Raw genomic sequence first — 494,525 nt, 5'->3', positions numbered from 1 at the left:
ACACCAAAATCTCCACAGATATAACCATCCACAGCAAATCTTGCCTGTTTTGTTCTCTCTTTGTACATCTTCCTGGAATTCCGGGACTAGGAGGAAGAAAAGAAGCAAAATTCAGCTCAGTTCTGCAATAGAAAATGCAATGCTGGCAGGAATAGTGATGCTGCCGAAGAGATCATGACAGGAGTGCAGAATATCATAAACAGTTACAGCAAGATGCTTTTGAAAAATCCCTCCAGGTACCCAGCTGCATCTGTTGATGCTTAAACACCTTTAGAAACCTGGCCACTGGCCCACTGCTCAAGATGTTAAAGAAAAAGGCAGAGAACAGCAACAGGCTCAAGAAAAGCAAATCTCTTTTGCCACCAGCAAAGGGAACAACCCCAACTTTTTACATGAACAGGGTGAAGAAAATTGCAAAAAAATAAAATGCCATGACAGTTTGTTCCTATGTTCATGGCAGCTGAGAATTGTCCTTACCTTTGTTTGGAAGATGGAGCCAGACTGGCACTAAGTACCAGCAGGCTTTTTTTGTTTTACCTTCATGCCCGAGGAAGAGCTGCCTTCTGCCTGCCCTGGCCCAGGCTGGCGGGACGCACCAGCACAGCCTGCCCTGACAAGGAGAGCCGCAGCACTTCTCTCTTACAGGATTTTAATGTCATCTTACACATCAAGAGGATTCAAATGACAAGAATGAATGGCAGTAGCCAACCTCATGGCTTGATATTCTGATGAAATGATGCCCTGGCACATCCATCATGCTGTTTTGCTGTCAAGAGAGCTCCCATCTCTGCAAGATGAGTGTGTTTTTCTTTCACAGTGTTGTTTCTTTTTTTTTTTTTAAAAAAAAAAGGAGCAGAAAAAGAAGAGGCAAGCATCTGTCCTCAAGCCTAACTACTACATAAATGTAACTTTGATACCAGGCACAGCCAGATACGCAGGATTCAGCTCTGAGCAGAACACACGAATGAACCCAGCTCCATCTGAAGGTGCACACGGGTGCAGCCCGCAGCGCGTGTAAGCGCAGGGCTGAGCCTCTGCAAAACACAGCAGCTTAGGCAAGCTGAAAGACTGGAGGAAGATTCATTTCTTGCCAGCAGCATACTTAGACTCCGTGTGCCAGACCCTACCCGTTTCCCCAGCCGGCAGCTCAGTGAAGCAGAGGTGGACACGAGCAGGAGCAAAGCTCGAGGCGTGAGCGTGCAGCAAAGCAGCACGGCGAGGACGTTTGCAGGGGCTGCAGGGCTGCAGATGCTGTGCTAGTTGCCCAGGCAACACACACCCTTGCAAGGTGCCCCTTTGTCTTTCCCAGTTTTTAACTAAGGTGCCTTGCTCTAAAATGCAGATTTTCCGAGCTGTAAATAAGACTTGTCTCCTAATGCTCTTCCCCTCATCTTTTCAGTGCTCGCTACCAGCAGCACTGCTGGTGGCTAAATAAGACATAAAATTAAGAGCAGCTCCATGAGTACAGCTTGCTCAGGGTGGGAGAGGAGGTCTCCAGCAATCTCCCACAGATCTCCCATAACCAGGGCTCATCCCCTCTCCGCTGCCTTAAAATCTCAGGGTTAATGCCTTGCAGGAAGGGGGGCACAGTCAGCATTTTACCAGCGTGTCCCAGTTTTGCAGGATGCAGCCCTGTGGCTCACACTCATTACCAGACACTGATCCCATTGTTATGGAGCAAAATCACCAAGTGCTGAACGGAGCGCAACAAAAAACAGCAGAGGAGTAAAACTTGAAATGAGCTGGAAATAATGTCTGCTGTGTCCACAAGGCCCGGATTTGCTAATTCAACATTTGTGAGGTCAGTACGCTGGGGCGAGGAAAGGACGATGCTGTGTGTGGGAACGAGGTCTGTCTGAAATTATCCTTCCTAATGGAAGGTCAAGCAGGAGACAACCAGGACAAGTGGTGTCTGTGCACCCCCGCCTAGAGAAGGGGACTGAAATACAGAGAGAGGAGCTGCCAAGGAGCCTCTGCTCCCAGCGAGGAGGTGGCAGGGGAGGGAGCAAGAGCATGGAGCAGCAGGTTTGCACATGAAGAGATGGGGAAGGAGGAATGTGGAATGAAATCATGCACTACATGCCCTGTGTAAGGCCCTGAGATATCCCCAGCCAGGTGCTTGTCAGTGTCCTCATGAGGCCAGCAGCCCTCGTTGGCAGGGTGACGTCCCCGTGCACAGCAAGGAGTGGGGAGCAGAGAGCTCGTACTGACTCCTACGTAGCGCTTGGTCGCCCTATTTTGCTGCCTTCCCTTTGATGCAAAGAGCCTGTGGGGAATAAAGCGCAGTGGGAGACTGCTTACGTGGTTTCTAACCCATTAGTTTCTTTTATTGGCTGTTGCCTCAATAAAATAAAAAAAAAAAAGAAAAAAAAAAGAAAAAAAAAAAAAGAAAAAGAAAAGACGAAGAAGAAAATCAAGGAAAAGTAGTTCAAGGTGTGAAGAATTCATATGACAGGAAAAATGCATAAGATGTAATTGGCTCTGTCCCCCTTGGCTCCAACCTCAATCGTCTCACCATGCTGTGCACTTATCCTTCTATTATTACACATAATGACAGGGAAATTTTAGAGAGTCCTATGCAAAAAGCCAGCCTGCCCTCACCCCCCACCAAGCGAGGCCCATGCTGGCTCGAGCTCACATCACTTGGCATCTGATTTCAGCCTAGCGGGGTGTTTCAATACCAATAAACATCTTGTTTTCACGCGAAGAGCTGTTGCAGCTACATCCTTTCCCCTCTTTTGTGAGCATCCAAGGTTCCGTGTAAAACTTTTCATCGATCACATAACCAGCAGCTTGGCTTCCCTACAGGCCCTGGCTGCACAAAGTGTTTTGACATCGGAAGGCTGCGAGGTTCGATAGGAAACTCATCCCCTCGGCTCCCCGGGGCTGTGCCCTTGGACAGGGTGTGATAGGGAGGAGAGCAGGGAGATGAATTTTGCCTTGTCCCAGGTGACTTTGAAGCTGTGTGTGGAGGCACGCAGCTGGCCTGCCACCACACCAGGAGCTGAGAGATGATCATTAAGGATTTAATTGGTCTGAAAGCTTCCTGAAGTGCTGAAGAGAGACCTACACCATGCAGCGTGGAGCGGAAAGCCTCGCGAGCTGAGAAGGGTGAGAGAAGTGGCCTGAAACCCAGGTGAGTTCCTTCCCATCCCTGTCCCCTCTGTCAGACCTGTGGCACTGTCACACCTTGTGCAAATGAACCAGGGAGAACACAAAACCTCTGCAACAGCAGCCATGCACTGCTTGGGGGGAATAAGATTAATGGGAGCTACCGGGAGCCTCATCAGTCCTCGTTCAGGAGTCAGAAATCCCGATCGAAACCTGCCGTGACTCGTGGCTGTGTGCTGGCACCAATTCAACCTCGTTTGGATAACAAAGGGCAGATCCTGTTCCGAGCCATGTTATAAAACCATGACGGGGTGTTTATCACAGGGGGCGAAAAGGGCACGGTCAAAATTTGCTGAGCCTGCTGCTTGCAGGTGCCAGTACGTGACAGTGCACCGGTGGCACGGTGGCATCCTCCGTGCACTGATGTCACCTTCCTCTATCCAAAGGTCCAGCCGGTGGTGGCCGCAAGGGAGTTGAACTGTGATGAGTTCCCCGTGGGATGGATGGGACAGAGCATCCTCTGGAGGTGTCTGTTCTGCCTTGATGCTGACACTTGAAGAGAGCGATTCAAGCAGCAGCAACTGCTTGATATCCATGTGTCCTGGGAGAGAAGATGCCTAGAGCTATCTTTATTTCATCTCTGGGGTGCAAAGGAGGGGCTTGCCTCTTTTCTGGGGTCCTGCCAAGCGTGGACGTACTGTCAAACAGCTCTTATCCATGGAGAAAAAGGTACAGGAGATCCCAGGCAGAATTTGGTGGCCAAGCCAAAATCCAACATACCTTTCACTCAAGAATGCTCAGGCAACTGCTTTCTTATTCCTCAGCTAGAGGAGCTGACAGTGCTGGGTTATGAGGTTGTTGTTTTGTTTTTATCATTTTCCTTTAGTAATTTTTGAGATTTTTCCATAGCTTTTCTTACAGGCAAATCCACACATAAATATAAAGGTGAAGCCTGTTTCCATACCAATGTCTTTCTCCCTCTGCTTCTCATACAGCTTTATTTGTAAGCTGGTGATAAGAACTCTGCTACTATTGATTTTTTTTTTTAATTTTTTTTTTTTTTTTTTAAAGCATATATAGCTCTGAAGCACTGTAGATATTGCATGGACTTTGAAACAAGATAAGGAAAAAAAGGTAATCACACATGCAACCTTTCCAGCTCTCTAATTAATCTGGACAGCAAATTCTCGAGCTGTGGTTTCGGGTCCTAGAACAAACTGACTACCTCCTCTGCATGTTCTCATTTTCTACAGAAATTTATAATTACTCAACGTATATCTTTCAGACCCCACAGGGATCCCACTTCTGACACAATATTTTTTTAACAGATAGGAGAACTGACATGGTCCTGTCCCTCTGAGACTGACTGTCACACAGCTAAAAACCAGAAATATTTGCTTGAATTCTTCTAAAATAAAAATTTCCCTTTCTCAATACAACCTGGAGATGGAGTGAAACAGTTAAAACAAGCTGCTAGAAGTACTGCAGGGAAAGAAGGATAGAAATCAGAAAATGATAGGTCCAGCTTCCCAGTGACCCGATTTAGGAACAAATCTTTCCTTCTGGAAGAGCTTGTCCCCGTGTGCTTGTCCTGTCCCCCTGCTCTGCTGCACTCCTCACCCAGGCTCTGCAGAGATCAATGGGATTAAATGAGCACAAATGAGATGGGAGCCAGGCTCCCTCGCTGCTGGGGGAAGTCAGCGTGGAAGCTGGCCTCGATACATCTATCTAAAGCTCTGTATTGAATCTCGTCTGACAGCTCCAATAATGATAATAGATATGGCCAAAGCCGCTCCGTGTTTTCTTTGGAGGAGGCCAGGTTCCTCTTCCTCCTCCCTCGCAGACAGGCTCGCTGCTCTGCCAGCGCTTGTCTCCGATGTATTTTGACTGTTTGATAAGCCAACTGGGCTCCTCACACTGCCAGAGCCCAAAGGGACAAAGAAGTACGACCTGCTACCAAGCACACTTAGCCCAAGCCCTTACTGGGCTAGCTAGCTCTTCTGCATGATCACACACCTGGGAATCCCTCTGGTTCAGAGGTTTGCTAGCATGTCCAGGGGCGTCCCAGGCTTCACCTTTAATTTAACCTGAAACCTTCCTTGTTTGGCACAACAAAACCACTGATACCACCAGGATGCCACAAGTGCATCCTGCAAACTTCTTCTCCAGGCAGAGGCTGCTGCTGCTGCAGAGCAGCCAGCTCCCAGAGCCAGGGACAGAGATACATGGTGTGGTGTGGGCACAAGGATGCGGTGCCGCGCCTGACCACCCAAAGCCAGGCTACCCTGCAGCTCAGCAACAGAAAGTTGAGCCACATCAAATCCCAACGTGAAAGACCTCGAGAGAAACAATAAATCATGCAGGAAAGTTAAAGCAGCCAGACTTCATTATGTCATTATCCATGTGCGCGTCTCAAAAATCCCTTCCCACGCTTGGCCCCTGCAGCAGAGCCGTGCCAAGCTACAGGTGGAGAAACCCTGTGGCTCAAGGATGCTCAGCTTCCAACCCATCTCACAGCCCAAAATGAGCCAGGCTTTGCAGGGCCGTGCCACTAAACAAGGTGGGTCAGGCATCGACAGACCATCTCAGGGACGCTGACAAAAACAGGGGAGATGAACCTGAAAGCAGAGGCCATCCCGTGCGTTTGGGCAGCTAAGCGAGCAGGGAATAAATTGGGCTGCTCGCACCACGAGGCACGGAGGGCAGGGCGGGTCGGCACCTCGGTGAGCTCTTGGCACTCTCCGTCTTCCCCGTGTTTGTGCTGGTGATGGGGTGCTCTCTGGAGCATCATCAGGTTTTATGGCTGGTACGCATTATTAGTGCTTCACAAGTAAATAATGTCATATTTCATTGTTTATTGCTGAAAATGCACGGTAAAAGGCTAAAGCCTGAAAAGTGCAGAAAATAATTTATGTGGGAGGAATGAATTTCCCATCACTTCAAATGGCTGCTGGAATTTATCACAGTGCCCTTCAGTTTGGGTCTCTGTCCAACATTTTTAAAGGTCTGTCTTTGTCATGCATTTAGGCTCAGGGAAGCTGAAGGTTATTGGGAAGAGTGGGAATTGCTGCTGGAGTAAGGGAGGGAGGAGCATGTTCAGGGCTCCAAGGAGCCCTTCCCGCAGCACTCACAGGAAAACTGCCTGCACAGCAGCACCAGAAGCATCCTGGTGACAGGATACAATGGAAGGATTTCAGTAGCAGCTCTGAGAGAAGCTGAGCTTTGATATATTTCTGCAGTTCTTCTTGAAATGCAGAAATCAGTACAGGGGTGAATGAGGACTCCTGGCTGACCTCGTGGCCCATGCTCAAATCTACCCTAAGAGCCAAGCTCAGCATCTCATTCTCATTCCTCACTTAGGTACTCAGCTCTGGTAACTGGGCTGGATTGCACATGTAAAGGTTTCTTGGGTGCAGTAGCATTGCAGGATGAGGCCAGAAAACTTCAGAAATAGGTTTCGAAACTGCTGTCCCTACCGCTGCTTTTTCCTTGAGAAGCTGACACGCTGCTGGGCACGCGGGCAGGAGTGTCAACCTAGGGGAATAATTGTGCTTTAAAGCTGCTATTTTTGTCCGTGCCATTTATATAAATATACATTTATACGTGTCTTGTCAGATTTGCACCAGAACTCCCCTACCAGGCACTGCCACCAGCTCCTTTCCAAGATACACTTCTCTCTAAATTAAAAGAACAGCCGACAAAGCCAGGGGCAGCACAAGTATCCTTATTACAGAGGTAAACTCTCCACTCCTCAAAGTGCTCAGAGGATTTGGGGCTGGACACTCCATCCTTGGTGGAACCCAGCATTTCTCATCTCTGCATATGGCCAAGGTGCCTCTTGCCAAAAAAGTTGGAGTTGGTGTTGGTAAGTAAAAACCTAGAGGGACACCTAATGGCATAAAAGCACAGGAGGCTCAAATAAAAACCTCCTGATTTGGAGGAACCTCATCTCCAGTTTTCTGGCACTGGTAGAAAGGGTTTAGTTGGGACCCGTCCTCTTCCACGCCCCCCACTCCATGTTTCCAGGCCCAGTGTTTTGAAATGCTGTCACAGAGTTGTAGCTGGTTAAATATTCAACAAGATAAACTGCAGGAGCAAATCAGGCAGCGAGAGATGGTTTTACATACAGACCTGTGGTCAGAATCTTTGACATTCCAGGGGACTTGTTCATACAAGCGCCCGAGCTTAGATAAGCAGGTTCCAGGGACAAAATGACCCGGATCCATGCTGCTGGGTACTTTAATCTCAGCCTTGCTACCTTAACCCAAGTCCTAAAAACTTATTACAGAGTAATCCAAACCCCACCCCATGTAGCCGTGATGACCTGAATGTCCATATTTGCCTTACATTATTCTAAGGATTGCTTCTTAAAACAATCCCATTTACATTTAACAGAAAGAGAAGATATGACCTAAAGCTGAAATTTTAGTAACTGAAGAAACACTACCTAACAACAGAAGAGAAAGAGAATATATCAGGATGCACTGGCACGTGATGTGACAATGACCTTGAGATGATCCTTTTCTAACATTACAGATAGCGGGAACATCAGATGGATGACCAGAAGGAGTGGGGATGACAAAGAAGCACTTGTGGAAACACTGATATTTAGAAGAAATGCATTAAAAAAAAAAACAAAAATAGTAACCTTTGTTATTGTGTACAGACCTTTCCATAACCTTCACGTACAGCAGCCCTGACACCCACCTTTTTTACACATCTTTACCGTGAGAAGAGAGGCTGCCTCACCTATCCTGGTCCATCAAGGAGCAAAGAAGCAAACCTGGCTAGTCAGATAGTGGAGAGGCAAGCGACCTGTGGTTTAGAAGCACAAGAAGGAAGGATTCCTGTTTCTTCTATGGCAAAGACTTCAGTCTCATGACCGTTGCTAACTAGGATAACCACAGCGGTGGTGGAGCTGAGCCTGCTGAGTTACAGCCAGCACAGGTCACCCCGTGGGAGGCTGCAGCGGTGGCAGGGGACGTGCAGGAAGCCGTTACGTTATCCCTGCTCTCGGCACAAACTTATGCAGTGCTTTACGTAACACGGTCCTAAGGCTCTGGATGAACAATTTGTTTTGTCACTCTTTAAAAAATCCATCACTTTGAATGAGTCATGTGCAGTGACTTCACCGGGTGCTGACATACCAATGCTTGTGCAATGACTTGCACGGACACTTCTTGTGATGCCCTTGCCAAAATTACGGCATAACAAAGCAGTGCTCACATGCAACCACCCCATCGAGATACCCTCACTGTGCCTTCTAGGAAAGAACATGGCCTTACAACTTGTGCTGGAAATACAGCTCTTTTATTTTGTATTTGCCCAGGAACATTGTTGTTGCTCGCTTCTGGGACACAGTTTTGTCTTTCATTACATCACAGATAAATCATAGCACATAGAGCTCGTAGAATTTTTTTTTTTTAAAACTCATTTTACAAGGTTCAACTGAGAGAACCTGAAACACACATTTTATTGGATTGGTCAAAAAAACGCAGTGCTCAGAGTTAATTAGCTATTCAGGTACAATATAGCTTTTATAGGCATCATTTCTTAGTATGAAAAGGTATATAATGATATATTGTAAAGATTATGGAGGAAGATTGGTATGTATCAGGGATATTACTTTAACTGAAAAACATCAGAAAAATGTCCTAGTTTCTATGTAGTTCCAAAGCTCAGTATATGGAACAAAACATCCAGGGGAATTAATTACTTTTTTGTTGATTTTTTTTGTGAGCTTTTTAAATCCCAAGGAAATCTGTGTACAGGAGGGTATCAGTCATCCATACACAGAACTACATAAAGTATCATTAGAGACCCCTCCGAATACATTGATTTTTTTATCCAGCAGCAGTGTATCAATATTTTAACCACTGACAACAAGATGTAGCCTTCATTATGAAGTATTTTCCTTTGGGTAACTAAACCACTACGTATCAGGGAAAATAAATAGGTTGCCTCCCCACAGCTTCTGCCTATGCAGAAAGTGAACTCCTCACACTGCTCTGGCAGAGGAGTGTTGATAAGAAATTTAATATATTGCTCCCTCCTCCCACCAGCAGCTGTCTTATCTAGTCCCACTTTACATTATCTGAGCTTTTTTTTTTTTTTTTTTTTTTTCCCCACCCCCAAAACCATGATGGGAGGACTCCTGTGCTTTCCAGGCCTGGACTGTGCTCATTTCCAGCACAGTATTTATTCATGGCCGGACTATATCCATTTGTCTCTACGCCAACACCATAATGTGATGAAATCGCTCTTCTACCTGGCGTTTATCTCCCACCAACCACCTTCCAGCTCAGCTATTATTCAGCCAGACTAAACAAACACAGCTTTATGGGGCACATCTCCGAGGGGGCAAGGAATGCAGGAATGCCACTGATCTGCGGAACCCCACTAATTGGACCCCAGTGGGCCAGTACTTTCAAGCACAGGGCTGCTCCTACTTGGGCACAGAAACAACTTCCTAACCCTGACAATCTTAGGGGCAGAACATGCAATGGTGTACCTCCAACTACAAAGCTGCTGTTTTTTTTCTCCCCCTCCTATTGGTGTGGCTTCTTTCCAGCACCTTTATTAATGCAGCTGCTCATCCAGCTGGGTGTAGGGTCCATTTGTACAGGCTCTCACACAACTAGCTGATAGTATTTGCACCTCTTGACTTCTGGAGGAGTCTAGGCATAGTCCACATTAAAGGCCCAGACCTTCTGCTGGATCATTTCATCAATTTTCCTCTTAGCTTATGCTTCCACTTATGGTAAGCTAAATGAACGCATTTTGCTCAGCCCAAGGAAATTTTGCTCCTAACAGTTCTCCTATAACATCTTAAATTACTTGCCAACACCAAAGCTGAACCAGTTCCACTACTTGCCAGTTTTGGTGTTTCTTCAGTGCAGAGATCTGCCATCTCCCATACGGAGACTATCTGAGCTCTGCCGCCATCAGTAGCAGTTTTCTGATCTGTATCTAGAGAGTCTGAAGTACTCCATAATGAGATAACTCCCCAGCAATATTTATATCCCAAGTAGCAATGCAGAGTCCCTACTGCAACTGGTTCAGCCCTGGGAATCTAAAACAAATTCCCTAAAGTATCTCAGGAGATACTTTCATGATCACACTGCAAAGTGAATTAAACCTAAAAATTCAGGTTTATCCAGCCTGGCCCTCCTTATTCCCGTGCAGTCCTTTTCATCATCAACACAAAATGCTACCCACTGTGTTTTTTTCTTTTCTTTTTTTTTTTTTTTTTTTGGCCAACAGGTCTTTCCTTTCTGAGCAGTTCTTTATTCACCACACCTGTTCCCCAGTCATAATTGCTATTCCACAGTGTTTTTCTTACCCTACATCATTTGGTTTCACGGCCTGTGAAAGAAATACATGTTCTCCCATTTTACAGCCCAGCCCCCTGTCATTATTATACAAGAAATCCCTACTGCTCATCACACCTTGTTCACAACCTGGATTAGGAGTACTCCTTTCATTACACTGCAAATAACAATGTGGTGTTATTTTGCTTTCCTGAAAGCCATTAATCCATTAATCTGAGCTACTTAGCGGCATTAGAAATGGAAAAGCAGCTCAGTTCGCTTTGGAATTTGCTGTAAAGTTTGCCTTTTTAAACCTCTTGCTCCCAGGGTGCTGGAGCCTACATGGCAAGGGTGGGCACTGCACAGGCACCCTTCACTGCACACCATGCCACTGTGTCACCAGGAGGCTGTTCCCACAGGTACCATGGCACCTCCATTTGGGGAATGCCTTTTCACAGCCCCCCAGCAGCACGTTGTTGCCAGCAGGTGCCCAGGGTTCACCCAAGACCATGATGAGATGCAGCACAATTCAAAACATCTGGGATGCCCAAAAGCTCATGGTGGTAAGGAAGAAGACACATCTAAAGGACTTGGATAAGGTGAAGGGACAGTTCGTGGGAAGAAGGAACATCTCTAAAGGAGTAAGCTCGTTCTGTTCTCGTTTCCATGAAATTCTTCTCATGGAGAAACTGCAGTGATGGCAAAACCCCGTGTGTCGTTGGCTCAAACCACTGTCAAGTTAGGATATAAGCCAAGCTCTGAGATGGACTTAACATATGACGTGAAAAATCAGTCATTCATTGCTCGGTCATTGACTTTCCTCTGCCATGAACTAGGCAGAGGATTTCTTTCTTTTCTTTTCTTTTTTTTTTTTTTTCCTCACCTATCAAGTTCTCAGCTTTTTCTCTCTTTTCTTTGTTTCTTCTTCTTCTTTTTTTTTTTTTCTTAAGGAAACAGGTACAGTCCACTTGGCAGTGGTCATAAGACCCCAATGCAAAATCAGAGAGACTATTTAGAAACTACTGTTATCCCTAAAAATAACTGACACAAGGCAAGGACTGAGGCTTATTTTTCGTGAGGATGGAAAACCCTACATCAACCTTATTTTTTGGCTAAACCGTATTAACTGGTTTCCTAACACAGAGTCAGGAATATTTGGAGCCCACTAAATTCAGACTTCAAGGAAATGTCACAATGAAAACAATCACTGCTGTGACAAACGCCTGAATGGGAAAGCACCCATTTAGTCACACACACTTTCAACATCTCTGAGTCAAGAGAGGTAGGACCCAACACAGGCTTATGTAACCATGTCATGAACTTGTCCGTTCATGCCAAGCTGGCATAGAGTGTTTATTACAAAATAACCCCTCTCTGAAGTTCAGAACAAGGGTCAGGCAAAGGTGAAGTGAGATACAAATAGTCTTGAGATAAGTCAGATGGTAACTCCCAGAAAGTCTCACATCACCACCTGGACGGAGATGTACTCATTCGTTAACCCAGCATCAATCGGAGCATCTGGTGCTCCTAATATGTGCAACACCAACCCAACACCAACCTGTGCATGCAGTCAACTTTCTTTAGAAGATGACAGCTCTGTCAACAGGAAGGGAATTGCTCATTTTAAAGTCCTGAATGAAGACCTAAAGATGTCATAGTACGCATCTTTGCAAAGCACATAACCTCATGCCACGGTGCTAAGATCACCTATAAACACCATCCAAATGGCAAAACTTTCTCCACCATCATAACCTTCTCATATCACATCCACACCTCTAGGATGCTGGTATTTTTCTGTTCCTTCCTTATGAGACAACCATTATAAAACTAGTGTTTTCCCTTTGCTTGTGCTTTTCTTCTAACCACCGCAGAAAGATTTTTCATAAGCCTTGAGCTCCTGTTTGGAACTGATGGTGCTTCAGTCAAGATCTGCTCATAGTTGTGGAACAATACTTCTCTTACAAAATACCCAGCCACAAACCCAGCAAGAAAAGTTGACTTGTAAAGTCTTCATGGCCTATCGGGGCAAATAGGGCAATTCCTGCATTTGTTAGAAGCTGTTCCTGACCCACCCCAGAAGGAAGCAGGCAGCACTTCCTCTTCACAACACATACAGAAATAAAGATATTTTAAACAAAATCTTAAGTTCTGCCAAAGTTAATTCAGCTGCCAGAAAAGATCCTGTCATACAATATTCCAATAACCTTTTCACTTTTCTTTCCCTTAGCCTTTTGTAAACCAACTCTGACACCTGCTTTATGATTTACCTTTTCACTGTAACTTGGTTTTATTTATTTCAGTATAGGAGCCCAGGAGCATTACTCAAGAAGTTTTTACTTACTATTGCAACAGAGAAGCTAGCTGAAATTCTGAAAATGTATGTTTTAAATAATTTGAACCTTAGTTACTTCAGCCAGACATTTATCTATCACATGAACTATGTTTTTCAGATTAGCATACTGTGCTACCTTTGCCTTTCACTCCTCCTCTTTCATGAGTGGAGGCCAACCCCTAAATCATGATTGGACACCAAAGACTACACATTGTGAAACTCTCCTTTTTCCTGCAGACCCGGGACAGAGGGTCACACACATCAAGACAGAACTCAAAACCAACTAGAGAAGAGCCAAGATGAACCTTCTTCCTTCCCTCGCTCCTGAAACCTGGGCCCTTTTGCTTATTGTTGTAGCCCTCCTGTTCGTGTGAGTAAATTATTCTTTATTGGCTCTTTGCTCTTTCTGTTCTTGCCGTTGTTCGTTCTCATGCAACCAGCCTGTTGAAGAGCGAACAGGTAGGTGTGAAAGGCTCTGGGAAGTAGCAGAGGAGTCTAACGGTTGTATGGACGAGGGATCTTACTAAGATCTAGAATAATCCCATGGACTGTTACAATGCTTTTACTAAGTGCCAAGGCAATCATTAAATTATAATGGTGCCAAGGTTTTGTTACCACAGGTTGTATTTGTTAGTATAGGTTACTGTCCACAGAAACAGCCTGAGGAAGGCTGTGCCTCTCTGACTGAGCAGCTGTAGGATCAGCTCTTACTCCTGACCCCTTCTGTAGTGCCCAGATGAGATGCTCCACGTACAGGCACCAGCAACATGCATGGCACACTGCAGAAATTCAACATTTGGTGCTCCTACAGGAACATCACCACATGTACTGCCCCCAGCCCACCCTTACAGGGGGAGGAAAGGAAGCCCAGAGCAAGGTCAGCTCTGGCTCCTGGCTTTCCAGACAAATTCCATCAGGCAGGAGTTGTACCCTGCTGCTGCAGAGGCAGCCATGCCAATGAGAAATGCTTTTGTCTACTTAGCTGATGCCATTCATCACATACAGTCAGCCAAAAAACCCTTCTGCTGGGATGTGCAGCACCTCCACTGGAAGTCCCTGCCTATAAGGCTGGACTGACAAACTTTGTGGTGTTGACAAGCCCTTAGGCAGAGACAGCATGTTGGTAGCCATAAACCTTAATGATTAATGTGGTGCACGTGGGCACAATACATTTATCTACCCTGGGCAATGTTCCAGCCACAGTGGTTCAGTAAGTTCTGAAACTTTTGGCCATGATTTTTGAACCCTTTCCTATGATTTGGATCACTCAAAAATTCATTTGGGGCAGGCTTTTCCAAAAAGAAAAACCTTATTTTTGACCCAGACCTTCCTATTTCAATAACTGTGGTGATGTAGGGCTGCTGGCTACCGCACTCCCCCTCCCTCTGCAGCCACTTGTAATTTCACTGGGGCAAGAAGGACAAAGCCCAGATGCCTGTGCTCTGATATCTGAGCTAAAATAGACATTTCAGTGCCATCAGCACCAGGAGGCTGCTCAGATGCCTTGTGTCTGTCCGGGGCAGTGCTGTTCCAGTTCACACATGAACAACCATCAGGCATTTCTGGTTCATTTCCATGGTAAGAAGATCTAATGATTATTCCCTGGCTTTACGCGGAATGGCCCTTCTCAGCCTGCTGAAAACCGTGTCATGTTTTAGCCATAAGAGCATTAGATTTCGTTCTCCTGGCTGTGTTTCAAGCAGATTAAGCCTCGCCTATGTTTCTATAGCATTGCTGGGCTTTGCACTCAGCTGAATCTGGCATTTCCTGGTACTCCTGCTCCTCAGCTGCCTATGAACTTTACAAGTGAGAATCCGCAAACGTTTTACACTTTGCACTGAAAGAACATTTGACAGAAAAGGTTAAAAATTGACAAGCTGAGCTCTGTGAAACATTTCCGCACCCACAAACACCCTGTTCCCTGGTTTCTCCCTGCTCTTTTGGACCACAGGATGAGGTCCATTTCTGTGCTTCAGCAGAACCTGTGCTGGGGATCCTGATCCTATTGGTGCCCTTCCAGGTTTGGAAGAGTAAGCGTTCATAATCTTAAGGGAAACCCCTCTCTTTCCCCAGCTTTAAAGCAAGGTTTCTCCACGACACGGGCTGAGCAGCCACCAGCTCGTGGCCCAAACAGGATCTCTGATAACAACCATTTACCAAACCTTTGCAGTTTTACATCCCTTCTGCAGCGAACCACTCACTTGGGAAGCTGCAGCTGCTTACCAAAACCAAATATTTTGAAGAGCTCTTTCAACACAGACAAAGACAAGCTTCAAAGGGCTGCAGCCCAGGCCCTTGTTGAGAAACAGAAGGCCCCGAGGTAGAAGTAATAACTTTACAGCTGCCAAAAAGGGGTGCTTCAGAGGAGAGGAATCTGTAAGGCTGTCAGAGAAATCTAAAGAGAACACCATCAAGACAAGACTTCCTAATGCATGACTGAGCTAATGCAGGCTAAGGGGAGGGAGAACAATAAATGAAATTAAAGCACAGCTTGACAAAAGCCCTGTTTGGGACATCACTTCTGGCATGACTTTGATTTCCTTTCAGTGAAAACATGTAAGCTTGGTGTTCCTTCTTCCAGCTTTCTTTTCTGCCTCTCCTTCAGTTGGCAATGAGCTCCTCTTTTGCATTTTGCTGAAGGCTTTAAGGTCCTGCTTCCACCAGAAGGCAACAGCTTTACAAGGCAACAGCTTTTACCCTGAAGCCATCTCTCTGAAGGTGCATGGCAGCAGTGAGCATTGCCACGTTTATTTTGCAGGGCAATTTTGGGCCACTTTTTCTCACCTCCTGGCTTGACCTCCACTATGCAGAGTCAAGGGGACGTTGCTGCAGTCCCAGGGCTTCAGGGAGCTCGCAGTCCCGTGGTGACACAGTGCTCAGTTGTGTTTTCTGCCCCACAGATATGGAACCTGGCCGTTTGGTGTGTTCAAGAAGCTGGGCATCCCTGGGCCAACACCTCTGCCTTTCTTTGGGACGTGCCTGGAATATCGTAAAGTAAGTGACTGAAGCCCTCCCGGCTCCAGAAATATCTGCATTTGCTCATACAGCTGTAGCTGAGCAGATACATGGCGATGATAGGTTATCTCCAAATGCCAAGCTCCGCTCTAACGCACAGGTTGTGCAAAGGCCAGCGCGGGATAATGGCTCAGGAGCACAGACCACGGGGCCTTTCCTCTCCCGTGTCTCTAAATGAACACTTGCAGGTGGCTGATTTACAGCTGCCCTTTTACTGGGGGCCTGGCAAGTAGGTCATCCACAGCCTCCTTTGCACAAGCACGATACGAGCGCTGCCCTTCAGTGCTTTCAGGGAGGCAGCTCTGAATATCAGCTTGAAGATATTCTTCCCAACCACCTCTCCAACACCGTCCCCTCCACTGTGTCCTGAGTTCATTTTTAAATTGCTTTCCACAGGGTTTCTTGGATTTTGACAACAAATGCTTCCAGAAATATGGGAAAGTGTGGGGGTGAGTACTCATATAAACCAACGATCTCTTCTGAAGCTAAAAACCAGAATCCATACAACAGGAAAGAAAAAAAAAACCTGTAGGAAATCTCCCTTCCCCTGCAGCCCCGATGGTGCAGCTTGCAATAGGGTGCAAGTGGGGGCTCACCTTAAAGCCCATGGATTGCAGGGCTGTGCCACTGCCACACTGTACAGAAATTGCTTTAATCTATACTATGAAAGCTGTTTCAAAGACCATAACAAAAGGTCCTCACCCATTCCTAACAAAATCAATAGCAAAACTACTGTTTAAGGGGGAATGTGGAGCTGGGAAGTCAAGTTCTGGTTTCAAACAGCAGAGGAGGGTGAGCAAATTCCCAACACTGAGCAAAGCCGCAGGTGCAGATCCTGCCCTGCTGCAGTGGGAGCTTTGGCAGCTATCATTGCTCTGCTCTGGACATCTCCTATGGCTTTTGTAGCTGCTGTTATATTTTGGGCTGCAAACATACAAATTCTCCGTAACACATCTATTGGCCCCTACAGCAACTTAAAAATTTGAGCCTGGGAAAGATATCTTTGCGTGAAAGGGGATGACATGTAAACCTGCTTAAATCTATATCTGTTCCAGGAAAACATTCAAAACTGGCAGCTTAAATTGACAAAAACAAGGATCAAGTTTTATCTCTGAGGATATTTCAGAGCTGCCAGCCCAAGTCTCCAGACATCCAATTCATGAGGCTGGAAGGGGTCGAACAAGTTTCCTTCTAATACTGTAATGTGTTTAAGTGCCTGGAAAAACACTGAGTCTAGGGAGAAAGTGAAGACACTTGCTTCATTTAGTATCTGCTCCTTTGAGGGTCTGAGCCCAGCTCATTTCCCAGAGAATTTGGAAGGTGCTTAGCCCCTTTATCATTTACAAAAACAGATGGGAGGTGGCCTGGGAGTCCTCTTCTATCCCTTATTTCTACATTCTTATACTTCAGCATTTGTAGAACAGCAAGGCTGGTGATAGAGGAGCATTTGACATGTTTTCTTTCCCAAGCATTAGCCTGCAGCTCAACTATCTGGAGTTGTTCATCCATCTCCTCTTCTTCCCCGCCAGGATTTACGATGGCAGGCAACCTGTGTTAGCTGTCTTGGACCCCAAAATCATCAAATCCGTGCTGGTTAAGGAGTGTTACTCCACCTTCACCAACCGCAGGGTAAGAGCAGCAGCACTGTGATGTACAAGAGACTCCAGAAAACAAAGTACAGGAGGAAACAAGCGTGCAGCAGGGTTTCCCATAGGGTCTGCGTGACTGCACTATGGGGATTACTGTAAGTGGCCACTGTATGTCACTGTTCCCCTGCCTTACAACAGCCTGGGGACTGCACGCCTGGGCTATATGCCTGCATTTCAAATTCTGCTCATCCCTTTGCCCATATACACACAAACAGGATGAATTTGAGCCTGTGTGAGCATGCAGGATCCTGCCGGGGTCCCGCTAGTCCCTGTGCCACCCAGCTGGGTGCACTGGGTGTCACGGCCAGGTGTGGGCATACACGTGCCCAGGCACTGGGTGTGCTTGGTTAGTTGTTCGGGATATGAAAATAGCCTCTCATGTGGCTTACTGGAGGAAAAAGCATTATGTATTTGCATGTATAATGTGTATACATTCCCATTCTTGGGAGGAAGCTGCGAACTTCTGAGGTTAACACCTTGCCTTTTCCCTCCAGCACATGGATCTAGCAGGGGTGCTGAACAACGCTGTCTCATTAGCTGAAGACGAGCAGTGGAAACGGCTTCGTACAGTGCTCTCTCCAACCTTCACCAGTGGGAAGCTAAAGGAGGTAAAACACAGAGGATCGAGTACAAGCTAAATCAGAAAGTCAGTAGGCTGTTTTCAGGCTGAGATAGTCACGGGGGTTGATTTCTGTAGTCAGAGCCTGGCAGCTGAGCTGGCCTGTTTAATTTATGCCTGATGTAAAAAGGAAGAAAAAAAATTAACAGAAAGATCTTATTTGTAAATATTCATGAAAACCCCTGTAGTCTTTATAAGCCTGTCTTAAAGGAATGAAGTGTGCTGTACTTTAGTGACCATCTTTGTTTTGTGTTACAGATGTTTCCTATAATGAAGCACTATGGGGAAGTGCTGGTGAAAAACGTTCAAAAAAGAGTGGAAAAGGATGATTCTATACCAGTGAAGGAGTAAGTAGCTGCTAGGAGCAGCAGGCTAAGCAACAAGCCTTGTTAGCAAGTGCTGTGGTTTGTTCATTACTGGCAGCACAGATCACTTGCTAGGCAGACCAGACCTCTGAAACAAAGAACAGGGCTGGCTGCGAGCCTGGCTGGAAATTCATAAGGGGAAATTTAAACTAGGATGTTAGAGAAACTTCCTAGAAGCAGAGGCCCACAAAAGCCTTCTAAAGGGAATTAGATGGGAGAAAATATGCATGAGCCTAGCCTTGTATATCCACAGAACCATGACAACTAAATTCCACAGGAAAACCCACTTTTCCCCACATATGCTCAGGACCTGTGAACTGCCTCCTCACCCTGCAGCAAGCTGGAGATGCCCGTAGGGCCATGGGCCTCCCAGCCCCACACAGCACCGTGGGGCCCTCTTCTACCACCTGCCCCCACTGCTGGGGTGGGACTGGGCAGGGAGGCAGTTACACAGCCCCATGTCTGTTGTCCTTGTCCACATCCTTTAAATGGGCTCTGGAACAAAAGCAACTTGCTTCACAACCTGTTTCACCCCTGCTACAGCAGCTACAATGCAGAAGGGGCAGCAGCACACCAGCAGACACTGTAGCCCCATAAGGAGAAGCAGCCTGAAGGACAGCTTGTACCATCACAGGGCTTCACGGGGTCAAACGATGCTGTTTTTGTGGCATGTTTGAAGCAGGGTGTGTTACCACCCCTCCCTGAGAAGCTAAGATGCTCGAGAGCCCCATGCTGTCCTTGCACTAACATGCTCATGCAGCCACATGCTGTTTAACATCTCCAGGAAGGCTGTCTGATTTCTAAACACACACAGGCACCAAACCTTTCTAAAATCCATCCCTTTCACTCTAAGTGCCTCCCAGTTGCCATACATCCAACTTCCTTTTCAACAACCAGGCAGGGGGTCTTACAAGAATTTATATTTGAATGTGACTTAGGCATTAGGAAAAAATATATTCACATCATGCAAATATTTAATCACAGTACCTTTTCCATCTTTTCTCAGCATCTTTGGAAGCTACAGCATGGATGTGGTTACCAGCACTTCATTTGGTGTGAACATTGACTCCATGAACAACCCCAAAGACCCCTTTGTCAGAGAGATGAAGAAACTGGTCAAGTTTGACTTTTTTGATCCAGTCTTCATTGTGTCATGTAAATCACTTTTTGTTGAAAGCTTTATTCAGGTGTCAGAGTACTATTGATGTATGAGTTTAGCAAGCATATCAGACACTTGTGAATCCTATACATTGGCCAACCAACTGTTGCTTAGATAACCTCACTAGCCAGGATGGAAGTCCTAATGGCTCTTGTCTCGTTGTTTCCTCACTGTTAGCTTCATACTAGAACCCTGGGAAGGAGATGAGTAAAAGCTTCATTGACTTTTGGCATCCACAGGGCAACAAACAAGAACATCCCAGCCAATATCCAAACACAGGCTGGAAAATGATCCTTAAATTGAGAGCTCAGGTGTGAGGCTTGAGGAGAGTGGTGCTATCTGAAATGCATTTTCTGGAAGAGTTCTGAGTGGGGATTGTAATTAGATGCAATTTTCTAGCAGTGATGATGATGGACCTTAAATCACTCGCAACCTTAAGTCAAGATTAGACACCTCGCTAATACACAGGGAAAGTTGTGATCTGTGTGTAGAGGAGATTCTGGTGTTATAGATTTTTATGAACCTATAAAACAAGCCCAGGATAGAGAATTCCTATGATAAAGGAAGTGGTCTGAAGGGGATTTGAAAGTGTTTGTATGAGCACAGAACAACACTGAACAGCTCAACCTGAAAAAAAAATCAGAATTTGAAATATTTCTCTTCTAAGCTACCTTTCTGTTGTAGTGCTGCACAAAGCACAGATGTAACCTGTCCTTAGAAAACCATGGTAAAAGGTGGCATATCCTTTGGTCATCTCTTAAAGCTAAGATTATACCCAGTTCAGTTATGTCCAGTTAACAGGAAGACAGGAGAGGGTTGTGTGAAGACAAATGATCCCAAGGGAAAGAGAAAGAGGGGAAAAAAGCCAAAGCCTAGGCAAAAAAAAAAAAAAAAAGGAAATAATTTGTGATTACCATGATGACTGCTTCAGTAACATCCATAGCTATCTTATATGAGGTGGAGTTTACATTATTCAATTCCATTTTCAATTTGTTTTTCAGTTGTATTTCCATTTTTATGCCCTCTTTTGGCCAAGTTCAATGTAAGCGTTTTTCCCAGTGATGCTGTAGATTTCTTCATGAGATCCATCTCCAAAATTAAGCAGGATCGTGAAAAGGAGACTCAAAAGGTAAGCAAACATGAATTTGCTAGCAGTAGTGGCAGCAAATTCCCTCTTCTCAATACACACAAATGAAATATCATTCAAGGGTGATGATATCAAAGGTGAAGCCAAAGTCCAATGACTCAGTAAAACCCCAAAGTTACTAAACTGCAAGCACTTGATTTTAATGCCTTTGGAAAGTCTGATTTGACCAGTTCTGGCATTGAAGCATGGTGGACTTCGTACATCCATGATCTGAAGTGGAGTACAGATAAAGGTTTGGCAGAATGATTTTAAGCTTGGGCTTGCAAAATTTCTGATAAGTCAGCAAAGTAAGCCACTCATCTTCCTTGAAGATTAGTAAGAGGATAAGGGAAAGCAGAGTAAGCAGTGCAAGAGCACCAGACAGCAGTGCCAGATCTGTGCCTTCCCCTCTCACTTTTCAAACACGGAAGGTGTTTCCCAACAAAACTCTCCCTCTTAGAATGTAAATGCCTTTCCTGAAACTCACTTGAGACATTACTCTCTCACCCAATGCTTTCACGAAAAGGACAGGTTGGTTCCTGAAATAAAAAGCAAGTGTCATGCTTTACTACAAGGAAGCCATGTGCATCAGGGTGATACCTTCAGTTTAGAAGCAGCGCTTGGGCTCTGGAAGCTGTTTGTGCAAGCCCTCCCTGCAGAAACTGTCACCAAAGAAACTCTCCTGCTTTTTTCCTCAGGGCAGGGTAGATTTCCTGCAGATGATGATTGAATCCCAGAAATCACCCACTAATGGGAACAATGAAGCGAATCACTCCTACAAAGGTAACTATGTCCAAATACTCATCGGGGAATGGGGGCTGTGGGAACGAGAAGAACATGGGGAGCCATTTCCCAGAGAAAGGTCAGGCAGGGAATCAATCATTTACACCCAGACAATTTCCTGGATTCTCTAATCAAATGACTTTCCACACAGATCGAGTAGCTATGCATTACCAGAAATGCACCACGGCAAACCTGCCCCAACCCCACCCATTGCTCCTTGTTCCTTGCTGAGGCTGTCCACACCAGTTTTGCTCATCTCCACATGTCCTCTCTCTTCACAGCCCTGACTGACATAGAGGTCCTGTCTCAAGCATTCATCTTTATTTTCGCTGGGTATGAGCCCACCAGCAACACACTTGGTTACCTGGCTTACGAACTGGCCTTGCACCCTGATGTACAGCAGAAACTGGTGGATGAAATCGATAGCGCTTTTCCCAACAAGGTAAGGGGACGCTGAGCAACAGCAAACACCTCTGACCCTGCTGTTCTCCTAGCTCAGTCCAAAGAATGACTCTTTAGCTCCTAAGCATCATCCTGAGATCTTTTAAGAGCTCCAAGACACTCACTGACAACTTAGTCCTGTAGCAATTTTCTTTTGGCAGCTACAGCCTTACAGGCCCTGCACAAACCCATTTGCCATACCCTGCATCCATGCACAAATCAATGTGAATTTATCATCAGTCTCCATCATTCAAGGATAGAAAATTTAACCAACTCTGCAATATCTACCTTGTGTTTTGTTCTTCAGCAAGCCAGACACAGTTGAGGCAGAAGGGGTTGGGGGCAGTCTGGTTTCAGCAGTCATTTTAGGAAAATCCCGTCCTCACACCAACATACCTGACCACCTTTCTCCTGTTGTCCGAAGGCTCCTCTCACATACGAAACAGTGATGCAGTTGGAGTATCTTGACATGACCATGAATGAAACCCTTCGTCTCTTTCCCCTCGGGGGACGGATTGAGAGAGTCTGCAAGAAAGACGTGGAAATAAATGGGGTGACCATTCCAAAAGGAGCCGCTGTTATGATCCCACCTTACATCCTGCACCGCAACCCTGAGCACTGGCCAAACCCAGATGAGTTCAGACCAGAAAGGTACAAAATTGCAAAACACGTAATGAAAGGGAAGAAATATCCTGCTGCTTTTTCTTCACATAGTAATTAAGTATTAATCTGATTAGCTTCCTAATGGTGTTCTTCCTATCTTTCCACAAACAATACCAAAGAGAAATTGCAGGCTCATGGGAATGTAATTTTAAGACGAAAATGAGCTTTGCAGCTAAAGCAGGGTTTCAAACAACATAATCTAATCGGGAGAATAATATTGATACTTTACAACATCTTGTATACAGCTTTTAGGCTTGCTGAAGAGGCACATGTAGATAATATTTTGGACTCCTAGTCCATCTTTCTGTATTGCCTTCATTGCCAAATTTTTTTTTTTTTTTTTTTTTTTTTACCCTCCACGCAAGCTTTGCTTCAAAGTGTATCAGAGCTGATCTTCCAAGAGTTGTCTTCTCCTTGTTTTCAGGAAAGTTACTTATCACTAATTGGTTATTTTCATAAGCAGCCTCTTCCTCTCATTCCTAAACAAGACTGAAGACATAGGCTGCTCCTACCAAAGGTGACTCATGGTTTCCCTCTCACAAAAAGCAACAGAAAGGAAATATTTTCGGACAGCACATTGCCTAGATTTCCATGTGGTTTCTGCTGGCCTGGATGGCCAAAATTAAACTCAAACACTGGAAGGGGATCCCACCTCCTGCCCTGGACTAGGGCCCTAACACAGCACTCAATTGCTGAGACACTTTGCATAAAAATGAGCAAGTTTCTGTAGGGCCTCAGCAAGAAATCTCTGAATAAGTAAATAGAGAGATTTTTGATTTCTTGTCTTCATTTTTTTTTTTTTTCCCCAACACGTCATTATCCAGGTTCAGTAAGGAAAACAAAGATACCATAGACCCATACACGTACCTGCCCTTCGGAGCTGGTCCCAGGAACTGCATTGGGATGAGGTTTGCTCTCCTGAGCCTGAAAGTTGCCATTGTCGCCCTGTTACAACATTTCACCTTCCAAGTCTGCAAAGAAACTCAGGTGAGGAACTTGCATTACATTTGGAAACTTGTACATGAGCCAGGTTACCCTGGGTGCTGACAACAGTTACTTTGCACTTTTGGGGACTGGGTCCCTCTCCTGAGCACTAAGGGAGGCCAGAGGTGGGTGATGGGACCTGGGAGAAGGGCCTGGGTTACCAGAGCTCCCTTCACTGTTCTGGGATCGCCTGGTCCCTTAAGAGGCTGCAATGAGCAAGCACAGGGAAAACCTTCCATGAGGAAGAACAGCAAAAAAAACTAGAAGAGGCAGGTCTGTATTTCCACCGGAGCTCAGCAACTCCCAGAAATAGGTGTTTGGTTTTTTTTTTGCCAATGTGAATTTTCTGAAATACAGCTCCAGGCTGGGTGGGAGTTCGACCAGATTTGTGCTCTGAAGGAAAATTAAGAGACCGCCTCAAGCCCCTGAAAAAAAATCACCCCTATAGACCAAGTTATGCCCAAACCATGGCCAAGCTTCCTTTAATCTCTCCTTATTTCATTTGTCTAACTTCAAGTGTGCTTTTTCCCTCTCACCGTTGCAGATACCTCTCAAGCTGAGCTCACAGGGACTCCTATCACCAGAGAAGCCGATTATTCTGAAGTTAGCCCCTCGGACCAACGCCACACCCGCAGAGGCGTAAAACCCAGCTGCGCCTGCAGCAGCTCTCCAGTGCCTAATGAGCACTGCACTAACGAAGGGATCGCACATCACAGGAAATCTCTCATACAGACACAGAAGAACAACTCTAGTTAATTCTGGAAGCAATTACTACATATTTACCAAATAACATAGCTGTCAAAAACGTAACATGGATCACTGGGCAGTGACAATATACAGCCCCCTTAATTTTGATTGCAGAAATCAAGAAATAAATCCAAATGAGAAGCTGATCATCCACTCACTTCTAAGGGGACTTCTCCATCTGGAGAGAAGGAATTATTGTCACATCCAAGAGAAACAAGGTGTTATGGAAATTCAAATTGCTAGACCTTGCTGGGCAGGGACGGGTGACTTTCTTCTTGGTGTACTGATGCTTGAAATTTTGTGTTATAATTGAGCCGATTGGTGTGAGACTATATCCTAGTTACCAATCCTCTCTTGTGCCATGTGTTAATTAAACTAAAGTGTGTACAAATACTGTCATTAAAAATGTTTGAGAGCTGTTCTGTGTTGTGTATAGCAGCTGATCACTTCCTATTTAAAAAAACGTATTCAGCCTAAGCCCTTGAAATTACCCATGTACATTGCTTTCCACTTAATTTAATGAATCTGATCCTTCATTTAATGCGATCAAGCCCTCCCATTTGTACAGTATTTTACAAACACTATAACTCCCACCTCTTAGTCTGATTAAGAGGTTGCCTTGGGTTCAGCGCTGGCCAGCCCTCAGCCACGCCGGGGCTGCAGAGGACAGACTGCAGAGCGCGTGCTCCAGGAGCAGTGACAGGAGGACGACTGCTCCTGGACACAGCTCATAGCAGCTGCCTTGCCTCCTCCCAGAGCCTTGCATTGCCATCGTGGGAGGTCAGCCTGGTGTGAGCAAACTTAGGCCATCCTCGACCACATAGATGGGGCTCATATATCAAAAGACAGGTGGGAGGTTCTCCTGGATATGGCTTTCACGTGCCAGTTAGCCCCACTAGCTTGGGCTGGTCCCAAGACCTACAAACCAAGGAAGAATTAATAAAATGGGAAAGGCCTGTGGAAGATCTGCAAATGGTTCAAGTTACCCTTTAGCTTTATTCTGGCGTTCTTCACTCCAAGGCATGTTTTCCAATCCACTTATCATGGTCTATAATTTCCTCTCACGGCAGTGTGCTTTTCTCTTTAGTCTAGCAGCCTAAACAGCGACATGATCCAAATGCTACAACCCAACATAGCACAAATTTATTCAAGAATAAATATCCCTTTAGCTATGACAGCAATTAACAGTTTGGGAGAGGTCAGACTGTGTGGTAGCCTCCTAATCACTGGAAATCCTTTAACCAAATCTACCCCTTCTTCAGGAAGATACAGTAACATTCCCCAGGCTTTAATTCAAGAGTTAGCAGCTTGTGCTGTCCCAAAAGGCAGATAAAACAATTATAGTGCTCCCTTCTGATTCATCATCTGTGAAAAATTGTTTGGGTTTTGCTATGTACACAGAAAGGCACGGTTGGAAGTGCTGCCAATAACGCCCCTGCTCCATTTAAACTGTTGCTCATCTCTTAACAGGGGTTAACAACCCCCAGTGAAAGAGCTGGACCTGCCGTAACACTGCAGCTGCTGGCTCTGATGGGAGAGAACAACGCCCCTGCACGGACAGACTAGCTTAAAAATGCATTTTTAAAATATAGAAAAATAGTTATAGCTTAAGTTTCAGACTCAAGGAAGGGGAAGGAAAGGGGAAACCATCACAAAAATACTAAGTTGCTTACAGACCAAGCAACCCTTTCAAAGTATAGGGAAGCCTGTAGGTATCAGGTGAACAAAGTGAAGCTCCCAGGCACAGTGCTCAGAGCAGGATGGGGTTAACGCAGCCGTACCCCGATGCAGGCAGTCCCTGCCCAGCACATGGCATCTCTGGGAATGAAGTCATTAGTGTAACCGTACAGATCATTCTTCCAAATGTGAAAAATGTGACTAATTCTCTAGCTTCAGCCAATTATGACCTGCCAGGACTATCATAACAGCCCATAAATAATGTGTAACAAAATCATGGTAATGAGCCTTCGAGAAGAAAATTAGATCCTCTGTGTCTTAACTCCATAAAATTACTTTGCCTATATGGGCTGCCTCCATCATTCCCAGCACTTCTCCTTGCCTTGCTGCCTGTCACCACTTGTGACCACACGTCTACTTGTCCTGATAGCTGTGCAGTATTTGAGCTAGTTTTCACCATTTGGGCTGTTTCCTCTGAAGAAAACCAGAGGCATCACTGTTGGAGCTAAAAATCCCAGTGCATGCTGCTTTGAGTGTTTTCATTGATAAAAAAAATAAGTATTTACCCAGAACTTCTCAGCACATCATTGTGGGACATGGTGTTGTCCCAAGAAATCAGTATCTTTCTGTCAGAGGGAAGAGCTTCCTAACACCATACAACATGGAAATTATTTTGGAGACACTTCTGTTTCCTTCCTATCCCTAAATCCTCCCAGATTCCAAATAAGAAGGAAAACGAGAACAGAACAAAAGAGCAATGCAGCAGCATATTAAAAAAACAAAACAAAAAAAAAAACACAACATTTTCTTATGTTTTCAAGCACACCTCATCTTTGCCAAAGGGCTAACCTTTACCATTGTACAAGGGTAAAGGGATGGCACCCTGATAAATCACGAAGCATTGGCCCATCGCTCAGGAAGTCTTCCTGAAGCATGCAGAAATATATTCCCCAGCCTACTGAAAGATCTGCTGGGAGCTCTTCAAAGCAGATGCATTCCCCATGACGTGAGAACTGTTCTTGCATCATTTCTGAGCAAAGATAAAAACATAAGTGGGGAAACTTGTTTCCTCTTCAGTTAACTACGACAGAGTAACCATCAATGTTACAGTAACTTGCCTAAATGATGTAAGATTTCCAATTGGTTGCAGTGATCAAATGGATTTTTATGGAAAAAAAAAAAAAGTTTCCTGATGCTTACAGCATAGAAATATTTTTTGTGCCTCACCCAAGCAGTTATTGGGTGTTTCAAAATCAGACTGAGCCCTGACAGACAGAAAAATGGCCTATTACCAAACTAAGTGTCCCTAAAGTATTGAAGTCTTTTGCAATTCCATCTTGCCTTTAAAGTGAAAAATGAAACATTTTCAGACATTTTTCACCCAAAAGGAGGAATAGGCAGTGTTGGTCCTTTTTCTTTCCCCTCTGCTGATGATTCCATAGATTCTCTATTGATACCCTGCCATCAGACGCCTACATGCAAGAAGGTGCACAAAGAAAGAAGCTGGCAAGCAGAACACGCTTGTCACAGCCCTTCCTTCCTCCATCTCCCTATTAGAAATAACAAGCCAGTGCAGGGAATTACCAGGGCATGACAGATAGCTTGGAAATGTGGAAAACCTGTAGCTGGATTTATGCTCTGACATAACCTTTATCTGTTGTAATGGAGAATTAGGCATATTGAATTCCTCGCCATACAGATACGGAATTTTGAAAACCCTTACTATTGCACAAATGTTGACAGCATATTTTATTTACTGCATCATTAAAGGTTAAAGAGACTCATTCTCCAGAGGATTCATTTTTTCAGTGCTTAATATCAATTAAAGCTAATTTCAGCTCTACCCTAATGATTAACATAAAATATGGAAAAAGCTCTAACTGAGCATTTCTGTTCATTACTTCAATTCTCCTGTACTGCTGGGGCACTGAAGCAGCTTTACATCACCCGTGACACACTTTTACCCCCAGAGTTCTTGGTTACCGAACAGATGATGTTGCAAAGATGCACAAAACAGCTTTGATTTTATTGATCAAAGTTTCCGCTTAACCAGTTCATAGCTGATGATCAGGAAATACTCTGTGGGTTTAGATACTTCTGCAAGTATCTAGATTCAAGTCTGCTACACAGCCTACAGCCTCCATATTGCGTGTATGTGTGCACTGATACATTTGTGCAGTCAGAAGCTTGCAAATGGAGTGTTAAAGACAGTACAACTGTCCAAGGGAAAAATGAAAAACCCTCACCTGCCACTCACAAACTAAAGCCAGTCCAGCTGGATGCATTTATCCATCTTTGCTTGGCAGAACGCTCGTTCTATCAACACACCAGGGAGTGCCAAGAAAAATAAGTTACAGCCCATCCCCTAGACAGTATCAGAGCTTCGTGCAATCCAGCTTAGACAATGCAGGTGCCAGACTCCACCGTCCTAGGGCTGCCCAGCTGTTTGTGCTCTACAATCAAAGGTAATAGGACTGGAAGACACTTGTGGAAAATAGATCTCACAGACCAACCTCCAGCATGGAGAGCAGGGTCTTGCACTAACTTGCCCCAAGCTTATCTAACCTTTTCAGAACTTCTCTGCTTGGATCCTAATTTTAAAGTATTTATTGTTAACAGACACTAATCTGGGATCGATCGGTATCCAAAGGTCACAGCAAAAGCCAGAGGGAAGGTGAGCGACGATACAGATGCTCCAAAGAAGGTCAGCTGCTGCCACTCAGGCTGCTCTCCGGTGGTAACCACACATCAGTCAGCCACCAGTAGCCTTAGCAACATCCATGGAAGTGAGCAGATGTCTGATGCTCCCAGTAATTATAACAGACTTCAGTGGAAATCAGCAGGATATAAAAGTGGGGGGTGTACATTTGCAGATGCCCCCTGCTAGGAAATGAAGTGCCTTGCCCAGGCACTTGTTTTTGTGTGTCCCATCACATCCAGCTCTGGCCCAGGACTCTGCATCGAGCTGTGAGCATCTTCCCAGGCAGGTCACCAAGCCCCCCACACTGCTGGTCTCCATCATTTCAAGATTGCAGGTGGCTTTCTGCTTCCCCCTCCTCCTCTTGAGTCCTCATGTTTAGCTTTCAATCACCAGGATTCATTTGGCTGGGAGTAAGCGAAACAGCTCTCTTAAGTGGAGGAGCTACCTAATAAAGTTTTAATGGAAGATATTATTTCTGTTCTTTACATTCCATTAAAAGCCAGTCAGGAAATGAAAGCCCAGGAGGGTTAGCCATGCTGGAAACACTCAGCAAGAGGCTTTTCTTCAGGGACTTCAGTCTAAATGTTGCCCTGAGAAACAGAATGTGCCACAAACACAGACAGCTTGTGCTGGTTCTGACTTAGCAAGCACGAGCATATTTATACACACACGTCTGTGTGAGCATATAGAAACACCTACATGCACACTCCACATAATAGCAGGAGCCCCAAGGAAAAACCTCCATGCAGCCAGCGAGAAGGGCAGAGGGCATTTTTTGGCCTTTGAAGAGGTTCTCCAAAGCCAGGTTTGATATCCACCTGGGGAAGGTACGAGCACAGCCCCCGGCATGGTCAAAGCTGAGCAGGAGGCAACGTAGGGCCAGGGGGGTCTGCCTGGGGAAGCAGCAGGTTGTCTGTGCCTGGCTGCACTCAGCTGCCTGTGAGCCCCAGGGCATCTGCGGCCAAAATCTGTCCTGGGAGAGAAAATTCCTGGAGATTCAAAAATCTGGGAAGTTGCCTGAGGATCTTGGTATTAGGAGAGCATCTGCTGCTCCTGTCACAAGCAGAGGAGAGCTGCAGCAGTCACAAGGTTGGGGTGAGGAGCTCAGTGCCTGAACCAAAGCATAGCCTAGTTTCTGCTTCCCTGTGTCCTTACCTATACACCAAGGTACACAATTGCTTCTCACCAACAACATTTAAATACCAAAAATGCTCCTTATATTTTGTTTTAAATTGAAGTGGTCAATCTGTGCTTTTCACTTACCCACAACCGGAATTGACTTCCTACCTGTCATTTTCTTGCTGCACTAAAATTCTGTGCAACAGCAGCAGGAGCAGTTACAGGATTCTGTTTTCTAGAGGAATAGCAGAACTGAACGGTTCTCAGCCTCCCCAGGGAGGGGAGCTGACATTCATGCACATATCAGGGAAGACAGTTGAAAGAGGCCAAAAGAGCACTAACCATTTTGGAAATACTAAACTGAGTTTAAAAAGTCTACCTTTCAGGTTTGGGCTGGCTGAGGGGCACCTTCTGCATCAGACAGAAATCTGCAGTGGTGCCAACAGCATCCGACAAGGAGCCATCAAGGGGAAGCAGCCTGACCCACTGCTGTGCTAACCCAGGGCTAAGGACAAGAACAATAAGACATTAAAATGCACGGTCATAAAACCCCAGTGCACAGCAACTCCTGGCACTGCTTTGGTTCATTACAAAGCCACGTTGGCTTTGTGCTGGTTTTTCCTGCCTCCCCTCTGCTGGCTGGCAGCAGCTCCAGAGAAGATCTTTGGCACTTTGCTGAAAGTTTCAGATATTGGTTTCCTTTGGAGCACCTGCTCCTTTGTGAAATGATAGAAGCTACCTCCAGGCTCCCTCCCTGGATGTTTGCTGCAGCAGCACAGCTTATTATTTGCTACATTTATTTAAATTCCCAAAAAAAGTTCTTGGATTTTAACCTTCCTTGCCCCTACTTGTCCCTGTATTTGCTCCCAGGTGAACTTGGAGACCCAGCAGCCAGCCCTGCTGGGGTGTTCAGGCCCCTGGGGAAAAATCCCCTTCTCAAATTCACCCTTGAAGCCACAAGCAGGGAAAATAAACCCATCAATCAGCCTCACCTTTCCTCACATTCATAGCTGGAAGAGCAATGCAGGAAAGATCAGGCCACCCATGCACAGCTGCACGTGCCTATGTCTCAGGGCAGCAGTCACCAGGCAGGGAAACCTCCTGGGTCCTGGGCTGCTTCTGACAAATAGCTGCTGAAATTGTTGTCTATTTGAGTATTCGTCTTTCATTCGTAATTTCATTTGAAAATCATTTTTGCAGGGCTTGCTGGACTTCAACCAAAATTGCTTTCAGAAATATGGGAAATCTGAGGGCAAATTTTTCCCAGGAACTCTTTATCAGTACAGCCTCTAAAGCACAGCACAGCCATCTCGATCGGAGGGTGCAGGAAGGATCCATCCGAAGCAGCAATCCTAAAAGCACATCACATACTTGTTAACCTGGCCTGCCAGGTGAGAGCACTGGCTAGTTCGTATCTGACTGCTTCTGCTGGAAACCAGTAATAAAAAAAATGCTTTTTTTTTTTTTTTTTTTTTTTTTGAGACAAGTGGGAACTGAAAGCGTTTTTAACCCAGGCAGTTTCTCAGTTAAAGTTTTGTGGAAGAGGACGGGCACAGGCATTGCTGAGCTGAGACTCAGGGGAGGAGAGCAAGGCAGGGAGCAGCAGTGGAGCTGGCTGGGAAGGATCTGCAGCTTCAATCGTGCTGCAGGCAATAGGTGGGCTTCTTGAATAAAGAGAAAATTCATTAACTTGATGTCAAAGATTGCATAGAAATTTAACTAAATCCTTAAGTAAAAGATGCAAAGCATTTCTTAGGACTCCTGGATGTTTCCTTGAAGATTTGCAAAGAAATGTGAAGGAACTGCTCCACTTTTAGTGCCATGCTGTGAGATTAGATGTCATCCCGCTATACATTCTTTTTTATAGCCCACTTCTATTTTTATTCCTGTTACACTGTGGAAGTGTTTGCTAATAATGTATGATAGGATGCTTTGTCATGAAAAAGCCTTGTATCATTTATCTGTTTCTGAAAAGAAATTCTCAGTACAAATCTAATAAGGAAAAAAAAATCCTATTCTAACTCCTGTTGGAGGAAAGGGATTGATTTATGGAGAGAGATGAAAAGCACTAAGTATGTATTGCTTGGCAAAATGAGGAATTGTAGAGAACTGTCTTTATGCATTTGAAGGGTGTAAACATCAAAGAGGCAGAAGAGCTATTTAGAGCATTAGGAGGAGGCACATCGAGGAGACAAGAGTTGAAATTAAATGAACATCGTTAACTTAAAAATCATACTTCTGCCTGTGAATCTATTTCCTGATATTACTACTCGTAGCACTCTGATGAGTAAAAATGAAGCCTGTATGAAAAATAGTTTAGATATTTTTTCCTATCTGATCAAACAGACCTTCCTGGAAAGTTTATAAAGCCCAGAACCTGCAGCTATTTCTGAAAACTTGGGAGAAAAACTTCCTTTAAATTCCCCCCACTTCTCTTGCCAGCGGTGGTTGTTGATCAGAATAATGGGCTGTTTTCCCGTGTTTTCTGACTGCAGGCAGCCCGCTTTGGTTATCTGGGACATGACTCACTGACACTGTGTAGGTGTGAGAGCTTTTACCCCAGTGGAGGGGCAAGTTTGCCATCGCTAATAACCCACCTGGAGAAACAATAGCATCCTTGTTCACACCCCCCAGGAAACCCGCACGTGGTCCTGCAGGATGCCCAAACTCCTCTGCCTGGGACTCCACTAATTGCCCATGGTCCTCAAATAAAGCATCAGGCAGAGGAACGGCTCCATGGGAAACGAGCATCCTTGCTCTCAGATGAGGCTTTTGACTGCACTTCAAAAGGCTGCTGAATGCTACATGTGTGGGGATCTCAAGGACAAAGTTCTGCTCCCATTAAGCCAGGCTGTGCGAGCTGCCTGTGCCCATCTGCGGGAGCGGGGCTGGGTCCTCTGCCCACACACCAGCGAGGCAGGGGTCTGCGCATGCATATGGATGTGCTTGGATAATTGGAAGCGTACAGCTGGGGGCTGGCATCCAAAACCCAGCATTTGGCTACGTGCCTCCCTTCCGATTGCTAGCAGCAGCCCACAGTACCCAGAGACACCCTTCTCCATGCCTTCAGTCCTCGACCAGCTGAGCAGCATTCATGGTGGCAGGTGAAGAGAGCAGGGCTCGCTGTTCTCAGCCTCTCCAGGGAAATTCCCAAATCCCTGAAGAATTATAGATGCCTTTTTTTTTTTTTATCCCCAGACTTTTAGTCTAAGGGGGATAGTGGACTCTGTTCTCACATTAGCAGTGAAAAAGAAGCACAGAAGGAGTTTTCTGGGCTCCCTAGCCACCTTCATGAGTGGGGAAAAAAGGCAAAACCCAGGGGACCAGATGCAACTAAATTGCTAAGTCAGAGCACAGAGGGCACGCAGACTGAGACTTTTCTAACAGACTGCTTTCTCCAGTCAGAAACCAATCATTAAACACAGTATTTCATGTGTGTGGGAAAAAAAAATAAATAAATAAAAAATTGAAAGCTGTTAGAATAGCAAGTGTCTGATAATAGACCAGATTCAGAAGTAAATGTGTGCTATCTGAACAATAAAAGTATATGCATGTATAATAAATATGATGCCTGCCAATGACAAACTCTGATTTATATTCCTGGTGTTTCTAGCCCTACAGCACCACGAAAACATCATAATGAAAAACATTCAGAAATAAATAGGAAAGGATGAACCTGCTTGTGCAAGCAGGGAATTACACTGCTTGCTGTGCCCCTGCCTGCAGGCCCCAGGGTCCTGTGCTTGTTCACGGCCAAAAACATCAGATCCTACAGGAATCTGGTTTCTGACGCAGTCACAGCTCTGTGCAAAGACTAGGTTGAATTCATGCAATGCAGGGGGCCAATGAAACATCCTCCAGACTGCAGGCTAGCAAAGTGAAAAGAGCAGAATGTTGCTCACCAAACCACCAGTTTTAATCTGAAATGAGAGCCTTACCATGGTAGCAGTAGGTGGAAAGCCTCCCCCTTCTTAATGTGGATCTTCAGGGTCCGTGGCCAAGTAGTGTGGCTATGCCTGAGCTAAAGACCTGCCCTCCTCCAGCACAACTCAAAAAGGAACAAGGGCACCAAGATGAGCTTAAATGGTCCCCAGGGCCTTGGGTGTGGGTGTAATACCCAGGTGAGGCTGGTCAGGGCTGTTAAGACCAGTCAGTGCCTCGGGGCCTGGGCAGGCTCGTGCTTTGCACCAGGTTCTGAAGATTTTCCTCTTCCAGCCTCAGCTGGAGAAAATCTTTGTTAAGCCTTGACAGTTTAAGGCCTGTCTAGATGGGTTTGAGTGTCTGTAAGTTTGGTGCCTGGGTTTTAAAGCAGAAGTTTATAAAGGCCCATTACAGGGCATAAATACTGAATCTGTGTGATCTGTTCTACCTTTAGTCACCAGGTGTTTGGATCTGACAGCCTGGGTATGGCACCAGTAATTCAGAACTAGCACTGAGACTGTGAGAAGCCCCGGAAACCCAGCTGTCAGAGTAGGAACCAACTAGTTAATTTGGAAATTATTTTGTCCTTTTTCCCCTTAGCTGCAAGAGGAAAAAATATTTTTTAAAGTACCACTTCGGCTTTCAGGTGGCTGGGATGGACTTTTGATGCTCAAGTTCTGTGATCATCCATCCCCTCTTGCTGCTTGCATCTAGCTACAGAAGAGAGCAGCTTCAGCAGTTAGCAGAGAGGAATCAGTACAAGATCACATCGGGTCTGTAATAGGTAACAGGCAGGAAAGGCTGGAACAGAGCAGCACTTTGGCAGCTGCTCCAGCGGTTTGGGACACGAGAGACCGAGGAAAATTCAAGACGGTCAAACAACACTTTGCCTTTTCACCTCCCCTCAACATGAATGTGACATTTTCACTGCAGGCTTTCATAAACTGCAGCAATAAGTGGAGCAGAAAGGCAGTAACCCATCCAAGGGCCAGTGCGGAGCTCCATTGCCTGCAGTGGAGTTGAAGAAATCAGCCTGCCACGCATTTCCCAATGCCATAGGCTGCTACAGAAGATGCACCGTGCCAGGGTATTCGGCCTGAGAGCAGAGTCCATTTATTTCAGGACTGAATTTGGCCTGGGGCTGGTGCTATTCTGAACAAAGTCGGAAATCAGTGACCTGTGGAAAACACTTGTTCAGCACCTGGTTCAGTTAAGAGCCCAATCTGCAAACAGTAAAGTCTGGATGCTCCACCAACCAGAGCGAGTCCTAAAGCTCTCAGAGTTTACTGTTGAAGTTAGGTTTACCTATCTCTTAATGAAACAGATTTTTGTTCTGGGGGCATTGTGTCCATTTCACAATGCGTTTCATTGTCTTCCAGATGTATGTCCCCTCTTTGGTCCTTCCTTTGAAAGGGTGAATAGGGAAAGGGAAAGGGAAAGGGAAAGGGAAAGGGAAAGGGAAAGGGAAAGGGAAAGGGAAAGGGAAAGGGAAGGCACATATGACCCCTTCTGGGGTACATCAATCAGAGCAGAGCAGCGAAAGATAACAGGCTGCATAAACTCTTCTTAGGAGCCACCTACTATTTACCTAAATTGCATTTCTCAGCACTGTTGAGAAGCATTCCTCCTTCTTTGAAAGGAGGGATGAAAGCAGGAGTCCTGTGATGTCTCTGCCCCTCATCCCTTCTCACACCTCCCACCCACATGGGAACTGCTCTGTGCTGCAGCAGCTGCCTAATCACTAACCCCTGTAACACACAACAGACTAGACTAAATTTACCGATTTGGCAACATTCTGGCTGCTGCTTTGGCAGTGATGGGCAAATCTGAGATCCAAACACACCTGTTCACCATTTTAACCCCATTAACTGGATTTATAATGCTTTGGGTGTAGGAAGATATGGGAAATGTGTTCTCTGCATCAGCCCCTTTTGTTGGGTGACAGAGCTGCATTCATCTGTCCCTTAGACCAAGAATGTTTCACCAACTGATTTAATTACATGAAGCTTATGCAGGAGTTACAGAAGGATTATCTGGGTTTTATCATGGTTATTATAGAAAATGATTATATTGTTACTATTACAGAGTTACAAAACGTAAAGAGGAATCACAGCAAACTTGGCAAGAGCTCATTAGGAGTGTGGTGCAGTCTGCAGGAGCTAATTAAAAATGCCTATATCTCATAATAACCATTTATCTCATCACAGCCTCCATTCCCTGACTTTCTTTCTCTGGATGGAGTGAGAGCGAATGATCTCTTCTCACTGGTGTATGTGCACACTGTAAAACACACCGAATATGCTGCAGTACACATGGTTTTGTTCCAGGGTAAGAAGCCACCAGCTCCATCCTTGCCCGCCTGGGCTGTGGGCTGACTGCCCTTTCCGACCACATGAGGCCATGTTAGATGCTCTGGGGCTGCCTGGAGATGCTTTAGGAAATAACTTATTCAACTATTCCAAAAAAAGCTTCTTGACATTTTAAATTGTTGGCCCTGTGAAGCGTTATGATGATGAAGGTGACTCACAGCTCCTCTTCTGCTCATGAGGTCACTCCAACAAACTCCAGCTCTGTCCAAGCTCTCCAGAGGTGAGCACATCTCTTGCCTCCAAAGGCATCCACTTTAATTTTGTTAAATGCCGCTTATCTGCAGGATCCATCTTAATTTCCCTGGATCTTCTCACTACAACTGTCACACAAGTCCCTGACTGCAGTATCACTGTCTCCTCGTGGCAATAAGGGTAAGTGTGGAGCTGCTGTCTCCCAGCGGGAGGGATTGCCATGGCTCATCTAATTCTCTCTGTCCCCCATGCCCTTGAAACAACAGAGGAAATCTTCACTAATACATAAACCTGTGTGCTCCTCCAGGAGCTCTTCTTCTCTCCTGCATCTGTCACACCAGAATTGCAGGGGGAAGGCAAGGCAGGTGACACGAGGCAGCTCGGTGGTGGCTGTCTGACCCTGCTCTTCCCCCCACGCTGCATACGGGACAACAGCTGCAGCAGAGGAGGAGGAAGGCTGAATGCAAGAAGATGGGGACTGTAACCCTGCAGGAGATGCTGGTTGGGAGACATGAAAATGGTATTAAAACAGCATAGTAACACGGGTATTTGCATTTATTGTACTCAAAGTCTTACTGAAGTGGCTGGTACCTCTGGTATCTCTCCGTTTCCAGCAATATGTTGGTCTGCACTGCTTACTATGACTGCAAGCTTTGCTGAGACATCTGCATCTCTTCTGTAGGATTGCTCCTTCTGTACGTTTTCACAACAACAGAAAGACACAGCTTCTAGTTAATCTGTGTTATCTGGAAAGATGAAATCAAAGCGAAATTCGTTTTGTCAACAGGGGTGTGAGTGCTGACAGGAGATGGATAAGAACAGGCGAAAACTAGCTGTAGTGGTGCCCGACAAATCATTTCTCACACTTATGGTGCCTGGATGCAGGGGGATATTCTCGAGATGACATTTGATGAACCTGTTTTCTTTTGGAGCTGGAATTAAAAGGCTCTGTAGGAAAAGAAGAGAAATAACTTGCAAAGGCACACAGCTGTGATACCATTTTCTGTGCAGCCCCACGACACTGGGCAGCCTGCAGGGGAGCAGAGCACAGCCTGCCTTGCTCTCCAGGGAAAGGAGGGTGTACTTACACTTCTTAATCCATCCCAAAATATCAGTATCTTGGAAACAAATTCCTTGTCATGTTTAATCTTTGCACACATTTTCAATAAAGCAGATGGAGAGGCTGCTGAATAATGAAATCCTTGAGCCTGTTGCAGCTGAAGTCAGATGTAAAATCAACGTCAGCAGCACGGAGATTGTGCTCCTCGTGACAGCAGGAACCAAGTCTGAGGTCTGTTGGCCTTCAGTGCAACCCAGCGGATCCTCACCCCTCCAAGACACTGCTCTTCTGCTTAAAATTTCTTGGTCAAATAAAGACAATTAAGTAACTGAGGAGCATAAAAACGTCAGTGTGAGTAGCTCAGCCTGTTCCCAACAGTGCCGGCAGCAGATGCTCATGGAAAAGCCTGGGAACAGGGTGAGAGTTAAAGGTACTTCTCAGAAATACTCTCTCAGCTGCCTGGCCTTTGTAGTTCAAGGAGTCCATAGATACGCTCAGGAAGGGAAATACCTCTTTTTGCTTGTACTGAAAACCTTCCAGTTTCAATCTTTCAGTCTTTAGTTCTGTTGGTACAAGTCATTCCCTCTTTGCCCTCTCCTTGTCACTCACAAGTGACATCAGGCAGCAGGAGATGGTGACTCTTAACCAGCTGCTGGAGTCCTGGCTACAGCTGAGCTAAAATAGACAACACTTAAAGTTTTTGTTTTGTTTGTTTGTTTTTTCTCCAAAGAATTCCTGCTGATTTGCAGCCAGACCTTGCTGTGTCCATAGGGAAACTTGCTGCATTCTCTGCTGTGGGAGCTGTCTGCTGACCATTGCGCTGGCTCCCCCCTTTCCCAGTCATTATTTTGACACCAACTGGCCATGGTTTTACTGTGTTTCTTTGACCATATAGACCTCATGTCCGTAACTTCAGATAGACATCAGAACTATTTTTCCCCAAACCATATATTTTAAATTGTTTCATCCTAAAAATAATTTTTTTTCTTTTTTTTTCTCCTATTATTGTTATTTATCTACACATGTGATGAAGATGATAAAATGAGTAGTGCCTACTCTTCACTTGTCTGTACAGCCTGGTGTCTCTGGTGACTAGGAACACTTTATCAAAATCAATCAATTAAACCTAAACAATCAATTAAACCAATCAACTAAATCTAACCACTCAATTAAACTTATCCACTATGCCCATTGGGCTGGCATGTCCAATATTCAGAAAAAGAAAACACGTATTTAAAATCCTGGCATTTTCCCAAAAGTTGTCACTCCCCCTCTGAAAACAATGCTGGAGAAATCAGGATTTTGCTCCTGTAACTTCTGCACACTTCTCTCTTTTAAGCTTTCTTTGCCAAACTTCATTTTCAGATGTATTCCTGCCTAAAACTCTGTTGTATCAGCCCTTCTCTCAGACGTCCTCTGTTTTCAGAGGCAGTTTTGACTGCACACAAAAACTCAGCTGCTGCCCAAGATGAGGAAATCTCTTTTTGCAAGGACAGCAGACAGGGAAGCTCTTGGCAGATGGAGCAACCTGTGAGTCACTTCCGTGGCTTTTCCAGGAGATGTTGCAGACAGAGGCAGGACATTGAACTTAGCTGAGATTTCCCAACTGTCATGTTATTTGGGTGGCCAAACATGAGTCATTTCTAAACCTAGATCACACTGGTTTTGTTGTTGTTGTTTTGTTGGTTGTTTTTTTGTTTTGTTTTGTTTTCCCTGAAAACATACTATCTACTAAAATAAAACAAAGCACAACAGATATTCCTGGTGAAATCAATCTGTGTCAGCTTTCCTGAAATCAGCACCATATAACAAGCATGAATTTTTCTCCTCTAAGTTATTTATCCTCATGCCTGGTACCAGACTGAGGAAAGAGGCTGGAGAGGCCGTTATGTCCCACCAGTAGCTGTCCTCTGAAAGCAGTCCTGCGAGCTGAACAGGGATGCGATGCTGCAGTCTCATCTCTGGATGCTGAAAAAAAAATCTAATGAGAAAATGATTTTCATATGGTCAATGACTAAGACAGTAATTAAATGAACTATATAAAATGTTTTGGAATTAGTAGAGAAAAACACAGCTTTATAAAGTGTAATAGAGGCTAAGAAAAGCAGCAGTGTGACCCCCAAGATTTTGACATGTATTCAGCGCGTGTAGCACGAGGTGTCCTGGTGTACACGTACAATGGGACTCGTCTGAAAGGAATGAAGAGCACCAAGGAGCGAGAAATTAGAAGACAGAAAAGAGGGAGGGGGATTAATCAGCATTAGTGCTGCTTTCAATCACTGTGTTCCCTATAGAAATTAAATTGCTTGACTCATATCAAGTTACCCATTACCAATACACGCCGTTGCTTTCATTCCTCACTTTGCTGGGCAGACTGCAGTGATGTCCTTGTGCTTCAGCCTTGTCTGCAGAGTAAAGGGGTTAATTTGATCTCCCTCTCTGTCTCTTTAAATATAACTCCTAAATTTGATCGTTTGCCTTTTTTTTTTTTTTTTTTAATTATTACTACAATAGCTGCAGCTTTTCTGGAGGAAATAGCTCTCCCACCAATACACTGCAGTTTTCCAAAGCAAAGTTTGAACCACCTCCATCAAACCTAATGGTCGCAGCTTTTAAACCTTTCAATGAGGGTAACAAGCTATTATTAACCACAGCACAAAAGCAAAATACAAGCTCTCCCAGTCCAGTATCTGCAGCTCCAAAACCAGATATAACAAGACAAGCACATCATTTACACATACGTAATCCTGTGAATATCTGTCATATATACACATGGTACACACTTTTGGTTCTTGCATAGATATCCATATATTTGGAGTAGCCACAAATGATAGCTGCAAAAAACAAGTCTCCGATTTTCATTACCACCTGTAATTCCACCTGGGTTCATTACTTCCTCTGCTAAAGTGATAAATAAAGTAATAATTCTCCCTAAAAGCTGTGCTGTGTATTGTACTGCTTGAGCACCCTCCTGGTACATTAATGGGGTGCTGGGACAGGCATTATGGATGTTTAGATCCCAGTATACGAGCTGAGTATTCCTCCCCACCTCAAATTAAGAAGAAACCCAGCATTTTGAGGAGATTTACATTGATTTTCCTGCTGTAAGCCAAACCAAGCTAGAGCATCTGGAGTTCTTCACAAAGTGCTCGGCACGTGCTGGAAACTTGGCCTCGTGTCCCTGAACAGGCCAGAAATATCCTGTCCCCAGGGATCAACTGACCTCCATGCTGCCTTCCCAGGTCTGTAAATTTTATCTGATGGGTTTCAAGGGATTTCCTCTGATTATTGCGGGTGCCTCTGGAGATAGATTTGAAAGGATCCTGAATGCCTGTGAGACCTCTCCCTCTGAAGCCAACCCATGGAGAAACCTGGTGGAGGAGCTGTAAATCTTGGGAGGTTTTACAGCAGCTCCCCAGACATCTGTATTGCCTGTATCAGCAAACGCTCCATGCATCGCTATGGGAGTGGGATGTGGCGAGGAGAGAGCTTAATTTAGAAAGCAACTATTTAATACCTACAGTTCTACATGGCAGCCAAAAATGTAACCCCAGACAAATAGCTTTCCTAACGCAGACTGTATTAATATGTGTATATATATAAAGTAACAGCATTGCACTCACATGCTCATTTTCCACTGGCTGATCATGGGCAAACCCTCAATCACATCCAGACCCTGCTGTGCTACCACAAATGCTGGAAAGAGGTAAATATTCATGTGTCTAGGCTCCTTGTTTCCCTTCCAAAAAGAAGGCACACTACTGCCCCAGCCCAGCTGCAAGGGAGGCATTTGAATTAAGAGCAGAGTTGCACAATAAATCTTCCTGGGTGGGAACAGAGGTAGCACAATGGGGTTGAAAAAAGAGGGGGTGGGAAGAAGGTTCTGGGGCATGTTGGTATTTTGATAGCATACATAGTTTTGGCCAGAAAAAAAAAATATCTCAGATTGGTTTAGTTGCAGTGATGTGATGGGTTTGCAACCTTTCCTACAAAACCTGATGTGCTTTGTATAAAGAGTGCCATAGAAATGAGAGGAATCAATACAAAGATGCCTCTGTGCGTGCATGTTTTATATTAAGACTTAGTTGATGACTTCTCGTCATTTGAAAGAAATGTTCAGCCTCAGTGCTTGAAATTATCCAGCTGCAGCATTTTCTACTCAAACCAATCTCCAGTTAATTTGATCCTTCATTTATCTTGAACAAAGCCTCCTAATAAAAACATTTGTATTACAAATGATACACTTGATCAATGGGATTGCTTTAGGCAAGTATTTGATAATTTGAACACTAGCTATAAAAAGTTCTCATTTAATAAATGTAACTGGCCCAAATTTGCAGTGAGAGAAAGCCCCAAACCTGTACATCACTAAACAAGCCAGAGTGTAATTAAATATAGGGTTATTTAGATGTTCTTAACAACATTATTGTTAGAACTGGCTAGTGTAATCTCTGTGATATTAGCCGTAATTATTTTTAGGTAGCACGATTAATTATTTAGTTCAGTCCAAGTGACAAGAATGGATTGATTCAAAATAAGAAGCTGACTGGGTGCTAAGCTATTAATTTCCTTTCAATCCTGTAATTCCTTTGGTCAAATTGGTGAGATAAATACACACATGAGAAAGAGGCAGAGACCTCTCCCAGGCACGGACTCATGCACACAAATACCTACACACCCTACCCCTCACACTACAGGCACCTCCTTGACAATTCTGCCTGTTGATGGTGGGCAGAATATTTACTGCTGTTTTCCCACAAAACCTGCCAGAAAACTTCTGACTTGCGTTTCGGGCAATAGCACCCTGGGCATCAACAGCAGCCAGGTCCTGTGCAGTACAGGAGATAACACGGGACCCTTTGCAGGGGCTCGAAGTGGGGAAACAGCCACCAATAACATTCATGTCTGCATTTCTGAGATCGCTTTTCAAGCATATGAGCACTTCAAGGTCGCAGACTGCTTTGCTATGGATGGTATGTTCCCCCTCACAGGCCTGGGTCTGAGCTAGGAAACATTACCCCTTGACAGTCAAAGCGGATTTCTGCTTTATTGCATTTGCTGTTATCTCTCACTCCTGGATGCTTTGGGAAGCAGTCCCGCTACTTGGAATTTTATGCTGTGTTTATTTTCATTAATGGTGGCATTAATCAGCTGTTTTCCCTGGGTCTCCACAGACTGCTCAAGGATACTCTTGGAATGCAAAGACAAATTCCAGGTCAGAATTCCTGTTGCTTGCTATTATTACGGTTGAAAAGTGAAATCACTGCTCTCTTTGTTCAGACTTGTGCACGAGCACACTAAAAAACTGCCAGCAGCTCCAGCATCCCTTCTGCACCCTGGTCAAAGAACTCTGTTCCGACACAGCTACCAGCATCTGTATTATGAAAAAAATTGAAGTCTACAACAAAAATGTCACACCATACATCTGCCTATTTTGTTTTGCTTCTCCAAACTTTTTAAATCAGCATTTTTAGGACTTCATTTAAAATGAAAGACCAGGAAAGGGCACAATGAGGATTCTCTCCTGTCACATCACGCATTGAGTTGTACACCATAACAGCCTCAAATCTCTTCCAATCCATCACTTATTTCCCTCTAGAAACTTTTCCACTCTATTGTCTTTGACTGTTATTTATTTATTTGGTTAGCTGACTTCAAGGGACATTTCTCCTGGCTGGATAAAGACATTTTGCAAACAAACGTGTGGAAACATTTCTGATAACGCTGCAGAAAGCTGGGTCCCTGTGGGCAGGTGATGCTCCGTGCCGTCCAGCAGCCACCACAGCCTGGTTCAGGAGCAGCATTTTCACTGCTGGCTGCAGCGAGGGCTGAGGTGGGAGGAATTAAAGGGTTGCTTGAGGATCCACCGGGCTCTAAGGACTCCCCTGGGGAAGATAAAAAGGAATTAAGAAGGACTTTTATTGACGAGGATATGTTGCTTGTGCACACAAAAGAGCGTAATTGTAAGTATTAGGAGGGAGGTTTGCTATGGCTGAAACTATCGTTTACACCCCATGGAGAGTAAAAAAAGGTCTTTTTAAAAAAATAATTAAAAAAAAAAAGGCTGAGAACTTGGGTTGATGCTCTACCTTTTCTGGTGCTTTACAAGTCAGTCCAAAAGGCCTGAGGCCCAGATAAGGGTTACTAAATAGGAAAGCAGCAATAAATAAATAACATTGTCGCCCCTGTTCAGAGAGCTCCACATTTTGCTGCAGCACCCTGAGACACTGAGCTGGAAGAAGAGATGTAGGTCTCCATCAACAAAGTGTGTTCTGTGGAAAAAAAAAACACCTTTGGGCAGCTCTGCAGCACCCAAAGGAGAGGAGAACACGGTGCCAGCATCTGTTCAGCGCCGGGAGAAGAGAGCATCTGCTTCGAGACTCTCTGACGTTTACTTCGAGTGAGAAATCGTTGCCCTAGCCATAATACTTCAGGAGCGAGACACATAAAATGAATGGAATCCACACAAATGAGGTAGTTAGCGTAACCGAATACGCTGTTCATTCCTTCAAGAATGAAAAATATGAGTAATTCCCTGGCAAGGCCCAATTACAGCCTGCCAGCCCTAGCACATGGGTTATATCTATTATGAAATAATAAGATAACATTAATAAGATTCCCAGATAGAACATCAGATAGCCATTCTCCCAGCTGCATAAAGCTGGTCTGACTATTCAAGTTGTCTCCTGCCTGAGGAGCCCAGCACTCACCAGGTCTTTCTAGTCATCTTTGGCCAGAAAGGTGCAGGTCTGCCAGCTTTTAAGCAAGCGGCTCTGAGTGGGAGATAGGGCAAGAGCTGTGGGAGTGCTAAGGAGCTTCTCTCTTTTAGGGAATTTCAGTATCAGGCAGGAACTGGGTGCATATTCTTCAGGTGAATATTGCCACCCCCCTTCCTGAGATACCTATGGAGGTAAGCTCAGTAAAAAAAAAAAAAAAAAGAAATTAATATAATATAATATAATATAATATAATATAATATAATATAATATAATATAATAATAAAAAGACATAGGTACAGTTGATTGTAACATCACAGGTTGCTCAGAAGCCCAGAAGGGCAGGAGACAGCTGTGATTTCCATCACTGATTTAGCAAGCTGCTTCTCAGACACTGGTAGGGGGCAGCCAGCTCTCCAGGCCCAAGGAGTGAAGCTACCAGCAGCCAGAGGCTGTACATTTGGCAGGTGGCTAAATTGGCTCCGCAGCCTCACCCGGCCTTCCCTTCATGGGGAAGGGAAGATGCTGAGTCTCAGCACAGAGGGTAGTGTAATGAGAATTAATAAGGCGTGTGAAGATGCTATGTAATTGTCCGGCTGGCTGTTTCCTTTGCACCTTATGCTATCATTTATGCTCATGCAAAGTGGCTGTAAAATGCTCCTGGTCTGATTCAATATAACTCCATGGACCCTCGTACAGGTGTAAATTGCTCTGTGATGTTCAGGGCAATGTCTAAATGCCCTGAATCTAGGCTCCTAATCTAGTCGTCTCCATTGTCTTTCCTTCTGTCCCTGAAATTGCACACAGCCAATTGAATATTTTAGTGCCCAATGAGCTACAAAATGTTGGCTATTTCATGCAAAATAATGCATGAAATAAATAAACAAATAAATAATAATCCCTGCCTGGGACTCCCCAAGAGGTGAATTTTCCGTTCTAGCCCCTCAGGGACTGGAGCTGCATGGAGGTGCACAATGACCACGAATCCGAGCCAAAGACAAGCCGTGAAAAATGAAGTTACAACATCGTCTTGGAGGAAATGGTCAAAAAGCCCATGCCTGACCTTGTCCAGACATAGGAAAAAGCAACTGCAGATCAAGAGCAGCTGTAAAATGAGCCTGAACTAAAACGTATTACAGGGAATAACCCTTAAAGAGGTGGAAGGCTTTGCTCGATGCACTCCTACAGGTAATTTCAATCCCTGGCAGCTGCAATGTTTCAATAATGAATGTCAGACCGCTGGACAGCTGAGAGGGGAATAAATATCTATTTGCCTTCACTGGAAGTAGCATTAGTTTGACATATGACATTCAAATGATATGAACTTTAAAAGAGTGGTTAAATGACTGCTGTTTGACTTGAAACCTTGAATCCACCGAAGCAGCATCCCAACCGTTTACCTTCGCTCCAAGGGGGATTGAAACACTGGGCTTAAAAATGAGAGATCAGAGCATTTCTGCAAACACAGCCCGCGGGATGCAGCGTGTCCAGCTGGTAGCATACGTGCCCCCGTGGGATGAGAGGGGGAAAGATGGATTCTGCTGTATGGCACCGTCCTCGTGTCCCCATCACCGCAGACGCCTGCTGCCAGCACAGGGGGAGCAGCACAGAGCTGGGCGACAGAAGGGGAGAGGATGGAGGGACGAGCTTTGGGGCCATGGGACAGAATGGGGTGCGAGAGCAGGGTGCCCCTACCTGGTCCCGTCCTCTTTCTCCTGGTGTCCTCCTCCTCCTCCTCTTCCTCCACGCTGCTCTCGGAGGCTCTCCTGCACTCTGCCTCCCAGGCAGCCAGCCCAGCCTGCGCCGTGCCCGTCAGCTCATTTCGGGGTTGTCCGAGAAACCAGTGCTGCGAAGCATTTACCTCTCTATTTTGGGAGACCTTGTTAAGCACTTGTCACATTAGCCTGTCAGCTTAATACCAGCAGTCATAACACTTTTATAACCTACCTGCTGAAGTGCCTTTGCTTGCAATCCTTGCACTAAAGCAAGAGCTCAGGACCAAAGCTGCTGCAAGAAAAAAAAAAGAAATCGCTGCTTCCTGACCTTTGGGCAGACTCTGTGGGCTAATTATTCCATCGATTTTAACCGAATCAAGCGTTCAGTGAGGCTGTCTGGAGGCCTGCCTCTCTTCAACTGCAGGTCTCGTACCGCACCAGCAGCAATCATGCGGACAACCTTGTCGCGAGCTGGGGTCAGGGTCAGCAAAGCTCCGAGTGGCTCGTGCCTGGTGGCAGGCAGGGCTGGTGGCAGGCAATGCTGCCCTAGCAGGGGACAGCCCAGGGACATCCCCACTCGCTGGCTCATGCCACTGGGGGAGAGGACCGAGAGCCAGCAGAGCACTGGAGCATGCATTAAGCCCAGCAGTGACACCCCTCCCAGCACCATATTAAATGCAAGTGGGTGCTCTTGCTTAAAATTGGACTAAATAATTGAAGCACGAGTGAGTGGAGCCAGATTTGAATGTTGCAGCTTCGTGGTGAGCTCTCCTTACAGCAACAAGAGCTTTCCAGGAGCTGCTGCTAAGCTGAAGGCAGGTTAGCTTCAGGAAGCAGTACTGTGCTATGAGAGAGAAATCAGCACAGCAAAGGAGCTGGCACTGAGGGCCTTTTATAGATCCTATATGTGTTTTGGGGGCAGCAGGAGACTTGATTCAGCAGCTGAAGCACATTAGATGAGCTCCTGAAGCACTTGTGGTTGAGGGCCGTTCAACTGCAACCCATTTGCTCACTCTGTGACTTCTCTAGGATCTGAGTCAAAGCATGGCACAAAGGCAGACATGCACCAGATCTCACTGTTGGTTAGCTGTAAACATTTTTATTTTTTAAATGCATTTGCAGGTAAACTGAGGCACGGCGCTGCTGAAGCCTTAAAGCTCCATTTCCCTCTGGCTGCAGGGGAGCTGTGCATATTCAGCACCTCTGGAAGTCAGAGCAGCAAGGACAGGCACAGACCAACCCCAGAACTGCGGCACCAACCAGAGGAACACCAGAAATCAATCCCATCCCACAGGCTATGCCAGGCTCGTGTCTATCTGTTGGAAGGCTCCCAGGATCAGAGCGATTCCCCACTGTAAGCTCCCACCCAGCTCCCCCACCAAGCCAACATCTGAACCTCATCATTGAAAACAGCATCCTGTTAACCTTTTCAATGCCGTTTTCCCCTAATCTTCCTTTCTGCTCTTCATCACTACCAGGTTTAGCAACCCCTGCCTCTGTGTCAGCCCCATTAGCAGCAGCACTGCTATCGATTCTCCTGGTCACAGTGAGGTGGACGTGAAGTTTCCTGGTTAACAGAGCAGAGCCTGGGAGCAGCACCACTCTCTGCCTCCCCTCCCTGATTCAAGGTGAAGGCAAACGGGCAGATCAGCCTCCTCTCCTAATCCTTCCTACAAGCCCAAGTGCGAAACAGCAAAGGCGTGCACTTGCTACTCTCCAGCGCTTCTGAATTCAGCCAAATGGAGGTGAGATTTGGCATGCCCCAACATCACCTTGTCTTTGCCAGAACCCAGCACAAGCACCTGAAGATAAAGCCAGGCAGCACCACGAGCTCGCTGGTGGGTTCTCTGCAGGTAAATCAGCGTTGCAAGCTGCAGCTGCTGGCTCACACGCTTAACCGGAGCAGAGAAGCAGCACCAGGGTGCCAGCAGATGAAGATGCCTTTGAACAGAGATGAGAAAGGCTGAAATCCTTTGACACCTGGAAGTGAACTGTATATTACTAAAATGTTAAGCAGCTTTGTGAGAGAGATTATCCTGAAGGATATTTTCCGCAGTGTTGACATTTGTGTGTGAGTGATTAATTCCAGCGCGGGCATGGAGCAGGGAGGCAAAACCCTTTGTGCATTGCTCGTGACTTTCCTCGCTGCCACCAGCCAAGCCACAGCCTTCAGTCTAGCGAGGTCATTAATGCCTCCCTGACCTGTGACACCGTGTTACTTCATCACCCTCATCTGCTCAGTCACCTCTGAAGGCAGAGACTTGGGGATTTTCCGTGCCCCTTTTTTGTCAACTACTGTGGCAGCAGAGTCACTTTTCTGCTGTTTGTTCTCCTGGTTTTTGACTGCCTCTATATTTTGTTGTTATCTCTTGAGATGCTCCATCACAGCCACAGTGAAACACAGAGCAATGGCTTTAAAAGAGAGGGATGGTAACAGCAGAAAACAAAGATGAACCCTTGCTTTTGTGCAAGGGCAGCAGAAGATAGCTGTGCAGCTGGAGGTCATGAAGGCAAACAGGGAAGCTGGAATTTTCTGACCCTCCCACCCTGCTCATTGCTGACTCTCAAGGGAAACAGCCTCATCCTTTCCCTACCCTTTCAGGCAAGGATGTCTTTCACTGGGGAATTTAATCCACTGCAGAAAGGTTGTTATGTGTCTTTTGGGGTTTTCAACTAAATTCTTCAAAAGTATGAAGAAAAAAAAAAAAGAAAGAAAATATAAACTATAAAAAGAAATAAAAGATATATAATAATATATATAATCTATCTGTCTATAAAAATAGTATATCAGAACAGAAAAGCAATATAAAAAGAAAGAAAACAACTGCTGTCTAGTGACTGAAGTTCCTAAGCCCATTTTTGCACTGGAGACCACTTCACACTTACACCATCAATGGCTCTCCTCAGCCATTTATTTTGGACTGGAGTGTCTTAAACTCAGCATCTCTACATGCAGCTCTTACTACTGATGATATATGTTAGGTAACACCTTAGATGCGTTTAAGACACAATGAGTTTTCATCCGCCAGGAATCCAATCCATTATACATGGTAGTGACTGGGGTAGGTGCACTTGCAATTATTTCAGCCAGCACTGAAATTTGACAGTTTGGAAGCAGAAGACTCTGTGATGGGGAAGGGTACATCAGAGCAGGTGCATGAGTTGTCCAGGAGAAAGCACGGACAGCACTTTGAACCCTGCATGAAGTCATCGGATCTGCAGCATGGAGCAGACCCTGGAATCTAACCTCTTTGCTCTCACAGAAAGACGAATGCCTGGCTAAGACAAGCAAGCCAGCACCTTTGGTAATTTGTGTTGTTACCACGTCATAGTAGAAAAATGAACTGCCAAAACAGGCTTCTGTATCCATTCTGTGGCCCTGACTTTTGAGGCAGAGGTACGTTGAGGATCCCACCTAAGCAATGAGGAAGCCTTGCTAGGAGAGGTGGTGGGATGGGACCACACCGTTTTTTGGCCAACAGCTTGTTGGACCTGCAGATGGATTAACTTGTGTATGGAGGAAAGAGCAGAAGTGGAGACTGGCTTCAGTTGGGTACAAAAGAGGTAAGCAAGCTTTTTATTGTGATTAACTTCTCTTTAGCAGTTTCTGGACATGTAACACGAAGTGGGAGAGTACAGAGCATTAGGTCCTCTGGAATGTAAAAAAAAACATAAAGTCTGGGCAAGACTTCCCAGCTCTCAACAGCCAAAGGCAATGTCTTTCTTCCAGACCAGGGTTCCCCAGGACATCCAAAGGCTCTCAGTGCTACACCCTGTGTCATTTTTAATTCAGTTAATTTGGTCTTACAATGGCCTAATACACATCAGAGACTAAAAGGTGTCACAGTAGCAGTGTAGATGGTGCCTGTACTGACAGTCACTTCTGTGGGAGATGGCTGCGTGCCCGGGGTAAAACAAGCAAACAATCAGAAAATACACGCAGGGCACTTCTCTCCCACTCCACAAATCTCCAGTCATTAGGGGGAACTGCTTGTCTCTGGGCTCTTCCAGTTAACTCATCTGCAATCTGAATCACTCATAAAATCATAAGAAAATCTAAATAAATCAGCATCAGAAAATTTGCCACGGGCATTCATTCCTGCAAGGACGTGACCACTTTAACACTTGTCAGGGTCAGAGCACACAGCTGAGGAAATATCCCTGGACAACTCTGCATCCCCAGGAGTATAAAACCAGAAGACACACAGAGCTGCCCAGCAGGCAGTAGGAACAGGAGCAATGGTAGCATTACTTAACTGTGTGCAATTTGCTCTCCCTCTCCTGATTTAAATTACACTGCCAGAAGAGACTGACAGTGTCTGGAATCAAATTGCTGAGAAAAGTGCCTCTTCAGAAGTAGAAGAAAAAAAAAAACACCCAAATAACTTGAGTGGAAATGGTCTTGCAAAATGCCTATTGTGATCTGGGACAGCAGGATCTGGGACTGAGGAGTTTTCATTAGGCTAATGTTCATTTAATTATGCCAGGCCAACCCCCTAAATGCCATGTTGTGAAATGGGGATTTGCACCACTGACATTTTTACAATGCACACATCAATTTGGGTCTCTGCCTAAGATTTAGGCAGAGAAAGCACCATAAAACAAGAGTCTCTGATCTGTTCCTTCACTTTTCCAGGTCACTGCGGACTCTGGGGACCATCTTCAGGACGATGGGCTTCTTTGGTTGCATGAAACCTTTCGTGTCCAAAACCAGGGGGATCTTGAGGAAAAAAGAAAAACAAAAGTACCACGTAAGATGGGGAAAAGGGCAGTCATGAAAATGAGAGAACCCCTACAGCCCACACACATCTCAGCCACCCCCCATTTTCAGTGCATTTCCTGACTTTACAGGTGTGTTTATAAGGCTATCACTAGTGCTCATGTAAAACAGACATGAGCTGGAGCTCAGTAGCCCTCAGCTCTTGATGAACTGGTCAGTGAATGCTGGTGTCCACATGGACAGTAAGAGGCACTCAGTGCTTGATGGGCTGCACACAGAGGGAAAAGCAGCCAAAATCCATCCAGGGAGCAGCAGCTGAGGAGGGGCACACGGTGCCATTTTGTTTAACGCTGAAACGTGTCAGCACTAAGGGGAGCTGGGCCATAATGGGAGTTAGAGGAACAATGTTACCTGGGAAATGAAGAAACAGAGAGAACTGCTTGAGCTGAGTACCAAAGAAAAAGCGTCCTCGTGCAAAAAAGCACCAGGCTCCCTTGGGGTGGAAATTTCAATAAAAAGAACATTTACAGCTAGTGGTGAAGGGAGTCATCTTGTGGGGCAGGGAGAAGTGCTTCACTGAACCTCCTCCGCCGCCACAATGCTGCTCATGTCCCAGCTCTCCTCCTCCCCTGCAGGACACGGGCAGTACACCCCCACCCCACAAAATGCGCTAAAAGCCCCAATAAGCTTTGCTTCAGGAAATTTCAGCAATGTGGCTCTGAGCCCAATGTGCCATCAGTGGAGGAGTGAGAGGAGGTGGCAGCTCCCATGTCTGTATTCCAAAGGGATGTTCTGAGGTGAATTTTTCCCTTCCCCTCTGATTCAATACACACAACGTCTTCTGAAGGAAAAAAGAGCTGAAAGAGACCCATAAACCTATGGGCACCAATAATACAATACATATTTAACTTGTCTCCCTTTAATTAAAGGCAGTTATAAAAAGAATCAATTTTATGGATTGCAGAGGACTAGAAAAATGTCATTAGACTTGGGGGAGGGTGGATAGGTCACCACATTGTTAATGGACTATTACAGTCTTTCACCTCCGGGTTACTAGTTGAGTCACAATCTGAATCTGCAGAGATTCCAGCTGAGTGCTTGTGCCAAGTAATAACTCTGTGAGTATTTTTGTTTTATACAACAAATGTCCTTTGAATGCACTTGCTGCCCCCTCTGCTCTGATCTCCTAAGCTTGTCTCATGAACAAAATGTATTAATGGCAGCAAAGCCAGATTGGGGCTGGAAACTGAGTGTCCGCAGCAGAGAGCAACAGCAGATGCTACCTGCCTCTGAGTCATGGGGAGTTGCCCTGTTTTCAGGATATGCTGTGATGATTGCTGGAAAATTACATCAGGCATTTCCTTTATGTCAAACAGCCCCGTCCTGCAGGGCCTGTCCCATCAGCACCGTGTGCAGCAATGTGGGAGCCCACACAAAACCAAAAACGGGTGCGAAGGAGGGAGGGAGCCTGTTCCCTGTTTCTCCTCTGCCTCCGAAGACCTCCATAGCCTCAAAGGGGGAAGAGTCACCAATTAAAATTTATCTCAGATTGCACTTGGCTTAAAATTGTTATGCTTTAGAGGTCGCCTGGTGGCCCGTAAGAAATGAATTCTGCTGTCTCGGGGTCTCAAAGCGAATGGCCATGCCTGTGTGGCAAAGCACAGCCTTGGAGCAGGGATAATCACTCTCTGGAGCAGGATCTGTCTAAGCTGGGTCAAGGCAGAGTGGCAGGGAACAGTAGGGGCTGAGCACCCTGCAGCTAGCTGCACCCCAAGCAAAGCAGAGTACTTCAGGGACTTCAGCCTGATATATTCCACTAACATCAATTCTGCTTCTGCAGAGGCTTAAAAAATGTATCAGTAACTTGTGTCAAACCATTTAAACTAACTGAGAGCATTTAAATATGGTTATTCCCACATGCCTCTCTAATCCACAGTGAAATCTTCCTCCCTGGTCTCTGTGTGAAGCAGTAAAAACCCAAGTCTGCAGACAAGGTTCAGTGGTCGTGAAGCTATCAGTCTCTGAACTCCTCGGGGATGGGGGATTTAATGTTCAAGTGGGACAGTTCCCTATTTGTCCTGAGATGCAGGCAAAAGAGAGTGCACAGGACCACCCCAGTGGGGTCAGAGAGCAGGTAACAGCACACATCATCCCAAATCCTCACCGGAGTGTCTTTGCAGGGTCTGAATGAGAAGTGTTGCAGAAGGACAACCACAGCCATTTTCACCACGAGGAGAGCAAACCTCATTCCGATGCAGTTCCTGGGGCCGGCCCCAAACGGCAGGAAGATGTAGGGGTCGATGGATTCTCTGTTTTCTTTACTGAACCTGATTACAGAAAAATATATAAGGTTAGAAAGAGCTTCTGTTCTAGGCTCTCAGATCTGAAGAGATGAGGGGTCTGGGAAGGCAAAGGCTTTTTGTGTTTCTGTGCATATTAGAAGAAACCAGCTAAGTCCCTTATTTCTGTCTCAATAGATGCCTTATGCCTCTGCTTTTATCCTGCTGTTTGGAGTTGGCTGCGCATCTCTGGGTGTGTCAGGTGAACAGGGAAGACCTGAAATATGCTAACAATTTCATAACTACTCTTTTCTCAGAACTCCCTCTAAGCTCAAAAACTGAACCTAGATTTCAAACCCTAAAACACACAGGTCTACAGCCTCACATCTTCCCTTTAGATCAAAGGCCTGAGCGAGCACAAAGACGTTCTCCCCCTGTGTGACTAAAAGGAGGGTTGCTTTTGAGACACACCAGCCATTCCTCTCCTCATCATGAAAAACAGGGAAGAACAATCAGCCTCACAGAGGAATTTTCCACTGAGCATTTTCAGCAATGCTTTTCAGTGATCAGTTAGTTTTCACGTCAGGAAGCTTTTCATTCCCAGTGCATGAGGTCTGGGTATAAACCTTAACCACGTTAAGCCAGCAGTGAAATATCTCGCTACCAAGACACCAGCACAACCCGATGATGAGTTTCCAGTGAGGCAAGTGATCCTTAAAGAGTTCCTGTCTACCTACCCTTCCCTGTTTGTCACCTGGTGTAAGAACCAAGCTGCTGGAGTTACTGAGGTGCAACACGCCCCTTGCCAGATGCTCCCACTGGGGTGGTTTCTTCGGCAGCCAGCATGAGGTACATGGCCCACAAGGGTCCATGCTGATTTCAGCAGTACACGTCCCCCTCTACCTTATGTCTGATGCCGCTGCCATGCTGTGTCCTGCAGGGGACCACATCCCCACACCAGGGTTAGCTTCCAGAGGCATTTGAGCTTGCGGTGCAAGGGCACAGATCTGGGCCTGCCCTCCCTGGGCCAACCCTCAGTGCCTTCTTGACCACCTGAAGGTGAGCAAGCCCAGGGTCTCCCAGGCTTGCCTCAGGCCTTTGTCTCGTTTCCCAGCAGCTGGCAGAGCCTCCAAAGCAAGGATTGTTTCACAACTAGAGTTGAAAAATTAAGTTTTATTTCCTACCTGTCTTTGCCCTTCCACTGCTGATTTGCACGGCAGCATGCCAGTCACCCAATGGCTCTCGTTTTAATATCTGGCCATAAACCCCTCAGTGTTACAGCTGCTGGGAGCTGCTCTCACTGTCGCTTCCTTCAATGCAGTTAATTAAATTCCATGCACAGTTTATGGATGTAGATCATAAAACTCCCCTCACGGTAATGCTGGGACTAGATGTCAGACAATGATAAATGCCTAATTTAAATGTTATAATCATGCATTCCCCACTTTCACTGCCATTTCCCCTCCCAGGAACCAGGTCAAATGTGCAGCTATTTCTCGCACCAGGCCCTCACCTCTCAGGCCTGAACTCCTCCGGCTCAGGCCAGTACGCCGGGTCGCGGTGCATCACATAGGCTGGGATCATGACCACCATGTCCTTTGGAATAGTCACCCCATTGATCTCCACTGTCTTCTTGCAGACCCGCTCGATTCGCCCCCCGGGGGGGAAGAGCCGGAGGGTTTCGTTCACCACCATGTCGAGGTACTCCATCTGCATGACGGTGTTGTACGTGGGAGCAGCCTGGGGACAGCAGGGGAGACAAAGGTCTCAGGATGGCTATGAACACAGGACCTCAACCCCCTGCCAGAAACCAGAAAATGGGAAACCTCAGCCCCAGCATCAATTCCATTCTGGGTTGCTTCCAGCCTGGTTTGTGGTTCAGGATCCAAAAAAATTACGTGGGAATGAGCCCAGAGTTTCCCCATCCTCTTTACCTTGTTGGGCAGGTTTGCATCAATCTCATCCTGGAGCTGCTGCTGCACATCAGGGTGTGTGGCCAGGTTATAGGAGATGTAGCTGAGGGTGGAACTGGTGGTTTCGTAACCAGCAAAGACAAAGACAAGAGCCTGGGCCAGAATCTCATTGTCACTTAATGCTGAAAAGAGGCACAAGAAACGTGTAAGAAGCTGAAATCTACAGCACAAGTGTGATTAACCCTCAGAAATCCAGGATCCCACTTGTCAGTCCAGGTAATACTATCAATAACTACTTAACACCTGGTGAAGGAAATGTCCAGCTAACTTAGACTGGTAGCCTCTGGCACAGGGCAGAGTGGGTCTAGCACTGGTGTGAAGCCAGAAAAACACTTTCAAGGTCAGCAGAGTTACTTTGCTGTATTTAAGGGTAGAATTGCACCAGCAAATCTATGCATATATCTATGCATAGCCTGAGCCTGATTTAGAAAATCTGTTATCTTCTGGAACTGTGCTATCTGAGCAAAAAAAAAAAAAAAAAAAAAAAAAGAAAAAAATGGGTATGTGCCAGGAAAAATTGGAGGTGAGGAGATGTCCAGCAACTGCTCTAAGCTCTGAGGTTAGCCACATGCTGCTGAGGGATTAGTAGCCCTGAGCATAGTTTGGCAGTGGTAATGAAGACAATACAGGATTGTGGTATTGCAGCAGCATCCCAGTGCAGCCTGCAGTGCAGGGTGCCACACAAATTCCCTGTCTGTGAATATCAGAAGTTAACAAGCTTCCTGCCTTGATAGAGGCTGATGGTCTGGGCTATGCCTTGGCTGACCCTTTATTTTCTGAATCTAACAGTTAACCTGGGATGAGCAACAGAGATGAGCTTATCGATGAGCAAGGTACGTGCAGCATATGTGCTTTGTGTGCTTTATGAAATACAGCCAGCACCACTGGCCTTCAGAGAAGACAAAATAAGAAACAAAGAGGCAAGGAGATATTCACTCTGTTTGCTTTTTGTTGGATAAACGGCCCTCAGGACTCACCCCAGCAAATGGGATATAATAAAATATGGCTGATATGTGATAAGCATCATTATGGCCCTGCTACTGAGACCTTGAAACTCCCATAGAATAAATGACTACAATCCTCTCCTACTTCCATTCTTTAACCACATGAAGAACCACCTGCTCTCTGCTGAGGGCAGGACAGCTCTCAGGACATACTTTTGTATGAGTCCTTCTCCTCAGCAGACTTGGAGTTGTTCTGTGAGTCCACCATCAGCTGCAGGAAATCAACCCGGTCCTGGGGAGAGAAGGAGGCAGTCAGAGCAGAGGTGGGTGGGCAGGGAGCAAAACTTGTTCAGCACAAGCTCCTTGAGGAGATGCCTGCTCCACTTGCAGCCCCCCAGCTTCAGAACATAATCATGGAGAGGAGCAAATGAATACCCCACAGCTGCTGAAGGCATGACCAGGGCCCTCCTGCACTCAGAAGGACAGTGCTACGGACAGAAAATGCCCTCTGGGCAGGACTCACCACGTGGTAGCCATTGTCCCGTTCCTTCTTCATTTTCATGAAGTTGCCATTGAAGAAATCCATGACTTTTGAGGGTAACAGAGTCACTTTCATCTTTTCCAGTACTGGGACAACGAAGGGGAACAACACTAAAAGGAGAGAAGTGAACAACATATTATAGCTCAAGGAGGACGTTATGAAGCGTAGAAAGAAGTGGGGTGAATCTGAGTCCTGACCCAACGAATTGCCTTTCATTGCCTTCAGATCTTTTTTCTTATAAAAAAATAATTAAAATAAATAAAAATAAAAATTAACAGGCCTCAGCTGACATGCAATAGCATTTGAGAACCTTCTGGCCTTCTACTATGATATGTCCTCAGTTCTGCACTGAGTGCAGCTCTTGTTGACACACAACAGCAGCTTTCCACTGCAAAAAGGATCTCTGCTTGTAAGATGATGGAGCAAAGACCCACATGGGGCTGTGCAAATCTTGGCTGTGATTTCCCAGGGGAAATATTTCCTCAGTCCTGCTAGGGTGAATGTAATCCTGCAAAGTGCACCTCTCAGATGTCAAAGAGGACTCTGAGGTACTGAGGGAGATAAAACGAAATGCAGGTGGTCACTGCACATGGCCGATTCAGGGCTGTATGAAATGAGGTGTGTCATACCTAATAATAGGAACACGGGGTTTAGAAAACTGAATTTGAGAAATTTCTTTATGTTGGTGACAAAGGGGTCATTGGGGTTGTTCATGGAGTCAATATCCACACTGAAAGAAGTGCTGACCACTACGTCCATGCTGTAGGCTCCAAAAATGCTGAGTAGAGAAGAAAAAAGAGTGAATGGGATGAGTACAACCAGAGCAGTGAATAATAGCCAATTTAGGAGCAATCCTTGAGAGAGGGAAGCTCTTTTACATTTTTATCTGTAAAAGAGACTGTAAAAATGGCATGTAAAAATACCACATCTGTGACTTGCAGGGCTTCTGGAATGGGCCCAACTGCTGCCTTGAAATGCATCCCCAATAAAATGAGATGGGGAACCGAGCACTGTTACCCAGCCTGAGCTGAGCAGAGCACAGCAGGCCCACTGCAGAGGAGCACAGCTGAGAAGGGCTCTGTGCTGCAGCACGGAAATCACAGAATTGTAGGGTTTGGAACGGACCTCCAGATAGCGTCAGGTCCAACCCCAAAATGGCTCTCCAAAACAGCTCCTTCCCCACACTGAATACATACTCTTTCCTGTCAGCCTCACAGAGTTACTCACTCCTTCATGGTCACGAGCTCATCGTTAGCCGCTTTCTTCTCAATGTTTTTCACTAATTTTTCACCATAGAGCTTAATGATAGGGAACATCTGAAATGCAAACCAAAGCAGAAGGCACTGAGACTCTTTCACCTTCTCTAAGCAAGGCTGGGCAGCTCCACGCTGCCATCTGCAACGGGCCACAGTGAGCGAGTCTTTGGCTTCTGGCGGAAGGGGAAAAGTCCCAGCACTCCTCCAGCTTTTGGTGCAAAATACCAGCGGCCTCTGCTTTACCTCCTTCAGCTTCCCACTGGTGAAGGTTGGAGACAGCACCGTGCGGATCCTTTTCCACTTCTCATCTTCAGCCACACTGAGAGCTGACTCCAGGATCCCATTCAGACGGAAGTTCTGCACGAGGAGAATTTGGCAGGAAAAGGGACGTGGTTATACAGGGCAATGGGTGAAGGTTTCTGCCCCCCTTTGACATTACAGCAATGCAAAGAGGCAAAGAAAACAACAGCAACAACCAACACAACAAAACACACAAACAAATATCACGGAGCATTGACTTGGCCCCTAAAGTCATAGCAGCTCTACCTCAAACAGCAAACAACAGAAATGGAAACAGTGCAAGAGGCAGAAACAGCTCAGTTCTAGCATACATCCAGGCTGATGCCCCAGTCAGAATGGCCTCTCCACCTCCCTTGCATAGTTTTGTTGTCAGTCCTGTCAATAAGCTGGGGCACAACAGAGAGCAAATACTTGCTGAAGGGCACATAGAGACTCGGAAGCAGAGAGTAAGAACAGAAACCAAGAAGAAACTCTTCCTTTCTTGCTGCATTCGCTCCCCACCAGAGAGGAAAGCAGAGGACGAGATACCCACCCGGCGGTTGGTAAAATTGGTATAGCACTCCTTCACCAGGATGGTTTTGATGAGGATGGGGTCGAGAACAACCAGCAGAGGCTGCCTGCCGTCAAAAATCCTAAGCCAAGAGAAAGCCACGGTCAGTCCATTGCTCACAGGCAGCTGGAGTGAGAGCAGGCTGCTTTGCCCGGGGACAGAGCACTGCGCAATGAGCGCTGCAGCCCATGGGGTTTGGGCCAGCTGAGTCCCCTCTGACAAAGCTGCTAAAGGGACGGGGCTGAAATGGGTTTATTATGCCGTAAAACCAGAGAGAGGGGAAAAAAGGACAGTGCCAAACACGGACAGCATGAGCACTTCTAGCCATCATCTGTGCTGTTACAGAAGGATTTCCAAAGCAGTGTGAGTTCAGATAAAAGGCAGCTTTGGCTGCGACATTGATCCCTGCATTTGGGCTGTCTGAGCTGTGGTTCGGTAACTGGTGGCTGCAGTCAATAAGCCCATACTGAATGGCCACCTGTGGGGTAAAGAGATTTCCCTGTGTGGCCTACAAGGCAATGAGAGGGGGAAAAAAATCTCTTCTGCCTCTTCTGTTTTCCGGTCACCAGAGGCAGGAGAACTTAAAAGCCAAAGGGCAGGAGCCTTGGGCCACAGCCGAGGGAAGCTGCCGTCTTCAAGAGGTTTGAGAAAAATTTAATCTTTCCAAAAATATGCTTAGTTTCATGAAGCTCCTACGATCTTTGTGCACCAGTTTTGCTTCGGTCTGCAAGGTTCCCAGGAGAAGCACGATAAGAGCCCCGTGCCTGTCTGCACAGAGCCAGCGCTGGGCAGGGAGCGGGAGGAAGGTTTAAAGGTGGCTCGTGCCCTGGCTCTGGGAGAAGCAGGGAGCAAGATGAAACACACCATGGCAGCCTGCAGCTCACTTTCTGCTCCAGACAAACACAACAGAGGCTTCAAAGGCTTGAGGCTCAGTTTGACACCAGCACTGGAGTTTTCTGGGCAGGCTGCGTGGCTGGGAAATGATCGGTGCCTTCCCTCGCTAACGCAGCTGGAGCTAAGAGATAAAGGCACGGCCGTGCAGATGTGGTGGGTGCTGGAGGATGGGGGAGCTGCCTGTCCCCAAGGTCACTAGCACCACTGTTTAGCTCTGAATGCTCCCAAAGTGGGGAAAAAAATAAAGACTCCCCAGCTTGCTGCCATCATCCCATCCCAGCAAGAGAGAAGTCCTGGAGAGAAGGCTGGAGACTTTCCCAGCCATGAAACTGTTTTTTCCCCATGCCCCAAGCCATCACTGCAGGAATGACAGTGCAGGGACATGGTAGCAAGCCACCCTTTCCCATTCCATTTTGGGACAGAGAAACACCCCAAATAGAGAATTTTGTTCTGCAGAAAGAAACTCACCCCCAGATTTTACCGTATTTTTCAAAGCACATCTGATCAAAATTTACGAATCCCTGCAAAAGAAGAAAGGAGAAACGAACAGTTTGTGAGCGAAGAGTGATCAAAGCAGGTCCCAGCCTGCAGCTGGGAGCATCCCACGGACCCATCCTCAGAGGCAGAGCCTGGCGGGTGCACGGCAGCCCTTAAGAGCCACGTAGACACTGAGGGGACATTTGTGCTGGAGGTAAAAAGAGAGCAGAGAAAGAAAACTGCACTTTCAACTTCCACCAGCCAACCAGCGCTAAAAATATAATGAAGACAAGGTACGACAGGGTACACAGCTCTAGTGTGAGCAGAGTTAGCAGGCAGAACTAGATCCCAGTGTGTCCTTTCATCTTCAGCTCAACAGGTTAGAGCTGCTACTGCCTTGTCCTCCTGAGATCTTCCACAGCAGTTACTGAACCAGAGTGATGAGGGCTCTTCTGTTTTCCTTTGTTCCCATTAAGGTTTTAACTGATGTTACATGTAAGGATGAAACTTTTGGGACACATAACACTCACCATGCATCAACTAAACCATTAGTAAGAGACCATGTGTCATGCTGTAAACTCAGCAAACACAAGTTTAAACTCCCCTTTCATTGAAGCTGAAGCTAATACATTTCATCCTGCGTTTCCAGGCAGTTATCTGGAACCAGCTGATACCCAGTTATTTGATAAGGTTTGCTAACTTGGTCATACTTGTTTTATTTGGAAATCTATTCAGCTGGATTAGTTTTAGGATGGTGGAACAGATGGCTGGACAGGGCATTGCTGGGGTGTGACACAAAGCACGAAGAAGCACACAGTTCTCAGAAAGTGGCAGCTCTAGGTAGCTCCTCAATATATTTTTTCTTTGTTTCCAACAGTTCTTCAGCTGCTGAGGAGTGGGTAGAAATCTAAAGGGGATCTAATAGCTCAAATTATGAAGTGAGTGAAAAACACAACACCCCTCGTTCAGGTCAGCAAGAACCTTAAAGTAATTTTTGTGTTCTCTGCGTATCCACAGAGCTTCCTACCTGGACACGTCATTGCCATTACCAAGGAACCAAGGATAGGGGAAAAATGTGACCAAAGAATGGAAAAAAACAGCACCACCTACACGTAAGCCCCTAAGGCAGATGTGGATCAGCAGCTGCCCATACTCACGTGCCGGTACTCCAAGAGTGTTCCCAAAAATGGCAGAGGCCGTGGCCCGGGGATGCCCAACTTCTTGAAGGTCTGGTAGGGCCATATCCCATAGCTGCCAAGCAAAGCCAGTGTATGAGATGCATTCATGTAACAAGAAGAGAAGGCTCTTCACCCTAAGCACAGTGAGCAGCTTACATAGCTGCTTCTTGCCACACAGAAAAAGCTGAAATTATGGACAAGCAGTGGCAGACCTGCTGAGGCTGCTCTGCTACTGCAAGAAACCCAAGAGCATTTGGGGTACATCTCCATACAAGACAAGGGCTGATGACAGCTGCAGCCCAGCCTAGGCAGATGCAGACATCTCAGACCTTTGCTCAGGGGCTGCATCCCACTGCCCAGGTCAGACAACGGTGACTCAGGAGGCTGAAGGGAACCTCAGAGGGACCAAGTTCCCAAGCTGAGACCAGCCTTTGGCTTTGTGAAGCCCAGGTGGAAGAGCCAGAGCAGCCCAGCAGCCAAGCAGGGGCATAAATTAAAAGAGCCGAATTAAGTTTTTGCCTGCGTAGCTCACTACAGCTCCCGCGAGTGCTGTAAGCAAAAGGGCAATTTTGCCAGCATAACTATTTAAGCAGGGGCTTCTGCTTGCAGAAGCAGGGCAGACTTTACTCGCTGCCTACTCCCAGCTTGCACAGCCCAGCCCTTTGCAACCAGGCAGTTTGCTGCAGCAAAAATAGAATTACTCCTCCCTTTGGCTCTGTGTGGCAAAGCAAAAACAACAAAAGAAAGAAAGAAAGAAAGAAAGAAAGAAAGAAAGAAAGAAAAAAAAAAAAAAAAAAACAAACAACAAAACACAGAGGTTCCTTTTAATCCTCCCAATCGTTTCTTGCTGACAGGGAGGCAGGAAATACTCTCTGACTTCCTCCAGCAAAGATTTCCTTCGTCCCACCCACCTCCTTTATCAGCCCTCATCTCAGCCTTGCAGGTAGCACAGGAAGAGTCAGGATTGTTTTTTTTAACACTAATTAATGCACCAGGGCACTTCCTATTGAGTGTGATACCCCTGTGAGCCCCGGCTGCCCACGCACAGGGACTTCTCCTCCCCAGGCACCCGTCAGGACTAGCCTCTACTCACAGAATCAGGAGGCTAAAGAAAATGATGAGGAGTGTCCAAGTGGTTAGGGAGAAGTCTGGCAGGAGATTCATCGTGCCTCCCGGCCTGACAGCACCTGTCTCCTGCACCGCCCAGGCCTCGGTTTATGAGGTTTGGGGCTGACCTTCAGCTGCAGCCGCGCTCAGATGACGCGGAAGGAGGAGTTGTGCTGCCTCGGTTGCTCAGACTTTAACCCTTGGGCAGATTTGTCCCTGGATGGTGCCAATACCATGCCCAGCCCTGAAAGTTTTGTGACATGAAACTGCAATTTTCAGCAGGGGAAAAGGTAGCGAGGGGGGAAGACATCCATAAAACACCTTCCTGGGAGCGGTGAGGCTCGTGCGGGGAGCTGCCAGCTGCTCTCACCGTGGCTCGGCTCACCCCCAGCTGTGCTTTCACCACGTCCATCGCTTTTATCAAGGGGTGTGATCGGGAGGGACTAGGCAATGCTAGGAACTGCCAGGTTCCTAGACAGATTGCATGGGGCTGTGCCCCTGGGCCAGCAGCATTTTTTGCCTCTGTCCTACTGTTCGCAAAACAGGTCCAGGCTCACCTCCAGACCTGTACTGAGGAGCCAAGAGGCAGCGCTGACACCTTTCCTAGGAAGACATCTTGGACGTGCCCAGCTTTGCACAGCCATGATGTGTTTGGTGATTTATGTAATCAGTGACAGATGGGAATCAATTAAGCAGTTTACAGGGGCATGTGCCTGAGTTCTGCCCCCTAGCCTGCATTGAGCAGCCAAAACCCCATCAGATTGGGCTACAACTGCCACGTGAAAGGAACCTTACTTCCCTTTTGCTGGGCTCTTACAAAGCACCTGGACCTGAGGAGGCCATGCTCAGGCACTCATCCTGTATCTTTGCATCCAAAAGCAGGTTCTCCCCACACGGGTTGATGCTGGGGACCTCCAGCAGGATGTCAGGGGCTACAGTTTTAGAGGTGCAAGGGGGCAGATGTGTCCCTGCGAGGGCTGCAGGCACGGGTTAGCTGCCTTGCTTCCCTCACACAAAGCCTTTGATTTTCCAATTACCTCTGCTAATAACTGGTGTGATATCTCAGCAGGAGCTGGGTTTGTGGTTGGGTATTTTCTCCTCTCAGACAGAAACTGAGGCAAAGCCTCAGCAGAGAGAGAGGCTAGCCCCCCTTCTTGCTCCCTCAGAAAGTAAATAAACTGTGCAGCAGCTTCACACACAAGGAAATCACTCCTTTCATCCCAGATGGGTCTGGTGGGAGCAATTTACTCATCTGTAGGTGACTGACAATCTAACAGACCAGCCAGGAGTAGGAGCAAACAAGATGCAGAGCCCAACAAACCCACGGTGCTGCCGTGCTGGGGATGGCAGGTGACAGTGGCACCATCCTGACCAAACCAGGAGCACATTCCCTCCCACCAGCAACCTCCCCACAACCTCATGGTGATGAAGAAACCACATGCAGGAGGGGAAAACACGCTGCTGCAGCTGGAGGTGTTCCTGCAGCTGGGCAGTGGAGGGTCACTATTGAAAGCCACATCCACTGGGCTCCACACCTGGCTGCTGAACCTTTACAAAGTCTTTATTTACCCAATTTTTCAATATATATATTTATTTTCTTGCTCGTCTCCTGGAGCACTGTTGTGTCTCTGGCTTGACAGACTTTGAGAAAAATCGCAGTCAATAAAAGTCATTTCTTCTCTGAGAAGATGCCCTTCATGGTCTTCTCAGCCCCTGACCACCCAAGTGCTGCTGTCTGACAAGAGAAGAATCAGAAGGAGAGGGGGGAATTTATCCTATCTTACTAAATTAGGTATTCCCCCCCAGATTGCCACCACTGGTCAGAGCTGCAGATCCTGAACACATCACATAATTTTATATGAAATGAGGGTATTAAAGCAATCCTGCTATACATAGACAGTGCTTTGGACCAGACGCGATGGGGGAGCGTGTCCTTACTGAGGCTATTTCTGTAATGAGAATATCACTGAAATGGCACCCAGGAGGGAAGAAGCAGAGCAAAAGGCTCTCCGCAGGATGATTCTGGAAACATCTGAGGGCTTGGAGGGCACCCAGCGAGTGCCTGCACACAGGCATGGTCCAGAGTCCTGCGGTACTGACCAGGGTGTGCCAGATGCTTCCCACCTCAGGTGTGCAGCAAACAGGCTAAAACAAATGAAAAATAACTGCACCGAGCTGATGTCAATTCTCTTAATTTTGAGTGATTCATAAAATTGTCCCTTTTTTCCCCCTCTCCCAGCTTAGCTAATGGTTTCCTTAATAAGCAATATCTCCGTGAGAGCTGTTAACCCCAGCAGTAAGAGTCACGCTGGTGACCAGCAGGCTCTTGGTGCACGGGGTCACAGAAGACACACGAGACAGGGATGGTTTGCAGCCACAGCCACATTCCCAGGGTTAACGGCGTGCGACCACAGAGGAACCAGCACGGTCCAAGCAGAGCCTCTTCCTCCAGGTCACGAGCAGCCGTGGCCTCAGCTCCCCTGACATCACCCTCATGCTGACACCAACACAGTGCTGCTGCTTCTCCCATCAATAAGAAAGCCCAAGGGCACTTGAGAAGCTTGTGAGAGCCCTGGCTGTCTGCAGGGAGCTGTAAAAAGGCTGTGCTGTTGTACCTCAGGGCGAGCAGGGGGAGCTCAGTGTGACCCTGTTCCCCATGGCAGGGCAGCAAGGAAGGTATGGGTAATTCACAAGCTGCTGGTCACCACGCTTAACACAAACAGAAGGTGATTTGGGTGGTGATAGCTGGTTGCAGTCACCGGTATTGTCACAGCTGCAAAAATGGGCTTGTCACAGGAACAGCAATTCATCTTGGAGCATCAGGGAACTGATGACTGAATTGATGGGGCATGGAAGATGCAGAACTTCAGAGGAATGGGGCTGACAAATGAAAATGCCCTTCTGCTTGTAAAAAATCCTGGAGAGACAGAGGTTTGAAAACCACACAGCCTTTCCCTGAGGAGAGGTGATGTTACCACCACCCGGCTGGCAAAAACAGGACCGAGAAACACAAGGGGAAGAACAGTCCTGCATGGACACAGACCACTGGGCTGATGACCACCCCAAGCAGTATCATAGACCCCCAAGGTTTACATTTCTTCCACAAGCTAGGGAAAAAAAAAGAAAAAAAAAAAGAAAAAAATAAAGAAACACACACAAAAAAAAACATACTGTAACACACACCAGACTTCTAACGGACAAAGTATTTGCATTGACAAACAAACTGCCCTTCACTGACTGTCACACATTTAACAACTCTTTTCTTATGTTCCTCTCATCTCACTGTAGTCTTCTGCCTGAAGTCAAATTTCTGACCAGCTGTGCTCTCACACGAGCCTCCAGAAAGGCCTCAATGGGCAAGCACCACGCACACAACTCTTTACTCTGGTAACACCTCTGAAGGCTCCCGAAGCGTCAGCAGCTAAAACCCATCTCCCTTTCACTCCTCTATAATTTCCTAGCAAAGGCAGAAAATTATAACCCACAGCCGGCGCTCCACATAAAGCCAATTACAAGAAGCGTGGGGGTGGCAGTGCTCTCTGACACCAGCCCCGCCAAGGACGGTCCATCCTTCGCACGTCTCGTCTGGTGCGATGGAAGAGCTCTTCTCTGCACCGCAGCCTCCGTTAATGAAGTACACTCAACAGAGAGCTATCCGAGGGTGAAGGGGCAACACCACATTCACAGTGACCTCAATTTGTGCCTAGCCGCTTCAAAATCATGAGCCCAGGCAGATAAACAAACAAATATGTAAATGAATCATGGGACAGCCTTAATGACACCAGCTCCAAACATGCAATACCCAGCCTTTTCTACCACGGTCCCCTTAGCCCAAACCCACCCCATATCATGGGACATGTTAGGAACATATGGTGATTGCAGAGCCAGACCCGGCTCTCAGCAGGGCATTGAGGCCCATGGGCAGAGTTAGGCCCAAGGCTCCAGGGCTGCAGTGGCTCTTCCTAGAGCACACCACGACTGCAGGTCGGGCAGCATGTGCATGACAGGGCTGCTTGGCCCACAAGTCATTCACTGCCAGCAGCTCCTTATCAGCGGGAGTTGGATGTGAGCCATATCCAAGAAGGCCAGGCACGATCCCTCCTGAGAAACCCAGCAGGCTCAGCTGGAGGCTTCTTGCTCGCCCCTGGCTGGAGGATTTCTGTTGTAACTAAAAGCCAGCACTGGGCTGTCTGGGCTAAGACTGACCTGCTCAGTGAAACACAGACATCTTCTCACCTTCTTTGTTTCTTCTGTGGTGGGGATCAGTGGAAGCACCTTCATCAATCGGCCTGGAAGGCTTTTGCCAAATGGAAGACTGAAAAGCTGAAATCTTCTTTTCCCGGGCACTCCCACGGTAGGTGGTTAAATGTTTCCTAATTTCCATCTGGTTGCATGAGGTTGTATCCCAGAGGATAAGTTCTCCCAGACGATTAAGTCACAGTCCCACAAATCAGTCTGGAAATTTGCCCTGCTTCAACCCATATTTTCCACATTTCAGCTTCTCTGATTACTCTTAATTGCCCGTCTCGTCCCCGGCCCCTACCTCCAGGGTGTTTGTACCAATCAGATGTGCTTGTACGTACACAAAAAAAGAACCCAAGATTAAAAAAAAAGTTTGTATTTACCAGTTGAGTCTTGTACTGCTAGAATTAATCTCTAATTAGGTCAGTCATGTTCCCCTGGTATGGTATGAGTGATAGCACTGGAAAACAAAGACAATTTATTGAGACCCAAAAATAACTCATCCTGCTGTTTCGTAAGAAAGATGGGTTTTCTTTGCCCTGCACCGAGGACGTTTGCAACTGAGGCCACTTGGGCACGCAAACTGCGGCTTGGTCCCATAGGCAAAGCTGCCCTGTGCCTCAATTTCCTCCTGTTAAACAAAGAATATTAATCCTTTCCAGTCTGACAGGGTTGTGGTGAGGTCACCTGTATTTGTAAGGCTTTTTATCACTCTTGGCACAAGGCCCCGGGCTATATTACACATGCCTTTTTTTTTCAGGACCGCCTTTCAGCCTTATCTGCACGTTCTGTTTAGTGCACAAAGTACAAGCATTGGCACGGTCTCATGTTATCAAGGGTTGGGGTGAAGAATAGCAGAGCCATTGGTGCAGCTACTGCACGGCTGCTTTCCTCGAGTGCATATCACAAGGCCCATGGTCACGAACAGTGACCTCAGCCTGCAGAAGTTGCACAATATGGAGAAGTCTCCTCTCATAACATCATGGGCGTTGGTTGCTTCCTCCTCTGACACACTGTTTTCGCTGTAAGGCACTGATAATTTGCAGCTTTTTTTTTTTTCTTTTTTCTTTTTTCCATATATAGGTGCAGATTCTCCAATTTTGCAAATGACTTCATTGGTGTCAGCACTATTGGCAGCTGAGACATTTGCGTGCCTAAACTCTGCAGGATGACTTCATGCGTTGAACTCACCTGACTTAATAACGCCCTGCCTAACAAACAGCGATGCACATGCCAATTGCCTACCTAACAGAGGTTTTTACAGGCCTGGGAAGTCAGCACCAACACTTCAGCAACCACATCGCCAGGGCTCATCGCCTACATTTCTAAGGAAATGGCACAGCCAAGCAAAAGGACCCCTTTTCTTGGGATGTGGTGGAAGCGCAAGAAAAATGAACAAAAGCATGTGTTCAGATAAAGTTCCTTTTGACATGGTGGGAACTGTGGGTTCAAAATGAAAACAATTAACAAAGCAAGATGAGGAGAAAAATATAAAAAACAAGAGGCAGGCTTAAAATTTTAAAATAAAGGGAGCAAGGAGAAAAATAAATAACCCCAGAGCAAAACTGCAGGGGTAAGAAGAGGAAACAAATGAGACAAATAGCAGGAAAAGGGCCAGTAATGAAAGCTCAGATTACTTGATTCACTCAAGCCATTGCTTTTGCTGTTCAGGGCAGGGCGGGAAGCCAATCTGTTTTCTCTGGTATTGTTTAGGCTACAAATACCATGGCAGATTTCCCATCCACTCCAGTGTTTATGGCCATGCTCCACTCCTAACCACGAAAACATGTGCAGAGGAAACGTGTCCCGAGAAGAGTGAGGGCTGGAAGCAGGAGGATGATACATTTTGGAGCTGAATGACCTCAAAAAAGCACTTCTGCGTTTTTCTGGCAATTTTGTAGAATAATGTCTCGTTCACAAAATTCTACAGTGCAAGGATTTTCATCTTCAGAATGGATACATTGATACCTCTGGGTTATTACAAGCTACCAGCCACAGAGGGCTGCCTGTATTTATACAACACTGCATTGTTTATAATATCCCTTTCAGAAGCAGGAAAATAAAAGTTCTTTCCTTAGCAGTTTGACTCCCTCCCCATCTCCCACTTGGAAAATATTGATTTCCCACCATCGCCTCTCCCAGCAGAGCTGCAGCCAACCTGGCTGCACTTGGTTTACTCCTCTAGGCCTGATCCTCACCTGTGTAAAGCCACAATTACTCCTGAATAGCAGCTGCACGGATTTACACTGGTTGGGATCAGGCCCAGCCTCACCAACATCAGCACGCTTGTGGGACCTGAATAATGGCTGCTACAGGGCTGCAGGGGATGACATATTTGTGAAGGGACAAAATCATACAAACCGGTGGCCCCGTGGGTTTTAGCTCTTGTGTACTAAAGATGTGGGGGAAGTTTATCACCATCAAACACCACAAATTTCAGGCTGATCAAATTTTGGGTGTAAACTATTTGAGAGTGCCATTTTAGCTGAAAAGCAGCAGGGGATTATAAGATTTTATAGTCCAGAACTAACAGCGTGGAATTTCAGCCCGTGTTACATTTTCACTGTCCTGAGCTGTTAAATCGTGAGCATGCTGGCAAGGCACCAAGACATTTCTGCAAGCCAAAAATAACAGAAGAGGCTTGAACCCCCCCCCCTCCCAACCTCCCCACCAATAAAAGTACCAAGGACACACACATTCAAAAAGGGTTCTTTTAATTAGAAGCAATTTTGCAAAAGAAGAAGTAACTTTCTCATATAAAATAGTGGAGTGGTGAAGGTGAGGCTAACGAGGGGTGTGAAACAAAAATCCAGGGCAAATTCCCAAGGAGACACTGAAGTAAAAGCAACGGCCCAATAACCATAGTACACTAAAGGATAACTGAAACAGCTGGGTAAGGTGTTCCTACCCCTAAACTGACAGCAGATACCAAATCAGAGGACGGACTCCATCCAGAGAGTAGCAAAGCAACCGGCTGCCAAGCCACCCTAGCACCGTGTTCTTGCACCTTTCCGCTACCCGAGAGCTGCTGCAACATCCCCACAGGTCACGCCACTGCCCCCATGCTCAGCGTCACCAATTGGGGAGTGCTATATGTCCTATGGGACACCACCAGCAGAAAGGTGGCACTTCCAGACATAGAGAATCGGACATAAACCAGAGAACACTTTGACATAAAGTGCTGCAGTCCCATTCCAGTCTCTATATCCAGTGATTCAAGCCCCGAGAAAGTGCACAGTGATCAAACAGTAATCAACCGAAATAATGAATTTCGTGTCAAGTCTTGAGGCTCTGAAGCCATTTAAAATGGGCAGGTGGCAGCTCCGAGAAGATAAAAACTTTGAGTCAGTGCCCAAATCTCAAACCACAAAGGTACCTCGCCCCTTATTCAAACCCGTCCCACCTGTCCCATGTGACACTTGTGTGCTTATCAGTGCTGGCTCTACTAGAGTGGGTGGCAAGCTTTGCACCTCTACAAAGTCCACACCGACTTTATTTGTCTGGGAGGGCTGGGGTTGAGATGTGAGGGAGAAGAAGAGGAACATAGAAATATGAAGAAATTAAGGGACTTGTCAGGTGAAGCCTCTTAAGGCTCATGCCCAGCCCAACCTGTTCAGTCTCGGGGTTAACGTGCTCCTAATTGAAGGGTGGCTTTCCGTGAGAAGGAGGTTTTAATGGATTCTGTACAACCACATTGTCATGCATGTGGCTTCTGTGTACACTCAACAGCAACAAACCTCTCCCCACGTGACCTCTAGTAACACCAGGATGTCGTACGGACTCCACACACCTATAAAAACCTATAAAAACAACCTAAGAAACGTGATTGAACTAGCAGGAACTCCAGGCTGAATGAAACTCCTTTACAATACAACCTGCCTGTCTAGCAACCGTTCTGTGACAGCTTTTCCTCTTCAAATATAATCCCTCATTGCATTTGCCCTTTTGGCTACTACTGATAAAGGAAATTGCCAAAGATAGGGGGTTTGGGGATCGAGTTCTCTTCTGTCTCAGGTTTCTAGGGCTGCTGATTTCTAATGGCCCTGCCAAAAGTTCTTTCTTTTTAAAAATTCCCTGACAAATTCTCTCTCTAAAAAGATTTTTCTGAAATAGGTTGCCTTGTTTAGTCTGAAAATAGCAAGTGGGAAAAGATAGCAGTGCTCTGTATGTATAAACAGCGCTCTCTCCTCCCTTTTTGGAGAGCAGATTGGATAATCTTTGGATGACCCAATGGATTTCTTGAGGGAAGCAATGACAAGGATAATAAATGTAACCCCACCTCACGACAGACATGGATATTTATTCTAAAATTTGCTAAAGCAGCTTCTGGCAGAGACCTGGGTATAAGCAGGAGAAATGAGATCTTGGCCCATCTGCAAAGCATCACTGCTTTTAGCACTCCAAACGATGAGAAAAGAAAAAAAAAAAAAAATCTTTTGGGTAATGGATTAGTTTCCTTTTCTCCTTTTCTTCTCCAGTAATACCAACTGGCTCCAAACTGGGGTCACTGGCCACAGTGTGATTCCTTTAGGACGTGCTGCTGAACTCCTTTGCCTTGCATGTTGCCCCCACTCCCTGCTTTCCTCCCAAAGCAGTTTCCAGCTGGTGACTCCCAGGATGGGGAAGGAGAGGCTGTCACTGACTGAAGTAGGAGAGTGCCCCCTCCTGTCCCTTCCCACCACTGCCCCATGCACCCCAGCAGCACCAGCCTTGCACCAACCTCAGAGCACTGAGATGGGAATGGAAAATACCCCACCTGAGGCAGCAGGCTCTGGCTGGGGACACTCCATGTGTGAGATGGAGTTTTGGAGGACAAAAAGGCTCCATTGGCGGTGGCTTGGAACAATACCAGGGGCTGTGGGAGGCTCCTTCGTTCCATATGCACTTGTGCACATGGTTTGTAATAGCGCTGAGCCGATCCTCAGTCCCGCGGGGAGGGCTGCGAGCATCGCTGACTGATGGCTGGTGTCAGCTCAGCCCTGGGAGCGAGGCGAAGGCTTGGGCACTCTTTTCCTGCAGGGAATGGGATATTTCCATGGCTATTGCATGAAAAATGAGCTCCTGTTAAACTGTTCCCTAAAATGTCTCCCTTGGTCATTTCATAGCACTGTTTTTATTTTTTAATAACAGTCACCCAGAGACCTGAGAAACAAGGCAAAGTAAACAAATAAATACAGATAAAATATCCTAACAAAGAGTTTTCCATAGAAGCCTTCATTTTTCAAGACTGTTCTAAATAGAAAAAAGGAAACAGAAGTAGATTTGATGGGTGAAGTTATTGTAACATGACAGCTAATGTTTAAAAGTTATATTTCAAAGCTGTAATTCCCAAAGATTACAGCTATGAAAGAGAGCTTTTCTTGCTAACTGATGGAGTGTTTCCTTCTAGATAGAACAATTTACCTGATATTAGAGGTAAATAAAACCTACCTATTCATCATATTTTGCAAGTGCAGCATATGAATAGGAAGGCACAGGCATCATGCACGTAGCTATACACGTCCTGGGCAGGAGAACGTATATCCTCCTCTCATCTTAGGAGTGAGCAGGGTAGTGCATGTCCATGATTAGTGAATGCCTATGTAAAATAAACCCACACGTACAAAAAGCCAACTCCTAAACAAAACAAAACCAGGAGTGATAATAGCCTGGAATGGAACAGAAATGGCTTTGTTCAGATCAACGGGTCCTAAAGGAATCCAATCTAACCTTTTCATTTGGTGGCAGTCAGAAGAAAAGGGCCATACAGCCATGTCAGCAGGCCCACAGCAAGCACAAGCACTTTTGTTGCAGATGGCACTGAAAAAAAAAAGGGATTGTTTATTCTCCTCACTTTGTACAGACTGTACCGCTCCCCATGTTTTCCTTCAGTCAAACTGTGGCCACAAAGTCCTTTTTCTTTATTCCCCGTGGTTTCCTTGCCCTTTTTCTCAATGTGATATCAGAACAGTCCTAAGGAGTAACTTCACCTTATATCAATTCAGATCTGACAATATTCAGGAGGTATGGAGCTACTCACACAATGCTATCCTTTGGAGCAATGTCTTCAACATTTGATCTACTTTATTCTAAACTAGATCTTTAGGTCCCTTAGTGATCCTTGGAAGGTTCCTCCCATGGCACTACCTCTGTTGGAGTTAAGCCCCATTAAAATTCCAACATCAACGGCATTGTTGTGTCCCATGTATATATAACAAGAAGTTCAAAATACATAATCTGATGCAGAAAATAACAAGGAAGAAAGAAAACAAATCAGAAAGTCACATAGATAATTTTGCCTAAGAAACAAACAAAAAATAATCAGACTGAACAATTTTTTGTTCAGTTCAGTAATTAAAGCAAAGTCCATATGGCTTAAGAGAACAGTCAAAGTGCACAGAAGGCAGCAGGGTTTTTTTGTTTGTTTTGCATTCCTCTTCACATCATCCTCTTTGGAGCCTCTTCTCCATCCCACACACATCCTACCCAGGTGCAGAGAAGGGGGTGCCTCACAAGGGTTTTGGCTCAAGCTTGTACCTTTGCAAGTCCCTTGTTATCTAATGAGCTGTGGATAATTATCCCAACCTCAAAAGCACTTAAACACACCCACCAGAGTTTTTGGTTCTGAACCTTTTTCTTTCTGGAGCCTGTGGAAAAGAACAGCAATCCAGTGCCAATGCTATCCAGAATCTGTATGCACCAAGGGCAGCAGTGCTCAGAGGCAGTGCCAGAGAGTAAAGGCAGTTCTGAATTGGTTTGCCCTGTCTGAGAGGCACTGAAAGGTGACAGCAAGGCTGAGCATGCTCTTGGACCTTCCCTGTCCAGGTGAGGTGCCACCAGGCTACTTCTAACCAGTCCCAAAAGGTGGGGGCAGGCAGCTGCTGAAATGAGCGTTAGGTTGGTTTCAGCAGCCTGCCTTGAAGACACCACCAGGCAGTGCCACAGCTGCCCCTCAGCCCTGCAGAGAGGACAGGGACAATTTGCAATAGGAGCAGTGCCCACACGTGCCCCGATACGACGTTAGCAAGTAGCAGGATGCCAACTTTCCTGGCTGACCTACATCCACCTGGGAGGAAATGCCAGATGCTGGAGTGGCAAGGACGTGCCTCCTTCCAAATTTACCTTTCAAACTCTCGCAGTAAAAAGCGTAGTGATTCAGGACTGCTGCTAGGTCCAAGGGCTGGACTCGGTTTCTTTAAACCCCTGACAATTTTCATGTGAACAAAGAACATGCTGCTAAACATGGCAGACTCAGGAAAAGGACAGAAAACAAAAATAAAGCTGTACAAAAGGAAGGAAAATAAACAAACCATCTCCCTCTTCTTTCCAAAGCCTGTAGCTTCAAGTGCACAAAGCAGCCTGTAAATGTGCACAAGGTAATTCATGACCCCAATGCTTGAAAAAAATGTGTTAGCTTTATTTGGAGACACTTTGTTGCTTTTCCTAGATAAGAAGCTGAAGAATCAATAAAAGGCACCTGTGGACACCAAAACTCACCCAAGCCATGTGACGTGGCTTCAAAAATCAAACAAACCCAACTACCGTGTACCATTTTTACAGATCAGCAAGCAGCACTGCAGAGTCTGGGCAAGAAAGGATGCTCAATTTCTATTGACAGGGCAGGATAACTTTCATGATCAAAAACCTCATCAATTAGTAGATGCTCTAGCTTGTCCCTGCAATCTTAATTGAAAGATTCCTCTGGCTTGCTGGGTTGTGTCCCTTGACTTTTAAAAAATGAACAATTCAAATGGCACATGCAGTCCACAAGGGAGGATTAGAGCCACACCAAAAATAAATCGACCTCGCATCTGAATTCTTCCCACTTGCTTCACCCACTGCTGCCCACAGTGCTCTTTTGAGCCATCAACTCTTCTAAAGGCCCTGGAGTTGGAATATTTAAAGATTGCAGCAGGCCCCATTTGAACAAGAAAGGAAAGCAGGTCAGCAATTCAGCATACGGACACCAGTAGTGAGCCTAGAGCAGACACAGTGACACATCTGAGCGTAAGTGAATCAGCCAGTGCTCCTAATGTGGGGAGCAGCCATGGGGAGAGGGGAGAGGAGGGGTCTGCTTTTCACGTCGAAGTCTGTCCCTTCTCTGTGTTTTCCTACTTGACCCTGATGGTAGGGAAAAATTGAAAAGAAAAATAAAGAGAGTAAAGCAAAAGGAGCCTGGGAGGTTTTATGTTCTCTCGTCAAATCACATCACAAAGTCACTCATTGCATCTAGGGAATTCACCTCCTTGTTGGACATGGGATAGGAGGAGGGCAGAGAAAGAAAGAGGGAAGAGAAGGGCACGGGAGCTGCTTCCTGAAGCAGTGTTACAAAAAAGTGGTTAAAAAACCCCTACTATTCACAAGTGGTTAAAATCATCACTTTGCAGAATTCCTTTTTTTTTTTTTTTCCTTTTTTTTTTTTTTTTTTTTTTAAACAAAGGTTCGGCTAGTTCAGCTCCGTACTTTTAGAGTTGATTGTCTTCGGGAAAAAAGGAAAACCAAAACCAAAACAGCCTCATTCGTGTTCCCATCCGCTCTACCCTGATAGAGAAAGTTATCACCCCCAAGTTCACCGCCCCGGCCACGCGCACGCGGTCGCTGCGACGGGGCGCCCCGCGTGCTGCCGGCGGCTCGCCTGGGCTCTTCTCTCCCGGCCCGTGTCAGACGAAGGAGGAGAACCCTGTCACTGGAGTCCGGGAGCCGGGCGCGGGCTGTCCCGTTGGGGTGTACACCCCTCCTGAGCTCTGTGTCGTGATGACAGTCTGGAAATAGGGTTCTGTCTCGCTGGCTGCGCACTCCTCGTATCTGTAGGACGCCGGGTGTTTCACCCCTTTCTGCTGCCGCTTCCAGGAGTTGTAGTACGTGGGGTCGCTCATGTAATGGTTCACAAAGGAGTGCTTGGGCAGCTCATCTTCGTAATCCGAGTCAGTGGCCTGGAGCAGCAGGGGGAAAAAAATCAGCCATTAGCATCTGTGATTTAGCTTGCTCTGCTCTAAAAGAAATCAGAGAAGTTTAATATCAGCAGCTGACAAAAGCTGTAATTTTAGGGTAAGGTGGGTTGTAATCCAAGTGTAATACATTCTGGACTGAAGGAAGCAACTGCTCTGGTTTAGCCAGGCTTTGTTGCTAGAGGGAAGGTTCCCCAATGATCTCTGATGCTAAGAGATGCAGAAAAATCCATTCTAATTCACCGCAGAACACTGCTGCAAGTGCTACAAGTTCCTGTTTTGACAGAAGATGCTGAGAAGGGTAGAGACACTGTAGGAAAACCAACAGCTTTCAACCATATAATCAAAAAGATTGCAATTACAACAGCAATTGAGAATCTGTCTTCTTCTGCTGCAAGGACTGACAGAATGCCTCTCATGCAAATGCATACAAGTTAGCCAGACGTGCTGTTGTTTATGCTGGTCAGATCAGGGCACCTGCACAGTGCTCCGAGTCTGGCTTGCAAGCCCCATTAAATATTGAAAATTAGTTATATCACTGAAAGGGAATTAAGCAAAATTGCAGTTTATTTCAGGCAAACAACTCCATTCTGTATGTTCCAGCTGATTATCGGTGGTGTAACAACGCACCCAACCAGCAGCGATACAGGAAAACAGAAATGCAAAATCTGGGAAAGAACTGCCAGAAGGAGGGGGTCACTCTCCTGACATGGCTCACATATAGGTCAGTGTTCAGAGAAGATCTTGGCCCTTCAAACATTTACACACAGTGCCTGGTAGCTTCAAAGCTTGTATCAACGTCTAGCTGGAGCTGAGGAACTCTACTGAGATGCAACCAGATCGGCTTTGTGTGCCTGCCCCTTCCCCCGTACCACTGCTGTGATGCAGCTGGAGGAAGCACAGAGGGCTCATCCATCTCCTCTGAAGAGAGACCACAACAAAGCCTTGGCCACCGTATCTGAGCGCACATTTTCCTTCTGTTCCCAGTAACATTCCCACTGATAACAGCCACATCCCATACAGCAGACAAACATTTACTCAGTCATTGCCATATCTCACGCCTTCCCTCAAAATCTCTTGAGTATGCAAAAGCTTTCACTTCTCTTTTTTTTTTTTTTTTCTCCCGATAATCTGCATAGCCAATTCGAAAGGCAATTAAATATCAAAGCGGTGGCTGCCTAAGACATACAAGAGAGAGATGGGTAAGTGCAACTCGCAACTGTTAGTTGCTGCAATTAGTTTCAAAAAGTTGGTATCATTCTGATCTATGACACCCCACAGCAAACACACATCCTCCTTGATCCTGCCTGCCACACAACTAGTCTCATCTTCTCTGAAGCTCCTTTTTAATGGTCTCTGAAGAACAACCCTCAAATGCCTTGCAAACCATCATTTGAAAAGGGCACCGCATCCATCATCCTACTTCTTTGCTTAGATAGCTGCTTCAATACTACTTCGTGAGCGTTTTCCAACACAGTGGGTGATGGACAGGGATGAGAAAAATTTCCCAGAGTTTTCCAAAAGCCTGAGCAACGCAACTCTTAACAGCTTTGCAAAATTTCCCTTCTGCTGTTAACCATGCTCTGGCTTTTTCAGAATTACCTCGTTTGATTATTTTATGAATGTGAAGCTCCAGGTGCCTTGACACGTAATTAATATTACAACAAAACCCCACCAGCGTTTAACAATTATTCCAGAAGGAACCCAGCAAGTCTATCACCTAGAAAAACCCTCCTTTGCACCAGCTGCCAACCTCGGGAAGCCAACACCAGACTCTCTCCAAAGGCCATCCTGAACAGGTGGTTTTTGCAGCATGCCTGGAATATCCCCAGATTTGGAATACTTCACAGCCAGTGGGTGCAGAGAGCACTTCCAGAGTCTTGGCACTGCTGCAGGAACCATCCTGCCAGCACTGCCCTGTCTGTTTTGTAAGGCGCTCCAACAAAAGCGCCTCTGATGACTGCAGATGTGGCAGCATGACAGGGAGGGAGGGCAACAGCTTGGGCAGGCCAGTCCTCAGCTGCAAAGGCAACCAACCTTTCCTGCAGATCTGATTTCCTCGTTCCTATCAAGAAACAAGTTGCACTTGGCACCAGCCTACATCTCCAAACATTATGCTGCAGCTTCACGGTCTGATGTTAAGGTAGAAAGTGCGTGGGGATCTGGGGGATGATGGCAGCACCCAGAAGAAAAGTCTCTGCATCCTGAGCAGAGGCAGGTGGCTATGATTTATTCACCAGAAACTTGGAATTGAGCTCCCAGATGCCATGGATGGGCTCCCTCTGTCAAAGGTACAATGCTACCACTGCCCTTACCATGTATTCTGACTCCTTCCCCAGTCCAAAGTCAGTCTTAGTGCCTTGGGCACGCTCAGCCACCCCCAAAGAAACAAGCCCCTGCTGAAGAGAGGGATCACATCAGCTTAGTTGAGGTGTCACAAGGTGACACACTAAAAACAAACAAACAAAAAAACACACTTAGTGGTCTTTCTGATGACCCCACAGATGTACAGAAACATAAAGATGGTTAAAAGGGCAAGAGATCTAAGAAGAGATGCTGAGAAGCAGCTGTATCCAGAAAGCAAACTCATTACTTGCTAGGTATAACAACACCAATGCAGCCACTTGATTTCTGTCCACTGCTAGGAGAAAATACTTACCCACAAAACTAATATAATTTCTGTACCCAAGCCAAATCCTTCTGAGACTGCCAGAAGTCAACATAATAAAGAGGAGAAATACTGGGAACACTTTTAGATGGGCTGCTGCCACTTGAAATAGTGTCACTTGGACTTGCCATGAACAGAAAGAGGGAATTTAAAACTAGGCCACCTGCTGATAATCTGTCCGCTAATTAGTCCATTATCCCTACTGAAAGAGAATACTAATTTAGTGTAAATAAGGCCAGTGCCTTTCAGAAGGGACTTGCATGAAACTTGTGTACCTGCACAAGCATCATCTAACTTCAGCCTTTCACCTTTGTTTGTGTTGACGCTGGAAAGGATAACCTACTCATTAGTCTTGATACATTGTTTTTTCTTTACATTTCCTTCAAAATAGGCAGGATCTGATTAATCTGGCCATGTTTCCAAAGTATCTTCTAAGGTCTACTTCGAACAAGGTACTAATAACTGCCCTGACCAGCAAGGAATTCTCCAAATTACAGTCCTACATCCCCCTCTGCCCTGATGAAAATCAAGCACTAGAAAGATAAACGTTCTGCATGACAATACAGACAGCTTATACTAGGGGATTACTTTCTAGTGTTTTTTAAACTATTGAGTAAACAGAAATGCTGCAGGGCTTTTTGCTTTGTTTTTCCATTTTCCCCGCTCTGCGTCGCCCTTCAGTGCGGCTGTGGCTTTGTTACCTTGGAAACCTCCATAGGCTGGAGCGCGATTGGGTGTACTGTGACATTACCGACTGTCAACCAGGGGTGCGTGGATGCCTATGCAACAATAAATACAGAAAATGAGAGGCTTTTTACGTATTTTATTGATAGCACAGAATGCACAAATGCTGTTCGGAGGCAGAACAGCCACCAGTGCCGGCTAGCTTAGTCCATGGGAAATTTGAAAATAGTTCCAATTATGTAAGTTTATATTTATATTAAATTATGGGAGAAGCGGCTTTTAGAGATTATTTCTAAAAACGTAGATAGCAGCAGCTTCTCTTGGTTGACATGAAGTGCATATGCTGTAAGAGATGAGGTGACCTAGAAGGGCAAACAGATTTCTCTGGACATGGCAGCCCTTGCTCATTGAATGTGTCATCTGCAGCTGACTTCCACATGGTGCCCAACTTGTCAAAATCACTTGAGAACTTTATTGGAAACGAGTTAAATCATTTTCCCTAACAAATGTTAAGTGGGAATTTATAATATGAGAAAGGGAAAATCAGTTAGACTGTAGAGAGCAGCCTGGAAGACCAGAGCATTGCCAGCAGTCAGCACTGACTGATACTGGGTGCAATCTGTGAGAACGTTATCTCCTGAAAACAGTTTTTCGAGACCAAAAAGATGCATGAGAGCAAGCAAACATACAACACCCTTCCCTACACCCCAGTAAAACTGCTCTTCCATGGCTGGATGACACTGCAGATATATCATCAAGTTTCTGCACGTGGTGAACACCAAATTTCTTCAGATTGTCTGTCCAGAGCTTTGTCCACTTGACTCATTATCTAAAAGCCTATTATTATTAATCATTTAGAAATTACACTTTTAGCACTCTCTTGCTCCATACCTGCCAATTAAACTACTTTAACCTCATTAACAGTACTGGTGCTTGGCTTTCGTGACATGGAGTAAGTTAACCACTTGATTTATGAATTTTAGAGTACTGCTTGGTCTGCTACATTTTCTCGTCATTTCTCCCTTGTTCTCCTCTTCAGGAGGGAGCTCAGAGGAAAGCTCCCAGGCAGCTGTGTTGTAAATGCAGTCAGTCAGCCTGAGAGTTTCTCACAAACTTCTTCTTCATGTTCAGTAAACCCCACGAGACTTGAAGCCAGCGAGCTCCCTTCTTTTCCATGTAAAATCTTGACACCTCAGGCAATAGGGGTAAAACTGAGAAGCAACAAGATGACACGTGGGTTGAAAGCAAAAGCACAGTTTTTGTCCTTGCCTGCCCTTATGTGCATTGTATTAAGTGAAATTTGAGCTCCACACAAAGACGTATTAGAGGAAAACAGCATCAGGACCCCACCCTCCTTTGCTGGAAAGAACCAAACGTGTGGAGCTCCTATATAAAAAAAAGATATCTTTAACTTTTCATATAATAGGAAACACCCTCGCCTGCTAAAAGAGATGGAGATTCTGAAACTCTCAGAAAACAGCTTGTCTGTTAAGATATCCTTTGAGAACAGAAACCAAAAGAACAGCAAAGACAAACAGGAAGAGCTAATAGGTACACAAATATTTGAAAACAGAGCGGTCAAACATCTACAGCCACCTCTGCCCCCCTCCACCCTCACCTCCTGTCTATACCAGCCAATGTAAACAGCATTTTCAGGCTGATCAAAAGGCAGCATCTCCTCTTGCTACCTCTACTGGGAGCCTATTAACATTTCATGCCTAAAAGCACTCCCCACAAAAAAAAAAAAAAAAAAAAAAAAAAAAAAAAAAAAAAAGCAAGCATCAAAGACATTATACAGAAGGGCTGCATATCTAAGCCCCAAGGAAAAACAGGAGGCACATTTTGTTCACATACTCACATGCACACACAGATTCACGAAAACACAAGAATCTCAACTGAGACCTTCAGGCTTGACAGCAATACACAGTAAATAAATAATATTAATAATAGCATGAGAAAACAAAACAAAACAAACCCCACTTTCTTCTGTGTTGCACAAACAGTGCATATAGAAGGCAGTAATGACACCCTGTAAGACAACTTCTGCGCATTACCAGGAAATACCACACGGGGCATTGAAATTAATGTCAGAAGGTGCTAGAGCTAAATTCACGATCATGCTCAGCGAACTGTTTTAATGACAGGTTTAATGCTGGGTTGTTACAGTGACATGACCAAAGCACTGTGGGTTTAATCTGGAGGTAACACTTGTGCCTCGCGCAGACAGCAGCTCCAGCTACACCAAGGAAAGCTGCCGACACGCTGGGTCGGCCATAGGGCAGCACAAAGCAGCAGGCTGTCCGTGGTAATTAACAGGAGGTGAGAGCTAGGTAGCCAGGAAAAGCAGCTGTAGCTGCAGGTGCAGAAAAGCTACAGATGAAAACTGTCATCTTCTTTCACTACTTGCTGCTCTTGATTTATTCTTGCTGGAAGGGTCAGGGTTGGAGTGGTTTGGCCCACTGCTCGCTTCTTGTGCCGTCAGCTCAGATTCGTCAGGCTCTCAGCTGACAACACACAATTTGAGAGACAGATTTACCTTTCTGTACGTCCCTTGAAGTCTGCCTATTCACCCATGGCCACTGTTGGGCTTCTGCAGACCAAAATCACTTTACTTCTTCTTAAAGGGGACGTGAGATAGGGCACAGCCAAAGGTATAATGCTGGCATACAACCACCTTCCTTGGAGAACAGTGTCTGAAAGCAACCCGAGCAGAAGGCTCCTTTAGTGCTAGCCTAATGTTGTGGACTGGAGTGTTTCGAAACCTGAATGCTGGGCTCTCACAGCAATTGCTATCCCTGGCAGGTTACTCATTCTTCACTTACTCCCACTGTGCCTGTAGCACAGGCAGCAGTTATCACCACTGAAGACCACACTTCCGAAGCTTAGTGTTTGCTGCAGCTGTCTAAAAAAGGCACTGTGAAAACTTCAAAGCACATCCCATACTTCAGTCACTGCAGCCATCCAGAGCGTGTCCAGGCAGTAGCTGCAGCCAGCTGGTTGTTTTGCAGCATGTACTTGTTTGCCCAAAAACACTCCATCGTTACAGTCCATGCGCAGAAGGGGATGTGCAGCTCCTTACCAGAGGAGTCAGCACACGCTGACTGACTGGTTGTGTTTGCCTTTCTGTGTAACACTGGAAAACTGTGAATATCTGCCAAGGACAGATCTGGAATCTGCCCTGGCTGGGTCCTGTTTGTGATTCCCTCTTGGGACATTTTAATTTTAAAATGTGATGTGAACAGCCCGAGGAATAGGACATTTTAAAGTCACCAAGACAGACAAATAATGACAACGGTATAAGGCAGGCATGGGAATGGCATTTCAAAGACTTTCCATGATTAAGGGGGGAAAATTGGTAAGCACTTGGCAAGGCAAAGGCAAACACTTACTTCTGACTCTGATACTTCTAAGGTCTTCTCATTCAGGCCCAAGCCCTCGGTCAGCACGGCTCCGTTGTACTTGTTGCAGATATCCTCATCAGAGTAGTGCAGCCCTCCCGGGCTTGGGCGGGGAGGAGACCTAGGAAACATAGTAGGTGAGTGTATAGGATACTGTTTTTTCTCTGAAACGACACAGTTAAAAAGACAATTAAATCATACTTAGAAGCCAGCCTCAGCCTAAGGCAGTGATTCGGGTAGTAAAGTCCTCCCTAGACCCTCCAGACAACAGTCTAATTTTGCCTATTTAACAGCTGCCTGAACCTAAATGAAAAGTCATTTCCAGGAGCATGGTGTTCCAAGCTTCTTACCTGGTTCCATTTTTCTTTGAGAAAGTGCTCTTGATGTTTAGGTGTCTGCTGTTGAGCTCCAGGGCAGTGAAGCCTCCGTTATCTAAGGTGACCGACTCCTCCACGTTGGAGATGGTTTTACCTGGAGCCAGGCAACAAAAAATTCAGCTGAAACATGGGTATTTTTCCCCCAAGTACAACTGTAAGGAGTCACTATCTTCCCCTTCTTTATGTTTTATGACATTATTATTCTTTCTGAAAATCTCTTTACCTTTGTTACTGGCAAATGAGTACAAAGTGAAAGAAAAGAGCGTATCAGGAGTGTAAAAAGGAAGAAGGAGCCAAAACAGGGGATGAAAGGAGTCATGGATGGATGTGTTTCACTTGGAGGTATCTAAAATAATGCAAATGAACAGTGCTCCACATGTGATTATTCTTGTCTTTTGTCTATGAATGGAATACAGGTGAGTAATTCAGGTAGCCACTGAAGATGCCCTAAACCAGGTGACAAGAATCCCATTTATGCTGATGGAAAGAAAGCAAGAGAAAGTAAAACTAGGATATGCAAATAAATAAATAAATAAATAAAACTAAAAAGGAAGGACAAGAAGACAGCAAAGAAAGAGAAAGGGTCAGTGGGCAGCAAACAGGAAAAAGATGTCAGAGCTGTAATGAGCGTAAGACATAGGTGTGAGACATCACCAGACAACATAAGGCAGGGAAAAGGACAGGCGACTGGCAGAACAGGGAAAATACAGCAAAGTACACTTTTTTTTTTTTTTTTTTTGGTGATCAAATATAGCAAGAGCTTATTCTTTCCCATGCTCTTCTTTATAATCCCAAAGGTGTGAGCTCAGCTAGTGTCCTGGGGAGAAAGACCGGTTGCACATTGCCACTTTGCAGCAGACAGGTACTTTATCCTCAACTTCAATTTCAATGCTACATTAAGACTCAGTGTGAACACTGATATCTGACAGTACAGGTCAGACCTGTCTTTTCATGTCTGTCCCCCAAACACTGAGCAAAACTAAGAAGATGAGCGATTTCCTATGAGCTATGCATACAAATATGTAACAGCATTAACTTGGTAAAATGCCGTGGTATTCTTTCATCTCATATCGCATGGGACTAAAATCTGATTTTCTAACGCTTTTTAGAAGTGAATTATAAAGAAAGAAAAGATCTTCTCTTTGGGACTGAATTGCTAAATATTGCCTGGAAGATTCTTTCAAGACTCCTTCATTACATTAATACCTCAGAATGGGTAGTGCAAAGACTCATCCACCTGATCCTACTCATTAATGTGCCTTTTTGGTACCTTCTAGCAGCAGAGCAATTTCTTGCTGGAGGTGGAGAAGGCTATCTGAGAATTAACACACGTGAACAACCCTTCCATGTAAGAAGAAGAAAAGGTTCAGAACAATATTCAGTGCTCCAGAACAAGGTGCTTTGAAAGGGGACTCTTTTAACATTCCTAGTTACAGAGCAGGTAGTTCCTGTTTCCTTTCAAAAAGGAGACTGGTTAAAATTGTAAGTAAAGGAAAATTCTAAGCTAGATGCTCATGGTGCCTTAAAGTTTAACAGGTCCAGATAACAAAGACTTCTAAGCTCCTTGGTCCCAGCCCAATAACTGTAGCTTGGCTTAGGGAATGAATGTGAGATGCTGGGCACCCTGTTTAATGTAAAAGAGTTATGATGTAGTCCTTACACATACAGGCATAGGATATTTGCACTGGGTATGGACATGGAAAAGCAGAACCCTTCTTCTCCCCATCTATCAGGGAATGACAACTAAGCTAAATAAAGTCTCAGCTTATTCATTTTTTGTGGTCTTCTGCCAAGCATTTGACCCAGACTCCTTGGCTTTTGCTACAGTCCCTGGGACTTCCAGATGCTGTCCTGTCCAAGCCCATGGCTGGTTAACTTCCAAAACCTGATAAGATCCAGCACTCTTTGCCCAGTAAAGCTATGGGCAAAAGCCATTTCTACCAAATTAGATAGTAAAAATATCCAAGTCTTCTGCCAAACAAAATACCTATAAAGAGAGTCCATGCTGATGAAATCACAGATTCAAAGGGAGGACATTTCTAATTCCTGCAGCTCTTGAGAGTATGTGTACAGCGCAGAGATGATGTCTTACCTGTGCTGCAGTTCTTGTACTTCTTGCTCTGGCCATGCAGGACCAATGCAAACACCACCAACAGGATGAGAATCAGACTTGAGAGAGCCATCACCAGCAGAAACCACCACTCCTCATAGAAGGGGGCTTCTATTTGTGCTGAAAGAGCAAAAGACAAACAGCAACTCCTTACACTCCTTCACAATTTCCCCTTCTTCCCCACAGTGAGCGACATCCATAACAGTACTCAGTAAAGAGGTGTTCAAAGGAAATAACCTAGTCCATGTGAAAATAAGACCCTCAAAAGGCTTTCTGACGCTTCTAGATATATAGGACCATACCACAGCTCCAACTTCTCCACGAGCATCTCTCAGACTTGGAGCAGTGCTGCACAATCCCCTAGCTAAGAAGCAGTTATCACCAAGTGAAGGTAAGAAGGTTTCTTCCCACAGCCCAGCACACCTGTATTTCTCAGCTCCTGTGGTATGCTTAATACTCCCTGGGTCAAAGGAGCCACTAATATACTTGTCATGACCCATGGCTACTCCACTTTTTAAGAGGCTTGCCTTGCCAAAATGCTGCTCAATGGTTCTTTGAAGAATACAGCTAGTGCCAGGGAACAAGGTACATTCGAGTCAGTACCTCCGTAGTTTAAACCCCAAATTCCAACATTGACTCCTGTTCTATATGGTATTGTCAGTGACTTAAGCCAAGCCCAACATGCGGCACATTGACATTAATTCAGTTCCCTGAATTTTGTGTTATCTCAAGTCATTTCATTCCATTTGACCTCAATTGTAGGCACAAAATGATACTAACTTCCTTTTTCTAGAGTTATCTTGCCACTCTGGTTTGAGGTAGTAAGTACTATTATTTTTTTCAGTGATATTCTCTTTGTCAGCATCCCTCAGCTCTGAGAAAAAGTGCTGCCACTGTAGCACAAATCAGCAGTTGTATATTATTTCCCTGTAGTCCATAAGGTAGAAGAACACCCATAAGAGTGGGTGATGCCAGGAGACCAGCTTCAACCAAAATCCTCATTATCACTGAATCCAGGCACACTTTTTCCCCGCATCGTCCTGGACCCTGGATCTAAAAATGTCTGTTGTAAGCCTTACGATATGGGCTTAAATTTGTTCCAGACCGCTGGGTGTTCTGTAACAGTGAAAAGTAGCCACTATCTTTCTTTGCTAGGAGGCCAGTCCATGCCAACAAAGACCTAAAGGCAAACTGCACAAGCCATGCTGGGCTGAGCAGATTCAGTGCAATTTATACCTCCCTGTGCTAGCTGAAGTGGCCAGCCTAAAATACTGTATACTTTTACAACTGCGAATCTCAATGGAAACCTCTTACTTTCATGCAGCAATTTGAGATGAACACTGAAGCATCAAAAGGAGGTGAATTAAATAGTTCTGTTCAAGCGGAGAACTTACAAACAAGCAGTTTATTTATAAAAAGCATCAGAAGGAGCTGCATGCCTGGCTTCAGGGGAATAATGTCTTCCGGGAAAGGAAAGATTGACATGATTACTGACCCTTTACATTGTGTTACAGCCTCTGTGAAACCACAGATAGGAAAAGCACTGACTCTTGGTGTTTGAAGTAGGTTGTCTATGCCCTTGTCCTGAAGGAGAAAAGGAAGGGTAGCACTCACACTGAAATCCATAGACAGCTCTCACAGGTTAAGTGGTTAATTGTGTAAGGACAAATGCAGCCGTGATGGCGATAGCAGCATTTGCTACTCCAGCCTGCTGGGTAATCGCTGAGTGGTGTTTATGCTTTTCACTCGAGAAGCAGAGATAAAAGCCACTCCAGAGACTGGATCATTGCCAGGTTCTCAGGACTCTCCAGAACTTTGAATCACAAAGACATTTTATCAGGTTCTTTTATTCCTCGTCTGTCTTTGCTGACACAGCAAGGATGAGACCTGTTGCTCAAAAGCAACCTGGAGCACAATCCTCTCTGCAAGGGTAACAGGAGAACTGAGAAAAACTTTTACAAGGGCGAGCTTCCCACTTCAGAAGGAGCCATCGAACTTGAACTGTCCAAACATGGCAAGCTGAGTGGAATTTGCTTTTCAAGGTATAGAAGCTCCTTCAAGAAATCAGAGTGCTGGTCAAAGGGACTCTGGAAGCATGCTCACATAGCCCTGTTTACCGGGAATAACCACAACAGAGCAGGTGGGTGGAAAGAGTCCGTGAGCACCACCACCAAGCTGTTGTGATGGAGGCTGGAGGTATCACAATATGCTGGAATTACCAGCACAGAGGATATCATGAATAATTTGGGGAAACTATAATTCTACATTCTTGAGAGCTAAATACAAAACAACACAGAAATTGCTTATCACAGAACCTTGGGAACAGAGAAGAAAGGAGAGTAAACAAAACAACAGACTAGGAGAGGAGGAAGAAGAAAAAGCAAACACACTGTGGACTTTATAAATTAGTCTTAGGCAAGAAATCATATATGTAAACACTCACAAACTTCCTGAGAAGTTTGTCAAGCTTAAAAATGGCACATGACTATTTTTCCCCTTGAGAGTAAAGTATACTGTAATAACAAGCCTTGATTCACTCTGCTTTTGTCTTAAAATAAGTGAAAACAAGCTGGTCTTGATGATTTATTGTAACAACAGAAACTTCATTATTTTTTCTCCTCCACTCCCACTAATTCCATTGGAAAAGGTAACAAAAAGCTTGATTACCTGATACTGCCACAGAGGGAACACTTGGTTCTCCATAGCCAATTTCATTGACAGCCACCACCCGAAATTCATAGGTCACACCCTGCTTGAGTCTGTCCAGGCTGACTGTGTAGGAGGTAGCGCTGCGAGGGATGTCCTTCACAAACATGTCCCACAGTCCTTCATCTGGGAAAGTGGCAAGGAGAGGAACAGCATTAACTGTGTGACTTGGCACTTCCTTCTGCTCGTGGAAAATAATTGTCATTAATTGTGTGCTTTAACCGCAGGCAGTGGACATGCTTACCTGAAGGCTGCTCAGTGATACACACAAATGTCAGATTGCCCTGCAAGACCCCATCTGTAAAAGGATTTACTCGTGACAGGGGTCTTACAACAGCCCAGATGGAAGAGTTCTCTGCTAAAATCTGCAGCAGCACCCATGGTGACCTAAGCTGGCTAGAGCAGCTGCCAGCCATCTGGGTCCCTCCTGACCAGGTATGGTTGCTGCATCTGCATGCCTGTTATTTGACAGAGCAACTAAGCCCACAACAACCTGGTATTTTAATGAGTCCTAACTGCAAAGGATTTGCCTACTTTTTACATTGCAAAACTGACTTCACTATCCCAGTGCATAGGTTAGGTTTGCAGACTAATGTCAGATTTGGGTCTTGGCAGGAAGCACTGTGGCCTTGCATGAACTGGTGCCTGGTGGACTGGTGCCACTGGCGTGCTGCTTGCTTCACAATATCAATATAGAGACATCCTTTTGCATGGACTGGACTGCAGCATGGCACAGCCCACAGAGAGAGGCAGCAGGCACTGCACTTCTGTGCCATGCATTTTTAAGCAGGAATGAGTTTTTGTTTGTATTATAAAGCTCTAAAAGTTGCTGGAAACACAATGCCTTCTGCATAACTGATGAGAGTGTTTCAGTAGGGTAATCTCGATTCTCAACAGCCATACTGACATTTATCCTGATGTGCATCCTGACGAGGCACCGTTCCGGTCCCTGATCTATACGCGTAATCTTATATTCACTTGACTTCAATGGAAAGGACTTTCAACAAGATGGATGCTGTTACCAGTAAGAACAAAACCAACTATAATTAAAGATGCCAGTCAATAATTTTGAGTGCAGGAATCAAACATTAATCTAAACAGACTGCTTTTCTATAACAACCGGTGCCCAGCACTTTTTTTTTTTTTTTGCCACTGACAAAATGGCTGTCTACACAAGGTGCCAAACTCTCAGCTAGCCTAAGCCAGCACAGCTCTTAAGGATCTGACCTGATCAGGCTTTTACTTTTAGTTATCAAAGCTGTTCAAGTAATGCCTATTTTTCTCTGTATGTCCCACAGCAATAGAAGTACAGTGATAACCTCTGCACAGATACTATTGCAGCGCAGGAGCCGCCTGCTTTGAAAGAAAGCCCTCTGCACTGTGAGACTCAAGCATCAGCATGACTTCTGTAGCTTGAGGTGTTATCAAGGTAACAATAAAGCTGGAGCCAGCAGCACCACCCTTAGCGACTTCTGCTGCTATGACAATGGAAGGCCAGAATCAGTTCTCGTTTGCTTTGCGTTTACCTGCGTGTAAACTAATTGAAGTCACTGCAGCAATTCTGAAACTGTGCTGGTGTAACAGAGCAAAATTTGGCCCTCCGCCTACTTTCTGTGCAACAGGGAACAAAAGCAAAGATGGATTGATTAACACTGCAGGTGCATTTCCATGTGAATATTTTAACTTTGGCACCAGTAAATATTGGCTCTGTAATTTGTAACGTGCTGCACGTCTAGCAACGCACACATTGACTAACAGCCCCCAAACTACATCTTTTCTGATCATGAGCTTTGGCAGTCTCAGTGGATGCAAAAAGCAAGCTGAAATGTTATTGTTCCAGCTACATTGAGAAATACTGAAGAACAATAAAAATAGGTAATTTTTCTGTCATGCTTAAAATTCAGACCAATACATTATTCACCAGCATGATCAGAGTATAATGAAGTTATCATAATGTACCATTGTTATGTATTAGTTGGATATTACAATGGCTATAAAACAAGAGATAAAATATTGACTTCCCTTTTACAGGGCAATAGATGGCTAGATTATTTCTACCACGTAAACTTACAATGTAATAAAAAGGGGGTTTGGGATTTAGTTTCTCCGAAAAGGGTGGAGTGAGGGATGCATTTTCAAAGTTGGATTGTTGCAACCACCAATACTAAGAAGAAGCATCTCAGACTATAAAATATTGCCATAATTGCTAGAATTGCCTGAGCTTTCATAAACACATTTGTAAACAGCAATAAGAGAATTTGAGCCCATTGTGAATTGTCTGAAAAGCAATTTGTTTGCATTGAAAGACGCTTAAATGATGGAAGAAAAGGCAACAGTAGAAATGAAATGTTCAACGCTCATTGTCACAAACACAACTGTACACACACACACTTCCTTGCTCATTTTCTCAAACCTATCAGGGTGCACAGTGCAGAACATCAAACAGACCAAGGAAGTGTAAATTTAACCACTTGGTAAAGCTTGCAATAACTTGGTAAAACTACCCTTGAGAAGCTAGTGTGACATTTCTACCTCCCTGTCCCCTTGGCTATTGTGATGATGGTGTGAGGCAACGACGGCTGCTGGTGGATGCTTTTTTCGGGGGGATTCTTGCCTCACTGGGACTCAGCAATGCTCTGGAAAGACAGGGACATCCTTATGACTCCCCCATTGCTGACACCAAGCAAATGTTATGCGCAGGGTAGTTTGCAGCTTCCCCAGCTCTGGCCAATAAGGTTTTTAATTACAGAGCTTCAGTTTATCTCATCTCCATCTGGAATATTCAGGCCTCTCTTTGTAGACAGAGATTGCAGTCAGATATATCCAAACTAAAAAAGCATTTTATTTCAGTACTGAGCTCTGTAATTAAATATTGAACAAAGACTTGTGAATTCATCCACCACATCTCTTCCCCCATCCCTTAAAACTAGGTTTGCTCTAAATGTTAGAAGTTCAGCTGAGATAGAATTCATTAGAAGGTCACCTGTGATAGCAAAGATTGGCCTTTAAGTTCAGTAGAAAATCATTAGTATACTGTACACATCATTTTCCACTCAAGTTTGGGGAGGAAGGATGTGCATGCCATGGTTGGGATATCAGCTGAGTATTAACCCAAGGAAACTATCAAGATAAGCCAAGTTTGCAATGCTGGACACCTGCAAGGAGGTACAAGACTCAGCCAGCCCCAGTCAGCTCCTGGTTCATGTCCTGTGCCACGCAGCACAGCTGGCATTGCACTTGTATTGGAGCAGAAGCCTTTGTGAGCAGTAACATCTGTACCCTTCTGTATTTCACATAGTCTTTCAGTGGGCTCTCAGCCTCTTAACAATGCATGGGGAGAAGACCTAAATTACGAGAGAAGTCACAACCATCTCCAACCTACCATGAGTCCAGTGTGCCCTGGACATCCTCCTGTGCAGGCAACTCACCACCCTGGTGAGGTGTAGCCCAGGCACAGCACCCACAGGCCTGTCTGTTTTCACCAGCAATTAATCGGGGGCCAAATAAAACTGTCACGAAGCTACGAGGGCTCCTGGCTCTGCTAACTCCAGCCGCTAACAAACGACTGTAGTGCTGCAGCCAGGAAGATGGAAAGCTGTCAGTTATTTGGGTCTTAAACACCAGCCTTCCCCCTTGGAGAAAGAGGAGGGCTGTGCTGTAAAACTTTCTCCTAATTACGCATTAGGTGGTTTATGAGGGGAGAAGCAGCTGAGAGTTAAGGACCAGCTGAATGCGAGTAGCATTCCTCCTACAGAGGGAAAAATTAAAATGGGGATGCATTTGTTAGAGGGCTGGATTATCATGCAAACTAACGAAAGGACAAGAATGGGAAGTGAAGGCTGACAAACTGTCAGCCTCAGCATGTTGTTTGCAAGCAGAAGCGAACCAAAGGCCCCATGGCAGATGCCGGCAATGCAGCTGCACCCTTCACTTTGAATTTACTGACTTTTGCTGGTTTGAGTCCATGTTTGACACTGCACTCCCTCATTTGTTTAAAAATAAATAGAAAAGGAAGAAAACATGAAAACATTACTCAAGACACCAGAAAGAAAACTGAAGTGAGATCTGCCCTTGGGGTGTGGGAAGCGAAAACCAGCATTTATGGGAAAGACAATCCTCACTCCAAACAGACAAGTTCTTCCCCAAAACGTCTGCCGCCTTCATGGAACTGATCAGCTGAGGGAACAAAAGAAAACACTATTCTGACTTGTCTACATCCTGAGCATATGATTTGTAGCTTATCTGAGGCCTAACCAGCCTATTCATGCCAGCCAGAGCACTAGAAGTGTTATTATTGGAAACATATTAAGCTGCAATTAGCTCCCACTGGCCCGAAGTCATTCCCTACTTGGGGAAAAGCAAACAAACAAAACCCAAAACACATGGTGGGGAGAGAGGAAGCACAAGAGGAAACCTCTGCAGTTGTATCTTGGGTCAGAGGCTTTCCCGAGATGCCACCAGCTGTAAAACAGATTGACTGAGCATCTGCTCAGCTGTCCCACAGCTCGAGACGACCGTAGCAGGCCAATACGTGCGTGAAGGCCTACACATGCATGTGTCCTCCTGGCAGAGGGGGTCCCTAGGACACTGTGCAGAAACACCTGCTTTGTGAATAGGGGATAATTGGGAAGGAAAGCCCGAGTGGGCCTGCTCAATGCTTTACAGGCCACACAGCTGCCATTAAAGCACAGTACAGAGAGAGGAGCCTTGGAGATGACACACAGTGGGGAAAAGAGGGGCAGACCCACCTTTCTCCACTCCCACCAACAGTGCTGGGAACTTTATTGATGTGCCATTTCTGTCTTTTGCTCTGCACATCGAAACAAAGGACATGATCTAATACCCACTTCTTAGCCAGGCTAGTCGATGTCTGGGGAGTGCTTACTATGGCAGCAACAGAGGCTGCTTAATTGCATTTCTTGTAATGCACAAGAAGCTAAACTGGAATCCATTTCTCCAGGGACAGAGGAGCTGAAGGAAAAGAAAAACAGTTCTGTTTCTGTACTGTCTTCCTGTAGCACAGATCACTCTGGAAAAAATATTGGTTTGCCTGCTCCATGCTGGTGTCTGAGTATATTCAAAATGCACAAGAGGTAGTCAGTCTGGTCACCTTCCATAAATCCGAGGGAGAAACGGGCAGATCAAATGAACAATCTCAGCTGCCTGCTGCCACCACTGCTAAACCCAGCAGGACGGCTAGAGCCCTGTGAAACACAGCAGGGCACTGAAAAATTCTAAGGGAAGTGACAAAAGGGGGTAGGGACTTGCCATTTATGACAGAAAGCCACCCTCTTACTCTGATGGAAGAGCCTTGGCAGGGAGCTACAGCAGGGAAAATGAGATGATACAGCATTTAACGTTTGGGGTAATGAGGCCTATAATAGATGACACTTGAGATGTGAAATACTAAGGTAGTGGTATTGCATTTGAATATTGGCAACAAGCTAAAGCTTTTCATCTGTCTGTTCAATGCCCCTTTTTTGATCTCAGAAGGATGAATATCTTCTCCTTCCTTGATTTTATGTGAAGGGCACAAGTCAACTGCTCTTCTCTTGGACAACAAGTACTTAAAAATAAAGGTTGCTCCAAACCATGCTCTACTACCCATATAAATCAACATGCAGAAGCAAATTCTTAGAATTATATTAAAACACAAACGGCTCTGAATGGCCAGACCTGACAGGAGGAATTAGTTCTCTGTCTTTGTTAAGCTCATAATTCAGATTTCAAACTCCTCCATGCAGAGATGAGGAAGAAAAGTGGTACTGAAAGGAAGCCGACACTTGCGTGAAATAAGCAAGTGCTCCAATTAGTTCGTCTCCTCTCTTGGATCACATTTCACGCTTTCTACAGCTGCAACCAGAACTAAGGGTGAGAATCCAGCATACAAATGGCTAGTTCATTTGGTACAGCAGCATGAATAGGATTAAAATAATCTGAGGAGGAATTAAATGCCTCAACAGTCAGGTTGCAAGAGCAGGAGAATAAGACCTCTTCTGTGTGTTTCCAAGATCAGTGGAGTGGGGCCAGCTGGAATGACCCAGGGTTAATGCAGCTCAGACCTGCTTTGGAAGGACTATTTTCTTTCTACTCAAAAAGAGTGGACCACAAATCCTACATCGTTAACCATGAACTGTAAAGTGTTGGTGCACATCCAAAGGTGAGACAACCCCAGAAACATCCAATCAGTTTGCAGTGCTGCAACTCACAAGTTGAATTTTAAGCTGCAAACAATCTGTACATATGGTACAGGTTTCCCCCCAAAACAAATTTACTCTAAAAATTGTGTTTGGGGAAATGTAAGCTGGTAAGAAAGCCTCAGTGAAGGGTTTTGTTTTAACTTTACCTGTTAACGTTTTTACCTGTAAACAGCGTTATTCAAATGAGAGAGGGTATTTTCTGCATACAGGGAGATAAAGGCAGAGCCAATAAGCTGATGTAAAGCAAATGTAAGCACTGGGTGTCATGCTTCTAATTCAAAAAACTCTTGATCACTCTGGGGAACTCCAGTGCTTTGAAAATGCACACATTTTCCTTCAATTTGTTTTTGAAAAAAAATTATGTTAAATGACAAAAATTAAGAAGAAATGTTAGAACTTACTCTGCAGTGGCCCTATCAAAGGCAACTATGATTTTGCTCATTTGAAGCTTCAGTGATGACCAGAATGATTTTGTTACTGGTCTGGTTAAATGCAATTAAAATTGTTGGGTTTAAATACAACCTTACATTTAAGACACATCCAAGAAACAGTTAGGATCCTTTATATAGTCAAACAGATAAGCATTCACTTAATCAATATATAATCAAGCAATGTGTAGGCACCTACAAGTAAAAAAAGGAAAGAACAAGCAGCCAACATGGATATGTCAAGTATAAATCATGTCTAATTTCCTCCTGTGACAGGGTAGCAGACCTTGTCAATAGAGGAGAAAGAACAGACATCATCTATCCTGACTTCAGCAAAGCTTTTGACATCATGACATTCAAACACGGCCTACATGAAACAAGTATCTGGTAGATGCATCAACGGCTGAAAACTGTACTTGGAGAACGGTTATCAGCATTCCCTGTCAGAGTGGAGGGAATTTATCAAGTGAGATTAAACAGGGGTCTGGCAGCATTCACTGTTTTTGTTAATGACTTGGCTACCAGAAAGTGTGTGCTTAGTAAATATGCAAGGGGTACCAAACTAGGAGAGGCTGCAAACAAGCTGGAGAGCACACCTAAATTTAATATGATCTTCTCCAACTGGGAAAATATTTGGGGAAAAAGAAGAAAGCAGCTTCAGTAAAATGCAAATGCCAGAAGCACAGGAGCTCTGGGAAAGCACCAAAAAAAAACCACAACACACCGTGATGATGGGACTCCTCTCACCCACTTATGCCCTCCCAGCAGAACAAACAGGGGAAGCCATGTGTGCATGCTGCTTCAGTTCTGGCCCTGCTATTAATGGTGATTAGCTGCTGAGTTCTGCTGCCGAAGGATAGATCTTTATCTGTGGTCCTCAAAACACAGTTTGCAAGTATTTAAAGGTCCTTGTGCATGAGAGATGCTGTAAGCATTTAAATGAGTTTTAATTATTAACTCTATTGGTTCATCAGTTGGATGATTTACCAGTGATGCGGCACAGTGGAAACTAGAGCTCTTAGGGTAATTTTCTGTGACTATTCCTAAACAGGATAAAATCTGGTAAACCATGGAGTAAATTAGCAAAGGCTTAATACTGGGTGGTGATGGTTTTCTCTCACAAAATCCCAGCAGTTTACTGGGACGACAAACAATCCCTCCAATGAAGGATAGGTTTCAGCGTGGACCAAAGGAAGGGAACTCAAAACACCAAGCTGTCCATGTTTCCCATGGCTTACCTGAGGGCCGTGCCTCTATAATATACCCGGTTGTGGGTTTTTCACCCGAATCTCCTTCAGTCCATTGTAGCGTCAGCCCAGAAGCAGATTTTGTCACCAGAATTTCCTGAGGGGAGCCAGGAGACCCTGAAGGATGAAATGACATGGCAAATGTGGGTGGTATCAGAGACACAGTGTGGTATTATTCATTTCTTCTAGTGACAAAGGAAAAAAATAATCCAGAAATATTGGTCAACACACATACAATATAAAACAGCTCAATAGGCTACTGGCCTAATTTTTGTACTGGTTCTAGTCCCACCAGTTACAAACAGCAATGGCTAGGTTTTACAGATGTGCCTGTTAAGAAAAAAAAACGATATAATTTGAGGGATTTTACCCTGTTAGACTATCTGGTATCACTGATCAAATAGGAGAACCAACTGTTTTGGTACACACACTGTATCAAGCAGAGAATGCTGAATTTCAGCCTCCTCTTGGCATATCAGGATATTTGCAGACATCTCCCTGTGCACAAGCCAAAGTATCAGGAGGAAACAATTGTAAATTCTTCCTGATTTTACGTCCAGGAACCTCTGCTGGTTTAGGCGGAATTATTCTAGTTCTGACTCCAAAGCATAGCACTACAACCAGAATTATGAACCACGCTGTCTGGCTATAGCTTTGAATTCCCTGGGTGGCTAGTTTGCGCTATGATTTATTCACGCTGTTTTGTTTATTCACATCAGTCTTTTAGATTTCAGAAAAAAAAGGAGATGTGTTTTTCATGGGTAGTTGTGAAACCCACTGAATCATGCCCTGAGCTCTTGTGACTCAACTTCTCCTTGGCTTAGAAATCCATGTTAAGCCCCAAGTGCTTTATTTCCTGCTGCTGCACTGCGTTTGCATAACTTATCTAGCTCATGACATGCTTTTATGGTTCCACTTACCTTCTGCTGGCCCAGCTGTGACATTGGCTTGCAGTTCAGGTCCATAGGCAATGGTTCGGGCTTGCACTCTGAATAAATAGGTCATGCCCTTGGTGAGATCTCGGACCTTCAGCCAGCGTTGCCAGTTCCCTTTTATGTCCACAGTCACCACCTTACTGACCCCTGAAGTAGCCACAAAGATGAAAAATAAGAGAAGGTTGCAGTGATTAAAAAAAAAAAAAAAAGGAAAGAAAAAATTAGTTTATTACATCTAGTTGGTAAGTAAAATTATCTAACCGTTTGCTAAGAAAGTATTTCTTACAATTAGAAGGAGTTTAAGTAGTGATAATAGCCAATTTTCAGCACTGATAAGTATAATTAGAGTTTAAGCTTGATAAGTGGGTACTGACAAGAAAAAAACCTTACAACACAACTGGGAAATTACCAAGAGACTACATGCAACTTCACTAATTACTCTGGGAAGAAAGGAAGAGGTAAATGAGGAGGACTGCAGCGTTGCAGATTGCTTCCTATGCAAGCATTTCTCTGCTCTTTCTTTGCCAAGTAACTTGCAATGCTGCCTTGGAGGAGGACGTAAGGGAGGATGGTCTTCCCTTTGTTCTTGTCCTGGCTTCCACCATTACCAAGTGAATGCAGAATGAGGGACAAATATCTCACAGGTAACTTCTGGGTATAAATACCACTGCAAAAGGGGATGCAGTTAAAGCACTACTAATTTGAACAAGGCTAAAGTCATGACTTATGTTTCACTCTTCCTCACTCTTTAAGCTCTTTAAGAATTTTTCTTGCATGGATGAATTAAACTATAGTTCTTGCTGATATTTTCTAAGACTAAGTTAATAGGAATAATTTGATACATGAAGTATTTTACAAAACAAAAAACATTTGAATTAACAGAGCCCTTTTGGCATTTTTGGTCCTGTAGATGTACGTAACATTTCAAACCAAAAAGATACGAAGTGGAAAAATATTTTTCCCACTTGAGAAAGCTGTCTGCTAGTTTCCTCTCCAGAAAAAATACAGAATGAAGAAGTGTTTCAATCTGAATGCTTATTTTATGCAAATCAAGGTGCCTCTTTCAGTTTTTATCAGTTAAATAAAGAATAATGTCCAAGTGATTTCTGTTCAAAGTTTTCTCCCAGACAATTTATAATTCTGAGAATCTTTCCTCAGTTAACAAGGAAGCAGTAAAAGTGCTCCTTCCTTCCCTAGGTGTACTATTTCATTTCTCAGAGACAAATCATGAAGCATTTGTCATTTCAAAGTAACGTTCTGAAAAAAAAGAAGGAACTGTTAAAAAAAGGCTCCAGGGCAATTTTGTTGTCTATTATGGTGTAAAACATAACACTGTAAAGCTTAAACAATAAAAGGTCAAACAGGGAGAAGACTGCACTACAGGACAGATCACTGTTTGAAAGTTTTGCAAAACGTGCAGGTTTTACTTGGTGGCTCATGAGCAAGAAAGCAGGAGGTGTCACAATGGCAAAGAGGCTCAGCCAAGAACCACAGATGGGAGAAAAGTCAAAAGATACAGGAAAATGGTCTGGTCTGGGTGTTTTACTGTAGTGCAGAACATGAGACCTGGGGCTGGGAGGACCCTGCAGGATGTGGGGATCTGGCAGGTGGTAGCCCACAAGCCCTGCTGCCTGGTGGCATTCAGCACCACTGTGTGCTCCATCTTCAGTGAGTTTGGCTTTGCCTTGCCCCCTAAATAAATGAGCATGGGTTTTCTATCTTTCCAAGCAAAATGATGGTTTTGAGGGAGGGATTGCTTACCACAGAGGGAGAATAAATGTTTGATGAAAGAAAAATGTTGGCACAAGAGTAAATGGGTAGAAACTGGAGAATAAATGTAGGCAAAAATTTAGAATTGAAGGAAAAACCCTCTATAACGTCCTTGCTCACCCCAGAAATCTTCTACAGGGGAAGAGGAGACAATGCAGAGTCAGAAAGAGCACAGGCAGAGGTGGGCAGGAGAAGAAAAGAAAACAAAGATTCTGAAGAGGTTAAATCAAATGCATTTAGAGAAAATATGACCTGACACTTCCATACTTTCAGGGAAAAAAATGTATTCTTAAATATTGTGTAAGAATGAATCTAAGGCAGAAAATGTCCACAGAGCCTGAACCTCCTGCATACCCTGTGCACATCTCTTGGTCAAAATTAGAAATGCTTTCCACATTAGCTCTTTGTGCTTGGATCTGCCAGCCATAAAGGCTGAAAGTGCTTTTATTCTCATGTTTTCATTCCTGAGTATAATTTTCTCAGTGCACGAGACATGGATATTCAGACAATATAGATCTTTATTCCTTACAGAAGCAGCAAATACTGGTGGTTGATATCCTCATTTCTTTGGAAAAGAGTTCAAAATGGATTGGCAATGGCTGAAATTACTCTCCCTGCTGTCACACTGCCAAAGTTGGACATACTATTGAACTACTGGCAATCTACCAGGAATACAAAAATATTAATAAGACCATCCCCAAACTGCAATCTTTTCTAATTCACCTTTGAAATTAATTTACATTTGTTTTCAGATAAATTGCCAAATTATTTTCTGTTGCTGTTCTGGCAAATGAAGGAAACATTTGTGGCCACCACACTGTTGTGGTGTAGCTTAAATCTAGTGCTGGGTTAAAAATGCTGCCTGAAAACTCTGTGTAAACAGACACGACTAAAACTCTATCACAGTTATTCTCCCCTGTCAAAAGTAGCAGTGGTACCAGTGATGACTAACACATTTGATGCCCGGGCAATCTTTGCGATAACAGAAGTGACACATGATGTGATCAGAAACACAAATGAGCCTGACGACTATTCTGGGATGGAGCCCACTCAGCAATTTTATAGTGCAACACGGGGAGACAATCAGGCACGCTTAGGCTGAGTTTCCTCTTCTCCCACACTGGGTAACAATGGCAGTAAAATGACTTTTCAAATCATGCAGAATATAGTTTGTGTAAGAAAATGAGAGAGGACAGACAAAAGCTATATTCCACAATATTACAGTTTGCTGAATAGTTTTGGCAAAAGCTGAATTGTTTTACTTACCCTCTGCCACCTGGCCTCTCTTGGAAAATGGCAGAGAGCAAGTAGGAAATTGGGCAGAGATAAAAGATGCTTCAGTGCATTTCTGTCATTTTCCTATGAATATGTATGATCTTAGGTCTTTCTTACCCTGGACGGGAGCCAAAGGCTCATAGACTACTCGATAACCCTGCAGGACTCCATTCGCTGCTGTCGGCTCGCCCCAAGACACGTTGAGTGTCGTGGAAGTGATTTCAGAGAATGCCAAGAAGCTGGGAGCACTGGGTGCTGAAAGGATTACAAATATATTGAGTTGCAGCAGGCATAGTGAATCTGATATACATATGTATTATAGAACATTTTTTTTCCCAGACTAAATCTAAAGGACACAAACTAAGAATGGGATTTACCAATTGGATCAAAATTTCCCAGAATCAATCATAAATACAGCCTCTCCTAAGAAAACCACCCACTCCACTGCAAAATTGGATCTCAAAAGCAAGCAAGGAGACATGACAAAGAAGGAAAAGACTCTCACAGGGACACTAAGTTTGTCTTCACTCTCTATCTAGCTGCTGATTTTCAGAAAACTTGCAGCATTTACATGTTTGATATCCCCCTGTCATTTCTGGTGGAAACGTGCTGCAGATGCTGGGATTTCTCAAGTTAACTCCCTCAGAAGAGTAGCAGAATTATAGGGCTGACAGACAAAAGGGTACTAAGTGAGCACACGGTTCAAGTGCATGCTTCCTCCTCATGGCCAGCCACAACAGTGCTGCCTGCTGCACTGCTGGAGCGCTCCCACTGCGGTCACATCCAGCACAGCTCAGCCTGTGTGGCTTAAAAAAAAAAAAAAAAAAAAGAAAAAAAAGATGAATTGCAAAAATCTCAGCACTTCTCTCACAAGACTGCTTGGGGAATTTCCAGGCTCTGTAGACAAGTTTAGATTTTCAGATGTGATAGCAGCGGCCGCAAAGAGACCCACAGACAGTTTCAATCTGGATCAGCTCGCAGAGGGATCAGTCGTTCTGCCTGCCTGTTCTAGCTTCCACTGCACTGTTCCCTTTCTCACGATTGCCTTTTCTGATCCCCTTTTTTCCCCCCTCCACAACCATTATAATGTAATGTCCTATCTAAAGATAACTCTAAACACCAGTACAGTCCTCCTGGACAACCACCCCAGCTGCTGCCCAGTTACTTGCTGGTGACCACCAAGTCCATGTTTTGAGGCAAAAAAGTGATCCCATACCAGCCTGGTGTGTCCTGCCCTGCGAGGGGCTGCTCCTCGGGCCATCCCCGGCTGCATTGAAGGCAGAAATGCAGACCATGTACCGCGTGTGGCTGGTCAGGTTTTTGAGCCGGACAGTAGTCTCCGGAAGGAAAAGGACCTTCACTTTCTCCGTGTCATTTTGGACGTCGCTTTCCCAGTAATAAATCTGTTGGAACAGGGAGACGTTTTAGCACATCCACACCTCTAAAACATCCTGGCTTTACAGCTGTAAAAGATCAGGAGGATGGAGCAGCCTTGCTAGGATGCTAACACTTTTCACCATAGGCCCAATCTTTTCTTCTCCTTTGGAAATTACCCTGAGTCTTGTGACCATGTAACTGAGCACATCATTCAAAAATAGAGCACAAGTTGAAGAATGTGGCCTAATGACAATAGATAGGAGCTGCCAGAGCTCAGCAATGACAGGTCAGTTTCTGAATTCTTCCTAAAATGCTATCTGCCTGTCAGCACTGGCACCGTGATACAATGCTCCCATAATTTGCCTCCTTATGCACACAACAGATTCACCATTTGTGTTCACAGGACAGCCAAGCAAATGTCTTCCTGAAGATGGTAATAAAGACTTTCCCTAAAGTTCCTTGAGGTACTTTTCCCCATTCTCTCCTTACATAATTTTTATCCCGATGCCATAAAATTAGTCTTTGGAGAAGACGATTCCAAGAGAAAAGTGGTGCCAGCCCTACTTATTGGACAGGCCTGGCACGGAGAGCATTACAACAGGCCAAAGCAAGCCAGAAAGTTGAAAGAATGAGCCAAGGCAAGACTCTACCTTGGCTCTACAAGCCAAGCTGTTAGAGCCATCTATATACATAGAAAAGGAAAAGAACATGAATTGATATATAAGGTTGCTTGTTACTGCCAAGAAGGGATGCCAGATTATTCACATTGGCTTGGCTTTTCTTCGCTTATGGATCTAAATTCATGGAGAGAGGCAGAGCCAGACACTGAACCCCAGCCAAGCTCCAGTGTTTGTAGACTTGCCCATTTCCACTCTCTGAGGGTCCATTCTCTTGCTGGAGAAGCTAAACAACATGCCTGCACAACGTCCTTGTCCCCTATGAACCAAATGCAATTAATACTATGATTTAATTTTGTTAAAGTTAAGGAAATGAAATAATTCTTGTGAAATCTGACCTGGCTCAGGCTTCTAGCTTGGAGGAAGTACTGCTTTTCCTAATAGCTTTGGAACAATTGATAGATAGAAAGCTCAGTTAGTATTCTTCAACACTTTTTTGCCCCAAGCTCTGCTGTCTCTGTTGCTTTTTGGAGCAGATATGTTGCCTGAGTAAGTGTAGCTGCCTCCCTGTCTGCATGCCCTGTTTCCCCATGCTCTCCTTTCTCTGCAAATAGCAACACTCTTTTCCTTTTCTCCCCCCTTTCCCCTGCCTCATTTTCTTTCTTTAGATTTCAGGACACAGTGCCATTTCCACACCACAGTCTGAATGCTGTTTTAATTTGCCTTGTGCAGTGAGGGCAGCTGTAGTTATAGAGCTATCTTACAAGTCAGAGCAAAGCCAAGCAAGACAAATGAAACCAGCAGAAGCAGAAGTATTGCCTTGTAGCCTTGTATATTCCCATTTTGGCTGTCGGCGGGAGGAGGGTCCCAGGTGAGCTCCAGCTGGCTCGCAGAAAGGGAGTTTACTTGGATGTTCTGTGGGGCCATCGCCGGAGCTAGAGAGAGGAGGACAGAAGAATTAATAGTGACAAGCAGAACTAGTTCATATCCAGGCTGCAATGTTCCATTTGCAGAAGGACCCAGGACAGGCTCTGTTTACGCCACCAGCCAGCTAACAGAGCTGGCCCTGGAGGCGTCAGCATCACGGGGAAGTCTCAGGTATAAAGCGGCAGCGCGCGTGGACTGAGAAGCTGCCGAGCCTCCAGAGAGCGCGATGCTCTGTCTCACACAGACCGGGTTAGACAGTGAATAAACTCAATCCTGTCAGCAGCTTTGGGAAATAAAAGCGAATCTTTTCTTTATTCTGTGGTGATGTTTCAGGCTTGCCTTTGGCAGTGATGCTGGGCTCCTCAACAGCCTTGAAAGCAACTGTGGGAGCGAGGTAGGCCCCTCGCATCGGCAGCCCGGCCTTTCTTACAGGCCTTTGTAGCACTGAGAATGAGGACCAAAATGCTGCTGAAAACCACCTCCCAAAACAGATACTAATCGATTCAACTAATATTTTATGTATGACAGAATGGCTTTTAGCTTGCTACTTGTTAGCCTTGATTTCATTACACCTACCCATACACATACTGGATCTCCTGGGCTCCCGGTGGCACTTCTTTGCATTGTGCTATGCAAGAAAACTAATATTTGGCTTCCTTTGAGTGCACCTGGGTCACACCAGCTTTCCCTTTTGTTGGGATCCAACTCGGTGCGGATGGATTTTCCTCCCCAGTGGCTAGCAAGGTCTGCTTTCCAGACCTGCTGCCTCTGCCTCCAGCAGATCTTAACAAAACAGCACGTTTTGTTTACAGGAGAGATGCCGAAGCGTGTCATGTTCAAACTCCAGAAGTGGGAAGGGAAAGGCAGGGCAAAGGGCACTCTTCCCCTTTCTCTGTGCTCGTGATGCTGCAGCCTTCACCCAGCCTACCTGAGAAAGCTGCCTCTTTTCTCTCTGCCCGTTTATGGGCCATAAATAGAAGTGATAAAACATTCACCACTCAAGTAAGATACCCCCGGTTATCTGTTCCTCTGGAGACTTCCTTCTTTAGAGAGAATGACCTTCATAAGTCACACTTTTCTACCGATACTCCCTCCCCCCAGCGTTATAAAATAAAATAGTAATTAACACCCACTCAGCCTGACACCAACTATTTATTTTGTTCTAACTGTGTGGTTTCCATATTATCACTGCCCACCCTGCCGTTAATGGAAATGTTAATAACCAGCGCCAGGTTGTTGTGACAGATGCTTGGGCTCATTATCAGAAATTCTTATTTACCGCTCCATTAAACGACAGAATCGCACAAAAAAACAATTCAATCAAAACTAACTGGAGGAATTTTAACAGCCACATTAATAATCCAAAACATAAATAAAGTTCATGTCTTTTGCATGTTTGCCACCGGCAACTCTATTGCAAAATTATTGCTGTACAATTAAAATGTGAAAGGCAAAATTGAAAATAGCCATTATCCCAGTGCTCAGCTAAAACTATTTGTTTGTTATATTTTTTTGTTTCTTTTTTTGGCTGGATGTACCGAACGCACTAGGTGACAATGACTGTCAGTAAAACATAGGTTTGGCTTGTTCACAGGGGTGCTCTCGTCTAATTGCTGCCCTGCCTTCCTCTGTTTCTCTGGGGTATTGAAGGGGGCAGCTAGCTGGCTTGCTGGCTGCATTCACTGCAATGTAGTGCTGCTAAGGACCAAAAATCTCAGGATTTTGAGACTTTTGCAGCACATACCAGACTGCGAAGCCAAACCGATCACATAATACAAACCTGAAAATACATCTCAGAGATTTGCAGATGATGACATGCTCAGAGAAACAGGAATATGTACAATCACAGGAAAATGGATCACTTTAGCGATGTATTTTCTTTCTAGGTAGTCACACTACTGTCTGTCCTGAGTTGACAGCTTCAAAGTGCTTTCAATACCCATGTCTGAAGCGGTGTCTGTAATAGCATTTTTCTTTGGATCCTACACACCAGCCTGGAACAATTGCTGCTTCCGAGCTGCGACCATTAGAAGAGCCGGCGTGTGCAGCCTGCTGCCACAAAAACACCATTTTTCCTCAAACCCTTTTTATAGAGCACGTCTAAGAAACACAATGGTTAAAAACTGCCAGTGATCACTCTCCACTGACACCGTCGCTGCTGGAACTGCACTTTTGCTGGCACGGCGGTGGAGAATTTGATGGGAGGGGAAAAATAAAAAATAAAAGACTGTGGAAAAAAAGACATTTCACCACCCCAGAGCCTCAACAACATGCAAATTGTGTTGGTTTTGTGCCCTGTGAGTCTGTCCCTGTGTTCAACTTTCAAAGGCTGATCTGTCCCTCCTCTTCTAAGCACAGATTTCTTGTTGACAGCAAGGGACAGCAGAAAAGTGCTGCTTGCTCTTGCTGCGGCTCTGTGCACACAGCACATTACACTAACAGTGAAATGAAATACTTTAAAAAGGAAGAAACACATCCCTAAAGACTCTACCTGCTTGAAACCCCAGACCACTCACTGAATGTATGGACAGCCTGTGCCAATAAAAGTGAATGCATTTTAAACGTGAATTCAAAAGCCTTTTACCTTCTAGGAATGCAGTTCAAGATTACCGAGCTCTGATTTTTTCATGGCTGTTGAAATCACTAATACATAAAAAGCGAGGTTAAAGCCTCATACCTCACACTGCTTTAGGTGTTAGTGACATTATCAACTACAGCAGGAGTGACATAGACCCCTGAGGGTCCAAATTCAGGTCGTGGCAGGTGGAAGGCATTTCACTTTCCCTGAAAAATATGTATGCATTCATGAAATCTAATTCTCTGCACGTATCCTGCTTTGGAATCTCCTGCAGATATTTACAAACATTTCTTATTGGATTTCAATTCATCTTTAAGATAATCTCCTTGAAACTCTCAGTAAAAAAGTAAGGAGAAAAGCCTTGTATCGTAATTAGTATTACAGCTATGGACTGGGTTGATGTTGGCACAGTTGTGAAAAGACAACAAGTCTATCTGGAGTTAGAGCAACAAGAGAGTGAAAATGGATGCATTAAAAAAGTTACACATCTACATCCAAATTTAAACTTATCACTGTCCTCATTTTGCACTTGAACTGAACAGCCTCTGCTCATGCTGCAGACAATTTGAGCTTGGAAATGCTTATAACCTTTAAAGAGAAGGTGCTTAAAATCCCCAGTGGCTCTGCACTAGATCTCCATGCACCGCAGAAGGTTCACCTTAGTTCTTCTCACTGCTTGCCTGGGATATTTGCTCTCTGGGCTGTGTGGCACTACGAGCTTTTCATCAATATGAAAGTACTGTTCCTTTTCTTAGTGACAGTTGCCACAGGTAGGCTACAAATCCTTGTGATTCATCGGGTAAACTTAATAACTGTTTTTATAAAGCATTCCTTGCTGCTGCTGCATCTGCTCAAATTTCTGGGTAGAGAAAGACTTCTCCTCTACCGTCTTTCAAATTACATAAATAAAGCCAGTATTATGTCAGGCAATTCACAGACAAGTCTGGGACAAGATGCCCTGATACTCACGTCATTTAAATAAACATGCAGACAAAAAAATAAAAATAAAAATAAAAAGGCAAAAAAGCATTGAAAGAGACCAAAGATTTTCTGTGCAACAGCTTGATCCCACAGTTCCAAACAATCCCGAGCAAATTTCTGTTCTATAAAGATCTCTGATCCTTTTCTATCTAGCAAGCATTTCCCCCCCTCCTTGTTCATCAAAGCATGCTTTTGTGAACATGCCTGCTTTTATTCCCTAGTAATCAATATATTTGCATTTTGGTGTTAGCACCTAGAGGCCAGAATCTCATTGCACAATGTGTTGCATAAACACAGAATAAAGACAGCTCCAGGCCCTAAAAGCCTCTAATCTGTATGTCTACACATTCTAATGCAGGGGTGGTTGGAGCATGTTCTAGCATATCAACTGTAATCTTAGCTACCTTCTCCGTACAACAAGAGAGAAGACACAGCAATATTTAATGTAGCATAAGCGCAAAATTACAGCATGAACACGCAGCACCTTCCAGGTTTACACAGTGGTTCCTGGCACACGCGGTCCTGGAAAAATGGAGCTGGAAAGGATCCTGAGAGGGCTCAGACAATCCAGCCTCCTGCATCACACTGGGCTCAGTTCTGCTGGTCAGATGTTTGTGTAATCTTGGCCACTGTCCCCTTTCCAAATTCCTCTGCCATCCCCACACGGACTCTGTCTATTTTAATAACTCTTAAAGCGTACTCTTGGGTTACTTGTTTTCCTTAACGTCTGGCCAAAGCCAGCCTTGCTGCACTGAAGTTCTGTTCCTGCAGTGGGATGGAGAACAGATCCTTCCCGCTCCCTCTGCAGCCGCTGCCCTCAAGTTATGGCAGAGATAAGCAACTGTTAAGTGGATTATAAAAAGCCAAACACAACAAAACAAACAGAAGGTCACAAGATAAAACAGCTGAGGCTGACCAGCAGAATGGGCAAAGGGAAATATAAGAGGCTTTCTTGCAGTCTGGGCTTAGAGAAGAAACACAAGGATGGTATCCTCCCGAGAAAGAACAAAGGGGTGTATTTGCAAATGTTTGCAGTCATTCCTTCCATGAAGGAAAAGCAGCATGAGAGAAAAACATTCTGTGCTTATTGGCCATTTTCTTACAGTGCCTGTGAAAGAAAGGTGGGAGCGAGGAACGCTTCCTCTGTGCGGCAGTACCTCTGTGCCATTAGGAATGCTGTGTGAGCTATGCTGATTAGTTCAATAACAATTAGTTAATTGTGCTTCAAAAACAGCAACTGTGAAGCTGCTTTCTGCTGTGACAAGGCAGTACAAGCTATATTTAGAATGTAAAAGATGTTTCCCACCAATTTCTGCCTGTTTTAAGCAAGGCTACATTTTTGTGATGGAAGTACACACCTTTTTTTTTTTTTTTTTTCCTTTCCAAGAGCTGCTCTTTCTGGGGCTATTCAGATGTATTTCAGATGCAGTAGGACAGGCAGATCCACATTCAAAAGCACACATATTGACTGACATCCTTAACCCCTCCAACACAACTCTGTTTGCTAACACCAGACCTGATGATGCTCTTACTCTCTTATTCTGCCATCACAATTTGGCACCAAAACCTAGTGCTCTGCCAGTTACCAGTCTCAACAGGCTTGTGTCACCCTGCGACTTGACCTGAGTCTGAGAAAAGGAGTTCTCTGATCTCTCTCACCTTTGAGAAGCCCAACCTCCTACTGGAGGGCAGCTGCAAACAGACGGCTTTAAGTAGGAAATAACCCGTTCTTCAGCATGGTGAATTATGTGCTGATTTACAAGATTGCATAGATCAGTGTTAGAGAAATTGAAACATTTCCTAGTGTACAAGAGACCAAGAGAAGTCGATACAAGACTAATTCGAAGAAGAACTCTCTCACCTTTGCGAGCACTGATGAAGAGGGAGCACAGTCTAATCGAGCCAAAAAATAAAGACAAATCTACCTTGGTGGGAAAGAAGGGACGGTGAGAAGAAAAACGCTGTCAGGATTGAGATTTGAAGAACCTAGAGCACCCACCACTACTTTCTTCTTTGCCATTTTATCTGGATAGACAAAGACTTGCCCCCTGCCTGAACACTACATTTTGTGCAGTAGCCACATCACATTTTTAAGGGTTTTAAGGTCATGAAAAAATGCAAATAAAAGCAACTGCGAATGATACCCAGGAGTAACACACCCAGCTTCTCTGCTAATCACTGAGAGGCTTCCCAACATCCTCTAGGCATATCATCAGCCTTCTGGAGAGGTGTGTAGACTGATGCAGGTAGTTAAAGAAGGAGAGATCACATTCAACACACGTATTGGAAAAAAACATTGAAATGAAACAAGGACTAGAAATGGGTATTCTTTCCATGGACCCAGACTCTAGGAGGTTATCTGCCAGTGCCATTTTTTCAAACTAAGGAGGCAATCATGTTCTGAGGAAACCTCCACGGATATGACTTATTCATGAAGAACCTTTATAAACTGGCAAGTGAATCAAGCAGAAGTAATTCTCATCCTCTCCCTCACCATCTCTTCCAGCAGTGGTGAAAACACTGGTGCAGTGATTGCTGATCTTTTAACTCTGAGTTCAGTTTTCCCAATGAGCTATGTGCAATCTGGGATGTTCCTGGGGCAGATATGACCCGAGTGATGCAGAAAAGTTACTGTGTTCACAGCACAACGCCTAAACCAAGATGCGTGCTATAGAACGGTATTGTGAAATAGACCCTGCAAACAAAAGCTACACGCTTGGCTTTTGCTGAAGCCCGCAGTTCTACTTAGCTAATAAAAACCTAAAATAGGCTATCACATTGCATACTGAGATTATCCATCAAGAGACCGAGAACAACCGACCCAGAAGTAAAGCCCTTACAAAACTGTCAGACTGCCTCTGGAAAGGGCATGCAGGTGGTTAAAATGGGAAGGGGAAAATAATAAAATATGCCTTTTTTCCCCTATTTTCTCTGTGTCAACAAGGATACTCTCACACAAAGGCAGCCCATCAGTCACCAGAGATAGACCCACGAGCAGGAACAGCAAGAGTCTGACACGCATTAGGTACGTGCAAACAAACATGCCGGCGTAAACCCTCACGCTGAAATCCCTTCTCACATCGATGTAAATTAGGGTTAGTTCCACTAAAGCGAGTGGAGCTAACCCAGTGTGAAAGTTGTGTAACTAGGAGCAGTGTCGGCTTCGATGAGCGCAGGATTCAACCCCCGGGATGTACTGAAGGTTGTTCAAGGACGCACGAGGTGGCGAAGGACTGTTGAGTGTTTGGTGCTCCAGCCCGACTCCTCTCCCACTTGCACCAGGAGTGGGAGCAGCACCACCTGGGAAAGCACCACTCTCAGTTCTCTTAAAAAAGTCCATTAGACAGCAGCAATGCTACCCACTTCAGACCATCTCTCAGGCTGATACCCGAGACTCCTCCTCTGCCATTTACACTCATGTTCCTCTCATTATAACTTGTTAATCCCACACTCCAATATCATAATACCACAAGTTCATGGCAGCAGACAAAAGTACCCACTTAGTGTTCGCTAACAGCAGCACCTACTACAGCCTAATAAGCGCCAACATCTCCTTATGCTCCACTAAAGTCAGGAGAACGTATCAAATAATTAGGGTGAATCTCCACTGGGTTTGCCATATCCCAAATGTTAAAAGCTGTATCAAAAAAGTCAAACTGAGCAGGTAAGATCTGCCACTGAGATAACCTTTCCCTGCGGCTTTTGAAGCAAGTTGTATAGTTGACCTCCAATGAGGGATTAATTTAGGATTTGCAGATTGCAATGGTCAGGGAACCCCAGGGAAACCTTTGAGGACTGTAATCCCATGGTCCTGGGGAGAGAGAGTCTAAATTTATGTCTTCTAAACTTTTGAGTGAAAGTTTTCTCCTAGTTTATTTTACAATCATAATATCTGTGAATTCATTACTGTGGTCCTCTGTTGCTGACACCATATTAGTGTCTGGATCTTTGTGGCCATGATGGTTTAGAATATTGCTAACTCATACTTTCATAATAAGAATGGCAACTTTTTTGCTTTCAGTCGACAACAGGCAACCTGAAACGCCTCCAGTACCATGATTGACGATGGATACAGCAAACAGATGTCAGAAAAGAAAACCAACTGTGCATCTCTACAGCTGGCTTCACAGCAAAGCCATTCAGAGGAGACAAAGCCACAGGAGCTGAGACCTGTGTGAAAAAAACTACATTTTGCTCACATATCCCAGGATGAAGCAAAACAAGCAGAGCAGGACTATGCAATTAGAGTAAACAGAAATTTGGCTGCAAATATAACCCTTTAGTCAAAAATACTCCAACTCTAGCCTGGGTCTGCTTGAATATGAGTTATCGGGCAGGGGCTTCCCCACTTCTTTACCAGTGCGATTTATGGTCCGTTTTACTTTATTACAGATTGCTCTTGTTTTTGAAAGGAAGGTTAATTCCTTTGCTTTTAATGGAGTAGCTCTGCTGTCAGCTCAGTAAGGCTCTGCATACACGATCAGCCTTCTCATCCCTCTGCCCTCTGTGCAGGGATGTCCCCGCACTCAGCTCTTCACAGGCCATATAACACCGCAGCAGAACTGTGAAAGGCCAATTTGTCCTGTCACTCCCACTGCTGCTTGCACCAGCTACAGAACAAAGGCGGGAGTCCTGATGATGAATTCAAGCACAGATAGTATGTCTGTCTCAAGCTATGGTCAGTGCTGAAAATCGACATCAAATTGGTGGGTTTGCGAGACAGAAGTTCATCATCCCAGCAAAACATCGTGTGCCAATCCCAGCCCAACACCACCTACGCCAACAATAGCAGTGGAAGAGATAAGGAAGCTCAGTTGATCAAAACCCGATTAGATTTTTGGTTGGACAGAAACATCTTTCCCACATTGAGATGTGATAAAAAGAGGCAATTAAACCAGAGCTAAGCAGGAGCTGCTGCACTGTATAAAGCATTGTGCTGTACCAAAGGCTGCTTATGACCAATATTAACAACTTAATGAGCTGTTAATGAGGCGCACATTCAGCTTTTACTTGCAGCATGAAAACACTGCAAATCATTTTAGGGAGCTTCTGGATCATCAATGGAGAATTAAAGATGTCAAATAAACCCATCAAATCTATGTCTCAATCTGGCCACTGCTTTCTAGTAAATTCTCTTAAAATTCCTTTTCCTGTATGGCAGAATAACTTGCTTTGACAGCAGTATGACTCCCACTTAGAGTCTGCTTCCTTCTGCCTTGACATTAGATTTCAGTCTCCAGAGAGCTGCAGGGATGTCTTTTTGACATGTTGACATTAAGGACACTTTTTCCACAGACTCACACTGGCACGGTTACTTGCTGTTTTACCGTTCTAAGATCAGCTACTGAGCTAAGCTACCAAATTCTGAAGTTTAATTCTGGAACCTCTGCACTCATCTATACACAAATTAAGAACTTAAAATTACCCTTCAAAAATAGCCAATTGGAGTAGGAAATGGAGGTAAGGTTTATCGAGAAAATTCATATCCATAGTTCCCCAGCAGCGCAGCTCCACCGGTAACAAGCAACGACTAATGCTCTAATGTAGGCACGCTTTAGTTTGTTATTTTTTACTATGCTGTCATAACCCTGCAGGATTAGATAATGCAACCGAGTGCTATCTATACTGCTATTACCACCAGTGGAGCAGTGATGGGAACAACAAATCCAAATTGGACTAGCTGCAGACAAGCCCCAAGTGGAAACCATGTATACAGTGAGTCTGGAGTTTAAAATACAGCACAAAATACTGATGTGATCTACCCAGTGGCTGATCCTGCTGTCTGAAAGGGAGTGCTGTTGAGATTTAGGGATTGTAGTTGTAATGGCTTGCAGTAACGCAAGAGAAGCAGAAAAGAGGTTTATATCCTGTTTAGAGTGGAAAAGGTCTTTTCACTTCTTTTCCCCCCAGCATCTTCCTATAGTTTTCCTTCCTTGCTCTGTTCTGATTTTACTCTGTTCTTTTAGCACGTTGTTGGTGAACCTCGTTTGGATCTTTAACTCTGAGCTCAGTGGCTTAGAGAGAAAGGCACTGGGGACAGGATGAAAACCCAGTGTCAAGCCTGGAGCAGGACATGCCTGTTATTGCAACAGCTCTGCAAGATTTTTTATATTGAAGATGAAGGGAAAGTAAAATCAATGTTTCAAACACCCTGCTGTCCCCCAAAAGTAGCCTTCTGCTGATGTTCCGAATTGTCAAAAATTAAAATGCAAATACCCTAACATATCAAAGGCTTGGCACTTCCAAAGCGCCAAGGAAGGTCAATCCCTTTGTTTAAAGTGGAAGAAAGCAAAACCAGTGATTTCTTTATTATACTGCTTTCCAATAGCTTCCCTCCCTCCCCTTTTGTTTATCAAGGGAAGATGCTGTCCCTAGGCTGACAGGTTTCAGACAACTGCAGTGTGAAACAGCCACGATAATCCCTCTCTTCCCTCCTCCAGTGGAGTCTGGGATGGAAATGCCCACCCAGTTCTTCTAGCTGTGCCAGCAGCAACGCGGAGCCTATCTGCATAGGCACAGCCAGCCACTGAGAGGCAGAACGCACGTGTCCCAGACAGATAGGAGAAAACAGCCGAGGGGGCCACAGCAGACTGATTGAAGCTGCCAGTTCTAATGTGTTGAAATGCTGTCATTCTTCTTGTAGGCTGTTAACAAGGAGGCACAGGGGACTTCTCCGTACAGCATCTTCTCAGCTACGTTCGGGGCACAGAAGGAGATAAAGCTTTCGTGCTGTAAGAGAAAGGGGGCCCGAGGTAGTGCTGAGGGACTCCCTTCTCCAAAAAGTGACCTGGAACAGGTAGGCGAGTCCACATAAGATATTTTATACAAACACACAACAAGAACGAGGCCTGCAGGTAGAGATGAGAATACTTTGGCATTTGCAAGCTTCACATCAAGGGGTAAATTCAAGTTTTTGAAGAGTGTAAGAGAAGAGAAGCAGTCATCCCTCTGTCCCACGCCTGTTTCTTTCTAAGCTATGGTTACACTTTGATGAAAGCAAGATGGAGAGGAAACCTGCTTTTCCGAAAGATGATGTTAGCAACAAAAGCAGTGTTTCAGCAGAGGACTTCTTAGAAGGGGATCTCCGTTTCCCAGCTCTTTGCTCCTTCCCTTTCCTTTAGCAGAATGAGCACTGAGAGATCATTATTAAAAAGAACATTATTAAAAAGAACAACAAACCAGCCTCATCAGTTCTGGTGAATTCTGAAGGTCACCAATGTCACCATCAGTTATAATGACACACATCACTCCCCTCTCCACACGAATGGATTTACAACCTGTTCAAAGCCAAGCATCTCTCAGCGTACTTCACCCCTTCTGCTACCTCCTCTCCACACACACACTTGGTCTCCTCCAGCAGCAGCTGCTGGAAGAAATTATGAATTCCATTATTTTTCATCCAGAACAGCTTTGCAGTATGTAGCAAAAGCACTGGAGGCTGCAGGCTCGTTACTGCAGGATTTGTATTGCCGCCTTCCATTTTATTCACCATCCCAAATTAGGTGAAGCACGCGTGCCCCAAACCTGTGATTTCTGTTTAATTAAAATGCAGGTGGTGGAGCCTCCTGAACTCCAGAGCCCACCACACAATCAGATAGCGACAGCAAGCTGGTAAAATAATGCACTTGATGTAGTGGCTGCTCTAACAGAGTCTTAATTTCAGTCAAGCAGAACAGCACCTCTGGTAGCAGCTGCATTTAGGGCTGGGACGACTATCAGTACCCAGCCTCTCGCTGCACACTCACTGCCTTCCCAATCAAAGCCGGAGTCCCTGACAGCTCAACTGTTAAATGAATTAACAAGGCGAAAGGGGGGCTTGCCGAAGGGGCTGCAACTCCCTTCCTCGTTTCTGCAAGTGGCAGCTTTCAGTTTTTCTGTCGTTTGTCAGGAGCTGCACGTGGCTCTCTAATGAGTAGGGCAGGGCTGCAGCCAGATCTAAATAGGCTTTTTTTTTTTTTTTTTTTTTTTTTTTTTTTTTTTTTTACCTATTCACCTATTACATGGAGCTTAAGGCAGTGCAGGGGAGGAATCCAGAGGCTCGATGCAAGTGGGAACAGCACCGGCTCTGCTCAGAGGGACCAGGCAGTGCAGCGCCCCCGCACACCGCACAGTCCCTGCCTGGTCTGCTGGTGTGGGGAAGGTTTGCTCTCCACATCATGGAGTTTTGCAAACACCCAGACAGAACACAAAATGGAGCCTTCGTTGGGTTATTTCAAATTATGGGAGAAAACTGCTGGGAGAAAAGTTTTGGTCCACCTATAGCAAACAAAACAAAACTAAACAAAGCCTGCTTGCATGTAGCCTCTTAGTTTACCTGGCTGCTCAGGATACAGGAGCTGTCATTCATGTCTAGCCCTTTGCCTACCAGCAGGTTGTTCTTACGGAGCTCCCAAAATCTCTCTCTACCCCTCGGTCAGAGCCAAATGAGAGCTGAGCACACAAGCTGCCTGAGGAGGATGCTGGTTTGGGTACGGCTGAACAACATGCTTGAAAGGAACTCCTCGTTCTGGTGCTTTTTACTCGTTTGATTTGCAAAACTGCCAGAAGGGTGATTTTAATGGTGTATTTATTTGTTTATTTATTTCTGAGTTTGTTAGGGGGCTCCATTGCTCACTTGAGTTCTTACTGTAAAAATCCAGGTACAATGATTGGACAACGTCAAATCTAACAGGGGAGAGGGCAAGAGCAAAGAAAGGATTTGTGGATGCTTCTTCTTCTGCACTGATTATCTGACTGCACTGAACAGAGACGGGTCATTTACTGTTCTCATCCTGCACAGTACATCAACCGTCAGTATGATTTTTGGATGTTCCATGCTGTACAAAACACTGTGAATTCAACAGAGTTGGGTATTTTCGCTGTGCTGGCTTAAATACAGCACATTCCCCCTTAAGGCATATGCTGTATATTCCTTTTCACAACTGAAAGGAATCTTCTCACACCTACCAGAATTACTGCAACCCTAACAGCAGAACAAAACACCATTTAACAGTATTTGCACTTAAATTATCCAGGGTCTTCCTGGGGCTGGTCCCCTTCAGTAACTTTGTGTGCAGTGCTATGATCTCATTGCCAGCATCTGTTGTTTACTGAGAAAGATTTCTCTATTTTTTACATGGGTGACCCATCATCAAAGCTAAACAGAGCCATTTTTTCCAGCTTGCTACTTAACTGCCTTTACCATGGGTAAGAACATCAAGCAAACAACAACAAAAACTTGTATTTCCCCAGCACACTTTAACTCAAAGGTGTCACAAGTCAATTTAAAACTTAAATTGCCATACCAGCTCCAATCACTTTGCTCACAGTATAAATCACAGTCGGCTCTGGAGGTGGAAGAAGCAGTTATATAACAAAGCATAGTAACTTCACACAACAAGTGTGAAAATCTGCAGGAAGCTCCTACGTTCATCACTTCTACTGCATGAATCCTGATTGTCCTGAAACAGAGGTAAATCCAGGATCTCTACAAATCGCACTGAGTCATGCTACAACTTCAGAAACACCAGCTCTGCCTGCCTGTGAAAGGTCTCCTGCATATCTGTTTCCTCCCAAGTTTTGCTCCTTCCAGTGCTCTGTTCCCTGAGTTACAATAAGAGAGACATGATATACCAGCATCTCTTTGTTTTCCCCAGCTGATTTTCTGTGCTGTGTACACGTGTAGAAATGTAGTTGCTGGCTCAGTTTGCAGCAGTGAGATTTTTAGTTCTGAAACAAAAATCTATTCTGAAGCCAGATACAGTTGGCTCCACTTGGGGCTTCCTTTGCTGCAGTTACAGAAGGAAGTTGGAGCAGCAGCAAGCTAGAAAAAATGTAAATATTGCCAACTGTTTCTCCAGAACCATGCTGCTCTGATTAATTTATGATGTTTTCAGAGAAAGATAGCGACTGGTACACCTTATTTGAAATGCAAAGGTTAAGCAGAGTTTAAAAAAAAACAACCACCTGTGCTTTACTGAGTTTTGAGCAATATATTTAATGAATAACAACAAAATGTATTAGCACCGAGTTTGATAACTTTTACAACCTAGCCTTGAGACAGAAGAACAAAAGTGCAATCAGATTTGTTCCCGGCAGCAGACTGAACAACAGGAGGGTGCATGCTGCTGCCTATTCTTGTTTTAAGCTTCAAAAAGATGTTGCTGCAGAAAATTGATACCATAACTAACAACTATTTCAGCACCAGCCTCTCTCCAGCTGGGGTCACCGTAAATACCGCACTGCCACTGGGGCTGTGAGGAAGACATCAGCTATTCCAGTCCTGCGCTGGCTGCTCAGCTAGAGTTACTGAGAAGAACAGGCTCAGCTGTGTGTTATCTGTGCTCTGCAAAATCACCTGTTCCACAAAGCATTCAAAGAAGTGCCTAGTTAACTCTCTTGTCCTGATTTCTGCCTCTGGCCTTCCAATGGAGGGATTTAAAATTGATCAGCCAGTTACACTTCAGAAATACAGCCCGACTTCATGCACTACAACCATAATAAGTAATGGCATGAATACTGCACTGAAACACAGCTTAGGTAGAAGCTGGATGCAGGCACAGAATGTCTGCATGTTCTTGAGAGTAATCATCATCTGTGACTCCAGAGCTACCATTAAACCGGACACAATGTCTTCTTGACTTCAAGAGCATAAAAATACAGCAAGATGTGGGGCACAGGCAATGTCTCTACAGAGCTATAAAATAAAAGAACCAGCTTTCCAAGTCTCCCTTGTTTTGCAGTTTTGTTTCTTTTCCCTTGTGGCTTTCCTATGCTCTACTTTTTACTTCTTTAACTTGAGTCAATTTTCCCCTCAAGCCAATTTGGTATGAACAGTCATCCTCCTGCGACTCCAAAAAGATTTTCTCTTCTTTCTTTCAGATGCACTCTCTTCCCTTATTCTTGTAGACCATCTGGCTTTCAAATGGCAAGAAGCTGTCAGAGCCAACCTATTCCAGGAGAGGACACTACAGAAAACCTGCTAGTGAACATGCTTGTACAATTTTTCAAAGCAACCCTTTCCCAATATTTGGAGAATATTAGAACTTGCTGGTACTTTAAAAAATAAAAATAAATTATTTTCTTTTTACCTACCTGCTTCACCCACAAACACTTCCACTGGTGTGCTGGTAGGGCTCTCACCAATGACATTATACACAGTCATCAGCACTTCATATCTCTTGTATTTCTTCAACTCTGAAAATGCAAATTATATTAAATATTATTACTTACCCTATATTACTTTATTGACATTTCTTATACTCTGTTACTTCTTTATCACCACATCTCTCTCGTGAAATACAGCATTAGAACAGTGCAATATCTACTTCCATCCTTCCTTAATACACACATCAAAGCAGAAATTGCATAATTAAGAAAGATCTTTGCAATGAGATGACAAAATTTTCCAGCATTTCTTCAGTCCATTGTTCCAATAGGAAGGATCATCCTTGATGGGTAACTAGCTAGGGGAACATCTCTAGGTCATTCTTGGTGACAGAGAAAAGGCAGGACTTTGCTTTGAATGTTCACCATTTGAGCTCATTCTGATTTCCTCTACTGGTAGGACAGAGCATGGCTTCAAGCCTTTGCCTAACCCCTGGGACTTTCACCTGGGGAGTCATTTAGCAGCTGCACTGCTAGACAATGTCACTGCTGCAGCAAGGAATTCGGAGTCCCATGCAAAGTATTCAAGTGTATCTTGCTCCCTCAAAGCGATCACAGTTGAAACATCAGTCACAAAGAGAAAGTGGAATTTGAAGTGTGGGCTCTGTTTGGCCACCAGGCAACCAATTTCTTTGTTGGCATATAAAAACTGCTCTTACAGATGAGGTATGAGAATGAAAGCAGTGTGAAAAAAGAAAACACAATGATATGGGGGTAATTAAATGATGTAAATGGGGGTGGAGTAGAACCGTGTCAACATCATTAGATGAGGCAGCAGCTCAGCAGTTTCAGATTTTGCATATCCAGGATGAAAGAATCAATCCTAACAGAAAAAAATATCATCTACAAATATTTAACAGTGAAATTAATGTAGGAAAGAGATCGATACTATAAATTGCTGTATCTAAATGATCATTGAATTGATTAAGACATGCAAGCCCAAGGGTCCAAATTTCTCCCTTTGCCATAAATTTTCTCTGTTATCTACAAATCACATTGTACCCTTATCTCTGTTATACTATGTCATTGGTTTGGTAAGGTTCAATATGTCTAATCACACAGGATTTTCAAGTTTCAGTTTCACAGAAGCATGTACAAGTGTCTTGCTCCTTTATATGACACAGAATTCAGCATCGTTCCCTGGTCTCAGGTATACTGTGATACCCAACATATCACTAATGTTTTGCTAGTCTGTTAATAAAAAAAAAATAATTAAAGATATATAGCTCTTGATTGGAAGTACGGTACTAGGCAGCTGGTACAGAGAAACTTTAATCGTTGCCATGAAAAGCCACAAGGGAGATTTTAGTGTTAACTGGCTGTGGAAGAAAATGGAACATATGAGAGTTCATGCATGCAAGTTTCAGTGGGGATAGGGTTTCATATTTTTTTTAGCCCATCACAATCTGTGACTCAAAAGCCTTGGGCAAAACCTATCTAGTGAACCATCATCACTACAAAGCAACTTGCCTTTTAACTCTGTCGAATGCTATTTTATTCATTTCCAATTGAAAACACCTCTGGAGATGCATATAAATTCATTGGGCCCTCTCTAAACTGGCCTCATACTCCACGGAAAGCTTGAGCATTGCGATGTTTGAATCATAAGACTAATGATGTGATACAGCTAAACTCAGATGGACTGCAGAATATGTAGCAAGCATATCAAAATTCATTTAGCATCAGCAATACTGGGTTGTTACAGTCAATAATGTTTTACCTTCCCAGCAGCCACATTTTTACAACAGCTACCTACTTGCATCATCAATGTCTTTTGATGTAGGGAAAGCAAAAGCTTAAAGAAAAAGAAACTCAAGAAAGCAGAATCATTAATCTGTGTTGATTTCTGCTAGATCCACTGAGGAGAACCATAGGAGTTTGCCTATATTGTATTTTGAGCCATTAAAAAGAGTCTCATCTAAAGGCAATGTGCACTTACGTGTTAATTCATACGTCGTTAATGCAGAGCTGCTGTTCACTGTCTTGAAGCTGCTTTGGGCTATTCAGGGTAAGCAAAGCAGAAAGCTTGTTACAGTGCAAGGAAACAGTTATTGCAAATGATGTACAGCAGAGACAGAGGCAAATGATGCAGCACACACATACACAACTTGAGCTTTAGGACTATACCTTGAAGGGCAATAAAACCACATCACTCTTGTAACACATCAAAAGCATCTCTCTCACACGGGTTCTTTCATTTCCTCCTCAAACAGAGTATCTCACAAATATACAACACAGAAATGTTCTGACTCCTAGATTAAATAGAATAAATGAGTGAAAAGGAAACAGTTTCTAGGGGGGAATCTCTCAACACTGGATTGCATTCTTGTTTCTCAACATGCAAAATTCAGAACATGAGGAGCGGCAGGGTAAAGACCTGGAACACGGGCCACAAAGAGCAAACACTTACAATAGGACAAGACCTGATTCTTTAAACGTATGTTAGATTTCCCACAGTTTCACTTACAGAATTCAACATTCCTGCTGTGAACAAACTGTAATAATATGCTAAGCTGTGCAAAACTGCAGGTCAGTGAGGAACAGAGGTGTACTAAGGTTAACACTGTCATATTATGAGGAGAAAGAGGGAAGTTTCTATTAAAATGCTCGTCTCCAAACCTTTCGTTCTCTCTTGACTCCCTGGAGAAGTACAGCAAGGTGTTTTCTACTATACAGCTATTAGGAACATAGCTGCAGGGCCAGCCAAGAAGAGGGAAGAGAGGAAAACAGTAGGCTTTACAAGCTCCATGAGACTAGAGAGCATCCAAAGTCATTATTTTATGATAAAACACACAACCGATCATTCAGCTTTGTATGGAAAAAACAGCAACTGTGCACACCCTACACCTATAGGAGTTTTACTTCTCTCCTCTGGCTAAAACTCTGTACCCTCCCAGAATTCTCGTTCAGAACTGATGATGTAAACGAGGGCAGAGTTAGAAGCTTATGCTACATTTAAAACATCCACTTTTTCCACACCCACACAAAAATTATCCTTGCTTTTGTAGAAACCATTTGTATGGGTTCAGGGAAACAAGGAAGTCAATAAAAGATATTAAAATAGTCTTATTCAGCCATATTCTGCTGCTCACAGAATATTATCTTATTCTGAATATTCCACTTACATCAAAAAGGACAAAAGCTGGTCCTGCCCTGAGCATGTTTCATTACTGGGCCATACCTGTAAAATTACTGAATGCTCACATCTTTACCTCCCATCACCTTATTCTACCTATTATTCCATCTGATTTTCTTTCTATCCTTTGTCTAAAAGTCCTTTTTATTTTTCTATTACCTCCTTCCCTCTCTACCTTCTTTCCATGAGAGCCAAAAAAAAATAGCAGCCAACACAGCAAGCATGCACCTTCTTGCTCATTTTTGCTATTTTCTTCCAAAATAGGGACTAGCACCTCAAAATTTTAGAAGTGCTACTTGAAATTTCTCATCTGTTGTTTTTATACCGCAAAAAGAAAAACAAAGTATCAATATTAGAAAAATTAGAAAATATTGGAAAATAGCAAGTGGAGGAAAATGAAGTCCCCCTCTTTTTCATCTGACAGCAGAACAAAGTACACCAGGGTAATCATCCAGTGAAGACAGCAGAAAGTAGGAAATCAGAGGGTACATGGAGGACAGAACATCAGTTCAAGCACGATGGCACAGATTAGAGTGCACCATTACAAGTGATGCTGATCATACAGAAGTTAATAGCATTTTCCAGCATCTTCACTCTGAACGTGTAAAACCCAAAGTATCCCCAGCACTCTTGGACACAATCGTGTGCTGTTTCCACGTGGTAAGAGTGCACGTAATGTCTGTGCATGGACAGATTTTGGGATATTACAGTGTTAAAAACATAGGCTTACGTGTGAGCTCTGCTCTTAAAGCTGAAGGGTTCTTGATGGTTTTGGATTCTGTTCCAGACCCGGTGTCGTAGTCCAGCTCCCGATAGTAGATGCGGTATCCCAACAGCAAGCCGTTCAGACTCTCAACTTTAGGTGGCTGAAAGACATTCACCCGAAGAACACTCTTGTTAAGACATGCACTGCAACAAGCATCCGACACGACAGACAGGAGCTGGCAGCAGTGCTGCACAAAGGGACGCGGTGCTGCTCTCTGGTGAAAACAGCCATTAGCAATGTACAAACTCGTGCAATGGGAAAAACACACGTTAAAGGCAACTTTGATGATTTCTCTCAGCTGTGGCAATTACAAAAGGCTCTTTACTTAAAAATTGATGCCTAATGCATTTCTCTAAGAGATAAGTTGCTTTCCTTCTTGGTCCAAAAAAAATCTGTGTGATAAATAACATAAACAGATCTCTGAAAATGCATGTTGCTGGTCTCCAATGCAGCAAACCATTATTTCACTTCTTCTGAGATGACAAAAATAAATTATTTTGCCAAAGACAAGCTATTTTCCTTGGGGACTGCTCATAGACTATTGCTCATTTGGCAATGTTTTACTGAAAGACTGATGAGAGAATAACCAAAACGTGTTATATCCTGGCTTTAATTAGGAAGATGAAAATAGGCGTCAGAGAGGCTTTTAGAGAAGAGTCACAGTGTGATGAACTCCGATGAGTTGCAAAGTTCAGTCCCATGGGAAAACACAGGTATCCCTCCACAACAGCTTGGAGCAGCAGAGTACGTGTGACCATTGAGCTGGCCCAAATGCACGTGGTTTGCTCCCCTGGAAGATGCTACTAGATGCCCCAAGACATGGTACCTCAGCATGGATTCTTGAGCAGTCCTTCACATCTTCCTTCAACTACAGATACACAACCAGGATACTAAAAGAAGCTTTTTGTCTGAGCGGCTTACTTAAGGACAAGCAAAGAGATTCTTGATGTTGGGGAAAAAATGACTTTTATGAGTCTAATGCAGGCTAAGAACTGCAGAGAAGAAAAGATGCCCTGAGCCATTTATCTTCTAAAGATTCTTGTACTGAAATTTAAGGGGCTGAAAGGATAAATGAAAAGGGTTTTAATGATGATCTTGCCTTTAATCCAAGAAGATCCCTAGCAGTCTTGAGAACTTTACTACAGAAACCTTCTGTCCATCATTAAAAAATTAACCACTGGTGTGATACACTGTTGGAGTATAAGGTAATACCACATGTAATTTTAATGCAGAAAGTAAGAAGAATATTTTTACAGGAAAGAAGGCAGAAATTTGGTAATAACCTAACACTGCTTCCAGAAATGACATGAATCTTCCATTACTTCCTCAGGATAGTAGAAGGTAAGAAACAGCTGTCCTGTCTCCTTGGAAATAAGTTTTCTTTGGGCAAGGGCTGAAGGAATTAAGTAGAAAGATTGTAGTTCATGGAAAAAAAAAAAAAAAAAAAGTATGTGATCCAGTGTATATAATAAACACCAAATTACCAAGAAAAGGAGCAGAAAGTGCTCTTGCAAGAAGCCGCTTCTTTTGCGGTTGTCCTGTGCAGAATCTGTTGAAAGCAATCCCAGACTTCCCAGGATCTTCCTTTACTTGCTATGCATGGAGAACCTCATTCATCATGATGTTTCATGCTCATTATTGTGCTCCATCCTTTGCAGAAGTTTTGACCGCCTTTCACTATTATCTAGCAATTGTAGTACAGAATGATCCAGGAACACAAAATTGTGAGGGACCTTGGGAATCATCAAGATGAGGCCTTCATGACTGCAGAAAACAACTTCTAAAAGTCCTTTTCATAAACAGAGCAAGCTCCACCAGAAAATAAGCTAATTTTTCTGCTTCCCAGTATTTTTGTGGAAAGCTGTTCCAAACCTCCCTACTTGGGTGGTTAGAAACTTACATTAAATTTCTCATCTAAAAACATTAAATTTTTCATCTAAATAATTCAGAGAAAGTCTGTAACCATTTGTTTCTCTGCTAACATTGTCTTTTGGGTTAAATTGTTCTTCTCCCTATAGGGTATTTATTCCTTTGCTATATTTAAAAGAAGAGCAGCCATACCCCCTCTCAGAGTCCACTTTACAAGGCAAATAAATCAACCCCTTGTACAAAAACCTTTTCCAGTCACAGGTTGAAGCCCTGGTGTAAGGGACTGAACAAATAAACCAAACAAAGTGACAGCCTTGTCCACGGCTGCCTGGCACCATCACTCATGGACCAGCTGAAATGTTATCCTCTGCAAGATGGAGAAGAAGAGATATTGTTTATTGGCAATTACTAGCATATGTACCATGATTTTGTTTTTTTTCCCCCTCCTTTTTCAATCTTATGACTTTCCTTTTTTGTTTTCTATACTATAACAAAGCTGCTTTAGCTCTGACGGTGCCCTAGCTGAGAAAGGCCCAACAGCATTGCAGAGTCATCACCTCTCTCTGTCCTGGCAGGGAGGAGTCAAACCACAAACCCGAGGACTGTTTTCTACACAGACAAGGTAAAGGAAGACATTGTCCTACCCAGGTAGTACATTGCCACAAACGAGGAGAAAAGCTGAAAAAAAAAATCTATATAATAAAGCCTGTCCATCATTGAAAAAACTTCACAGAATGAAAAAAAATAAAGTATATATTACATGGATTTGCATTTCAGTTAATTATTATCTAGAAGGAAGGTGCTATTGCAAGGACTCAATGTCTTTTTCTATTTAACTTTTAATCAAAAACATTTTTTACTTAAAAAAAAAAGTTGAAATGGAAATCCTACAGAATCTTAAAAGAAAAACACTACTGAAGCTGTTCCTCCCTATCCTGCCATACAGCTGCTAAGAGATAAAGCTTAATTCCTCACTGCGGTACAACACTGATTTGTTGATAGCAGGCATTGTTTTCTTACGCTTTCATGTGATTCTCCATTTTCCCCCTTCTTTAAATTTAGGACAGGAAAGCTCAGAAAATAAATGGCTTGAAATCTGTCTTTCTCCTTGCCACAGAAATGATGATTCTCTCCTGAAAAGGGTACTCTGCTAAAAGGTCAGGTCTTCCCCTTCCTATGCGTCTCTCATGGACAGAAGTCTGCTTTTGATGTAATGGATTATTTAGGGTTTTGTATGAAGGCCTGAGGGATCTGCTGAAACAGGTAAAATGATCATGAGTGGCAGGCCATAAAGCTGTACAGAATTAAGAGAAACAGTTTTGTGCTCTTGAAAAAAGAAAGAAAACAACGTAAGTTTGGATAATTGCTGTCTCTATGGTAGAAGCAGAACAGTATGTAACCCTGATGTTAACTGTAACATCCACCAGAACATTTGAAATAACCTTGCATTATTGATACAGCAGCCCACAATGGAAATTACTTATTTTCTTCCTACTTTAAATTTAAAAATAATGGACTGATTGGACCAAGCAGCTGAAAGCACAGATAGTGCATCTAGAGTTTGTTTTGTGAATTATTAACATGGCTCAAAGTTAAAAATTTAGCTTTGCTTGGAAATCTGCTCTCCCATTTAGCTTGACTGCTGTTTTCAGTTTACATTATTTCTTAAACACTGCTGTGAAACAACTTCTTAATTGGAGGCTATTGTGGGACTTGAAGATTTTTGTTTATTTGAAAAATATAGTGCGGCTGAATTACCAGGACCTATTAATATACATGTAGTAATGACATATAATCGCCCACAACTCCCTTGAGATGGCTCTGGCACAACAACCCCATTTCATTTTCATGAAATAAAAAGCATCCAATTACCTAAACAACCACCTATTTCACATTAACTACACACCAATAATCAGTCAATTGGGGGAATGTTTATTTCTACAGTACATCATGCCTCACATTCTCTTTGTCCTTTTTTTTTTTTTTTTTTTTTTTTTTGCATACCTTTTCCTTCACTGTTGGTTTTATTTGGAGGTGGGGCGAAAGATTTACATCTCTCCACAATTCCTTTGGTAAAACCGTTCAACATGTCTCCTATTTGTTCAACATGCTGTAAGCAATGTTGTTACTTAGTATTATGCTGCATGAACTTGGGCCAGCAACCCAGTAGTAGAGCCAGGCATATTTTTAAAGTGCTGCTGCACAGCAATAAACAGACCCTCATACATACATTTTTTTTCCAAAATGCAAGGAGCCCCATCTGTACTGTAAACGCATATGTACATTTTTCACTCTAATGCAATCTGTCCAAAGCCATCCTTATTATGTGTGTGGGACATTGTCTCAGGAGTAGGGTGGGCAGAGGCTTTGCAGCAGAGGTTACAGATAACGCGCAGCACCCCACTGGGCTCCCTCTATTAATGCTTACTCCACAAAAAGAAGCCTCAGGCACCGGGTCACAAAATGTTCCGGCATATCCCAGGAGGCCAGTATCAGATTGAAAGATAAAGGAAGGCACAGGAAAGACGTATATAAAATGCAGACTCGGCACGAATTCTTTCACATCCAACTCAGAGACATTACGGAGCGCTGAAACTTGCTTTCCTCTACTCTGAAGAAATCTCAGCTTTTAGCCCTCAGAAAGCCAAAAGGGCACATGGAGCTCCTCAAAGTATGAGCAGGATACCACGCACAGCATACACTTCTGATTACTTCAGCAGCTGGAGGAGGCAGTGTGCAATGTGAACAGCAGCGAGCTTTTCCTGATCCTTACCAATACCACACACCGTTAAATGCTCTCATTGTAAAGATGCACATCTATTGCCCAACAATTAAAGGACAGGAGAATCTGTAAAAGTAATGATCTTGGGCATCTCTAGAGAAACTCTTACCTCCCAAGATTTTCCTCACAGGGTACAAAGTAAAACTAACACACAGAAATTTCTATCCATCACTAAAATATATGCCCAGAGCAGGAAACCAGGGAAGTAGCTGCAGTCCTTCAACTTTACTACACTCTTTCCAGCTCAGAAAAAGAGCCATTGCAATGAACCATTGCAGCCAACAAGTCAAAGCAAACAAGAAACATCATGATTTTGCATTTTACCTACCTGCCATTGCACAAGGACAGATGAAGTAGTGTGGGGAGTTACTAACACAGAACTGGGTGGCTCATCTGGAACTAAATGAGAAAAATAGAAAGGTAACCAAAACAGTTATAGCAACAGGGTGAAAAATAGGCAGCTAATTCATCAAATTCTTCACTGCTGAAAGAAGTCTTCTATCCCAGTCACTATGCGGTGGGTCTCAAATGCAATGCTGCTGATATGAATATTGCAATCCAGGCAGAAGCCAGCCATTTCTCATACACTCCTTGCTCTACCTGTGGCCTTGGCAACTTGAGTAGGAATAAGAGAAAAGCTCAGGGCATAAATCTGGAGGAAGCTGCATCATGCCAGCTGCTCACAAACAACTAGCTAGAAATTCAAAATGAAGTTAAACCAGCTGAGTGTGTGCTTGAAAGCATGAACAAACCGCTCCCAAATTTTCCATGACATTTTTGCCACAGTTGGGGCAAGCCCACGTTGTTTTTAAGAGTCCATGTCATGCATTCCCAGATTATTTTAATTAGGACAGCTTGATTTACCATGGGTTAACCCATTCCTGTGTCCATGGCCTGTAACACATCTGCACACACTCCAGCAGCTCACGTACAAAGAAGGGAAGGCTTATCAGGAGCTGACAGCCCTCTGCAGTGTAATGCTCTAGTGGCAGCACCAGGTTTGCTCAGCAGAATAAATGTTCACAGTTTGTTAAGGAGGTGAGAAGCTTTCACAGCCTTTCCCGGTTGTATTGTGAGGAGGCCAAGCACAGCTCTGGATTCACCATAGCTAAATTCAAAGAGAATTGAAAATAAAATTTTGAATTCCAAAATAGTGAGTCAGTATTGCCTCATTAGTACCAGTTACAGCCTGCACCATGGAGCAGCTCGTTCTGGAAGGTGGAGAGTTGAGATGCCTTTAAAAGGCTGCTAGGCACATCGTTTTTTCAAGTACTACAAAAATACTTGTTTAACTTAGGATACCCCCAAGCTCTGTCCTGTTTTTCTAATTTCAGTATCACATTTTTTAAACATTCCTTGGCAATTTTTTTTTCCTATTTTTATATCTCCATGTCCTATTTGACTAGTCATTCCTTGTGCTGTATTAAATACTAAATCTGAGCACTGTATAAACACAGGTATCCCAGTATTATGCTATTTCCCAGTCTAAGGGTAAATGCCAATGCTTTTTCTCACTTTGCAGAGTTCATTTCTCCATTGGTAGTCCCATTCAAGACATCAGAGCTAATTCTGCATTCAGGCATTGGCTTTATACAATCAAGGAATTAGAAGCTGATCTCTAAGGCTAAAAATAAAAGCCTTGTCAATGTCATTCACAGTTTATTAGTCCTGATCTGCAGGATTAAATGCTCGTGTTTCCAGGAGCTTCGTGCTCTTTCTTACTTATACCTCAGCAATTTTGCCGTACTGCAGAGTGATATGGATTGTGAGTGAAAACAATTGAAGAAACTTCTTCAAATGTATTCATGGTTCTACATTTATTTTTAATGATCTCCTGTAAATTATTCAATTTCTGCAAAGATAATGGTTAGTGCAGAGTTTGGAAGCCAATCAAACGGAGTTTAATTCCATTTGGAGACTCCTGAAAGTATGATTCATTCCGAGGGCACAGCAGGACACTTAAGACTGTCTGTTATTAATTCAGCCCAACCTCGTTACTACCTGTATCAATCTCCTAAGAACAAAACCACATTTGATGTTGAATCTTCACTCCAGGCACCGTGGAGATCACATTGCAGTGGGTTCAGCAGACCCAGGAGCATGCCAGAGCACCCATCCCATGGCAACGTCCCCGACCTGTCTCTCCTCCACGCTTACCATCCTGCAGAGTTGTGACCGCTTCAGTCTCCGCACTGAAGTCACTGTCTCCGATATCGTTGGTTGCTTTCACTCGCAGTTTGTAAGAGGTGAATGGATTCAGGCTGTGGAACATAACAATAAGGCATCTATGAAATCTCCCTGCATCATCACAGATTGCTTCATAACAAGCCTTTAAAGACAGCCTGCCCATTGGCAGCTTCTCTTCCCCATGCCACCTTTTCTTTGCAGCCTCCCCCAGCTTCATCAGGACACAGAGCTGTTCACACCCTCAGTGCCACCAGCATCTTCTCAGATTGCCTTGGGCCTGAAATCCTGAAAACACACATGGATTCAGAGCTGAATCACACTCCAGAAAACAGCCATTAAGGTGCAGTGCATGGAGCAACCTATGACTGCTCTGCTGCATGGGGATGCAAAACCTGGCTTTCATGGTGCTGCATAAGCTTTGCCTGAGTTATCCTCTGAACACACCAGCAGGTTTGCTCGTCCTCAGTGCACAGAGAGGCAGGTGATGTGCAGGGTCAGCCGGTGAGTCAGGATGAAGCCGGCATTGGAATTCAGAGCACCAGCCTTCTGACTAATCCTCTACAGCACGCCGTGTGATCAGCGCGTTTTATTCCTACTGAATTTTAAATTAATGTTATTACCTAGATTATTTAATAAAGACAGTAACAACAGGTTCCCTGCAGCTCTTTTATCGACACAGGGCTTTAAGATATGCAAAGAGCGATTTCCAGCTGACATAACCTTAGCAAAGACTCTTCTGGCTTGGTTTGGCAGGGAGAAGGTGTGGGGGAGGCTGCCTTTTGATTCACATGCAGAGTAGAAATGCAGAGCTGTAAGTTATGGGGGATTTATCTGATTAATTGGAAGTGTCTAGCCACCAGCTGGCAGATGTAACACTGACTACAACCCAAGTAAAGATGCTTGTAAGGAATGATTAAACATCAAGAGATAATGCATTCTGATGGGCAGCACTCTAGCACCATGCACATCCTACTCTTCTGGACTTTCACAGGAAAATGCTTTTAGCAAGTGGGAGAAGAACGCTTTCAGCAGTACCACCCTATTACGACACCACTACTTACCTACAGCAACTTTAAGAATTTGAATCATCTTCCTTGAAATACAGATCTTTTGTTTTCAGTAATGCCAATGTCAAGTCTAAAGGACACAGTTGGTCTCCTTGATTTTAAAAGTTTTGACTGGAAAGATACTGGGTATAATTCGGGGGGGGGGGGGGGGGGGGGTATAACACCTCCAGGGTTAATGAATCTGGTTTATATCTGTACAATAACTGTCAGGTTTTCTTTTTTTTTTTTTTTTTTTCTGCACAGTCAGACAAAAGGATACCAATGTATCTGCATCTTCTGGCACATGACCAGAGAGCAGCCATATGTCACAGCCACTGATATTTTTATAACAGACCTGAAAAATCTGTATCTGAATGCTTTGAGCTGAGTATTTTGCAGAAGCTCTCAGCCTTTCAGAAATAATCTGATTTGTACTAGTTGGTCAATAGAGGAAATGGACAGCAAAACAAGTACCTTCTCATAGACACTCAATTGTTTTCACAGATGTTACAAGGACTTTAATTACAACAGCATTGCCGAGGATATAATGAAGTCTGAATAACAAAGTTGAGGCATTCTGATGCTATCTATAAACTTCAGTATGGAAAACGCAGATAAAAATGGTTCTCATTTCATCTGGAAAAGCTTATATAGAGATAATTGCAATGCAGCATTAAGAGTGGATTTTAACATCAGTCACTACTGAAAGGATTTTTTACTAGTTGTATTTTACAGAGCACTGCATAGCTACATATGCTTTAGCCTGAGTAGCATTATCTACCGTGCTGAGCTTTCATAAGGGCTTCAAAAGATGCACTGCAATTCAAATTTAATTAGATTTATTGCATGACCTTCAGCAAATCTCTGAATTGCTTTTCATAACACCACCTCTACAATGGGATCGGTGACCCTCACTTAACCTATCTCCCTCCAAAAGACCGTGAAGCTGAGTGACGCTAGCTTTGGCCTTCTAACTGCTCTAAGTGGAAAGCACTGGAATTTCCATGCCAGGCTGGGATCATACGGTACCTTTCAATGATGCAGGATGTTGCCTCATGGCTGATAGAAGAGGAATAGGTTTGCCAGTCTCCGTTTGGCAGCTCTCGCACTTGCACCGTGAAATACCGTATTGGTGAAGATCCGTCACTTCCAGGGACCCACTTCAGCTGCAGGCTCCGTGATGACACATCCGACTGGGGGGTCGTCAGCTGCCTGGGAGGTGCTGGCCGTTCTGCAATTAAACCATAAATTGGTATTGCCTTGAGAGGCTATTCAAGCTAATAGAAAATGCGATAGCATAATTGGATTTTCATAGTGGTAATGCCACAGGAGATTGAACTTTTGGATTTGCCCCATGAAGTGTAAAAGCCATCCCCTTCCTTAACCTTCTGCAGCAAAGATGTGCAGTAAAACTGATTCTTATCTCCCTGCATAAAAGGTCATAACTGAACATATACTTTGCTAGCGGCAGACCTCAAACTTTTGAGGGTCATAACCTGGCAGGTTAAGGAAGAATCATTAGGAGCAGCAGCCAAGCAAACCAAAAAAGTCTTTAATGAAACTCAGGTGTGCTCCCAGCTACAACTGCTCTTTGACAAAACTTGCCTGTGAACTAGCTCACTTTTTAACCTGTGCTTTCTGCTTGGTACCAGAGGATTCTCTCTGTGCTACATCACATCTTCTTCTACCAGTTGCTCCCCAGTCAAGGCATGAAGAAGAGGAAGGGATGAACTGGACCAGGCTGGTGTGTAGCAGAGTCCAAGTCCACAACTTACAGTCCATCCCAATACCTGCTTCAGTTCACTTCCAGACCTCCCCTCTTCTTCCCTTCTCATTTACTAACTTTGAATCTGCAAAGTCAGACCAGCCACTGCCAATGCTGAGGGAGATCTCCCTGAAGTAATCAACAGTACACCTTTAGATGAGGCAAGGAATGGTAAAACGCAGGTGTGAGCATGCCAGTCCCCAACTGTTTCAATATAGATCTCCTTTCCAATCACTGTGTCTCTGCACTCCATTGATTTCAATAGAGAAACTCTATAGAGTGAGGAATAATTGTTTAATTGTTTATCATGAAGATTATTGATTCTGATTAAAATGTGTGGCATGTAATAAAGCAGAAATTGATTGGAGACACTGCAGTGACTTGCTTTTGAGAAGCAATTCAATTCAACTTCATCAGCACTCGTTTCCATAAACATCCCTCTGATGGCATGATTCCTCACAGCTCTGTATGGCGAGCACATTATTTGTTTGCCATCCCCTGAAAACATTTCCTATATGTTTTGGCACCTCTCTGTAGCATGCTCTTGCTGACATCAGTGCCAAAAGATTTGTAAGCTATTAGCTGTAGGAAGCCCTCAGTGCCAGCTGCCTGCGATCCAGAGTACAATGCAAAAGGTCAATGCCTTACACTGACAGGCTGAGACAGGTATTCAGGGTTATTCTATCAAAGGAAGTGAGTGTTATGTGGGGATTTAATACTCTCTGCTGATAAGCTTTAACCAGCTTGCAGTTTTGGGCAGGTCAGATCTTGCAGTCAGTCTCCCATGACTGGGTTTCCTTCTGCTGCTAATGGGAGATCTTAAAATCTCCTGTATTGCAAGATACACTTTGTGACTGTTTGTACAAAAGCATTAGTATAAAGAGTTTATTTCTGGGAATTTAGCCACAAGCAAATGTTCAGGTGAGCTGTTTGTGCAGGAATGTAAGACCAGGCCATATGACTCAATGGGCTCCTTTTAATTTCTTGCTACATTTACATCTTCTGACTCAGTTCTGCCTGGATCCCTGGTGCTAACTAGTCAGAAAGGTATCATGCCATTATGTAGATCCAGAGCTCTACAGAAGCATGTCTGGAGAATACAGCTACAATACAGCTCAGGACCTGTAAATCAGAGGTATCACTGTAAAATATAAAGGTTTATACTATGGGAATTTAAAGGGCAAGAATAAGTGACCAATTTTGCTGATCTTCGAGGGAATTTTCATGCCTGCTTACCTCACTATCAAGGTCAACAAGGATATTAAATATGTTTTTATTAATGGAAAGTAAATATCTGTTCACTCTAGAATATTTATCATGTATACAAGTTCCAGGCTTGTTTGTTTGTTTACTTGTTCACAGAATAGCTGCGCTAGATAAACTTCTTTATCATCTCCTCACACTAATCTTGTTGATGTAAGATTATACGTTTTTCTCTCTACACTTTACATATGGGATCACTTCAGTTAACTCTCAGTGCCTTGGGACTCAGTTCCATAGCACATGCACAGACACAGTAGAGCCATCCATCAAAAAGAGAAAGAGTTCCTTTTATTTTATGACTTGCCTATTCAAGATAACCCTAAAGCACTGACAGCAACAAGGGATCATTGTTCCTGCAGTGGAGCTGGGAGTTCTGCCTTGAGCTATTGTGTATCCAGCAACAGCCAGTGCATGGCCTGGGAAATCTGAGCACGTTTTGTTGAAAAGGAGAAGTTCTGAGCTTTGAGTATTCACTTTATTGGGCATGCCTTTTTTTTTTTCTCCCCCTGAAACTTATACATTTGACTTTAAACTTCCACTTTGACAGCAATCAGACAGGGGTGGAAGAAACCTTGAGCTGATAAACCTGCTTGATGGACAGTATCTTTAGCAGAGGCACTTTAAGTTTCCTAATACAGCTCTAGAGGTTCTTTCTCTAAGGACTGCACTGTTACACACTGGGAGGCTGCATGTGACCTGGAGAGCTATGCTGGTGGGAATTTTAACACCAACCACACAGGATTTAAGTAGCTGAAATGCAACCCATCGTTTTTCCCTGCTGGTGGTTGAGTATCAGGCCAATGACTTTTCTTTTTCAGAAGTGTTATAGGAAAAGAGTAAGGAAGATGTGAGCAAATAGCATGCAAAATCCTTGCTCTTGCACTAACTAATTGGTGAAGTGTAGAAAGGACTTAAAATGAGAGATCACTTTCCAGTCGCATTTTAAGAACCAAAAGTAAATATTATTTGTAGTATTAGTGTGCAAATCTTGGGCTAGAGTCAAGACCACGTACATGTGCACACACAAAAGTGCTAAGAGTAGTTGAAAGATGTCTACAGAGGTCTGCTCTAGCTACCTGCTGAAGTGTGCTTCTCTCTGAACAGTGCTTTTATAAATCACAGAAGTTGTATGGTAGTAATATTTGAGGGTGAGGTTTTATTGAAAATCAATATGAAAATTGTACAATTGGTCAAGGTGGCACATGGCACAAAAACTAACTGCACAAGGGATTGCCCCAGTTAGTTTTGACTTCACCAGCTCAAGAGACTAGATAAACGCTTTGCAGTAGAACATGGCATATAATGTCAGAACAAAGTAAAGCCCACACTCTTGTTCTCTACTAATACCTTCTATTTTAGCTCTGAATGAAAAAAAAAATCTTCACAAATAGAAAATGTTAGCTTCTGTTAGCTCTGGAGATCCATTCTATGACTGGATAATTGAGCTGTTACTTGAGCCAAGGCATTAGAAACAAGCAATGATGCAGAGCAGATTCATGCCTGACGAACCTGATCTCCTTCTATGACAGAGTGACGCGCTGGGTGGATGAGGGAAAGGCTGTGGATGTGGTCTACCTTGACTTCAGCAAGGCTTTTGACACCGTCTCCCACAGCATTCTCCTCAAGAAACTGGCTGCTCTTGGCTTGGACTGGCGCACGCTTCGTTGGGTTAGAAACTGGCTGGATAGCCGGGCCCAAAGAGTCGTGGTGAATGGAGCCAAGTCCAGTTGGAGGCCAGTCACTAGTGGCGTCCCCCAGGGCTCGGTGCTGGGGCCGGTCCTCTTTAATATCTTCATCGATGATCTGGACGAGGGCATCGAGTGCACCCTCAGTAAGTTCGCAGATGACACCAAGTTAGGTGCGTGTGTCAATCTGCTTGAGGGTAGGAAAGCTCTGCAGGAGGATCTGGATAGGCTGGACCGATGGGCTGAGGTCAACTGCATGAAGTTCAACAAGGCCAAGTGCCGGGTCCTGCACCTGGGGCGCAATAACCCCAAGCAGAGCTACAGGCTGGGAGAGGAATGGTTGGAAAGCTGCCAGGCAGAGAAGGACCTGGGAGTGATGGTGGACAGTCGGCTGAATATGAGCCAGCAGTGTGCTCAGGTGGCCAAGAAGGCCAACGGCATCCTGGCTTGTATTAGGAACAGCGTGACCAGCAGGGCTAGGGAGGTGATCGTCCCCCTGTACTCAGCTCTGGTGAGGCCGCACCTCGAGTACTGTGTTCAGTTTTGGGCCCCTCGCTACAAGAAGGACATCGAGGTGCTTGAGCGGGTGCAGAGAAGGGCGACGAAGCTGGTGAGGGGCCTGGAGAACAAGTCCTACGAGGAGCGGCTGAGGGAGCTGGGCTTGTTCAGCCTGGAGAAGAGGAGGCTCAGGGGCGACCTTATCGCTCTTTTTAGGTACCTCAAGGGAGGCTGTAGCGAGGTGGGGGTTGGCCTGTTCTCCCACGTGCCTGGTGACAGGACGAGGGGGAATGGGTTTAAGTTGAGCCAGGGGAGTTTTAGGCTAGATGTTAGGAAGAACTTCTTCACTGAAAGGGTTGTGAGGCATTGGAACAGGCTGCCCAGGGAAGTGGTGGAGTCACCATCCTTGGAAGTCTTCAAAAGACGTTTAGATGTAGAGCTTAGGGATATGGTTTAGTGGAGGGCTGTTAGCGTTAGGTTGGAGGTTGGACTCGATGACCTTGAGGTCTCTTCCAACCTAGAAAATTCTGTGATTCTGTGATTCATTTTGATACATTTATCTAAGCATCTGCATTCATTCATGTACATGGAGCTCTTGCTTTCTTCAGGTAGGTTCCCTACAGAACAGAATTTGAGGATGCAGAATGTGAATAACCATTTTGAGCCTGATACAAGAAGTAGAAAAATTCTGGACAATCCAGATGCAAACACTCTGCTTGAATTTACAGCAGTGAAAAGGCCAAAGTAATTACTAACACACTAGGTCGGATTAAGGTGTAATGGAGGAACCACATGAAGAAATCCTGCAACATCACTGACTCTCATTTTGTGTTCCCTAATCAATGTAATTCATCCATCATTTACGTTCTTAAGCTTGCAATCTTTCTAGAAAAGAAGAGAGCTGAAAAAAATAAAACTATTTGACTGCAGAAGGAGGCTGCATATGGCCAATATAGCAGCTGATGGAAAAATCAATCTCCAACAGCCCGGCAGGTTAGAAGAACTGCCTCTCATAAAAGTCTGTCTTGCTCACCAGGTTTCTAAAATCATGATGTTGCTATGGTTTGGAGCAGGTTTATGGTGTGAGAAGGAGGAGGTGTACAGGCTGTAGCTTGTTATTAAAATTCCCCTAAGTGCAGCACAGGCTCTAAGGCATGCAACAGAAAGCTCCTCAACCTGTGGCTGCAAGCATTACCTCTTTTCTCTGTCGTGATCACCGTGGCTTCCAGAGGCTCCCCCCAGCCCTGCCTTGTCTTGGCAGACGTCCGAAAGATGTATGCTGACTCAGGGGTGAGGTCTGTAGCAGTAAACTGCCTGACCGTTGAACCAACCTCCACTGTTGTGAACTTGTTAGGGCTGCTGCTGGCCAGGCGGTATGCGATCTGATAACCTGAAATCACAGCGAAAACAGAAGAGAGTAGAGAGGTTAGGATGTTTTTCTAGCAGGAACAAAAGAGCACCAAAACTATTACTTTATTGTAATTACTTGTTTAACTGGACCAGAACTAAGTAATTTGCTTCCTTTAGGGCTTTAAAACTCTGCTACATGCCAGCCGTCCACAGTCAGGTGCAATACCTTATGGACAAATTACACACTGCGGCGCACACAAGGGTCTATTCAATATTATCTGCCCTGGAACTGATTTCGCTTTCCATCCTTCATCCCAACAAGACACAAAAACGTATAATCTTTCCTGAGCATACTTATACTGTTTTGGAAAGGCAATGAAATATATAGTTTATGCAATTCATCTCACCTGGCTCAGCGAGTTCAGGACAACACTCTCTCAGCTTTCCACCCAAACCCACACACACACACTGTTCTCCCCTCTAACATGCACCATGATAGCACTTGTTGAAACTAAAAGTTCTTCGGCTGTACCCAGGTAAATGCTTGCCCCTGCTTTTTGCATTTGCCTTTCTCTCAGCTCTCTCACTCCCCTGTAACTGTACGGTGAAGGCTGGGACTGGCAATAAAATCATTCTCCTTCTGTCTTTAAACATTTCTATCCCTGTCCACACCCCAAGGAAGAAGCCTGCAAGCTGTGAGGTCCTGCTTAAATCATGCCGCACTTAATAATCAATTTTGTGGATGCCTGCAAATGATAGCCCTCATTCCAACCTGCCTGCCTGATGATTACGAGCTCGCAGTTTAGTGTGTATTATTAATGATCCAACTGTGCAAAGGAGGGCGTCCAGAGTTCTCATGCACCACTAGCAACAACTGGCCCCCATAGAGGGTCTGCCAAATGTTCAAACTCATTCTGTACATTCAGCAATTGAATCAGGCTCTCACTCCTGGAGCTTGATGGTAACTTTCAGTCCAGCTGCTAACTTCCAAAATCAATTAATACCCGAACTGGTGTGGGGCTTTATTGCTCAAGCTGAATACAGTTGTATGATTAAATGCTTCATGAAGTTACGCGGGGCGGAGGGCAGCCAGCACATCCAAATCAGAGCAGCTGAAAACAAAATAGTCATGACATGATTCTGCCAACTGTCTGCTCATCTTCTGAAAGACAAAGGGGTCTGCAGACACCTGGGACCATCTTTTTCTCTTGGAATTAATATCCCAGCTAGAGTTTGAACTCCCACCAAATTTTGGCTGAAACAACAACAAGGGGAGCCAAGCTCGGTGTGCTTCATTCTTGAAGGCCAGTGCATGAAAACTGCACATCGTATCTTACCTGTAGCTACTAGACAAAATCAAAGGCATTTATTTTTCACTGTGAATATGCAACAATTGCCACAGCCCCACTCGCAGGAAAGACACAAACAGAGTTTGTGCGCTCTCTTGAGTAAATGCCATACTTGTGTGTGGTACATGCTCTCATGAACAGTGAAATTTAATTGGGATACAGATGGTAATAATTTTGGTGTGCTGGTTCTCATAGTGCTGTTGATGAAACCCCAGCATTTCCTTGCCTTTTTTTTTTTTTTTTTTTCTTCTTCTGCAGATGTTAGGAAATGGAGGGCAACAGCCATAGTTGCCTTAACGTAGAACAAACCTGGCTGCATGGCCACCTCTAAGAGCAACCCGGCCTTCAGAGCACCTGCAAGATGTGGTTACAGCTGAGACAGAGCTGTGTCACTGCACTGCCCCAATATGCAGCAGCCACCCACACCTGAAAACATGCCCCAGGAACAGAAAGCTTCCTGCACCTGACCTGCCTCATTTCGTACTGCTGTGGGTATCCAGTGAATGTGCTGGGCACATTTGTACACCAACTTGTCCACAGCTGGGTGGGTAACGTTGGATTAACAGGGCCTGATTTTCAGAACGCCAGAGCACGCTTACATGCCAGCAAAGTCTTAGCGTCTTAGTCTTTGAAGATCTCATTTCTTCTCCTGCAAACTACCTTCTTTCACCCACCAGCTTTCCCATTGCTGGTCCCATATGTTTCTTCACAATATTTCTGTATCTTTAATACTACGGCATTTTGATCTTTTGAAAAAGTCCACAGGAAGATAGATAGCAGTGGGGAGAAGGAATGGATACATTATGAGCTTTCTTGTTTATACAGATGTGCAGAACACAGGAGTGAGAACCCCAATGTAAGATCTCAATAAAGGGGAAAACAGAAAGAGAAAAGCACTGGGGCAATTTTTACAGCAGCAGGGAAGATGAAGGAAGAAGCAACTAAGATGGCTAAAGAAGTTTGATAAAGCGACTTAAGATGTAAAGAATAAGACCTGGAGGGAAACAGACAATATTAAAAGAATAGAAAACTAGATTTATCTAGTTATTAAAAGATAAGTATATCTGTGAAATATCATTGTCAAGCAATTTTCTCTCTTTTCTAAATCATTCTAAAATATAAAGTGTAGTTAAAATGTGAGGAGGAAATAGAAAGACAACTATTTACTGCTAAATGGTGGTACTCATGCTAGAAAGCCAATTACAAATGTGCACAGATCAGGCAAAGGAACACACTTATCTAGGCCATCATAACACCTTACACGGGAGTGGATCCTTGGCTAGCGTAAAACCTAATTTAGCTACAAGAAAAAAGAAATCTCTCACACCATCTCAGACAGGTTCTGCAAACTCCCTTTCAATGCACCCCTTCGAAAAATAGCACCGGCCACTGCTGTCCCCTCCCCTACACGTGCCATGCCGGGTGACAGCTGGGGTAAATATCTATTTTCCTGGGTGTCTCAGGCAGACTTTACACAGCCATAGCCTGCATCTTTAAATATTTCTTCAGAAACTCAACACTTCCCTCAGCATGATTCGAAGGTACATATCCAGCCTCTGCATCTGAACTCAGCTCACTCTTGTTGCTGCCTACAAACCTCCTGAGACACACTCAGTATCTTAATTTTGATCCCCTACATCACCTTCCACTATTAGACAATTTGGGCAGCCAAGATACGTTCCGTCATAAAAATCACTGCTCTGAGTGACACGGAAAATGTAATATTAAACCACAGCTCAGATAATAATTAGGGCTAACACAAGATCAAAAAGATAAAATTATTAAGTTGATGAATTTCAGCAACAAGGGAAGGGAGAAGACAGGAAATGTTGGGTGAAATTAAACGAGGCAAATCAATAGAGGTAAATGGAAAGTGTTCAAAGAGAAATTAATGTATGCTTGAGGGCTGTAAGAGGCAATACCTGTGATTACTGCAGAGGATGAATAAGGAAGCCACATTTCTTTACTAGATTACGACAATAAGATGTTACAGATACGTTAGATAAAAAAATAAAAAATCAAAGCTTATGAAAGAAAATGAAATCTTGAAAAGATGATTGCAGCAAACTTTTCTAGGAAAGGAGTATCTTACAGAATGTTAATCACCTGGATGGTCAGTCAGAGGGATATGTACCGTTTTCTTCATTTTTCTTGCCTTTTTTTTTTTTTTTTTTTTTCCTACATAGCCTTAGACGCCAAATTTCTTCTGTTACTGGGAGTTCTGCTGTTCACCAGGCCAAACTAGCATAACAAAAAACCTGAAAGATCAGCTCCTCAGGAGTTTATTTATTCATTGAAACAAGGCTTATTTTTGTATTAGCATCTTCTTAAGTATTTTTTGCACAACTGCAAGCAGTTTCATGAGCTATGCTTTCTGAACTCAATAAATGGCAACAGTCTGAACTGCCTGTTAAATGTTAGGTCACTAACACAGCCAGCAGATTCCCCAAAGCAAACAGGCAGGAAGATGACAACACACCATGAATATAAAAAAGCTTTCAAGCTCATCACCATACAAAGCCCTTCAGAACTGACAGCACCCGCTCATGCAGGCCATGGTGCAGCAGAGATACAAACACTTATTAATTTGTCACAGAACTTAGGGAAAGCCAAACGATACTGGGAGGTTACGGTCTGCCTAGTGGAGCAGCAATCCAGTTTGTTGATTTTACTGCTTATCTGTTTAAGGGCCAGCGGGTGTGCAAATGCAGCCTAGGATCAAAATACGCATTTGCAAACATGGATTACATCCAATTTTGGTTCTAATTCTCAGTGGAGTTCTTACACTCTTTTGCAATAAGCTTCAGGTGAACGCTAAATACAAGCGTACCACGAGGAATACTAACCAGGAAGGATGCTGCCTGAGCTCTTGTTTTCAGGGGAAGCTCATGGATAGACTTGCATATATGCACATTAATGCATCATTTTCCTTTAATAGTGTTTGAAGGAGCTACGCTGGGTGCTAGCTGAATGGAGTGCAGAAAAGAAGACAGAATTAAGCCTCAGATGGTTACTGTAACATTCCCGAAAGGAGAAGTGGAAATATCTAGCAGTTCTCTACAGTAAAATATTTAAACAAACAAACAAGTAGTTTTCCCTCTTGGTGCCTGCCAGTATTTCATCCTGCTAATCTCTCTCTGAAATGCTAGAACATGTTTTGATATAGATTACAAAAATGTTAGCTGCAAAGGTGCTTGTATACTCAGAGGACAAAGCTAGCAGAGCAGGAACATTAGTTCAAAGGCTGTGAATATAAGTTGCTCTTGCAAAAGAAAAAAGTATTTTTTCCTTGCAACCCCACTAGTGAATAACAGGGCACCTTGCAAAGTAATATTAACTTATTATTTTCCAGTAATTCTACTTCAGTGTGCTAGAGGGTGGTGGTTACACTGCTCTTTCAAAAGTTCATTGCAGTAATAAGATTTAAAAAGTGAACAAGAAAGAAAAACTTGCAACCTTTAGAATGCTTTTTTTTTTTTTTTTTTTTTTTTGAAGCACTCCTCACTTCTTATAAAAGATCACAGAAGTAAGTACCCAATGTAATTTTTACTTTTTCTCTCTGACACTGGCAGCTAACTACTTCCTCCAGGAACCTCAGTTTTTCTACTATCAAAAAAACAGAGGAGTGAAAACTGTTGAATGAAGACAATGGATTTCAAAGAAGTGGACTGGGGAAATTGGTAAAGCCCCCTGGGAAGGAATTCTAAGGGAAAAAGGAATTCAGGTTAGCTGACAATTTTAAAAGAAACAAAAATAAAAGTTCAACTATCCCAATGCAGACAGAAGATGTTAAGAGCCCAGTACGTTTGCATTCAGATCTCACTAATGACCTGAAAATCTGATCTGAATTGTACTAAAAGTTGAAACAGGACAGATTACTAAGGGAGTGTATAAATAGACAGCACTAGCATGTAGGAACAAAATCAGAACAGCTAAAAGTGCACAGTGAGTTATAACTTAAAGGGCAAAGGCAGTGAGAAAGATTTTAGAAATACATTAGAAATACAAGAAACAGAAGGAGAGGTCAACTACTGGGAATAAAAGATGAACACAAGACAGGTGACACAAAAGAGCAGAAGCCTGGTACCTCTGCTGCTTCACTTTCACACAAAACCCGTTGATATTGACTAGATACTTAACACAAATTAAAACTGACAACAATAGAAGTATGGATGTAGGCTAGAATAGAGAATAGGTTAACGAATATTTAGCTAAGCTAGATGTAATCAAGTCAGAAAGGCCTGATGAAATTTGCCCTGCAGTGCTTATATAACTAGCTGGAGCCATCTCTGAATAATTAGTGATTATCTTCAAGAACTTGTGGAGGGCAGGTGACATGCCAGAATATTACCGAAGGGCAAGCAGAGTACCTTATCTTATAAAATGGAGGAAGAAAAAACAAAGGAGTTCTGAACAAATTAAGCTAAAGTTTAATACCTAGAAAGATCCTGGAAAAAAAATATTGAGGAAATATATAAACATCCATGAGATAATTAAGTGCCAGGGAACAGCTAATACATATTTGCCTGGAACAAATAATAAATAACAAATCATTTGTTTTCCATTTTGACAGCGTAATTTGGCCAGGTGGGAAGAGTAGATATGATCCACATTGACTTTAAGTAAGGCTTTACTATGGTTCCACATGGCCCTGTCAAAAGCAAGCTAGAGAAACAGAATTTAAGAAAAATACTGCACATTTTGCCTTGATCATTTAAAAAAAAAAAAAAAAAAAAAAAAAAAAAGTCAAAATGTTGTTAGCAACAGTTTGCTAACACATCGGTAGGACATATTAAGTAAGGTCTCATGAGAACAAGTCCTGAGTCTGTTTCTGTTCAGTATTTCCATTAGTGACCTGGCTGATGGAATTGCCAGTCTACTTGCAAACTTCAAAAATAAAGCCAAATTGTGAGTAGTTGCAAGCCCTTTAAAGGACAAGACTGTAATGTGAAGTGATCCTGTTAATGAGAAGAGATGGTCTGGAATCAGTAAGATGAAATTCAATAAAAATACATGCAAAGTACTGCACTTACAAAGAAAAAGCTTAATGTATACCTGAAAGAGGGACTGACCTGCAGAAAAGGGGAAGAACTTAATAGTGAGCCATAACTTACTTCATTACAACACCAGTGCTGCAAAAAAGTCAATACTGGACCAGGTACCCTGTGATGTGTTCCTGGGTATGGAGTGTGCAAGACACAGGAGACAACAGTCTACGTGTTAAACATGACAATCATGCTAAGGGACACCTTTCACCTTCCCTTCCAGCCCCATACTTGTATGATTTTGTCATCAGTGTTGTGGCACTGACCCAGAATTGAACGAGTGGATGAATTGCACAGGGCACTGTGCAAAGACGAAATAAAAGAGAGTTCTTACTCCACCGAGCTTGCAACTCCAGCAAATAAGGCTGACCAAGTGCAGAAACGGGAGACATTGCAACAGTCCAGAGAGCAAAATATCTTTTGTACTTTCTCATCATTTGTAACAAATGATTTTTTTTCTCCTTAACCACATCCTGTGATTCAAATCCCAGTCTCCACTAAGAGCAAACTTAAATGACACACAGTTCCTTACAAGAAACACAACAAATCAAACCCACAAGACAACCTGGAAGCCAAGCTTCCTTGAGCTGCAGAGAAACCCTGCGTGGATCTGTCTCTGACAACTAAGCGGTGCCAAGTTTCACGCAAACTCTCTTTCTTGTGCTAAGAAGATCCCTGCAGAGGCTGCCTTTGGACCCCATTTGATGATTTCCTTGCAACTTCAGGTGTCAGGATTACCCCCTGAGCACCCCCTGTGAGAAACTACACACCTAGGCAAAGACTCCAGCTTCTTGACTCAGGATCTAAACACAAAGACAGACTAGTCCTTTACTTAAAGGGATATTTAGAGGGATAACCCTTACTCACCTGCTAAGACTATCATAGAATGTGTTGAACATCAGCACAGAACACAGACAAAACTACCATGTAAATATTAGCTACATTAATTTAAGAGGCAAGAATAGATTATTACATTGTAAAGCCTTCGACGTCTTAAAGGTAGCTGCTGGTATACTCCTGGTGCAAAGGCAACCCGGGAGTTACAATAGCAGGAAAGTGAGAAGGTTTTTCATGAATTCCTCTCATTCCTTGCTGCCCCTGTTTACCTCAATAAAATGCCAAGTGTGAGTTAACTCCTTGCAACCTGAAGGAAGCAGTAAAACAGAAGCACATGTGAAAATGACAAGTTAGGGATGCCTGGCAAAGGCAATTGGGGGGGAAGGAAGGGAAAAACCAACTCTGTCCTGCTGTTGCTCATCAGGCAGCTTGCCAAACAGCCCAGCCAAGCAGGTTACAAATCCAAATGGAGATAGAAAGAGAGATGACAACTCAAACACAGTGCCATGAATGAAATGCAATTCTGACTCAGGAAAACACGCGCCACGGAGCCTGGCAGAATTTTCCTCCTCACCGCAGGACACCGTGTTTCTCAGCTGATATACCAGCCTATTTTCTTTTCTTTAGCCATGGATCTGCTTATGTGGGACTTCTAATCTGATGTGCAAGGGGAAGGAAAACCCAACAGCCTTTGGTCTCCAGCCCTCTCCTGCCAGCCCTCTTTGCTGCTCCCTCTTACCCAGGATAACTCCATTGGGCTCCTCCGGCGGCTGCCAAACAATTCGCACCGACGTCAGCCTCACCTCGGGGAACACCAGCCTCACAGGCGGCCCGGGGGCTGGAAAGAGAAACAGAGATCACGCTAGCAGGCATTGCGTGTCAGAGGAATTACAAGTTTTCTGCTTATTTTACATGGAAGGCAGCCCAAGGTGTAGCTCACCAATAATAAATAGATGGTTAGGAGCACCCACGTACATACATAACACATTTACTCCAAGGGATCCTGTCCATGGCTGAATGCCTCCAGCACCCACGAGCTCCAAGCACAATGCAGAACTAGTACACCCTACTGTGTTTTACTGCACATGTGAAATGAGTTTACCGGGATGCTCTGACAAATGAGCTTGACCTCTGTGAGTTATCTCCCAGTGGCATAGCGGGGAGCCCCTGTAAGCCAGCTGCATCACTGCCCCGTCACCAGATAACCGAGCACATCCCACGAAGCAAGTCACTGAGCTGCCTTTATGGACAGGAGTTGTGTCAGCTTAATCTACTTCACACCTGCTGGAGCTGAATAATATCTCCTGTCTGTGTCATCGGTGCTAGCTTTGAACTGCTTTCTGATTTTACACGTGCATTTTAAACACGTAGGTCTGAGCAGGAGAACCCGAGGCAGGTGAGGTGCACATTAATAAGGATGGCTGGTGGCTGCACTGACCATTCCAGGTTTGCAAGGTGAGGAGATGTTAATTCACACATTTGCATCCACAAAATTTCCCCTTCAGCACAAATTCCACCTGCGTGTTACCCCTGATGATACATTTAATTAAGCTGAGCCCAGAGGAGACACAACATATTTATGTCAGGAGTACGGAGATGGAAGAACAATTTGTATCATTTGCCAACATGCACTTAAGGAGGGAACTGCTATAATGGGGTTATCTTAAACAAACAGTTTTAAATATTTCTCATTAAAGTCTGATACATACAATTCCGTGAGTGCTCTTTTACTCCCTGCAGAGTTCTGCTAACAGCAATTTCTCTTTGTTTCCTTTCAAAGAAAAGCCATGTCACTACAGAGGCTGAATGCTGAGAAAATGGCTAAAAGAAATGCCTGGGAGCTGCTGTCCCCGTTCTGTCCCATTCCTGTCCCTGCATGCTCTCGCACCTTCCCTGCACTCTGCAGAAAATGCCTGGTTAAGCCAGGAGTCTGAATGCACTTCAGCCCAACCAAATAGCCTTAATGAATTTGCTTGTAGATACCAATGTTTATTCCATTTCTACTGGGAATATCTTGACAAACTTGTTTGTTTGTTTTTCTTCACTGGGAGTAATAAACAGAAGCCTCTTGCACAGATACTACCCTTCATAGCAAAAAAGGTAATGAAACTAAAAGCAACTATAGCATCTGCAAAGCAAAAAATGCTCTAAGAGTTGAATTAAATTTCTGTACAACCCCACCAGCAGGAATTCTCTCACCCTGCAGGTGTGTTCAAACAGAACTGGGGTGCGGAGGGTTGCCCAGGGTTTTTCAGCTTATGAAACTGCACTCCAGAGTCCCTGAGCTCATGGGAAGCACTGGAGGGAATTACAAAAGGAAGATGGTATGATCACCATCCACGGTCAATGCCTTATTCTTTTGGAAAAAAAAAAAAAAAGAAAGAAAAAAAAAAGAGAGAATGGATTACTGAAGCTGCAAATTCCATATCTCTCCTTCAGTCCAATCAGACCCAGATTTGTTTATTGCTTTCAATTGTAGCACTCTACTTTTTCTTTAGAGCATGATTGAACTTCAATAGACATTTATAATTGGGCTCTATAAATTGTCTTCAATAGAAATAGTCTACATCAAGCTTCAGAGTACAAATAATTTTAGAAGAATTTTTCCTCTTCATTAGCTGTGGGGAAAGAGGAAATGGTGACTATAGTTTTCAATGTTTTTGCCAATTCTCATCCCATGATTGATGGAACAGTTATATTAGGTAAGGATCAAGTCCTTTCAGTTCAAAGTTGAAAAAAAAATCCAAAAAGTCTTAGTGTGGACTATCTTCTACACCTGCATTACTAAAAGAAAATAGTGTTAAAATTTGGATCAAGACAAACCCTTATTTTGGCAACCTGTACACTTACCATCATCCTTGGTTCTTTCTATAACTGGAGGAGAGCTGGGGACTCCATCTCCAATGCGAGTGAATGCCAAGACCTGGATCTCATAGAGCACATATTTCCGCAAGCCAGACAGCAGGCAAGACTGAGTGTGGTTCCCTCTCACTATTTGGCTCTTTGGTTCAGAGTCTAAATCTTTTGCTTTGAAAAGTATCTGTAGAATAAATGCATACGAATATGGAAAGAAAAACATATTACCGAAAGAAGGGTATGCATTTTAGATTCTTCCTTTTCACATGATATAAAATGAGATTAAATTCACCAGTCACCCCTTTCAAAAACAGCATGCTTCCGCTATCTTATCTGGTTGAGTTATGGATAATATTAACATCCCCCAAGTGAACAATAAATTACAAATGCAAAAACGTATCCAGGTAGTGCTTTAAAAATGTAGAAAACATGAAACTCCACTTGCATACCTTGTAACCTAGGACAAGACCATTCTGCTCTGACTCAGGGACTGCACTCCATGTCAGAAGGATCTGGGTTGAACTCACAGCTTCAGCGGACACATTCTCAGGAGGAGCAGAGGGAACTAGAATCAAACAGCATTACCAACAGCAGAAATAGGTAAAACATTCCAGGTCATTTTGCTCCATCTCCCTATCTGCTTGGGATTGTTTCAGGATCCCTTAGAATACTACTCTAATCCCAAAGGACTTGAATACATTCTGAACAATCCCTTCTTTTCTAGTTTCATTATACATCATCTTCACATTTCAGCCTACTTAATTTCTCACCAGTTTGTCTCAGAAATCATGATGTTTGTAAAGAGCTAAACACTCAACGCTAATCACAGTCTACAGAAGAACAGTAAATATAGACAGACATGAATAAACTTGAGGTTCTATATATTTGCAGTAATTAGAATCAAGTTTAAATTGCTGGACTTCTACAAACGTCTATCTCCTAGCATTTCTTTTCCTTATGCTTCATTTCCCTATGCCAAAAGCTAGAAATCTTTATGAATGAGAGTTTATCTTACAGTATGATCTACTCTATCACGAAGTTTTAAGCCACCCTGGCTTCCTATACTATCCAAAAGGAAATTATAGCATCTTGTCTAGTGTTAGCAATAATTCCAACCACTGGACAGCACCCAGACCTCCCAGTTCAGTAAGAAGTGCTTTAACCTCTAAGCCTTTTGATTATGTGATGGTGCTTAACGTTTGCAATACATCAATTATAGACAGATACATTAATGCAAGGTGTATTTTCAGGGATTGATACGGTGTAAATGAAAGATATGCCTATTTCATTTATGTTGCAAAATTGGCTTTTATGAAACTAGAAACATTATTAGAACTGATGGCACGGGAACACTGTAATTTTCTCTGACTTGAGAGAGGAGCAAACTTGCATTTTCTCATGCCATTAAAACTCAAGCCACTGCAAAACCACCATACAACTGCAAGCTTTTGTGGGCAAGCTTAATAGCACGCAGTGTTATGCAAGCAAAATTGGAGGCTATTTTTAAGAGTTCACATTTTATGCTGCCCTTTCACATTTTTTTCCTGTGGCATTTCCAACATCTGAAGGGTGCAATCTTTCCTAAAGCGTGATACACCTGTCAGACCTCAAGAGAACACTCACCAAGTTATGTTACACAAGTACTTATGGACAGTAAGGCTTGATTAGGTGCTGAATATATCACAAAAAGGAGCACAAGTCTCTGCCAAAAGTAATGCTGTCCAAATGAAAGAACAGATCAGCTGTTTTGAAGGCTAGCTTCTGAAGCTCCTAGCAACATGAACAAGATAATGAGTATGACACCGGAATTAATATAAATGGGGAAAAAAAAAAGACACTAGTCCTCACCCTTGTGCACTCAAGGTTAACCACAGAGATAGTCATTTCTGAAACAATTTCCCTGTTACCAATTATATGGGACATGAGGAACAGAGCACCATCACATGACACTGCAGCAGACTAAAATCCCATTTTTTTCCCCCTCCAACGCTGAAGTGCTCTTCTTTTTTTTTTTAAATCTTCTCCTAGATTTATCCCCCACAAGGATATAATTATGTTAAAGGAAAATAGATTGCCAGGAGCCATGAATGTCTTTGGATAGCTGCCATAACTTTATCTGTAGATCTTCACAAAGAGCTACTCCCACATGAATCACTTCTGGAGAGAGAAAGGGTGGAGGTGGGTCGCAGGAAACCAGAATGCATAGAGGAAAGAAGCCCTTTCCAGCCACATTTATTTTTATTTTATCTGCTTTGAATCCTTTCAAGAGTGAAAGTTCCTTTATTTTACAAATATTTCTTTTTCTCTTTGATCAGCAGCCACGAGATTTCCCGAATTCACAAAAGGTCGAGGCTGTGCCCGGGCTGGCCCTGTGTGCATGCTTTCTTTGAGGTGTGTGTACAATCACGCTGCTGGCAGGGGGACTCTAAAGCTAACAAAGGAGAGAATGGTTTGTTGGAAGATTTATTAGCTCAGACTCCTCCTAATTCCCAGTGACAGAGCAGCTGAATGTCCCCTTTCCCTGGGGAGGGATATAAACCCAACATCTAAATGGCAAAAATACTTGCATTGATCAAGTATTTTGCTCCATGTTAGTTTTCCATTGCTATTCTCATATTGGTGTTGAGAATTTTATTTTAATACGGATGTATGAATTCCAGACCTCTGACTGGTAGCATGGATCTTATTGTTGCCTATCTTTTGTCAGGTAATGCAGTTTGATCAGCCATTTAAGAACGAATTGAAATGTAACCTTCATTTCTTTGACCTCCCTACTCTCTTAGGATATCCTGTTTCAAAGTAATTACAGTTTGCTAAGACTGATTAGTGACTTGAGTGAGGCATATAGATCCTTCTGTCCTCTGCAAACTCTGTTCTCTAATGCTGTTTCCTTAACTATTGCACTGAAGACTTAGTTGAAAGCTCCAAAGCAAAGTTCTCATTAGCAACCTACAAGAACAGTGCAGAAGCCAAGCAAGTCTCCATAATATCGCAGAGCTTTAAGGAAATGAACCAGAAAAACTGAAACTAAATGATTAGTTAATCCAGCAAACTGCCAAACTGTACTTTAGAAGATCAAACATTAGAAATTATAGAGTTTCTGGTACTTTGCACTTGAACTTCAATAGGAAAACAAGTTTTTAAGGTTATCTGTCTTGGCATCCAAGATCGTGCATCCTCTTTCTATAGCTGATATAACCATATTTAATATACAGCAAATGATGCTGTTTTATGTCTCTAACTAGGCCAAAAGCATCTTTCAATAAGACAGTCTGAATTTTGGCTAAGAAAGCTAGATGGCATGATACAGTGGTTCTCTCCATAGCAAAAAGCACCATAGCTGGAGCACGAAACCATTTTGTGTATAAAATTAGATACTGCAGGCCACATTCTCAGCATGTATCAACTGACAAATCTTGCAGTGACATTGGACCACATTTGAATTATCAACTGATGCTTGGTTGCACCACGGTAACCGCTTCATGGAAGTCTGTCTCTGACTTTCATCAGAAATTGATCCTTGTGACCATGCTTGTGTAGGAGCTGATTTTGAAGACAACTATACACATTCATGTAGCTGAATACCAGAAAATATGAAGGAACTGGTTAGGTGTATCTGAGATGAACTCTTTGAAAATAAGGTTTGTATTTAAAACAAATCAGCCCTGTCATTGTTGCTCTAATAAATCAGATATCTTCACGTTTTCTTGTTTTTTCTATACTATACCTACTACATATTCAATTCATAGAGTATGAATTCAGCTTGTTACTTTGTACTTATTTTATGCTGTAAAATCAAGTAAGGTTTTTTTTTTTATGTTAGAAATTAAATAACACAAAAACAAAACAAAACAAAATCAGATTGATAAAACCTGTCCTGTTTAAAAATCCTAACTCATCCCCCTCCATTTTTAGCTGCTTGCATTTTTAACCCAGATTTTCATTTAAGGGCTTCCCAACTTTTTTAAGACTGGGTAACCAAAACCCACTGCATTATTTATTCTTCCTTTTTCTTTGTTTTAAGATGTTTCAAATTCAAGTGCTCCAGAATCAGGAGAATACCTGTACCAGCCTGCTCCTTTATTGTTAGAGTGTGTGCTTGCTCAGCTATTAGTGATAAGATCTCGTATCACAGTAAAGTCTTATTTTTAGTACAGATTTTGGACTCCAGTGACTGCATGGTCATTAGATAGCATGAGCTAATTTAGTGCCTGGACTCTAATTTCTGAGGCTCCTCGGATGGTGTGAAACCCAGAACTGAGAGTTCTGTCAACAAACCAGCTTGGACAATGTCACCTCTGGCCCACTTTGAGGGATGTTTAACATCTGCAGCATCAGTCAAAACCCACTTTCCTAGGACTTTGTATCTATAAAATGGAAAAAGAAATGTTTAGGATACCTGCTTTTGAAAGCCCAGGTGATAAATGTAATTTTTCTCATAATTCAAAAGACAGGTGTAAAAAATGTTTTGACCTCTTTCGCCAGCTTTTGATAATTTTATTCCTATTTTAACCTTATTCTGTGGTACATGCAGGTTAACTGCTGATTCCCTCTCTCATGCAGATTGCCCACGTACACTGCTTTTTGTATACTGCAAATTAAAGAAGATACATCCAAAAGGCTGAGCCCTGACTTGCTCTGTTCAAAAAATCAGATGTTAGTATCAAAGAAAATACATGAAAAAAACAAATGAGTCCTTATGCCTAGATCACAGCTTTGTATTATTTTGATCCTGGTTTCAGTGTGCCTCCTATAATCATTTTCAAGTCAACCTTCTTTTAATACCGCAAGAGAAAATGCCAAATACACACATGTAACCTCTGATCTTTAGATGCTGAGCAAGAGCACTATAATCCTAAGGTTTTATGAAATCACTTAATCTTAGTATTTACTACATTTCAAAAGAAGTGTTTGAAGAGTAGTGGAAAGGAGAAAATGGAGCATGCGGTATCTTTTTATTATGATACAAAACACTTCAAAACTATTTTGTCTGGGTCATGCTATCTCTAACTCCAGTACAAACATGCCCTGTTTAAAATACCTCTGGCAATAGCTTTCCAATTACTACTTCCCAAAAAGCAGCACTTTAATGGAAGGGGATGACTTTGTCTGGCCTTCTTCTCAGCTAGTTCAAAGGACAGTTATCTGAACCAGCAGACCAAATCGTGCACTACACACAGTGCTTCCATTTCACACCAACCAGCACTGCATGGTACAGAGGGAACACACATGTACCTGTGTCTGTAAGTGTAGGGTACGCATAATATTAAACTGAAAAGCATTTTTATTAAGAAAAATGAGAAAAAATAGTAAGAAAAAATATCAGCATTGGACCATAGGTCACAAGAAGCTTTTATTATATAACTTTTAAAACATAAGTGTCATCCTTTCTTTTAATCATTCACTTGCAATATGAATTTTAATTTATCAGGTGCATGTAGGGCAGGTTTGGAAACAGGCTATGTGGAAGTTAACAGCTAGAGAGCAGCTTTTCAAGATCTGCTTTACTGTTGCTACTGAGCTAACAATAATTTACTGTTGCCTGAAATTGTGAGTTTGCTTATGGTATTTGAAGTCTCTATGCGAGTATGGATGAATCAGCTAGGCAGTACAGTACCCACGCTCTATGTCTACATGAAGGTTATGTCTATATAACCTTGTGTACACAATTTTAGAAGGTAGTTTTGAAAATGTGTCATCAAAAGCTCAGATAATTATCTTATTTCTATGTGGCTAATCAGCTCTCTAAAATAATTTGTGCCCTTTTAGAAATACTTGGAGTTTGAAATTAAATTTCAGATAATCGTAACTGCCAGAAAACCTGCCCCATAACAGAGGGAGATAGGGGAAGGGGGAGAATTAGGAGCAATGGAGCTACTAGGGAGGGAGAGGAAGCGTGTGCTGGCTGCTCAGTAAGAGAAGGCTGTACACAAGCTTCTTGTTGTGCTACCTGTTATGCTGCCAAACTGGGGCAGGAGTGGGGAGAGGTTGTTTTATTTGCTTTAAATAAACAACCCTCAGGTTTATGCATGAAAACATGGTAGGAGTAAGACAAATAAATAAATAAACCCCCTCAAATGTCTATACGTCTTTTTGCCTTCAGTGCGTCTAGAGATTGTTTTTTTTCCTTTCATTTTTGATTTAATGGATCAACAAGCAAAAAAAAAAAAAAAAAAAGCAAAAAAAAAAAAGCTGAACAAAAAGGCATAGAATGCTGAAAATTCTCCAGCATGTCCTTCACGGCAGACACAGTGCTTTGACTTACCAGACTCCCGTGTACGACCTCTCACTACTTCACTCCATGGTCCCGCCCCGATGGCATTGAAAGCCTGGATCTGCAGTTCATACTCCGTCCACTCCTCCAGATCTTCGATCGTGTACTCTCTCTCCAGTCGGTTGTTAATAACCTTCATCAGGGTGGGAGACTGCAGATCCGCACGCCAGAACTTTATCCTGTACCCCACCGATTCTGGATTGCCATTATACTGTGTGTCGGGGAGGGGCTGCCAGAGAAACAGACAAAGAAAAGCACAATATTACTACACAGAACACACTGCCAGGGCTTTCCACGCTGTACGCTAAGGCTGTCTAAACTCGTATAAGGCCACAGGAAGGCAAAAGAGAAAGGAGGATTGATTTCCAGGTTTATTTATCTTTCATTTCTCTAATTTCTGTGTTGCTTGAAAATTTCTTTTAATTTTTACCTTTATTTTGTACCACGTAGATATGCTGGCAGAACTGTGCCACTTGCTGTGGGTGTATCAACAGAGATGATACCAACAGAATATATTCAGGGCTTTGTGATTAATTATGGAAATGAATGATAAATTGCTGGAGCATGTGACAAATTCATTTATCGTATTTTTTAAAAAACTTTTTTACTGACTCTCTCCCTATTCATTTATCAGCAGAGATTTATTCCAGTATTCTAACTCCTCAAGCAATTTGGGAGATTAAAATATGAAATAATTAGCCTACTTCATGAAGTTTCAAGTTTCTCCTCATAAAACTAACTACACGATGCCACGGATGGCTGAGATTCAGTTCTGATTCACTGGCAAAGTTTGATATACATTAACATTTCACAGCTTAGAAGACTATATCCCGCAGGCAAGCAGGGCTAAAAATGTGACCCTTATTCTGTTGGAAGGAAGGAATTCCCAGCTCCCAGAGGGACACAGATTCACCTGTAGGTCTTGAAAAAAAGAGATTAAACACTTTCAAATGCTGATGTTATCAAGCATGAAAAAGGTATGCCAGGGCATTTTTAGCTGTGGCTGTTGCTCCTTCTGAACCTTGCACAGTTGGACTCACGAAAACCAGGCTCCCAGATAGTGCAACATGGAAACACAATCTTAAAAGTTTTTAAAAGTCTCTAAAACAACTTTGAGTTAATTTTGATGTAAGACGTGTAGGTCTGGCTATAGTACCAAAGGTTTAACAATGTGGGCACGTTATTCACACAGTAAAGCCATGAAGGAGTTACATGGGTCCTATCAAATGAACTGCAAAGGCTTTTCTACACATCCTGAGGTGATGCCTTCGCGTTTGATGTTTTGGGCTTTCAAGGTTCAGAACTAACTCCTGTTCCATTGACAAATTAGAATTATTCCTGGCTGATGGGAGAAATCCCCTCCTGTTTCTGTAGCCTGATTTTGACTTCTAGATGTAATGAGTTTATGCATGGAAAAGCTAACGCTTTGGCAAAAGGAAACCTGCGCTTCATCAGCTTCACACCACAGTAACCCCAGCGGAAAATCCGACCTAACAGGCGAGAAGAAAAACCATTCTGGAGCAGGTTAATTGCCAAACAAGTCCCAGTGTGGCCACCCTACAGGTAAGTGAGACAGTCAAAGGGGCACAGCAGTGTCATCAATCACTGCATCTTTGCAATTAATCAGTTGTGTCTACGCTTTATCACATAACTCCATAGCCTTTCACATAAATATCTTCCTACAGGAGCGTAACATGCAAACTTTGCTGTCTTTGAACTGCAGCGATTCAGTACGGGCAGGATGACTGTCAACGGCCTGTGTGTACCTTCTGGGGGCTGTTTTATATAGAGCAAACAACTGAGCCCTAGGAAACTGCAAATTGGCTCCAGTATTATATTTCTGTCCCACATGTTGACCCAGACTGTGGAACTAGAGTCTCAAAAGCCGAGGCTTTACACACAGGCATATATTCCCCTGATGAAGTGGCAGAGGCAGTGGCAGTAGGTAATTTAAGTGATTAATAAGGCACTTAAGGTAAGTCTCAGATTTCTGAGTATTCTGAAAAAGGAAATCATTTTGCCGTCACTCCTTATGCCAGACGCAAGGAAAAAAAATAGCATCGCTGAGCTGGGGACTGCCTCCGCGCCTCGGGTGCTGGCACCCCCTCATCACCACTCGATGGCTCACCACCCAGCGCATCCACAGGCTGGTCTCGCTCGCCGTGCGCACGGTCACGCTCCCAGGGGCGACGTCCGGAGGAGCCTGCAGCGTCTGGATAACCCGCGAGGGCTGGCTCAGAGGGCTGGGGCCCACCACGTTCACCTGCCGCATCCGGAACCTGCAGCAGAGGGACGAGGCTCAACGAGAGGCACCTTGTGTTCCCAAACACCCAAAGGGTGGGAAAACACGAACGGGGTCTCTCTAAATGTTCTGCAAAGGTCATCGCGTGTAGGTCCCCTTTGTATTCACCGCTGAATGGCTGATGGTAACCGTTTTCTGATCCTCTCAGGTATTTAAAAAAATGAAAACGAGATTAGCTTAGGGTCTATTAGAAACTTAGGTATTTGTGTGAGAAATTCACGTTAATTATGCTAAGTCTGATGAGCTTATGCTAGCTGTAAGTGATTTTCTCTTGCAGCACTTACACAATACATCCAGAAAGGTATTAAAATATCAAACTTCAGATATTCTCATTCCCTGTCAATATAAAAAATATTCTGGTGATAACATTTCCCCTCAATTACTGGTTGAAAGAAGCTGATTTATCCCCATGCTGCATTTTCAGGTTTCCTGCACAAGTAAGATTAAGTTATTTAATATGGATATGGTTCTTTAAAAAATAACCTGTCTGCTTGAAACCATCTCTTCTACAATAGAAATCCCTACTGGGTCAGAAGAGATTTAGAGAAATCTTTTTTTCAGGAAGCACCAAATAATTAAGACGTGCTGTACATTTCAGATACTCTCACCCATCATAAACACAAGAAGGTACTGCAATTAGAGGCATCCAGCACTTGCACATAAATACATGACCTGCTCATATTAAACAATTCAATTTTGGACCTAATGACTGAACTTGGAGAAAGGGTGAGCTAGTCAACATAGCTGTGTTTACTTATCTTCCCTGATCTCCTTGGAAAATGCATTAAAGGAAACACATTAAACAAATACTGTCCTTGATTCTAGTGTCAAACCTTGGCACAAAATATAGAAAAGAGGCTGGCCGATAAAGATGTGGTCTGATAATTAGCTTTCATGATTTATTTCCTAAGTAGGTAATAAGTAAAGCTGACTAGAGAACAACAAATCCATTTGGCAACAACACTCGAGGTTTAAAAAAAATTACATAAAATTGTTCTAGACAAACAAAATAAAAAAGCTCATCTTTGTGAGAGAAAATAGGTAAAATTCAAGGAGCTGCTTTAGTGTACAAATGATGATGAAGAAAATCAGAGGGTTCAGGGGTCACTCTAATATTCAGTAAGTATGTAAGGAAAATGAGTGTGATGCTCCAGAGAGAGAAAAGAGATGTAGCAGCAAAATAAACCAGAAAGTTCGATAGAAAAATGTGTGTATATCTATCTATCTATCTATATCCCAAACTCATCATACACTTTGTTATTATTTGTTAGCCCTAAGACAGTTCTCAATGCCTCTGGTATGTGTGTAAGTGATACTTTGCATGGACACCGAACACTGAGCTCTGGTACAATCTGCACTTTACTATCACCTATGCCTCTTCAGCTTTAAAGATCTACCATTTTGGAGAGCAAAGTCTTTTCAACCTAGGTCATTTTTCTAAACTTCTGTACAAGATATCTCTGCCCATGTACCAAAGTTTAGAAAGAGCTTTTATTTGAAAAAAAAAAAAAAAAAAAAAAAAAAAAAAAAAAAAAACAGAAAAAGAAAAAGAAAAAAAAGGATAAAAAGTAAAGTACTTTAATAAAAGGGTGAGGTGTAGGACACTTCAGTGGAGAGTTTGTGAAACTCTCCAGTATGTTTCTGGGCTTTTGACTAAGGGAAGAAGACTAGTGGTGTACCAATTAGTTTTAAATGATACAAACTTTACTTTGGTTTTATCTAATGCTAGCTCTCTACAGCACATGGGATAGCTAACTGGCCTTTCAGAAAGGGGAAAATGTACAAAGCTTCTTGCAAGTTGATTTAACACTTGTCACTATACCTCCTTGCCAACGAGACTTTATGTTAGCAAGCTATTTCATAAAGTATTTTTGTTATGATTGAATATCTCAAATTCTCAAATCTTATCTATACTAAAGCAATGCATCACTTGCATTGCATTGATTTAAAAATCAACCTCATTTAACAGGGGTGCACCCATAACGTAGATGCACTTCAATCAGCTTAAGCCTTGCATATATCTATTAAGTTTAATTTGGGAAATTCTTATAAACAAAGGCTTCATCTAATTGATGTTACCAAATTAAGCTAAATCAATAAAATGATGTTTGAACTGATGTAAATATGTAATTACAAGTTTGCACCAGTTTAACTACAATTGATTTGTCACTGATTGATGTTACACTGGTGCGCCCTTTAGCTGAGAGAAGTCACAGGAAATCAGTTACTCATAATACCATTTCACTTTGCACTTGTCTTCCCTTTTAAATGTTATGAACTATATTGCATGCAAATTATAATTAACAGTATCAGACAAACAATTTTAAGTATAAACTGTGGAAACAGTGAACCTTTTCCCTTTTGTTCGGATAACAAAATACAGCCAGCTGTTACTGATTAGGAAAGCTGTTCCATGATGCAATTAACTTTTTTTTCTTTTTTTTTTTCCCCCCACACTGCAGCTAATTACCTGCTGTTCTTACCTGTAATGAGTGTAAGGAGTAAGGTTTGGTACCTCCAGCATCTGAGCATCAGGTTCATTCTCCACCTCATGGAGATTCACCCACTCTTCTTCATCACCTAGTACACCAACCTGTATAAAGAAAAGGTAGGAACAAATATAAAGCAGACTATACGTGTGTGTGTTGCATACCTATGTGTGTGTGTGTATATATATAAGATCTGTGTGTGTGTGTATATATGTAATTTTACATACCCAATTTTGCAATTTGTGCCATTCAGTGCAATGGAAGGACAAATACTTCTAAACATGTGATATCCATTTAATATTTATTTTCACATAACAAGACATTAGCTATTTGTAAGGCAACAGCATAACCAAGTTAGCCAACTTGTACCTAATTGGTACTTCACCGGGATTCTCTGATAGGATCTATTCCAGAAAAACACCGTGAGTGCTATTACCCCATTCAATCTCACTGCCGCAATACAAAAATATTAAGGAGTAATATAACAAAATGAAAAATAGCCTTGATAATAACTTACATGAACTGATGCATACTAAGTAAGTCTCAATGGAGGTAAAACGCTACACAAATGAAGACAGAGAAACAAGAACAAAGTCAAAGAACATAAGTGTTTTAACCTCATCTACTGGGCTGCACTTAGACCAAGCTCTTCCACATGCAGAGCTTTGTAATAATTAATCACAGCACTGCTGAGAATCAGCCCAACACGTCCCTCAGCTACAGCGCTGTTAGAAGGGATGGAAGGGTGATGGGAGCCAAAAGCATTACTTTCCGTATAGATTTTTGGAGATGATATTAAGATGAATGAGGACTTAAGAAGGAAATCAACAAGACACGAGAGGAAGGCCAGCCTGAAATGGGACCCTGGTAGGCGGCAGTAGGAGCAGGCAGGGCTGTGTGCTTAAGAGCCATAGAAGGAGATGTACGAGAGGTGGTAGATGTCTGAATTTCACATTGGAGATTCACCAATGTAGAAACACAGAGGACCTTAGAAAATACTCCCTGCTATAATTGCCTAGCACCATGCGCTTTTTTACTCATGTGCTTCAGCCCTGCCACAATGAAAGAGGGTCTTTGCTTCAATTCAATGAGGGAGTGATGTTCTTATCACTATGTTCTTTCACTACAGCTCCAGGAAGATTCCACTTCATCAAGATTTAAGAACATAAAAAATATCCTTTGGGGTAGAACAAGTAGACCAGGAAGAACAAGTAGACCATTTCAGCTCCAACACAGCAGCAGCAAGTAGCATTTTGTGAGAGCCGCAATCCTGGCCATAGCTGTAGTCAGTTCCCTCACCCTGGCCTGGTATCCACAATTCTGGGTTGAGGGATATTAGAGGGACATACGCAGCTATTGCTTTAGTATCTATTTATGGACTTCACGTCCATTAAGGTGACTAATCCTTTTTTAACCTTCTGACACTATCTACTTCCACAGCCTGCTGTGGCAACAAATTTCAGAAGCTCAAGACCCAGTGTGTAAAGAGCTACTCTCTTTAATCTTTTTTAAATAGATCCCTACAAGTTCTGTATACTAGCTACAGCCATTGACACTGTCAAGGCACTTGATAGGCAACATAGCCCAAAGTATCTAGCAAATCCCAAGTATTTTGAACAGAAAATAAGGTTTCTTGCACTCTTTCTTTCTTTCTTTCCCCTACAGGAGAAGCCGCCTGATTTATTTATAGATGTTTTAGTTCTTTGCTCACTCAGGAGTTGATGTGCTGCATATTTATGTTTGTGCATGAAGAAATGACACAAGGAAAATTAGGCCAAAGAAATAAGTTCTGCATTGCACAGCAAAAGGAAGCCTCTGTGATCTTCCTAGCAGAGGACTCCTTTCATGGAGGAACGTGGTTGCAAAGGTGTTGGTGGGTCTTTCAGTCTCGATGGGTATCACAGACACTGCTAAACACCAAAGATCTTATAATCTACACTGACATTTATTTTATGGGCCTTTGAAATTCCCAGTCCCAACTGTGCTCCAGAAATTCTAGTGAAGTTCATGGATAGAGAAGCTTAAAGGAAGCATCTTGAGACAGGTCCGCATGGTAAAACAGAACAGACCTAAACACAACACCGAGACCAAAGCGATGATAGAGATGTTTTTTCACAGAAACACAGAACACTATTAAAAGAGTTTCTGATTAATTCTGTAGAATGCTTATTTTTACAAAATTCCTTGCTCTTAACAGTATCTCCTCAAAGTGCTGCAGTAATTGTATAGCAACAATTCAGTGTTTTGGAGACTGCAAATAATCTCCAGTAGTGAGTTAGAGTCTTCTTTTTATATTCCAAGAACAATAAGAGCTTTTAAAATATTTCTTGCATAGGGGAAAAAAAAAAAAAGACCACAGGTTTCGATCATTATGCAGCAGCAGGCAGGTCATTAATACGCATTAAGGACCACATGGTTCAGACCCAGAGGCCCACAGGGCTGAGAACAATTGACATTGACTCAAGCTTGAGAGGTGTCCAAAACCCCTGCCTGTTTTGCAGATATGCATTTACCAGCTGGCTGCAAAGGTGAAAATATTAAGGATCTTTTACTGATTGAGAGCTGGTGAAAGCTTTTATGCTCACAGGACTATGGCAAGCTCCCCAAAGGCTATCCCAGGAGATAGCTTTCTAATTTTAAATGCATTCCCTGCTAGGAAGGATGGGTGTAGCCTACAAGGAAATGGCAGATGCCAACCAAGCCCGCTATACTGATTGTCTCTGAGCTCAGGAGCCAGCTGGCAACAAGTGGCCACTACTTGGTTCAGGAGCTGGGGGACCCTGGGCAAAGCAGCAGCACAGACAATCCCAATTAACCTCTTGCAGACTCCTTCTCTGCTGAAAGGCAGTGATAGAGAGGGAGCAGGCGAAATCAAGCACAGGCGTATTTCTGTAATTCAGGAAAAAAAATAAATAAATTAAAAACAAATAGTTCAGGAACTTGCTTTATTTAGAATAATACCTGGTAATGCTCCAGGATCTGCAGTCAGCATTTGGGCCATTCTGCTACTGAAATCAGTAGCACATTTAAGAGTGTCCTGCTTTTGTGGGGATTTTTTTTCCGAAGCAGGAAGACTGGAGGGTGAACAGCTCTAGGGGAGCTTGGTAAACAGCCTGGGGACTTCTGCATGACTTCTGCCTCATGAGGCCATGCGATTCTAGGTCACTGTTACTCAGTACAAGTTTCACTTACTCAATTATCTCAGAAATGAGTCTTGGAACAGAAATTTCAGTGATGGACTCCTGTATTTTTAACTTTTGCAAGATCTATAGTAGGTTCTGAGTTTCAGGCTCTTGAAAGAAAAGGAAATTATTTTTCCTGAAAAACTGTGATGTTAGATCAGAGGAAACGTATCCGTTTCAAAAATCAGAGTACAAAGGGATTCCCATGAGGCAAAAAGAACTGTGAGAAATGGTTAGGATAAGAGTCCTACAGGGGGCCAGAGAGTCCACTGTGAGCCAGCCTGCATTACATAAAGTTAATTTGGAGGCTTATTTCTCATTGTTGTTTTTTGGATGACAGTAAATGCAAAGTTCAGAAAAGGATTATGTTTGTGACAGGTGCACATGTATTCGTCTGTGCATTGTTTTAGGAGGCAGATGAGAACACCAACTGCTTTGCTGTTGCCATCAGCATAAAAACTCCTTAAGAAATGCACTCTGCATCTTAACAGTTCTCAATATAATAGGGCCGTGATCCCCAGGAGATCTGCGGGGACTGCCACAATTAAAATACCTACATCCGCCAAGTCACTTCATATGATTCTCCATAACTATCAGCCATCACAAGCTGGCACATATATATTTCCATCTCTAGGCTGTTCCCAAGGCATTATGTTCAATAAAAGGGCACATTCATTTATTATTACAGAAATGAGACAGTAAAAAACAATATTGGAAATGATGTCAGACCCCCTTACTTTTCTACGCATTAGTTTCTCCATTTCTAAATGGAAAATTTTACATATCTTGTCAATTGATTTAACGTTGTCTGATGGATACTATGTGAGTGAAGTTGCAGAATTTTGACTTAAAAAAAATCAAAAACAAAATTTGGAGTGTAAAATCTTTTTTTTTTTTTTATGACAGTGATGCTACCAAAATTGTGAACAGTTATTAAGAACTAACTGCAGGATTGGGAAACACAATGTTTCTGTACATTATAGAGGTACCTTGTGTTCCACTATAGTTCAAGATATGTCAGAGTTTTCATTATAGAGGTCTATAACTCAGGCATTTGAAGTCACTTTGGGAGAAATTCGGTTCACAGGATGTCAGCCTGGGTGCAATTTTTTTTCTTACAAAATCCTTAAATCGATTCACCCATTTTTGATTTAAAGATTGGCAAAGGCATAAAATTGTCAGAGTTTCAGACACTATTTGCCAGCTCTGAAGTGAAAACGACACCAAGAGAATCACCTCATACAATGGATGAATCCTATCTGGGTCACTGACTTAACCCACAAAACCAGAAAATTCATGGCTAAAGTTACAGATGTCCCAGCTCATGGTTTTACAAGAGAATACAGTGAGAATACTTTAAAGGTTTTACTACTTTGAAACTTCCCTTTCCATTTCTGCTGCTGCTCACAATAATATTCAAAGGAAATCTTTCTCAAAACAGCAGAAAGGCTTTAAGCAAAAACTCTACATTAGTCCATATACTCATTAATTAATGTTAACCAGAAAACAAATCAAACTTGGCAGAAGTTAGTCAGCTTCTCTAATCAGCCCATAGAAAGCTAAAACATGTGGACTACCTACCAAGGCACAGTTACAAAACTCTCATTTATATAATCTCACAAATAAACCACAAGAAAAATATGCTGAAAGTGGGTTGCAGCACAGACAGAGTGCAAACATGAAACCATGTGAACACTAGCAGGGATTCATACTCATTTGTGGTTGCAAATTGCCAGAAAAATATGTCCACAATAACTCGTCAAACTGCATCTGAGTTCAGGATGATTGGTGGCAATAAGAAGAACTTACTGAAATTCTTTCGGGATGAACATGTTACTCATGCCAATCCCACAAGACAGTTACTGCTGGACCTTCTGAACAAGTTTCTGCAAAACCTTTACAATACATTAGACCCTCTTTTTCTGTAGATTATACTGTATGTGGTGGAAGAGCAATTTTAGAAACACTTTTAAAATGGCATTGGTATTTTTATTTAGCAGTTTGGAAATCCACTTTGCTACAGTTCTCTCAGTCTAGATGCAAAGATGAAGAAGAAACTGCTGCTGATTTTTTTTTTTTTAATTTTATTTTAAGAAATCCTTCCAGAAGTACAGAAAGGAGCTTTACCAGAAACACAGAAATGAGATTTTCAACACTTGGTATTTCAGTATCTAGTAGCAATAAACTCTTAAAGACCTAATTTTCCTTCTTATGTTCGCTGACACAACTGAGAATTAGTTCCACAGAGGATCCCATGAATTTACACCCCAGCACAAAAAGCAGAAGCCAAGGCCAGATGTACAAATTTTCACACAAACTGGAATTCCCAGCTGTGTTTTCATACAAATTATTCATGAAGTATTGGATTTCAAAAATGGCACTTAGCCAAAATGGAAAATTTGGAAGACTTTCTAAACCTGTCCTCATCAACAAAACCTCATGCCACATGAAGGAAGAAAAACATGTTGGTGGCAGTGTGTAGATGTGTGTGTGTAACTTCTAAACTTCTGTTTAGAAAATACTGTGGGTAGGTTGGGTATAACCACTGCCCTTCAGCATAACACAGTCCCCAGGAACAATTATGGTAATATGTGCTAAAATACAGGTGATGCAACAGTAGTCTGCATCACGGCACAGAGGTACCTTTGCTTAGAACAAATGTAAGTGGAAGGTCTAAGTGAACAGTGGGGTTTCACTGGAAGCTGTTTTGTGAACACGTGTGTCTCTGAAAGGTGAAGCATAAAAACCCATGAAGTCCAGGTGGTAGGTCCATGGCAGCTTAGATCCAAGCCAGGATGTAGGCATTCCTGCCCTCATCTCTGATCCCACCATCATGTTCTCATCTCCTCCCCTACAGTGATGCTCTTCTGATCACACACAAATCCTGAGTGGAGTTGAACTGTCTGAAAGTCATTTGTTCTTGGCTGGATCACGTCCTGTAGCAGCTCGGGATATGGCTGCACCAGAACTGGTGCAGGCAGAAGCTAAACAAGAGGAAGTCTTGCTGGGGGTGATGGGGATGACAAAAGAGAGCAGGACAACAAGACCTCTTGGTCTACACTGGCTAAAGGTGCTGTGAAATTGCACTTTGAGAGAGAAGTTTAAGTTGGAATGCTGGCAGAAAAGGGCTGTGAACAAAGGATTATATGCGGCTGTCATCCTGGAAACAGGATTTGCTATATCCGTAAGGAATCATCAATTTCTTTGCATAACTGAAAAGATTTTTTGTTAATCATGTGAGCAAGATTTTTTTTTCCAAGTATTAAATCCAATTGGAACAACATTTCTTGCTGTGCCAAAGCTGAACAGTGAGGTATAGCGCAGGAGAAACTTGCCAGGATAGCTGTGGTGAAAAGCATGACAGACTCTGCTGTGATTTTGGCTGTGCCCGTTCCCCAGATGGAGCAAATATTGGTGGACGCAAGATCTATAAGAACCACCAGTCTTTTAACTTTACTAGGGATGCATAGGATGTTATGGTGTTTGTGAACAGGAGAGATCCTCCCTTCTTCCATCCCCGCACACCAAGAACCCTTCAACCACTATCTGCACTTGGGGCACTTCAAGGATGCAGATGAACCTCATGGTAATTATTATTGCAGTTTTCAAGTACTCAAATATATTTCATTTCAGTGGCTTTCTGCAACTCATGTGATTACAGAATTAACAAATTCCAAGCCGTATCAATGTGGTGCTCCAGCACAAAAATGTTTCTCAGAATGTGCCAAGCCACCATATTATAGGATTTCAGTGTTTAATTCCGTAATATGTGATCATGTGTATGTAAATTGTACAAAATGTACCAACTTGTTCACAACAGTCTCATTACCAAGTGAAGTGATTGTATCAACATGTCTAATTGGTGACGATGATTTAAGAAGTCCAACATTTGGTCTTAAAAACAGATTATATTATTTATAAAGATCTGTGGGTGGAAAGGAAGAAGCAAAGCTCATCTGTCACGAGAACAAATGAGGAATATATAACTACTCCAAGGCATAATGACAGCAGAAAGAGGGATATTGTTTAAAGCCGATGAAGAGAATTCATCCTACTCATATCTAAAGACCTGGATAGAAAACCTCAGTATATTTCATTACAAGACAGCACAAATGCACTCAATGTCATGAATAATGGTATCTTTACTGTTCGGGTGCAATTCTTCCTGTACTTCTGCTCTATGTGATAATAATTTTAGTTTGCATCTGGTTTGAAAACGCACCTAACAGAACCTAAACTCAGGTTTCAAACCATTTTTAAAATAACTTAAACGTGCTGAAGAGCTTTGATACAATTAAACAAAAACTGTAATCCAAACAGAAATTCATTACTTGGACCCTTTTCAACTCCTTGGAAACTTCATTAGGAGCCTTTCATCAGGGACATACCTGGCCTTCAACTATCCACTTGCAGATGGAGGTTTTGCCGTCATAACCTGGCCGGAATTGAAGTGTAGCAGAGCGAGGGCTGATGTTAGAGATCACCAGGTTGGACGGAGCACCTGGAAGTTCTGCAGAAAAGAGAAATAAATACACATGAGAGGTGGAAATGCTCTTGGTAATAAGGCCCTATAACAGGCTGACATTCAGTGTTTCAGCATATAGAGCACCTATTACTATAGATAAATTTTTTTTTTTTTTTTTTTGGCAGAGTATTAAATAAAGCACTACTATTTCTGCTGCTCTGAGCACGCACCACATTTTACAGATAAAAAGAGAAGAAAGCCCCTCTACAGAATTACAGCTACTATTTTAGAGAAGTTGAGTAACAGACAAGGCATGGTGGCTCGGGGGAAAGGTACTTCCCAGCTCCAGATCTGCCAATCACTTGTCAAGTCACCTAGTTTCTCCGCACTTCTGTAGAATTAAAATGGCAATAATACTTACTTACTTCTTACGGTAAACACAGCTTTAATATATTAACAACTGAAAAAGACTCTAGTTTTTCAGGTAGTGTAAAGGGAAGACTTTATGCTTCTCATACTGACCTGTAATAGGTGGGTTTTAGGAGCTATATATTATATATATTATATTATATATATAATATATATTATAGAAATATAAATATATATATATAATTTATATTGTCAATAAAGAGGGTGACCTTCTATGGGGAAAAATCTGGATCTCCAATAAGATCTTTGCCTCACATCAGTCAAGCTTAGAGTGGCATTTACATTTTTAATACTATCTGAATTATCAACAAAAGCAAGCTCAGGAAAGGGATTAAATGTAGATTGTTTAGAATAAATTCCCAACAGTACCTGCATTCGTAAGTAATGGAAATTAGTATTATAATCAGTAATCATTCATAATGTTGTACTATGTGCAAATGCAGCAGGCAAAAAATGGGCAGATTTTTGGCACGTATTTCAAGTACACATGAATACACAATATTTCTTGATTCTTACTTCACATTTGTGGGAACTATGATCAATAAACTAACTCTGACCAAACAGGATAATGCTGTTATCTGGGTAACAACAGGCAGCATGGCATTGATCCAGTCTGCAACTTGTCACAATTACCTGTGATTTGGGAAAATAAAGGCAAGCATACTTCAAGACACACAGAAAAGTTCAAAAATACTAGAAAGGGGAAAAAATTGATTACCATCAGGGATGTATGTTAGCTGTTCCATTTTGGAAAGTTCTACTTGTACAGCCTATAAATTAACTGAAACTGCTGTTTTGAGGCTTGAAATGGCTTTTGAGTTTGCTTTCTATACAGGATGAAGGAGAGTAACGAATTTTAAAATCCAAATGAAAAATGCTAAATCAAACAATTCACAGGTACCTAAAATGCTAAATCAGACAATGGAGCATAGGACTACCTCTTCCCAAGTCTTTTTCAAGCCACAAATGCCAAACCTTGCAAATATTTTAGTTTCATTATACAAATGTCCTCTCACAGGTGACATAAGCTATACTACTTATAAATAGAGAAACTATTCCCTTTTAACAGCATTCAAAGTCTATTTTTCCCAAAAAGCAAAACTTTCTGATTTGATTTCTTCTTCTTATGTTACCTTGTAAATATCAATAGATTCTGTATGGTATCCACTTCATTACTTTGACTGCATCATCTTGCACACTCTACTTTTTTTTTTTTTTCCATGTGTACAAAACAACCTCAATTTTCTGGTAATTTCAATTTGTGAATGTATTCATGTTAATATTTTAATCTGTTCTAAGAATTAACTTTAAATTATGTGGTAAAGAATTCTGATGCTTTATAAACCCACCCATATTTATTATAACTGAATCAAAGTCACTTGTGATCTTTGGAATACATGTGGAATGAGCCTGCTTTAATTTGTTTCATGATATTTTACCAACCTGGAGGCACACCAGAAGAGATGGTGGAGGATGTGACCCATCCACTCCCTTTTGCTGTCACAGCTGCCACCTCGATCGTGTATGTGGTGAGAGATGACAGCCCCGTGATCTTGTACTCAAGTGTTGTGTTGGTTAGCGTGCGGGCAAGACGAGATTCATTTCTGCCATACACCTCCCAAGAGATCTGATAGCCTGAAAAATAATTACACAAAGTCAGGGGGCTGTAACAGTGGTGGGAGTCTAGTTTTTCTTCTAAAGCACTATTATGCAATAACCCAGAGACTGGTAAATTACTGCTTCTGCAAGATTTGTTTGTGGTCTATTGTAGTATGATTTATTTCTTACTCTACTCCATTACGGAAATCTTTTGTGAACAGTAAAAAAAAAAAATAAAAAATAAAAAATTGAGGTAAACATTGGCTAAAATACCAAGGCATTTTTCTACTACGTTTATTTCTAACAAGCAATTGACATAAATACCCAGGGGGTGTCATCTGCCCATCAAATTACAGGTGGGGGAGGACATGGAGTCTCAATGGCCTATTTGTATTTTTCTATGAATATACAGAGCTTGCTGTGAAATCTCTAGGAAACCTGGGGATAAACTCAAAGAAAGGTGGACTTTCATTTTGTGAACCCCACGAAACGAATAGGAAGAAACACTGTAAAATATAACATTTTCTCACCAGCCAGAATATCTAATTAAAAATCTACATGCACTTGTACACCTACCCCTTTTCCAGGCTGAAGCAACCTTCACTGCTATGTATCTACAAATCTAACAATAATGATCATGTAGAAACATTGTGGGACTCTTCTAGGAACCAAAAAAACCCTACTCCCCACTGCTTGTTCCTCGCACAAGTCCTTTAGCAAGGTGAATCATTATCCTTTCTTTCAAAACTGTAGTGTAGCCAATCTATTGTCCAAAACTGCACTCACCCTGACCTCCATATTATTCTTATATCACAACCAGGCTCTGAAACCCTTTCCTTTTTATCACTTTTATAACCATTTGCCTTCCAAGAACTTTTGAAACTTTCTACTGTCTGATTTGCTCAATTTTTACCTCCAAATCTGCTTGTCCTTCTCCTGCCCAGTCCTACTTTATTCTCATTTGAACCCACTTGAACCTTACTGTGCCAGTCTCCGGAGAGCGTGTCTGAAAAGTTTGCTTGATTGCGGCTCTCTTTGTGATTTGACTCAGGGGAAAAAAAAGTACACATAGCTCTTGAATGCCTGTGAAATGGAAGTGAGTGAAAAGGACTAACAGAAAGGAATCCCACTGAGAGAGCCACGCATGAGGCAAGCTGGCTAGAGAAACTCCCTACTGGGTTCCTGTTCCCATCATACGAGATGAGGAATTCAGACCAGTTGTGGGGGAGGAGGGTTTTTGTTTTGTTTTGCTTTCTTTTTCCCCCCCCCAAACATAAGCTGATTAACATATTGAACTAGCAAAATACCTTATGGTCTTGATCAACAAGGAAACATCACCTCAGGAGCTAAATGCTTGGTGAGACACACGTTTGTGAGAGAGCTTGAAAGGTGTGAGATGGCATCCTCCCTCTGGTGCTAGCTGCCATCACTGACGGAATCAAGTTAACATACTTGTGCATGAAAATGGGCTCAGAGTAATCACATAGTCGTTAATTATGCTTCAAGTGAAAGGACAGTGATAAACAGCCAAGAGGCGATGCTTCAACCAGTCCGGCTACATTTCAACCACTCGTCTGACTACAAACTACCTAGGGGAAGGAGAAAAACTCCCGAATGCTCACCTGGAGCCAGTTTTAAGTGTCCGAAATGTCCCATCTGTTAAATAGGATTTAATTAAGGCAGTAATTTACCAATATCTCAGAGACTCTGCAGTGATTTGAGGCTCTCTGCTTGAGAATCATTTACCAGCGATCAGTTTTTATAGTACAGGCAAGACTAAAATCTGCATGAAGATTTTGACAAAACTTAAGGACTTTAAGGACTTTATAAACAGAGGGTGAACTGAAAGGTTGAGTGAGAATCAACGAAGGAATTGCAAACAGAACCACATCACTAGCATCCCCTCTCTTTCAAAATCTATGCTTGTTCCAGACAGGACAACGTGGATGAGTGAGAAACAGTCTGAGGAAGGTGCCCTTGTGCATTTTCCCACTTCTCAAGCTGTGGCACTGAGGACACAAAACCAGCAGCTGGGAGCCCAGCCAGCTCCCAGGAACGTCTGCGTGCAGCCATGGATGGGGCAGAAGCTGGGCAAGGGCCGTGCAGCGGCTCATCTGTCTGCCTGGGAGCTGCGGGTGACCCTGCCGTGCCTGCTTTGAACCCTGTGCATGGGCTGGCAGAGGGAATCAAGGAGTACCACCCCGGAATAAAACAGAATGCATTGTTCAGAACAATAAACAGAATAAGAGATAAGCAGCAGACTTCTAATGCTCTCCCTGTCTGTTTGTGACTCACAAACGATAGGAAGTTTCCTGTACCATGCACAAGACAATCTGAAGTGGCTGAGATTTCTTCTCTCCCATCTAGATAAACTTCGCATATACATCAAATGTTGGTGATTATTCTTTGAACATTTTATGTTTTCTCCCTTGTGACTACAGGGATGAGACACAGCTTTCCTGCCCATTAGGCACATAGTCTCTATGTATTTATTTACTGAAAAAAAAAAAAAAACGTTCACCAGGAAAAATATCATAAATTCACATGCAGACTGAAGAAAAGGCAAAGAGGCAGCATTTACTGTGGATATTTCAGTCCCGAAAGTATAGTTAAATTCTAGTATAAACACAGAAACAGAAAATACATACATATATGCCGAACTGACACAAAGCCAAACGTAATCATGCATAACAAAACCAGATGAAAAAACGCTGAAGGAAAGGAACAACAACAGGCGTACCCCCAAGTAGCACTTAAGCCACAATGACTGACAGATGGGCAGAACTTTAGGACATGTGGTTGGTAAAAATGTGCTCGCTGATTTACAGACGTGATCACTGCCAGCAACACGCACAGGGAGTCCTATCGGGCTGGGCAGAGAGCGCTTCCTCTGCCTTTGGCGTACGTGAGAGCAGGAGAGGTGCCGCAGAGCCCACCCGTATGCTTTGGCTCTGCATCCTCTCCATAAAACGCTGCCTAACAGAAACTAATGACCAGAAGAGTTTCAGAAATAATTTTCCGTTGATCTGGAGTAAATTCTCTACAAGCAAGCAGTACACCCAATCACGAACTGTCCGTCTACATCCAGGTGCTCATAAATCAGTGTTTACTGAGGGAGGAGGAAGATACGGAGACTTACAGCAAGAGTAATGGGCAATTTCCCAGAGCAGGCTGGCTGCCGGGCACCACCCTCCGTGTTTTCCTCCCCCCAGCTCCGGTGCACGGAACAAGAAGTTCCAGTAAAGATATCAATGAGCAGAAATGAAGAAGAAATGCCTCCCTGAGCGCTCAGACCTCCAAGGGGCTCTCTATAAACCTCTGAGGTACTCAGGGGCATGAACAGTTTTGCTGCTCTTCTAGCCCAAATGTAATTTGCAGCATTAAGGACATTTTTGTTTCCGTATATACTTTGTTGGGCATTTTTACATCAGTGTTCCTTCATGAAGGATATAGCTTCTCGAGTTCCTTCTCGCTAAAACAATTTGCCCTGACGATAACACAGTTCATCATTTCACTCCACTGGTTTTCAACCCATTCTGGGAGGTGGCAGCTCGTTTCTAGGAAAGCAATTCTGCAACACTAAACACAGTGCTGCTAATTGGTGCTTTACAAGGATGAATATTACATCATCTTGCTTAGATAACTAGATTTAGATTTAGGTACCTAAATTTAAGCACTCGGGCTTGAAGGCTTTGGCCATCCTTACTGAATCAATACTGCTCTGCTTTCAGAAGTCATTAGTTTCTGATCTTGAACCACTTAAATCAATGCATATTTCAGGACAGCTACTATGGTAAAAAGGAAGATGATAATCTGCGTAAAGAATCCACATGTACTATAAACAGCATGGAAGACATGCATAAATGGTACATGTGAAGAAAAGACACTGACAGAAGCAAGTCCAATCCAAATACTCAGCCCTGTCAAAATTAAAACGTTTCATGAAATTGGACTGATATAACATTTTAATGCTCAGGAGCCAAAAAAATTATTTTGTTTGTTGTTGTTCTGTTTTGTTTTTTGTTTTCCCCTAAAATATATTTACTTTCTAAAAGTATTATGATACTTTCCTTAAAATTAAATGTTGATACTCCCCAAACAGAGTATTTTGGTCCACATAAAATTACCTTCTCCCTTCCCAACTATGATTTTAACTTCAGCAATTTTAAATTTGGGAGCTTTGTTGCACTTCAAAACCTTGAAAGCCTTTGTTAAATAGAGTGTCCACCCTGTGCAACAGTAATAGTTTCCCTTTTGAAAACAATACTGCCTCTGTTGATAAGAATTAGAGATTTTCTCAACTATTTATAGCTGCCTTTATGAAAAATAATGAAGTTGCTGATGTTACATCTACATTGGCACACAATAAATAGATAAATAGCATGGAACAGTCAAATAGCCAGCTCATCAAAGAAACGAGAGAGTTCTGAACTGCTGTGATGGTTTATACAAAATTAAGTAATGACATGCAAATTCTGTCATGCAGTCCACAGCCAGACCACTTGATCACAGATGAAGGATACTGCTGATTTCAGGCTTGGACTTGTTTGCAAATCTTAGCAATGCCAATTCAGATTTTGCAGCTGTAAATTCAACATAGGAAACCCCAACCTCTGTGGCAAAGGACAAACACCGTCTCACAAAGTTTCAGAGATTAAGTAACAGAGGTGGAGGTCGTGGACAACTTAACAAGACTGTAGACTCCGTGGGGAGCTGATTTCTAATACAGGCTGCCATTTCAGTGACCACAATCATGAGCTGCCAGTAATTGGACCCGTACTTTCTATAATGTGCCCTAGCTGACATTTCAATTACCCAAAAGATGAACCAGGAAACCAGCACTCGCAGCAGCCAGTTCTCCCTAAATGCTCTATTATGCAAACATTTTTTTCACTGCAATGATACATTCCTCCACCACCACCCCCTCCAAAAAAAAGGTAGCAGCTGATACTTGCCTGTAATGATGCCATTTTTCTCTACAGGTTCTTGCCAGCTGACCTTGAGAGATGTGTCCAGAATCTCAGTGAAACTCAGGTGTCCCACAGCTCCTGGCTCTGGCAATCAGAAAAGGAAATCTGTTAGCAGGAGAACCCCACTTACTTCTGATCTGATTCATGTGGCAAGGTTAGGGCTGAAGAAATAAAACACTGAGCCGGGGCCAATAGAAGCCTGCTGGAAACATCAGTGAGAGCTGCAGGGGAGAGGGGAGAATGCAAGGTGTTAAGAAGCACTCTGGCTATCATCACATAAATTATTTTATCCAGTCGCCATCCTAACTGTGCAGAGAACTAAAGAGAGCGGCAGCAGGGGACTTGCACACAACGTGTTCTCTGTCTTTCTTCTTGATCTAATCTAATTAGAACAATCAAGCTGGCAATCCTGGAAGTGATTGTGTTTGTTGTTTTCCCTCCACTACAGCATGCTGTGGGTACCTGTGCTGCTGTGGGCAGCTCCTCAGGCCTTGTGGCTGTGAGCAACACCACCTGCACAACCCTCATCTGGAAAGAGCCTTTTGCCTATGCAAGGTCAGAGCAAGGACAGCATCACTACTTGGATAGACTGTCTCAAAACAACTCTAAAAACGTCCAACATAATGGCAACTATCTTCTGTAAAATGAATACAAGTGTGTGAAACTTTTAAAGGATTTTTATGATGTAGCTCAAGAGCTCTTAAAAATTTCAGCTCCCTGGTGTGCAATGAAAGAGCATAAAATGGAATGACTGTCAAGAATATGCCATCCTCCCTCAATTTTGATCTTCAAGGAAGACATCCTGACTGATTTTTGATCCAACTGCGGTTCTGTCTTCAATCGATGTACTGGAAAAAGGAGTTTTTGTTCACTTTATATTCACTGTGTTTCTGTCATTGGATCCCTGCCTGAGTATCCTCCAGCTCCACTGACATCAGTTGGCAATTTCTCGTCTGCAATTTCATATTTTGTTTCCTCTTCACTTTAGTCCAGTTTCTCATTCCCCTCCAGCTAGGATGAAAAAAAAAAAAAAGCCTGCCAGTAGGTCGGCTACAACCACATTTGCAATTCAGCAATCCTAGTGAGGAAAATTTCCAAATCCATTCTGCGCTATCTAGTAGTTGAAGCATTACACAGAAAGAACTGCTGATCTGGTAGTGATCTCAGGAATACCTAACAGGAGCACGGCAATTATGTGCTATTCAGGAACACGTATCTACACGCATGCAAGCCACAGAACTCACAAAGCTTCACTCCAATTAGCTCCTGCAGTTGCATTCCAATTTTAATGTCATAATGAAAAACAGGTGCAGGTTACACCAAGCCAGGCCACATTGCTTCTGACTGGATGTCAGATTTTATTTGACCTACAGTTCATCAGCAAACAGACTTGCTTGCACTACTTTTTTTTAAAGGATTGCCTAACTTTGCTTTACAGACAGAAAATTATCACCTGAAAACATGAGTGACAGTCCCTTCAAACCTTTTCCCACTATATAAATCCAGAAACAACTTAGATTCAATAAGTTCTCCACAAAGACACATTATACCATACCACACTTCTCAGTCATCATAAAAACAATTCTAAAGGACCTAACATTAAAAACAATCTTGGTCATCTCTACTTCCTAAGATCCTTGCAGCATGCAGCTGCATATGACAAGAAATGTTTACAAAATAAAAGTTTGGCCTTCTCTTGTTTTATATTTCACGATGGAATTTTTTCTTGTGTTTAAAATGGCATGTGATCCCAACGTTTCCCTGAGATATTCCCAATATTTTGACTGTGTTCCCCCTCCCCCCTTTCTACAAAGTCTCTAGGGCTCATTTCTGCATTCCCTCTTCCATGAGCAGAAATATTAATAGTCTATTTTCCTCTTCCCAGCAGATTAATTTTCACGAAATCTTAGGAGTCTCATATCTTTGGCTTCTTGCTCTTCTTTACTCTCTGTAATTAGCCATGGAATAAAAATGCTTTTGGAGGGAGAAAGACAGATGGATCTAAGACAGACAGCCAAACACATTTACACTGCCAAAGCCTCATTTCCTAAAGAAAACAGGCAAGATGTTAATACGACACACAGGAACCTAATGCATGCTTTTCTTTCCTCCATGCCTTTTGCTTTAACTCCAGGTAAACATATGAGTTTATATTAGTTACTAGGAAGAAAATTAACTCTGTCCTAACTAAAACCAGGACACTCATAGATATCTGATACTTACAATGCTGTCTCTGTGACCTTCTAATATGCAAAGGTTTAAGTCCAGAATCTGTTCTTGGGACACAGGTCTAGCACACGAAGGAGGTGAATCACAAAAGGAAAATCCATGGGAAAGTACTTAATTTTCTTCATACTCTTTCAAGAGTATCTCATGAAAAATTGGATTAGCACTTTGAGCCTCACTTCTGTGAATGTTAATGTTAATTAAATTTTTCTTTACGGGAACATCGACTAGCCTAAAAGGTCCTTATTAAGGCAAAGTAGTATTTCTAAAAACAATACCTTAATGGCTGCATCAGACTTTTTAAAAATTCTGATTTGGATCTCTAAATGTGCAGCAGTGTTTATGATGCTTTGTGAAAGGAAGACTGAAGCCCTGGCCAAAGCCAAGATCACTGCAGACACACAGTTAGCTATGATGGCCACTGCAATTTAATTACCTGCAACTGACAGACTAGACTTGTTAGCCCCAAACGTGCCTCAAACACACACTTTCAGGGAGCCACAGAGGTCAAAACATTTTTTTGATGCAGCAAATAATTTATAAGCTAAACGATCCAGCTCTTTTTATTTCATTCCATGAATTTGACTTCAGTTTTAGAGAGTAAAAGCTACTGAATTGTCACGATGTTGGCTGTTCTGTTTTACACAAATACTTGCAATATAATATAGAGATTTTCAATATATTGAATAGCAGAAGGAAACAATCTTAAATTAATCATTGATCTCCACAGGATGTTCTGGTGTTCCGTTCCTCAGAAGATCAATTCCTATTTATCTGGATGCCTAAACATGGACTTGGGAGCATAAGGGTTCACAGACAAACAACATATTGTGTTAGCTGAACCACACTATGGAGCTTTCAGCTCCTAAGCAATATAAAATAGTTCAGTCCATAATGAGAAAAATATTAAACACCTTTCATTTTCTACCTGCGAAAAGAAAACATATGGACAACTGGCTGAGGTCATCATCTGATGCAAAGTAACTTAAGAAGAGACTACAAACTGCTTGTAAACTTAAGGTCTGATTTTAAGTGCCCAGATGTAAAAATTCTGGCTTTTATATTGAACCAGACAGAATCCGAGCACTGAGATTCTCTACCAGTGCTCACTACTCACTGTCTTCAAGGGTGCGTAGCAGCTGCGGTGTGCTTCGAGGTCCATCTCCAGGTGTGGTGAAACACAGAACTGACGTATAGTAAGTAGTGTATTTCTTCAGGTTCGTGATACATCCGCTGTGAACACCATGGAAATCAGGAGCAATGGTGACCACAGTCACAGTCTCTGGAGCATCCACTGGCCATGCTAGAAGCTAGAAAATTTAAACATAGATGAGCTCTCATTAGAAGCTGCGTCTATTCAGAACTAAAGTGTGCTTGGCTGCCAAAACCATCTTAATCTGATTGTAAAAAACAAGCAGTACTGCTCAACTATTGTCAGTTCTGATGCTGAACAGATGGATATAATGCTGTTAATATGGTAACAGGAGGGATGTGTATAATACTTACTAGTGATGGGGGATGTACCGATGCCACGAAGGTATTACAATTCTCAATTTCTGCTACTGAACAAGGCCAAAATTATTGAGTGGCTATTTGTGTATTTTGTACAACATGACTCTCTTGTCCCCCACTGGGCTGCTCTGCCTACCCTGAACAATCTTTGCCGCTGAAAGCAGGGTGAAGTAAGAAAGGCAATTTCAGTGCTGCCCTGAGTTTAAAAAAAAAATAAATAAAAATAAATCATATTACAGGGTTCCCTGAAAGATCCCACTGGGCTGGGAAGGAGAAGAGAGGAGAGGGAAAATCCTCCTTCCCTTTCCATAGCCCTCAGCATCCCACTGATCAAGAATTTTACAGTGATTGACTGTGTGCGGATAGCCACACTGTGAATGATTCAAAAGGTTCTGGAACTACAGAAAGAATAGAAAATAATCAGAAAAACGATTAGTACAGTTTTCAACAACTAGGTCCCAAAAGTGAGATTCCTGAAGATATTTTCATGCATTTAAAGTTAACATGCTTGTCAAGCCACACTTCTTCCAGGTTTTAGTCATCTCAGTGGATCTTCTGGGTGATCAACGTTTTTTAGAGTAGAATACCTTATCTCTAAGCACTTAAATGAAGACTTCAAACTTTGAATTTTAAAACGATTTCTGAAATCATCGTAACAACGTAGGGGGCTAAAGTTTTAAAGTGCTTATGAAACTTCTGTTTTGTCCAAAAATCCTTATCCTGTAGGTGTTAAAATCTTAGCACGTTAAAATTCTAGGCCTTACTCAGTATCTGTGTAAATCAGGCTACTTGTATTGATTTCAGGCTCATAAACATGAATAGATACCTGAAATTATTGAGCTGTATTTGACACATTCAGCCGTCTACTGGCTGATAATCAGACTATACTCCTTATAGTCAGAAAGCAGTTAGAGGACTATAAGGACTCATTTTGCTAGAAATATTTCATATTTGAAAGGTGCACTTTTCAACTTCTTGAAATGCAAATAAATTCCAAAGAAAAGATAAAAATGGAATAATGGTTGATGGAATAGTAAGTTTTATTTTCTTTTCTAAATCACCTTTGTGGATTAGATTTGGCATTTATAACTTTGGGGGACTGAACTTCTCTTTCTCAAGTATTTCATTGCACATTCTTCAGAAAACATGCGCAGGAAATAAAGGTGAAGAATTTTGTTAGTAAAAGGACAAAATGGGTTTAACCCTTAGGAAAAGCAAAGGCCTAGCTTTGGCTACTACTGTTTATAAACTATACAAAATAAACTGTGCAATAGAAGTAACTGTCACAAAAATGTTCTCACACAGTCTTCATACTGTAATTCCCATGAAAAAAGCCCATGAAAAATATGAATTACAAAGCTGTTTCAACCTAATGCAATCAAGGAAATACAAGTAAAGAGAAATCGATCATTCCAAAAGTTTTTAATGACAACTGACAAATACAAATAAAGATCTTCGTTATTTTATACAATTGATAATTACATTTAAACTTAAAGGAGAAGCAGCTATGCAATGAAACTAATGATCTTCATACTGAAGCTCTGTGTTTGAATAAAACAAAGAATAAAAATCTAAAATGTGGCTTTTCCAAATCTGACTGAGCTCACCATGTTTGGACTCGCACCAGATAATTATAGCATGTTGCAGTCCGCTGATCCCCAAAGGGCTTTTATTCTCCACAGTCCAAACAGAAGCCAGGTACTACCTCTGTATCGAGGTTTCAGGCTACATTTTTGCAGTCTAAAATCACTGTCAGCAACCCAGTCCTGACAGCTGATCATATCTCTGGGAAAAAGAGACGTATACATCTACTTGTAATACTACTTCAGCAGGGAGATTATGAAAACACCACTGTTCTTTATAAGAAATATATAGATCTGGGCAAAAGTGCTGAAACACATGTGTACCTCTGTCTCAGTTTCTCCAACACTTTCAGACATTCTTAAGAGAAGGATCAAGTCTTCTGAAACTCCTAAAATCCACCTACAATCCTCCAATTCACAGCTTGTCTTCTGAACCACACATCCTTTTCAGCTCAGCGAGCATTTCCTCACACAACACCTAAATCCAGCTCCCTCCTCCCTGTCAACAAAACATACCTGTCGTCCCTTTTCTTCTGCAATTCCTACAAGGTTTCTCTTTGTTCTTTCTATGAATGTTTTTAAACCCTTCCTTTATTACGTCCCCACTGCTGAACCATGGAAGGAGTTTCTATTAAGCAGTCCTTCCTGAGAGACAGAAATAAACCACTCCAGCTACACTTCACTGGGCAGAGGACCACCAAGTGCTCTGTCAAGCACCCTCTACCTACTCTGCACACTGTAAGACATTGCCAGCTGCCCCATCAACAGGGACTCACCATGCTAACACCACGCCATTGAGCACAATTTAAAATTTTACATTTTTACATCTCCAAAATCATCACAGTGGGAAAGTTAAGACAAATATTTAGCGTGACATCTTGGTTCCTAATGAAACGAATGGGAGTTTTGCATTAGAGTAAATAGAAATCTCCAGGCTGATTTAGTGGCACAATGATGTGTCACATTTTAGTGGCACAATGATGTGTCTCCTGCACTATTTGACATCAAACTGCTTTTTGGCTTTGGAAATTCTCCAGGCAAATGATAAAGGTATTAGAACTTTTATAATTATAGTTATTATAATATATATAGTATCATAATATATTACATATATAATAATATAAATATATTAACAATATATAAACCAGCAAATGTTACACGAAGAGCAACAACTGTTGAGTCCTCTCTTAATTTTGCTTCTTAAAATACAGTCATTTTGGACATTCATAGATTATTAAATTCCTAATTTTTGTATATCAGGACTCTTACAGGAAACATTATTTGAAGATGTAGAAATCTTGTTCCTATTTACCTTGTATCCTTGGTTAATACCGTTGATGAACTGCTGGGGTGGAGGGTTCCAGAGGAACTGGATGGTTGTGGAGTTCACGGCTTCGACTTGCACGTTTTGCGGTGGAGCTGTAGGCACTGCTCCCAGTCAGGCAAGAGGAGCAGAATATGAAACAGAATGGAGGAGAGATGAGAGGTCAAAAGAACCTCTTCACTGCCACTCATTAGTCTCAAAGTAATACCAAGCCTGAGAAAAGGATGCACTTCCTGTGATATGGTACCCATCAATGATTTGCAAAGAATGGTAATTGAGTTATTTCTCATTCTGTATCAGAAATTCTTTCAGGGGGAGGGGATGAAATGCTTTCAGTAGCATATAACTCCTCAGATGAGTTTTTCATAAAACTTGACACAGGAACTAGGTAATGATAGGTGAACACATCTCTTTCAATTATCCATGACTGCACAGAGAATGAAATTTCACTAAGAAACTTCCTGAGAATTTCTCTTAATACCACACAATTCCCCAGATCAAACTAGCAAATGTGGGGTCCGCACAATTAAATTTACAATTGTGAATTATAATCTAGCAACACCATTTATTATTTACCACTGCTTAAAAATTAGGACCAGGCATATCATATGCAATAGATTTTTCATGGGAATTGGAGATATTTTATCTTGATACTGTATTCACTCACATATATTAAATTTATTATATATAATCCGAACCAATACAACCTCTAATCTATTTAAACTTGTGTAAACTTTTCATGTCAAGTACTTATTTAGGTAGATTATTTCTTCAGTACAAAAGCGAAAAAAAAAAAAAAAAGCTTGGAACATTGAGGCATACTGGCTTCAAAAAACAACAACAACACAACCCACGATGTAAGTATTTTACCATTTAACATAATGTCTCTTTAAATATCTTCCAGGCAATTTCTTCAACTCATTGCTTTAGGATGTCATTTCTTTAGTTCTCAAGAGGAAGTAATACTAATAGTCAGGTCTATTTTTCCGAAATTATCAATTTCATAGTAAGTTTAAGAAGAAAATTGCTATTTGATTAAGAAAAGAAAAAGTACTAATACCCTTTGAATCCTAAAAAATAAGTTTAGTAAAGCTTCAAAAACATGACTATTGACAGCCACACGCATTTGTATTCTGTAAAAGAGGATCAATCCACAAGTGATTTTGAAGCTTGAAAAGCTTTGTTCCTTCTGCTTCCAAGAGAAACTTTCTACCAAAGCCCAATGACCTATGCTTCTAAAAAGTAACCACAGTTCCAACTGAGAAATGCTGGTTTGTTCCATACTTTTCAAAAACAGGTCACAAACTTTAAAAGCTTCAAAGTACTTTTTGGAAATTGAGTCTTTGTATAGAGGAGAAATCAAGACATTAAGTTCAAAAATGTAAAAATGTCCCTTTGTCCACCAAAAGCTTTGTGTGAAAGAGACATCCAGGTCCATTATTCTTAACTGGTGTACAAGCTATAGTGAGGTTGCTGCCAACAGTGCTAGGACAGCGTACACCTAGTCAAAGACATCCACAACCTAGAAATATCAACACAGAAATCTGGAGAGATCCAGGAAGATGTGAGGTTTGAAATGATAAGGATATCCACTTTCATGCCTTGTGGCACTAAAACTCTCTGATGGCTTCTGGCTTGAAAATTTAGCTCTGCACATTTCTTTCTTTAACCTCAGAAATATTGTATATTATTCAGAATCGCCTTGCCCTAATTTAAAACCCAATGTCACAATTTATGAACTATGTTCAATTATTGAGTTCTAAAACCAGAATTTATCTGATACTACTCTAATTTCTTGTTAGAATCTAGGTCCTATTTCCAGCCATGCATCATAATTGCCTGTATGTTTTTGGAAAGTTACAATAATCTTACCAATCCGTACACATCAAAGTTTTTGTAGTTAAGAGATTCACCAAATCATCCTGATATACAAGTCACTATACAGTCATAATGAGCTGCTTTGGCTACATTCCCCTACTATTTTTTTTTTTTTTAATTATTCATGTTCTTTGATGAAACTGTTTATTATGAGAGCCATGATTTACTTCACTTTGCTTTTGTGTTCAATGCTTTGTATAACTGATAGCTAATGTAAGAATTTTTAAAATCAAAATTCATACTTTCCTGCATATTAGAATATTTTGATGTTGTAGCTGCCAGAGATTTGTTATTGCAGAAGAAAATTGTATAGGAAACCTTCAAGTTAGTTTATTATCAGAAAGTCATCTGAATATCATAGGGAGATTAATCTCCTTCTGTCATTAAGGCTGAACAGCCGAGCATCCTCCTCTCCACTCATTTCCTTCTGTCGAAGTGCTACATTACAACTCTATTTATATGTGCTAAGTTGATTTTGTAACTTATAAAAACTACACAGAAAGTCTATATCTAACCCATACGCTGTTCACTGACAACCACAGTCAAAGAAATACAGAATTTAGCAGAGGTATGAAGAGTTTGTTGCTCCCAGAACACCAGTAACATACAGGTGACCACTGATGGAAGAGTCAGCAGTACAGCCACTGCCAACCAGGGTACTCCCATTGTCTTCATCCTCCTAAAACACTTACTAGCATGCACACTGCTCGCTTCATTTCTGGGGGCATTTTCTTTACTGCAGAACTCCACAAATGCTGTATGATCAATAGCAAATTTCCAGTAATTTCAATAACATGAGGATTTTATTCTAGGAGTCTGACAAAAATACTTTTCATAATACTGCAAATTTTTCAAAATACTGCAATTTTTTGAGAGGAAAAAACCTGCATCAGCACGCCTCAAGTTTTCATTTATAGTCCTTATTGTAGCACATCTTGAAAGAGCCCAGGCAGGCACTTTAGGATAGGTTTACTGTAGTTTTGGAAATGTGGAAAACCAAATATACTAGTTATTTATTTTAAATAGTGAAATATTTTTCTTTCATTAGAGGATAATTTTCTGAAACACAAATAAATAATCACAGCACAAAGAGTACCTGCTATGATAAGAGAAGCGGTAAAAATCATGACCAGAAAATATAAACCCTTCAGAATACTGGAAACCACGATTTGTATTACAATTCATCTTTAAAATCTTTATTGAAGAATCAACATCTGCATCACAATGAATGAATTTAAGAGATGGAAAGAATATGGTCTGTCTAAGATGCATAAGCTTAATTATACTGCAGAAGATGTAATATAATACATTTCTATATTTTTAATCAGTAAAATATTGGCATCATGACCTCAAATTTACTTCAAAGTGACAGGATAGAGTTCTTCTTTTATGTCCTGATCTTAAAGACTTTCTTGGTATTTGAATAGTTTTGCATTAAAAAGAAAAAGTTTGACAGAGCTGACCTTCTGGTCATTTCTAAACTCAGATACTTTTCCAAGATCACAGTTAGCACCTTGCTGAAGCTGCAACTGTCTGCATTAAGAATTTCCTAATTTAGTGGTGGATGGTTATCCTCCTCCTACAAGTTTCTTGTTGTCAAGCAGTACAAGAGCTACCAATGTCAAACAGTTGTTTCAAAAGTAATCCCCATGTGTTTACATACTCAATTTTAAAATCTGATCTTCATGATGTTTGCAAGTATTCCTAAACCATCTCACACCGGAGACCCACCTGGGAGTCATCTTGGAAGTGCAGATCAAATTGGTCAGACAAAACCAACTGTTACTTTCTTCCCTATAAAGTTCACGCGGTTGGAAATCTGTTAAGAGCTCAGCTCCCGGGACTGCAAGCTAATGTGCAGCATTCTAAGTAGAAAAGGTCATGGAAGCACTCTAGATAAAAGCCATTAAAAGGGTTTGGCTGACAAGATAATTGAGAGAAGAGAAGGCATTAAGGTTAAGCATGTGTACATGTAATTATTCTGTCTGTAGCTATGTGCAAATAGCATGTAAACCCTGCACAGATTCCAACGGACAGACTGCTGGTCTTAAATACCGACCTTCAACAAAGGCTTGTGGAAAAGCGCCCTGCTCCTTCCAAGCTCCTTGCTGGCAGCTTCCATGTCTTAGCAAGGCAGGCTCAGGGAAACGCAGGTTTTCCTCTATGTGAGGGTTCAGTTTTTCCTTCAATGCACTGGCTTGAGGTGCTAAGCCTCACCCACTGGGAGCCGTGGGGAGAGCCTTGTACAGGAGCGTGCTACTCCTTCTGCAAAGCCTTTTCCCCTCCGCACCTGGCCGACAACATTTGCTCTGCTTGGAACTGCAGCAGGTGCACAGAAACAGTGGTCTCTGCTGTTCTACGTGTGCCAATATTTGAAATTCAAAAGTGTGAGGTTTGGCATCAACTGAAGAGTTTTGCTTCCTGCAGCTAGGAAATGCCTTTTTCCCTTTCTCACATGCTTCTCACAAGGACCAAGTTTTACTTCTTTAGTAAGAGCTGGAAGCGAGAAGCCTCACCAAAAACAACTGGTAATTCACAACCTTTGTGAAATCATTAAAAACAACAACAACAAAACAATAGATGGGAAATGACACCTAACAGTGGTAAGACTGAAAGCTATAAAATCCAGATGCTGCAACTCCAACCTGCTTCTGCTCAGGAGCAGCTGGGCCAGAATGACATTCAGGGATGCTTCCTGGCTGTTGGTAAGTTCCCCAAACAAAGTGAATAATGAAGATGATTTTAGCAAAAATGTGTAAGGGAAAATTAAGGACTCTTTTACCTGAGGCAAACTGAAATGCTTGTAGAGGACACCCCTTATTCCGAGATTTCCATTTCAAGATTACTTCCTACATAAAGGAGGAAGTTTTCAGTCAACTGAAACAGATAACAGATTTGTCCAGTTCTTCTATCTCAGTCCTTATGAATTTATCTAATTCAACTCCTACTGCCTGTGGAAAAAGCCACTTTGGACCTGCTGAATAGTACCTTGTGCTTCTGTCCTTCCCTGTACTCCATCAAGACTCACTAGTCTGGTGACTCTCCCAGCCTTTTACTCAAAAAGGGCCTTTTCTGGCCTTTCAAGGTGTCCGTACACAGCAAGTAGGGAAAATAAAATAATATCAAACTACATGCTGAGGCTTATAAACTTCAGGATATAACACTGGCTTTTGGAATATGCATCAAAAGAAACACTTAACAGCTAAATTAGAAATAAAAGTAGGTTAATTCCAATGTAAATTGTCTAAGAAAAGCTCTGTCTCTACTTACAAGCCTTGCCTTGGCTAAATCTACATCCAGTGTTGGATGTTTTTCAAGGAGAGACAAGCGCAGAAGTATTCATGCTAGTGAGATGAAAGGGACAGTAAAAAATGGAAGATTCTCAAATCAGCCTGCAGGAAAAGGTAAACATGTCCAACAGTACTGAGCAGAGACAGTATCAGCGCTATCCACAAAGATGTTTATACATCTCACAAAGCTACTCATATGAAAAAGTATTGGAAAACTTCAGTTTGTCATATGGCAATGAGAAGTCCTGCAGGACACTGTTTAACTAAGAAAAATTTGCCCTATGCAGGAGGCTGGCACAAATCCCTGTGAAAAGTAATATCAAAGTAAGGAACAGCTGGAGAAGCTCTGATGAAGAAAGACCTATATACCCAGAGCATCAAAGGATTAGGCTGAATATCACTCTGAAAAGACTTTCAAGATTTAGAGACAGTCAAACTGTCTGACCCTAGTGCTAGGAAGTTCAGTGTTTTGCCAGTAAGTCTTTCTGACATTTTGTCTAGCTGACATTATGTGCCAGTCTCGCTACAAGTTTAGATCACTCAGCATCTTGCAAGTTTGGCTATATTCTAGAAACTGGCGATTTTTGAAGAGCTTTGAGCAGCTGATTAGTTATCAGTGGCTAACACAATGCCAGAGGACTAATAAGGGATTAATGGACTGGGTTCTGGTATAAATCCACAGCTTATATGGCCAGTCAATATTCTTCCCGACGAAGATGCCAATGTGCTGATCTGCTCCTGCCAACGGCTTGATCTGCTCCCAGTGTTCATTTCCTGCCAGGCTTTGACTGCACCACACATTTGATTAATATGAGGTATTTCAGGTATTTTTCATCAGCAGACAGACAGGTTCTTGCCAGCACAGCTCACATCATTTAATGCTTGTCAGAAGAGAGGTGGTGGTGGTCATAGTAGGAGAGGGGGATGGATGGGAGTGTGTCTTTGACATTTATCTCGGCTCACATTAAAATCGGTGTATGATTTACAAGGCAGTTTTACACACTGCTTTTTCTCACTCTTGCTGGTTTGGTTTAGGAAGGACAATCTAGAGCAAGAAACAACCACTGGCCTTTCCTGTCATTTCCCAACTACAAGACAGACAAATAAGCAGGGTTATGGACAGGTAGGGCGTTACTTATTGAGACTTTATTTTAATCCAATTTCACATGATCCTGATACCACTCAACCTTTCTTCTTTTCAACTCTAGATGTAAAAAGGCTTCAAACTCTTTTTACAGCAGACTTCAGTGATTTGCACAGATATCCAGAAGGGCATTGACTAGAAAATACAGCATCCATGAAGTAATTATTTATTGCTATTATCAAATAATGTTATAAAATAAATAACAAAGATCCTTTTTCTGTTGTTGTTGTTCATGTCTACCCACACTTGATCAGTTAGGATATAGATAGAAACTGTATAAACAGGCCACTGCAGGTTGTACTGCAGTCTAAACATTCTTGATAGTTAATATGAATGCAGGGCTGATTACTCTTAATTTATAACAGAGGATTTATATCCTTATAAATGACAACAGACAGCCAATCAATAAAGGATGATAATAACAGCACATAATATCAAGGGAAATTAGAGTCAGTTGCAGGGTTTAAGAAAAAGAGTGTGAAGTCCAAACCTGAGTCTTAACAGATGGAAGGCTAAGGTGATGTGATAGCCTAAAATGTCCAAATAAACAAAGTAATGAACTGCAAACATATTCACAGAATAGATTCAAATTCTTTGTGCAAACCAATTCTCAGCAGAGAGCTGGTCTTTAGTGGGATACAAAACATTAATCCTGGCTGTAGAGAGAAGACTTTGGAAAAAGCATTTCAAGGTCTGCTATAAATACTTCTAGAAAGAGGTTGAATGTTTAGACTCCTCTAAACTGTGAAACTTCAGATGCCCTAAGACAAAATATGGATAGCTTCCTGTTTTAATTATTGTGGTTAATTACTATTGCATGCAAATAATCTTTTCTTAAAGATCTCCCTACAACTCAAACTGTATCTAATCACATTATAAAGTACTCCTACTAACAATTAACAAACAACTACACAATTTTCACTGATTATAAATTAACTGATGTACTATAAACTGCAAGCTTCTAAAATAGTTTAATTGTTTTATGACCAGTAGAGACCACATACTGTCCAGTGCTCAGAATCCAGCATAGCCCTGCCATTATGAAATATAAAAAAGCTTTAAGGGCTTGGTACTTAATTATCCTACAGATTTTTATACCAATCTAGAGGTGTAAACATGCCTTACACTGGTTGTAAAAAGTAATTACATATCCTTTTTTTGAAGCAATTTATATTCTTTTTAAAGCACTTACCAGAAAGGTGTGGAAGAGCCATAGCATAAAAATTAAGGCTCTGATGATCATTCTGTCTTCCTCTTTGCAAATGTCTGAAATGCATCATCCTTGAACTGCTATCAAACATACTTTCTCCAAAGGCTCTATTTCTCTTTCTACAGTTCCTTTCAAATTTATTCCAAATTTCTAAATCAAGTTATTCTGTGATGATCAAAAATAATGATGCTGGTTTGCTCTGCATTTGTCTCCTGTATTACGTATGTGGCATACTGCATATCTTGACTGCCATAAACCCAATTCCTTGACATATTTCCTATGCCTCTCCTGTCAGAGTAGTCTCAGCCACTGCATGTCACATATCCTATAAATCCATTCCACGGGACCCACAGCTTTTTCTACAACAGAGAGAGCAATAGAGTCTCTGCTTAGGCACTTGAAACTTGTAGGTGTTTTCTACTTCTTTCCAACCCAACAAAGATGTCTTTCAAATATGACTGAACTGACCATTCATTTTACAATTGTTAGGTGGGACTATCGGAGAGTGCATATTCTCCTTAGGAAATTGTGCTTTGACACATACAGTTCCGATTTGCTCACCTCCCTGTAAAGTGTACTCTGTCACAGGTCTGCTGAATGCTCCCAGCCCAGCTCCATTGTAAGACGCCACCTGGATTTCATACTGGGTCCAAATGATCAGGTCTTTCACTAAGCAGTAGTTAATTTCTGCACTGGTGATGTTCTTATACTGGTATTCTCCAGGGAGGCCAGCCAGGCGATACCTACCATATGGGAAGAAAAATTTGCTGTTAATTAGTCGGTATCAATTATAGAAAATATCCAGACTAGCAAAATAGCTTCCTTTGTGAAGAAGCAATATTCACACTTTTACAGCCAAATTATACAAAGAATAATGAAAAGTTATCAGAAACAACAGACTAACTGCTGATAAGACCACATCTTGTTTGACTACTATAGTATTTATAATGTGATCTCACTGAGATTACATGCATAGACCTAAACAAAATGGGTATTTTAACCTGTTTTATGGCTGTGGAAAAATTACAGCTTTTTAAATGTGGCTTGTCTAGTAAAAAATGTGATTTAGGAGAAAAAAAAATAGCCCCAATGTGATTTTTATCAGGGTGCTGCTGTAAATCAGCTTGAGGAATGTTTTTTTTCCTTCTCTGAAATCTGAAAAGGAAGAACTCAGGCAGGCTCTGACCTTCTAGAGCTACAGGCACTGCCATCTCTGGCTTCCACCAGGATTCACATCAGAGCATGATTAAAATAAAGACTGAATACATTTGAGATTGAAGGACTGGTTAAGCACAAGAATTCCTGGAGGAGGGCTGTACCAAATAAGGCTGAGTGGTAGACATCCTGATAAACTTTCTACTAAGGCATGGAAAGCTGGAAAATGGAATATATTTTTCCCTGTAAAAACTGCGTTGCAGAAAACAAAGCCCTTTTGATGCATCTATTTAGGCCAAGAAACTACGAAGAATAAATAAATTATAGAAAACAAACAAACCCTGCAAATCTGTGAATGTGAATAATACTGTTTGTTTTCCTTCCTTTATTAAAATGGTACAATGGATGCTTACAATATGCTAATTCACATCAAATCAGAAAAACAGAGACCAAGTAGTAAGGGGCATGAGGCATTACTGTTCCATAGAGCAGACAAATTCAGGAACATTTGAATTCTTATTCACGCACAACTTGTACACGCTCATATTCATCTTTTGCTTCACAATAAGCACCAAAATCTTATTGGCACAGAACAATTTCACTGACATCTTACAGTCTGATCTTAAGTTATCTGAGTTAAATTGGTACAATTTCTACAGCTAGACAACTTCTGCATGTACTTCAGCCGCAAATTTTGTTCTAAAATCTCCTCATAAAGAGATCAGTTCTTAATCACTGACAACCCCTCTTCTCTGTTGAGGAGTTGCTTGCCTGACTGTATTTTGTCACAGTTAATAACATCTGTGATGTTACAATTCCATTTGTGAAACAGAAATGGAAACAAAGAAATATCAGCTCTCAGCTGAGCTTATTGAATCATCTTCATCTTTTCTTTTCTCTCTTTTTTCTTCTTCTTTTTTTTTTTTTTTTGCTTTATATATCTACCTTCTCCTTTCTTTTGTCTCCTGTGAAGGTTGCATGCATCCTGGCAAAATCAATTCTTTGTGCAGCACTGTTTTGTCTCACACCTAGCAGACAAGGTGTGGAGTGCTCCTGTGATTTAATCTATTATGCTGTTAGCATGGCACTCCTCTAAATGCAATACTGCCAGTGAGAAAAAGGGCAGAGGAAGAAGGCCAGTTCAGAAATGTCATGTCTTCACAATTTTTCTCACCATAGACTTTGATGTATACTCTGTATGACTTGTGCAGTGCACCTTCACTTTTAAAGATCAGGTGCTCCATCAATTTAGTATCTTGCATGTCTTCAGCATTGGGTCTGTAGGATGCACAGTGGTTTTCATTTTGTTATACCTTAATACTATAGATATCAGCGCAGGAAGACCTTTCTTCAGTGCACATATTGTTGTGGCCATGTATTTTGACTTAGAAGAACAGCTTGGTTTATTGCCTGGGACAGTTGTGCTTTTATACGATAATCTTAAATTCTTTTTGATTAAATGCTTTCTTTGTGGTCTAGACAAAGCACATAGACATCAAAAACATTCACAGATTGACCATAATGAATATGATCAGTCTCTAGTAAAATAGAAAGAGACGTTATAGGGAGGACCAGGATCAATTATGCTAATAATTGTTGGCATCACCGAAAATGCTCTACAGAGAAAACAGATAAGATTGCCAGAAGTGGGAGGCTGTAGGATTGCTTTCTCAAAGGACTTAATGTTGAGACTGGTTAACTCACTACGAGTAGCTAAGGAGTTAATCCTATCATCAGGTAGACTGGTTTGAAGGAAAGAACTGTACAGACAACATTTGTACCCTGTGCAAACTGGTACCCAACTCTCATGACAAAATTTCAGCTACAGACAGAAGCTAAAGCATCTTTCCCCACCTGTCACTAATGACCAGCACAGCTTTCAAATTGAGTCCATCTCTTAAATCCACAGGCACTTGCACAAGTGGCTCACTACTATAAAAGCTTCTGTGCAGGTGACAGGGAGATTAACAGACTTCAATTCTGCCTAAAGAGCGAAGGAACTTTCCAGCTCTATTTTGGGAACTCACCAACACTAACATTGCAAAAGCATTCCCACCCGTGCCAGCAGAAGTAGGAGCACAGAATGAACAGGGTGTTGGCATTTAGACTGTAGCATTTAATTATATTTCAGTAGGCCTGGAGGACACTACATTAAAAATGTCAGCAACCTGCCTACAATAGGCTGTAACCATCAGTCGGAAATATGTCAGTGGTGGTACAGTGCTTGGGAATTTCCCACAAATATTCTGATTTAGATAATGTGTCCCTTTCTAAAGGTAAGGTCCTAGCTGGCTGCTAGTATTGCACAAAACATAGGAAGCCAGTAGACTGTAGATGAATTGGGTGTAGATGAATTCTGTTTCTCTTTAATAAATACAGCTGAGATTGAAAGAATCGTACTCAACTAACCAATTTTCAAAACCAGATCAAGGTCTTCCACAGATCAAGGTCTGTCATGAAGCATTACCTGTCATTCCTCCCTCTCCATTTTGTTTGGCAGAATACTGAAGGTTATTGATTCTATTCTTGCTCTTCCATAGAGCAGGAGCCCTTTGTGACTTTGTTAAGGTAATTCACCTCTCTATCAGTAGGCTGAGATTGCAATACACACGTATACATCTGCAGCGCATAGGCTGCACTGTACCAACTTCCCTTGTAAACACTTTTAGTTCTTGGTGTTTCACTTCACTTCACTTTAAAAATGGAAAAAAATTATCAGGATGCTGAGAGTCTCCATAGGATGCTAGTCCACACAGCAGGCCCATTCAGAGTAGCTATCAGAGTAAAAAACAAACCAGTGTTCACTAACTCTTTAGTAAGACCGGCCAGAATTCAAATGTCTGCACCCTTGGGATCATTTGAACAGAGGCAATTTCTCATCTGTAATAAACCAACGCAGCAATGGCATTTTTAAATAATAACTAACATATTTAATGGAATTAAGAATAGTTTTTCAATAGCTTATTCAAACACAGCATTAAGAACTCCCTCATGCATACAAGAATTGAGCTCCAGGCTTTCCAGGGTAGGAAATTGCTTACCTTAGGATGTACCCATGAAGAACTCCGTTATGTTCGCTTTCAGGAGGAGGTTGCCACTGGACCATGATAGACTGATTAGTGCGCCCACTGGCCACTATGTTTTTAGGTGGGGCACTAGGTGGCTCCTCAGGCAGCATCAACCTGAATATAAAACAACGTGAGGGAGGTGGGTGTTGAAATAAATGATAGGTAACATTTCTATTTCATGTATCCAACTCCATGTGAACCAGTATCGTTTATCAAAGTCTGATCACTAGAAAGAAATATAATGCTGATCAAACTGCTGAAGACATGCATGAAATAGTTACAACAAATCAACATAATAAGAAATCAGTTAAGCAAGCAACAAGACAGACAGCTGAGGTAACCTTATTCTCTCTGAATCACCCAGGCTGCTACAACTCTTTAAAAAGATTACAAGCCTGAATGAGTTAGAGCTCAGGTCCAGTATCTGTGACTCCTTCCAAATTGTTTCTTTCAGCTCTTTCAATATTTTTCATATCAAACTCTTACATTTTGAAAAAGCCATTTAGAGTTCAGCTGTTCTGCAATTCAAGCTCACAGCAAGCTTCGGTTCACATAGGAAGGGGGATGCATTTGAAACCAAATTTGATGAAGCCATCCTTCTATGTCACATCTGGGTGAATTGCAGAAGTGACATTGCAATGATTGGGTGAAAGCTGTACTCCTTCCAGGGCTAACTGCAGTGACTTAACACAATAAGAAAAAAAATATTAGGGTTGCACACACTTATTTGACCATCTTCCAAGATTCTGTTCAGCTGATACACTGGAAATATGAGGGCACCTCTCCCATTGTGTGCTGATATCCTGCACCACCTAATTGCCATTATCACCAATTACTAGCAGCTGCAGAGCACTCTCCAGAGGCTTGGGTAATGATAACTGCTCCACTTCCCAGTTACTGTGCAAAAGATAACTTTACGCTATTCACTCACAACAGTCAGCATTTTTTTTTTTCGTGGAGTACATAGGAATGTATTTTTACTGTACCTGCTGGTCTCAGCGCTGTACTGGCCTTTTCCCACCTGGTTAACTGCACATACTCTAAACTGGTAGGTTCGGGCTGGAGTTAGTCCACTCACAGTGACACCAGTCATTTTGGGGTCAAGATTTGATAGGTGAACCTTCCAGGGAGAATCTGTTGGAATAATTAACATTTGAGAGAGACCGGAGTGCTTGTTAAAAGCGCTGCAGAAGTGAGAAATTGTCTCTGACTGCACAGAGCTCTTTGTGTTTGTTTTCCTCAGAGGAACTTTGGAAAGAAGTTTCTTTTTCAGCAAAAGAAACCTTCCTGTCAGCACACACGGTTATGCAGATTGCACATTTGTCTACTGGAAAGTGATGCTGCACATGTCATGGCATAATAAATAAAAACTATATTCATTAACATTTTAATAAAAGAGGAAACAAGCATGATAAAGACAGATGGGCTGTGTATTTCACAACCCATCTGTTTGGCAGGCCATTACAACACCACACCCATGAGTGGCTCTGGTGGAAGGACTGTAATGAAATTCACAGGCAGTTTGGAATATTGTTGTACCCAGCTTGCAGGCAGGTGTAGAAGCATTACACTCTCTGCCAAATCAGCCCTTTGCTGTAAGACTTGAGAAAGCTTCTGCTGCAGATCCTACGTCTGCAATTTTTTTTCCTGGAGATAGTATATGGCATTCAGTCTAATCATTTCCTAGGAAGGTTCCCTGATATAAACAGTCCCAGCAGTACCATAAAACCCTTGTTGTCAGTTCACATACTTCACATACCGAGCTCCTCTGATGCCCGAACTATATTTTCAAGTTTTCAAAGAGGTCAGAAATGAAACATGTTGAAAATTAAATATACTGACTTCTTTTCTTCCTGGGCTGATGTCATATATTCTCTCCAAAGTCACGACTGAAACCGTCAAGGAGATGTGACATTTGGTCTGTGTTGCAACAGTACAGCAATGGAATCAGCCAACTTAAAGATTTGCTCAGATTTTAAATAATACCAGCTGTTTTCATGCTCCCTGCTCAAAATTACAAACACTTTTGGAAATTACTGAGGAGCTAGCTGTAGATTTTGGCAACATATCTGTGCATGTTGCTCATCAGAAGTGCATCGCAGCTCCTGGCAGGTGACCTAGACGTCTGCCTGAAAATGAAGATGAGATGTCCCACATGTAGAAAGCTGCTAAACTTCACACCAAGATGTAAACCACCAATTTAGTGCTTTTCTGGCAGATTCCTTAGAAAGTTTAAGTCCACTGGGGTGTGATGCCTTTTGGGTTATAAACACTGCATCTTCAAGTTATTCAGAATATATTTACTCCAGTAGTGGCTTTCTGAGAAAAAAGTCCTTTTTAACAGGAAAACTGACAGAGCAGAATACTGGGAATGTTGGAGAGGGACATTTGCACAGCAGTCAAGTTCCATCTTTGCCAATTGTTGTTGATTTGCCATCAGTCGCTTCTGCTGCAAGATCTGGAGCGCAATTCATCTTAGCTGAACACTGGGCTTCTTTTAGAAAAAGGATACCTGTGCTGACATTGGCTAGGAGTTTTGTGCACTCTAGTTCCTTCTTTCTTTAATCAAGCTTCTCATGAGACTTTACAAATAACTGTTTACCTTGTTACACCCAGAGTGCACAGTAACAAATCAAGACAAGCCAAAGTTAAGGTATGGCTGACTTAGTAAGCTGCCTGAAGCAGCTGCATTAAGAAAACGGAAGAACAGACAACACTAAGAGAGCAAAATACCCTTGTATGAGCTACTTGGGTAGTGGTCCATTTCCTAGAGCAAATCAGTTTCATTTGTTTACTGCTAGTGTAAACACCACCTGAGAGTGCTTAACCCAAGCAGTTCAATGTAGTGAGCAGTTTGATTCAACAACAGGGCCTATTAATCTCTTCAGCACCTTGGGGCTTTGCTCTGTTTATATGCTGCATCTGTAGAATACTTTATTTATTCTTTTTCCTCTCCTGGTGGAAGATAAAAGATCTAGCAGGAAGAGAGATTAAACTGAAAACTAATATAAACGAACCCTATTCATCTCTTGGGCACTCTGATTCGTAAAGGAAAGTGGTTTGGGGGGGATTTGCTTGCTCATGGAGCAGTGGATACAGTGAGAGAGTATCTTTAAAATTTAAATGTCAAGGTTTTTTTCTTGACAATTAATAAACTAAACATTTTGAGAGTCTGTTTCCCCACTTTAAATCCAGAACAAACCCCAGTATTGTACAGAAGTTCATTTTACCATGTAGAAAAGCAATTCTAGCATTGGAAACGTTCCATAAGATTTTCAACACTGACTCTCTTCTCCTTCAGGGATGACTGTCACTTGCCTGTCCCAGGAAGCCTGGAGAAGTTCCACAGTGACAAGAGACTTGCCAGGTCAAACTATTAAATAAATCTCTGTTATATTGAGCAGACTCCACTAATCCTTCATTTAACTTAAGCTGCCCAGAAAGTACGCTGGGCTTTGCTTGCTTGCTCTTCTGCTGTAATTGCCACTCTCCAAAAAACTTTCATGTTTAGTTGTCTGTCTTCTTAAGGATATTGGGTATTTTGAATTAACTCCGATGGCCTCTCCAAGTTAATTTATTGGAAACCAAGAATCTCACAGGCTATTCTCTAGCTTATAATATGATTTTTCACCTTTGAGAAATGACTTTTGTTCTGTTAAGAATTTTGGATTCATTTTTGATACATTTGATAACACTGGTTACTCACCTACCAAGAGGTATTTCTTCTATATTTTCCTATCTATCTCACAACTCTTGCACTAATTGCAAATTCCTCAAGAATCATTTCCAATTTGATATTACAGAATATATCTATTGCAGAAATCTAATTTTTGCAGCTTTGGAGTACATTTCCGTCTCCTTTCTTCTCCAAGGGTTTAGCACTGACAGTACTATTGGAATTTACTGTCCTACTGGAGTTTACTGAATTTGTCTTTTATGACAATATGATATTGCAAAAAGCTCAAATAAAAATGAATTGGCTCATCCTTCCTTTGGTAGGACTTCAACAAGGTATATCACTGGCCTGAGAAAAGTATCTGTTTGCACTATTGCATATAGGCCTGCATCACTGTTGTAACAAACAAGAGTTTTGCTTTGATTTTTGCAAAGATTTACCTATGTGTTCAATTTTTATCATTGGAATATTCCTACCAAATTCAGCAAGACAACTCACAGACTTTCAGTTAAGCTCGTACAGATGCTCTTCATAGGAGCTTTAATTATCTCCTCATTGAAATGACGTGATGAATAGGGAGAGTTGTATCATTACATCGCACAGATATCCCAGAATACAATAAAACAAAAATGGGCTTTTGTGTTAACTGTACTCAGCAGAATTCTCTAAGTATTAATTCACTTGTTCAGATAAAAAAACAGTCAGCATAATTTTTGATTAATCCTTGAAATCTAAACTTTTTTTTGGAATAAAATATACGGAATTCCTTCTAACACCATGAAGATTCTCCGCTGGAATTCCTCAGTATGCTGCAACAGGGGTTAAACAGGTCACAAAACATCCACAAATTATGTTGGTGCAAATAACAACTTATGCTACTATTTATTTGAAAATCCTATTTCAAATGGAGGTTCACTTTCCCAGCTCTGTGTGGGCAGGAATACTTAATGACTGTGTTTCCCTGGAACTGTGCTTTTCAAATTAGATTATAAATTTGCCCCCAAATGTTTAAGGCCATATGTCTCAAATCACCCACAGACACAGTCTACTGTGAATACTTGTAATTTGAGAATTATTACATTGTGCCAAATACATTCATTTTAAAAATTAGGTGACTTGGTGACTGGAGTTGTTCATATTTCCAGCAATTTATGTGCACGATCTGTCACTGTTTTTTTCCTCTAATTAAAATAAGGTTTTTATATCTCTTTACTGAATTGAAATTAATGAAAAGGAGTTCTAATCCATGCCAGGTGGATTGACACGCCTCTCTCTAATGTAGCTAGTAATTAGTCCCCTGAAATCTACACTCATTATTTTGAACCCTCTTCAGCTAGTTCTCTGAAACAGATACTGTTATTATGTATTCACTTACGGTATGTGCTTCAAAATGTACAATGGATCCTAAATGCTATTAGGAAATAATTCAAAGCAAAACAACTAAAAGGATGAAAAAACTAGGCTACATTTTGGCACCTGTAGCAGTAAAGCAAAGCCCATGTATTAAAACTCCACAGATCCAAGAATAAACTCTTCTGTGCAGATTTGCTAAAATAAATCAGAATTCTGATGTCCCTCCCTAACCTTTAGATGGGTGAAAACAAACTGGGATTGGGATGTTAAGTATATTGCACTGCTGCTGACAGTGAAAGAGCTACAGACACAAGGATGTGAGCACAAGGAGGGCACATGCCGAATCCCTGACAGTTGCTCTTTCTGCAGCACAAATGGGACCGATAGAAAACCTGAAAAGAAGTTTTCTTTGAAAAGCAAAGAAAGATGCTGCACAGTCATATCAGACAAAACTATACCTACATAAGATCAAATGTCAGCTTCATTCATGAACATCACATGGGGGGTGGGAGGGGAACATGACAGCACCAAGGAAATATGCTGTTTTCCAAAGGAGTGGCAGGTCTGTAGAAACTAGATATTGACTACATGCTACTGAGATCAAAATGATCCTCAAAAACAAATACTTCACAAAAATAAAAGCAAAACAAGACAGTGACAGTATGTAGACAAAGTCAGCTTTGCAAACCAAAGTCACTGCTGACACTGTTCCACTATTCTGTTGACATCTCTAAAGCTGAGCAATAACATATGAAATTAAAGAGCATGGTAAAAGTGGAGTATTCAGGGGCTTAAATTCCTCCCTATCCTACTCCAATGAGTAACCATTTAGAGACCAGGCATAAAAGCAAAGTAAATATAGAGATGAAAATCAAAGGAGAGCAAGATCTTGGGTATTTCTGGGAGTTCAGATGCTCGATGCACAAGAAGACTGGTCTGTGTTTGGTTTTTGCAGCTGCAAGCTTGCTGAAGTAAACATACCTATGATTTGTGATAATGAGACTCTCTCAGTGGTTGATTGCAATGCCATCAGCCAAAATTATTGGATCTATCATGGAGCGAGCAAGAGTTCACAGGATCCCGTGGAGTTCTGAGAGACTGCATAATTTCTGGAGAACTATTGTTGATTTTCGCTGAGCCTTCTACAGATTTCAGCAAATGAATTATAGCATTTTTGAAATGATGGCACATCTAGCCCATTCTCTTACTAGAACTGCAAAACATCCGTGCGATAATGACGCTGAAAGACCTTCCAAACCTCACCAGGACACCAAGTGAGTTGCCTCTTCTCTTATGGCCCCAAGTGCGTATGCTCGGTCAGCTCTTTGCTGCCTCCACATAAACACAGCTCTAGTATCTTTGCATCATGTCCCCAGACTGGGATTTTATTAACTCAACTCTGTCAAAGCCACTGGGAGCCATGAAACGCAAGGGTAACAACCCTGGGTGAAAGAACACGTAAGGAGAAGCAGACGTGCAGTACTGGCCTGTAGGCAATAGGAAGAGAAAGAGAGAGAAGAGGGATAAGAAAACAGATTGTGATAAAAAGGTGCAGTGGGGTGGGAGCCAGGAGCCCAGAATACTGTGAATTTTCTGAGTCATCCATAATAAATAAATAAATAAATAAATAAATCAGGAGTCTTAGCTCTAAGACAACCATTTTAAGGACAGTGGTCCTAGGCATGACTTCAGATTTCCATTAGAACACTGCACCTTGCTCAACAGATGTCAAGATCATCAGTTCTGGGACCTCTGTATCTGAAAAGTTAGGTACTCCAGCCTGCAAAGCACAAAGGTTTATGTGATTGGAAGCTCAAGCTTCATCTCAAACTCCCTGTGTGGCAAAACAGAATGCTACTCTCTAGATAATAATAAATCAGCACTGTTTCACATTCAGTTATGCAGTGGCTAATTTCCACATGTCAGAAGAAGTGATGCTCTTAATTTTTTCATCAATTGCTAGGCTTGGATTTCCAGTTCCTAGGGTGATAGAGATTAGAAAGTATTGCCAAGGTGACTGATTTCCATATAACCTCATCTTTCAATCAATTCAGAAAGAAGCATTTAGCAACGTCCCTGAATAACCTTGCAAACTGACAGCCACAAAGGACCAGACATGCAGCATGACAAAATTACGAGAAGTGGGCATTCACAAAGACCAGGTTTGCAATCTATGAAGCTAGATATTTGTATATTTTGCAGCTCTGTATCCTCAGCCACCTACTTAAAAGAAGGATATGAAATAAAAGCCTAGGAAAAGTGGAGAAAACATATGAAACCATATACAGATATGACAGTTGCTCCTATTGACATCCAAGTTGGTTCCTCTGACAGACCATCAATTCCTTGTGTTATCATACTGCCTGCACTTTTCAAGTGAAATTGGGGCTCTGAATGCATCAGGATATCTAAGAACCCAGAGCAAAAGACAACAATGGAAAGAAATAAATATGACTCCTTCTATTTTACAGATGTCAAATAGAAGCACTGAAGGATGAGCTGACATGCCTGAAGTCAGGCTGGCTGGAGGTAGAACTAAGACTTTCCTGTATAGCAAATTCACCATATTAGAACTGTTTAACTGTTTTTTTTTTGTTTGTTTGTTTTTTTTTCCAAATATTTCAGGATGTTAATAGCTGAGTGTAAAACCCAGGGCTTCCCTGCAAACTGTCGCTCATTTAGCAAATTACAATAGTATTTTGTTGGTGGCTCTGGTAAAAGCCAAGTCTGCAAGAAGGCTGAATAATTAAGAAGTATATGAGATTGAAACATATTTGACTTTACTCACTATTCTCAGAGAGCTCGACCATGTAGTAGAGAACAGGGCTGTTTCCATCAAAAGGACGCACCCAGGAAAGCATCACACTACGGCTGTATGAGGAATTCAGAGTGGCCAGAAGATTCTGAGGGGAATGAGGCAGCTCGCTGTTAAGAAAAAAGAAAAAAAAAATGCACAGAAAAATCAATCTACATTTCATTCAGGACAATCTTATAGGCAGCTAAAGGCACATGGCATCAGACTTGTATGATGATAGATATAAAACTACCAGCAGCTATTGTGCAATTAAATAAATGAAAGACATCTCTGAATTATTCACAATTTTGTCCTATTTGGGGAAAAAAATAACTTGTGCTGAAAGTCCCAAGGCTGATGCTTAGAACAGCTAATGGAAATGTTGCTAAATGTGGGAAAAGCCAATTTTCATACTGTTTTTTGATTGAGACAAGTTGGTCAATAAATTTCTCTCTCTCGCTTTTTCTCCCCTTCTTACAATGATGTCCTAGCAATGTGACAGCAGTAATATGTATAAACAGTAAAACACATGGGAGATGCGATTTAACATGGAATTTTTCATACTCAAGGAAGCAGAAGACATTGACACTATCCATATAGAGCTACTAATCAAAATTACCATATGTATTCTTAGGCTACAGAACAGCTTGATTTACTCATGGATTCAGGCTTATCCTGTCATGGGTAGAATCTTTCCTTCCTATAATAAGGATTTTTTGGAAGCACCCAGCCAGAAAATACAGAGAAAATGCCTGCAGAAACCCCATGAAAATACAAAACGAAACATTAAAAAAAAATAAAAATAAAACAGCAGCTCAATTAAAACGTGTAATTTCTCTACATAAAGGCAATTTATGGAAAAACATTTCATTTGGACTCATTGCCTGAAAGTCAGAGGCTGCACGGTGCAGTGAGAAAACTGAATTCTGCTACATCCCTTAAAGGCTGATATGTATTAAGTGATAAGAGCCCTTCAGTCATTATAATTAAGCCTGATTTTTGCTCCTTCTATCCTGGTTCCTAAGGAGGATGAGCATCTCTGACAGGGAAGGAAGAGCAAGGAGGGCCAGATTTTGCCCATTCAGTCTGGTGCTTCTCCCCAGGAAAGCTGAGCAGTAACCCTCCCTCAGCATGAACTACTGCTAATCTGCTCTGGCCAGAGCAGAAAGCCACAAGGGGACTTCATATCCTTAATTTAAAAAATAGCAATTTCACATCGTAATGTATCATGCTACTGAAGGCTTACAGTTATTTAAAAGCCGCAACTCCTTAGCCACTCACAGAAGTAAATACAGAGTCTGGCTTTAAGCCAGAACAATAAATATGCTCTGGATTCAGGTTTCTACTGGAAGACTGAGGAAAGTACAAGAGTCATTCCGTACTTTTATTATTCTTCTGTTAAAACTGTGAATGTTTTTGTTTGTCGTGGCCATATGCTGTGGAGTTGGTGAGAAGGAAGCAGGGAAGGAAGAAAGAGGGGAAGGGAGGAAAGAAAGTAGAAAATGCAAGAGCCAAAGAATTGCCAGGAAAATACACAGGTAAGGAGACAACACAAGTGGAAGGCTCTCACCCACCTACACCTATGCTTCCTAAGGCTAAACTTGGGACCCAAGTCTTACCTTATCTCATTTGATTTTAAATTCCTAACCAAATTAGAAGCATGGTAACCCCAGTCTTTTTCTGAGGAATGACACCTCAATTTGACTTCTGGAATGACAGAAATTCAGGTATTAGCTTTATTAAATCACTTGGTCAAGACTCTTTGATCCTTCCATCAATTACAAGGAGCGTAGGCTGGCTATGTTCCCACTTAGTCTGGGCCTGCTGCACCCAGGCTCCAGAATTTGATACAAAAACAGCTAAGACACGGTCACTCTGGGGCTAGAGGAAACGTCAGGCACAGGGAAGAACAGGAACAGGCCCAACAGATGCAGATTTTGAACAGAGTGCTGCAAAATTAGCAAGTTTAGGGAAGAGGGAGACACGGAAACAAGGTAGGAGGGCAGATGGCCGCAAAACAAGAATAAGCTTGTTGTTTGAAAGCATGGAGCGGGTGTTTAAGATGTGGCCATTCACACAGGGATTACAGGCATGTGCTACTTCATTTTGAATGAAACACTAAATTATAATAAACATTAAACCTCCGCTACAATTTATCATCGTGTCCCTGAGCAAGCTGGTTGGAAAAATGTTTTTGTGATTAAGCTGGCAAAGAAAATTACTGAAGGAGAGTGAGACGTCTTGTTGTGACACAGCTCAGAGAAGTCGCAGTCCCCACTTCATTTATCACCAGGCCCCGTGGGACAAGCTGCAGCTCCAGCCTCCTCCAGAAGACAACTCTCACAGGGGCAGCAGCACAGAAGGGATGGCTGAAGGGGCGCTCCCTGCAAACATACCCCTAGTAACTCCTTTGCTGGGAGCTGAACAAACACTCCTGGAATACATTAAGGATATTTTCAGGGTGTGTGTTCACTGGCTAATCTTGTTTCCCCATGCATTTCGAAGGCTTGAACTAGCAGCTCATTTGACTAACAGCTCATTACACGACTGAAAGAAGAGACTACATGAAAGCAAGAATCTATGGATCAGTCTTTTTTTGTAGGGCACAAATATCTAAGTGCTTCTGGAGGAGAGGAGACATTCCCTTCTTCACATTTTTTAAAGCACAAACTTAGCTGAAGTTTGTTTTTGCTCATGATTTTAATTGAGTTGATTATTCTCTTGGATTGACATAAAATGGTAATCAGTCGGCAGCATGATGGAAACAGGCACTCTGTTCAGAGGCTGAATAACGTGAGTTGCAGCAGCCATACAACACACCGATCTCCGCTAATATCATATTCTTTACCCATGTGTCCACACTGAACAGCAACAGATGGTGCTTACAGATTTAAATCCCTCAAGGCAGACATAACAAGTGCCTACAAAACACACCTGGACAAAAATAAATAATTAAAACTACAATGACATTTCAACACAGAAGTGAACTTCTCTCTTTGTACTATACAAAAGCAGAGATTAATAAATAGTAATTCCTACTTTAGCAAGCACTTGCACTTTGTCCCCTTATCATTTTCAACACATACTGTGTGGAAGGGATGATAAATGAGACCTGTGACACCACCATGAATATTCACATTCCCAAAAACAGATCACTACTGTTTTTTTTTTTTTTTTTTTTCCTTACAGAGAATTACTTTTCCTTGCTGCTATCATCCAAAGTCATTGGAGGGAATGGTAATTTCAAGCCTTCTTCAGGATGAAAAGAACCTCAGATGACAACTGCTCAACTTCTGATACACCAAGAAGGTTTAGGACAGTAACACGTGGGTCACATAGCAACCCTTGATCAGACACTGGAAGATTATAATTCATCATTATGATCCTTTTTTATTACTATTATTTTTATTATTATTCACTGAAGCCCCACATTGAAAATATATGAAGGTTTTTCAGTATCTTAAGGCCTTACTCCTCTAATGCTGAAGAGTTGCATGGAGTCAAACTTTTCATAACTTACTTTGTGTGATAGCAAAAACTGTATACAGACACTTTTGAAATCTGTAATTGATAGATAAGCCCAGGGTTAATGGCATAGCCACCAAGGTGACCTAAGGGGACTCTGACAAAGCAACTGAAAAAGCATATTTTCAAGAAAAGAACATGAAACCATTGTGACAATCTAGGAGAGAATTATTAGCTAGTTACTGATGATACATGTTCAAAACAGAAACCCTAATGTTTGAGTCAGCTCATCACTGCCAGAGGGTAGCTGAAAAATTTACTCAGCAAACACATCCAGTGTTTTATAAAATTAGCTAAAAGCAGAACTATTTGCTACGGGAAATAAACCAGACATAGTTTGGAGAGATTTCTGAGAAAAATGGTTCAACAGCAGGTAATTAGAGAGATTGTGACTGAAGAGGGGATTACTAAAAAGGCAAGGGAGATTAAACAAGTTTTCTTGTCAGTTTATAAAAAGCCCTGCTCTTACTTCATAAATGATTTCCTAAATCAGGTCCACCATACAAGTTTTACTTGGGAGCAGGTGGTTCATCTGCTACACCTGATAATTTTCTAAGAAGTTGAGGCAAGAAGACTAACAAAGCCATCAGCCTTGATGGCTTTGCTCATAAAAGTTTATAACATTTTAAATAAACACATCATCTGTTGCTCAGGACTTTCCAGTTTCTCTTGCAAAAGAATCCTCTCTGATTTTTAAACACAGGAAGGACTGTTACAAGGCACCGATTAGTTCTGAACATTTTTTTTCTTTTGCAGGCCTATATCAAGGTGGATTTTTGAAATTAAGCACTTGTCAAATCCCAGAGCACAGAGATTTATTTCTTGCATCATTCTGGCAGTTACCACAAGCTCAAGTCTACGGATGCCTTGGGAAAGGTTTCCAAATTTTATGCTTTCTTTTTGCTAAGAATGCCTACATTTCTAAAACATGCTCAGTAATGAACAGACAAAATTGTATTTCCAATTGTATTTCTGGGTGGCATTTCTTTTTGAGTATCAAGTGTATTTAGACTCAGCAGTGAGCTTTATTTCTTGGATAACATCTCAATAGAGAGCTTGGAAAAATAAATAGAAGATTTCTTTTTAGTGATGAAGGAATAATATATTTTCAAGTTCGATACCCTTCTTGTTTTCACTCCCTACAAAAAGAAAAGAGATAGGCTGCTGGAATTGAGGGACATGTGACCATATAAAAATAAGTCTGTAAAAAGCCATCATTTTCATTTGTTACTCTGCATTGGTCTTGGTGATCTTGTTTTTAGTAATCAAGCCATTTTATGGGATGTATTTGGAAGAAGTAGCAACTACAAATATCTCAAGCAAAAAGGGGTATCAAAATTCATTTTGTGCATTCTTGGCTTCACACTGGGTTTCATTGTAAGTGGTTAGCTCACCTCTCCTGCTTTTGAAGAAGACAGAACTATAATAGTACTTTGGTGAAAGAGAACTGAAAGAAGATGAACTTGCTGCCAGGAATAAATTGCCTATTTTTGTATTACATTGTCCTCCCCATATTTTTGCATAGAGAAAGAGCCTAAAAGATTTTACTCTATGTTGTGACATAACAGAAGCTTGTACAGGGCTTTGATTTTCCTACAATGTAGCATTACCATACTTTTTAGTCACATTCATACAACAAAGAGATCCCTTAATATGGACTGCAGACAGGCAGATATTGAGCAGCAGGCACAGATAGTGGTAATTCTGCATATTTTATATACACTGAGAACCCTCAGGATACTTTGAGCTGGAATCATCAGTGTTTTCTGTCAGGAGAGTGATGTACTGTGATAACTCAAGCTTATGCAGCTTCAGGAACAAGCATTTTTTTCTCTGTATTTCATTCTGTATAGTATTTACAGGAATATAAAAGCAAGCTAAATGAAGTTAGAAAGTTTCATTATATACAATTATTTTCAGGATCAACTCTTATAACTTGGAGGAACACAAGAGAAGCACTAGCTTATCACCAAAAGACTTGCAATTGTTTCTTTATTTGCAGTTGAGAAGCTCTTCCAGAAAAACAAGTAAATAAGTAAAAAATTAAAATCTCTCTCTTGCAGGATAGAAACATCACTTGTGAATGTTTTACCTCGTGCAAATCAAATCAAGTGATGTACATGAAGAATAAACACGTTTAGAAGAAAGACAAATGAATGAATAGAGTATCTTGACTAGCAATTAGTTTCTGTGCCCAAGTACCATCAGTGCAAAATTGATGAGCAAGGTAACCTTTGGCTGCACTTTAGCAAGTTCTTCATTAGTTTTCTGGCTTTTCTTTTCAAATACTTTATTTCTTCATAGACGCGCTGAGAAAAAACGATCCATCCTTCTTGCACTACCAATGTAAGCCACGGTAGAACTCTACTGCGCTATCACCATACATTTTTCTAGCAAGAAATGGTACATTTTTTCCAGGCATGCCTTCAAACGAGGGAAGAAAAAGGAGGAAAAAGTTTTCTTTCCTTTTTTTTTTTTTTTTTTTTCACAGATTAGAAAACCAAGCCACTCACAGATTGAATAACTGAAGGTCACCCTGAAGGTCGATGGTTTTGAATTGAATCAGTTTGAATAGAAATCAGTAACAAACTTATTTGTGCCTTTGAAAATTTCCTGTTACATGCCTAGAGGTAGAGGAGGGATATGCAGGATCCTGGGGGGAAAAAAATGGTGAGACAATTAGAGCTGTCAGATAAGGCTAGGTAGGCTATGATATTATTCATTGCTAGACTGCTCCAGTCTGTAATTGGTTGAGAGGCCTCCTTTGAACATTTGTCTGACATTAGTGCTACTCAAGGCACTGAAGTGTAAGTGCTCATCGATGGAAACGTACATGCCCTGTTTGTTAATGTTCTGCACAAGAGAATTATCTGGGAGAACTGGGAATGTTATAGATCTGTCATTCGTATACTAGCTAGAATTTAATTTAAGCTTTACTTCAGACATTTCTTTTCCACATATTTTCTTCCTCATTTCATTTCTGTTGTATCATGTATCTCTATTTCTCATAGATTTGTGCTGCTGAGCCAAATGATAATGACAAACGCTGCAAAGGAATGCAATGTTTTTTGGCATTATTGCACTATCTGCAGCACCACTTTGAAATAAAATGTCACATTTCAAGGTATGATTGAGTGACTTATCAGTTACTGAAGACCTCTAAAGGAGTGGGTCTGATATATTTCTTTAATTCCTTCAGGAAAGGCAGGTTGTAGGCAATCAACAACAGAACATTGGAGGAAGCAGAGATGCAGGATTAAGAGCAGGTCACAGTGCATGGGGTCGTGAAGAGGCAGCCAACAGAACTGCAACAAGGTGGGGTGCAAGGAAAAGCAGCATCAACAAGATGTGTCTCGCCCAGTTAACTTCTAGAATGAGTTTTAAGAAGTATAAAACTTACTGGTCAACTGGAACCTGCAAATAAATATATCTTCTGGGCTATACTGGGCTGCATAGGACATCTTCTGATATTTAGGATTAAGACTGCATAAGTGTTTAGCACATATTTGTAGCTTTACTTCAAAAGCCGGGTTTTAACATTCTTTTCAGTCTTTACTCTATAATTTTCTGCCCTCCACTCAAAAACAGCCTCAGAGAAAAAGTATGATTATATAGTAGCAGTATATTTTGAATTGTCTTCTGCTCTTGGACTCATACCAGCAGTAAAATGTACTCCGGGAGGAGAGCTGAGGAGTGCTTAATTAGAGAAAGAATGTATGACCGCTCTCTGAAAATGGGCATCTGATCTAGCCTTGGCACTGTCAGAATAATGCTGTATCAAACGGCGCTCTGCATAGCAAATCTCTGAGGTGAACTCATTATACTGCCAACAACAGAAGTTGCCATCTTCTCAGAGAGATCAGGCATGACCAGCAGAAACAGATGCAATTTTAGTTAAATTAAAGCATGGGGCACTACTCAAATGAAAAAAATAAGACTACATAAAACGTTACTTTCTTATTCGTTTGATCTGCTCCACACATGTACCAAAACTGCAGTTGTTGCTTTTAGTGATAAAAATAAAATGGAAGCTTACTTTGCTCCAGTGAATGACAGAAATAGAAAATACAGAACCCTGCAATGCCATCTTTATAATCCTTTTTCAGAAGGGAAATGTACTTTAAACATTTTTTTTTCTAAATTGAATTTTTAAAGATCCTTAGGAATAAAGAAAGGCATACATAAAAATATTTTTCCCTGGAAACCTATGTATAAAGAGAATGAAAGAATAAGCAATGCCTGCTCAGGGATCAGCTATTTTCATATATGTTTAACAGAGAAAAAATACTAAAGGAGGGAAACAATTTCCTATAACCTTGGCATCTCCTGGACTTTATGGGAAAGTCCTTTAGCATGGTGTGACAGAAGGATTCAAGTTGGAAGGGATGTCAGGAGGTCTCTGGCCAAAACTTCTGCTCAAAGCCGGGTAAGACATAAGCTCAGACCAGTTTATCCAGCCTGGTCTTGAAAAACTCTAACCTCTGTGGGCAACGTATTACAATATCTGAATGTCCTAAGTGAAAACATTTTTCCTTATATCCAGCCTGAATCGCTCTTGCTTCAGTTCACGGCTTTTGCTTCCCATCCTCCCGCCACACATATTGCAAAGGGACTAGCTCCCCAAACCGAACACAGTATTCTAGATGCAGTCTAATGACTTTCAACAAGTAAAAGGGGGTAATCCCATCTGTCAATCTATTGTGCTTATTTTAATACAGGTCAGGATGCTCTTCGCCTGTTTTGTTGCCAGGGCACCCAGCTGGCTCATGTTCAGCTGCCGTCTACCAGGATCCCCAGGCTCTTTTGAGTAGAACTGCTACCAGACAGTCAGAGCCCAAATTGCATTACTGCAAAAGGTTATTCCTCCCCAGATGTGGACTTTGCCTTTGTCCTTGTTGAATTTCATAAATTTCCTGTTGGCCCATTCCTCAGCCCATCTCAGCCCCTATGAATGGTGGCTCTACCTCGCAGCATATCAACTGTTCCCCACTCATTTTGTGCCCTTTACAAACTTGATGAGCTTGCATTCCACCACCTCCTCTAGATCACTTATAAAAGATGTTGAACATGACATATCCCATTTTAGTCCCCTCCATCTATTAGTGGCCTTCAAGCAGACTACAACCCTTTAATTATTAATCCCTAGGTTTGATCATCCAACCAGATGGACATGTACTCATGGTGATGCAGACAGATGCAATTACTTGGAAGTATCTTCCAAGGCTTCAGTTACTTGAAAATCCAACTGGCATGGCAGCATGCAAAAGGGAGGACATTTCAAGGCAATTTAATTTGGAATGAACCAGACTTAACTTCCCATTAAAATAAACGAATAAAAAAGTAATAAAATAAAACTTAAAAGAAAACCAGATCTCCTAGAATGAACTTCCAGAAAAATGTCCAAGAGCATCCCAAAACAAGCATAGCATTATCTTACAGGTAGAATACTCACATGACTTCTAGTCTAGCCATTCTGGAGTCGTTTCCTCCAAAAGAAATGACTTCACAGGTATAGTCCCCAATGTCACCTGACCACGTCTGGCTGATGAGAAGGGTTCCATCTTTCTCTACTGTGATCCTGGAACTGCTGGATGGATTTATTATGACACTGTCCTTCTTCCAAATGTACCTGAGTGTTACAACGTTTTTGTCAGTAATTACTCAAAAGAACTTCAAAATAGATTTATCTGAATTATGCAAGAAGATACCAGCTTCCATAAACATATATTTAAAATGTCAGGCCTCTGTGGATACTTTCAGGAACAATGCCCATTATAAATTTTAGTTTTAGATCAGTGATTAGAATGAGTACTGTAATTACATCCAAGACACTATTTTATAATACTTTGTATTTTATATGGAAAAGATGTACTCATAAACATTCAAGTTTGCAAGTCCACCTTCACCAACAGTTTAAGTTGTAGGTAACAGCTGAGGTGTTGGCCCAGCTCTGCTAAGACTGTAATAACCTTACACTGCCAGAATCAGTAACATCTTAAACTATTATGGCAAAGTTCACTAGAGCTCATCTGTTAAAACAAATACATACCGACACGTCACAGATCTGTGTATAGTCCATGGTCTTACAATTAAGTATCTCTACAGAACACTTTTACATCTGTATTGCTCTTTCTGAAGTTCTTTCTGCAGTTGGCCCTTCTGGCTTCCTTCAAGCTGTCCCTTGCATTTTCTTTAATTTGTGCTGCTTTCAGACTACATAAATTTTCACGGTAAATTTATTTTAAAATGGTGAGCTTCCTCTAAGTGCTCTAGTACAAGTGTTAATAGTTCAGACAAGTTCTGTTTTCCTTTATGCAGTAAAAGCAGAATATAGCCCCTAGTTATTGAGTTGTTTCCAAGAACATAGGTATCTCACATTGCTTTCATACACCCTCAACGTAAACACTTCTGAAATCCTATTCCTTCTCTTTGGCTTTTACTCTCATTAAGTATCAGCTTCTGACAAGTTGCTTTTATTGATAGTGTATTAACCTTGACAGTAAAATCATGGAAGGCTATATTGAAGTCATGAAGTGGAACATAGCTCATTGTAAATAATACACAAGGCTGAAAAGGAAGATGGGATTTATATGAATAATGATACAGTGTACAACCTTACAATGCAGTAATAAGGGGTCTGGTGTTGAAATCTGAGGTCCTGGAACTTTTCACCTAATGCTATTCTTATAGCTTATAAAATTAAGCTCAGATAAACCACACAAACAAGAACTGACACCACCAACCTGATTGAAATTCTAGGATCATGAGTTGCGTCACATCGCAGAGTGGCTGTAGTTCCTTTGATCACAGTGCTATCCTCAGGGGGGTGAACAATGAAAGTCCGATCTGAAAGGAACACAAGCCATAGTTCAGGTGAAATTACAGCATTTTGACTTGGATATTCACTCAGGGAGCAGGCAACTGAACATTTGTCATTCAAAGCAAGCAGGCCATTCCTCTTCAAGTCTTTGCTGTGAAGCCTCCCCTGCCTCTAATGTCATTGTGTCAAGAAGAGGTTGTACACCGTGGGGTGCAGAGAGGCAAAAGCAGCAGAAGGCATGAGTCTGAGCCAGCAGTGCTCTGAGCAGGAAGAGTGCTAAAGCTGTACTAACTCTCACTTGTCTTTGTGGTAAGTGTCTAAGGAAACTCCCTAAAGTCACAAGGCAGCAAGTATGTTTATAATGCGTTACGAATGAATCAAAACAACACAGATTTAGTTGGGAAACAAGTCACGCTATTTGGAGTGGAGAAAACAAAAACAAAGAAAATCTCTGCAAAAAAAACAGACACTAGAAAAATACACAGAAAGAGGAAAACTTGAATGGCACACTATAAAGAGGTTAAGAGAGGAGGAGTTTCTGATAGTCTGAATTTTTCACGTAAGAAAGATATTTTGTTTACTCAAATGTTTCAAAACATCTTTATTCAAGCACCTCCTGGAGACCCAGGACACAATAATTGCTGTAACTACAGCAACCTGATCAGGTGTGAAAGATCTCTATTATGCTTAGCACACAGTAGTAGCAGCAGATAGCATCATCTGAAGCAGGTAGTCAACCAAGATGAATATAGAAGATATGTGGATAATGTTAATCAGTCCCAAATCCCTACAGAGATGATCAGCATCTACTGAGATCTCATAGATGAAATCATCAGCAAAACCAAAGGCTATACCTCATAGCATGGATTTTTTGGCATTATTCCTGATGTGCCTATCTATGCCTTCCAGCTTTACAAGGGTGCTGTTGCTACATAACTGCTAGGTTGAAGTCACTTTTTCCGCCCCCCCTTCAATGCAGTACATTGAACAGGAGCTGTCTTTAATGCATATTAGAACCATTCCCTTGAGAATTAATAGGAAGGATCTCTTTTACTTGATCCATGCACCTGGATGTCAATCAGTTTATAACATCTGCATAAATCTACTGACTTTATATTGTCATTGAGGTATGGATATGATAGTCATATGACACAAGAACATTAGGTTTACTGCCAGCACTGCTTTCACGTATTGCCAAGTTCAAAAGGCAAAATGTTGCTGATGTAATTTGTACTTTTTTGGCATTAACAGATGTCAAATACATACTGCACATCAGCAGCATAATCAGTCTCACAGTTACAGTTCAAGTATAGGAGAAGAGTGAGAGCCACAATACTTTTGTATTTATCATCTTCATTGTTTTTAATTACTCTTAGCTCCAGCTCAGGGATTATTATTTCCTATCATTACTAGCAGAAAAACACATTGCACTTTAACTCTTCAGCTGCTGGTTTGGATCAGTCACACAGAACTTGTATTTCACCTTGCACTTAGACGTAACACAGGTAAACCTAATGAATCTGGTTTCTTACCAGAGAGGTAGATAATAGAGATCAAGGGCAAACAATAAAAGATGGAATTTCATGGGCTGCCATGCCATTTTATGGCTGTGCCATGCCAATCTGCAGTATGAGACAGTAGCAGAAGTCTGCTGTACTTTGCTTTGGCTTCCAACAACGCCCAGAATCACAAAGAACTACAGTTATAAGAAACAGCACATCTACTGAACCTGTGGCCACAGCCTTAGTAACACCATAAGCTGTTCTATACTGCCCGCGGACTCCTGGAGGCAGACAGAAACTGCAAATAGCCTAATCTGCAAGGTAAAAGGGCTGATTTGCAATGCAGGCCAATGCAAGATTCACCAATGAAAAACCTGAGTAAAACTGTAACTATAATTTAGATGCTCTATTTAAACACACTTTCTTTCACAAACTGTATCAGATCATATACATGATTTTACAAACAAAAAGAGTACTTGTGATAGGTTTCCTACAATAAATACATTATTACTATTAAATTGTACAAGTATCCCTATTAACTAGAAAAGCATAATTGTGAAAATTTCCTGGGCATACACCAAAAACTGGTTAGTACTTGATTAAAGTTAGACTTTAAACAAAGCATTGTCCTTACTCCACACTGTCAGCGTCACAAAAGCATTCAGAGATCCCTCAGAGTTGACTGCAAAGCAAGTATAATTGCCAGCATCGTGAAGGAAAACTGGTGTTATCTGGAGCCCTCCAGATTCAAGAAGAATGAACCGAGGAATCTGAACTGAGCCACTGGCTAAGATCTGGTTTCCTGAAACACAGAAGGGAAAAAAAGCATGATTACTGTCACGTAGACTGCTTGGATTAAGTACTGTAAATTCTAGCTCTTCCAAAACACTGTGATAACCCATCCAGGTCACTGGCTCACAGCAGGATCACCACAAACCCTCTGCTCACAAAACTAAAGAAATAAAGATATGTTAAATGGATCTACAAACCCTTAGGAATAGGAATGGACAAGAAAACAAGGATTACAGCTGTTCCATGACAAGATAGTAACTGGCTACCTTTCTTCCAGGATATGGCAGGTTTTGGAGCCCCTGAAACTTCACAGGTCAGCACTGCAGTCATCCCCTCAGTAACAGTGGTATCCTCTGGAGGCTGTATAAATGCTGGCTTAATGTCTAGAATCAAAAATTTAAAAAACTCAATGGATCAGCTATCAGAGAGATCCCTTACCTATTATCACGGACTGCTTTAAATCCACTTTTATAGAGCTGATCATGGAGAAGGACATGACAATAATACATGAAAACCTCTCAGCAGTGACTGTAACCTTTCATTATTCACCTCCTAGGAATTATCTAATTCAGTTTATTACCTACCTGGAAAATAAAAATCTATCAGTGTGTACACGTGTACAAGTAAGATGGCTTACAGATAAAGGCAGATAAAGCTCAAAATGAGTGTTTGGGGGGAAGTTGGGAAATCTAGATAAACAAAACTATTTTCTTTCATCTTCATAACAGAGTTCTTTAAGATGAAAAGCAACTTGAGAAAGGCATTAACTTTGAAACTTAAATGTCAGCCAAAAGAATTTAGAACCTGAGTCTCATCCAAGACATTTTCCAAGTTTTTTTCTCTCTTATTTTCCCCCAGTTGCATTTTACTACATTTTTTGCTGCAGTTTCCTAGATATATATTGAACTGGGGCTGATGTAGTTTCTGAAGGCTGCAGAAATTCTGGTCAGTATGTGTAAACTACTCTTGGGCTAAAAATCAGCCTCCTGAAGAGGCGTTAAAATATTATGGATATGCCTGTTAATAATTGCTTTTAAAAGAGACTACTAGGACTTGTAATTCTTCCATAGAGAAGAATGTATGTCATTAACAAATTACTTAGTCAGACTTTTTGGCCAAAAAACAAAAAAGACATTTAACTTGAATTTACTTTGTTTTTCCTGCTAAATGTAGTTGTAGACAAAAGGCAGAGAAAATGATACCCTGCACAATCATGGAGCATTAGCTCCAATTCAGAACAGAATTACACGATAGGAGTACTGAATAATTTAAGTATAAAGGAGAACAGAAAATATTTTACAATTAACCTTTCTTTTTCTTGTCTTAGTTTTCATTTTTTCAGCGTGAAATAAGAGAGCTCACCTCAAGCCCCTAATGTCAAAGATAGATTTTCTACAGGCTTCAGCAAATTGTTTTCAGACCATACAGAGAATCTGGGGGTATCTTACAGACAGGACAGCTACACTTTATAAAAAATGAAGGTTCTGGGAGCCGAACTACACAAGCACAGAGAAATCTGACGGATGTAGGCTCAACAGAAATGACAACACAGCTCATCAATCTCTATCACAGCTCCTTACTCACTAGTCACATCCAGGTAGGTGTACGTCTGTATCTCCCCGCCTTTATTACTAGCAAAACACTGGAAGATTCCAGCATCCTGAGGATGCAGAGCCTGGATCCGCAGCCCGCCACTCAGCAGGACTTTGTAGCGTGGGTTTTGCAGCTTGCTGAGAGGAACAGAGTCCTTATACCAGACGAGGGAGGGAATGGGAACTCCTGTTAAAAAAAAAAAAAAATAAATAAAAAATTGCTATTAGTCTTTGCACAACATGCTTTAGATAGTGGAAACACACAATGCTCTTATGGTCATATCCCTGGTATCCCTTCCTTCCACACTACTTATTTATATTTCTACAAGCTGCTTTTGATAAATGGGAGGCTGCATCTTACATTATCAATGGTAATAATACACTGCAGAACATATGGGAATAAAACCAGCAAACAGTGAAAGGGGGAATGTTGAGAAAACATGTTATCAAATTACTTCCTTCACCCAATCATATTTCATGCTACTACAAAATAAGATTTATAGCAATTTCACATTGAAAGCCAGAATCAGGCTACTTAAACAGCAGCAGTGTGGCAATGCAGCAAGTCTGTAAGACTGTTCCATCCCAAATAAGATTTTTCTGTGCTACTGTAGCTAAGATGTCAAAATAAAAAGGAAATGGCAAATTACACACAAGCAATGAAATGCTCACATGACTGTACTCGAGTTCTAATTCGGCAGCTTAGTTTGAGTTAATGTGCAAGCAGCATGTTGCCACAATGAGATAACTTTAAATTATTATTTTTATTCACTTTCAAGCTTCACCTGTTATTTGAAGAATGCAGACATTAGGAGAAAAAAAATAAAACTGCCCTAAACATAACTTACAATCCCATTTCCTTTTTTTTTCCTTCATGTGCATAAACACTGACACACTTATTTCAGTTTTGCTGCAGCCATTTCCCAGTCAGCAGCAATGAAGCAGCTGTAAATTCAATATTTACAAACAGTGTAGGATTCTTTCCTTCAGGAGATGTCAGGGGCCTAGAACAGCTGTACACAAATGTTCCTATCACACTCTTCCTATCAGAAACTGTTTTGCCTTTAAATCCCAGAAATCCCCAACTGATCAAATGCTAAGAGCCCTCGAGAGAGAACTGAAGTGAAGCAGATATTTTATTATGTGATTGGATAATCATAGGATCAGAAGGGTATCAAACTGATTTAAGTTACCTCAGCCCAAAACATAACATTATTTTCGTAATCAGTACCTTTTTCTCAAAAAGTATCACTGAAAACCTGGGTGCTTCACATCCCCTTGCTGCATGCATCACACTGGAACCACAGAGTTAAATTCACAGGTGAATGAAGTTTGCCCAAGCAGAAAAATACTGAGTATCACAGAAGCATTAAGGAAGGGATGTCACTGATGAATTGAGCATGTGCCGACCATGAATTTCTCTGTAATGCTGGCAATGACTTAAGATCCTCCAAGGGAAAGCACTACGGAGGATCCATATTATCATTTAAAAATCCCAAAGTTAAATACTGCTGTATTCTACTTCCATTCATATCTCCTTTCAATACATGTATTCTCTTGCTACAGACAAAAGCTGTACTAGCTCTCAGAAAAAATGTACAAACAATGTAAGGAATGATTGAAAAACAACATTCAATTGCTGCTGTTATTTTTATAAACATGTATCATTTACTACAATCACATCTGATGCTTTTGTTCTGCTGATAAAATAAAATGTACTCATAATCTAGGAGGTAATCATCTCAGAAGAAATCCACTATGTAGAGTGCATTGTCTGATAAAGAATAGATGCAGTGTAGTAGCTTGCAATAGACATAATTTAAACTTCCCACAACAGCCCATATACAGAATTAGCGTAAACCTCAATGTTCAGAACTCTCGGTGAGAGTGCTATTCATCTCTTGAAAATCCTCCTGGGCAAATACAAATTATCACCGAGTAATGAAGAAACAGATGATGCAAAATGGAATAGTTCTCCTGATGCAGAGAAGCCTGGAAATGATTTCAAGTTTAAATAATAGCAAGTCCATTTTCCCACACATTAGACTTGATGGGCACCTAGGAAATAACGAAATCCTGCATTCGATACACTCAAACCTTTAACACTGGTGTCATTCCATAAATCCCATTCTACTAACAGTATTAGCAAACCTTCTAATCCTACAATCACTGTGAGATACACCGTCCTATCACCACCTCAGCTGACAAACTGAATATTACCATCTCTATTTTTCTACATTTCAGTTACGGATATCTTCCTCTACTCAAAGTTATGAGTCTGAATAATATGATCTTATCTAGGCATTCTGATGCCTGTCAGCAGCATTCATTTGGGCTTTAGTGATCTTCCCAGAGAGATTTGTCTTCCAAGTTCTACACATTTTCTTTTATCATTTTGCTACCTCTTTAGCTATAAAAATGGTTAAAAACAGCTTCCTTTCTTCTCTGCTTCTCCTACAGCATAGTCTTTCCTCCCTGCCACCCTCCATGAAATTTTGTTTCTTTTCCTCTCTAAAAATTCAGCTGAAAAAAAATAATAAAAAGAAGAAAACATTTTAAAGACATTTTGGACTATGCCCTTCCCAGCAGTACCATTTTGTTTGAGAGATTACAGAGCAGCCTAAAAGACCAGTAATATTAAGTAAAACAAGCTTAATTCTCAGCATGTATATAAAGTGCACTTCATTGTTTCAAAGACAGGCTGACAAATCAATCCAGTATTATGGAGGAGAAGGGAAAGTAGGAGACTGAGTCTCTGGTCCTGGCTTTTCCACTTTCTCTGTAACCTTGGGCAAATGATTTATGCAATCTGAGGCTCAGTTTCCCCATCTGTGAAACAGATGCTTGACTCTTTGCCAAATTTAACTTATTTAAGAACCTGGATAACAGACTCTCAATATTCACTGTGTCATTTTTGTTATTTATTTTTATAGCTTTCTCTAGCTCCCAGTGGACTACTGGGGAGTCCCAAAAGCATCTTTCCACCTACTTGTCTAAACAGGTAGAACTAAAGTCCAATTAACTGCGCTCCCCAGACACCACCACCACTGCCTGCAGCCCTAAACTTTCTATAAGCAAATAAAGAAAAAGCATTTAAAGGAAACCCATTGAAAATGCACGCAGCACCAGCAACTGCTGAAAGATATACAGCAGAGCACAGTTACTGTGCAGTCTGATACATTGAAACTCCATTACAGGGAAGTATAAAGCTAGTCTGTGCAAGTTGCAATTTTATTTACAGTTAATCTCTCCTTATACTGTGAAATTAATCTGTCTCTCACACATTCAAAGTGCACAAAGCCTGAGCAAATGGGCTTTGTGCACAGAACTTGATGGGGCTGGGGAAATCCAATCTGTCTTCCTATTTGCAGTGAAGGTGCAGGGCAGCTTTGTGGTTCCCCTCGTGCTTTATTCCAGCTCCTAGCTTGCAGCAGAGAGACAGCAACCTTCATTTACCCTCTTTTTAAAGGCTGGTGATTGCTAGGTCTGTGTAATAATGGATTAGAAGGCCTCTATGTTTAATACTGTATATAAGAGCAAGTACCTGCCCCTCACAAGTCTGGGTTACAGACACTCAGCAAAATAATCCACGTGAAGATAGGTTTTCCATGCTCCTGCACCGCATTCTTCAACAAATCAGACATGCACTAGAAGAGTTCAGCAGAAATAAATTATTTGGTCTAGTCATGGTTCCCATATCTCCAATAAGACCTCATCTTGTGAGAATGATTATGAGTTCCCTATTAATCCCCTTGGAAGCTAAACTGCTCAAAGGAAGAGTTAGGATAGAAGTTAGAGTTTAAAAGTCAACCTCTTCTCTTCCTGACTCCTCTAGGATTTCTTTACTAATACACAAAAAACATCTGAGACAGCAGATTATTTTTTCAGTAACAGCAGTGAGACAGTTCAGAGATTTGTCAAATAGATTGAAACATTTTCCAAAAATCTCAGAATGTTTTTTAAAATTCAGTTTTTCTAATGACATAACACTTAAATTCTGTTACCTAAAAATCTCTGATAAAAAAATGCCTATATGTTTGCAATTGCACATAGTAAAACAAAAACTTGGTGGTACATGGCCAGAATAAAGATCTATCTAGCCACATTTCCTCCCTTTGAAATTGTCTTGTCCTTGCTGCTCAAGGCACAAAGCACAAGAACAGCCCAATGACAGAACACTATTTACAACTTCTCAACTCCATTAATCTGTGCTTTAGCCATTTCCTGAGCTACGTGTTGCATACACACAGCTGTGTTTAATAGTTCATACAGGATTCTTCTTCCATAAATATGCTTAATATTGTTTTTCTAAATAATATAATCTCTATTTCTGATCTTAACAACTGCCTGGGCCCATGACATCCACAGTTTTATGTTTTCTAAAAAAGTACTACCTTTGTTTTTTTTACAATTCCTACCTGAAAACTTATTTTGGTGCCTCTTCTGCTTCTTGCACTAAGCAATACAGAATCATCTATTCACCTTTCTACATGGCAACAGCCCTTGGGTCATCTCTTTCACAAAGTGTTCCACTCAGTTTAATTTTTCAGTATTCAAAAACCATGGCAGACCTCTAATTATAATAAATCCTACTTTTTAGTACATTTTCTAGTTTTCCTATATCCCTTTCTATAGTAGAACAATTAGAATTGTGAAAAGGTTTTGAGATGGGGGTGTCAAGCATTTATACAGTGGCATTCTTTTATTTATTCTATTCCTTTCTACCCACTACCTAGCATTTTGAACCACTGCTTGGCATGGAACTGAGGTTTTCAGAAGACATGGCTTTTCTGCAAAGTAATAGGTAATTTCATCTCTGTCAATAATTTCATGTGCCAGTTTACTGTCCAGTCAGTTCAAATCATCAAAACCCTCTGACTCTTCAGTGGTTATTTTTAATCTTGATTATCTTGGGTAATTTTATATAATCAGCAAATATTATCACCTTACCATTCACTCTCTTTTCCAGGGCATTTACAAGTACATTCCACATCACAGACTCCTGGGGAACTCCACTGACAGCAGGTCCCAGCTTTGAGAACTGAGGATTTGTTCTCTTTAAAAAGCTATTAATTCACAACAAGACCTTGTCTCTTATAACCTGATAGCTTCGTTTCTACAAGAGCCTTTGGTAAGAGACCTCATCAAAGGCTTTTGAAATTCCAAATCAAACACAGCATTCTCACACACGCTTGCTGATTGTGCTAACATGTTTGCTAAGCTTCTCTCTAGAAAAGCACTGTTGACTCTCCCCTACATGAAGCAAAAAGTACTGAAATCACGATGCAAATAAAATCGACGTGAAAGATAGAATATCTGTATTGGCTCTGATCTGAAGAATGAACCCATCCAAATAAGCCATACGTTTTACCTAAGGATCTCAAGGCATTTTTATGTGTACTGCCTGTTAAACTTAGTGTCAGGGAAACTGAGACATCAAAAAGTTAAGCAGCTTGCCAAAGTCATGCAGCAATTCAGTGACAGAGTCAAACCTTCTCTAATCACAACACTATGATGTCTCCTGTCTTTCTGGAGTGCTAAAATAGGATGTGCATCCATTTCTCTGGAAATAAATCTTAAACAGCAGTTTATCTTGGGTGGAATTCTAAACATCTGAAGGCTTTTATGCAATTAAGACACCTGTCAATTAAAAACTGCCTGTAAGAGTGTTCTGCAGGAAGACTATTAACTGCACTTAAAAGTCAGAGCTACTGACAGCAGCTATAGAAGTTCCGTAATTTTTTAGAAAAGAGGGCATTTGAATTGTTGAAAATATTGACTGTTTGCATTTCAAATCATGGGTTCTGAAACCATAGTCTTACTTCAGCTAATTTATTGGCTCAATACACTAATGTTTGCTATGAAGCAATTTATGGCAGATTTTCCAAAGGCAAATGTCCTGTCCGTCCCCCCCCCCCCCCGTTGTACCTGGATCTGGCAGAGTTAGCAATAACGCACAGACCTCAAGACATTAAAAGCTGACAAAAGATGCATTCTTCAGAACAGGATATCCATCTACCTGTCATCCGAGGTACAATACTTCTGCACACTCACCCATCGCTTGGCACAAGATGTCCACATCTTTCTCCACTTCAGCCAAAATCACGCTCTCAGGTTCAGCAGTAAAATATGGTGGTTCTTCAAAACACAGAAAACAAAGAGAAGTAAACAAAGAAACCCACAGCAAAATGAAAATAGGTATTGATTAAAGACATTCATATGATGTCTCCATAGACATTGTATTTAATGTGCTGTATTATGAACTGTCTAGCTTGTCTAAGTTTGTCTCTACTCGGAGGCTTTTTTTTTTTTTTGGTAGTAAAAGCATCATAAAAAAGCCAACAAATTTTTGCTTTGCTGAGTATGAATTCAAAAGACTTGAGTCAATGTTCAGTAAGATTTAGCATTTTGCACTGCAAATTAATACTCAGAGCAGGGGCTACTTTTCATTTTATAGGTCTGAATCATGGAACATTTTAATTCTTCATTCAGAAAGGCCCTCCCGAGAGGTTTATAAAGGTTTATATTTACAACTTAGCATTTTATAGGATAGTTTGCTTCAGTATCTAAACTGAATTCAACCTCATGAAGGCATGAAGCATGTCAAATAAAGTGCCATAGTATGTCAGAAAGCCAACATCAGAGGATAAATGCAGTATAATTAAAAAAATTCTTCTCAACTGTTTTATTTCTTGAAAGCAAACAGATTTAATGCTTTAATTGAAGTTATAGTAATAATCATAAAAAGCCACACTTTATCGTTAGGACTAAAGAAAAGATATTAGACGTTTAATTAAACAAAGACAAGATTCCAGAAACTACAGTATTCTGTCATGTTACTTTCTTTTCTATGCAGCATAAAATTGAAGAGCATCATGTCAAAGTCCCACAGGCATTAAGGTTGCAGTAATTATCATGGTAACTAAAAACTGTCATAGTCTGTTCAATGCAATTATCATCCGAATACTGTTTTTAGAAGCATTTTATTTGATTATAACTAGAATTCTATTGTAGCATACACAAACTCAGTGCTAAGTTTTAGAAAACACAGAAAAGATAAAATAAGTAGCTTGTATGAACAAGTTACTTGTATTTTCATTTCAAAGAATTCAAGGATGTTTGAAAAAATGTAGCAAGCCACAAGGTCATCTGAGCTGATTTCTCAAATCTCTTCCCCAACTGTATGTTAAAACTGGATGTGCAGTTTGTATTATTGATAGGATGTTGGTATGTTCATAAATGAAAACAAAGTCATATTATTTTACTCCACAAATACCTGCTGTATCTCCTGCCACCACCTATAGTATAGCAAGTGTTGCCATCATCATCTCAGAGTGAAACGCCAGCAGGCACACAACACTAAGCACTAGGACTGGACTGCAGAGCCCTCCCCCCCCACCCCAGAGCAGTCCTTCCCGCTAACTACAATAAAATATTTGCTTGAGTGTACAGAACTGGGGCTTCATTTGGGCACCAATGGATATTACCACTCTGTATTAATTCCAAATAAAGTCAATCAATATTAGTCTTCAAAATCCTGCGCTGAGGAGAATGTGAGGTTGCAAAATAGCTTGGAATATTAATTTACCCAGCAAAACCAATAAAACAAGCTACATGATTTATTATATTCTAATAATATACATGTGTTAACATTATTGATCCTCGCTGCCTAAATATAACGCTATTAATAAACATGCATAAGTTGTGATTTATTGCATATGATCTCATGCATTAATCTAAACAACAAATTGAAAAGCTGAACATTTAATTGAAATTCTCTGACGGCACACAGCGCTTGACATGTTTGATCATCAAAGTAGCCAAGTCCTCTACAATACGACTAAGTCCATGTTTAATTATGAATATGCTCTCCCATCTCACTGCCATCCACCAAGCTTTGTCTGAAGTTTCTGCTCTGCTTTGCAGAATTTTAACTTTTCGACTTCTGAGCTTTTAGCTTAGTCTCATTACTTATCTATATGTCTGGACGCACAGATCCACGTCCATCTGTCCATCTTTGTTAAAACAAAATTTGAGTCTTTCCTTCTGTGTCAATTTAATTTGATTGAGAGGAGAGACAGAGGGAAAAGGTGGCCAAACCAGCATCCAAAGGAGCAAGACAGCACCAAGACACACACGCCCCTACCTAGACATTCGCTTCTAACTCTGGGCTTCTACAAATGTCTCTTCAGCCAGTGAGGTTCAAGCATATTTTCCTCCTTTCAGGGAAGTCACGGAGTACACCTCTTGCACCCTCCCTTTTTATAAGGCACTCTGACCTTAACAGGCCAAGTTTTAACTTGGCAACCTTCGGCTGCCAGCTCTCAAACTTTCTCCTAGATCAGCAACATATTCACACACCAGTGATAAATCTGAAGATTTATCTTCAGCATGGGCCCGCAGTCCACCTGCAAAGCATTTAATGTGACCTCAACAATGCCATTAGCGCCAAGACCACTTCTTATGAACTCCTGTTGCACAGTTCCTGCAGTTACACTTGGCATATTTATACAGTGTTTTCCCAGTCACTCCCCCAAAACTTTATCCTACAGTCTGTGCTCCTTCCTTTAAATCCCATACAGGCTGTTATGTTACCCTCAAAGAAATTTACTATATTAAGAGATGCTTACGTGAGCTTATCAAGCAATGAATTGCCTGACAAGGAACTTGAAGTCACTGACAACTGTCACTTAGCAAATAGGACTGTGATGTTATAAAAGGAAGATTCACGTTGGCTTTTTTGAAAGCAGAAGGAAGAAACTGAAGCAGACAAGACAGAAAAAGAGCAGGAGAAGCAGAAAGATGCAATCTAAAGGCCACAGACAGTTCCCAGAGTACTTTCAGGGTGTAGGTATGCCAACAGATATGACTTCCAGTCTTCATCAAGACCAGACCCACTTTTTCCCTTACCCTAAAGCCTGCTGAGCTCAATTCTCACAGCCACTCCAGCAGCTGGAAGCTCTGCTAAATGCTGCAATTGGCATACAAGGGGTAGAGAGGCTGAGGCAACAACTGCATGCAGAGCTCTCAGATATTATTCTTGTGAGATAAGTGCAGATACAGAAACACTTCCAGAAGCAGTTCCACAATATACTGATTGGTAACTACCTGCCGCTGCTGCCTGGAAGTAAAGACAAGCCTGGATGCCAAGACAAGACTAAACTGTAAGGGAATTCTGAGAGATCTAGAATACCTTGTGGACAATAGTGCTGTTGCATCCCAAGTCTAATAGACATGGAAAATTGGTCTTGGTGATTTAAGGCACGAAAGAATCCCAGCAGTACTGCTGGGGGCATACTCTTAGGGCTATGTGTGAAATGAAGCAGTGATTGCCATGCAAGCTGGGCTACTTTTCCACAAGCTGTGTCCCTCATGTTAGCAACACAAATGCTCAAAAGGTCCTTTGCAAGCTCCAGTGTGCTTGCTTACTCTGCTGGGTAGCAAGGGTCTACGGCTTCAACAGAACCCAGGTGTAGATGAAATTAAGGCAAAACAGCTGTAGTTACACATCATGGACCACTAAGATCTAGGCTCCCCACATTTTAGATGTGTCAGATTCATGATCTGCACATCAGGTGTGTGCCTAAAGGCCTGCAGGCCCAGCATAAATTGCTAGTGAAAAATTCCTGGGATCTGAATTTGGGTGCTACACACCAGCTGGTGAAAAACTGTCAGAAAGAGGCCATAAAAATGCTGCAGTATTTGTAGGGGTCAGATGGCATTCTGAAGGGGTATTCTGGTTGTCTGTATATATGACTCTATTACATATTTATAAGGCTTGGTTTGAATCACACTGTGCAAATTTGAACATTTATTGTTGTAGACAATAATCATGTGATGAAATTTAATGTGTGTGGTGAAATTAGAATGTCTTCCAAACTATATAACATGCCAGACGCAAGCCCCCAGACACAGCAGTTTCTAGGAGCAACAGTCATCTGCCGGTACCAGGTCAAACATTTGATTTAAATTATAGAATCACAGTAGTTAGAACAGGGAAGGACCTATTACAACGAGTTCACCCTGCTGGCACTGCAGCATCCTATGCAATGAGAGGGGGTCACATCTCATATTAGACAATGAAATGGATACTATATTGTTCGGATATTGTTTTGGTGTTTGAGTGATTTTAACTAAAAGGTCAAGAACAAGCAAAGGGGAAAAAAGAATATTTGAATATAAATGCATGCTTTTAATAGTTGTCGAAGGTTTCAGGTTTTTTTTTTTTTTTTTGCACTACAGAAATCATTGAAAAGATAGCCGCTTTGCAAAGCCCCTGGGAGCCTGCAAAATTTGATACTGTTCTAACTTCCCCCACGCAGAGTTACATGGTCACTGATTTTAACATTCAAAAGATAGCAGTCAGCATCCATTACATACCCTTCAAGCTGCATTGGAGATGTGTGACCTAATCCTAGATACATACATGAAAGTCAGAAAGAACAGAGAAAGCCCCAGGGGCTCCTCCAAAGCTGAAATTCCTGCATCACTCAAATTCAGGCCTGAATATTTAAGGAGAAAATTGAGCCCTAAACATGGAAGCCTTTCTCTAACATTAGCATAAACTAATTTATTTGGGGAATATCCTATAAAGAAAGTGGAACTGCGAACTTGAGAGCCGCTTGTAGGTAACCAGGTCCCTAACTCCAGACAGCAGATCAGACTGCCTGTGCTGGGAGAGGAGCCACGTTATATATGCAGGTGTAACAGATTCCTTGAAGGAGGATTTGTCTTTGCACGAATATCATGTTAAAACAGAAACAGATAAAAAGCTACTCCTTGTTTCTTGCTTTCTGCACTGCATTCTCTCAATCATGGAAAACAATCCTGTTGAAGGAGCAACTATTTTAAAAAACAGATACAATTATTACATCTGGGGATCTACGGGATATGACTAACTCCCCTACCGTTAGCTGCTGTCTGTGCATTGAAAAATCTCGTAACAGCCCAGGAAACACACCTCCTGTCTGCAGAACTGACAGAAAGGGGAATTTCTCATGAATGTCACAGCCAGAACTGAAGTTCCAAAAAGTCCCCTTGTGGGATAGACCCCATGGGCATTTGGGCCCAACATGCAGGGAGATCTCTGTGGTGCACCACACCAAAAAATTGACAACTCAAGTCTAGACGTGTCCAAAGAGACTTTATATTTTAAGTTTTCCTGAAAACTCTTTTTCTTATGTGCCATACAGGAGCACAACCATTGTGGCCTTTTCTTAAGCACAATGTATGAGCACAAACATCATGGAAAAATTCTTCACTCTGCTTTCAAGACATGGTTTGTAGTGTTTCTAAGTTTCCAAACAAGAACCACAAGAGCTATTGGGTCCAGAGAACTGAGCACAAAGTTTTGAGGTGGCTAGCAGTCAACGTTGCAAGTTCAGTTCAAATTCACAAACAAGAGCAAGCCACAAAGAAGGCCCTTCTGCATCTCCAGGCTTGCTCCTGGAGAAGTACAGTGAAGGAGGAATATCCCCACAGTTCCTCTCATAGTCCAGCCAGGTGGGCTCTCCATGCTAACGTTATAACATTTCTGCTGTATTCCTGAATCCCAGAGCCCTGTGAAGTGGTATCCTTCCCATTTGGTGAAAACCAGGGTAGCCTTTAAAAAAGAGAGACACCTATTATGCTCCCCTATCGTCCTATTTTCAGAAAGTCACATACCCAGCTGAGATACAAAATTCTCTCTTGAAAACACCAAGATGAGAATAATATATCTACTAATACAGTTCTTTCAGGCACAAAACTGCTCCAAAAAGAAGGAAAATGCTCAACTGTGATTGCACTTCATTCCAACAGTCCTTTGGATAGGCCAACAGGGCTTCAACACTCAGTTCTGGGCAATACTTCATCATACAAAGCCATTCCTTCTCCTTGTTTTCTTCCTCATTTTATTTTGATTTTACTTTCTGACTGCATCTGACTTAAAGAGCAGTATAGTTTTCATGTAGTGGAAGGGATTCATTTCTTGTTCTCTTAAGCTCCGAAAATTCATAATTTCCCAAAGAACAATCACTTAAAAAATGATGATTGCAATTTGTCGCTAACAGAACTTGCAGAACCAGAGCAAAAGAATTTAAAATTCGTTCAGTCTCCAAATTGGTTTGCTCATGAGAGGACTCCTTAAATTACTTAATCTTCAAACTGTTAGTGATAAAACAAATGTGCTCTTATCTAATCTGCAACAAATCTTCCCCAAACTGTTACTCTGCCAACTAAGGAACATGCTACCCTTTAAAAATTTATAACAACTGCAGCTAATAAAACCAGAGTTTGGAACCACCTCAGTTTATCTTTGCTGGAACAATATGAAGATGTCAGAAAGCTTTCTGCCACATCCAGAAGAAAATTGCAGTGCAGCACAAGACTACAGGATATTCTTCTTGCTCATGCAGTATTATTCTACTGCATTAGATATTCAGAATTTTTCAAATGCTAGTGTGATTTTAATTTAAAAAACTAAGATGTACTCTCAGAAGTAATACTGTAGGTCACAAATAATAATTTGAACTGAGTGCATGCCTTTGTACTAAATTCCACTGCCTTTTAATAAAGCTCTTGTCACCATCTGGGTACACACTCAAATTATGTTATTTCCTTTAGTTAGGAAAGTCAAGGACTGATATATTTGTAAAATAAATAATAAAATCCATGATTAACTCAATATCTGTGATAGCTTTGATGCATCTTTTTATTACTACCTCTTTTCCACCTGTTAATAGCAATATTTTTTTCTATCAATCCACAAAAGCTCCTATTACCATACTATTGAGTGTCTCTATTTGATTTACCCAAATCATTTTGAAAACAAACCTCTTCTATTAACACAAATTCATTTTTCTGTTAGTCAAGACCCTTATTTAGTCCATGCTGTATTATTCTGCAGAGAACAGCTCATTATCAGGTCACTATCAACATGTACACACTGTAAGTATTTTATGCATGCAAATGGACAAGCATACTTGAGTCTCTGTGAGTACTACTCCAACAGACTACAAGGGACATACTACAAAAAATCCTTAGGTTTGGTTCTCATCTGTACTTTCCCCTAGAACCCATTCCTTGACTAATTAAACAATGCCTGAATACATTCAAGAATTCTAAGGCTGAATATAAGTTATGCCATTAACTATTAATCCTATGATTTGGCTTCCTGTTTTGAATTAGATCCATCCTGCAGCTTGAGAAACTTATAAATAAATCTATCAGGCTTTGCTGACACATTGAGTAAACACCTGCAACTGAAGTGTCTTGTTCCATCAGAAGGAAATAAAAGTAATGGGTAACCAATTTGTTTCTGCTTTCTTTCATCTGCTTGTTCTTATCTACAGGCCTTTTCATAACTTCATTCCCTGACAGCCCCCTAAAACTGGATAAGAAATAAATAAAACATCTAAAAATAAGAGAAGAGATAAGCTACTAAATAAAGGCAGCAATGCTATTTTAATATCATTTCCCAGTGATCGCTCCTCAGTTTTATTGTAACTGTATTTAAGAATCTTTTACCTTAACTGAGAGGCTGCTTTAAGTATTGTATTAGGCTGGATCTGCCACCACAGCAGCAAAATTAAACTAGTTACAATAAAATCTTATGAATAAAGGAGAGTTTAAACCAAAACCATAAATCAGTGAAATCCGTCTCTGCTCCTTAACGGGTAGGAAAGCTGTGAGGTAATTCTAAGAAAAGAAGTATAAAGAAAAAGACTGGAACCAAACTTCATCCAGTAGGTAATAAATATAATGGAGACACAATGCTACAGATGAACCTGGAGCACAGCTTTGTAGAGAGAAGAGCTGTTTTCTCATTTAGCATGAACTACTTTAAATTACTTTAGTAGAATACAGACCATACAGTGGAGTCGTTAAAATTGTATTTTCTGAAGTCTGAAAGAGTGTAAAGAATTGTTGTGATGAATTCTCACTGCAAGGCACTACAGAAATTCATGTTCATGAATTCTGATCACTAAGACCTGTATCATTGCCAAAGCAATACCCTGTCCAGGACATTCGCAGTTGCTACTGGGACTATTATATAAAAGCTAGACTTGACACAATCAGCTCTGGCTTATTGTTTTAAAACATTTCCTTTATCCTAAAAATACCAAGCAAACCTCTGTGCAGTGTCCAGTGAGCTCATTTGTGCTGTAATATCAGAACATGACAGACGTGGTAGCTAGGTTTTCAAACGACAACCCCCCTGCTACAGCAAAATTCCAGCAGGGAGGTGATAGTGGAAAAAGGCCAGCCCCTCCATCAAGAAAGGGCTGAAAAGCACTAATGTTCCTTTAAAACCTTTAAGTCCAAAGCTTCTCTTGGAGTTGGAGGTCAGGCATGTAGCATTCATTTTAATGTTATTTTCTTCTCCCTTTTCTTCCCTCAGTAAAGACGTCTGCCTGCCTGTGAGCTCAGGAATGTCCTTGGCCCCCTGACTGGCACTTGCAACAGACGATGCACAGAAGTGCACCTAAAAGGCTTCTTTCAGAAATACTGGCACTTGACATATTAGAACTAGATGTAAGCAAGCCAGGAGTTAATCAGGGTTTAATGCAGCTAAAAGCCGAGATGGGGAAGCTACACAATAAGGATTTTACTACTGTTTCCCCAACTTCTGATTAAATGTATAGTTTCAGAAGAGATTCAGAATCAGATCAGTGTTTAAAAGTATCTATTTGATGAATTTATATTCATGGGGAAGAACTGCTGGATTAATTTGGAAGATAACCCCCTTCCACCTCTTTTGTTTTGTTCTCTGAAGAGAGGTTCAAATGTAAGGTCAATGAAATATTAAAATATCAATTTTATTTCCTACTATACCTCAGTCCATAGCCTATTTTACTAAAAAATGCAGTGCATTGAGAATTACCTATTATAGAAAGGAAGGCATTTGCTCTCGCTGGTTCCTCTGTGCTGTCTCTCAATTTCGCTTCACAGAAGTACATCCCAACATCAGCGGAGGTTGGGTTGGTGATAGTGAGTCGTCTCCCAAAACTGCTAATTCCACTGGTTATTTTTATTCCATTTCTCTTCCAAGTCATGCTTAGTTTCTCAATGGGTCTACCAAGGTTTAAAAATAAACAAAGAAAGAAAGAAAGAAAGAAAGAAAGAAAGAAAGAAAGAAAGATAAAACATCTTACAGAATAATCTTTTCTATAGCTACATACAGATTATAAAAACTTCCTTTATACCCTATTAATCTATTAGCTGAATATCTAATATCTAATCTAGCTTTATCCCCTATTAGCTACTCAGAAATAAACGTGTATGTAACTTCCACACACTACTCAAGTAGCATAATGCAAGTACACCTAACTGATATGGCAATGGAAATTAAGTACTAATAATTTGATTTCTCTAAGCAAAAGGAGTAAATACTGTTATGGGAATCAGCTGCATGGGAAGTGCTTTCATTATAACTCAATTAGCAAGAAAATATTAACCATATCAAGAACATCTCTGCCCTCAGAGGATAAAGCAAATCAGTTGGTCTCCTATCATGTGAAGACCTCAACTATTCACTTCCTCCAGAATTCAGTGCTGTGGAAGGCTAACTAGACGGAAACAGCCACATGCACAGAACAAATGCTGTGAACCCTGTTACGGTGCATTATGAACAGTTGAGCAATAATCACTGTAAACTAACAACATCTGTAAGAAATTACTCCATAGGAGAGCCTCCCTAATTTATTTACTTGGAAACACAGACTGTTAATTTAAACAGTATCACCTTCCGTGTCAGTACGCAATACAGCTGAAATATTATTAAACCTTAACATAATTATTTCCTTAAGATAACGTTTGCTGCTTGAACAACTATACTTCTTTACTGTGTATGTAACAGGTAGAAAAGTAACTCACTCTATATCCTTATTTTGCCAAAAAAAATCAATGCTTAATTCAGTAATGTTGGACAAATAAGATTATTCGTAAGGTTACTTTGAAGAGCAAGCGACATGCTGCATGCGGCTTCAGTCGTTAAAATAACAAAAAATGAAAAGAATTTCCTATGTCCTTTCCAATAAAGGACAGGCCATTAAAATTAGTTGCTTATAACCCCACTGCTTTTACAGTACCTTGCATTGGCCACACATTCCAGGGTAATTTCACTGCTCCCTGCTATGACGCTAGTATTTTGTGGAGGGATTACAATGACAGGAGCCATGGTGTCAGAGAGGTCTACGGCATCTGCACGGACAGAAAAGAAATATAGTTGTGAATACTCTATACATCTGCAAACAGCAAGGACTGAAACATTTCAGGTAAAGGATCTTGTCAAGTGACACAGCTGCAAACTTCACTCTTCAGCCTCAGCACCCCCTTTTAATCTCCTCATTAAAGGGAGATCTTCAGCATGACCATTTCTGATGGCTTTCATTATACTGTACAAACACACTGTTTCAATACACCCAGCTTGGCATCATTCAAAACACACACAGCTCACCAGAACTGCTCCCAGATGGAGTGCAGAGGCCATTCTCAAATAGAAAGCAAATAAATTAAGCATCCTAAAGGTTTTCTATTGTTGAGCACTTTTATTTTTATCAAACACTTGCTGACTTTTATTTTTAAGACCGTTTCATGTTTTGTTTAATCTTAGCACTTCCATACCATTTCAAAAGAGTCTGCCAATACTCATGTTAGTTCTTTAAAAAGATTTTACACACTGGGGAACAAATATAAAATTAACAAAGCAGCATATCACAGCAACTTCAATCCCCTTTTCTTATCAGGAAAGTAAATAACCCAAATCTGCTACTCTTTTGTGAGGCATCATACTGTAAATAATTTAGCTTATGCAACAGTCAGCAGACACTTAAAAAATGGTAAAAAGGCTGCTTGTAAATTTTCTCTGTATACATTTAGTAAGTGAATTAAAATACCCATGTATTCATAGGTACTTTGCTTCAAGCAACTCATTTGGGAAAGAAAAATTAGCTATTTTTTAGCTTGAATAAGAGAGTAATAAAAATTTCTAAAGACACAGAATCCAATAAGCAAATTATGGAGAAAAGTAATGAAAATAAAACTAAACTGATGCAAACCCAAGCCAATTCATCAAATATTTTCTGCAAGAGAGGCTAACCCATGCCCATTAACTGTGAAGTAGAATGGGAAACTGGCAAATGCAAGGTGTGAATCCTGATATCCTCTTTTAAGATACAGCCCTAAATAATAGCAAATAGATAGAAAATTCTTTGCTTATCCAATAACTGCATGCCAAAAGCCATTTCACATTCTACTTCCCTTATTAGATGGACAAAATTTTTAGTAATAGGGCTCAAAGTTCACGAGGTCAGCAGATCTCTGAACTGTTGAATGACAAAATTTTTACCTTTTGACACTTTTGTAATGGGTAGCAAATAGTTGACTAAGGGAGATGAAAGCATATAGAACAGTTCTAAAATTTCAGGAATACCATGTGCACGCCTGCATAAATTCAAGCATTCAAGGACAGTGCTTAAGGAAGGGGTAAGCACATACTTATTTCTTTCCATATGTATGCTCTGTTGACCTGACATGGCGTACATATTACAGCTTGCATAGGATCTCAGAAACCAAACTTGTTGTAGATTTTAGGTTTGTTTAGCAACATTCCTGGAAACATGACGTTATCAGGTCCCACATCTACTTTCTAAGAAGATTTCCATGGTGCTCTTAGAAGTACTCATGACAGTAATCGTCCAGATAGCAAATGAAAAAATATAAACCAAGTGCCAATCAGATTAGTAACTTGTTACTGATGAGAAGAAACCTCAGCATTACTGTTCACCGCTATTTCTGCGCAAGATGAAGGCTTACAACAGTAAATGCTAAAAGATCAACAAACAAGTTACTAATTTGGCAATGATCACCTCTTATCTCCATCTGGAAAAGAGGAAAACCGCTTGTTCAGCTTATCAGCTCCCCTGAAGAATGGCTCAACCACACTAAAAACAACCAAAGAACAGAAGCCAGCTTTGTTGTAACCTCTAAGAGTTCGCCACATGGGAAAGGCTCTTTGTGCAGTGAGCAGATAAGCAGGGGAAATAAGAGAACTTTCCTCTGCCTGCAACCAGGAAAACATGAGGTTTCTTTGACTTAATTGCTAACCATAACAAGAATCTAAGCAAGCTATGTGCATTTATTTATTATTTTTTGTTTTCTTTTCATACCATCCCTGAAACAAATATATTAAAAGCAGTCTTTTGATAAGGATTTTGAGTGGGTGAACTAATAAAGATGTTATACTGAGAGCTCACCAAAATGGCTATCACTTGGATTCTAAGTAAAATCCTACAAAGGTCAGCTGCAGATATAATGAGCATGAATATAAAACAACGTTTCCAAGTAATATCTAAACACTACCTAGACAGCATACGTATTCCTGTTTCATATTCAAAGGCTGTTTATGTTTCCCTTTGTGGCACAAAGAAACCACCTGCTGTAACTCAGTCCAGCCCTAGTCCTGCTAAATAAAACTCAACAAGGACATTCCCACGGCTCCTTGTGCAGCTTGCAGCTTTGTTTTGTGGCTGGTCAAAATATCAAAGGAGGAATTTAGTCTTACTTTACAGTAAAAATCTCAATAGGGCTGAAACATGGAATCTGTGTGTCCACCCCATCCTTTCAGAACCTCACTCCTTGTAAGAAATCCACAGGCTGGATATTAGAGCAGCCAGGCTCCTAATCTAGATAAGGAGTAGCACTGTGATTTGGTTTCCACGATGTGATGCTGCAAATCAGACTTCAGCCTGGCTGTGGAAGGTAGAGAGCTATTTCAAACAATCAGATAATGAAAAACTACCCAGCCTTCTACGTTTCTTATCCTTCCTGTCAATAAGCCACTCCATCCCTCTCCTACTTCCAATGTACAGCACTGACGTGATTTTACTTGACTGGTGCTGCACTAAATTGCAATGCAGAATGTCACTGTTAGTAAACAAGTATTTTCTTTGAGAATCCTTTGTAGAAAACAATTGCATTTTTTCTTTTCTTCAATACTCCTTTATTTATTTATTTTTTTTACTTCATCAGACTCTTTGTTCTCTGTTTTCTACATCCTTGCCTCTGCTGTTTCTGCCTGTGTTTTCATCTCCTCTTCCTCTGCCTCCCTTTACTCAGGCAACTTCTCTGCCTTCATCACTGGTTATTTCCCTTCCCTCAATCCCGTGGTCCCCAATAGATACTTCACATTATTAAAAGGCTGCTCAATTTCTCATGAATCCTTTATTTTAATGATTGAGCTTCAATCTCTCAGTTTCATATCCATTAGTAGGAAGTATTTATTAAAGACACTGAAATGTGAGAGCAATACAAGGACATAGTTATAATAAGATGAATCCACTGTCAGGGGACCACCATTCCCACCCAAATTCCATTTTTTTTTTCTGAAAGAAAAGATTTTTCCTTTCTATCTGCTTTCTGAGCCCCTTTACTCTGCTAAGAAAGCAGAGCAACATTAGGGAAAGACACTGACCCCAGAATTGCAGCCAAGGGATGCCTAACTGTTAGACATAACGAGTCTGTGGGAACTTGTAGGAAGCTGCAGAGATGAGAAGGAAAGGCACTGAAGATCACTTAAGGGATGTGCTTTTAATCTGATTCTAGTCCTGAAGAAAAGACTGGACAGAAGGACTGCCACAGGCAAGAGTCCTAATCCAGAAACGGAGCTTTCTCCAAGAAAGGGCTCTTTGCTTTATTTCACACTGCATCTATTTCAGCCCCAGCACTCACAGTACTTCCAGTCTTTCCTTTGCTTCTAAACTCATCAGACTGCCTGAATTACTACTGCTATCTCTCGCGGCCCAAGAACCAAAATGCTTTTGGGACTGGCCCTAACCAATCTCTGAGGCTTGAGGCATGGAGGAACTTACCTCGGAGCCATTTCAGTGTTCCCACAACCAGCTGCTCATGAAGCAGCTCCTGAAATGCTGCCATTTACAGCCCAAAATATTAATGTAAACTAGCACCAATATTATTTTTCCATATTAAACAACAAGAAGAAGAGAGACAAAGGAAAGTGAAAACAGAAAGGGAAGATCTGGGGTCTTCCTGTCCCTTGGAACATAAACTCCCTCAAGACTGTGCAGAACATATGGCAGCTCTGCACCAAGCAGATATATTGAGGGAAGAGGAAAAAGGGCAAACACCTCTTGCACGGTCTATTTCTTTTTATCACCAGTGGCTGCGTATGACTGCACAACTCTGATCCTGGATCACACTGAACTTCCCCTTTTTCCCTTCCATCTGACCAGGAATGAAAGCTATCCCAGGTGGTCTGAAACATATATATATATATATATATATATATATATATATATATATTTAATACCTGTGTGCTGTGCAATTTTTAATTTCTGTTATTTAAGTATGATAATTATGTAGACTGCCCTATCATCTCAGGAAAGTCATAATCAGCATTTTTATCTCCCTATATACATTATCATATAAGGCTCAAGGAACTTTAAATATTACGATTTACAATTTATAAATATCCCAGACTTTGTCAAAGCCACTTGGGTGCTTAATTTTCCCAACAGAGATGAAATCTCACTCGGGCCATATGACTGAAGATACAAAATGTGCTTTCCCCTTCAAAAATGTATAAACATCAGCTCCTTTCCCAGGTCTTACATTATGGCACACAAAGTTTATCTACATCTGTGTTTGCAGTGCAGAATATTAAGAGCATTACTTCATGGATGCTCAAATTTTTCTCAGAGAGATACTGTGCCAACCAGCCTTAATAAAAGGTGAGAGAAAGCGTTTATCTCTTGAAAAGAAGTAATAGCTTGAGCTCAGACCTGAGAAAAAATGGCAAGTCTTATTTTTGAGGCTGAGATTAAATTGCTTATAGGTCCCAACCTGTTGATGACACTTAACACAAACGAGGTTATCATGAGCAAGAGGAGAGAGAATTGCCTAAAGAAACACCCTCATTTACATGGCATGGGGCAGAGACTGGAGCATGATGTCAACTGCTAGTCATTCCTACTATCAGTCTTAGTTACTACTGCAATTACTTCTCAGTGTCCTCTTGTCAGTGAAGAAGGAATTTCACCGGAATCAGTGTCCAAAAATGGATTTCCTTCTTTATGTTAGGAAATTCGTCGAAGGGAGAAAAATACTTTGCAGAAAAGATCACCAGTGTACTAGTACACCCTCCAGCTACTGGAGAAATTAAGTACTTCAGCAGAACTTTAAAAACAATTATAAATTAACCTGGAAGAAAAAAAAAATAAAAAACTTGCTATAAATTTCCTACAGACTTTCAGACTTGCATTGTATGCATTAGTGCCTTCTCATTTACTACGAGCTTCATTTACAAAATTATGGTTATTTTATTATAAAAAAACAGAATAGGAGGAAAGAGTCCAATACAAATAGCAAAAATATTACATATAATGGCATATTACATATTATGGCATCAAGGATGTATGGTCAGCCTATGTAACATGGAATATGATGAAAAAGGAGAAATGACACTCGTGGCACCTCAGAGATTGCTCAAGGGGAAAAAGACCTTAAAAACACAAACTATCCAATGGAATAGAATTAACTTTTTCTGTAATGAATTAATTCCTCTTTTCAGTACAAGATGCACAACAGGAATTGGATCCCGATCAATAACAGATTAATTTCCCTTCCCCTTTGCAGTACAAGATGCACAACATGACCTAGAGCCTGATCAACAGACTAGCAAATGCTGACAACCACCTGTCAGCCCACGAGAGAATCATTACACAAACAATAAAAAAAAAAGGGTATTACCAATCATAAAACTCTACTTTAAAACACAGTTTATTTGTTCCCTACTTATTCGACTGTCTATTAACAGGTTATGCAATGGAAAAGTGTTAAGATAACAACTGTTACCATTTCATGTTCTCGCTTCTTTTCTAGCAAGGATGGTATGAATTTTCAAGAAAAGGGAAATGGGTGATGTTGCTGTACACCACTGTGTACAATACAGGTCTCTGCTTAGATCTCTAGACAAAGAAAAATAACAGATTTTCCTGCCTTGATCACATTTGTTTAGTTTGATAAATAACATTAGAACTCTACATGGAGTATTCTGAGACAAAAATATGTATGTATAAAATAATTAGCAATCTAATGACATAGAGTTGATATTTGAGGAGTTATTATGACTTGTCAGTACCCGCAGCTATCTTAAGAATTCCCAGACATGTAGGTATTATTTCTTATCTTCAAACCCTTGAGAAACTGGACTCTAGACTGAAAATAGTAAATAAGCAACAACATATAAACTTAGTTTTGTGGGTCAAACTTACAGCAAAAGCAGCCTAGTTGTTTGAATCAATCTCAGCAAGTGGATTCTTATATATACAACCTTTGTCTTGATCCAGACATCAGGAATGGTAACATATGAATAAAACACCAGATATGGAAAAGGTTTACAAAACACAGTACTAGCAAAACAAGCGAATGATCTAGGTCACTTATATTTATTGACTCAACATACTCCTGTCAATGTGACTAAGCTTTGCCCACATCAGATCAAGAATGATTAACTTCCACTGCAAGTAAACAAATAAACAAACAAAAAGTGAATAAAAGAAAACAATAACAACAAAATACAGCAAGTAGATCACAGATTAAATACATGGTGTGTGAGGGGGGATATAGTGAAGAGCAGCAGTTGCCAAAGATTTCATCAGCAACTGTTGAGAAAGCCTTGCCTAAATTCATCTTGGCTGAGTCACCCATGTCATAAAGCAGTCAAGTGTCTGAAACCCTCCACTCCTTGCTTTTTGATCCACCCCTTCTGGGCCCATGTGATGCACCATACGTGTTACAACAGGACTACTGATGCATTTAACTTTAAAAACTCAAGTTCCCCAAAGATGAAGATAATTAAGCTACAAGATGTATTTCATACAGTCAAGCTTGCAGTTCTGCAAGCAGTTCAAAATGTGCGTAACGTCAGGAACTTGCTGGTCGGTTTGAAGAGAAAGAAAACACATTCCTAAATTAAGCAGACACATCATCTTACAGAAACAGACTTCTAAAAGAGAAAACAGAAAAATACATTATGCAAAACTTTGGCAAGGAGATGTTTTATGCATACAAGCTTCCTGCTAGCTGTGTGGGGGGCAGAGAGCTAGAAAGCCTTGCTCCCTCGCTGACGTCCCACCCTGTGATCCCATTGCTGAGCACACCGAGCACTTTTAACTTCACTTTCTTGGATGGAAGGTTTCCTACAACCCTGTTCAATCTGTTAGAAACACTCCTAATTTCCAGCTTAAACATATTCACAACCAATGTACCCCATTTGTTCCTCTGCCAAAGCTGTCCTTTGGCTCAAATCTCTCTTTTTTCCCTCTGTGATTTTTACGTCCTAAAGTATTTATAGGCAACAATCATACTCCTTCACAGTCTTAGTTTTACTTAGCTAAACAAGCCAAACTCTTCTTGCCTGACAAGTCTTAAAGGATTCATTGAAATATATACAAACAAAAGAATAGGCGCAAGGGTAAAAAGAACAGCTAGCATCACACTATAAATGTTTCCAAATGTTTAAACAAATAACAGCCACGTTTGTAACAGCTTTTTTTCCCCCTTTGTAAAGACTTCACACAGACTGCAAGAGCTGTTAGCTTTAGCCCTAGGGAAAGATTAATGGAGAACTCAACTCTATCCACAAGATGACTTATACCCTTTTGTGTAGATACTCCAGCAAAGAAGAGCTTTCTATATTTTATTAGATAAAACAGGCTAAAATACAGGTTGAAAAGCTTCTAAAATCTTGTAGAGGGTTTTTAGGATTTATCCCTGGGCATAACGAGAGACGGGGGCCTGACGTGCAGCCAGCCAGCACTGCTGCCGACCACAGCCGCTGCTGAGGCAGCCCAGCCTGATGGTTGCACAGTGCCAGCCTCTCCAGGTTGTCTTGCACCAGCTCTGCTCCACAGACGGGGAAAGGGATGGCACATGTAGCTTTCTTCTTGATTTTGCCCTTTTTCTACAGGCCGTTAGTGCAGCAACTGCTATCGTTGGGAAGCCCTCTGCAAGAGACCCATTCCTCCCTCTTTTCTGCTACCTGAGGGCTACAAACCCATTTTATATTTTAGGTCTACTTTGGAAATAAATTTTCAGTGTTGTCCCATGTAGTTTTAAGGAAATTAAGGCACTGCTTAGTAACACAGCTTCCTGTGATGACTCAGCAGCTCGCTTCAAAAGCAGACCAAATTTCTGCTCCGACACTCTGAAATCCCCTTCTCACAACTCCTCGTGCACAAAAAGCAATTTGGAAGTTCAGTCTCTGTCACTGACCTGACCTTCCCCCATGCACAGTGAGGGTTTTTTTTCTGCCGAGAAACTTATCATCCAGTACATCATTAGAGCTTTCAACATTAAAAAATATAGAGCCTCAAGCTATTCTAGCTAAAGAACACTCAGGTGGCTTTTCAATTCACCAGATAGCTTTAATACCCGCTATATAAGTGGATAGTGTGTAATCTTATTCAACGGCAGTTAAAAGGGAAAAGAAAAAAAAAAATGCATGGTCTAGCAGTGGAATCTATTAGCCTCAGAGTCATCTCCAAAGCGATGCAAGGAGCCACAGGTAGAGCAGAGCAGAGCAGAGGAGCCCACCGCAGCGAGCCGGTGAGCGCTGCCCCTGCAGGCAACACCCAGAACCTTTTCAGCATCATCATCGGGAACATGCTTATGTTTAAAAAGATTTTAAAATAACTCATCAGTGGAAATGATTTTAAGAGGTTGTATACTTTTACGACGCACTTTAGCGCATCATAAGAGAAGCATCGTTTTAAATGCAAACAGGCATGCGCTTTGGGGGGGGGGAGACAGGTTTGAGACAGCGATGCTTTGCTGCCCCTGTATTTCTGCAGCAGACAGCAAGAGTCACGTCCTACTGAGGACAGAAAGGAACTTCTGACATCTTACAGCCCTGCTGCTTCACATACCTCAATATTTACCACTTGCTTTCTTAAGGAATGTAAATTAAGTTAATAAACCACTCATTAGTAATTGGCTGTTAAATAAACTAGAACTGTCAGTTAATCAAACAGTCCAGAAATGCAAAATTCACTGCAAAGATAAAAGCTGAGAGAAGAAATGAGGAAGGAAAGCTGAACTGGGACATGGCTGTGTTACACGAACCAGAGAACTGCTGGCGTTTTAGATGCTGCAGTTCTCACCAGCAGCTTGTGGTTTACTGTCAAGCAGCAGGAAAGAAAGAGAAATGGGAGACAATAAAATGCTGCCACACTATATTTTCAAACACATCTTCACATGTGGCTTTTTCTTTTTAATATAATTTCTTAACTCCTTGGCTTAGCAAAAGACAAACCAAAGTCACACAAATGATGGTCCATTTGCTTCTTCTCATACTCGCAACAAGTTTGAACACTTCTACTTAGAAATGAAATTGTGGATAAAAAAAAAATAAAAAATAAAAAAGAGAGAGAGACAAAAAAAAGACAAAATAAAAAATAAAAGGATAAAAATGACAGTTCTTACCTGTCCTTCACCACACTTTAAAAAGAAGGATAAAGAAAAGAATCCCCAGTGACTCTGGGGCAAAATTACTTAGGAAATGCCCCTCAGAATTTATTTTATGACAACAGTAAGTACATTTTTACTGGAAAGACGTAAGATTGGATGTGCTTGTAGAGCACTACAAGTATGTACAATCCATCATATGTGAATTTCTAAGATGTATTTATTTGTAGCACCCTTTTAAGTGAACCTGATGTTGTGAAGAAGTACAATGGAAGCAGACACTTGCATATATATATACTGACAATCTGACAAGTGGTGCTAATAAAGCTAAATTTAATACTAAATTTCAATTTAGTTTCAGAATTTGGGTTTTCCTGGTATCAACTTAGACTCATGAGAATGCTACTAGATACCTGGAAAATTCATGAAAATAATAAATATTATTGAATTTTAGAGATTTCCTTATACTTGGATGTCTACTGTATCTGGCTGCTTAATTAAAAATCTGGGCTCTTCCCAGATGATGAAAGAATTTAAATCTGTCCTCACTGAAAATAAGCAAAAGACAAATCTGAAAGTGTTCCATGGTTGATTTCTCCTTCACAATGAAAGGAAGGGCTTCTGCGTCAGAGACAGTTGGTGCCAGTAAATTTGTACAGGCCACCAAATTGGCTGTCATTATGTAAAAAGCGTATACAAGAGTACTTATATAGATCTGAGCAAGACAGCTTAAATCCATGCAAATACATTTTTGCAGTTACTGGATAAGCAAGGTGTTGATGAAAGCTTTCTCCAGCAAATCCCCTCTAAGAACAGGGATTAAAATTTACTACATTTGAACTTCAAAAAATAAAAATCGCCCAAATTTCAAAAACTGTCCTCAGATCCCATATGCTACGGACATGGAGCAATTTGTGAAGGCTTAAGAGAGCACTTCTACAGATATTTATAATGTTGAACTAAACAGGCACTTTTGTTCTTTGTTGCTGAAACTCCTATTCAAACCGAGATGCACTCGCTGAGCAGTATTTTAAGCTCAAGGTCAACTCTTGCCGCATTCTATTTATATATTTATATGTGAAACATGTTTTGGGATCCAGATTGCTACCTTGCTCCCAAAGGTCTGCTGTTTCAAAGTCTTCACATAAAGAGCAGATCTGAAAAACAAGAAGATACCCCACAGCCTTCTTCCAACAGCTAACTCAACCAAACATATGGAATGACTTGTCAAAATAATATTTTGAGAAATAGGTTATCAGGGGCCTCGGGTCCATTCCATATGGTCTGAAGTTCTCCACGCCCCCTGACCACATCATGCTACTTTGTCCTTTTCTTCTATAAAGGGATACAATCCTTAATAGAAGTAATGTTGTTCAGGTCACAGGGATTCAGAAGCAAATAAAATTTCATTTATATGTTTAGAATACTGTAAAATGTAAAAGCAGGGCAAAATCACTCAGAGCTCAGAATCCAAAGAAATAATATTGTACCAAAAGAAAGAATTTTTCTTCCTCTTTAAAGCACAGATGTTCTTCTAAATAAAGTGGAGGCTTTCCCTTTGCAGCCTTTGTGATTATCAATCTTTGGTTATTTTATAATATAAGGTTGCCTAAGACCTCAGCAGGGAGAAAAATACACATCGCTTTATTTCCTCTGTAGCAAGAACAAAACAACTGTGAAAGCAAAGAATGTTCCAAAAGAGCAAATAATAACCCAGCTGAAGAAAGTCTACAAACTTATTCATTCAAAAATAATTCCACAGATGGATAAGCATTTAATTTTCTGAAGTGAGAATAAAACAGCATCTCTCTTCTCAGGAAGATGGAATAAGTTTTTGTCTGCCTATTTATACACAGTACATAAATGCATGCCCAGAGAATGCTGCAAGTACTGTAAAAAGAAATCTAGGGGGAAGTTATTACTCAGGGCTCTTTGTTAGTATTTCTGCAGTACGGGTAGTGTCAGCATTGTTATAAATAAATTGTTAGTCGTACCTTGGCCAGTACAAATGCTGCTTGCATTAATGTACTTATGATTTCCTTTCTGCTGCTCCCAGATAAGAGGGGAGTTTAAGAGCATGATGTCTTTTCGATCTTGCATTGACTTCTTACCCTCTCAGAAAAGGGCTAGGTCATTGTTTTCAGCTGTATGGACAGTAAACAGCCTTTTCTACAGATGACAAGGACTCATTGCTTCAATAGTGAAAAACAGAAGCTTATTTCTGCAGGGTGTTCCTGTCTCCCAGCTCACCCAAAACTTTGCATTTCATGCTGCTGATTATTTCAAATTTCTATTATCATAATATGACACTAGGATGTCACAACAGAATTACAGTTAATAAGGAAATTAGGGAGAAGAAATGAGAGATAAAATGAGAAAATTATATATTTCCTTCCTTGTCTAAGATGTGAATTTAATTCTTTTTGAGATACAATTGACATCTATCTTGTTTTATGTTGTAAAAAGAAATAAATTCACCCCTACATTTGCAAATGTGCAGCCAGTTTCAAAAATGTCCTTAGGTTACCAGTTTGAAATTAATTGGCAATGTGCGATTAGGCAGAACACAGCGACATTGTTTAGTCTTAAGCAACCCATTTATTTGATCTGCCCTGGAAACAACAGTAACAATATGATTTGACTATCTGGATGGTAACGGGCTGTGCTGTTAGTGCAGAACTGTCAAACACAAGAGCAAGTGAAACAATAAGAAAATATTTTGGGGTTCACTTTGCAACAAAACATTGTCTCTTCCTGTCTCTCAGACACATAAAATCTCCTAAAACTTCTTTGATATATATAGGGTGAAGAACGAATCACTCTGCTTAGACATGCACGAAACGCATTTAAATACAGATTAAAATTATATTAAAAAATATAAAATATATTATAACAGCAGAAGCAAAGATGGGAAGAGCTAGTTGTATGCTAGTACCTGGCAACCTGAATTTTCTGTAAGGGATGCCCATTAGCCTACATACCTGAGCAAGTTTTGCCTTGTGTTGCTCTGGGACTTCTGTCCAGTTTGGGAGTTTTGGTATTCTGTAAACTCAGTGCATGCACACCAATCTTCAATGAAATAAAATACTACATGAATAAATCCTACACGGTATAAAAAAGCAACTGATGGCCACTCTACACAGCTACTGAAAACAGTGAGTGCAACCTAATTGACCTATCTTCTCTCCCTTTATTTCTTTCAAAAGTAATTACAAAGAAGAGACTTAGGTGTGAGAGACCATTTAGCTATTCAGGAGACAAAGAATTTTAAAACATAGACCTAACTTAAGACAACAAAATGTATTGCATGTGGAACCACAAAATCTCTGAAAAAAACTCAAAATACAAGCAGCTTTTAGAAATAAACTAAATCTCCCCCTCCTGCTGCTTCCAAAGCCTTAACCAGAAACAAAACAAACAAACCCTACCCCCCCACCCCCCAAACCTGAAGGGATATATAAAAATAAAAGTACAACCGAAGAATTTTTGACATTTCTCTATCACTCTCAAAAATAGTAATAATCCTGAGCTATTGAAGTTGCTGAAAGAAAATAAAAATCAATGCATTTTCACTTAGTGCTTTTGAAAAGGATTACTTGGTATTTCAGCAAAATGCTTTAATGCAGCTTTGTAACAGAGCCCACCATAACTTACAAATAAAGCTCTTCACACTCCGACATTTCACTGCGTGTTGCTGCACGCCAGCGCTCGATACCCGGAGGGGTGCGTGGGCAAGGCCCAGCAGGCAGAGACACGAGGAACCCACAGCACCTCGGCTGCTGTGCTTGGGTCAAGCACAGGCATGGTGACACGCTGCTGGGAGAAAGCGGTTACTGGTACCAGTATCACATCCAGCCTCTGTAATCTACTGGTACCAGTACCATGTCTGGGCTACGTAACCTACAGTGTTCTGGGGCTCCACAAACAACTGCTCCATAACACAGGGATTTTAGACAAGGATTTTATACATGTTATAAAGCAACGTTATTTCAAACAACCTGGAAATTGCCTTGGGCTGGTGTTTTCCTTGCTTACCCCTTAGTCTCAATTCAGCAAGCAACAGTGCACAAATGGAAGATGGTGTGTTTTCTTTGTTTTTCTTTTCAGCTTTTAATGTAAATAGAACAATTTACAAGCCTTAACTTTAGCGTGCACCCAAATGTTTGGAAGTGTTAGCTTTCAAGCCAACTGCATTTCGGATTTTTTGTCTGGTCATAACTTTTAGGCTTATAACTATGATCAGACTTAAAACGACCAAATAGCTGACAGACATTAAGAAGCTCCTGTAAATCATTGTGAACTATGCAAAACAACTTTTGAAAGGGTAAGTGGTTGATCTTTCCCTTAATACAGGCAGGGTGGATATAAAATTGTATATTTTACAATGAACCACAAGTATTGCCCCAAACAATTAATATTGATAACCAATGCAAAAGACATGAAAAAAAAAAAAATAGGCTCTTGCAAACAAATCTATTTTTCTTAGCTCAAATGGGAGACCCAGAATCACCAAAAAATGCTTTAAAACAAATGGTTTAAAATGCCATTTTTTTCCCCATTGTTTCTGATTCCTCTCTATGCATACAAATACAGAAAATATAAAACCCAGCAAAGAGGGAAAGTGGAACATTTAAAAAAAGCTGATTTAATTCTGCACTAAACCTTCATTCCTACCATTAAAAAGTACAATTTATTACCACTGGAAAGCATAAGAAGTAGAAAGTGCTCTTGAAAAATAATAACTACTTCTACCAGCACACCAGAGACCTCTACAGAAGATGTAGGAACCATTATCTCTATTTTACATGTGGTGAAAATGAGGCAAGGACAAACATTACTGAAACGAGGCTACAGCAGGTAGAAGCCTGACTTGTTCATTATAACCTTTCCAACATTTTAGGATATACTCAAATATATGATGGAGAACTTTTTTTTCTTTCTACTCTCCAACTGGAAGAAGATGCTATACAATATCCATGGGGATCTTGCAAGCTCTGAAGCCATCTTTGACATCTCATATTCCCTTTGCAGCTCTGTTCTTGGTTGAAAGATTTGTTAATGGGATATGGCAATCAAAATTAAATTCTATTGCAAATTTTCAGACAACAGTGACTGGGCAGTTATTCACAGCATCTCTGGTCAACAGCTGACAGGATGCAGAAAAAAAGACAGAGTATTCTCCCAGGTTTTATCATTGGCCATGCCAGTACAAGAATAAAACAGGCAATTTGCATTTCTCAGCATTATTGTTTCAAGCTGCCTGCAGACTCTGGCACATGTCATCACACCAATTTAAATGAGCTTCTGCTATTGGATCAAGCATTACAAATGAACGCCTAAACCCTTGCTCACAACGTATGTTAAGGCCACTCAAACAGCAGGTTACAGTCTAGAATTAAAAATCTGCTTTCCTGCTCCTCAATCTCTACACTAATTTTCTGCCATGTCTTTCTTGTGTACTTGTTTTGAAGGGATCAAATGTATATATTCAACATACTTCAAAATAAAAGGCCAAAATGAAGAAGTGTGAAACACTGCAGAAGATGAATGTGGCGGGCGTGCAGTTCTGCCGACAGCAAGGACTTGACTTCATGGCCTACACTGCCCTGAAACTGAGCTGGTAACGGTGCCTGGGGCAGGAGGACTGCTGTTCTCTTCTCGGGCATCTGAGCAGAGTCCTTCCAAGATGCAAACTATCAGCTTTTTCCCTTAGTTTTCCTACATACAAAGCAGCAGTCAGCATCAAACACTCGAAGATGACTCCTGGCTGCTAGTTACTTCCACAGAGCAGCTGGAGGAGCCTCAACCCCTGACATGAACATTGGCCAGCGCTGCCAAAAGGCCAAATTGAGGCCTGGAGCACACCAGCAGGCTCAGCAGCTTCCTTCTGGCTGTTGCTGCCTGAGGTTGAGGTCAGCTCAGATACGGTACAGCTGCGTAACCTTGGATCAAAGTGCTGGAAAAACAGCTCAGCTGAGAGAGCAGCAGCAGGGCAAGCTGTGAGAAGTTACACCCAGGGCCTCCACCCCATGACTTGGGAGCTATATTTAAGCTCTGGACTTTGCCTGCGTGACCCGGTCATCAAATCTGGTGATTTCACATTTATTTTTCCAGTCTATGTCATTCATTGTAATTCATGATAGACTACCAACCAAAATGGCAAAATGAGATGCTGAGGAAACTGCAGTTGCTTTGCTTATCTTTTGAGTGCTTCACTGTCAGCAGCTGGATGAGTACACTGGATATAGCAGATTACATGGATAGGGCCACTGGTATATCTGTGGTGAACTGCGTATACTAGTAGCACTACATGATTCAAAGATAATTTATATGAGGGAAGTCTCCTGGGTAGCAATTCAGATTTTTCATTTGCACATTGAAATGGCTTCTGAGGACATAACTTAGGATGAGTTGGTTTCTCCCTAATCACTCGCTTACCACAACCAAAAGTTGGAACTGGGACAAGAGTACTTAGAGAGCTTAAACGACAGATGTCATCCCATTTCTGAGAGGATGTTAAGGGATATTTGAGAAGGGATATGACTATCTCTTTAGAAAGAATGAAAAATAAATTGAATTTTCTCCCAGTAACCTTTATGAAACACAGTTTCCCATTTGTCTGTGGTGACAGATTCCTGTATTTCCCAGAGGAAAGTAATTTTCCTTGAGGAAGGGGAAGCAAAAGAGAAGGTGAATCAAAATGTTTTGATTCTTTTAGTTTTTTCAAGGACCATTTTCTAAGGAAACAATTTGATGAATTCATCTGTATGACCCCTTTCCCAGGGGTCTTGTAACTACAGATGTATCCACAGGCTGGGATTAAGTCCCACAGGCCACTTGAAAGAAAAGGGACACAGTAAATATGGTACTAGTTAATACATTAGTCTTTGGCATATCTCTGAAGACATGATTCAGCAATCCATCAACAAACTATTCCTTCCAAGGCAGGAACATTAATATGAGTTTGATCTGGATGGTCTCCAGACATCTCCAGCCATTCTTCTGACCACTGAGTATTTCTCTGACCACTGACAGAGCTCACGCTGAGCTGCCTCACTGAACAGACATGTATACAGCCGCATATATTTGGTCAGTTTTAGACATTTTACTTTTTCATCAACCTGATCAAAGACTATGAGAAACAGGGAGTAAGCAACACCCTGAATGTGGGGTATGCATAGAATAAGCTGTGCATTTTCATAAGAACTCCTCCCCTCCATGAGTGCCCCTGATTTAAGGGGAAGAGACTTATTATTAACCTGCAAACTTTTATAATGAAGGCTAGAATTCTCAGCCCTTCTTATAGCGTTACAGAAAAGGCATCCAAAGATGAAAGGGCACATTCAACAAAGCACAAATATATGTTAGCGTTATTTGATGATCAGCTTCAGGTTAAACCTGCCTTGAGACTGGAGATTAATAGTGATAGCTTCTTTTAATGACTGTAGAAATGCCACAGTGCCTGCCAATAACAACTTGAGCAATGAACAGGTTGCTATAGAATGTATTGTTTATGCACCACTGACTGCAATCTCTATACAGAAAATTTAATAGACCCTTTTTTCCCTCTCAGCAAGCTTATGTGGTTGGGGATTTAGAACTGCATTATTCCTTATGACCTGACTTATTTATCATGTCAATCATAGTAATGATGTGTCAAAATTATCACAATTCTGAAGCTTTCCCTTTATCATCATTTTGAGAGTGTTCTTCCTCAGCATTATAAGCACATATGACAGAAGAGACATCAGAGGCACAGATTTCATGCATGGCTCTAACAAAATCACAGGGTTAAATAGTTACTTCTAGAGCCAAAGCACCATGGAATAACTTCTTTCATTTTTCTAATTCAGTTCCTTGTAATAGCAGCTAGACACAGCTGCAACTGTAATTAAGGAGAAAAGATGGGGAATAAAACCACAGAGTCAATTGCCAAAGGTCAAATTTGGTTACTGGAATTTGCAGGTCCTGACCTACCTAACAGCATGCAGTTGGCCTTCTGATACCACCAGTCAGGTTTAAAATTACAACTTTTGTGATTAGTAAGACTGAAGAATTAGATAGGCACGTTGCTTAATGGTGAGATTGTCCTTCCCCATCTAAACAAACAGCTTTGCCAGGGGGTCAAGGTAGGGAAAAGAAAACAATGTAGATGGTGGAGTAAGAATTTACTGAAACAAGTTACAGCCAAGCGTGTATTCAAGGTCACAACCACGTTCATGAAGGTGACTGGCTCAGCAGTTCAGGTGCAGCATTCCTCAGAATAGGTTTCTGAGCAAAATACTGGACTGCATCAGCACCAGGTTACTGACTCAGAGAAATTAAAGGATGAGAAATAGTTAACAACAGGATTTCTGTCAGAGGTACAACATATATTCTTTTGGTTCAATTTTTCTAGAGCCTGAGGTCTGAAAAAGATGGAAGCCTCCTTGAAAGGGCCTGGACAGCATTCTAAATTTCATGTACCATAAGTTTCTCTCAGTCACAGAAGATTAATTCACCATTTATTCTGTAGGCTAGCAAGAACACGGAAAGCAGATAGTGTGTGCTGTCCTGGAGGAAGGAGACAGTGAAGCCCTGTTCCCTCTGGGGCTTGTAACTGTGGCTGGAACCATTTTTAAATGCAGTTACAGTCAAAGAGAGTTTTAACAAGTTTGAATGCACACCTAACATTGTTATATCCTGAAATATGGATTGTCTAACTGGTAGCCTGTGTTGCAGCATAATTTTTGCTAGAATAGCTGTCTGAAATGATACTAAACCAAGCTAACTCCAGACACGTTGAAAAGTACCTGTCAAGTGCAGTTCCGGCAGCATCACCACGAAGCCTATTTGAAGTGTCCAACCTATGGATCAGCAAAAATATGTAGCTTAACGCAGACTAATAAAATAGAAATAGGCTGTTCTGTGGAAACCCTAATGGAGCTGCAGAACACTTACTGCTGAATTACAAAGGTGAGTGTGTCTCAGGGGACCCTAGAATCAATAAAAAGGAAATGACACAGCCCTCCACCAGGTAGAGTTAAGGCAGACAGGTCCACAAAATGAACTGACAACAGCCTGCAAGAACTGCTTATTTAAGAGGCATAAAGCTGTAGGAACAGCTACTCATTGGAGGGAGTAAGCAACACCTAATGATAATTCAGAATTAACTATAAGCAAGCAATCTTAATCAAGCTCCTCAAAACTATTTATTCTTACAGAAGTTAAGATTTTGGTTGGAATAAAATTAAGATTTCACCATTTAATATACCTAAAGCATTTGCTGATACTTCGGCGTGGTTCCTTCAGAAAATAGATTAGAGAGTAAAGGCACTCTCACACTGGAGATTCATTAGACTTCTAAGAATCACAATCAACTTATTCTTATCTTAGGGAAATCCATCTCCCTGGGACACTTCTTTGAACATGGAGAATGCCACAAAATATAACCAAAAATAACCAAAGCTGACCTGACCACCAATGTGTCTACCACATCTGCCCACCTGTGCACTAATAAAACATTTAATGTAGTCATTATTTTAGCACCTATTAATGGGAATCTTCTAACTGCATTTCCAATCCCCACTTAAAAAATAGACTTTTCAAACATGTACTCGCAAAACAATTTTCATTCTCATGTGCAGACATGCACCCTGGTACATAAGCCAAGATTTGTGCTGCGCCTGTATACAGGTTTAAAATTGCACTACTAAATATAGGCATAGTGGGTCAGATCCTCAGGCAGAATATTTTGGCACAGATCCATTTCATTCGGGAGACAAATTTATTTATCTTAGGATTTGGTGCATACCTGTATCTGTATATAAATGCACTCATGCAGACTGCATCTCACAAAGAAATGCTCTCATCCAGAAGTGAAGGAATGGTTTGCTGAATGAGTAACACCTGGCAGAAAACAAGATTTATTCGGAATGTGATTTGAGAAGAAAATGATGAGCACTGCTGCTTGTTGGAGTTTTCAGGCTTAAACCACAAGTGCATGCTTCACCAGAGAGGAATTCCCAATGGGAAAAGCTGGTGAAGACCCAACAAGGTTGCTGCAGAAAGGGTCACATTTGGAATGTGACAGAAAAATCATTAAAGTCAGGTCACAGTACCACAGGTCTTATGTTACGGTATAAATCCGACTTCCAACCAAAGGTTCATGGGTTACAATGAAATAAAAATGAAGTCAAAACAGTTGAAAGGGAGATCAAACTAGATCTGCTCACTACATTTATCTGTTCTCCTATGGACAAAAGAGTTTGAGAATCACTGTTGCAATTATATTAACTATATATATACAAACTTCATATGCATATGTAAAACTGAAGGGTACATTCCAGAGTTCATATTATACCATTATCTTGTGGCTAAGAAAGTATCAGCCAGATGAACAACTGAAGAAATGTGCCTTAACCTGCCCAATGGCGCCACTCAAAACCCTCGTTCTCTTTCTTTTCTTTTGGAGATCTTCACTAATTTGTCAACAAGGTTTAATATTGCTAAGGTAGTAACTCTAACTGCGATAGCATTAAGATCAATTTTCCTTGCTGGTGCCATGATTACCTTTCATTCATCCCCTGAGACAGCTCTCTAAGGAGTAAATGTTTGCAACACAAGTTCTATTACCATACATTTTTGTTGTCTTGGTCAAAAAGAGCAGCTGGAAAATTAACTTCTAACAGACTTCATTTTTCTTTTAAAAATTGATTTTTGTAAATGAAAACTGTAGTCTCACCATTCCAATACCTTGACTGGGAACTGATAAAGTTGAAACTTCTGTCTAAACCTACTTAAACAAAAGGAGGTAAAAATCAGCCAGTCTTACAACAATAGAATCTGTAGCATAAATTTCATGTAATTAGTTTCTTGTCATTGGAGGGTCCTCAAATGTACTTTGGTGTCTCTTGATCTATTCCTATGACACATTCCAAATTAATCACTTAAAGACTGAAGGACTTTGATGGTGTGCTCACTGCAGGATATCTCAGCAAAGTATGATGACCTGTTATATACAGAAGGTCAAATCAGATTACTGCATACGTTCATATAGCTTCAAAATAAGAAATTTGTCATCAAAAGGAATGCCCCAATATCTCTGGAAACATTTTCAATAAACACACCTTTTAGCGTCACAATCATTTAGAGCTAGACTGAGCAACAAAAGCAAGTAGCAAGGAGGATACCAGAGCTGCCTCTCCAATTTGCAACCCATTCCAAGTCTGAAGCGTACACTGGAACTGCACAGGGAATGCCCCTGTATGCCTGTGCTGTGGTGCAGGTATACCCACACCAAAGGAAACTCAATTATCTTTGCTCTGTCCCTGTAGAGTTCATACGGACAAGTAATTTGGGTCATATTCCTTAGGAATTTCCAAATACAATATCCTCTCAATATGAGCTCAAAGGACAACAAAAGTGTGGAAGTATTTCATGGGATGAAAATAATATATAGAAAATTCATGAAACCAAAAAAACTTGACATGTTCGTTAACATCACAGTCAGGCTGAATTTGGTTTCATGGTGGTTTAAACAATAGGAACCCACTTTTAAAAAAAAGTTAACATCATCTTGAGCAACTTAAATCTACAAAAGTGAAGAAATTAGCCAATCCAATTGTACGGATCATTTCTCAACGTTCCATTTAGCTTTTAATTACCCAACAGACTGTAATAGCTCCTTTGGAGCTGTTACACTCCATCGTGTCAATTTGGCGGCTACAAATGCACAGCACAGAGTCCTCAAGCTAAAAATCATTATGAAATTATTGTTGAAAAAGATTGTTGGGCATGTGCAATAGCTAGCTTTTGAACTTCTATGTTTTACAATTTCTCTTTTTTATAAATAGCTAGAGCAATTAGATGCTGTTATGAAGCTATTCAAAACCTCTCAGTTTTGAGATCCCAGGCATTTCTTGAGTTATAGAATTGTAAAAATTCAGTTAAATTGGTGAACTTCTGTTTGCAGTCTGTCACGGTCTCGTATTTTCTCTTTACTTTTGTACACAATTTATTCAACTCTTATTTTTACATAATGTTCCATCAGATAAAACACCAGAAAATATTTTAGAAAGTAAATGTAAGAAATCTGAAAAAATATAGGCCTGCGCTCAGAGCTACACAATACCAAGAAATATGTGTGTATAGATGAACCAAATAAATTCACAGAGTTAAGTAGCACACCTAGCCATTCTTGGACATTAGATTAAAAAGGGAAAAAAAAGGTTTTAGGAACATGAGAATGCAAAGACAGAGACATGATTTCAATCACAAGCCTTATAAACAAGGAAATTGTATTGGCGGGATTTGCAGAGAATTTATGGATTTGAAGGAAAACAAACTGTATATATATGAGACATTTTCTCGCTTGTGCTCTCCAAATCATGGAAATTTCAGCCTAAAGGCACTGAGTAGACCTGAACTGGAACAGTCTTGTCAAGGGCCTGGACGAGGACTTCATAAAGTCAACAGTTCAAACCGAATAAAACAGACTGTACCCATCTCAAAGATCTTGCAGTGTAAGTATAAGATAGAAGTCCCCCTCCCAAAGACGATACAGCCACATGAGAAAGTCGAAGGAAATTATTCAACTATATTTGACAGCTTATTAACTGCTGGATCATACTCGAAGTTTCTTGTAGGCATCCCAGCACAGAAATGCTTCCTGAAGATATTTTGTAGTAATAATGAGGTAGCTCTGCACAATATTTTTTTCCCCTCAAGTATAAGTGAGGAGCAGCACAGGAATGAATGCAGGTGTGCCTGTTCAAAAACAGAACAAGAAGGTAACAGGCTGGCAAATGACTGACTGGAGCCAGGAGCTGATGTCTTCTTGCTGCCTTGGGGATAAGAAAGAGGCTATAAACCAGCTCAAAAGTGGGGTTGGGGAAGACAATTGTGGGACACGAAACAGGAGTGTAAATGTCAAAGCAATAGCTAAGAGCAGTGTTCTGAAGTGATACAATCAAGGTAAGACCACATTTCTTTAGAGAAAAAAAATGACAAGACATTGTAGTAATTGAAATACGAGTTGTTGAGAGCTTGGACAAGAGTTTTAGATTTATTGGAAAGGCTGTATCATCACAGGAGGATTAAGTAAGACAAATTTCTAAATAATAGATGCAACATAAATGTGAGGGTCCAGAAAGATGGCAGAGTAAATAATTCCTAGGCAATGACACCCCCTGGGACAAGCAGCATGTTTATGTTCTCCAGGGAAATTGGAAAAGAATGAGAGGAAGAGGTGTGGCAAGATCTGGAAGAACTGCTACGGCAAGATAAATCTGAGTTGTCAAATGTTGTTGATAAATAGTTGATATGTATCAGAGACATTAAGAGAAAGGGTAAAAAAAAGATACCCCAAGAAAGCTGAAATTGCACTAAAGTGGGGGTTCTCTGAAAGAATGATTAGATCGATGAGAAATCAAGTGATGATGTTGTCCGAGCAGCTGAAGGTATCAAGATTTCAAGGAAGATATGCACCAAAGCATCAAGGGAGATTAACATCCCTTGTATTATTAGAAGGGGTATTAAGGCACAATAGCAAAACATAAAGGATAAGGTGAAACGCCTCTGCGTACTATCAGCTTTTAAATAAATTTAATAAAAATAAGCATCTTGGAGAAATTGTGTTCTTAAAGTCTCATAAGGCTTACAAAACTCCCCAGTCTTCTTTCAGTGTTTGGGTATTGAGAAAACTAAGAGGATCAGAAAAGGTTAAGAGAAGAAACGTACAGTGAATGAAGACGTTGGAAAGGTCTGAAACACAGGGCCACAGCTTTAAAATAGATGCATAAACAGCTAGCAAATAAAGTATCAGAGCTGAAACATGACTGAGATGACATGGAGAAACTTACTGAAACACATTATACAACACAGAAATTGTTGTGAAAAAAATTAAGGAATTGGAAGTTTTCGTTCCTATAGGCCTGTATTTTAGGGACTTTATTACATGACAATTACTACAAGCAAAGTCAGTTCGCCAGAAAACAGACAATGCCTTTGTAGGCAGAGAACAATTTGGGCGCATGTAACTGCTGGAAAAACAATTTTTTTTATAAAAGGTAGCTATGAAACGCTATTGTTGGGAAGTAACACCACAGTATGGCAGTCTGTTTTTGTTTTGTTTGCCTTTAAAGATGTAAGAAAAAACAAGCCAGCAAACAATGTGCAGAATTGCAGAACACCGACACAAAGCTCTGCACACTCCATAGAAAGCTGCTGATGCAGCACAGCGCCACAGAGGCAGTCACATAGTGTGCGTGGCATTTCCCTACAGCACAGAAACAAACAGTTCTTCCATCGCTATTTTTAGGAAAAATTAACAGCATTCTTGGACAGCCTTTCAGCTTCTGATTTTTTTTTTTTTTTTTTTTAAACCAATCTCCTCTGATTTTGCTTTCAAAGAAATTTTTACCTCACAGTTCATCTAAGTACAAGACATAATGTAGGGCATATATCTTAGAAGTATCTATAAATAAAATAATAGGCTTAACTTCTATCTGATATTAACAAGTAAATATGGGAGAATAAGGAAAAGTATAATTATCTCCCAAAAGAAGAAGAATCAACATTTTGATTAAAAAGAGTGAAAAGGTGGACAACTCAATACAATGGACAAATATACACAGTGAGATTGGCAAATCCTCATTATGCTAAATAGAGATGTGGTCTGGGTAAAAAATACAACACTCAACACGGACTTGGTCTAAAATAGCTCATCCGTGTTTATCATTGAAGATAAAGGTTGCTCAGTTTTTGCAATCAAAGTGAATTTCCATAGAAGTGTAAAACAAGAGGCTTCTCTCACTGTTATATCTGCCACCTGATGCTCTCAGAGTTGCCAGTATAGTGAAGTGTATATTAAATTTTCTCCCCCAGGTGCTGAGAAGAGAGAGCCTTACACACTTCTATTCCCAGAATCAAGCTGAAGCCACAAGTTTGAATTGATACACCCTGGGAGGAAAGAGAATCTGCTTCCCACTCTCATGACCAACTCAGGTCACTGCTTTAGCCTGTTAACTCCGAGGTTTTGGCTAGCAACCACAAACAATGAACCTTTCTTCCTAGCTTAACAATGCTAGAAAGTTCCTAGCCATTTTCTTACTTCATTTCTAGTTGTATAAAAAATAATTAAAGTTTGCGTTATCAGACTATTTTGGTACATATTTTACAATGTCAATACTGAAGATACAAAAGGCCCAGAACAACTTCTTCTGAAATAATTTCAGATTATTGTAAATATTTTGATGACAGCATAAAAGAACATCTTTCAGAAACTCTTGATTAAAAACAAACAAACATACAAAAATACATACCTGTTACTAATGGCAAAGGCAAAATAAATCTTACTCATGTCCATCTAACTGACCTGTATAAAATCAAAAGCAACTATATCGCAGGTACGGTAAGAGATTCAGAAAGTAACAACGTATTTCTTTCAGAATTAGTACAGAATCTGTGCCCTGGATCATATTTTGGTATCCAAGTACTACCATCTGAGATTGAACAGAAAATGGCACTGCATTATATAATTTTAATTTTCCACACAATTATGTCTCTAGAGTTAATGTTAATAAGCACATATTATGCAGCTATTTGAAAGTCCACACAAAAGTTCAGTCAGATACAGAGCCCTCTTTCATTTCACCCCTTGAGCTACTGTGTAATTTGTTATGAGCCAGATTGCTAAAAATGTAATTACAGAAGTACCTGGTACTGTATAGAAGAGAAAGTAAAATATTCCCTATATTGAAGCTTGTAGCACAATTACGACAATTGTGGATTACAAGTGATATGCAAACTATGCAATAAGTAATGCACATAATTTTTTGATTAGTGCTGGTGACAGCATTTAACTTTAGCACTGTTGCAAGACTTTGATCTATCACCAATATAACTGACTGAAAGCCTTTCGCTTAATTGCCATCACTAGGAGAATCTAATTAGACCAAGAAATATTAAAATAGTGTTAATAGTTAACATAAAGCTTCATAAAAACAATCAGTCTGGTTCAAGGACACAACAAATAGCCCTTAGTTTGAAAAATATTGTGGTTACAATTATAACCAGACTGGTGCTCAATCCATCCTCTCTCCTTTTTCATAAAATCAGTATCTTGAAGAATGTTCCTATGGCACTACATGCACTGTAATTTTTCACTCTTTCTCTAAATCTCAGAAAATGTGCTGTAGATGGCCCCAGGAGCAAACACAGCAAAGATGAAGTAAAACTCGAAAAGGAGCTGTCTAGTTTAATCTATGAATGTTCACAGCAAGGGCTTCGTGTAGAAATTTGTAATCAGGATTTCCACAAATGATGGTGGCAAGGTTTCATTGGAGCTGGTGTTCTTGTCATCTGCAGAGCCTGTCACAGCAACCTGCAAGCATTTGCTGCTTCTCTGATTTGAGAATCCCCAAGCATTATGTTTCTCCCCAGTGCCCAAACACACACACTATATCTTTCTCTTTAGAAACCACCCTGGCTTAATAGCCATGCATTTGTTATGTACTGCAGGGAGAAGTGCAATACACGCTCGAACAAGCTTCTGTAGTTTCAAAACACTAACCCAAAACCTACCAAATTACATCTGTGCAGGGTAAAAGTTAGCACGTCAATTAGGAGCACTCCGTGTTGGTGATGGGTAGGTGAGGGACCAGGGGGAACGCCTGGGAAGGAACAGCAGTTGTCAGGGGATTTTAACAAAGATGACTTCACCCTAGGCAAACAAATAGCATGGAGACTATGGGTCTTGTTTCTTCAGCGCATTTGCTGAATAGAAGTACCTCAGAAGCAGGATAACAAGCAATCCTCTAGCTATCCCCACCCTCTAATCTTTTATTTCATTTTTGTAAGTTTACTTCAATGTCATCAGCTTTACATGGAACAAGGCAGGATTTTCACAGAAATATCAGTCCAGTATGCTTCAGCAGTATCAGCTGAATGGCAGTGACTTGTATTAAAAAACAATAAAAAAAAGTGTGACTTACACTTATCCACAGTCACATAGTAGTATCACATCCCAGTAGATTCTCATCCACAGCCCCATATACAGAATGCACACACAGTGCTTCAGAAGCTGCCTTTCCTTGTAACTGCCAGACCTCAAACAACAGCTAGTTCAAAAACATTCTTTATCAAATGACAAATTAACTCGAACAAGAATAATCAAGTTAAAGTGGTACAAGAAAGAGGAGAATCAGTTCCTTGCTGTCCTCCTTACATCAACCAAACCCTTCGGGCAGTTTTCAACCTAGTTTTCGGTGACGTTTTCTCACCTTTTATTCTTTCCATTCTCATATTTGCCTGGTGGATAGCCTGTATATAAACATCACATTCAGAATCATCATGTCTTAAAGCACCTCTTATATACACATAGAAAAAAAAAAAAAAAAAAAAAAAGCACGCTCACCACAGGGGCTATTTGCACATTTTTATCTAGGGCATAATTTCACTGAGTATCAAAGGTAACTCTTCTCTCCCTTATCTTTATGAGAGGCTTGAAAGTTTGTACTAATGATAGGTTATACCCTGAAATTATCATCATCCTAAACATGACTGATACTGAACAATGACAGGGAGCTAATACAACTGAGGCACCAGCAGCCCTCTGCATGTGCTGTACCAGATCACTCGGCCCCACCGGTACCAGCAGCAGAGCACAGAAGCTGTGCAAACATCACGTCTCTCCTCATTCTCCAGCAAGGAGCTGCAGCAGAAAGTTGTGACTGCACGTGGATCAGTGGATCTTTGAGGAAAACCAGGGGAGAAAAGGGATTACACTGGAATGTGAGACTTGGCTGAGACTTGGGCTGAAACCTCCATGGGGCAATCTTCTACAGTCAGATCAGACCAGCTGGGGTCAACACGGAGAAGACACAGATTGACAGCCTCCTGAACCAAAGTAACCTCTTGTTCCCAAAGGTTTAATATTAACATTTTAATATTGCTTCACGCAATACACTGTGACTTCATTTTCATGACATATTGAAATGGGCCCTTTATCTGCAAAATTTGCAGCCTGTGCAGTAGTCATTTCCTTCTCAACACTGATTAAAACCAATAAAAAATTGTTTGTAAATCCTCACAAATAAGAATGCAAACACTTCAATAGCACATAAGAATGTTTCTTCCCCAATAATTTACTCATATTTTGCAATTTCAACTTATGGCAGTATGTGTAGAGAGAATGGGAAGGTACAGGACAGCGATGGAGTTTATATCAACAATTCCCATTAACATTGATGGGAATTACACACATAAAAATTCTGGTCACTGATGCTTTTCTTTACTCATTAGGTAATTTCCAGCATTTTATTCTTTGGTTTTATGTTCTCTGCCCTGTAATTTCTAATGTAGTGCTTAGATTCTGCCAAAAAGCTTCATTGTGTGCTAGCCATCTCTTGCAAGTAAATAGCACTATGATGAACTTAGGAATATCTATTTCTCCTGTAATTGGTTGGTACAAGTCAATGCAGTCCTGCAACACAAAAAATAAATGAGGGAAATATGTTGCAAAAAATTAGCTGATTCAAATATTTTCTGAAAACAGATATTCTACTACACATTCTTACTAGGAGGAAAATACGAATGAGGGAGTACGATTCTGTATCACCAAAAATAGCTGTACCCAGCCTGAAAATTAAGGGACTAATATCTGTGTGTATGCAACTGCTTTCTGCTAAGAGAACCTAAAGCAAGAGCTGTCTTTTCTCTCTAGCAGTAGGACACATTGCTCCTGTGGACACCATGCTGGCTATAGTATCCACAGTCCACTTGATGGTCCATCACAAACTATCTTGTCTACAATGTAATCTACCTACAATGTTCATTCTTCACTTTATTGAATTTATTTACTTATTTATTGAATTGACCCTCTGATCAGCTATTTCAATAAAAATGGCTAATGAACCAGTGTCAGATGCCAAGGATTACCAATCAGAAAGTTCAGGGAGAAAAGAGCTACTCTTTCCAAAATCCTGGATGGCTTTCCAGATGGGAACACACCAAACTCAAGGTAATATATTCTAAAAGGCCATGTGTTCAGATTTCACTGATCACACAGGATCAGTACGGCTGGTCTTCACATTTATTACCCAGATCAGGTCACAATCGCTGCTGATAATCATCTTTTAACAGACCAGCGAGGATCAGTTTTGATCTGTTAAGTGCTTTTGCCTTACTGTATTACACCATTGTCACCTAACAGTGACAGATACTGAGTTACTTTTAATAGAAATTATTTGACAGTTCTCAAAAATTCTGTAAAATAATTATCCTTGTGTTGTATAGGAGTCAATTTTGTTAAATGAGAAGAGCACGGGATTGGGAATTACAAAATGCAATTTCTAACCTTGTTTCTGCCACAGATTCTAACTAAGTGATCTTAGGCTAATCACTTTTATCTTTCTGTGCATCTATTTCCTCATTTTGATATTGAAATTAATGACATGCACCTTGGTAAAGACTTTTGAGGAATACTGATGAAAAGCATTAGATATGAATCAGGCCTTATTATTAATAATAGTAAATTGCTTTGGGATCCTTGGATGATAAGTGCTATTTAAATTCAAAGAAAATATTAGTACTTTAATTGCTTCAGCTTTCGGATCTACCCCAGTTTTACTTGCTCACACACTGACAGGTAAATTGAACTTAAATTACCTCATACCAGATACACAATGTTGTAAGTGTATAAAAATATTAAATTCCTTACATTATCATTGCCCCAGCTTCACAGGCTTTAAAACATTTACTCTGTAGCATTGAGGATTTCACACAGCAAACTGATTGAAATTTTTGCTGCTTTTGGAATATTCAGCATTAATGGAACTTTTCCCACAAATACTCAAATCCCCAAATTCCATCAACAGTCAAATTTCAGGCCTTCCATTCATGCAACGTTTTATCAAAGTCATTATAACTATGATGAAACTGCTATTGTTTTGAAATGATATACTGAACAAAATGACATTATCAAGTAGTTTCCCTGAGTAAATGGAGAACAGAGCCATAGTCTATTAATGCATTGCCATTGATTTATTCACTAATGTGCCCTATATTTTCATTTGCAAAAGCCTTTGTGAAATCCACAGTGTCTATTAGTGCAATTATCCAACATAACTACTCTGCAGGGCACAGCTCATTATGTTTCTTTTTTTGCTTTTAGTGCTGAATGCTGCCAATAACATCCGGGCTACAGGAGAGCTGACTTTGGCATGTGATGACAATATGAAAACAAGCACAGCATTGGCTTCAGGCTGCTCCGAATGGGAGCTTCACCCACTGTCTTCATAACAAACTGCAGAGAAAACAACCGTAAACTGATATTATCTTCTCAGTGGTATCCAGTGATAAAGAGGCTAGGGACACAAACAAGAAATTCTGATTAAACATAAGAATTTTTTATTTTTATTTTTTAACTGGGAATTGTGATCAAGCACTGGAAAAGGTTCCCCAGGAAGGCTGTGAGGTCTCCACGCTTGGAGATGCTCAAAATCCAGATAGGCACAGTCCCAAGCAACCTGCTCTAGGTGACCTGCTTTAGCATGGGGTTGGACCAGATGATCTCCAGAGGAGCCTTGCAGCCTCCTCCATCCTGTGTTTCCATGACTATTAATTCCTCTCAGATCACCAGGTTGTTGCTGTGTGACCTTTACTCACTACTGGAAATTAAAGAAAGAAGCTGCAAACCTGTTAGAAACCTGACTGCTTATAAAAATGTATCCCCTCATAAAAACAGAGAGAACTTTTTTTTTTTCTGTTTACCCATCCTCCACTTGAATGAAGTGAAGCATAAACATGGCTCTTTTTAGTCATCCTAATTCAAGCAAGACAGCAACAACAGACTTAATTACTAATCAGTTTGCATCAGAAATTATCAGACAAAACGAAGAGTGCTTTATCATTCAGTTTAACACTGTCAGAATAGAACTTTTCATTATTGCAAAAATATCTCTTCACCTCAACACTACCTAGCCAGATAACATTACCTTACAACAGCATTCCCTTCCAGTAACATTTTTTCTTCATTATAACCCAGATTGCAGGTTGAAAGCGAGCAGAGGCAACCTCGCCGGCTGCCTGAGCATCTATTAATTACCGACGAATCCCTGCCTGTCCCAGTGCCACCTTCAGACAGCTTGTCTTCGCAGTTCTCAGAAGCAAGGCGAACTCCATGGGAAAACAGTAACACATTTTAGTTTTGTTAATAACAAAACAAATCAATTAGATTAGCAATGATAGCCTTGGCCCCTGGCACTTGCGAGGAACCTTCTGGAGAATTAACAAGCGACTGGCACTTATGGCCTAAAGCAAAACTCCTCCAGGAGTTAGGGATCTGAACGAGCAGCCTAATTTTCAGCAGTGTTTGTTTCTCTGTGGGGAGGAAAGTGAGAATGGCTAAGGAAAAATATTCGGATCAAAGAAACATTTTATTCCACCAAACATTAGTAACGCCCCTTTCTGTCATTCACTAAAATTGCGACCCTAGACTAAGCAGCTACCATTTCCTCTCAGTGTAGCTTTATACTTCAGTGGAAGTGATACCAGACTTCAGGACACAGACATTTTTTATAGCTCAAGGTGCTGCTGCAACAAAACCAGCAAATCAAGTCAAGATAGCTTGCCATTTGGGGCTTGAACTATATGCGCTGTAAGACATAATTACTGCAAATGTCCACTTCATTTTCCAAAACAAATATAAAAACCACGTGCATAAGGAAAAAGAATGATTTTCCAGTATCTCGTTTCCTGTATAAGGGGATATGGGCAATGAGAAGTGCATTATTTAAAAAACAAAAGGGCTATGTTCTAGCTATAGTCAGGCACTATAAATATTTCAGCTACTATTATAATTGGGTTCGTTTAAAATACTGTCTACTCACAAAACACTGCATTTAAAATGCATTGTGTGGAAGAACTACCATTTATTTTGGTCACATCAAAATATCACTCAATTTTTTTTTTTTTCTGAGTTGCTGTAAACACCATCTTCTGAGAGGAAAAAGTGCTGATGTAGAACATATAACTCATCTTGTCTCTGGATAAAATGACTGCTATTAAAAACAAAAAACAAAAAAACAAAACTTTCACCGCAGAGGTGAAATAATATATATTATCTCAAGAAAACGTAAGGTCTTTGACAGCACGTTATCTAATCTCAACAGTTACATCCCAAATAGTATCCTTAATAATGAATTCTCCTCACCTTCCTAACAATCAACCAAATTATGCAAGACCAGTATTATAAATACAAGACTGTAAGAAAGAAAAGGTTTGTCACCTGAACCTTGAAAGCAGGTACTCGAGGACCTGATTAAGCATCTCAGCCACTGCTGTGCTACGTGGGCTGCCCAGATGCTGCAACAGGCAGAACGACAGCGCCATAGGTACTGCTCTTGTGCAATAGCACTAGACACAACAGAACAGTGGAATAAAAAGCCTTTTGCTTTGAATTCTTGGCTTTTGGTGGATTAAGTCAAAATCTTAAGATTGGATTTTATCCTGTTCCACTTTTATGGTTTTCATCTTTTAAGTGGCATTGAGCATTTTTCTGTAAGAAGTTAGCAATGAGAGAGGCTTACATGCTGTATGAAACAGAGTATCCTTTTAAAAGATATATATTTAAATAAAAATTAAAACAAACCACCTTCCATTAAATAGGAGGTTTCATGGTTCAGATGCTATGGATGGCAATATAGAAAAAAAAAAAAAAAAAAAAGGTCACAAGTTAGCAACTCCTAACAGAGGCTTCTAAAAGAAATGGTTTGTTTTGTAGCCAGCAAAAGCATTAATATCCTCTGCACATTTCTTAACTTCTAGATGTTATCAACCATGAATGTGAGAAGCAAGAATAAAGAATAATCTCATAGGATTAACTGAATTGTTGGCTATGGGGACAAAGTTGAAAACTCCTTAACACTTTTTTCTCCTAATACAGCCGATATGTTTTCTCACGAGAGCAGCCCACTATTAACATTAACTTTTGTACAAGCGTCAACTCTGCCTTTTTAGCACTTTTAGACTTCAGTCTCAATGACAGACATATCTTTCACCATTTCTAATCTTGAAAGCATTGCACAATTAAGTTAAATGTGACGGTAAGCAGCATTATTTACAGCGTCGGCTTTTTAAGCGTTCAGAATGTCAGCTTTCATAAAGAAGCTAAAAAGCTTTTTCACCTCAGTTCAGAAACAGCAAAAGAGAAACCCATGTCTGAAGTATTTTTTGAGAAATGGAATTGTGGCAGGTTGAAATCACACCAGAAAACATGTTTCAGAGTCCAAGGAACTGCCTCTGTGCAGTTTGTGTACCTGCCCTGCATGCCACATCTATGGCAGCACCCAGAACAAAGAACTTCAGGGGAATTACATGCGATGCTAAATGGTTGTCTTTGATGGGACCAGATGAAGAAGAACTAATGGTACCTGGTGTATGTTTTCACCACTGTTTGTTACTGTCCTTCTGCACCTCTGTTCACCTGCCAGTCCCCTAAAACAGCCTTTCCATTGCTATTGTATAAGCCTGGGATGATTGGTGGCCCTCTCCTGCAGCACATTCCCAAAACAGCTTTTGTCTGCCGTGGTTATCCTGCTGCCCTAACCAGCTGTTAGAAAATGATCAAAATGGGCCGGTTATTACTCCAACCAAGAAATATTCTTCCACCAGGAACAAGAAATCACATGCACAGCTCCGGCCCCAAAGTATGCAAGGAAAATTATGTTCATTAAAACTCTTTTCATAATGACATCCTTACTATCAAAAGGCTCAGGGATGATTGACCTTGGCATCCAGGATTAAGCCAGCATTATTTTTCTTGATTACCAGCAGCAGAATAGTGGGGAAATTATAAAGCCATTGAGAGGATTAATACAGCCCTGATCTCTCTCTCCTGGCTCTTTATCTCAAGCGATTAAAGTTCTCGGGGGGGGGGAAGTCATGTAGCATACGCCTGCTGCCATGGACAGATACACTATCAGCTCCATGCATCAGCTCCCCCTGACAGCCAGGCCAAAGGTTAATTATGCATTCTGTATATAGTTTTAATCATTTTAATCAGATCGCCACTCTGCTCCATCTCAGGCCTTAACTTTCTGAACGCAAGAGAAGCACTTCAAGCGTGGCAATGTTTGCTCTGCGAAGGGGAGAAGGGAGGAAGAGGAGGAAACACGCAACATTACCCACAGACAAAAACAGATGATGCAAAACCTATCGACCGAACAAGACGGCTAAACCCAATCATTTGTGTGAATAGAGGCAGAATGGCACTGAGCGGTCAAACAGAGGACACGAGGTCCTGTTCTAAGTCAGAGCTATATCCAGAGAGCTTTCCAGGAGCCTGGAACAAAGCACGTCCTCAACCAGCAGCCTTCACACTTCTCTCTGCTGTTGTCTCTGCTTTCAGTGCCCTACTCTAGCAACGGCAAAGAAGAAAAGGGAAATAATTGCAGAGTAGTAGGAAAAAGCCATTAAAAGAGACGGAACTAACTGGTTGGGCACCACAGAAGTCACAGCTCTGTGGTCTGACATCAGAACAAAGGACCGCTCCTTTGAAAACTTCTGTTGTGATTATTACAAGCTCTGTTCAGCGCTTTGTGCTTACATCTCATGCAGACAAATCTCCCATTTACGGACTTTTAGTTGGAGAAGAAAGAGTTGAATAGGGCTCTGTTTTAGTTATTAAGGAATACTGGCCCTCAGGATGAAGGGAGGAAGCGCCATCCTTGGAATGACGTGGGAGAGCAAAGTCTGCCTTTGTCTCCTCTGGAGCATACAGAGGCATTGTTATGTTCTCCTGAGATGTTTTCAAAATGGCTGCAGCAAGGAGAGCGTTCGAGCTTCTCACCAGCAGCCAATATTTACTATGACACAAGAAACATCAGACACATATGGGTTCTCACTTTTAATGATGTGATCTCCCAGCCAAAGTTACCCTGATTACACAGCTCTGATACACCACCAGGCACCGCTGTAATACAAGGCTACCTGGTATTTTTCAGGGTACTTTACTCTTATATCAGAAAGCAGAACACTAAGATTATCATCTGGCCCCTCCAGCAAGTTCCATTTTATAAAAATATCTAAAAATATTTGACAATTCCTTTGGAATTGAGGCCTCTCCAGTGTTTTATCAAACAAGCAGAAAAAAAAAAATATATATATATATGATTTCTCTTTACTCCATAGCAGTCCTTCAATTCTTGGTATAACGTTTGGATATACCTGACTATTAACAGGGGACTTTAAAGATAATTTATTCTTATTGAATCCAGACATCTAGATGTACAAACACACTGACAGAATTATGGAATTACATAATAAAACCAATAACTAACAAAATCCTCCCACATCTGCCCAGGGGAGGACTCCCTCATCCATTAAAACCAACTTATCCTTACTCCTAAGGCCGCCATATTATTAGCCCCATTTTATTTATTTATTTATTTATTTATTTTTCCTGCAGGTGATTTTCCTACACACACTAAAACCCACATTTGAATTACTTTTATTTCTGTTTTGCCCTTATAATCAATGGTCTATGCATTTAACCTTGAAAAATACTTTGGTAAGATCCTAAACAACAGAAGTAACAAAATCAACATGTTTTGGGTGTTGGGGAACAGGAAGCAAGAATTAGATCCCCATCAAGAGAAGTGTATTTGCTTCTCACTGTAAACCAGCACACATTTTAGTTCAAGTACCATTGAAAACTCACTACAACAAATGCTGTTCTTTCACATTCCTGTATTTCAAGGTGTCCAGAATTCAGCAAGATCTTTATTGCACAAATTCTTAAAATCAGATGCTGCAGTCAAATCTCACAAGCATTAGATTCAGCTATCAATTCTGAATTGAAACAACTCATGGCTCCAACAATCTAATGCAATAGACTTCGTATTTTGAGTGCCGTGAAAGCACATATTAAAAACTGTAGTATGTCTAAGGAAAGAAAGCACAAAAGCACTGGAAAGAATAAGGTCACTTTTTTTAGTGTAGATTTGTAAGCTATTTATTCAGTTCCCTACCTGCCATGATGGAAGGTTCCACCAACTCAGCTGAAACAAAAACTAGAAAAATCGTTCCTTTTCCTGAGTATATTGTCTCAAATTGGTGAAATATTCACAGCGCCTTTTTATTCCTATTTCTTGTTTTCCAGTTTGTGATGTAGTCACACAACTGTGTATACTTGTACACACTCAGATTATCATTCTTGGAATACGGTGATCCTTTCCAGAGAAAGTTTGTCTTGTCAATGTCTTACCAAGTTTGAAAACTGATGGCAAGAAGAGCAGGCAGCCTTCTAGCAGCACCCATATATCTATGTCGGAAGTTGTCAGAGTCATGAAGCTGCAAGCTCTGACCAGTTAGAATGGAGTTCTCCTTCACCCATATATTTCTAAAACTAAGAACCTCAACCGCCTGGGAAGTGGAAGATTCTGAAACTATTTTTCCGACATTGGTTGATAAAACAAAACATTTGACTTTCCAAAGAAAACTGTGCGATGAGAGCATTGGTCATGTCCAATGTATGGTGCAGCTTATCACCAGAACCTGATGGATCTGACAAAGATAATAGGCTAATTTCAGAGTACTGTCAAGACTGGAGTTAATAAGGGCAAGGTCAATTCCAAGTGTCACAGTATCTTTATGTAACATGCACTACTGCAGTATAAAAATGCGCCCAGCTCGAAGATTTTGCAAGTTGATATTATCACTATCAGAAAAATCACTTTAGAGCTTAGGAAGTAATGAAACACCTTTGAAAAGCAACTTAAGAAGAAGGGAGATAAAAGCAGGGGAAACAACTTTGCTACTCAAGAAAGATGCTGTTTTCAATAAATAAAACAAATGGCAAAACAAAATAAACCCTATTGCACAGAGAATGACCTTTAAGAGAGTCTAACCTTAGTTCAGTGTAAAGGAAATTAAAGTCTATCGTACTGATGCAGGCACAGTCAAGTGTCTTGTGCCGGTAGCAAGAATTCCCACTGCTGCTTTTCTTCTGACCTTTTGCATCTAGTAGGAGGAGAGGAAAGAGAAGGGAAACCATCTGGATTTCCTGTAGACAACATGTCTGTTAACATACATAATGACCCATCTAGTAAATAAAGGAACCTTGTGATATTTGTGGTAAGCAAAAACCTGTCTCGCTAATACTATTTTGCCAGGTGAGGTAATAACTCTGCATAGACTCCCCATTCTGAATAATCTGCTCTTTGTCTCCCAGGAAAACAGATTTAACATTTATTTGCCCTTTGGTTACTAAAGAAGCAGACCGACTGCAGACTGCCCTTTTTCTCAAGTCATTAGAGAAGCCGCCTTTCTAAGCTTGTTTCTCTAAGAAACTTGCTCCTTCATCTCTCAATATGACATTTGTCTAAAATGCTGTTTGCCCATCAACACAGGAGAGGAAGCTAGCTCTGGCAGAAGAGAAGACTCCTACCCTCCCCAGCAAGTCATCACCTACTGCAATTTGCTTTCTTCCTTGAAATATATGTGCTCTAGACTTCTCTTGATCTCATACAAGTGTCTTCTCCCTCCATACTCAAGTCTGTGTGAAACATGACCAAGACCAACCCATTTCAATATATCCTTTCCACAAATAATGTCAGAATACCAACTAGAAGAGATGGCTATGAGAAGGAAGAGGAACATTTGGAATGCTTTAAAGAAAATTTTGATCAGTAATAAGAGTTCTAGGTCAACAGCCCAAAAATTCCTCAAGCACTGTAAGAAACAATGTAGAAGACTGCTAAATGTTAACAACCTTTTCCACAGAAGGATTCCACTGAAATCTTTATCCGAATGGTGCAATACCTAACAGGGCTTCAGACGAGAATTTGGCTGCAGACCCAGAACTTCAGACTCTCTGCTCCCAGTAAATCCATAATAATTGCATAAGTAACTGTGATGCTACTGAAAAAACTGTGACACAGTGAGGTGATACACAACTTGCCCATAGCACAAAATGCTTAAATGAGTTTAAAATAAATTAGTCTGCATTATCTCTTACATTCTTGCTGACCAAGTATACCTTTGTTTTAGAACACATATTACTGTCTGTTCTCTCCCATTTCATAATCCCAAAAGTCATCTTTGCGGGATGTGTTTAAGTAAACCTAGAGATATGTCCACAGCCTAATCTCTGTATTTTCAGTTCTTTACATGGCATCCCAGGAATGCAACCAATTCTCTACTTTAAGTGCCCTGGTGCTTTTTGTAAAACTAAGCAGCAAAATTTGACACTGATGATTACCAGCCCTGTTGCACTTATGCTTGTAAAGCCAGAATAAAGTAAAAAAAAAAAAAAAAAAAAAAAAAAAAAAAAATCCTTGTAAAAGTTTACTTATTCATCTAGTCAGCTCAGGAAACAAAGGCAAACAGTTTAAGTACAGTTGTTTTTCATCTCTGAAGAAGGTGGTGTGCTTGTAGGATCCTGCCAGAAGCAACATAACCCAGCAACTCTAGATAGCATAAGTATTGAATTAAGAGTGTATTAACACTAAGGGTCCTTGGGGAACATCATATATTTCCTCTCAAACATACCTATCATTATGGATTTTCTTAATTTAAAAATGAAATGCAGCAGACAACACCAGTAATAATTACCTTTATGATAATGCCACAACCCATTTTATTGCTCTGAAAGTCAAATATATTTATTAAATCTGCATAAATTACAATATTATTAAACTCTAATTTATGTGATACTGTGTAAATGAGAGACTGGTTGGACCTTTATACTAGTGTGTTCTAGCAGATAGGATGTAATTTATATTTGTACAGTGACTGTACTTTTAGTTTATTTAATAATAATATAACTATTCTCAAAATATAGTAAGCCATTAATTGAGTATCACCAACACTATAAAATCAACCTTCTATAAAGCAAACGTGGGTGAGACAGCCTTATCTCTTGCTGCTTAAATAAGGTTCAGTTCTCTTATGGAGACAGTTTTAATCTCATTCGACTGAAAATTTTGTTCAACAGTATTTAATAAACCCAGTACTACCAAGAGACACATATGCTATGTAGGAATTATACTATTTATTGGAATAAGTTATATGGCACATTTTTCAGCATCAATGATTGGTGACAGCCTTGTTTACTGCTCATTAATAAAAAATAGAGGTATCACTCCTGCTGGATAATAGTAAGGTTTCTTGTTTACATTTCCTTCCAATTACTGTAATTGACCAATAACTCACTGGCGTTCTGGGCATTTACTCTGAACTTCATACAGAATACAGCAACAACCCTTCAGTGTGGAAGCTAAATATGTCAGGATTAACATCGTGCTAAACATTCAATCAGAAATTACACTAGCATGGTAAGCTAGGGGTTTATGAGAGGTTTTGTGCAATTTGTGGATTTTCATCAGATCAGATAAGCATAAGTAAAGGTCGGTCACAAATCTGTATTCATCTCTCTACTAAACCAAAAATATAAATTTTATGAAACCTAAGTCTGATTTGAGAAAGAATTATACGCTACGTTTGGTATATTTCTATAGGCTCTTCTCACTTTAAATCAAGCAAAATACCAACAACTTAAAGTAATTTCACTTGGTAACAGGAAAACAATACCACTGAATCATTAGCTCATCAGTTTGTTCATGCAGAGATGCATTTCCCTCCCTGTTTTCTAGAAAGGTTGTCGTCGTGTGGTAGAACTAAAACATTAATTCCTGGCTTCCAGAATTTGAAGATTTTTGCAATCACCAGATATAAATGGAGCTAATGCTTGGATAAGTAATTACAAATGAGACTGTGCCTTGAAAAGAGAAACTTATTTTGCGCAAAGGCAAGAAATGCACTCTTGGTTCTAGATCTCGTATAGTACATTACAGAGGTGTCAAGCCATAGCCTCCAAAACTTCACATATAGATATTGTATGACAGCTGTTGACTACAAACCTCTTCCAGAACTGTCCTAGCAAATACCTACACTGCACCTTGCAAATCTTGGCAATTTAGTAGCTGCCTCAAATTGTTTTTCAAAGTAGATTTCTCCTTTTATATAGCAATGGAATAAACACAAACTCTTCTAATTCAGTAATCAGGACAGATAATTACATCTCCTTAATTGTTTTCTTTTTCCAGCTTAGGTTCGTGTTGATGGGAGATGGTAAAATTAGTCCACGAGCCATCCGAAATTTGCTGCTTGCTGATTAAAGCCTTAATTGATTCAGAATGTTTTACAAATCAATCTCTGAATTCAGGATCATGGTGGCATATTGTAAAAAAAATTTCTCTCTCTCAAACACACACACTCCCCTTGTGAATGCGAATCACATTCCCATAAATCTGTAACTGCATGAGCAACTTGCTTATGTTGCTTTCACAATTCACTGTTTGGTAAAAACAGAGCAAAACTGTGAAATAAGAATTACTTATAGCAGTAACCTGCTGTCCCTTACAGAGGAGTCTCATTCCCTCTTGTGCTTGTCTTATAATTTCTGAATGGACTGCATGCAATAAAATAAATAAATAAATAAATAAATACTGTCCCGTCTTCTGCAGAGCTCATAAAACTGAGATCTACAACCTGATGTAAGTAATGCATTCAAAGCAGTATGTATTTCTATGATGCAGTGCGTTCCTTCCCTGTATCAGGATCTGCACTTTTCATTGACATTTTTTATATTATCTATCAGACAGTTTTGGTGAGCTTTGCATGTTTCCGGGGACTGCTACCCAGGATTCTTTCTGAAACACACATTCTGAAGTTCCCATGGTGATCAAACATGAACAGGAAAGACATCTTACATAGTTCATCTAAAGGAACAACTCTAGCAATAAAGACAAGGCCCATCCTTTCATATTGCTAAATCTGCAGAAGACTGAGTAAGTGCAAGATGACTTGGATGCAAGCCTCTCTTTCCACATTGATTGTTCAATTCAGTTCAACCTTACTTCATTCTAAACACAAGCCCACCACAGTCAAGAATGAGACAACTTAAAACCCCACTGTATCCTTTAAAAATAATGAGAAACAAAAACAAACACAAGCTGTCTGGCTTTCTGTCATACACTTCAAATGCTGTCAGATTTCACAAAATGTCCTATTCTTTAGAGCATACGCTGTCTATAATAATTGTAGTTGTCATCGTCTCCCCTCCCTTTTCTTTTTAATAGTTATGTCTGAAAAAATGTAATTGGATGCTAAAATGACCTAAATTGCAGAGCAACTTGATTATAGGCCAGTGTTTTTCCCGAGACCATTTCTTCTGAAGTCAGAAGGATCAGCAAATGCAGGCAGGTTTGCTGTTTATGTTCCTTCACAAGGCTTCCCATAAATTACTTAGCTATCGTGCACCATGAAGGTTAACTTTAGGTTAGAAAATTCTTCTTAAAAGATGTGGCCATCAGACTTCTGCATCATAAATATTGCTTCTGTAAATCATATTCATTTCTGAGGAATATGTTTAAAAATACCACTCACTCAAGTATAAGTACTTACTACAAATGTAATACCTTTAACGTTAGCACACGAATTAATGGTTTTGTTTTTGTTTTTGTTTTACTTCCTGTTCCACTGGCATACTACGTCATGAAGCATGTGTAAATAATGTGTTAAGATACTAACAAGTTATCAAGGTTGCTTGCAATATTGTCAAGTGAAACTATAATGAAGTAATGGATCCACACCAAACTAAAACGGGATAATTGAGTCATTAAAGCTCAGTCTTTTAAAGATGGCAATAGACGATTGTCTACTGACTTCATAAACCTCTAATTTAAACATACAGTCTCCTTCAGAAAACAAAACAAAACAAAAAAACTTTATATATTGCTATAAAAGCAGCAAAATATAGATCTGAAAAGAAGTTGCCTTAATGAAACAGAGCTTGCAAAGACTTTCAGGAAAACAGCTCGGTCATTATTCACAGTAAATTCCTAACTTGAATGTTTTAAATTTCACAACTTGAAAATATTTTGAGAAAATTAAAAACACCTCCTGTGGTATATGTGATGCAAGAGTGAACCAAGAATAATGGTATCCACCTGCACTGGCTAGCCATAAACCCCAAATGCACAGTGTTATTTCATACTCCCCTTTGCTAGAGTTGCAAACTGCCATGCTAAGCAGAGGGCTGTCACTTCTTCCATTACAAACACCCTCTGAAAGCAATTGTGCCAGTCTTCTACAAAACCAACCAACCAACAAAAGGACAATAAATTTTGTTATTCACTGAATGCGTGCTGCTTACCTGTCTTGTAACCAGAAAGCAAGCCCTCATCAAATCACCCAGCTGAGTACAGGTACTAGTGCCACCACAGCCTAGAACAAATCCGTGCAACTAACCTGTAACTGCTTCCCACTCAGCTTTGTGAAAATAACTTCTCCATTATCCTCAGGGTAGGATTTCAAGTGTTATCCTGAAATGCAAAGAGGCCAGCCAGATTCTGTAGTACCTCTCCTCAGCAGCCTGCGAAGTGCAAATCACCCCCTTCACGACCGCAGAGATCCGACCCATCAGCCACAGTTTCATCACAGGCGGTCTTCCTCTCCTCATCACATGTAATGCAAGCCTTTGCTTTTGTTGGCAGCACAGCCAATAATACTGGTTTTCAAAGTATCCCAGGATCTCACAGTTGTAACATGATATATCAATCATACACAGAAGTAATCAATACCCTTTCCAAAAAGCAAAGTGGCAGGTGATAATCCAAACTCTATCAAGACACTTCAAATTTTGAACTATTTGCCATATTTACTGGGCTTATATTTCATACAAGACACTTCTTGAAGACCTGTAACTTTGAAAAGTTAAAATTTACATGTCCTGAGACTGCATGAACATAACATTGTCATACTTCAATCCACTGCTTCTTTCAATTGAAACATTTTTCTTTCTATTTTTTTTTCTTTTAATTCCTCATTACTTCTTAGATATTACCTATTTTCATTAAAAGGTTGAATTTGTCTTTTCATGGTTAAAGGGAAGTGCTGAGTATCTGTTTAGACAATCCCTTAAAAACATGCCTGCTTCATTGACTAGGAATTAACCAGTAAGAGGTTTTTGAGTTTGTTTCTTTTTTTAAGAACAGCTTTTCACAACACTTGCATGCAACAAACATTTTTGTCAAGTAGGCCACAGACCAGTTCCTGTGCCAATATGGTTAGAAATAAGTATTATTGTAGTGGAATAAGCAGAATTCTCTACCAAATATACCAAGGGAATACCCATAAATGAAATAATATTAATTTAGACGAAGAATCAATATGCAGCAAAACCAGTAACATAACAATGACCACAAAATTCAGGTAAGCAGAAGAATTGTCTGTAGGGAAAATGATTAAACAAATGATTCCTGTCACACCAAAGGTAATAAGCAGTAATTGCACAACACATCTTATATAAATCTTTACAATAAATCCCACGGCGTTTTATAGTTCACCGGCAGACTAGACAGTCCAGCATGAAGTTTGGGAATCAATACACTAATAATACACTGAAGTATAAGCAACCATAGAAAATTGTTTTATTTGAAAATATGAAATTGGTCAGAAAGTGATGAGTTATAATCACAGTATGCACATGAAAACACTCCCTTGGGCTGTAAGTTCAATGCTATTGAGACACATGCAAGTTCTCTGTTCATTTATTAATATATATATACATACACACACAAAATGAGCAGGGCTCAAAATGAAGACATTTATGTATTTTTTTTCAACTTTCCCTTCATAAATTTTTCCTTACATCCTGAATTTCCATTTTAAACTACAGAACAATGTGAAACTTAGATTTTGAGCTAAAATAAGATTCCCAGATAACCTTTGCTTTGCAAGATAGTCCCCAAACGAAATTAAGTCGCTCCACAGTAATTCTTGGCCTCGTTCCATGGTTATGTGGTAAGGAGCATTTGTCATAATCACTTGTAATTGGAAAAGAACAGGAAGAGATCACTGTTAATTACACTACGTTGTGTGTGTACATAGGACTTTGCAGACCCGTCGCTGCTCAGTGGTGACAGTGATGACCCGGGATAACATACTTCACAAACTGGAGCGAGATGCGGCAAGTTCTCTGCACAAAGAGATTCCCAGTACAAAAAGGCAGATATTTAGTTCCACCTCCCTTGATAACAATAGGCCTATTTGAACTATGATGTTGCTTTTTGGGCTTTCTTATTTTGCTTGGGCGGGTGGTTTTTTAGGCGAGCATGGCGTATCTGCTAGCATGAGAATGCAAAACGCCCTTTTCCTGCAATTATCCTCAGCATATTCCCTTTTCGGTTTCATGGGCCTTTTTAGCTAGCTTTTACAGACTTGATTTAATATTCATAATCACCTTGAAAAGGCCATCTGCAATTTTAATCACTCACTACCAATTACTTTCTGTAATAGCTCTGACAGTATCACTCTCAGTGATCTGACAAACCCGCGAGGACAGGGGAAGGCAGCATGCGGGGAGGATACGGCACCGTGACTTTTTGCACCTTTCCTGCCTTTACTGAGCCAGGTTTATGGGCACATGGCTTTACGGAGTGGATCCAAATACAGCCAACATGGAATCAATAGGCCAGCTTTTATTTTTATCACTCTTTAGTACATTAGGAACAAATGGGAATTAAAAAACAAACAAACACACTACTACACACAACTTTTATTGTCTTTCCTTCTTCAGGCAACAGATCCTCCAACTGCAATGTTTTCCCTATACACAACAGCAGTAAGCTAATTTTTCTCAGCTTTTAAACATTTTTAACATATATAACCAGCCAAAGTTAACAACAATTTTGCAAGAGCAGGGCCATGGAGTCTAGGATGTTGCGTGCACCCTCCTGGCTGCCACAGTTCTTCATTTTTAGCACCGAAAGCCTTCAGTTCTTTATGGATATACCATTTAGCAACCATGTTCTCCTGCTTAGAAGTGTAACTCGGTTCCCATATTCAATTAAAAAAATGATTTATCCACCATACAAATACACAATTTGGGGTTGTGAATTATTTTTTAGGTGCTTAGGCATATAGACAATAGTCTGCACTTGAAAAATAATTCAGTGTTTTTATTACCTTACAGCGTAGTTTGTATGGAAAAAAAAAACAAACAACCAACACCACAAAAACAAAAAAAAAAAACAAAAACAAACAAACAAACAAACAAACAAAAAAAAAACAGAATGCGGATTACTTGGACATCTCACCCCTCTGCAGAGGCGAACGCCAACAGGCCAGGCTGAACAGCATGAGCATGAAGGCTTACAGACAGCCTGGGCTGGCAATTTCCAGCTCCCATCGTGCAAACAGGGAGGCAAGAAATCGATGCAGCTTTAATATACATCAGGTGAAGCAACCCAGGTTACAGTCAAATTGAGTTTCTCTTCCTGTTATAAATGAGGGAGGAAAGTCCAATTATTCTGAATTACTTTAAAATTCATACCAAGTCCTTACTAAAAATCCAAATAGATTTCCATACTAAACATTTTTGTTAAAAATTGGAGCAAAAATTGGTTAGGTGTTTTCGGAAAAACACGACAGTGGAAGTTCCTATTTGCACACTATCCATCTTTGCTACCGAACGAAACAGTAACAGTCCAATTAAATGCCTTAACCATAACGTGCCTATGCAAAGGAGGAGTTAAACTGAACAGATGACATTGAGTCAGGCATGTCCTAAGTCTCAAATGCTTATTTTGCAGTTTTAATATTTTTGATTTTTGTTCATATGCAGACTAGGCCTTGTACTTTTCAGAATTACTTCGACAAGTATGTCTGGCAGAACGATGAGACAGTGATGTGAGGAGTTTCTATTCTTATTTAATTTCCCTGCTCTGTGATGTATATTGAGAAGAGATTAAAAACATCTTTAGTATGAAAACTTTTAAAAATGATAACCCTCAAGCAACCATATGTTTGTGAAAGAATGAGATGAAAATTAGTTTTTGTAAATATGCTGGGGAGGGAGGGGGGTGTCTGCCAAGCAAGCCTTTAGCATGTGTAAGACAATCTTTAGGAAATAGTTAAGCTTTTGCAGTAAGTGAAAAAGTTATTCTATTAAACAGCTGTTTTGCGCTTATTTATTATGCCTAATCTCTATTGTTTATAAGACATTTCAAACTTGCCTAACACAATGACAGTTTAAAGAACATCAAATTACATCCTAAATTACTTATTGTTTTTTATACTTAAGAGCAAGCACTACTCCTGTGAATAAAAAGTGACATTCTGTGAGTTTATCCAATTTATAAGAAAAGATGCTCCTCACTATTTTATTAAGGAAGAGCTTTGTATCTTTTTATCCTCTTGTTGACAGAAGAGCCAGGACAAACTGTCTCATTACAGAATCATACAGAGCTGTCACAGCCATATATTACATGGATTTTTTTTCCCCCTCTGAAAGAGATTTTTCCCTTAAAACAGCATGTTTAAGCTAAGGCTCCCTTCACTAAGTTTAAAAAAAAAAAAAAAAAAAAGTATTTTATTATTAAAAAGCATCTCTCAGTAGAGTTTAGCAACTCTAAATAAATTAAAATGATATTTTAAATACACCCAACTTTGTAAAGATGTGAAGAGAAAAATTTCATGTCAGCTACTTAGAATACTTAGTCAGGAGTGTAGCATAACAGAAGGGGATTCATAAGATATCAAAAGGGGTAAATTGATATGAGAGCCTTCAGTAGGTATTCCTTTTAAAGCTTCAGAGTAATGACACTTATATAAACTGAAACTCAAACCTCTCTATGAATGCCTACAAATGGCTATATTTTTCTCCTCTAAGTTTATATAAGGGGCAGTTTATCTTGCCCATACGTGATAACAAAGAAATAGAGTTCTAGGGAAAAGATGGTGCGCCAGTCCTACAGTACCAGGATGGGGCCAACACTGGATGTTGTTTTTCTTAAAATCTTCTGGTTTATGATTTCTGTTACTGTTATATTATTTATCATATCTATTTACTTAATAGTATTTTTTGTAGTATTATCAGTACATTTTAAAAAGCTTTTCAAAGATTCAAAACTACTGCTTAAACTTACACCTATGGGCAGCCACTACTATTTTCACAACAACTAATCATGGGTATAAAGTTTCTAAGCAAGAGACAACAGTAAATTAGTTTATTTCCTCGCTGCATTAAAATAGAACAAAGAAACTAGACAGAATTATTTTTACAGCAGAAGGCAGTTAAGTTGCAATTGGTCTATACTGTCAGTTTTACCATTTCCACCCCAGTAAGATGACTGAAACTCGACTGGCCAACATCGTTTTATGTCTGATCAAAATAATGCTTATTTCAGCAGCCTCCTTTCATCTTATTCAATGCTAGATCACTAGTACAAGACTGACTCTGAAGAAAATTTTTGATTCTGATCAAAAATATTTTCTTTGTAAATTCTGAAATACTATTTAAAAGAATTGTAGGTCAATCAGTGAGATTAAAAAGCATATCCATTGAACTAGCAATACTTTTCTGTCCAGAAAAGTTTTCTGGCATTTCTCTTATGTTGGCCTTCTAAAAAATGATCACAGTTTGTTCAAGATGGCATTTTTCTGTATGGCATGTATAATTGATGTATGTCACTTTTTGTAGAATGATTGCAAGGTAAATTCAATTTTCTCTTTTCCTTGTTTGTGTCCTCTAAGAATCTCTTATCTCCACATATCAATTACAGAGCAGTGACAGAGATAGGATACAAATCACTCCAATGAATGTAATAGCAAAAGTGATTAGAGATAGGAAGAGATTAATTGCATGTGTCAGATATAAATAAAAGGGTTTAGAAGACAACCCAGGATTTTGAGAGTGTGTGTGTATTCCAGATCTCTTACAGACAAAAAGAAAAACAAGCCTTACAAACAGACAAGTGTAACAAGAAGCTATGTTAAAATAATGAGTTGGATTTCAGAAACTTGACATTTGCCAGTTTTTCAGCTTGCATAATGTATGTACATATGCCAAAGGAATATACACTCAACTGGTGTGCATTTTCCAAGCTTCGCAAGCTAGGGACGATTCCCCATAATAACAAGTGTTATGTAAGTGGCATTTGGGAGAAAAAGAAGGAACTATTTCCATAAAGTATGCATTTGAAGCTTTCCACATTTTTTTGATGCAACATGGTTAATCAAGTACCAGATATTTAAATATGTTACATGTTGATTTCTGCTGTTTATATTCTCAGTAAGACTGGAAAAAAAAAAAAAAAAAAAAAAAAAAAAACATATAGAAAGGTTATTTTATTGCCTTTCCATTCCAAAAATACATCATCCTCTACTAGGGTTGACTTACTTAAAATCTTATAATGAATCTGAGGAAAGTCAACTGGAAGTCAAGTCCTACTAGCAGAGGGGCCACAAGTCACCTGGAAGGGGGGAGTTGCAGCAGATGCAAAATTGCACCATGGATGACAATAAGTGTTATCAAAAATAGTCCAGAGGAAGAAGCTGGAGACAAACCAGCCTTCCTGCTGTTTATCAGAACACTGATAGAATATTTGAGCAAAGCCAAAGAAAAGTTCAAGCTACCACAGATGATCCTTGCCTAATCTAGTTCCTGCAGCTTACCAATTTATGACTTTATCCATAGGTTTTTCTTTACATCACTACAATTAAAAGTGAGAAAAGTTTTCCTTTAAGGGGAAAGAAAGGCTCAGAATTACAGAAAAGATCTGGCAGCACAATTTGGAGCCCAAGAATGTTGTTAAAATCAGAACATAATCTGTTATTTCTTTGTAATGCATATAATATGATTCTACATTGCAATTATGTCTCACAGTAGATAATAGGGCAAACCATTGAGAATATTAGCCTTCAACATAATTCCTAGCCCTGGACAATGCTTAAATCAACGTTTGTTCCGATGCCTCAAAACCGAATCTTTAACATTAACTCAATTTAGTCCTTTTTGTTACAGCTATAATTGTTACTTAAATGCTTTTGACTTAAACATATGCATATCAAAGCATAGTTAATTTGTATGCAAACTATTATCAACATCAGAATAAACAAAAATTCCTGCTTAAAAACATATGCCCTTCAGTATTAGAGCAGATTGGAGCTACAACTAAAGAAAAAGCATATAGCAGTTTTCCAGGGTGTTAAAGATGGCATTTACACAGACTTCATCCTTAAGGTTCAATTTCAAATCCCAAACACTTCTACAGCCTCCTTCAAATTAACTTTTTGGATAACAAAAGAATGTTAAGTGATCATCAAAGTGAAGGCACACATTTGCTCATGAAATCACACATGACAATTGCCAGGATATCTTCCCTAGAAATTCTGCCCGACAAAGAGAAAGCAATGCCTGTGCAGAAAATGCAAAAGGAGAGAAGTGTCATTATCTCAAAGAATGAATTAAAACCAGTGTATAGAGGGCCAAGCTGTACTCATTGGACTTCCCCACTATCTGATCACAACCTCAGGCATATACGGTACAAACACTGGACAGAAATGCAATTTTATTTCACCCCGTTCCTTTTCTTTTCCCCCATTCAAAAAAAAAAATTAAAAAAAAAATCATTAATTTCACCTCAACAGCATTGACCCACAGTGGCTAAGTGGAGTAAATTCCCTTGGCAGGAACTAAAAACAGTTTGACAAGTTTATAGGACTTGCACGAAATTGACCTCAGAATAGAAATCTCTGTTCTCTAGGGGGTCCTGCCCACTCCCTTCCCTCTGCTGACACCTGAAAGCTGGAACTAGCAATGAAAAATTTATGCAGCAGTATGTTTCAAACATAGCCATGAAGGATCCTCAACATCTGCTGACTTGAGCAAACCTCGGTGGTTAATATGAAAAATTACGTGTGTGAAATGCTTTCTTCGGAGAGGAAGATGTCTGCCCAGAGCCTTCTGAGAACTTATGTTCTCAACAGACCTGACAGAAGGGTGTCAAAAGCAGCATTGTATCAACTACAGTGGCAGGCAAAATGGCACGTTTTCCTCCACTTTCTTTTCTAACAGTGTAAAGAATATTTCATATTTACTGCCACTGGAAGTGGCCTAAACATCTTGTGCTATAAGAACTTTTCTTTATAACCAAAAAAAATGAACAAAAACTTTCACTGCAAAGTCAGTACCCTGTCAACCTGGAACTGAACTCCTTCCTTCCATAAAATTTTGTGTTTGATGATACATTAAATCAAAAAAACAAAATAAGTCTCAACCAGAGACAAACAGAGACTGTTCAGCCTCATTTCAATGGCTACCATTACAGAAGAAAATGTCCTTTTGTAACAAAAGTGGAAGCTGGGCAGAACAACATGACACCCTCATATTTTAAATTAATTGCAACCAAGCCAGAAGTTTAATGTTTAATCCCCAATTTACCCCCAACTTTTTTTTTTTTTTTTTTTTTTTTTTTTTTTTAAAGCAACATTGCCAGTGCTCAAGGGAAAAATTTATATTTGTTAAATGATAATTGGCTTTATTATCATTGACTCTTCAGAAATGCTGGCTGGCAAGGTTTTTAAAATTTTCATCAGTCTTGTTTTCTGTTTATACAAAGCCTGCGTCAGAAAAAAGACATCAGTCTGCAGAGCACTCCACATCTCCTGGTATTATGAATAGGTGTTGAGACTACCTAATTTACTAATAAATCTATTGAAGCGACATGCATCTCAATATTTCACAGCTTAATAAGGAGGTCCAGAAGTAAGGCCCCAAATTGCAGTTCCAGATGATTAGCGCTGCAAAACCAATTGAAGCAGGAGTATCTAAGCTGTCAGAACAGCTTACACATAGCCACCTTTTGCAAACTTGCCATTTAAATCACTTACCGGGAGACACTTACTCAAGTTTTTCATAAAAATCCTTGGAACAAGCTGAAATAGCAGTGCATACTGTTAAAAGTTTGCAAGTGGGCCAGGGGTGCTCACGTCTATAGCGCTGTATTGTAGTTAATAATAGAGAGATCTCAGCAGGGTTTTTCGAACTTCTTAAGTGGCACTGGAGTCTTGCCGTGTCATTAAATAACAAAACAAGGACACTCGTTGCGTGCATTGCAGTGACTACCTCAGCCAGCAGCTTACGGTAATAAAAAGCTCCCTATTACTTGTTCTTAAACACTTTTTAAATTCCTGACTTACATACCAGAAGCCCTAACAGTTACATTGGGAGGGTCTTCATAACTCTCTGCAGCCCACAGTCTCTCCCCAGTTTAAAAAAAAAAAAAAAAAAAAAAAAAGAATAAAAAGAATAAAAACCTCACCTTCACATGTAAGTGGCACAGACTACAGAAAAGTGCCATGTATCCTGTTTTTGGTTTTTGTTTAAGTTCTATGCTACAGCCAAAGGAAGTTTGCGGCAAGGTTTACGAGAAATTTAGCTGATATACAGTAGCATGACCATCAAGGAAATAAGATCTTTATGATGGCCTTACTTTAATGAATACTTCCATCTTTAAGTGTCCTGCCAACACTGGTAAGATCAAAAGCCTGCTATTCTATCCCCCTGACAAGCCAACAACTTCTCAAGGAAGAAAACTGACCATCTGTGCTGTAATGTCTAATTGGGAGAAGGAACAAAAAAAAAAGAAAAAAAAAAAGAATCAAGGACCACTTTAAGGTATTATCATCAAACCTATTGATGAATAGATGGAAGCAGGGAAGAACATTACAGTAAAAACAATTGGGAAATCCTTAAAATGCTACTTGCATCTAAGAAAAGAAGGTTGCAATATCTCAGTGACAGGTTAACTATCTATGTTAACAGGTTAACACACCTCTGGTCAGGTTGGGAAGTTCCAGTGATGGAGTTAGCACTGAAATCCTCCAAAAACAGGAAATCTGCAGAATTTTTGACAGGCAGCAAGTGATGTATTTGAAAGAAAAGAGAAGAAAACTGGTTTTTGTGAATATTACTGCTACTAAACCCTTAACTTTCATAGCTGCTTGGCCAAATTTTTCCTTTGTTATTAATGAGGTGGCTCTATACATAGCTAAAAAGAAGTCAAGATTTCCATTAGCTTTATATACATTTCAACTGATTTTAAGACATTTTAAATTCAGGACTGATTTATAACATCTCATTCTAATTTCAGACATGACATACTGGCTTTTGGATATCAGTTTAATTTCACCAGACGGTTTGGTATATTTTCCAGATATTGCTCAAACTCCATTTACTTCCAGCCACAATTCAAGGCTGTGACTTCCATCTGCAATTTAAAGGCCCTGCAACTCATGCTCTGCTTACCTTAGGGCTATACCTTTCTCCTAGTGTCAGTCTTATGTTTGGGACCAGAACAGGACTGCTTTCTCAGCTGTCAGAGTTTGATTTTACAAACGTGTTTTTTCTGTAGGCTGGAGCAAGTCCGATGCTGATGTCCTTCAAGGAATAACAAGCTGTGCATCTCTAACAGTGTGTTCTCAGTGGATGACTACCCTGGGAATTATCTGTATTTTTTTCTGTCTGCCCTCAATAAAAGTGGCAATGTGTGCCGAGTCATGTAGCAAGGTTGCACTCAATTAATATATAAATATAGTCACACAGAGATTGGATATTCCACTTCACACTTGAAATAATGAAGCTGGTTGTCTTTGTTATTATTCTTGATTATTTTAGACCTGTCCTAACAGAAGATAACATGTGCCATCTCTTAAAATCTGATAGGATTCAGACAGTGACAATTCAATGTAGTATCTTCCAGTCCTGTATGTCCCTTTACAAATTTGTTTTCAACTGCTTGCTGGAATTATTTATTACTCTTCCAAAATACACCATTTTCCTGCAACCATTCTCTGCATACTCTATCATTCAGGACCCTATTTTTGCCTGATTATTTCCTATTATTGGACTGAAGGGGTTTATTCACTTGTATCTAATCTATCACACATTTCTTTTCTTCCTCAGATCAAAGTTCACGACCACCATGTTAATCTCATTTCCTTTACACACACTGCAATGCCTAATGGCCAGGGTCTTTCTTCAACTCATGTAGCGTTACTCATCCTGGCTCAATTTATTAAAATGTTTATTTATCTCTGAGGTTTTATGAGGTTTTAAATAGTCCTCATTGATTAATATTCATTCTAACAAGCAAATCCATATTTGGCTTTCCACCTTGCCTCATTCCTATTGTTCGCATTCCAGATAGACTTTGCATTCATGGTATCAAGTCCGCATGCATTTAAGTATTTTCTTTTCCATATGCTGGTATTACCTTCTGCTTTGCACAGAACTTGTTATGCATGCATGATCACAGACTATTTCTAGCATTAATTAAGATATGAAATTAAAGTGAGAAGTATATTATTGGTTGCATAATACAAACAATATAAGTTTGCTTTAAAAACCAAATTACTGAAGTGTTAGCAAACCTCTTTATACTGTTAGAAACAATGTTTACCATCTACATGCCACAGTACAGATGGAATGCACACAAGTGGATTTGCAATATTATTTCCAATTCAGAAAAACGTACAAAAAGCATGAGGAGTTCATTTAATCTATAAACATAGCTAAGAAAACACAGGTTTGTCTCTCCTGCTCTGCGTTCCACCAGGCAGCCTCTGCCCTCCGTGACTCACTACACAATGTACTCCTGAACCCACTAGCAAGGCTTCCATTGTTTGCAGAAGAATAACTTTCCCTCAAATCTGATGAGGAATTTTACTGGAGAAAAAATCATTTTTTTGTTAGAAATTAAATGTTTCACAGGTACATAATGTTTTTGATGAGCTTCTGATAAAAGCATATAATCAACAGCAATTTGCTACATTTCCTGCCCCCAAACCAAGAGACTCCCAAGTTTTGTTCTTCTGAGGAAGCTAGCCATGTGGACTGGCTCAAACCTATTAATTTCCAAGATCAAAAGGGCATTTTATCATGCTGATTGGCAGAGATCTGAGAGCACTGCATCTTCTAGAAGTTTAAACTGAAAGAGTACCCTGTCAGTAATGCTGCCAGCCTCATAGACAATTTACTTAATCATCTCTTCCTTATCTCTATAATCAAAAATAGAAACCTCCACATTCACTCAGGCTAACATACTCCAACCTCACTGTTACATTAAAAACACCTCTACCAAATGCCCTCAAAGGGAGTCAAACCTTTCTACGTGCTTAAATTTCTTTATGCAAACACATTTACCAAACAGTTTACAATATTTAACATATGCACATTTTACTGATCGTACATGTAAATATACGGTGTGCAGCCATTTTTCTGACCCCATTGCTCTGCTGCTTTTGCTGTAAAACCTACTTATGGAATGTCTCTGTAATGTTAGGTGTTAATACAATTTGTGCAAAGTAAAATAATAAGTAATAACAATGAAATGTGTGTTCCCTGGGACTCCGTGATAACTCCAGGTAAAAATAATGTCATAGACTGGGAATAGACTCATTAATAAAATTGCACTCAGAAGAGTGACTTGTTTACTTACGCACAATGGAAAACAATACATTATCAAACCCTGTATTAAAAAGAAATTATGATCACAACAGCACAACAAACAGCCAGGGATATCATCATGTACCTGCCTTGCACAAAACAAACAACCAGACAAAAGGCTTTGAGGCTGATTTGTCGAGGGCCTGTACTCCCCCAGGTCCCTCTTGCTGCACAAGCTGTTCAGCGTGCTCTGAACTAACCAGGAAAAGTCAAACTCCTTTAGGAATCCAATCCTTTGTTAGTAAGGCTGTTTTTATTAGGGCAGAGTTTTGGGAATACCTTCTGTAACCTCAGTAACACGGCATGTTTTCTAATATTTGGATACTCACTTGCTACGCTGAGCTGAATCAATGGACTTGTCTTGTTCTCACCATTCTTTTCATTGACAGCCTGGACGTAGTAGCCTCCCGCATCAGCCACTGATGTTGCAAGGATCACCAGCTGATTCTCCAGTGTTATAGCTCTGTTTAGGAAAGTAAAAGATAGTGTTCAAACCAAAGAACAGTATTCACTCTGCAGAAATTGTACAGTGCTTCAGACTCAACAGAATACTATGATATTCATTGGGCATTTAAGGCAAGATGTAAGGCAATCCAAAACAGCCTAACTTCAAACACCTTCACAAGTAACACAAGATCTTCGATGCTTTTAGGTTTTTTTCTCTGTTTAGATCACGTGACTTGTTTATGGTAACATGCAAAAAGCTATAAAAAAGCTATAACACATGAAATCAAAACAGTTTCAATGGTTTTAAGAAGTTCCAGATGAAGTGACGAATAAAAACAAAGACACCGTGCAACTGCATCATTATGGGCTAATGGTCCCAGCAAATATAAGCATACTGCAAAGTCAAGGTGACCGAAAACATTTCCAAGGCATGAAAGCTAGCCTATTAAAAGGCTGACACTCCGGGAATAACACCACCTAGTTCAGTGAAAGGAAAAAAAAAAAAAAAAAAAAAAAAAAGCAGCTGAACTCCAGAAGGTAAACTTTCTGTAGATACGGCATCAGTAATTACTGCAATACCACAGATGAAGAACACTGACAGGTTAGAGCCTAACCAATATCCTCAGATGAGCTGTGTGTACATAGGGAGGGAAGAGCTTTCATTTAACCTAAAGCAGGTGGGAAAACACAACCCTGCGGTTAGCACCGGCGTAGACTCGGAGGAGTCAGTAAATGTAACTATATAACCCAAGTCTACACTTGCTTAGTGCTGCTATACATCAAATGTCTCTAGAAATCCCCTCGTAGGCCAGAATTACTCATTTACATTGCAGTAGGGTTGGTGCCTTTGCATTTTATATGTATTGAATAATCTTTTCCTTGCCTATGCAAGATAAAGTTTTAATCCAGAGAAATTATGTAAAGTTCTAAGGGCTGAATTGAGCAGGACACAGGTAGCTGAAAAACAGATAAAAGAACATGTAGAGTTCCATAGCAAGCCTGAGGAGCTAAGAGATGACACAAATGTCAACTGGGCCAGGCACAACTTCAGTAATCTGAATGCAGGTCTTGGAGCACGAAACTCCTACCTGCACTTACATCACTTGATGAGAAACCCCACTGAGTTCAGCTGTGCTATTAGGCAAATCCTTGAGGATGAGGTTGAAACACAAGATATAAAGTTACACAGGATGAAAAAGTTCGTATATCAATAGGCCATAAAGAGTCAGATGCCAAGTCAAACTCTTTGTACATTAATCAATCAGTATTGAAATTTCCTGCATGTCTTCCTCCTGTTTTGGTAAAGTATTGTTAACATCAGTAATTCACAATTATTTTGCTTTTGAAAAAGCATTTTAAAGCAATGGGGGAAGCCCACTCCTACTGTAGCATACTAGTTTTTGTTTTAATGTAGATGGCTGCATTGGAAATGAGAAGATAACAGTCTCTATTTGAAGTGTGTTCAAATGCTGTGGGTATCATTATCACTTCAGTTTTCTAACATGGATACAAAGAACACAATTGCTATAAGGCTATCAGTAGATACCAATAAATCAAAAATATCTCCAAAATACATAAAGCTATTTTCCAGCACTGATGATGGTACAAGTCCGTTAAATTCAGTCACTGCACACCAGCTAAAGATTTTGTTTGCATTATCTTTATTGATAGCTTTTATTATAGAAACTGTAAGAAATATGATGGCATGATTTTTTCTTTATTCAATGAACCTGTAATTGCTTAATTGACTTAGAAAATCAAAGATTGATAGATTTACAGAGTGGGGATATAAAATGCAATTAATATGACATTTGATAAAGCAAATAAAGATAAAATTCCAGTGAAGTGCTAATAATTGAATATTAAAAGACTATGCGATTATAGTCATTCCTACAGTAGTTCTAAAGCATGCAGCATAAGAAAGATTCTTTGAAAATACTGAAATACATTTCAGACTGCTTTGAGGCCAGCTGCCAGTTTTAAAACTCAAAAGTATTAAAGTTGATCCATGAATACTGGTGAGATGCACACTGATACTACCTGCATGTGTGAGCAAAATAATGTTTGCAAGTGAAATGTGAAGATTTTATGCACATAAGTGTATTTGAACTGAAAAAGCTCAGTGCAGAAGGGCTGAACGTAATATATTGTGTGTTCAAATTAGTGTGAAAAGTTTAATATTAATTTGTATAGCAAAAAATAATGGGAGGATAAAGAAATTACTGAATACAATTCTTTGGGGTCATCAATTCCACAGTCAAATTAATGATAAATTAAAGAACCCCAAATGAGTTACTAATGACTAAGAATTCTGTGAAAAATCAAATGTTTCAACTTTGGTTACTAAAGACAGGAATAGGGTAAGACATGAGCATTCAGAGGCCACAGACTCTGGGAATTTTCTTTAGATCAAGTAAGAGCTGTGTGCACCAGGAAAATCAATTAGTCACGTTTTAAGGACTCATTAATGCCAATGTTTCTAAACATCTGAAGATTCATGCCACATCCCTTATCAGGGTTGCAACCACATTTTGCACAACAGCTGCACAGAGCGCCCTAAAATTGGCTTAACATGTTCCCCTGGGTTCATTGTTTGTTTTCATTGTCTGTTGTAACTTTTAAATTATGACAGCACCACACTCATGTTCGAAGGAAAATCTGATTGCCGGCTGCTCAGCTCACTAGCAAATTTGAGGAAGACAACTGCAGCAGATGGAGTGGTCCTGTCAGAAATTCATACCCAGAATTTATGGAAAACAAATATTGGTTTTAAAAAAACAAACAAACAAAAAAAAAACACCACCGAACTTAACTCAATTTAACATTTTCAAGACAGAAGCAACCAGCAAATAAACTAAACAGAGTGATCCCTTGGGGTTCCTTAAGCATAAGGAAAGAAGCATTTTAAATCATGTATTTTAATAGAAGATATTTTAGAAAATCTCCAGAGCTCAGTGGAAGCCTGTAGGGAACAGCAGCCAATATACAAACAACGTACATGTCTGAGTGGTAAGCAGTTACAATGATACCTCAGAAGCATTTCTACAACCCCTTTAGCACAGAAGCACCCACAGACTAGAACAGATGAATCTGAAAGGGAAGACAAGTTGTGCTTTCGAAACTGCAAGCCACGTCTATGACACGGTGCCTAACCAACGACTATGATCTGACAGGACAGGAAAACAGCAATGATGGAGATCCGTAATTTCATATATATGTATATCCAACTCTTCTAAGTATCTGAAGATGTAAACAGACACCTACTGAGATTTTCATGACTTCCATTTACTGAAACCAGAATTAAGCACTTGGACACACACTGGAATTTTTAACTGTAGACTTCTGAATTGAGCTAATACTTTAAAAAAAATAATCTGCTGCAAATAATCTCTGAAGTTTGATCTAAAGCTTAAGGAATTTATGTTAATATCAGTGCGACGTGAATCAGGCCAATGGAAATAATAACACTTTGGAAAATTTTCATGGCATTTAATACCATATTTTTTTGCTGTTAAAGCTTTCCAGCTCTAAAAATTGAATCATTTATTAAAATACTGGAAATGAACTCTGCAGTATCTCAAATTGGTGGATTTCATATTAAAACCAATTATTAATGGAAAATAGCAAAATCTACTCTACCAGTGGATAATTGTCTAAAGTTAGAAATTAACTCGGTTATTAGTGTACCCGATTACACAATAAGTAGGTAGCACGACATCACAAAAACATCACAAAACGAGAATCAGAGTAACCTGATTAGGCTTCCTCTTAGAAGGCAGCCATCTGTTCTTGAACAAGGGTGCAATATTTTAGTAAAAAGGCCTTCATAAAGCCTCTTTTCCTCCAGCAAGTACCAATATCCAATCCCTCTCTCCCAGGTATTTTTACGAGACCCATGTCGCCCTCAGAGCACTAACACCGACATTACTGACAGGTGTCCTCGCAGCTCTTTCCTGTTGGAAGAGGCAGACACTCTGTAGTTATAACACAGCTGTTCAGTGAAATCCTAACTCAGAGTAGGGCATGCGTGGCTTAGCAGTGAGCATTTCACCACCCATGTGTCTTCCAATTCTGACGGGAAATTATTAATCAAAGTTATTTAAATGCATGCAAACAGTTCTTGTTTTTCAAGACGTAATCACAGGGCAAAATATTAGTGTATCTGCTACAGAGCATGGCCATAGCAACAAAGCAAGAGGAGCTGTGACCGGATGCCAATTTTACAAAACAGTGCACAGGTTTCAGTTATTTCATTGCAAATCAACTAAAAATAAAAGAAAATTATACTTACTCAGCTGCTGAATATTAAGTACAGCTACACAAATTAATGCATTGATTTTACAATCAATGCTAGTTTATAGCATCGCTTCTTTAACTATGCCATGGCACAACAAGCAATTCTGACTGGGATTTCTAGTCATGAAAGCAAACCAAGGTTAAAGAAGAACAACAAAACCAGTTGCGATTTCCAGGCACAGGCTGAGTACCACTGAAACCTCGGTTTCATAGGGTTACTGACATTATTCCCCATGTTTGCTAATGAACCCCTTATGCAAAACCCCACCTGTGTAAAGCAAACGTAAAGCTGGAGCAGATGTGGACGGAAAACCGTACTTCATCAACGATCAGTGATCCACTGCCTGACTGAACATGGTATCAAGTAGAAGTCTACAGGGTCTGTCTTTGGCAGTATAATGGTTTTAGAAGTGACAGCATATCACAAATTAAACACAAGCCCATAACATCATGATTTATGAAACAGGTAAACCTCAGAACCGGTTGCCACAAAAACACTGGAAGACTCAGGAAACATTACTGGTTCTAGCAAAGTGAGGCTTCCACTTAGGTTTGGCTACCAACCAAAATAAAAAATAAATAAATAAACACCACACAAAAACATTAACCCCACCCTCTGCAAAAGCAAACAAAAAATAATAAAAAAACATACAGTCATCCAGAAGGCATGATATACTGGAGATGACTCAAGAAACCTTAATCCACAAAACACAAAAATTGTCACAAGTGTCTTAATATTTATGTACAGGGCTGCTGGAAAAAGTATCTCAGATTTAAGCAGAGCCATCAAATATTGAGTGTTGTTATAAAATTCTTAGCAGTTTGCCCTTGGAAAAGCTTATTTCTATTCTTTTGAGATAGAGGCTCCCAGAAGGGGCTCTTAGATCAGTTATCTGAAATATATATTTAAAATCGTGCCCATATCAAGCAATTACTGGTCTAGAGATAAAACAAAACAAAACCCAAGATAATCACTACATAACTGATCATGAAATAGATGTTTGCAGTGAGACAATGCTACCGATCCAGGAGCAAGCAATTACAACCAGAACAAGCAGTAATATTCATAAGCGCACTGCTTATGTTAAAATGTTCCTTCTCTTCCCCCAGGTTTTCAGCAGCTTTAGTTCTTATTTAATACAACTTAATTATTATCACACAACTCTACTCCTTTGACATTTTAAAAAAATATATTAATTTTTAAGCAACAAGACAGTGCAGCCCATATAAGTACCTGTGTGTGCCTAGATGGCAGCTCTGAGGGGTTTTGTTACCCAGCCACACTGATCAACGGCTGAACTGCAACAGCAGTTCTCAAACTACAAGTAAAACCCAGAATTTCAAGATAAAAGGTACATCTCAGTCAACAACAAAAACCAGAAACTTGGAATAAAGAAAGTCAAATTTTCTCCAGCCTTCTTGTCTTCCCAAATTGTTACTGCATTCAAGGTACTGGTGTGTAAATAGAGCACCTATTCTCTCCTCTCTCCAGTTTATCATACAATCAACATGTTGAACTCCACTTGCGACATCACTATTTGTTGCTATGGCCATAGCTAGCAACCACTGGAAAGAGAACTGGTGAAAAGTCTTAAATACGATTTTTATTTTTTATTTTTTTTTTAACAAAACATTGCAGTTAGAAATTATCTTAGGTTGTTGATCTACACAGCTGGCTGGCTTCACTGACAGCAAGCACAAAGACTATTTGTAATCATTTGGGATTTTATAGCCCAATTTACAAACAGACATGAATATTGCTCTGCTCTATGACATTTCTCCTGAACTGATTATTCAAGGTGTTGCGTATTTGTTTGTTTTAAAATGCTGATTTTTTCCCTTTCCTTCTCTGTGAAAGGAAAAGTTCGGTTATTAAATTGCATCTTCACTTCTGATAAAATATGTCAGCATAATGGTATGTGGTATCATAGTTTGTAGTTAAGTATTAAAGTTTTCTGCCAAAGATATAATAATCTTCATACCATTATTTCACTGACAGGTATACTACTGAATAAAAACAAATGTGAGGCATGACTGTGAACCGCACTAAAGATAAAACAAATTAGCAGTGGCACATCCCTGTCACAGGGCAATGCACTGAAAAGGTAATTGATTATACAACAAAAACTTCAACCTCTAAATAGCATATTTAACAGATAAATTTAGACATGCCATAACTTTGCCTACTTAGATGCTCCCAACCTCTGCTTATTCATGTTCCTGAATTTGCCCTCAGCCATATTTCTGCCATTCTGTGCTTGATTCCACACCCGTCTCATTTTAAATCATCTTTTTCACTAGCTGAGAATAATATTTGACATGGCTGTTTCTGTATAAACATACCTAGTCTCAGTGACCCAAAAGACTGCCTCACAGCAACTAAGTACCCACACAGTCTGAAAATAAAATTTCAAATCTTGGGTCAACGGGGAACACTTTCCAATACATTTGGTCCATTTTCTCATACTACAATTTGATACAATTCATACATTTCAAGCTACATAAATGCATATGAGGATTTTTAAAACAAATATACTGAGTACATGGTGCTTTGACAAAAGTCTGGCTATAATCACGGAACCCAATGGCAGCTGCCTAACAGCGATGATGAAACAGCCACACACATTGTGGAAGAGGATCACAGGAGCCAATGGCTTTGTTGGTTTTTTGTTTGTTTGTTTGTAACTAGTGCCAGGAAAATACTAGCCATTCAACTGTTAGGTGGTCCAATATACAAGTATGTTGAAATAAATTGGAGAGTTTCATTGGAAAGGAAAATTTGTACAGCTGTAACTTACTGCATGCTTGTTTTGTGGAATAGTAGGGAATTCTCCAGAATTAACAGCCGAGTAGTCCATCACTATTTATATGCATTATCACTCCTTTTAACAGCACCAAATCTTTGTTAAAAGAGAATGGATACGTTAAAAAGTAGCAAGTGACTCAAGCATTAACCTTTACTGCTGCTACCTGTGCAAAGAGCAGTGGTGCTGGGCAGCAGTAGAGCAATTTATTTAGCCAAGTTTTACTATGAGAGATAATTAAAGATTTAGTGGCTTGGATCAATACAACAGCTCATGCTATCTATGTACAGAACTGCAGTTTGCTGAGACTAGCACGTGTGTTATTGCTGCAAATTCACTGTACAATTTTATTACACAATATCTTGGAGGTTTGCTGTCTATATCAAGATAGGGATCTTGTGAAGTTATTTCTACTCACACACCATTAAGACATATATTATTGCTACATGGTGTGAATTGAGCAGAGGCCTGGGAGCCACGTATATCCAGTATTTTGCTGGTGATACGTAGCCTTGAGTTAGTTATTTAGCCTTTTGGTCTCTACGTTCTGCTGAGAGAGAAAAAGGATAATACATATATTTCTTTCTTTTTATGCTGAAAAATTTATCTATAAGCTTAAATAGTTAATACCTCTAGCACTCAAAAGATGTAGAGGATTATGCAAGTGCTAAATCTTAATACTCTTTACTTTCCCCTTGCTTTTCACTTTAGCTGTATGGCATTTTGTTATGACTTTAGGCAAAACTTCTCACCTACTGTCTTGCAACTGCTTGAAAATCTCCTGAATTATACAGACCGAGCAGGTGAGCATCGCTTTCAAAAACCAGTCTTCTAGTAACCCATGGGACTGTAGAGTACATCCCTAAGCGGAATCCCCTCATATTTAAACCTACAAATCTGTATTGAATAACAGCTGCATTTAGTAACAGATGCATCTACCACAGATGCCATAAAATCCTGGTTATTATTGAGAATAATACAGCAGAGGAAATTTCAAGTCAGATAATCACACACTTTAACGCCATTAATGCAAACATTTCCAAGCACTTCAGGTTAGTGACAGTAAAACAAAGAAAACACTAATAAAAACAATACCACCATTCCCACAAATACAACTCCAGCAGAAATCTGCAGGAAAGCAATGACTCCCTGTATCTACTGTAAGAAGGCGATGCAATGACAGAAAAGCAAAGCCAAGTTGGGTACATTCAACCATATGTGGAACATCCACATGAAGCCAAACACTGGAAACTTAAAAGACAAAAAGAACAGAACAGCATAACATCCCAGTGGCTTTTATGTCATGGCTTGTATCCAACAAGATTTCCTATCGATACTGTAGGAAACAGACCAGAACAAACAACTGGAAAATCCTATTCTATCGATAGCTTTTTATCTATTATTAGGTCTGTGCTATACACTCCTAATTTAAAAAATAACACAAGCTAAAAAATCAGAAATTTTAATTTTCTAATAAATGAGGTTAACATACATGAAGCTATGTGTCACAGCAAAGCTGTAGAACTCGAGAAAGTGGAAAGCAAAGTCAGGAGAAGCTTTATGTAAGAGGCTGAGAGGACAGACACAGTGGCAACTAAACCTCACCCTTTGACCATCCCTTTCTCATTCTCCCCAAGCATCAGCACGTGTGTACACTGAAAAGAAAGGGGTGAGAAGAGCAGAGAGAAGCTTTCTGTAACCTTCTATTTTTACTGACTTATTAAATATACTACAGCACTGCATATGTTAAAATCTATGAAACCCCAGTAAGTGCATTAGCATCTTTTAAAATAAAGCATCCTGGAAGATAGCCTTCAGACACTCAGAAGTATAACTCCCTCTTGGGATCCATTTGTATTTTGTATTTGAAACCAGGTTACTGCCCTCGACTCTAAAACCCATAAAGAAAACTTCAGTAGCCAACTAAAATGTAAATAATGCATGACTCAAAGAGCAACAGGCCACATAGATTTTTTTGCTTTCAACTTCGGTGGTGTTACCAAAAACAGGAAGATAGGTAACCTATCAAATCCATTTATTTTTAAAATTACCTGAAATCAATACACGGGTGTATGACTTATTGTGTATTTGGCTTCAGAGGCTAATGACACAAGTTTCCTTGTGGCGGGGCAGCAACATATATTCAGGCCTTCTGGTTGTAAACCTTAAGCAAGTTAGAGGCCAAAGCCTCTGCAGTAAATCTTGCCAATCCTCTGGTAGAATGACAGCAACTTCTACTTCAAAAATAGTCCCAAAGGTAACGTAGAAGGAAAGAACTTCAAGTCCCTTCCATCCGATACTGAAGCTGTAAGCAGCACACATTCCCTCTAACGAAGAGCAATACAGAGTATGCATCCGAGAGACTGCCTTGTTTACATTTTCTGGATGATCCATAAACATTCTGCCTATGGAGCAGGGAAATGAAACCCAGAATTGTCAGTAAATGCAATTTTGTTTCTTTGATTTTATGGCTACAATATGCTTTGCAGAGCATTTTTATTTTCAGTGCTGAAGAAATACCCAGCTATGAGTTACATGGCACAAGAACTCACAAATCCTGGAAAACACACATGCGAATTACCAGATTCGCTTATATGCCTTACGTCGTGAACAGAATGCTCAACATCTTGCCGATGCAAGTAATTCTACATAATAGTTAGACCAGAACAGGAAACCTCTGATGCCCCCAAAGTCTTTACTGCAATCTGTCTTCACATATTTATCTCCCTACTTGCAGACGTTTCTGCTGCAGAGGTTTTAGGGATTTGCTCCTGCAACGCAGCAAAACGCTGCTCCCTGTGAATCCCCTCATCTGGAGAAGAGGTGCTATTACTGAGTTAATGGACAGTAGGCACAACAGTTCCATCACCTTCAGTTACTGACTCTTTTTATCCACTTCACTCTGTAATGAGGATCTCTACTTGCTCACATTCTCGTAACAGCAGCATCAGCTATCCCCTAATCCTACAACACATTAAAATCGAAAGATAGATGTAGGAAAACATTAAAACGCCCTTATCACTTGGCTGCAGGGGTATAAACTTAAAATAGAAGATTGTTTTTCAGTTGAAAACAAGCAAATAAATACATTTACTTAATTTTCTTCTTAAACAATCCTTATAGGAGTTGAAAGGATCCTTTGATTACTTTTGTAAAGATAAACAGTGAAACATTCCATTATATCTTACCTAGGTTATAGAGAAAAAAAATCAATTCCTTCCTGTACATGTTTTTCCCAGGTGTATTAACACACTCAAGAACCAACATTACACTCAAGAACCAACTTTTTTTATTACAAGCCGAGTGGGGAGGGTAGTGGGCTACAGAGAAAAAAAAACAGAATGAACAGAATGCTAATGAGAAAGAAAAATGCAACCCCATTAGCCAATGCTTTTAATTAGACGTGTGCCTGCATTTCTAACTTCCACGTTCTTAATGCTGTCATTACTGAATTCAGAAGATGGAAAATCGAAATAATGCTCACAAATAAACCCTGCAGACTACTTTGTTAAAGGAAATACAAGATAACAGATTAATTTTCACAAGATGAAAATTTGACATAAAAGAATGACGTACAAGGATCTTATGAGGCCAGAGAGCAAGATGCACAAACTTCAGAATGAAATACTGAAAAAAAAAAAAGCTAATAAATAGGAGATATAGAACAAGGCACATACACTGGATGCTTAAGTAGACTTCTCGTTTTCATCTCTATACTCTTTATACACAAAATTAACAGCTAGAACATATTTGGCTATTCTACACCCTTCCCAAATCACGTAAAACAATCAGAAAAGTTAACACTGCCAACAAGCCTCATTAACTTAATATTAATAGTGAAGGAGTGTTTCTTGCAGGTTTGTAGTACTCAGTCGGATAAATTCCCATTTGTTGTTAAGATCTTTTATACAAAAGACAGAGATAAGTTTACATAGTAACCTGTGTTTTCAGACAGCAAACACAGATTGTGAGAGTGCTAATATTTAACCGAGAATAGAAGCTGAAGCAGGACTGTAACACTTCTTAAAGCTAAAACAATTACACGGCTACTCGAGCTCTCAGTTATTCAATACATCTAGAGTCTACGCATTGGCTCAATATACTCTCTGCAAAGTTAGAGAGACCACTGGGGGTATTAAAAAAAAAAAAAAAAAAAAAAAAGTCAAGGCATGGCTCTTTTTTAATTGACTGCAAGTGTATGAGAATGAGCAGAAGAAAGGGCACACATCCCCAGTAAAACACGTAGGTACAGATCTCAGGAGATGTCTCTGAGCTGCTTCTTGACTGATCCCTCTGCCAGCCCCCATCTACTGAAGTTCCTCCTTCAGCTCATTCAACAGGCTGAGTTTTTGAAGTAGGCACTTCAAATTCAGTTTCCCAGTGCCACAAATAAGCCAGCAGTGCCTACATGAAGACAGAGATTCTGTAATCACAGAATCAAGTTTCAAGACTTAATGATACTGCTCCACAAATAATTCCAGTGTTCTTAGTTTAGACAACTCCACCTAAAAGGAATGGAAATAATGCACTTCTTCCCTCTGTCTTTATTACAGCACGGCAACTGCAGAGGACTGTTGAGAAAAGAAACCTAGTTACCCGCAAGAGCAGAAGCAGCACCAACACCACCAGCACCACCTCAGTGGCTTCGCCCTGAAGAAGCAGAGGGACTGTCAGCTTAAAGAACCTCCTCACCTTGACAGCATTGGACACAGGGGGGAAAAAGACCCTGAAGCCACCCCAAAATCTGCTCTCTCACCCACAGCATCAGTTTCTGTTGCACCTGCTGCCAGCCCAGGACACAGCCCGTGCTGCACATCCCAACCCCGAGACAAGGCACCAGTGATTCCACTTACAGGAGCCTTCAGCAACACGTAAAGGGTAATGCTAAGGTGATCTGTGAAGATGGATGAGCAAACCCCAGTGCTCTGAATTTCAATGCTGTGTTGGTTTACACCATATTTCATCCATTTAACATAGATCTAAGAGAGGTCCTTGGGATTGCTTTCAAACAAGTATGTACTTAAAGAGAAAAAGGACACAAAACAGTTGCTGAAACACGATTGTAATTCTACATGCCTAACATTTCCATTTGCATTATTTTCTGCAAACATATACATGTAGTGCCAACAAATGCAAAATTATACATGTTTGTTGTTAAACTGAAATTACCTCATGGGGTAAAACGGTGCAGAGGCCAACCAGTGAGTGTTGAAACAACAGCTGCTGTACTGCACTCTGCTTCAGCAGCACAAATACAGCCCATATTGCAAAGTAGCATCCGATACTAAGAAGACAAACCTGCTGTTCTGAGCAGCACATCTAATAAGCCCTTTTCTCTTGCATTGTGTGTCCCTGAATCTCTCCCTGACCCTACAACCTCTCTCTCTCAGAGCTGAGCTCAAGTGGACCCTTCCTGCCAGTGGGGTACCTCTGGGGTTTCTTCCCTAGCACCCGATTCACAGAGAGCCTGGGGGAACTTGTTTAAACCCTCTGCTCAGTGGGGCTAACATCAGCCCACAGATTAAAAAAAGATTTGTAAGAACAAAACAGAATTAGAGGTGGAGAAGAAGAACAAACAATACTGCAAAAGTTTCAGTCTTTTAGGGGAAACGTTTGTAAACATGTCCACATCCTACCAGACACCATTTATTTTCTGGTAGCTACATTACTTTGCACAGTATTACACTGAGTCTTGTGGATAACCTCTTTACCTCTTTATAACAAATTCCAGTGCTTCCTTCTCAGAGCAGAAAGATACAGAACTGAAATTCATGCTTTTATGATTTTTTTTCATGTCTGGATACAAGCTCACATATACTTCTGATCCTCAGATATATAGTCTATATATAGAGAGTAGACCTGTCTATATATTCTAGATCTATAAAATGGATATATAGAGATATTCATTGAATTTATCTTTGTATATATTCTGTGCCCATAACAAGAAACCTATAGTATATTCTATACCTACAAAACAAGTTTCTGTTTGGAGGTTTGAGTTACAGAAACTAAGCTACTATTAATTAAAAATCAAATTATAATTTCCTTTTGTCTTTTTATTTATTCCTTACACCGACTGCATTTCATTCTTTAAATAGTTGTTTCAAGAACTCCAGGGAGAAGAAAAATGTGCTACTGTTGATGATATGCCTGCCCTCCTCTATAAGCTTTAGGCTTTGCTTCCAACAGCCAGATAAGTAGCAGGAAAGTGGAAGGTTAAAAACTTTGCAGTTCATCTCTGCCAAAACAGTAAAAGAAAAATGAGATTGTTGAATAGCTGACAATGACTGCAGAATCAACGCAGCAGTGGTCTGCCTATAAGCTGCAAAGGGCAAAACTGAGGCATCTGCTTAAAAGCTTATACCAACTGTGGGAGCCGGTACAAAAAGAGTAAGGAAGCCACAATAAAACATAATTGTTACAGGAGCTATAATTATGGCATTATTCTTTGACATATTCAATGTTGTGCACATTAAACGTTGTACACTGTGAATATTTAATAATTATATGCTTACTCAGAGCACTTAATGTCCTTAAAATGCAGGTATTTTTCATGCATTAAGAAGAAATTACACATAATTTTTGTCCTAAGGATCTGCAGTTGAAATAGACGGACAGCATTCTGAGTGTCTTCTGCAAATGCAAATCTCAAAGCTTTGGAAACCATGGGTGTTTACAGCCAATGAAGGTCAATTTTCAGTTCTGTTTGAAACAATAATCCACCACCTTAGCCTCAGGAAAGCAAAATATAACCTTCCAGTGGTCAATTATGGTCACCGAGAATTCTTTATTCTCATACTTTAAGACTTACTGCTAAACAGCTACCTCCAGTTACACTAGCACTGGATCTCCAAGAAGTTTAAAAAACTGTAGATAAATACGAACACTCTTCAGTAGTAACAAGCAAAAGATATATTTTGTCAATAAGGACTAGCAAGAAGTATGACTCACTAAGTGCCAGCATAGCATAAAACATCGTAGTTTCTGCTAAACTATTTTTCTGTAAACCATGCAGCCAGCTACCACATAAAGAAGACAGATTTTGGTATGCAAGGTAGTGTAACAGGGGCCAGGCATATCATTTTCAGTGTGGTATAAAGATATAGGTGAAAAATTACTAGATTTTTCTAGCATACATTGAGGCTTTACTACAGAAAATATTAGCAAAGGATTTACTACATTCTGTGCACTGCATCCTTATCTGAATGGTAAGCATTACAACTAGATATACCTGATTTTTATACTAGAAAAGACCGACATTTTTAAAGAGCTTATTTAACTTTTTGTCAACAGCTTGGGTTGCGTTTTGCTCAGAATTTGTCTTTTTCCAAATACTAACCTTTAAATCACCACAAACTCAGAAAAAACAGCCTCCAAGACAACTGGTTGGTTCAGTGTATTGCGATGAGAATCCTGCAGGTCCTACAAATGATTTCACTTTAGCAGAGAACTGCTGGTAACTATTCTCGAAGTGCAGTTTTTCAGTTTTCCACCCCCTTCCTAATGACTTCTAGCAGATCAGACTTTCTTATGACTTACAAGGTAGTATCAAAAGTCTCGCTGAAATCAAGATATGTGACATCTGTTGCTCTACTCATACCTACAGATCTTGATACCGAATTACAGAAGGGTTCAACACAATCTATTTCTGGCATATATATATATGTGTATATATATACAGGTTGTTAAATGACCTTTCTTTTTCGTTTGAGGGGAATAGCATTAGTTTCTTTGGTTGCTTTTTATGGTATTTTTCCAGGAATGAAAGGTAAGCTGACTGGCATTTCATTTCCAATTTTCTTTTTCCCCTTCTGGAAAGCAGGCGTCACATTTCCTTTCACATTTTTCCTTTTTCTTCTTTTTTTTTTTTTCCCCTTCCCAAACTCACATTCTGCATTCTTTCCCAAGGATAACTGCTAAAAGTTCCAAGATTATTCAACGGCTTACCACATAGCCTAGATACAACCTCAGATGGCCTATTGATTAGAAAATATTTAAGGTATGACATCAAGTAAGAGGGAGGGTTATTTATGTAATAAAGATGAAATATTGCTTATTTATAAAAGCACCATGATCTCATGGTTTTTATTATTACTCATTTCCATTTTAATATCTCAGCATCTCGGAATGCTCTGTCATTCTAGCTAGCTAGCTGGAGAGCTAGCTCAGCCCTCTGGATCTAACACTTCTGATCCTCAGGATATAGTTTGAGGCCTTGGAAGGATATTGAGTTAAAAGGAAAATTAGTATGAACTAAATTAAGCTTTTCACTGCATGGTTTACTTTTTAAAACAAACTAAATCATGCTTGACAACATTCCCCCAGATGCCTCCACGGCTTTTCTTACATCTCTGTGAGCAATTCAGCCGTGGGTGCTCTGCGCAAGCGCCGCTTGCTCTTTGCTGCGGCTGCTTGCAGCTCTCCAGCTGGATGACTCCCATCTTTCAAGTCCCAAGGCAAACCTCTGACTGCAGGAGCTCCTAAAAGTAACATTTCTTCATCCCATGTTTCGTAACCCTTCAGGTCAGAAGAGAGGATATGAAGAACCTGAAAACCAGTGAGAGTTTTCTGCCTCAATGATGCCAGCAGGACTGAACACACTAAGCCAGACACTGGCAGCCAGACTCTGTCTTTATCTGCTCTAGAAAATGTAAGGAAGGAGGAAGAGATGTGAATTTGTGATTGCTTTCTGTGGTTACAGTACAGCAAAGGAGAACACAACAAAGAATCTGCTCCACAGCATTGTCTTGGCCATCAACTTCTTGCACTCAAACTAAAAAAAAAAAAAAAAAAAAAAAAAAGCCAGCTGTTGTTCTCAGAGTTATAAAAACTATGAAAGCATGGGTAAACATCTGATGTAGCTGTATGCATAAAAACATCAGTGAAGAGCATAGGAGCAACTCAGCCCCCCCAGAACACCTGGATAAGTTAGCTCCTAAGTAGTAATGCAAATACCACACAAAAGAGCTAGCCAGTAAATTATATAACTAATTAAAGTAACTTAACACATAGAAAAAGACCATTTACTCAAGCCTTGTTGTTTGTAAAATTTCTTCAAATGATGTTCAATAAGGTTACAGGTGCACTAGGACCAAGAATGGGAACTCTGGTAGTGAACACAGCATTCCAGCGCACCCTCATTGGGAAATCTCTCTATATCCCATGTAGCGGAGCTACAAGGTCACAGAAGTGGCATTTGGTTTGGTGGGTAGGTTTTGGCAACACAATGAATGATGTAAGACTTTTTAGCAGCCACATTTGTAGTATTTGAGGTCATCTTGATGCATTGCCTTCTACTGCTTGATATTTAAGGGTGCTTCCAAATAATTGTGGAATTTTTTTAATAGTATTTGGCAATGTGTCTATTGTTCATAAAATATGTATTACCAGGTGCAGTGTGCATGCTAGACATAACAGTTTAACAAACCTATGCATCACCTTGAGAAGCACAAGCATTGTCTTAACTTATTTGTGCATTTAAGAGCACATATATGCAATCCTTGTAAATACATCTGTAAATGAAAAGGAAATAGAACGGATAGGTGATTTTTCTAATCATGTCTTTGAAAAAATAATGATACCATTATCCTTCCCAAACTACATAACTGTAGAATATTGCATTTTCAATTAAATACCGTCACTGTTTCTGTAAAACATTTTCTTATACCTGGCAGAACTGCATAGATGTTATTTTAAAGCTGTAATTCAAGAATGCATGCTCTAAAAATATCTCTGTTATCAGGGTTTTCCAGGAAGTAGATATACAAAGGGAAAACTAGTTCTTAGATTATGCAGTATTACTGATATGAAATCCATTTGATTAAATAAAAACATTTTTTTTTTCCACCAGACCATATTTCTCTTCTTCTCCTAGTTTATGCAACTAAGAGCTCCAACTTGTTGCTTCATTCCAGCCTCTTTTATGCCTCCAAGTCTAATGCAAAAAATCTATAGTCACCTAAAATATCCCGTTTGTCACTATGCAGCATATCATAGCCACTCAGAACATCAAAGCATCAGGACAGACCAAATTGGGATCCTTCTTTTTCAAAAGCACTGGCTCCGCGAGATAAGAAAATCTTCATTAGCTGCTTGCTTTATGGAGTCGATGAGTCAATTAAGCAATTCTAAATCCACGCAATGAAGGGCAATAATATGAATGTATACACCAGATAACTAGCAGTTGTATAACTTGTAAAACTTTGCATGGTTTAGATACTGCTGATATTACAATTGGTTGCATGATAACTTTTTGTTTTCTGCACTATTTGTACTACTACTTATAGTGAACAGCAGTGGTGTATGGCCAGAATCCAGACTGCTTGTTTCGTCCTTCTCGGTGTTCTCAAAGTGAAGGATTTGGATGAGTGTTTGTTTTTTTTTTTATTATTTATTTATTTTCAATGGAATATTTCACAGATGAGAAAAATTCAAATGATGTATGGTAAACATTTGCATTCCATAGAAAGCATCTCGTGTGATAAGACTGTTCTTAGTTTTCATAAGTGGAAGCATTCCAATTCACTTTCTGGTGCTTGCAATTGAGCTGCTGAAAAGATAGTACTCAAAGATTCTTACCCTAGGAAATATATTTAAATAGTTCATTTTCTGGAAGGGCTTGAATAAGTAGATTTCTTATACATTTATTCTTCAAAATTACTTAGCTTAATACAGTCAATGCTTTTTTTTTTTTTTTTTTTTTTTTTTTTTGAATGTTGTTCCTCTTTTAAATTTATTTTTAGCACCAACATGCAAACAAAGCATTATAACTATAAAAAGCACAGGCTGATTTAACTTGGAATTAAGAAAACACAATATTAATAGTGGCAAATGGGAAGATACTATTTTTCAGTCACATAAAACAAGAAGAAAAGTTGCATTAGAGAGGTTTAAATTGAGATACGATGCTGCAGCTCAATAGCATTTTGCAATACTTATTATCTTTAATAAATACAACAGTATGGTAGAATTATTAAAAATCTCAAGGTAAATTAGCTGCTCTGCCCAAAGCTGACTGTGTAATACTGCAGAAGTTATTCTACTTGATGAGAGTAAAGCCCCACACAGAAAAAAACACACTCCTTTCCAATTTTTTTCCTCAAAAGAATTATTACTCCCAATTAAAGATACTGTTTTAATCTTGAAAACTCAAGGTTGAAGTATTCTTGCATACCTCCAGGAACCACTGTATCACCAATGCACAAAGGAACTCATCCTCAAAATTTTCCATGGAATTAACCTATTTGAGGGAAAGCTCACCTAAGAATGATATAAAAAGTTCTTCCATAATAGAGGAGAGTCTTTTTTCCCCCCTAATATGGAAGAGTAATTGTTTTGTTTCTGAATTCTAAATCTGAATTTAGCATCTAATAAAGACATAATTATTCTCAAAATCAGAGTGAGCAAGCATATGATTAATGTTTTGGACTTTTTTTTTGCCTTCTTCTATTATGCATACAAGCCAAGAGCAATACGTGTATATATGCACTCTATATATGATTGCATTAATTAATCTAATCCCTCGACAAAAGCACAAATAAAAATGGCAAGTTGCAGTACATTTCTTGTCAAGTAGGGCAAATAGCAATTGTATCTTCTATGATTAAAGCCAAATTTTGGTTCTCCTAATTGATACCCACCCAACTTCATCTGACCCCTAGATTCACAAGCAAAATTCAGAAGATTCAACAGAATTGCCTAAACAGATCTGAAGCGTGGCAGGCATATGAGCAGAGCTTTTTCTGTTCTCTTTATAAACATCCATTTTTTTATGACTAGTCCTAATCCCTTTACTACACCTTTTATTTTTCATTTTTTTCTTTCGCTGCTTCAAAGACCTTTCAACTTCTTCAGAAGTTCTGAGGTTTTGTTTTGTTTTCACCCGTTGGAATGATTGCTGCAGATGTTGTGGATTGCAGGAGTGCCGAACATCACACGTTCATGAGGGCCTTCAACAGGCCTGCAGCTACATGCGAACATCTGTGTGTTTCTTCACCAGCCTAGAAACCCATCCACACATTCCAAAAATCTCTTCTTTCAAAATAGGAAACTTACAGAACTTACTTTCCAATACCAAAAATGAAGGTTGTGGCTATAGATAAAAATTGGAGAATTAATGAGGGGTTTCAATACAACTCTAAAATGCAAACACGACAGGTTGAAAATGCTGTGGAAGTCTTCCTGCAAAAGAAAAGTCCCAAATCTCCAAGGAAAAAGGCAAGAGACCACCCACATCCACATGCAGCCACTGTGATAGTCATTAAAGTGCTGAGAGGAATTCAATTTCGAGACTGGAAGCAGAAATACCAGGCATGAGAGGGGATTTCTGCAGAGAGACTCGAGTAACTGCTTCGGCTTACAGATATCGATCAGAGCATGCAGATGAAAGGCAAACACATTGCTGGTCTTACAGACAAGTCAGAATGTTATTACTGTAACAAAATCAAGCTATCTGCCTTTTCCCCTTTTTAATTAGATACTTCAAAAAGTATGGAGTGTACAGATTCTCATCACCCCACCAGTAACTAGAAGTAAACACTCTCTTCAGTTTAAATGCAGGATTAAGCTCAGTGCTGAATCAGCTCACCATGCCTCTGGAAAAGCTCAGACTGCTACAAATTTAGGAACAACTTCTAGTTAGCCAGAATAAATCCTGTACCACAGTTCCCTCAGTCGCTGGGCCTTTTTGGCTTTTGCTTTTAAGAGACACAAGCAAGGAGCTGCCAGAAGTCGAGCTTGTGCTGTTCCTGTAACATTTTTTTTCTATTGTTGTTTTGAAAGTAACTGGGCCTCAGCGATCCTGCCAGGAGGCCCCAAAAAGCCCATCTGTCCTTTGAAAATGTCTGAAAAGCAGACATTCCTGCTCGACTCCAAAAGTTAGTGGGTCAGGATCACAGCATCGTAGAACAACAGAAGAGGGCAGGGCCACAACACTGGAAGGCATCACTATATGGCAAGAAAAGCACATTTTTTGGCTTTTCTTGGGTGTATATGTATTCCTTAGAAACAGAGAAGTATAAAGAACTTTCTGGTGCAGATACTGCAGACAATTAATGTCCAAATGCGCAATGTATCTGTCTATAAACAGCCCCTCTCAGCAGATTGTGTAGCTGCTTAGGTACTGTGCCATTTCATTAATCAGCGCTTGCCTGAGGCACAGCACATGAACTCACTTAAATCGCTGCCAGGGTTCCTAGATCATCCTTTGGCTTCCTAGGACGTTTCAGAATGATAATTACCCTTCAGTCACTATCCTATACTTACCAAATCCATTCATACAACATCTGAATTTATGCAGTACACACACTGTAGACAGCAGGCAGTTGCTATTATGTAAATTAAGTCTCCTAAGAACAAGGTGCAGGCAGAGAACATGACTTGTTAGAGACAATCAGCAATGAAGAAGATAGAGCAAAGGAGACTGAGTAAACATCATTTTATCTAAACTGACTATAAATTACCATTCTTTTAAAGACAAGAATTCTGAAAATGTCAGATAATTAAGAGAGAGATGCTACAATTCCTGACTTTAAAGGAAGTCAAGAACATTTAATACTTTGCACAGTCGGAATATTAACCAAATCTGATATGATTGTAACATATATAAGAAACAAGAGACAATGCTCTACAGCCTTACTCTGTTAAAATCAAAAACCCCTCTAAGGAAGGAACACTCAATGGATTCACACTTTGTGCTATCAGTATATCTCCTGATTCAAGTTACATTTCTGTGCACCACAATGAACAAACAAATAAGCTCCATGAACTTCAGATATTTCAAGCATGTCTTAAAGACCCAAAAATGATATCCTTCTAATTTTTACTTTTAATTAAATAAACACAACTCTGGTTTTTATTCTTATACACCTACCCACACTCTATAGACCCAGAATACTTAAGACAAGAATGCAGTTGCTCTAACCTTTCTGGCACTGCCATTTATGACTAGATGCAAGGGAACCTCAAATATGATGATCTAAATGATCTAACGTTCTCTGTTTTCTGTTAAAATCACCTCTTATTATTTCATATCATAATCTTCAATAAGCTGTAGGGCAAAATATGAATAAAATTCCGTTTCAGGAACTAAAACATTGTCTAGGAATCTACGTTCTTTAAAATACAAAGGTGGTGTTTAAATAAGCAATCCAGTAAGAGTGGAAGGCTGAGATGTTTTAAGGAAGAGTATCAGAAGCTCTGAAAATCATTGTAAGTTCCAATTTCAAGGAGGAAAAAATATCCACAATTACTGAAGTTAAAAAAAAAAAAAAAAAAAAAAAAGGAAAGAAAAAAAAGAAAAAAAAAACACCAAAAAAGAAGGAAAAAAATCCAGATGTTTAAAGAAAACTTTTTTTTTTCTCTACATAGCAAACAAATGTGAGATGGCTTTTGACACCATGTCTGTCTACTTAAAAAGCTCTTTTTGTACTAAATCTGCAGAAACAGCTCTCACTGATGAGTTATGTCACTAGAATGTGGCATTTTGATGATGTGTGATAAAAAGTCATCACCCCATTTGATAACATGGTAGGGAAAACAGCTTGAACAACACTGAAAAGTGGTTCATTTCGATAAATACTACAGTAAGAAGTTTTATATGGAAAAGAAACAACATGCTTTTATTTATTTTTACACATTATCTCCCACAAGTGTTACACTGTTCACTTTCTGGCATAGACTAAAAGCTATTATTGAGTTCACGGACATAGAAGACTTAGTGAATTCCAACACATGGTCTTGATTTTTCTCATGTACATAACAGTATTTCATAATAACAGAGAAACACTACTAGCAAGTGACCACAGTTTCCCCCTTTGAAAGATGCTACCTAGAGCGAGTAATATGTAATGTTCTTCCAGAATATAAATAAAAATTACATCTTCTAGCAATTATCTTGAATTAAAAAAGTATATATATTATATACTGTTTTGATATTATCAAAATCCCCAGCTACACTGTAGGTATGCAACCTATAAAAAGTTGTTCATGTTATCCCTATTTTTTGCCCTTTACGATAATTTCTAATCCTGAAAACTGTACACAGAGGACAGATTTGTCTACAGTACTCACCCACACCAGAACAGGGATTTATTACAGGTTCGTTGCAAACAACTGCAGACCTAATGTAATTCACTTCTCCAGCCTAAGATGAACAACCTGGAAGTCTTAACATCTGTACTTTTTCTAATCAAAATCTATTTCACTGATGGATGTCAAACTGCATTGCAAGATGTATTATGCATTTATTTTATAAAAGTCAATACACAGAATAACTTTGCACATGAAGACAGAAAAGGAAGGAAAGAGAAAGAATGTTAATATTTTAGTGTTGTCTTTGTTAATTTAATCTTACTCTAGGGTATTCTATTGAAGTGCCATGTACTAAATGCACCTCTTAAAAAGGGATGCCAAATTCTTCCCAGTGTCAAGGATGTTAAGCCTACAAAACAAACAGATACCTTAATCTAAGGCCATTTAGCTACTTTGCATTCCTGCCTGTGAACATCTCACGTGAATTGCTTTCAGTGGTATCATTTTGCCTGTAATGCGCAAGCATTACAGCACGTTGAAGTAATGAAACCCAATGGACCCTTCAACCTTGTTCTGTTTATACTATATAATTACGAAAACATGATTTTTAAAAATAAAATGCTATTCTAAGCTAGGAAAAGGATGCTACAAGATATAGCAAATGTATCTGTCTATCCTGCAAACCAAATAGCTGTCTGATAACGTTTGCTCTGTTTGGAATGTTTTTTGTTTGTTTGTTTTTTGTTTTAGTTTTGATTGTGAATAGCAAACTTCAAAACTAAGCTGAAAGTGAAGCTGAGCTCTTTCTCTCTCTTTTCTTCATCCTCACCAGTAATAAATGTTCTGATACCTAAACACTGCTTACTTACACCTGTGGAACATCACTGTCTGCAAAATATGACCTGATGAAAACCGCAAGAGTCACTCAGCCACCGTTTTGTCACTCCCAGTGATCTCATATTAAAAAACAAACAAAAAAACTGGCTCTCTCTCTTATACTTGTATTAATACCTAACTTTGAAACCCATTACTATGTATGTATTCAAATGATTTTTTTTTTTTTTTTTTTCAATTGTGCATTATTTTTCACTTTTACTATGTTACTCTCTTTTGGCTGAGTTAGTGAACAAAATTCTAAAGATTGTGTTTGGTCCTTTTTATAGCTTTCATTATAGACATTGTGAAAACAGCTTCATATCACTAGGATTTCTTATCAGTTGTGTAATTTTACCAGAAGACAGACTGTGACAGTCACCACCATAGTCATCACTACAGTAGTTAAGCATCAGTAAGAAAATCTCAGCATGCTTGAGGTTTGTATTGCAAAACAAAACAGATAAAGAACAGAATATGCATGCACAGCAGTACATTCATTGCTTCACCGATAACTGAGTCAATGGTACAAGATGTATCAGCTCTAGGAAATATATTTTCAAGGCAGCTGTACTCCTGCATGTGCAATCCTCATTCATGTAAGAAGAAAATACTTTTGCTGTAAATTTTAAGGAAACTGATAGGTATTTTCAATTAAGCAAAGGTTTGTCTAGGAACTAATTATATTCACAGGATAACACAAAAGTATGGAACTTAAATTACATGTATGTATGCTACAATTACTATGATCAACCCCAATCTTATTTCATCTCTGACACTAAGTTTTGTGAGACAAGACTATACTTGCTCTAAGTGCATTATGCTTAGTATCTTCTGCTTAGAACCGACATCATATAATCCAGAAATATAATTGTTCCATTTAGCTGCTGTCAAAGCACATAGATAGGCAAGCATCAGTGAAGAAATAAAGGAAGATGTAGTAGACCAATAAATTATTTCTCTATATTACTATTTTTTATCTGTCTTGCAAGGATTTTAAAGCAGTTTATTTTTACGATGTTTTATTTGCTCTGTAGAGTATAGTTTCCACAGTGTCTACACTTCAGTTAATACAGAGTAATCCTGTTATACAACACTAGCCTGTATTCTCTAGAGTTCCAAAATAACAGCTTTTGTGTTCAGACTCCAGAAGATATTGTTTTCCTCTGCTATTCTTCACACTTCCAGCTGCTTTGACAATACTGGTATTTACAACTGGGAAAAAATGGTTAACAAAATTACAAGTATCTGCTAAAGAGGGATTAAGACAGCAATGGACTGTCAGCTTGGTCTCACTCTAACATGGAAGTCATCTTTTTTTCTGAAACCACTGTCCAGAGGGAAGTCAAACAACACATTTCCAATTCTGCCTGGCTTTCACATTCACTCTTTAAAATGTAGATAAATTTCTTCTTTAAGACAGCATGTGAATCAAGTGCAGAAAAGGACATATATGATCAGAAAGAACTGTCTCACTTCTCACGCCTTAATTAATCAAATTTCAATTTTTATATCATGTCCCCAGGTCCCTTTAATAATGACTGAGCATTTGAAGGTAAAAGCTGCAGTTATTCCAAATGCATGGCAATGATGCAATGATAGGATCAGTTTGCTGCTGCCAGCATCATGCAGAATAGTGTTTTGCAGATTACAGTATGAAGCAATTTGCAATAAAGAATGTATGTGCAGGACATAAAGCAAAATTAGTCTTTAATGTTTTTAATTCCAGACAAATATAATTCATGTTGCGGTAGGGATATGAGATGCATTCACATACATCAGTGTGTCTGCTAAAAGCTCTGTTTTTAAATAGGTAGCTCGAGCAGAGGGTCCAAGATCCAGAAGAAATATTAAGCAATGAAGACACAAGATAAAGCATTGCCTGTCTCTGGAAAAACAGCAGGTAGGAGAGATCTCAGACACGGGAAAACATATCCTCAGCATTTCCCAGATAGCTTCAGACAACTATATACATCTACCTTTGGATGGTCCTTTGGAATTTGGTTTGTGGTTATTTCAGTTCCTTCAGCCTGGACGTTGGAGATTGAGAAGAAAATGAAAAATAGGTGAAAGAACAAAGGAAGGCCTTTGGATGGAATTTAAATTTTCAGTCACTGGAAAAGAAGACTAACCATAAGCTTATATATAATGTGATACTGATATATAAAAAAATGTTGGGACATGTAATTGTATTTTATGCATTTAATGTTGTGGATTTAATAAAATATAAATACAAGTACCCAAAATACCAGTGTTTGGTACATGTAAATAGCCAGTAATGTAAGGTGGTCTTACATTACTGATCGTTACCATGGATCCAAATTTCCCTCTTCTGTAATACATAAAAAACATCATTTTAAAAAATCTAACATTTGCAAAATAGCATGTCACAATGGCTTTACCACTACTAGATACAGTTTCTGTTCCTAAATTCAAGCAAAAAAAGAAATAAATGTTTCCAGTCACAAATGTCATATGTGATGCAGAGTCCTGTTCCCTAGCCACTCCTATTGTCACATAAAAAACAGGGGATCCAGTATATATTTCAGCCATTTTTAAGATCAGTTTATATTTTTTGAGCTTAGCACTCAAGAAGATTTGTAAACAAGCCCAGTCAGTCTCTGGAGAATGCTTTAGTAGTTTCAAATCTTAAGAAATAGTAACTTAAATTGACTTGACTTGCCTTCCAACATCATAGTCTGTTCCTTTCAAACCACCATTTTCCTTCTGAGAGCTTGTTTTCACCTGTAATCAGCATATTTCCAGAGATCTTACCAAGTCACGATAAGAATATTAACCAAGGCAAAACATTTCTTTCTAGACATCCCGAGTTCCATCAGTTCTCTAGAATTTAATTAGTATTAATGTATAGACAGATCTACGCGCTGTGTGAATAATGCATGCGGACAACAAAAGAGATGACAGACTTAATAGTCAACGAAACTAGAAGAGTCAGACAAGTTTCCAAGAAAGCAGAAAAAAAGATTTACCTAGTTTCACTTAGTCTTTAATGATCGCTTCTAAATAAATTCATACTATTGCTAAAAGTAGTATAATGTGTTCAGAAGTGAGTGAAAAGGTAAAAGACAAGACAGTTTTTAACAGACAGCCCATCAGGATGTACTGAAGACCACAATGTAAGCACGGAAAGGCTTTAAGGATAGGAAGAAAAGGATTTTTAAGGTTGAAATAAATATCTGTTGATATGACAGTACATCCTCAAGAGCTCCTGCTTACATATTGAGGCACGTTTCATCAGCAGAAAAAAGCACATTAAATACTTTTCTGCTTTTACTCCACATATAAGAAGCAACCGGCCACCATTAACTACTCCTGTGTAGAATACAGATTTCAGACTGGTTCAAAACATTTAAATCAACAGTAAAGTTTAATAAAAACACTCACGGAACTAGACTACTTTCCTTGCAAGACCAGTAATGGGCATGGAAGGAATCTAGCATATAGCATCAGCTGGGACAGATGCTTACAAGAAGGGGAGAACACAATTACTCTGCCTGAATTTGTAAGTTCGCTGTATCTGCTAACTAGTGGGATTTCAGATCTGAGAAAGAAAATCAAAACAAAACAAAACAAAGCCTAAGAGAACAGTCTTTTATTTCCATCGGCCAGTAAAAATATATTCACTGAGTCAAAAAGCAAAAATGAGGTGGTGTTGGGAATTGGCTTTTCTGTACATAATGATATACTACAGGCTTTGAGCAGCAGAAGCAAGAGCACAGTGTGTTTCCTCGGCTTTCACGTTGGAAATGGCTGCTTCCAAACCACCCATCACCACAGAGAAAGCTTATTTTTTAATTCAAATCAAAGGGAAATACTGAAGAACTCCAGAGCACAACCATGTGACATAATGCACTGCTTAAACAAACAAACAACAGAACAAAACAAAACAACCCAAGCCACTGTAGCATGTGTGGAATTACATATTCATTTTTCAAGTAAAGCTTTAACGTTAAGTTTAAGCTCCAGGTTCTGTCTCATGAGAACTCAAGATACTCAGAATTATCTGAACTCGAAAGGTGACAATTCGGATGGCAGTTCCTCAGCCCATCCCCAACACCTTATCTTTCAGAGTATGCCAACCAAGGAGAAAGTGCTGTTCTCTCTGCTCCACATTTGATTCTAGAAATTTAAAAAAATAAATAAATCTTTGTGAGACACCATTCTCTGTACTGCCGAAGCTGCTTCTAGCTCTTCTGCACAAATTCTTTGAACTTAGAGAAATCAGAGTTTAAACTGGGTCAGAAGACACAAAAGATAGACTCTTAAATATTTCCTCTCCAACAGTTTATAATATAGCCAACAGGAAGCAACACCTGAAGAACAGACAACTTTTAAAATTCAACGGTAACTGTAGAGATCTGATAACTTTTTTTCTTGGGTATTTTTGTGCAAAATAGAACTAGAAGAAAGCAAAAGAGAACTAGAAGAAGCATAGATAACAAACTCCTGGGTCAGACATTTCCAGTCCTTTCTCACTAGGAATTAGGTGAGGCAAACAGGAAGGCAGAAAGAACCAACTCTGAAAAAGCTTTCATCAGCTGCACTAGGAAAAGCTGTTTGAATTTAAAAAAATATTTTTTTTTTCTCCGTCCCCACAGCACCAGCTAACTCTCTAATCTCAAATCTTTAAAATAAAACATCCGAGGAATAGAAGGACGAGCAGTTTGCAGGTAATAATATTTGGACTGTATGCCTAAAATCAGATTACTGAAGCATGAATTCACAAAGCTTTCAAATTAAATGGATGAAAAACTAGTTTGCATATTTTATATCGTGAATGTATAGGAAATACTAAGGTGGCAAAGCTGATCTTATTACGCAGTGGCAGTACTTTCTGCATGTGGAAAGTTCTGGTTACCTCGTTTGTACAACTTCAAGCACAGAACACTAGCGCTGCCACTGAGAGATGTGGCAATTTGTCAGCAATGTCCATCTCTGAACATATATCAATGTTAGTATCCTTTCTATAGTCATAAGAAGCCTTACAAGTGCCAAGCGCTTACAAGCCCTCTTGAAGTAATGTCATTAAACTATATATGTAGATTGATTGAGAATTATGGGTTTAGTCTGTTAAATACCAACTCGTATTCATTCTTTGGCCTACAAAAGATGAATAACAACAAATTTTGTTCAGTTTTCTCCTTTAGATTTCATATTTGTTTAAGATTTTATAAATAAATAATGAAAAAGTACTATTATGCCAGAGAATGTTAGAAAAGAGACAAAAGTGTGCTTCTCCCAATTCTGAAGAGATATTCAAGTTTTATACCACTATAAATGGAGTAGTATCATAAAGTTTGAGAATCCACTGCTGAGCATGAAAGATCAAAACTAAAAACTGTTCTAACAATCCCAAGTCTAGCAAGAAAACAAACAGGAAGAAAAAAATCTGTGGCTCAGCTGCTGACCTCTATACGTGAAAATAATTTAGGAATTTCAATAAAGCAAAGATCCCCATTAACATGTTAGACTATCATCAATATTAACTAAATACAGAAAACAGTGCACTCATCCGAATAAACAAAATTCAGTCGTGTGCCATTTGATTATGATTCTATGATTAATCCTCTCAGAAGACTGACCCAGTTCCAACTCAGTGGGAACAATGAATTCCTCTAAAAAATCATTTTCCTTTTTTTATTTATAAAATTGTAGGCAAGGAAAAGGTAGTCAAGAATCTTAATGGGATATTTCATTTTTTAAATCCCATAAACTCAATGATGACTCTAAAGACTGTTTTATTAGTAATATTGATCCTCCTTAGCCAGACTTCCATTTTAAAAATAGATTTAATTACCTCTCTTTTTACTAGACTTCTACATTGTCTCCTTTATCTGTCATATTAAAAAAAAAAAAAAAAAAAAAAAAAGAAAAAGCAGAGTCAAAAATGTGTTTGGATACCAAGCTACTGTTGAAACTCACAATACTCCAAGCAATTGGGTTCCTGCAGCTCCACTGAAAACAGAAGTACTTGCAAACTCATCTACAAAGTCCCCTCTCTTTGCTTGTCCCTAAAACTTTGGCATTTTTCAGCTCCAAACAGCAAGCAAACACAACCCAGTCTCTCTAAAAGAAAAGTAAATCTTTACTGCTTGCTCAGTTTAAGAAATCTTTGATATTAATGAGTATAATACTGAGACTTACTATACCATGAAGTTCCAAAGAGAAGGCCAAGAAGAGACCTTGTCAGAGGGTGACTGGGACAGAAGAATGCAGAGAGACCAAATGGAGATGGCAGACAACAAGGGGGGGAAGTAAAAGGATGGAGGCTGCTTTTTTTTTTTTTCTTTTTAATTATTATTATCATTTTTCAATCTTCTCTTGAGTGCTAATTATAGCTTAACATTCATCTTTTTCTTGCAAACATAAATCAATTTACTACTTTTTCCTGTTTCAAATTTTGTAGATAAAACTATTTCTCCTCATTTAACTTTTCCGACTAAGAGATATACAAAAATGAGGTGAAGTGGAAAGAGATGATAGCTCATTATCCTTCTTTAACTTTTCTGTTCAATATGTTTTCATCCTACATTTATTTTGCAATTCAGTATGCTACCTATTACTATTTTTTTTCACTTTATTTTGTTCTTGTTATTGTTTTAATTTAAAAAAACCTACTTAGATTACTATGTATGAATAGGTGCTTTTGGAGCTTTTCATTACCAATTTATTTTGTGCATGTACATAGCTGCTAGTATGATTTTTTTATTTTTTTTTTTAAATCTTCTTCAGCTTTACCTACTGGAGATGCCCCACATAAGACACTCATTTTCTTGCCAACATATGTACATATTTTTGGTCACTCAGAGCCTTGATTAAGCTCCAGTGATTGACTGCAGGTGAGAAGCCCTCTGAGCCCCTGGTTCCCAAGCCAGCATGCCATCAAATCTCCTTCATCGGCATTCCGGTTTATGTAACTAAATTCCATGAAGATAATATTGCAGCTGTCTGATTAATTCATTTTCGTAACATTTCCCACTGTAGCGTACCATTCCTGCTTTATTTCACCATCTGAATATTTCAGTTTTACATATTTTGCTTCCCCACTGAGATGCTTCTGTAATTTCCCCCGTCTTCCCATTTCTTTTGCTGTACACTGCTTTCATGTTTCCTACTGCTTTGCCAGATTTAAGTCTTCTGAGTCATTTTGGTCCCCGCTGCACGTGTTCTACTCCTGTACCGTTAGATGCTCCCCATACTCTTCTCATGCATTTCTTCAGGCCAGAAGATTATGGATGTACTGAACTCTGAGCTAAGTGGTGATTCTCAGCAGGGGAAATGTCGATGGACCAAGTAACTAAGATGGCCCGAGCACTGTGGGGCAGAAGGCTGAAGGAATCACCCGAGTACTGTGGGGAGCAGGCCACTCATGAAAATGGCCAGCAACGTAACCGTTTTCTCATTACACACCGCAGTTGTCACATAACTTCTTACAATTCACATCGGTAGATATGTTCAGTGTAAAAAACGCTGTTTACTGAAGGGACATAAGCCCATACAGGCCTGCCACTGGCCATAGCTGAGTGCAGCGAGTGCGAGCAGGAACAAAATCATAAAAACTGGCTACCAAATAAATAGGAGCCATAACAACGCAGCTCTGAAGAGGAAGCTGGTGACAGCTCCCTGTGCTGCAATTCGCTTTCAAAGTCACAAAAACCCTTTTGAACTTCTTGTATTCCCCTGACTAATGCCATCATTATTTCAACACTGGCTGTTCAGAGTGAAACAGGTGCTATCTTGTCAAACGAGACTCTCCTGCTTTCATCATCCCGGAGTTATTCATTGTGTATTGTTACCGCTGACAAGGTTTTGGGTTGCCTGGATACCAGGTCATGCTGATATAACTGCTAGTGATCTCTGCATAACCAAACTTTTGGGTGAGAAGTAAGCGAGGGGAGGAACGGTGTGGAAAAGAGTCGCTTTATTCCCATCTGTTGGCCTCCCCGCCAAAGAAGTTCCACGAGCTTCTCTCAGAGGGATACGGAGTGAGGAGCGGTGGAACGCTTCCAGCACCTGATTAAAATGATTCACTCTATAATAAGCTAACATTTCTCCTTTCATTTCTAAAAGCTTTTCTTCCTCACTACTTACAACAGTCTGCCAGATTCCTAAATAGAAGGGAAAGATTAATCTGTGCTAAATTACCTGATGTGGTTTTAAAATTATCCTGACAGAAAAGTAGAACAAAGTTTGCCTGAGGAAGCAAAGACTGGAGTACCCACCTCCTCCTCCAAGACAGCATTCACGTACAAACACCACGAGCCGCCAGCCCCATCCAATCCGGAGAAATGCTTCCAGCTACCTCACAAAGGTGGTTAGATTCAGTTGAATCAGTTTTTTGTCCTGAATTTTCTTAGTAGCTCTCAGGACAGATGGTTTTCAGAAATAAATGTTTTTCAGCCACCTGCCTCTCTAAACTTTCCTAGGAACTTTTCCTATAAACATGGTATGTGTACAAAGACTGTTATAGAAGAGGTTTTAATTTATGTAAACCATTCTTTGTCTGAGCAATAATTAAGGTTTTACTTATAAAGCATTGTTAGCCATTCTGATGCTGGAGACTCTTACTGTCATTGTCCTGGGACAGGAATTTTTTAACAATAGTAGACAGAAAAAAGCCTGACCTTACCTGTTGTCTACAAGGTGCTAAAAATGACAGAATTAAACTCTGCAAAATTCTGCAATTTCTTGCAGAGATCTATGATTGAGCTCTGTAAAACAACTGTTTTGTTGTTTCTATAAATGGTTCTGATTTCAAGATGTGAAGCGTAAATGTCCAAACTTCTGAAGACATACACACCAGAGAAATCCATCTAAGTCAATGGCAGTCACTCTCATGTAGCCAGATAAAAAGGTTTCTCTTAAGTAATACACTTTGGCAGCTTGCTCAGGCATATCAATTGAAATGCTCAAGTTCCTTGAAATGCTACTCAAGCCTTTAATGTATTAAGCTAATTTTACATGGGAGACATCATTTATCATACACAGCTTAGAACATGGTAGAATTAGAAAAACTAACAAGTTTTTTTTGGCTGATGCCCTGCTAATTCTGGGCAGGCGGGTGTTGAAGAAGTCACGAAAACCACCTGCTCTCAAATGGAGAAAAATATGCCTGGCCATGCTTTTATAGTTAATCTAGTCTATTAACTAAAAACAATCTTCTCAATGTCTCCAAGAAAGTCATTAGAACAGCAATTGAAAAATACAGATAAACACTCTTGACCACATCTGGTGAAAAGAAAGATGCAGAATGGGTGAGGTAGCATGCAAGAATGAAGAAGGCACGCCTGAACTTCCAACCAAGCAAACAAATCTGCTTTTAAGTCCTGGATATCAAAAGAAAATTGGTAGGACCAGGGGAGGGAGAAAGAAATTCACTAATATGTAGAAGTTGCAAGAGACTTAAGTGGATTGTTTTACTAATCTAAAACCATATTGAACATATAATTGTTTACAAAGGAATAACTGTATTTCTCTCTTCAAAAAATTTCATCAGTTTCATTCAAAAGGAAATGTCAAAATATAAAAGTTCGTGTCAGAATTCATGTGCATAATTGAATATATCAGGAGTCATGTGGAAAGAGTTCAATTGACTTCCTCCTCCTACGGCTACCATACAGCTGAAAAACAAACCCTAAAGTAGGGAAAACAGTGGCGAAGCAGCTTTAAAGTGGAGCAGTGCATGTTTTCAGAACTTGGAAGAACTGGGAAGCAAAAATGCTTTAAAAATGTTCATATCAACTGACTGTTGCCCAAAGTCTGTAAGAATTTTTGAACGTGGACCTGTGACTTAAGTACGTACGTAAAATTCCCTGAGACCCTGATGAGCAATACTAATAGGCATGCAACTTGCAACACTTTTTAACATGTATTTTTAATTTAATCCATTAGAGCCACAAAGGAATAACGTATTAAAGTGATAAGTCTGTACATTCAGTAAATAAATATCAAAGTGAAAGTCATGAAAGCTTTAGGAAAAAAAAACTACCAGTCAGAAAAGAAAAAAAAAATTAAAGCCCTTGAAGGAATACATCACAGAAAAAATAAATTGATCTACTAAATTAATTAAGTAAATTGATTGTAAAAATTTACTACCCTATGCAAGTATAGAATAAGTCTCATGGGAGGGAAGTTACCAGAGTCAATTTGAGCCTTTCAACCATAAGGAACTTGTAAAGCACTTCATAAACTCTTTCAATACCACTGTCGAAGAAAAATAAAAACTAGCTATACACTAAATGCTAAATACCTCAAACAATAACCTGCAACGTAACTGCCTGTATTGCTTTTTGTTCAGTGTCCCTAGCTTGTCCTTTTTTATTAAAACCAAAATAAAATATATAATTCTTTCAGTGCACTTTTAATTATGCTCACAGTATGTGAAAAATGCTGTATAGAGAGCATCCACTTATTAACCTTTTTTATAGTTGACTTGGTGTGTATTTATTCAATTGAAAAACATAAGATTTCCATTTCATAAATTCACCAGTTTTGAAAAGCAATCACCTTCCGAAATTTCCTGTGCTGACCTTTCAAAGGACCACCCATGAATAACAAACAACCCATTTCTCTTAATCACAGAGCTGTGCCCATGAATCACAGAACCAGCTATTTCTAGGGCAGCCACGAGAGACCATCTGGGTAAGTCCTCCAGTGTAAGGCAGGACAGCAATACCTCAATTATTCCAAAAGAGAAATTTGTCTTATCACACTTTAAAAAATTACCTATAAAGGATATGTCAAAAGCTCTTCTCTCAGGGAAGTATCAGTATCTATTTATTCTTTCAGTTAAAAAAAAAAAAAAAAAAAAAAAAAAAAAAAAAAAAGCTAACTTAAATCTTCCTTACAATAAATTAAATGGATTTTTTCTTGTTCTATCTCCTTTCCCCACAAGCTACACAGAAAAACTGATCATCGTCCACTTAATAATCTAATATACATTAGGAAATGTTATCATGTTCCTTCCTAATCTTCTGGAACTAAACAAATCCCATTTCTCCATCCTGTCATCATTTGCCAGTTCTTCTGGGAGAACTGCTTACCCCCAGCCTCACATCTCTGAGGAGACTTGATCTTCTTCCAGTTAACCCGGCAACAGACACAATGAAAGAATTTCCAAGTTTATAAAAAACTGGTTGTGATCATGAAAAGCACTTCAATGTTTCTAACAGATATGCTAATTAACAGAGATAACCAGCCTTAATCACACTAATTACACTACAGATTAAAGGTATTTGGAATTTGACACAGCTTCTTCCATGTATCTATAATACATTATGGTGACCTTAAGCAGCAACCTGGAATAAATATATTAGGATGTTTCTTCAAAGAACGCTTAACATAATTTAACCATAAAATTTAAAAGACAAGAACTAAAGAAGAAGCAATCATAGTTTTTATGATTTTTGTTCTTGTTCAGTACTAGGGGGAAAGAAAACCCTGTCAACTCTGGTGAAGATCAAGATATTTCTCATACTCGCTGACTGGAATTTCAGTTCCTTGTTATTGATTCACTGAATGTGCATGTCAGGCCTGTGTAACAGCTCAAAGACATGGGGGAGCTGGAGGCAATGCTATGAATACATAACCTGTTGTACCTGGGGCGCCGCGGCTCGACTGCGGGCATCACCTGCCACTGTGGCATCCATGGATTGTGCAGCTTCAGTATGACAGCAGCAAGAGCATTTTACAGAAAGATGGAAGCCCTGCATCCTAGCAGAAAGGGTTGAGTTCAATTAATACAGCACAATCACTGTCCCAAAGCCATTCTGTTCCTTTCATTACTATGAAGCTTCCAGAGTATACAAAGGAACAGCATCAACAAAAGCAGACTAACACCTTAATATAGACAATTTTTGTTCATTTCCCAGCTATGTAGCCCTCTTCATAGCTCTCACTGTTCACCTAAAGTTTTTTCACTTCCTTCATAGCATATCTGGCAACTCTCAAACTGCCCTGCATATTTTTTTCTAGGAAGGCTGGCCCAACAAGGTGATTCTTAATTTTAGAGTGCATGAAATCACCTTCTGTGCTGTCAGAGGTATTTTATTTATCAGCTTTCTTGCAAAAATCTCACTGCTCCTTTTAGATTGCAATCTCTTTGCTGTCCCTATTTCTGATCCTCAGTGGCATCCCTCTTTTCAACCTTCAGTACCAGAACTTTACATGAGACCACCTGATTAAGGTCTGAGGTGTGGAATGATGACACTGTGACCTATAAAATATTCTCTACCCATTTTTTTTTTTTTTTTTTGCTTTCTGCATTAAATTTTGTTTCTTTTCTCATTTCTACAATAATAAATCCCATGACAGGATCACAGTCTCATTGATGCCCAAAGGTTTCCACAGTAAAGAAGAGTACGAACATAAAAATATTAAATGTTTGTAGAAGCTGGAAGGAAAACAATGTAGTAATTCTATTTTAATTGCTACCCACACATTGTCTTATAAGGTCAATTCAAAATGTATATAATTTAAACTAATTAATTGTAAACATTTTATTTGTTCTGTTTTTGCATTCAAAGATTAAGAACTGAAAATGATAAGGCAGCTACAACCTCTCTGTACTACACAAATTAATACAGACATGCACGGATGAACTACAGGAGAAAGGAATGGTGCAGGAGTCTTTTCTTGGTATTGCAGTTATTATTACATCAGTTCAGAATTCCTTTATGTATCTGTGAAGCCTTAAAAAGTTCAAATCACTCAGAGCCCTATTCTAGGATAGACATGTTGTTTTCCACAAACAAATTATTTGTTTAGGCACAACTCAGAAGTTATACATAACACAAATAAAATAGTACCCACTCAGATTTACTTCAATTGCTTTAGTCTACTTCACCCTGTTCTTTGTGAGGTATGCAAGGATATATAACAGTTGTAATGCAGGACATGCACATGTGAAGAGGCAAATTAAATGCCTGATTAAATAAGTTAGTTCCTTCACTGTTTGTTCTCCTCCTCTTCCTTCATCAGCTTCTTAACTGCTCGCTTGTTCGAGACAGCTTGGTAACAGAATACATCTTCACAGCTTTAATAGGAGCTAATACCTCTACAAACAGATACAGACACGTGGATTTAGATCTCCTAATCTATTTTAGATTGACTTCCTCCTGAGGTGTGATTAATTTGCCTCTAAACAGGCATCTAACACTATGAGAGGTGACTTGGGATACGACACTCCACAGGCACAGCACAAGGCACAGGACATTCTGGAGACCTGTGCCCTTCTGGAGCTGCACCTGGAGGGAAGGGAAGCTGGACAGCACCATCTGTCCAAAACGGCACTAGGCTCTACCCTCAGGCAACTGACTCGTGACGTGAGTCACTGCCAACACTCATAAAACCAGAGAAGTTGGAGATAAATGGCAAGATACAAACTACTGAATTGATGTCAGCTTAGACAATATTCTTCTAGGCATCAGATATGTACACACAGGCTCCCTCAACTGTCAGTGCAGCAAGTTTCAGTCTAACAGTGAAAAATGAATTCCACTAGTTGCAGACAATGTAGTTCCTCTGCCATCATTTCTAAATTTTATTATTTATTTTACCTTTTCTAGTAATTACCTGCTACATATGCCTGATAGGTCTCGACAAGAAGAAGCGGGATTAACCCAAATCCTAGTTCCACGTAAACATTCCTTTAACAGGCAGGTATATTTGTGAAGTCTATCTCAAAACATCAATTAAATTGTTTCGCTAGATCAGAAAGTGTTTCTATGCTATCCTCTCACTTGTTTAGAAAGGCCTCTGGCTTGAACATCCTTGTGAGCTAAGTAATCTGTTCAGAGTTACTTTCTAACAAAACTAAGAATTTACTCTTATTTTTATTTCCTGATGGTGATAGGATCTCAAGACAGGAATTGAGTTAGAGAATGTTGAAACACGTACAAGTAACCTGAAGTTAAACTGCAGCTGCACAGCTACAGGCAGCAATAAGAGGGTTCAAAACCACCACGTACTAGAGACAGTCCTGTATTCACTGGGTGAAGCTGACGAGTACCCGGGAGAGCGATGGCCTTGCCTGGACTTGGCTGAAGTGGCTGAACACTCCTTCTCCCCTGCCTCCCAGGCAGAGGTTATTAAACCACAGATCAGCTCTCCACTTGCTACAATGTCAGTTCAAGCATATTAGCTCAAGTCTTCCCCTGTGGTTTAAACCAGGATGGCAGACTGTGCTGAAGCACTTGGGGAGTGTTCATATTACCAGCTCTACTCCAGGATGAATCTGCAGCTGATGGGAGACACTGATACCAAGGCGTTACAACTTCTTAAATCACACCAACCTATCAAAAGTGAACATAAGTCTAAATCCTAATATATATTATATTCTTAAGTAGTCAGTGTTTGGTTTCTTCAGTTTAATGAGAATCTGAGCAGGAAGGCAAAAGCATCTGTGTTCCCCTCGGGATTCATGTTTACCTGGAAAAGCTAGCCCAAACAAAGCTCAGTGGGAACTTTAGTGTAACAACTATTTCATAAAAGTAACCCACAAGAAAACTCCTATTTTAAGGGAGAATTATTCAAAATAACTGCTCGTTCATTCAGGTACAGGATTTTGGGAAACAGTAAAAACAGTAAAGTTCCTGTGATGCTTTAGTTGACTGAACACTACTCAACGGCTGCAGTCAATTTAGCTCGTGCTGATCAAATTACTGGTAACTCGATATAACTACCATAATATACTGACCTTTTTCTCGATACAAAGTTTCATGTACAGAACATATTTTTCCATTATCTGACATCATTACTAATTTAGTAAGTTGAAGCATTCTAAGTTTTTCTGTTTTGTTTTTAATAATTAAAATGATTAATAAAGGGTTCTACATGGTTAACTACTAAGCTTCCTGGTTTTGGCTGGGATAGTGTTAATTTTCTTTAGAGTAGATTGTATGGTGCTGTGTTTTGGATTTGTGATGAAAACTATCACAAAAAATCTGCTTACATTGCTACAGCTGATTACAGTTAAATTAACCAATGAAAAAAATTTACAGAAAAATAAGAAAGTTTCTATGTTTTTTTCCCCCTATTAACAAAAGCATACAAGTTCTACTCCAAGCTTACCAGTAGTATCTTCTGAAGAACATCTCTATTGAAGTGCTTCAAAAGAAAGGCAATTCGCATATTTCTGAACACAGCATGCAAACCATTAACTTCTGTCAAGTCACATTATTTGCCACTGTAAGCTGGCAATATTAAGCATGTATAAGACATGGATTAAAGACATAAATAAAAAACTGATAGTTTACTACTGTGATTTTGGAGTTCTGTTTAACACAAGCTGTTTTCTGAGCCAGCTTTCTCTTCTCGTGTTAAAAGATGCCTCAAACGTGTATAGTCCTCAAGACACGAGAACTATCCAAAGATACCCTATGCCATACTCATCTGTTCTCCTATTAGATGTTAAAATAACTTCAGAACAGTTATTTGGTATAGGTTAGCAACACAGTACCCAAACTACACACCTCATCATTCCCCACTTCACTCTCCTCTGAATGCACTACTTCTGGCCTCTCTCTTCAACCTGCCAACAACCCCGCCAAGCCCACTCCTCCTCCTAAGCATATGTAATAAATAACTAGAAAAACTTCTTAGTACTAATATTTTATCCTGACAATCTTTTATTTAGCTCAACTAAACACACGGTGTTGAGGTGATATTTATATTCTTGTGAATTCTATCATCTTATTGTTGGAGATGACAGTTTGACTGCAATAAGTGAAATTTATCTACATAAAGCCCTTTGTGAAGATGCATGTGAAGGTGAATCTCAGTTACAAAGTAAATTAAAACATACTGCATTTGAACAGAACAGAATCGTGACTGAACATGTCAAAGTATGCAAAGGAAAAAGCAAATCTGTCATCATGATAACTGCAAGCTTCAAAACGGGCTTCTTTTCTTTTTATTACATTACTTTAACCATCAGAAAATGACTATGAGGAAAGAAATACTCCAAATAGTAAATACTCTGAGGAGCCAATAAAATTTAAACCAAGCAGATCATGTCACATTGTCCTCTAAAATTACAGAAAATGGTTAACTGCATTACTCATGGTTCCTGCATGCTGGTTGCTGTAGATCCCTAATGTAAACATTTCTAAAATGAAGTGGGGTTACTCTGTTTATCCTAAACCATCTCCAGTTACACTCATCTCCAAAAAACACATTTATACCATCATCCTAAGCCTTCCATATTTACAATTTCAATGGGATAGATCGCAAAATCTCTCAGTATAGGGACAGATGATCAAAAGTGACAAATTATCAAGGCTTAGAAAATCTCTACTAATCATCTGAGCCATCACAGCTGACTGTATAGTCAAGAATTTACATCAAAAAGGCTGAAAAAAAGTGAAGACTATTAAAAAAAAAATCAGCACCAGAAATTAATCTTAGACTTCTTGCTGCACTTTTCAATATTCTCCATTTCTTTAAGTCTTTCTAGCAACATCATCTTTCATTCTAATTCCTGGCTTTTCTTCTTAAATGCCTTGCAAACAGGTTTTCATTTGTTTTAACTGGATGAGAAATACATCTCTCATCTCTCTTAGGCAGCTGCTCACTTTCCATTCTCTATTCCTGTAACCCTCTCCTTCAAGGACTTTTCTGTTTTAGAAAAAACTGACTGACAATTAATTTAGCGCACTTATCACAATGATTTAAGTGGTTAGATGAAAATTCTTCCTAATTCAGACAGTTTTGTCATGTAAAGAAGGTGCAGAAATCCTCTACACACAGTATTAATGTTAAAATAATGTGAATCTACCCCAAAACTTTTATCTCCTCATCACCAGACAGTTTAACTACTAACGTTTCCAAAGACTATTTGGATAAATTAAAGCCAAATTTTATGATACATTTCTAAGAACAAATCTCATACTTTCTGCTACTGTAAAACAACACGTAATTCGATTTACTGTGTTCCCCATTTAGTGATTCCAATTATACATTAGATCTGTACACACAAACAAACAGCAGTCAGATAAAATCAATGCAGCAACAAGATTCCCTTTTAAATGAAAAGTATCTCAACTCTCTTTTGCCAAGCAAACAATCATTGAGTGGTACTTTTTCTCAGTGTCTATTTATGATGCGAGCCAAAATGAAAAAATCAATGCCCTTCAACAGAGGGAAGCATCAGTGTCTCTTTGTAACCACAGTAAATGACCCATTCTTGTTCCTTATCACAGCCATGCCACCTTTGTAAAGCTTAAAAAACACATTCCCGGGAATGTCAGTCAGAAGAGGAAACCTCTCTAATGATCCTTCACTAGGAAAGAGGTTGTAGAGCTTTCAACAAACTGTTATGTGCTGCTCACAGACAAAGAAAATCTCCTAAGGTATCACTTGGTTCATTTTATCAGAAAGGACAAAGAAAATTATATTAGTGTTAAAAAACACTGATACCACCAAAATTCATATGAAATGTTACCTCTGTGGTGTTTTTTCAACCTGTGTTTTCTTTGAACTTGATCATCTACTTTTTTTTCTTTTTTTTCTTTTTTTTATAAAACAAGCTTTCATAGATCATTTGAAAGCACTCACAAGAGATTTTGAAAAAGGCAGAAAATAAAGTTAAGCATATTTCATTCTACAAAAAAAATGTCCAAAAACCTTGCATTTTAGGGTTAGCTGAAGCTACAAAACAAACACATCTGGTAATAATTTCTTGTTGTGTACTTTGCCGATGTTCAGTGAATGGCATAAACTAACCCAGTTATCTCTGAACTTATGAACTACTTCAGAAAACTGAGTGTTACTAAGATTAAAAATAGAACCATTTTGTATAACTTTCAGCAACAGCACAGAGTGTAAAACATTGAATAAAGGGTTAACTTGCTCTAGTATAAGGAACCAAATAAGAGGTGGCACTTGAGCTATGAGACCATCTTCAGGCTTAGGAAAAAAATAGAAGATATTTTCTCTTAGCTCTAAGAGCAGCTTACAGCTGAAATGTCTTTTCTAATCTTATTGTTTACATATAATCTGCATTTAATATCTTCTTTGTTTTTATTTTGCAGCTACCGTCCTCCTTCAAGAGCCTATTCGTCTCCAGATGTTGATCAGTACTAATTCTTTTTACTAAACGTCTTCTAGATCTAAACCCTTTTTCATACTGGGGTTTGGTAATCACAACCTTTTGTACTTTTGCCGTTAGCATAAACCAAGGCCTCCCAGGAACAGAAAGTGATGGCAGTCAATTGAAGTCAGGTGTCCAGCAAACAGATGCCATGCAAATGTTTTAAAAATAATTTTGCAAATGTACTTTATTCTAGCATTATAACTGGCAAGTAAAATGGGAAATTTATAGATTCCCCTCTCTTTCTTAATGTTGTGTAAGTACATTTTAGAGCAGACTCCATTTAATGTTATGTGAAATTGGATTTTGACTGCTGTAATTTCAGATACTTAATTGCAATTACAAGCTCTGTTTTTAAGGAAACTGTAATCCAGTAGTCACATGGTCCAAAAACCTCCCTCCTGAAGAAAAAAACAGATATACTGTTGCCTTGAAATGTTTACTTAATAAACATCTCCACTGTTCCCCAGAGAAGATTATTACTGGGCACGGAAATATTAGAAGTATTTCCTCATAGGAGAAGTGGCATTTTGTTTAGCTTTCTGTTGTCATCTGCTCTTCAATGACTGATGAAGGAAGTTCCAGAAAGTCAACAGCCCTACAGCTGACATCCAAACACCCAGGAAACTGCTGGAGTTTCTTTCTCCAAGTCTTCAACCACGAAAGAAGCTGATGAACTGTGTTTTAACCCAAGAAAACATCCCATGCTAAATATGGCTACACAGTGCCTTTTTCTGATGATTCACAAGGTACTGCTCTGGATGCAGAGTTAATCCCCACCTGAGTGGAGGGTCACTCTAACACGTTAATCCTTAATCAACTCAATTCGGTGATGATAGGGCAGATTGAGAAAATGCTGCAGCTGGTGTACAGTGGAGTAAGAGTTCAAGAAATTTCTCCCACTCCTATTAGTAAAGGCTTCGAATTTTTGCCAACACAGTAAATTCAGCTAGATTTAAAGGCATCTCTTTATCAGAAAAAGCACTGATATATACATGTATGCAATTGTATCATAAATATCTGCATAGGGAGTGTAGAAACCTAAACTCTGAACCTCTGTTGTTTTTTAGTGATTAAAGGACATTTTTCTTCTGGGTACAAGTATAAGCATTCCATTTTTACTAACACACAACCATATATGTTAGGAGATTCGGTCCACATAACACTCAGGAAACCTTTTCTAACTCAGCCCTTTGTGAAACAGCCAAGCAGAAAAGATGAAAGAAATAGAGGAAACGCATATTGCCCTCTTGCTGAAGAAAGTTTAGAGAGTCAGATGAATACCCTGAAATATCATTCAAGAAGTTTTAACTTTTTTTTTTTTTTTTTTTTTTTTTTTTTTTTTTATTCCAGAACTCCTGGACTCCAACACTCTTCTACTACCAGGAAAAGTGCTAACACTTGATCATTAAAGACCTGGCCAAGATTTTTTTTATTCCCCTTCCCCCCTGTTTTTTGAAAGATCCTCTGGTTTTCAACCAAATGTGATCCTGCATTTACCTTGTCTAATACCTCCAGATGTTTGCATAGGTCCTTTAACTTTCCATCAAATTCAGTATAATGTGTGAATGTTGTTTAATGTATTATTTAGTCTCTTTCCTAAAAAAAAAAATCTATAAATATTAAACAGTAGATACATTTTCATAAATCTGTGTGGTCATACTGAAATGGTTTGCTGTTTATATTTTGATTTTTTAAGTCTAATTTTTTTTTAAGAAGAGAATGTGAATGTGCTACTCTCTTGCTTTGTAAGTGGACAAGGTACATAAAACCCTTTTGTGTTCACAAATTTTTAGTTTTTACCACATTTAAATTACATTTATGATTACATAAGGGTACATCAATTTTAATAATAGCTAACAACCAAAAAAACAGTGAACTCACAGAGGCAGCCAGTATCAGCAGGTTCAAAACGGAATTAGACAAATGCATGGACAACAAGTTTATAACCAAATACTGGAAGAACTGTGCAGGAATAAACAACCAGCATCAGTAATCCAAAAATCCCAGTTGCCGGAAGAGAACAAGGGAGAAAGCTATATGGCTGTATGCTCTCACTTTGCTAGTGGCAAGGCAGAATACAGGACTTGATGGACCATTAGTCTGAGCCAACAGGGCATTTCTTATGTTCTAATGGAACACCTAATTTATCTTTTCTAAAAGCCAATTAGACACCACACAAAACAGATATTACCATCAAGATACGACAACCTGTAAATGGAGTATTCAAAACTAGTAGTGTTTAGAGAAATGCAAGTTCTGTTAAGTGAATGCTGACAGCACTATACGTGCTGTTATTTTGGATTAGACAGGGCAGTAAGAGCATGTTATAAATTAGTGTTCAAGGGATGTTGATCACTTTAAAATCAGAACAAAGTAAAATGACTGGGTTTGCGTATATCATTTTACATATATTTTTCTATAAAGTTTTTCATTCTGCATGATTCAAGGTAATTTCCAAGATTTTTTCCCATAATCTGGATTTCAAGGAGAATTACAATGGACATGCAGAAGTGGAAAACTTGTTCCACTCTAGCTTGTAGGGCTGTAATGCAGCAAACATGAACAATGTTGGAAATTTCATGAGGAGATTAAATGTATGTCACCCTACCTCAGGTACCATTTTACAGAACTGTCTGAAATATACCCCAAAGTTACCAACATTCAGAAAAGTAGAATAAGATCTTTGAAACAAAGGTGCTGAGTACATGTAATTTCTGTGATTGTGCAAATACAGCTTTATCAAGGGCCAGATTAAAGCACAAAGCACTAGAAGCCTTTAAATAGCAACTCAAATGCTGGAGTGGAATAACACAATTTGAATTCCATGATATGAATCTAATTAGCAAATTTCTGAAAATCACACAAGGTAAAATTCTGATTTACATGGTAAATAATGAAACCTTACAATCTTGTCACTGCAAGTGAGAGGAAAAAAAGAAAAAAAAAAAAAAAAAAAGCAAAATGAGAAATGAGTCAAGGCAGAAAAGTTATCATCAGTATTAGAAATTCCTTAATTTTTCCACTGTTCAGGGCTTTGCTTTTCGAATCTGTATCACTTCACTGAATTTGGTTTAAAGGACAGTATTTTTTCACATGTCTTAGCTACATTTGTACACCTAAGAATTTATATGAGAATTCACCTGAGAAATGTTATCCTTTACACAACTTATTGCTACTTATGCTATATTTTCTTCTTATTTTAAAATGCAAAACATCAGGTTAATCTATACAATGGATATTCTAGAATTAATGTTGCATTTCCCAATTTATCAACTTTTTATTAAGTTTCATTTATCTCTGTGCCTGTAGAAAAAAATATATATATAAAGGGTTAATTTGAAAAAAAATAAAATACACTCAAGTCATAGGAAACTGCATTATTACAACTGAAAAAAAAATAGTTACTAAAGTATTTAATTCTATGGAGGGAGCCAGAGAATGCAAACAATACAAATGTTTCAAAGGGTACTAATGTTAAACATTTCAGATGCTTTCAAATATTTGCTTCCTTATTTTTGTTTCAAGAGTAGTAATAACAGTAGAAGCAATGAATCTGAGTACTAAAGTTTTAAAAATGTTATCATCTAACTGGTCAGAAGAAAATCTACACAGTAAGCTGCTAAAAATGAATGGGGTTACTATTTTCTTTCTTAGCGCCCATCATCTTAGAGCTGCATCAACAGAGACTGTGAGGAGAGGAAGAAGAATTCATCCTGTACAGCCCTGGTCCAAAGAAAAAAATAAGTGCATGCCAACATCAGGTAACATGGTCAGAATAAGGAGAGAAATTACTGTAGTACTTCCATTTATCTCCAAACTCAATCTTTTTTTTTTTTTTTTTTTTTTTTTTTTTTTTTTTTTTTAACTTAACCTGCATACATAGAAAAAAGGCTCACACAGAAACAAATCTGTAATCGACAGGCTAAAGAAAAATGTGATGGATTTTCTTTTTTGTTGTTGTTATGGTTCTAAATTCAGTTACTTTACCAGGACTAACAACCTCTAATGAGACTGTCATTTTTTAAATACTGGAAATATACTGCCAGTCATATAAGCCTACAGGTTTTACCCATCTTTGAAAGATTTGTCAAAAATTAACTTTAGCAGATAAGAACCAATTGGTTGGTTCCTTTAACACATCTGGAATAAATTCACACATAAGCCTTCTATTTAGTCCACACTATTATATGGATCATACCTACCTATCTAATTTTATGCTATTTGTTCTGCCTATTCCTAATAAGCATTTTTAGTTTGTACCTGATAGATTCATACCTGACTTAGTTTACATACGCTCCTGCTACATTTTAAAAGCTTTTGCCTTGTCCAATACTTTGAAATGAGGTCAGCTATTAGTTAAGACCGAAATCTCTCCTTCATCAGAGCCACCCGTTTGCAATTTGCACAGAGGAAACATCTTTTCACGTAAGTCAGTGGCACATCAGTGAAGACTGTAACAGCTTCTGATTCAGTCCATTTTTACTGAACGGTAGAAATTGAGCAAAGTAGGTCAGCATCATTGCCCCATAAGGTTTATCAGTAAGTTTCCTAAGTGAAAGCTCAAACGCTAGATCAAAGCCTCACCTAGACTGACACACTCAAGGATCCCTCTAGGATGTGCTTCCTTATGAAAAACTCTTGTTAGGTTCCATGGGAGCTTAAAGCCCGCACAAATGAAACGCTACCATTTCCTTGTTGTTGTACTTTACAGCTCCTTGAAAAACGCTGTTATTCTCTCCAAAGACTGTAATTGAAAGTTATAAGTTATAAAAACTGATTTATTCTTGCTGAAGGACTATTTAAAATGATCTGAACTAACTGAAATTTAAAGTTTAAAAACCACATCAATAGTTCTATCCTCAACATTTATTTAAAAGAGGTTTCGAACAGAGCAGTATGATATAATTTAAAAGTGAATTCAACAGTTGTTTTTGCTCCCTCAGAGAGCAGTTACTGCCTGTCATATAATTAAGTGAATATGCCACTGACAGAATACACAAAGCAGCAGGGAGTACAGGAAAATACAGAAGCTTCTTGTATATCTGTAAGCCTTTCGGCTCACCACAGTGAGAAAAACCTGTCTAATATATTAAAAAGAGCGAATTAAAAGACATGATCAGAAACACAAGAAATTGCAAAAGAGAAGTTCTATCATTATATTTCATACTGGGTGTGAATCAGTCCAGATGATGCTCGATGAATTTTATGACATATTACAAAACATGCTGTACATTTTATCTCACATAAACATTTCATCTTGCATAAATTTAAAATTGATAAAAGTCAGCTAAAAATAATAATGCACCTTGAAGAGCTATGTTCAAAGAAAGAATTTCACATAGCTTCCATCCAGACTGAACACTGCAGTATCTAGGGTTTATCTACTCTATTTGAATCAGCCTAATATGTATATACAAGTGTAGGCACCTTTGAATTTTTTTTATATTCAATTATGAGACCCTCTACAATAAAGAAAAGGAAACAGAAGGTTCTTCCTCTTCTCTAGACAGGCACGCAGTGAACAGAAGCTTTGGACTAGTGAATTTTGCTTCTCAAACAAGTATATATGTAAGTTGTCATTAAAAATGTCCAGATTCCTCAACACAAGGCGAGATGTTTAACGTTACAACTACAAAGCTAGAAGACTTCCCCATGAGATATAAAACTGGCATTAACATGCCATATTTTAGACAGCAGTCAGTAACTCTTCCAGCAATATTTATTAGGCTGTCTCATCTCTAGTCACTACTCCAGTGACACAGTATTCTCTTCTTAAGCATCACCAGAAGATATCATTACATGTGTTCAGAATAAAACTACAAATATGATAGACAGAAACAGGATAGTAAAAAATATTTCCATATGTAATTTTCTGGAAAACAAATTACATTTTTTTTCTCATAAAAAGGGACCTTTTCACGAATATAGGTATTGTTTCACTAAGTTTCAAAAGATATTCAGTGTGCTCACAATATCGTTCCATGTCTTTACTCTTTTCTTTGTATTGTCTTTGTATTGTAAATAAAGGGTTTTATACGCATCTTCCACAAGTGTCTAATTTACATGCACTCTGAGAGATTAAAAAAAAATAAAAATCTTAAGATGTTTTAAGAAGTGTGAGCAAGGTAGAAGAATGTTTTGTTTTAAATCTATGTTTTACCTACTGATGAAGTCCCAAGAAAATTTGAGAGCTGAAAATGCTTGAGGTCACCTAACCATCAGATTAGAATGATAGCACTGCTCCTTTGGAATTTCTTACTCCCTTCCTTTCTGCCTGTTTCACTTATTTAATACCTTAATCGAGTGCAAGTTTCTCATTATCTTCCTATAGTGGAGGACCCTAAATGAATGGAGGACCCTCAGTGGAAGTGCCAGGGCTGCTGGCAGCCGCGGGACTGCTGGCTATGACAGGGGAATGGCTGTGGCCACATGCATCTGGGGGAGCCACGGAGGAGACCGACACGGGTGAGCCCCAGCTACAGTTTTTCTCACTGTTTTCCACTTCAGGGGAAATTCAGTGAGCATTGCTTCTATTATGATTCCACTATGGTCTCATTTATTCCCATACTCTGTAAATAAACTTCATGCTTTTTGTTTATGTTTTTTAATCTCTTGTTGAAAAATCTGAAAAAGATTCATGAGAAATGCCTCCATAAGCTTAGACTAAAATTGCAGAAGCTAAAGATGAAACCCCAGCATAAAAGTTAGCATGTGAGCCAAGTTAATAATAGACTAACTGCTTTTCAAGAACAGAAACAACCCTTCATAGTCTTGCCAGGGAAGATGAGCACAGTCACAGAATACTAAACTCAAAACACCAATCTCCAAAGCCATCGATACTCTCAGCATGTGGCCACATCCCACTGCTGCAGTATCTGGAAACAAGAATATATTTTGAATAAACATATGGTTGATGACAAATTAAGGTGCATTTCCTCTGAGATGAGCTGTTGTTATATCACCCATGTTGAATTCCATCATCCAAAATCCCAAACCAACCAGCAGATTTTGGTCCCGTGATTCTTACCGCAGTGTTCTACACAGCGATGCTGCACACGTGAGAACATTTTTCTGGAAGCTTCCAATTACCATGGAATTTGGCTTAGGGATTTTTTGCACCGTTGATTAAAGATAATTATGAAAAGAAAACTATGGCTACTAATTGTTGAAGTTGTAAGGGAATATATTGAGATGATTATCAACTTAATGAAGCTGGCACTGAAATACATTTTCCTGATCTGCTTACTCTGTGTACTGTGTCTTCTAACTGAATAATACGCTGTGTTTTTACTCAATCTCAGTAAATAACAGACTGATCTCTCTTGTTTACAAATGACAGCAAACAGTTCCAGGAAAAATAAAACAAACAAGCACAACATGCACTGCAAGAATCAACCATTTCAGTCTCAGTGAAAACAAGCTTTACAGAGAAAAGCTTGTTTCAATATACTTAAAATTTGATGCTAATTTGTAATTACAAATATAATTCTGAACTACTTACTAATTAAAAATAATTTAGAGTGGAAATTTCATATGGATGCCTTTGTTTAAGTGCAAATACACACAGACTGATTTAGAAAGCTAGGTTATATACACCTTCTAAGGAGGAAAATAAAACCGTTTTTAAAAAAAGTCCACCTTCCTCTGATTTCAGTAAAGGTTAACACCCCTGAAAAATTTTGCAGCGCTTTGTTTCTTGTTCTGTCTTTACTACTTATATTGAGAACAACCTTTATTTGAATATGCACAGGGAGAAAACTGGGTGGTTTTGACTTCCTACCACCAATTTACCACAACTATTCAAAGCTTTGCCTGTGAAAGCCTGTTAATACCCTATGTATATATTCCACTATTACTAATATAAACCCTCCTTTTGATCTTCCGATGAATCTCTCCCTTGCAAGAACAAACTCTGAAGGGCCAGAGCCAAAGCTCTGGACTACTAAATATTTCTGACTTATTTTAGGTGTGAATATAAAGCAGTTAAAGGTGCTTTTTGGAGTTCATAAGAATGCTATGATCTAACGTGGACATAGCCAGAGTGGTACTTCAAGTGCCACAACGAGCAAACTCATCAGGTCTTAACATACTAAATGTAGCATGTTATTCTTACAGGACAACTGATCAGTGAGAAACAAATTATTAAAAAAACACCCTAATGTTCTTTTCTTGTACAGTATTCATCTGTGCACAGATGAAAGTAACTCCTAAGTTCACAGATGATCAGCCTGTATCAGTACTTGGCATAACTTCACAATTGCTTATGTTTTCAATGCTGTGCGCATAGTAACTAATTAATCCTCAGGATACGTGAAGCATATGTGTAAGTGTTAGCTTATGCCCTGAAGCATGAGGTTTCATTACCTTTACCACTGTTTTAGCTCTTGTAAAAATAAATGTTAACAGTAAGATAGAATGGTCCAAGAGAGAAAGAGGTAGTTACCTGCAGCTAGAGCATTTGATTTCAGGAGCAGCAATATTCCAAACATCGAGTGCAAACGCACGTTTAATTCTGCTGAACATATCACTGTTACAAGTCAGAAAAAGTAACCAATACATTATATCTTTTATTATCCAAATATTGTACTCCATATAGCCTTTCTAATGCCACAAATCCTGCTCCAATTGCCAAGGAGATAACTAAGACGCAGAGTTGATTCTGAACAATCTTAATGTTTCTATAATTGGCTGATGTTGAATTATGAATTGTGATATGGCAAAAACGCAAAGGACAAAGCAAATTTACTTATTCATGACTAGAGAAGGCTACAATTGAACAGGGAAGGTTGAAAAAACAAGTGCTAACTAATGTAAAGCACTACGGGGGTTTTGAAAGAATAATGTGAGTTATTCATATACCAAAATGGCTCAGAACAATACTGACAGGAATTCATGGGCAACTACAGCTGCTCTTCCAGTTTGTTCTATTTTAAGCTATTCTAGAAAGGTTTCCATTTTTATTCTCCTTGCTGATCCTTCTCACTGCTTTCACCTAAGTTAAAATGCCCCTGCTACTACAGAGGTGAGTGACTCAGAAGACCCCTGTTCTTTACTTATCTGTGCAGTGCAATGAAGCACCTTGTTGTTATTGTGAGGCACGGCATGGCCTAGGGAGGAAATACTTCACTGTTCTAAGGATTTCCCCACCCGAACATACTTCAGCCTCCGCATAGCCCTGCCCTACACACCCTCCCTTCCCCTTTACAGCTAGTATTAACACAGTGTGCAATCATCTCTGATAGTCACAAGATGAAACAAATACAAAGAACTTCTATAAAGCATGACTGTATTCAAAGAGTAGAAAACTGCTGGAACAGAGTGTCAAAATGAGAGCCCAAATCTTCAAAACTCAGAGTACCATACTTAAAAATGTAAATTTAAGAAACCTATTAAAATACTAGATTTTACATTAGCATTTATTGAGCACACTTTCAGAGTCCTTATCGTAATTCTGGTAAATCCCTCCTGCAGTTTAATAAAAGAAGATACTCAACATTTGCATGTGAGTAAAGACCCAGTGGATTATTTTTTTTAAGGTATGATATTAAGGAAAAAAAAAAAAAAAAAAAAAAGCAACCCTTTGAAAAGTCCTTTGATGTTACACAAACAAAAGTTTTATTATTAAGTCATTTTCACAGGGATAAATGAAATATTAGGGAATTAAAGATTTGAACTATTAGCAAATTATCTGGCATCTAGCTGGGTGACTTAGACCTGCTGTCATACCATTTGACAAATGTACGTCATGCATATGCTCTGTGTATTACTCATGCTATATACAAAACAAGGTGTTAAACAATACATCATTTTTGCTTTTGGTATAAAACAATCTGCCTGTGCTACCTCATACTAAGGTATCCATATCAAAAGAAAAATATGTATTGCATTCAATGAACATACATATTTTACTTCAAATATCATTACATTACCCCTACCAGTAACAGATTTTTTAAGACCAGTTTAAGTGAATATCCCATTTGGTACAGCAGACTTCAGAGCTGATGACAGAATTCTGAGACCCCACAATTCATTTACTAACTTCTAGTGAGTAAAAAGAGAATTCAAAAAGGTGCTTCACAATCCATAATTTTCCAACCAATTAAATATTTTTTTCTTAAATAAATGAAAAAAATGAATAAAAAAGGATTGATAGTGAGGTTCTTAACTCATCCAAGACTACCTCAGTAGGTTTCATGAGAGAAAGTAAGGTATGTTTTACAAATTATTTTTTTCTCACTTCATGCTTGGTATTTCTTTTCCATTCTGGAATTTTTTCCTGAATAAAAGTGGCTTCTCAAAGGGGCAAGAGGATGAGAGGATGACAACTGAAATTTTACCTTTATGAATCCTGATTAGTGAACCTTCAGCCCCATAAACTTTTTTTATTTAGTGGAATCAACACTGACAGTTATGGATTAAAAGCTATCAGGCATTAAAACGTTAACCTGTCACTTCTCTTTATTTCACTGAAGCAAGGAGATTTTGCTAACTCCCTGGCTTTATTAAATTATCAGTGACGTATTAGCTTATTTCTTTGTACTGAAATTTTAAATTATCAACATACGATAAAGGCCTATTTACACAATGCCTTTAAGATATTTTCAATTTTGCTGCTAAAAATTTTCTTAAAAACAAATTTACTCCTCAGATAATGCTGTTGAAACTAGAGTTGTATCCAGTTCATACAAAATCTAGGACCCACTAAAATGGTTGCACAATATTCTTTGTACATAATCTTGCTGTAACACTTAGACAATACACACCAGGTATTTATCCTCCTCCTTATTACATCACTTTTATTTTATTTTTAACTTTACGTATGAATGCAAAAGTAGATAAATTCATCTCTTTGAAAATATAGCTTGATTTGTTTATAATTATACAAATATGTGAATGACAATAAATATGAATAAGTTATTGATAAAACCAATACACAGATGCGAGGGCATATATTTAGTTTAGGAAGTTGTTATGGTAGTAACAGTAAATTCTAAAAATCTAAGATAAGCTCCTGTGAAAGCACAGACCCCATACAGAAGCCTTAGAAGGTCTTAGAAGACCTTATGGCTCTCTATAGGTACATTAAAGGAGGTTGTACTGAGGTGGGGATTGGTCTATTCTCCCATGTGCCTGGCAACAGGACGACGGGGAACGGGCTAAAGTTGTGCCAGAGGAGGTTTAGGTTGGATATTAGGAAAAACTTTACCGAAAGGATGGTTAAGCATTGGAATGGGCTGCCCAGCGAAGTGGTGGAGTTGCCATCCCTGGAGGTCTTTAAAAGACGTTTAGATGTTGAACTTAGCAATATGGTTTAGTGGAGGACTTGTTAGTGTTAGGTCAGAGGTTGGACTCGATGATCTTGAGGTCTTTTCCAACCTAGGTGATTCTGTGATTCTGTGAAGCAAGAACTGAGAACTGGTGGAGCTACACTAGCCTCTGCACACTCCAGACATAGGACAGAGGGATAAGATTACCAAGGAACAACGTGTACCTGACACCTGAATGTGGGACCCTCTGCCTATATGTTGCCCCCTCAAGGCAGGACATTTTTCCATTCTCTTTTGTCATAGTCCTAATAAAAGAATAGGAATGCCTGCAATTCGACTTTGATGGAAACACCCAATATTGACTGCACATGTTGGAGATTATTGACATTTTCTCTCTCCTTCATTACAACATTTTTGTTAAGTTGTGAAAAACGTGAATAAAAATTAAAATAAAATGTACATAGAAATTTAAAAGCGTATTATGGGCTTCTTGCTGCAGTATATGTTGGGTAAACATAAAATGCAGCTGTAGAACAACAGCCATTGAAATTTATAAGTATCCCAATAAACTCTGCTTCTTGCTGCTGCTAAGGCCAGTTTCAGTTCCCATGGAAACAGATGACGGATTGCCAAAAATGAGTTTTGATGTTTTAAAATAATCAGTGATTCGAACTAGTGATTATTATAAAAGTATTGCACTCTTCTTCCAGTGAAGAAGTATTACACTGGGAGTAGGAACAAGAACACAAGGCAGCTGGCAGACAGCAACAGAGTTGTTAAAATTCTTGCAAACAGTATTGGTTGCTGAAGGACAACAACAAATGCAGTTTCTTGAAAAATTATTGAGCAAAATCTAGCAAAACTCTATTTTAAAAAGTGAATAGCTTTTGGCGTTTTGCAGAAAAAAAAAAAAAAAAAAAAAAAAAAACATAAAAAGGCTTTGCACAGATCTTACCCTCAATGCTTTCCCCAAATAAAGTCTCCTTTATATCTCTGGTTTGAGAATTCACATAGCCAGGAACATATAACAGAAAAAATGCCACAACGTGCCAATACTGAATCCATAACCTAAGATGTTTCCTCTCTTGCTTTTTAACCTATACATTTGTTGTTCAATCACTCTTGGTTCCAAGCCTACAGATCCCCAACCACACAGACGAAACGTGGGCCACATTCAGCTCTACCAGCAACAGAAGGGTATGGCTGAAGGGGAGCAGTGTCTAGGAGGGCACAGCAGAAATCTCTCCCTCTTGTAGTGTTTGGAACCCTTCCCCTGGCCAGGTTCCTCTCTGCCTTGCCTTCTCTCCATCAGGGTTGGACACCACACAACCCACATCCATCCCACCCAGTCCCCGCAGACTTCACACTTGCCTTGACCCAGCTGCTTTTCTTCATGGCTGCACGTACGTGCTGACAGCACGTACCAGCAGAAGGGGTGGAGAGGCATGGACATCTCCCTCTCATCCCAACCCCTTGCCACTGCTGTGATGACAATTAGGCTGATCTGGCTAGTGGCTGGATTTTGGAGGGGAAGGCAAAGAGCACGAAGGTGAGCAAGCAATGCCTGTGGTCACTCAGCAGCCAGATGCCTTTTGTCTATGTCTGGAATTGGTCCTGACATCTATAGCAACAGATCTGGCTAACACATATAAATAGCCACAGACATATAAACAAATAAAGGGTAGTGCTAATGTGCAGCAGACAAATTCTGTATGAAAACTGGCAGTTTGACTGTTTTTTCTCTTTTAATTGCGAGATGCCTTTAGAAAGTTTCACCAGAGCTAAAAATCACCCTTCTCATACAGATCAGATAGGCTCGTGAAAGCTCAGACAGGGCATTTACAATCTATTTAAATTCATTTGGAATCTGTTAGATGAAGGCCAGACAGAAAACAGCTAAAGATTCCACTCACAACTACGGATCAGAGATAAGCCATAGGCAGGCTGCCAACTTCTTTCCTTCTCTGTAGCGTTAATTAATGTAAGGTCTGCTTCACATTTGCTTCCCTGTACCAAATTCTTTAAATCAAGTTGAATACTGTTAACAAACTAGACTTGATGCAAATCAACCACAAAAACCGCAACACATCCCCAGTGTGCAAAGTTCTGCTTTTTTTTCCCTCCTCCTGAATCACACAAGTTTTCAATGTGAAAATAAATCTGCCAAAACGATAGGCTTTTAAGATGGTTCTACATAAATTCATATTATAAAATTACAAACGTATGTCTTAACACCCTCACCCATCATATAAAAACCCAGCAGAATCATGAGGAAAGACAGTATTTGTTTCTCTGCATAGAAAGAAAATTAATAATCCCTTGTAGTAAACAGCCAAAGTACTGACAGATACATTTTACTTCAGTCAGTTTTGATTAATAAAAGCTAATTGGTAAACATAAGACATTACCTGCTGCTATACTTGATAAGTCACTAGCATTTTGCATCTATTTCCATAAAGATACAGATATGTGAGGGGTCATAGGAAATAAATTGTTCATAGGGATTTGTAAATAATTGCTATTTGTTAAGCATAAAACAAGAGCTCTATCTGGCATATTTGCTCTTAGAAATGATTGCAACACTTCTAAAAGGTCTTATCTTGTCTGCACATAAAAATATTTCAGTTTGAAGATAGGGTAGTTCAAAGATAGAAAAAAAAATGTTTTCCCACAAAAGCACGTCAGCTCTTAAGGAATTTTATTAGTGATTTGTTCCTAATAGTATAATTAGTTCTGGAAATGTAGCAGGCGGAAGGAGTGAGCCCCAAAGTACAATGACAGTGAGTCTTCGTATCTATCCATGTCTAGATCAGATATGATTTTTAGAAAAATAGTGCAAGTTCCTTTCAGAGGGTGATGCTATTAACACTTTGCTCATAGTCCACAGTTTTTTTTCCAAGTACATTTGTCTCCAGAAAGCAACAGAGTCATAAATCAATATCTCACTGCAAGCAGTGATAACTAAATCATACTTAGAGCAAAAAGGTTTCTTTCTAGTGACACTTCCATCCATTCCCTGTTGTTTTACAAATTCTAAATCTATGATTAATAAGCGTAGTGACACACACACACAAAAATGATTTTATTCTTTAAATGTAATTATCTTGGAAAAAGCAGTATCTAGTAGTCAGATTTTTCTCTTAGCTATCTTTAAAGTTTCACTGATATTTACAGCTGTTGAAGATTGCACTGAGAGATACCAAGAGCAGCTGAGGCCCATTAAAACAGTAATAGTTCCAAGCATCAACTCTCAAAAGCACGGGTTTTGCAGTGCTGGTGTAATAGCAGCAACTTCCCCTGATTCATAAATAAATAAATATTTTATATATATATATATATATATATATATATATATATATATATATAAAACTCCATGTTTTATGGTCCAAATTCATAATGAAAAATATTGGTCAAATCCCAAAATGTGCGTTGCACCTCCTCAGAATTTCTCTCTTGGGAACAATTTGCTTTCAAATGAGCCCTTCAAAGAGGCATGGTTTTGCAGCATTTTTTTCTTCTACTGTCTCTCTTTCTTGCTGTGATGGGCTGTGTCCCTCCTACACACCATGAATTCAGCACACATGGTCCACAAATACAACTCCCTTCACCTAACCAACTAGAAGTTTCATCCTAAAAGTTAAGAGGTCTGAATAAATTAATAATTAAAACACATATTTAAAGCCAGTGGCAAACTTTGAGCAGAGAGGAAAAACAGCGAGGTTGAATCTAGACAAGTCAAACAGCTTTAGAAAATAATCCTGGGATTTGTTGTTAACTGAGGTGTTAATGTTTTCCCTCTACTGAACACAGTAGACAATAATACTCAAAACAGTCCACTGACAGCACCCAGGAATCCAACTTAGTAACTGAGAAGATGTAGGGAGGTTTCCCTACAGTCTTTTGTATGCCTGCAAGTCCTGGGCATAGCAGTAAAATTGTGTGAGATGATTTCTTGTGCTGCTTGTTCCTTTAAATTTGAATCATTCAATGCAAAAGTTTACTTAAAAATTAATAACAGAATAGTAATGTATTTCAGTTACAGGGAGTAATTTAATTCTACCATATATTCTTCTTTCTCAGGTACTTAGAAGTTGACTTGAAAATTAATGTGGAGCATGTAAAAGGTAGAGATAGATGAAAGCGACTCAGTTTTCTTGTCATGCCTCTTACTGTTGAGAGGTGCCACTTCATAACACGTTAGCAGACTGGAGAGATCTGCAAACTTTATTCTTTAAATTATTAGTCAGCTAATACACAGCAGAGTTGACAGTCTCTGAATTTATTGTTCGTTAATGCTAATCATCAGAATTTTAATTAAAGTATTATCTGGTGTATGTGAAAAGTAATTATGTGCAACTAACGTAAGTTGTATGACAGGCTAGTATTTGCAGAGAAATGCATTGTTGGCTCTAGAACTGCTCATATAAAATGAAGTGGTGTTTGTTTTAAAGTGAAAAATGTATACATGAAGCATTAAGTGAGCTGTTATCATCCAAAAGTTAATCTAATGCTAATATCAACCCAAAATCAAATATATTACTCCCAGATACTTTGTTCTTTCTCATTTTTCAAGTCTGTTCAGCTATAGCTACTATTCTTTGTTAGACTGTCATTAATGTATGTGCCATTTTACCTTAACAAATGGCTAGAAAATCTGTACCAGCTTTGCTTAGTTGCAAGGTATTATGAGTGCCCAAAACCAAAGCAAGTCATATTTGAGTACTGCTTGTGCCTAACATATTTTTGTTGCACAATCTGTCAGCACATTTAGTCTCTGTAAGAGCTAGTAATGACCACACACATTCAAATGCATAATTAATTGTTCCTACTGGAAAAAAAAAAAAAAAAAAAAAAAAAAAAGATATTAATGTATATCTAAAGGCAATGCAATTCATCTTCACTGTCTGGCAGGATGAAGTAGTGCATTTGTGAAGTGTTTTGATCCATTTACAATTAACTGGGTGGCAAACATCCACCCAGCTAAAAAGGACACCCCAAAACTGATTTTACATGACAAAAAACAACTTCCCTAATTTGCAACAGACAGAATTCCACTAGCAAAAGAGTTAATATTCATCTATCCATAGCTTGCTAGGGGGGAAAAAGTTTCACTCTAGAAAGTTACTGAAGATAGCAAAAATGTCCTTATAGTACAAGTTTTCTTCTTAAAGAAGAAATCGAGAATAAATGAAATGACTGCTCGAGTGAACTTTTTCAGTGAAAAAGTCCTTCACTTAGAAAAAAGTGTAAAAACAAACAAAAAACACACCTAAGAATACTAAGGATTTAATTCCTCACAATTTCAACTGAAAGGCAATTGTAGACCTGGACAGTACTACCATCCTGTGTGCCTCTTCAAGGCATAGATGCCTCATGTAAAGAAAGTGAAATGCTCTCTGCTTTGAACTCTTGCTCATCTGCCTGATGAAGTACACCCAGGCAAGGTATGCTGAAGACGTGACAACTCAGAGTAGCAATTTCTTTTGATAGAGTTACCTTTAGAGAGGTTATTGTTTTCTGTAGGATGTGAGGGGAAATAAGTGGAATCATCCCATCAGTCAAGTCCCTGGATAACAGCACAGTTGTTATTCCACATTAGTCTACTTGTGTATCTGGAAAACATTAATCTGTCAAGGTGTAATATGAAGCAACTTCTAAAGCTCCAATGAAAAATTTCACATAATTTAACTATAAAAAAAAACATCCCAGAACCTAATTCCTCTCCTTGCTTACTTTCTCCTGCTACTGAACTTCTTGTCTTCTCTCTCTGATTCCCCATTTCATACTTTTCTAGCATGTCCGCAGATTCCTACTGATGATCTAGGAACATGCCTTTAAAATATTGAATTGAGACTTTGCGAAGGATAATGCACAAAAGCCAAAATGAATATATATATGCACACTGCACTAAGTGGGGGAAGAAAATCCTAGAAGTTAAATTTTTAAATACATGCCATCATATCACGCTAGCTCTGCTGCAGATATGTTACTGGCCCTAAGTCAGAAACTATATCAACAACCCCCTGAGTATATGCAGGCCATTTGCTTCACATTCATATATTATAAAGAGATTTGTTAGTTTCACATGCCCACTCATTTAGGAGGAACTTGTCATTAGAAAGGTTATATAAAAAAAATAACACCCATTATTCTTATGTTGGGTCTTTGACAAATATTATGGCATAAACAACAGTGAGGTAGGAACTAATACAGTTATTTGCTACAAATTTCTGCCATGAATTATGCTGCTAGTTAAGTTAAATAGAATATGCAGTTTGGGGAAAAAAAAAAAAAAAAGAAAGAAAAGCCCATGTCTCAAAATGAAACTTTCTCCCAGCAATATCGTATCTATGCTGGCTCAGAGTAAAATTGCCATTCTGACTTTTCCTTCATAAAAGGCTGTGAAGCCAAAGCTATCCACTGAATCAATTCTCCCATTCTCATTCTAAACAGTTGGTACTTTCCAGGTTAATGACCAGTAGGAGAAACAGGAAATTACAGGTCTGTTCCATCTGGTCATCAGAATTCATTAGAGCTAGCAACTGTATTAAGGCATACAAATAATATTAGAAACCCCAAAGTACAAGAGTCTAATTTAATATATTTGTAAAGCATCTCCAAAATAATACATACAACAATACCAGAATTTTGTGACAACTCAGCAATACACTTTGTTGTCTTAGCTCCCTAGAAATACAGTACTATGGGAACACTGAAGAGGTGGCAAAAGTCCTCCCCTAAATGTCCTAAATAGCAGTAAACAGTAAGAGAATGACATCAGTATTTACTACTTTAAAACTGCTATGTAAACCTTGCTGCAGAGCCAATTAAATGACATTCCTTGAAACAGCTCAAGACACCTTTTTCCTTTTTTCCAAAACTACTCCTCACTTTTGATGTTTCATATTTCTCACCTCATGAGAAAAGTCAGCGCATTGCCTGTGTCTCTTTCCACATCTATGAAATTAATTCAGTCCAACAGGGACAGTAGTCCTTAAGACTTCTGTGTAAGTAAAAGTTAACTCGAGGAACTATATGAATGAACAGTTTTCTTAGAATTCGCTACAAGTAAAAAAAATGGGACAATGCCAACTTTGCATTCAACAGGCACTTACAAGAAATTATTGTGTACCATAACCACCTCTTCTATCCTTGTCTTCAGCACTGTTTATGTCCTCAGTCTGCATGCACTACTGTGGTGTCACTTGGAAATCATTATTATAGCTGAATGACTAGCTGACTGATTCGGCTAAATCATCATAAGCTTAAGACGATTAAAAAAGCTTTATATTGATTTAGCAATATAAGGGACTTTTAACCAGTTTAAAGAGCATCTCTACAAGGTGGTTGCATCAATTTAACTGATCCGTTTAGCGGTTGATCCTGTTAGATAGATGCATCAGTCTCACTGGATCACCTACTAAACAGATGAGTTAAATTGATACACCTCCTAGCGTACAGAAAACATGACTTGAAATGCACAATCTCCTCCACAGAGGAGAATAACAGTTATGGTAAGAAAGGCTATTTTTACATTTCTCACTTTTTATGCACATCCCCTGTGTGTCTTGCGTTTCAAGTATTTTTTAGGGCTGCCATATTTACTTCCAGAATTTCACAGGCAGCAATGTGTGAATGGGTGCCCTACAATTTTTCTAATACTTTGACGGAGCAGCAGACCTACTGCACACAGAGTGCGCAAGTGATTAGTGTGAGTACCATAAACCTGTCATTTCCTGAACTTATGAACTTAAAAGGCTTATTGTATGAGATACATTAAATTTCCAAGGAGGTTTACACTTTCAGCATGTGTACTTCTAAAAAACAAAAGCAAAAAAAAAAAACACTCAATTTCCCAATTTCCTAGACAGCCACCACATCTGTGGTGGGAAATTCCTTTCAGATGAAATTTCTGACCAGGTAAATAAAATATATGTTGAAAAAACTGGTTATATTCCACCCCTATTATAAAACAGAATTTTACAGTTCTCCAGTTCTCCCTTTCATAAACGTTAATGCAGTGCTATGAATTAAAAGTGATTTTACCCTAAAAATCCCAACAGACAAGGAGTAAGAGTAAAGCATAACATATGAAAATAAGAATTGAAAATTAAGAAATATATGAAACACATCTCTACTTGTAATTTTCCCAAACTGTAAGAGAACCTAACTGAAACTCATTTTCAGACGCTACATGCTTGTCTAGGTCACTCTGTTCTGTTCCCCAGCAATTGTTTCCAAGAAACTGCCTGATACCTGGACAACAAGGCTTTTTCACTATCTGCAATTATTTTTTTAATTGTGTATTCTTAGCATTGAGAAAAGAAAATTTGTCATGCAGCAGGAGTGCAAGAAGTAGGTTCTTAATGGTTAATAACTCAGGATTTGTCACTTCACTCTCTTCAAGAGATTGCCCAGAAACCCATTGTTTCAGCTTCCAGCTTGTTTCCCATCAAATTACTATTAAACTACTCATAAATTATTACACATTTGCTTCACAGCCTTGCAATACCAATTTTAACAGTTTCAAAGAGTCTGTAATACCAGCTTTTGCATTTACAAAATGAACATGAGCAGCAGTAAAATATGCAGTACGGATTAATAAAATTAAAATCCAACAAGAGTTTTCCCTCTCTAGTATAAAGTCTGAAGACTCAGCAGCCTTTCTGCAGCTTCCTAAGATCCCATAACCATCACTTGCTAGCATGTCTTGAAACTTGGAACACATGAAAACACACTGCAAAGATGAAATAACCACCAACATTCTTGGCATTCCCTAACAAATTTGACAAGATATATATCTATATATTTATATAAATATATTTTATATATAAACATTTTTTAAATTTTACAGCTAGCCTCCGCAGTCTTTAAATCAGTTTAAGGTTAAAACACAGAATGGCCTTACATCCATTTCAGAAAATGATAAACAAGCACATCTTGAGATAACAACTAATCACAGTGATCTTCTGCCATTACTGGGTGAGCTGCTAATTAGTCAAAAATAAACTTTCATTGTAAGCTAAAAACACGAGGAAAAATAAGATTTGCATGGTGAGGGAAACAGTATTGAGCATAAGTCCATGTGAGAAAATCAGACCCATCAAAAAAGAAAAATCTAAGTATTCATTTAGTCCACTGAAGTAAATATAATCAAGAGATGAGCATTTACTTTTCCAAAATGTATCACGGAAATGAATAGTATGAAGGAAATGCAGGCATTCAACATATCTGCTCCCTTATGCTGCACCAGGACCATTAAAACCACATGAATTATTTTGTCAAACTGCTTAGGAAGTTCAGAGATGGTCTTAAAATAGTAATTTATCTCAAACTTAGTATGAACGAGGCTACTTTATTCTCTTTAAACCTTAATTAGCTTACTTTAAATGTAAGTTGTGTTATCAAAGGTAATTAATCATATTGTAGGGTGGAGTTTTTTGAGCTTTAAATTGACTTACATTCTGCTGCTTGGTATAATCTTGTGCCCGTCTCTAAACCATGTCACTTGTGGTCTTGGATAGCTGAGGATGTGCAGGAAATTCAGAACAGCAGCTTGCCCTTCAGTCACTGTTTTTCTCTGGTTTGTGTCCATGAAGTTTCCCATGTCTGTAAAGACAAAAATTACATTGAGTCCTGGAAGTTCTTGTCTCACTCCCCGTTTCATTTCAGTGGCCAGAAAAAGAAATAATTCTGCTTTACAATAGTCATTGACATTGCTAAAATTAGTCAATATTACATGACATATCATGAGACAATGTTAATTAACACGGATTTGGGTGAGCAGTAAGGCATAAGGCAAAGCCAAGTGTTGCTAGCGCATGCAAGAAGTGCATCAGTCAGCAGTACAGAATGACAACAGCGTTCTTTTCAAATACCAAAGTGTTTTTAACGAAAAGTGACATATTAATGCAGTTTTTGCTGGTTTTATTATTGTTTTTAATAAGTCCTTGTGGTATATAAAATCAATTCCTATGCAATGCAAGGAAACACAATTGGTACGTGTAATTTGATGAATTTCTGTTCACTAAATATTTTTATCATAGCATCTTTCCTTCTATTCTACACAAATAAGCAGCTGCATCACCTGTAGTCAAATGAATGAATAGCCAGATCTGAGTAAGCCATTATACCCACGTGCATATCAAAATAACAAGTTTATAGTCATGTTGGTAGCAATTAGTTCTTCTGGCACTATACTATGATTCAAATAGGTCTTTGACATTTACAAAAGCATCAGTAGTATTCAACAGCAGCTTTTAGCAAAAATATTAATGGAAGAAAGAAAACAACAATTGCAGAACTCCTGTTGCTGAAGGTTTCATTTCACAGACAAGTTCATGTATCTATGGAGTCCTTGTTAAAAATTCAGTGAACATTTTTTTTCCTTGGGTTTCTTTTGCTTTTTGTATCTTATTTCTATCCATTAAAATGAGCAGGGCTGTAGGCTCCTACTTATTCACCCTCCAAAGAACTTCTATGCATTTTAATTTGCTTTAAACCAAGAAACCAATACACATGACTATTCTGGTTTCTGCCACTGAATTCTTTTGTTTTGTTTTTAGAGGCCATGGGGTTCTTTACAGGCTCTCTGGGGCAGAGAGATGCAAGGGACATGGAAACATGGAAGTACACTATCAGGTCTGTGGATTAAAGGAGATTAGAAGAGATGGAACAAAACCAGGAATTAAAAACACATGGTATTTTACAGCTTTAATTATCTTTCTGATTTTCACGTTATTTATTCAGACATAAACATCACCGTATTCCTCTGTTGCTCCTTATTTCTTACAACTGTAATCATATCAGCTACTTGAAGTTTCAAACCACGTAGGTGGATCTAATTAACTTCCCTGTCATAGTTATTTTAGTCTTCACAATCCAAGAGTTTTAAGCCCATTCTGTAACTAAGATTTACTCAGCAATTTTCACACACATACCTGTTCCCATTCAGTTAAGTCATACATTAGCATGCATTAAGAACATTTTAAAAACTATTTAACAAGTTCCCTGCTACTTCAGATACAGAGGACAGGGAAAATACCTCAGATCTTTCTCAATCCAGCTTATTCTGGTGCCTTACAATTTTCCACTAGAGATCTTAAGTTTCTTAAAGTGTATCAGTGAGCATTTGTAGTGGGTTTACGTGGCAAGGTTTTGGTAGCAGGGAGCCATAGGGGTGGTTTCTGTGAGAAAGATCTAGAAGCTGCCCCATGTTTGGGAAGGGCCCCATTGTTTTCCAGATCCGAGCCAATAAGCGATGTTGTTTTGCGCCTCTGTGAGAGCATATTTAAGACAGGGAAAAAACGCTGCGCCACACAGCAGCCGGGAGAGTCAAGGGAGTGAGAGAACAGCCTTGCACCAAGGTCAGTGTAGAAGGAGGGGGAGAGGTGCTCCAGGCGCCGGAGCAGAAGTCCCCTGCGGCCTGTGGTGAGGACCATGGTGAAGCAGGCTGTCCCCCTGCAGCCCATGGAGTACCACGGTGGAGCAGGGTTCCACGCTGCAGCCCGTGGAGGAGACCACGGTGGAGCAGATGGCCCTGCACCGACGGAGGCTGCCGCCTGTGGAAGACCCCTGCCGGAGCAGATTCCGGGCCGGACCTGTAGCCCGTGGAGAGGAGCCCACGCAGGAGCAGGTGATCTGGCAGGAGCTGCTGCCCGTAGGGGAGCCAGGTTGGAGCAGTTTTCTCCTGAGGGATGGACCCCGTGGTACGGACCCGTATCTGGAGCAGTTCTGGAAGAGCTGCTGCCTGTGGGAAGCCCACGCCGGATCAGTTCATCAAGGACTGCATCCCGTGGGTGGGACCCCACAGCACAGGGGACGAGAGTGACCGAGAAGGAGCGGCAGAGAAGAAGTGCTGTAGACTGACCATAACCCCCATTCCCCGTTCCCCTGCGCCGCTCGGGGGGAGGAGGTGGAAGAGGGTGGATGGGGGGGGGAAGGTGCTTTTGGTTTTTTTTTTTCCTTTGTTTTCTCACTTCTCTCGCTTGTTAGTTGTAGGCAATAAATCTTACTATCTCCTTATGCCGAGTCTGTTTTGCCCGTTACAATAATTATTGCGTGATTTTCTCGTCCTTATCTCAATCCTTGAGCCCTTTTCACATATTTTCTCCCCATTCCTCTTTGAGGAGGGGGAGTGAGAGAGCGGCTGTGGTGGAGCTCGGCTGCCCACTCGAGCGGAACCACGACAGCATTTTGTAGCCAGTGGCAAAAAATTGTTCATTTCCTGTAAACCTTTCTGAGTTAAACATCTAATACATAGTTCCTTGTAACTCTTGATAAGCGGATAAGCTGACTTGAGTGACCTCTTCTAATGCTACTTTCCAGTATGTTTTCAGAAATAACAAAATAAAATTTGGTAAAATATCAGGTAATTTATTATTCCTATATACCTTAAAACAATTAATTTAGATTGAAAATGTTAAAACACAATCACATAGTGTCAGTAGCTACTCTGGGTATAGGAGAAAGGATGTTTAAAGCTGGTAGAACACTGGAATCCATGCGAATAAAGCGCAAGTCTGACTGAGAAGTTTCACAACAGAAGCAATATAGGTCACTATAGGATCAAGACCAAAGATCTCCCAGGTCACACAAAATCTGCTTTGCTTTGTCTCAATGGCTTTATCAGTGCAAATAAATAAATAAATAAGCTGCTTAACTCACAGAGAGAAGTCTTAAGAGACAGCTTTTTAGCCTTGTTCCCACTGCAGAACTACATATTAAATGGGGGGAGGGAGGGTGGAATTTGAAAACTGAAAAATAAACTATTACACTTCTTTCTCTCAAGAACCACCAAATACACACACACACACAAAAATGAAAATAAAAGCCTGGAGAAATAAAGCACTTGACTGAACACTTTTTCCTCATTCAGAAGGGAATAAAGCTGTCTTTTCAGAAGACAAAATTCTTGAGCAGTATCAAGGTAAACTATTCCTGTGCCGCCTCCTCCCCATCACTCCCACAAGCACTTCCTCAAGAATTGCTCCCTCTGCTCCGCCACTACAACCGTGGTACAGCTGTGTGGGGAACCAGATGGGGGGGACAAGAATGAACAATTTTAACAAACCCTACAATTTTTATTTTCCCAAGTATTGGAGAAGTTTCTCAAGTCTACAGCTGCACAAACAAGCTTTCCAGCTCAGCCTAAAGGGATAATGCACTACACTGCGGTACAAGAGTGGGAAGAATTAGTGGGAAGGAGGAGGAGAAAATGAGGACATTTCTCCAGTACTGGTGCCAGATTTTTTGCTCCCTGAAACCACACCTGTGGATGCACCTCCTGAGGCTTTCAGGCTAATCTAATGGCAGTCTGTGATAGAAAGAAAAGCGTCTCACACTCACCTTCCCTTTTCCTTCTTGATCCATCTTTCCCCACTGCTCCCTTCTTGCTCCATCTTCCCTGTTGGAGCCCCCCACCCCATTCACAGCTGCCTCACTTGTACCAGCTTTCACTAGATCCTCTGTGACCTGATACAATCCGCTAAAGCATAAAAATATTCTGAGAATTATCTCCAAGGGTCTGACACATGTCAGACAAGATCACTAAAAGAAGAGCATGCAGCAAGGGCATTAGGGGTGGGAGACGGCAGAGGAGGAAAATCCCATTCTGACAGCAGAGAATTTTTATATTAGTATCTCTGAAACAATACCACTGAGAGATCAAACATCAAATTATGTGACTATATCTGTAATATCAGTAATTTACTGCAATACAGTAAGTTAGTGAACGACACCAAAACTTACATAGTACCAACTTAAAACTGTTTTTACTTTCAAGCACAGAAAATTCCATGCAACTTCCCTCATGACAGAGTTAATAACTTGCATCAGCTCCTTGGAACTTTTTTCTCATAATTCAATTTAACTAAACTCCACTTTGTCAAGACATTTACTACCACTGAATTTTCATTTATTGATACAGAGGATGAGAAATTTGATCCCATGTATCAGATTGCTAACATCCAGGATAGAAAACTGTCTCTCAATTTATTTGTTTTAAAAGACTAAGGCTGAATTTTATGATTACTGTTTCCAATAAGTAATGAAATAATAAGTCTGCTTGGGGAACAGACTTTAATGTTTGGTTAGCATGGTTTTGGCTACGAAACCTGTACTTTTCTATCATAAAAGTTATAATCTGAAATCTTCATAGAGCTGTCTGTCCACCACACTGTTTTCTTTCAGATATCCTCTCCTGTCTGCCAGGCTTTTGTTTTTGATTATTTTGTGCTATATAGACTTTGTTAATCCCTGCATATTAGAGAAAGACAAGATTTTTCACTCATCCTACAGCCATCTCCACATCATCTCATTTTGATTGTGTGGAAGAGTTTAAGTCTCCCTCTAAAGAATTAATATTGCATAATTTTCTGTTTGTTTCCCAGAAGATATCTACAGTGAATGTGAAACTTCTTGTAAATATAGTAATTTTAAAAATTAATTTTATATCCAATATATTTTTGAACTAGCAAATATAATTAGAACATTGTGTTTTACCCACAGAGTCAGTTAGCTAATGCATGACCGAATAACATCCAAACTTACATGCCACTTGAACTTCAGATCTTCTTTGCAGCAACGCCCCCATCCTGTTTCGTACAACGCATTGATAAAAGCCAGCATCGGACCTCTGCAAAACTGGGATGATGTACCTGCAAGACGGAAGTGCAGAATTACAACACTCTTCTTACCTGTCGATCAATGCTACTTTCTGTGGCATTTCTTATTGCTCCTTTAATACTTTACACATTGTCTCAAAGACATACTGTATTTTATCTTATGAATAGTAGTCACATAGTCTCTCGTCTATGGCCACAATATTATCTGTATTGTATCAAATTAAAGATACTTTTTTTAATATGCATTAAAAAACCCTGTCTTAAGAACTACATTTGGTAAGTACTAATTAGTCTCCACAATTTTTCTTAAAATATAAACTTAAATGTTTTGCTTAGATTCCTCTGCCCTCATTCATAAGGCAAAGAATGCCTGGTATTTTATTTAGAGGTGGTACAAGAAGACTGCCACCTAAATGGAGGCAGCAAAAAAACTCACAAAAATATCAAAGCTCTCCAATGAAAATAGCTTTTTACTATGCTGTGTGACCAGCAGAACTCAGAAGAGCACTGGAAAAGACATGTTACCCTGTACATTGTATTTGTTTTGCCCTTCAGTATCCTTAAAAAGTCACTTATTCTGCTAATGCTTACCTTCCTCATTCAACTATATCTGATTACCTAACATGAAAATGAGCTGATAGACACAGTTTTAATGTGAATAAAACACATGAATAATATAGATAATCCTGCATTAAACAAATATTAATCAAAGCACATATTCCCCCTGGTCACCTTCTGGAGATATTATGGTAGGATTAATGAAAGTCTTTATGAAAAGATAAGGGGAAATAATACTGCTGAATTTTAATCTTTGAAATTTAATTCCACTAAAAGAAAGGATCTCTTCCCATACTCGCACATACTATAGACACCCACATACAGAGCTAATATGTGAAAAGGATCAGACAGCATAAAAACAAAGGATATACAAGAAATCTACTTTAAGTGATAAGTGAAGTCTATAATCACTGCATTATAATTACAATCAAAGACATTGTAGCAAATAGGTCAGACAACCTAAAATGGCAAATAAAAACAGAGCCCAACAAATTTCACCAAGGTGATACCTAGAAAACCCTGGCTCCCTAGGAGCAATTATAGGCAATTGTGTCGTCTGCCTGCACGCCTTCCTAAGCTGACTCCTCCTGACCTGCTTTGGAGCAACCAGCAAATTTTCTTTACTGATTACAGCAATTTGTATTGGGAAGAGAAGGAAGACTCAAACCAGTGCTCTGTTAGGGAGCAGCAAGCCAGACAATCAGACACAAATACTTGCTGTCCAGTGAGTATACATAACTGAATTAGCCATGTTCCATGTTACCTCATCTGACAAGTGTGACATAAGAAACACAAAACAGGTGAAAAAACAGGGCATAGGACAGAAATAAACACAACAGAAGGCTTCCTAAATTTCTTCCAGATTCATTTGCTTCTCTGCCAGGCAGATGACTGCTGCAAAGCATCGCTAGCCAAAAAATAATATTTGAAGATTCTGACAAATATCGACGGTTCTTCGTAATATTTAATTTTACCACAGTTTACAGCTTTACAAGCTTTTCTTCCTCCCATAAAGACTTGGTATTGTACTTGGCTAGCATTTATTTTTCTGTTTATCTATTAAATAGAGCCAAAACTAAAGGCTTCTTTCTTTGCTATTCCTCTGCACCAAGACAACGCAGAGTTCATTTTTCTGCTATTAGGACAAAACAACTCAATTAGATCAGAAGTATCTTACACTGGTTTTCTTTTGTGACTTATTAATGTTTCAAGCAGGAAACATTCTTAATACATAGCCTAAAGAAAAATCTTTTAGCATGAACACTTTTAGGAGCTTACGGTAAAAATCCCATCTGTGCTGCCAATTTCAGCACAGCCCAAACCTGCTGAAGCCCAGTGCACCCACCAGCCAGCGCCGTGCAGGTAAGGCAAGCAAATGGGCACTCGCTGGAATATGGTCTTGGAAATTGGATTATTTCTTTTATTTCTTTTTTTTTTTTTTCTGTGTAATTGTACAATGGGATATGTGCAGACTGTCAAAGAAAAAAAAGGGCAAGAGGTTGAAAAATATTTTGGAAGGGTGTTGTAAAAGGTAAGAAGCAAGGAGGAGGAAAGTAGTGTGACCTCTAAGGAAAGAAGTAAAAGGACATAAAAAAGGTTTGGCTGGTGCATGGCTCTTGTCTGAGATAAGAGGGGGAAGAATGCTGAATGAACAGGCATACAAATTTGATGCCGGTCAGATACTTTTAAGTAGTTTGCAAAGGAAGTGCACTACTGCTTAGACATAACATTGGTTTCTTAAGCTCAATTTAATTAATATCCTCGGGCCACAACAGCAACTAAGGAAGATGTCTTCAGTCCAGAACTTAATTCCTAAGGAAAAAAACTGGAAGAAAGTCACTGCCTGAACTTTGAACACCCTTAAATTATAGACACAACTAAAATTGCTACTTCAGTCAGCAATATTGATTTGTTTTCATTACATGCATCTCAGATCACAACAAACATATAAGGTTGTTTTATAAATTCTTAATAGAAACTAGTGCATGCACAGTCACTATAAAAGCCAGGCTATGTGCATAATCAGCATCGTTTACAAAGAAAAGCTGTTCATTCAGGGTCACCAATGTTAAAATGCAAAGACTCCAATTAGTTCTTTACTCACTTGGTGTGTTATAATAAGCTTTGGATATTTCCAGCCTATTACAATATAGACATTACTTTAACTAAGACACACTAAGTAATATCAATTACTGAAAATCTTTGATCGATGATTCAACTTGTAGCAGAAGTCACTTACACAGGAAAGATTCATGCATTTAAACAGAGTATTTACCTAAGAGCTGCAGAACAAACTATTATGGGGTCAAAGTTCAACTTTTGCAACTGGAATTTTTATGTCTAAGCATATTTGTTCTTTGCTTTAATTCTTCCTAATGCACCTATGCCATGTACACTTTCTTGGAACCTTAAAATCTTTGCACGGCCACAGAATCAAAACCCTGTTTGGCTATTCTCTGGTTGTGGTGATGAACTACAAATTACTCCTGGGGTTGCAATATCTAAATTAGTATTTTTTGACAATGCTATTTATTTTTGGAAATTAGTAGTTTACCATCTTTTTAGTCACCTCTATAGCAGATGTTTTAATTACAAATGGAAAAGAGAACATAAACAGAAAATGAATAGCTTGTAGCATGAACCTCATGTTCACCTGGTGCAAAATCCAATGACAAGAAACAGAGCACTGTATTCAGATCTGTATACAGACAGCTTAGGAAAGGTGATCCAATACACTAACATATACTGCAATGCACAGTTACATTAAAAATTTTGGATCTTGATTAGAGATGTGCATTTACATAATGAGAACCACAAGACTGATCTAAGTTTCAAAATGTCATACATGATTATTCATATTTTTTCTACTATCATGAAATGTGCGTCTCTCGGACTAGCACAGCAACAAAGCTCAAGTTCTAGCCTTTGCTTTTTGTTATCACCCCATGATTGTGTGTCTCGCCCTCCTACACAGTTTCTTTCTGTTACTTTCTCAGCACTTTACAAGGAGAAGAGCTGTTGTCAGCTCCTTCTACCAAGGAACTGCAATGGACTCCGCTATTGTTGATCAAAACAACAGTGGCATTTATCCCAAATGATGTTCAAACACTGTGATTAATTGGGCTATTAGAGATTTTGTTGGTTTTCTAAGAAGTATTCACAAATCTTTTCTGTAAATTGAACACCACCCCATTGCATGTATGTGGCTTATTTTGAGGTATCAGCATATCCCAAGGCTTGAAAACAGCAACCATTAATTGATGCCATTATTCAGGACTGTGTTCTCATCTAAATCTAGTCTTGACTTTTTAGGGAAGTTCAGATAGAAATGTACATTTTGTTGGAAATGGTTGCTCAGTATTTTATGTGCTAAATGTCCCCCAAACATTTTAAAATGCTGTTTAAGGGATTCTTTGCTACTGTTCTGTAAATGTAAATAATATATAAAATAAATTTTCAAAATTGTAATGCAATGTTAGTTAAAAAATTAATTATGGACTACCTCATGTAATGATATGGAACTTTTTACCATTATCCATATTCTTGTACTAATCTATACTTAAATTTCTTTTTATAGTTGTGGAACACAACGTTTCCCTACTTTTAGTAATTATATTGCTTATATGCAGTATTTGGCTTGCTTTACTAATGACAAGTGTTGTTACCAGGGTTCTGTCACATACCTGCCCCTTACAACTTCTGAATTCACTAGCTAATTCCAACAAAATTTGAAAGATGCACAGAAGCTGCATAAATATTAGATTTCTACAAGATTATGGAAATAAGCAGTTGCATAGGGGAGGCCCAGTTAATGCTCCCGCTCAGGAAAAGGCAGACAAAACTTGGCTGTTTCACACTTTGATGTTTGGCCAGCCATCTGCTGCCTATCAACAAAAACGTAGCTCAGATTAGCCACAGTGTGCTTTTTCTCCTACCTGATGGGATGTGCTGAGGAATGAGGAAGGAGTCAGTGAGGTCCAGGGAACAAAGTGCATAATCACAAAAGAAACGTTTCTTAAACTAGAAGACCTACGCTTTATCAGAAGTGAAACTGAAAGTTGCATACAGAGTTGAAGATAGACCACGCTCTTTTTTTTATCTTGCTAAAAATAATAATCCCATTGAGGTTAGTTCTCTACAAGGAGGAGTAGCATAACATATGTAACATTTAGCCAATGCTTGCCCTGCTTTCAGCATGCTGTACTTGGTCTACAAGGTAGAGAAGCAAGGTTTCTAGAGTAGCAAACAAAATGACAAACCTTTTTTTTTTTGATTCTGAACAAAGTCCTGATTTTTAATGAACACCGTCTATACAAAAGCTTCAAGGAATACGCCTGCTCTTTATTACGAGTATAAATTTTCATAACCAGCAAAAAGCTTTTTTTGGTACTTAAAATATTTTATGTTAGAACCTTTATTTTAGAATGTTAAATATTGTTTTTAGTAAAAGAAATTCTCTCCGAGATCATACCCATATACGAAAAATGGTCTTCGTAAGAAAACATTATCAATATGTTAGTATTTACAGAGGTGCTTTAAGATATTGTAGTTTGTCTACAATTACACTTAGAGAAGGCTATGATATGGTTTTTATTTACTTGTATTCACTGGAGTAGGCAGTTATTTCGCTGTCATTGTGCAACCACTTGAATTCCAAGGGCCAGCTGCCTTCAGCAAGGCACGTAAGTACAAGTCTGTTTCCTTCCAAGTGTATCTGGGGCAAGCCTGGTTCTGTCTTGAAGTATGGTGCAACATCATCTGAAACAGAGACAAAAGAGTTTTGTAAATTGAGTACAGTAAAAGGCACTAATATTGAGCTCACTTTTTTCTCAAAATAAGCAATAAGAGAGACGACATGACTCAGTAGTTAAGGCTTAATTATTATTATAATTAAGCTTTCTAAACTAAAAAAACAGAGTTCACAAGTGTTGAAGATCTTAATAACCTCAGTCCTTGGTACATATTTAGAAGGGAAGTGCCCACTCAGACAAGTTTTTGTGCACGTTTAGTAATTATACTTGAGATTTTTCAGCATTGTCTACCATAGACATCTGATAGGCATGTTTGCTGCCTTCCCCCCTCCCACCCCCTTCCTCTTTGAGGATTAAATCCACTCAGAAGTTTTTATTTTTTTTGTAGAAACCACAGGAGTAATTTTGGAGAGGAATGTTTATCACAGCAGGAGAAGTCTCACAGTAAATGAGGAATTTGGATAGAAAAAAGAGTTTAGAACAGAAGACCTCAAAGAATTGCAAGATTAATGTGTTTTTCAATGTTATTGCTAACCAAAATGCATTAAATTATATTACCCGAAACCACTAACAGATTTTCTATTAGGGTACTTTAATAATGTTCAGGGGTCACACGTGGTCCCAAACTCTTGTGAATCACAAATGTTCAAAATACTCCAAGCAGCAAAACTCTCAATTCTTAAACTGTCATACATCTACTAAAAGGCAGATTTAACGCAATTCAACACCTGTTGGAGACTCCCTCTTTATTCAGTTCTGGAAGATCAAGGTTCTCATACCTCACACCTAACATTTGTGCTTGTAACCATCAGAAATATAGATTAATATAAAAATTTGCAAACGCATCCTGTCATCAAAAAGAACATTCATGCATAAAAATACCTAAGTGTTTCATTCAAGGTCAGAGATGTAATGCAAAATAATAAAAAACAATATTATGGGCTGCCCAAAGGTTGTGGAGTCTCCTTCCTTGGAGGCTCCAAGAGCCACCTGAACGTGATGCTGGGCACCTGCTCTGGGTGGCCCAAAAGGGGCAGAGTTGGAGCAGAGGGACCCAAAGGTTCCTGCTAGCCCCCACCCTTCAGGGAATATTTTAAAGGCAGCGTCAATCTTACAGCCCGACTGGGTTTCATACAGTTTTATGTATTTGCTCCATCCCAATACCCCAAAGTCCAATGGAGCAGCTGTTACAGAATAGGCTAAGGTACATTAAACTTGTCCACTTCAGTGTTAATTCACAGATTAATTTCTTTAATTAATCTTTTCATCATGCAGGACAGAACAATACACTAAGTGTATAAATTAAAAAAAAATGGCTTTCTAGAGGTGATTACTACTATTTATTAATACTAATGAGTTAGTTTCCACTTGAACTTCTATTCTTTTTTTAATTTAATTTTTGCCACTGAAAAATAGTTAAGAAATTAATAACTTCACAATTAAGACCACCTCTTGATTTGACTTGCAAAGACAAACTGTCTCACTGGTTTAGAATAGTTCTCTATAAATAAATAAATAAATAAATAAATAAAAACATTAACATCTTAGAGCAATACTTTCAAAACTATTACATACAATCTGACTATAACACACCTAATTAACTAAATTGAAGAATGTATTTTGAGGTAATGTCCTTCTCAGATTTGAAGCATTTTAAACAATTTATCTTTCAAACAAATTAATTGATAGTGCAGATCACGAATATATATATTTTTTTAATTGGATATACAGGAAACAATGAAAATTGAACATGAGAGAACAGGAACAGTTCAAAAATGGCAGATATTCCCAGGCTAACAAGTGAGATGAAATTCTGCAAAGCTTTTTTTTTTTAAATTGTAAATATTTTTTTATACTTAGTCTCAATTCTCACACTTCTCTAGCTAGTAAAAACAACCTATATTTTAAAACTCTATAATAAAAAAAATTAAGCTAAACAAGTATTAAACAGTTATTTCACACAGAACAAAATGTAAATTGTCCTTTTTTAAAAAAAGTGATTGAAGTATTGTATGTAATACAATCATTATTGGAACAATTTATATGCTTTTTCAGTCTCCAAATAAAATTTTCATATAGAAATTTCTAAACAAGCAAGGAAGCGTTTAATCTTTCCAGAGGCTTCAAGTATACTTTTGGGAGTCTCCCAAGGGAGTTATGAGACAGACTTAATAATCATACACTCGCCAGATGAAAGGTGCCAGGCTTCCTTGTGGAGATGAAAAGACAGTGGCAGAGTTGTTCTCGTACCTAGGGGAGGGGGGCGTTACGGGAGTTTCCACGAGTCCTACAGCACAGAGTCCAACTGCTGAGCTGAAATGATGAGCACTGACTTTGCTAAAAACAGTTATATGCACCTGCTAGTTTAGCAAGACCCATGAAACGAGCTCATTAAGTTATTCCTTCCTGAAGAAAGCCGAGCCATTCAGTGAGATCACAACGAAGCTGGTATCTGCACTATAAACCTCTACCCAAGTAACCTGTTTATCCTCGCTAACATGGATTTTCAAGACTCAAACAGCACAGAATCTTTCATTATTTCACTCATAATTATCCATTTACTCATTACACCTCATGTTTTTCCAAGAACAAATGATTTACTTGAAGACAAAGACTGCTGCCCACGGCTCCACCATTCAGTCCTGCCACCACAACTCAAACGATGCCAAGCCGGCAATGCTGCAACCCCCTCAGAGCTCTCTCCCATTTGAACTACCACAATCAGGCTGGCGTTACATGAAAATGGTTCTCAAAATTCAATCCAATTCTGTTAGAAGGTAAAATTTAATAGACCTACAGGAATATTTTGATAAAGAATATGGCATGCTTTATGAATTACCCCAGCTCTCTGGAAGATTTACTTAAAGCCTTAAAGTAATTTTATCTCCTAATCTTTTACTCACGAATTTCTCATCAATCACATAGCATCAGTTTATCAAATTCAATTATACAATCGGAACTCACTAAATACTCACTGAAAGCAGAAATGAAAGTAAAATACTGGGCAAGGATTCCGTGAAGAAATGTGGCAGTAAAGCTTTGACGACTTTGGCATTTCTACAGCTCTGCACAGACAGAAGATCAAAATGACGTTACGCTAAGCTCTGCGTTCCATTCTAAGCTGCAAGGGTAAGCAGAGTTATAACTGGACCTCCAAGTTGAGCTGTTACAAACCATCACAAGGAAACGGGAAAATTAACAGGAAAAATGAAAGCCATTTCAAAAAGAAAACTGTGGGAAGGGAGGAACTGACTATGGGATGGAAGATAAGCACTTCATTTAACAGTATCATGAGATACTTGGACTTCATATATATTGGAAGGTCTCAATTAAGCCTAACCTTGGCCACTCAATGGTTTATAAGCCATAAGAGCATCTTTTAACTCTCATTCACTTGAAAGATGGAGTAAACAGATAAGAAAAAGTGCATTTGAGTCCTAGAAACAGGAGTAATAAAATCATGGAATTAGGGTTCTTAGCTAAAAGACTTCTTATCCCCACAGAAAGTCAAACATTCATATTGTATGCTGATGGTTTCCTCTGAACACATGAGGGTTAACACTTGCAGCCTCTCTGGCTCTTCAACTAGGCTGATCTAAAACCAAAAAATAAATTGTCAGAGTTGCAAGGAGGAGTGAAGGGATAAGGTCTCTATCTGCTGGCACATACATATAGCTTCTGCAATTTTTCATTAAGTCTGCTTACCCAATTCACTAACGTTCTGACTGGTATCCCTTAAAAAGGATGTTGCAGATTTATTTTCATGAAAATCTTCAGTAAAAAAACAGGACTGAATGTCAAAATTATCTGTGTATTTGCACTAAAACCTGTCTGCCTTGTGTTTGTGCATCATTAAACAGCAAGTTACGTTATACTGCCAGGTTAGCCTGTCTATTTTCTTTCCTTGGTACACACAAAGCTTAGATGGATTTTATCTCTGTATATTTTCAAGACCTAATTCAACAATGCACATACACTTCTGTTTGGATTAATGCTGACATTTAAATATAAAAAAACTGCTGTATGGAATTGTTATCTACTTTGGGCTTCTCCCGGGCCCTAGCAGACGAGGAGCATCAAAAGACCCGAGAGCTCTCTCATACTCTATTCCCCTGTGAAAACCACATTCAGGTACAAACTTGCGCATAAAATTTGTAAGAGGAGAAGGCAGTCTGGCTATAGCTTTGTACTGAATGGAATGGGAACAAAAATGAGTTGCTACTCATCAGCTAGATAAGAGAACTTCAGGAAAGCAGAAGCAAACACAGCTTCAGAAACATAGTACCGTCATCTCAAGGAACTCAAACACACCCTCCAATAAACACATTAACAAACTTTGACTAATGAGTTTTAGCCATCTAAGAGATTACATTATTACAACACATAAATCTGAGTCAGATTAAATACATCTTTCAGTTACTCCAGGTTACCACAGAATCTTGAAAGAAGTCCTATCACCCAGAAATCTATATGTTTTAATAAAAGATGCAATTTGATCTTGAGCACATCTGTCCTACTGAGAAAAAGGAAGTTACCAGACTCCAGAGAAGTATCACATCATCTTCACCAGCAAAAATCACTGCAACTACTACCCTATTAAAATCTCAGCAATTTTTTCTCCAGAAATCACGATTGCCAACTGCTGCAGGTTAAAATCACATGCTTGTATCCTGAGAAAATCAGTTACTGAGGTTCTGAAGACACTCAGAGGAACGTTGCAGTGAATGCAGAGAACAGGTTAATAGATCCTTGCTGCCATTACTATTTGTCTTTCTTATATGTATCTACTCTTAAATCATTTTAGATGAAGCAATATTGAATATTAAAAGTAGATTAACCTGTTCATAAATCACCAAGTCAAAGTAAATACAGTTCAATCACTAATATATGTCATTTTAGCATATCTTCCCATCACTCAGTTTACTGAACAGATGATACTGAAAACAAATCTTGACTAAGATATATTTCAGTATAACCTAGAAAGAATACAATTGGTTTATTAAAGAATACACCTATATTGATTCTACTTTATTAGACCCAAGTCAAAGCATGATGCCCATCACCCTTTTTCACGTGTGTCTAAACCATGATCAACTGACACAGAAAAATAAAGATAATCTCTCTGAGGAATTTTCCAGGAAATGAGACTACAAAAACTACGGAGAGAATGAATGATAAGTCCAGAAGAGCCACAATACAGAAATGCATTTTCACTCACTGTTTGCAAAGAAAAGAGATGTGAGCCATCTTCAGGTAGGTTAATGATAATTGCCACAAAGAGCATTTTAGATGATCTGTCTGGGGGATTAAACACTTAATATAAAAGAATAGTTAAATTAAAAAGGAAACTAGAGGCAGGAAGCCCAAACTGGAGACAGAAACACTTTTCAGTGCTCCAAGCAAAGTACATAGCTGCAACTATGGGCAGCAGAATCCCATCAAAAAGATTAAAGTTCAGCTGTGACATTCATAAGCTGATGCTTCAGAGTGCACACAACTGACTACGAGCTGCTCTGTGCTGATTGACAGCTGATAACTGCAACCTTCTGGGGAACCAGAGCCATTTTCTTCTTATTCGTGACTCGGATAGGCAAAAGATTTTTCTTTTTCAACTTATCCTAATTCCTAACATGCAAGCATGCATGTACAAGCTCTGGATGCAAGTTGTATTCTCTGACAAAAATGAACTTCAATATCTTGTACGGCATAAGTATTTGGAAAAATTACACAATAAATCTTGAGAAATGTACCAGCAAGTCAAATTGAATTCAGATATATTTGAGTCGATCTTCTTTTTATTTCAAACCTTCTAAAGTATGTTGGTGAAATGCTGTGAAAGTTAGTATATGATCTATTCATAAACTGTCAACAACGTCAAACATACATTAGAGCGTTGAGTCACTTTAACCGTATTGATTTTCAGGAACGCTATTCTACCCAAAATATTGGATATTTGAGATTCAGATTTTCTTGGTTGGAAGTGTGACATAAATCACTAAGTACAACAATTAAATTAAAATTGCATTTTACTACCTTATGCTAAGCCTGGGTTTGAAAGGACTGATACATCAATAGGGAATATTTCATTAAAATATCAGGTTATTTTTCCAATATACTGCCATGGCTCAGAAATTTCACACAACAGTATAAAACATGCCCTTAAAGTGGATTTCCTGAGCTTTTATCAGAGCCAATATCTGATTTCATATTGAAATAATACTGAAGCATCTATATTTAAATCAAGTCTTCTTCCTTAATTTCATAGTCAACTAAATGAGTGCACATTACCCATTTTTTGTACTGCTATAGACAAAAGAGATAACCTGCTTTGTGGGTACATCCACTACAATCTCTAAATGCAACTACAGTAAGAGCTGAGGTTGATGGATAGTGCTTTTAAAGGTTTAATTGAGGATGGAATTAAATTGTTTTAGGACTCAGCAAGTTCTGTGAGGAAACCTGCATATTTCTAGAGTAAGTGACATTTATTTCTTTTAAATGTACAGTCAATGGAAGACAAAATTTCAATAGGTACCTGTTTTCATCTCGAATAGGTCAAATAACTAATTGGCTTGTCAGTTATTGGATAATTGCCAATCATTTGTTCGATTTGGGTGGAAGAAATGTTGAACTTAGATTACATATGTGTTGCACACTATTCCAAGAGGAAAACTAAACATTCTGAAATGTACAGATCTGGTTGCCTTTTACACAATTAACTAGGAGTCCCAAGTGGCAAGAATAAGTGTTGCACACTAATAGTTAAGTAGACTTAATCAAAAACTTACTTTGTTTAAAGAGAAAAATAAAGCAAAAAAAATCAAGTACCAGTTTTCTATTTCAGAATTGCCCAAATAGCATTGCAAATTCCATTTTGCTTTCATGTTCCTCATTTCTCAATACAAATAGATCAGATGTTTTTCCCAAATCATGACTAATACATAGCTTAGTTTTCTAAAGGAAAAACAAAAACAAAAACCATTCATTCAAACACCTTCAGAAACTTCAGGAATGCTAACATACACATCATGAAATGTATTGTTACAGGAAAACCTGCCTCAACATTGCAACCCTTCTACTTTGTTTTAATGCACAAACATTTCATGTTTTATCTGCTTTCTTCCATTTTCCCCTACAAACCACTTAAGAAACTAGAAAAACAGCTCAGTGTAACATACAAAGCTAAGACAGACGAACAAAAGCCAGAGCAGTTTTTTGATGATTAAAAAAGAAAATCCTATCACCACCTGTTGCCTAACAAAACCCTTAGACATAACCTGTTGTGTTCACAAAACCTAAACCTATTCCTGAACACTGTTGTCTGTTTAAAAACAGTCTTTTCAAACACCACAGATTTCTTTCCCTTTTGAGAAAAGATTTCTTGAGGCTGGCAGTGTTTTAGCAGAAACACCAAGAACAGGACCAAAAGGAGAGGGCCCCTACAGAAGCCCGGAAGAGACATCTGGATCTGGGAGGAAACATACAGTGGTCAGTAACATCATTCTGTTCAAAATTCCACAAGAAATGCTCTTGGTTCTCCCCAGCGAGCAAAATTTTCCCACATGCAATTATATCATTTTTTTCTTAAAATCGATTTCCTTAGCAGACCAGACAAGAAAAAGAATGAGCTGATATCATTTTATCTGAGCCTCAAGCAGCTCCTGATATATTAACCAAAAGTCCTGTTATGGTTTCTTTCCCAGTTTAATTTCTACATCTCACATTTTAGTTTTTCTTTCTGACCTTCTGTAACACTTCAGCTGAAACAGAGGAGGGAGGAAAAAAAAGAGGTTTATTGTATCAGAAGGCAATAACAGCTGATATTCCATGAATTCATGAAACTGACTTGTAAGATTAAAAATCAAGAAGCTACAGATCATGCTCTTAAATTATGTTTAGTAAAATTCATCCTCAAAAGAGGCTGCAGAATTATTCTGGGAAATGCTCATAAGCACATCTTGAAGTTGCAAAGTTTCTGAGATAAAAAGCACTACAGTGTACAAAGCAGGCAAATAAATGAGAACCCATTAAGTATCAAAACCAAACAAAAAACCTCCAAAGAAATATGACCTCTCTAGACTGAATTTGGTATCAAAGCATAACCTCCATTGTTTTTATATTCTCTTAATATTTAGTGATGTTTACAGAGACTTGTGAGGCTCCCAAGGAAATAAGCTGCTATAGTTTAAATCACAGCACACAGCAGGTGGAAAGCAAAGACTGCATTACAAGGGAGGAAAAAAAAAAAAAAAAAAAAAAAAAGCCAAATATTTCATGACTTGCTTCCTTATCTAACCACAAAGGAAACTACTGTTGCCACTACACAATCTCCAGCCATTGGAGGGCCAGCTCAGATCACACTGGTATCGATGTAGATCCACTAAACATAACAGACACTGGGATGGAACCCTGCAGACAAATTAACAGAACGGATAAAGCAAATCACAAATATGCCTTTCACAACTTTGTCCTTGGTGCAAGGCAGATTCTCGGTTGTTTTGTAGAAGATGAATTAAATCAAAAAGGTAAACAGCAGATGAGTGCCTGGAAGTACCAGAACAGAAACACTAGTGCAGCAGTGGGAAACAATGGCACAGCAAAGGCACTGCCAGACTTGAAAGGCATGTAAGGTCACCTATTTATTATTTCAAGGACAAAATTATTTCTAAATAGCTAGGAGACTATGAATAACCATAAAAGATATGAACACATCTCTCTTGATGAAGGGGATTGAATGGGAAATGATTCATGCACAAGCCTTTGTTAAAACAACACCCGCTCCTTACTGCTATTGTTGTTTTGTTTATGTGTAGCTTGTAATTTTCTTTTCTGCCCTTTAAACTTGGAAATGTAAATAGGCTTATAAATTGGATAAGGCCTGCCTCAACAAACTCAATTCAAAGGACCTCAATGGTGCTATTGAATTCAAGGGTGGTAAGCACACGATCACATGCCATACCAAACAGACACGGAATTGTTCATATCCTTATGTGATGCTGAATTAGGGCAAAAACGCAATCAAAGCAAAGCCCAAAGTTCACAGAACCCAATTCAAGTACTCCCATCATCTTAAGCAAATTCTGCAGCAGGCACCTGGTTAGTGCTTGAGTCAGGAACAACAGTTCACAGTGATCCTTGCAGAGCTCTCGAACTATCTCATTGCCTGATTTGCGTAGACAACTGGAGAGTACCTTGCACCGTGCACACAGGGAGATAGAGCTTTGCGTACTTTCACAGAGGAGAGCAGGCACTAATTAAAGGCCAGTTCAAAGGCTCTTTAAAAACCTGACATAAATTAGCTACCTTAATTTTCCCTAATACTATCAGTTATTCCTGCATCTTTTACACCAAACCCTTTCAGAACTATCCAAGTGGAATCCTTTCACCACCTCGGGGATAATGCACACACCTAGGGACTACAGAATTATTTTCAACAATACTAACGAAACATATAATTTCTCCTTGTCAGAAGTTGGAAGAAGCATATCACTGTTCTTGAAAATTTAACTCAGCTTGACATATCTGAAGGCAAAAAAAAAGCAGTTACTTTATTAATCTGGATATTTTATTTAATTTTCTTTGGGTTATAAATAAGCAACAAGTTAATACTATTCTCAACTTTTGACAGTTCTAATGTTAATTACGTGTACTGGATTTTATAAATCAATACTTCTTACATAAAGTGTTATATAAGTTGCCAAGTGTAGCAATAGATCAATGCATTTACTGTTCTTGCTAACATTGATGGACGACATGCATCAAAGGGATATGTAAAGAAAAAATATAAGATTTGTAAATCAGACAGGGTTAAACTCCAGTTAGACAGAAAGGGAATTTAAATAGTATTTTGAAAATAATGTCATAACTTTATTAAGGTTTAAGAGGATGTAGAAGTTTGGGAGGCACAATTCATTACTCCAAGCACCATATTCCTGTGTTCAGTACACAACGCCTCCATCTAAACACACAGTTAGGCGACCAAAAAAATTCAGTATGGTTGATAATTACAATTTCCGACCTTGTGCTTAAAATTTCATCATAGTACAGACTGAGGTTACTTTCACCAGGATCCACCAGACAGAAGTCTGAAAGCAGAAGCATTTCTGCTAACAAAAAAAAAAAAAAAAAAAAAAAAAAAAAAAAAAAAAAAAGCAGCAGATTTTTGTGGGACAATGAAGGAAAGGACATCTAAATTATTTCCTTGAGTAGATAAGGCATGTTTTTTTGTTTTTTGTTTTTTGTTTTTTTCCTACCCACAGAGGAAATAATTACATCCCCTGAAAGGACTGAAGGACTAGGAATTTCAAATATTTTTAAGCAAAGAGCAGTTCTGTGCCTAACACAAGCTCTAACCTGTGTCAGGAAAGCAAGAGGTGAGACAAGATCAGCAGAAGTAACTTCAGCACTCACCACACACCTAATGCCAACCTGAGCTATTTGATGTTTAAAATTCACAAATAATATTGACTGCTCTCCCTCTTCCAATACTGGAGTTCCTCACTTATTTATGTATAGGGCTAAAAAATATCTACGTAAACTTTCTGGTTTTCCAATTGAAAACCCTACAATGAAATCAATTATGTAGAACATGTATGAAAATGTTCCAAATCTAACAGAGAAAAAACTTGTACGAACAAATTGAAGAAATAGCATCCTCTAGAAATACCTGAAAACAGTTTCTAAAATATCAAATGGGGATTTATAAGTGTAAGGAAAAGCCTGCAGCTATTGTGTAACAGCCAAACATACAGCTTTTTCTGTTTTGAGATTAACTGTTCTGGAGGAGGTCACTGTATTTGTAAGCACTTGTAATCCCATAGCGATACTCTGATACAGTACTTATTGCAAAAAAAATCTCATTTTGCAAATTTCTCTGGGAGGCAGAATGCAGGTGCTGAGGCACAGCCAAAATCCAAGCGCTGCCTACGGGTGCCAGGAGCAGGCAGCCTTTGGGTGCTTCCCACCAAGGAGAAAAAGGGAAAGAAAAAGCCCACGAGATGCCCCTGCTCTAACTCTTAAAAGATCTGGCATCTGAATTGCAAAAAATATACAGAACAGGTTGACTCCCAGACTTTTCAACGTCCTGTGACATATTCAAAATACTCTACAGCCATATTTTAAGAGGTTATCCCAAATACTTATTCATACATTTTTCATGCAGCTTTCATCGACATAGTTTATGGCAATGTCTTTTATTAGCATTGATTTTAAAAGGCTTGTTTCATGGAGTAGATCTTCAGAGATACATGCTCAACCAGAAACCGTGTCTGACTGAAATGCTAGCACATTACACTGGCTCATTAAGAAGCAAATTAGTTGTTTTTCTATTTGTTTAGCAATACTCAACAGGTACTTACCGTGACACTGTTTTAATGTGGAAACATTAAATTAACATGTTCCATGGTTATAGGAGACATTAATTGGACAAAGGCTAACCCCCCAGCTTCACATCAAAAATGTGGGTTTCTAAATTAAAGTAACATACATTAAATTACTTCCCTGCATGTGCTTCTTGCCAACCCATTGTATCTGACAAACGGTGAAGAATTCTGTAAATATGAAGGAGAGTGTACCTCAAATACAAATATAAAAATTAGATACATGACAAAAACAGAGCCACCGTCTACTCTGAATAAACATCTAAATCCTAAAAGCTGTAACAACCTCAGCCATTTCTCTTCACTACGTATAAAAAACAAGCAACATTAATAACTATTAAGCCTAAATTAGCATTAACTTTATTTTTTTTATTATTATTATTATTATTATTATTTTTAACTTTTGACATTTGGCCTTTAGTATATACCAGCTTAGGAATAGCTAGAAAAAGTACAACAATGGCAAATAAAGCAATGAAACTGTAAAAAATAGTATGATGGATTAAAATATATTGTTCTCATTGGGTGTCAATAGGGCAAGTGCTTTCTAAAAATTATGTTTCCCTTTGACAAAATCAGTACAATACTTGCTGGTACAAGCAGTAAGAAAACCTCACATAAAACACTTCCGACTTGGCTTTCCATTTTAATGGCTGCAGGCAAAATTCAGAATACATTTGTCAAGTTGATATTATCAACACAACAGGGGCATGCCTGACTTGTTCTACATTTGTTCTCAAAGTTCACTTTCAGAGGCCATCAGCCAAGAAGGGAGAACACAGGAAACCAAAATCATTCATACTAGACAGACACAGAAATATACCTTCAAATATTTAAGAGAAGTTTCAGTAAATGTTATCACATATTTCTCTGCAAGGCATCAATCACATTCACTTGAACATTAAATACAAAACACCAACCAGTCTGAAAATTAAAGGTGATGCGCACTCTCTCTTTGCTCAGTTTAATGAGACATCCTAGTCTGATCTGTGACAACTAGTGCCAACATCTTTAACTTTTTGCCTGACATCTGAAATTGATTTCAAAGACAGATCCTTGAGAAGGCAAGAATACTACCGAAAAGGAGGAAAGAAAAGCATCCTAAAAGAGAAAAGTGAACGTATAGACCTAGCCTTTTTTCCTTTTTTTTTTTTTTGTTTTTTTTACCCCTTTAGTACTTAAAAATCATATGCATCATTAAGTAGCCTGAAGGAAGATTCCATTAAAAATTCTTAAATGTATCTAAACCTTGCTCTTGTGCCTTTGAAATGAATACCAGACAAATATATTAAAAACAATTCTTTGCCTTTATATTGTTCATGTTCTATTTTTATTATTCTTTGATAATATGTGGAAAAGGATTTTTTTCGCCACATACTTAGTGAAAGCCTATTCTTTCATGAAAATAGATGCCTTTGTGCATGTATTTTATCTTTTAGTTTCTTAGATGTCTTTTCCAGCCTAAAACATATACAGAGAGAATATATTAGAGATCAAAAAGCAATCAATTGTGTAGTTCTATGATTCACCCATAGATGTAATGAATACATAGTTAGTATGACTTAATAGGAACAATACCTACAGAATTATTTAAGAAGAACTCTTTTTTAAACATACATTGGATGGAAATTCAACAAACCCTAGCACTGAGGCTCTACATAAAGAACTGCTATACAACACTGTTGTTGTACCAGGAATTACAATAGTATTTAATGGGCTTCAAGTATACTAAAGCGCTTGGGTTGCTAATTTTTAAATGAGGGCACAACAATATTAGGGTAAGAAGCTTCACTTTGGCACCAATGCAGTGCTTGTAAGAGAGGGATTTCAACAGCTGTCCTGTACAGATGGTTGCTTTTACTTACAAAGCTTTGAACTGAAGACAGATTAGGTCTATGGATAAGGGACCTTTACCTTGCTGCTTTACTTGCACAGTTGGCAAAGAGAAAAAAGCAAAGAGAATACAATAAACATCTTGTCTACATCACGCACATTTCTTAAATGTACAAAAATATGTGTTTATTTGATTTTAGCAGTATGCTGGTTCCACTGAAGACCCTGAAGTTTTTTGGGGTGGGAAACCTAAAATTCACCTTTCTAGAATTCCTATCAGAATGTCCAGTATTACAAAAAAAAGAACACCCCAAACAAACAACAACATGAACAACACAAAACACACACACAAAACCCAGCAGATAAATAGAAATTACAGAGGAAATGAACCTGAGTCAAAGTGAGTCAGAAGCAACCAGTGTAAAAGCAGCATGCCACACATTGCATGACTAACGGTACGTGCCTTGGTTCCAAGATAATTAATCCTATTTTTCATTGGAAGTTGAAAGGTTTGAAAGAGTCATTCCCAGGAAAAAAAAAATCTGTTTTTCTTTAAAACAAGGTATAATAGCAAAGCATTATATTTTGCAGTGTTGACATAACCTTAGAAAGTGGAAATGTACACCATTCAGTGAAAATGTATTTGAATCGAGTTCACAAAACACAGAAACTACTTTACAATTCTGACCCAAGGTTTCATTTTTGAAATCTGTCTCCACACCGGCTTTTTAAAGATCCTGGTTTAGCAATTCCTTGGTTTACTGCAACTGTTTACTGCAAATCATTGCCTGATAACAGTTGTTCACATCACGCAAGTATCTACATCAGTAACAGCTCCTCTTGAGCCTTAAAATAGGATATCAATACACCTGATAAAGGAACTACCCGACCCATGGCAGTTATCACACATCTTCCAGCCCTTTACCTCTAATGAGTGCATCTATTGCGCACAAAGGTTCTAAGGAAATATTAATTAATTCTAATCTGGCAGCTATATACTATCTAAAGGCCAAAATGGAAGGAATCTGGATGGAATCCATACAGCGTAAGGTGAAAATTTATTTGAAATTGTACATGAGAATTTGAAAGCTCTAAATCCTCTCAAGAGATTTAAAACTGAAACTGATCTTTTGATCTCATCAACTGCATTTATGAGAGACACCTTTTTATGAAGGAAAGTGAAACAATAAAACACTATTCAAACACACACACACAAAAAAAAAAGAATTCTTTGGAATTGTAAACCCTTCCTGGAAACTAAGAACCATGTGTTACTCATCAGCTTACACTAAACAAATACAAAACAAACAGAAACAAATAGTTCCCAAACAGAAAGGAAAAGCATAAAAGGTTTTGGAACATGGCATATTTCTCAGTCTCAGGGCGGATCAAGATATTGGCACAACTGATTGTAACTATAAACAAGAGGAGCACACTAGCAATTTCTTGTAATTTTTGAGTACATCTCCCATGAGTAGGTTCTAGACCAATTATTCTCATAGTGACTGTTGCACAAGGCCACACACTAGCTTCTTCCTTCTACAAAACCCACTTGGAGAACTCTGTGGCATCAGCCTATTGACAAATATTTTTGAAAATATGTTAAGTTATGGTTACATCTTCAGGAGTGTTCTGCAAGATAAAATCCTCAACATATCACATTACTCCCCCCAAGAGGCTCATTTCAGATGAGATTTCAGATTGTGAATCTTTCCAAACACTGAAGCCCCCGTATTCATACCATTTGAAAATCTGAATTAGGAAAATGATCACAATTGCTTTTTTCTCCTCTTTCAGTGAAAGAGCAGTACACCGATGGTTCGACATTTTCCTTCTGACCTACTCGTAGCTCCATCACACTCCTTGTAATGCTGCAGTGCTTTCAAGCACTGCCTATCACCGACATCCCAACTGGTGAGTGCGCTTTGGTCTGCTTTCTTTTTCCCTTTCCCTGCAGATATGATAGCCACTGGAATTTGTTGTGACCATTCCCTCCTTTCTACCTAGAACACACTTTCAAATCCACTCTCGAAGAAGTTTCCCAAGTGACAGTAAATCATTTCCAAGTTTTTTTGCCACAAGCGGCCGATATAAAAAGTTCATTTCTTTAACCCTGCTTGCAAAGCAAGCTTTCTTACTTATCTCCCCTTGCCACCCAAATAATAGATGACAGTCAGCTGTTTTATGTTAAGACTCTCATTCCCAGATCCCTCATGCTGATTCATTCTCAGCTTTCACAGTGTGGGCATTAGTTGTCAGGAAGAGCTATGCTGGCTACATTTCCCATATGGAATCCAACAGCTGGAGTTCATTCATTAGAGCAAGCAAGAAGTCCTGGTATAAATTAAAGATAGCAAAACAACACTGACAAACCCTTCTTCGTGTATCTCAAGCACAATATTGAAAAGCATTGTAAAGAAAGCACATTGTTCTCTGAGGGAGGGAATTAATAAAGTCCAATTATCTGTGGGAATGCATGTTTCTATGAAGTCCCCTCACTCTCAGATTCCAGTAACCCCAAAGTCTTTCCCCCTCATTCACGACTCCCTGAATACCAATGGTCCAGTCCCACATTTAACACCAGGTCCCCTCCACACCCCTATACCTTCATCCAACCCACAGATTGTCACACACCTGTGACACTTCAGGCTACAGAAATCCTGAGATGTGGTGGGAGGCTCCTACTTGCTGCTGGGACAACTGCTACAAGTAACCGGTGAACCAGTAAGTCCACCACCACAGACAAATGCTGAGGTTATGTTTAATGGAAACAGTAATTAGAGAAAAATAGATTGGAGGCTTCTGCCTTCCCTCTGAGTGTGTTATAAGTTATTGGCATGGGAAGGATTAGTACCAGCAATCAGTCCTGCTTCCTTGAAGGCACAGGATAAAGTAACAAAGCTGACATACCAGAATTAATTTGAAATGCATAATTAATAAACATTAAGATGGTGTTAGCACCCTTCATTCAGATTCTGACCCTCAATATCAGAGAACCCCTCCTGACACAGCAGGACGGCCGATCAGGCTCGCTCACACTGTACACCCTGCTTCCCTCTCCTGGGTGGCCTGACATCCCTTTAATTCTGAAACAGAGGAAGCCAGCAGGATTTCAAAGTACTCTAAGTTACAGAACAGAAGCTTAGTTTGGTTCTTTTCAAATTCACACTTTGCATACAGAATGTTACTATAAGCTTTGTTTCATTTTTATTTATTATTTTCTCTTTTAGATGCATTAAACCATTCATCTCTAATATCTGCTTAGAGAAGGAAAATTTCTCTCTCCTTTACTCTACAATACGACAATTTGTTACACTGGTAAACCTATACTTTTTTTCTTCCTAGAAGTATCACAAGATTAAATTGTCTAAAATCATATATACCAGTATTACATCAATGCACACACATGATGGAATATACCCTTACTATATTCAATGTGGTTAATTCTTTTGATTTTTAAAGAGTACAAAAAGAGTCAAAGGAAACATCCCAGACCTTAGATAAATGGTAATCAAATTATTTTTCTGTCTCTGGGTTATTCTCAAGCAACTCAAATTATTTAACTTAATAATTAACCTAACAATCACTTTTAACAGCTTTTTGAAGTTAACTACTATGACAACTTTTATCTTTAATAATAATCAGCTTTCTGCTAGTAAGACAAACATAACCCATAATACTTCCGAAATGATTTTGAGATAAGCTACTTGCAAGCTTTCTCACTGATATTTTTAATCAAACTTTCAAATATCTGTCAAGGAATTTCCTAAAATTCTTTCTCTGTATATTTTTAAATATAGCAGCATAGCATTCTTTTCATAGTTTTGGGTTTTGTTACTTTGATAAAAACATCTATTTAAACTTGCGAAAGGAAGTATTTTGTTAAACTATTATGGAAGTAATGAGAAAATCTTCTACGACATCATTTAATTTCAAAAGGGCAAACCGCCTAGAATAAGGAAGCTTATTAAAAGGGTCAGAAAGGTTAAGCACAAGGATAGATAAGGCAAGTAAGAAAAGGTCTTTCAAAAAAATTAAAGTTCATATGATAGAAAAAAACACAAAGCCTTGCATAGTGAATGCAAAAATACAGCAAGAGTGTCCCAAAAATAGAGGTTCAAGAACATATGGACTTTTTTCCCTCCTAAATCAAACATACTATCTTCCACTCTGTAATGATATCCTAAAAGAGTAGCTCAAGAAAAGGTCCCAGTAGATAAGCTAAGTAAATTCTTCACATCTGTGTTACCCATGTAAAAGCCTAGAAGCTTCTCAGGCCACGTATCTTGTTGTTTTGTTGTTGTTCAAGTTAGAGGAGTTGACTACAAACACTAAAAGCAAGACTTCCTGCAGACCGAGGGCTGCTTAGAGCCTTTGGGCATCTCTCACTCCAAAGGTTGGTCCCCACAGGCCACTGGGCAGCAGGGATGGAGGGGAGCTGCCCAAAGCACACATCCAACCTCCCTCCTGGCAGCGTGGCACACGAGCTCGGTGGTTGTTTCTCTCTGCTAATAAAGCTCCTCAGCACCAGCTTAGGGCTAGCCGATGTGTTTCTCTCACTGCCTTCTCTGCTCCATGAACATGCTCTTTTCTGCTGCCCCACGTTTGCTTTACCGCTGCCAGTTCAGCTTTAGCGGTAGCCCCGTCCATTCCAATTGCCATCATTAATATTGTATATAATGGAAAGGCATCACAACAGGGTCTGCAAGACTGCACTAATCAACAGTGACTCATGATGGAAAAAGAGATGTCATTTTGATTGTTTCTTATTTTTCGTTATTGTTGTTTTTAAACGTGCATTGCCTGCCTTGTATCGCTTGAATCTGAATACAGAGGAATATGAAGACATCACAATAATATAATGAAAACTCAACAGCACTCTTGTTTGTACAATGTTGATGTATTTTGAAAAATAAATTAATGAATTGGGCTACTTTAGGTAAAGACCTACATGACAGGCAGAAAGAAGTCTCAATAGACACTGAAAAAAGCTTCATACCAATGAATACAATACGAATCAGCCCTTCCCAGCCATAAGGTAAAAGGAGGTCCATACAGAAGCACCACACCACTTCAGGTGTGTTCAGAGCACTCAGCTCTAATCACCACATTATGTGGTATCTGAAGACACAACAACTAGAATAAGAAGCCGAATTGACAACCTAATTTTAAGAAATGCGTTTCAAAACCTTGTTCAAATGTGGTTCAAAACTGAAGGTGCACAGCTAGCACACAACCTTGGAAACAAAACCTTTTGCACATGGTGCAGGACTTGGTACTATGAAAACATGCGCTGCCTTTGGTTCCTCTTGATATATGTAGTTTTTTCCACATTCCTCTGGAAATTATGCATATTAAAGAACAAGCCACTTAACCACTGGCTAATGTTTCTTTTACAATGAGAAAAACAACGCTTTAGCATGAATAATCATCGTTAACATCGCCTGAATTTTTTATGTTAAACAGCACGTTGTCAGACTAAAGATTGTAAAGGAATTATTTAAATGGAAATATTAAATATGTATCAGAGTAGGAGATAAATAGTAGTTGTGACCTCTCCTCTACTTAGTTTAAAGCCGAAAAGGCCAAAGCACCACAGCATTTTTATTGATTTTTGTAAACACTGAAAGAAGGCAGCTATTTTCAGAATTTTGATTCCTATTTTTAGATGCGTTCCCTAACTTCTGCCTTATGCTAAAATTATATAAGACATATTATTAACATGATCACAGTAATATTAATGGTTTTAATGAGCTATTTCTTAGAAAAAAAAGGAAAAAATGTTTCTTGATTTTTTTAGAAGACTTAAATCTATTCAATAAATGATAAAACTGTTGCAGATGGCATTAAGTGATCCACAACTCTTTCAATACAGTCTCAGCAATGAAGTCTAGCACAAATAATGCTACAGCGTTCAAGTGAAAATCTGTGAGCCACCTGCAGATTTAAATTCTTGCTTCTGTGAGAATTGTCGCACAGATTTTCCCATTCCAGATTTATTATGATGTTTCAAGTATTTTATAAACCTGGAAAGTGCAGTAGATTTTATCATCTGCCATGATACAGAATAATCTGAACAAACACGTCTCTAGCTGGCTTTTGCAAGAAGCAGAACAAATAACATTTGATATATACAGAATCATCAATGCGATTTGTATTAACTAGGAATAGGTTTAGTGTTAAATGGTCAAAGACTGCCTGATAAATGTCAGAACCCACATACTAGATAGCATAACTGAAGTTTTTTACTCCATGCTACAACAGAAAAAACTCCAAGACACATTTACGTTTCAGCATGCAGTTCTACTGTAGCTCCATAATTATTATTGTTCCTGTTGTAATAATTAATATATCCATGTGAAAAGTTTTAGTATTGCACTGACAGTTACCATGGAGAAACCTAAGTTTGACAATATTACTCAAAATACTCCTTTCTTTGCTTTTTAAACTTTTTTTTTCCCATGAAATTGATCATAAAGTTTTTTCTAGAAAAAGACACCAGTATGTGACACAGTTTTTGTGCATGCTGCTTTTTTTTGTTCCAAGAACAAGAATCTGAATACTTAAATTGAGTGTAATTATAATTTATTTAGATCAAATAACTTGAAGGGGGAGATATCACTAGGAAGACAGCTCTGAGATGAGTCACAACTTTCACCTTAGCTGAGCAAAACCCAGTATTTCTGCATTGCTGAGGAGATTAAACAGGTAAGATGGAAGACCGTGAAAAAGTGGCACATCAATATGGAAACAAACAGAACTGTCCTTTAAATATGAAGCAGAGGAAAATGCACCATATTTCACAGGGATATTGATCGCAGAACACTGACGGGGAAGTGTCCTAGCACCTTTATTTAAAGGCAGGCTTCAGTGAAATTGTTGGTCTATTTTTAAGAAATTATAAAAAGAAGATAAAGGCCATGCATGATGAATTGGAAAAAACTTCTGATGGATATAACAGACTCGTGGATCAAAAGCTTTAACACAAGAACTGTAAAACGGTAAGTCAGATAAAAGTCATACCAGCAAACATCGAATTTATTGGCTGGAAAAGTAAATTGTCAGCTTACACCCTGGCAATACATCTGCTTTGTCAAGTTTTAAAAATGACTAATATTAGTGGAGCCTTGGCCTTGAAATTGTATTAGTAATCAGATATTATGCTGTGAGTGACAGTCAAAGTTGATTGAATAGAAAAAAACCACAAAGATGCAGAGAAAGGCATGCCCAGACCAAATGGGTTACTTTGTCTAGACAGAGTGCTGAAATTAGTTAGCTTAAGGGCATATCGGAAGACCTGGTAAAGGAAGATTATGGTGTAAGGGAGATATGCACATGTACATTTTTCTTCTTTCTGGTTCTTGTTCTACCTTTCACTCTGTACCTTCAGAAAAATGAGTAATTAATGCTTTATGTTGCTGACGATGGCTTTGAGTCATTTTCATCAAGTTCCTAATAACAAATTCAAAAGGGAAACAGCTTGCAGATGTCCAGTACAATCGGGTGCGTGGTAGGAAAACAGCTAGACCAGACATGTCTGGGACAATGGATACAGCGTTTTCATCTGAAAGTGGGAAGAGTCAAAAGAGGCATCACTCGAGGTACAGAATAAGGGAATCGAAGCAAAAAGTTTCTCCCACCACCATGACGCATCTAAATAATGAAAGACCTAGAAACAATTCTCTCTGCACTACAGGCAGAGAACCCTTTGAAATAGAAACATTTCAAAAAATACTAGGTTTAAAAGTCCATCTTTCCTATCTAAACCTCTAAGGTAAGGAATGCTTAAAAAAAAGCCTAGGGGCTTCCCAGGCCAATTTAATCCAGTTTTGTAGAACAATCCTTGAGAAGGATGTGCTGCCATTACAATTAAGCAAGTTACTTTTCCAAAGTTTATTATTTATGATTCTAATAGACGGTTTGCACTTGTACTGTATCATTGCAATGCATATCTTGGTATCATTCTCTCCTACGAAGAAAAACTGTTGAAGTGTTTAGTGATTTACCATTTTCAATTATATTACAAATTCGCCTGGAAGTTGATTTTTATACTTTGATCTAAAACTATTACCCAAGTCTTGTACAATGTAATTAAATAAATTAAACCAGCCCTTGGGGACCTTTTGCTCTAAAATGAAATTTCAGATCCAAAGAGTGCCTGTAACCTTTACTGTAACCATGTCTAAAATGCTACTTGTAATTTCACAAGTAATCAGATCTTGACAGAACGGCAGACACTTGTTGATGGAACCCCTCCTTCCTGATATCCCCAAGGATAAATTTACCACATCATGATTGAAACAAATTCTATTATATCAGAGCCCATATTTTCAAAAGGATATTATGAGTCCTGAAGAAAGGGTTTTGGAACAATTCTGGTCAGTTATAAAGCATGTGCATCACTCACCCCCTACGCAGCTGCTGGCCTGGTCAGCTCACTGAAAAAAATCCTATTTAGTGACATATAATATTCTTCTTCCAGATCAGCCCTCCTAAAAATCAGTCTGACTGCAAGGTAGTACAGATAAGCCATAATAAGCCAAAAAAAAGCCATGCAGTTGAAGCACTAGTGTAAAAGGCCAGCTTTAAACATGAATCCCTGGCCTTTCAAATTAAGTTAAAAAAAAAAATAATAAAATACAATCCTACCTCTCCCAAAAATAGTCAACAGTCACTAATTAAAAAGCAAGAACTACACTCAATAATCAATAATTTAAAAGCAAGAAATAACTGAGCAGACAGCATTTTTGTCATCATGCAACTGTGCAAACAAAATATATGCAAAAAGCTGTAGTGATATAACGCAGGTACACAATGAAACGTCAGCTCAAGACAACACAACAACTAGTCACAACTGATTTTTGCGTGACACCTGAAAATTTCACATTCTTCTCCCTGCAGTTCATTAATCAGAGCACACTCAACAGTATTGCTACCACTTGCAGGACATGATTTCAGCCGTTTGTGCACAGAGGTTAACAGGCACACACCAATCAAGCATGTGGGGGAGCTCTGGGCTCCTACCTGTGCCCTTCTCCAAACTGCCCTGCACGAGCACGTACTAGAAGTGCCAACTGAACTCAGACACAGCACTGTGTCTGGGGCACCACACGGGGCTGAAAGTCACCTCACAAACACCAAAGACCAAGGAACTGCTCCAACCTGACACTGTTAGTAAATCCTCTGATGTTATTTGTTCTTACTGACATATTAGAATTCAACAGCTGTCAGTAGCTATTGATCAAATATATGTTTTTTTAAACCTGGATATCATCAGCCAGAAAATTGCAGGAGTCAGTGATCGCTGTTCAAGACTTTGCATACTTCACTTAACATGCTTTTCTTTTCATTAGAATGTCTTTTATATCGATGACATTGAGCAGGAGAATGTTCTGCCATCTGAAAAATCTGTCATTCTGTCCACTGAAATTGGAGCATCAGCTTTCAAGGGCAGCCTCCCACCTTTCTGCTCCCTCTGACAGTCACCACACTCATGTACTCTGACAAAGCAAAATGCTTAGCTTCAAGGTGTTCCTATGCAAGGTGGCACCATAATTAAGCACCAGTTGTAATCCCTGAAGCTCTGCTAGAGCAAGCCTTGGTTTCTCACCCAGCACCGTACCTTCATTTTGCCAATTAGAAAACAGTTTATAAAGCACAGATCTCTTACACCTGCTCAGATATCTTCTATGTTTTAACTTAAGCAAGTACTAAGCACTTAGCTGAACTGAATATGTAGTCACTTCACTATAACAAAATACAGAATATCAATAAACAGATATTGTACAAAAGGAATCCTTATGGAGATTCAAAGAAAGTACTCCAATACAAATACTTTAGTTCTTTCCAGCTATAGAAATAATGTGCTATCCATCCTGAAAGAAAGGTAACCAAGGAAGTTTGTCATTTGCAATAGGTTCACTATGTGAGAGCAAAGTGGTTTTTCATTATTATTATTTTAGCTACTTCTGTGTATTTCAGCGTTGAAAGTAGTATCACACAGCATCAAAACATTTCTGATGAATTACAGGCATGTAACTAAAAATATAAGTGAGAAGATATTAAGAAAACATTAATTCCTTCACATTACTACTTTCAAAGGTCATATCTGAGGTTTTTCCATTTTTTCTGAGAATAATCCTACCTTGTTTTTTTTTTCTCCTCCCTCCAACTACGGAAGAACTATAATGCTTGAGGAATTTGATCTCCCTAGGAGATGAATCAATATGTCTGAAGAACAGCACTTATTATAATAAAAATACATTCATTAGTAATATTAAGCCATTTAATGCATAACTGAATTTTAATTTTTCATACCTATGGGTTACAGAATACGCATACCCAAACAAATATAATTATAATGTACTTAGTATGAAAGACACCATCATATCGAGGCATAATCCCAAAGTGTGCCTACATACAGGGAAGGCATATCTAAACAAATAAATACGTCACAGCCAGAAAACTTAAAGCAGCATGTAGCAAACCACTATGTTCAGGAAAACAGAAGCAGAGAACCACAGAAGAGTTTGGGTTGGAATCCCAAATCTTTTTAAAGATCATCAAATACAAAAGCATTAAAATAAACCATTTATATAAATAATATAAATAGCAGCCACTCCAGTCTCCTTGCCAAACTTTACAGCCTGATTGTGCCAGCCGCTGCACTTAACAGCTGAGGCTACAGACCAACCTCCTTGTTTTGCACTGCACAATGAAGAGACCAAACTCATCCTAGAGTCTAAGGTTTTGTTTTTCCATAGTGAACTAATGATTGAGGTATACCCTGTGTAATAGGAAGAGTTAGAAAGAGGCTTTTTGATCTCATTCACTGCTCCTTGCAGGGCAAAGCAGCAGCAGACACATCACCTGAGTGCCAATGAGCCACCACTCTCCAGTACTTGCAGTCTTAGCTTTCTAAGTATGCTTGGGTAATATAAGCATGCTGCCACATAGAAAACAGCTTTATTGACATGACATTACTCACTAGGAATTAAAGACCTGGGTGAAATGACTCCGGCTTCTTACTTATAAATCCATTAAATGGTTTAAAAGGGACAAACAGTGGAGTCTCAGAGGGCTTCTTTCCTATCTTCCAGGTGATCTGTTACTCACAGGGTAACAGCAGGTAACAAGATACTAAAATTTCGCTCTCTGTTCCCTGTTTCTCCAAAGGCCTAATGTCTCTGTGTGGCTTTGTACGGGTTATAACCTCTCTAGATTTCATTTACCCATCTCTAAAATGTGAACGCTGCTGCATTTCCTCCTGGGAGTTCCATGGAGCCCTAGAATATTAATCCTGGTAGAGAGCTTTGAAATCAGAGAATTGAAAACAGCACAAAGGTCCAAGTTTTATCTTGTGAAACTTTCTTATTGCTTTTCCACTGTCAATCTCACACAGAATTAACTACAGGCATTAAAATCATTATACCTTCTAATCTTGCCCTTCCCAAGATTTTTATTTATTATTTTTTTTTTTAAAGATAGACAGAGGTAAAGTAACTTAAACCAACATTTCATCTGTTCCTACTTACAGATGTAACATGCATCGTGATGTGATGTTCCATATGGTGTTTCTGTTGGGCCAGTGTTGTGTTCAACACTTAAAATGGCATCCTCCACGGCCTTCTCTGTCTAGATGAACAATATTTAAGGAGCATTCTAAAAGCAATAATCGATTTCATTACGAAAACGTTCTTTAAAATGATTACAAAGTGGTCCTTGTGGATCACTTTCTTTGATATCTAAAAGCTTTTCCTTATTTTTTTTTCTTTCCAAATGAATAAAAGATATTGAGTACTTAAATTCTATGGAAGATTAAACATTTTGCTAACAATCTTACTAGGCATTACTGTAAAATGTAGAGTATTTTTCTACTTGGTATATAAATTAATGGACTCATTCAGAGCTGAAGAACAGAAAAAAGAATACTTTAAAAACATCTTTGATGTCTGTTATAAGAAAATACAGATGGGATCTGTTAGATTTTAAAAAAATAAAACAAAAACCTTAAAATTTATGAGAAGTATTTATATTTTGAAGCAAATCCAAAGGACTATAATAATCCTGAAGTTCCTTTCATAAGAACTACTTGCATTTGTTTTCAGTGAACCCAACAGAAATGCAATAAAACACAAAATATTGGACCAAAGTCCACTAGTAGGCCCAACATTCACAACGTATAGACAACTAACTATAACGAAACATCACAGGTTAATTAAGCCCTCAAATGAGAGAATGACTTTTTCAAAGCTTGTACATGTTAGTACTTCTGTTGTTTTATTCGTATCATCTTCTTCTGGCTCACAAAATTATTATGATTTCATGATCTGTGAACAGATCATGAACAAGCTGCCCTTTCCACATTCATATCAGCTAGGTCTTTATCATGAAACCACTAGAAATGCTCACGAAATTTCAGCTTTTTGCTGTAACCGAACTCCATCTTGATCCCATGGAATTTCCTTTTATTTTATTTATTTATTTTGCCAGAAGTTTGCCTAGATAGTCCTCTTCAAATCTTCAACAGAATGAGAACATAGGAAAATATGATTAAGCCCATTTTGTACTACATCACAAAAAGGAGTTTACCAGTTATGACACCTCATCAGAACCTGGCTGGCTGACAAGATCAATCCCTAAAGCACACAAGCCCATGCAAGAGTGTATGAACAAGGGAGACCTGGTCAGTTGAATTGGTGAGAGTCTTGTGCAAGTTTCTGCAACACATCTTCCTAGATAATCATAGATTTTGATCCAGCAATAAACACTAATAAAAAATATATTTTTTTCTACAGATATGATTCATGGTGTTAAAAAACACTTTTAAAATTCAGAATTTCCTTTGTAGGAGATGATTAAGATATTAAGAGAATTAGGATGTAAAGGATATATTATATTAGGTTATAAAAAAATATTAGGAGAATTTTAGAGATATACTAACCAGAAATGTGGGTGATCTTTCACTACAAAGTCACACGTTTTGACGTTAGATTTAGTTTGTTAAAACAGATTCCTTCAAAATAAGTGAAAACAACTTAAACATTCATTCTTTGAGAACTACATGGGAAAGTATTTATCTAAGTTAGCTGCAATAGATCTTAAAAGCAGGCTCAATGTAATGGCAGTTAAAGCTCTGAGAAACTACTCCACATTGTTCTATATTGTTTTACTGAACCCATGGGAATATGTCTTTCTGTATGCTTTAGTGATGCACGCAGCTTTGACGACACTTCAATTATCTCCGGCTGAAATTGAATCTGTTAAGAACACTGTAAACCGAATAATCCAATTCCTTCTAATACACCAGACTGAATCCCTGAGCCCTAATGAACATTTTTGCTTTTTCATTCCCTCTCCCTAGAGCTAACTAAATTGTTGAGTCAAGAACCTAGCAATTACGTATCATTTAAATATTTTTAGTTTATACGCATTCATCATTTGCAAGTGAGGACGTGATTGCAGTAAGCTTCCCAACAATGCTATGCAATTTTAATTACCAGAAATCCAACACAGTAGGTGAAACAATGTCATCGATACCTAAAACAATGTACTCAATGTTGCTAGCAGTACTACAACTACAGGAAAACAAGGTTTATCATACAGGTGAAATGTGTATTATATATATATATATATATATACACACACCTTTATGCATTATTTCATACATAACAGTTTACAGTGAAAAGAATCAAAAATCAGTGTCTAAAGCTTTAAATTCACTATTAGCATCTGTTCTCCAACAAACCTTGAATTCTTAAATACAGTATCAAGAATTTACCAGTTTTGAGGATAATTCTCAGTACTCCTAACTCAAACTTCATGCAACTCACCTAGACAAGATAACGAGTAACAGATTTAACCCTGAAGATATCCCTGCTGCGAGCGAGGAGCTGAACTCCATCAGCTCCTGCAGCCTCTTCCTGCTTAGCTTCTTCAGGAATTCTGTAATTGCTACACTTGAAATCAGAATTTGTGGTCCCTGTTGCACACAATGGCTAAGAAATATTTAAGCAATCTTTTAATAGAGTACTCTGTGCAAGTCTGTGCAATATAGTCTCAGACCACCATTACTTTCAACTCTTTCATAATTTTGTATTACAGAAATTTTTATATTACAGGAATGCTCAGGTTTTAAAGACAATCTTTATAATGCTCTTTTATACATAGCACTGTTATTAAGACAAGAATTAATGCCTTGATCTTCCTCATGACTGAAAGAGGCAGATTGAAGTCCACAAGATGGTCTTTTCCTGTACAGTTAAAGAATTTAAAACAGGGCTAGTGACTACTATATACAGTGATTAGTGATCCCACTCCTTTGAGGAAAGTCAGATACGTCCCAAGTTTCTGAAAATACTAATGAAAATAAATGCAAATTTAATGACTCAGTTTGTTAAATGTTATCAATACTTATTTTCTCTAGAAATAACCTGCAAACTACTACAAGTGCCTTTTCAAAAGTAAAATGCACAGCATTTAGATTAGCACACATTTGAAGTTCCTAAAAGCCATCTTAAAACGATGCAATCTCAGAAAGCATTAGCTTTTAGCTAATATTCTTCACTCTTACAAGTTTAAAAAGTACCTTCACAGTGTATTCATGCTGAAAAGTAAAAGCCAGTAATTCTTACGATAAGCAGCAATATAGCATCTGAGAAGAAAAAAAAAAAAAATTGGCTACAAAATTCAAAATCCTGGGAACCAAAACTGAAGAGTGTGAAAGCTGACAGGAACGAGCTCTTTAATGTTAATTTTCTACTTCAAAACAATTATGCAGTAGCTTTCCACAAACAGTCAGATCAGCAGGATGACAAGACCCACCTGTTACATTAAGCCTGCAACACACACAGTTTTTGTGTTTGAAATTCAGCATGAGTTAGGTAGTTAAGTAGAATGGCTCTTGAAATGCCTGGTATAGAGCCTATTTTGGAGAACCCTACAAACTGCTGTGGGATTTCAGGTTATTAGCTAGAATCAAGGGAATTCAGTTGTACAAATTACTGTATTTTCATCAAGGTCATTACATGTTTAAGCAAAAGCAAGGGCATGCTGCAATATTATTTTTCAAACAAAGCATAATAATAATATTGATCAAAGTCTGATGATGCTTTAAATACCTAACACAAACTTCTCCAGGATGTAATTTCAATCAACGTAAAAGCCTTTGAATTATAAAGACAAAAAATAGTTGGATCAACATTAATTCAAAAATATTGCCCTCAAGAGCCATGTTTTCTAAACTGTGATTCTGTAAGACCTTCAAGATACTTGGATGCCTTCATCCTCACATGTTACAAGTAAATAAATATCTCACTTCAGAGATAAATATCTCACTTCAGAGAAGGGCAGCACTCCAACCTTCCCTTTTGGTGACTGTCCTTTTACACACAGATGCATCTTTCCCTAAACCTTCCATTCAATATCATGCGTACATTAAAACCTTGCATTACAAACACTTTGAGCCACTCCAGAGAACGCCCACCCTCCTTCTCTTAGGCAAATCAGAATATTTTGATTTATTTAATGCTATTAGATAACCTCTGTGAATTTCATCTAAGTTTAAATTATACAGTCACTGTAAAAGAGCACTCTTTGGGAAAAAAAAAAAATCTGAAAAAATCTTCACTTCTTTTTCCAACAGCCAATTTAGTGGCTGATCGTATGATACAGCACAATCAAAACAGTGTCACAGCATGGGAATATTAGTTCCCAGCCTAACCAAACTAGAGAACCTCGAGTACAGGCAATTATTGGACACTCAAGACAGTACGAGTGCCTTCCTACCTGTTCATTATCTCTATTTAGACAAAGGAACAATGTCAATAATTTCCACAAGGAGGCATATATAACCTTCTTCAGAAAAGGGACACCTTAACATACCCTTATTTCTCTTTACCCAGACCTAAATAAAGTCTAAACAATTAACAGGTTTCCATGGGAGTTGTTTATCTCATCTACTTTTGTATCATCATTCATTCTCTGCTGTTCATGCTGTAAATAAACTTTCTTCTTAAATTCTCTCACTGATGTTAAATAAATGTTTTTCCTATAGGCACCCAAGCCATCCCAATAACTAATACTAGTTTACTGTGTTTTGCAGTTATTTTTGTATTTTACATGCAAGTTCTGCTCTGAATTTGTTTTGGTATCTTTCCCTTTGATACCACCCTTACTGACACCGCAGTATGTGAATTTCAGAGTTTTATCCTTTTAAAAGTTCCAGATATTCTACGTGTCTTCTTGTGAAAATAAATTGGCACCGTCAAGAGCCTAAGACCTTTTTGTTCTTTTTAAGCAAAGCTATAATATCATACAACTTAGTTATGATTTGAGATGGCTTTTATCCAAGGTAAAATAGGAATAGACATTTAACAACTGATTGCTGGGGGCTAGCAAAATAATTTCAGTATGCCATATCCTAACCACTTTGCCCGTGTGACAGGCAGGTATTAGCAGCATCAGTACCTACTTCCCTGAACACTGATAAATTTCCTCTTCCCATTGTTTCCATAACACATCTCCTTGTCCCATGTGTCTCCTTCCAACAGCATTGTGATAGCCTACCTGATTCCCCCACTCGTTGGCAAACTCCACTGAGATCACCTGCCTCCCACTTGCAGCACTCGTGTTTTCACAGCAGCATATTTCGCATACGTGTCTGGGAGGACTTAACACAGCTCTCACAGCGATGTCCTTCAGGACTACCCATTCCATTTTCATGCTGGGTAACGGACATATTATGTCCAGAGAAACTCCAGGTAACTGTTTCCCCAGAAACACATTAAGCAGCAATAAAAGGACTGCATTTTCACTTTTTGCAAGGGACTGAAAAATTAAGCCCTAGAAATCAGTGTCCATTAAATAGCCCTGGGGGTGGAGGTGGTCTTTGTAGGAGGATGGTATTTAGTGTTTGGTGTGCCTGGCACTTGAGGGTTGTTTATCTGCAGCAGCTCACAAGTCTCTCAGGGTTGCCAGCAAGTGCTGCTTTACTCAGACTCATCATCGCCAGAACAGAGAGTGCTTTTCTGATATGTCGCATCCATCCCAATTCATCCACATCCTAATGTCATGCAATTAATGCTTAATAGCTTTCACTTAAAATTCTCAATGTGCCCTAGTTATTCAACCTGGAGAGTCAAGTGTCCAGAGTAAGTCCTCCTCCATGAGAAACTCAATGCTGACTGCCCCATTCAGCCATTCCCAGTGTTTGGAGCTACATTTACCTATAAGGGCTTTACCTGAAGCCAGGCATATAGGGTACCTCATAGTGATGCTCCCCTAACATCGTTCCTTATGTGGATTTGATCTGCAAAGGACTATATGAACTTTATCAGTGGGCTCAATCACTATGGCTCTCAATTCCTTTTGGCTCTAGGGGACCACCAATGCTTATTTCATTTCTGTTCTTATTCATCCCAGATCTACCAATTTCTCATCCAACCTGAACTGTTCTCTTTACATAATTGGCTGATGACACCTTTAAAATACGTAATTTATTGCATATATACGCTTTACATTATACATTATTTTATGTGCTGCCTTTTCTCCCCGTTGAGACCACACATAAAATGCTATTAATACAAATGTCCTACAGTATTAAGTTATTCTGCTTTAAACCATTTGAGACAAAAATCCTCCTTTCAACATTTCTATCACACATCACATTGTCGCATACCTGAAGTCCCTCCTCAGCTCTCACGGGTTTTCAGAAGATATGAAGGACAGTTAGGTCTTCCCTATGTGATTCTGAAAATCTTCCCTCTGGAATTTCTAAGAGGGCTGAATTGACACCCCTGGTTGCTAAAGCCCTTCATCCTCAAAAAAGGTACAAAGAGCAAAATTGCAAGTTTCCTTAGAACTGTCCTCCTGGTGAACTCGAAGAAATCATCCTTAGGAATGCAAACAGGGTTCAGCCCCTGTGTCCACTCAGTTCTTGAACCATGGTGGCTGCTCTGCTGCTTCAGCAAGATACAACACACTTCAGCTTCTGAGCAAACCTATGCTACAGCCTCTCTGTACAATAGCAGCAACCCCTGGAGACAGCAGAAGTTTCACTTCTCAGTGAAGAGATGCTTATTTACTGCTTCAGCGTGTTCCAGAAGGGACAGCATTTATACATTCTGCATTACAAGGTCTCTCTGTGGCTGCCTCTCTACTACACATGCTGCAGGATTTTAGCGTAGGATTTACACTCCGTTGAAAGCAATACATCTTAAATGAAATGTTGTTACATATTCAAATTAGAAATGTAAAAAAATGAAATAAGTTAAAGTTATAACATTATAAATGTATTGCAAACAAAAATACAACTGGAAAAAAGTATTGATTTACCTCAGGCCTAAAAAAATATGGAGAAATAGACAAGAATATACTGCCAGTGAACTATTTCAAGATAGTTTAAATTATGGATAGGAGCATTTTCATACAGGTAGTATTTATATGAAAACAGTAAGAGCTGGAGAACTGGATATAAATGTCTTTACTTGGAAAGTTGTTGAAAAGACCCTGTCACTCTTCAGGACCTGTGAATCGTTGTCTACCATTTCAGCTCCAGTTCTGTTCTCATCCTTCTGGAATTTGAGTCACCTCAGATATTTAACGCTGTGCTTTGGAAAGACAACAGCAGTTTACAACCAGAAGACATATTTTCAGATTATATTTTAGAAATCTGATTGAAACAAGTGAAAAAAACACCCTAAAGGTTAAAGTTTCCAAATAAAACGACCATTTAGCTGTGGGGCTTAACGGCAGCAAGCTTTGGAGGATCACTTTCTTTAAATCAATTATGATCAATACAAGCCAGATGGCCAGCCTGTCACACCGGATTGAGCTGTCTAGATGATAAGGTCACTGCATCTGTTGGTGGGAAAGTGCCGCAAAGGCGTCACATCCAGAGCTCCCGATGCTCCCAGCCCATCTCTTCGAGGGGAGCACATCAGGGATGAAGACGTGCGGTGCAGGAATTAGGCAAGGTTACCACATTTGACAGTGTCAAGTTATCTTTTACCACTTTGGTGGAAAGATTCAAGAACTAAAACTATGCTATATTGCCCCTTTAGCCAAAAGAAATTTCCAACTATTTTCTCCCGTGGGGAGGTATTTTCTTTCCTTGCATCTGCAAACAACATTTTCATGTAATTTCCCACAGACTGCATAATTTTAATGCACACCATACTGTGTATCAGCTATCAGAAAAGTTATTATCATAATTAAATGTCATCTCTTTGAGGGGACAGAAATACCAAATTCCTTCTGTATCGTAACTAGTATTGTACAGCCACTCGTAAAATAATCTCTCCTGCTGCTCCAAATACCCAAAAATACCAATGACTACCAATTTTTGTTACTTTTATTATTGCTGTTTTTGTACATATGGAGATGTACATATTATAACACTGCAAGGAAAAAAATGACAGAAATTTAAACACTTAAAACCAAGTACTAATACAAACTGTCTGCAAGTAAAGTTTGAAAATACCCAGATCTTCTCTTTGGTGCTTTTATGTCAGTTTTGGTTACATACGCTGAATCATTGGAGATTAAAGTCTGCTGCCTTTCAGCATCCTCCCAAGTGGCTTCACAGAGTTTTACCTGTCTTCCCTAACACCGTAATTAAAAATAACAGAACTGATAGGACTCAACTGAGAACAAGCAGATGTACCTGTGTGCTTTTTTCCCCTTAAAATATGGATTAGAAGAAGTAGCTCTGTGTTGTTTAATAGCCTGAGTACTAATAAATAATTTACTACAGAAACACTAAAATATTGAAACACTATTTGATTGGGATACTTAGCCCATAATTTACATGCAGTAAATTACTAAAACTGTTTTCCATTCAATTTCTTTTCAAAGAAACAACGAAAACAAAAAATTGGAACTACACATCCTCTGACATAAACAAATATCCTTACCACATGTGAAGAAAATTAGAGCTACACTTCATGACTGCAACGTTACTGTCTAAAGATACAAAAGTATTTCTCAGTTTAGCTAATAAAGAAAGCCTTGCATGCTTCATGAACTGCTATTAAAAATATAGTTCAATAAGCGTATGGCAAAGTAGGCACATTCAATATCAAATGCACTTGTGATATAAAATTTCTTAGACTTTTAGATACTGCAAATTTATTAGATTCATAATAAGTAATAAAACATGACTTAAACTTTAAGAAACGCAAAACATGCTGTTTCAAAGCGAATGTGAGAGCTAGGAAAGGCAATTCATTGTCCTAATCTCAAAGCCTTGGGTATTGTTTAAATCTCATTCTATGTTCAACCAGTTTCTTCTTTTACAATAAAAACCACATGTTCTTTCTCAGGGTTTTTTTTTCCTCCATGAACTGCAGGGTACTCCCTTTTCTTTCAGCAGGAAGGAAAGGAAAGCACATTTTCAGAGGGCCCACTTTTGTGGTTCCATTAGAACATCAACAAGTCAATTCAAGACTTTCTGGACAAGTAAATCTCCACTTATTTGTCAGAACATCTCTTCTACATTTTCCTACTAAACCAGCAAGAGACTTGTGCATCTTTCTTGACTTGTCTGGACAAATTACAGAAATACATTGGTTAAACGTCGTAGAGTCGTTTGGTTTTAGTACATAATCTACTGCTAAATTAGATCAGTGTTGCTTTTCATTCTACTGACTTAAAACTAAGTTTAAAGTATCTGGGTGAATTGAAGAAAAGTAGTTCAAGTAAATTGAAAAGCATTCAAATTCAACAGCAGTCTGCAAAATACCTTCGGATGCATTAATGTCTTATGCTGTTTTTATTCATACTGCGCTAGGAGAGGTATAAGGTAGTCAGAGTTTCTCAGTGAATAAAAATCACCCCCTTGTGTTGCTGAGCTTGTACAGAATTCCAGAGCTCTGGGGTTTGACAGCAGAGGGCCCGAGGCTCTTTCCCTAAGGCCTCTCCCAGTCCCTTGGGTAGGCATCAGACTGGTTCAGGAAATTCTAGGCCTTGACTGCTTGTTGCTGAGCACTTGTTCTGTACATAAAATTACCAGAGATATCTGCACATGAATAAAAGCAGAAGACAAATCGCTAACAGTAAGCGCTGTACTAATACAAACACACAGCTGCAAGTTCCTTAACACCAATGCTCTGTATTTCTGTGTAAAAATTTTAAATTACATTTTTTAAATTAAAAAGACTCTCCACTGATTCATCCATCTAAATTTGCACCTTCCTGAAGAGTTTATATATACCCAGTAAATTAACAGATGATTCTAAGAAGCCTTCATGGGAACAGGGGAGGAGTGAAGAATAAGATTAACAGGTTAAACACCGAGGATGACTGTGAATGCCTCATCTGCCCTACAGCAAAGACAGACATCTTGAGAAAGCACGTAGAGCATAAAAGTCACTCAGAAAGAGGAATGTATGAAAACTATAATAAAATATACAACTCTTGCTTAACTCAATTGGAAGGTTTCTTAGATATCACAGCTTTGAAATGTAAACTAAATTTCAAGTCAAACAAAAGGGGTTCCACAAAGCATGGGTCTGCAGAAAGCAGAAAAGCCATGCTTGCATCTTATATGTGTGGTCATCACCTCAAGCATTGCTGGTAATCCCACACAATGAGTGACAGTAGCATTGGGGCTTGCCTTTTTTTTTTTTTTTTTGAAATAAAGCCAGCTCTTCAGGCAAACAGGCCTTTAAAAGAACAGACCAGCATTCATATTTTTATGTAAGTTATCAAACAAAAAATTCCAGTCAACTATATTTCATCAGTTTTACAAAACTACACTGTGTTCTTTTCCATCTCTTCCCAACATCTGTATCACAAATAGCACTGCTCGACCTTATGATTCTTGAGCTTTCTAACCTGTAAACTTCCATGCTCACCGATCGGGCCCTAATCTTTTGCTGCTACCTAGCCTTACAAATATTAATGCTAATATCCCTTCTGAATTTTGAAACATGACATAATACTCTGTTCAATTAAATACTTCTTTCTGGTTTCCTTATAAAGAATAAAGAAGAATCCCGAGGATTTGAAAGCGTGAAAAATATTTCATGCTAATCCTTACCACCAAACAAAGCCCCTGGTTCACATAATTGTTGCCACTAATTTTAGCTCATTTGGCTTCCATTACAATATAGCTTTCTCTCCTCTTATTTTGGGAGTAACTTTAAATGGCTATTTCATGATGTGATAAGTATAAGTTTATTAATTCACTTCATATTTTTATTAATCACTAACGCAATATAAAGAAGGGATAAAGACTTTCTTCCATTTTTATATCGTTGCCACTGACTAATCCCCTTGACCCTGAACAAAACACTTCTTTGTTCTCACGCTTTTGCATGTAAAAAAAGCACATAATTTTTTCCTCAAGTTTTAAGTAACAGGTTAAGCCTACCTAACAGCCTAAGGATATTAAGCTCTACATAAGTTGTCAGTATTAAGATATTTTCCACTTAGCTGCTATGTGTTCCACTTCTACTCCAGTCTATATTTAAAAAAAATAAAATAAAAATCTTAAGAAATATTTCAGCTCTCAATAATCATTAATCACAGAAATCTTTTCAGAAGGGAACCGGTATTCCTTTTTGAGTTGCTTTCCTAATATAGTTCTCTCCACAGGATTAAAAAATGAAGCAGGAATTTAAGAAAAAATTCTGTGATATGTGTACAAAGAGAAGTGCTTTAGTAGTCATTCACAGGTGGAGAGATGGGGTTCACACACAAAAGGTAGTTTAACTTTTAATAAATTGGGAGGTTGGGGATGCATAAGTTATACAGTGGAGACCACTGAAAAAGAAAAATATATTTTTGGAGTTAATAATCCTATTCCCTTATACTCAGCAGGTATAATCCTCAAACACAGCTCGATAAATCAGCAACTTGATTGTATTAACAGGCAGATGGGATCTTGAAGTTTCAGGAAGGCTGTGGGACAAAGCAGCAGCGTGAGCCCCATCTGACAGCCCGAAGGGGGGCAAAGCACAGCTCTCGGTGTCAGACAGCACGTCCGAGGAGGAGACTGGCCACCCAACGTGACTGAATGGACCACTCCACACACCACGTCTCACGTTTGCAATTTAAGAAGTGATTTACAAGCTGTAATTGCAATGCCACTGGCAATACAGGCTATATTGGTTCTACTGAATGTGACAATAACTTTAAACTTGCAAGTTTATGAACCAACAACAGCATATCTACAGGAGCAAGAAGCTGCTGTGATTTGGAAAAATCTGTCAAATAACTTGATTAAATACTCTGGTGGCCATTTTGTGCAGAATATTGGGCTACTGTGGCTACTTCTGGCTAAACTGCTGCTGTTTAAGTTAAGTACTTTAGAGTTGGACCCAAGAAGTCTTTACAGGCTGTGACTCTGGTCAGATCCTTTTCATCGCATAGGCATGCCCTTGTCTTACCTTCCTTTCATGCCTGGGAAGCTAATCATAGAGGATGTCGGACATTCACCTTGTCTTATCGATTCACAAACCAGCTCTGTAGCTTCAGCAGAGGCTTGCTGCAAAATACGCTGCACATACTTGATCTGGACAGTATAACATTTCTCAAATTGCCAGCAATTAAAAGCTTGAGTTTGGCTGCTTCCAAAGACATTCCTATCCTTACCAAATTTACACTTTGGGTTTTGAAGTAAGTAATCTAAGTGGCTTAGTTACTGGTGGAAAGCAATGCCAGCCTGTAAGCATGGTACAGAGCTTGACAAATACAACAGGGACCTGTAACAGCACTGTGACACTAGGGATAAATACTTTCAATCTTTTTTTGGTGTTTAGGAGGAAATAAATTTAGACCTAAAAATAGTATCTACAAAAGGTCCTCCCCAGATGTTAAAGAAAACAGGGCAACCCATAATAATCTCTTTAGACCCAACTAAGCAACCATACATATATATATATATATATTAACATATATATATATATATATATATTATTAAAACAGTAATATATGTATTTTCATATCAGGATATGATAAAGAAAAAAAAGTAGCAAACACCTGTAACATCTCAGCAAGACAGACAGTTGTTCTGTTAAAGATGCTGGGAACTGAAGGAAAGTAAGTAGAATCATTCTTTCCTCTAAATGCCTTTTGATGATGAAGAATATCAACCCAAAACGTTTCTAGTTCCTTTAAGAGCTATTTAGTAACTCAGTTACTAAGGTGCCCATACCATAGCTAAGGAAGCATTGTAGCTACAGAATTAAACAGTTACTGACAAGCCCCCACTTCGCTGAAGGCATATTTCACAGCTAATTGCCACCTAAACCAAATATTACAGGAAAAAAAGAAAAAAAACACAAACAAGGAGAAAATGCATAATATATCATTCTTGATATTACCTTCAACAGGAATAAAGAGGCAAAAAAACACCATCATTTACAGCACCACCCACCAATTAGCTCTTTTCATGTTAACCTTCTGTTGCCTCATGCCTGACGGGTGTAATTGGTTTTACTGGAAGAAAGTTTCTTAAGCTTCCTGCTACATATTTTCATATAAGAAAGCTTTTAACTTTTCACTTCTGAAAAAATCATTTTTGTATCTCTGGATAAAAGACAGATCAGTGCCTAATTTTAAGTACTCACAGCTTAGTATCCCTTCTTCATTTTCATCAGCTTAATATTTATCTGGTAAATAACTGACACAGCTTTATTTAAAAAATGATTATGTCTAGAAATTTCCCTACTTTTTATTTCAGAAAACAAAACAAAACAAAACAAAACAACAAAAAAAAAACTTTTCTTTAATAATTAAGGTCCTGAAACTACATAAAACTTACTGAAATATTACTAGATATTTAGATAGTAATTTTCAGACCTTTCTCAAAATTTGTTTCTTCAGACTCAGGACAATGTACATACACAACATTTTTCATTTTTTTTATTTTTATTTTTTCCAAAAGAAAGCAGATAAATTACTGGTTCTTTAACCAAAATAATCCCCAAACCTACCAACAGGTGTTGAAATGGAGATACCTAGCAGACACGAAGCATACAGTATGATTTGCAGAAGATCTTTCCGAAGTGAAGGACGGATGCCTAACACTTTCTCAAGGATACCACGGACATCCTATCGCAGCTCTGAGCATTTTCTCAGTACAAGCTGTCTTGTTCTCACTTGAGCTATTTAGTGCTAAATCCCACTCTAGAAAATGACTGTACAATGATAGGAACATCTTCCTCCCTTGTGTCTTAATCAGGTGGTAACAAAAGCAAGGTTAATAATTCCACTACAGAACAGTGGTGTCATGCTGAATAAATCCCTTCCAGATGTTAGCAGTAACACCAACACATCATGACCTAAAAAAAATATTTTTTTTATATGTCTACACCTTTAATGGAAGCCTTTTAAGCATCCATGTTAGGGGAGAAAGAACATACGAAAAACATCGTTAATATGCATTTGAGACTGTACGATTATACATCCAAGTTTCTAAGCTAGGGGAAAAGTTAGTTCCTTGGCATCCCTTGGTGTACTCACATCACAGTCACAGTAAGGCAAACTTCGTTGCAATACAGGACTAATTTATTCTTATCTCCAAGATTAATAGAAGTACAACTGCAAACTCATCCAGAAATATCAAGCAAAATCTAAACAGTAGCCTACTTGTGTTTTGTTTATTCATCAGAAAGGCCTTTTAATTTGATGAAGCTGGCATTGCCGTTCATTTTGGCATAACATTGGGCTCAATCCAATTGCTAGACAGCACACACAAAGTATTCGGGCAGAAATAGTGTACTCAGCAGCCTACTCCAGCTGCAGTTTCCCATTCTATTTTTCCTTCAAACAGCTCCTGCAGGTGCCAGCATAAGCTTCAGTCCCACCCGACAGCAAGCAACATCCAAAAAGCTACTTCACAGCTGCTCCTACCGAGAAGCTTTGCTGTGTTGTGAACATGCTCCCATGCCTGTACCACCTTTCCCCGACCTCACATCAAGGAGCAGCAGTCGTACATGTCCCTCGTTAGCTGTGGCCTCAGTGGAAGTGAATTGCACCTTGACAAAAACACACAGGAGCAATACCAGAGCACTATTTGGGCAGAAAGCTAATTTCACCCAAGTTACCACTGCACAGCTAAAAGAGTTGAGACAAACCCAGAATGGGAACTTTTCACTATTATTTAATATGAAGAAATTTAAAGAAACCTAAGTATTAAAGGAACCTAAATAAGAGACAATCCACAGGAAAGCTTATTTTACCACAGAGACCTAGACAGAAGAAGGAAGAAGAAAAATCACATGGTTAAGATTCAGGAACGTGCGATTCTTACATATAAGAAAAATACAGTTGAAGTGTGGGGGGTGAGGAAATCCTTCACTTTGTTTATATAGAACCTTTTTAACTTGTAAATCAGCATCACGTCAAAAGAACAAGACAAGTTATTGCTCATAAAACCTGCCATACAAATGATGCAAACCAAGCTGGAATGAAGTTCTTGTTTACAGAAAAGTGGATTTTAACAAGCCATTAATCTATCATTTTATATCACAAGTCAAGCAATTTGCAACTGAACATTAGAAAAACTTGTATAGGTCACACCTGCTACTTACAAAGTGTTGACATTCTTGCCATGTTTCACAAATATACTGTCAAAGCTTCAAAGTACAAGATAAATTTATGCAATTAAGTTTTTGTTTGGATTACTAAAACAAGCCATAATTGATTGCTCATATTCTTTGCTTCATTAATGACTCTCTAATTAGCTAAAACTTATCCATATCTGTGGCTGGAGGGTTAGCAGTCAGTGATAAAAATACAGGTGTGAAATAACCCAATTTACAGTATCAGATGATGTTAATGATTTCACACAAAGAAACAAGGTCCCATGAAATATACTCTCAATTCCTATTACTACCTACTGACAATCACAGTTTTATATCATGAAAAGATTACTATACTTATCTTCTCATTAGTAGCTAATTTCACTCATTCCTCTTGCCAAGCTAATTATAAGATTTTTTTTTCCAGGCTGAAATGAATTAATAGGACACTTGGACCCCACTCATTTTTCTCATGGTAAAATAATTAATAAGCACTTATATACAAAAAATCAAAATAGTTGTGTTAGCTAATTAGGAACAGTAAGGACAATAAAACCTGTAATATACTAAAGTAATAAAAACTCATTTTAGTGAGTAATCATAATCAGATTTTGGTAACTTGCAGTTCTATTATAACAAAGAGAAATGAAATTGAATAAGGCTGTCATAAAAATTATTTCCCTTTCCAAAATCTCACCAGCTGTTCCCCAAAGAGAAAAGGTTAGCAACAGTGCACCCCTGAAGCTAGTTCTGAAGTGTTTCAAGGTATTAATGATTTAGACTGATTATCAAGTTGATAAATTTCCCTGATTATCCTACATTATTTTTACCAGAAAAATGAATGGAAAAAAAAAAAAAAAAGTGAACTCCATTAGGTACGAGATAAAAGCATGAAGACAAAAAGAGATCTTTGAGTGATATGTACCTCCTTTTGTAGCTGTGCTGAGGACTGTTACTGGTGCATGGTATACACCGCATGGCACAATGAAGACTGGTACATGGGTGGGAATCTGAAAACCAGGCCTTACAAAGAACAGCCTTTAGTTTTGCCACCAACCACAACAACCTAGAGCTAGGTGATTATGGCATTCTGTTGGAAGATGAGGAAACTTAAACAGATCCATTATGAACTGCAGAAGGAATGGATCAAACGATAAGGGCTATAAATCCCATTGATTCTGTGTACTGACTTCACATTCAGCAAGCCTTAAAGTCCTTGTGCTGCTCTTTAAGTCACATTGCCTGCACTTAGGTTTCTGAGAAACAGTAACAACTGGCATTGGTGTCTCATCCACAATTAAACTAAAATGTAGTAGTTAGAAAAATGTCACAAATAAGGCATTCGGGAATATGAAAGGACATTTCACCGGCCACAGGCCAAATGTCTTAGAAGAGCACAACTGGAGGCATGGACACTCAAATGAAACGCACAACTGATATCCTGGATATCTTGATTTGTATCGTCCACATGGGGTAAATATTTCCTAAATACAATGTTACTGTATTGTTTATGTATTACCTAAATACAATTTTATTGTATCGTAAATACAATTTTATTGTATTTAGGTAATACATAAAAACAACTCAATTTTGTTGCCTATATGTATATATAATTTGCAATAGTCCGTATTGCATATTTCCATACAACCATTAAGAGAACCCTATCTGGAAATCACGATGCATTTCTGGTGCTTATCCCTGTGAACACCACACAAATGGTTGGTTGCTTCAAAAATTTCCCCGCAGTAGGAAATGTTCACAACTACTGAAAACAAAGTGAATGATTTCATGGGTCAAAAACACAAATAAATTATTTGAAGGTACAACCCAAATTGAAATACACATAGGAATTTCTATCCAAGTCTTAAATGAAGAAATATGTAAACGTGGATTTTCAAATTAAAGGCACTGTAGGCATGCAATTGCAAAGTCACGTATCGTTTTAAAGTTTTGGAGAATAATGTAGTCTGTAAGCATAGATTTTTTTTTGAACTTGCAGGAACGAATTTTGATTTATCTGAACATAAGCACCTCAATATAAAGCTAAGCTCAGATTAGAGACAGATTCAGTTTTAATTACTTTACTGGAACCAAGCCCCTTGCTAGTCTCTTTAAACGTCACTTTGTCCAGAGGATACTACATTTATCATCCCTCTGGATTTGAATTAATATAAAGCATTCCACAGAGGGTTGGTTTGTTCTTTGCTTTGGCTTCTCCCTTCCAAAGGTACCATGCACATTTATTTTCAGTTTTTGTTAAAGCAAAAAAAAAAAAAAAAAAAAACAACAACAACAAAACACAACTATGATCAGTACTCCAAATCTCAATTCCCTAAAAACAAACAAAAACAGAAAGTCAACAAAACCCTCCAAAACACCATCTGACTTGAAATCATAGGCAGTATTTTTATTGGGAAGAGATGTCTGGTAGCTTTCTTTTTAATCTATCTTTACAAAGCTCTCTGAAGATCAAAAGAAGTCTTGCACAGATGTATTTTCATGCCAATGGCTAGGAGAATGAATAGCCTTCAAGGAAACTGCTCACTGAATCCCTAAGTAATCAGGCAGCAGCACAGAGTATAAAAACCTTCAAAAAAGGTCAATGGATAAGGGAAAAAAAAAATGTTTACTTTAAAATGTTGCGTTTGTTTCATTTCAACTCCACTACTCTGGAGTTAACTGCTAACTGGGTAATTTAACCATATTTGGCAGTCATTTCTTTAAAATAAAGAAATGTGTTGAAGAAAATAACTACTGAGAAGAAAACAAAGAAATATGCAAATCACCACACTATTTATCAAGATAAAATGCTTTTTGTTACCTACTTCTAGCACTAATGCTTAAACATATTTAAAGAACAACAAAAAAATCCCTCAGGACATCAAATAACTGAGCAGATGATTAACTTCGTTATGCATTTAATATAAACAATTAATAAAAAATATACAGTGCTTCATAAGAGTCAATTAAAGTTATCTTTTTGCAGTGAGATAAGTATGTAACAAATGTATTCTAATCACATATTCAGTATCGCAATTTGAATCTTATTCTTCGTTATTGTTTGCCCCTAGGAGCCTCATGTGTTGTTTACCTACATCTCCGTTCAGGATTTCCACGTGAGCCTTTCTGCAACACACTCATATCAAAGCTACACTAAGCAAGCCAACAGCAAGCGTCCTGCGTTACTGGCCCGGTCACACGCAGTGATTCCGATTCATCCCGCTCTGCATGTGCCATGGAACTGAACTGAGCATGGACAACTGCCAAAAATCTTGTTCTACAAACAGAAATGCCAAACAGAAGAAGGGAACATGTCCGTTCTAGCATAATACATGCTTCCTTGTACTGATACCATGCCCTTCATATGGGGCCAGTAAATGCCATTGTCGTTATCTTTAAGTAACTTAAGAGCTTTCCCTTTACTACATATTACATGTTTACTCCTTAACTTGAATCATTTGCAAGTTTTCATTGTTTTTATATATTTCCCCCCCAAAATGTGTTCACACAATAATGCCTGTGATATACTCTTCAGCTCTGGCATGAAGCAAGGTGACCTTAAATCCTCCGAGCTGCACAAGCACTGGGTATTAGCACTAGTCATACAAGCACTTCCACCTTTTTTTTTTTTTTTTTTTTTCCTTTTTTCAGATGCATCGTGAAAGGTCTTGCAACAAATTTGTCATTTTTCAAAGTGTGTGAAACAGTTTCGGAGTATGGCTTTTAGGACCTGGAACACCTTTTTATTTATTTTTTTTTGCTTGCCTGAGTTTTGAAACAAGGATATGATGACAGTTCTTCAACTGCTGCAACGTGCTTTGTTGTGTTGTACCACTGTTTCAGGACAAACCAAGTTTGGGACAATGCAGGCAGGACATGGAGAGGAAAAAAAACAGTATAAAGAAAAGTTCTACTTGTAGGTCTTATCAGAGAAATCAAAAAAAAAAAAAAAAAAAAACTACGTACGATGATACAGAATGAATTGTACAACTATTTATATCAGATTACTTTAATCATACATGCCCTCCTACGTTTCAAAATAGACCTGATATAAACATCATGCTTCACAGCATTAATGGCAAAATTAACCTAATTACTAAATAGCACTCAATCTCAACTATGATCCACCACGCATTAACTCTATAGCTGCTAGGAAGCCTGAAAATCAAGCTACAATTCAGTCAGTTTTAAGGAAATCTGAGTATTTAGTATCCAGTACCTCTCTTATAAAGCATTTCTTTTTTCCAAGATGAAAAAATGAGATAATTTTTATGGTTTTCAGTGGAATTTCACAGAATTTTCACCATGCAGTACAACGCTGGGAGACCAGAAGAGCTTTCCCATTTGAGACATTCTTACCAAGAACGATCAGTGTTTTGTACAAACAGAACCTGTACCATATGCACGATTGACTTTGTTGTTCACTATTACATGCTAAGACCACCTCTGCAAGACAGTTTGCATCCTTGCTCATATGCTAGCGAAGTAAATGAGAAATTAAAACAGGTGTTTAATGAGCATTAAGTTCAGCAAGGACATCACCAATACTTGTTAACTTCCAAATACCATCCCCTAGCTGTAGCTGTCTCAGGGCTTGTAGCAAACGTGCTTTGTCAGACCAGATGCTGGGAGCTTCAGAGGTGTGCGACAGGCAACAAAGTCACCTTAGGCTATCCTGAGGTTTGCAGAAACTGCTACAGCACCCAGCAGAATCGTTGAGATTCTACCTTTATTATATACCTGATACAGGAGAGCGTTTTTTTTGGGGGGGGTTCAGGCAGTCTTGGCAGTAATCAAATGAGTATTGAAAAATCTGCAACTGTTCACTTTTAATAAAATCCAAACACATGCAAACTATCGCAGCAATGAAAAATATAGGAGAGAAGTTTCTTGTCTCGGCAGAACAAACATCAGGCTGGAATTCTAATACTGAATGAAGCCTTGAAGAAAAAGATGTCACAGCCTTCAGCTAGGAGAGCAATCCTTCCTGGGCTGGGGGAAAGGACACACCAGCAGCTTTCGATACCTTAGTTTAACATATGAATTCATAATCTCCTTCTGATTACAGATCTTATCATTCATCCTCCTTAGCATAATACAAGGACTCAAACTGCTCTCTCCCAGTGGGCTGAGCTAGGCTTCACCTCCAATGCTTTGTACTTGTGACAGGTGTCAGGGCCGCTGTCAGTGGGATGAGAATTAGCTGTGCTGCCCTGACCACCCGTGTAACAGAGAAAGGAAATAACAAAAAATAAACTAAAAAATCCTTTGAGCACAAAAGAAACCGGCTGTCATGATCTTTAGCAGTCTAAAAGCTCAAAGTAAAGGAACTTGTGTTCACCATGAGGTTGTGTTTTAAAAATTGCTCCAACAAAGTAGAATTCGTTAATCTGAGTTGCTGAAAATTCTAAGTAATATTTTTAAATGTTTGTATACAAATTTGACAGCTGAACAACTTCCCAGTTACTTCATTTGAAGTTTTAATCAAACAATATCTTAATATTTTAAGAGTTCAGTCATCTTGTCACATTAGCATGCATTTCAAAATGCGCATATGTAAAAATTATCCAACCCTTGGCTCATACACATCTCAGCTTGCTTGATTAAACTTCTCTTTGAAACTCATCCATCTTTTGCTCAATCTCCAGCGAGCATTCCTCCAGTACACTGGATGAGAACAGAGCAAGCTACCAGGAGTTCTAAGGAAAAAGAAGATACAAACCAAAACAAAACCAAAACCCACCAAAATACTATGGGGGCAGGTGGAAGAGATGACACATACACAAGAAACTGCAACCTCTAACCCCAAAATAGTTGCAACATGACTCAAATCTTGAAAGTCTGAAGAGTGTATAGCAGTTCTCAGGCTTGTGTGGGGAATACTTTATGGGGTCCAAAACTAGGCAATAGTAAAGCACACACTAAGCAGCAATTTGCATGTCTTTCCTCATGGGAAGAAGAACAGGAAAAAAAGCCACTAGTCTGGTAACTATTTCAAGTATTTCTTGAGAATACTGAATTCAATAAGTAAAGTTTCAGTATTAATCTGTCATTGTGTTTCTGTCAATGAATACACACTCAGACAAATATATATTTAATATACTTTTCTAATACAAAATTATCAAAGCATAAGATTTCACAAAGGAAAAAGCAAAAAAACAACCCAAGACAGTTGAATAAAATTAAGCTCCATAAATACATTTTCATAAGTTTACTATGACGGGTCCCTAAATTTCACTGGTTGTAACAGCCCCAAATGAACTTGGAACCCTACAGCTCATTTAAAGTTAACATTCGTTAACTTTAAAATCCATAAAAAGCAAAAGCTGCAGAGAAACTACTACTGACATAAGAGCTTAGACCAAAGGTCTTGCTGCTCTCAGACTGTGTCTGAGTGACTAAAAGAAACTACTCCTTTCCGTGCACAGGTCCTGCAGATGTCTGCTCACCTGGCTGCATTACCAGCACTTCGGTTTTATCTTGAACAGCTCATTCACTTTGGCAGGCCTCAAGGATGAAGCAATTCCTTTTTCATCCATTTTTGTCATCTACAGCCAAGAACTTCACAAGTCACAACTGTCTCCATTGTCACATTTCTTCCTCATGCTTCATCAAGATACTTATTTAATAGTGCCTCAATGTAGTCTGCTAGATAACTTGCACATTTTTGGAATGCATACACATTGAAAAAAGGTGATGTTGGTTTTTGTTCTTTTTAATATAACAAATATTCTTGAGTCAATATTCTTGAGGCAAAGCCTTACACAAGGTCAACTGTATTAATGTTTAACTAAGCCTGTTATTTCTACTTTTATATCATCTTATGATCACAAGTACTAAGGGCCACTTGAGTTTAACTATGCATTCCCATGCACAGTGTAATTAATTCAGCATACAAACAAGTTCTCATTGGAACAAAATGATCTTTAAGGTCCCTTCCAACCCAAGCCATTCTCTGATTCCCTTTTGAATAAAGCTGAATTCTGCCAGCCGCACAAAGACCATATTTTTTCTACTCTTACTGTAGGTTATGAAGTACCTGTCTGTAGTGGGTTGACCCCAGGCAGCAGCTAAGCACCCACACAGCCACTCACTCACACACCCAACAGGATAGAAAAGAATAGAAGAGCAAAAACAAGAGAACTTTTAGGTCAAGATAAAGACAGTTTACTAAGGGAAGGAAATGGTGAAGGAGAACAAACAAGTGATGCAAAGGCATCTCACCACCTCCCACAAGCAGACTGATGCCCAGCCAGTCTCCAAGCAACAACTACCTCAGAACAACAACAGAGGGAAAAAAAAAAAAAAAAAAAAAAAAAACCACTAAACTAGTTTTGTGTTTCTTTTAATTTAAAAATTTTTTGATTTTTTTTTTTTTTTAACCTCCAAGCATGTTTCTTGGGATGGGACAATGCTTTCACCAATCCAGGCCAGCTGTTCCAGGTGCCTCCCCAGCTCCTGGCATAACACTGGGGAGGGCTGGGGGAGAATCAGTGAGGAAAAGGCAGCATTAATGCTATACAAGCACTGCTCAGCATCAGCCAAAACATTGGTGGGTTATCAACACTCTTTTAGTCACAAATTCCAAACACAGCACCATATGGGCTGCTACTGAAGAAAGTTTACTCCAAACCAGGCAGAACCAGTACGCCATCCAAAAGGATGGGGCTTGTTATTAATATATAGTACTAAAGATAGGAAAAAATGCATTTTAAATCCCCTTTCCATCTGCCTTCTCTATACAAATGCCAGTATATACTGTGAATTCCACTTGTCATAGCCAAATTCTTTAAGAATTTCTTAAAACTAACAAGCAAAATTCTTATTTTTAAGTAGCATCTTCGCCTTGAAGGCTAAAAATGCTTTAAAATTCAGGAACTCTTCTCTCTCAAGTTTTTCTCTTGCCACCAATGCAGATCACAAATATTAACTTATTTTTGTATCCAAAAGAATGCCAATGAAATTCTCTCATTTCCAGAGTAACCATAAATGTAACATTCATGCAAAAGCAATTTGTACACTACTGTACTGAGTCGGGTACACCGTATTTATGTTAAGCCATTAAAAAGCATCTACAGTATTAATTCCTGCAAGCATCCTGTCACCTATATACATGCCTACTCATTTCAAAGCTTCAAGCTTCTATATCCAGGAGAAACATAACTGGAGCATCCACCGTAAAATACTCATTTTCCACAGTTTTCATCTTTTTCTTGGTTAGGGGAAAGAGAGAGGAACTAAAAATTCTATCAGCAATTTGAGAAAGAAACATTATATACTCTAGGTTATCTTGAGGAATTAAAATGTCCCTTGGTTATCATATTCCAAAGCAAAACCTATTAGGCTTATTCTGCATATATTATGAAAGTTTTAAATCCCATCTGACAAATTCAATTAAGCATATCCTTAGAAGATGGTTGCATAGGTAATGGAACACTCTTAAGGATGTTTAAAACTTCATTAAGGGATACAGGTAAACTGCATTAAGATTTATTCAACAAACTCATCAGTAAACCAATTCAAATACACTCCTTAACAGGAAGCATGCTAGTTGGCTAAACCAGTACTTTCTGAAAAGCAAGGGGAAATTCTGAAAAGCAAAGGAAAATATGCAAACACCTAACTCATACGGTTCCTTTAGGATTAACCTACACGTCACTTAAGTGGCCTTATTCTGAAGCCACATCAGGTCCTCCCCAGGAGGCCCCACCACAAGTGCAAGGAACATCCCTTGTACTTTCACACCCTCAGGTCCTCATGTGCCCAGGGCCTCTACGTCATTCACAAACACAGCTATACAAGGAAATCACACACTCTTCTATGATTGTTTTAAAACCCCATAATTACATGTCATTGAATGCATAATTTAAATAATTTCATATGTATATAGTGGTTCTGGAAAAGCCTTGAAAATAGTCACATTAAAATAATTACAATTACAACCAAAAATTACCTTTATCTTGTGCACAGAAGTAGTCAACCAAACTACCTTAACCCATAAAGCTAAATAGAACACCATTTTATCAAAGGTAGCTGGCTCAGATTCATAATGAAGTACTCTATTCATTTAAATATGGTTATCAGTACATGTTAAAATTTTATGAATATATTTTACTAGCATCCAGTTTAGGACACTTTCCACTCAATAAAGAAATTTCATTAGAGATTTTAAATTGGAAGTACTATTCAGGTAATATCATTTCTTTCTTTTCCTTTACCCACTCACTATGAAAGAACGTCTTTTAGCAGTGTATAAGGCAACAATAATTCTTTTTACATGCTCTCAGAAGTCCCATATTTTTCGTTTGTGGTTAAATGGAACCGAACAAATATACTATAGACAATTGATGAAAAATGAAGTGAATGATTAAATTCGTAACCATTTTTTATTGTCTGCAAAATTAATACAAAATATTAGCAAGAGAACATACTAAAACATTTCACTAAGCTGATTTAGCAGCCAATCAGAGGAAAAATCTATTCTTTATAAAGTACGATAGTTACTTTGCATATTCTGAAGTCAAATTCTCAGGAAGAATTTCAGTATATACATCCATAGTGTTTCAAAATACATCTTTCCTTTATTAACTAATTTCAACCACCCTGCCAAGTAAAAGAACATCCTCTTCAAATTAAAAAAGTCCATTTGGAAGAGAACAGCCTTGCTACTTGCATAAAGTTGTTCTCTCAGCAGAGCAGCATTATTGCTGTACACAAAATCTGTAGTTTGATTTTTACTTTACATGAGGTATTGATTACAAAACCTGCGAGGCTGGCAACAGTATCTGCCAGGAAGATTCTGCCAGACCAGTATCTTGGCCTTCATGTAAAAAAGATTTAGTTTTGTCCAAAATAGTTATTGTAATTACTGAAATTCGTTTTTGTTTTGTTTTGTTTTGTTTTGTTTGTTTGTTTGTTTTTACAAATTTCATGAACATGCATAGGTATATATGAAAAATCAAAATTTTCAATCAAACTACACTTTCTCTGTCTATTCAAGAAGAGTTCTGAGTTCTAATGACTCTACCTCTGAAAGTTTTTAATATTCTACTTTCTAAAGAAATTTAGTTGGTGATTTAGCTACTTTTTCCCATTTTTGGAAAGCTTACTTAGAGAAAACTTTTGCCCCCCAAAATTCAAACACAATATATGGATTATCTCTAATTTTATGCAAGAAACATAACCTTTGTTTAATGCAAGTGTAGTATAAATTCTTTAATCTCCCCAACAAATTAATTTTAAACCATTTCACTCAAATAACTTCACATGAAAGTGAAATAATTATATTAGCAAGTGTGGCTGTTGTCCTAAAGTTTGAAGCAAGAAGACAGTTTTCTTATATCAGAAGTTTTACAAATGATTGCTTAAAAAAGAAAAGAACATTGCTAGCATTGAAGCATCCTTTTCTTAGAAGCTAAAATGAAGACAAGTTTTTCATTTAGCTTTGAAACCATCACACTGATGATAGGAACTTATCAGAAAGTGAACTTCAGGACTTTTCAGAGTGGACATAATTGCCCTCTTCAACTACTTAATAGCATTTACTTTAAAAAAGATTTTAGATCATGCCAGAAGCACTAGCTCCAATAGTCACAAAATTCCTGAAAAAAACCGAGATCTGCTGACACCGTGAAATTAGCTGCATTGACTTCTCCATCATAAAGCTATGTCTTAACCTTTTGAACAGTCACTTCCATAACAGCAGTTAAATTTATGCTTCAAAATTTATTTACCTAATACATATGAAATGCACAAAGTTTGTTTTTTTTTGCACTTTCAGCAGCAACAGAGGTTAAAAAAATTTGATCTTCAATGGGATTGTTAGTAAGCATAGCTTTCTCTTAAACTGCAAAAGGTTCTTCAGCTCTCATCCAAAAATGTATTTGCCAATTATCTTTGTGAAAAGCAGAAAAAAACTAACTATTCAATTTCACTAATGTTACATGTATTTTTTCTACTAAAGGAAATAAGAGCAAACAGCAGCGGAAGACTAATCACATTCAAGACTCAGATGTGATTTTGTCCACATTGTTTGGCTCCATTCCATGGGCAGAAGTGGAACTCATTAATAATATGGAAAGTAGAAGGTCCCTTGAAAAACTACTAGATAGAGTTAATTACTGGAAATGGAAAATGTCTGGTTATTTATTGATTATGCTATTGTATTTAAGAATATCCTTACATATAAAGTACCAGTTTGGGAAAGTGATATTGATTTTTAGCTTGATAATTACAACCAGAACAGTCCCTTTGTAATAGAAAGCTCTATTCAAAACAATATTTGCCACAAAGTTCTGTGCCATGCAGTACAATCAATTACCACCCACAATCTCTTTAAGTCGTAAAACATTAACGTGGACATTTTAACAAGTACGGTGGTTTGTGGTTTTTTTTTTGTTTGTTTGTTTGCTTGTTTCCAATTCCTTGAGGGATTTTTTTTTTAATTTGATCTAATGACTAAAAGCCTGAATGACTGCTGCAAGAATGTAGAAACTACCAAAATACAAGTCAAATTCCTCATCGTGGCAGACCATAGTTACATATTCCAAGTGTCACACCCATTGTCCATAAATAGCCATCTTCAAAAAACATGAGACATGCCACACACGCTTCCAAATTCCTTTGAGATTAGGAAGTACAATTAATGTTAAACATTTGGTATTTTTTCATTTACAGTGATCCCTGTGAAGATCAGGAGCACAAGAAGGTGGAGGGTAATTAAATTTTGGTCTGGATACTCAATTTTTGCATCATTTTGTTGAAATAGCATGGTAACTGCACTGTGTGGCTTTCTAAAGAAAACTGTGGGTTGCATAGAATCCCCTAGGTATGTCAGGAGAAGGCTTGTATTTAGAGGTCTATTATTGGAAAAACTTGTTAGACTTCAGAATACTTTTAAAATTGACTCACATTTAAACTTGCCATTAATGAGAAACAAATTATATAGTCATCTTTGTATACAAGAACAGAAGTCCAGATATAAACACATGTAGTTTTTATAGATATTCATTCCTATTACAAAGTACTCTTTCTGTAAGACCAGTTGGTGATCTAATTAGAATGCACTAAAAAAGAATGATTGATAACTCAACTAAACCCTACCTTTTCCTGATCATAATTTGCTTTATGATTACCTGTAATTAGAGATGGCTTTCAGTCAATTTAAATAAATCTACAGTCACTTAATGAAAAACAGTCTGAAAACATTTCTCAGTCTCTGTTTCTCAGCAAGGAGGGTCAGCAGGCCATTAGAATACTACATCTGAATGGTTACAAAATATTACTCAAGATAAGAAATAATATTTGAGTTCTACCCAATATATCAACAGTAAAATGAAAATATACCCACTATATTAATTCTCATTCAAAAGTGAAAATAAGTTTAAAATTATGTATTCTAAGATAAGCTTTTCCAGCCTAGGACAGCTGCTCAGGTCCAAATAATCATTTCCCAGATGCTATCTGCCAGAGTTCAGGTGAGGTCAGTAACCATCAATCTTTTTGGCAATAAAATGTAACAAGCTTTTTTGTTCAGGAATAAACGTCTGGACTAAGTACCAATACTCTTTATACAACATAATTGAAGTACAACATCTTGTGAAAACAGTAATCTATCACACTTGCTCAAAAAATAGATAAATGCATTGTCTTAAACTTTGTTTCAGGAATCCTTTATTAAAAAAAATTGTCAGAGGACTGGTGTCTCTTTTCACTTTTGAAATTTACTCCTCTGACAGGGAAGTATAATTCTGCAGAACCGAAGAAAGCAACAATAGCCTAAAGAGCATTTGTGCCATGCTGGTTTCTTCCACTATATTAGGGAAAATCATTTTTGAACCTACAAGATATAGTCAAACTTTCAGCTGAAAATTACTTCAAGCAAAGAAACAAAACTTTGTCACTTTTTAAAAGCCTGTTCTATACAATATTAAAATGGAAACTTCAAATCTTTTTAAAAAAGGCAGTATCATGAAGTCTGTCACTTGCTGTCACCATAGGAGTAATTCCATCTTTTATCAGAATATTGTTGGTACTCTGAGTTCTACCTGCAGGAGAAATAAATATAATTTGTGACAGAAACTAATATTTCTAAGTCTAAACCACTTTTCCAAGGTACTTGCATGAAGCAGTATCAGTATGTTTTACTTGATACTTCATTTGGCAAAGATCAAATTAGAACGACATATGAAGTTCCCCGCATCTTTTAAATTTGCTTAGTGTATCACCTGTTTCCCTGATTTATGTACTAAGATGAAATGCTGCTGGTGGCTATAGAGATGTCTTTATCTGCTGTTAAGAAAATCTCTCAGCAATAATGTTCAAAATATTTGACATGCTTCACAAATGAGCATTAACAGATAGAAAGAGAAAACTACCAAAATACAAATTCAAAATGCTCACTGAATTTTTGTAGAAGATTTTGTAGAAAGATTTTGTAGAGGAGTGGCACTCCAGTATCCCCCTCTGCTTTATTTCATAAATGCTAATGGGAGTCTTTCAAGAGAAAGAAAGCTGCACACCTTTTTATACTACCAACAGAACCACAGGCTACTTAGAGAAGCCTTTACTATTCCAAGGTCCTTTTAAGTTCTAAAGATTCACACTAATTTAAAGAATAACATTACATCTGACAAATTTTCCAACTTGACTTACTATTTAAATCACACAAAGTTAAAATAAAAAAAAATAATAATACAAGGCTACGCTGGTGTTAAACGCTTAGTTACTTAAAAGCAAACTAGCATTTGTAGCTTGTACTTACATTACTTCATTGTTGACAAGAACTGAGCCAGGATTTTCAAGCATTTGTTCCCAAATTCAAGCAACTACATCCAAATATACCTCTAGTCTTCCAAATAGTTATGCAAGTATTTTGATTATTTGAAAGTGATCATCTTGAAGTATGTACATAAGCTGAAGAGATGCCAAAGCAATGATGTCTGTGATTTCAGATTGGCACTGCAGTCAAGGTGAATTTTCACTGTACAGCATCTTTAAAAAAAATCCCATCCCTTACACAGGCAACTGTATTTTTTTTTTCAGTGTTAAATTTAGACATGCATAGTTATATGAACATTATCATTTATCTCCACAATGTTTGCTTCTAAGATGCTGCACAGTCAAAATTTAAGACATCCTACTCCTGGTTATATCTTTATTTGAACAGCACTGCATTTTAGAGAAAAAAAAAAAAAATCTGTATTTTGTGTTTCTACGTGTTCATAAATTATTCCAGAAAACATGACAGTGTCCCTTTAAGATGCTAGATTAGGTCATGTTCTCATTTCATTTTTTTTTTCCCCTGGTGTTGACATTTTCTTCCTCTTTAGCTGAACATAAGTAAGATAGCTATAGAATTTCTTGTCGAATCAGCACAATTAAAGACAAAAACACATATGGATTCTTATAACAACCTCAGGTACAAGCCAAAAGGCAGAACACCTCTCCCACGGGCATTGCTGCTTGCGGGTGCTGAAATGACTTCTCTGACTCATTCCTGTGCAGTAACAAGGAATCTTCAGAAGATCATGAAATGTTCTGGTATTAGAGAAACATCTCCAACTAAGCTCAGAGGTTATTACTCACAACAGACTTCTATTTTTCCATATCGATGGATCCACTTTAGAACAGGACCAAACCAGTGACCATATCAATTACATGCAGCAGCAGGACAGGGACAGAACATTAAAATTACTCCAGCAGGCATCTCAGTATGCATAGACATTTACCCCCTTGTTCCTCCTGTGTTCTGAGCTGAACATGAGCCAGTTCACAACAAGGTTCAGGTGTGCAGACATTCAGCAGGCCTCATCAACTCACGTACAGTCACTCCTACACTAAGACACTCGTTTGTTTTACTACCATGATCCACACAAATTCCTGACCCAGAGTATAAGGACAAGAACCTATTCTTCTAGGCATGCGGTCACACACTTAATATTAACAAAATATATGTCTTGCTTCCAAAGTTTAAATGAAGGTGATTATTTTGGTATTGTTTATACTTGCTTTGGGAGAGTCAATTCCTTCTCCATCCACCTGCTAGTTCCACATTAAATAGTTTATTTTAGGCAGGGGCATGTGTATTTTATTTTGTATTAGAAGCTACAAAACTCGTAAAGAAAAGTCATCTCCAAACCTATAATCAGTTACTAACATATAAGCATAATTCCAGAGAACCTGGTAACTTGACTAAATGAGTTAATTCTTGCTGTTCCTTATCTTGGATTTAACCATAAAAGAACATATTATTATGACAAGAACAGCTCTCACACCTTGAAGCTTCTACAATTTCTCTCTTTGAATTGCTACCATTCTTTAATATGTCCTATCACACACGCCTGAGGCAATATAGTATTAAACTACAATTTAAAAAGTTTGAGTTTGCATCTGCATGGTACTTAAAATCTGCACCAGCATGAACCTTTTATTGAAGAAATCACAACCTGTGTGGGATACAACCCATCAGCTTGTGCCATTTTATCAAGCATCTATATTTTGGTCATACTAAGGATAGACAGTATTTATTCTAGAAACCTGAAGAGAAAAAATTGGCACAGAAGCCTGGCTAAAAATGGAGGTAACAGAGGTGCTATGTTCCTCTTCTTCCAACTCCCCTTTCAATCCAATTAAAAAAAATAAATAAAAAATATTCAGTTTTCCATATTAAAATGTTAGTTCAGCTGTTACTCTACCAATGTTTGGCTCACACATCAAAAGTCAGATATACTTTACCAGCTGCATCCATGGTTTTCACAGTAAGTTTGGAGAGTTTTAGGAAACAGACTCAGCTGGTAGATAGAACTTAGTCTTGCTATTTGAATGCATCACTGTACACTGTAATCTGTCTGTTTTCCAATGCATTAGATTAACATTTATCTCTTTAAGCACACAGCTTATCTGTCAAAAAAATCCTCTACAGTGTCTGGAGCTATGTCTCCAAACAGAGTGTCCTAGTTCTGCACAGACTTATTTAGTGTCCCAATTTTCTTCACTTTGATAAAGATGAAAACTATTCAGTTCTGACAAGTTGATTAACAACAATCAGCATTATTTTCAGAAAACCAGATCAGCTATTCCCAGAAAAAAAAAAAAAGTGAAACTATTCACATCTATTTTTGACAAGGTAGAAACGTACATCAATTCTATGAATGACAGCGATAGTCAGAGCAGAATTAAAGTACGATTGCTTGTATGAGAATTACACCTGCTAGCAAGTACTTTCATGCCCCAAATTCATGACTTGACCCCAAAATTACAGTTTGAAAGATGAAGTATTTTCTACAGATTCTAAAGCTTTCATTTCAAAAATAAATCTTTGTAGCCTTGTAAGCACAAAAATAACCTCCGCAAAGTAAGTTGAAGCTGTTTTGATATATTAACACGAGCCAACAATGTACATTTGTATTTGCCTTTCCTATTTCTATACTTTTCTGCCTTAATAATGTATACCACAACTCACACAATCTCAGGAACTTGGCCTATTCTCATTTACATACCTATGTTTGCTGTTATTGCTGCATCATGAATTATTAGGCCAATTTTGACTTCTACATTCCCATACTAGTCCACTGCTTTTTCAGCTAATCCACGAACAAGATTCAATAGATGTGCTGCTTCACAATATATCTGTTTCAGAAGGGTATAATTCTGCACTCTCAAGTGTTTTCCTATCTTGCTGATGACTATGAAGTTTTTCCATCCAAAATCAGATCTTAAAGATCAAATCAAATTGTATCTGAACTTCTAGACTTGTTATAAACATAATCCTCTGCCCACAGACATATGGTTATGGTATCAGGGTATTTCTGAACACTGAGATTATGAAATATTTATTAGATATTATATCACTTCCAGGAATGTGCAGCATTCAATTTTTTTAATTTATTTTTTAAATAAAATTGCATTTGGGTTGAAATTTGGGCTAATGAACTCTTATTTCCCACTGTGTTCTTGGCTCTAGGTTGAAAAACCAAATGATTCTGTAACAGAAAAATATCTTGAGGTAGCTTCATGTAGCTTGGAGGAGGAAATGGAAAGAGGTCCTAACTTCCTAGACACGATGGTTTAATCATGTTCTGCTGTACCACGAACAACTGCGTCAATCTTGACTATCATCATTACATCCACGGAGTTCTTCTGTGAACAGCATACTAAAAATTTTGAATCGATCGCAGTAACTTATTGTTCAGTAATATGGAAGTAAATCTCAAAAGCGTTATACCTCCGATATACATCTCAGATATACTGTCTCAAACGGTGATCCTGTAGGGATAATTTTTCTTCTAAAATGGGGAATTTAGTAAAGGATTAAGTACACTAATAACAAAAAATATTTGAATTCAAAATTTTCAACTTTGTTCCTCTTTTACTCAGCAGGCAATAACATTCTTCTTCAGAAGCCACAGTGTTTGCTACCACATGCATACATTTGCAGTGGATTAACATGGTGCACATTCAAAAACTTCTGTGAAGTGCTAGAGAGGGATTAGACATGATAACCATTATAAGTGACTCAATATGTTCAAAATCAAAGGCCTTAAATTTTGCGAATAAACAACATAAGCTTACTAATAAGCTAAAAAGTTTCCTTCAGCACACAGAGGTACATTTCTGTAACTAAGGCTAAAGAAAGAGGCTAGAGGCAGTACAGTATTTTTATATTCTTCCTCAGGCAGTGATGGTTGTTTCCTCAGGAGCGGATTGCACAGCACACTTCTGAGGCAGGAAAGGCATGAACCGGAGTGGGGACATGACAAGAAAGGTGACCAACAGAAATCATTCAGCAGTTCACGATGCTGCTTTACACAGCCATCATTGACAACTGAGAGCCACCCATTCCTAAACAGCAGGCTGTAAACTGCAGAAAGCCTTGCTGACAAACACCTGGTATTCCGACTGCCCCTCAAATCCCTGTTTGTATTCAGAACACTCAGCACATGCCACAACAGTAATTTAAAGCAATATTACTCAGGTGATCTTTTAGATTATTATGATTAAATATAAATAGGTCAGTTCTACTCTATTTCTTCTCTGATAGGAATTTTAGAAGCCAATTTTTATTTGATTATGTATAAAAGTCACATCTTCAAACATCAAGAGACTTTCTGAATATCAGTGCCATAAACAGCACTGAAGAATTCCAAGATAAAAACCAAAAAGCTTGTCTGTGGATTTGTTGCTGAAAACCTGGAATCATGTGCAATGCTAACCCACAACAGAAAGTAGATAGCTTCTATCTCTTTTCCAATGTTAATAAGTCACCAAATAATACAGCCTTCTGGGTAAATCTTGAATATAATTCTAAGCTAGCCTAAATGGGTGCAAATGGAAGTGATACAGCACTGGTACTGTGAGACTGTAGGGAAGTTACAACACCAAGGTGAACACAAGGTGCACCACACCTGGCATTAACCAGGGCAGCACATTGTCACGTGAGATCACCGTAACTCAGTTATGGCACTGACTGTGTTACCTAAGCTTTGTTCCCAAAGTCTAAGTCATCGATTCACTTAAGAGTTCCTACTAACTTTCTGAAAGCCACATCCCCCAAAACATTTGAAAACCACTAACCACTAAATTTGAAAGTGGTCATCACAATAACATCTGCCAATAGTCAGGTTTTAGACATACTATTAAAGCGACCTTTAAAAAAAAAAACAAACAAAAAAAAAAAACAAAAAAAAAAAAAACAAAAAAAAACAAAAAAAAAAAAAAAACAGAAAATACAATATAGATAATCCTGTATATAGCAGTTGCCCACACACAAAAACAAATTCATTTCTAAATTAAATCACTGTAATATAAAACAAGATGTAAAACCTCAAATGGTATTCAGAGTATTTTCTCTAAAGGCAAAAGTTTTTCACTAAAAGCAGAAAGGTTTTCTTTATAAACAAATACAAAATTACTTGATAAATGCTAACATGAAAGTAAAAGCATGCTGATTTAAACCATTTCAGGTTCAATGATGCCAAAACCATGCCATAGTCTTGAGGCATGAAAACTGATTATTATTTCAAACAAACATACACTGTCAGGTCCTACCAATAACAAATTTAATAACCTTCAAAACAAGTATCTTATGTGAGATAAGACTAGTTGCATTAACTGCAACAAAGTTAGTCAAGGAAAGGAAGCACACCACCATTCTTTTGACTACCTTCCAGCCTATACTGACGACATTAAACAAGCATTATTTTAAAATAAATACAAGTTCTACAAAGGACTTATTCTGTTTTGCCTGTAATAATCTCTCACCTAAAACTTGTACAATTGCGACAACAATAGTGCATTAGTAACTCATTAGATGTGAATTTAAACTCAGTTTTCATTTCCTTGCAAAAATGGAAGTGAAATTTCTTGCCAGTTGAACTGTTTTCTTTATATATTTCCAACACTGAAAATTCACAGAACTATGGAAAATACAGTTTAAACAAAGAAGAGATGGGATTTCTGTGTTTCTAGTTTTAAGCATCTCACCTGTGCCATTGGAATTTTCCTCTTAACCTAGACTTTAGGAAAAAAGGAAAGGATTTTTTTTCTATCTGTCTAGACACATTTTCCTACTAGAAATCAAAAAAATACATCTGATCTCAGTATGGCATCTGTTAAAGTTCCAGCAAAAACACAGATCTAAAAAGAAAAAAAGTTGAGTAAGTTATTGTCATTACTTTTCTCAGTCATCTTACACCCCAGAATTCATTGTAATTTACGAACAACCAATTGCAAAAACAATTTCCACAAACAAAATGGAAATATTAAAAGCATCATGGAAATAGAACTGAAGTGGAAAAAAGTTACAGGTCTGATACATTTATCTTTCAAATTTGCAAGAAAGCAAGTAACACTGAAACATTAAGGAATGTTGGCTGGAATTCAAAGTGAGGCAGAGATTGCAAACTGCCAGGAGCATTTGTGGCAAAAGCAAACCAAGACTTGAGAAGGGAGTTTCTTTCTACAAAAGAGACAAAAACTTCATCAGAGATGAGTATTGCACACTGCTTGGAAGGCAGGAAGGTATTAGGCAACTTCCTTTTTCAATTTTTATTCTGTTAAGTAGAGTCTCAAACAAGCATTCTTTGTGTAAATGAAGTGACAATGAGTTATAGCACTGCCAGACCATCTGCCAGTATGCCTTTTATCTGAACTTAACCATCTCCTCTGCTATGGTCTAACCCAAACACAAATTTCCTGAAGTATCCCATTTTCCAGAAAGAAAGAGGATATGAAGAGAGGAGTATGAAAGATGCTTTGAGAAAAAACAAACAAACAAACAAGCTTAAAACCATAGAGAGGAGATTAGAAGCATCCTATTTTTAAAGAAATGGATGCATTATCTCTGGAATATAACCAGAAAAAAAAAAAAAAAAAAAAAAAGTAGCAGCAATGGCATGTGGAACACCTGGCTCTGCAAAAAATAAACATATGCTTTAACAGAACATCTTGTAGTGGTTAGAGAAAAAGGATCAAAGATCATACATCAGCACTGTCAGTTTCCTCAGGATGATGTTTTTCTACTGGGTATGTGGCATGTCTGAAGTACCCCAAGAACTAAGCTTCCCAAGGAGGCTACAGACAGCTGTTTCATTTGCCTGGAAAAGGAGGGTGTTTGATCCATATGACAGCACAGAGCTTAAGTAATTTCATCTTTTCATGAGATTGTTAGAGACCATAAAAAATACATCAGTCCATGAGGACAACAGCAACTGTCAGGGGATTTTCTGCTGTTGTTTTTTAAAAGTTATGGCATATTAAACAGAACTGGTCAGATTCTCTGGTCCCAGGGGTGTCCAGCAAACTGGAATATTGGCGTGGGACCCAGTAAGAGTCTTCTGGCCAGCACACAGGCTCAGCCACAAGTTACAGCATTCTGGAGACGGTGCTGAAGCAGCTGTCAGATGCAGCACGCTAGACTTCAAAAACATTGTTTTTCACTTTATACATGATTTTCCTTAGCTGCCACACACAGCCTGCGTGAAAGCTGCCAGGATGCAGGTGGTATTTACACCAAACAAGTTTTTATACCGATTCTGAGATTTTAGGCAGCTACACAGCTCAGAGCAATCAATAAGAGTCCTCCTATCATTATTTCAAGCTTCCTTTATTTTGAAAAGAAATGAACCATTTCAGGTTGTTGCTATTTATTCCCATCTAGGCTCTAATTCAATGCTTTAAGCAGCAAATCATGCAACCATAATGAAATTCAATGGAAAGTTAAATAGAAAAAAAAAAAAAAAAGTTAACTTCCATGACCAAGTTGTAACACCCCTCTAAACAGAATCTGAGGACAAAGAATTACCTTAATTTTTTCCTTAACAAGTACTACAAGTGCACAGACCACTTGAGATCAATTCATAATTATATAGAAAACTGATTTTCTAGAGATTTCTATAGTATGCCTGTTTATCTGCACTTGACTATCACCTTCATTTATCTCACAAGTCAGCCATCATTAGCTTTCTGACACTTTCATAGCAGAAAAAAAAAATAAAAAAATCAGTCATCCCCTGTCTTAAATTTTCTATCTATGTAACAGTTCCTGTGCCCAACAAGGTATGTTCAGCTGCATGACATTTTGGTTTAACAGCTGGGAGAAGCAAGGCTGGCAGGCTGCAGGGGAGAAGCCTACACCTAAGCACGGTGACACACCACACGAGCCGAAATTTGCGTGTGCTTGAGAATACTCCAGGGAATCTAATTACTTGGTAGAATTCACTAGCATTATATACAGGAATACTTGGAAATGCCCCTATTTCATGCTCTTAGTCATAATGGCAACCTCTAACATGATTTCTAGAACAACCTACGTGACATTTTCATCGTTCCTGGCAATGCTTTTCCAATACGGTGAGTAAGCCATCCAACCAACCAAAAATTCACCTAAAATACACTGTGCAACACTAAGTGTGAGGTTCCTTTCAGAGCTTCCTATATAAAAGTAAACCGTGCTAGCACACAGGCGGTGAAAACTGAAAGCTATCATACCTTTCTCTATTAATCCTGCTGGTAATGTGCATCGTACTAGGTATTAGAAACACAGCAGAATGGTGCAGAAGACTAGAGATTGAGAGTCCAACTGGAGACAAAAAACTGAGAATCCAGAGGTGATTTTCACTTCCATCATTAATCTCTAATTCTAGTCAAAACACTTCCCCCCCCTCCCTCCAGCAGTTTATTACTTTCACAGTCCACTGAAGGTTAGCTCACACTTATAAACAAAAAGGGATTTACCTGTGATTGCTAAGTAATAGAATTACCCATGTCTTCCTTCTGAACAGAGACAGGAATTATTTTAAGCAATAATTTTCTTTTACAGCATGGTTGTTGGGATTATGGTGTGATGGCCCAGTAACAATGAGAAAAACAATTCATTTATTTTATACTGGCTTTACCATTTACATTAATATTAAGTGGGACCTTGGGGTCCAACCTAGTTTTCTTCCTTAAAGAAAAATAAGTAATATTTTAGAGGAAAAAAGTTTTTAGGTTTTCTGGTAGGCTCAAAACAAACATAAGACCCAAATAAAAAAAAAAAAACAATCATTGCTGTAACACACAGCAATAATGATTCTCAAACGATGAGTTTTCCTAAGATATTTTCACAAGCATATTGCTTTTTTCAACTTGAGCAGGATATCATTTTTAAGTGAAATTCAACCCATGTCCTCAGAAGCATTTGCAGTAGACTACCATTAACATTAATGCACAGTTCTGTGTAATGATGGCATAAAAGTAGCTCTCCATCCGCTTCATCAGTAATCTTGGCATCCATAACCCTAAATCTGTGCCAAACATAATTTGCATGGAGAACCTTCTGCTAGTTTCAGGTAAAAAAAATCAGATGAAGCCGCATTGCAAAAAAGTCAGCCAGAACTGTAGTTCTTCCACATGTTTGGAAAAAAAAAAAAAAAAGTTTCTGTTTTCTGGCACTGAACAACATATTTACTAATTTAGCACAGATCTAAAAATCAAAAAATAAATAAAGAAAGAAAGAATGGTGGGGTGGGGTGGGAGTGCTAAATGCCTTCCAGGCTTTAGGATCTTATCAACTTATTTGAAGAGTTCATTAGTGAATATAAAACCAAGTGGAAAAAACATAAAAGAAAACCACTATTTTTACCAAATTACCTCAGTCTAGTCTCTCCAATTAGGATTATAAAACAACAGTACATGAGTAAGAAAACAAAGTGTTTAGTATAGTTAATCTTGACAAGTTCTTCTAGAAACTCATCTTTCTCATTGCAATTGCTTTTAAGCCAAAGGAATGGCATGAACTTCTTCATAGGAGATGAAGAAAAGATATTGTAACATTAACTGCAAAGGTACTCCAACCTTACACATTCTCATCCCACATAATTAGTAGTGTAAAAGATAAAATGTACTCTCAAATCAAGTAGACCTATAATTTTAAACAAGCCTAAGCCAGTACAAGATAGATAGCAGGTTGTCAAGACTTGTAATAAAACTGAAATGCACTAAAATAGCGAACAGTTCCTGTGTTCTTCTAGGAACAAAGGATTTAAGCTGCATCCAAAAAATGCCTTAACAGGAACTAATGAGATCCAAATTAAAACCTGAGAAGATCACAAAGGTATTGAAACCATCTGCACTGTGATGCCCTTTAGCACCCCCATCCTGGCAACTCAAGCAAAAAAAGTTAATACTGGCCTAGCTAGCCACTTTTAGTTCTTTTTGATTAAAATTAAGTTCAGAAAGTCAACTCAATGTACATCCTCAGAGTTAAAAAGTCACAGACTTCATACAGAAACGATTTATAAAAAATACTACGATGAACATCACTTAAAACTTCAAATTGAATAAAGACATTTTTTCCATTACTGATGCCTTTTCTGTTATGAACGTGCCAGGTTTCCTCTGTTCACTCAATCATTGCAGAACAATTGCTCAGCTGACTTCAGTCAACTACTAATCCTCTACTTTAAGCAGATCAACTGCATGTAATATCATTAAGTTCCTACCTTTCAGAAATTTAAAGATCCTGAATGACTTTTGAGCCTGGCTTCCAAAGCCACAAATATCCTCAGAAAACATGAAAACCAAAGAACTGCTTTAGAGTTAAAATTCTTAAAGAGCATTTGTACAGTTTTGAAAGATGAGACAGATTTCAACTACAGGTTGATTTATGCTCTCCTGCACTTGTCATTTCCTTCCTGTGATATCAGCTCATTGCAAGCACACACTTGCCTTACAAAATTATTGCTATGTTAACTTCTAATTAGATATAAGCTAACATTCTCCTAACACAGTACGAAGAAACAGGAAGGCACGCAACACTTTATTTTACCTTTTTCACCTTTAATTTCCCTCACCAGATGACAGATCTCTCTATTCTACCACAGTGAAGAGGGGACGACATGACATGGGGAATCTATGCCCAAACTATTTTTTCTGCAAGAGGGCTCAGGGCTGTGCAATGTGAAGTTCTTGTCTCTACCTGCTGTTGCCCCTCCTGGCTCTTCCAATCAGCCCAACAGAATCTGAATTCTGACCGAAGATTCACCTATGTCCAGACATTTTCCATACGAACCCACGTTGATCTGCCCACTAAAACGCAGAATGTTAGTGTTCTTGCAGAAGGAAAAACTGTACTCTACACTGCACACGTACATTAGCAGTATTGTCCTCCCCTGCACGCTGTCATGGATTTTATTTCTTTCACTGTACTTGTCCTTGGAACGTCAAGTATTTAACAGGATTTTGACATATTGGTTCCCCCTCCCTGCCCCAAGTTAAGGCACAGCCAATTCATGTGAATTCCCTCTGTTGGCTGATAATTGCTAAAAGCTAGTGTCTGGTAACTGTATTTCCTAGATAACTCCATTCAAATGTTAATATTTCTTTATAGCCTATTCAATTCATTTGGACATGGCTATCTGACCAGTACCTCGTCCATGTTCTCCTTCCCCTCCTCCTGCCACAGCACTGCATGAGCCCTACTTCACTGCTATGGAATATGTAAAAATCATATATTTTGCATTCATTATCCATACAAAACCATTATTTTTTTCTTTACAGGTCACTGAGCAGAATATTTCTCCAAGTTCATGTGCAAGACAAGCTTTCTGATAAACTCCCAGAAAACCAGCAAGTTCACACTGGAGGTTTTTTTTGTTGTTGTTTTTGTTTGTTTTTAAACCAACTGTTGGAAGCTGTTTTACAAAATTGAAGCTTAACATTTCTATTTTTTTCTCTGACATTACCCTCTAAAAAGAAAAACAGAAGATGAAAGAAGTGCAAAAAAAATGAATTTTCTTCCACAGAGACCAACATACCCACAGTGAGACTGTAGGAGCAATGTCACTGCAGTAGAACGAAGCTGTCCTGCTCTATAAAAAAAGGCATGCCTAATTGCCATTGATCTACCAGACAGCCTGGGGAATGGTGGGTGCCTGTCTTGCTCAAGGTTAGCTGCATGTATTCAGCAGAATCCTATACTAACAAGGCACAGTTAAGAACAGGAGTTGGGATTACCCACGGATTGTTTAACTCTCTTTATAGTTGCTTGTGGAGGTTGAGATGGCATGTAGGCATGTTTGAGGGAACTGGTGTGACTAAAACAAAATAAAGGCATAACAACAGTTCTCCTTAAGAAAGTTATAGATTAGCTGCATGTAGCAGCAATTTTCAATTTGTTCACCCTGCCCTACTCCCAGCTGTCTGATCTACTCTTCTGCACTGCTAGCAGAGACGGGCCTTGCCAGATATATAGAATGGAATTCCTACTTAAGGGCCCCATATTACAACAACTTGTAGCATATTTTAAAAAAATGTATTAAAAAACAAGCCAAGTACCATCCTTATTGACAACTCTCTCAGACTACACAACACTGCAGGATCAATAACAAACCTCTTGAATGGTAGTGCACACACTAAGAAACAGAAATTAAAAAAAAAAAAAAGTAATTGGAATGAGATGATTGGCATGCACTCCTTTAATATTAGCAAGTACTTTGCAGACCACGCTTTCCACATTTTTTGTGTTGTTTTTACCACTCATAAAAAGTTACAAAGCATAGTATATAAGGAGGAGCAACAGCGAGATCAGCTTGGGTACAAAGAGGATTATACCCACATGGGTCCCACATTCATTCTAAATCACTGTGGGTACATCAGCAGCCAAGACAACTGGATGAAGTAGCAGCTAAGCCAGCTGCTCTCAGAAGTAGTGCTCTATACCATACCAGTGATATCTGAAATTGTCCCCCCCCCCCCACTTCTTTTCTATAATACAAGAATTATCCAGCACTGGATAATAGCATGAATGTGCTCTACGAACTGCATCAAGGGCTCAGTGATCAGATAAAAGCATATTTGGACTTCCAGCAGAAGATAAAATTCACAGTAACTTCATAAATTTATGTTTACATTTCATAAATGTAAATAAAGTGTAATGCATTTTTTAACAACTTCAGGTTTCCATATGCATATCATGTTTTCCCAGACATCAGTCATTTTGTAGTTCTTTGGTTCCCGACCAGCACCACTCCCAGAAGACATTTATTTCCAGGAATTCTGAAGAACATTATATAAATAATTACTTTGGTAGAATTACATTCAGAATATAAACACAAACCCAAACCATGTTGTTCTGCAAACTCTTGACCTCATTATTCCTGAGAAAGGTACAGTACAATAAATCTATTGATTTCTCTGTACTTTCTTGAACAGTCAAGCTGAAAGCACTTTTCTTTTTTTACACTTGAAAAACAAGATTAGCAAGTTAGCCATGCTAAACTTTTTTCTTTTAAAATTCCAGCATAGCTTTTACATTTGTTTCTGATTTTAAAAAATAGTGATAATTACATCAACATTGAAAGGATTCAGACACTGCTATTGGTTAAATTCAGACCACTTACTGGATGTGCAGTTGTTGATACTGCAGTTATTGATCCCATTCACGTAATAACACTGACAAAGAGATAGATGCATTTTTTAGACTGCAAAACCACCTCTCAGTCTCTTACTATTTGAGTACATTTCTTCCAGTTTCATACTTATTACTTTAACTATGAAGAACAGGAAAAAAAGCAAACTGTGAAGACCAATTTTCTGAAATTTATTAACACTTATTAAGTATTATATGGATACAAGTCACTAAGTTTGCTTTACTTTTCCTTGTTTGAGCAATACTATCTTTGTTCAAAACATTATTCAAAGTGGTTTTTGTGATACCCTAAATTATAATTGAAATATCTTGTACTGAGACATCAATAAAAGAAATTACCAGGTAACAATCTTAAAATTATTAATAAAATTTAAGAAACTTGCAACTGTAGCTGTCAGCTTTCTTGTTTACATAACCTATGTAAACGAACACATGCTCACTATGGAACTAGTAACTATCTAGTATGTGTACAATAGCCAGCAGTAAGTAAAGTGATTATTTCATTTCTTCCCTTTCACTTTTCCCTCTTTCAAATCAGAATCCACTTCATGTTGTATGTAATCTCAAGAGCTTTCTTATCCTTAGTTTCAGCATAAACTGTCACACTTGTGAAACCTTTGTTTTATAGTTTTATAATTGCATCATGATTGCTTTTTAAAGAAAACCAACAAGCGAACCAAACCAGTGTTGACTTCCTTATAGCTGCACCACTCTGACACAACATCTCAGATCAGTATGAAATTAGGTGAAATCTGTTATCGACTCTGAAACCTAAAGATGGCAATTTAGATGTCAACATTAACTAACTTGATTTTAATGTTAACATACAACAACTATGACAAATGAATTGATGACATGTACAAATTTCTGACATCTGTAACTTCAGATAGCAAATGGAGTTGACAAATGGATCTGATGGCAAATATTATGTGACTCCATAATTAAGTACATACTGAAGTTTACACTGAAGCTGCACTGGGATAACACTGAATTTTCCACTGACTTGAGTATTAGGTGGCTATTTTCAGTTATGTGAAGTATATGCAAGTGAAATCATTAAAAAAAGCCTACAACCTGATAGCACTGTTCATCACCTGCTTCACAAAGGTGCAAAGCAGCAGACACTAGTTGTTTGACAAAACAAGCAGACAATAGCTCACTATTTACCTCACTTATACTACAGTGTTCTAGAATCAATTCAGTTTTCTACAAAAATTAAGAGAATTTATAAATTGTTCACTAGAAATAATAGTTTTAATGATTCAAAATATATTTACTAAAAACAGGTATTTAAGTAGTTTAGTGAGTCACTGAGGGATATAAATACAAACAGAGCTTGCTTTCTGTATCCGAGGAGACCCATTTTCTTCATTATTTCTCTAACTAATGTTATCATTGCATGTACAACTTCCAGTCACAGATGAGATTTTACCACACTATGAAAGCATAAAACAAAAAATAATTAGGCACCAAAACCATACTATAAAATTCCAAGGACTTCTTTTTAGACCCATTTTTACAGATGCAAAAGACAGGATCACTTGAGCACTTTAATACATTAAAGTCCATCCATTTAACAAAGCTTTTAACAAAATGTTTAAGTCCAGTTGATTTCACTAGGACACATGCATCACTTGACAGTCCCAGCACAAGCTCTGCATTGTACATACTGTCATGGGCACACGCCGGGAACAAGCCTTCAGTACAGGACTATCTGGGGTACCACATACACTCCAGGAGTTCTCACGTAGCAGTTTGCTTCCTCAGAAACATAGGGCTGTGAAACTGGAAAGCAGCCATGATGCTACAGTAGGAACAGTGCTGAAGGGCAAGGAAAATAGAAGCAGGGACTAATTTGGAAGGTTTATGTACCTTCAGTTCCTCTATTAATTCCAAAGCTGATCTTAAGTACAAGTTTAAATAATACCACAAACTGAGGAATAGTCCTTCTGAGTCTATAGAAACCCCAGATGTCCTATGAACACTGTCACTTTTCTGTCCTATTTTTGGGTTTTACCATTCAATTTGCTATTTCAAAGCTGTAACCACAAATGATCTAGTTATGAAAGCATCTTCAGTGAGTATTATTTACAGGCAGTAGTCTTCAGCTACAGAATCACAATTTCTCTCTCTGTACTGCCTGTAATACCTCTAATTGAGTTGGGTCATCAGTACATAGCATACTAAAAACAGTCACCAAGGCACTCTAAGCTAGGCTTTGCGTAAACATTCCAAATGCTACAAGTGAAAGTTCTGCTAAGTTATTGATTAGCACCCTAAACATATTTATTCTAAGATAAAAGCCTTTCCACAACGTGCATTGCTGATATGATGCACCAAGTCTTCTCCATGTATTGTGAAAATATTTTTTACTAAAGCACAGCTTTTACTGGGAAAAATCAGGATCCCAAGATATCAGTCACATTTGTTTTACATTTCTTGCAACATTCCAGCATAATCCACTGAATAGTTGTAGATCTAAATTGCAAACCTTCTAACATTTATATTTAAACACCAGACAAAAATCAAAACATCTGATTCCTTTAGGATTCCATTAGAAATCAGAATTGTTATCATAACACATCTCCGTATGAAAAAAAAATATTTCATACTTTGTGTTCACAGGGTATATTGTTTCATGTGAGGAAATATAATCATATTCTCATGTATGACCTTTGCAGCCTTTGTCACAGCTTGATAACAACTTTCTGATAATTTCTTTCCATACAACATTCAACGTGACTTCAGGAAAAAAAATAAAAAATTCATATCATCAATGTCAATTCTAGGAAGTGTTTAATTTGAGCTTTTCTACCTCTCAAATTAATATTGGGTTTGACTTTTAGGCAATGCAAGTACAGAAGGCATAGGCAGGCTAAGGTACTGAAAGCACTCTAGTTTTAAAGGTATTAACAATGTAGTCAGTGTTATGTCAAACACTGCTCATTTAAATCACAGCTAAACAATATTTAATTATGACAAAAGATTTTGTTCATATGTTAGCTTAGAGACCATTGATCTAATGGCTTTCATGATATTCAAATTGTTTCATTTGCTGTGAATCTCCATAAAAATCATGAGGAAAAACTAGTTTAAGCCACTGTTGGTTTTTTTGGTCATTGTTTTTTAGAATTACTGCCATAATCAAAAAACGTTTACTTCTTGTTAAATACTGCCCTGCACTTATGGTTTTTGCCTTTGCCCAGAATGACAGAATGAAAAAGCCATCGTTAATCTTTTTAGTTGAGATTTTTTTTTAAACATTACATGTGCTGCAGACTTATGAATTAATTAGCTTACTGAGCCTGCAATTACCAAAAGAACCTGGGATATTTAAAATAAGGGTAAGGTTCCACATACCTTCTCCTCAGTAGCAATGCTGACTTAAGGATTTTCCCTTCCTCCTACTCTGCTACTCATCCTTGTCCCCATCCTGCCCTTCACAACTGCTGCTATGGATGCATTGGGAATGACAGGAACTAATCCAAAGGGGGGGGGGGAGAAGAGTTTGATTAAAACAAATCAGCTCCCTGATTCAGTTCAGAGCACGTTCCCAGAAATAGCTATAGGCACGTGTCTAGAGGGACAAGGTGAGGAAGTGTAGGAGTAAACAGAATGGAATAGTAATATCATAAAGCAATGCTACTGATGCATTCAACTTTGGGTAAAACTACTGATTAAAATACATCCAAAAAATTCTACACACTTGAAACTCTTGGTATTTTAAGATATTTTCCCTCCAGATTATTTTTAGAACTTATTTTTCCCCATGTACTCCTGTTACTAAAAATGCATCCTCATCTCCCACAGGCAAAATACTCTGTTCATGTCAGTGAATGAAGGAGTACTAGCAAAGAAGATTTCTTAAAGATACCTCATCTTTTACCATTTATTTATCATTATTCCTTCTATGGTTATACTCATCTCAACTAAAAATAACTGTATTATCATACTAATGTTTATCAATCGTATGTTCGAGAGCACATTGACATTTTCAGTCAATATTTGAGTACCAAAACCCAATTTGCATAATATGATTAGAATTTGCTATGAAAGCAGGAAAAATTATGCATTATATTTTAATATCCAGAAGGCTTATACAGTACCAAACTCTACAAAGGTATTCACATATTTTATTGTGTACATGTTTAACTATGTCTTTGCAACTTGATAATGCAAGCACCATTCTTTAAAACACATATTAATACATAGTATAAACAATTATAAACAAATACTCCAAGAAAAGGCAAAGTTACAATAACACAGAGCAACCTGTGCTAAAGCCTTTGTCTTCAGAAAAGAGGAATGTTGCCAAGCCTGCTGTAATGCATACCATACACAATTTTACATTGCTGTTGATTAAGACCATTAGGCATGAATACTAACAAAAGTGAGCTTTATAGATGAGCAATAAATCAAGGTTCACTGCAGAAGCTATTGAACAAAACTGAAATTCTTTCCCTAAAAACAACTTTGGTGTTCATGCAGTACATGATTACAATTATCCATTTAAATAAAAGCTTAGGCCAACATTTCCATAGAAGCACTGGTTCATAGTTAATACAGTCATACTGTATCTCTGCAGAAGTCTTCCTTGAAATGTTTCATCTCCACTAACAATTTCAGATGTCAAGTATGCAGGCCATATACTTATAGATAACAGCCAGCTCCGTTAAACCCCACAGAGTCTTCCAGGCGGAACGATGCAGACATCCGCTCTTCATACTAATTTCAAAGCTTCCGAGAAATTCTGAACTTGCTTAATATGCAAGACTCAAATATAGGCAGAAGTCATCCATAAAAGTTCCCAAAATATCAGACTTCCCCCACAGGAAATACTGAAGCTATATATGCACAAGGAGTCCAGTGATATCCAACAGCTTTTCTGATGTGCACAGCTGATGTGTCTGGGATTGTCTGGCATGCAGCAAACTGACTACCAAGCAGTAGCTGTGTCCAGAAATACTGGGCAAATACAAGAGAGATACACATGTAAATACACGTGTGCGTGTATGCATATGTTCCCCCAAAATACATAAAACAGATAAATTTATAGGTATTTGTCTGGGGGGAATACAAGCAACACAATTCTAGGAAGAAAAATAAAAAAGATAAGCTAAGGAATCCTCATCCTGCATAGTGTTATATTTATACCAGCAAGACTTCCACCCTCTGCAATTAATACAGAAAATTAATTTTATGCTTACCTGTCAATTTGTTTTCTGAAAATTAGTACTTGCTCTAAAGCTGAATCAAGTACCTTCAAGGCCCTAGAGCAGTCAATATGTCTAAACAAGGGTAAAGGAAGCCAGAGAAAGCATTCATCTAAATTTAATATCTCTATGAATATATAATTTAGTACATCATATAGTAAAACTGAAGAACTAGATCTTGTAGTTAACATTGTTTCCAGAAATAAATTAGAAGATGCATACATAATTATGTAAAGATGACATCTGGCTCTCTAGCAGAAGATGCAAACTTGAGAAAAATCAATGAGATTACATTGGAAGACTGGAGAGAGAAAAAGTCAACGTGAATTTTTGTGCTGCCCTCTCTACTAGTTCATTACATATCCATCTTTTAATTTAAGAAAATAAAAGAAAAGCCTTTGCTCTCCCTCCCTCACATGAATAAGAAAATCATTGGGGTACTACTAAAATAATAGTAAGAGAAAAATTATTGTGCTACTATAATTAGAGTTGAAGTACCAGCTATATAGATATTTGTCTGGAAATATGAGGGTCAATGATTTACTACAGACATCTTATTTTCTGGAATATAAAAATATTGTGTTTATAGCATTTATTAAAAAAAAACTAAGTTGCATGCTCCATCTTTCTGGTTATCTTTTTTTTTTTTTTTTTGGTTGGTCAAGCAGTATGATTAATTTTCATACAGTTTTATGTTGATTTTTGAGCCCTCAAATTAGACTTAATAACAGAAAGGTTGATTGTTTTGTTGGTTATTTTGTTGATTTAAAAGTTAAGATAAGATTGAAGTGCAAGAGGTATATTGGCCTCAGATTTTTCAAAATCTGAAAAAAAAACATGGTAAGAGCATGTATTTTTAAGTCCTTAAAACCAACATTTTAATCTGATGTACTTCCAAGGATCATTCATTAAGTAGGCAGTGCAAACTGACTGACTGACTTACAAAATCACTTTACCAGTAAGGAGTTACTAATTAGCATGATAGAGTTAGTAGCTAATAAAAATTTCATTGTTCAATTTGAAATAAAGCTATTTCAGTAAACGCTCCATGAAATGTTTTGCTGAAAGGCAATATATTTCTGAACTTAAGTTTATCCTGTGACCTTTCAGTTTGCCTACATCTGCTCATTTCAGAGTTTCCATTTTCTTTGTGCTATAAATATAACCAGATCTGATCCTCACCATTTTTTCTGCCTTTTGCACTTGTCCACTTAACAATAAAATGCATAATTCATGTATTACTGACATCTACAATACCATGATTTTGACTGATGTTTTCAGCATACTATCAGGTAGAATACTTATCAAGGGCAATGACTCTTTGCACAAGAGTCAAAAAAGAATTTACCCTCTATCTCTCAAAAGTAAAAGATTTAAAAATATGCAAACTATTTATATATAAAAATTTATAAGAAAATCCTATTTTATATAAATAACTAGTCTTCAGATGAAGACATAGATGCTGTTTTCAGTATCAGTAAATCACGAGCAGCAATAATTCAATGGTATGTTTAACCACATTTTTTTCCATCATATTATTGAGTTTGGACAACAAGCAAGGAAAAATGAGTGCTAGGTTCAGAGAAAGTACTGATTGTATATTTTAAGCAAGCTCTTATGCCTTTGAAACTTGACTTCACCTCCCACAAACTCTAGCCCTAAGGTCTGTGTTTTAATCGCATATCATCAAATAACATTTCCATAAAGCTCTGAGGTCCACGGATCAATGCTATCATAGCCTCTTCACTGTCCTTGTAGAGGCCACTGAAATTCATTCATTTTTATACGTATATATTCATAAATGTAAAGAACATTAAGGCAGAAAGTCTATTTCCTTATTATCTTAGGATACAAAGTACGCCAGCAGGTAGAAATCACCAACTTTATACTCCTATGAATCCGTAATCACCTCATTCTATAAAAGTATTTAATAATTTACTATGTTTGTACTAAACTCAAACATTGTCGTCTGTCCGTCCCGTCCCCCCACACCTTTAGATAAAAATTTATGTCCTCAAATTGGTTAAGTTATACCAACGTAAGACTAAACGACACTCAAATGTAGCAAAATATCATGTATTTGGTGTCACCTTCAAGTAATCAAATTCATACAATATAAGAGGGCTTGAATCAAATCTTACAACCCTGACAAATCAAATAACATCTAACATTATTCCTTTTTGCTACACAGCTTCATTTTACTTCAGGTTTAAAGACCAGCAGCACTCAACTCCTAAATGAGGCAAGATACTACAATTCATAAAACCCAGGATGCATCACTGTGTTTGCAATTCCTTGTTGACCGATGATGTTTTCATGTGTTCTACTGAGGTGCTGAGCTTCTGCTTGGCACAAACAAGCTTAATGAAATTCTGCACTTGAGAGTTTGTGCCTGTCTTCTGCTGAACTAATGGAAAGGAATGAGAGGTGGGAGAAACAGCTAGGGAATTCAGACAGCTTTCCTGTTTTTTTGTTGTTCAAAAATATATTTCTTGGACTATTCTCTCCCTGACTGTACACTTGAGCACTTGAGAAAGGAGAAAGACTTCACCTAGCAAGATTGTTCTCTACTTGGTGAATTTCTCCTTTCTACTTAGCTTCTTCTAAGGACTGCTCTGATTGCAAGAACAAAGCACTCAGCCTAGTTGAATAGACTCACTGCCTGCAAATGAAGTGTCTTCAAGATCTCACTTTTTCGAGGCACTTTGCTGCCAATGCCTTATGATTCCTTCTCTGGGATGAATTAATTTTCTTGTCAGATTGCTTTCTTCTGAGAAAAGCCTTCTCTCTGCAAACATCATTGTATCTTTTGCTAAGACTTACCAGTTTTATCTAATTTTGTTACTTGAGTAAAGCAAGTATCTTCATTTTGAAATGTGTGATTTTAAATATTAACTACAATAAAATCAACTTTTTGCCATCAGTGTATTCATTGAGAACTCAATTTTTGCAGTACTGCTCTCAAATAAGAGGCTTTTCAAAGAAAGGAAGATCTCTAATGACACATTCTGAACTTCTTTGCCTAAGCTTCTGCATTATCTCCTTTTAGCTTATGTTGATTTTTCTTTAGACTTGCTTGCATGCTTAATATTTTCTTTCTTTTTTTTTTTTTCCAAAGCTGAAACATTATGAATCTTCCAAACAAGGACAACACACAGCGCTCAGATTCATTATCTAGGGATAAACCAGAATGGTGCATACATTCATAGTTGAGAAACACATGCCCTCAAAGAACATGACCAGAAGCTATTCATTCAAGGAATGAACACCTTAGTGCAATATTCACGTCCTCATCCAGTGCCTCCAGCATTCAGCATGAGACTTCAGAAGCAAATATAGGGACCTGGAGCCAGTAAAACCAAAGTGCTATTAGAACTGACATTTTATCTTACTCCAGTGGTATTTTCTGATGTGTCTAGCCTCTCCACAAGATGCTTTCATTGGGTATTTTTTTTCCCAAGCAGCTGTATTTTTAAGAGGTCAACTGTTGCTCAGAAACAGTCTTGCTTTTACCATTAACATTTCAGAAGACAGGCTGAAGTAGGAAAATTTTATCCCCAAAAGCGTTTCTTTCTGGGTAATGTCAAAACTCTAGAAAATTAGCACAAGATGACATTTGCACAAGAGAATAAGGTTTACCTCACTTACTGAAGTAGTAAACTACAAGGATTTCCATACTTTCTTCTCTATCATTAAAAGTTAAAGGGGGGGGGAAAAGTACTCATATAGAAAATTCACACCCATGACATAACTCGAAGGAAAAAAAAAAAAAAAAAAAGCATCTCAAAGCAACAAGATTCTCAGAATTTAATGTAAGACCCAGGTGTTAGATGAACAGTTTTGTCTATCGGCATCTCTGATGTTTAACATTTTAGATCCTTTTTAAAGACATTCATAGCTGACCAATTTGGTAATTTAAAGAGTTTTGGATGTACACATGGGCTTCCATAAACATACACTAACAGCAGGTAGAAAGAATATTTCTTGAAACGTAGCCGAGTCTTGTGTTTTTTTCTAGATCCCTAATTTTAGATGCACTAAATGAGAACAACCCTAGTGAAAACTCTCCCTTGTCCAAGAAGTTGCTTTCAAAGTGGGAATTCTTGTATTTTATTTTTTTTTTACAGTTCAATTTTTTAATTAAAAAAAATTGATCTCCCTTTATATTTATCAAGGCTTGATCTGTTTACAATGAAGAAGGTAGCTGACCATCTCTAGAAGCTCCAAGAGTCCTAAATAAAGCAGCACAAGAAAAAGGAGATTTATGATTAAATTATCCAATTAAAGATGTCTATGTGACATCTTGATTACAGAAAAATAAAGGCACTGGAAACGTCTTTCATTAGTGCTTTCCCAATTGTAAAAAGTTGGCTGAAATACATCATACTGGCTTGGTTGAAGGCTGAGCCTTCTCCCCAGAAGTCAGCTTTTCTGCTGACCTGCCAGCAGTCACCAGGTGAACCACATTTTCCTCCATTCAGAAGTATACCATAAACTTTTCTAAGCAACAGTCCTAATTCTACATTGTTCTCAAATGTGGAAAAAAAAAATAGATTGAAGTTCTATTTCACAGTATAATCAGCCATCAATCGCTGCTACAATACTCAACCTTTGTATTAAAAAAATGTGCTGCATACATGTAACAAAAGAATATAAGTTGAACTACTCATTATTTTTAACTAGAGGTCTGAAATAAGAACTGTTCTCACTTCCAATTGGTTTCTAATTGGATTGTGAACCACAAACCAAAACGATTCAAGAAGAGCATTTCTGTTTATTTAAGTAAAATTAAGGGTAAGGGTCTCAAAATCAAGAATCAGAAGTTTACAAAAAAGTTACCCAAACCAGATAGAGGCATCATGGAAAAGTTTGCCCACCACTGACAGCCAGGAAAACAAAAGTTGATGTTTCCACTTCAGAAAAGCGAACACACAATCCTACCACCACCTTGCTCTTAAATCTAACCACCCCTTTGGAGGCCACTGAACAGCACAACTTCAGACCAGTTCTCTGCTTTCTCTATTCAACAATGTGCACTTCTATCCAATATTTTAGTATATATCAATCAGAAACACTCTTGGTAAACATCACACACCAAAAGAAAAAACTATGGCTTGTAGAAGGGAACACTTGAAGACAAATGAAAGTTTAGAGAGCAAAGAGTCTGAAGATAATCTAGAAAGCAGACATTTCCTCCTCCTTCCTTTCAGAAGGCACTACACTTGGTAATTGCTGCAGGTGCTGAAATTATCCTTCCAGCTATAGAAAGCTATCTCAATTTTTATGTGCTGCCCTATCCCAACTCATTTCACCAGAAACTTAGCCTAAACTCTACTTCAACAGCAACAGGAGCAATTCACAGATTTGCAGCATTAGAGCATAAAAGACACTGCACAAGTTAGAAATGAAAAACCCTTCATAAATAAAGTATAGTACCTGGTGTCATTTCATCTGAGATTATTTTACTGTAGGCCAAGGCCAGGAGAGGAAAAGATCAAGTGTAAGCAAGCTGACAATTCCATCTTAAAGAGGCACTTTCACAACTTACAGATCTACTATATATAAAGAAGAAAACTGACTGAAAATGGGAGACCAAAAGAAAAAGAAAGCTTCTGGTTACTGCTATCATGAGTTAACTCAAATTCAGAGTGTATTATCAAAAACATGCTGACAAGAAGTTTGCAGAAATCATTTTTGCAATAAAAAATGAGCAGGCAGGCAAAAATGATGTCAAATTGGCTGTCTAAATAAAAACAGTTAAGCAGCAGTGTCCAAAACAATGAAAGATTCACTGATCATTAAAATTATTTAACACTGCAGGTTTTTCTTTTAATAAAATACTTCCCTATAATATGTTTGATATTACATTAAGTCTATTATATTCATACTTGAATTTCTGCAGAGTTTCAAATGGAATAACGCGTAATTGTTCCTATGTATTCAAGAGAGAATATAATCACATGCAAAACTCAAACACTGATTTGAAATATTTGCTAGCAGAACAAATCTATTAGTATTTATGATGTGTCTTACATTAAATATGAATTCACAGTTGTAACTAACATAACCAAATAAAATTGGAAATGAGCTGATGGAACACTTCAGATTCATTTTCTCCAAAAGTAAATTAAAAATATGCAAATTAAAAAGGTACAGTAACTACCGTGGTTACAGTGTAAACAACAATCACTTGTATTTACCTCACCATATCATGTTTTCAGAGGCAGTTTTTGACCATCTGAAAGAAAAGCAACTGAGAAAGTGTTTTAGCCTCCTTAGGCGTTCCTCCTCTTCCTGTTCTTGTATTCTGATGGAAGTATAAGGAATTGCAGCAAGAATTGGAATGGTGGCAAAACATTTGCATCATCTCAGAGCTAATGCATGGCCTGGCCTGCCCAGACCCATTCTGATGCAAGATAAGCAAGCATTCAAGTTTGCTTTGGAGCAGAAAAAAAAAATAATAAAAAAAAATTCACCACCACCAAAACCACTACTTTATCAAGGTGGAATAACCAAGAGGCTATAAAGGATGGAGCTGTTGAAAGAGTAACCACATGGGTGCAGAAAAGTTTCAGTTCTGGTGTGTGCTTTCAGCCCCAGTGCACAGTTCCAGTTGTGGTGAGCTGTGGTGCCAGCCTGTGTACCATCCACGCATCAATACAAAATGTTTCTTGCATATAATTGGCTAAATTTCACATTCTACCCGTCATCTTCAATTACTAGCACATTGTAATTCATATATTAATTCTTAGATGGACTAAGAGTACTATAGATGTTATCGAGGCTAGCAGAATCCAGAAACAAAACAAAAAAAAAAAAGCAAAAAATATTTGTGATGATAACAGTGAAATAAGCGCAATAAAAAGAGAGAAAACTTAAATGAAGCATTAAAACGATAGAGTCAGGATGAAATTTAACCAACATAAAGCTAGAAGTCAGTTGTCTTCTGTATTGTTCAGTTTTCTGTAAATAAGGTTTTAACTAGATTTTTTCTTTCAAAAAACTTTATTGCATCCATATATAACTTGAGTTTCTATCCAAATCATTAATTCCAACAGTAAACCCTCCTCCATCATACTAACAGTAAGTAACATTTACATAAGCTTACTTTGCAATTTATCCATACCATCTTATTTTTTTTAGTATTTTAAATTTAGCTTTTTACTGTGAATTAACCTAAAATAGCTAGCCACAGCTATTTTTAAGCTTCACAACACCTACAATCTTCCTTATTTATTTATTTCTGATCTAAATAGCTAAATCCAAAGTGACAGAAGCAGCGTAAGTCAAAGATTTATACTTTCAATTAAATGAACACTGCAAACAAATGAAGCGTCAACTTCCTTCATCAACATAACTTTTGTTTTAAAAGTTCAGGGTTTAAGTTTAGATTAGAAATATTTCAAGAGGTAAATTATGACATGAGCATCTGAATACAAAAATAACTTCCCCACCCTGCAAAGTCTATCTTTCAAAAATTTGAATGAATATGCAATTGCTATAGGAGATGTAGAAAGTGGAAATTGAATAGGCTAATACATGGAATTCTTATTATCAGACAACTAGCATAGTAATAAGACTGATATCTACTCAAATGAAATGAAAACCAAGGAAGCATGACTGCAATACCATCCAACTCTAAGTGCTCTCTATTTTATTTTGACTTCTGAAGTTTTGTCTCATTCTGGAAAAAACAGATTCCTAGAGTTTCTCAGTATGTTATTGTTGGGCCAAAATCCATAGTCTGTGCTAGAGAGATGAAAATCAACATATGCACAGAGAAGAAGCACAAGCATGAACTAAAGTTACTATTTGTGATGGAGTAAGTTATCCTGTCATCTCAAAAAGATATCATTCCATGAAATTCAGTTACTGGTGCAGGGTTTAAGCGTTCTGAAATATCCCAGATTCTCAAACTCTGTTCTCAATATATTTTTTTCCTACTGCTTCATCTCCACGTTTCTTATTAGCATTTCCCATATAAATATATAGGTGGTGTAGGCACATATGCAGGGGAACGTTAAAGATTATCTGCCCTGTTTAAATAAATATCAAAATTCAGAGGAACTCCAGTGAGATAGGAATTTACCATATATAAAATCAAACAAAAAATCTTCAGATTCTTCAGAATACATTTCTAGGTTCTGCCATTTATGATATGTTTTTTTAATTCTCTAAACTAGGAACAATGATAATGTTCATTGGAAGGGAAACAGAATAATATCTGAAACACCTTAAAGGCCAAAGAACTTTAAAGAATGAAATTGCTGTTTTGAAATTACAGTCTTACAAATGAAACTAAATCCTGACACTCAAAGGTATATTCTGTAATTCTTACTACATTTTTTCCAAGATTCTTAGTTTTTAATGACTATTTCTTAAAGTAATTATTTTTAGGCAATAGACTTCTTAGACTTCTATGACTTCAAACTTCCAACGTTAGTAAATTATATAAGATCAAATTCATTTACGTAAGACCAAATTAATTCTAACATCAGAAAATATTTACAGCCCAGGCACAAAACAGACTTGCCTCTCTTACATATACATTAGCATTTTTTTGATGCTGCAATAGATACATACTTGACCTAAGGCAATTTGAGGTTTTGTACTTCATTACCTACTTTTTAAAGAACAGGTAATCAACTGCCTCATATTTCTAAACAGTTGGTTTTGTTTTTTTGTTTTTTGTTTTTTTTAAGACTATGTTTGGAAACCTACATTTTTAAAAATAGAATATTATTCAGTAATTAGATCTAATTTGCTATGTTGCTTTTCTTTTCAAACATGCAGTCTAGGAGGTGGAAGGGATTGACAGAGATTTTTCTATCCCTTAGGGGTTAACATTTGTATAGCTGTCTCTCTTTGTTGGCACAACCCAGTTTGAAAAGAAAGAACCATCTGCCCAGCTGTCTGGAATGCAGCTCTGTCTGATAATTCCCATGGTGAAAAATAACATTTCACAAAACCCATGCACTGAGGAAACCGATTTACTCTTCTAATGACTAGGCTATCAAGCAACACCTTTGGAAGCCATGCAAAACACAAAAACTTTGTTTTCAGTTTGAAACTGATGTTTTCCCTTACTTTTCTATTGGGTACTATTTTTAAGCATTACAAGTTTTGCAACTTGACTCATTGAATATAGCAATTATATTTAAAAGAGTCAGTATTAATGTATTGTTGTTTGATTACTACCAGCACTGTTATGATTGGTCCTAAGAAATGAATGGTCTAAGTACAATGTTTTAATAACAACTCTGATGTGCAAATATAAACTAAATAAAAAAATCTATAAAGTGTTAGTAGTAACATGTGTGATTACTATCAGAAAACCACTTGTGGACATTTGTATTGTTTTTTTCCCTTCTGAGCTTATGCCTCCTACCCCCCCCCCCAAACATTACAACTACTGTTCAAACCAACTCAGAAGAGTACAGAATACTAAATTATATACATGTTCCTAAGCATCTTTAAGTAAATGGCTTTGTTTTTACTATTTTTGACTTCACATTTCATCTTCTTTCTGAGAGAGCAGACGGAAAATATTTACTTATGTAGTAGGGAACATTTCAACATAGAGGATGCAATGACCTCCCTTGTCTTCTGAAGACCTTGAATACTGGTTGTACAAAGCCTAGCTATTCTCAGTTGTTACAGTTCACTAGATTTAAGACTGAACTAAGTCTATCTTTTGGCCTATCTTTTTAAAACTCAATAGTGTGCAAGGTTTTCCAGGTTCCAGAAAAAAAAAAAAAAATCAAATACACAAACTTTGGCTCTCAAGCTAACCCAGCACCATAGGCCTGTACTCCAGGCAGTGTCTTCTACTGTTTCAGGTATCATTAAATAGGGTATTAATCATAGAGTCATTCAGGTTAGAAAAGACCTCTAAAATCTTCTAGTCCAACCCTTAACCTATTACTTTAGTCCACCGCTAAACTATGCTACTAAGTTCTACATCTACATGTTTATTGAAGACCTCCAGGGATGGTGACTTCCCTGGGCAGCCTGTCCCAATACCACACAACCCTTTCAGTAAAGAAATTTCTCCTAATATCCAAACTAAGAGCTCCCTTGCTTAGTCTGAACTGCCTAAGGATACCTTGTGACTGAAAAGGTTATGAAATGAGGAAAGGGGCTTGCAACTGCGTTCTAGGTATACATGTACAATCGCTACCTCAGTGCTTTCACATATCTCATGTATTCCCAACACAATTAAGCTTAGAATGAAGTAACACTTCCTTTGTTTCAGCATCAGAAGTCAAAACTCACATAAATGAGCTATTATATTTGCCTGCCAGTTTGCAAACTGTAGGTTATCTGGCTAAAAAAGCTATTGCAAGATCCGTTGCTAGGGACAGTAGAAGATTTCAAATCTTTTTCTGCTTATTAGTGAGAATAAAGTTTGACACCTTTTCGTACAGATTTTTAAATCTTTATATCAGGACATTGCATATTCTTTGATTCCTAAGTTTTGAAGCTATGTCAGACAGTGTCAGTCAGAGGAAACTAGGTTACTTCCTAAAGGAAACTATGATACTTAGTAAATCACAACAAACTTGCTTTCTTCTGAAGTGGATGTTTGCTTGAAGAATACATAGCTGCCCCCTTTTCCTGTATGGTTGGGTATTCCTTGCCTTTTTGTTTCTGGTAGCAGGAAGAAAAATTGTTGAGATGAGTCAGATATGTTTGTGAAGCAATTGTCTATTTATAAGAACAGCATATATACACATCAAGGATCTTCTTCTTGAGCAGAACAAAGAAACTGCAGTCCTCGTTTAGAGCTTCAGTCTCTCTAATTAGAAATTAGCTTCTTTTTCCAAATAACTTCCTGCCACGGATATAGCCATGTTGCCCCATGACCATTTTTCTCTTTCTTGTACCCATGATTTCTATTTTCTTTTACATATACAATTGCAACAAATCATTAACTTGAGTGAAGAACTTCTTCCAGGACCACTGTTTAGGTTAACTGTTTAGGTTAAGTGCTAACACACTGACTCCCTTAGGTCTATAACTGATAAATACTGATATCACAAGCATATGCATAACCATTCCTGTGATCTAGTAGCATAATTAACCCACTGCCCCAGCTGGTCTTCAGGACAGTCTTGAAATTTGGAAGTTATAAAATCCTTCACCTTTAATCAGTGATTAGTCAAATAGCAATGAAACACATCACATCATTTATCAGTGCAAGAGTTTTCCACTTATCAAAATTAAACTAAACTAAAAGGGTAGTTGTCATGTAACAACAAAAATAAGAAAAGGCACCTATAGCAGAGGAATAAATAGTGGTATGACTACCACTGAGGTTTGCAGGGAAGTGGGAAATAGAAAGCACCAGTAAAATTAATTTCCCCCCACGTTTCTTTGCCATCCAAACAATTTAAAGCAGGATTCAACAGAATAAGGAGTATTCTTGTATTCTATATTGTACAGCATTATTCTGCAAATTTTTGAAGGACCCCAACACAGATTAGCTGTCCATCTGAACTCTAGAATACAATGTTGGGAAGCATTATTTTAAAAGTCTGGTGGCATTCCTGAGACTGAATCCCCCAAACACACACACAATTGGCAACAACTTGTACATTAAAAAAATAATAATTCTTACAACTACTAATTGTAGGGAAATAAGTAACTGTTAAGCATGCAACATGTTGTTTAGCCTATTATTTTTATAAAGGACATTTTGACTAGTGCTCAATTCCAATACATTGTCCCAATCAGTCTGAGAGGGCACTTACTGTTAACACAAAATGAACATGCAATACGGAAAAGATCCCAGAACTATGAACCAAGTCTCTTTTGTTATCTTTCCCTCCCCCTTTAATTACAAGCTATTATGCTGTTCTAGACTGTCTCTTATCTTCACTTCTGCATCCTTGGTGTTACAATAAACTTTTATCAGCTCCTCTCCATCTTCAAAGAGCAAGTGGAAATTTTTGTATTGAAATATTTAATTTCACATTGCTCCAACACTATATGTGCTCTGTCCTCTGATTTCTCAATCCTGCAGTAAAATTATGCTCTAATTTGTATGCACGAAAAACTCAAGACATAACCTTACTACACCACATGAAAAGGGAGACTGCTCTCCTCTTTGACATGATAATTAAATAAAAGAGATATGTAACTGCACTGCTCCCAAGCGCAATACCATTATATACCATCATATATCCAAGATTAATTCCTCACTTGAGTGGGCGCCAGGCTAAATTCAGACAAAATATAGTAAATTAGCTTTTGCACTTCATTAATACTGCCAGTTTCACGCTTGATGTCCAGTACATAAAAGATAGGAAGCTTATATGAGGTTAAACAAACAGCAGAACTAGATGACAAAACAAAGTTACTGGGATTAAAAAAATAAATACTGTTACCTTTAAAAAAAAAAAAAAAAAAAAAAAAAAAAGGAAAGAGGAAGTATATGATGTTGAATATATAAATATGAATTGCTCAATCTTAGTTCTTCACTAAATAATGCTTTTCCATACATCACAGTTCCAAATTCTGATGCATACTAATTGTGTATTGCACTCAGATTCCAAGATTTTCTTTTGTCAATTCATGACAAATTGTTCAGTGGTCACACATCACCATAATACTCAAATATAAGATAAAAAGGGCAGAGCAGAACACACAGTTGAGCTGCTGAATTCAACTCCATGGAATGTTGTCCGTCATCAGACGCAAGATATTTAGAGGGGAATAAGCAATGCAGATAGCAGAGCTTCTTTAGGTGTGACAGTTTCAGAACCATGAAGTAAAATTCAAAATGCCAGTACATGAATCACCTCTTCATCACAAATCCCAGACTTGCATTAGTAACCTTCTCCTTAATCAGGAAAGTAAAAGAATTCAATTCAGTAACATTTCAAAAACATTGATGCCTTGATGTCACACATTGCTTTCCTGAAACCAAGTAGAAATGCTGTTCACCCTTCCCACTTCAGAAGTAAAAGCAGAGAACACAGAGGCTGGGAAATTATACCCTCATGTAACGTAACTTTTTGGAATTCCCATAAGCAGCAACTAAAGCCATCGTATCTCCAACATGTCAGGTTAACCCTTGACCAATCTGACCCAGATAGAAGCCACATAACATGTAAAAAAAAATTTTGCAGGCATCATCTGACACCTCCTATAAACAGACCAAAACCAGCTCACACATAATGTACTAATAACTTGTCTAGCCAGGAGGCTGAATCTTCCTAAGTATGGCTCTAACATCATCAGTCCCTTATCTAACATTTACAGATAGATGCAAAACACATGCCTAAGCTCTAATAAATTTATAAATGGAGTCACGTAACTTCAGCTAGATGACAGACGCACTGAAAACATGCCTAGCCATTTTGTATATAGCTATGTGGAGAGCAGCCTTACTGCATCAGTTCCTTATACAGAAAATGTCATACCTTCTCTTATTTGGGGAATAGCCAGATTTCAGGAAAAGAAACTATGCTATATACAAGGTTTTAAGTTCTCAAAGACAGATGTATGGAATGTGTTTTGCTATGGATTACTTCAAAAGACCTTTTGTTGCACATTACAAGTCTACTGCAGAAATGATGAGGTTAAGTATAGAAAAACAATCTCATTAAACATTTTTATTATTATTATTATTATTATTTTTTTTTTTTTTTTAACTTTTCTCTAAGGTTCAACTGCTATTCCATAATAAAAAAATCTTTGATGCTTTTCAGAGACATTCTACTCGACTGGAGAGTACAGGAGATCTGATAATTTAAGTAGATACAAGGCAAAAAGAGGTATTATTAAAAACTTGACCGCCAACATAGGCTTTCTTCCTCTCTTCTCTCACTGTAAACAGGAAAAACTCTGAGGTTAAATATCAACACAATACTTATTGAAAACAAGGGCCTTCATAAGCACTGTGACACTATTGCTTAAAAAACACTATTTCTTTTTTTTTTTTTTTTTTTAAATAGAGAACTTCTAAATTGTTTGTCTTAAATGTGAGAAAATTCCATGCATTCCACGTGTTACAGTTTGAGATATATATATTTCCAAGTATTTTAATATAAAGGTACATCTTATTAAAGCTACCTGATGTCATTACGATAATTAAAACGTTTGTGTACAAATGAAGCAAAGCTGTTTGGTGCTGCAACTGTTTATCCTGACAAATGCTTTAACTTGCTATATGTGTGCACATTTGTGCACACTCTGACTTGGGATTAGTCATGTATCTGGCAATGCTTCTTCAATCTTCAGAAACACTTCTGACAAGTACACAAGTTCTCATGGTTGGTTCTCTCAGTCATAGCTTCGATGTCCATCAATAAAAAAAATAAAAATAATATTTTCTCAACTAATTGAGCTTCACTTCTCCAAGTGCACCTTTGCTCATTTTGTCACGTGTAGGCAGGAAAATAAACCATATCCTTCAGTGTGTTCCATCCAAACTATCAGAAATGCATGAAGGAAAGTAGAAAAGCCAAATTGCAATGAAACTCTGACCCTGATAAAGTTACTGGGACCTCAGCTGTATATATTGGATTTAGTGGAGCAACTTCGCTGAAATGTTGTTGCCTGTGAAACACAAAGGCCATTTTCTAGGGATCATTTTCTCTCAGGAAGGTTGCTGGACAGCCAACAGGCTACCAGGTAACCAAGATAGTTTTCTGGAGTTCCTACCGCATCAAATCCTTCAACAGGTTACACATTCTTCAATTAAAAATACTTTATGATGGAAATAATTTATCTTGGTTCATTTATTGGATTAGTCTATAAGACTCTTGGACAAAAGGGAGAAGATGGATACAATTCAAAAAAAGTTATTGCAGAAACCTCTTTCAGATTTTAAGTTTTTATTCACACAAACTACACAAAACCGTTCATCTCCCTAACTTTAAGCACAGCCTCGTATGATTTTTGCCATGCAGTGCAGGTTACGTGGAAAGGCTCTGTAGCCCCCTGCGCTGCACTCCAGCCCCTCCGACCCGTCCCTTGAGGGGAAGGCGCCCCGGAGCACCCCGAGGCAGGCCGCAGGGCCCAGCGCCGACGCCGCCATTTCAGCCCGCGTGCGCGGCCCGCCCGGGCCTCGGGCGCCCTCTGGTGGCGCTGCCGGCCGCAGCACCGCCGCGTCCCCCGCCTGCTCCGGGCAGGGCCCGCTCCGGCTGGCACCGCTGCCTCGGATGCTTTTCGGGCTTCCTACAACTAGTTACTGTGCGTTTTCTTTTGGCAGTTTTAGGACTTCTGAGTACCTTCTGCAGAAGCACAAGTGCGGGGTTCACAGCCTAGCCCTTCGGATGGGCGGTGAAGGGCACGGACACCGACACAACGTGCACACCGAGCTCCAAACCCAGGGGTATTCCAACATACACCTCGCATCCTCTAGCTTAAATTGAGGAACTAAAGCACAAAACAACTTCCCAGCTGAGTCACACTTGAAGAAACGTATGAAACACTAATACACAGGCAAACAACTATCATCCATTTGCTAGTTCCCTTGCACCTTCCTTCTACTCTTCAGTGTTTTCTATAATGTAGGATTCCAAACTTATCTTGGTTCTCTGGCTTTCTGATGTCTCCTTAAAGGAAGACTCCAGTCCTTCTCCAGACAGCTTTCTTTGGAGAATGTAGAACCTCCTATTTAACAGAAAAGTCACTTCTGGGAGGGAGGGGAGTTGTACTAAACCCGACAGGTAACAAAACACTGAAATATGAAGCATGGCTTGGGCAAAATTTGCATTAAACACTGAAATCTCCTACATTACCTACAATTCTGTACATTTACCATATAGCTAGTCTGCAGACTTCACCTTCCAGAAAATGGAAAACGTAGAACATTTTAAAAATTTGAGCTTTACATCTCAGTTTCACCCTAAATAAAATTGTTATTTCCTCCCCAGCTGAACCTTCTCTTAAGTGCCCCCTGCCATGGGGAGGGCAGCCTGATACTCATCGGCACATGAGTTCAGAACTGAAGGATTCTGACTTCTGACCCCTGAAAGGAGAGAGATGTTCCAGTACTTCACATCCAGAAAACACATCAGACTGAAAAGATGCAACTCTGAAAGGAGTATAAAACTTCATCACTCCCTCTCTGGCAGAAGGCTGCAGATGTACAAGATTACAGGAAGTTTTGCCTTTTTTTTTTTTTCTTTTAATTAATGAAGGTCCTAATTGTTAACTCCTCTGCAGCACTCTCATGACTTCCCGAAACTTGGCTGAACAATCTGTTCAGAATACATTTTGGATTTTCACTTACTTTACTAATAAACAATATCACAGTTCTCCTCAAATTTCAATTCAAGAAGCATTGGGTCATCAAAACCATGAAATGGAAAAGGATTTTGTATAGCAGGTATCTGAAATACCATCTACTTGAGCAATCTAGAGTACTAGTAGCAACAAAAGCAATTAGACTCTGAACTCAGGAAAATTGTCTTTGCAACTTGCATAGTTAAGTAGTGAAGAGACTAATAACAGAGCCTCTGCAATCTTCCTTACTGAAGGGTTTAGAAAGCACATGAAATAAATATGTCAGGAGTCGTACTGGTATGACTGATACTCCCATAGCCCAGGAGAATATAATGCTGAACCTCAAAACTCCTCTTCTAGTCACCCACCACTCACCCTTTTACCTTTTCACTGCATTTTAGTTAGTTTACCTTTTGAAAACACGCTCAAAACTAAGCATATTTAATTCAGCCATGGAGCAGCAGATGATCAGACAAGTCTTATAACCTTAAAGCAATGATAAAGAAGGCATTACTAGGGAAGATCACAATCCCAAGGGAAGGCAGAAAAGAAGGACCACCAACCAAGAGGTTGAAGAGTGGAGGTGAGAGGCTGGAAGGCGTACTGGTGCCAGGAAACCACAGCCATGCCACACAGCTGCGTTTGCTGTTCCTGCCACTGAGGCAAGAAAACAAAACTATTGGGCAATGACACTAAGAAAATCTGTTCATTGTGGTACTCATCCTGGAGCAGGATGCTGAATATTCAGTAGCAACAGGCAGCACCAAGGGCTGGCTCTTCCCAAATGCAAAACAAGTCAGGATACAAGGGTGACCCCAGCACGGGCAGCACCCCCCCAGTGCTGGCTGCAAGCCCCCAGCACAGGGGCACAGCAGACAGAGGTGGGGGCAGGTAACAGAACCCACTGACAATCCTAACCAAGCCATAAGACAACAATACCCAGAGAGCCCCTTCAGAAACAAAAGCTGACGTGGCCAGAAAAACACAGCATTAATCAGACACGACACCATGCAGCTGATGGGACAAATCACCTACCCAAAGGACTGATGCAGGATAGGACATAGGAACATCCACAGCAGAGCTCAGGCAATGACTAATCCCCCAAACCTAAGGCTAAATTGGGCTCTGGGGGCAGAGGATGTGGGGTGGAGACCCCAGGTGAGGCTCATCAAAGCAGTTCAGACTTAATGTCCTCCAGGCCCTGATAGTTAGACAGTAACGCACCTAATCTTCATTTGAGAGAGGCAAAGTTGGCAAGTGAACCACAGCCACACCTTAACAGTCTATGTGTTCCCCTAGATAGCTGTTAATTATCATCAGCTGAAGTTTATATCCTCCTAAGTGCAGATCACTTCATGTTAAGATGAAATCGGAGTAGAGAGTTCAGTGTAAAAAAAGAAAAGACTCTCTTACTATGGCAAAACATTTAGGGAAAGAAAAAAAAAAAAAAGCTTCAGTGATGTTCCTGCCCATTTTTGCACAAGTAACATTTGTGCTCAATAGCTCGAAAGTACTAGAAATTCTATACACTACTCAAAATCTCACAATTTTTTATTATTATTATTTTAAATCTAGAGCAAAGCCAAGCAAGACTAATAGGATGTTACCCATTTACAAAGAATAATTTACAGAAACTTTTCACCGTGAAAGACATCAAATGAGTGGGGGATTTTTTGTAATACAAACGATGATCCAACTTCAGTAAGATAAAGCATGCTTGACTTACCAATAATATCACTTCTCATGTACTTGAAATTAAGCTTTTGCTGAAGTACCGTACTGAATTGGGCCTATAAACAGAGCATTCATTTCATTAGTTTTAATAAAATTGTATGGAATCTTTGCTCAATGATTTGGGGATGGAATTTAGCTAAATTAAAATCATAATCAAATCAACCTTCCAAAACCAAGTGTAATAAATTAATTCTTGGAAATGTTCTTCATTATCATTTTCTAGCAAAGAACTCTTTAATACCAAGAGTCAAGTCAAACAGGCTATAGTTGTCATTCCCTGGCTTAATGAGCTTATCTCTTGTTAAGATGGAGCAACGTTTGTAAGAAAAGGCAGAAGTATCCACATAACAGAACCTAATTGCTTCTAATTTGAACAAAAAGTACTTAACAATAAAAGCACCTCTCTTTTTTAATATATTCTAACTTTTAAGACATGAGACAGACTCACAAAAGGGTTTATGCGATAACCTAACTTTGAGACATCTGCTTGTGCAGTTTGGGTACAACTTCTTAGTTATTAGTCTTCCAAACAGTGCCTGAACATGCCTTCAGGGTAGTGTGTCTAGGACATATTTCTGACATACTGTTTGCACGTATTTGTTCATCTTTTTTTCGGTAGGTAAAAGAATTTAATATATGGATTCTATCCTATTACGTATCATATTATGTTCTGTGCAACATACAGTTGTATCATGCCACGTGGCCTCGGTGCAGAGCACAGGCCTGGTCCGTTTTGTTTACCAGCACAGAGGTAGTATTAGGTTCTGCAATTGCCTTTGGGCACAAAAAACTAGGCCCATTGGTTTTTCCAAGGACAGCATCTTTATCTCCAGGATATCAAAATGTGGGTTTGGTCATGTCCCTCAACACAAGAAGTTCAAATCTGAAATTCCTGTATCCTGTTCCTAGAAAAATGCCTGTAGCATGACGCCACAGGACAAGGCTGGAAGTATTTCTGTTATGCAGTTGAAGCTGCATACATACTCAAGGAAAAGGATCACTAAATAAAAAATAAATGGCAAAAGCATAAACACACTAAGATGACTGAAGCTCTTTATAATATTGAGCAGAAAATTCTGAAGAGGGAGTAGTCTTGGGTTCCTATGCCTGCCTCCAATATTGACTATGGATTTTGTGTAACATCTGTTTTAAACTGCAAACATGACCCTGAGAGTAGGGTCAAGAACATGGGACTTCTCTGGCTGAGAGGTGTTACCGAATTAAGCTCTGCACTGTTACTGCTGGACTATTCCGAGCTACCCGACATAGTTTTTTGATTTATAAGTTATCTCTGTGCAGTCCTGTAAAATGGGGATCCAAGATAGATTAACACAAAGTTAGAATACACTAAATTAAAAATAAATAATCTCATTCCATGTAAATAGCAGCATGGCAACAAAATTAACACCACCACCACCCCAGGCTTTTTTAGATTATTTAATTCAGTTATTTATTCATTCATTGGATCTATACTAGTAATATAAAAAAAATAGTAATTAAGATATGAATTTATTGTTTAATTTAGCTTCATGTCCCAGTACAATATTGTGCTTATGTGTGGCTAAGCTTTGACTGATAAATTAAGGAGCAATTTAAAGCAATCTTTTCAACTTGTTTTGTATTATGGTTTGTTTTTTTTTGTTGTTGTTGTTGTGTGATTTTTTTACTTGACACTGCTCCATCACCCTAAGAAAATTATCTTAATTACTTCTGAGGTAAATATCCCCTTTTTATAAAAATATTTCAAATATAAACATATGTTTAACTGGGCTTTGTTCTTTTATTCACAAGTATTTATCTGCAGCTTTTCCATCAGACCAAACGGGCCCAAAAGAAATGCTGTCTGAAAAGGAACAAACATACAATTAACAGACTCTACAAGTCCTCATCAAACAGCTGTCTACTTATAATACAGATGAATACTCTGGATACTTCTCAAAAGTCTTGTAAGAATCATGTCACTGAAGGTACTAATTTTCCCTGCCAATCCTACATTTTCATGTAACAGTAACTAGGTTGATGTCAAAGAACTGAAACAAAATTATATTCCATATGTCATACCAGACGCAACTTGTTAAGATTAGCATATTTATAAGACAAAAAAAATGCATTGTAAGTAATGCAAATATGAAAAAAACTTTTTATTTGTAAAACCATTTTCTCCAATTAAAGTATGCTTTTCTACCTTTCTTTTACAGGATCAAAGAAATTTAATTCCATGCCGTAGGAAAGATCTGGGAGGGAGTAACATCTGATATTGAGCAGAAAGTCAACTATCAGTAATTTATCCTTTCAACCTGTAATGCCATGGTCTAAACAATAATCCATCTGGCTGAAGACAAGGAAGTCAGCCTGGTAACGGTCACAACAGGCCAAAGCGTTCCAAGTTTAAAACTATGTGGGACAAGAACGATATAAATAACTCTAAGTTTCTAACTGAGATCTGGTATTTTTCACATGAGTCTATTTTGGCAAATTTTGAATCGTCTATCTGAATTCATTTAGACAAACTTTTTCAACCAGCACTCTTTATACCCCCTTGTAAAAATCTGAAAAGTAATGCTAATTGAAGATGAACAATTAAAAGCATGTGCTTTCAGCAGAAGACCATTTTGCAAATAAAAAAAAGTTATTAAAAACAAAACTAATGGATAGCTAGCAAACTATACTACCTTTATTATGGTCATTAACTCTGAAAGCAGCAATAAAACTCAGAATATTATTTGTCTACCTTCCATGACATATTTCTCAACAGAGCTGATGGACTAACATGTATTTCAATGTATTCCACATGTATTTTGTTATATTGCCTTTGGTCATAATGTATAATTTAGCTAACCTAATTTAATGTCAATATCAAAATAGCTTGCCAGAGGAAACAGTATGCTAGTTAAATATATACTTTGCCTAGTAGGAACATAACTTGTTATCTAAAAATCTTCACAAAAAATACTTACAATTCTCTGACAAACATTTTCATTTTCAAAATGTGAAAGCTGACTACAGATTAGTTGCACTAACTTCAGATTAATAATTATATTTCTGGAATAAATTATAAATCTCCTTTTGAAGGAGCTGAAGCAGACAGATGAAATGACCCCAAAACATTGGATTGATTCATCAACTACTAATCACAGAAGTACTCATTAAAGTATTTTTAACCAATATGCTCAATATATAACAAGTAAAGGTTACTCTGTGTTTCTAGTACTGATAATGACATGGATAAACTATGTAGTATAAAATTACGCTTACACGGCTTATAACATAGTACCAATAACTATCCACTATCTCAAGGCAACTTAATTTTAAATGTAGCCTAACCTAGAGAAAACATATTGGCCACTACTATTCAAATGATTGTTAGAGGGGAAAAATGACTAAGGATGATCAGTATTTCAGATAAACATGGTATATATGTGAATGTTTTTGGCAGAAGACAACCACACACTGTTTTCCTCTAGGTTCTAAAGTGGCAGAAGCTGAAAGGAGAGAAAGGTTATTTTAATGGCAATCAAAAACTGTCTAATTTTCTCTATTTTCTAAGATGAGGTATATTCAAATCTGATATACCTGGTTCAACCAACAGCCACCAAAATAGCTCAGGGTTACTGGGTTCATTAAACCTGATATGGTTTCACCTCAGGCTACAAATGGATACCCAAAAACATTTTAGACTAGTAAAGTAAAACCTATTGTTAAATTCACAAGCATTAATTAGGGAGTTTTTCTAATGGAACTGCAACACAAAGAAAACACAAAGCCAGACTTAACTTTATTATTATTATTCCCACAAACTACCAAATAAAATACATTCATACATTATTTCTTTCTACCCAGATTCCTGTGGAGAAAGACATTTCAACAAGACAAAGGAAAAGAGGGGAGAGGGGAACTTTAGGTTAACAAATTCCATAAAAAACCATAAGAGTCAATGGAAGAAAGTTTCATGAGTCAATTCTTAAATCTAATGGAGAATCTTCAAACAACATTAGCCTAGGAATACAATTAAAAGGCAATGGAGGAATAATAAAAAATAACTACTAAGACATAATGACCCTCAAAGGTGTCGTCTGCCACACGTGGCACAAGGGAAAGATGCTTGGTGAAGGGAGAGAATGGGAAACATCAGTGTGTAAAAGCTTTGTAGTTACTCCACTGAAGTATCTGTACAACTGAAAAAGACACATGGAAAAGGAGGCAAGCTAACTGGAGCGACTTACATATGCTTACATATGGCCTTCAGAACATCAAAATCCTGAGGAGTTTGTAGTCTGCTACCTGATACTTTGGTCTTCAAAACAGAACTCTGCTAAGAGCAGTGTAGGTGACCCAAGCCCTTCCCACAGAACACCATAAGAAGCACCAGTAGACAATAAAAATGTCTTATAAAATGATGTGATGACCATTTCATGGGGATATAAAATGGAACCATCTTGTTCAAGCATTATCTACTCTACCGATAGCTGATACACTCTAAACCCTTACAGCTTGCCAGTTTTTCATATTTCTGCTCATCAACTAACCTCCATGGTACACTAAATGCTTCGTGGCTGATATTCTTGCTGGCTCCTTCAAGACACTAAAGTTACAGATATATGCATATTGACAACATCCTCAGTTAAATTTTGGAAACCTGTTCAACATGGATGCTAACTACCTTTCACATAAACATTTATGTTAACAGCATTATAAACTTCAAGCATAAGGAGACTGAGTGCTGACTATTTAATTCAACAGCTATATTGTAGAGATTTGTAGAGAGCTCCTAAGGCCAGAAACACCTCAGATTGCACCAAGCTCCTATCTTTGAATTATTAACTATGTTTCAGGTTAACTACTACATTTCAATACTACTTCAGCTGAAGTACTGTGTTTCAGGTTAAGATAACTACTAGGGCACATGGCAACTAAGTTCCAAGGAATATTCTGTAACCTTCTGCATTTTCTGAAAACCATCATTTCTGAGTGCTCAGGAAAGCCCAAAATGTTTCATGATTATTTTATGCTGTTACAAGCATCTAATGAACAGCACACTACGGTAGCTATACTGCTTGCAATGACAAGCAACAGTTGACATCTGTCCTTGCTTCCACAAGAAAACAAAGCTGTCCTACGCTTTAGCATAGAACAAGTCCCCAGCATGCTTTTTCTGTGGTGCTGGGGAATTTAAAACACACACAAATTCTAGGAAGCAGCCACACATAAGGATAGGGGTAGGAGGATTCAGCATGCATAATTCCCGTTCTTCATTGCCTCGAACAAAACCAACCAACCAAAAAAATAATAATAATAATAATAAAAAAATAGACATTCCTCCCCTGAATACATGGCAGAATCAGCAGTCAAGCCAAAGAATACAGTTACTTATAAACACACAATTTTAAAAGAAATTGTGAGTTCCTGTTGAAATAATTTATCAAGATTAGATGTGATTTTTCTAAATTCTCAAATTGTCAAATTTGATCATATTATAATTAAACTGAGTTTAGTTTCCTCCCACTTTACCACTTTTCACCTCCAGAATCATGAAATTACCTAAACATTGTCCTAAAAAACTGCTATTTAATAATTACTATTCTTATTTCTCTACATATTTTGTTTTCCTGCACTATTGCAAGAACTTCCTGATGTAGAAGAGGAAAAAGAGATAAGTGATAAACTGAATACCCACAAAACTTATTACTCTTATTACTTATCATATTGTAATTAATATTGTTACTGCTCAAACTTAGTTTTCCAACATAATAAATATTTTATTTCTCTCATGCTCAATACTGTAGGGCATTTATTCTATCTATAATTATTACATTTTTACATAATGATTTTTAAGTTCTTTCAAAGTGAAAGGAGACAACATATTACAAAATTATCTGGGATGAAGACAAAGCTAATTTCACTCTTATGGATAAACAATCAATATTAAATGAATATTTGAGGGAGCTGTCTGCTCCAGAAGTCAGAGAAACAATCAAGAAAACAATGGACATTACTATATTTTTCCTTGTTACTGAATAGCCCTTGCCCTGCAGCATCAAGTACAAATCTGCAACGAAAGGAAACCATTCAAATTGGCATGATATGCTTTCAAGTTTACTATCACTTACTGATTTTCATGCCATATATATTCTATTACAAATCAAACTCTCAACTGACAGTCCTGTGTTAGTTATCTGAGAATAAAAGCTACTATCTGAGAATAAAAACTCTTTAATTTTCCAAGATTGTAACCAGTCATAGAAGTTATGCCCAACAAATTTAATATTTGCAGTATCAATGCAGTATTATTACCTTCACCATCACTTGCAAAGGCTTTTGTGCCCTGAAAGAGTTTGCATAGGTTAATTGCCTGGAACTTGATAAACAATTCTGATGATAATGTACAACAAGAAATGTGATCCAAGATCAAATAGCCATCAGGACACTAAAGAAGATAAATGATAACAGATTTGTGTGCCACTCTTGTCACAGTAACCAAATAAAACTCTTTCACCTATCTCCAGTCTTAAAAACAACACAGACAAGAGGGTATCCGGGAGAACATACTTGGTAAGTAAATGAAAGTGTGATGCAATATGCCACACTTCAGAGTCACAACACTAAGAAAGATACATAAGAATATTAGACATCTTTAATTGCATTTTTTTTTTTAAATCATGGCAATTAGAGGAAATCCTTTCACTATTTTATTTATTTATTTAGGACTGTGAAATACCTTAAAGTGGGATAAATCTAAATATATGACTGAAAATGCGTCTTTATTTTGAATCTACTAAAAGAAAAGGATTAGGCTTAGAATAAATAATGTCTTCTTATGGCTGGGCATTTACATATCTGGAATAGCCAAGTAAAATACAACTCAAAAAAAATCAGTATTGCTGTTTCTGTTTTGAATAGCTTCATAAGCATCTACATTTAAGACTTAAGAACTTTTTTAAGTATCACACACATACTCCAATATAAGACTGAAGATTGTGATTGTGATTTACTAACTTTGTGAGCTATCAAAAGTGCTAAGCAACATTATGTAAAAATATTAGCATATTTTGACTAACAGTACATATGAAGATACAGTCTCATGTCATATCTTTTCCTGGTTCAGGCAAAAGTACTATGTATTATTCTTTTTCTGCTTTTGATCTTCTCAACAACCTGATTGTTTATTTTCTTAAGTCTCTTATATAGAAACGATATATATATATATATATAAAATTATTTGTAAAGAAAAAAAAAAAAAAAAAAAAAAAACAACACAGAACTCCTTCACTTTATTATGAACTTCTGTAAAAAAACATATACCCCAAAAGACAACTATTTGCATCATGAAGTACCTACGTATAAACTTTTTATGTTTAATGGGCATTACTGCCCACTAGTCGTATGAGTGGATAGACTAATTTCTCAGTTCTTGAAACCTGCTGAAGCACATCCTTTTTCACACACAAAGAAACACATTTGCTTCTGTGCAAAAAAAAAAAAAAAAAAAAAAAGATTAGACTGACATTAAGAAGAGCAATACAATTTACACACTGACATTAAAGAACTTCATTAGGATTAATCTGTGTAACTTCAGTATTTACTAGTTACCCCTATAGTATATATTAATTACTCTACCAGAAAAGTTTTAAAACTGCCTCAATGCAACCAAAGCTTTTAAATGCATAGAGCAGAAACTATTAAGAACAGTATAATAGCAACATAAAAATTTAAAGCATAAAAACCTTCAATATATTAAGTAAAAATCACTGGAGAATATTTTTAATATGTAAGCTTTGCTGAACACTACCTAAATTAAAATCACCTACTTTTATACACATTATTTTATTAGTAAAATTACATTACTTATCATATTCAACAAGGCCACAGAAAGCTTAACCTTTCTTGTTATGATATTAGGTTTGATGGTCATTAGTTTCCTCCTACCAAAAGGATTCATTGCAATCAGTTGTAGATTAGTGCAAGTCCTAAAATACTGTAGACATGTACTAGATGAGCTGAAAACAAAAACAACTAAAAAAAGCCAACAACAACAACACTAAGACCTATTCTGTGCTACATGAAAGTGTAATAATGCACTTCACTTTTTACCCACAAATTTAATACCACACTTAATGAATGAGCCATAGTGGCAATTGTTCACCCCTTTACCAAGGACTCAGAGCTTGAAACCTGTTGCATTTAGCTATTTCTTCAAAAACAGTAGGTCTGAAAGATCTGAACACTTTGTTTCTTACAGAACTACTACACAGTGATATGAAAAAGCACAACTAATTCAATAACCACAAGTGCTTTGACTCTAACGTTATTACATTTCACCATGTAGATTTATGAGATTTAAGATCTCCATTTAAGATCACGCAATTTCACAGTTTCTCTCTGTCAATATACAAGGTATAAAATCAATAAATAAATAAAGCTCACAAACAAAAAGAGGAGGCCTCCAAGATGAGTTTTTTAAAACAGATGTTATTAGTTGAACTAAGTTAAGGATGTAGATTCATAGTATTTCTGCATCTCACCTACATTTTTATTTATTTATTTATTTTGGCCCCCATTTCTTTATCACCACCTTGCTCGTGTCAGAAGGATTTGGAGGATCAAGTGAAGGCAAGTGCGTAGGGGAAAAGGAATTACGGGTGGAAATTATTATTAGGACAACATTTTCCATCTTATGCTCCATGCTGAAGGTCATAGTTCTGAATTGCCACGGAGCCAAAAAAAATCTGGGAAAAAAAAACGAGTAGTTATTTAACTCGATGCCAAATGACACAAAACATTCTTTTAGATATGTTAAAATAACCTGATAAAAAAGAATTATTAAAGAATAAAAAAAATAATTAAACAACCAGATAAAAAAGGAATGAATAAATATTAAAGAATTATTAAAAACAAGGCAGATACATTAAAATCAAATTTTGGAAAACATAATTATGCAAAGCACTAATATGTCTAATAACATGCAAATTTTAATCTTTCTTTTTTTCTATGTAGAAGTAATACTTTGTATAAAAAATTAGAAAAAATAAAAGATCTTTTGACCAGCAACAGTAAGACGACTTCACAGGTCTGGAACACACTGAAGGCTTTGAAAATTCCAGTATATCAATCACTATAGACAGTTCTTCATACATACAGTGCATTCTACTTGTCAGTTTACACCATGACCTCTGAATAGTTACGTCTTACGTTTTATTTGCTTCAATGCAGCATCTGACCTAGCAGGCATGCATACAGTTTATTCGGCACGTAGCCTCTTTTCCAGAACCTCAAGGCAGCTGAGACTTAGATATCTGGAAAAGCAACTGAGAGTTGCAAATTTGTATGAAATCGACATTTGCCTTTCACGTGGGATGTAGGATTTGACTGAATTATAGGAAATCTATATCTAGCATCTCCCATACTGGTTTTGGGAGCTCTTTCAGTCTAGGCAGTCACGTCCTTAAAACAGTACAACATCTTGTCTTGAAATAGAACAGTAGCAAACATTTTCTTCCCCAAGTGCTACAATATCCACTGTCTTTGGCACATGTTACTAGTTCAAACAGAGCTCTCCTGGTAAACACACTGGTTTGGATGTTATTAAATTCAAGTGCCAGTGACAACTACATACCCTGCACATGCCCAACACCAACACTCACTAATTGCTTTTAAGAAATGTGCAACATGCCATAATTTACCAAAGCACCAATGCCTATTCACTTCATGCTGCAATGAATTCCAAGTAAACATGGGTAGCTATGCCATTAATTTTAATAAAGTGACAGCTAACGCTTACTCCATTGCACTGAACATTTGCCCAAAAACTGGCTTATGAGTAGTTAGAAAGCCCAGCAGCTCTACAGGAAGATATTTAGAATTCCTGTAACAAACCAGGTATTTGTTCACATGAAAGTGTGAAAATCCACACATAATCAACACTTTATTTGTAATAAACAATATTAACACTGTGACCTCATTTGTTTTAAACCATCAGGACAGATATTAACTAATTAAATGAATAATTGATCATTTCTTAACCTAATAACTCTTTTTGACCAGACTGCACAAGCACAAAGTGACAGTTAACTCAGAGTGATCAAGCTTGTTGTTAACCAGCTACACGAGCACGTGGTTGAAAACTTCTGGGCACAGAACTTTCACTGAGATCAGAATACACTCTCGTGGAGAAGTTCTTCCCAAACTGAAAAGTATATTGGCAGCAGTGAAATGGAGACACAGAACAAAATTAGAAGATTAAAAATACTGTCTCCCAACTCAGCTGCCAACAATTCACATTGATAAATCACTTCCCTTTATTACTGTACTTATCAGTGGGTGAAATCTTTTGTGTTTTATCATTTGTAAGTGCAGAAAAATAACTCCTGTTTGCTCTCCAAAGGACATCCTTCATTTAATAGCTATCACAAATGAAACTAAGCATTCAAAGGACAATGAAAACAAAATCCTACTTAGTTGCACCTCAGTGAGACTAGAGCTTAGACCAAAGAGTATCTTCATTGCACTGAGCCCTTCTGCACTCAGCCATTTAGGGGAAAACACCTGAAGTAATTTTGGAAGCTCCCTCTGCCAACAGCTTCCTCTGCTGGCAGGTTTTCATTTTACCGTGACATATGCCTGTTTTAGTTGTGTTTGTGTCTCCTCACTGTCTGCCAACGTACAGAGGAAATTGTCTATCGAAAGGAAATATTAAAATAGATGTATTCAGAATAATGTCAAATGCATTAAAAAAATGAAAAAAGTGTTTTATCTCTATTCAGTCAAAGAGCATTTAGGCTGAAAGTGATAACACATTTGTTGGTGAAAGCTATTTTGCAGGCATCAAGCTTCAATTCTGCATTGTTACAGATAAAAGTATTCATCTCTGCCCAAGAGATTAGGATTGTCCAGTTGCAGAGTCATATTACATTTTCTCACTAGCTAACCCACTATTTTTTGTTTGGTTGTTGCTGTTATTTAGATAGTATAACACCAACAATTTTAAACTGTCAAAATTTTAAATTTTAGATCTTGTCTGGATTTCTGCAATTAATTTTCAAATTTACCAAGTACAACAGTTAGCATAACAGACTTTTACTGGCTAGTGTGCCATAAGTATGTCTGTTCAGATTCTAGGTAGCAGAAGACAAACCTTAATCCAGAATAAAAAAAAAAAAAAAAAAAAAGCTGAAAATTATACTTGAATGGAATTGACCAGGCATCTTATTTTAATCATGATATATTTACATAGTGAATGTAGCATTGAACTTCCAGCACTTAAAACTTTTGAGTTTGACATGCTTTTGCTCTCAATTCTCAACTGAATATTAAGAAAAAATATGTATAAATATTTTACCAATTAAATGCTATTAATAAATCATATGTAATGAAAATGTGAGAAAGCTTGATATTGACACAGGTATAGGGGAACCTGAAATAAAGACACTGGGTACTAATAAGCCTGTTTTGCTTTTTGAGCTAGGGCAAAATCATTTAATCTAGTCTCCCATGGCAATGAACAAAACTGTTTAAAAGTAGAATTTTAGTCTTGTTTTAGGGATAACCAGCACTAGCACAATTAGGCTCTGTGAAAAGGGAACACTGTCTCTCAGCCTACAAATTTCAGGAAGTTTTTAAATAAAATACATGTTTCTTTTCAAGAGCAGAAAGTACAGACCTCTCAGGAGTACTTCATAAAAGCCGAGAGTCTTGCAAACTCTCCCAGAGAGAAGACAGCACAGAACTTAAAAAAGAAATAAAAGAGCTTAAGATAGCTGTAAAGAATATTAGTTTCTCTTAAAATATGTTCTTAACATGATGGTTGCACATGCTGGTTCGGGAAATGAATTTAACAATTATCCATGATTTTTCTGCATCTGAGACACGTTTGACGTTGCTAATGATAAGTAACCAATTATGTTTGCAAAATATATTTTTAATGGAAAATGGGAAATTAGTAGCATTTGCCTTAAAATCTGCTGTTTGATGTGGTATATAATAAAAAGGTTTTTAGAAGTATCTTCAGTTACTCCCTCTTCAGAAACAAAACAACAACAAAAGGCAACTAACTTCTTAGCAGTAAAAACAGCATAAGGCAAAATACAGGAGTTACTATTCTTGATCTTTTGTCTATTAGTCTTACCTAACATTTTTGAAAATCTTAGTCTTTCTGGTTACCTGTTGTGAATAAGGTCTTCTAGCACAATAAAAGCCCTGCTTCAGACATTAAGAGTGTCCTAGAAAACCTATTCTGTGGCCAGTTAGAGGATAACTAAGGAATTTGTTCTACATTTCACAAATAAAAAAGAGGATTTTAAACTATCACCTCAGTCATTTACTAGCAGTAGGCATTATGTGCGTTACAGTAACTAATACAATAACCAGAGACCCAAACTACATTGTGGTAGAGGTTATATCAACCTGGGACAGAAAGATAAAGCAAACAGAGGAGAACAGCAAGGGACACAGATGGGCATACACATGAGCAATTAGACAGTGCTCATCAGTATGAACAGCAGTGTTTCCAGAGCATTATCAACTAAGCAACGGTAAAGTTTCTGTGCGTATCATAGAAGAAAAAAGCGTGCTCACAGAGTTTAAAGGCCATATTTGCTGACGGACAAAGAGTTTCTCCTAAGCAAGGAGTACAGCAGGGAAGAAAACACCAGGGCGCTATTTTACAAATATTATGTTAGCGTGATAGGTTAGAATCAGTTAACCTCTGATGCTCAAGGAAAGAAAACAGCCCCAAACAATCTGCAAGAAAGGTCAGTAGTACCTCTACACACGCAGATTCCAGAAAATTTAAAAACACAACAATCAGTACCCCCATTTAGAAATACCGTGAGGTAATTTCCTTCCCTCCTCCTACCCACTTCAATACTACAGCACTGTGTCACTTGCCATTCGTTTCGTGTTACAATGAAAGCATTATCTTTGAAATGCAGCTATGCCATAGTGCTACACATTTATTTTCCAATCACTGTATACCATTTAGTTATTTCAGAACTACTTAGTCATGACTGTACTTTGCACTTCCTTAAAGATAAGAAGTAAGAAAGAAGGGATGCTCCCCAACACACAAGTAAGATAACAATGATTGTGTTCTACCAACTCTGTATTAGATGCAAATGTTAGACGAGCAAACAGTCCAGTATAAAGAAATGTATTTTTCTGTATGTCTAAATGTTAGACATATTTGATATATAGTTTCATTATTTTCTTAGTACTTCCCTTAAGAGGTAGTAATGCTGCTGAGCAGACTTCCTATAAACTCAATGCCAAAAGCACTCAAAGCCACAACATATACAGAGTTAGATAAATATGAAAATGAGATTGGAAGTAGCATCTACCAGATCTTCTGATGTTTTTGTGTAATAATGAGTTAAGAACTCTTCAATTTCATCCTGGAATCAATGTGGGACCACTTAAGCAACATGTACTGGAGCTATGTATCATTACTGTCTACTTTCTGGTCCAAGAAGGCTATACCCAACAAATTATTTTCTAGATAACTTGTTAGACCTAGAAGTTTATTAAAAAAATATATGGCTTATTGCTTGAAAGGCCATAAAGTGGTTTAAATAGACCTAAGGGACAATGATTTATCTACCAGAATCAACTTTCTCTTCAGGCTGCTGCAATAGAGCATGGAAATGTGAAAAACAGGATTAAAGATTCAAGTTATCTGCCTAAATCCCACAAATGCTTTATCATTTATCAAGAATGACACTTCAGAACTTATCTCAATGCTGTGACATACCATAAGATTGTACAATCCACTTCCACATTTTGCATAAAGTGGTGTTAAAGATTTCATTTTATCAGTTGTTGGAGCTTGTATCATCATTTTCACCTGCTGAATCTGCATATTTGATACCAATGTTAACAAGTAATACCTGTGGAATTTGCAACTTTAGTAGACGAGACAGAGGAAAAAAATACATTATTCCCCTTTTAGGTTTCAAGAATTTAAATGTAAGGGGGTTAAGGGGAATATTCACATTGCCTAACTTTACCTGACAAGCTTCTCTCTAACAGAAACTCCCTTAAGTGTCTTTCAGAGAAGAAATCCTATGTTAAGTCTTCCAAACCACCCCTCTAAAGGCACTAACCTTTCTATTTCCTATCCAGGAACACCAGCCTCCAAATGTTTGTAAGTTAGGCTATGCATATTCCCTTGCGTTTTGTCTCAACCTGAAAGCTCTCTAACAATTTAAACTCATTTTAGTGATGGCTGCCAGGATCATGCCCCTGACTACACATTCCCATCACCTCTTTCGCATCCCTGATGCTTTTGTGACCCCAGTTTCAGCTAGTTCAGGGAGCCAAAACAGCTGAAAATTAGCCTTACAAACACTTACCCTTTCAAAGCCTACATTTTCAATATTACTGAGGGTGCCAGTTGTATTACAGGACATTTCACAGAGAAAACATATGATTAGCTGCAGACTACTATATATTGTAGTAACAGGATTATTATTTTTTGGAGCAAGAGCAAAACAAAAAAATAACTTTAAGCAAACCAAAAACACTAACACTCAAGGTACGGTATGCAAATACCATGTATGCCTACAAGCCAAGCATCTGTATAATGCATAACTAATTAAACACTGTATTCATAGATTCATAAAGGTTGGAAAAGACCTCCAAGATTATCTGGTCCAACCATTTCCCTCCTACCAACATCACTCACTAAACCACGTCCCCAAGCACATCCAATCTTTCCTTAAACACCCCCAGGGACGGTGACTCCACCACCTCCCCAGGCAACCCATTCCTAGATCTTACCTAAACAGCCATAATAGTTTAAAAGTAATAAAGCCAGTATGTATGTTAAAATAGAAGGTTCTTCCCTCCTCAACCATGTAACCCCTTGAACTCAGACCTGTTAATGCTACATTATCTAATCCCTATAGAACCACTGAAATTCCAGGGCTCTGGCATTTCAAAGACCATGTCCATAAGGAATCTGAAAGTTTTAGTTAAGTGAAAAAAATTTTTTTTTAAAATCATCTATTTAATACCCATTCATAACCAATAAACTGAGAAAACAATATGCCTCCCATACAAAAGCGTGCCAACTACTACACATCTGCAAAAGTGAACTTGGCTATGTGTGTAACCACTTGACTACTTATCTGAGTTAGAAAAGTATTATTTCCTAGGGAACAAAAAATATGAAATTGTCTCAACTACTCTGTAAGAAGACCAACATCGCCACAGGCAGAAAGAATTCCAGGAGCCCCAACTTCTTCAGGAACAGACCCTTCACGGAGTTATATTTTTGTTCTGCTTGATCTGTATGGCTGGTGAAGGGTCGTCTTTGAGGCACATGGAGAGAAGTGTCTTTATTCACTACAAAATACTCACTCCTTAGTCACTCACACATAGAAACCAACTCTCACCAATCACCTGCTTTCCAGCTGTAAAAACTCTAAGTAGTCTAATCCAATGCAATGCTATAGCTGCTAAGAGTTCTTCCTTTCGTCCACACAAAAGTCTTATTGTGTAGAACTTAAAAGATTTGAAGTAAACGAAAGATGGGTCCAAGCACTGACAAGAAAACAAAATACTGAAAAATTGATCAGTGAGCACTATTCAATCTTAGTTCTAAGGTAGGCTGTAAAATATTATGTATCAGTTTAAAGTTAATCATAATGCTCACGCATAAGAAATGAAGATTAAAGATGCACTAGCTATCTTAGCTCTGGCATGTTCTAATCTCTGAGCAACTCTTTCTGAAAATTAATCTAGTTGATATAACTTCAAGAAAAAAAACATTTTGAAGACCACAAAGGGATCAACAAATCATCGATTTGTTCATTAAAAAGTATTTAAATACATATTATATATGCAAAGGATTTCAGCATATACAGTAGAAAAAGCTCTTTCTGCAATGAGCTCAGCAGGAGCAGGATTTTGCTCCATGTGGAATCTAATTGCCTTCAGCCTGCCCACAGACTCATTACAGCAAAAAGGCCCCAGTGAACCCAAGTAACCAGTCCCTTCAGAATGTACACAGCTTCAGGTAAAACTATATACAAAGTTGGTAAATGGTTGAAAATCTTTTATGTTCATCAACAGTGCCTTCAAGATTGTGTTGGTAAGAACAGTAGAAGAAACAGACAAACAGAAAAACACCCTGAGACATCCCAAAGCCCAAGCCCTTCACACAGATTCATAATAATTCATTTTAAGATTGCTTATTAACATTTCCATAGTTTGTTTAATCAGCCAGATAATCTTTAAAATATTAGCCAATATTTGTCTCTGTTGTTCAGAATAGACAAGTACGCCACTGAGATGGCAGAACCTTCCAGAATAACCTTTCAAAGGCAACGAGCTATGGGCACAGCAGATTCCCTTCCCTTTTTCTTAAGTGATGTGAAAGTTGCACTGCAAAACTCTGAGACTGAACTGCCACAACTTCCCTCTGTCCCTAGGTCATCACTAGTCTAAGTATCTTCTGATAATACACGGAAAACACACTGATAAACACCTATTAGATATGGTTTCCTGCCCTGCTAATAGCACTGTAACGGTACAGTCTTATGAAATCATCTGAAACACTGTATTTTAAATGTTAACAGGTATGTTTGAATTTGCTTTAGAAAGTAGATTAAGTCATTTTTTGGCAAAAATAAGGGTAGAGAGCAAACTTAGATCTACCACAGTAGAGTTAAAAGTTGGATGATAAGGCCACAGAAAAAGCCTACTCTCTCCATCCTGTTTCTACATATACTTGGCCTGTAACACCTCCTTCAAATCCATTTTTTATTATTATAATTATATACACAAGAAAATTACCTGTTAAAAAACTAGCACACATTTAATACGTTCTTCTGAAGAAAAGGAATACAAGTAAATCCAGTATACATTAATGAGCGTCCAAAAAACAGTACCAGAATCTCTTTCAATTAGAAATGCACCATTCAACATTTAATTCATAATGCTTTTTCATTCTTCAGTAAGTATCGCCTTCACATGAAACTCTCTGTCCTTCCAACAGCTAAAAACTCTGTGCAGGTTGCTTATCTTCTCTGCACATCAAATGCAGTTGGAAATTTGCTTGAAAACACTTCCTACACTTAGCATATTTATAAGTTACAGAAGATCAAATATTTGAATTCGAAAAGCTGGGCCCCAGAAACATTTTCTACTGCCTTTCACATCACTGCTTCTGTCAAAGCACAACGGATATCAATACCACCTTAAATACGCATTCAGGTCCTTGTAGAATGCTGAATTATAGATTTCACCAAGTGGCATAAAAAGATTACATTTCCACTGCTGTTAAACTAAGAAAATTCAGACAAGCTTCTCTTTCTTAATATTTAAAGATACCATCTCCTACTGGGGAAACTTAAAGCTATGCATTGGTTTTTATCTATTTTAAGATCATTCTGAACTACAGCCATCAATCCAAAAGAAGTATATTTTCTAAGTATTAATTCTTTGACAGAAGTAAGATGTTGGGAAGGTACTTAACTCCATTAAGATGCACGTAGAGTAACCTAGCACTACTGAGATAGAGGTCACTGCAGAATAGTATTAGTTAGTTACTGTGTTGAAATATTTCACCTCTGCCATCACCTTGCAAATTCTGATTTGATAATGCTGGTGGTTATCAATTAGCACCTCATTGCTAGTTGATGACACACAATGACTTAAGGCTAATTGGCACCTAATACTCAAATTTAACAAAATTGCCATGGAGAGGGGCATCAGGCAGAGGCTAACTAACACAGAGAACTAAATAAGCAAAGAAATGTACACCAGTTTTCAGACTCTCACAGGCTAGCTTGCCAGACAACCTTCACATTCACAGACTGGGATGCTAAGTAGAGTGAAATGTGCACAGTCTGCATGGATGCCTACGCAGATCTGCCACCAAAACAGCCTAGAATGGTACTCCCACCGCTATATTCATGGGACAGGCCACAGCATTTGTCATTCGTCGGCTTCTTCCACCAGAAAATCACTTCCATGATGAGCAGGTCTGCACCAACAATACTAAGCTTTGAAGAAAATGCTTGATTATGCAGTACAGTAAAACAATGTATGATTCATAACTATTAAATTTACTTGGAAAAGGAAAACATAATCCTGTAAATCCTTATAACTGTTTAACACAGCTATCAGAGAAGATGGAAAGCTGAAAAAATAACAAGTAAAAATGAATTTATGAGTGGTTCTACCTACAGTTCACCTCCAGATCTTCTTGTACACGGATGATGATTCCAAGTCTAGATAATTCTCAAACCACCTGTTGCAGTTGAAAATACTTTATTCCATTCACTTTACAGTACAACACACTTAATCTCAACGACTATTTAATCTGTTTCCTCTGAATTTAGAACCTATATTTCAGTATGCCTGAAATATTTATTTCTTTAATGCTGAAGTAGTTATTACAGAAACATTAGCTGGTTATAGCACAGTATTATAATTCATCAAAATAGCCATGGCCCATATATTTAGAACATTCATTTCTTTATCACATAAAGAGATTGGAGTCATGTAATTCTGTCATGCATATGACCACATCATTCCATTAAAGTTTTTTTGTGGCTGAACGTCTATTTTCATGAAGGTCTTTTATAAAAATGTCATCTTATCTCCAAAGTAAATTTTGGCATACAAATGATGGGTGTATTAGAATCCATTAGAATTCAAAGAGCCAAAAGAACTGTGAGTTATAAATTAACACAAATTTTGTGAAAACGTCATAGAAGCACTCTGCATTAAGGCCTCCACGTTGGTTATCTGTCAAAGAATTTTTAAAAGACTGTCAGATGCATTTTCTGCACTATATTATGCAGAAATATATAAATGTTTTATTTTCTTTCATTGTTTAGTGTCTTCTAAACTCCATACGTTTATCTACACCCATATTTCTCAGAAATATTGTATCTTAACTCTGTCCACTTTCCCTCCCTTCCTATTTACTGGTGGGTTAAGCTGGTGTTATGAGTTTTCTTTAGAACAGTTTGTGACCACCACATAACTCCTCAAGACATACAGGACCTAAAACTCATAATGCTGCAAATGCTTAGTAATCTGAAATATGCTATTGAAATATTTTTTCATAGTTTGCGTTAAACAAAAGTTTCAACTCACTTTTTAATCCAACAAGATGGCTAGTTTACTACTAAATCATAAAGAACTGTTTTACATGACATTCACATTGATTTCTGAATCACTTGCCCTTAAAACTGGCTTAAATGAAATTTTTTTGCATTTTTAATGTAAACACCAAGAATGATCAGCTTTTTTTTTTTCCAGAATGAAGCATCATGTTGGCATCTATCAACAACAACTACCAAAGGCAACAAAAAAGTTATGTGAATTTTAATTTGCAGGGAGAATTATTTCAGGTATGTCCTGTTTCAAAATAACAATACCCTGTTAGGGCTTGCAGGCCTCAGCATAAGTAGTTTGGGAATGGGAATGACAGCATAAACAAAGCACTGAACAAGGTTTATGAGGGTGGAGTCCATTATTAAACACTGGCTCAAAATTCTTCTGTATCCTGCGGCTCCAAACTTTCAGAAGGTGCAATAGTAAGCCCTGAGCAGACAAACTAGAGCAGACTTGGCTCTGTAACCACTCTTCCTAAACTCATGAGCCCATCCAGTTATTAAAACTGAATGCACTGTTGTTCCCTATGAAATACTCGGAAACAAAGAACTAAAGCACAAAAAGCATTCCCCTTCGGAGAGTATTAACTTCCGCTTTTAATAACTAACTCATCGTCCCACACGATACAGTTCAGCACTGTACGACACATACCACTTCTGCCAGACAATGCACACTGCAATAAAACTCAGCCCAGTGAAGAAAGTGAAAGCTGCGTTTGTTCAGCATGTTATTTTGCGCAGCGAACTGTAATGCTTCTGCCTGCCATTTATTGTTTACTCTGTCAAAGGATTATTAAGAATTAAGCTACATTTGGTGATTTTTTGAGAATTTACATGCAAAGTGACTGACACTTGATATTTAGAGTCTATTGGTGGACTCTGACCCTTCATTTACAAGTGACTCATTTGACTGTAAGGATCTCTGATGTGGAAATGCTCAGATCCGAATCAATTGCAGTTTTTGTCTCGGGTAAATGTTACTTGGCAATCCAAAAGAAACGAACAATGCTCAAACCGAGGTTCACATAGAATAGTCCTCATATGCTTAAAGAATTCCTTTTACACGCCTGATTTAGTTCTAGTCGGCGGATTTATGAGTCCCCTTCTCCTAATAACTTATCCCAGTGCACAGTGTTTTTAAACGCACACAACCAGCAGTTAACTCTTCTGCTGCCTAAATGAAAATGAACTGACATGACAGACTTATTTAAGTAAATAAAAACGCAGACTTGGTTCTGATAAGGCTTTTGATTCTCTATGGGAGATGTGGATAGGAGAAAGAAGGGAGGATGAGAAAGGGAAACATGTAGGTACAGTTTGCAAATCCCTGCTCCATAAAGACAGGATTGTGTATAATGAATGACCATTCCTACATGAAATCAGCTCTGTGCAAATCCTGCAGTTTGCCTCTGACAGGGATGAAGTAAAATAGTATATCTTTACCCTAGCGAGATTTCTTCCCTATTAGAAGGCAGATGCAGCATTTCTATAAACAAAAACGTCTCTAGCCGTACCTTGTGCCAGTGCTTGCAACATGTGGAGCTGAAGCAACAGAAACGCCCACCATCCCCGACAGAAGAAGAAACAGAAGTTTAACTTCATCATCATTCCGTCTCGCCTGCTATTCCTCCGGGCAATAATTTCGCGATCCACCTTTCTTTCAACCATTATTGCCTCACTGATCCCCAACGGATCCGACTGCCTGCCACTCCTGACAGGGCTTTGGTCATTGCTCATTCCGCACCCCGAGGCCGGGCTCTCTTTGGTGGGTTGGGAACATCGCCAGCTGCCTTTGCCCCGGAGTTTTGGGGGAGCAGAAGCCCCCACGTCACGGCAACCGAGGACTCTTTGATTTGTGCTCACTTTGCATGCAACCCGAAGGCAGCACTCTGTGTGCCTCACTGTATTACAGTCGCCACCTAAGTCAATGTTTCTTGTGGAGGTATTGATTGCGCCAAAACAACCAGTCAGAAATGTGAAACACATGTTTCTCTGCGCTGTCACATCCAATGCCTTCAACAGAGAGGGAGCAAGTTTATTGGCGTCAGTATTTCAGTAAATCCGGATCCTTCAGCACATTTGTAACAGACACAGAGAAAGCCTGATCCATGTTAGCCACCAGCAGACGATCCAGAGTACCTTTCATACCGCAAGGATGACGGAAACTGTTACCCCTGTGATATTCATGAAGCATGATGAGTTTTCCGGCATGTGTCCCATTCTCCCGCAAAACCTTGCTGTGAAAGTGTTAAAATCTGGTGCTGGGGGGGGAGGGAGGGAGGGGGGAGCACCAAGGAAAAAAAAAAAAAAAAAAAAGCTAATTGAAAGTATCTCTATTCCTTGTGCTAAGGATTTATTTCAGACAATTTCAAGATTAGCCATGCAGACAGAGTAGTCTCCAGATATCCCCGCAAAGCTCTGCATAGTTTATAGTAATCCGATTTTCCTCTGGATACAAATCTCCACCGTCAACAGAAGGCTTTGAAGGGTCCTCGAGCAGGTAACTGGGGCGGCTCTGGCCGCGGCTCCAGCCGTGCAGTCCGCCAGCCACAGGCCAGCGGCGGTGTCACTTCAACTCTCAGCCGGAGGTAGGGAAAACCTCAGTTGGTCGCGTTTCCCTCCTCCTCCTCGCAGACCGGTGCTGATTTCTTTCTCGCTGGGAGACCGCGACAAAAAAAATAAAATAAAATAAAAAATCACCTCTAACACGGAGAGCGTTTCGCTTCTGGCCGGCTGCGGACGCAGCGAGGAATGAAACCCTCCGCTGGATGGTCTGCGGTGCGGGGGGAGGCAAAATCTCCCGAAACAAGCAGCAACAAGGTGAAATCCTCCCAGCTTCGCCCGGCTGGGCTCCTGCTCTCCTTGTTTACGCAGCCCGGGGATCCTGCTCCTTCCTCCGAGCGTCTCTCCCGCACAGAGGCTGTAAACACAAGAGGGAACGCGCTTGCCACAACGGCAGCGGCGGCGGCAATAAAACCGTACCCAAAAAAAAAAAAAAAAAAAAAAGGCAGCAAGCGCCGAAGGTTTTAACGTTCAAACAATGCACCGGGTATTGTTTCAGTCCCGCCTTCCGTAAAAGTTTCGTGCGAGATGCCCTCCCCCCGCATCAAAAAGAAGGGCTGCGAGTAGCCGGGCGAGGAGCACCCCGGAGAAACGCCAAGTGCAAAACAAAGCACCTAGGCTCCAAGTTGATCAAACAAAAATCCTGCCAGCTTCCTCCCCCGAAGAGCAGCCTGAACTTTTCTCGCCCCTTCCAGCCCAGGCTCGGCGCCCACCCTCTCTCCCTCACCCACCCAGCCGGGCGCCCACCTCGGCGTCCCCGCCCCGCTCCCCTCCCTCAGCCCCTCAGCGCGCAGCTCGCGGCCGCGCCTCAGCCCACCTTCCCCTGCCCTACACCTAAACGGGGCTGTGTGGGGGCACATCCTCCGCTGAGGGAGGGGACGGGTGTGTGGAACTATCAGGACTTGGTGTGGGGGGGACATTTTAACACAGGTTTCCACAGGCGAGGAGGAGGACGAAGACGCCCCTCCTCACTGCCCGCCTGCCCGGCGGGACCTGCCCGCAGCCTCCCCTAACGCTCCCGCTCCACCCCTCGTTGGCTCTGCCCCCAGCCCGCCCGCTGATTGGGCGGCGGCCGCGCGGGGCGGGAAAGGGCGCCGAGGAGCCGCGCGCAGCGCGCGAGCCCTAGCGGGACGTTACCGCGCGTGCCCGCGCTCCGCTAACGGCCGCGCGCGTGCGCCCCCCTGAGGGAGGGGATTTTTTTTTTTTCCACTCCCGCGTGCCCGCGCTCCCCAACGGCCGCGCGCGTGCGCGCCGGGCTCGGCCGTTGCTCGCTGCGCCCCCTTAGGGCCGTGAGGCGCCGCTGCTCCGGCTCGTGCCTCCCCAGCGGCTGTTTTTTTTATATATATATATATATATATTTTTTTTTTTTTTCAGCGGATGAGGGAAATGGGTGTGTGACAACAGGAGTTAGCGCCCGTCCTGCTCGCTCCTCTCAGCCAGCGAGGTGGCTGAGCTCAGTTTTGCTTTATTTAGGGAGTGTAAGGAATGTTTGAGTCAAGACTGGCAGCCAGCTTCTGCTCTTTTTTTTTTTTTTTCCTCCTTTTTGACAAGCTGTCTGCTCGTGATAGAGTCAAGTAGGCAAGCACAGTGAACCACCACATCACATCCAAGGTCACTTTTTTTGCGTTAACGCTGGCGTTTTGAGTGTCTGCCAGAGGCATGTTGTTCAAGACAGCACCTTCTTCACGTGCCTTCGTCCCTTTATAGCAGCAAAAAGGTGAAGGTTCTGTTTGGATGCCGCCCCAGTGTTACATGAACAACACCTACAAACAGAACCAGCCCTGTGCAAACAATGCGTGCTCCTCTTCTCTCCAGGACTTCCAGCCCATGCAAACTGCTGCTGCTCAGCCTTCCCTCTACACCCTCCCTTTGTATCTCACAAGCACACCTCGTCTGCCAGACTCTCACCACCACCACCATCTTCTTCTTCTTGTATCTCACAGATTACAGAAGTTAAGATATCCATTTGCTGTCCTTGATTTCATCTTCCATGTGTGCGAAAGCTTGTTGCTTCCCATGCTTAAGAAGTTGCTGTACTTAAATGACTTCTCTGCTCTGATACCTTCTCCTAGTAACTCAAAGGAAGGAGATGTAGTTGAGTTATCTCTTACTCGTGGTCTCCTGCATGTAACAAGCACTTCCAAGATGTCTCACACCTCACATTTCCATGTGTGTGTAGCTCACCTGAATAATTATCTACAGGATCAGGACCCAGTGCTCACCCAGTGCTTCCCTGCAAGTTGCCCTGTTGCCAGAACAATACAAGGATAGCCCAGATTGCTTTTGGCTGTGTTGAGAACAGGCCTCAAGGAAGTGCCACTGTATTTGTAATGCCCAATGCGCCATTCAGTAATGGTAGCCAGCTTACTGCCGCGTGAGGAGTCTGCTTTTCTATTCAACTTGTAAGTTTGGGTGGTAAGTCCTGTTTCATCTTAACTAGAAATAAAAAGTATATTTCATTGTGGTTTTTGTTTGTTTTAAAGTGTTATTAATAAAGTAGGATAGGGCTGTTGATTTGCTAGCTTAAATATTCGTTTAAAATGTTACATTCAGTTTGATATGTAAGGAGGTACTTACTGCTTACTTGTAAGTTATAAGGGAGGCAAATCGAGGATATTAATGTCTAAAGTCTGCTGAAAGGCTCATTGTCAAGCAGTTAAGTTTTAAAACCAAGATACTACAGAAGAAAAATACTAATTTCTGTTACTGTGCTTAATTTAAGTGAAAGCTTGCATCTGATTGGAATTAATACGTTTTTCTAGTAGCAATTTAAATCTGTTCAATGTATAAATATAAGAACAATAAGTTAACTAGTATTCACACTCAAGCCTTGCTTTTCAATCATTATTTAAACATGGTAGTGTTGTTTTTTTGTTTTTGTTGTGTTGTTGTTGTTGCTTTATTTTTCCATAGTCTCCAACTCTTCAACTTCTTATTTAGGGTGAAATGCTTTTAGTTGGATATTACCTTCTCTTTAAAAATAATACAAAATCCCTTTGCTGTGTTACAGACACTTGTGGTTGTTTTTCTGTTTGCCTTGGTTGCAATACTGGTACTTAATAGTGGTTAAAGCAGAAAAATGTCAGTGAAGTCTTGTTATCTAGATCAGTAAAAGGATTCCACCATTTCAGTAACTCTGTTTTGTGCCTGCTTCTTCACTTTCTTGCATACATATAACGAGTGAGGAATTAACCTGTTGAACATGCAGCAGAAAGATTGGTAGGAGAACAGCTCTGCCACCTGAAAAAGCAGAAATAGCAATCTGATGCTTGTAAAAAGAAAAAAAAGATGGATTTTTTCAGGAATTATAAAAGAAATGAAGAAGTGATGTAGATAACTACATTTAAAGATGGAGAAAATGAGGTTAAAATATTTTTCCAAGGACTGCTGTGTTCTGCAATAACCTATAAATGTTGTAAGTCCTCTAAAGGCTGCAGATTTGCATAATTAGTACAGAATAGTGAGAAGTTTTATTTACCGATGTGGTGAGTCTATGAGACAAAAGAGAAAGGAATAGAAGGTTCTACTACGCAAGTCAGGCTGCTAGTGAAAGGCAACTTTCTAGCCTAGAAAATAAACCATGAAACTACTTCCAGAGGAAAATCTCACCAGTGTTGTACAAACTTGATTCTTATTTTCATTCCACAAGTATATATATTTTCTAAGGTATAGCCTATTGACTTTTTTCTAGCATTTGGAGTTTAGCCAAGCTCCTTTAAAGTGAGCGTTCTCATATACAAACATTTATGCACTTTTTGAGAAATGTAGCAGGTTGTTTTGATCCAGTGCATCACCTGTTGTAGTCTTTGGTTCCTGCAGTCATTGATGGGTAATATCAAATTAGGGAAGCGTGGATTATACCATACTGAAAATTTTTAACCTGGAAATTCCTTTTTTTTTTTTTTTTTTTTGTCTGTTTAGACCTTTAAACTGAGACATTATCTTGCATTTATTCTTCTTCAAAATATATAATTCATTGATTGATTTTGTGCTAGTGTATGGTATTTTCCATGGGCGCACTTCTCTGGAGGATGACTTACTGTACCTGAAAAACTTAACTGGTTAAAGAAAAAAAAAAAAGCTATAGCAAAAACTACGAAAATTAAATGGAGGGAGATATGAATACACTGACAGGTTAATATAGTCTCACAATCTAGATATTAATACTCTATTAAGACCGTCATCAGAAGTGTTGTAGAACAATTAGTATTTCTAGTCTGAAGGTAGGAGGACTTCTGCTGAAGGTATAGATTCTGTGGGTACCCTGAAAACATTGCTTTGTGATTTCTTCCTTTGCTTCCATTTTCCTTCACTCTGAAACTGAAAGTGCAAAACTTAGGGCAAGCAATTGCATTAACTACCACATGGTTGTCCCAGAAGATTTTTATATTGCTTTTCCTCTTCTCCCAAGGGAGACAGAGCTTTAGAAAACAATGAGTGTGTGAGTAGAAAGTAAGTTGCTTTCAAATAGGATTGTTTTTCAGCATACTAAATCAACTTGAATGCAGTAAACTATTGGAGGGGGCTAAAATCTTCGTTAACAAGGGTATATTCCCAAGGGTCACTAGCCAGCTGCTCTGCTTTTATGGTGTAAATATGCTTCTGCAATAATAAAGATTGGAAGAGCAGAAAAAAAAATATCACATTACATAGCTGGAAGTCTCAGGGGAGACATTAAACAATGACTTCACCACACTTCTGGAAGTATCTTCTGCAATGAACGCAGTCACAAGAACAGGAATAACTCCCATTAAATTTTACTGGGCTTAAATAACTTAATATGGTGTCACTTACAAAGCCCCAAAACAAACATAATGACAGATTTTTGTTTTCTCTATATAATGTGAATTTACATAAAGGAAATTAGAAATAGATTTATAAACCTTTTAGGTCTCATTTTAAATTCAGAAATGCTAGCAAGTTCAGAGTTAAATTTGTTCACTTGCCACTTAATTTGATTGTGCTTAAGAGTCTGAGAACAGGAAAGGTACAGTCCTAAGGCACAGCGGTAAAAGTTGAGGGCAGAGTGAATAGATTGAAATGTGTGTTTAGCAGCTTTCATGAGTCCAAGAGCTATCCTGATAGAGCTGTTGAACAGATGTGTTTATATTAAAAAACCATTAAGCAGATACGGACAATGTCTGTACAGTCAGGAGAAGGGAGTCATGTAGTTACTGAATCATCCCATCTTCTGTATTATCCCAATGTAACAATAGGCTTTCCTATTTAGCTATCAGAAGGAATTCACGATGACCTAGCCACGTTGCCCTGCTGTGTTTTATGGAGTAGAGAGTTAGCGAAGTAACACAAAGGATCAAGACAACAGGTTCTGCGTTTTTGAAATGTAGACGTTTGAAAACATTCTTAGAGCCTCCCAGAGGAAGACTACAGGGGCTGTAATGATTCTACTCCAAACAAGTTTGGCTAGAATGTAGAGAGAGATCTTACTTTAAGAAGTCTGTGTCTTCAAACACCAGTCGATCTGGCTATCCAGCCATGGGTTGCGGGGACTACTCTTTCATGATTCAGATGGTGCCCCAGGTGTAAGTGACCTGAGCACTTTGAGGAATGTCTGAAATCCTCCATAAATGCTAGGGAGGACTTTAGACAAAGACTAAATCTTCTGGTTGTACCCAACCTTTATACGTTTGAGTGCCATCCTGCAACTTTCTCAACCTACTAATTGATCAATGGGAGAAAGAAAAAAAATAATAAAAAAAAAAAAGCAGAACCTGAAACTGTAAGTACAAAAAAAATCTACTGTGTTGCAATTGAACCGGCAGCAATAATACTACAGAAATGCAATAATGCATCAATTTATACTTGCTCACACTAAGTAGAAGATTTTCAGAGAATACCAACACGCGTAGAAAGTTTGGTGTTGGCTGCTTTTTTTCCCCTCCAAAACTGAACAAAAACCCAACCACAATAATAAAAGGTACTGCTTCTACAATAGATGTATTTCAGGTAGAACGTAAGATGTCAAGCACCATGAAATGATACCAGATTTCCTTTTTATTTTTCCATTTTAAAAGTGGTAACTTTGGTATATTAAAAAACAAACCACAAAGCAAAAAACTGAAGTCATTGTATACCATCTAGGAGCAACTGTGATTTCTGTTGGCTACACTTCTCTTAATTTCTGGATCATCTTGTACTAAGATGCTATAATACGGCTGTGGTATCACACAGAGAGAATGCTAGTTCAATGTTTAGTGAATTGATGACTGTCTCCTATATGCTTACTCACAAAGATACTGAGAAGACTTAGATAACATTATCGTAGTGTTGTAGATCGTGTTTTTATGAATGTGTGTGTTATTTTCCGATGTGGAATAAACACCTTGTCTTAAGTAAGCAAAGGCATCTGTTGAACATTTTGTGATAGGATTACATTATTACTGTGAAGAACAATGTTACTGTGAAGAATGGTGTTAAATGTATACATGGATATATTAAAAAAAAAAAAACATACTGTTGATGTACTGGAATTAATTGAGAAATGCCACGTAATAGATGTGATGAGTTCATGATTATAATCATGCATTTTTCTGAATCGATCAACGTGATTTTAATAACCTTAAAATAAAAACCCCATTTATTGCAAGGTGATAAACAGATAACTAGAAGGAGGATGAAAATAATTACCATGAGGATTTGCGCAATCACACTTGCTAGGAAGGGATATAACTGAACATCTCAGCCATACTACTGCTGCTATTGTCTACAATTTCCTCATCATGTAAAACAGATCATGAAATGAAGAAGTATAAAAACATATATAGAAGTTGTTTACAGAGATTTCAGCACTGACCACCTCAGTTACGGTGTTTTTGTTGTTGTTGTTTTTCTATACAATATGAAAAGGTATTGATTAGTAGTGTTTTAAATTAAGATTAAAATCTAAAGGAATCTGCCACTATGGGGACTTCAGCAGAAAGTTTTCTGCAATGCTGTGACTATTGCTTGTCTTAATAACATTGTCTTTATTAATATTTTGAGCTTGCATAGTTGTGTATTCAAGGATTTTCCAGCTTTATTGATGACCGAAGTTGAGACACCAAGCTTAGATACACTAACTCTTGTTTGTGTGTATGGGGGGGGAAAGCTGAACCAGGCTGTGTCACTTCAGGAAGATGATATGCAAGTAAAAGGATTAACATGAGGGAAACAATGTACCAGCTCGTTTTTACAAGCACTGGTATTTAGCATAAAACTAAAGTTAACAAAAAAACTTTTCCCCACTTACTTGGTGCACATCATCTCCACCAGCAGGTTCTTCTCTTTGGTAGGTAAAATAATTTTTGTCACCAGTGTTCTCCTTGGCTGCATCCATGTGTATGTCAACTCACCCCTTTTCCTGACTGACTCTATAATTCAGTTGGCATCTAATCAGTGCTTCAGTGCTTTTCAAGGCTGGTTCTACTGAGTGCTGTGATTCTTCCTTTATATGTTTATTTTTTTTAAAGGTGATCAGAAGCAATTATATCTTTGAATCTGTTCAAGATAGGACAGGGGTCCAAATTAACACTAAAGATCTCTTTTCCACAGATCTCCTATTATGATTCTACTAAAATAATTAATTTTGTAGAAATTGAGACTGTGGACATGAACAGTATATTTTACTGTTTTCATAGCTTTGGCTCAAGGTTATTATCACTGTTCTGTGCTCAGAAGGGAAGAATATATCTTACTCACAAATTTGATCTTCATTTCCATAGCAATTACATGTTATTTTAAAGGGGTAATCTGAAAGATCTTCTGTGTGATCCAATTGGATGACACCCTTGCACCATTTTTAGGAAATTTGTGAAAACATATTTCAATGTGTAATAAGGCTCATCTGGTCTTTTTACTTGATTCAGAATCAAAATCTCACTTCTTGGTAGTAAACACAATATGGAATGTATGTTCCTTCAAAAAAACACCCACAACAAAGGAACTCGCACCAGTGGTAAATTTAAACAGGAACAGCATCTTATGATAGACTTGACTTCAAGCAGTAGCTGAAGTAACAGAGAAATGTTGGAGTAAAAATTAAAATAATCTTTAATAAAGAAATTTATGTACTAAAGAAAGTAGTAAAGGTTTGTGGTTATTTATCATAGAAACCACTGATTTTTCTCAACTATTCTGTGAAGCATCTATGCAGTAATTTGGAATGCTTATACTTAAAACAGATGCTAGCATTATTCTTCAGAGAACGTTCAGAGCAGAGGGAGCATGAGACAGATGGACACACAAGAATCAATAGTTCAGAGAGCTATCTCAGATGCATGTATTTCACATAGGTCAAGTTTGATGAAACCTAAGTTTCTTGAATCAACACCTCTGTTGTAAATAATTCACAGTAATGGGAAAAAACACTAAGCCTGTATGGGATGAATGTAAACATACTTGAAAAATAGTTGTTTGAGTTATGGTATGATCTAAGCCTTGCTGTTGTTTTATATGTAGATATGATTATATTAATATGTGTGTGTGGGGGGGGGGGGCGTTGAAACAGCAAAAGATTGGAGATTTTCTTCTTGTAATGAATTTAGTAAGATATGGGAAAAAAATCATGAAATTTCAACTGAGTGGCAATTGTAGTACAATAATGCTATAGTATGGGTTTTGGTCTTGTTTGTTGTTCTTTTTTTATGAATATATTGTAAAAATCTCTGTAATTCTTCACATTAATATTTAAATCTGATCTCATTCCTGACTTTGTATGCATATCATCGTTTTTTAAGTATTCCAAGATGACTATAATGACCTTCCTTTGGGAGTTGCTCCACAGTGCTCTCATAGTTACAAGAGGAAAATGTAAGTACAAACTACAAGGTGATATCATGCTATATAAAGCACTCAGTAATCAGGGCAGCGCTTCTGTTGCCTCAGCTAACAGTGAAATAAAGTAAGGCCCACCCAGTTTGGATTGCAACAAAAAAGTAGAACTTCATTTTGATCTAACTGAGCTGTTGCAAATATACAGATTTTGATGTTAATTCTGGTTTACACTGTTAAGCTGAAAAACATAGCAAAATTAATGTAATTTTCTTTCCAAGAAGTATAGTAGAATCCAGGCACTATATAAGATCAGAATAAGGGCTACTACTGTGTTTTCCTAAGACTATATTGTTGTTTTTCATGGCAGACTTATAAAAGGACCTTTTAAACATCCCTCACAAGGATAAAAGTTAAGCAGGTAAAGGTGAAACTTCAATACAAAGCAGTAATTTGTTTTCGTTCAGTTGCAACTGAACTGAATTATGAAGTTTATAACCTCTGAAATCTATAAAAGCATAATATGAACTAGGGCTAGCCAAGTTGAAGATGGTGTATACATTACCAATTAAGGACACAACTCTAATATTTTCCTTCTGTGTTTGGAAACAACTAGTGATATATCTCTTAATTAATCAAAATAATACTAAAATTTACATGGAAGAATATAAAATAACTTCAAGTCTCGGATCTTTTACAAATACAGATTAATAAAAAGTAAATGGGCATTGGATGTTGGCAAATCTCAGAACCATATGTTCAGAGAGTTCTTTCATTTGTTCATAATTAATTTTATTTTTATTTTTTCAAAATAAGTAGCTTTAATCATTTAGATACCTGGGTGAAGTCTGAATCCTGCTATGGATGTTTGAACTCTCAGGGATTTGCAATAGAACAAGAAGAGCTTTCATAGATGTGGCCTTATTACTTTGATTATATACACCTGTTCTAAATAATATCAAGCCTAATTCTGCCTATAGTCATAATGATATAATTCCAATATAAAGTGTTAATACTGCAAGGACTTGGCACATAAACTCCAGGCATGGGACAAATCCTACGTATTACAGTAGTAATGTTCATCTGCCAGAAGCTGAACATGTCTTTCTTTTTGCAGGTTTTAATGTAAGCAGACACTTCTAGTACAAATGAATGTCACCTAGAGCAGAGCTTGCTGCTGTAGCTAAAGGCATTATGCCTTGCTTACTATTTTTTGTTGATCTTACAAGTTGCACAGACTTATAGTCACCTAGTGTTCTTTACTTCAGCAAAAAAATCATTAAAAAGGATCCTAAAAACTACTGAAATATGGGTAAATTATACAAACTCTAAAGGGGGAAAAAATACATCTTCAAGTGCTGCTTAAAGCACTGCAGATGCAGAATTTCTGTGGTTACAAGCCATTTAAAATTATTCCATTTTTAGTTACTTTTATATATATTTTCTAGTAACATACATAAATATGTCCCCAGAAGAACATTGCAAAAAGTTAAAAAGACTCCTTGTTTTAATTGTGCTCCTGTGCTGACTGGTTATGCTTTGCATTGGCTCACGATAAACATTTAGGTGGAGAGTAATTCTAAAAAAGAAAAATGGAAAAGAAGCTTTCCTTCTGGCACTTTGCAGTATATTGTATTATGACACAGCTAAGTATAGCTAATTTATTTGGAGCAAAGGGGTTATTAAGATGAAGATTAATGCACAAATAACTCTTATTCTTGGAAGCTTACTGTGAAGCATAAACTCACAAAATCTGTTGCATAGGAGGGTTTACAACTGTGCCCACTGTAGCTGTGATCTTTATATCAGTGTAATAATCCTCAAGGTACTCTTCCAGAACCTGTTGTTGAAGAAGAGGGGAGGATCTGGAGTTTATTTTATGATCAGAAACATATTTTAGCATGTATAGTGGAAGAAGAAGAATTGTATCTAGGGTTCAAGATGGTTTATGATTGCAAGAGGAGTTAGTACCATGATTCCATGCTGATAGAGACAGCATAGAGAAACCATAAGTCAGCACATGGGAATTGTTTTTTCTTCTGATAGTCCTTTTGGTTTGCTTTTCTTTGGAGAACTGTGTATTAGGTAGAGACAATATTGTGATTTTTAGTGGATCCAGTATCTTATTCAGAATACCCCTCCTGTAACTTCCTGTATGGGTCTTACCTGGATCTTATGTCTGCTGTAATAATTTAACAGTCATACAGCAATTTTTCTCTAGTAAGGTTGAGAGTTATAAAATGGTGTTAGCAGTTCCGAGGCCACACAATTAAATACAGTGTGATAGAGCATCTCAGGCAGCATGTTCTGTAAGACTGTAAATGCCTAATATGTTTAGGGAAACTGTACCACAAGGAACATATTAGGAAGAATTCATCAGTGGATCAAAATTGTCTTGGAGCCTTACTTATTGGGGACCAGTGCAGTTTTAAATTATTGCTGTCTTAAGAAAAGCCTCAAGACAAATTGTATTTCTTAGATTAGCTTTACAAGAATGGGTCAATAATTTCTATTGGAGAGTTTTGAAGGTTTTTTTTTAACACTAGCATGAGCAATTTCAATAATTTGAACTCTGTAATTAAGTTTTGAGTCTTTTCCCAAATGATTTTCAAATTGCTTAATAAGCTGTTTATAGTCTGTCATTCGTTACAGATGAAATTGGACATATTTGTGAAGTGTCTTAGCAGTGTGCCTCTAATGACAAAGAACTTTAATTATAAAATGTTTCTGCAAGTTTTGCATTAATTAGACATAAAATTAACAAAGTGTAAAGCGTGTACACATGTTCACACACATACAGAACATCAGCCAAGTTTCATCCATCGATGTTTAAACATTTGGAATCATACTGTTTTAAGAGTAATAGCAATTAATAAGAATTCTGCTATTCCTAATCATTGGAGCAGAGGTTGGAATTGACATCTCTAGAGTCCAGCACTCAAATTAGTGCCAAATTCTTTACTGAAGTAAAGTGCTTCATCTTGCCATCCCGTTTCTCTCTGACCTAGTTTATCCTGTCTTATAAACATAGTGCAGCTTCAACAGCTAAGAAGAATGCACCCCCTAGGAAGCTCTGGAACCTGAAAAGCTTTGAATTTCTTCAGGCTAACCCTTATGTAGATTCTTCATCCATTAGCTTGTGAAGGTGTTGGTATCTATGTTTACTACCATTTTTGCCTGAATTAGGAGTGAGCTTTTGAAGTGAATCTAGAAGCTGCCCATACTTAGCATGCTTTGGTTTGCAGTATGGGCTTAGCTCTTGTGAATTGGATTCATGTCAGATAAAACTAAATGGATAGATGTGCTCAAGTGTCCAATACATTGGATGAGACAGGAACAAGTCTGAAGTAAATACTTGTGAAACGGGCATAGATGTTCAGTCTTCAGCATCTTTTTTTTTTTCTTCATTTTGTAGGTCTACTCCTGTATCACAGTAACAATTTTTTACAGAACCTCATTTTACTGAAGAAAAGCAAGGACGTGTTTTTTTTTTTTTTTTTTTTTTTTTTCTCCTTTAAAGCCTGGGAAATCTTGTAGGCTCTCAGTCCTAAAAGAAGTTAAGTAACTACCTGGAATCTGGAAGTCTAAAATCTCAAAAGAAATTAAAGTGTTAAAGGAAGGTGTGTGTTTTAAATCTCATAAGGTTAGTTTGGTTACCTTCTCAACTTGTTGACTGTTGAAAATTCTATGTTGAGTTGCTTGGTTCTTATGTACATTGTGTAAATAATTAATAAAACACATAGCATATAGTCATGGAATCTACAGGTTTCTGAAAATTAAAGCTTGATATGACTTCTATAATGATTACAACACCTTAATGAATATAGTCTTTAGTTTAAATTTTGTGTTTAATAAGGAACACATAATAGCTGTCCACAAGGCAACAATTTGTTATTCTTCAGCTGGACTCTTCCTTCAATACAAATGTCCAAATTAAAAGCTTATTATGTACTGCCACTCAGCTGTATTAGCTCTATTACATTCATGCAGTTTAAAATCATGATGGACTATAATGCACAACTTAAACAGAAAAACTTTATACCATGGAGCAAATAAATATGATTGAATTAATAATCCTCCAGTTTTGGTGTGACTGCTGTGTACAAAGAACAACTTACTATTGTGATCTAGTGATGACAATATTAGAGAATTGCTATAATTAAACTTAATATTGCCTTTATTTTATTATGACTGCCTTGATCTGATTTGTATAGGCATTCATTTGGAAGCTAGGCATTTCTGCAGAATAAGATTTATTTATATTTTTGGTGGCCTATGTTCCACACAGTAATTAAGAACAAACTTAAAATTAAGTATGCATTTAGCTGTTTTGTTGAGATGTTGCAACTTTTATCACCTTTAATTCAAATTTATGCCTCAAATTCAAAGGCTCTGGCTCTCATGATCTTACTGATGTTGAGTAATGACTTACTTGTTAGACTATAATTTTGACCCAGACTATTCTAATCTCAGAACAAGAAAAAACAAATGCAGGTCAGTTAGCAAGCTGTGTTCAAACCTAGAATTAAAATGTTTTGACAGAATCGAATAGAAGAGGAAATAAGGTTTTATGTTAATCTTTGTTAGCAAATATAATCCATGGTTTGTAATCCATGGAAAGGACTAATGAGGCTTATACATCAAGTACATACTGATTTTTATAGCAGAGTAAAAGTGATCAACCAAAATGAATTTAGAGAAAAACCAGTGTTTTTTATTGATACCTGGGATTGTTAGATCTCTGATTTAGTAGTTCCCATAACAACATACAAATGACTGAAAAGTCTGTACAATTGCTGTCCACTGAACCAATGGGATGTAGCAAACTATTGTTCTGACTTCCTTGTTATCTGAGAAAGGCAAATGCTTTTCGGAAGTTGACTTTACATTTACACTCTCTGTAACTTTCTACCTATAAAAATGACAAAACAAAAATACATAGTGTTGGAGTCCTTACCTACCCTATACAATTCAAGTCTGTCCTCCTTTGAGTGCCCAGAGAAATGCTCTACAGCTATATATTTGTTGACTCAAAATTATGAAATAAAAGCACTCTTTTTGTAAATATCATTTAATTTCCCAGTAATAACAATATTTCTCTGCCTAATCGTATCAGATTAGGCAGAATGAGAGTAGAAACCAGCACATTAAGAGGTTGAGGGACTTTTCCTTTAAAATGATTTTGATCCTTTCTGACATGAGTAAAGAGCATGTAAATGCTGTAAGGTGAGGAAATGATACTTTTGTCCTCCAACTTATGCTTTGCTAAGTTAGATATTCATTTTCCCAAAACTTTTTATTTCTCCAAATACCAAAACAGAGAGGTGCATGAAGTAAACCTGAAGCTATATTCAGATGTCTGTTTGAACAGAGCGGTTTAGTCCAACAAATTGACAGGACTCATACTCCCTCTAGTCTGCTGACAGTACAACTAGTTCATTCTGCCTTGAATTTGCTAAGATATAGACAGGAAAGGGATTTGCAGCTTGGGAAATGTTGTTTTGTTTATCCTGCTGGTGATGAAAATAACCCTCTAAATATCTGATGGCAACCTGCTATTTTAGAGATTAAAAAGTGCCTGAGCTGCCTGTAAAATAGTTAATAGCCTACTTTGCAAGTAGCCACAATCTTTAATTTATTTATTAAAGATATTTTCATAGAATATCTATGTTAAATCTGACAGCATGATTGCGCTGGGGTCATGCCCCAGGGCAGCTATTTGGATGCATCATGGACACAGAATATCAACACAAAGTAGTTTTGCTAGAATAAAAAGTCTGTTTATCATGCTGTCCATATTTACTGTCTCAAGTGTACAATTCAACAGTTTTATAAAATTGAATAGTATATGCTCCAATTCTCTCTTGGAATGTTGTGATGTTAGAAAACTATTGTATTTCTGTGCAGAAAGAGATGAATCTTTATTCTGTAGAAAAGCCTTGCCTGGAGCATGAAAATTTTTCCCTACCCTTATGTTTAATATGTTTCTATATACAAATTACTTTTAGGCCAAACTTCTTCACAACTAGCTTATAGCTATCTCTTCCAAGCTGTTGGTATGTTAATAAAGCAATTTTTGTTACACCCCCTCCCTACAAAATACTAAGCCAAGAAGGAGATAAGTTTGAGAATGGTGTGAGAAGGATGCTAATACCCAACAAATGCACATATATATGTCAGTAAGGGAAATGTAATAGTTATTCCAAAAACAAGAATTACAAACCTAGAAAATTACGTTAGCATGTTTGGATTTAATTTGATCTGTGAGGCATGGAAGCAGACTGAATTTAGAATAAATAGTCTGTCAGCAATGCCATACAGTAAAACTTAGAAATTCCAAAACAGAGGAAAAAAAAATCTAATGTTTTGCAGCCTACTTCATAGTGGTGTGCAGCAAGGAAACAGTGTTTTCATCCCAGCCAAAAATATATATTTATATATATGTATATATAAAATTAGGAATTTCTGCAATAAGTACACAATTATGATCAAAATAAGTTTGTAGCACTAGTTTAGATAACACTGAGTTTTGAGTTCCTAGTTTTCAGATGTAGCAAGCAGTTGAAATCCTTTTTAAGGTGCAAAATACAACCCCATCTTAACTATGAGCTGTTACCTGATATTGTCTATAATAAGTAGTTATCCATGTTTACTCAATGCTTTACACAATACAGCTATGTGCCTGCTGTTATTTCCCCCCACGGGCTTCTTTCTCTATTCAGAATAGAGGAATGTTCGTACGTACTTGCTTGAGTACGTCTGCATAGTATGGCGAATTGGTATGCAGAAAAGACCATGCGAGCTCTTGAATATGCGTTTATGCCTGAACTTTAATGCAGACAGTTTGTAGCAGCCAAGAGCTGCAACTGCATTGGGAAGTCCACTTAGGTTTGAATATAGTACACTCAAGGTGGATCGAATCTTGCTGCCATTGGCAGATAAACTCAGTCTCCAGTTAGCTATCCAAACTCATTTGCAAAAGATTTGCAGCAACTACATCTGAGCAAATTTTCAGAAGAATAGCAAAAGCTAAATCCCAGAGGTGAATAACACGTTCTTGCCAGTATCTGAGTTCCATGCTCTAGTGCGAGACATTCAATGTTGTTCAGTCCACCAATAAGCTTACTTTCATATTTTTATGTCAGATTATATTATGTATTAATTGTTCATAACCCCCTTGTTTTTCTTACTAGATTGTTTATTTTAACTGAAATGTAATGAACTCTCAACCCAGAGAGGGCAATGGAAAGAAAATGCAGATGTGTTCTTAAAGTTTTCTAATTTCAACCTATTTGATAAGTTCGTTGAAAAATGTAGGTGCACCTGTCTCTTTCAGATGACATTGGAATAATTAATTTTATGAAAATGACTTCTATTGGAGGTTAATTTATTTTGGCTGACAGTCACATACATTAGTAGACATGTTTAATGCTGCAGTCTGAACTTTATTTAGAAGAGTTTATTTATATCTTTGGGTGATTTCCTTGGTATGAAAGACATTTAGGATCATCAAGCATGAACATTTTTCATAGTTAAAAATAAAATAAATGAACAGAACAAAAAATAAAAATAAAAAAGTCTACTTGAATGTTTTTACTTTATGATGCAAAATTATTTAATTTTCTTCACCAGTGAAGTTGAAGCAGTTTCTTCGGATGACACATTTGAGTTCTTTTAAGAGTAAGCAAACATCGCATATCTTCTCTCTTTTCATTTCTTGTGGTGGGTGGGTGTAATGACAAGGAGACGTTGTGAAAGTTCAGTATATGAAGTAGCGTTTGCATACACTTCAGATGGTTCCGCTTACCTGTTCTGGCCATAATTTGGTGTTTACAACCATCTCATTTGTAAATAATTTAATAACACCAAAATGGTCAAGCACAATAATATGTATTTTTAACACACATATTTTAAATAGCTCAGATATGATAGAATATAATGACTCCATACTTTAGAGAGAGGAACCCATCCCGAGTTCTAGGTTCATGAGGCCAGTACAGTAGATTTCGTAAGTGTGTATTACAATAATGATTTCCCAAGAGGTAGCTACTCCTTATACTTTTTGTGCATCTGTGTGTAGGTGGATGGAGGCTAATGTAATTTTGAAGGCTTAATTTTAACCTGGTTTATACTTGTGTTTTCACTGGCCCCAGCTAATAAAGGAAATAAAACTGGTGGATTATGGTTTTTGTGTAATTAAGGTAATACTTGTCTTCCTAAGTTTGTGAAATGCAGGTAGTTGGTATGTATGGGGAGAGGACATGCTTACAAATTCCCTTTTTATAAACAGGGTTATGTTGCCTGTATCAGGAAATTAATTCTTCAGAAAAATTATTGCCTTTTTAGTCATTTATGCCCATGTTAAATATGTTTTGTATATATAAATATGTATTTGTATATATATGCACACAGAGAGGGATTTCGTAAAATTCAGTGGGATCATTGTAGTAGCATTTTACAGTTCTTTTTGCAACTGTGTGACAGGTAGTGAGAGTGAGATCTAAGCTATTTAGAATCAGATTTATCTTAATTTAGGTACGAATTTATTCTACTTGTGTGGAATTCCTGAGATACTTAAATGCAGAATGCATATCCTGACTGCCTTAAGATTTAGGACCCAATATTGAGATCCTGGAACAGATGCCTCCACAAAAAATTAAGCAGGGATACGTATTTCCAATTACAATTCAGTAGGTTAAATGATGGGTCAGCTGTTTAGTCCTCTCAGAGGCAGCCAAGATGAATGGAACTGAGTGTAAAGTTTGACTAATGCTTTTCCCTTCAGAGTGGTTCCCGTTGCTCCTGCCAGAATGCCAGCCCTGTGAAGTTAACCAGATTTTTTATGGTTATGCTTCAGTTTCTCAACTGCAGTTTCTCTGTAAGAGTCATACTATTCGTTGATCGTGCATTCTCCTTGGTTACTAATCTGAAGTAAAAATCAGTTCAAATTCAGAGTCTTTCTGCACTGGTGATCACAGTTCTCAGTATATTTGCCCTTTCTATAGATTTTGTAGGTTCTATCCTAAGTGTCCAAGGTCACTGAGTAAGGGAAGGAGAGAGGCAGACAATGATAATTCTACTGCTGTTGAGTGCTACTTTGGAATAGACTTAGAAAAAAAAATCATTGAAAAGGTGTCAGTGCTAACTCCTAAATGAACCAGAGTGAAACTATTGAAATGTGCCAAGTGTCAACTTTTATCTCATCTAACTGTTAAAAGACTAAGTAGTGTTGTTGATGTAGCAAGGACTTATAGATCCTCACCCTAGAGGTTACTCATTAGAAGAATGATTATGGTAGTAGTATGGCAAACCTAAAACCCACAAAACTTAAAGTAATTGTAGTAAGTAAATCACTCATTCTGAAAGATTCTTGAAGTCCCTGTTCTCTATAATAGTCTATAGCATCAGTTGGCAATATCATGATGGATTTATTCTCAAGGAGGTTGTAGTTATATGCACAATGCAGCATATTAATTTTGACTTTTTGAGGACTTGTTGTGGGGAAAAAAAAAAATTCCAGAGTAGTGGAAATCAGTTTTTTCTTCTTTTGCCCCTTGGTATTTATCTCTGCTTTTCACTGTTTTTCTTTTCCTTGTTGAACCTAATTATTTTCCATTGTTTTTCTTCAAGCTTTCCCTGAATTTCATCTGTATGGTTTTCCAACTGCAATCTTGTCAGATAGGAAAATAAAACACATCACACGAAAACACAGTTTTGTGGGAAAGGTACTGACTTATGTTACAAGGCTTGCTAGATTTCAGGCACCTTTTTCTCCCAGTACAAAATACAAGATTTTGCAAGAGCAGTAAGAGAAAGGTGACCTTTAATCTAAGATGTAGTTTGTCTAGTTTCTCTTATGTCCGAGGCTTTAAGTATAAGGTAAGCCTACTTGCCTTTCTCTCCTCCCATGCCTCTTCCTGGTGAACTGCATTAGCAGTTCTGACCAGAAAGAATATATTCCCTTTGGGTTAATGCTTGTGTGGATACTGCCTTACAGCCTTTGTACATTCAGAATAATACATGTTTTATGTCTGAATACCATTCTGTGCTTCAAAAGGAGATGCAGTACTGACGACATAAAAGGTGGAGCGATTTATAAATGGCAGCAGAACTCTATGATTAAATTACAGGGTAACTATTTAGCCCTGAAACTATATATTGTTATTGGCCATGTACATTAAGAGATTTTCAGTAGTTAGTCTCCAGGGGCTATAATTTATAGTTTACTTTGCAGGTGGAAAAAGTTTATAGTTTGAGAAACCGTGTGTGTGAAACCGTGTTTGTGCCATTGTGTGTGAAGGGGTTGTGGAAGAAGCAGAAGACATCAAGGAAATCTTTAGCTTAATGGAAAAACCCATGGAGTATATGAACATAAGGTAGAATGATCCTTTTTTTTTTTTTTCTTTTGAGTTTGTACAGTGTGCTGTTATCTGTGTAATTTTGGAGTCGTCATAGCATTATGCACTTTTACAGAGAAGTCCTTCATCTGTAGTAAGGCAGTTTCATGCTTGAAAAGATGCTAAAAGCCTTCCTATAAATTTTTCACTCAGTATTATTCAAATATACATGTAGCTCAGAAAATATACAGTACATTAAAGAACATTTAATGATTGTCATATAAAAATTTTGTGTGGTAACATGATTATTACATTTAGGCCACTAATTATCTGGATATGAATTGAAATATATTGTACCCAATTGTCATATTTAATAATAAGAAAAAGGTTAGGAATTCGATCAAATTATTAACACTGTTGGTGCTATTGCACATCCATTCAAAACAAAAATAGTTACTGTTACTACTTGATTGTGGTTGATTTGGACTTTCACAGTGAATATTGCAAAACCTAGTCATTTTTTAAGCAGCTAAGAATTGACATGACAGATCAAACCGACTGTTTAAGGCTGTATCCTCTGTTGCATTTGAAAGTATTAAACTTACTGGTGATGGGTTCAAAACAATCCACAGTGTGATTGTGTTAACAGCCAGGAAGCTGGCCAGAGGACTGAAGCATGGGTGCTTGTATCCCTGGTAATTCTATCAGACGTAATTATGCTTCAGTGTAAATGTTTGATCCTTTATTTGAATTCTGCTTGATTTTTGGCCTCTGGTTTTTATAGCAATGAGTTCATGCAGCAAGTGATTCATTTTTAGCAGTAATTTTCATGGATTGTCATGAAATGCTACTAATGAAAAAGTGGTTTAAAACTTTTTGCTGGGGAGGGTTTTTAAAAAATAAAAATTAAAGGATTTTGTGCATTTTACCATCTTACATGCTTACTTCTTGGGATACAATGTACATGCAAAGGTAGGGGACTTAAGTCCACTAGATAAGCATTTAACTTATTTATGTGAGCAGTAGGCTTCATCATGGGGAGGAATCAACAAGTAGCTTGTGATAAGCAGCTTCCACTAAGTTGCAGTGAAGCATTCCACAACTGTAATTCTATGAAATGATTAAAATGTGCTTATATGTATGACTTGCAGCAGCCACAATTTAAAAGTAAAGCAGAAGATTCAGTGATGCATTGGAAGGGCAAGGGTTATAGTGTCATTTCCAATAGTAAATTATTCATGAGGATCAATTAGCCAGCGTTTGTACTGTTCTTTGGAAATGCAAAGCTTCATGGAAATAGCAAGTCACAGTATTAAGTGATGAATCTTAGTTTTCTGAGATCTATAAATAAATTTCTACATTGGTACTCTTCTTTCCTTTATATAATATGATTTTTCCATTATGTACTGCAATTTTTAGTCTGCTTTCAAGAACAGATACCAGTGTTTGTTGTAACCTCCACAAGACAAACAACTGACAAGAAATAATACTATTTAAGTAGCTTCTTGCTATATGTAATACAAACTACCTCAATCTCTATTTTCTGTACGCTGCTGAGCTGCTTTTCTTCCTTGGGAGCCTGGGTTTTAATATCCTACATGTGAGCTGGCAGTGAATTGTCAGTCCAAGATAACTGTTCATTTGTTATAGGAATTGTGACATTGTGTTATGTGCTATAAGACAGTGGCATGCTTTTAATATGGGGTGGTTAGACATGGCACAATGCAGGGCCAATGCCAGCAATGCTAGGGAAAAAAAGGTGCATGAATTTTAGATGAGATATTGTGGTGGATTAGACTAGAATAATACACTATTTGTTCAATTTTCATGTGTGTGTTTGCTCATTTGTTTGTTGTGTTAAGCGTGTTGGTTTGTTTTGTTTTTGTAGTGGTTATGAAGGTGTTTTTCTACAAGAAAACCATGTCTGAGCACATCGTCCCCTAAGGTCCATGAGTTGCAGTCATTTTCCTGAGGGCTTAAATATTTTGGCCATTTAAAAAAAAAAAAAAAAAAGACAACAAAACATTGCTGTAACACCTACATGCAGAAACTAAGTTGGGAATGTCTCAGGAGTATGGCCCTAGCCCACAGATTTGTTGACAGAAACGTTAGAAACTAAGCCAACTTCACTTAGGAAGATCATGTTTTTAGCTCACTGTTGTCCCAGATCACCCATGCACTTATAAAACAGCAGCAGATGGTTCCTTGTGTTTGCACAGCTGCCAGTACCAGTGGTAATAACAATGATGCTTTTCACTTCTGTAATACCTTCCATGTGACAGTCTTATGGAGGTGCATAGGTTGCTGTGTGGTTTTGTTGTGTTTTTTTGTGTGCTATCTTGGGGAACATCCCCAGGGGATGTAATTTACCTAAGGCTCCCAACAGGTTTTCTCCACTTTGTGTCCCCATCCCTAGTTTCCAAGGCAGGCCCTGGCTACAGCTCTGTTTGGTATTTATGGCTTCTTGTGTTGATGCTTTTTGCTCACACAGGATCTTCTGTTTGCTCATTTGTATTTTGATTTAAAAATCTTAAGGTACATTAGATGTTACTGAAATGGTTAGAAGTTTCACAGTAGTGAAAAAGCTTATAATTAAAATTGATGTTTTACCTGTGCCACAATAATACTTGCAATATATAGGCTTGTTATATGATTTACCACTACAGAGTAGAAAATACATATTGTAGAGCTTTACAGGTTTTGTTTTTTAATGCTGTATGGGAGAACAGTTTCATTTAAAGAAAAAAAAAAAAAAGCCTGCGTGAACTCTTGCATTCCCCACTATATAAATAGTATACGAATGCATATGTATATGTCTGCCTATAAATATCCTATAGATAACATATACAGCATGTGCACATTAGTAGATACAGGTGTGTATATGACTGTATACTTAAGTCACCCTGTGTATGCAGGTGAAATCAGACGACTTTTTTGCCCTATTTTCCATTTCATTAGAGAAAGACAACTCTGTCCATCGCTGTTATTAGGAAGCAGTGCCCAGTTCAAGATGAGCCAGAAAGGTTAAAAGCAGAACATACTACAGCATGCCTGAGGCCTGTTGCTGAATGATCCCCTGCCTTCATCAGGAAAAGGAGAAGAATTCAGCATCAGGTAGAGATCAGTGCAGTGAAGGGAATGAAGGTGTGTTTGATGTGTTGCTACCCAGCTGCAGTGTGGAGTAGGAGGCTGCTGAGAGCATCTGGCCAGTAAGGGGTAAAACCTTACCTGCAGGGCTGTGGAGCCTGGCCTTGTCCACCCCACAATGTGTCCCTGGGGAAGGGATTTGAGATTGGAAGGAACTTTTTGGTGCCCTGATGCTTGCCTTTTTCTTTAGCTCATATCATTTCATGTGGTAAAAAGAGATCCTATAAACTTTGCCTTGGTAGTAGGAAGAACATTAATATTAAAGTGGAGATGAACAGATATTCTAGTATTAATGAATACACATATATAAATAGACATAGGTCTGAGGATCCTGAGTCTGTAGCTCAGCTAAAAAAGTTGGCATACATTTGGCCAGATTTTACATAGCATAACTTTATGGAATTTGCTAGATATTCCTTGGATTGCTAATACTAGATTTTGTGATATATTGCCTTTCTTTGGTACTGATTGGACTGTTTTCATATATTTACAAGTCTTGCATGTTTTTCTCTTCTCTACCTCCTTTGCATGAAAAAAGGTAGTTCTATGTGCTCTGTGATTCCCCAGACTACTCATCAGCCTGTGCATCGTTTCCAATACATTAAAAATAAATAAATAAAAACAAACTTGAAAGTAAATATTTCTGTCTATATATAAAAGTAGTATTACTATTTCTAGTGAGGGATATTGAATGTTCAGGGGAAATCCCAGTGCCTAGCTTGAATAAATAAAGGCCTGTAAGTAGGCTTTCATGACAATCTGTAAATGAAAACATATGGGGAGAATGGGTTTTATCATCCACTTTTTTTCTTGTTCCTTTTTATTTCCTGCTTCTCAGTTGACTACATTTTCTACCCATTGAGCACTGCACTGAAGTTGTGTTTTGCAGAGGTCCAGTTGCAGTTTCACTCAGCAATGTAAGCTGAGCGTCCTGAGACTCAGTAATAGAACCCTTTCACAATAGGTATGGCTTTTTTTTCCACTAAAAAAGCAGTTCTGCTGGTTTCAATGTATAGAAAGCCTCCAAACAATAACAACAACAACAAAATCCTTTGTGTATTTAATAGAGGTAAAATCATTGCAGGATTATACCAAAAAAAAAAAAAAAAAAAAAAAAAAGTACGCTGTAGCTGTAGAACAGCTGTTCTGATAAAAAAAAAAAGTTCTGGACAGATAGATTGAGAATACACAACAAAAGCTAGAGCCTACCTTTTATCATGACTTTGCTGAAAGTTTTCCTAACTGTTATTTTCCTCGTTTTCACTGGCCCTAGCCATGTACTTATATTTTTTCAGCCTTTACTATTTTCTAAAAGTATTTTACACAATCAGTAAGGAACAGCATATGTACAGAAATTAATAAATTTAATATGATATGGCTAACAAGCTAAAAGTGGGCTTATTTTAATTAAAGGTACACTTCATTATAGAACAGCTAACACATTCATCAATAAGACAAAAGTGTGACACAAAAACAAAAATAGAACAAAGAGTATGTTAAAGCGTCAAGGCAAAAGAACTCTGGTTGACAGAATTCCAATTGCCAGTATATAAAAGAGACTGTCATAAACATTCTTTTGAGAGGGTATGCTATAAGTCATATTAAAGAAGGAAGGGTTTTACAGCGCTTTTAAATATTCCCAGAGTTCTGGAAAGAATCCTGTAAATAGGTCTGTAATGCTTTTCATCCAAAGATCTGCAAGTGCTATGCAGATTGATGAATTAAGACTCAGAGTACTATTAATATTTACTTTCTCAGCTGAGAAGAATTCTCTGACGCTTTAGTGATTAAGAAGATCCTACATCTATATTTAGACACGCAAGACGGTGATTTTCCAAATTGCTGAATACTCAGTATTTTGGGGGCAGAAATGAATTAAGAGTATAAATACTTAATTGTAGAAATATTGGACAAGGCTTTATAAAGTTGCATATTACAGAGCCATCAGCAGCAAACTGGCAGTTAAGGTTGCATTGAGATTTTTATGCAAAGGAGGACTTTGTTCTTCATGTTTCCTACTGAGGAATTCCTTGGTCCATCAGAGCATAAGTGTGTTAAGCTTCATAGCACCCAGTAAAACCTTGCTTCCTCCCAGGGACTGGTTAAAAGACAGCACAGTGGATTCAGTGAATTTCATACGAGTGACTGGAGACATTTTGTTTTCAATTAATATATAATATACATACTTTCTGACTGTTGTGATCTGCCAGAAAATTAATCAGTGAAGCTACTAAGAAATAAGTAAAAGCTTACTTGGCAAATTAAATGTTGAAATCCATGAAGTTGTTATGGAAATCCATACCACCTTTCTAATTTTGTGGGGGGAGGGGTGCGGGGGGGGGGAATAAGCAAGCTTTCAGTTGTGAATAGGAGGTTATAGGGCCAAATCTCAGGTAAGCAGTTCAGGAAAGCCTGAAAGAGTAAGAAACACCTATTACGTAACAAATGTAGAAAGCAGTTAAAATCAAACATGATGAGGTTTGAGTTGGTTTGTTTTGTATTGTTTTTTGCTTGGTTTGTTTGCTTGTTTTTCTTTAATCATTTTACAACTGCATTCTCTGTCATTTAGGCAGCTTGACAGAAATTACAACACTGGAGGGGAAATGGAAAGCAGTAATCTATAGGATTCTAGATGACAGTCTCGGGCAAGGGAAAGCTCACAAATGCTAATTATGTAGGGAACAGGCACAAGTGCTGATCAGGATTTATTATAGACTGTTTTGTGGACAAATGAATATTGGTTTGCCTGGAACTGTGCACGCATGGTGTGCTCTCAGGGCCATGGTATCTCTGGAATCACACGGAGATGCGCTTTGCGTCACACGCAGTTGCACTTCCAGAACTGTGTGGACCTCTGCCATATGTCCAGGGTTCTGGTGCCTTTGTCTCTTTTTTTTTTTTTTTCTCATGTTTTATATCTAGAACTATCACTTTTAGTGCTGTGATGGCTCGTTATACTTCCAGAACGTTTGAAATGCAATGATTGACAGATTTACAGCAAAAATTATGACACATGGAATAAAAGAGCAACAGTATCCAAAACAAATGTGTGCTCATAAGGAGAAAAAAATAAAAATCTTATTCCTTACTCCTTATCTGAACTAGTGGTTAATGAAATCTTTCCCCCTCTCCCCCCCATAAAGTGATCTAATGAAACCTACAACCTGCAATAAAAATCATTTCCACAGGAAAAGGAGGCTATGAAGAGGGTATTCTTCACCCTATTCTATTTAAACTGTATCTTTGGTTAATTGTAAGCACAGTGTGAAATTCTGTATCTGAGTTGTCACGTTTTGCTGAGTAAATTACTTACCAGATATTATGAATGGCTATTGAACACATGATGAGTTACGCTGTAGTACAAAGAAAAGTTTTGCTTTACAGAGGTATAAATTTTACTTTAAAAAAATATATATTTTTAATTTCTAAATCTCATCTGCCTTAACAAATTTTGCAAGATCTAAAGGAAATGACGTAACCCAGTTGAAAAAGATGGTTAAGCAGTATATATCATATGCATCAGATTCTGTATGTGTGTACAGGACTGTATGTTGGGATGAGTTTTCTTGAGTATACAAAGTTGAGTTAGAGATGTTAGGGGGAAAATAGGAGATCAAACAAAATTTCTAAGGGTAAGATACCACCTAAAAAAAAAAAATATTTTAAGGAAAATAATTATTGGGCTCTTTATTGGGAAGGCCTGCCCTCCTGTCAACGAAAAGGCCCTACTTTAACAAAAATGAAGCCTTACTTTGTCATGGAAAACATATAAAAGATGGTGAATAATTAAAATGTGTTTAACTGGAAGAAGAACAAGATCATTTGTTACAAACCTCTGATGAACACAGAGGCTTATTTGAAAGTTGTCTAAAGGATTTGGGCTCCCAAAGGAGCATCAGGGAAATTGTGAGATAAAGGTAGATAAGCTTGCTAGTAAATACTCAATTTCTTCTGTTATGAAGTGATCCTATTGCAGAGAAAAAGAAGTACTTTTCTTTATCAGGCCTGTATAGTGCAATCAATATATTAATGATCATAGCTTCCAAAGAACAGGCTCGCAGATACTGAATTCAAATCAGGCTTGTTGAGGTTAATACGCAAGGGATTAATACATGGAATCGTGTTCTAAAATGATTCCATTCAAAGAGATGTTGTTTTGAGGCTTGTCATCAGTGGGACTGGAGTCAGTACAATTTAGAAAGGAGAGAGCAGTTGTTTGCCTTGACATATACGTGTAAAATACTAACATTCCTGCCTCTGGGCAGAAGACAAGAAAGCATATTTATCTAAGATCGTATTTTTCTCACTGACTGAGGGAGAAACAGTGTTGGTTCTATCCTGGTTTATTCAAATGTTTGTAGCACTTACATAGTGATGATAACATAGCTCATTCTAGAAATCTTGTAGGCCATTATAACCTTAAGCAAAAAATCATTTTCTCCTTCTCCCCTCCATCTTGAAAAAACTATTAATGGATTGCAATTATTCATAATGATTCTACTGTGGTTTGCTTCATCTATTTTTTTCTTTAAAAACAACAACAACAAAAAGTCTTTCATGAAGATTCTTTTGCAAAAGCTAGAAGATTTGTGCTTTGCTCTTGGTATGTAATTGAAGAAGCCTTATGATGATTCTACAATACTGTGGTAGTGTGAGAGACTAGACCCAGGAAAAAAAGAAATCTATTCTGCAGAGAAAATCTATCTTTTTTCTGCAGATTCACTAGTCATTCTGGGTGTAGGAAGTTAAGACTGTGTTTCTCATCATATTGAATCAGGAGATGGTTTAGATTAAGAATTCTGTCCAACAAGAACCTGGGAAAGAAACATCAAGTCCAGTTTTTTGTAGTATTCTAAATGTTCGTAGTTAAACTGGTCAAGGCAATCCAATGTAATTTGTCACTAGGAATGCTTAAGAAATTTTTTAGTCATTCTATATTTCATGACATGATGGCAATTTCTGGTAAAGTATGAATTAACCAAGCACATGTCAACATTGATAGTAATGGAAGTTTGTCAGCTTTAAAATGTGCAAATCCTCCTTTTCTCAACTCCTCTAACAGGCTTCTAAGACATAATTTGTTCTCCACGAACTGCAACATTGCCACATTTGTTTTCAAAATGTGTAAAGTGGAAATTGCTGTCAGGCTAAAAATTTATCTTACAAGTCCCTGCCTCCAGCAAGCTTTTACAGTTAAATTATCCAGGGTTTATAATTTGTATAGACTTTTTATTACAGTTAAACCAATGTGAGAACCTCTAGTAGAATTTTTTGTGTGTTTGTTTTCAGAGATATTTCTGACCTTAGAAGACTTGCTTCTGTCCAAGTAAGGTGTTAACAAGTGACCACCTAGGCAACAAATTACAACGGTAATTCTAACCTGGAGCTTCTGTGTCCTGGCTGAGTCTGGTGACTATTTGTCTCACTAATGACAATTTTCTGCTTGAGAAAGAGTTGAAACTAATCTCTTCATTTTCCCTGGAAATGTGAATGCTTGAAAATGTTGTGAGATCTCAGAAACTACTGTGGCTTCTTCCTCCTTAAGTACTCTTTATCAGGAACTTATGAAGACATTTGTAGGCATTTGCAAAGATGCCAGGCAACAAAAGCTGACTTAGGAAAATCCATTGCTTACCGGAAGCCTCTGATAATTTTAACTAAAGTGTTAATGCTACATTTGTATGACAAGTTTTCCTACAATTTTCATGATGGTGAAAGAGTGCTGCATAGTTTTACCAGGAACCTATGGGTATGCTATCTATTGCATGTCTTTTGGGTGATTGTGGTTAAGTACGAAAAATCTATAAAGCCTAATTGTAAGGGACATAAGCGGTATTTTTTTTTTCTTCAATTTGATAGACCAGGGACTGAACTCTCCATATGTGCTTTCAGTGTAGCTCAAAATTGTTGATTTCCTTGGCTCTGTTTTTGGGGTATTTTTTTGCTTGATGGTTGGTTTTGTTTTTATTTTTCCCAGAGAAAGCAAAATGAAATAGATCAGCTGGAAAATATCAGCTGTGAATGGATGATGCTTTTTAGTAAGTGAATAGCTCAGATTCTCTGCTGTTCTGTCTTCCAAACATTCTTTTATTGAGCAAGTTACATTCGAATGTTTTGCAATAACATAGGTCATCTTTGGTTAGCTAGATTTATGTTAAGGAATTTTACTTCCTTAATGTAAATCTGGTATCCAAGAAGTGTTTGGATAATGCTCTCAGACATGTGATCTGATTTTTGGGTGGTCCTTTGGGGGCTCAGGAGTTGGACTCGATGGTCTTTGTGGGTCCCTTCCAACTCGGGATATTCTAAGATTCTATGAAATCGTATGAAAAGCGTGTTGTACGAAATGAGTAGCACAGAGATGCTTAGTAAATGGAACTGTGATATGTACAACTCATGTAATTTGTTTCTTACCTAAGGACTGAAAAACACAAGTCTGAATTTTTAAGTTGAACACACAGACCTGACTTAAGTGTTGCTCCACATCAGTTCTACAGTTGCTCCCTGCCACTTACCTTGCCAGGTTCTTCTACCACACTTTCATTGCCACTCATTGATGTAGTGATGTTGGCTGTCCACAGTGATTTATAACAATTTCACCACCACATATGAAACTGAACCCTTGCTTCAGGAGATTTGCAGATTAAAAGTTTTAGTGGTGCTTGCATTTTGAGGTGCTGGCTTTTATGAGAACCAGAATATTGAAAAAAACACTTTATACTACCAAAAAGTGTTAGAGTTGCATGCTACACAGTATTTCCATGACTGGGATAAATTCCTCAGTTTCTCTACCACCTCCCTTATCAATTATTTACCTTTTGCATGGCACATCAGTTTTGTACCCTCCTTTTGCATGTAGCTTTCACAGCTTTATTATCCTGTGCACACAGCCTTCTGTAGAACTTGGCCAGCTCTGTCTTCTTACTGGGGATCCTGGCTGAGAAGAATAATGATAATGAGATGAGAATATAGATATCATGTTGCTTTGAGTGACTGCGTGGCGACCACTTTTGCCAAGAGCTGATTGT

General features: G+C 39.2%; 3 protein-coding genes across 5 annotated transcripts; 1 reads left to right on the top strand and 2 right to left on the bottom strand.

The window, feature by feature from the left end:
- Positions 1-12,992: 12,992 nt before the first annotated feature.
- Positions 12,993-24,733, top strand: LOC309883971 (cytochrome P450 3A9-like). Its single transcript, XM_082772546.1, has 13 exons — positions 12,993-13,123; positions 15,654-15,747; positions 16,165-16,217; positions 17,298-17,397; positions 17,912-18,025; positions 18,295-18,383; positions 19,408-19,556; positions 20,562-20,689; positions 21,385-21,469; positions 21,751-21,911; positions 22,335-22,561; positions 23,398-23,560; positions 24,102-24,733. Exons 1-13 carry the CDS (start codon positions 13,053-13,055, stop codon positions 24,198-24,200), a joined length of 1,533 nt encoding a protein of 510 aa, XP_082628672.1. The 5' UTR covers positions 12,993-13,052; the 3' UTR covers positions 24,201-24,733.
- A 24,570-nt stretch (positions 24,734-49,303) lies between these two features.
- On the bottom strand, positions 49,304-62,115 carry LOC309884177 (cytochrome P450 3A30-like). 2 transcript variants are annotated; one of them, XM_082772914.1, is made up of 13 exons: positions 61,980-62,115; positions 60,866-60,959; positions 59,700-59,752; positions 58,320-58,419; positions 57,731-57,844; positions 57,459-57,547; positions 56,861-57,009; positions 56,214-56,341; positions 55,904-55,982; positions 54,708-54,868; positions 54,287-54,513; positions 52,659-52,821; positions 49,304-50,494 (listed from the first exon to the last, which is right to left on the bottom strand). In XM_082772914.1, the coding sequence occupies exons 1-13, from the start codon at positions 62,048-62,050 to the stop codon at positions 50,399-50,401; spliced, it is 1,524 nt and encodes a 507-aa protein (XP_082629040.1). In that variant the 5' UTR covers positions 62,051-62,115; the 3' UTR covers positions 49,304-50,398. The 2 variants fall into 2 exon arrangements, with proteins under 2 accessions (XP_082629040.1, XP_082629041.1); XM_082772915.1 differs by lacking the exons at positions 58,320-58,419; positions 59,700-59,752.
- A 6,823-nt stretch (positions 62,116-68,938) lies between these two features.
- Positions 68,939-465,930, bottom strand: SDK1 (sidekick cell adhesion molecule 1). Of its 2 annotated transcripts, XM_082772472.1 has the most exons (45): positions 464,197-465,930; positions 353,579-353,738; positions 348,349-348,455; positions 343,260-343,407; positions 281,299-281,432; positions 227,244-227,355; positions 226,037-226,227; positions 217,228-217,311; positions 211,166-211,360; positions 209,848-209,964; positions 209,424-209,591; positions 207,211-207,313; positions 205,920-206,096; positions 196,937-197,073; positions 190,106-190,253; positions 189,093-189,233; positions 185,458-185,639; positions 177,363-177,478; positions 174,073-174,265; positions 170,715-170,813; positions 165,604-165,795; positions 163,655-163,776; positions 156,079-156,188; positions 153,422-153,572; positions 151,285-151,522; positions 145,469-145,584; positions 145,014-145,203; positions 142,903-143,001; positions 134,778-134,972; positions 129,401-129,602; positions 127,296-127,399; positions 125,467-125,537; positions 120,452-120,587; positions 118,525-118,584; positions 116,514-116,615; positions 101,774-101,889; positions 100,177-100,363; positions 99,078-99,215; positions 95,901-96,062; positions 94,972-95,097; positions 87,067-87,231; positions 84,382-84,519; positions 82,263-82,383; positions 81,904-82,033; positions 68,939-75,147 (listed from the first exon to the last, which is right to left on the bottom strand). In XM_082772472.1, the coding sequence occupies exons 1-45, from the start codon at positions 464,666-464,668 to the stop codon at positions 74,875-74,877; spliced, it is 6,828 nt and encodes a 2,275-aa protein (XP_082628598.1). In that variant the 5' UTR covers positions 464,669-465,930; the 3' UTR covers positions 68,939-74,874. The 2 variants fall into 2 exon arrangements, with proteins under 2 accessions (XP_082628598.1, XP_082628599.1); XM_082772473.1 differs by lacking the exon at positions 118,525-118,584.
- Between the last annotated feature and the right edge of the window lie 28,595 nt (positions 465,931-494,525).

This window comes from Aythya marila (assembly GCF_965140915.1).
Source record: "Aythya marila genome assembly, chromosome: 15".
NCBI classification, from domain to species: domain Eukaryota; kingdom Metazoa; phylum Chordata; class Aves; order Anseriformes; family Anatidae; genus Aythya; species Aythya marila.
This window is presented reverse-complemented; position numbering and strand designations above follow the sequence as displayed.

What these genes read in the sequence shown, in the direction of transcription:
- LOC309883971 (XM_082772546.1), top strand. Translation starts at nt 13,053, where the DNA reads ATGAACCTTCTTCCTTCCCTCGCTCCTGAAACCTGGGCCCTTTTGCTT. An exon ending in AAATATGGGAAAGTGTGGGG is followed by an intron (nt 16,218 to 17,297) that starts GTGAGTACTCAT and finishes CTTCCCCGCCAG; the next exon opens with GATTTACGATGGCAGGCAAC. An exon ending in GTGAAAAGGAGACTCAAAAG is followed by an intron (nt 20,690 to 21,384) that starts GTAAGCAAACAT and finishes TTTTTTCCTCAG; the next exon opens with GGCAGGGTAGATTTCCTGCA.
- LOC309884177 (XM_082772914.1), bottom strand. Translation starts at nt 62,050, where the DNA reads ATGAATCTCCTGCCAGACTTCTCCCTAACCACTTGGACACTCCTCATC. An exon ending in TTCTTTAGCCTCCTGATTCT is followed by an intron (nt 60,960 to 61,979) that starts GTGAGTAGAGGC and finishes TTTGCTTGGCAG; the next exon opens with CTATGGGATATGGCCCTACC. An exon ending in GAGGAGTTCAGGCCTGAGAG is followed by an intron (nt 52,822 to 54,286) that starts GTGAGGGCCTGG and finishes TTCTGTAATCAG; the next exon opens with GTTCAGTAAAGAAAACAGAG.
- SDK1 (XM_082772472.1), bottom strand. Translation starts at nt 464,668, where the DNA reads ATGTGTTTCACATTTCTGACTGGTTGTTTTGGCGCAATCAATACCTCC. An exon ending in GTATTAACCAAGGATACAAG is followed by an intron (nt 174,266 to 177,362) that starts GTAAATAGGAAC and finishes TAAATTTTCTAG; the next exon opens with CTTCTAGCATGGCCAGTGGA. An exon ending in GATCACGACAGAGAAAAGAG is followed by an intron (nt 129,603 to 134,777) that starts GTAATGCTTGCA and finishes GTTTAATTGCAG; the next exon opens with AACGGCCAGCACCTCCCAGG.